This window comes from Onthophagus taurus, chromosome 11, assembly GCF_036711975.1.
Source record: "Onthophagus taurus isolate NC chromosome 11, IU_Otau_3.0, whole genome shotgun sequence".
Classification (NCBI taxonomy): Eukaryota; Metazoa; Arthropoda; class Insecta; order Coleoptera; family Scarabaeidae; genus Onthophagus; species Onthophagus taurus.
This window is the reverse complement of record NC_091976.1, coordinates 27,273,768-27,850,483: the sequence shown is the minus strand read 5'-3', so window position 1 is coordinate 27,850,483 and position 576,716 is coordinate 27,273,768. Positions and strand designations below refer to the sequence as shown.

Here is a 576,716-nt window from a genome sequence, read left to right as displayed (position 1 = left end):
GAAAAACAATATCACCCACAAATAGAGGTTATGCCGTAATGATACTCTTAGACGTTAGCATTTAATTCCGTTCCTTGACATAAAATAATATCCGCAATAAAAAAGACAAATGTATCTGCCAGCATTAAGAAACTAGTAAGATCATACTTGTCAACAAGAACAATTATATTACCAGGAGCCGAAGAAAAACGGATAACTTGCGGCATACAACAGGGTTCCGTACTTGGTGGCACACTCTGGAATATATTCTACGAAGAAATAGTATCGATGAAAACAGAGGAAGGTATAACAATCATCGCTTACGCAGACGATTTCGCGGTCCTTGTACAGGAATCGACTAAACAACGAATCGAAGATAAAGCAGAATTCTGCTTGAATGAAAATGCAGACTCTTTGTCAGATGGGTTTAGCGTTGGCAACCGAAAAGACAGAAATAGTAGTGTTAGAAGGCAGAAGAACTATGCCAGATATAAAATTACCTAATTAGTGTCTATATGACCAAGTGAAGCAAAGAGGAAACTCCTAGGATCAGTTGTGAGATCGATGGTGCTCTACGCTGCCCCATCATGGGAAGAAGCCCTGAAGTACAAAAAGTACAACAATCTAATACGATCTGTAGAAAGAAAAATATTTATAAGTATAACGGCAGCATACAGAACAGTGTCCACCGAAGCCCCCCTTTGGATCTCCTTGTCCAGGAAAGATCCAGGAACTGGCGAAATAAGGATAAACCGATTGAAGAAAGTCGAGAGGAAACGATGAATAGGTGACAACAGAGATGGCCACAATACAAAGGCTGGGCATAAACTTTCATCAAAGATGTTAGAGTGTGGCAGGAGAACGGCCCAACTACCAAATACACTACACTCAAGATCCTTGGCCATGTGCCTGTTTACAGATTTTTCCTGACCTCGTAAAAAAAAGGTTGGATTAGGTTGGGTTGGTTAATGACAGAGCAGAATTTCAAAAATAACTTTCCATATAGTATTAGAATCAAACATGACAAAAGTTAGAACTCAATCCTATCAATTGCTCAATAATTAGATAGCTATATCTCAAGAATTAGAGGATGTATCTAGTTTAGACAATTCGAATAAGCCTCCTAGTGCAAGTTCTGCTTATAACACTTCTGCTATAGGTCCAGATGGATGAATTTAGACAAATATTTTCTTTCAATAAGAAATGAATAAAAAAAACGTTTTTAATTAAAAAAAGTTTCTTTACTAATAATTTGATTTCCTCAATATTTTTGTCCTAGTTTAAAGTATAGAAGAAAAAACACAGTAAACAATACATTATATTTTTCCTAGATACTCTCTAATTATTCCCAAGAAAGATCTTCCGTGTGAAATGGTCCATACCGACACGAGGCGAGTGATGGAAGGTAATTAGGCTTTTTCTGCTTGAAACAAGCTTTGGTTCCGCAGGAGTAAAGTAACCGACTTTTACTTTTCAATCTTCTCTATTTGTAAATTGCGTGGATAAAAACGATCTTTACTAGATCTTTAAATTTCAATTAGAAAATTAGAAATTTCTTTTATTTTATTTTGCAAGTTAAAAAATATTTCATTTATTAACTGCACATAAATTTTATATCTATCCATACCGGCTAAACCCGAATGTTTCTAGTTCTAGGTCTAGTGTTAGTTCAAGAAAAATATGCAACAATGTGGAGCTGAATAACAATTAAAAGCATCCTTACGACACTTAATTAAGATGAAAGAACTGCTTTTGATGTTTTTTGAAAGTGTTTCAAAGATGCTGGGAAACAGAAAAAGGTTGCTGTTGTGTGTCAAAATGATTTTAATTGATTGCAAACACTTTCAGCTGATATGGCAAAAATAAAATAAGTGAATAAAATTGGAGGGGATGCTTTCCAGAAATTTCAAAAATTTTGAATCATGAGGAAAGTTGACCAAATTAATTAAAAACTTCTTTAGGAAACTTAATTTGGATGCTAGGATTAAAAAAAAATGAATTTGATGTTTTTTGAAAGTTTTTCAAAGATACTAGAAAACAGAAAAAGGTTGCTGTTGTGTGTCAAAATGATTCTAATTAATTGCAAATACTTTTAGGTTATATAGCAAAGATAAAATATGTTAATAAAATAGAAATATGGAAAAAAATTAATTGGTATGAAACCAAATGGTTCTAATCTAGAGCTGACACTAGCACTAGAACTAACACTACACCTAGAACTAGAAACATTGGGGTTTATATTAACCAAAATACAGTAATTTTGGTTTATTGAGTAAATAAAATTATAAAATTATTTTTTTATTTAGACCATAAAATCATTTTAAACAAAAAAAAAACTTTCTACTTTTTATCCAAAACGATTGTCTTATTGCATTTACCATCATTATTGCATTGTAAAGAGAACAAAAGACATTTTATAGACCGTTGACCATAAATAATAGAAACTAAAATTTATAAATAAAACCAGAAAACATAACATCGTTTCATTTTACGATGTATCTCTCGAATAAAAAGGTGATTGTGTTAGTTTTAGTTCTTTGTGTTAACTTTGGTGTGAAAGCTCAAGAAAATCCAAAAAATGAGACTTTAAATAAAACGATTCAAGTTTTACAACCTAACGATACATCTAAATTAATCGAAAATGATACTAAACTGTTTGAAAAAAATTTGACAATAGAAAGAATTGTTCAACCAATGATACGAAGTAATCTTAAAAATGAAAATGAGAAAAACATCAAAATAAACATCGGGAATCAAGGTGAAAAGAAAAAAATGAATGATTTTAAACCGAGTCCGAAAGTAGAATTTCCTGAAGCTAAATTTTTCTCAAATTCCCACCAAAAAGAGATTAATTGGAACACCCAATCTTATAACAAAGAAATAAAATTTCCTGAATCTCAACAAAAAAATATTCATCCTTATCCATTTGTATCAACCGATTATTACAAAAATTATTACAATTACAACATAAATCCATCTTCTACTTCTACGCACAATAAAAAACAAGATGATAACATTGGTATGCAACCACCAATAACAGAGTATATAAACCATGGTGAATATCAAAACCCCCAAAGCTTCACGCAACTTGAAAAATACGAAGGTGGTAATGATGAAAGAAGATATCGCCCGGAATACAATTACGAGTTAGAAGTTCAAGAAAAACCTTACGAATTAGAAAATCAATTCCCCTGGAAGAAAATCGTAAAATTTTTAACGACTTTTGTACCAATCGGGATTCTTCTCAGCACTTTAATACCTAACGTAATCAGCATTACACCTATAAACAACGTTAGTAACGCGTAAGTTTATGTTTATTTTGGAGGACACAAAGGCCATCGATCAATCAACAAAAGTAACCTTCACCGAGAAACACCGAGAGAATCGAGTCCGTTCTTCGATAAAGATTTTTTAATTTCTTTTTTCTTTTCGACCGAAAAAGTAGGGCAATTGATTTGTTCCGTAATTAACGATTTGAGAAGATCGTTGACCGGAAGTTATTTTCTAACATTCTAAACACATCACATTCTCTATTTAACAATTTTGTGTCTAGTGGATGGCTCGTGCGTTTGCACGATAAAATGTGAAAGTTAGAAGAACACTTTCTTCTTTCTTTCCTTATTTAAAACAATTTATTTAAAAAAAATTTATTTATTTTTATTTTTTCTTTATTGTATATAGGCAAAGTCGTTCGAGGGTAGATGGAAATCTTAACAAAAATGAAAAAGAAACTGAAATTGAAACCAAATCCAAAATGCAATTGGTTTATTCTTCGAAATTGGCGAGAGATTTTAAGAGGAAAGGTTGCGATCATCGAATTCTATGCGAATTGTTGTTAGGTGCTGGCTATTCGAAAAATCCGGAAGAAAACGCAGAACATCTGCTAGAAACTTACGTGGAAAAGTAGGTGCTAGTAACATTATTGACGTAATACTTGCTTAGAAATCTACTAAATGTGTCTCTTTATTTTTATTTATCACCCAGAGAACAAGAAATCACAGAAAAAACCGAGGAGTTAAAAAAAATAATGGTTGCTGTTAATAATGGAAATTGCCAACAATTTAAATGCAACTCTTTCATTAAAGGAAGAATTGATTATAAACATAAAATAGTGTAACTCGGAAATTTTAACATTTAAAGAGATGATCTTGGACGCGTTAAATATAGATTAAATTTGCTTTCAAATGCTTTTTAAATCAAATCGATATCTCAATTAGTTCTTGAGATACGGTCGTTTAACGATCGATGTTTTTTAACTTAATGGTGGTACATCATAAAAGTCAATTAAATTTTCTTCCAAATGCTTTTTATCTCAGCTTGATATCTCAATTAATTCTTAAGATCTTTAAACATTGATGTTTTTCTGATTAATATTTGTGATTGATGTCAAAATAGTGTAACTCGGAAATTTGAAGATTTAAAGAGATGATCTTGAATGCGTTAAATATAGATTAAATTTGCTTTCAAATGCTTTTTAAATCAAATCGATATCTCAATTAGTTCTTGAGATACGATCGTTTAAAGATTGATGTTTTTTAACTTAACCTCTGTGATGGTGATTGAGTCAAAAAATGACAACTTCAACATTTTAAAGTTTAAAGAAATAACCTTGAACGTCATAAAAGTCAATTAAATTTCCTTTCAAATGCTTTTTATCCCAAATTGATATCTCAATTAATTCTTGAGATACGACTCTTTAAACATTGATATCTTTCTGATTAATATTTGTGATTGATGTCAAAATAGTGTAACTCGGAAATTTGAAGATTTAAAGAGATAATCTTGAATGCGTTAAATATAGATTAAATTTGCTTTCAAATATTTTTTAAATCAAATCGATATCTCAATTAGTTCTTGAGATACGATCGTTTAAAGATTGATGTTTTTTTAACTTAACCTCTGTGATGGTGATTGAGTTAAAAAATGACAACTTCAACATTTTAAAGTTTAAAGAAATAACCTTGAACGTCATAAAAGTCAATTAAATTTCCTTTCAAATGCTTTTTATCCCAAATTGATATCTCAATTAATTCTTGAGATACGACTCTTTAAACATTGATGTTTTTTTGGTTAATATTTGTGATTGATGTCAAAATAGTGTATCTCGGAAATTTGAAGATTTAAAGAGATGATCTTAAACGCGTTAAATATAGATTAAATTTGCTTTCAAATACTTTTTAAATCAAATCGATATCTCAATTAGTTCTTGAGATACGATCGTTTAAAGATTGATGTTTTTTTAACTTAACCTATGTGATAGTGATTGAGTCAAAAAATGACAACTTCAACATTTTAAAGTTTAAAGAAATAACCTTGAACACCATAAAAGTTAATTAAATTTCCCTTCAAATGCTTTTTATCCCAAATTGATATCTCAATTAATTCTTGAGATACGACCCTTTAAACATTGATATTTTTCTGATTAATATTTGTGATTGATGTCAAAATAGTGTAACTCGGAAATTTGTAGATTTAAAGAGATGATCTTGAACGCGTTAAATATAGATTAAATTTGCTTTCAAATATTTTTTAAATCAAATCGATATCTCAATTAGTTCTTGAGATACGATCGTTTAAAGATTGATGTTTTTTAACTTAACCTCTGTGATGGTGATTGAGTCAAAAAATGACAACTTCAACATTTTAAAGTTTAAAGAAATAACCTTGAACGTCATAAAAGTCAATTAAATTTCCTTTCAAATGCTTTTTATCTCAACTTGATATCTCAATTAATTCTTGAGATACGACTCTTTAAACATTGATGTTTTTCTGATTAATATTTGTGATTGATGTCAAAATAGTGTAACTCGGAAATTTAAAGATTTAAAGAGATGATCTTGAACGCGTTAAATATAGATTAAATTTGCTTTCAAATATTTTTTAAATCAAATCGATATCTCAATTAGTTCTTGAGATACGGTCGTTTAAAGATTGATGTTTTTTAACTTAACCTCTGTGATGGTGATTGAGTCAAAAAATGACAACTTCAACATTTTAAAGTTTAAAGAAATAACCTTGAACGTCATAAAAGTCAATTAAATTTCCTTTCAAATGCTTTTTATCTCAACTTGACATCTAAATTAATTCTTGAGATACGACTCTTTAAACATTGATGTTTTTCTGATTAATATTTGTGATTGATGTCAAAATAGTGTAACTCGGAAATTTGAAGATTTAAAGAGATGATCTGGAACATATTGCAAGTCAATTAAATTTGCTTTAAAATGCTTTTTATCTCAAATTGATATCTCACTTCATTCTTGAGATATAGTTCGTTAGAGATTACTGTCTTTTAGCTTGACATCTAAAATTGAGGTTGTACGTAGTTTAATTCAAAAAGTCATAACACCCAAGTTTATAGATTTGAAGAAATGACCTTGAACATATTAAAAGTCAATTAAATTTGCTTTAAAATGATTTTTATCCCCAATTGATATCTCACTTCAATCTTGAGATATAGTTCGTTAGAGATTACTATCTTTTAGCTTGATATCTAAAATTGTGGTTGTACATAGTTTAATTCAAACAATGATAACACCAACATTTGTAGTTTTGAAGAAATGAGCTTGAACATGATAAAAGTTAATTAAATTCGCTTTAAAATGCTTTTTATGCCAAATTGATATCTCACTTAGTTCCTGAGATACGACTGGTTCTAGATGTTCCATCTAGCTCTAGTTCAATCCATAATTTCTGAAGCTAGACCATATCGAACGCTTTTCTCAGATCTATATATGCAATATATATTTCCCTAATATGTATTAATCATTTAATTAATTTTAATAAAGTAAAATTTTAAATTCAAATAAAACTAAAGCGACATCTACCGCAACCTTTCTAACCCAAGAAACTACGGTTATCCGAAACTACAAAAGTTCACCATAAACTTTTCATTTTCCCATCATTTAGAATCAATCCCAACTTAAAATCATCACCCCATCATAAATATAAAACTCCAAACTTTCAAATAAAACATAAATTAAATCTTTTCATTAACAAATTAATTAATTTATCTTACAAAAATTGACTTATCACGTTGATAAAACAGATCCCGATTTAAAACGATTCGAAACTAATCTAATGTTGTCATCAAAAAATCGTTGACAGTTAAATGACAGGAACTGACACGAGGTAAATATTACAAAGTTTTCAGGATTTTCGAAGAAAAAATCTCGGAAAAATGAATGATACAAAGCTGGAGGTAAACGAAAAACACGTAATTAAGTTTTTGGGTAAAATGATTTTTTCTTTTAGATGTTTGAGGATGTTGGGGGTTATGTTGAAGGTGAAATGACGATTCCTGGGATGCAAAAAGGGGCCAAACCTGGCGAACCCGCATTTAATACTTTAGATGAACCAATTAAGGACACAATAGTAACGTTTTAAAAGCTTAAAAGCAATAATTAAAAATTTAATAAATATTTATTTTTTAGCTAAGAGATTTAAAAGCTGTTGGTGTTAAATTTGCTTATGTTTTATTTCCTAAAGAGAAGAAAACACTTCTTAAAGAATGTAAAGTTCTTTATTTAATTTTCTTTTATTGAGGTATCTAATTAATCCTTTTTTTTAGGGGATTTATGGGGACCTTTAGTTTTATGTACTTTTATGGCAATGTATTTATTAAAAAATCTAAGTTAAAACGAATTTTATGAGATATTCTTTTAGGATTTTACAAGGATCAAATACAGCAGATGACACAAACGATGGTGGTCCAGAATTTGCTGAAGTTTTTGTAATCGTATGGATAGGTTCTATGATAGTCACATTAAATTCTAAATTATTAGGTGGAAATATGTAAAAGAAATACTAATTTTTTAATGCAATCACTAATGTTTAATTTTTTTAGTTCATTTTTTCAAAGTGTGTGTGTTTTGGGTTATTGCCTCCTTCCAACAACAATTTCATTAATCGTTTGTCGCGTAATTTTATTAGTGGAACAAACGAATTTGTTGTTTTTTATTAGATTTGCAGTTTCAATGGGAGGATTTGCTTGGGCTACTTATGGTAACAAAAAAATGCTTTTAGTTTTAATATTATATTGAGTTTTAATTGATTTTTTTTGTAGCTTCAATGATTTTTCTTGGAGATAGTCAAAAACCTGGCAGAAAGGGTCTTGCTGTGTATCCAATGTGCTTATTTTATTTTATTATATCGTGGTTGGTGATATCTCATACGAGTTCTTAAATTTATTTCCATTAGTGTTATTAATAATAAAGAAAAAAAACTTTATTTTTGTTGTATGAGTGTGATTGTGAACCTTTTAAATTTTATATCTATTGTGAAATTATAATCATTGTCCAGTATTTTTTAAGTTAAGCAAATAAAATAATAAAAAAATGTTTTATAACCACAAATTTTTGGGTTTCCTAACCTTTATTATGTGGAATAAACTACTTAACTTATTCGCATTTTTATGTGGTACACTTAAAGATAGAATTTTCTAAAGAGGATGTATTTTTAAACTAAAAACTTTCTGATTAAACCTGGAGTCTTTTGAAAAAGGGTTTGATATTTTGGAAACCTCTGTAACCTTTAAAATTTTTGTAACCTTGATTTTCAAATTGCTGCTTATATTTTTTTCGCGTCATTGGATAGAGTTTATTTTTCTGAATCCATTGATGTACAATACATCCATTTTAAATGTAATATTAGCAGAGAAAAGACACCTTTAGACACCAAAGATTTTTTCTAGTACTAAGTCTAGTTTTAGTGCAATAAAAATATACAACATAGTGATATCTAGCAACATCATGTTTGGACTCATTTTAATGGTTTTTTTTAATAATGAATACATCATAAAAGAACACCATAAAGTTATCAATTTGTCTATTATATGATAACTAACTTCAGATTTAAAATGTCAACCTCAATTTTGACATATTTGTAATCTTCATTAAAAATCCTTTAAAATGAGCACAAACACGACATATTTATCTTTAATATTAATGAAGTTATGCTCAACTTCCGGTTAGAAATGTCAACGTCAATTTTGACATATTTGTAATCGTCGTGAAAAATCCTTTAAAATGAGTCCAAACATGATACGTTTAATTCCAATATTACTTGAGATATAAGCAACTTCCGGTTTGAAATGTCAATGTCATTTTGACAAATTCTTAATTTTTATAAAATGCCTTAAAATGTATCACAAAAACAAAAATACATTCAACAAAATTAAAAATTAAGGTTGGTATTAATATTTAATAATTAAATTGCTATCTTCATTGTTGCTAACTTCGGATTTAACGTTTTTTTATTCAAACTTTTTTGTTTTTTGAGATAAGTGCATCATGTTTGGACTCATTTTAAAGGTTTTTTAATGAAGATGACAAATATGTCAAAATTGACGTTGATGTTTCAAACCGGAAGTGATTATATTTCCATTAATATTAAAGTTAAATATGTCGAGTTTGGATTCATTTTAAAGGATTTTTTATGAAGTTGACAAATATGTCAAAATTAAAAGTTGACAGTTCGAACTTTTTGGTTTTTTGAGATTAATGCGTCAAGTTTGGACTCACTTTAAAAGTTATTTTACGAAGATTACGGATATAATAATAATATTAAAGTTAACATCGACAATTAAAAGTTAAACCTAAAACTTTCTAGTTCTAGGTCTAGGGTTAGTTCGTTTTAATTGTTATTTAACCCTAAATTCTTGTACATTTTAATTGATCTAAAAATATTTTTTTTTTATTTAATCCACTTACCTTGCTTATAATTTCATCCATTTCCCCATTTTGAATTAAATACAACCTTTAAATCCAATTAATTACGTGTTTTTCATTAAAAAAACTTAAATTCAACGTCAATTTTGACAAGCAACTGCAATATTTAGATCTTAATCACCATGGTAACCGAGTCAAGTTGGATAACCTTAAAATAATAAAATTTTATTCCGATTTTTTTATCAATTCTAACCTAATTTTTATTAATTTTAAAACAATTCGAATTCTTTACGATTATCTCGCATTCATAACAAATTCGTTAATTGTAATTAATTTAAATCGATTCTAATTAAGAGAAATAAATTAAAAATATCTTTTTTTGATTTAATCCACTTACCTTGTTTATAATTCCCTAGATAAACCAATTTTGAGTTAAATACAGCCTTTTAAACTAATTAAATAAGACCTTTTTCTTAAAAAAACTTAAATTCAATTTTGACAAGCATCTGCAATATTTGGATCTTAATCACCATGGTAACCGAGTCAAGTTGGATAACCTAACAATAATAAAATTATAACCGTTAATATTTCGCTTTATATTTTAACGTTTTTTTTTATTTTATTTTATATCTTTTTTTATATTTTTGTGTATTGCTTAAGTGAACCTTATTTATACAGTATGTTTCTCAACGGACCTTGGGGTTCCCCATAAATAATTTAAAATCTAATTTAACCTCTCTTTTATCACACATATTTTAAACAGGATAAATAACATTAACAAATTTATGAATCATATGTTTTAATAATGAATACATCTATAAATAAGAAATTTAATCTTCTTAAATGAAGAATAGAATCATATTTCACGTTTTAAACTCAAGGTTAAAGTTCCAAAACCTCAGTAGTAGTTAAAAATTGTAATAATGCGGGTGATTTTTAATGTTTTTCTTCTTACAGTATTAATTCTTCTTGGAAAATTTCATGAAAGTGAAGCAATCCAATGTGTTGATCATGATAATCAACCAATTGATTGGTAAAGAATTAAAATAATTTGTATTAAAATATAAATTTAATAATGTTTTAGGTTCTTTCTATACAAAATCCCTCACATCAAAAAGAACAAAGAAAATAAATTAATTAACGGAGGAGTTGCTTATGTATATATAACATCAACTTCAACAAACACTTGGAAATTATCTAATTACCCAATTACTTCATTTCGATCAATAGTAGGACAAACTTTACAACCCTTATACGATGGAAATGTAATTATTAATTATTACACAAAGTAATTTATTAATTAATTTATGTTTTAGATAACAAACACATTATACATTTTATACAACGATCAACCACCAGGAACTAACCCAAATTCAAATCGTGGACACACAAAAGGGGTTGTGTTAGGTAATAAAGAAGGTGGATTATGGTTGATTCATTCAGTACCAAGATTTCCACCTCCAAATCCGATTTATTCTTACCCTCAAACTGGAACAATATACGGACAAAGTTTTTTATGTATATCCCTAAATTCGAAAGGTCTAAATGAAATAGGCACTCAATTATTATATAATGAGCCTCACATCTATGCTAAAAATATCCCTTCAGATTATTTAATGACTTATCCTCTTTTAAATGATGTAATTAATAATGTGCCTATTGCAAATCCACCTTGGTATAATTTAAAGAATATAACATCAATTGATGGAACAGTTTTTACATCATTTGCAAAAACCAGGAATTTTGGGAAAGAACTTTATGAGGACTGGGTAGCACCCACATTGTTGAGTAATTTATGGGTGGAATCTTGGTTATTAGGACCAGGAAAAATTAATTCAACCTGTACAAGAACTTTTAGGTATAATTATTTTTTTTTTCAATTATAATTAATGATTTTATTTAATCTTTTAGTGTCTTTAATATAAAATCGATTAATATTACTAGTGCAAATGTAGTCTTTGATTCAGCTTTAGATCATTCGAAATGGGCCATAACTAGTAATGATCAATACAATTGGATTTGTGTCGGAGATATTAACAGGGAAAATTCTCAATCTAAAAGAGGAGGAGGAACAGTATGTTTATTAAACAAATTAATCGCAACTTCTTATAAATCAACAGTAAATTCAACGCAACCATGTTGAGGTTATGTCAAAAATTTGACAGATTTAGGTTAGGATTTTTTTACATAATAAAATTTTGTTAAATCTTAATTCAATTTTATTTATACAATTCTATCACCACTTCTATTAATAAACAATAATTTAACAAAATACATTTTATGATTTCGCCTTATTTGAAGGTTGGGGACATCGGTATTTAGCCATTTCAATTTCAGCCTCGAAAAAGCTCGTCCTGTTATATAAAAAGTATTCCGGGTTTTTGTAATTGGTGCTTTTGGCAGCTCCAGGTCCGACGGGATTATTATTTGATGCAATTACCCTATTACTTAATCCGGATACGCCAGATAGGTTAGGTTCGGGAGCACCCCCTGACATTGGTTTATTATACACTGTTTTAGATGATGAGTACCACATTCTAGTAATTTTTGGTAAAGTATGAGAACGTAATAGATTTTGTAACATTTTTGGGTTTATTTTCTTCAAAATGATTTTTTTAACAAATTTAGCAAGATTAATTTGACAGCTATAAAACAGGAAACTGTAATTTAATGATTATTTAATTTGCATTATTTATTTTACATTTATTTATCAAGTTTATTTAAACACAGTGTTGTTTATATCCCCAAATTGTTAATTTTGTTATATTTTAATTTAATTACTTATTAGTAATTTTGAAAGATTATTTGAAGTTAAGTTAGGTTCAAGACCAGGTATGTGTCAACTCAACATATTTTTCTTATCATATTTCTCTTTCCGTTGGTGTGTGGTTTCCCGACTTCTTTGGTAGTTGTTGTTCAGTTACGTTGACCAGTTCATAAAATATGTAAGTACCGTAATTACCGGAGGCATTTAATTTGAGCACAAAGAATCGTAACAAAATTTCGTTTTATGTTAAGTAGCGGACAAAATGGTAAAAAAGAAGGCCCCAAAAAACGCGTTTTACTTTTTCTTTACGGAGTTAAAAGCAAAACAGAAAACACCATGTAGTAATGAAAAAGCTGTGGAGTTGGCTTCGCCTTTATGGAATGTATGTTACTAAACTACTAAATGAAAAGTAACCTTTAATAATTTGATTTCTTTAAAGCAAATGTCCCCAGAGGAACGAAAACCTTACGAGGAAAAAGCTAAAATAACTAAAAAAAATCTAGCAAAAGAAACTTGTGCTGGCGAATCTGTTTACAGTGTTTTAGCAGAAGAGAAAGAGAAAATCCAAAAAAAGTCTAAATCAAGATCAGACATTGAGACCATGCTTAAATTGGCTTATAGTGATGGAAGTAAATAAGATTAATTCATTTAAATTAATTTTTTAAAACACTAAATTCCTTTTAGCCCTTGCTGAAACTAATTTTTATCTCATCCATATCAATAATTTCCTGTATCATGATATAAGTCGAAAGTATTACCCCGCCGAAATCGCGCTTGGAAAATTTAATCTGCAAAATGGAATTATAAAGAATGAAGTTTATCATAGTGTAATTTACCCGGGAAAATTCCCAATTGGTTACACCTTAACTGCAAGACAAAAATCTGAAGAAACCCACAAATTACCAATTGATTTTGGTTCAAAAAATAATGTTCTAGAAGTTGTTAATAATCTTCTGGATTTTAATAAAGATCACGCGGTTTTATTTGTTACAGAAAGCGAATTGGATACAATTGAAAAGATTTTAGACAACATGTTTGAAGAATGTCAACTACCCAATCCTTTTAATATTTATCCACTTGATTACCTATTGTTCATCTTAAAAAACATTGTTCATGGCGCCGAAAATAACGTTTGGCCAATACTAACTTTAGGCACTGTGGCATTAGAAAAAGACCTCTATGGAATGTGTGAAGATATCGCTTGTGATTATCACCAAACCTTGGAGCGACAACTATTTTGCAGCTTATCAAAAGTAATACGTTGGGCGTACACCGTTTGCGATAATTGCAGTCATCATTTAGGAATTAAATTAATTCCTGGGCAACATGTTCCACCCAACGCTGATATTAAAACCATCACTGGCCGTCTTGCAGAATCAAAATTATCTTCAAAATCATCCCAAATTTCAAGCAATTCATGTCTCAGTGGAAAAACGCCAATTCCCACAACTGTTGCTGCTCCAAAACCAAATTCACTTAATTATGATATTAATAGTGACATTGCGAGTTATCATGGTTTTGAGAGTAGTGATGGAAGAGAACAAGATGAGGAGGAACAATGGAAGCAACCAAAACGGGCTATAAGATTAAAAAGAAATCATCAAATGCAAGGAAATGATGATGCATTTAGCGCATGTAGTGGTTCACAAAGCCAAACGCAAAGTCAATCGCAAAATGAACCTCTAAATTTGTCAGATTTGTCTTACAGGTCAACTTATTTACCTGGTAGACATCCAGAAAGTATTTGTAAGCTTATTTTAATCATTTTATTAAATAATATCTTAAATAAAATCTTATTTTGGTTGCAGCTATGGTTGGATTTCGTGGGAGAGGACGTGGAAAACATATTAAACGCAATGAATAATTCACCAAGATAATACTAAAAATTACAGCACATAACTGTTAATTTTTTCTTTTAAAAGTTGATATTTCTTTTGTTAAATGTGTAAATGTTGTGACGTTTACTGTTTATCGTTAATGTTAAAAAAAGAATGAATCTAACATTATATTTTTAAATCATAAATAGTCATAAATACAAAAAGAAATGTAGGAATCTTGGTTATGTTAATTTTCTTATTTTAACAGTCAATTTGACGAGTTTGACTCAATAATTTACAAACGACCATGCGGAAACTGATTTGGCTCGCATCTTGTAAATGTTGATTAAATATCTGTAGAAAAGAAACAGTGTTTAGTTATATTTTTATAAAAATAAATGTGTTCTATGTAATTTGTTAGATTTGTTTCCTCAAAAATTAGCATTAGGCAACCCATATAGCACTATCGCAATATTGGTTGCGTTTCAAATTTATACGTTTTTTCAAAATTATTAATTTAATTAAAATAACTAGTGTACTTACTCCATTATAAACAACAGTAGGTACAAAAGCTGGTTTAATCATATTTGTTAATATCTCCGCTTCTAATTGCAAATTTATTCCTTCTTCGGATTCATAACAATTAGCCAAATTTTCAAAAGATAATCCAATTTGATCAAAACACTGTTAAAGAAAACGCTTAATTATTTTTAAATAATTACATATAAACGAAAATGGACTCACCTGTCGTCCAAATTCATTTTTGTTCCATCTGACCTTCTTAAATGCGGTCATAAAACACTCAATAAACCTTACTTGGTCAGTTTGATCGATTAATCGACTCAAACCGCACGACATCATCTTGTTACCTTCACATTCTCTTTGACCGTGTTGACAATGAAAAATTAAACCATTTTTATAACTCTAAAACCCAAAATAATTAAAAAATAAGTAGTTAAATAAAGAAATTTCTTACTTTACTTTTTCCAAAGGGAATAAATCGAATATCAACGTGATTTTTAATTAAATCCCATGCTGGGTAAAGTTGATATTTGATAAAATTCGAACTATCAGGACACAAAGATTCGAAATATACTTCAATTCTTAGCTGCAAATGAAATGAAAATGATAGTTTTTTTTGATTAATTGCATTCACTTACACGTTCTTGTCCGTTTAAAAAGGATTCTTGCAGCGTTAGGAAAAGAAATAAAACGAGGCCAATCTTACCCATGTTGTTCTCACGACTGTTTTACTTTTATAAAAAGAAAGTTTAACTGTACATTGTATGTTTAACATACGTGTTAAATCGTTTCGATGAATGACGACCTCGTTGTGAGATAATGCGAGTGTTATTCAATTAAAATTAATTAAATCACCTATTGTTGCAAATAAACTCACCAATTTCTTTTAAATTAACACAAATGCAACCTTTATTAATTAAAAACTAAGATTTAAACCCCATTTTATTAAAGAATTATAAAAAAAGTTATAAAAATGAACTTTGTGTAAAATAAAACGAATTTGAATTTAAAAATCGATTTAAGCGCCATCTATTTATTAAAATTATAGGTTAAATTATGGTTACCTGTAAAAGATAACCTCAAAAAATTACGCGGGAAATATCCAAATTAGAATCGTCAACAATGAGTGAATGTGAGAGATTAGTTCCTCCGGAAAATTTTGATTTTCCATTTCCACCGTATAAAATCCAAAATGATTTTATGAAAAACCTTTATGAAATACTCGAAGCGAAGAATCTAGGTATTTTCGAAAGTCCAACTGGTACTGTAAGTGTTTCTTTTATTAAGTTATGTTAAATATTTTAATTATTGTGTTTTGGTGATTAGGGGAAATCTCTGAGTATAATTTGTGGTGCTATAAAATGGTTAAAAGATCACAATGTTAGAGAACGTGAAGATTTAAGTAATCAAATTGCTGAATTAGAAGAAAAAAAGAAAGTTTTGGATAACGATGAAGATTGGTTTAATGCTCAATCTAAAGGGATTGAAATAAATAATAAATTGAGGGAGTTGCAGTTAAAGCAAAGTAAAATATTGGAGTATGATGAAAAAATTAATAAATTATTTGTTGAAAGTAAGAAGAAAAATTTTAAAAATTCGCTCAAAAAATACTCAAATAATCCAAATATTGATAAAAAAGAAATAGATGATTTAAATGATTATCAATTTGATGAGGATGATTTATTAATAAACGATGTTAATCATGATAATTCCTCTTCAGATGAAGAAGAAAACCAATCTAATCAGTATCACCCCACAAAGATTTTTATTTGTAGTAGAACTCATTCTCAATTAACTCAATTTGTTGGTGAAATCATTAAATCACCATTTGGGGAAAATGTAAGAGTAACATCATTGGGTTCACGACAAAATTTTTGTATAAACCCCAATGTAAATCGATTAAAAAACTTGGCTCTTATAAATGATAAATGTCTAGACATGCAAAAAAACGAGAAAAAGTCAAACAAAAAAGATAATGATGGAAAGGTAATTAAACGAACAAAAACTGTAAATAGTGCAAAATGTGAATTTTTTAAACAAACAAATGTGGAGAATTTAAAGGATTTATCTTTAACTCATGTGTTGGATATTGAAGATTTAGTGGTTAATGGAAAAGAATTGAAAGCTTGTCCTTATTACGCCTGTAGAAAAGCTGCAGATGATGCAGAAATTGTTTTAGTGCCTTATAACAGTATTTTACATAAAGCGACTCGAGAGGCTAATGGAATTAAAATTAAAGATAGCGTTATTATTATTGATGAGGCTCATAATTTATTAGAAGCAATGGTACAAATGTATAGCGCAGAAATTAGTTATTTGCAACTTTTTTATTGCGAAAAACAATTAAAAGGATATAAAAATAGATATAATACAAGATTTTCCTACAAAAACTTACTAAGGATTAATCAAATTTTGTTTGTTATAAAAAATTTGAAGGGGTTATTTGGTGAGCTAAAAACTAATAAATTTAAGTAATATTAATACAGTTTGTTTTAGAAAAAAACGAATCTGAAATAAAATCTCAAATATTTACTGTGGAAAGTTTTGTTTTAAAAGCGGAAATTGATAACTATAATATGTTTCAATTGGTTACTTTCTCCAAAGAATCAAGACTCCCACAAAAGGTTAATAATATACATAAAATTGAAAATAAATTTTAATTCTAAATCTCTTAGCTACGCGGTTTTACAATTAAACACCCAGAAACCAACGAAATAAGCGAAACTCAACCCAAAAAAGGTATAAAACAATTCCTAGAGTCTTTAGAAAATAAACCAACCCCAATTAATCCATCTACAAACAAACCAACCTCAAATAAACAACCAGAACCCACTAAAACCACACCACCTGTTCCTTCAAACCCTTTATTAGCCATAATATCATTTATGGAGGCTTTAACTTACACTTACGACGATGGAAGAATTTTATTACACACTTCTAAAGAGAAAGAATCCGGAAAATTACAGTTTATGGTTTTAAATCCGACGGAACATTTTAAAGAAATCGTTCGAGATGCTCGATCTGTACGTTAATAAAATCTTTCTTACTATTAATTTTTGCTAAAGTAAACGAATTTAGGTTGTTGTAGCTGGTGGAACTATGAAACCGATCGAAGAGTTTCGCGAGAGATTGTTTAAAAATTCAGGAGCGGAAGAAAATAGAATTGTTGAGTTTTGTTGCGATCATATTGTTAATAAAGAAAATATCCTCCCTGTTATTTTAACGAAAGGCAATCAGAATGAAAGTTTGAGGTTTAATTTTGAGAATAGATTTTCAATGGTGAGTTATTTGTGAATTATTTGAAAGTTATTTAAAAATCTAAATTTTTAAAACACTCTCATAAAAAATATAATAGGATGGCTGAGTGAGACAGAATAAAGGTTACAAAACCTTTAACTTCCAAAAGTCGCTGTATACATCGCGATACTTTAAAGGAAAATAAACTTGTCAAATTCCTGTTAATTCAATAGTCTTTAGTTTTAATCTTGTTTAATGAATTAATGAAGAGGGGATGTATATTTAAGGGCTAAGTTGGATTAAATGCAGAATCGCCCATCTCTTCCAAGCGGAATTCAATATTTGGATCACATAGAATGTAGATCACAGTCCATCTAATATTTATAAATGATGTTTTTGAGTGTTGATTCTAAATTGTGATTCTATTGTGTAACAATGTAATTAAGAAGGACCTTCACAGTGGCTATTGGTGATGCATGGCAATTTATTATGCCTTTTTGGTTATACATCGCTCCTGTCACTTATGAGCGTAAGACTGAAGGAACACTTAATTCGTAGTCCGTTATTAAGCATCAGGTTGGAAGCTGACTGGACCTGCACGTATATTACAGACGCTTTGCAGTCTAAGCCGTTTTTAGAGACGTGCGGCTAAACACAAATGATTCTAGTTCTAGGTATAGTGTTAGTGCTAATTTTACACTTGCACTGTCACTAGAACTAACATTAGACCTAGACTAGAAACATTTGGCTTTAGCCAGACGTCTGTTAAGACGGCTAAACCCGAATGATTCTAGTTTAGTGTTACTTCTAGTTTTACACTAGCACTATTATTATATAGAACTAACACTATACCTAGAACTAGAATCATTTGAGTTTAGCCGCACGTTTCTAAAGACGGCTAAACCCAAATGATTCTAGTTCTAGGTATAGTGTTAGTTCTAGTTTTACACTTGCACTGTCACTAGAACTAACGTAAGTAATTAACGTAGTAATTAGACCTAGAACTAGAATCATTTGGGTTTAGCAGTCTTGCAACATAGTGATTAAGGCGAGGTGTTACGATACTAACACATTTAAATTATAGAGATGACAAAAAGGCTGTAATCTTGTGTCCAAAATTGCAGGTTATCAAAGTGATATAAGTGTATGTAGAATTTAAACTATCAGCATACCATAAAATCCCGGTCCAGAATAAGTCATGCTGAGAACTGTGATACCGACACCTTTCTGCTTTTACGAATTCCTTTCTAAATCTATTAATCTGCATAAATCTGCCAAAGTCTAAAGGACGAAGTGTTACTGGAACTAGACTTTGTCTAAGATATTATTCCTTTAACATTGCAAAACGAAGATCTAGAGTATTTGCAGCTAGTTTTATAAACGTCTAAGTGTAATTCTGCTAAATACTTCTTTAGAAACTTCCAGGGATTTTATATATCTATTAATAATGAAACAACAAATAGATGGTATTTGACAGCCACTTAGGTTGTTATCTAAAAAGATGAACACTACAGAAAAGAAGTGGCATATACAAAGCAATTTGTTTTAGTTTAGTACATGCTGGAAGATTCAATGTTCATTACTCAATTATTCATTGCCACTACTCCAATATCACGAGCAATATACACAAAGATACTGAAGATCAATGAGAAGATGACGAATTAATACGATTTCTCAAACCAGTTGCATCCAGATAGACAACTTTTAATTTCTTTCCTCAACTATTACATCCGAGAATTAACACAACAGTTAAACTTATTAAACCGTATTGGCGTCAATTAAAGCAGGAAGTGTTTTCTGAATTGCTTTGACTGTGAGCAACTATATCTAAGCACCCAATGGCGATTTCATATCTTTATTTCCGGTTTTCCTAAGTGGAAGGTTCGAACACATTCGCATTGACCTAGCTGTACAAACACTGCCTAACATATATACGCATGTTAGGTAGGTTATCATATTATTTCGAAGTAATTATGGAAATCACATCAGCCAGCAGATAAGCTACACAAAATCCATATAAATTTCTATTTAAGTGATTTTAAACCGACATCCTATACCACAATAAAACCTTATTTATATTTGTACTTCATAAACTTTAAGGATCATTAATCTGGAGTGTTAGCCCACAGATAGGAAATCCGACTTTATCTTTGTTATTCGAAAATTCTAAGTTATCTCATTTTGTTCTTCTTGGTTTATAGAAACAGTCAGAAAACAATATAGCCATAAATTCATGTTAACATAATCTTTTCAATGCTTCAAGGTCATATCCCCAGAACTGATGCTTTTATATTGCAAGTGCCTTCATAAGTTTTACAAAATTTCGTTATTATAATTTTCAAAGGTTTATGTTACACTGATTGAGGTTGTGTATAGCTGAATATCCACCAGGTTGATGAAACAAGGAGGACACATAACACATGGAGAGAGTTTTACGCGATGCAAAATAGCTCTTTGATTCTTTGAAGAGATAGCATAAAACCCTGCGTTCCTTGCTTTGTAGACATAATATCATAACTGCAAAAACTTTGACAGACTGCAGTTAAGACCAATTAAGATATGATTAAATCTTTATCTTGCTTCGTTTTTGCCGCCTCTAAATTCCTCTTGTTACAGAAGATAAATTTAAGTTAATTAATCTCTGAAATTTACGAATAACAATAATCATATTGCAAAATATTATTTATTTTAACAAGATAATTTATTACATATTTCCTATAGGGGCAAGTTTTAAAAGAAATTCTTTTAAAAGCTTGCAAAACCATCCCTGGCGGAATCGTCGTTTTCTTCCCATCTTACAAATACGAATCTTGGGTTTGGAACCAATTAAAACAAGTATCTTTCGAAAGAGCAGTATTCAGGGAGCCTCAACAATCCTCAAAAGTCGAATCAGTTTTGGAAAATTACTCAAAAACAATTCAAAAAACGAAAAAAGCTCTTCTTTTTAGCGTCGTCGGTATAAAATTAACTATAATTAAAAAAAATTATATTAAAACTATTATTTTTTTAGGAGGAAAATTAAGTGAAGGATTAAACTTTAGCGACGATTTAGGACGTTGCGTTATCGTTGTTGGAATGCCGTACGCTAATATCAAAGCGATTGATTTGAAGGAAAAAATGAATTATTTAAACGAAAAAGAAGTAAATATCATTTTTAATGTTTATTTTTAGCTAAACGATTTTTTGTGATGCAGGGAAATAACGCCGGGCAAAAATATTACGAAAGTTTGTGTATGAAAGCTGTTAATCAATGCATAGGGAGAGCTGTGAGACACAAAAATGATTATGCAACCGTTATTTTGGTCGATGAGCGTTATGATAGGAATTCTACAAAAGATTCGTTACCTAATTGGATTAAACGTTCCTTAATTTCGTGCGATTTTAAGGATTGTTTTGAAAAAATTGAAGAGGTAAATAAAAAATTGATTTATCTATGTGATTTATTAACGTATTCTTTTTTTTTAGTTTTTTGAAAAAAGGGATTAAGTTAAGATTATTTTTAAATTATTTAATAAATTATTTCGATATAGATTATCCTTAATAACTTGTTTAGATAGAATCTGGAACCCAACCCAACTTTCTTACCCTCATTTTACGTAATTCCTCTTCGTATTTACGCGGTGGTCTGCAAGAGTCGCCAGTTGCCGAGCCCGCGCGCCAGTATCATGTGCCCTACAGACACTCTAATTGACACTCCTCGTAATTCACTTGACAACGTCGTATAAATTCAAATGGGAACCCGTTGCCGTCGCCGTCGTTATCGTGCCCCTATGACGGCGACGACGACGTCGTTGTTGTCTCGCGAGATCAACATCTCCAAATCAAATTCCATAACTAATCAAGCCAATATAGAAGAAAAACGAAAGGAAAACGTTAAAGGTTAAAAAGATTTTTCTTCGGGATCGTTCTTTTTTGTAATTAGATTGGTTACTTTTATTTTATTTCTTCATTTCGATGAACGTTCTTAATTTCTCCGTCGAGGCGAGGAAAATGTTTAATTACTTCTTGTTACTCTGTAGACGCGCGGGTAAATAACGTAAATGGAACAAAAAGGGAACTTTTGCAGTTGGCAAGTTAACAAACTCGCATAGAATCTCTTCACGATGTAATTATAGTTGAGATTATTAACTTTGTAGTTTCATATTTATACATTGATTCTTATTTTTTTAACTAGTTATTATCACCACGGAGTTATTTCGTTTCTAGCGACGCTTCGTCGATGGTGAGGCCCATTTCGCGCTGCTGCTCAATGATTCGAACGGACATATATTATTTTTGTTGCGGAGGGTGTAAATATGATGTCACAAAGCCATTTGTTACGAGGCTCTTCCTCTCGGTCTGTCTACAGGAAAACCACGCCGACGCCCGATATGTCGCTTCATATTTATTATCTAGTTCTGAACACATTCAACGTCAACGCCCACATATATACAGGAACATAATCCTTGTTATTTGATGCAATATCAGTGTGCAAAAAATAAGAAATTTTAAGTAAAAAGTTTTATCGAAATTATATCAATGTCTTTGAAAAAGAGTACTTTTCCACGTATTATTAATCTCATATTATTTATTTATTAAAATAGTTCGCAATGTTCCTATTTGGTAATCTGTTTGCTGAAAGCATAACATAGATGCCCGAGATACGTAATCAAATTATTACGTCCGATTTGACCTCAAAGACATCTTAGTTCATGTACACCTGACGGACAGACAGAACAGAACATCAAGACCATCCCTTCATAATCGGTTGTCATCGTCTAAAACCTCTCCTTATCTCTCTCCCTCCAGTTTCAAAATTTATCCTTTCGAATTATCAATTCATTACTAATCCGGTTGGCACAAAAGAAAACATGGGGAATGGTCGCGCGTGTGTTCGTATCCGTTAATGATAAGCTCTGTGGACGTTAATAACACGTTGGGGAAATGCCGTCGCACCCCAAAACTTTACGGAGAAAAGCGCAGGGAGTTACCGTGTGAACGCAATGTGCAATTATTGCAATGTAGGCCTTAATCGGGGGCGTCCCGTCGTTTTAACGCGAGACACGCCCAGAACTGTCGTGCTGTTGAGAAACTGGGGTTATTCGCGTTTGACTTCTCCTTGCATTTCATTATCGACACAAGAATTTTTCGTTGTCGCAGTTGAATTCCCTTGCTATTGTTTGGTGGCGAGTCTTTATAGAGGAGAGAGTGGAAGCGGTTCCTTTTTTTTTGGCGTTGAAAGGGCCGAATTCTTAATTTCGCCTTTGTAAAAACGGGAGGAAGAGGGCCGAACCGTTTTTCTACGTCTTTTCTCGTCCGTCGATTTTACTTCGACGGAGGGAACGAGTTTTAATTGTCGAGGAGGGTCTTTACAATGGCGTATAAGTGTTCTATTGTTAGATATGTCAAAATATTTCCGCAAAACAGGAATCGATTCAAACCAGCGTTTTTGTTCTGTGGTTATACAATTTATTTTAATTACATGGGAATCGAAAATAAGGATAAAGAGAAGAGTACCGGAAGTTAGCCCCCCATTTCTTGATTTTTAAATTTTTCTTAGTTGTTCTAGATTGTTCTACATTGTTCCAAAGCAGCAAATAGAAAAAATAAACACTTGGCGAGAAACTGCATTTTTAGAAAAATCAGATTTTCTTTGTTATTTTGGGTTGTTCTAGTTATTGTTCTAGAAAATCAAAATTATGGGATACATCATTACGAAGTTATAACTAAAAATAGGTTTGCCTAGTTTTTCTATTTTGAGTTCCATATTACAAATATATACTTATTATACCTAAACCAATCTGGAATAGCTATCATTTTCACTAGAACAACTCTATAAAGGACACTTTACTCTTTGAAAATGTCACAACTCTTAGTTACTTCTAAGTTACACTTAAAAATGTAAATTAATAACGCAAAACAAAGTGAATGAAAGCGTACTAAGGATGACAAATGAATTTAGTTGTCAATTTTCGTGGATTAGAAGCGTCATGAGGCATCTTAGTGCAGTGCAAGTTGCTTGCATTGTCGCCCTTATTCAGCATGGCCACTCTATTCGACATGTTAGCAGGGATCTACAAGTTTACCCTTCTGTTATTCAGCGTTTATGGAATCGGTTTCGGGAGACTGGCCAACATGTTAGAAGAGCTGGACAAGGTCGAAATCGAAAAAGGAGACCTCCTAAACGACCTAAGACCCTAAGATCAAACTGTTACAAACAGATTAAAAGGAGCGAATTTGAAAGCTAGAAGACCTGTCCGTGAACCACGCCTTACGCAGCATCACAAAGTCCAGATTTGAGTATATAGACGTCCTGGTGAACGCTGCGCAGCTGGTACTATACAAGAAGTGAATAGGTTTGGTCGGGGATCTATTATGGTTTTGGCTGGAATCAGTAAAGACAACAGAACTGATCTTGTTGTTCTTCCTGGTAGACTAAATGCCATGAATTACATCGAAAACATCTTGGAGGACCATGTGGTGCTTGCTTCATATGGGGTCTGTTAAGATATTATGCAGGACAATGTAAAGCCACATACTGCCGGCATCACCAGTAACTTTTTGCAAGAACGTGGAATTCAGGTCGTGGAATGGCCGGCGTTAAGTCCTGACCTGAATTTTATTGAACACGTGTGAAAACCCAACTGTGATCGATACTATGAGAGTCACAACCAAATTTGATTTGCCTAGAACTATTATTTAAAAACTTACAGATTTCGAAAAAAGTGTTCCCTTAATTTTTTTGAGTAGGGTATATAAATATTGTAATAATAACCGATTCCACATAATTTGGTCATATTTGATTGTCGTATTGATCGTAGAAGAGTTTATGAGATTGTAATAATTGTAAAATAATGTTAGATACTATACACTAGTGAATTTCGATATATTTTATTGTTCTTTAATGTTCTAATCCTAAGATATCACTTGTAAATTCGATACGAAGTAATTTTAAAAAATATCTATATCAGATAACCTCAATTTAAATTTTTCAAAATTATTTATTTAAAACTTTATCTACCTGGTTCAAACCTATTGAAAACGATAACCTTAACTTAGTTAACAAAGAAAATAATCAATATTTATATGGAATAATGAAATTTGGATGAAAATTTACAAAATTAATTTGAACATATTGGAAAATTTATCGTTGAAATCATAAGAAAATGAATAGATATTTAAAAAATGATTTAAAAGAGCATCAAAATTACGAAATATCATACATAATTATAAATAATTTTAAATTTTTTAAATAATAACTTGACAAATTGAATTAGAGATATTTCAAATGTCAAAGTTGGTGACATTGAAAAAACTAAAGTACAAATTTCAAACCGATCAATTTAACCAATCAGGAGACGTTATTTGAAAATTTAACATTTGAAAAACGGAATTTATCAACAAAATGGTGGTTGTTGTTGTGTGAAGAAACGCACGCATTTTTTTGCTCTCAAAAATAAATTAAGTCAACGTTTAACGAGTGTAAAAAAATATATCTGTTCCTATAGAAGAAACCAATTTGTTCAGTTCCTGGCATAAATCATTCTTCTGGTGAAGAGAAAGTCCTGAACCCAACTGTTCCTGTCACGAAGAAAATATACTGAGTTTGACCTCCGAAGTTTTCATAAAAACAAACTGGTTAAGTTATTTTTTTTAATAATTTGTTTTGTTGATTCAAAAATTTTAAAAAACTCTTCTTACCTTCAATACAATAAGTTTTCTTGGTAAGTTCAATATAAAATGTTGAGGTTAGGATTACAATTCCTCTAATTAATTTAATTTTTCACGAGATTTTAAAAACTTAACAATATCCGGATTGATAAATACTACTTCGTATTAACTAATCTAGAGAATTTGTTCTTATAAACAGTAAATCCAGATAATTTTGTCAACAACATTTCACTTTAAGTTGTGCACGTGTTTGTCTGGACGGTGTTGCCAGAACCTGCTTTTGACCCTGAGATATAATTCGACAATTATATTTGAATATTTACATTTTTTTCAATTTATTATTAAATGTAATAATGTCATTTTTATCACAATAATTCTTTTCGAAAGAAGAGGGGCTATTTTCTGGCCACATTACAATATATAATAAATATATCTCTGTGTGGGTGGGACACAGAGATATTTAGTTTTTAATACATAATGTATAATACAAATAGTGTATTTTTGTTTGCTGATCGAATAGTTGGATTATTCATTTGTTGATTTATTATTTTTCTTGTTAGGTCTGCATTATCGCTGTATTTTTAAGAAGATATGATTTTGCAAAATTAATGTCCGTGTAACCAGATAAACTTTTTTTCCCTAGATTAAACGTAAAACATCTAGAACAATGCAAGTTTGAGTTATTTTAGATTGTTCTATGTGTGTAATTTAAAAGCACTGACGCAAGAATTACTGACGGAAAATTTCAAAAACTTTAATTTTCAAAGAGTAAAGTGTTCTTTATAGAGTTGGTCTAGTGAAAATAATAGCTGTTCCAGATTGCTTTAGGTATAATAAGTATATATTTGTAATATGGAATTGAAAATTGAAAAACTATGATCTCATAATTTTGATTTTCAACTCTAGAACAATCTATATAGAACAACTATGAAAAATTTAAAAATCAAAAAATGTGGGGTTAACTTCCCGCACTCTAAAGAGAAGTTCTTTTCTAATATGAAGCATGAAACAATAAATAATATAATTTTTTTCTTGTAGATTCGTCGTTACTTTAACACCATCCGAAGTAGAAGTTATTTATAGCTGGTTTTGGGAACGTCTCCTGTGCGATTCCTTTTCCTCTTACCCAGTTTGGAAAACGGGAGGGCCCTTATATCGAGAACCGTATAGCGTAAGCCACATAAGACCCTTCGGTTTGCTGCTTGGCCCCCGTAACGGCATTAGCTCCGTCTCGCGTAATATAAATCTTATCAGCGTCTTGCAAGAGTGCGCAGAGGGTCTCAGCAAGGAGACGGGGGGGCGACGCCACTCTTATATCTGTCTATAAACAGGCGCGCGGCCCGTAAATTAACTGGGAATGGATCCGATGAAGGAAATTCATTTTCCGGCTGTTTGGGTCGTCAGTGGAGCGACGCCTGCAGGCGGAACGCCCTGAAACGACGACGACGTCGGGCTCTCTTCTCTTGTCGGTTCTTCTTCTGGAAACGGCGGTTTCGCCTAATCATCCCTCCAGGCTTCGCTCCTTTGGATACGAAAGGGTACCGTATTTAGCGAACGACTCATTATAGACCAAAATCTAATTTTGATGGAAATGGAAGCGGAAAAAGACTAAATACGGATTTATAGCAATGCAGAGATTACGATTTAAGACGTTTTTGATTGTTTTAGATAAAAATTTAATCTGATTGCGAGTAAAAAAATCTTTTCGTGAGAAAACGCTTAGAGGCAAATACCGCAATTACACCGAATAGAATGAAAAAAAACTTCTTCTCATTCCTTTAGGAAGTACAATAGAATTTACTTCCCCGCGTTTTTGAATTGAACAATCGCAGCCAACACAGTACCGCAGCGGGTTATCGCTAATAGCCGAAGATACCGTCTACATTTCTACGCTTATACAATTGTTAACCCTTATTGTTAAAAAAAATGTAGCAACGTTTTTTCCTCCCTTCTTTAATCCTAATTAAAAAAGAAATCCTTTTTGGAGTGATATGATGAGACTCAACACACACTCCTCTTTAAAATTTATTCATCGGTGCTTAATCTAAAAGGGATTGCGATCGTGGTCCACCGATGTTATGCCAACACTTTTGGCTGCTTGAGTACTCAAGTGGTTGGAAAGCGGCGAATCTCACTCAATCTCTTGAATTTGGCTTTATCGAAATCAGCCCAGTGTTAAAAGCGTCGCGGGTCCGTTTTTACCGTTATACAGAAGGGCTATTCCGAACGTTGGTTGAAATCGACGCCCTTCCGCGTTGAGGGACGTCGAAGGCCTTTTCTTTAAGGCCAAGCCGACTGTGGCCAAATCGATTAAGCATCCTCTGGCAGAGGAAACAAGCCGCCGGAACATGCACACGTGAACACAAACACTGTATTAGCGATGTCGTCGTGCGTACGCGTTTTAGAGGTGCGTTACCGCTCATTCAATTGAGAGAAAATGGGGTCTTCTCTTCTGCGTTGGAGGTGGGATACTTAACCCTTTTGTTTTAAAACAGGGGGATCAGTTATTAATAGCAAAAAAAAATGTCCTCCATAAAAACGCAAAGGGGTGAAAATTTAAATTAAATAATGTGACTTGCATAATAAGAGGAAATTCTGAAATTGATTGATTACTTCGCAAGTCAAGTTTTCTCCCCACCTGGAGGGGGTTGGTTTATCGAAAGGGATTTCTTTTCTCTTAAAGCCGATCTTTTTTGCTGGTTTGGACCGATCCCAGGAGAAGAACGCTGCTGCCCATACGGCGGAAGTAATTTTTAATTTCTATTTGCGAAAACAGACGGGCGAAGGTATGTCGGGAATTTATATTCGGGGGGCGCGGCGCCCCGCCGACGGCGTTATTGTAGATTTCCAGGGGCCGATGATCGTTCTTCCAGAAGACGTGGCAGGGAACCGAGGAAAGTCCGCGGGCCCGCAATATCCCGAAAGTTTTCGGCGGCGAAGATATCGCGTTTTCGTTTCGAACCGTCTCCCTCTCCCCCAAACCCTATTCCGCGTTCGTCTTACCTCCGCCGGCAAGCGCTTGTTGTTACGACGGGAAAAGTTTGCCAGTCATGGTAGGATTTATTGGTACACCAAAAAGATTTATTGGTCGTAGTTGTGGATTTTTCTTTAAAACGTTTTAAATTTTTGTTTAATAAATCCTTTTACGTAGTTATGTATGTATATCGATGTAAACTGGCATGTAACAGTCCGTAGTTATGAAATGACAAAGCTTTCGGAAATTTCGAAAGCGGTCAAATTGAAATGCCAGCGCGAATCAATTGGTCACATAATTTGTTATTAAATTTGCGCGCGTAAACTATACCCACATTTTGAGTCGACGTCGTTTCAGCATCGGTTTATTTCAGTCGCACCCATTACTGGTATCGGTTTGAAATTACGCGTCGCGACGCCACCATCGCCGCCGCCTCCGTCGTCGCCTCTCTCTCTCGGTTTCTGTACAGGTGAGAGAGAGGCCGGTGGGAGTCGGCAGGTTTACGCCTGATTGGACAGCACCAAACGGTTTCACGGTGTGCTGACCACGTGTGTTCGCCCATTAGTTCCTCTCTCCCATCGAAACTGTCGGCGTATGAATCCCCCGAACATGCCAAAAGAGAGAGACGGAGGAAATTGGGGATGCGGGGGGTTTAGGTAAAAGGGTTTTGTACGGGGATCCCGCGTGCGTCCGCAAAAATTATTATAAGGGCCCACCCTTTGATAACCGTAGCTGAAAACGGCTCTTTTTTTCCGTCTGATCCTTTTTAATTAATGTTAAACGCCTTTTTTTCCCTTAGATGTCCTTTTATGGACCATACGTATACAGCTATGGTTATATGATAGTGTACAATTTAGACCAACCCAACCGTGTTAGAATGGTCAAAGAATAACGTCCAAGTAGAAAATTGACAAATTCGATACGAGCAAAGAGAGCATCCGTAACCCTTAAAAATGCTTAGGGAAATTTTTTTCTTTCCCATTTTCTTTCTCCTTCCATCTTTAATGTTATTCAAAATCGCTTCCGGTCGTTGCGTTTAAATCGCGGTCTATTCTCGACCATTTCACGCGCACTTTGTTCGGAGAGGAACTTTTCGAGTTTTCCTACGGACCGCATCGAGGACGTGATCGCGTATAACATATTTTTCAATTAAATACACAATCCGACGAATCCCGCGCGACGGTAAACATTTTATAAAACCAACTCCAACGGCTATTTTCGCTCCGAACCCATTATCCCTCGGCATTCGCGTCCTCGTTATTCCTTCGTCAGCCGTTAACAAACACACTGATTAAACATCGGGAAAATGGGGGATGAAAAAAATCCCGAACGGGTACAAGAGCGAATTTGAAATCCCATTAGGTCATGTGTCAATGTGTCGAGAAGATTGAGTAAACAAAAAAAAATAAAGCAATTGGATGGTTAACTGTAATAAATAATTTAAGAAGAAAATTTATAAATATACAGTGTGTTAATTAATTATCGTACCCGAGGTCATCATTGCAAGTATGCACCCAATATCGCAGTGCAATACGCATCATACGTAAATCACGTATTGGAAGAAAAATATTGTAATATTGGTTGCATACTTGCAATGATGACGTCGGGTACGATAATTAATATTTATTAATACACTGTAGATCAAATTTTTTTTGAGTCGGTTTATAAAAGAAATAACCCTACCTACTATATTACGTACAAGAGATGCAAAACGATGCGATTGATTGACGAAACGGCTCGATCGAATGCATACGGCGGAATAATTTAACGACTTGGTCCAACGCAATGGTGGCGGCAACTGCTACAGTCATAGGGCCCCCCGTGTCCGTATCGCAAAAAGTCACGGTAGGAGACCCTGTTCAGGGGGGCCTCAGGCACTCCGTTACCGTATTTACGTGTTGAGATTGTTCGTGCGAAAGAACCCGGCGGCCGCACCGACACACTTCACCGGTTTCGAATTTTTCTACATACGCTAATTTATTAACTCAATTCTGCAGCATTTTTTAAGTATTTTAGACAATTTTAATTGACCCCATTTCAATCTATTTTATCTTGATCTTCTCGACAGTCTCCGTATGTTAAAAATGAAACCGCGTCGAGCCCCCTGTGCTTTTAAGCCGCCGCAACATATTGCTGGTTGTTCCAGCAGAACAATCCCAAGGGAGTAAGCTCGGGGAATTCCTTGTGGACTCGTCGGTGGCTCGTGTCTTATTAACGGGGGCCTCGTCTACATCGTCGGATGGGGGATCGGATGATCGCTGTTGGCGCTCAATAATGCGATGATCCGGAGCGCTGATAACGCTAGATAAATGGGGCCCGATACGCGGGAGAACCCCGTTCCAGGGATTCACCGATAAGTCACCACCCCGCGCCGTGTCGTCGACAATGGCCCGTCAACGCTTGTGACATGTTCATTACGACCGTCGTTGCATATACGACTATGTGATGTGGAAGGGGTTTTGATGGTAATCAAAAGGAATATGTTAGTTTAAAAAGAGATAGTAAAACTGTTAAATTAGACTTGTACTTAGTGTAGTTGTAAAACGTTTCTTATTTTAAATGTTAATTGATTGCGAATTTCTTCACGCAACAATTAAAACTAGAACTAACACTAGACCTAGAACTAGAAAGTTTTGTAACCCAAATGTTTCTAGTTCTAGGTCTAGTGTTAGTTATAGTTTTAATTCAATAAAAGTAGTCTTTGATTTATACTTCATATAGACAACACGGGGGAGATACGTCCAGACTATCTATGAAATGTATATCTTGAGGGAACCTAACGAATAACATTTGAATGGGAAATTGGTTTTCCTTATTTCGCCGAGGTCGCTTGCGGGCGAGGCGCTAGAATCTTCCCAAACTGAGGGTCTTATATTAATATAAAAACCAGTGCCTCGCCCGCGAGCGACCTCGGCGATTTGAGCCGAGATCGTTTCTTATATTTTTTGGTAAAAATACAGTCTCCTATAAGAAGAACTCACTCCGCCAAGGTCGTTTGGGAGCGAGGCGCTAGAATCTTATCAAACTAACAATCTTTTATAAATATATCAAGTCTTGCGCGTCATCCGTAAGCGACCGCGGCGATTAGAGTCGAAATTGTTTCATATACAGTGTGTCCCCGGATAGGTGAAAACTCTTATAAAATGTAAAATATTTTCGATATTAATTCTTATCTTTTGGGGTTCAGCCCTGCTTGGTTAAAGACTAATTTTGAACATATTTTCAAGTTTTAAAAAACAAGTGAGTGTTGACACTGAAGCGAAAGCTTCTTGTGTGTCAGGTGTACTTTACCTGACACACAAGAAGTTTTCGCTTCAGTGTCAAATGTAAAATGTAAAATGTGACTAAGAAATTTTATTCAGAATGAAAAATTATGGTCATATGCAAATTTTCGGAATCATCGGCCTACTTTGATAAAAAACCCATTGTTTATTATTTTCGTCAATAGTACTTTATTGCTAGTACTTTAAACGTCAACAAGTAGGTACTTGTTTTAATTTAATTCCAGTATTTAGCAATTTTTCACTAAATAAAGCAATAACCATATTTATCGGTTTTCCCTCGGTTTCATAACGCCGAATCACGTAAAGTTTTTTCTCTTATAACATTGTAACTGTTAACATTGTATTTAAAAAACACTTTTAGGGCCGGTTTATCAATGTCAAGTTAAATCTGTTAGATACGCAACTCATGGATAAACTTGCTTAACAGAAAACCTCAGTGAACCGTTTATCCAGCAACTTACTACCCGACAGGCAGCAACCTACAAGATAGAACATAGATGGTACCCCTGAGTGTTAATATTAGAAACGGAAATGAAACGTAATGGGTGAAATTTGAATAATTGACTTTAGTTTGTGAAGTTGATATAAACAGCTGATGTCGTTGATGTTTTGGACGTTATCATTCCCGTGTGCTTTCGGTATTGTGCTAAGTTTTCGAAAACCGCTTTTATAATGGAATTTCTACACGAATATTTATTAGACAGCGATAAAGATGAGGATATTGTCCAACTCTTAAATAATAAACGACGACCATATATTATAAAAGAAAGACAAAAGTCAAAACCACTTTGAGGAGTTGGACGACCACGTTTTTTTGTTAGATTTCGATTAAAAAAGGACACAGTTTTGTCAATCTTGGTTAAAATTAAGACGAGATTATACTATATTAGATTATAGATTATATTATTATTATTTTTTTAAATTACTAGATTATTATTTATTTTCTATAACATTTTTATATTCGTTTGCCAAAACCATCAGCAAGTTCTTTTCTGCTGTACTAAAATTTGATGATCATTTCTTTCTCTTGCTTATCCATCACCACAATTATAAGCTTAATTTATTTTTGGCGTTATATTTTGATTTCATTGTCATTTCCTTTCACCAAGCAACCAAACTTGTGCTCATATTTTTTTGACAATATCTAATAGGTAAACCCTTAACCAGTACTTCAATCTGGTGGGTATCCAAATGTCATATTTATCTATAAGATTACCCTAAACTACGGGTGGATAAACGATTCGTCGACGTTATCTATCAGCTACAGTTTTAATTGACAGATAAATCGTCTTAACTAGATATTGATAAACCGGCCCTAAGGCCCACTTTTACCATCCTCCTGATAAACTATCTAGAGGATACTTGCCATGGTTACGGCGGTTTTAAGCGCTCTCATTGGCTAAGAGCAGGAGTTATCTATCGGATAAATTTATCAAGAGGTGGTAAAAGTAGGCCTAAAGCTCGTTACTACCATCTTCTGGTTAAGCTATCTAAGGGATTATTACCACGGTTACGGTTATTTTACGCGCTCTGATTGGCTAGTAGATGAGTTTATCTATAAGATAAATTTAACTAATAGATGGTAGTAATGGACCTAAGTTCACTAAAATACACTAAGATTAACATTGACAGGAAAGCAATTTTGTTTTTTTCCATAGCAGTCTTTGTTAGAAATAAAATTGTTTGATATGGATTTTTATCAAAGTAGGTTCTTTCATTCCGAAAATATGCATATGGCCATAGTTTTTTATTCTGAACAAAACTTCTTAGTAACACTTTCACGTACTGTAAACAGAAAAGGTACTTTACCTGCCACAAAAAGAGTTTATCTTTCACTGTCAAGGCCAACTTGTTTTTAAAAAATGGTAAATATGTTCAAAATTAGTCTTTAATCAAGCAGGACTAAACCCCAAAAAATGATAATTAATATCGAAAAAATTTTACCTTTTATAAGAGTCGTTTCACCTATCACTGTATATCTTGGCAAAGATACAAAGTCTCCTATAAGAAGACGTTTACTCTCACTCCGCCAAGGTCGCCTGCGGGCGAGGCGCTAGAATCTTCCCAAACTGAGATTATCTATAACGATGGAATAGAGCAGCTTGAGGAATAACTCGAATTATATTCTATCTATAAGCACTAACATTTTTTAATAATATTTAACTAACTGTTAGTGAAGAAGCAGTTTGAGAATCACTGAGTTAGACTATTAAGTAATAATAATAAACCGTGATTTAGGCGGCTCCATTATGAAGTTGGAAGTGGTAACAGCGTTGGTGATGTTGGTGGTGGCGTCGGTGTCGGAGATAAAATTAATTTTAGAACGCGTTCCGACGTGGGTCATAAATATTACAATAAAGTTTTTCCAAGCCGCAGCGGGCGACCGCGTGCGCCATCCAGCGGCCAGCCATACATCACCGTAAATATTCGCTATCTCGCCCTTATTTTCAATTTAATTCCGTATTCTTTCGCGGCGGCGGAAAGTTGGGCGCCCCCGACTTTGGCCACGGGCCAAACCGGGGGCCGAAGCGGCCGCAGCGTTCGCCGCCGTCGGCCAGTCACGTCTAATATCGGCCTCTGGGGGTAGAGGTAATATTTTGCGGCCGTTCCTATATAAAGTTGCCTCGTAAATTTTGTAGATTCCCGTGAATCTTCAACCCTCCGCCCCCAAAACGCGGTATTTTATTTCGTACGTCGGCCCCGTTCTCTGAAAATGGATAAGCCACCAGCTTCACGTAGCGATGGTCCACGCTTCCGTGCACTTTATATCCTTGTTATGATGTAAGAAAGAGTATGGTATCGGTCAATATTTTATAATCAAATATTTTAAATCATATTTTGTTATAAAAATTCTTTGTTATTTCTTTATTAGATTGTTCTTTATTATTTCCTAGAGTGGTACAATAAATACTAATCGGGTTCGTTCTGGTGTGAAAACGTGTGAATAAAAGAGAAAACCTCATCGTTGAAAGTCATAATCGTCGATCCGTGGTCGAATTTTAATTCCTGTTTAACAACAATGAGCTTCAATAAGTCTCTCGTCTTGCCCCCGTACAAAAGGCGGCCGGCAAAAACGGCGCCCGAACAAAGGTCCTCCTCGCAAAATCGAACTATGTACCTACCGACGCTGGACGGGGGCCCCCGTTAATGTGATTGCGGTTTAATCGCATAAACGCGAACCGTCCAGTGCGCACAGTGTGGAAGTGCACCCGTAATAATGTCCCCGCGCCTTCGGGGCCTCCCGCTTATTATCATCAGAATCACGCCCAGCGGGACACCATTACTTATCCTAAACTGACTCCTTTTAACGATTTCACTCAACCAACACTAATATACTTTTATGCTGCTGCTCACCGTTTCGGTTAGATCTCTCATTATTACTGTACGGTTTAACTTAAAGGTGGAAAATGGTTTTTGTATTACTTTTATTGTAAATTGAGTTTGTTTTAAAAATGATTGAGGTGTTGACATATTGTGATAAAATATGATGATAAAACTTTCTACTATCTTAGTACCATAATATTGTTAAGAAGGCCGATAGAGATTTTCGATTCAATTTTTTTCATTCGATCCTCTTAAATTATCTTTGCTTATTATTAACACTTAAATATTTCTATCTTTGCTTAATTAGAAGTTTTTAACGTCGAAGCCTTTTCATGTGGAACATTTTAATACGAAGTCGGTGACGATTTACTTTAATGAACTCAAAGATTATTTATTGCTCGTGGATTATGATGTGGTTGGTTTTTCGGAGCTTGAATACGAGGTTAATAACCAGCTGTTGCATGAATTGATCATTATATGAAATTGAAAAACTATCTCTATTTTAGACATGTTTTAATCTGCTGTTAACGCATCTTTATTAAACTGCCATGAGCTTATTGCTGTTGACTTATTGTACACTCAGGGAAATTATTCTTGACTCTCAAGAAAAAATTTATTCTTGAATGTATTTCTTAGAAACAAGTATAAGATAATCTTTAAACAAAAATATTTTTTTGTTTTAGGAATAGAAATATTATAGAATGAAGAAGCATCGAAGAATATCAAAAAATTCATTGCGTCAATAATTTATAATAATAAAATGAAGAATAATACAAGATTGTTGTTACATGAATAAGTTTTTCTAAAAAGAAAGATACGTTATTCTTGACTAAAGAAATCTATTCTCGATACGAAAATGGGATTATTGACGCAACACTAAGATACTCTTTTGTATACTTGCTTTGAGAATATGTGGATATACAAGAATATGATAAGTTTGAGCCAAGAGTGATAATCTTCGTTCAAGAATATATTTCTCTCTGTGTATAGCTGACAGAAGCTTCAAAGAGAAATCTAAATCACAGAAATTAAATTACCCAATCATAACTGCCACTTAAAAGTACTAGATAACAATAATGGTCTAGATAAACACGGAGCATAGATATTTGGATCAAGACTTGTATTATGAGTGACACTTTTCATTGGCATTTTTCAAAAAACCCTAATTATTTCCCAAACTATTAACGTTAGGTATAGGACATATCGAGTATAAAAGATGAAAAATGAGACGAGGAAGACGAATAAGTAATAAAATATGGGGGGTGCCATTTAAAAAAATGAAGTTATGGTACTTCCAAATTTCGAAAAGTTAATGTGCCATAGTAAAGTTACCAAACATTCTAGACAGCCGTTCTCGGCACCAAAACATACTCCATCTAAAAGTCTAATGACCGATCTAAGCTATCTTAGCCACCACCATCTTAACTATTTAACCAGTGTCTATTTCATACACAACTTTATATATTATACAGGTGTCTTAGCGAGACCGGTCATTAGACGTTTCTGGGGTTCTGGCCAAACCAAAAATTTGAGAATGCAGACTTAAGTATTATCTATTATTATTGAAGTCGCCACCTACTTTATTTTTTTAAATGGAACACCTGTATATTTTTACATATTTGGATTTGTCTGTTTTGAAGGTTTATAAATTACTTTCCTTTTTGCAATTTGATTCGGCCGTTCTCGAGATATTTGATTTTTTCTAGAAAAATCTGCTCCAGCGGACATTTGTTAAAAAAATCATAGAACACTCAATTTTTGAGATATCAATTTAGGATTCAGAACATGCTTAAACAACATGATGGAGTATGTTTTGGTGCCGAGAACGGCTGTCTAGATCGTTTGGTCACTTTACTATGGCACGTTAACTTTTCGAAATTTGGAAGTACCATAACTTAATTTTTTAAATGGTACCCCCCATATTTTATTACTTAGTCGTCTTCGGCGTCTCATTTTACATCTTTTATATTCCATATGTCCTATGCCTAACATTAATAGTTTGAGAAATAATTAGGGTTTTTTGAAAAATGCTCACATATCATATCGATATTAACCTAGTGTGCCATGGAAAACAAATGTTTAATGACTTATCGACAAATGTCAAAGTCTGATTTACGTGGTTTGATGCTTGTGAGTCTAAAACCAGTTGAAATTGATATTAATAACGTAAATAATGTTTATACAAATGAAGATGATAATCCTTAATTTATTTTTTTGTGCAAGTGTGACAAAGTTCTTAGTAGAACTTGCAGAGTGTTTGATGCAAACAATCCACATTTACCTCCGATGACAAAAGGTAAATTTAGAAGAATAGAAACAAATTTTTTGTATTTGGACGAATTAATCTCGTGATAAACTGACCAAGAAATGTAGTAGATTATGCAGCGGAAGAGGTGAATATCTTGGCTTATTTCGAGCTCAGTCCCCAGAAAAGTCTAATGACCGGTCTCGCTGAGACACCCTGTATATCTTGATAAAGATACAAAGTCTAGGTTGCTTGCGAGCGAGGCGTTAGATTCTTCCTTAGAAATGACGATCTAAGCTATCTTAGCCACCACCATCTTAACTATTTAACCAGTGTCTATTTCATACACAACTTTATATATTATATATATTTTCATGTCCTTCTAATAAAATGGTGAATGGTTTCCTTACGTAATAATTTTCAAACTGCAGCTAAGTGGAATTAATTCGGACTTAAACAACATCTGGCATAATTGTTATTGACATTTTTCCCAACTCGTATCAATCAAGAAAATTTTAATATAATAAAACGTTAAAGTTTTTAAGTTTATGTTATACTTAGGCTTGGTTTTATCAAATTACAATCAAAATTGACTTAATACATTTTAAATATTCATCACCATGAATACTGAGTTAATTAATCTGTAAAATTTACAATTCATTTTATGAAACACTTAATCATTATTTATTTTTTTAATTTTTCAGACGAAATGGTGATTAGGAAAATATTCTAGACGAAGTAAGATTATGTGGGGAGAATTTAGACAGGTCTTTTGGAAGAAGAGAGCTTGGTAAAGTTTTGCAGATAGCGCGTGGTTCCAGCACGTGGAGGCCGAGCGGGCGCTCTAAACTTTTGCCATTTTGTGCTCACCGGGACGAAGTGTGAAGCGATAAAGTTAACTAGTTATTCTATATCCCTGTGTAACGGCGTCCCGCCGCCGCCCTCTCTATCGCCTCCGGCGCGGCGCGACGCCAGATAAGCGCTAATATGTTGTCGGGCGTCGAATTACCACCACCTACTTGTTCTGTTTTTATTTCTACTTTAACTACTTAGGTACTTGAAAACTATCGATTTATACCCATCTCAGAAAGTCCGTTATTTTTGCAAAATTCTTGTAAACAAAACCATAATGAAGTTATTACAACTCAATTTCCACTCTCAATTAATGCAAACCATACAAATTAGCCTTTCGGGTGTGCATCATATAGCAGCTACTTCTTGAAACGTGGATTCGCTACCGTTTCGGTCGTTGGAAGGGCGGTGAAGATAAACACGAACAAGAACAACAGTAAATCTAAACTGAAAATGCACCTCCCGCACGAAATAAGTGCCAGGCCAGTGTACACACAACTTTCAGGGTGGAAGAGGCAGAGGCCCCCTGAGCGTATCTTATTAACGAAGCGCGGACGGTCCCCCTTTTCTAATGGGGGTGTCGGGATGGGGACGCAGGGGCGCGCCGCCGTATTTTCAGTCGTAATTATCTTTCTCAGTTCGTTTCTCTCATTATCGCGGGCGCCCCGAATTAAATAATCAAGGAGCGGAAGAGGGAAACGAAGCGAAATGACGTTTCCAAATAGGTATACTTCTACCTACAGTCAACTTGCCCCCCTTTCGGTATGCTGGGGAGTTCTGAACATCGTTGTGTTTCATTCCCCTCGACCTTTTTCACGCCTACGTTATTATTGGAAAATTGAATTTTTGTTTTAACGAGTCCGGGTTAATTAGACTTTTAAATTGGATGAAATATATTAATAAAATATCAACATTAACAAAGCTTATTCGTTGTTCCAATTGATTATTGGGTCTACTTGAGCGTATCAAATCTAATAAACGAGGGCACTTGACAAATCGACACGAGGGCCACTCTTCCGGGTTGCCGATGCGCCTCGAATCCTGTCCACAAATCAAGTCGTATAGTATACCGAAACCGAGGGACTCGCGTCGAAATAAAGACATATTTCGGCCCCATTGGGCCCGCGCAAACGCCATAAATCGGTTTGGTTATGCCCGTCGTGCATTGTGTGTGCCTTTGCATTTGCAACTGGCGTAGCTAATTGCTCGTGGGGGCCCGAAGCGCTAATGTCTCGCATCTCAATCAGAGCCCCTGCGAAGCCACACCAGATAAACGCGCGTTCGTCGATGAATCTATGCGTATTTCGTGCATTGGGGGAAACTACTACAACATTTACGCTACAACAGTTGCCGATAGCTCGTTATCGATGGCTTTTATGATCATTGGACAGGTCATGAGGAGTTATACTCTGCTTACGTTATCGATGCTTAACGATGAAGAATTGGTTGGTGATAATGAGAAGATTTAAGAAAGTTAAGAATTTAGATTTAGTTAAAAAATTTGGACAATAGGTTTTTGGATTGTGATACAAATCTAATAAAAACGAGGAATCAAGTGAGCATCATTGGGTACAGTTGGCTCAGTGACCAGCAAATGGAGTGAACGGAACCGTCGGTAAACAAATGAACACCTAATCGAATCATCCGCAGAAAGACTTCGAGGTTCGTGCTTCCGCGACGATCGCCGAAGGCAGCGCGAGGCGCTAGGATTTTAGGTAGCAAGAGTCTATTCGATTTCTTTCCACCTGCTCGATTGCCAATAAAAATAAAATGATCTTCTATTTTTCTAAAAATCATTTTTTACAATTTGTTACAAAAAGGTTATAATCCAACTAAGAAGATTGTAAAAAAATTTTATTTATTTCAAAAACCAATTTTTGTTGTTCGAAATTCCTCTTAGATCTGGTACTCAAGTCATTGTAAAGTTGTCAAAAGACATCGCCGATTCAACTGTGAAACTGGCGAAACATCTGACCGTATAATACCATTTACAAATATCTATAAAGAAGAACTTTTCGGGTCTACCTGAGCCCATTATTTTTTTTTTTCGCGTACCAACACAACAACGAACACAAGTTTTCGACGAGTTCGAGAGCTCTTCTCTCATCCTCGCGAATAAGGTAACTAATCATCTCCCGGACACTTAACATCCCTCGAATAAGAGAGACGACGACGGCTACAATGGACGTATGGGGCGACCCGTTGCAGCTGTATACGGGGTGTCCCTTTTGTTGACGCTATTATACATTGGACGGCGTAAAAGGGCCGCGCTTCCGTTGACAGCGCTATAATAAATTAGCAGAAATTATGTATCGCTAAGTACCCAGTTCTTTGTGACATCCACTTTCTGTTGTCGACCCATTGTATCCCTTATGTTAGCGTGTTATTTTAGAAGGGATACATGTAGAGAGGTTGCGGTCAAATATTATTGTTTGATCATAATAAAAACATTCTTGAAATTTTTAACGATAATAACTTTAAAATTATGTTTTTCTCTTGTGAAACTTAAAAGTATTTTTTGTAATTCGCGACGGTAATGAAAGCTATAACAGTACTCAAACGGGTGTTGTAATGAGACTCCTTACAGCATCCGATGCTGTAATGAGATTTTAGTAACATTTTATGTAACCAGTTCAAGTTGGTGACATTGGGTCATTAATTTTTCTAGTTGTCAATGTGACAATGTTTGTCTATGGATGTTTAAACACGTTCTTAGCATCGAATACAAGGTCCACAATGATGAGGACATTGAACTCTGAGCAATTTCTCTTATTTTGGGAGGTGTACATGAAACATTTTTTTCAGGCGAATAGATTTTGTGTTTTGATAGTTTCTAACTGTCAATTCAAGTTTCTATTTTCAAGTGTTACGGTGTTACCAACTGCTACTTACCTATTTCCCTACATTGTCATAATTTATTTTATTTTTGAGAAAAAAACACGTTTCATAAGACTTAAAGCACTCATTCATTAGCACTCATTTAACTTGAATTCGTGCATTTCAAACGTGTCTTACGAAACTTGTTTTTTAATATACTATTATCTACGACTGCTTGGATAAGTCATCATTACCGCACTCATTTGAGGTGATTTCAGTTACGTAATGAAGTTCATTACCGCACTGGTTTCATTACGTAACGCATTTTTAGCCCAATCAGAACAGGCTTAATTTATTGAAACGAGTTACAATACAAAAGAAAAAGTGCTACCTATTTAAAAAAAACAATACTATTTATTAAAACATTAATTGTTATATTCCAGGTGATCCATGTTGCAAGTATAGAATAATTTTAAACAGAAAAATTTTACTTCAAAACTCGCTTTTATTAAATATGCTCAGTACATGTTTCGAGAGAAACCTCTCATCTTCAGCTGAATGTCATAATTAACTATATAAAACCTATGTACAATGTGAAAAAAATCATAATACTAGTCGATTAATAAAAATAGAAGAAAAACGAAAAATAATTTGAGAAAAATTGCAAGATGAATAGCGGACGACAAGAAGAGACACGACTTTCTACAGTTGTTTTGAAGTAAAATTTTTCTGTTTAAAATTAATTGTTATGTTTTTACATTTCGAAACACTTATTCCAGATGAGATCGCTGAATTTTTAGTTGTTATTTCTACAGGTTGATTACTGTTGTCCTTACTTCTTGAACGTTTTCTGAGCTACTTGTTTTTTATTTTCTAATGAGGTGTCTATATATACGTTTTCAACATATTTCCGAAGTACGCTAGTAAAACTTTCTCACTTGTTTCGTTTTTTACACTCTTCTGATTACACCACTGAATAAAGCGTTCATAAGTTTATTCATATTTTTTTCACGACTTTTCTGACAGTAATGATGAAACAATTTTGCATTCGTTGCGGCTTCCTCCACGTCAGAAGGACAACTTTTTGAGTCGCTCATTTTTTCTTTGACCAAATTGATACAAATGAAAAAATTAAAATATTGTTTACAACGAAAGACTGGTTGTCCTAGTATTGAGCTAATTATTTGTAGCTTGTTGTTTTGATTTTAAATGAATGTTATTGAAACTGACATCCATTCAAAATTGTCAACAATCATTTCAAAATATTTTAAAACGTCTATAAGAAGACTCCGCCGAGGTCGCTTGCGGGCGAGGCGCAAGAACTTCCCAAACTGACGACCTTATGCTAATATATCAAATGCAGCGCCTCGGTGCAATCAAACATCTGATCGCACTGCTCCAGCATCACCAAGAACTGATCAAAGTTTTTATTAATGCTATGAATATTCAAATGTAATAACGTAAACGATTTAGAATTACATGAAAACCCTTATAAATGATTATGAAAGTCGTCCTGTTGTTCCAAATAATTGTCCATTTCTGTATCCATTGGATTGAGGCTAGGGCTTGCAATACCGGATCAAAACCTCAATACCGGTATTCGGTATTTAAAATTTTTAAAACCGGGATACCGGTATTAATACCGGTATTACTATAAAAAAGTTTACTCACTAAATTACAATCACTAAATATATCTAATTGTATGAATTTTTCCCCTCTACGGCGTCATCTCTACTAACAACAGGTTAATTCCTACTATATTTTTAGATTGGCAACAAAGCATAAGATACAGAATCTGAGAAGATAATCAAAAAATGGAAAGATACTAGGAATCTGTACAAAGTACCAATAAACTTAAAGGTCTGGATACCATTATTGTTTTGTTGTCTTTCACTTGGTCCAAATGTTCAACTTCACTGCCGCGTCAAAAAATGAAATTACACTTCATCATCTGAAGCTCTGTAGAATTCTTTCGAATTCCTGTTTTGGAATTTTCTGGAAAGGTGCAGATTCATAAAAGAAACTTTAACATAATGGCTCTTGGTAGTTTGTCAGACTTATCATACTACTGTTATACTTGGTGGGACATTACACGAATGAAACTGACCTGAAACACCATTATGGAGTAAAAACTCCAAAAATAGTTGTATGCCGAGACTATTTTATTATTGGTTAGGTATGACAAATTTATTGTACACGAACATTAAGTTGTCGTCATCAAAGGTTGAGTCTTCGTTATCTTCAACATTTTGTCAGAGTACAAAATGATATTTCTTGTAGATGGTGTTCCCACTGATCAAAAAATGTCACTTGAAAAAATGACGTTAGTACGGACATAAGATAGATAACAAATTTCTGTTTGGTCAACATCATTTTCCAGCACAGCTTTAAACAAACACGGCCGTTTTCAATCGGTCGCTTCCGGCTAGCATTTTTTTAATGAAACGTCAAAAAATGTCACTTGAAAATGTAAACTTAGAACGGACAGAAAATAGATTACAAACACGAATCCTCTACGTCATTTTCCAGCACAACATCAAACTAGCACGGCGGTTTTCGAAGACTACGGCCGCCCCCGGCCATCGAGGGCGCTAAATAAAAATAATACCGAAATACCGATATTTTACCATCAATACCGGTTTATAATACCGGACAAAAATTCTCCGGGATCCCGGTTTTCGGGATCCCGGTATTGCAAGCTCTAATTGAGGCGTATGTTTATAGGTTAGTGACAAAAAGGGGAAAATAAGGGGATACTAATCTTTGGCGTTTCCGAGGACCCAATATTTTTCATTTTCATGCGTAAATCTTATTCATTTCTTATTCTTATTAAAGTATTCCCCGAATTTCTCCGCACCAGAATCTTTCCATTCCTCACCCAGACCTTTTCCTTTTTAGTGAGGAACAGCAATTGCTTATTATAAGGAGTTAAGTGTTCATTAATAAATATTTTTTGACCCAGTGAAGCACCAGGTATGTTTTTGTTCGTTATTGTCAGGGTTCTATGAGCCATAAATTTATCTCTTTTCGCTCTTGTCTTAAATTGAGCTATGATAGTACGATCCTTGTTCCACAGCCGGTGCGCCAGATCCACATCAGCCTCAGTAACATCCTGATTTAATTCCCTTGAAATTAGACCAATAATTTTTTTACAGTCGTCATTTCGCTGTTCCTTTATACCACTTATTTCAATATTATGGTTTCTTGAGTACTGCTGCAGTTCTGCAACTTCTGCACGTAGATCTCTTATTAATTTATTCTTCTCATTGTCCCCTTCCTTAAGTACATCGATTTCTTTCTTCAGCTGAGCAATTTTTTAGCAAAGTTTTTAAATCATCTATTAGATTGTCATACTTTTCGCTCATAAATCCAATTGAATTGTTTATATCGTGCATCTCCTTACACATGCTATCTAAAGTGGATACTTTAGCATTGATAGTAGACAAGAAGAATTCAATTTTATTATTTTCAGGTTTAGTACAATTTACATTTTGTACCTTGCAAGTATCACACTTCCATTTCATCCTTCTATCAACATTCATTTTCCGGTATTTATCTTCCGATAAAAAGCAATAAAAATGAAAAGTCTTTTCACAGTTGCCGCAACATTTCACTCCGTCCCCAACGAGCTCCGTCTCCAATATCGTTCCTTATATATCTTGGTAAAGATACAAAGTCTGGTTTATTCTCACTCCGCCGAGATTGCTTGCGGGCGAGGCGCTAGAATTTTACCAACATAACGATCTTGTATTAATATATCAAATCCTACGCCTCGCCCTCAAGCGACCTCGGCGATTTGAGGCGAATTCGTTTCTTATGTATGTATGGATTGGGGAGTGCATGCAAAACCGCACGCCACACTTAGGCCCCATTGGGCCCCTTGTGCATCCTCCCATTACACACTCTGGTCACATCAACCAGTCTAAGGATTTACCAAAGGCTAGGACAGCTCCTAGAAGTGCATTCCTGATGTCATCTGTGGTTGGCCATTCCTCCCCGAAGGTCCTCATTCTGAGGTCGGTCAGAGAGGGGTAATCACACAAGATGTGTTTAACCGTCTCGTCATCCTGTTCACAGGCTCGACAGAGAGGGGAGTCAGCAAGCTTCATATTTTGAAGGTGCTTATTTATTTTACAGTGTCCCGTGAGGAGACCTGTGGCAGTGCGAAGGACACTTTTACCGAGCCCTACGAAGAACTGGGCTGTTGCGGCTGAAGGATATTTTAACAATTCCTTGGCGAGATGACAGCCCGGGGTACGGTCCCACCTTTTCGTACATTCGTTTCTTATATATCTTGGTAAAGATATCTCTCATTCTGTCGAGGTCGCTTGCGGGCGAGGCGCTACAATCTTCCTAAAGTGACTATCTTGTGTTAATATATCAAATCTAGCGCCTCGCCCGCAAGCGACCTCGGCGATTCGAGGCAAAATCGTTCCTTATATATCTTTGTAAAGATACAACGTCTCCTATAAGAAACCGTTTATTCTCATTCCGCCAAGGTCAGTTGTGGGCGAGGCGCTAGAATCTTCCCAAACTAACTATTTTGTGTTAATATATCAAATCTAGCGCCTCGCCCGTAAGCGACCTTATCGATTTGAGGCCAAATCGTGCCTTATATATCTTTGTAAAGATACAAAGTCTCTTATTTCATTTATTCTCATTCCGCCGAGGTCGCTTGCGGGCGAGGCGCTAAAATCTTCCCAAACTGACGATCTTGTGTTAATATATCATATTTAGCTTAGATTATTTGGGGCGATATCATTCCGGGTATATTTAAAGAAGTTTTGCGGTCAAATATTTTTGTTTAATCATAATAAAAACATTCCTGAAATTTTTACTTTTCCTTGTAGAACTTCTTAAAAGTATTTTATAACTTTTAAAACTTTACATTCCGTGATCCCATCTGTTATCAATTACACCTTTCATTACCTCCATTTATTTAACCGCGGCACGGATTTCGAGCGTCAAATGGTCCGGCAGTGAACGGTTCGTAAGAAGAATCGAACCGAACAAATTCAATTAGCCGTCGTTTTTACGCGGATCATTTCCGGCAGATAAAATGGAAAATTTAAAAACATTAAAATGTAAAAAATTAAAATGTAAGAAAAAAAATGTTGAACGAAACTAGATCTCCTAGACTCCTTGGCGGAGGATCGAATCTTTAAGAAGACGCGCTTGCTGAGGAGCTGCACCGAGAAAAAGCAGATTAGGATCTCGCACGGTTAATTTGGCACCTAAATGACACGTATTCGAAGCGACCGTTCGGCCCTTTTTGCCCTTATTGGCTCCGAGGTGGTCGCCCGTCATATCACCTTTCTTATGGCGTGTCGGCTAAATTAACAGGTGGTTTTTATAAAGTATCTAGTTATCTATGCATCTGTATGCATACCTTCGCGCTGCAACAAATGCGTCTCCGATTACAACGTTAAGATCGAATTACATAAGACAGTTTGCGAACGTAATTTTTTCAATCAATCAAGAAAAATATCCTGGAAAGATTTCTATGACTCGGTTATTTCAAAGATTTATGTTTTCGGCAAAAAGTTAATCATGCGTGTAGAATACAATATTTTTTAAACGTTCATCGCCACCGTTTACCATTGACGAGAATGAATAAAAAAGAAGAAACCTCAAAGCTGTATTGTCTTCTTTCTCCGTCCCCATCGAAATTTTAGGGAGTCCCTTTTTAAAAACCGGTTAAGTCGCGTTTTCGGCGCCCTTTTGTACACGCGTGAAGCTATCTCCCAGGGCATTACGTTCACTTGATTGGACACGTTTCCAACGGCAACTGCCGGATATGAACGTATTGATGATGTAAGGCGCGTATGACTCTTGAGGTCTTTTCTAAGATGATATCTGCTGATAAGATATTGGCAAAGAGGAAACTTTTTGAAAATGTGCAAGGAAAGATTTCGTGCATGCCATAAATGGGGTATATGGAGTTGGTGTGGAGAGGGTGTCGAGACCACCGACGCCACTGGCATCGTGTAAATCAAGGTATAAATCACGCGACGTTGAATTATCGCGAACGGGCGTCGGTGGCGCCCCCTAGAAAGGTCTGTCGCGCCTGATTACCGATGATGGATGACCTGCGAACGCGTTTTATCCCAACGGTTTTGTCACCTGGAAACCACTATCATGCCACAGTCCCAATCGTTACATCAAAACATAGTATATAAGAAAAAAATATGTACCTAACTCTTTTTAGACAAAATTACTGGAATAAGAATAAGAAATTTTATCTCATTTATGGTTTTGACATCATCAAAAAGTGTGGCAGAATTTTGTAAAGATTATATTTACTCAAAGACAATGTTAAAATGTAGTTAGGTATACAATTTTACGTTCTTGGAGAATATCATCTGGTGACTGACGTGCAACAGGAGTGGTGTAGGCAGGATAACGCGGGGGAGTTCCTGCTGCCGGGTCGCCACACCCGCGGGTAGATTGCTATCAGACCACGCCCCGAACGCGAACGCCAACGCGCCGCAACTTTGGGCCCCACGAGGAGCCGTTTTGGGGTCCCCTCCACGCCACCTCCCGTAAACCCCTTGCGTTGTTTGCTCCTATTACACCACCGTTGCGCCTTTGCCCCTACGAACACCACCGGTAATAAACTACTAACCAACTACTAATACATCCTTTATATATTTATTTACAAGAAAGGAGATTTTTTAAGTTTCTACATGTTTCGGCGGTAAATTACCATCTTCAGGTGAAATTCGTTTTACTTTTTATAAAGATATTTAAATTTTTTTTCATTTTTCCTTGGTTATATATATCAAGGAACTCCTCAACCTACACATTTCATTTGGAATCGAATGAACTAGCTGCATACAGACAACATCATTCAGTTACTTCACATATTCGGCCCACATCCTCCAAGTTCTCAACGTACAATCTGAAAGAAATATTCTACGTTTACCTCGTACGAAGCAAGATCGCTAAAAAAACTTGGGCATATAATATATTTATTTACAAGAAAGGAGATTTTTTAAGTTTCTACATGTTTCGGCGGTAAATTACCATCTTCAGGTGAAATTCGTTTTATTTTTATAAACATATTTAAATTTTTTTTTAATTTTTCCTTGATTATATATATCAAGGAACTCCTCAACCTACATTTTTCCACATTTCATTTGGAATCGAATGAACAAGCTGCATACAGACAACATCATTCAGTTACTTCACATATTCGGCCCACATCCTCCAAGTTCTCAACGTACAATCTGAAAGAAATATTCTACGTTTACCTCGTACGAAGCAAGATCGCTAAAAAAAAACTTGGGCATATAATATATTTATTTACAAGAAAGGAGATTTTTTAAGATTATACATGTTTCGGTGATAAATTACCATCTTCAGGTGAAATTCGTTTTATTTTTATGAAGATATTTAAATTTTTTTTAATTTTTCCTTGATTATATATATCAAGGAACTTCTCAACCTACACATTTCATTTGGAATCGAATGAACTAGCTGCATACAGACAACATCATTCAGTTACTTCACATATTCGGCCCACATCCTCCAAGTTCTCAACGTACAATGTGAAAGAAATATTCTACGTTTACCTCGTACGAAGCAAGATCGCTAAAAAAAACTTGGGCATATATGAGCCTGGCGCGCAATCATTCCGCATGTCTAACCCTATTTCCTATATGATTAGAGGCGAGCCGATGGCAGATCGTGCAGCAAATCCCGCAGGGTTTCGCGGATCGAGAAGACGCGTTGCAACCGGAACGTTACCGGAGGAAACCGGGAAAGGAAAAAGGGTCTTCCTTTCAAAAAAGCCCAGACTGCCAACTGCCACGTCAGTCGACTACCAGACTGGAACACACGGGTTTTTCGCACACGAAGGACTTCGTCTAAGACGAGAACGCCGTATGGAGATTAACTCATTTTTTTTTCTTAAGGAAGGAAGTAAAAGACATGTGTCGTTTCTGCTAATATTACAAATTTCTTTTTTATATAAACTTTATTAATTTTGCATACTCAGTACGAAAACCATTTTATAATCAAATTTTATCTCCCGCTTAATCTCTAAACTGGGGTAACAACATTTCTAACTCCCCTCGAAATATTCATATTTTACGAAATTATCGCAACGAACGTCGTTGGGGTTGCTCGTGGGTCCCGGGAATAATTTTAATGAAAAGTCCGAACGTAACCTCCTCGGTGGAAAGTGCGTCGTGGGGTCGGTTCGGCGGGTGACATCAGCTGTTACGCACAGTTGAGTGCTCGTCTCCCTACGCACATAACGCCATAACGCTCCCGCGAGCACATTATGAAAGGAGCGGTGCCGTAGCGGCGGCGGTGGCGTCGTAGTTGTCGTTCTTATCCACGGCGCCACGACGGCTTCTCGGTACTGAAAACTGAAGAAGAGACGCGATACCCGATGAATCACCATCATCCCCAAAAACCAAATCGTAAGGGTGCTGTTCAGATCGGCGTGAGCTCTAATCCCAATTCGTTTCGATTTTAAATCTAGGTCATGGTGATGATGGTGAAGGGAGTGTTGGTTATTGTTGTATTGGAAGGGTATTTTTTTTCTTTTTAAATTTCTTTTTAACTAATTGGGTCTTTGAATTTGATCTCGATAACAAAAATAGAATGTAAGAAAAGTTAGATTCTTATGCATATTTTGCACTCATAAGCAAGGAGTTTTTTAGTTGCTGATGTTCAAGTCTGTACACAAAAGCTTATTCATTGTATCATGTTGAAATCATATGTTCATTGGTGCTCAGGTTTTCAAATACTTCAGATGATTTCTTTTCAAGAAATTTTCAATACTTGTCAATAGTCAAATTATCTCAATAAAATATGGTGCTATAAGGTTATCTCCAATTTCTCACCAAACATTAATCGCCCAAAAACATGCTACGACAAAAAAATTATTTCATAAATCTTTACTTATCAACGTTTTTCCAAACACTCAGATGAGAAATTTCTGATTGCTACATTATTTTTTGGACACTCGACTATGAGTTATCACCTATTTTGGTGCTATTGGTTATGATTTTTCATTAAAGAGTTGTCTCATGCTTCCAATGTTCCTACATGATATTTTTTCCGACTTCTCATTAACTACTGTACCATTAATATACTTGACGAAATAAGTATATTGAATCTATATTGGATTTACATTCGACGGAAATGAAATGATTTATTTCTTATTAAATCTACATGTACTTATTTGCAGTCTTTTCTGTGAAAACTTGATCTCAGGAAAATCGGCAGGTTTTGATAATCTCAGGCTTCATTTATCAAAACAAGTTTCATAATTTCTCTTAGGTACCATTGATATGATAACATGATTTTTTAGGTATGAGTTATGCTAAAAGATCCAATACTTCTGGGTGGCAAAGAAATCAGTGACTAATATCATATTGACTAGATACTAGTTATCATACAGCAGTGTCTACCTGTAACCAATATATGTCTGATATTACTTATAATATCGATGCGCCTCGGCTGAAAGAGGTTTCTTACTGAGACTCAGTGACTAATATCATATCAATCTGATACTGGTTTTTGTATGATAGTGCCTCGGCCGCAAGCGGTCTTCTCAGGGACTACTATCATATCTATCTGATACTTGTTATCATATAGCAATGTGTCGGAGCCGCTGTTCAAAACTGCTTACTTTGCACAGTGTCAATCGTTATTTTCATATTCTCTGTTGGCCTGGGGAAACTGCTCGTGTTGGCTCATGTCATATGTGGTCTGAAGTATCGAAACGAGTGCCGTGAATTCTTTATAAATCAGAAAATACTAACATTTCCCTCGCTATTTATATTAGAGTGTCTGCTGTACTTGCACGACAATGTTGATGAATATACTGCCCACAGAGATATACACAGCTATAAAACCCGTAACAATCATAAGCTACAACCTAAATTTTGCAGACTCTCTAAGTCAGAAAAAGGTGTAGATTTTACTGCACAAGCTTTACAATACATTACCTTTAACTCTTACACTTTTACCTGCGAGCAAGTTTGCAATATTGATGAAGCAATTTCTGCTGTTGAGAGGTTTCTATTTCTATTCGGAGTTCCTTGAATATGAATTTTGAATGTGATTGTACTATGTAATGTGTGCTTTGTTATTTTTTTTCTCTTTGTAAATTTTTTCTATATGACGAGTGTAAAAAGTGTATATTTTGGATGTACAAATAAATATTCAGACATCGTTAGGGGCTAACATCATATCAATCTGATACTGGTTGTCATATAGCAGTGCGTCCACAACAAGCGGCATCGCCAGGGACTAATATCATACCTATGTGATGCTGGTTATCATATAGCAGTGTTTCTGCAACAAGCAACCTCAGCTTTATCATGTAAAGTTGTAGATCTTATAACTTATTAAGCCGAGGTTGCTTGCGGCCGATGCTCAGCGACTAATATCATATCAATCTGATACCGGTTATAATATAGCAGTGCCTCGTCAGCAAGCGGCATCGCCAGGGATTAATATAATACCTATCTGATACTAGTTATCATATAGCAGTGCCTCGACAGCAAACGGCATCGCCAAGGACTAATATCATACCTATCTGATACTGGTTATCATATAGCAGTGCTTTTGCAACAAGCAACCTCGGCTTTATCATGTAAAGTTGTAGACCTTATAACTTTTTAAGCCGAGATCGCTTGCAGCCGAGGCTCAGCGAGTAATTTCATATCAATCTGATACTGGTTATCATATAGCAGCACCTCAGCAGCAAGCGACATTGCCAGGGACTAATATCATACCTATCTGATACTGATTATGATATATTAGTGCTTTTGAAACAAGCAACCTCAGCTTTATCTTATAGCTTATAGAGCCGAGGTCGCTGGCGGCTTAGGTTCAGCGACTAATATCATATCAATCTGATACTGGTTATCATATAGCAATGCCTAGGCAGCAAGCAGCATCGCCAGGGACTAATATGATACCTATCTGATATTGGTTATCATATAGCAGTGCTTCTGCAACAAGCAACCTCGGCTTTATCATGTAAAGTGGTAGATCTTATAAGTAATTGAGTCGAGGTCAATCATATGCGGCTGAGGTTCAGCAACTAATATCATACGTATCTGATATTGATTAAACTTGCTTTGATCGGCATCAGATACATTTTTGAACAACTGATTATAAAATTGCAATGCTTAAGAAGAAATAATCTAATTATGAATTAGCTATTTCCTAGATGGTTGAAAACTGCGATAAGGATTTTTTAAGAAAAAACACAATATGTTGATAGTTACTCCACGGTGTAATAGTTAACACTCTAAGCTTAATGAGTTTCAATCAAAAATAGAGAGTTTCACAAAAATATTCTTAATACTTTTATAGTTGTTTTAAAAAATCTTTTAATATTTTGTTCTAGTTAGTTGAAAAAGAACACAAAGAGTAGAAATCAATATTACTCTTGTTTAGATGAAAATATGGACCAAAAAAATTTAAAAACCAAAGAAAATAGTGGTGTGTGTATAAGAAATGGAATTTTATAGTTCTCATTGCAACCTAAAGAAGGAACAAATTGAGCAAAGGAGCTGTTAATGAAGTTGCAAGAAAGATATCATCAGCAATGAAATTTAAGTTACAATAAAGTTTAAGAACAGAAATGTAGGGCATAATTTGGGATAGAACTTCCAGTACAAAGAGTGATTGAGAAATTCATCACCATTTTTGCATACCAACCCAATTCAACTAAAAATTATGAAACGCAGAAATAATAGATCATATATTGTAGCTGCATTTTCCGCATTTCGTTATTTATGGCAAAAAGAAGATGTTATCCAATAACTTTCTAAATAAATAATATTTGATTAATTGGCAACGGAGAAAATAATAAATAGAAATCTTAATAAGACAAGTCTCTTTGAATTGTTTATGCAGACGAGTGGTAATCTATGGTTAATATCAGGAAGTGTTTTGCAGAAAGATGTAGAGTGGGTTGAAACTATTCGAAATGTTTTTATGTCAATGCAAATAAAATGGAATGAATACTCTTCAAGGAAATGGAAGTTTGCCATATTAAGTTCAAGCAAAATTTTTTGATATTATTTGCTAAATACTAATGTTGGGAATTATTGTTCTAGAATTAGAAAGAAATATGTTATAGGTCACTATCAGTGTAACTCATTTTCACATATGAGGGTCCCAGTCATCTCATAATCAATAAGGTGTTTAAACGAGAATCAAGAAATTTAACTTTAAGAGACTTGCTTTGCTACTCATTCAATGGAAGAATCCAGATAATATTTAATCTATCTTCTGACTAATGCATAAGATTTGAAAAAATCATAATATCGATTAAGTCCAAAATTCATCATTCAAAACCAAATAGCCTAAAGCTCTTTCACTCCATCGGCTCATATCCACATCTATAATTTCGTGGTTAGCATTTCGACGCCATCCGTCGTCATCTCCAAATTCAAACGGCGCCGTCGACGCTAACACCCTCGAGCGAACGACGCGCGCACTCCGAAGTTGTCGGGTCCGCTGGCGCCCTCTGCTCGGGAAAATCAACTTCCGCCCCACTGGGCAATTCGCCCTTTGCTAAAATCGATGGTTCGTTCTGCCCTCCGAGCGCCCCATTGGGCATTTTCCTCGTCGCACCGTCACGGTTCTTCGTCGCTCGAATCTCCGGATTGGTGGCTGAACGGAAACGTTTGACGTTGTCCACACCTCGCACGAGGCAACTTGATAGATGTAGTGGCGGTTATCAGTCGGTGGTTGTCGGCCCTGGTTCACTGCTGTTCAGGTGATCGTCCAGTGTAGATCGGCCTTGATTTTCTTTATACTAAGTTTTAAAACACCCGACGGCGGCGGGTTGGTTCACTACTTATTAAAAACATTATTATTTATTCGGGTGCGACGAGAGGGAGGGTTAATTTAATTTCTTAACGGCCGATTAAGTATGAAATTTAATTAAAGGGGGTTTTACTTTTGTTTGTTATTTTGAAAGTTAGTGTCGGGTTCGGACGATTGATTCGAATTTCGCGCCGAACATTGAATGTTGATAAATTAAATAAAATTTAGTGACTATTTAAAACATTAGTTTTGTGGTGGTTTTTATTTTTAAATCCGAGGACTCATTGAAGATTTCTCATTGTGGATGATGAATGAGAAGAGTTAAAGTGATTTGTCAATTAAAATTTTAATTTTTCTCTTATCTAAATGTAAGTATATTAATTAATTAACATGTAGCTTTAAAGTTTAATGAGGGTTCAATTTTTTTCTTAAATTTCAAAGTTAGTTTAAATTTTTATTTTAATTAAACTAAAACTTTTTGGTTGTGTTACAATAGGACAATTTTCATATGATTCAATTAAGCGGTTTGCGAAAGGAAATTGGTCCTTTTAGGTGCACGTCCAAATTTGTCCGATTATCTCCCTAACGCGAAGACCGAAAAAGAAATTTAATTAAGTCCCGGCGAATCCTACAAGCTGAGAAGTACCGCTATACGCCGTATCAGTCACGGGTAGTTAATCTTCTCCCGGACCGTATCCGTTGTTTTCCCGGATAAGTACACCAATAAATCTCCCGACGCTAATGAAAATTAACTTTGCAAGCTTCCTCCCTCTGTACCACACGAATTAAATACTTTTATCTACACTTAATTCGTCGGATACATAATCAAGATGATTTTTTTTGATTACTTTGTTACAGATTTTCTGCGTTTAAAATAACTCGCCATCATTCTTCCGGCCCAGCAATTAGGTGCCAGCGTGGCACCATGGCCTTCAGCCATCACTTCGGTAGACGATATGGCGCACAAAGGTAAAGGTAATAAAAAGGAAAATTAACACGGTAAATTGACGGAAAAAAATTATTTACCTATAGTTTTTCTATAAAATTAATTTAATTTATCATTCACACTGTAAATTCTTGTAAGATTTATAAAGGCGTGAAAACCTTTCCTTCTTAAAAATCTCGAAAAATCCTTTTTGCCGGACAGACCCGCGTGTCCATTGTCATTTTCCGGAATCTCCGAGGCCTTTTGTAGTAACCTATAGTAGTGCCGAGTTCTTTAGTCGTCTCCGTCTACGATCGGGTCCTTTAAAAACGACGCCGAGCGTCGCCGTCTTTCTTGTTCTCGTCGTTTTCGTCCCTTCGTCTTTCAAGCCTGGGAGGCAACCACTCTCTTTCGTTCTTCCAGTAAATTGTCCGAGCGCGGGCTGCGTCCGGTGCTTAAGAATATTTACGGGTGGAAAAAGTGTCCCCGAACGCGGACCAGCAATTTTATTTCGTTTTATAGCCTCCTTCCCTTAAAGCTTCTCGGACCTTAAGAGGAAAAGAATTTATGGAGATTGAGGACCTGATGTTGGGATAGGTTTTTAGAACGATAAGAATTTTAGATTTTTCTTATCTATGTTGTTTCTTGATAAATTTTTAATGTTTCGTAAAAAAATACAGGTTAATAAAAGGAAGGGAGTGTTCGTTATAGCTAAAAAAATCTATATAATAGATTAATAATAAATAATTGAGTTAGAATAATTGTTGGATTGGGTTCAGTCTACGTGGTTTTATATTTGTATCAAAGACGGTAGAATCTAAGAGAAATCTATAGCCCGGAAACAAGTGCACAGCTCGAAGGCCCGTTCGTGACGTCAGCGCTGAATAACAATTAAAATTAACGCACGGGTGAAGACGCGAAAGTTTCTAATTCTACGTCTGGTATTAGTCTAGTTTTAGTTCAATAAAAATATATAACATAACGATATCTAGTGTTAACTAGCGCTACCTAACTCTGTCACTCGAACTAACATTAGACCTAGAACTAGAAACATTCCGGTTTAGCCGTACGTCTCTTAAGACGGCTAAACCTGAATGATTCTAGTTCTAGGTCTAGTATTGGTTCTACTCCTAGTTCAAGAAATATATACTACAATTTAGCGTTGAAAAACAATTAAAACTAGAACTAACACTAGACCTAGAACTAGAAAGTTTCGCTGAAAAAACATTCTTAAGGTAACTTTTTATGAAAAATGTCATGACACAACTAGAAATTTTCTCCGACGTTTCGTTTTCGTAAAACTATCATCAGGTTTATTTTTTCTTATGAATGCCATATTTGATTTTCACACCAAAAAATAGGATATCATTTAAAAAAACATTGAATTATTCAAAAACAAAAAAAAGGAATATCTTATTAGGAGGCTGTAACTTGTGCGCTAATTGTTTTCATTTAATTTCTAGTTGTGTCATGACATTTTTTATAAAAAGTTGCCTTAAGAACATTTTTTCAGATTCTAGATCCAAAAACTTTGTAGAAAAATGATGAGCTCTAAGATACGCAACTTTGGCCCCAATTAGCCATTTCTGTATCTCTTATGGTTTCTGAAATCCCAACGGTGGGGTCGAATTTGAATTAGTCAGTATAATACATATATATCTATATTTTCAAAATTTTTGCTTTTTCTTAAATTAAAATCTAAATTTTTGATATCTTCACTAGATGGCGATAAACGCTGACATAAAGAGTGATATTTTTGGGATTATCTCAATAATTACTGGTTGAATCAAAAAATGTGTCAAATATTATTTGTTTAGAATTAAATCAGCAACAACTTTTATTTGAAAAATTTTCTAAAATTGTTGCTATTTCTTTACTTACAATCTAAATTTTTTAATTTCCCTCTAAATAGTACAAAAAAATATAAATTATTGCAAAATTGCGGTTAAATTGTCTCAAATAAAAGCTAAATCGAACTAAAATACGACTTCTTAGTGTTATTAATAACAATTTTTGATATCTTCACTATATGGCGATAAACGTTAACATGAAAAGTGATATTTTTGAGATTATCTCAATAATTATTGATGGAATCAAAAAATGTCTCAAACATTATTTGTTTAGAATTAAATCAGCAACAACTTTTATTTGAAAAATTTTCTAAAATTTTTGCTATTTCTTTACTTACAATCAAAATTTCTTAATTTCCCTCTGAATAGTACAAAAAAAGATATAATTTCAAAATCGCGGTTAAATTGTCTCAAATAAAAGCTAAATCGAACAAAAATATGATGTCTTAGTGTTATTAATAACAATTTTTGATATCTCCACTACACGGTGATAAACGCTGACATAAAAAGTGATATTTTTGAGATTATTTCAATAATTATTGGTTGAATCAAAAAATGTGTCAAATATTATTTGTTTAGAATAAAATCAGCAACAACTTTCATTTGAAAAATTTTCCAAAATTTTTGCTATTTCTTTACTTACAATCAAAACTTCTTAATTTCCCTCTGAATAGTACAAAAATGATATACTTACAAAATTACGGTTATATTGCCTCAAATTAAAACTAAATCGTATTAAAATACGATTTCTTAGTGTTATTAATAACAATTTTTGATATCTTCACTATATGGCGATAAACGTTAACATAAAAAGTGATATTTTTGAGATTATCTCAATAATTATTGATGGAATCAAAAAATGTCTCAAACATTATTTGTTTAGAATTAAATCAGCAACAACTTTTATTTGAAAAATTTTCTAAAATTTTTGCTATTTCTTTACTTACAATCTATATTTCTTAATTTCCCTCTGAATAGTACAAAAAAAGATATAATTGCAAAATCACGGTTAAATTGTCTAAAATAAAAGCTAAATCGAACTAAAATACGATTTCTTAGTGCTATTAATAACAATTTTCGATATCTTCACTATATGACGATAAACGCTGATATAAAAAGTGATATTTTTGGGATTATCTCAATAATTATTGGTTGAATCAAAAAATGTATCAAATATTATTTGTTTAGAATTAAATCAGTAACAACTTTTATTTGAAAACTTTTCCAAAATTTTTGCTATTTTTTTACTTACTATCTAAATTTCTTAATTTCCCTCTGAATAGTACAAAAATGATATAATTACAAAATTACGCTTAAATTGTCTCAAATTAAAACTAAATCATATTAAAATACGCTTTCTTAGTGTTATTAATAACAATTTTTGATATCTTCACTATATGGCGATAAACAGTGACATAAAAAGTGATATTTTTGAGATTATCTCAATAATTATTGGTTCAATCAAAAAATGTGTAAAATATTATTTGTTTAGAATAAAATCAGCAACAACTTTTAATTGAAAAATTTTCCAAAATTTTTGCTATTTCTTTACTTACAATCTAAATTTCTTAATTTCCCTCTGAATAGTACAAAAATGATATAATTACAAAATTACGCTTAAATTGCCTCAAATTAAAACTAAATCATATTAAAATACGATTTCTTAGTGTTATTAATAACAATTTTTGATATCTTCACTATATGGCGATAAACGTTAACATAAAAAGTGATATTTTTGAGATTATCTCAATAATTATTAATGGAATCAAAAAATGTCTCAAACATTATTTGTTTAGAATTAAATCAGCAACAACTTTTATTTCAAAAAAATTTCAAAAATTTTTGCTGTTTCTTTACTTACAATCTAAATTTCTTAATTTCCCTCTGAATAGTACAAAAATGATATAATTACAAAATGACGCTTAAATTGCCTAAAATTAAAACTAAATCATATTAAAATACGATTTCTTAGTGTTATTAATAACAATTTTTGATATCTTCACTATATGGCGATAAACGTTAACATAAAAAGTGATATTTTTGAGATTATCTCAATAATTATTGATGGAATCAAAAAATGTCTCAAACATTATTTGTTTAGAATTAAATCAGCAACAACTTTTATTTGAAAAAATTTCAAAAACTTTTGCTGTTTCTTTACTTACAATCTAAATTTCTTAATTTCCCTCTGAATAGTACAAAAATGATATAATTACAGTTAAATTGCTTCAAATTAAAACTAAATCGTATTAAAATACGATTTCTTAGTGTTATTAATAACAATTTTTGATATCTCCACTACATGGTGATAAACGCTGACATAAAAGTGATATTTTTGAGATTATTTTAATAATTATTGGATGAATCAAAAAATGTTTCCAACAATAGTTGTTTAGAATTAAGTCAGCAATAATTTTTAGTTGAAAAGTTTCTTGCTATGTATACGGGGTGTTTTTTTTCCATGTTTAATATGGAGATCTCGAAAACTAGCGGAGATAGAGAGACGATTAAATAGGGAAAAAATTGCAGTTAGGCAAAATATTCTACATGCTTATTGTAGTCATCTGGAGGTAGTGTTTGTGAAACTGCCATTTTATATGAATGAAATCTATGCTTTTTTAGTTCTCTTACGACAGTACGTTGTGACGTGCCTGCTTCAGATGCAACTTGTGTTGAAACCGATGCATTTTGATGGATTCGTGCTAATACATTTACTTCTGTCTTGCATCTTTAGTTGGTTTAAATTATTAGCCTCTTAAAAGTAGATAGAGAAGGCTGGCGACGATCAAATTTATATTGCATTTTTATAGCATAAAATGATATCACGCTTTTCTTGATTAGAAAAATTCATATTGATTATAATTTACAAAACCTCAATCAACGTTAATTAGAAACTAAACGAAACATTTGAAACAAATGAATTTATCAATTGTTTCCATAGCGTACTACCTGAATAGTTTGCAAATTAAAAGAATAAATGGCTAAAATTTATTTATTAATAAAAATATCTATGTCAAGTGATATATCATTAGAATCGTTGAGAAAAGGCTTTCTTTATAAAGTCATGGCCAACTATGGTTTCCATTAGAAATGTCACAAGTTTGTGTCATAACTCAAAAATTATTGCTTAAATAAAAAAATTAGTTAGACTGCTTTATTAAACATGTAATACCCTACAAATTTTTCCTAAAATCAATAATAACGGAGCCATAGATATCGAACGATATAACAAAAAAACAGTTTTTTCGAGATATCTAGTTAGCCATGCATTTTATCCAAAAAACAAAAAGCTCATTAAATTGAGTTCATGAAACTGCAATTCTTTCCCTATTTAATCGTCTCTCTATCGTCGCTAGTTTTCGAGATCTCCATACTAAACATGGAAAAAAACTCACCCTGTATATTTACTATATATTATATATTTTAATCACATTCACGATATTTTCGACATAGTCTTTGAAGATGGCACAAAGCCGAAACTAGTAAGACTAATAAACTTTTAATTATAGATCAGTTTAAAAGTACATCAAATATTTAATAATATATAATTCTTTCTTTTTAAGAATTCTTTTTAACTTTTAAATCTAAAAGAGAGATAAAAATTGAATGATTTGAGAGTAAAAAAAAAAAATACCTAAATAAAAACGTATACGAGTGCGAAAAAGTCATAAATGTATTCGTATCGGCAATATTTGTTACCCTTTCCATTCCTTCCCGATTTTTGACGGGAAATTCCTCTCCCCTATTTCGCTGATGCGCGAGGATTTCTACCGGAACAGCCCCTCACTTGTCAGTCCCTTTTGCTTTTCATCACCGAAAATGCAAGGAGAATAAAAATTTGACGGGCTTATCGCATTCGCGGGCGGAAATACACCAACACCGAACATGAATATTTACCACGTTTCACGATCATAAAAATAACACCCATAAAAATTCCGAATTTTTATCACACCATTTTTCTTGTACAATTTTTAACACTTAAAGTTAGATTTGAAGAGTTTATATGGAAATTTTTAGTTTTTGAGGGTATTATGTAAGGGTTTTCTTTAGTGTGAGGGCTGACAAATGAAATCTGGCGGCGAAAGGTTAGCCAACTTCGATTCCTCCAACGGTTCATTCATCGCGTCACACGATAGGTCGCGGAAGTCGTCCGACAAAAGCACCATCCCCCTCGCTGTTGTGAGCATTATCCGCGCGATGCCAAGCGTCGCGGCGGCTCAACGCCTCTCTTTATGTCGGAGAGATAAAATTTATTATCGTCAGAGATTTATTGAGTTTATCCACGTCAACCAAATCTTTTCTATTCACTGACTTCCTTAAAAATCAAAATCCATACGAAACATTATATCATACAGTTTTCTCACAAAATCTTCTTATATAAATGATAATCAAATAGTTCAATTAAGATATAAGAGATTATTATGTACATTTTTGATAAGGGTGTTAATAAAAGGAGGTATTTGTTACGGTCTGAAACATGAAGGGAGAGAACATAATTGTAACAATGAATGACAATACAGAGCAAATATCATAAGTGGCACTAAACAGTTACACAGTTAGCTGAAGGGGGAGGTTTAGATGGTGCGGTGAATAGACCTAATCCCGTGTTCTGTCAGCGTCAGCGGAGCAACAACTTCGCCCTGAGGGGGTAATTCTCAAATCCGCCACGGTTTACACAATACAAATGATAACTAAACGTTAACAAAACCTTTGGTATAACATTAACCCTAACATTATATCATTCTAAAACCTAAAATTATTGTTTCATATTTACTTTATTGAGTTTCAAAAATGCTTGTCAACTTTTCAAGGAGACATATCTTTTCAAATACCTTTAAAACCTTTTTCAATCGTTATAACTTTATTGTTAGATTTTTTTGTGGTTTTGAAAAATGTCGGGTGTCGATTTCTTTTCTTAAAGCTTTAAATTTCAAGGGCAACAAGAGATCCGGGCGATTCCAGTACATGACCTTGGCAATGTTATATGCAAATGATCCACTCTTGTGGGCAAGTGCGTTTGTCGGCAAAAAGTTGGATCGATTTTGTCGTTGCTTATAAGAGGCAATTTTTTGTTTTGCAACGATTCGATGGCTAAAGAACTCATCGCGATTAATTAACCAAGTACTTAAAAGAAATGATTACAAATATTTTCGGTTTTTAGGACGACTTTATAATTTGTTTTATGAATTTTTATTTTTTTTTGTTGTGCTTGTTATTGGTCAGTTGTAGGTTTTGTAGCAGAAACAACGAGGCCACCATCGGATGAGGCACCAGTTAATATATATACAAAATTATGTTGAGACAAATATTATTTTGTATCAAAATTTAAAGACTGCGATTTTGGCCTGAGTCTGATGGGTGGCCCCGTTATCAAGTGCAAGGTGTGGTCAGATGACGATCTCATTCTTTAGCTCATTCGTCACACCGTTTTGAATGATTAGCACAGTATACTGCAAGATAAATATTGAAAGATCGAAATTGGCAAAAATGTTAATTTTTTTGAATTTGCCAATTTGAATCTATTCTTTATTTAATGACCACTAAATAAATAGTAAAACTGTGATACTGTGATCAGGTCATAGCGGTGTGAATCAGCTAGGGGGGGTTTTCGTCAGTGGTCGACCTTTGCCTGACTCCACGCGGCAGAAGATCGTGGAGCTGGCCCATTCTGGAGCTAGACCTTGCGACATCTCCAGGATTCTACAAGTTTCCAACGGGTGTGTTTCAAAAATTCTTGGAAGGTAAGAAAATTCCTCCCAAATTTATTCAAAACAAAAATTATTTTGATACATCTTTTAGGTACTACGAGACCGGCTCCATAAGACCTAGAGCAATCGGTGGTTCAAAACCTAGAGTGGCGACGGCGGAAGTTGTATCCAAGATCTCAGCATACAAGAGAGAATGTCCTTCCATATTCGCGTGGGAGATCCGGGATAGATTGTTACAAGAAGGTGTTTGTACCAACGACAACATACCCAGCGTAAGTATGATTTTGATTTTTTTTATGGTGGTGGGAATTAAGAAATAAATAGCGAAACCGGTGAAATTACAAAAAAGAGGGAGGCATCGCAGTATTTATAAAAGAAGGAGTATTTATAAAAGGGCGCAGTGGCAAACGAGGTTCCCCCAACGGAGGGGGCCCCCATTTAGTCGGTGTCTTGTCTTGCGCCCGATGGTTTTATTGGACGCATGCAAATTTCCATGGCAACCCGCCCCTTTCCCTTGCTTCCCATCCCTAGCGCGTCTTTATGCCCGAAAACAAAAACGATATGGATTTTTCAGTAAAATGCTCCTGGTGCCTTTTTCCCCGCTCTTTTCGTTCCTTCACTCTTTTCCCCGCATTTCGTTGGTTCGTTCTTTTTTTCTTTTTTTTGTTCTAAGATAAGATTGCACTACGTTAGGGAAGTTTTATTTTAATGAGAATTTATGAGAATGGGTTTGTAGTCTTTGAAATCATCAGTAATTAAGATGAGTTATTCAGAAAGAGTGTTTTGGCGTTGTTATATTTTAGTACTTATTTCTAACGTTGTGAGGAATATTTGTTATCAAAGATCATTGATTTAGATGCTCTTTTGTTTTCTTGCTTCTTCCTGAATTTTCATCAATAGTATCATTGTCTTGGAGACTTGGAATCATAATGACATTTTTATCCTTTTTAGAACAAATGATACTAGAGTGATTTTCTCTTCGAACCCAAAGATTCTAAATGAAATAAGTCTCTTTTTTCTGATACTTTTCAAATAGGTTAGTTTATGACCTTGGTCAACCATTGGCCACAGGAAATATTTCTTTCCATATCAGTTAGTGGAAATAATGAGAGATGTTTTTGACTAAGACTTTGAGACTAATTAATTCAGATTATCAAGCATTTGTGCATCATGTCTAATCTCTTTTAGCTAAAATCTCATTGACTAAATACAAAATAATAAATAGACATATTAAACCATTTGTTAGAGTAATATAGTAATAATACAAATATATCAAATCAAACTTTAATTGATTGACGACCTCATCGTTAACTGGAAACGCCCGATAAATTCCATCCTGAATGGTTTCCGAGTTCGCCATTTCATCTCGTTGTTGACTAAAAACAACTTCTGAATTCAACGGTTCGTATTATTGTTGTCTTTAAGACGGATGGAATCACAACATTCTCAAAAATGTTATTATATTTCTGATCTTTGTCTTGAGCGTTCTCTTTGAAGCATTCGTATTTTTTATGAAAATGTATCTTAACCGACAAAGAATCCAGAAATTCCCATTCAGCTAAGAAAGCTATCTATCAGAAATCATGACATCCATCCTTTTTAGGAATAAACAAAACATGGAATGACTCATACATCAATTAAATGTGGCAATTTGAAAAGGATTGTTTGATCCAAGTCTCATTCTTATCAGTAACTGCTAAAATAGAAGGAAATCTGAAGTACTACGCGACAAAAAGAATACTAACGATGCTTGGAATAAGATATTTTTGAGAAATTGCAAAATTTTGAATTTCTTTTGTCATGAGGGAAAACAAAATCAAGCGAAACTCTTCCTCCACATTTTGAAGCTATATCCAACCAATGATACAACTATGGATACTGTTTTTTTGGAGGACCTTTAGATGTACTAGAGTGATGATCAAATTTAAAACAATTGGAGCAAGTTATGCGCATTTAGACACAAAAACTGTCGCCAACCCCACTTTTAGATTAAATTAGACTCCAATGCGGTGTAGTTATTTACTGCTTTTTGTAGTAATTTTCACTTTCTTACTCAAATCCAACAAATTCTTAAATGAACCAATCTAGACAAGAGGAAGTTGCCTTTGGATAAATTATTGCAAATTCCAGCAATCATATTTTTCATTATATTGGATTAATTTGATTTTTGGATACGATGGATCAGTTTTTTAAATGACATTCATCGGAATGAAGGAATTCTATAGGAAATTCATTCCAAGTATCACAAGAATTGCACTTTCAAACATAAAAATTAAACTCGAGGATTCATCTCTAGAAGAGTGACAATCCCTAATTTGGTTATGAATCCAACAATTTATCCGATAATCTTTAATGAAGTAGTCATCTCTCATCTTGTTCATAAATAACATGCTTGGGACATCTATTATTCTCGTTTAAATCTGTCACTAGTGCAGTGATATCAAAAAAATGGATACGGCGGAAAAACGTAACTTGAGAATATTTTCATATTCTGCAACTTCCGCAAAGTGTTATGGGAATCCTCACAATTAAACCAACCCAACCCAACCAAGCAAGAACAACCCAAATTCAACTTCACTAATACTATAGCTAACTCTAGATCTAGAACTAGAAACATACGGGAACCCGAAAAAAAGCCGGATACTGGATATTCGGCATCCCTTTCGGCCGGATATCCGGTTATCCGGCATATCTATTTGGCCATTATGGTTATAATTTCTGGTGCATTTCTGAAGTGATATTCCCACTTTATTGCGATATTTGAATAAAAATGAAATTAATAAGAAAGTCGACAAGATATGTCAACTTATTTGGATCCAAGATACAAAACTTTTTTGATGCTGATTTAACTAACGAGGCAACTCTAAAAAGATGATACGTTAATTAATAATTGGATCAAGGATCCTTTGAGAAATTAATTTTATAGCGAATTTTGAAAGATATCGATGAAAATTTCAACATCGAAAATTTTATCAAAACGTCAAATATTGTTTTCTCAAAAACTAAAAGTTATTTTTGAAAACGTGTTGGTTCATTGGAAAGAGGACACTTTCATTAACACTTTGGGATATTTTCATACTCATATTCCAGGAAACGAATTTTATACGAATTTTTAAAACTTAATCGGCGAAAATTGCAAAATTCAAAAAAATTGTCGATCATTTCAAAAATTTATTTCTCAAGAACTGAAAGCGATTTTTCAAAACGGCTTTTTGCATCAAAAAGAGGATAATTTATTTAATAATTGATGATATTTCCACAACGATCCTTCAAGAAATTAATTTTATAGCGAATTTTGAAAGTTATCAATGAAAATTGCAACATCGAAAATTTTATCAAAACTTCAAATATTGTTTTCTCAAAAACTAAAAGTTATTTTTGAAAACGTGTTGGTTCATTGGAAAGAGGACACTTTTATTAACACTTTGGGAAATTTTCATACTTATATTCCAAGAAATGAATTTTATACGAATTTTTAAAACTTAATCGGCGAAAATTGCAAAATTCGAAAAAATTGTTGTTCATTTCAAAAATTTATTTCTCAAAAACTAAAAGCGATTTTTCAAAACGGCTTTTTGCATCAAAAAGAGGATAATTTACTTAATGATTGGTGATATTTCCACAACGATCTTCTAAGCAATTAATTTTATAGCGAATTTTGAGTTATCGATGAAAATTACAACATCGAAAATTTTATCAAAACTTCCAATATTGTTTTCTCAAAAACTAAAAGTTATTTTTCAAAACGTGTTGGTTCATTGGAAAGAAGACACTTTTATTAACACTTTGGAATATTTTCATACTCATATTCCAAGAAACGAATTTTATACGAATTTTTAAAACTTAATCGGCGAAAATTGCAAAATTCAAAAAAATTGTCGATCATTTCAAAAATTTATTTCTCAAGAACTGAAAGTGATTATTCAAAACGACTAAAATGTCGTTGTTCACCATCTATAAACTAAAGATAACCTAAAATCTATACCTAACGCCTTAATTTACTGATTTATTTCAGAATTTTGTGTAGAAGTTCCACTTTGAGTTAGGTTAATTAACATTTAATCCAGTGCGAATTTCTCAAAGTTTTCTCTAGTGTTACTTCTAGTTTTGCACTAGATCGGTTGGTCAGATAGCGTGCAACTTTTGGTTGGTCAATACTTTATACCTTTATCTTTAACCTTTATACATTGTTTTCTAAGTCTTGAACCACAACCTCGGCAACGCAGCTACTTCGGCTTATAATTGATACAATAACAAGTAATAATTGAGCCACTGCCTCAGCTTATAAATGTCATATCAACAGCGCACATACAATCATTATATGTACATTGTTTTTTAAGTCTTAAGCCACTGCTTTAGCAGCACAGCTACCTCGGCTAATAGATGTCATATTAACAGTGGAAACACAACCTTTATACATTGTTTTCTAAGTTTTGAACCACAACCTCGGCAGCGCAGCTACTTCGGCTTATAATTGATACAATAACAAGTAATAATTGAGCCACTGCCTCAGCTTATAAATGTCATATCAACAGTGCACATACAATCATTATACATTGTTTTTTAAGTCTTAAGCCACTGCTTTAGCACCACAGCTACCTCGGCTAATAGATGTCATATTAACAGTGGAAACACAATCTTTATACATTGTTTTTCTAAGTCTTGAGCTACAACCTCGGCAGCGCAGCTGCTTCGGCTTATAATTGATACAATAATTAGTAATAATTGAGCCACTGCCTCAGCAACACAGCTGCCTCGGCTTATAAATGTCATATCAACAGTGCACATACAATCTTTATACATTGTTTTTTAAGTCTTGAGCCACTGCCTTTGCAGCAGAGCTACCTCGGCTAATAGATGTCATATTAACAGTAGAAACACAATCTTTATACAGTGTTTCCGAAGCCTTGAGCCACAACCTCGGCAGCGCAGCTACTTCGGCTTGTAAATGATATAATGATAAGTAATAATTTAGCCACTGCCTCGGCAGCATAGCTGCCTCGGCTTATAAATGTCATATCAACAGTGGAAATACAATTTCTATACATTGTTTTCTAAGTCTTGAGCCACAACTACGGTAGCGCAGCTACTTCGGTTTGTAAATGATATAATAATAATAAGTAATAATTTAGCCACTGCCTCGGCAGCATAGCTGCCTCGGCTTATAAATGTCATATCAACACTGGAAATACAATTTCTATACATTGTTTTCTAAGTCTTGAACCACTGCTTTAGCACCACAGCTACCTCGGCTAATAGATGTCATATTAACAGTGGAAACACAATCTTTGAGCTACCTCGGCTTGTCAATGATACATTGATATTGAAAATATAATCTTTATTTATTGCTCTTTAAGTATTAAGCCATTGCCTCGGCAGCATAGCTGCCTCGGCTTGTACATGACATATTGATACTAAAAATGTAACCTTTATTTATTTAACTATATTTATGTTTAAGTTCAATTAAAAATATACAACACTCTAACGCTGAATTACTAATAAAACTAGAACTAACACTAGATCTAAAATTTGAAAGTTTCGGGTTTAGCTGTGCGTCTTCAGGTGCACGACTAAACCCAAATGTAGTAAATACCTTTAATGTTGACATTTTTATATTTAAAAATGATTAAGAAAAGACATAAAAATTTGAATTCTTTAAAGTTTTCAACTTGTCTGTCTTTTATAAGGTTTTTGCGAGGTTCTTCAGGTTATCATCTATCGATTTGGTAATTCATTGAACATTCCCTGCACGACAATTTTATCGCATCGTTTATATTCGACGAACCCTGCCGCTGCTGCCGTCCGATCCCGTCCTTTCCGGAGACAAAAAGGGAAACTTATTGATACGGTATACGATTTTCCGGGGTAGGAGGGTTCCCGCTTAAAATGCGGAAGCGGCGTCGGAACGTCGCCTTTTCCTCGACGGAAGGAGAGACCCAAAACTGTCTCTCCCCTCGGGTTTCTCTCCCACACAGTCCGTCACGCAGGTTAAACCGATGATTACGAGCTGATTAAATGGAATCCCAACTTGTTACCGGGACGAAAGAATCGATATCATCATCGTTGCTGTTGCCGCTGCTATTGGAAACGCGCGAAACTTTCCACGTACGTTCCAAAGAGATATTAAAACATTTTTTTTTCGTCGATGGTGGGACCGCGTTCCATTAGCGCGGAAAGAGAGCGAAGAGAAGGGAAAGGGCGGAACGAAAGATTATTTCGAGAATGGCCCTTGATAACGCTGAAAGCGTCGGTCTCGCGAAGATAGCGGAAAAAAGGGGGAAGGCCGAATACCGTTGCCAGCGATTTCCAACCCGAACTGGCAACGTTCCAACGACGCGACGGCGGTTTCCAGTTGGCGTGCTTATCTATTTTGTTGTCCAAAATAAATCATCGAAACATATAGGAATTAGTATCCGTGAGGAAGTTCTTCTTACATCTAAAAATCAAAATAACACTCTGTTATATAACAAGAAAATATCTCCGTATCTTTTATTGATTTTTTTTTGAAATTTCAATTTAAAAAAGGTGATATATCTGAACAAACCGTTAAAACTGACACGTGTCGAGGCAATAAACCGAGAAAAATCGCGTTCGATTTTTTTGCAACCGTTTTATTTCGACGACAATTTACCGGAAACAACCCCCGCTAGACCGGAATATAAGGGAGGGGGTGTTCATGGATCGCCTAATATGTAATGTGCAATAATCTCTTGCGCCACGTGACGGCCACGTGGCCTAAAAATCGGTTCTCGTCTGATAAAACCCCATTACTTTATAGACGGCTATCAGATTATATCCGCGTTTTAATAAATCGCTCTCACAACCCCCCATACTAAAGAAGAGGGATGAAACCATTGAAATGATACATATTGTAAAATGAAAGATAAAGAGAGAAGAAAAGAGATTTAAACTGTAATCCCTCGTTCATACCAGCAATGAATACATGTTGCAGTATTCTGGATATGATTGTTTCATTACTCGCCTCCAGATAATGAAGACTTCGAGAGCGTAAATCTGCGAAAAAATTCAACCGTTCAATTTTCTACGTTGAGGATTTATTGTAATCAAATCAGTAGGGACCAGATTTGACGATTTAACGGGTTAATAATGGATTGGATTTTAATTAAAACGCGGTGTCACCAAGGAGAGACTTTAAGGGGGAGATTTCTTTCTTGAAGAAAAAAGTTTTTTGAAAGGATTGTAGGAGGAACCCTTTTCTTTTAATTATTTCTAAATTTCAATCCAATTAAACAAATTAGAATCAATTTCAAACAAATTTAAAATAACCATCTTGTTTTTGATTTTTAAAATAACTCATCGATAATTTTCTCCCTATTTTTCCTTCAATATTTCATCCATCGTTAATTACCTCCTTTAATTATCGCGTTTAATTATCGAAAATAACTAATATTGACAAAACACAAAACAACATCGTCCTTCGTATTCTCAGTTTTTGTTTTTTTTTTTTTTGGAGTTTGTTCTTTGGAAACGATAGCTTTGCAGGACTCAGCCGGTTGGGGTTTTGTAAAGGGGGGCCGAGTTCTACGGCGCGGGGGGTTTCGCGGGCGTCACGAATTGATTGGACGAGCGGGCGGCCAGTGAAGCGAGAGGAATTACGCTCAAAACTCCGGCAGTCGCTCTTTACATCATTGGACGGAATACAGAAATAACTGGTTAGTAGCGGGCGCCTTCGTTCTCTTCCTTTCCTTTTCGCCTTGTTTCCGTTGCCGCCGCCGCTTTCGCTCGCGCGGACGTCTTTTTAGACGGTTTGCTTCCTTTTTGGGGGGCCCCCGATGTCTCGGCTCTTCGATGCGACGACCGACCAAGGTTCGTAGACGTCAGATCGATTGAAGATAAACCAACCGATTGGATGCGCGATAGGATAAGGATGAGATGATAGATGCAAGCAACAGGATTTGATCTTTTTTGAGTTTTTTTTGGGGGATTTTATGACCTGTCTTATAAATTTATAAACGAGGTTTTGTTTTCTACGGGGGATTTATTATCAAGTTTTAAAAATGAATGAATTAATTAAGGATTTTGAAATGAAATTATATACGTTTTGTTATCATTTCTTTAATGACTCATCGAAATGGTTGTAAATATCATTTCATTATCAGCTTTTCAATGAGCAATTGATGTGGTAATTTTTGTTCATTGGTAATGAATTGACCACAACACATGATATTTCCAGATATGCTCAGCTCGATTTGGAAAATACCAGTGATAAGTGCTACTTGTAGATATGTAGATATGGCAGAAATTTTAGGAACGGTCATGGTGTTTTATGCTAGTATTTGAAAGAAATGCAGAAACTGGAGTCATACAAAGTGATACACAATCTTTAAGTGCCTCCATTTCCATAAAGAAAGATGCAAAACAGAAGTTCACAGAAAGCAATGTGCCCCATTTTTAGTCAAAACAGAAGGTCGTGATAAATCTTAGATCGAAGCGGAAAGAAAAAGGAAGGAGAAGAAAAAAAATAAGTACCTTAAAATCTATGATGGATTTAACAACTTCATGTCAAGAGATTCATCACTAATATAGAAGCTGGCCAAGTTCCTAAAGGGTGAAATAAAGGAGAGTTTCAGTACTCTTGACCTTAGCATAGCTTGGATAGGGTTGCTTTCAGGTTAAGTTGTATTTGGATTGACTTAGGTTGGGTTGTTTTCAGGTTGGGTTACTTTTGGATTGACTTAGGTTGGGTTGTTTTTAGGTTGAGTTAGGTTGAATTGAGGTTGGATTGCATTCTGGTTGATTTGGGTTGCTTTTGGGTTGAGCTCTGTGGGCAAAATAGGGAACTGCCTAATTACTGTATATTTACTGCTTAATTATTTCTTTACGCATTGCTTCATAAGATTTCTGTTGATGATGGACGTATTACATCTCATAGCAGAATCTTGAGACGATCTTTGAAATATCTCACTGCGTACTTTTCGCCTCTGATATCACCTGAGTCAATTTCCACAATTGAGATTATAAGAACTCAACAGTCCTATTATTTTGATTAATATTGCTTAGGCGTCGATGTCACGGTCTTCTAAATACTATAAACCAACCGATTGGATGCGCGATAGGATAAGGATGAGATGATTTTATCAACGAGGTTTTGTTTTCTATGGGGGATTTATTATCATGTTTTAAAAATACTTGAATTAATTAAGGATTTTGAAATGAAATTATATACATTTTGTTATCATTTCTTTGATGTGGTAATCTTTGTGACCTTTTATTGGTGATGAATTGACCACAACACATGATATTTCCAGTTATGTTGAACTCGATTAAGAGAATACCAGTGATATGTAGCTGCACTTTCCTATGGACTTGTAGGTCCATAGATAGCAAAAGAGAGCGCAGCAGAAAGTAGCAGACAATGATTCAACCCAAGACAGAAAGTAGATATAGCAGAAATTTTAAGAACGGTCATGGTGTTTTATACAAGTATCTGAAAGAAATACGAAAACTGGAGTCAAACAAAGTGGCACACAATCTTTTAGTGCCCCCATTTGCATAAAAGAAGATGGAAGACATATATTATTATACATTTTTAGTCAAAACAGGGACACGCAAGATCGTGATAAATCTTAGATCGAAGCAGAATGAAGAAAAGGAAGGAGAAGAAACAAAATAAGTAGCTTAAGATCAGAACAATAATATGAATTTAACAACTTCATGTCAAGAGATTCATCACTAATGTAGAAGCTGTCCAAGTTCCTAAAGGACGAAGTAAGGGAGAGTTTTAATAGATAAGGGAGGCCCTAGCATAGCCTACATAGGATTGCTTTCAGGATGAGTTGCTTTTGGATTGACTTAGGTTGGGTTGTTTTCGAGATGAGTTGGATTGGAGTAAGGTTGGATTGCATTTTGGTTGATTTTTGTTAGATTGAGTTGCTTTTGGATTGAGTTAGGTTGGGTTGTTTTCGGGTTAAGTTAGATTGAATTGAGGTTGGATTGCATTCTGGTTGATTTGGGTTGAATTGAATTGCTTTTGGGTTGAGCTTTGTGGCCAAAATAGAGAACTGCCTAATTACCGTATGTTTTCTGACTGTTTGCTTCATTGATGAAGGACGGATTATACCTCATAGCAAAATCATGAGACGATCTTTGAAATATCTTACTGGGTACTTTTCGCCTCTGGTATCAAATGAGTCAATTGAAAGAACGTCGATGTCACGACTTCTAAAAGCAACGATAAAGATAGCTATCTTCTTCAAGTTCTGCTAAGGTAGCACTTTGATATTTGCTGATAACCACTATCACCGACTTTTTTTTTGACAGTTGGTGAAGCTCTAAATTTCAATTAAATTAAATTTCAAGCTGCCCAAGTTCCTAAAGGGGGAAGTAAGGGAAAGTTTGAATAGATAATCCGGATGCTTCCATAAGGAAGTCCGAAATTCCGGGCCCTAGCATAGCTTAGATAGGGTTGCTTTCAGGTTGAGTTGCTTTTGGGTTGACTTAGGTTGGGTTGTTTTCGGGTTGAGTTGGGTTGGGCTGTTTTCAAGTTGGGTTACTTTCAGATTAAGTTGGATTGGAGTGAGATTGCATTCCATTTTGGTTGATTCGGGTTGGATTGGGTTGCTTACAGGTTGAGTTGCTTTTGGATCGAGATAGGGGTTGAGTTGGGTTGGACTATTTTCAGATTGGGTTACTTTTTCTTCTTACTTTTTTCTTCGAAAATTGGGTTTCAATTGTAACGTGTTAACTTGTAATTTTGTCTTAAAAGTTTATAAAATTTTATTTAAATAATCACCATTGTAAACTTAATATTTAATGATATGACTTTCTGTGAACTCTTGCAAAATTAGTCTCTGAGGATGGCCATGGGCCGAAACTAGTTAGACTTAATTAATAAAAACCAGTTTCAAAAGTACAAATTGAGAATATTAAATTTAATTACCTTTTCATAAATTAACAACTAGTAAAAATGGATTTTAATTTTAATTTTCACTTTGATATTTACTGATAACCACTATCACCGACGGTTTTTTTCTGGACAGTTACTGAAGCTATATCCTACCATATGAAAGTCCGAAATTCCCTAGCATAGCTTAGTAGGGTTGCTTTCAAGTTGAGTTGCTTTTGGATTAAGTTGGATTGGAGTGAGGTTGGATTACATTTTGGTTAATTTGGATTGGATTGGGTTGGTTTCAGGTTGAGTTGCTTTTGGATTGACTTAGGTTGGATCGTTTTCGGGTTGAATTGGATAGGGCAGTTTTCAGTTTGGGTTACTTTCGGATTAAGTTGGATTGGAGTGAGGTTGGATTGCATTTGGGTTGGATTGGCTTGCTTCTAGGTTGTGCTGTGTGGGCAAAATAGGGCACTGCCTAATTATTGTATGTTTACTGACTGTTTACTGCTTAATTATTTCTTTACGCATTGCTTCATAAGATTTCTGTTGATGAGGGAAGGATTGTACCTCTTAGCAGAATCTTGAGGTGAGTTGATTTTTCAACATGGAGAAATTCTCTGCTCTTTGAAATATCTTACCACGCACTTTTTGCGTTTTCGCGAGATTATAAGAACATCGCTTAGATATTGCTTAGACATCGATGTCACGGTCTTCTAAATACAACAGATCATCGATAAAGATGGTCTTCTTCAAGCTCTTTGCTAAAGTAGCACTTTGATATTTGCTTCTTATGATGCTTATGGAAAAATCTGTATTTGCAATTCTAATTAACAACTTATTTAATTTAGGGTTTGAATGTGTTTTAGGTCTGTGTGTTGTATTAGCAAATAATCACTAAATGAGTGTCGCAATAAGGTGTTTCGATCGTTGGTAATTTAGGTGTTTATTACTACGAATAGACTCCTAAACAGAGTCACGCTCTCCAAAGCATTTAAGTGGCTATAACTATTTATAATCTACTAACATTTGCATTTTCAGTGTTAAACATGGTGAGGTTTTCCCATTAAGATGTAAATTAATCATTATCAAGATAAAATTTGCGTGTGTTGAAATAATCTGGCTAACACATGCTAAAATATCGTTACATTAAAAAATCTAGACGTAAGTACGAGCAGATAATCAATGAGAAGTCATTACACGAAGTTAACAAAGAGAAAAATTATTGAACAAAATTTCAATTCTGATTTCGATTCCGATTCTGATTTCGATTGTCGTTCTAATTTCTGGATCGTTTACGATTTCATTGCAAAATATGGTCGATTATACGACTAAAAAATTTGTTAATTTAGAAATGTAAAAAAACTTCTTGAATAAATTGTATTTCTTTATTATTAGCAATCTCCTAAAGTAGCTCCTGCATCTTTCGACGAAACATTTTCAGCATTTTCTGGTCATTATTTTTACGTTTTGCAAATTTGCTTAAATGATCAGAATTAGAACGAAATTTGATGATATCCCTAAAAAAATGCGTGGTGTCAAAGAGAAACGGAAAATTTCTGATACGTGTAGTAAAAAGCAGAAAAGACATTGCGGGACAACATTAGCTATAAACAATCCTGCTGTTTATCAATCATAGAGAATGTGATGAGGAATGAGTTATTCAAAAACTGTGATACTTTGGAAAGTTGATATCTTTTTCTGATCATACGATGGAAACTTGTATTATCAACTTTGGAGGAAATCTTCCACGAAATATTATTTAAAGCAAGCAGCTGTGGTCAGAAAGAGAATAGTTTGCTGTAAGTAAATATCAGATAATCAACGAGAAATAATTACACGATGCCTAAATTTCATTTAAATTAAATTTCAAGCTGTCCAAGTTCCTAAAGGGCGAAGCCAGGGAGATTTTCAATAGATAATCCGGATTCTTCCGTAAGGAAGTCCGAAAATCCTGGCCCTAGCATAGCTTAGTAGGGTTGCTTTCAGGTTGAGTTGCTTTTGGATTGACTTAGGTTGGGTTGTTTTTGGGTTGAGTTAGGTTGGGCTGTTTTCAGATTGGGTTACTTTCGGATTGAGATAAATTGGAGTTAGGTTGGATAGCATTTTGGTTGATTTGGGTTAGGTTGGGTTGTTTTCGGGTCGACTTGGGTTGGGCTGTTTTCAGGTTGAGTTATTGAAACGAGTTAATTTTTCAGCATGGAAATGCAGAAAAAACCTCTTGAATAAATTGTATTTCTTTATTATTAGCAATCTCCTAAAGTAACTCCTGCATCTTTCGACTAAAAATGTTCAGCATTTTCTGGTCATCATTATCATTATCGGATATACTTTCTTAGTCCTTACATTTTGCAAATTTGCTTAAATGATCAGAATTAGAACGAAATTTGATGATATCCCTAAAAAAATGCGTGGTGTCAAAGAGAAAGGGAAATTTCTGATACGCGTAGTAAAAAGCAGATACACTTTAGCTATAAACAATCCTGCTGTTTGTCAATCATAGAGAATGTGATGTGGAATGAGTTATTCAAAAACTGTGATACTTTGGAAAGTCGATATCTTTTTCTGATCATACGATGGAAACTTGTATTATCAACTTTGGAGGAAATCTTCCACGAAATATTATTTAAAGCAACCAGCTGTGGTCAGAAAGAGAATAGTTTGCTGAATTCTCCATTTTGATTTAAAATCTTATCCATAAAAGCTGTAGATCATGGAATATCATTTAATTTTTTGCTTGAGTGTTTTCTTCAAAAATAAATATTTTTTATGTGGAAATTAATAGTTTAAACTGAGTGCAATCTCTTAATGACCCCGAGATCTCTCCAGAACACAAAAAACAATTCATCGAGTCGACCGACTACGACGACGACGACGACGTCGATGGTAAGTCAATGGAGCAGGTCGCATTTGTATGACTCGGCGTGACCCCTTTGACGGGCGACCCCGGGGCCCTATTATGACCTATCCCTGTTGGGGGTATTGTGCGTTTTTTTTTATATTATTTTTGCTGTTTAAAAGCTGGAGCACTTCAATATTCGTTCATCGAAAGGTTTGGTTTTGGGTCGCGACGAAAAACCGATCACTAAGCCGCCGATTCCCATGTAAGGTGGCCTCGACTTCTCTCATTGCCGAGACCATAACAGCTGGGCGTACGACTCAACCTCCTCAACATATTGTTTTCGACATAGCTCTCTCACCGTTCGATCGTTTTATTATTTTTTCAAAGTCGATTGTTCCCCCTGTGGCACTTGTTTTGATTACAAGGACCTACGTTACATGAGAACCGTTTAAAATTAAGGGTGGGTACTTGTAACTTATACCCCATATACACTCTAAAGAGTCTAAAGAATAAGAGATTGATATAAAAAAGAAATTTTTCGACTTGAATAATAAAAAGAATATCGGTTTATGTCAAAGTGGTACCTTAAAAGCGACCACGAAGTGAAGAAGGGTATCCCGTGTCATCCTGAAAAGGGCAAAATGACTTCAAGGGATCGTTCGTGTACGCCATTTTCTGTTATAAAAAGCGTCGGCCGATCGGAAACCGTAGAAGAGACCGATGGTATCAGATGACCACCGCCCAGAACTAATAAAAAGTGTCAGGTGACCACGTGCAGCCGTCGTTTGGTTCTTTACCTCTAAGCTGATGAAACTAAAAGCTATTTCTAATAAAATCGATTTAAAATTTTCTAATTGTTTTTTTGAACAAACTTTTGTAAGTAATAAAAATGACAAGAATAAATAGAGTGGTAAAAGGCAACGTTTCTCGTCAATATTTGCCTTGGGTCAAGGATGTGCCGTTGCGGATCGTCGGGGTCTTTCTTCCCAAACAGGCGGCAAATCTATGCACCCCCTTCAGAATTGCGTTTACGGTTTGCTGCCTACGACCCTCGCGTTACGCGGCATAATTTTTGTTGAGCGCCCCACGTGGGGGTTTAGTTGGTTCGTCTCGGGGTTTCTCCGGGGAGCAATCTGTCGTGGCCAAAAAGTGAAATTTAAATTGCTAAATTTAAAGCTCCGTCCTGCGGAATTTGACTATTTAGAGACGTTCCCCTTTTAGTCGAGACAAAGTTAACCCTAATTTCAAAACTTTTCTTGTTTTCGCAGGTATCGTCCATTAACAGGGTTTTGAGGAACTTGGCTGCTCAGAAGGAACAGCAAACGCAAAGTTCCCAGGTTTCTTCGGCGAACGATAGTGTTTATGATAAATTGAGATTACTCAACGGGAATCAAAATTCTTGGAGGCCGTCACCTTGGTATTCAACTGGAAGTAATCCATTTCCTTTGCAACCTTTAAGCCCACCGCCAACGATATTACCTGATGATATTCATTCTAAAAAAGGTAAGTTTTTTTAACTCGTAAATATGAATTAAATCGTCTTGGGTGTGAATGGGAGTTAAACAAAGAATTGGGAAATGGTTCAATTGGATTTTTACACGGGTAATCGACGATTGTTGGGGGAGGTGTAAAAAGAACAGTAGAGTTTACAAACAAACAAGGGATAGAACGAACGAGCTGGAGCATCCGACATCATCCGACATCGTCGGACGGTGCGATATTTTTTCCGATTTTCCAGTCGCGTTCCTGCTCACGGCTCCGTGAATTTATCCCTTTTGGCGCACTCGGAAAAAAGCAAACGACGCAGTAATAACCGGTCAAAGTGCGCGCAGAGCCAAAGAAGGCAAAACGGGGGCGGTCAAAATAAAAATAAACGAAAAAAAAAAACAAAATAATCGTCGGAGCGCGCAGAAACAGTGTAATAATAACAACGTTCACGTTGGGGCGGCGTGGCAACGGGAAAAAGGGGGGTCCCGCCCCGGAAACGCATCACAAAGGCCAAACGAATCGGACGAAATTTTAATTAAAGTGTAATAATTTCATTAGCGAGTTCGGCTGAAATTTTCAATTACGGCCTCCGCCCTCCGGCGGCGCGTTTTTAAAACGAAAGTGTCACGAACAGACGCCCGCCTCTCTGATACATAGTAACAAACGCGCGCGCCGAAGCCGCCGCCGGCGATTTTCGGACCCCGTTACAAAGCTTTGAGAGAGGGCCCCCTCCGAAACGGGACGTAATCCGGGGGGCGAAGCTATCCGGCGATAGTTTACTAGCAGTAGAGGAAAAGTTTTTGGATCTCCAAACCAATCCCAATGCCGAAGGCGACGCCCTCTGCCACCTAGTTAACGTTAATCGAATTACGTGTAACTGAACCTCATCCCTTGCAAATTACACAAACTCTCACTGTTTAACTGTTTGTAAACGTAAAAGTAAATTATTCTTAAAATATTGATTTGGTATCAAAACATATTTAAACAAATTTCTCTATATCAAATATTTACTTATTGCTTCGATTCGTGATTCGTAATCTGATAAAAGCTCTTATTAATTGATTAAAGCTCCTTTTGCCTTGACACCAATCTATACTTGTATCTTTCTTTCAATTAATGTTCAAAAAGTCAAGTTGACGTTATATATACTGCTTTTGCAAAGGCGTTTGATAAGGTCGATCACGATACCCTTCTACGCAAACGCGCTTTATGGTTTCTCTTATCCAACTCTTAATTTCTTTGTATCGTACTTATCCAATAGGAATTACTATGTCACATATAAAAAGACACTCTCAGATGTGTTGGGGATAGATTCAGGGGTTCCGCAGGGAAGAGCAATGTGAGACCTTTATTATTCATAAATGATTTACCTTTGCTAATTAATCCATCTAGATGCTTACTCTTTGCGGACGATCTGAAAATATTCACATCTGTTCGTGATATAAGTGACTGCCAGTCCTTACAGTCTGATCTGAATAATGTGTGTAATTGGTGTTGGCTGAACAAGCTTCACTTTAACGTGGCCAAATCTGAATCAATGACATATTTTTTTGGGGAGGAAGCCGATAGAATTTGTGTACAGAATAAATAATATAAATTTGAAATCAGTTGTCAGAAAAAGGGACCTAAGTATTGTTTTTACCAACAATTTATGCTTTGCCGATCACGTGAAAACCATAACTTCCGCAGCACGTCGACTCTTAGGATTTGTTTTTACTTTTTTTGCTTTTTTATTGCTTGCTTACAAATCGAGTACGGCTCATTTTAATATTTAATTTAGTTTAATATTTAATTCAATTTTTTTTAATTATTATGTATTAATTTAGTATAGGTAATTCCGAAATCTGTAATTAGGGGAAACCCTGTTTATTTTGGATGAATAAATAAATAAATAATATTAAAAAAGTTTAAAATAAAGATAACTCACTCAGTGACACCCAGTTTGTTGCATACAAGGAGCTATCAAAATTCACTAATTCTTCAATCTGATAGCACACCTCTCATTTGTGTTTATTACTAACAAATCTTGTTTTAGGATAGTTTCAGGTTGTTTGTATCAAAATAAGTCTGCATGTGCCCTGACACAAACTGTAAAACTGACTTTTACTAAAATGGCGCGATTGCGTACAAAGGTAGCAGTATCCAGCATGTATCCAGCAGACGTATCAAATTAGGCAATCTTTTCGCAAAGCGATATCAATCGTAAATATAGTCTGGCCGTAGAGCATGCTTTTGCAACTTTAAAACAGTCAGGCTTTCAGTTTTGCAAGCATCCCAACGCTCCCCTCGTAAACATTCGGTTCTGTAATCGTAATTATCAATACCTTTGCTTTCATCTGTATATGACAATACTTGTTCAGAAATAGTTCAGATTATTGAACCATTTCTCCGGACGCCACTGTTTACTTCAATGATAAAACACAAAGATGAATATCTTTCTAGCTATGTTAATAAGCAGAACTGGCTGTATTGGAATGGAAACAACCCAAAAAGAAACATTTTTTGAACACTTGATATCCCACATTTTCAACTTTCTAGCTATTGAAAGATCTGGCAAAAATTTGTGCATCATGTGACAGTTTGGTGCATAGCACCGCAAACACAAATCGTTGATCCTTGCTTATTATTAAGAAGAATTTTATTGCCTCAGAACATCATTTGTGCAACAACGCAGATTTTGACAGACTAATCCTTGAACACATTCAAGAGAATCCCTTAGAGGCGATATTCCGTTGCTGGATTTAATCCTTGTGGTGTTTTTCTGTAAAGTTATCTCAAAGCCGAGGTTCTAACATCTTCAAAAACGCAAAGGCAGAAACCCGCACTGAAACCCACATGAAAAATTGTTGAAAAGAGTTATTCAGAACTTTTGATTTCACTTGCAGCAATTTGGACGCAACTTAATGATAACTTAATGATACTTGGGATTTAAAGCAATCTGCGCAATTTATCTCAACATTTTTCAACTTACATCTTTTCACAGCAACCTCATTTTACACAATTTATGTTTTCATTTGCACGGCGCGGCGTTTATTGAAGAGAGGAACTACCTTACAGGTGTCTGAAATTGCAACTGCTTAAATATTTAAATCTCTGAGTTTAGTTTTAAAATACAGGGCTTCCTAAAACTCTCGGGACGGAGCTATAAGTTTTGAACGGAAATTTGGCGATCACTAAAGAGTCATAAAAACTACATTATTAGATAGTTTAGAACTTCCATGAAAATTGGAGTTTTTTTAGAGGATGACCACCCGTACATTTTTAAATAGCAACCCCTATCGAGTTTTACATTATTTTAATTGTAATGAAAAAAGAAATACAATCCCATAAGCCAAAATCCGATATCTTAATTCTTTCAAGAATTATGAGGGGTTGACTACCAAATGGGGAAATAAAATGTTTTCATGTTTTTTTGCACGTTTATTACAATTTTTATAACAAATGTTCAAATTATCGACCTTCTTCGGTCTCGTAATCACCAAAACGCTCATAAATGAAATTTTGAACCATCAGAAGCATATCCCTAAGTAGTGATATTGGTGGTTATTTAGTATGTAATTTTCCAAATTATTTATTGATTCTGGTTTTGTTGCATACACTGTACTTTTCAGAAACCCTTGGAATCACTTCATTTTCTAACGGTTGCAGATATCTGTCTCCATGCAAATTTCCATTAATACAAAATGGACCACTTACGTTCTCTCCCATAATGCTAGCCCATACATTAATTTTCTGCGGTCTCTGAGTATGATCTTCTCTTATTAGACGTGGATTTTTGTCACTCCAATAACGACAATTGTGCCTATTAACCTTACCATTCAAGTAGAAAGTAACCTCATCAAAGAAAACAATATTCAAAAGAAATTTCTGTCAACATCACATTTTTCACATACTACTTCACAGAATTCCAACCTTCTTTCGAAGTCATCTTCGTTCAATTCCTGAACTTGGTGAAACTTACAGCGGAAATAGTTATTTCTTTTCAAAATTCTATGGACTGAACTTTTACCAATTTCATGTACCTGAGACGCTTTTAATAAGGAACTTGAAGTTTCTTCATTAAAAGACAGTAACACTTCTTCGGTTTTTTCTGGAGTTCTTCGGTTGTTGCAGATTTCGGTCTACCAGTTGCGTGTCAACATAGCTAGAAAGATTAAAATGTGGGATATCATTTTCATATTTCTAACTATGTTGACAAGCAGAACCTACGATATTGGAGTAAAAATTACCCAAAAAAGATCTGGCAAAAATTTGTACATCATGTGACAGTTTGGTGCATAGTACCGCAAACACAGATCATTGAGGCTTGCTTATTATTAAGAATTTAATCCTGTAGAGTTATCTCAAAGCCGAGGTTCTAACATCTTTAAAAACGCAAAAGCTGCAACTCGCACTGAATCGCACTAAATACCATATGAAAACATGTTGAAAAGAATTACGAGAACGAAATATTATTTCTTTCATATGCATTGTTTTATACATTTTCAAAGCTAGCGAAAGAATTTTATCGCACCAACAAAAACAACATTCATTAAAAATCACTTATAACATTTCATCATTTTCCTTCATTTTCATTATTTTACGGTTTGCTCAAGAAATACGATCGGTGACAACATAATCAGTCATCTAATACAACGTGATTTATGCATTAACAATGACCAACTTAATGATACTTGGGATTTAAAGCAATCTGCGCAATTTATCTCAACATTTTTCATCTTACATCTTTTCACCGCAACCTCATTTTACACAATTTATGTTTTCATTTGCACGGCGCGACGTTTATTGAGGAGACGAGCTACCTTACAAGTGTCTGAAATTGCAACTGCTTAAATATTTAAATCTCTAAATTTAGTTTTAAAACATACAGTGTTATAAAGATCAAAAAATGATCAAGAAATTTTTAGTTCAATGACTTGTAGTCGTCAGCAACTGCAAAGTTTTGTTTCCCTCATAAAACTAAAACTAGAACTAACACTAAGCACTATCATTAGAAATAACACTTGCTAGTACTTTGATTTTGGCGAACTCTATGGTGTGTCCTCTTTTGTACCAATGCTCAAACTGTTGGATTTCATTTAGTCAGACATCTCTCTCGTGTTCCTTGATAAGGTATTCAATGTTATATCCAGTTTGGCCAACGTAATACTTCCCACTACTGAATTTGGTGGTTCGCTGGATATCCCTTATCATATAGCTCTTCTTCTGTACTACATCTTGTAAGAATCTTTCTTCTTTATTTAAGTTCTTTTTGCCAAATATCCTTTCTGTTCGCTCGAATAAGGGTTGAATCATGGACCTCTTCTGTTGTGGGTGATAATGGTGATGCAGTGCCTATTCGTATGTGTCTTCTTCCGATATACTCCTAGTTCCAAATATGTCGATAAGGATGCCTTCCGAGATAATTTTCTTTCGTAGACCATCGATGGCATCTTTGACTGGTACTCTGGTGAATAGAGATTCTACGCCGTAACTTACCAGGATATCCTAGGGATCTTCTCTAACATATGATTTTATTGTAAAAGGAGATAGAATGTTGGCAAGGTGTTTTGCTAGCTGATATGTTGAAGAAATTATGTCATTGACAAAAGAGCATAGCGGGACATCCGGTTTTTGGATTTTAAGGTTGTAATAAGGCAAATGCATTTAATAACTTTTCCAGTCCTTATTTCCAGTGTACTTATTACAAGGGTCTCTTAAATCAATGAAAGCTCGTATTGGCGTTGCATATAGCGTATTGGCTGAATATGACGCGACGTAGAACTCTACACTGTTTGTGTCTCTACCACAAAATTATCCTGTTCAAGAAACCGCCTTACCTGTATAACAAGATTAAATTTCGCACGGACATACACAATATTAATGTTAGGCATAAACATACACTGACGATACCTCTCCACCGCTCAGAACTATTTAAACTATTTAAGTTTTTCTTACTGTATGCGTAACTTGTATAACTTGCTACCTGATTCATTCAAAGGTCTTGGTCTGATTTCCTTCAAGAGCAACGTTAAGGCATTTTTGAGTGAGCTGTTGTATGATTGATTTTAGTTTGTTATTATTATTATTTTTGAAGAGGAAAGGAATAAAAATATATTTTTTTTAATTTAATTTAGTTATTTCTGTCGAACAGTCATGTCGCTTTGGTTTTTTTTTATTGACTTGAATCGTTCAGTTGTACTTATTTGATTTTGTTGTTGTATTCAAAATGAGGGTTTTTGAAAAACAGATTGATCAGGAGACTACTGCTCTTGGTCGACCTGACATGACCCTCTTTGATCAGATTTAGCCACATCTCATTAATTTCTTAATTTTATCTGTCTTTGTATCACTCTTTGTTTTATTTTGTTTCTTATCTGATCAATAAACATCTTTATTATTATTATTATTATTATATATAGAAAGGTAGCTGTCAGCAAACTGTACAGTGTTGACACAAAACAATTATTAGTTATTCTGTGCCTCAACCCTGGTGGAAATAGTTATTTCTTTTTAAAATTCTGTAGACTGAACTTCTACTAATTTCACTTCTTCGGTTTTTTCTGGAGTTGTTGCAGATTTCGGTCTAGCAGTTTCCGGTGGATCTTTCACAGTTTGCTGTTCTTGAAATCTTCGAACAGTGCTTTCAACTGTTGATTTAGAAATCTGTGGTCGTTGATGAAAAAAATAATTGAAGACGTGTCGCACTTCATCGTAAGATCTTGTTCTATCTCCAAAGCCACGAATCATTAAAAGAGTGATTCTTTCTTTTTTGGTCAGTTTGTGTCTTTTAAAGCAATGAAAGCTCGTATTGGTGTTGAAGTCCAATCACTATATTAAGAAAGGTAGCTATCAGCAAACTGAACAGTGTTGACAAAAAACAATTATTAGTTATTTTATGCCTCAACCCTGGTGTTTTTTAAAACTTCTTGTTCGGTTCTTTCCCAACCTTGACGTTGCGATTGCTTTTCCGATGACTTCTCTTTCCTAGACAGAGCAAGTAAATTGGTCTATGGGATTCCTATTTTGGAACTTTTTCTGTTACTGGTATCTCTGCTCATTTGTATATTGTAGGGAACTTTCTTTGCCACAGGCAGATATTGTAGAGTTGGATTACTCAAGGATTTATTTCCTATCTTTCTCTTTTTAAGCACGTCCTTCAGGTTGCTATCTAGTTCCAGTATTTTGCCGCTTTTCAGTTCTCTTAAATCCTTTATCTCACAAATTCTTTCTTAACTCATTCGTGTATAAGATGCCTTGTTCCTTATCATATGGACACAGGGACTTCATTCCCATGGCGAGAGTTTCTACCCATCCAGAAGTGTATACACCTAATTTCAAATGTGTCCTTACAAAGTTCTCAACAACAGTAACTTTATATGTTGGCATTGTAGCATTGCTGCCTTATCAGATTATGAATCTTAACGTGGCCAAAAAACCATTCTGCAGAAATGGACAGTTCGATTTATTAGTGATACGATGAGAGATCCCAGTGTAAAGTGCTTCAAGGATAGGAAGTATCATTGTCTTCTTAAATAAGGTGAATGTGCCAAAGCTCTCATGCATTTCTGATTTCGTTGCACAATCCAGGTACTCATCAAAACAAGAATGATCATTACACGTAACATCACTACTAGGATAAAATGATGAACTTATTTCTAATTTATCTTTTTTTCCAATTTTAAATTGATTTATATTATAATTTTGAAATTAGCCCTCTAGAATATAGAATTTTTTCATTTGACGTGTGAGTAAAAGAAAATTCGAGGACAAGATGATTGATAAACATCTCTCGGTAGGAGAGAAACGTTGAACGGGGCGACAAACAAAGGCGCTCCCACGTTCGACCCCCACGTTTCGCTTTGTACATTCCGACTCCTGTGCGTCGTCTTAGCGGCTCAAGTGCCGATTCAAAGATATGAACCGACGACGCGACGGTGCCGCCCAGCCAGAAATGGCTGTTTATATCACCCCAGATAACTTACTTATACCCCATTATGTACCCAGCTTCTTTCTTTTCAAAACCCGACCCTGCCACTCACCACAAGTGCAACTGACAGCAGCGTCAGAAGAATAAACCAACCCTATTGAAATCATTATACAGAATTCGAATAACAACGATCCTTTTTCTATAACGATTCCGCGTGAAAGAATCGAGAATTAAAAACTATCCTATTTTCTTAGCGTTTGGGGGGAAAAAATGTCGTCCCCCTCGCTTTGAAAATCAAAGTGTCAACAAACAAACGACATTACGCGAAGAGGGTGTCTAACAAAGAGAGTACTCCTCGGCCGCGACGTCGTCGTCGTCGCGACGCCCGTCGGTCCCCTCTCGGGAATCAATACCCCCCTTTAAGGGGGGCGCCGCGGTGTGTGACGTCACGTTGCTGCTTCCTTTACGGGTGCTAAACGTTTCGTTCACTAGGGGGGCTAAAACGAAGAAGGAATAGGGGGAGGTTCTGTGGAAATTGAGAGTACTCCTCTCGCCCGGGTGCCAGAAACGAAATAATTATTCCCTACGGGGGGCGAACGACGACGACGCCCAGCTAATTGACTTAAACACCTCTTTAGGTGGCTTATTCAATAGGATCCGGAGGTTAGCGACTTGTGGTGTAGATTTTCCCTTTTGAATTTTGAATTAAGTCTGGATTTAAGGGTTATTTTAAAAATGATCATTGAATTTTTTTGTTTTATTTGAGTGCTTTTGTTTTTTTAATTATGAGTTATTGGTTTTATATCTGTTTAAGTAATAAATTTAAATAATTTAAAATGGGGGTTTTGGGTATCGAGAGGTGTAGAGGTTAATAAAACCGCGGTGTATAAATAAAATTACGCGTAGGAGTAATTTATACAATTTTTAACTAATTGAAATATTATCAATTGCGCTCGGTCGATTAACAAGGAATTAATTGAAAACGAAAGAATAAAATGAATATCATCAAATATGACCGTAATATAATAAATTTCGACGCGAACGAACGGATCGCGCCAATAATAATAAATTTCGCCAGAATAAATTAAATATTAAAATTACGGTACAACCAAAACCCCGATTCTCCCTCTCTTTCCTCCCAGTTTGAAATAAATTTATAAAATGAACAATGTTTAAAATGAGGTCAATACATTGACCGTACTCCAATATTATTTTAATTTAACGATCATCGAAAGGATATTTTCAAAAAGAGGGTTTCTTTCGACGTGTACATAATTTTTCCATTTTGAAATTTGGAACACTCAAATCGACCTCGTAAATATTTTAAGAGCGGTTGTGTAAAAGTACTCGATGTTCGATGTAAAATTCTCGGTCGCTTATTTAGTTCTGAATAAGGGGTTGACGCGCGGCGAAGAGTAGGAGGGGCTGCGTACCACCAGCAGATATTAAATTTGCGGAATTTCGCGGTCTGCTTGTTTCCCGCACGTCCCACCCGCCCTAAACCTCCCCCGCAGGAAATATTCGAATCGCTTGAGATTTGCAAACTAACCCGGGACGTACGTTCGACAATTTTACGTTTCTGCTTCAAACGAACCGAATCCCTCGGATTTAAAACCATTCTATTTGTAAAAAGGGTTTTTACATCTTTCAATGTTTGCTTTTTTTTATAAGAAAATTTCAATTAAGTATTTAAATTGTTATAAAATTTCTTATTTTGTTTATACAGGGTGTCAGATAAAAAACGCCCCAACCTGTAACTCTGTCATTTACAATCCGATTTTCATGAACGAGTTATCAAATGAAATGGTTTGATGAATACTACGATTCATGCTACAAATAAATTTTTTCCAACGCCACCTTCAATTATATTTTCTTCTTTCGTATATTTTTCTTCGCGTCATTGGATAGAGTTTGTTTTTCTGAATCCATTAATGTACAATATATCAACATTAATTATAACTGTAGTAGAGAAAAACATTAAAATAGTATCCGAACATTCTCTTAAAGTCACTTGTGTTATACTGTAGTGTGCCATGGGAAAAAATAATCATTTACAACTGCTTCAGGCATTGAAAACGATATTTCAATCAACTGTTATCAGTTTGGCGCGCTATTTTTTTCCATGGCACACTACAGTATTACAAAAGTGACTAAGCCAATGTCCGGAAAATGTTTTAATTGTTTTCCTCTGCTAAAATTACAATTAATGTTAATGTCTTATACAGCAATGGGTCCGGAAAAACAATCTCTATCTAATGGCGTTAAGAAAAATATATGGAGCAATTTGAAAAACAAAAGCTTATAATCGCTTAAAATTGAAGATGGCCTTGAAAAAAAATTATTTGTAGCATGAATCATAGTATTCATCAAACCATTTCATTTGATACCTCGCTCATGAAAATCGGAATGTAAATGACAGAGTTACAGCTTGGGGCGTCTTTTATCTGACACCCTGTATAAACATAAAATAGCACTGAATAATAAGTAAAACTAGAACTAACACTAGACCTAGAACTAGAAAGTTTCGGGTTTAGCCGTGCGTCTTCAGACTAGTTCACTAGAATCAACACTAGACACAACCCAACCCAAGCCGAATGATTCTAGTTCTAGGTCTAGTGTTAGTTCTAGTGCCAGTGTTAGGTAGTGCTTGTTAGCACTAGATATCGCTATGTTGTAAACTTTTATTGAACTAAAACTAGAACTAACACTAGACCAAGAACTAGAAACATTCAGATATAGCCGCACGTCTGTCAAGACGGCTAAACCCGAACGATTCTAGTTCTAGGTCTATTGTTAGTTCTAGTTTTAGTTCAATAAACAAATACAACAATCTAGCACTGAATAACAACTATAACTAGAACGAACACTAGCATTAAAACTAACACTAGACCTAGAACTGGAAACATTTGGGTTTCGCCGCACGTCTCTCAAGACGGCTAAATCCGAATGTTTCTAGTTCTAGGTCTAGTGTTAGTTCTACTTTTAGTTCAATAAAAGTATACAACAGAGCGATATCTAGTGCTAACAAGCACTACCTAACACTGGCACTAGAACTAACACTAGACCTAGAACTAGAATCATTCGGATTTAGCCGCACGTCTCTCAAGACGGCTAAACCCGAACGATTCTAGTTCTAGGTCTATTGTTAGTTCTAGTTTTAGTTCAATAAACAAATACAACAATCTAGCACTGAATAACAACTATAACTAGAACGAACACTAGCATTAAAACTAACACTAGACCTAGAACTGGAAACATTTGGGTTTCGCCGCACGTCTCTCAAGACGGCTAAATCCGAATGTTTCTAGTTCTAGGTCTAGTGTTAGTTCTACTTTTAGTTCAATAAAAGTATACAACAGAGCGATATCTAGTGCTAACAAGCACTACCTAACACTGGCACTAGAACTAACACTAGACCTAGAACTAGAATCAATCGGATTTAGCCGCACGTCTCTCAAGACGGCTAAACCCGAACGATTCTAGTTCTAGGTCTATTGTTAGTTCTAGTTTTAGTTCAATAAACAAATACAACAATCTAGCATTAAATAACAACTATAACTAGAAAGAACACTAGCATTAGAACCATCACTAGACCTAGAACTGGAAATATTTGGGTTTAGCCGCACGTCTCTCAAGACGGCTAAACCCGAATGTTTCTAGTTCTAGGTCTAGTGTTAGTTCTACTTTTAGTTCAATAAAAGTATACAACAGAGCGATATCTAGTGGTAACAAGCACTACCTAACACTGGCACTAGAACTAACACTAGACCTAGAACTAGAATCATTCGGATTTAGCCGCACGTCTCTCAAGACGGCTAAACCCGAACGATTCTAGTTCTAGGTCTATTGTTAGTTCTAGTTTCAGTTCAATAAAAAAATACAACAATCTAGCATTAAATAACAACTATAACTAGAAAGAACACTAGCATTAGAACCATCACTAGACCTAGAACTGGAAACATTTCGGTTTAGCCGCACGTCTTTCAAGATGGCTAAACCCGAATGTTTCTAGTTCTAGGTCTGGTGTTAGTTCTACTTTTAGTTCAGTGAAAGTATACAACAGAGCGATATCTAGTGCTAACAAGCACTACCTAACACCTGCACTAGAACTAACACTAGACCTAGAACTAGAATCATTCGGATTTAGCCGCACGTCTCTCAAGACGGCTAATCCCGAATTAGTCTAGTTGTAGGTCTTGTGTTAGTTCTAGTTTTAGTTAAATGAAAAAATGCAGCAATCTAGCACTGAATAACAACTAAAACTAGAACTAACACTAGACCTACAACTAGAAACATTCGAATTTAGCCGTAAGTCTCTTAAGACGGCTACACCCGAATATTTCTAGTTCTAGGACTAGTGTTAGTTCTACTTTTTGTTCAATGATCTCGAAACATTTTACAGATTTTGTGCAGTCAACTAGAAACATTCGGGTTTAGCCGTGCGTCTTCAAACGCAGGACCTCCTCTTAGGACCTTATCTGATAAGGAATTACTAAATTCAATAGAGAATTGTTTTAAAAATGAGGATAAATGTGATAGTATAAGAGATAGTGACGATACTGTCACTATGAATATTCAAAATATACCAGTATTGTTTTAAGTTGAGATAGAAGATATAGAAAACGAAGTTGAAGAAGTAGATATCACAGATTTATAGGCGAAGGATATAATATATATCTAATATAATACCCTCTAATATTATACGCAACCTCATCTTCTTTATCTTCCTTATCTTACCACATCTATTATGCCATATCGTTCCCTTATGTCTATATTTCTTATTCGGTCTCTTCTTATTTTAGAAAACGTTTTCTTTGGGCCATTTGCTTTTCTTTCAACTTGTCATTTTAGAAAAAATTTTAACTTTTGTTAATCGTGCGTTCTGTTGCTATTTATTATAAATAGTAAATAATTTATTCATTTAGTGTAAGGGTTTTGCAAATGTTCAAGTAATGATTTTCCTGATTTAATAGCGATTTTGACAATTCGGCTGAGGATGAGCTTGTAGCTCGAAACTAGTTCCGTTTAAATTAAAATTATAGCAAGTAAGACAACATGGATCCAATTAATTCTTCTAATCTTGCCCAAGATATTTCGCAACGTTCTCATTTCGGCAACTCTTTGCATTCCTTTAATTTTACTCGTATCTTCGCGTGACTCTATTCCATATGTCAAATTCTTATCTTGCTGTCAATTCGAATTAATTTGACTGAACGATATCTCTTAAGCATTCTGATAGAGTTGCGTTGTCTGATCTGGTTTCTTAACTTTTTTGCTATGTCTTGCTAAGACCTGACTGACTTCTTCTACCACAAGTTTGCATTTAAATGATTCTTTGGCGATTATCATGACTTGATAACATTTCAAAAGCTGTCTTTGCAAATCATTTTCTTTTTCTGCTATGATTACTATGATTAGTGGCTTTATTATTGCTTATTCTGCACCCCAAATTCAACGACAGCATCTCTTGTATGATTTTGGATTACCTTTCTCGCAACATGACAATTAGCGCTGTCGCCCTGAAAGTAAGATGGGTCTGCATTATAAAACTGCCATAACGTAAGAAGTATATTGTCTCATAAATCTAATCCATACCAATTCTAGTTCAGCCGAAGTTTACTGTTGGCATAATGCATTCTGGAAGGAGATCTTCTCCAAGTAGACGATATCTAAACGGTACCGAGCCTTGATTGTGATCTACGATCCATTGTCGACTTGTTTTTTAAAACATTAATCGAGCAGCTTGGGTAGACTTAGTGATCAAATTCCTATCAGCGGTAGCGCGACCATTAAAACCAAGCAAATGTGTTTCCTTATGTAAAGTATTTATCAGAACAACATTCCCAGATTGAGTGCTTTAAAATTAATCTGCACACCTCTCTCCGGTCTCTCCCAACTTTGTGGGTCTGTCAACTCGGACTTCCGAATAACATAGGTCACTGTTGATTTTGGGAATCATTTTCGAAATCAGATAATTTTGTACTGCGTTTCATTTTGCATGCAAATAAAGCCAATGATGTTTACTATATAATATTAAACAACGGAGACATTTAATTTTGCTTTGTAGAATAACGGTTTATAACCAGTAGAGTGTTAATTAACAAACACATCACACCGTGATGCTGTATGGATGAAGTCAGTGGTTTTTGTTTTCAGTTTTTGAGCTCATTACACTAGAAAATCATAAAATAATTGGTTCAACTAAATAAATTAATTATTCCCAGAAAAATAGAGGTGAGATAATGTTTTAAGAAAAAACACAATGAAACTACCATTAATGCTAAAATTGATTTATTAAATAAATTAATTATCAATGTTTTGAAATTTCTTTACACGGATTATTGATAAATTTGTACGAAAGAACTGCTATAAGTCGGTGTATAATAAGAAGTAGCTAAAGCAGCTTGACCAAATTGCGCTACTTGGGCAATCGGAACAGTTTGTAAATTAGCCAATATTTTCGTTTCTGGAACAGCAACTAAAGGAGCTGATTGTTGAACGGTATAAACCAACTTTTCGGGTTGTGGAACAATCAAAAACACCGGATTTTGTGGTTTAGGTTCTTCCAACTTTTCGGATTTCGCTTTTGGCACTTCTTCCACCTTCAAAAATCAAAATAACCCAATTCGTCATCTTTCAACATCTTTTTATGTACTTACCAATTTAGCTGGAGTTTGAGTTGTAGCAACGTCATCAGCGATGGTTGTCGTTTCAACATTTTTCGCATCAGGTTCTGGTGGTCCATATTCTACTTTAGGTGGTAAATAATTTTGTTGTTGCTGTTGTTGTTGAGGTGCTCCATAAGTAATTTGGGGCGATTCATAATTTTGTTGTTGTTGTTGTTGTTGAGGTGCTCCATAAGTTTCATAATTTTGTTGTCTTTGGGGTAAATCAAAAGATGGACCAGATGGTCTCCATCCACGTGGGTTATAAGGAGCTGATTGTTGTTGTTGGTATCCAAATCGAGGAGGTTCCGCAGAAACAGCAGCAATTATTGCGAAGATAATGATGAACTAGAAAATATTTTGCTCGAAACATTGTTTTATTTGGTGTTATATAAAAATTTCTTACCTTCATTTTTGTTTGTGTCAACACTTAAACTGATAACATAACACTCGGGCGGTCGCTTTATATACTCGATTTCAATCGTTTTAAACGTGACTGGATTTCTATATAACTAAAGACTAATTTTGTTTTCATTTGCTTCTTAACATTCCGACCTCAAAGCAATTGACAATGACCTGAATTATTGCATTAAATTATCCAATTACATCGATTAATACAAAATTTCGTTATTTTCAAAGTATTTACATCCGGAAATTGTATTCAACACAAAAGCACCGATGTTATTCTTGTACGATTTGGGTAATTCCGTTCGACATTTCTATTAGGTAGTAGCAAAAACGGTTTTTCGTCGTCTTTGTCGGCTCCTTTTGTAAAGGTTACTTGCGGTGGCTAAGGGTAGCGGTTAGTTATTTTGAAAATTATACCTAGTTTTCGAATCTGGGACCGTTAATCCCTTTTTTCTTTCCGGATTCCGGGTGGGTTTATTTGTCGAATTTCTCAAGGGATAACATGATGGGTTTATTATATCAAATGGTGACAAATGGGAATATAAGGAAGTCTTTTTTACAAAGTGTTTTAAAATCGCGTTGAAGAGTTTAGAAACTTGAAACAAAACAAAGAAGTCCAGATGAGACGTGACGCAAATATCCAGTTAACCAACCCCCATCAAACCCTACACCACCACCCTCTCGCCCCCCGTTTGGGGACGAAGCTACGCTTTGGAGAGCTAACGGGGTTGCTCGGAACATTTAACGTTTCTCCACCTCGGCATAAATATCACGTTAAATATTTACACCGCGCGATAAACAGACACGTCGGCGGCAGTTTTTTCCCCTCCGCACCCTCCGAGGGGAAGCCCTCCTAAAACGCGGGCCGTTCACTCACACATCCACACCACTACATAGACGAGGCCCCGTTCTATCTGATACATGTATCTCCGGCCGGCAGCAGCAGCGGCAGCCCTCTTTTGTCCCGATATTGAAATGGAATCGTTTGAGTGTGAATAATTTGCTTTGGTACCCTGCCCCTCGAGCCCTGGCCCCCGGACCCTCTCTCGCATTGCTGACAACTTATTAGCGAAGAGTTCCATAGCCCTGGCATCAGGAGGGAGGAGGTTTGGTCGGGCCCCGGAACACACCGTATACGAGAACACAATCCGAGACCGTATATAGAGAGAAGAGGATCACGAAGCATCCATCCATTTAGTACTAAGAATAGATTGTTTGGAACGTTTAATATACAACGAAACTTATGGTACCCTATTTAGGTCGTGTACAGTTTTTGAATATTTAATGCAATGAGGAAAGAAAATGTTGTTCTTAAAAAATTTACTTTAATGTCATTTTGCTAAAACTATACTAAAATATCGTCTTATTGTCGGAAGCTAAAGATAACATGAACTCAACAATCTCGAAGTCAAAAACGAAATCCTTAATAATAGCAAGGGAGCCACGTTGTTAGTCTTGGTGTCAACATTATAAGCAGCAAGAACCTCTAAGAAGAAGTTATAACGCAAACAACGAAAGAAAAGCTTTGATACCAGGTTACCTCGACAACGGTAAAGCCTAGAGGTTTGGGAAAGAATTTTAGTGAAAACCGCATCTCGATATCACCACCCGTTCTCGAATTATAGAAGAAAATGTTAAAAACTCGAGTGCCATCAATCGGATCTAGTTACCTCGTCAAGAAAAACAAATCACGTAACCATGGTAACTGTAAATATGTTATTTACTAACGCAGAAGCGTATGATAGAGCGTATGATGATTTATTTTCTATGTTTCGAATACGATGCCATGGCAAAAATGTGCAATGCAATTACGACAAAGAAAGACATTTTTCTTTTCACATAATCTGGGAACTCCGAAAACAATTGTCCACAAGATTCCTCAAGAGAATAATATCTCCACCACATTGTTTTATATCAGGCATTAACAGATACCGATTATGATAACAGATTATCATTGACTTATAAATATGATTTGGGCAAATCCAAACCTTTTGCCACAAATGCTATGGATGCATGAAACATATCTCCACAAGCTGGTGTAAACTTGCATAATATGCATTCTTGGTTCGAGCAAAACCCACATTGCTTTCACCCCTTAATCTAAATTATTTTATTATTGGGTAGACTAAACGACCTGACTTTTCAAGAAAAACCAATAACCACGGAAAATATGACAAAATACTAAATGCCAGTAGAAACATGTTCAGGGCCGAGACCTAAACAGTGTTTTTTTAGGTGTATGGAAGCCATTTCGAACATTAGTAAGCTATTTTTGCCAAAAATTTAAGCAATTCTAAGTGTTTTGGTTTATTTTGTTTTATTATCATTGTTGATGTTTCATTGATCCGTTGGCTTTTAAACACGCCTCAAAAGTAGTTTTGAAGCAGTTCTAAGCTTGGATAAAGTGTGAAGGAAGGGTCTAGGTAATAACATTTTTGTGCTCTCTTATTTGTTTCTTAAGGTAGCTTGATCCGATTAAGATATACGAATTTTTAACATTTTCTTCTATAATTCGAGAATGGATGAAGATATCGAGATGCGAAAATATCTTTTAAAAGAGCATAAAATGCTCTTTCAAACAAGACCAAAAATATTCAAATCGGTTGAATGGTCCAGGAGATATTAAAATGTAAACATTTGAAAACGCATTGGCCTCCCCTTCCCTTATTATGACAGATATGAGAAATATTGCAAAACAAAAGCGATGCGGTATTATCCAAGCTACTAAATGATATTGTCAAAGTTATAGCTCATCGTCTAACTTTCTGGGATAGCGGGAATTTTATGTTTCTCAATGGCAGTTACACCCCGTAGCGGTCGAATTACGAACTTCAAAATAATTTCCAGCTGTTTCTCTTGCCCACTTTGCTTATAAGGATTTTTTTCCCAAACCTATAGGCCTTACCGTTGTCGAGATATAACCGCTCCGTAGCCTTAACTGGACATCCTGTATATATTCCTAGATAGTAAGGTCCACAAATATAAGATCTGTTATGAACTAGACGATAGAGGCAGAAAATGCTACCACAAAAAGAATCCTCAGAATAGCGAAGATGAAGACTCTTAGGTTGGATACACTTTGGTGCGCAAAAGAAGACGAGAATGGCAAGACCATGTTGAACTACCAAAAATAGTGAAAGATGTACTTCAAAGACCAAATAGATTCCTCGGAAGACCTCCAATGCCTTAGTATGAAAGCTGAAAAAATCGATATTCGGAGCATGATACAAAAAAACTTTTACAACAAAAGTTGTAGCAAATTGTACCCTTAACACAATTTTTGCTCCCAGATGCATCAATGTTGAGAATTTTTCAAAAATATGAACATTAGAAGAGTGTTAAAAAAAATTGGTACTCGGAGCATGACACAGAAAAACTTTTACAACAAAAGTTGTAACAAATTGTACCCCTAACACAATGCTCTATATCATTTTTGCTCCCAGATGCATCAATGTAGAGAATTTTTCAAAAATATGAAAATTAGAAGAGTGTTAAAAGAATCGGTATTCGGAGTATGATAGAGATAAATTTTTACAACAAAAGTTGTAGCAAATCAGTCAGAGGCTAAAGATAACATGAACAGTTCGAAATCCTTAACAATAGCAAGGGAGCCACGTTGTTGGTCTTGGCGTCAACATTATAAGCAGCAAGAACCTCTAAGAAGAAGTTATAACGCAAACAACGAAAGGAAAACTTTGATGCCAGGTTACCTTAGGGACATAATATGTTAAAACAAATATATATCACTAGATAGCAAGGTCCACAAATATAAAACCTGTTATAAAACTAGACGATAGAGGCAGAAGTTACCATAAAAAGAATCCTCTGAATAGCGGAGATAAAGACTCTAAGGTTGGATACACTTTGGTGCGCAAAAGAAGACCAGAATGGCAAGTTCAATATGGTGAACTACCAAAAATAGTGAAAGATGTCCTTCAAAGACCAAATAGATTCCTCGGGAGACCTCTAATACCATAGTATAAAAGCTGAAGCTCAACTTTCCATCATAAGCAAATTGAGCCATCCCTAAAAATTTTTGTCTAAATTGTTTGGTTCTAAAAATTTTATGGTAATAATAACAAAAACATAAAAAAACTCTTATATGACATAAACCATAAACGTTTCTCATTTATTCTATTTTGGACGGTTAATTTAATCGCCCTCGTTCTTATAACCGAGTCCAGTATCACCCTCGACGCGTAGCGATTTAATTGCGATTAAATGCGCGCCCCGAGGCGCATTGTTAACTCAAAGTGTGGAGAGTAGTTAAACTCGTGCGGGGTTGAGGGTCTTCTCTCCTATGCGATTTTAAATTATAAACACCACCGTTCCGAAAACGACCTCCTTCTATAACGACTATGAACTCGACGACAAAGACGATTATTTGCCACCCCCGCGCCTAACAATCGACGACATGCTGATGACACTGACCCTCTCTAAAACCGGCCAATGGACGACGCAAAACATACTTTAATTACGTGTGACATCGTGTTTATTATTATTATTCGTGCGGCGTCCGGAGTCTGAGTAATTGACCGGACGCGATTTGAATTATTATCGTTTTAGCATGGGGAAACTTTCGCTTTCGCTACTTCGCATCAAAATGTTAATCTAAAGTGAATTAGGACATTAACAGACTTTTATAATTTTTTAAATTTATAATGAATATTATGTTTTTAGCAAATTAGTGATTACATAATATTAGATAGTGTTATAAGAAATTTTATTTCAACACTAAAGTTACCTTAAAATAGCAATTTGTATGCAGACGAAATAATTTGTAAACACAATAGATGTGAAACTGAAATGGTTTATTGACCATTGTTGTTGATTGTAAAAGGTGATTCTAAAAAATTTCTTAAGTTCTTTAATTTTATGGCAAATAACAATTAATATAAGCGTTGGTTGTAGTTTTAGTTGTATATGAATGAATATGATTATGTGATGTCTGTATGAATATAGTGACAGTGCTAGGTAGCGCTAATTAGCACTAGATATCGCTATGTTGTATATTTTTATTGAACTAAAACTAGAACTAACACTAGACCTAGAACTAGAAACATTCGGGTTTAGCCGCACGTCTCTAAAGACGGCTAAACCCGAATGATTCTAGTTCTAGGTATAGTGTTAGTTTTACATAAAACAGTGCTAGTGTAAACCTAGAACTGACACAAGATGTAGAACTAGAAACATTCGGATTTAGCCGCACGTCTCTCAAGACGGCTAAACCCGAATGATTTTAGTTCTAGGTCTTGTGTTAGTTCTAGTGATAGTGCTAGTGTAAAACTAGAACTGACACTAGACTTAGAATTAGATAACATTCGGGTTTAGCCGCACGTCTCTCAAGTCGGCTAAACCCGAGTTGTTTCTAGTTCTAGGTCTAGTGTTAGTTCTAGTTTTAATTGTTATTTAGCGATGACGTCACGAACGGGCCTTCGAGCTGTTCATCTGTTCCCATGATGTAGCAATCCTCATAGATTCTACCGTCCTTGGTATAAATATAAAGCGATGTAGACTGAACGCAATGTTATGAATAGTTATCCGAATTTGTGTGAATTAAAACTATTCGTATAACGGAGTTTTGGCTATAACGGACACTCCATTCTTCGTGTTAATCTGTTAAATCGAGGTTTTACTGTGATAAGATGTTTTTTAATTTAATGCTAAATTTCTGTTTAATCAAATATTACGCCGCTTATAAATTCATAAATAAACTCGTAATTTATGGTGTAGAATAGCAAAAAAAGTCACATGGACGCACACCAGAAAAATCACCATTTTTTCAATTTACAAGTTTCCGCAACGCTACACACCCTGAAAACATTTTTTCCGTCGACTTAACACATGGACATGTGTGCGGATTTTCGTGAACAAATACATTTACCCTTAAATTGATATATCGCATATGTATATATAACACAGGTGTTCTGCAACTCGATTGCTATCTAAAAGATAGTATTTATAATCATAAAATTGATAGTATCATATAGCATCATAAATTAATTTCTTTTTGTACTGTTTTTCTACTAACGACATAGATTATTAATTAATCGATCAGCTGATATTCCGGGTTGTGTTTCATTTCAATTTTCTTCAGATATAAGTGAAACGGTACTCTTTTGAAACATAAAACATTTGTATTATTGAGTAACATGGTTTTATAGACTTTATAATTTGTTAATATTGTGACACAAAAGAGAGACACTCTGAATAATGTATGTATGTTGTACTTTAAGAACAATTGCTTGAGTTATCCAGATAGATTATAGCATTCCTGGATTTATGTACTTTTAGGAACATAAATCAATGAGCCATCTATTTATATGTACTGTGCATTGGTCCACGTATCTACTTCCATTTCAATTATAGTGATTATTTTTCCAACCGTTAAATGAACACAAACACAGTACATGGTTCAGAGTGGTTTGAGACAATTAATGGCTATTTAGCCACTTTGCGATGCGTTGTATTGAAAACCTTTGCCTTTCCTAACTTGTTATTAATCAAGCTGAAAACCACATTCTTAGGAAGCACTTAGAATGATATATGATGCTTGCAATGTATTTAGCTATCAAATCTTCTTCAAACCAATAACAATTAAAAAATATTAATAAACTAAAACATTAGTTAATTTACCTACTTTGTTTCCAATGCACACATTATTTTAACTATCCTCTAAAAACATAGGTCTGTATCGAATAATAAAAACCGAATTATCTTCAAAACGATCAACTTTAGCGTATTTTGATAAGAGTATCCTTTTTGCTTAAAAAGTACAGAGAATAAGAATTTTTATTCAAAAAGCCAAAAAGTATACTGTCAGAAAAGTTATTGTTATTTTAATCCGTAAAGAATACGTTACAGAGCGGCTATAGTAAAATGGACTCCATAATTTTCAATAAATATTTGTTAATAACAAAGTTAAATCACTTTAATGAAACATTATTAGAGTTAGAAATAAAACTAAAAATAGAAACTTCCGGGTTATACCGGAATTCACGCGGATTCATCCGGAAATTGACTTATTTTATTTTTATATCCTTTTTACTCATCAAGTTCTGAGAACGAAAAAAAAGTTTAAAGTGCACCTTCTATATTGTAGCTTTCTAAGCATTTTTATCTAATATAGGCAGCAGATTAACTAAAGAGATTGAGGTTGCGTTACATTTTGACAGAAATATAATATATTGGTGTTGTTGATGGTAATAAGGTTTTTCTGGTAATAAGTAAATACTTTGTTAATTATGTCGAAAATTTCGGTAGTTCAAAACCCCAGCTTATGTTTTGTTTATGGCAGATGGTGTTACTAAGATAGGTAATAAAACAAAGTTTAGGAGTTTAAGATTTCTGTGTTAACACAAATTATCAAAATACAAATAACCATTCAGGAGGTGTCTTGGACTTCTTACAAAGTTTAAATAAGGAATGTTGCAAATTTTTGACCACTAATGTCATCATATTCAGGCGAATTTTTGATTATAAATCAAATTCTATGGATTCAAATTAAAGGAAGATTAATTCTTTTTTTCAATGCAAACTTATAACCTTTGTTTACAAGTTTTTCTTCTTCTTTTGTAAATGAAATTGTTGTGAATTTCTCAAACTGTGATGGACCATAGGTTTCAGATGGAGAATTTCTGTTTTTCTTTTCTTCTTCTTTTCTTATTTTGTTTCTTCTCAAGTTGTTAATCTTTTTGATTTTCTTTTTGTAATCTTCTTTTTTCTCCAAATATGCTTGTGTTTTAGATTGTTGAATTAATAGATCTAATTCGAAATGGTGTAGGTGTTCTCTAAGAAATCTGTGTATTTTTGCCAATTTTTCATATTGAAAATTAAGAATTTTTAAATCGTCGACGTTTTTCTTATCTCTTCTCTTTTTATTTCTTTCTCTTTTATTATTGATGATAATCTCCAACCTAACATAGATTTTCTTTAAACCATGGATTGAAGTAGAAGTGTTTACTTGAAGTAAGAAGTTTTTTTTATATTTTTATATGTATCTTTTTCATTTTCTTATTGTGATCTTCTTTTTTCTCTAAATATGTTTGTGTTTTAGATTGTTGAATTAATAGATCTTCGAGATGGTTTAGGTGTTCTCTAAGAAATCTATGTATTTTTGCCAATTTTTCATAATGAAAATTAAGAATTTTAATTTGTCGACGTTTTTCTTCTCGCAGAATGTGGGGTAAAGATGGGGACACGTAGAGGACAATAAATTAAGATGATTTAACGTAACTTACCTCTATACAAAGTTGTACACCTCAGGAGTTATAGGCCTTCAAAGTTGGCTCTTAAATTTTTAAAAAGTTCAATATCTTCGTAATACATTAAGCTAGAAAAACCAAATTTGGTATACGTTATGAGTGTACCAAAGGTATTAATTAGTAGCAAATTGAACCCAATTGAGGCATTTCATAGGGTTGATTAAGGGTGATGGTACCCTAAATTTTGACTAATTTTTTTAACCTTTTGGCGGATTTCATACATTACTACTTCATTTCATGTGGAATTTAATTCTAAAACTTTTCTTACTCGTATTATTTTTTAAAAAACTTTGTCGTTTTCATAAAAAACTTAAATAACTAACGATACGTATTTCGTAGTGTTGCTTAAAATAAGAGAAAATTTAGTAGTCGGCTATGAAGTTGTACGTCAAAGTTGACAAATAGGGTATAAAGTTATTTGACGACAAGGTTTTCTTCATCTTTTCTCCATCACCTTTCATTCTTGAGTTATGATCGATTTTAACACCAAAAGTACCCAATTTTGACATTTTGGGGATTTTCTCTTTATCACCTGAAAATCATTACATCTAATCTAAATTTGTTTATAGATGATGTCTTCTTAGTTGACAATAAACAACTTATTCCTAAAAAACTTTTCTCCATCACCTTTCATCCTTGAGTTATGATCAATTTTAATACCAAAAGTACTCAATTTTGATATTTCGATGATTTTCTCTTTTTATCATTAGAAAATCATTATAACTAAACCAAATCTGTTTATGAGTAATGTCCTTTTAGTTCATAATAAACAATTTATTTCAAATAAACTTTTCTCCATCACCTTTAATTTTTGAGTTATGATCTATTTTAATACCAAAAGTACTCAATTTTAACATTTTGGTGATTTTTTCTTTATCACTAGAAAATCATTATAACTAAACCAAATCTGTTTATGAGTAATGTCCTTTTAGTTCATAATAAACAATTTATTTCAAATAAACTTTTCTCCATCACCTTTAATTTTTGAGTTATGATCTATTTTAATACCAAAAGTACTCAATTTTGATATTTCGATGATTTTCTCTTTTTATCATTAGAAAATCATTATAACTAAACCAAATCTGTTTATGAGTAATGTCCTTTTAGTTCATAATAAACAATTTATTTCATATAAACTTTTCTCCATCACCTTTAATTTTTGAGTTATGATCTATTTTAATACCAAAAGTACTCAATTTTGACATTTTGGTGATTTTTTCTTTATCACTAGAAAATCATTATAACTAAACCAAATCTGTTTATGAGTAATGTCCTTTTAGTTCATAATAAACAATTTATTTCATATAAACTTTTCTCCATCACCTTTAATTTTTGAGTTATGATCTATTTTAATACCAAAAGTACTCAATTTTGACATTTTGGTGTTTTTTTCTTTATCACTAGAAAATCATTATAACTAAACCAAATCTGTTTATGAGTAATGTCCTTTTAGTTCATAATAAACAATTTATTTCAAATAAACTTTTCTCCATCACCTTTAATTTTTGAGTTATGATCTATTTTAATACCAAAAGTACTCAATTTTGACATTTTGGTGATTTTTTCTTTATCACTAGAAAATCATTATAACTAAACCAAATCTGTTTATGAGTAATGTCCTTTTAGTTCATAATAAACAATTTATTTCAAATAAACTTTTCTCCATCACCTTTAATTTTTGAGTTATGATCTATTTTAATACCAAAAGTACTCAATTTTGACATTTTGGTCATTTTTTCTTTATCACTAGAAAATCATTATAACTAAACCAAATCTGTTTATGGATGATGTCTTTTTAGTTCATAATAAACAATTTATTTCAAAAAAACTTATCTCCATCACAATTAATTTTTGTGTAATGATCGATTTTGATAACAAATGTACTCAATTTTAACATTATGGGGATTTTCTCTTTATCACTAGAAAATCATTACATCTAAAATCTGTTTATCAATAATGTCTTTTTAGTTCATAATAAACAATTTATTCCTAAAAAACTTTTCGTCATCACCTTTCATTCTTGAGTTATGATCGATTTTAAAATCAAAAGTACTTAATTTTGACATTTTGGGGATTTTCTCTTTATCACTAGAAAATTATTATGCCTAAACTAAATTTGTTTATGGATGATGTCTTTTTAGTTCATAATAAACAGTTTATTCCTCAAATTACGTACAATTTCACAGCCGATTACTGAATTTTCGATGATTTTAAGTAGCATTAACAAGATACGCGTCTTTAGATTTTTGAGCTTTTTATATGAAAACGACAATGTTTTTTAAAATTTAGGGAACCAACTTGCTACCAATTAATACCCTCGGTACACTCATAAGGTATACCAAATTTGGTTTTTCTAGCTTAATGTATTACGAAGATATTCAATGTTTTAAAAATTTAAGACCCAACTTTGAAAGCCTATAACTACTCAGAGGTACAACTTGGTATAGAGATAAGTTGTGTTAAATCATCTTAATTTATTATCCTATACATGTCCCTGCTCTGTGTCGGTTCTTATGTGAATCACCCTGTATAATAGAAACTTGCAACATGGATTCATACAATCAATAAAGAGATTAAGGTTGCGTTACATTTTGACAAAAATTAAATTAATATTGGTGCTGTTGTTGGTAATAAGTACATACTTTGTTAATTATTATTCTTAATTATTACAATGTTACGTTTAATCCTTGTTAATTACATAAAAATTTCGGTAGTTCAAAACCCCAGCTTATGTTTTATTTATGGCAGTCACTGCCATTAAGTTAGGTAATAAAACAAAGTTTAGGAGTTTAAAATCATCAAAATAAAAATAATCATTCAGAGGTATAGGACGTGGCACTCCTTGGTTCTAAGCAAGTTTTGACCACTTCTTCTCCCTTATGACTCCGTCATCAAAGCCAAATCTTTCACACTTTGGGTTTTAGCATTGTCAATAATAATTATTAAAAATTCAATAATTTGTTCTATCATAATGTGATCTGATTTTTTAATTTTGGTTCGTTCATAATTAGTTACTGCATAAAGAGCTGTAACATTATCAAATAGAAGAAATTATATTTTCATTTAATGGGATTTTGTCAAGATCTAACGATTAAGATAGTTTGGATTAAAAATTAAGTTTGGAAATTTTTGCAACATCTTAAGAATCAACAAGTGTATAAAGATAGGATCTGTATATTCAAAATTTATTGTGGCATTAAATATTTTGAGAATGAAATATTTACAAAAATCAATCAAAAATTGATGGAGTCAAAAGTCTACTCAAAACGAAATTGAAGTGGTCATTCAAACTTAAAAAAAAGCTTTTAAAAGAGTTGCGGTGTCGATATCAAGTGGACTTTTAACAAACTTACACAATCGCGAATCGAACGTAGTACACAAAAGGCACTCGACTTTTTGAACGTCGGTTTCCATTACATTGTCTCGATTTGAACGGATTCCGGGTGCCATTTGCACCCGCCGTCGGTCGTCAAACCCAACCCCCTTCTTTTACCCCGGTAGAGGGAGTCCGCTCTATTAGTAAATTTATTCAAGTCGACTTGTCACCGACAATCGAAAAATATCCGTACAGAAATAATAATAATAAACGCCACGTCGCCGAACGTTACACACGGTTAACACACGGCCCCGAATAAAACTCAGGGTGTAAATGGAAGAGGATATGTGGGGTGGGCACCCTCCTGATTTTCAACCAATGTGAGGTGTACTTAGCCGATCTTTATAGCAAATTATGCGATGGGTTTTCAAAACCCGTGGGGGCCTATGGTAGATCCGCCCCATTTTTTTTTTTAATTCACACCGTTATCATACGGTTAATTTTGGGGCGGCTTTGTGACGACGAGACCGGAACGTGTTCCCTTTTAGTTCTTCCATTTTTTACGTAACCTTTTTTTTAAATCTATTGTAAGGGTTACATTTAGGGTTGCAACTTTTGGGCGACAACTATTACAAGTTTAATGATGGAGGTTTAAGCTTTAATCAATTTTGACAGAATCTATTAAGGTAAAAAGAATCATATTTATATAATCATATTTTGTGAAGGTTTTTGGGCAAAACTGTACGTTCCACACATAGTTCTATCTATATGTATGGCCACGTTCTACCAAGGGGGGTAGAAACGGACCTATCCTGTTTCATCCCTCTTCTCTTCCCGGAACCGGGGGGTTCTCCCGCCGCGGCGTGTCGACCTTATCGTCAATTTCTGGCTGGCTGACTCCGTTCCAACGCAGATCGGGACGTCTTATCTGGTGCCCCACGTCGCGGCGCCGGGGCGAACCGACGCCAAACCTCCAACAAACCCCCTTTTACTCATCCCAACCTCCATACCTCCTTTCTCTCTTCGTTACATCAGAAATAAGTTAACACCGAAATATTTTGTTCAGTTACAGATCTCGATGGAGTAAATTCCGATGAAACCAATTCGGGGGATAATTCTAATGCTGGATCTAGTATAGGACCAGATGATGATCAGGCTAGGTTGAGATTAAAAAGAAAATTGCAAAGAAATAGAACTTCATTTACAAACGATCAAATAGATAGTTTAGAAAAGGAGTTTGAAAGAACTCATTATCCCGATGTGTTCGCTCGAGAACGACTCGCAGCAAAAATCGGGCTTCCTGAAGCTCGGATTCAAGTTTGGTTTTCAAATAGAAGGGCGAAATGGCGAAGAGAAGAGAAATTAAGAAATCAACGACGTGGAGGGCCAACTCCAACAGATCAAAGCGCACCATCTTCGTCACCTCCACGTCTTCAATCGTTTAATAACACTTCGAGTATGTATTCGACGATACCACCACCTATGTCTATATCGGATTCGTACAGGTACCACAAAAGATTTTAGCTAATTGAATTTGTATTAATTGAATTTCTTTAAGTTATCCTTGTAGTCCAACGATGTCTTCAATGTCATCATTTAGCCACCACAGCGGTTTAAGTAGCGGAATGGGTCCTTCACCTGGAGCTTGTTTGCAACAAAGGGATAGCCCAACGATGGGCGGTGCAATGACCAGTTATTGTATGGGGAGAACTCCAAGTTACGATTTAGGAATTGGATATGGATCAAGACCATCGCCGTGTAGTCCAACGCAGCCTTACCAAATGAACGGACATCAGTATAATACAAATGGATCATCGTCTACGGGTAAAATTGAGAACCAAAAAATGTAATTTTGTTATAAATTATTCCTTCTAGGATTAATATCCCCAGGAGTGTCGGTTCCAATAGCAGTTCCAGGGCAACCAGATATGACGGCTCAATATTGGCCGCGAATACAGTGACCTTGGTGGGCTTAAATCGGAGGAGATTAAAAAAAAAATTTTAAAAATGAGTCTTGTGCAAAAAAACCTTTTACCTGATTTAAAAAAAAACTGTAAATAATTCTAAAAAGTTGCAACCAAATCTTTTAAATCAAGATTTAAGAAAAAAATGATAAGAAGAAACAAAGTGTGATGATCTCAAAATATAAATTAAAAATAATTAATAACTACGATTTAAAAAAAAAATAAATAAAACGAGATTAAAAAGGTTCAGTAGCTGTTTATTGTACACCTTTTTTTGTCTACTGTACATAAGCGTCGAAAAAATATGATTCAAAAAACCAAAACAATGTAAATCGCGTGTCCCATTCTAACTTGTTTTAGCGGAAATAAAACCGAAGAGGATTTTTGGATTGAATTCGAAACAGAAAAAATAAAAAGCGAGATTTTCCACTATATTAAAAAATTGATTTTTTATTGGGGAGACGCGATGTTTCATATCAAAAATTTTAAAAGCAGATTTAAACTAAAAAAAAAAAATTTGTAAAGTATCCCCATTATCCCGTACTTTAGATGGCGATTAACAATGATGTGTATTTGTGATTTTTCCAAAAATTAAAAATAAATTAACAATCCAAAAGAAGTTTAAAAAAATCGACCGCAATTTTAACTCGAGTTGATTGAGTGTAAAATATTTTTCTTAATGTGAACAGTAAATAGGTTTATAGTAATTTATTCAAAGATTTTCGTTTCGATCACTGAGGAAAAAAATACAATCATTTTTATGTGTGTAAATAAAAATAATATCACAAAAAAGTATTAATCGTTTTTTTTTGTCCTTTTACCTGTAAAACATGAAATAATTATTACAATTATTTCCATAAAATATATTACTCCCTCTATTCCAAATTCAATTCTATTCAAATTATGGTATACAAAACTTGGGAAACTGCTTTATTGTATTTCTAAAATTAGTAAATCAGTTTGTAACTTAATTTAAACATACATTAATGAAAATTTTACACATTTAAACACAATTCAGCCGGTTCAATGTAAACGCCCTTCATGGTGATGCTTTTCTTTATTCATGAATTTTCATATTTTTCTCTGTCTATGCGTCTGAGAGCAAAAGCGTAAGAGAGTGTAATTTTGTTAAGAATACAATTTGCTACAAGTTTCGTTCGAAAAGTTTTTTTGTAGTATGCTCAGATTCAAATTTATTCAATTTTATAGTTGTTGCCTGCTGAGACCATCGAGGTTGAGTCCATGCACTTTTGTAGTGTCGAGAATACGTTATCTAACTTTTAATGCGTCGAAGGCACTTTTAACACAATCTATCAAAACTATTCATTCATAGTTTTTGGCGACTTTGATATATTAAGAATTTCTGACTTGAGATTCTGACTATGGTTGCATTAATTATGAATTATGATATCTTGATTCATTATCATTAATTTTTATGCAAACGTTTTTCTCTATCACCTTTTATTTTTTGCTTATAACAGAATTAACATAGATGATTGTCAATTTTGATATTTTGTGAATTCCTGGCTTGAACTTAAGAAATGGTGATATCTATGGTGGCATTGGCTATGGATTATGTTATCTTGATTCATTATCATTGATTTTTATGGGAAACGGTTTTTTCTATCACCTTTAATTTTCTACTTAAACAGAATTTAACGCAGATGATTGTTAATTTTGATATTTTGAGAATTCCTGGCTTGAAGCTAAGAAATGGTGATATCCATGATAACATTGGTTATGAATTATGTTATCTTGATTCATTATCATCAATTTTTATGGGAAACGTTTTTCTCTATCACCTTTAATTTTTTACTTATAACAGAATTTAACGCAGATGATTGTGAATTTTGATATTTTGAGAATTCCTGGCTTGAACCTAAGAAATGGTGATATGTATGGTCGCATTGACTATGGATTAAGTTATCTTGATTCATTACCATCAATTTTTATGGGAAACGTTCTTCTCTATCACCTTTTATTTTTTGCTTAGAACAGAATTAACTTTGATGATTGTCAATTTTGATATTTTGAGAATTCCTGGCTTGAAGCTAAGAAATGGTGATATCTATGGTGGCATTGGCTATGAATTATGTTATCTTGATTCATTACCATCAATTTTTATGGGAAACGTTTTCCTTTATCACCTTTAATTTTCTACTTATAACAGAATTTAACGCAGATGATTGTCAATTTTGATATTTTGAGAATTCCTGGCTTGAACCTAAGAAATGGTGATATGTATGGTCGCATTGACTATGGATTATGTTATCTTGATTCATTATCATTGATTTTTATGGGAAACGTTTTTTTCTATCACCTCTAATTTTCTACTTATAACAGAATTTAACGCAGATGATTGTCAATTTTGATATTTTGAGAATTCCTGGCTTGAACCTAAGAAATGGTGATATCTATGATAGCATTGGTTATGAATGATGTTATCTTGATTCATTATCATCAATTTTTATGGGGAACGTTTTTCTCTATCAAATTTAATTTTCTACTTATAACAGAATTTAACGCAGATTGTCAGTTTTGATATTTTGAGAATTCCTGGCTTGAGCCTAAGAAATGGTGATATCTATGATAGCATTGGTTGTGAATTACGTTATCTTGATTCATTACCATCAATTTTTATGGGAAACGTTTTCCTCTATCACCTTTAATTTTCTACTTATAACAGAATTTAACGCAGATGATTGTGAATTTTGATATTTTGAGAATTCCTGGCTTGAGCCTAAGAAATGGTGATATCTATGATAGCATTGGTTATGAATTAAGTTATCTTGATTCATTACCATCAATTTTTATGGGAAACGTTTTCCTTTATCACCTTTAATTTTCTACTTATAACAGAATTTAACGCAGATGATTGTCAATTTTGATATTTTGAGAATTCCTGGCTTGAACCTAAGAAATGGTGATATCTATGATAGCATTGGTTATGAATTACATTATCTTGATTCATTACCATCAATTTTTATGGGAAACGTTTTTCTCTATCACCTTTAATTTTCTACTTATAACAGAATTTAACGCAGATGATTGTGAATTTTGATATTTTGAGAATTCCTGGCTTGAACCTAAGAAATGGTGATATCTATGATAGCATTGGTTATGAATTACGTTATCTTCATTCATTATCATCAATTTTTATGGGAAACTTTTTCTCTATCCACTTTAATTTTCTACTTATAACAGAATTTAACGCAGATGATTGTCAATTTTGATATTTTGAGAATTCCTGGCTTGAACCTAAGAAATGGTGATATCTATGGTCGCATTGACTATGGATTATGTTATCTTGATTCATTATCATTGATTTTTATGGGAAACGTTTTTTTCTATCACCTCTAATTTTCTACTTATAACAGAATTTAACGCAGATGATTGTCAATTTTGATATTTTGAGAATTCCTGGCTTGAACCTAAGAAATGGTGATATCTATGATAGCATTGGTTATGAATTACGTTATCTTGATTCATTACCATCAATTTTTATGGGAAACTTTTTCTCTATCCACTTTAATTTTCTACTTATAACAGAATTTAACGCAGATGATTGTGAATTTTGATATTTTGAGAATTCCTGGCTTGAACCTAAGAAATGGTGATATCTATGATGGCATTGACTAAAAGTTAAACAACAGGCCAGAATGCTATTTTGCCGTTGAAATACTGTTTTTTTAGCACTGTCATAGCGTGGTCTGGCCACTGCAACCATAAACATAACTTTAGTTATAAACCGTTTGCTTTTACAGCACCTTTCTGGTTCTGCTTCGTCCAACGTTATGTAGTATGACTTTTTAAGTTGCGTTGAGTCGTACATATCCTCAAAACATCGATTTGATTTAACCTCTAGCTTCTTTCATTAATTAAATTAAGATTACATTATATTATATTAAATAGATAGAAACCCGTTAATTCTCCAAACTTTGCTTAATCCATAAATTTTAGAGAAATGTATACCATAATTTGGGACAGAGGGAGTAATAAATACTGTAATTTTATGTAAATCAAATTTTTCGTTAAAAATTAGTGCTTAAGATAGGCAACTCAAATATCATAAGAAATTCTTTACAAAAAAATTGAAGAAATATTAATCACTAACACTAAACCGAGAACTGGAAACATTCAGATTTAGCCGCACATCTCTCAAGACGGCTAAATATGTTTTTAGGAACTTTTCTGCTTAAAATGAACAAATCTATAACATATTAACGTATGTAGAATCTCTTTTCTTGGCATGTTTGAGATCTTTGCAGTTGCTTCATAAGTTTCTGCAATTCGCTCATATTCTTGGTAAGCACTATCCTGTAGTCAGCGTAACTGAGGTTATTCACGTTGACTCCGTTTATTCTAATTCTCACTTCTGAATCGTTTATGGCGGCATCAAATATTGCCGCCAAGTACACTTCTGCCTAATTCCCTTTAAGATCGCTTTTTGTTCTGATGTTCTGAGTTCACTCCCACAGAACTCTGTGAATCTCTGCAAACTTTTTGGGTTTATGCACAGTCGAAGGCTTTTCTAAGCATCACTGATCTGTCCAATCATCTAGGATTCTTCCGGTTTCGTAGATGGAATCTTGCCGGCAACTTCTTCTTTTGTAACTTAGTGACTTGGTTCTTTGATACTTTCATTGCAAGTTGTGTTTTTGTTTATTGATAAACTCTTCGATCTTTTTATGTTGCTGGAACATGTCGAATTTTCTTTGCAATTCATTAATCTCCTCGTAGCGTTGTTTTAGCCATCGTTCTTTTGCTTCTCTACAATCTTTTCGAATTTGCTTAATTAGTGCTTTATATTTTTTAAGTTCTTTACTTTTTTTTTGTAACCTCTCCTTCATAACATGTAGAATTTCGTTTTTTTATCAGTATTTTGGGTGTTTTCAAGTATTATTGTTCAAACTTTATTTCTTGCATTCTTTGTAATCGGGAGTCTAACTTGTTTAGTATTTTGGGACAGAGTTTGAAGTATGTATTAGGTTATTTTGGCACCAATATTGCAAACCAAGTTAAGTTAGAAATAAAATATAAAATCTTTATTTTTAAAACACTTTTCATTAATTAAATTTGATTATTTGTTTTTCATAATTTCTTTTAACCATTTAAAGTGTGATGAAATGCTTGTTAAAAGCGAAGGTAAGGTAGCATTGCATCCATTTGCAGTTGCTGGTGCTAAAGTTAGTATGCCTCTTATATAATATTTTCCATTCGATTTTGTATAAAACCCACTTCCGCTTAATCCACAATTTCCTACAAAAAGATTTGTCATAAAAAATCTGATTAATGACTACAAAAAAAGAAATACTTTTTTCAGAGAAACTTGCGCAAAATTTATCTGGCATATAATAGTGTTCGAAAAAAACTTGTGGTAATTTTTCCTTGCAAGCTGTTTTATCTTCAAACTTCATAATAAGTTTTTCTAGTTTAAATTTGTTTTTTTCTTCAACCCCAAATGCTATTCCTTCAATATTTTTCGTTAAGCTATTTTCATTGTCATCAAAACAAACGGGTTGAATCGATAAGTTAATCACAAAACTCTTTACAACAATTACGGCGATATCGTTAATATAATTTAACAACATTCCGCGAAATTTTTCGTGAACAAACACTTTTTCAACCTAAAAAATTTAATGTAACGAATTTTTTAATTTTAATTTTATCTTACCTCTCTTATTTGCTTATTTTCGTTCTCATTAGCAATAACTTTATAATTATTCGTATCTGAAACATCTCCATTAAAATCTACAAAACAATGCGCAGCTAAAAATTACAAAGAAAATTAATTAAGAAGAATTAGTTTGAAATAAAATCTTTTTTACCGCTTAGTACGTGTTTATGAGAAATTAGACTTCCCAAACATATTGGATCATTATTTTTTGTAATAGAAATAACCCAAGGAAGTATATTGGTTTCTTTTGAAGCGCCTTGAACGACTAAAATTTGTGGTTTACTAACTAATCCACATTCTAAGTTACACGGTCTTATTTCAGGTGTCCATTGATCATTCGAACAAGTTGATGTGGTGCGTGGTTCTGAATTAAAAAATGGTTTACACTTTGTAACAATTTTTGTACCTTCCGTGGATTCAGAACAATTTATTTTTTTTGAATTTAATGAACAATCGAAATCCATGGTTTCTTCGTAATCGTGTAATTGGCAAGATTCTAAATAATAATAACAAATTATTATGGCTCTTTACTTTAAGAGATATCATCTAACTTTGGCAAGGATTTTCGATTAAATCTCCTCTCCACTTTCCTATGATACAATACGAAATTCCATCTATTCTAAAATTTTTTGGTGTATATCCAGGATTACACGTTATTTTTATCGTCGTTGAAGTTGGAACAAAAGTATTTGGTATGTAATCTTTTTTATCAGTTAAAGAAAGTTGTGCATTTGGAGGATGTTCAGGAAGAATACAATCATTATCAGATTTTTGTGAAATACAAATTGATAAAATGGAACCTTTAAAAAAATAATCGATACAAATTAATGAATGAATAATGTATTATTTAAAAAGATAACTTACAAAATGTAAATGCTATTAAGATTTTCTTACTCATGTTTACTATTTTCGAATTCAATACAAAACTGACCTTTTTAATCAGGAGTTTCTGTATTTATAACAAAGTCAAGGACGATTACTTAATTCGTACATAGATTATCAGGAAAGTATGTGGTTGAACCAAGAACTAAATTGCTGTTTATGACGCCTTGGAAATTCCACATTATTCATTAAAAAACATGATGGTTAAAAATTTGAGATAAACTGTTCTTTGAAGAATTATCTACTGTTTGTAGAATTATGGCTATAAGTATATGTATGTTGATTTTAAGAGACATTCTACTTTTATGAACGCACAAGGTGCACATTTTTTATAAATATACAAGGCCTTTCAACAAAAATCAATCGTCTTTAGTATAACTTCCAAAAACCAACCGACTATGACATACTATGCATAACAGTCTGATAACAAAATTTTGGCGGCCTGGAAACTTGTCAGACAAGAAACTGGAAAATCCAGGAAAACACCAGCAAACGATTCAGCATTAAATGTCGAAGACTTAAACCTTTTCTTCTCACAAATCGGGGCTGTATCGAAACAGTCTTCGACCAGCTGTGTTGATGGCAGAAATACAACAGAATCTAAAAACAAAAAATACCAAAGATATATACGAACTGTCCACAAAGCTAATAAAAGAAGTTGAACCAATTATTAGCAAACACCTATGTTTTGTCATAAACAAATGTCCAGAGGAGGGAGTCTTTCAAGCTGGCAAAGATGACACCTATATATAAGAAAGGTGACAAAGGTATTTGCAATAACTATAGACCAATATCTATTTTACAATCCATATCACAAATATTTGAAACTGTAGTAAATAAAAAAATAGTAGACTATCTCAACGATAACAAATTGCTTCCAATCTCTCAACATGGATACCAAAAACAAAGGTCTACAACAACTACTCAGCGTAATAGAAGCTATAATCCACGGTTTTGATCAACAAAAGTTCACTCAAATTGCATTCTGCGACCTAACCAAAGCATTCGATTCGGTGAAACAATTCAATATTATTAGGCAAACTACAAAAATATGGATTAAGAATATATTATAATATATACGTATTTGCAAGAAAGAAAACAATCAGTTTTTTGGCGAGGTCAACAATCAACAACCTCATATATATTAATGATTTGCCAGAAAGTATCCCAACAGAGTTAATTTGTCTTTAATCCTAAAAAACAAAACATTGAAAAGGCAGACGCATTGGTTTTCCATAAACAAATTAAAACTAAATACAAAAATATACCTTTTATATAAAACAAAATGATGAGGTAACCGATAAATCCATAAAGTTCTTTTGAGTTACTGAAACGCTTAAATGGACCCAAAACATATCCGACTTAAAAGGAATGCCTTATATTGTGTTAAGACTATACGTTGTAACCTACCAGCAGAGACACTGCGTAGCGTATACTTTGCATATTTCCACAGTATAGCGATGTATGGGATTATTGCGTGGGGTGCATCAAGAAAAATGGAAGCCATTTTAATAATACAAAAAAGGCAATTCGTATACTAGCTGGGCTAAAAAATCATGAGAACTGCAGTACCCACTTCAAAAAATTAAAAATACTCACCTTGCCATGCTGTTTTATACATACCTGCCTTGAGTATATTCACAACAAAAAAGATTCGCTACTAACCAATCCAAACAATCACGATCATAACACCCGCTACAAGTAAAATATTGTAATTCCGTTTCACAGAGTGTCAAAATCACAAAAAAAACTTAGAAAGCAAAGAATTTCGAACTTCTGCAAAGAATATGCTCCTGGACAAGGAGTTTTAGGCAGTCCAAGAATATTGTGATTGTTTATAATTTTAACCGACTCATTTTCTAAATCCAAGTTATTGTAATATCTTTTTTGACGTAATATTGTATCGTTTTTTGTACTTTATTTAAATAAATATGAATATGTAATATTACAGATACATAGATATACAACCATTTTTTCACCTACTCCTCGTTACCCACTGTCTCACATTCAAGATTTTTATCTTAACCTACATGATTGTAAAATTTTGTCAAAAAATGACGTAATCCGTACCATTAAATAACTTCTTGAACGTCTTGAACTGGTCTCGGAGATACGGACTTAAGTTGAACTCAGTTAAAACGCCAGCTATTATGTTTGGAGCTCGGTGGTCCGTCGTAATCTTTGCTACTCACTTATATTTCCTCATTTCGACTATGTGGATGCGGTTTATCCCATCTCTCAGTGACTCTTCTGAGTAAATTGCAGCGGCTACAAAATACTTGCATCCGATTCATATTTGACCTAAATAGATTTGAGAATGTTACGCCGTATCGTAATTACAGTCAGATCTTAACATGTGAGGGTCGTAGATCGTTTCGTTTATTAACCATTTTATTTAAAATCCTTCATAACTTCACCCCAAAGTATTTATCAGATAGGTTCCAGCAATTATCAACTCATGCTATTCGTTCAGTAGCACTGAAATTTATCACAGATCATTTACAGTACAGTCGATTGCGCTGTGGAATTGACTGCCTTCTGAAATTCGTATTATTTGTAACATTGCTAATTTTAGACATGTTTTAAAGCGCCACTTGCTTGCCCTTCAACTGGCTGTTTCTGATTCTTTGTTCTTTATCTTTCTCTTTTTTCCTCTCTTCAACTGCTCTCACTTGTTGGCAACTGATATCAGCAGATTCTTTTGGTCTCTTTTAGCCTTTCAGGTTCTCTTTTTCTTGCTTAATCTTATTTGGTGATAAATGTTAATATCTAATTATCACTACTTGCCATATTCAGCAAATATTATTTTTGTTTGTTCTGTTGGGTCATTCGGCAGAGATCGCTTGTGCGATAAACCGATCCATTTGCTGATACTGCTTATACTGTTTAAGTTTAAGTTTATCCATTGCTCGACTAACAATCGACAATGGGATTTTATGTATATATTTTTGTTCTTATTATTTTTTTTTTCATTGTTTTTTTCTTCTTGTGTATCGTATGTAATTTTGTATTCTTATTTGTGGCAATAAATGGTAAATAAATAAATAAATACACAAGGCCATCAAATTGCAGAAGAGGATGTTTATAAAACAGCTATTACAACTCCTTTTGGTCTTTACGAATTTACCAGAATGCCTTTTGGACTCAGAAACGCAGCACAGACGTTCCAACGATTTATTAATGAAGTCATTAATGGTTTAAACTTTATATTCGTTTATTTAGATGACGTTCTTATAGCGAGTAAAAATAAGGACGAACATCTTTCATATTTACATCAATTCTTCGAAAGATTAAATAGTTTTGGCATGCATATAAAAACTTCAAAATGTGTTTTTAGATTCAATCCATTGATTTTCGACGCCAGATACCGTTGTCATTAACGCCATATATTCTAAATCACTTTCCTTTCGAATTTCTTTAGTACCTCTTGGTGTTTCTATATTAAGGTCCATATTTCTAACCCATAGGTACCATCATATAAATTTTTGGGCGAATCAGAAAGCTGGACACTGAGTTCATTGCTAAATAAAGATAAATGCTTTCAAAATGTTCCCCCCATCTTAAAAATAGCATGGACTGAGGATAACGTGGAAGCTCCACTGATAAGAATAATATGAGCTCTACCTGATCATGGTTTCACTTAAAAAGTCATAATGATAAGAATAATACTAAAATAATACAATATTGATTTGTTGTCACGTTTATATAACAACATTTTTTTATAGAAGTTAATAACTTAGAATTAAAATCGTACAATTAGTTAAAAAAACAACAATTTATTTCTAAACTCTTATATTAATTGATTTAAATTAAGTTGTTAAACTTGCACTGGACTTTTTTTTCATATGAGACGTACAAAAACTTTAAAATTTTACAACTAATTAAACATTATCACTATTATACTATTCATTAAGAATATCATCAATATCTTTTAAAATATCCTCCTCCGGTTTTGTTGACCCTTCAATATCAAATTCATCTTCATCCAATAAAAGTACATCATCTAATTTACTAGAATCTGAAGAAATCGTATCGAGGGCTTTATTATTTTCTAAAATACTTTCGGGGTCTTTTTCTTTAATTATTGCTTTATCATCGATTTCTTCGTCAATAATTTCTTTTTCTTCTTCGATTTTAATCATTTTCGTCTCGCTTTCCTCATTTTTTTCGTCGGATTCAAAAATCCTCGGTCTTTTTAACCTTTTAATAGGTTGAATTTTTACGGTTTGTTTAATATCGTTCATTTCGGATTCAACGCCAACTTTCGACGTACTACTAACTTCACAATCTTCACCGCATTCCTTAGGAGTTGTAGTTTCAACCATCACACCGTCATCAATACGTTCACTTTCTAGTTTTTTAGCGCGTTCGGCTCGAATTTCTTCTAAAGTTTTCACTTTAACAATGTTAAAATCATCGTCTTTTTTCACTTTTATTGTCACTTTTTGTTTTTTACCCAATGTATCGTCTAAACTTTCGTTTGTTGGATCGAAATGTAAGCGTTTTCTTTTACGTATTTCTGTTAGGGTTAATACTTCGATTGATGGTTTTTGTTGGTTTTGATTTTCTTCTGATTTTTTTGTTGTTATTCTTTTTAAAATTCGTTCGCGGAGGTCGTCGTTTGTACCTTCAAATTCTGAAAGATAATTTTAGTTTATTATTTAATTTTTTTTGTTAAGTACACCAATTTTTTACCTGGGTATGAATAAAAAGCGGCTGATTCAGCTTGTATTTTCTCCAAACGGATTTCTTCTAATGTTTTCACTTTAACACCATGCGGAGTCTTTACGGGCGAATGCGTGGGGGCCGACTCGTTATCAGATTCTACAAGAATACACCACTTTAATTAGATTTAAAGAAATTAAAATAAATTTTTGTTGACAATTCTTTTTAATCGGTTTTTTAATAACAAAATGATAATGTAAGGTAGTGCATTCTTGCAGATTATTGTTCAATTAAAAATAAAGTTTAAAGGGTCACCACTATGATTAAGAAATAATACAAAACAATGTTCGTAGAAAAATTTTAATCCGTTTTTTGCTGAATTACAGATTATTAGAAAGATAAAAACATTGGCAATGTACAAATTAGGTCAACAAAAAAAAATTGGGCGATAAATTTTTTTTAATCTTATACAAATTTTGTAAGTATAAATTATTTTTTAATGTGTTCGATTTTAAGACACTCTGTACATTATTTATTTTAGTATAATTAACAATGTTTTCGATTTGTTCATCAAATTAATTTTAAACAAAATAATCAAACAAACGGTGTCAAATTCAACAAATTAACACAAAATTAAACGATTTTTAATGAATTTGACCATTTGTTTGAATTTTAATTGAACAATTATTACAGTATGCAGTTAACCGTTCTTTTTAAATATTTTAATTAACTACAATGCGCTTACTATTTTCTCCAACAATTTACAGTGTAAATTACACAATTCGTTTCTCCCCTCTCATAGTTTATTTAGTTTATCTATATATTTTTGTAGCGTAGGTGCCGTTTTATTTATTTCCTTTTTTCTCACAAAACTTAAGTAGTAATTATTAATTTTCAAGAATGCACTAAAAATGTATCTATTTAAACGTTTAAATTTTTTAAACCAAAATTTACGAACATTATTGCAAAAATATTCAGTCGTTTTGTTGCGTTTAAAAGAGGAAACGCCAAAAATAAAACTTCAGTTTGATTTCCCAGCAATCAAACTTTTATCAAAAAGAAATAACTTTTCGTTTTCAAATGAGCTCCCAATTAGCTGCAGGTTTTTTTAAATCTCATTTTGTTAATTCTAATTACAGATGTTATAATGCATGTTCAATAAAAAATTATTTTGGGCCAAATTCCAAAGCTTTTAATTATTTTTTTTATTGAACATCACATTTTCTTTGATAACTTTCCTACAGCTTCATTACGCTTTTGCCTAATTCATAGACTTCGCCCTAGCATTTTTTTGTTAATTAGTTACAACTTTAAAAAAATATTTGCAGCTGCCTTAGCTTTTGCGTGTAAACTCATTCAAACATTGGAGGTAGTTTCTGTAAATCATATTGCTTGGGAGGAACCTTTTTTTTTTAACTTTTTGTTCGATTTATGCGATACAGAATGATTTAGTTAAGTTTTAATCAAGAGTTTTTAATAAGATAATTTTAAAAGATTTATACACTCATTATTAAAACATTTTCGGCATTCCATAACATCCTTTGAGGTCGATGATATCTCTTCTAGTTAAGTAATGGAGGATACTGTTACAGCGATTTAAAACGTTAAGTTAACCTAAACTTTGTTGTTATGGTTTAAATATTTTCATTGGCAACACTCCTTTTGGTCTCATTATATCACAAATTGATGTAAGCACTATAAATGTGATAGCTAAAAAGTTCTGATCCATTTTTACCAACTTCTCCTCGAACGTAACCTTTATTAGAAATAAATGTAGTTAGGTTAGCGTAACGATAAGATGATTATATTATTCGTCATAAATGTGGTTAATTACTTATTTTTACCTGTAAGTGGTATCACGAACGTTCTGCTGAGCCATAATCTGTCATAAGCACCTTTAGTTAGCATATTACCTTACGTACAATTTATTTAAAATATCGCAACTATTCAGTGATATGAGAAATCCTGACATTTGCTATTCCATTGCAAAATCCATATACAGTATTCCATGTGGTGTTATTTGTTTGTTGGGTCAACAATAACATTGTCACGATGGCTTCACCTCTTATGAATGCACATGAAAAGATTTTCGCAGAGAGAAAAAGTTGTTCTAATTCCCCATTTTGATGTTGTGGCAAAATATAATACAATGAGGAGAAACATCATATTAGCCAAGATTTGCTCAACTTGGACGAATTAGACGAAATGGGGGTAGTGGTGGAGTTACTGCTTTTACACCGATTAAGGTCACTGAATGGCAAAACACGATTAACATTGTTTTGCGTTTAACACAAACATTATTAAACTTTACGCACTACATCACTCATTTTTAGCTTATTTGCCCATAAGAAGAACATACACTCTGCATATAGTGCAAGTCAATTGAATTCCAAATTGCAAACTTCCATCGGATAATGCAAAGGCAAATCTAAATTCTATTAAATTTTCCTGCTTTGCCTATAGTGCACATTATGATCAATAATCTAGAACATATTTAGAATATGTACCAAACAGGTGATGTGACGTAGCAACCCAACTATTTTAGAGTTTCATATAGGGCAGAAACGAATATCTAGTTTATATCGACTCATATATATGGAATAACGTAACGCTTCATGATGAAGAACTACATTTGTTGGAATTTCCTTATTTTCAATGTTTTGCTGCTGGTTTTGTAACATTGACGCAAAAATGTTCTTTAACTCGCCTAAATATTAATTCAAATAACATCCAGTGTGATAGCTAAAAAGTTCTTCCTACACGTTTTAGTTTTGACCAAAGAAATAATGCAAATGGTTAAAGAGGAAACAACCAGTTTAGATTTTACCCCAAATAATAACACCAACCTCAATTTGGACGAATTTAGACGACATGGGGGTAGTGGTGTAGACTACATTGCTATTGCAATTGAAAGTGATATTACAATCTGATGAGTTGTGCGTTGTTTTGACAGAAAAATAAGATTGAAAACATAGTTTTGCGTTTAACACAAACGTTATTAAACTTTACGCACTACATCATCCTCATTGTTAGTTTATACAGTGCTAGTCAATTGAACTTCCATCGAATAATGCAAAGACAAATCTAAAATGTTTCTATTAAATTTTCCTGCTTTGCCTATGGTGCACATTATGATCAATAATCTAGAAAATATTTAAAACATGTACCAAATGTGACCAAAGACAGGTGATGTGACGTAGCAACCCAACTATTTTAGTGTTTCAGATATGGCAGAAACAAATATCTACTTTATATCGACTCATATATAGGGAATAACGTAACCTTTATTAGAAATAACTGTAGTTAGGTTAGAATAACGGTAAAATGATAACAGTAATTAATTATATTATTTGTTATAAATGTGCTTAATTACTTATTTTTGCCTGTAGGTGGAACTGGTCATATACAACTCTCTTAATAAGGATGGATATAACGAACATGGAAAGACAACTGCTCCTTTAGTTAGCATATTACCTTATGGACAATTTAATCAGAATATCGCAACTCACAACATTTAGTGATATGAGCAATCCTGACATTTACTATGCCATTGCAGAATAAAAAACATTTCTGTTCTTATACAGATCAGAAAGCTGGACACTAAGTCCATTGCTAAATAAAGATAAATGAGTTCGAAATGTTCCCGCATCTTAAAAATTGCATGGACTGAGAGGAAAGCTGATACCACTTTCTTAGATTGATTATACAAGACAAAATAACGGGGAAAAGATCTTCACCGATGGTTTCACTTAAAAAGATATAAGCTAGTTCGATCGCCAACCGATAAGAATAATAGTAGAATGATACAATATTAATTTTTCAGTGATATAAGAAATCCTGACATTTGGTATTCCATTGCAGAAGAAAAAGCATTTGAAAATTTTGAACCATCCCACATCGTCAATATGTTATTATTTGTGTTTGTTGGGTCAACAATAACATTGTCACGATAGCTTCAACCTGTTATGACATGACATTAAAGCATTTTGCACATGAAACGAGTTTCGTAGAGAAAAAGTTGTTCTAGTTTCCCGATTTGAAGAAATTTGCAGAAATATCGTGCTAATATACTTGCCAAGGTTTGGTTCCAAACTAAAAGAAAAAACGTTGTAAGTTTATTGTCAGAATAAATCATTTAGTTTTTCTTACATGTTTTAGTTTTGATATTTTTTGTGATATTCTTTACCAAAAAAATAATGCAAATGGTTGTAGGGGAAAGATTTTACAGCAAATAATAACACCAAGTTCAATTTAGACGAATTGGACGATGTGGGGATAGATAAGTAGTGGTGCTATTGCAATTGAAAGTGATTTTAGCGACATCTCAATTTGAGGAGTTACTTCTTTTACACCGATTAAGAAAACTAAATCACGATTAACTTTATGCACTACATCATGTTTTTTCGGTAATTTTTGCACATAAAAACATTTTCGCAGAGAGAAAAAGTTATTCTAGTTCCCCGATTTGATGTTGTGGCAAAATATAATGAGAAGAATCGATCTTATGGACGAAAATATGAATTTACATTATAAATAAAAGTATTTATGCTTGGTACTCAAAAAAAAATGGAAATGAAGCAAAATCATAAAAAAATTTGCACAGAAACATCGTGCTAATATACTTGCCAAGGTTTGGTTCCAAATTAAAAGAAAAAACGTTGTAAGTTTATTGTCAGAATAAATCATTTAGATTTTCCTACATGTTTTAGTTTTGATATTTTTTGTGATATTCTTTACCAAAGAAATAATCTAAATGGTTGTAGGGGAAAGATTTTACAGCAAAAATAACACCAAGTTCAATTTAGACGAATTGGACGATGTGAGGATAAGTAGTGGTGCTATTGCAATTGAAAGTGATTTTAACGACATCTCAATTTGAGGAGTTACTTCTTTTACACTGATTAAGAAAACTGAATCACGATTAATTTTATGCACTACATTATGCTTTTTCAGTAATTTTTTGGCAAATACACTCTAAATACAGTGCGAGTTAATCAAATTAAAAATTGCAAAGTTCCATCGAATACTGTAATTAAAGACACATCTGAAATCTCTCAATTAAATTTTCCTGCTTTGCTTATGGTGATAAAATCAGCAGGTTTTATATTGACCACATTATGATCAATAATCTAGAAAATATTTAGAAGATAAACGGTACCAAATATAAGCAAACTAGCTGATTATTTTAGGGTTTCAGATATGGCAAAGATGTTTTTTCAGTAATTTTTTGGCAAATACACTCTAAATACAGTGCGAGTTAATCGAATTCCAAATTGCAAACTTCCATCGAATAATGTAATTAAAGACAAATCTAAAGTCTCTCAATTAAAATTTTCCTGCTTTGCCTAATGTGATAAAATAAGTAATATATGTATCAAATAAGTAATAATATTCTAGAAAATATTTAGAAGATGAACGGTACCAAATGTGAGCAATTTAGCTGACTATTTTAGGGTTTCAGATATGAATATCTCATATCAGAATATAGAACATATATATCAGAATATCTCTTCATGATAAAGACCTACATTTGATGGAATTTCCTTATTTTCAACAACATTGCTGCTGGTTTTGTAACATTGATGCAAAAACGTTCTCTAAGTCGCATAAACAGTACCAATGCGATATTAGTTTCAACTAATTTTGTGAGCAGTAATAAATTATTTGCATTAAAATCAAAATTTTTGTGTATAGAGACAATTATTGTACTCATAATGCCTCAAAAAACAATGATTGTGGAAAACTATTTGATTTAAACCCAAGATATCATCAATCGTTTGTATTTTAACATTTTTGGAGTAAATCATAAGCAATTAAATAACTTAACTAAATCACCCTGTTAATGCTATCAAAAATGATTGAAAATTATTTAATCACAACTAATTTTTGGTGCTAAACTTTATTAATTTACCAAAATAATTTTTGTCAATCATTTTTGATCACATAATCTTATTTTATTTTGTTGCTTTTCTTTGGTTACATTTTAGTTATACAATGCATTTTGTTAAAGTTAAAATGTAACCAAAAAAGATTTTCTTTTCAAACCTGTCCCACTTTTTTAAATTTTACTTGAAATATATTTGTATTAATAATAATAATTATAATCCCCTTTTTCACAATTACATACATAATATGTCCTTTTATACAGGCTGCTCCACAACTATAATTTTTACCCAGCTAATTTATTATTATTAATGTATACTCAATCCACGCATTATCAAAATGATAATTTGAAATAATTTTTACAAAATAAGCTGGTAATTATGTAACTATCCTGGAACACCTGTATATTCATATATTAAATATACTCCTTTACATAAATATTTTCAACTCCTTACAATAAACTCTTTTTTTTTCGTTTCTTTATCTACAAACAAGTTTATGTATAGAATGAAATAAAAAAAAAAACAAACAAGGTTTTTCTTTTTCGGGCGGTTTTATAAATTTCACCCGAAAATTGGAAAAAAAATAAAAATTTCTTCCTTTTTCCATCAACAAATAAGTACACGACTACTTTTTTATATGACCAATAAAAATAAACAATCAAAAACAAACAATAATAAGTAGTCCTCCGTTTAAGTATAATACAAAAAAAAAATACAAACTGGTAATTAAATTAGTTAATAAAAAAAAACTATCACTTCGTATATTCCTTTTAAAACAACTTTCCGTTGCATCAAGCTAAATAATTATATAATTCATAATAACCATAATATCATCGATAATAATAATAATTAATAAATCAATTAATCAAATAATAAATCAATTAATCAAAGTAATAAATCAATAATAATCAAATAACCATAAGTATTTTTAACTCAAAATTCAACAAAAATATCAAATCCTTTTCTTCACATTCCATCTCAAAAAAATAAGACAAAAATATATTAAATTTAGGGGTGATTTCCCTTCATAAATGATTCAAAAACCATCACCATCAACGTCCAGACCAAAATCCAAAAAGAAATTATTTAAAAATAATAATAACCATATTTTAAAAGAAAAAGAAAACTCTTTCAAAAGCACTTAAGGGATAATCGCAAGTCGTAAGTCGCAATCAAAAAATCGTTTATGTTTTTCTTTTCAATCGTTTGATCCGTCAGCTTATTTTTTGGGTTTGTGTCGATTAATTATTTTTTTTTTTTTTGTTTTGTAAGAATATTTTTGTTTAGTTACAAAGGCGCATACCTTCTTCGAAATTGACGACCAGCGGTTTGTCCACGGCGTTTCCATAATTTTTCTCTGGGCCATGGTTTAAGTTCTTCGCGCAGCTATCCGATTGAATAGCTAATTAATCAAAAAAATCAAAAAATATCGCTTAAAACTACGGTTAGAAACGGAAAATGTTTTACCTTGCATGTTTAAATCTTGAACACCTTTTAAAACGCTTCCTTCTCCTTGATTCATCATGTTCGGGGAGCGTTTTTGATGGAGGAAGGGACAATGAGGTTTTAAACAACCTCCAGGTTGGGTCTCCCAGTAACAAGGTATCGCTTTGCGATTTTTCTAAGACAAAACGAATCAAAAATGACTTTTGTATTTTTAAAAATTACATTATGACTACGTTTGGGGAAGTTTTACTTTTAAAAATTGATATCTTACTCTTAATTCCATGTGACGAAAATTGCATCGAACATTTATACATTTCCCTTCCTTCCAAAATTGACATGTCGTTTCGCATCCCAAAGCAGACGGTTCGTGCCTAAATGTACAATTATCCCCCTTTAAAAAGAAACGATTTAATACCTTAATTTTTACTTCCATATGTTTTTAAAAACTTACTTTTGTGCAGGTTGAGTAATAATAAAAATAACAATCGTTATTCTTCCTGGGAGATTCCATGTCCGTCACTTTATGGAAAAAGTTATCAAGGCTATAACAGACAAACTTGTCTTCTATTACTTGTGTCATATTTTGAGGTTATGTTTTAGAAAGTTAACTTTAAATTAAAATAAAGTTATATGAAATAAATTAAATTGATAACGTATGAGAGATAATTATTTGAAAATAAACCCGGCGCTTAGGATAAATATAGATTTCCGGTGGAGAAATGAAATACAATTTTTTTAGGTTAAATCTACCAGTAGTTGTTTGCGAGCATGTTGTTGATTTTGCCGAAATTTAACTAAAACCTCCGGTTACGATTTTCGTTCGAAATGCACGTGGTATCTTTATCCCGTTCGAACTTTAAAAAATAATTTGACACTCACCCAAATAAATCTTTGACCTTTGGCGTTTTTTGGTTCGGCACAAACCGGATACTTACCTTTTCATCCGCCTCAAGTCAAATTTCAAATTTACCCGCCAAAAAAATTTTTATCTTATAAATCTTTTTATTTTCCCTATTTAAACAATAAAATATTATTTAAGATAAATATCATCAAAGATAAATATATTATTTAATAATTTTTAAAAAGTTAATCGTTTGTATTTGCTTCAGTAGTTTATTTTCTTATCACACACTTTGACTTTAACCAAATGAATAAGTGTTGTTGAACTTTCATCGAGATTACAGAATTAGATTACAAGTAAAACGATTTTTAGTTGGAAAACAAAGTTTAAAAGTATTATTTCATTTTAAAATAAAAATTAATATAACCTCAAAAAAATTTGACTTTTAATTGTCAAATTTGACAATTAAAATTAAAAAACGTGATAATTTAAAAATAATTAGAAATAAAATTGTGTGTTTACTTATTGGGTTTGTAAATCTTGAATGAAACTTAATATCTAACAATTTTCCGCAATTTCAACAGCGTATAATTAAATTTTCTACATGTTAAGTTTTCCGGTCATGCAATTTACATAATTACATTACATATTTCTAATATGTAGTGGCTATTTCTAATTTTAAGCCTCTAAAATCACTTGGAAGGAATGGAATTCCGCCTATTTTTAGCAAAAAGGACCTACTCCAAGTAATAATATCCCTATATATAGCCACCTACATTATGGAGGAAAGTAAAAGTGGTCTTTATACCTAAAAGTTCATTTCTCCTCAAAGGCATGAAAAAGGTAATCGATCAATACCTTAGGAATGGAGAGGTGGTCACTAATCCACTTCATCCAAGTCAACATGTTTATCAGAAAGCAAAATCAACAATTATTGCTCTCCATGCTTTAACAAGCATTTTAGAGGAGACAAGTACAAGCACAGAGATAGCCCTATGTGCTTTCATAGACATAGAGGGTGCTTTTGATAACACCACCCTCCTACGAATCCATGGAGAAAACTCTGAACGTAAAAGATATACATCCCTCGACAACCAAATGGTGTCGTTGATGTCTCTCCTATGATGCCTGGTAGTTGCTGACTTGATGAACACCTTAACAAAAAATGGATTGCTGATGACATAACTCTGAATCACTGACACTATCATAACCCAATTAATGCAGAAAGCCCTACTACTTACTAGCACTTCGTACAGAAGCAATGGGCTCAGCATTAATCCAAACAAAGTCGAAATAATCCTTTTCACACGGAGAAGGATGCTACAATTGAGAGCACCCTCAAGTGATGGCAGAAAACTTTCAACCTCAAAACCGAAGTCAAATACCTGGGGGTAATACTAGATACTACAGTAAACTTGAACTCGCACTTAGTCAAGGTGAACCAGATGTACCACAGGCTCCTTGGAAGGAACTGGGGTCTAAAACCACGAATGGCTCACTAAATCAGACCCATGGTCGCGTATGCCTCACTGGTTTGGTGGCCAAAAACAAAACACAAGACATTAACATGTCTTAATATAACGGGTGCAATGAGATCTTGTCCAACGGCTGCTCTTGAAGCACTACTCAGTCTCACACCACTTCATTTATACATACAAAAGGAGGCAGCTTTAAGTGCCTTATCACTGAAAACATGCTTTTCACTCAAGTTGATGCAGGATAACCTCAGAGAATCGTCAACGACCCATGTCTAAACCATTTGATTGAAATTAAAACGGACGAGTTTACCGACAGAATATAATAATTGGACGAACCTCAACTTAAAAGAGAAGCCCTTGCTTGGTAAACCGATGCTTCAAAGGTAGTTGGATCCAGAGTAGGTATGCGCATTAGTGGTCCATATAGCCGCATTAAATTGCCCCTCAGTTCGGACATAACCATTTTTCAACTTCTGCTCCGTTCTGAACCTACAAAAGGGACAGAAAGTTGCATCGATAAACATTTTCACGGGCAGTGTGACAGTGTGGCCCGCAGTGATCTGAGAGTGTACCAGTAACGCAAGATAACTTGCTAGTGGTAATGATGTTAATCTATGGTGGGTTCCAGCTCACAAAGACATTGAGGGCAAAGAAAGGGCGAACAAGCTGGCCAAAGAGGCAGCGAGAACGCCCTACATTGGACCCCAACCCGACTATTGAGTACAAAAAAGCCACTTAAAGCAGGTAATTAATAGTTGGGAAGCCTCTTACGCTGCACAGAAGCGAATTAGTTAAAAATCTTGGCCAAAAAGATATTTTTGTCAATTTTTTACTTCAAAATTGGTGGAAATTAAAGAATATCTATACAATTAACAAGGATGAAGTATTTTATGCTATACTGCGATTTTATTTAATTGTATCTACCTATATTTTTATATACAGAGTGATCTATTACTAATGGGACACAGAGGAACAGTGACTTCCTTACATTAAATTGTTACGATTTAATCCAATACAGATGATTAAAGTTAATACTTTATTTTCGATTTTCTTTAATAATTTCGTTTTCTCTTGCATTATGCATGATCTCTTGCATGTCAAAAATATGACAGTTTACACAAATATAGTGCAATTAAGCGAACAAATAATCCAAATATTAATGATGTATCGGTACGGTGATAGAAAACGCACTCAAAGTGAAGTTTGTACACTGTTCGATAATATTTACCCAATCCACGGCATCCAAAGTATTAAAAAAAATTCTTTAATACCGGAAGTGTTAAAAATCTTCCAAAAGTGAACGGCCGAAGATGATGAAACTGCATTAAATGTGTGTACCCATACATTATTTGTTATTCATAATTGTTGAAACTGTCATTTTTTTGACATTTAAAGCTGTCAACGGCGTTATTTCGGCGCCTACTTTGATTTTAATTTGTAGATATCTTCAGAAAACGCATTTTTACTCGGTTTTTTTCTTATAAAACCATATGATTTGATATGTTCATCGCATAGAGGGATTTATCCTCTATTAAAGTATGCGAAAAAAACATATGCATCCTATTCAAAATAAGAATGTTGGTTGCCATAGCAACGAAACAAAAAACAATACAAACAAGCAAATATCGCCAAAAAATGCGCCATAATTAATAAAGAAACTTGTATTTGAAACATTTTTCTTTAAAACCATAAATGGCGAAGTTGTTGGCTATATCCCAGACATTTGACACACCCTGTATAAAAAAAGTGTTAAAGAAAAAATTAATTAAAAACCACAATTTTTCCCGACGTCATTGACAACTAAAATATTTTGGCGGCAATTGTTACAATAATTATAAAAGTGTTTCAAGGCACCTGAAAGTTAAATGGCAATAATTTCATTTTCAATCTTATTCCTCAAAATTCGCCTTTGTGCGCTGAAAAGAAACAAAACCCCTAAAATCTACTGAGTTAGAGACTGCCTAAGACACAAAATTTATAAAAGAACAAGACCTTCGGGCAATACTAAGGTTCATCACACATTTTGCATAATATAATAAATAAAAAGAGATATTTTAATTAAAACATTACTTTATTCATTACTAGTAAATCTAAACAAAAATTTATAACACAAAAATATCCTCAATTTTTAACAAATAGATTACAACAAACTATATCCCAAATATAAATAAATCCCTATTAAAACAAAACTAACAATCTTTTCATCATTTATTGCCTAAACTAGATATTTTACGTTTTTATCCATAATAAAAATATTTTGGGGAGAATAATCACTTTTTCTTAATGTATACATCTCTTTGAGCAAATACAATTCCATCTCTATCTTCAACAATCAAAAAAAAAAATACGAATAATTTTAACTGAATTAAATGAATATGAGTAATATTTTAATAAAAAATAAATGAAATAATCAGGGGCGTGTATAACTGTTAAAAATAAATGCAAGGGGAAAAGAATTACATAATATATGCGTGTAGAAATAAAGAAAACGTCCAAGGCCTTTAAATAATCAAATCTTTAAAAAAGGACGAGACAATTTCAATGTGCTCAATAAGCAAAAGGGTCTCTACAAAGATTCTTTTTTAAAGTTTTGAAAACTTAAAGCTTGTTGCCTAGTCATGCGTCAGCATCCTCTATAATTGACATAGCTTCATCTCTTTCTTCTACCAATTCCTTAGATGTAAGGTCAAACTTATCTTTTCCGAATGCATCAAAGACCAATCCTTGAACAATACTCCATTTTTTATCTTTAATTGTTAATGGGAATGAAAAAATCACATTATTCGGAGCCCCATAACTCCCATCACTTATAACGCCCATATTTACAAATTTGCCTTCTGGAGTACCAGACCACCAATCTTTCATGTGATCAGCAGCAGCTTTAGCAGCAGACATCGCTGAAGATAATTTTCTAGCAGCAATAATTGCAGCACCACGATTTTGGACGGTAGGCAAAAATTCTTTACGAACCCATTCGTCGTCTTGAATTAAACCAAGAACATCTTTCTCTTCTCCATCTTGTTTGATTTTAGCAAAAGAAATATCAGGGTATTGCGTGGAAGAATGGTTGCCCCAAACGGCGACATTGTAAACTTCGTTAACGGCTACACCCAATTTTGCAGCAACTTGAGCTTGAGCTCTATTTTGATCTAAACGCGTCATCGCCGTAAAATTTTCTTTTGGGATCGATGGAGCGTATTTGGCACAAATTAAAGCGTTTGTATTTGCTGGATTACCAACAACGAGGACTTTTATATCTTTTTTCGCGTATTGATCGATTGCTTGACCTTGCGTTTTAAAAATTGAGACGTTCGATCTGAAATTATTAATTTTTTTTGATTAACTTAACCTCAAAATAATAAAAATGTGTCAAATGTCAAATTGACAGATTGAAAAGTTTTAACCTCTAAATGTCATTGACGAAGTTTAATTATTTAATTGAGAATTTTTCCATATAAAAATTGTTTAATTAAATGCTTCACCTTAATAAATCCTTCCTTTCCATTCCTTGTTTACGGGGCATAGCACCTACAAGAAAAGCGGCGGAAACATCTTTAAAAGCAACATTGGGGTCAGCAGTAATGATGACATCTCTTAAAAGGGGTAATGCGCTATCGCGTAATTCCATATGAACAGCTTCAAGGACGCCCATCATTGGGGGAATATCCAATAAATGAAGGATAAGGGGTTGATCAGTTCCGAAAACATCTCCTTTGCCTATCATGAATAACAATGAGTAAGCGATTTGTCCAGCAGCACCAGTTACAACAACTTTAATTGGTTCAGCCTGGAAATACAAGATTTTTTTTATAAAAAAGTATCTTTAAAAGCATGATTAATTAGGTGAAGTGGGTTATAATTAGATTAGCCCCAAAAGTAAAACTTACCATTTTGATTTTTGAAGTAGTTCAACGTTACAACAAGTGTTCTCGATACGATAACTTATAATACAACTGCCCTTTCACAGTTCAAGGTGGCCTTTTTATCAGAAATTGTTGAGTGACTGATATGACGTTTTAGACTTATTAAATATGTGGTTATGACAGAAAATAGAAAAGGATAGAAAGATAGAGTTGGTTAAGTTTTGATTCGTACATGTTATTTTGTAAATGTGACTTTGAAGAATTGTGAAGAATAATTCGATTAAAAATAATCGAATTGTGGGTTATTTTACAATAAATAAATATGTTTATTTTTAAATTAAGAAGCTTAAATTAATAATCCCTACTTTACCAATGCTTAAATGATTCTTTCTAAATGATTTTGTAAGTTGTTATTTTAAATACTATGAAAAATAAATTAAAGGTTTGGTTTGTTTTAATAACAATTTATTTCTCAATGAATAAATAATTTATTGCTTTTGAATAAAAAATATTATTATACAAATTCCTACATTATCGACATCCAACGAATTTTGAATACAATCACAACAAATAAAATTAACCTCACTTTTTTAACGAAATGGTTTATATACCAATAATAAGGATTTTTAGATGATTTTAAGATATATTTTGATATGTTTAATTTATTGTAATTGTTTCTAATCTTAATTTTTAAACGATGGAGCAAAGGTATTTAACAGTGCGATCCCAATTAGAAGAGTTGGGTTATACACAACAATTTCAATTAGATTCTCTTCCCTTAGTGGAGAAATTAGTTGGAGATTTGCTGAAAACCACAGAAAGTTTACAAAAGTACATGAAATTATCTCAAGATATACTCACTGTAAGTACTCATCTATCTTAAAAGTAACCTCATATCAAATTTATAAAAGCTGTCATAAAAGGTGTCAATGTTATTTTTTAGGAGAGAGACACTTTACTCTTAGGTGCTGAGCCCTATAAATGTGATAATGCAAAATTAGTTAAAGAATGTAATGATTTGCATTTAGCATTTTTACAATATAAAGAAAGAAGTGAAAAAAACCAGCAAGAATTAAAAAATCGAGTATGCGAATTGGAACGTGTTAAAACTGATTGTAACAAAGAAAATGAAGAGTTGAAGAGTCAAGTAAAGGTTTTGGAGGAAAATTCTTTAAAAAGCAACAGGCAAATAAAAAGCACTGCCACTAGACCATTTAAAACTTCAACAGCTGCCTCATTAAAACCTAAAATAACTCCTAGAGAAACAAGTTCTGCTATGTGTATGGCTGAAAACAAAATATCAAATTTAACTAAAGAAATAAATCGGTTAAAAAATGACAAATTAGAGTTAGCCCAAGCTAATATAGCTTATAAAAACCAGGTAAATCAAACGCTTTAATTTTTATTATTTAAATTAATTTAATTTCTACCTAATAGGTAAATAGCCGTGATAAAGAGATAAAAAGATTAACACAAATGCTTCATGGTGGTCGACCTTTAGAAGCATTAAACCAAGATTGTTGTTACAAAGACATAGAAGTTAAAATAGCCAAGTTACAGGACGAAGTTGCAAATTTAAAACGACTTAATTTTGATTTAGAGACTCGTTTAAAAGATGCCATCACAAAACAACACGAAGCTATGAAACGAGCGTTAAATTTAGCGGAAAAAAATAAGATCTTAGAAAAAGAATTGAAAGATATTGACCAAATGGCGTTAGCGGTAGAACACGAATGTAACACAACCGTGAAATCAAATACAGAAACTGTAAATCGATTACAAAATCGATTACATGAAGCCGTACTACAAGTACAAAAATTAGAGAGAGAGATTATGGAATGTAAACGAGAAAAACATGAATTAATAAGCGAATTAGAGATTGTTAAAGGTGAAAAAAAACATTTACAGGGAATATTGGAGTCGAGTTTGGCGGAAAAAAATACTGCTTCAAGTAGGATGGCTCAGTATGGGATTATTGGTAAATTTATAACAATAATATAATCCAATATTTAACTTAATTCATTTCAGAAAATGATTTAAACTTAGAAATCGATCGTTTGGTTCAATTAAACGCTGAACAGCGGCGTAAAATAGCCGAATTAGAATGCAAAATTTTACCAAAATCTTGTTTTGTATCAAAATCTAAAAAAGAAGAGCCTCCTAATGGAGTTAAATCGAAAAAATCGGCTCCTTATAAACCCAAAGAAAAACCACCTATAACCAAAAAATATCGAATGCAATCTGGAGATCATGTGGTTACAGAAAATTCATCATGTGGTTATAAAAAAATTGTGGAAGATGCAGCTACTTCACCAATAAAGACTTTGTGTCCATTTCCTCACCCTGAATTGTGTATTAAACATATCGAAGAATTAATTGTTAAAGAAATACAAGAAAAAAACGTTTGTTTTGATCATTTAAAAGAAGTTATAGGAAAAGAAATTAATGAATTAAATACAAAAGTATTTTATTAAGTAATTTATTTGTAATAAAATAAATTTTTATATTTTTTTATAGGCTAATACTTCTTTAGAACAATTTAAAGAAGAAAGAGATTTTTACAAAAAAGAATGTGACGCTTTAATGGAAAAAGTCAAAGTAATGTGTAACCGAACAGAACAAACGGATCTTCAAAAAAAACTTTTCGATAAAGAACAAGAACTTTCTAAACTCCAACAAGAACTTTGTAATATTTTACAAGAAAAACAATCGCTTTTAATCCGTTTAGATTCAGCTAGAAGTCAACCAGAACAAGATTATGATGCTTTATCATACAGAGTAATTTTTTTTGTTGTAAAATATTTTTTTTTCTAACAAAATTTAATTATAATAATTTTAGTCGTCCACAAAACGTCTAGGACGCGAACGTGATCTTCTCAGAGCGGATATTCAACATTTAGAAGAAGAACGGGATGGTCTCAGACATCGAATAAGCGTTCTTTGCGAAGATTATAATCAAGAAAAAGCACGTTTAGAAAATATGTTAAGGGAGCGCGACAACGAAATGCGCCGCATGGAACTTGATCACCGCGAAATTATTCATTCTCAAGGCTCCAAAAGGGCCGCAATTAATAACTTACAGGATGAATGCGATATGCTTGCGACACAATTGAAAAGTTGTCAAGCTGAGTTGACCCAACAAAAAGTTTCATATTCACAATTAAAGTAAAAGAAATTTCTTGTTTAATAATTCATTTTATTTTTAATTTATATTTATTGTAGGATGTTACAAGAACAATCTGACAGAGCTTTATGTGATTGTCAAAATCAACTTTTACAAGCTGATAAATCTATCGGTCAAGCTCAAGAAACGATTAAACTTTTAGAAATGGAAAAAGAAAATGGGAAAAAAGATGTGATTAATTTAAAAAATGAATTGTTGGTGATGAAGAATAATTTGTTGATGTGTGATAGGGAAAAAGATTCGTTATTGGTGAGTTTAGGTGGTTGGAAATATCTTAAAAGATTTAAGAAAAGCTTATACAGTGTGTTGATTTTATTTGTCACAGCAGATATCTTGATTATTATAAATGTTATAGAAAGAAAGTTGTTACACACTTAATATCCTATTATCTGCCATTTTCAAAAAAAAACATTTAGCATCAAATGTGGCAGATACAGCACAAAAAATTTTTAAAGTGTCCAATTTTATAATGTTATAAATATTAATAAAATCTTAATGTGACCCATAATAAATTAAAAGAGGGGATAATTACTAATATAGAAAATTAAACACAGTTGCGGCATAGATTTTCTCAAATAAATATATATTTTTAGTCTTAACTGTATTATTCACTATAAGATGTGAAGAGCATTTCTTCTAATATCAGTGATTTTTATGCTGCTACATCTCCTTCACCAGTTTATCTATTCAATCGACTAATTTAATACTATTCTCATTGTGGCATCAATGCCTTCAAGACTGTTTTTGTACATATCAATATCATTAGATGTTTCTGGCCAAAATAAAAATTTGAAAATTCAGACTTAAGTATTATCAATTGCGTTCTCTTTGACCAAAATATTTTCAGATTTCTAGCACTTCCGGTTATACCGGAAGTCGCCACCTACTTTATTTTTTTAAATGTAACACCCTGTATATTTTTACATATTTGAATTTGTCTGTTTTCAAGGTTTATAAATTACTTTACTTTTTGCAATTTGATTCGGCCGTTCTCGAGTTATTCGAATTTTTCTAGAAAAATCTGCTCCAACAGATATTTGTTCAAAAAATCAGAGAACACTCGATTTTTGGGATATCAATTTAGGATTGAGAACATGCTTAAGCAACATTATGGAGTATGTTTTGGTGCCGAGAACGGCTGTCTAGAACGTTTGGACACTTTACTATGGCAAGTTAACTTTTCGAAATTTGGAAGTACCATAACTTAATTTTTTTAAATGGCACCCTCAATATTTTATTACTTAGTCGTCTTCGGTGTTTCGTTCTACATCTTTTATATCCCATATGTCCCATACCTAACATTAATAGTTTGGGAGATAATTAGGGTTTTTTTGAAAAATGCACATATGTGGATATTTAGCCTTTAATCTTTAATATTTTAGAATTGAAAATTAACGCTTATTTTCCACAAATACACCATACATGCGATACCTCATTGGAAAGATAAAAATATGCTCTTTTCAGTAACATCATAATCAACTATAGTTTGTATTTAAAAAAATACAACTTTGTGTTCTATCTCAAAAATCGTCAAGAATTTTTAAAATTTTTCAACGGCAATATATTCTACTTAAAAAAGTATCTTAAGAACGTATCCACCACATTTCTCTAATTTCAAAAATAAACGAAATATGAACATTTTTTGAAATCACCAAAATTTGACTTTTTGGCTAGAACTTAAAAACAAAAGAAGATAGAGGTTTGGTGTTTGCAGGATTGGGTTAGTCTCGAAAAAAGAGGCCGGGACATGGCACCTACTTTTTTCGTATCTCTTAAAGTTTATGAGATAGTCTATAATAACACCCAAATTTGCCCACCCTGTACAAGATAACATATCAAATTCTCCCCTATCTATTCGACCTCTCCAAATATCAATTTTTTTGTAAAAGCTTCAACTTTGTTGTTGCACGTGAATAGGTTGGTCATGCGCCCTTGCATTGATAATGTTAATTTATTACTAATCAAAAATATCCGCTAGATAAGCAACCTTTGCAAGCCATTCGTTGTTTTTGAAGTGTTTTGCAGTGGTGAATTTTGGTCATTTAAGAGTATTTCTATTTCGGTTTTTAAGTCAAAAAATGTTTTCAGTACTTTCACTCTCTCAAAAGCCAGCGTATATGTGTAATATATAATAAAGCGAAAACTCTAGTCGGAACTGCGCTATTAATTCCTTGTTTATATTTTTGGATATCAACTGTTCATGATGCAGAATACAGTTTTTGTTAAAACTTTAAAAATATTAGTATGCTGCTATAAACAATCTATTTACAATAAATAGAATAAGTAGACTAAATTAAAATTTCTGATTATAATATCTAAACTGTTTGTTCAATATGATATCCGTTGTTTGCAAAATATTCTCGTTTTCTTCTTTGAATTGTTTTTTAAATTTTGCAGATAAATGAACATTAAGTGTGGAGCAACTTTCCTTCGATAATAATTTATCATATTTCTAACAATAGTCTAAATATCTGTTGTGACAACTAAAATTAAACACTGTATAAACATGCCCGAAAATTAATTGATGCAAGCACAATTATTAGGGATGTCTAATAACATCCTTCCACAACTTTTAGCATTTATTATAAAGTTTTTGGGCTTTTCTTGATTTTATTTTCTTCAATGTAGTAGTCTCATTGTAAATAGAAATTATTTTTTAGCACACTTTGGATGAAAAAACCGAAAAGCTCGTTGCCATTGAACATGAATTAAGCTGCAAAAGCAAAAAGATCGAAAACTTAGAATCGACGATATCAGATTTAAAAAATCGCATAAGGTAAGTGTACAAAATTTTTTATTTACATATTACTTCAAATTTTTTTAAACTATTAATAATTTTTTTAAATTAATTTATTGCACTATCTTCATCATTGTCGGTATCATTCAACGATAAAAAATTCTTATTTAAATAATCAGCTAAAATCACAGTCGGTGATAAACAGTCAACAACAATTTTATTTCTAACCATACGAATTGTGCTGGTATACCCGGGCATACATTCACAAAACCCCGTATTTTCTTCATTCTCTTCATCTTCATCCCCCCATAAACCGTCACGAGGGCGTCTTTTCGGCGCTAACCACGCTCCTTTAACGCACGGTCCTTGCGTGTACAATTTGTAACAAACGTTTTCAAACCGCGCTTGATGATTTTCACACTCCAATTTGTCCTTTTCAATTGCATTTTCATCGCAAGTATTCGTTCTCGCGCACTGACACACTCCGTTATAAGAATTTCCATCTAACGATGGTCGCGTTTCAAAATCAAACGTTAAAACTTCCCCTAAACGGCACGGACCGCGTCTTCCTATGCGATAACAACGTTTATCTTCGGGGAAGTAAAGTTCGCCTTTTTTGCAAGGTTGAATTTCGCACGTTGTTGAATTTATTAACATTTGTCCCGATGGACATGGTCCTTGAGTGTAAGGACGATAACATCTTGAATTTTGGGTGTAACGAACGTATTCTTTTTTGCAGAGGCATGTTGCTTTTTGTTTTGTTGAATCTAATTGGTATTGTTCGCCTTTTGAACAAGGGCCTATGGAGCCTGAAAAATGTTTTTAATTAACTACAACAAAACATAATTAAGTGTATTTTTAAACATTATCTAAACACATTAAGTTTGTAATTGATTCTGAAACATCAATTACTTTTAACCTTAAATTATATGGTTTTCTTTTCTACAAATTACTTCCAATCTAAATCAAACCGGTGATGTTGTAACAACTTTCTCTTGGAAGATCTTCGCGAAAGATTTACTACCGTATTCAGTAGCGTTACCTCGAGATTAAAACCGCGCTCGCATCGTGATGATGTATTAAAAAAAAATCGAAGTTCACAGGTGCAGATGCCACGAAGAGAACTTGAAAGATACACGCTCAACTGACATTTATCTCTAACGATTGTTTCTCGAGTAACCTCGACCGGTGTAAAACGCAAGGAATTAAACATATTTTAGAACGTCTTGATTTCGATTTAATTTTGATAGTAACTTACCGATTTCGAAACATTGTTGCGTAACATCATGATAATGCGGTAAATCGTCGTAACAACCGCACGTTCCTTCAGGTAAAAAGATATGACCCTTTTCTTTACACGGCCCCCTGGTGAAATGTTGATAGCATCCCGAGTCTTTGTATTTAAACTCCGAAGTATCGTCGTCTTTTCCGCATCGGCATGTCGAGACTCCTTTTGCGTCGATCGTTAAAAGTTGAGCTTTGGGGCATGGTCCTCTCGTTAATTTTTCGTAACATATCCCGTTTTGCGGCCAGTAAATCTCGTTTTCATTTTGGCATTTGGGGATTTCTCGGCAAACACCAAATCGCCTCTTCGACCTTGATTTTGTTTATAGAAAAATTAATTATTGATTTGGTGATGTAATAATGATGCATCTAAACAATTTCTATTCTATTTTGTTATGTAACACATTCAAACGATGTGTTTGAAGAGAAAACTTATTATCTTTGTTCAAAGTATCTAGAAGAAAGCTAAATTAAGTTATCACTTAACGTGTTGGTTTGTGGTTTTGTTCTTCCGGTTTAATTAGTGAACTTTTCCTCGTTGATTTTTTATAATGCTTTTAAAAATTCTTTTTAAGACGTATTAGTATTGCAATCTTATTTCTAATGAGACTTTACAGCGCAGAGCATTGTAATTGTGAAACCCGCACCTACATTTCGATCTCGATCCAATTAAAAACGAAATTATAGTTGTGATCCGAGGTGAAGTGTTGATGTAACATTACCCTCATTTACTTACACGTTGCCGTCATTTCTCGCCTTTGTGTCCGGAGCGAAATAATATCCTCGTTGACAATTTCCTGCTGTGAAAAGCTCGTAACAACTTCCATCCTCGTCTGATTGAGCCGTTTTCGGAGGGCATCGACATTCTGCGGCAAATTCTCGTTTTCCAGCCACGTTCGGCGTTGGACTTAATTCCATGTCAGATGGACAAGGATAACCCATCTAAATAAAATAAATAAAATCGTTTATTTAACTAATTAAAATTGTTTTGCTTCCGTGCACTTTGTTTTTCTTTTGCACAGTTCTCATCTTTGTTGTTAAGCCTCATTGAATTTTAAATTTATGATTTGCTTATTCTTTACGACAAAGGAAACGAATGTCTCTTCCTTCAATGGTGTTGTTTAACCTCAACCCACGCGTTTGCCGTCTGCTGTTATAAATGTTAAAGTAAAAGTAGTCAGAATTGACTCACCTGGAAAATTTTATAGCACTTGCCATCGGGTGGCCAATAGAGCAGTTGCCAACCTCGAGGTAACGCTGCGCAAGGGTTAATCGTTGGATCTGCCCATGGTGGTGGTACAACAGCAGTTTCAACCCATAAAATTAAATATAAAAGGAACTAAAAGAAGATTAATATACAATTTTTACACAACAATTAAGATTTTTATTAAAAAAAACCCAACCCTAATTTAAAACTGAAAGTTAAATTTATTTCAGATTTAATTAAAATCATATCGATTGAGTAATTGGTAAATCAACTTTACGTAACCTTTTAAGCAACGCGATTTATTTACAAATCGGTGATTGTCGTACATATTAACACGGTTCTTATTGAATGTAGGGTTCGAAATTGGGACAGAAACCCACGGAGCGTTTCGGTGCATCATAAAGAACCTTAATGTTGAAATGACCTTTCGGAGAAAGCAAACCAAAAAAAACTACATACGTCATTGTTATTCGTATGATAACGAGAGTACGTGTCCACGTGCGTAGGTGGACATTTTTTTTAGTACGCACGTGTTGGGCACTAAATATGATTAAAATTTTATATTGAAGAAATGTTTTAAGCTTTAAGTTAATTCAAAAAAAGAATAGATAACTATAATGAGATCTTTCTATCCGTTTCCTGGTGTTAAAGAAGGTTACATTGCTTATATAAGTTTAGGTTTCTCTTTATAATTATATAATCAAGTTTATCTCAAAATTATTTCATTAATTTTATTTCTAAAACCTTTTTATCAATTCATTAATACATTTTAAATCCGTTATTAATTCCGTTATGAAGCCCTTGAAATTTTAACCCGCCCATTCAATATTTCTTAAAGAACCCAACCTTTCTATGCCATTTCAATTTTCTCCAAGTACGCAGCCTTTTTTATATAAAAACGGACGTACAAGCGACAGTGAAGTGTGAAATGCATAAATAATGACATATTTGAGGCACAAGGACGACTTTATTCTTTATTCATGCCCCCGGTTCGTTGTTTACGGGAAATGTTTTAATCGTTTTCATTTATTATTAACGGAGAGTAAAACGGACGACGTAAAATCCTACTAATCGGTTATATAATTTGTTTAATTTATGTACCACACAAGTGCCTTTCCGCATACTCAAGAATATTAATGTGTCTCTGCATTTATACGTTATGCAATGAATTTTATTTTAATTAATAAGTGTTTTTTTTTGTCAAGAGCATGACAAATATTCCCTCACAGTTGTAAATACATAAAATTGTAAAGAAACAATTTAATTTAACGTCCTTCATATAACTCATAGATGTTTCTATTTATGGGTAAGTATTTTAAATCCTTCAGCATTGAAGATTAACTACCTTGTTCTAAAACTAAGCTTAAGTAGTCATAGTTGAAGTCATTGAAGTTTTTTTACACATTATTAAAATTCTAATAACATACCTCAAATCCAATTAAAATTTTCCAAACCATCCCAACTAACTTAATCGATTAAGAAATTAATTAGATTTTAATAATCACTTTATTTATTTTAATTCAAAAAACCACCCAACACATCACTAAGCTTCATTTCAAAAAATTTTTTTTAATGTGATACAAGCTCAATCTGAAGAGCCTGAAAACGCGCGGACTCTGAAATTGAATACGTGCATTTAACGGAACGGTGCCGGCGTTTGTAGTTTTTAAGTCACAACGTGCCCCGCGATCGTTGTTGAATCGCCGTTTAACAAGCCCCCCAAGGTGGGGATTTTCAATGTCAAATCGGCCGCCCGACAAAGTTCACCGGCCACTTTCACTGTTTTTTCGGGAGGTCACTCAATACCCGATAATATTAAACACTCCTGGATGCGAATGAAAGTGAAATGAAAACGAAACGCGTATTATTGACCCGATTTTGTACTTATTAAATAATATCATCCTCAGGGTGTTTTTTTTTAAATTCATTTATTGATTAAGTAATTGATAAATAATATTTTATCGATAAAAACACCTCTTACATAATAAAAAGTGTGTCAAGTTTCTCTCGCCCAAAAAAAAAGAAACTAGTTTCCGATTCACATGTAACAATAATTCGTTGAATTGTTGCTAATTAAAGAAATGAAATAAGATTTAAAAGAAAGAGCGTTCTGCAAGAGTTGAACGAAAGATTTATCCATTGTGCAACTAAAACGAGTACGTGGTTACTCGTAATTATAAACTGTATCGCTAGAAAAGCTCACGATCAGACCGGTAAATATCAGTGGACCGAAAAATTAGGAAAATTGCTTTACCGTTAAAGTATCGAACAAACTGGGCTAAGCCCTAAATATAATAAATTGTTCTATTCATGTTTGAATAGAAAATAGGGGGAAAGCACGCGACCTTTTCTCTAAATTTTTCTCCCCTTGTCTATTGTCTTACTAAATAAAGATTTACTGAAATTTAAAAATTTTTATAACATATTTTTATGCTATAAATAGATAAAAACGTCCTCTGATTCTAATTGTAATGAATTGTAGAAATTTACAATAAGTACAGCCTATATGTCAGAGATAATGTTTTTAATACTACTAGTTTTGATAGGTGCAACAACTACAAGCTGATTATGCATCTATCAGTCTTTTAATTTAAAGTCTTTTGCTGAAGCTTTTAATGAAGATTAGAATTTACAGAAAGTGAATCAGATGCAGACGAAATAAATGTTTAAAATTTTCTCCAAGCCTTCCAACTCTAATGGATCGTAAGAGAAACACAGAAATCAGAGAAAAATGTAACACCCCGGACATCGTCAGATGGTTCCGGCAGGGACGGCGAGAATAGAATGAACGTCTATCAAGAATGGATTAATCGTGCCTGTCAAAATATACAAGAGATGGCAGAACATACACAAAAAGATTGACAAGAACACCTTCAAAGCTATGAAAAGACGTCTGAACCTCAGTATCACAGGAGAAGCAGAACCAGGAATGACGAAGCGTCAAGGAATCTTCTCCAAGCCTTCCATCTCTGTTAAACTAATATATAACAAACCTAAGAAAAATGCAACATACTCTGGATATACTCTAATAGATCGTAAGAGAAACACTGACATCAGAAAAAAATGGAACACCGCGGACATTGTCAGATGGTTTCGGCAGAGACGACAAGAATGGAATGAACATATATCAATATATAGTGTCCGTCAAAAAGTCAGGTACCTAGCGTTTTTCGTTTTCGAGTTATTTTGATTTTAAATTTTTCTTAGCAATTTTCACGATGCTCTTTAAAACTCCATATCTCAGCAAACGATCATTCAAAAATGCTCTAAATTGGCACGATTACTCTTCAAATGCTGTCAAATAGATTGCCATTTGCTATATCACAGTATTTTATACAGGCTGGTCAAAAAGTGAATTAACTTTTTTCCGCATTCAATGGCAAGAAAGTCGAAAATTTTAAATGGTATGCTCCATGTTTTATTAGCTCACCAATTATAATTTTATTAGCTAACCGGTTATGTTTTTATTAGGCCATGATATTTTGAAAGTTTTTCGTTTAATTTATTTTTACAATTAACTTTGGTTGAAAATCTAGTTTACTATCTTTTATTTACCAAAAATAACAAACACCAGATCAAATAAATGAAACAATGAAAACAAAAATTAGGTTTGGATAAAAATTTAATTCTCTCTCTGGTAGGTTAAAAAAATATGGGGCGTTCTTTTTAAAATTTTCAGCTTTCTGGCCATTGAATATGGAGAATTTTTGACCATCCTGTATAAGATACTCTGATACAGCAAATGATAATCTATTTGATATCATCTGAAGAGTAATCGTACCAAGTTAGAGCTTTCTTGAATAAATATTGGCTGAGATATGGAGTTTTAAAAGCATGGTTAAATTTACCAAACAAAAACTTAATATCAAAATAACTCGAAAACGAAAAATGCTAAGTACCAGTAACATTTATCAAAGTCAATATATTTTTTCGCATACAATTAAAACATGCAATCAAAACTATGGCATTTCATTTAAAATAACGAAGTTGAGGTCTACTTCCGGGGGACCGGAAGTGGCCACCATCTTGAAAATACTTTAGATCGAAAGATCGGTATGAGCCTCCCATAGAAGCTTAATTTCAGGATCGTTGATGCAATGGAACAGAAATAAACCGGGTGTCGCAGACTTTTTGGCGAACACTGTATAGTCGTGCGTGTCAAAATGTACAAGAGATGGCAAAACATTCACAAAAAGATTGATAGGAACACCTTCAAAGCTATTAAAAGACAGATGAACCTCAGTATTGCAGGATAAACAGTACCAAGAATGACGAAGTGTCGTAACAAGTCATATAGCTTTTGATAAGAAGAAGAGATAGGAAAAACATTTATCATGACAAAAAATATTGTAGTTGTTACACAGGCAATAATATACGAGAAAAACATCTTTGTTTCATCGACAATAATAAAAACTATTATTGATTAAAATATATTTCAAAACAAATTTGAAGTATTAGTTTGGTATTATAGTGCATTGAACAAATATAGACTCTCGCAGGGCAATGATCGCATCAAATGATTTATCTGTTGATACAAGAATGATTGCTTATCATTCCACAGGTCGGGTAACATCAATCTCTTCCTCCAATGGCGCTACAACCCAAATTGAGCCTTGGTCTCCTTTATTATCTGCCACCAACACTGCCGATCATGAGCTACTTTCTTCCAGATTCTGACTCTCATGTGTCGTTGTGCGTCCTCTATCACTTCATCCTCCCATCGTTTTTATGGCTTCATTCGCCTTGCCTTGCATTCTGTTGCTCAAGAGCTTTTTTTGGCATTCGTGTCACATAGATAGTAGAGATAGTAGCCTCATTCAACAACCATCTGTATGTACAACGAGGCCTTTTCATATCTCATTCTCCTTTATTGGACCAAAGATTCTTTGCGCTCTATGTCATAATTCATGTCTCGCATCCATAGCACAGTATAGGTTTTATGATGGTTTTATAGACTCTACTTTTTGAGTGTAAGTTCTTTGTGTGGTCGTTATTGTAGTTTGAATTTCTGATTCCTCGAATTCTTTTATATTGGGTTTGACTACAAGGTACGTCTTCAATATTTTCCTCTGCTATAGTGTGGTTCTAATACTGATGTTCTTGGCATATTTATTCTGCACGGAATAAAGTAGATTTGCTATTGATGGAGTCTTTCTGTTAAAACTTTCCATATTTATAACTTTCCATTTCTTTGTACATCGAAATACGTTGAATTGAATTGCAAAAGAAAATTTTTCTATTACATTTTTTATTATTTTAATAAGGAAATCCGTAAAAACACTATATAAGATTTTAATAAAATGTAAAATGTTGTGTAAATTAATGAAATTATTGAGTTAAAGGTTAAAAAACACGGTAGTTACTTTCTCCGATTAGAAATAATTGAAAAAAAAATCTTACACAAGATTAAATTACGCAACTTTATTTTACCAAAAAAAAAATTTGATTAAAAATCTAAACATTTCTTTGTTATTGCTACAATCTTAACGACATCGTTTCTATATTTTTTTTAAGCGGTTCATTGCGCCATCTCACCTTGTGCTTTTAACGTGACTCACGTTGACCAATAGAGAAAGAATCTTTTCAAACCACCAAAATCAAAAAATTTTATTTTTCTTTACAGCGATAATTTAACAGACCGTTCCACAAAAGAATACCAACTAAAATCCGTCACTTCAGACGTACAAAATCTCCAGCGAGAACTTGAATCATCAAAACGAGCGCGTGAGTTGGCGTTAGAAGAAAATCGACGTCTTCAGGATGATTTAACATCATGCACTCGTGACAATAAAAGGGTTCAAAACGACTTGGACATCGCAAAGAGGCAGGTGGACGATTTAAGGCGACAACTTCAACATTATGTGGCGGAAATAAAACGAGCTGAAGATTTGATTTCGCAAAAGGAAGTCGAACGTAGCGAAATGTTGGATCATTATAAAAGTTTAAGCGAGGAAGCGACGAATTTAGAATCAACTAATCATACTTTGGAGAGCGAGGCGACTCAGGCTAAAGTTCAATTATCGGTCGCTTTAGATCATGCTGCCGATTTAGAAAGAAAAGTTGAAGTACAATGTACGATGATTCACGATTATGAAAAACAAATTTCGAATTTAACCGCTCAAATTGCAAGATTAGAGAGTCAAGTCGAGCATGGAAATATTGATAAAGAGAGGATTGAAGCTGAGTTAATTTCCGTGAGGGATTTGTGTTTGAAATTGGATAAACAAAAAGATAATTTAATGAAACAATTAAATGATAAGGATTCTGTAAGAACTGAGGTGAGTTTTTATTAAATTTGTGGAGATTTTTAATTATTTTTTGATTTCCAGATTAATAGAGAATGTAATAATTTAAGAAGAAATTCGCAAACTTTACAATCAGAACTTGATAAGGAGAGGAATACTGTGGAAAATTTAGAAAAACATCTCGTACAAATTCGGCAGGAATCGGTTGAGATGAAGCTTTTAAACGAAGAATTAAGAGCTGATGTACAAAAATTGAAGGTTAACATTCAAGATCTTCAATCGAAACTGTAAGAAATTTAAAATAACTTTTTTCATTCCAAAATGTGTGTTACGACTTTATTTTTTTAATAATTGTGATATACATTTTGGGATGCTTTATTTTAAGATTTAAAAATCTTGAAATAATTAGAAAACTTTACAGTATTTCAACAACAGAACAGCTTGATTTATATCAAGAAAAAGCTTTAGATTACAGCAATCAAAATAAACAATTAAGGCGAGAAGTTGCAAATGAAAGATTTTATAGGGCTAAAGCAGAGGATTCGAAACGTTATCCTTCTTTATAGTTTTATTCTCCTTCTAAAACCTTCCATCGTATTTCTTGTTAATCCCATCCTTTCTATTCACTTAGACAATGTTGTGATTATACACCAATTCATCCAGAAAATGTTTTACAAGTCTCCAGACTTCAAACGCTTTCTAAAAAGTCCCAAGTGTCCCAAAACTCTTCATCGAGATCTTGTAGTAATAATTCAAAAAGTCAATTCTCTGAACAAGAATTAAATCAATTAGTGGATAAGTATCAACAATTTCCGTCATCATTAAAACAAGATTATGGGAAAACCAGCAGCAAACGGGTTTCTTTGAATGTTATTGCTTCAAACGTATCACCTGATGAAGGTTTTTCTAAGATTATATCTGTTGATTCTAAGAAAGTTGGAGCTGATAACACCAACGAGATTTCTAAGATTGCCATTGAGTCTGATTTACCTTCTAAAGAAAAGGAAACGGAGTGTAATGAGAAAGTAAAGGATGTTGAAGATGAACCTATTGACTATTATTCAAAACAATTAAAAAAAATTTACGACAATTTGTCTGTGGCTAGATATTATTTGCATTCGTCAGAAGTAGCTACAAAAGATGTTAAAACAGGAACGTCACCATATATACCTGTACCTGAAGCGTTTCAAAATGATTTTGATTGTAATAAAAACATTGGTCCTTCCAAATTTAGTGTAGCAGCACAGAATTCGCCAGTTGAAATAATTCCCTGTTTTAATGATAAACGTAAAAGGGATGAATCGGGAAAATGTACGCAACGTAGAAATGTTGATGCTTGTTGTGGATCCCCTAAAGCTGCTTCAAAAGGTTCTCCAAATATGACATATTATCAAACATCTTATATGTTATCCTATGAACCCAAGAAAGAAGTACTTAAGAAGTGATTTTTTACTTATAATATGATTTTAATGTGTAATTTTAATTGAATTTAATTAATATATTTTTGGATAATTAATTTTATAAGATAAAATCAAAGATTATTCAAATTTATTTAGTACCTAACTTCACTAAGTATAAATAACCTAAAAAATTTTAATACAAATTCAAAATAAAAATAAATATTTATAAATATATAGGTACAATACGATTTAAGAAATATTTTTAAGAAAAACGTTATTAAATTAATAAATCCAATTTTAAATTTCCCGCGCTAATTCAAATATAAACATAACCATAAATGACCACACATAACCTAAAAATGTCCAATTTTGGTGTTTTAAACCGTTTTAATCTTTATTATCGTTTTAATAAGTGAAAATGTGATTGTGCTTTAAATCCTATCATAAAAAGTGATTAAAATAAGTGCATCTAACTAAATAAAAGGTAAATTTTCTTTTATATTATCTCAAATTCTTTTCTTAAAATTTTGAGGTTATCTTATTTGTATCTTAAATGATTAGTAAAAATGGCACAACACTCTCAAAATAAAGAAAAGGGTATAAAGAAAATGAAGCAAGGCATGTCTTACTCGTGTAAAGAGAAAACGATAATTTTAAACGTCTTCAAATACTTCAAACAAGAATACCCAGACATATGCGTTACAGAAGTTGTTCGAAGGACTGCAAAAGCAACTGGGTGTAGTGAAAAAAGTGTTTTTCAATTTCGAAAAGAAGAGGCGAGCGTCGAAGGTTTTAAAGAACCATCTAAAACGAAGATTCGTAAAAATATTAATATAAATAGCAGGGATATTAAGTACGATAATTCCGTTCGACAATCTATAAAAGAGATTATTTACGATTTAAAATATCGCGGTGTTGTTCCTTCTTTGAATACGATTCGTAAACGAATCAACGAAAACGAAAGTTTACCCAAATTTTCGTTAATGACTTTAAGGAGATTATTATTTGATATGGGGTTTTGTTATGAAAAAAACGGAAATAAATCGATTTTGGTTGAAAAAGAAAGCGTGGGTGCTAAAAATAATGAGTTAAAAAAGGTGAAAAATGATCAACGAAAAATTAATTTGAATCAAAGTGAGAATAAAATTAATAGAGATAAGCCCCAAATGCAAGTGATTCAAAATAGGGTTAATAATGTTATGAATTCTTCGCGAAATGATTTTGTTCATAATGAAAATTTGGAAAATCGATTTCCTTTATATTTTAGACAGTCTGAAAATAATGTAAATCATGTTTCAATTCAAAATCATCAACATAATGTTCCATTAATGGTTAATCATAGAAATGAAATTATTTCTCATACTGGTAATGTTATGAGTAACTTAAATCATGTACCGGGTAAATGTGATTGGATAAATCCACCTCCACCTCATAACAATTAAAGTATATAATTCGCTTATTCTAATATTGTATCATCAGATCCATTCTAAATAATAAGTTGCCAGTAAGATGTATTAGTTTTCAGGGATTAATGATTAACTGTGTAATCTTGTACAGGGTCTGTCAGGAAGAGCTGAGTCTATATGTATATGGCAAACTACTGGCACGAATTTTTGAGATCATCACTAAATTTTGAAATTATAGAACTATCATATGTCTAGAGTCACCATTTTTGAGTTATTTCAGTTTTTCCGAAAATTTTGGTAGATGCAACCCTTCACAATAAATATATGTAGCCAAATATGCTCAGAGGTTGCATAGAGAGGACCCATAGTTGACATAATCTTTCAAAATTTGTTTTAAAAGTTATACAGGGTGGTCAGAAATTTGCACAGAATTTCTCTATCTCGAAATGTCAAAAAGTTAATTTTTTTAAATAGCAACCCCACTTTTTCCTTTCACCAGCCCATTGTACGCTGAAAAATAAGGGGACTTTGTCATTGCATCTCTATATCATATGTCTAAAGTACACATTTTTTAGTTATTGCTGTTTTTTTCGAAAATTTTGGCAGATACAACCCTTCATAATAAACATAATTTTTCGAAATTACATTTCAGTCCGGTCCAATATGTTTAGTGCTTGCACAGAGAGGACCCATAGCTGAGATAATCTTTAAAAATTTGTTTTAAAAGTTATACAGGTGGTCAGAAATTTGCACCGAATTCCCTATCTCGTAACGTCAAAAAGTTAATTTTTTTAAATAGCAACCTCACTTTTTTCTTTCGCCAGTCTATTGTACGCTGAAAAATAAGGGGACTTTGTCATTTCATCTCTATATCTAAAATGTATGGTTTTTGCAGAATTTTGAAAGAAACGAAATATCGTGGTTATTTGAAAATTTTAAATTATCAGTTGCCTTTGGGTAATTGAATAAAACTTATAAGAGCAGGAAAGAAGTTAATGTTATGATTATTATTATTGCTGCCGGGCTGAGGAGAGCGGCCCCTCTCGTTACCGCGACCTATAAGATCTATTGTAACTTTAGCCCTCCAAAGGTTTAGGGCAAATGTAGGTCCTTAATGAACCATAGTATTGTCCTGAGGTCTTGAACCTTTATGTCGATAGGTAACAGGGGAGTTTTACCGAAGACGTTGTGCCTTAGACGGCCTCTGGCGACGCAATTGCACAGTATATGTTCAGCAGTTTCTGACTCGTCGTTGCATAGTCGACAAGTGATCCTCAGCTTGTCCAATGTGGAAGAGGTGGTATTTTAGGGGCACATGGCCGGTCAGGTAGCCTGAGAGCGTTCTTAGATCCCCTTTGCTGAGGCATAAAACCTCTTTGGTTTTGTTTTGCGACGGAGTTATCATACTCTTCGCTTGTCTGTGACCTGGAAGTTCTTTCCAGCGTAAGGCTATCTTTGAAGCCTCCCAGTTGTTGATTATTTATTTTAGGTGGCTTTTTTGTAGTCCATATCCAGGTTGAGGTCCAATGAAGGGCGTGTTTGCTGCCTCTTTGGCCAGCTTGTCGGCCTTCTCATTGCCCTCAATGTTGCTGTGACCTGGGACCCACCGTAGGGTAACATCATTGCCCCTAGCGAGTTCTCTCAGGTTGTTGGTACACTCTCTGATCAGTGCGGAGCCACACGTGTAGGCCTGAATTGCCTTTAAGGCTGCCCGACTGTCTGTGAAAATGTTTATGGATGCACCTTTTTGTCCCTTCTGTAGGTTTAAAGCGGTGCAGAAGTTTATAGCAAGAACTTCTGCTTGGAAAATTGTTAAGTCCGAGCTGAGGGGAGAAGTTAATGTACTACAAGGCGTGTCCAGAAGAAAGAAACACAAAAACATTTTTTCAAAACAAAATTTATTTTTACATGTAGCACCATTGTTCAGACATTTGTCGTAGCGGAAAACCAACTTTTGTACGCCCTTTTCATGGAAAGATGCCGCCAGTGAAGACAAAGTTGTCTTAAATTTTTGTTGTTTCCACTTTATCGACTGTTGTTTGGATTCTGGAGTGACATGACAAACCCAAGTTTCATTACCGGTCACAATTTTGTTTAAGAATTCATCTCCTTTATCATTGTATAGAGTAAGAAATGTCAAAGCACTTCCAAGGCGCTTCGTTTTATGAACACTTTCCAATAATTTAATCGTTTTGCTATGGTTTTCAGTATGGTTTTTGTTTTGCCCAGGTCAGTTGTCGATGTAGTGCTGCAACATTGAACAGATTTCATTATTTCCCTTGTTTGCTACACCTTCATGAAATACATAAAATACGGTCTTTTCATTTTCAAGTTTTTTACACCCAAAATAGTTGACTCAAAGTTGCCGCAAATAAAATATTTCTTGGATTAGGATGTGGTAGCGGCAAGTTTTGCATAAAATCAAAAGCAAGTGCTGCAACGTCATCACGAGTTTCCCATAATTTTCGTATTTCTAATATCTTGTTGTGGAACTTCTTGATTCTCCTTCCGTGTATAGTTAATTCAGCTTCAGCGGCCCTTTTAGGATGGTCGCCTAATTGTAGACTTTTTATTTTGACGGTTAGCTCTTTACATCCAATACAAGTATCAACTTGAGGTCTACCAAACCGTTACGAAAAATTGTCCTTGAAATATTGGGCATAAAATTGATATTTCACGTTTAGGTTTGGTTATTTGGACTTAAATAACAAAAACATTGTTTTTATATCTAATCTTGCATCAAGATTCTGCCAAAATTTTCGAAAAAACTGACATAACTCCAAAATGGTGCACTCTAGACATATGATGATTGGTACTTACATTCGATTTAAAATAACAAAGTTGGGTCCCTTTCTGGTATAACTGGAAGTGGCAGAAAACTGAACATATTTTAGCTAAAACGAGCTACTTGGATAAACCCCCTATGCAGCTTGTCGTGACAGACCCTATACATATTGTTGTTTAGGCTGTGCCATAAACTATAAAAAAACATATCCAAAAGACTGCTTTAAATGCAATTTATCTCAGTTTTATGATATCAGTATTAATTTTTAAATAACACAAATAAACACTACATTTTTAACAAACTATATTTATTCTTTGGAATGTACCTAACAAAAATAAATACTATATTTTTAGTATATTTAAATTAAATGTACACTTTAATATTACAAATTAAGTCTCTGAATTATGCAATTGCTAAAAAATAAGCTATTACTTTAATCTATATCCTTAATAACTTTAATCGATATTTCATCATCATTTTTTTTGGTTATATTTTCGTAGATTGGTTCAGTTTCTTTTGCTAAAACAAAACAAAATAAATTTAGGATTATCAATAATTAAAAAAAATTACTTTCTCCTTTCTTTGGATTTGTAATATATTCCGCTAAGCAATTATGAATATACATGTATTGTTTCTGTAAGAAATAATCAATTCAATTATAATTAACAATACGAAATACAAATTTTTACCTCTGTTTGAACCATACGAACTCTTTGTTTACGTAAATTTAAAACAGTCTTAAATATGTCTATATCACCCGCATTTTCTATCGTTTGAAGTAAAATATCTAAAGCTATTAGAGTACCTGTTCTACCAACTCCAGCACTATAATAATAAAAATTACTAATTAAATTTTAAGATTTAAAATTATTTTTTACCTGCAATGAATAATTGTTTTACTTTTATACTGTTCAACACATTGTCTTAAAATATTGCAAAAATCTAACATAGAATCCGCATCGTTTGGACAACCAAAATCTGGCCATTGTATATATTGCAAATGCGTTATCGTTATTTGCATTAATTCTCTTTGAACCATTAAAGTTCTTTTAATATAACTACCTAATGGAACTTCATTCGCACATTTGATTTCGATACCATCACCTATTGCCATCGTCTCGTGGTTATTGGGGAAATATTGATGACATTTTGCCTTAAAAAAATCATCTTCAAATTAATTTTTGTTTCTAGGAGAAATAAAGATTAAGATTACTTTCTCATGTTCCACAAATTGAGCAACCATCACTATAACAGCTACGTTTTCTTGTATAACCATTCTCCAAAAATCAACTATTGTTGATTCTAATGGACCTTGTGTTGCTATGTATTCAACATTTCCAGAATAACCCTTAAAAAAAATTGATTTAATTGTTATTAAAAAGTGGTTTGATGCTTACTTTTATAAATGAGGCATTAATATAATCAGCATAATTATCATTTTTATCTCTATCTAATTTCACTCTCGTTTCGTCATCTAAAAAATTATTACTTTTTAATTAAAATGAAAATAAATTAATTAATTTGTTTCTAACTTACATGGCAGTATATTAATATATCTATTTTTACGTTTATTATCATCGGTCATTGCAAACGTCATCGGTAATTGTTCGCTGATTCCTAATCTTTCAAGTAAACTATACTCAGCTTTTAATTTATTTAAATTAGTTTTATAATCATCGTAATGATCCAAAAATTTATTGATTGGCACTGGTTGCGGAACTAAAGGTAAAGTGTCCAAAACAGTCTCTTCTTCTTGACTTTTCGTTCTTCTTCGTCTCCAAACAATTATTATTATAAATATTATAATTAAAGCTGCAGCTGCTCCCACAATTCCACCAATTAAAGCGCCATAATTTAATTTAGAAGCTTCAAAATATTAATTACTTATTAAAAATTTATAAAAATACTTTACGCAGGTAAAGTTAAGAGTATAGATTTTAATTTTGTGGATTGAGATAATGTTCTTTTAGTGTCTAAGAAAATGAAGATAGTGATCAAAATCTTTTTTAGGGTAATATTGAATGAAAAATATCGAAGAGCTGTGCAGATAGCTGGAAAATGGAGTAAGTCAACGGAATGTGGAAAGACAATTAAATGTCAGTTGTTCGAGTGTGCAAAGAACACACCAACAATTTCGTAAAAAATAATAAACAGACCAGATCAGAAAATTCTGACAAATCGGCGAATCAAGTTAGATCATATAGGCCTATCTCACTGCTATCTAAAGATTACTGTTAAAACGTCTTCCAATTTGGATTTCATAATCGACATTCTACAATAGATCAAAAATACTGTCCTGCAGTTTTCATGGACAGTATTCTCGTTTGACAAGGTGATGTACTAGGTACTTGTCTATAAGTTGGGCAGAAAGCTGTTAACTACTCAATATTAAAACCGATCATGGTTAGAGCCACAAGGCAATGTTTATCTATTGTATACTTCAGATATATTAATTTCAAAAGATGTTGTATTTCGGACATACAGTTATTCTGGTAAAAAAATTAACTCAACTGAAAACCATGCAAAAAAAATTTGATGAAAACTTTGTCATGATTTATGCATTAAGATATCGAATGCAAACAGCTAGCAAAGCAGCCTTAGGCAAGCTCAAGGAACACTAGTCAGCATTTTGTACTATTAGACGAAAATTAACGAATAGTGGTTTAGCAGCTTGCAGTTGCGCTATAGGCCCTTTGCTTACTACAGCTCACAAAAGACGTAGACTTGCTTTCGCCTAAGAAAGTGCAGAATCTGTCTTTATGGAGATCAGAGATCATAGAAGAGCATATAATGCCTTATGTTGGATTTGTGAGCAATGGTTTTCTGTTAATGCAGGATAATGCACGACCACACACGGCAAGGATCGTAACTTTGTACCTTGAAGAAGTTGGTATTCTAAAAATGGATTTGCCTACTCTAAGCCTGAATCTTAGTTCTATTGAGCATACATATTTGGGACTAGCTCAAAATCAACCTCGCCTTTATTACTCTTCATATCGTTGAGAAGTGGTTAATTTCTATATGTGTTGTGATATCAATCCTTGTCTTAATTTTTCTTGACATTGTCAAGAAGTTATTAGTTTCTATGCGATATGGTACCAATAAAGCGCCACGGCCGCTCGGCTTTATTTCTTTTGATATCATCGAGAAGCGGATTTGTGTGCAATTCTTTTCTGTTAATGCAGGATAATGCACGACAAGGATCGTAACATGGTACTTTGAAGAATTTTGGTGTTCCAAAAGTGAATTTGCCTACTCTGAGCCTGGATCTTAATCATGTTGAGCATATTTGGGACAAGCTCAATTGGCCCTTATTGAACAATGGAACAATTTCCCAAGCAGGCATGTAGGACATGCTGATCTCTATGCCAAAGTGAATGAATCCAGAATGGAGGCGACAATAGCCTATTGACAATTGATTTTCGCCACTTTTTCAATTGAAGTTGTTGTAATGTAAGCTGGAAGTGTATTTTCTATGTAACTGTATTAAATATTAACCTAAGAGACTTCGTTAACCAAGTCATAGGTAGAGCTGGGCAAACTACTTGAAAAAAGTAGTGGAGTATAACTACTAACGACTTTCACCAAAAGTAGTTTAACTACTTGGTTAACTACATAATAAAATACAGTTTTGAGTCCTAAAAACCGAATGCCGTACCTACAACTACAAAAATGCATAAAAAGGTCTACAATAATAAATAAATAAATGCAAAAATTACATCGTCTATGTATAGCCAGCCCAACATTTTTGTAACACCCTGTATAAAGCTTATTTTAAAGGTAACTAGGTTTCTAGTTAGTAATTAACAACTGTTTGAACTGTTATACATGAATTATGCTTAAAAGTCAAATTATTTTGGTACTTCTACTTTATGGAATGAAAACTACAGACTTGTTCTAACCATAGGTTGTAATGCGGTTTGTGTACATAAGTACATACTAGATATTTGGAAAAACTGTCTTACTTAAAAGGAATTAAAATAAAGAAAAATAGTTAGAATACCTAAAGTAGTTAACAATGAGGAGTTATCTACTTTCTTAACTACTTTCTGCGAATTTTATGGCAGCATAAAATAATCGAGTATAACTACTAATAGAACAAAAGTAGTTAGAATATAAATACTTTTACACAAAAAGTAGTTAACTACTGCCCAGCTCTGGTCATAGGGTTATTCCAAGGTTATGGCAGAACAGGATGGAGCCAACAAAATGGACCTGATTGACTTAAGAGGAATAGGGCTTTCTGGATCTACAATCCTGATTCAGGATTCTAGGGATTTTGAAGATACTTGTAAACATTTCGTCAGAATGCCAATTCTCCTTCTTATCACGGTATTACACCAACTATATAATACATTGACGTGACACTTTTTACCTTTATACTTATTAGTCTTATTACACTTTTCTGATGTGACGTTTCATGAACCTGATTAATAATCGTTTAACCCTTTGTGTCCCAAGAAGTTAAAAATTTTGAAACTTTGTGACAGAATTCACACGCTATCAAAATACACTCAAAGGCCTTTGGAATCAATTATAGCAAAATATGCAATCCCCCTATTTTCGCATAATCTAAGTGGCAAAAAAAGATGCTAATTCAAAAATTCCTAGAAGCTGTGTTTACTAAAATTAAGAAATGAAACTTATTTTAAATTGAAGTTTAAATCTTTCTGTTTAAATCGATGTATAATAATCATTGGGTTGAATTAGAAAGATATTGGGAAAAAGAGTATTGAGTTAAAACTAATATTATCGTATAACCTAAAAGTGTCAAAAAAGATGCTAATTTAAAAATTCCTGGAAGCCGTATTTATTGAAATTAAGGAATGACACTTATTCTAAATTAAAGCTCAAAGCTTTCTCTTTAAAATGAGGTATAATAATTGTTGGGTTGGATTGGAAAAATATTGAGAAAAAAATGTTGAAACAAAACTTACATTTTCGTATAACCTAAAAGTGTCAAAAAAGATGCTAATTTAAAAATTCCTGGAAGCCGTATTTATTGAAATTAAGCAATGAAACTTATGTTAAATAAAAGCTCAATGCTTTCTCTTTAAAATGATGTATAATAATTGTTGGGTTGGATTGGAAAAATATTGAGAAAAAAAATGTTGAAATAAAACTTACATTTAAAAGAGTCAAAAAAGATGCTAATTTAAAAATTCCTGGAAGCCGTATTTATTGAAATTAAGGAATGAAACTTATTTTAAATAAAAGCTCAATGCTTTCTCTTTAAAATGATGTATAATAATTGTTGGGTTGGATTGGAAAAATATTGAGAAAAAAAAAGTTGAAATAAAACTTACATTTAAAAGAGTCAAAAAAGATGCTAATTTAAAAATTCCTGGAAGCCGTATTTATTGAAATTAAGGAATGAAACTTATTTTAAATAAAAGCTCAATGCTTTCTCTTTAAAATGATGTATAATAATTGTTGGGTTGGATTGGAAAAATATTGAGAAAAAAAAAGTTGAAATAAAACTTACATTTAAAAGAGTCAAAAAAGATGCTAATTTAAAAATTCCTGGAAGCCGTATTTATTGAAATTAAGGAATGAAACTTATTTTAAATAAAAGCTCAATGCTTTCTCTTTAAAATGATGTATAATAATTGTTGGGTTGGTTTGGAAAAATATTGAGAAAAAAAAAGTTGAAATAAAACTTACATTTAAAAGAGTCAGAAAAGATGCTAATTTAAAAATTCCTGGAAGCCGTATTTATTGAAATTAAGGAATGAAACTTATTTTAAATAAAAGCTCAATGCTTTCTCTTTAAAATGATGTATAATAATTGTTGGGTTGGTTTGGAAAAATATTGAGAAAAAAAAAGTTGAAATAAAACTTACATTTAAAAGAGTCAGAAAAGATGCTAATTTAAAAATTCCTGGAAGCCGTATTTATTGAAATTAAGGAATGAAACTTATTTTAAATAAAAGCTCAATGCTTTCTCTTTAAAATGATGTATAATAATTGTTGGGTTGGATTGGAAAAATATTGAGAAAAAAAAAGTTGAAATAAAACTTACATTTAAAAGAGTCAAAAAAGATGCAAATTTAAAAATTCCTGGAAGCCGTATTTATTGAAATTAAGGAATGAGACTTATTCTAAATTAAAGCTCAATGCTTTCTTTTTAAAATGATCTGTAATAATCACACCTAGTAACCATTTATCAAAGAGATACCTTTTTGAACAACAAAATTCAACAACACCACTTTTCACTAAACTTCTAACCTCACATCTGGATGAATAAGTTTAAATATACCTAAAAACCCTAAAGTGCGGATTGCGTCGTTTTTTATACAAATTCTTTCTTGTATAGTAGAAAGTACCGACAGCTCTAAATGCGCCGAATAGATGACTACAGTTTAAAGTGAGTATTTGAAATTACCGGTGCTTTAAAGTACCGTCGGGACACAAATAGTTAAAATCTACTTCATCAACTTCACATGCGCAAATTTTTTATTAACTTATACTATTATAACTTACGTGTATAAAAAGTAATTTTTGGGGTATCTCTATACCCATAACTTGTAAATCCTCGTACTCTTAACGAATACGAAGTATCAGGCCTTAATTTTCCATTACAATATTCTTCTTGCGAATCCTCGCAATTTTCAGTTCCTATTGAAACGGTATAAACCGCATTTGAACTTCTTATTTTGCCACTTTTAAAAGGATTCCATTCTTTTGGAGTTGTTTGATACTCCTTTAATTCTTCATCTTGGCTCCAACTTCCCGTATCGGGCCAACTTCCATTTGTAATTCCATAATTTGTTAGCGGATTGTAATCTTCAGGGGCCAAAATAATGGCGTAATAAATTATTTCACCCATTTCGTTAGAAAATGTATCTTGGTTCAAATCGAACTTAATTGATTCGGATTCTATTGAATGGGGATCTGAAATTTGGGAAAATTCGTCTTTTGGAACTAAAAATATATTATTTTAATCATTTTTAATTTTTTTTTTTAATAATAATTATTTTACTTCCGGCTGAAGATGTAAAACCATCCAAATAATTTTTTTCACTAACAAAGTTTTCTTCTGTGTAAACCTCAATAAATCCTTCGTATGTATATTCAGGTTTTAAAGGTAAAATAAAACCTTTTTCCGTGTATTCTGTTAATTCATCTGTAACACTCACATCAGGAAAACCAGATCGAGTTCCTTGAATTGTGAGTTTATAAGAAGATAATTTTCCGTTTAAATGACACGGTTCTTTAAAAACAACACCTAAGTTAACGTCGTAATCTTCACTTTCTTTAATTATGAAATAATATAGAATTAATCTAACTGATTCAGAAGGTGCTGTTGATGTTATATGGATAGTCTCGTTAGCTTCGCCATATCCTGATTCGGTTTTTGCTCTCACAGCAACTTTATATTCATAATTTGGCTTAAAATCATTATAATCATAATAGTTAAACGTTTCATTGACTTCATCAGAGAAACTATATTTACTTTCACAATCAAAATCATTAACTTCATGAAGTGGTCTGATAGAATCAATATTAATTTGATAATTTGTGATTATTCCGTTTTTGTTATTGGGTTCTTCCCAAGAAATTTGGGCATTTGTTGATGTTATTTCCGTAACGGTGATGCTTTGAGGAGGTGAAGGTCGGCCTTCTGGTGAAATAATTTCAATCGAGTCAAATTCACCATCTAATTCATTATTTATTTCAATTCCTTTCGTTACTGCGTAAACTGTTACGGTATATTTCACCCAAGGTTCAGCTGACATCTCAAAATAGTAATTTTCATCTTTAATATTTTCGTTTGGTTGAATCTCTTCAACGATCGATTTTAATGGTTCTTCGTTTTCCAATTTTACGCCTTCAATGATATAGTTAAATTTAATTAAATTTCCGTTTGTACAAGGGAGTTTCCAAACAATTTTAATTGATACATCGTATACCTCGTCATTGTTTATTGTAACGTTTTTGTCTAGATTTATTACTTTGTTTGATATTTTGGGTTCGGTTTCAAAGTCGATTGAGGCTTCTTCTCCGAAACCCGCTCCCGTTTGTGCTTGAATAGTTAACGAATAAATCGAGTTAGGAACGAATGATTCAAATAAATAATTATTTTCGTTGACGAGGCTTACAACATCTTCTTTATTTATTTCGCAGTAGTTTGGAATAAAGTGTTTCGTTTCTTCGTATTTAATAGCGAGTTTATAATCTTGTAAAATTCCGGGAATTTTTGATGGTTTATCCCAAGTTATGTAAATTTTATTTTCGTCGGATTTTGTGTTTAAATTTTCGGGTTTACTTGGAACGTCTTCGTTGGTTTCTACACCAAGATTGGCTGGTTCTGACGCCCCAGCTGAGTTAACAACGAAAATATCACAAGAATAATTAGTGTAAGGTGAAAGCTCATCGACGACAATATCCTGAATAGGTCGAGTTGTTGAATCTGTATATTCTATTGATGATGAGCTTTCCTTAACCATCCATGGTTCAAAATTATCCCCTGAAAATATGCAAGTTGCGTTAATCGATGATATTTTACACTTGTTTGATGTATAATCAACCAATTTCACGCTAAAAGTAATATTGGTCTTTTCAGTTTCATAATTTTTAATATCAGGGAGTGGAGTGACGTATTCTTTTATAGAAGTAGTTTGAGTTATATCGAGGCCATTTATTGCTTCAGAAAGTTGGGGATATATCATAAAACTGTAATCTTCACATGGAGTTACTGGTTCGATGTTTATAAACGTGTTCTCTGTGTATTTATCTATAGTTGACTGGCTTCCCATCAATCGAATTGTGTACCGATAAATGCAAGCTCCGGTATTTTTTGGTGGATCCCAAGTTGCTGATAAAGTTGTTGCTTCTGATGTTAACCGAAGATTTTCTACCGAACTTGCAGCTGAAACAAAAAAGATTAAACACTGATGTTTTTGTAATTTAATTTTTTTACTTGATGGTTTTCCTGTTTTAGCTTTAATGGAAACTCCTTCACTTTCAACTATATCTCCGTCTGTTTTAGAAACTGTAGTAACTCGAATATTATGGGTAGTGCAAGCTTCTACGTCTGTTAACACTTCTGTTGTTATAGTGGTTTCTTTGTATTTTTCATCATTAAGATAAATATAGTACATATCAACGCATTCTCCATCACTTGGCGCATCCCAATTTAACTCAATTTCGTAAATTTTGGGCGTTGCTTCTAAATTTGATATTTCACCTGGAACTATTAATTAAAAAAATTTTAAATTAACGATTTATTTATATTATCTTATAGCCTACTTAATCTTGTTGCGGCATTTCCAACGTTATTTTCAACATCCACAGCTGAAATCTCAATCTTCGTACACTCCAATCTCGAAGTATTCTCGATTTCAATCGAATTCGTCTCAATTATTTTTTCTTCAACTCCGTTTATCGATATTTTGTATTTATTACATTCTTGAATCGTTGGTTTTCCCCAACTCAAATTGTAAATATTAGCATTGTTGGTTATTTTTATATCTTTTAATTCATCGGGAACTACAACAATAATAATACTTAAAATATAAACAATATATACAGGTGTATCCGAATGACTGCAACAAACTTCAAGGGGTGATTCTTTAGTGAATTTTAAGGGTACTTTGATATATGAACCATGGGCGACTTCGGCTCCCCTAAGGAGCTACACCCCTCCAAAATAGCGGAAAATTTTTTTGGATCCTATTTGTACTTTCAATTTACCCTTCTAAACTACTAAACGTACCCACCCCCGTTCAATTTATGCCTAGATTTTTTTTATGAAGACGATAAATACATTGGAAAAGTTTCAGTTAGATAGATAAAACTATTCTAAAACTTTTTTGTCTTTCTGATGTTCTTCTAAAAATTAATAATTTCTGAGAAAAAAAATAATTAAGCAAACACTAACTGTTAAGCTGTAGGGTTGTTAATCGAAAGTTGGAATGAATTTTTAATGAAAAAATCTTAGTAGGCTTTGCAATATTTATCAGAAATATTTTTGACGTTTAAATATCATAAAATTTTGAAACGTCGAGTGAACGAGCGTAAATGCGATTGAACTTTATTCAAACATTAATTTGAAAAACAATAATAATAGTAAGAAAAACTGACATTTAAACGTCAAAAATATTTCTGACAAAGATTGCAAAGCCTACTAAGATTTTTTCATTCAAAATTCATTTCAACTTTTGATCGACAACCCCATTGTTTAACGAACAGTGTTTGCTTTACTATTTTTTTTCTCAAAAATTAGCCGTTTTTGGAAAAATTTCAGAGAGACAAAAAAGTTTTAGAATACTTTCATCTATCTATGTAAAATTTTTCTAATGTATTTATCACCTGCATAAAAAAAATTTTTGCAAAAATGCAAAGGGGGTGGTTACGTTTAGTAGTTTAGAAGGGTAGGTTGAAAGTACAAATAGGGTCAAAACGTGTCCTATTATAAGTTAAACATATTCCCCAAATTTCATTTTCCTAGCTTTTATGGTTTTTGAGAAAAAAAAATTAAACCAAAATTTTCAGCCATTTTTGAAGGGGCGTAGCTCCCCAGGGGGGTCGAAGTCGCCCATGGTTCATATATGAAAGTACCCTTAAAATTCACTAAAGAATCACCCCTTGAAGTTTGTTGCAGTCATTCAGATACACCTTGTACATCAAACTGTTTATGGGTGTTTCAAAAGTAGTGTGCCTAAAATAAATTGTAGTAATATATAAGTTAATCCCGATTATCTATGATACCAGAAGATATTTTTATGGTCATGAATAAGGAGTTTGTGAAAAACATAAAACTTTAATGGCTCACAATATCGTCCAAAATGTTCCATCGCAACTCTAATCTTTAAAATCCCCCAATGGCTTACTAGTGATGAAACGGATAGTGATTTTGCGAAAAGCCGAATAATCGGTATCCCCTTCGGCCGGATATCCGGTTATCCAGCCATTATGCTTATAATTTCTGGTGCATTTCTGAACTAAAAATAAAATTAATAAGAAAGCTGATGAGATATGTCAACTTTGGATCCACAATGCAAAGTGATTTTTTTTATGCTAATTTATCTAACGAAGCAACTCTAAAAAGAGGATACTTTAATTAATAATTGGTGATATTGCCACAAGGATCCTTCAAGAAATGAATTTTATAGCGAATTTTGAAAGTTATCGATGAAAATTGCAACATCGAAAATTTTATCAAAACTTCAATAATTGTTTTCTGAAAAACTAAAAGTTATTTTTCAAAACGTGTTGGTTCATCGGAAAGAGGACACTCTTATTAACACTTTGGAAAATTTTCATACTCATATTCCAAGAACTGGATTTTATACGAATTTTTAAAATTTAATCGGCGGAAACTGCAAAATTCGAAAAAATTGTCGATCATTTCAAAAATTTATTTCTCAAAAACTAAAAGCGATTTTTCAAAACGGCTTGTTGCATTAAAAAGAGGGAACTTTAATTAACAATTGGTGATATTTCCACAAGGATCCTTCAAGAAATGAATTTTATAGCGAATTTTGAAAGTTATCGATGAAAATTGCAACATCGAAAATTTTATCAAAACTTCAATAATTGTTTTCTCAAAAACTAAAGGTTATTTTTCAAAACGTGTTGGTTCATCGGAAAGAGGACACTCTTATTAACACTTTGGAAAATTTTCATACTCATATTCCAAGAACTGGATTTTATACGAATTTATAAAATTTAATCGGCAAAAACTGCAAAATTCGAAAAAATTGTCGATCATTTCAAAAATTTATTTCTCAAAAACTAAAAGCGATTTTTCAAAACGGCTTGTTGCATTAAAAAGAGGAAACTTTAGTTAATAATTGGTGATATTTCCACAAGGATCCTTCAAGAAATGAATTTTATAGCGAATTTTGAAAGTTATCGATGAAAATTGCAACATCGAAAATTTTATCAAAACTTCAATAATTGTTTTCTCAAAAACTAAAAGTAATTTTTCAAAACGTGTTGGTTCATTGGAAAAAGGACACTCTTATTAACACTTTGGAAAGTTTTCATACTCATATTCCAAGAACTGGATTTTATACGAATTTTTAAAATTTAATCGGCGGAAACTGCAAAATTCGAAAAAATTGTCGATCATTTCAAAAATTTATTTCTCAAAAACTAAAAGCGATTTTTCAAAACAGCTTGTTGCATTAAAAAGAGGGAACTTCAATTAATAATTGGTGATATTTCCACAAGGATCCTTCAAGAAATCAATTTTATAGCGAATTTTGAAAGTTATCGATGAAAATTGTAACATCGAAAATTTTATCAAAACTTCAATAATTGTTTTCTCAAAAACTAAAAGTAATTTTTCAAAACATGTTGGTTTATTGGAAAAAGGACACTCTTATTAACACTTTGGGAAATTTTCATACTCATATTTCAAAAACTGGATTTTATACGAATTTTTAAAACTTAATCGGCGAAAATTACAAAATTCGAAAAAATTGTCGATCATTTCAAAAATTTATTTCTCAAAAACTAAAAGCGATTTTTCAAAACGGCTTGTTGCATTAAAAAGAGGATACTTTAATTAATAATTGGTGATATTGCCACAAGGATCATTCAAGAAATGAATTTTATAGCGAACTTTGAAAGTTGTCGATGAAAATAATTGCAACCTCGAAAATTTTATCAAAACTTCAAATATTGTTTTCTTAAAACCTAAAAGTAATTTTTCAAAACGTGTTGGTTTATTGGAAAAAGGACACTCTTATTAACACTTTGGGAAATTTTCATACTCATATTCCAAAAACTGGATTTTATACGAATTTTTAAAACTTAATCGGCGAAAATTACAAAATTGGAGAAAATTGTCGATCATTTCAAAAATTTATTTCTCAAAAACTAAAAGCGATTTTTCAAAACGGCTTGTTGCATTAAAAAGAGGGAACTTTAATTAATAATTGGTGATATTTCCACAAGGATCCTTCCAGAAATGAATTTTATAGCGAATTTTGAAAGTTATCGATGAAAATTGCAACATCGAAACTTTTATCAAAACTTCAATAATTGTTTTCTGAAAAACTAAAAGTTATTTTTCAAAACGTGTTGGTTCATCGGAAAGAGGACACTCTTATTAACACTTTGGAAAATTTTCATACTCATATTCCAAGAACTGGATTTTATACGAATTTTTAAAATTTAATCGGCGGAAACTGCAAAATTCGAAAAAATTGTCGATCATTTCAAAAATTTATTTCTCAAAAAGTAAAAGCGATTTTTCAAAACGGCTTGTTGCATTAAAAAGAGGGAACTTTAATTAATAATTGGTGATATTTCCACAAGGATCCTTCAAGAAATGAATTTTATAGCGAATTTTGAAAGTTATCGATGAAAATTGCAACATCGAAAATTTTATCAAAACTTCAATAATTGTTTTCTCAAAAACTAAAAGTAATTTTTCAAAACGTGTTGGTTTATTGGAAAAAGGACACTCTTATTAACACTTTGGGAAATTTTCATACTCATATTCCAAAAACTGGATTTTATACGAATTTTTAAAACTTAATCGGCGAAAATTACAAAATTGGAGAAAATTGTCGATCATTTCAAAAATTTATTTCTCAAAAACTAAAAGCGATTTTTCAAAACGGCTTGTTGCATTAAAAAGAGGGAACTTTAATTAATAATTGGTGATATTTCCACAAGGATCCTTCAAGAAATGAATTTTATAGCGATTTTTGAAAGTTATCGATGAAAATTGTAACATCGAAAATTTTATCAAAACTTCAAATAATACTTTCTCAAAAACTAAAAGTTATTTTTCAAAACGTGTTGGTTCATTGGAAAGAGGACACTCTTATTAACACTTTGGGAAATTTTTATACTCATATTCCAAGAAATGAATTTTATACGAATTTTTAAAACTTAATCGGTGAAAATTGCAAAATTTGAGAAAATTGACCATCATTTAAGAAATTTATTACTCAAGCCAATATCAGTGTACCAATGTTATAAAGTGCTTTTCAAGACCTCTCAGCAGCTATCAGTGTCTATTTGCCACCTTGGAGCACGACCATCTTGAACATATTTTAGATCGAAACACTTTGACTTTTTATTATTCTAATAGCACATTACTTTTGAATCATCCCTTATATTTACGAACACCATTCAGAAATAATAAACATTGAAATGTTAAAAATTATAAAGAAAAAATGCATTTGTTATCACATTTAAATAATAATTTAAATATAGCCGTAATATATTTATTAAGCTTCCATATTTAGTAAAGCAGCAAGAAAAATCGTATTACTTTAAATAATTAAACCCCTTTGCTTACAAGATATTGTTTAATAAAGCGTGGAAGTAATAATTTTAGTATTGCATTTGAGCTTTTTTTGATTTATCAAAAAAAAGCTGTTTAGCTTACTTACAAGTACGAAGGGTGCTCAAATAAACGGCCCCCGACGATGATTTGATCGAAACGTTGTACGCGGTGCACGCCTCGAGATTTTTGAACAGTAGTCTCGGTCTTGAAACGTGCCGAAAATACGGTAATTCTTTCGGGTGGTAAATCGCCCTTTTAATATTTACGTCGTACTTAAAACGACATCTCGCCGCATTTAATTGTCCCCAACCCAACTCGATCGAGTGAGATGTTATCATTGGTGGTGATATCGTTAAACCTTTAGAGAAAAATCTCTATTTTTAGGAACATTAATCATATTTGATGAATTATTGTTAATCTCGTTGTGTAAATCGAGGTAATCAATAAAAATGGAATCAATTGAATGCATCAGCAATCAACAAATTACTTTTTTATTTAATGATAACGAATATTTTTGTATTTTTTTACAAAAATACATTTGTACAAGCGCACGTATTAACCTTGGCGTGGAAGAGTAAGTTTAAATATAGAATCTTGATTATTGACATAAAATTTAAGGTTGGCACAATTATGTTTGTTGCACAATGTTGGGAGTGACTATTGACTCAACTTGTATAACTACTTTTAAGGTTTTATGCTTCAAAATTAGTTCTAATCTACCACAAGGTACATCAGAGTTTCTGGTTTCTCCTACATCCAAAACCTTAATTTTGCTCGAATTGCAATTGAAATCCAATAACTCCAATGCCACTATTATGACCATTATTACGTTACTTCGTTCAGATTTGTTAAAAGCGATCTGTTATATATTTTGTAGTTCGACGCTCGTAGTTTCGTTCAAGAATTAAAGAACGGAAGAGTACTAGGTATTGCCGGGATACTAGTTGAAGTTTTGAAGGTGAGTGATGAAGATATTGCTGATCTGCTATATCTCTTATTCTGAGATATCTGGACTACTGGGACATTTCCTGCAAAATGGCTTGAAGGCATCATTGTCAAAATAGCAAAAAAGGCAGCCGTTCGGACTGCAGCAACTGAAGAGGGATAAACTTGCTAAGAGTTCCCAGTAAGAATTTCAACAGAGTGATGCATCCAATAGACAATCCATAAAAATCTATAGGCTAAGGTGGCTCGGTCATCTAGAAAGGATGGATGACAAGAAACCTCCAAAGCAAATGTTCTGCCAAACAGTTTTTGATAAAAAAAAACGATTTATCAGGTAAGCGATATCTTCCAAAGGACCCAATCAGTCAGTATACTGAATATATATAAAAAAACAATAAATAAATGGCAAGCTGCTACGTTAAACCTATGGTCACTAAAACGGTGCATAATGTTAGTTGCTAGAATAAAAGAAGAAGAGAAGTAAAGAAAGAAGAAGTTCTCAGGAAGATACTTGGAGAGTAAATAAATGACGTTTTAGATGGTTTTTAAATGTCATAAAGTGAGGAATATTACGAATCTCAGTAGGCAGACTACTCCAAAGGGTTATGGCCTGCACAGTAAACGATTTATGGTAAATCTCAGTATTATGGGTCGGGAACATAAGCAGAGAATCTAACTGAGATCTAGTGGGTAAACCATGCGACGACAAGCGTTGAAATATACAGTACAGATACCCTGGTGCTTGATTGTGATGAACAGTATACAACATAGTCAATATACGAAACAATCTACGATTCTGACAGCTTAATATCTGTAAATAATGACGGTATGGAGTTATGTGTTGAGATCTCTCGACATCAAAGATATACCGTATACAGTTGTTTTGAAGTTTGTTTCGGAGTGTTACCGAAAGATCAGGATATGCCGTGTCAGCATAATCTATATGAGGGAAAATCAGAGAATAACAAAGATTACGACGGACCATGGGAGGAAGGAAGCAACGGAGACTTTTTAGCGAGTGGAAACAATGATAGACCTTTCTGCAGACGGATTGAATTTGAGGTTTCCGGGACATTGTGGAATCCATAACCACCCCAAGGTTTCTAACCGTATCTGACAACTGAATAATGTCACCGTCAAACATTAAGTGAATGGGTGAAAAATCATTAAGCTTTGCCAGTAAAGGTCGACTACCAAACGCAATTGCTTGAATTTTAGCAGTATTTAATTTAAGGCCATAACGTTTAGACCAATCCAAAATATTAGAAAGATCATGATTAATTGTAAGACGTGCAATTGCTTCCAGCTAATTAAACAATGCCAGCCATGCAACGAAAAACCGGACCATTACTATAAAATAATGGAGAAAAAAGAAAAGAAAATAACTATAACAATATTCTTGTAATTGAATAACAAAAGAAAAAATATATATGTATGTAGTTCTTATCTACTAATAAGCTAACAGACCCGAGACGAGGCTGAGGACGAGGACATCTTTCCAGATCAGAAAAAAAGCTTATTACCTTCTCCTTATCCTTCGCCAACACAACGTATATCCATCTGAGGTCCAAGTATTTTCAGCTCCCATTAAGGCTTTGAGATACAGTTGAAGTCGACGGGCAGTAAGGGATTCATGTATGGGATTCAAATGAAAATCTTTTTACCTCTCACTTGTTTCTTGTTGGTCCATATCAGTCTCCGCATATTATAAGAGAAAAACGTTACAATGCTTGGTCTTTGTAAATAAGGACCAGGTGGAAGCAATTCTAAAAATACTGGGAGTTAGAAACTGGAAGGCCAAGACACCAGATAGAAGAGAGTGGAAGCTGATCTTAGAACAGACCAAGACCCACTAGGAATTGTGGTGCCAATGATGATGATGATGAGTCAAAAATGACAGTTTTTGACATTTAACATCAAAGATTCACAATTCATAGCTATCAAAATTGAATCATATGTATATTTAAATCATTTCTTTACACGCCAGGTTACTGTTATTCCTGAAAATGTTATGGTCCCAAACCGTGTTTTAAAGAAGATATGAATATTTATGACTTAAAAACCAAAAATTGTTGGTATTTACTTTACTAAGGATATAAACCACTATCTTTTTTAATTAACGTTAAAACGAACAGTCTAATATTATCAACTATCTAAATATCTTATTAATTATATTTGCACTCAAATTGATTATCTTTAATATGCAGACCAAACACTGCCGTAATCAAAAAATAGTATTAAATAAAATCAGATAATTCTTATTTATTCAATCAATCAATTCGTATTTTTTTAGAAATTAATGGGTGATACTTCACTTTAATAAAACTCGATATTAATATTGATTTGATAAAAAATTTAATAAAAAATAATTTTTTAGAAACACAAATAAATAAAAATTTACCAGTTTGGCATGGAGATTGAATTGTTATCTCTTCCGTTGTAAACACAGTTGTCGATTCATCTTGTGTTATTCCTCTACTAAATGTATCCGTTACAAAGTCCCTTGCATTATCCGATAAACTAAACGTTTCAACATCCGTCGATGATTCAGTCACAAAATCTTGTTCATAATCACTGTTTGTACTAAAAAATTGGGTTGTCATAGTCTCAAATTGACTACTTTCTTGTGTAGTGTCAGTGTAAGGCACAGTTTCAGTTGTAGCGATATCAGTGGCGCAACTATAAAATCTGACGCATAAAATCGCAAAAATAAAAACAAACACTTCAAAATCAATACGAAATCGTCTCGTCTTAAACATTTCGACGGACGATTCGTAGACACCACGCACTGTTTTAAACGCGACAACGACGACTACTAGAGTACGATCACTAGAACCATCAGGAGGAAGCGCACATGTATAAAACGATAACGAATAAACCGAAAGGAAGTTGCTTATCGGTAGTCCGCAAAATAAAATTGAAATAATAAAATGGATTATTTTCATGAAACGACAAAATTATGAAATTAAAATATAATGAATATGATGAAATTTGATTCGTTTCATTTCTATTATGTTTTTTTGCTGCATAACTTTTTTTCTGATATCGAAATGTTGTAGATATGGTGTTATTTTAATTTGATTTATATTATCTGGATAACGATTTTATCTTGTTTTGATGTCATAGTTATTGTTTCGATTTACCAACGCGACGAGAAACGACTGATGAAAATGTCTAAAAACTCCACATAGGGAATTCAATGAGGAGAACGAACGTGGCCGAGTTATTTTTAGAGCGAATTATGTTCTTAACGGAAATTTAATAAGAGCTGTCGTCTACAAAAATCAACCAAGTTACTAACGAAAGAAAAAGTACTTCACAAAATTCACTTTTTATTTCTTACTTAATTTCGTATTTCTATTTTAGTTAATTTTTTAAAAAATTTCTTTATTAAGGGTAAATTTATCAACCCCCTAATAAACATCTAAAGCTGTTACTAAAACGAAGAACCTTCTTAAAGCTGTTGAACAGATGTTAGTTACCAGAAGCATATAACCCGGAAACGGAGTCTAAGTGCTACATAAAGAATGGGCATATGCCTTTTCTACGTTGACATCCTGTGTTTAGTTTCGGCTTATAATTTTTACGTGACTTAATAAATACTTTTTTTAAGCTTTTACTAAAAGTACACAATCAATGATAGTTATATAAATATTCTAACTTGATAAGATCACCTATAGTTATAACGTAAAAACGTGTATTTACAAAGATAATCAGTTAAACTTGAAATACTCGTATCGTTATTTCCAATAATAAATCTAATAGATAAAATTTTATTAAAAAAAAATATATCTATTGATTTAAATACACATTTCGTGTATTTTTTATGAAAAAGGACAAGATTATAAAAAAAAACTGAGAACATAGAATAATTACAACAACAAATCCATCCAGAGAAGAAATTACAAAAGCTATCAGCGAAATAAAGAATGGAAGAGCACCAAGTGTTGATAAGTGATCTGCTATATCACTTATCTCGAGATATCTGAACTACCGAGATATTTCCTGCAGAATGGCTTGAAGGTATAATTGTCAAAATAGCGAAAAAGGCAACCTTTCGGACTGCAGCATCTAGATTAACCAGCTTTAGATTACGCTGATAAATTCCAGGGAAAAACTAAATTGCATGTTTTCAACGTTGATGTTAAATCAGTTCTGCTTTATGGACGCGAAACGTGGCTCGTTACTGAAGACATAAAAAAGCAAAGCATAGGTATTTATCAACAAATGCCTGCCAAATAGTCTGACCACGAGTTAAGAAAGTGCGGATGGATTAAACACACGTTATGGAGAGACATAAATACGCTTGGTCATAGAGTCTTAAAATCTAAAACCCAAAATGACATGGAGTAGAATTGAAAAAGAAACCAACAAAACGTCAATTCCAAAAATGAGAAGTATAACGAGATGAGATATATAAAACGAGAGGGACAGTGGCCAATGAAGAGATTTCCATAACAGCCTATTATTCACCAGAATCGCCATCATGCCATTGATGACAAGGCAATAGTAATTGTAGTCCTATCACATTGTAGATATTAATTATTAAGTATTCATAGAATAAGCCTATGAACGATTTGGAATTCAATGCTTTTGTTGTAAGATGTCAAATTGTACAACTTAGAACGCTCTATACTGAGTTGTACTACTTGCAATGTGCCCAACTCATTTTTCTTTGTCCTTACGTCGTTACTTGACTAGATGTGGTACATTCACACTTTAGCACATAGTTCTTCAAATCGATATGTACATGATAGGTATCTTTTGCCATTAATTTGATCTCTCAGAGTGGCGCCTCTTCGCAATCATGTACCAACTTAATCTCTGTATAAGAACATAGTCTCATTGGAGAGAGATGTGAGACTCTTGCAAAACTATTTTGCTAATATCTAAAATACATCATGATATCTTGAAAATAGATCTTTGACGTAGTTATGATCTACATAGTGAAAAATGGATGAATCTTTGATATGCAATCAAAGTTACAACTAAATCATATATCAAAGACACATTTTAAGATGCAGATTCTCTGTTTGGGTTGTACAGAGTTGGTGAATCATGTCATATTGTCTAAATGTGAATGGATTAAAACTTAAAAAAGCTACAGATTCATCAAATTTTCGTATCTGTCACGATATTGACGCATCTAATAGCAAAAGTGCAAGAGAGCAATAATGATAACAATAAAATTTGCTACAACTTTTGTTCTAAAAGTTTTTTTATAACATGCTCCGATTCCCGAGTGTTACCTTCAATAACTTGAAAGAGCAACAAATTCATAAAATTTTCATATTTTCGTATCTATCTCGATATTGACGTATCTAAGAGCAAAAGTGCAAAAGAGCAATATTGTTAACAATCAAATTTGCAACAATTTTTGTTATAAAAGTTTTCCTGTAGTATGCTCCTATTCCCAAGTGTTACCTTTAATAACTTGAAAGAGCAACAAATTCATAAAATTTTCATATTTTCGTATCTATCTCGATATTGACGTATCTAAGAGCAAAAATGCAAGAGAGCAATATTGTTAACAATAAAATTTGCAACAATTTTTGTTATAAAAGATTTCCTATAGCATGCTCCTATTTCCAAGTGTTACCTTTAATAACTTGAAAGAGCAACAAATTCATAAAATTTTCATATTTTCGTATCTATCTCGATATTGACGTATCTAAAAGCAAAAGTGCAATAGAGCAATATTGTTAACAATAAAATTTGCAACAATTTTTGTTATAAAAGTTTTCTTATAGCATACTCCAATTCCCAAGTGTTACCTTTAATAACTTGAAAGAGCAACATATTCATAAAATTTTCATATTTTCGTATCTATCTCGATATTGACGTAACTAAGAGCAAAAATGGAAAAAAGCAGTATTGTTAACAATAAAATTTGCAACAATTTTTGTTATAAATGTTTTCCTATAGCATGCTTCGATTCCTAAGTGTTACCTTTAATAACTTGAAAGAGCAACAAATTCATCAAATTTTCATATTTTCGTATCTATCTCGATATTGACGTATCTAAGAGCAAAAGTGCAAGAGAGCAATATTGTTAACAATAAAATTTGCAACAATTTTGGTTATAAAAGTTTTCCTATAGCATGCTCCTATTCCCAAGTGTTACCTTTAATAACTTGAAAGAGCAACAAATTCATAAAATTTTCATATTTTCGTATCTATCTCGATATTGACGTATCTAAGAGCAAAAGTACAAGAGAGCAATATTGTTAACAATAAAATTTGCTACAACTTTTGTTCTAAAAGTTTTCTTATAGCATGCTCCGATTCCTAAGTGTTACCTTTAATAACTTGAAAGAGCAACAAATTCATAAAATTTTCATATTTTCGTATCTATCTCGATATTGACGTATCTAAGAGCAAGAGTGCAAGAGAGCAATATTGTTAAAAATAAAATTTGCAACAATTTTTGTTATAAATGTTTTCTTATAACATGCTCCGATTCCCAAGTGTTACCTTTAATAACTTGAAAGAGCAACATATTCATAAAATTTTCATATTTTCAACCAAAAACGAGATTATTTATTGGAAATATTGAAAACAATTAATTTTTTGAAATAATAATTTTATTAATATTAAACATTTTATGGTTTAGAAAAAGATGGTCCTTCAGGAAATAAACTTTCATATAAAGGTGGTTTGTCCCAATTTTCTCTTTCCTCTTCCGATTCTTTTCCGATTTCTTCATCAAATCTCCTCATTCCTTCTTCATCCGAACTAAAATCGGTTTCTTCATCGTCGTCAATTCTCGGCAGCATATAATTAGGTGGTAAATCGTTTTGTTGCTCAACACTGCGTTCTTTATAAGGTGTGCAATAAAAGAAACAACACACTGACAAACAAACTGATATAATCACTCCGATTATGGTTCCAATGAAAATTCGTTTTCCGTAGATTTTTACCATTAAAGGAACGCAAGTTCCTTCATCCACGCAACCTTTAAAGGGACAATTAACATAGCCATCGGTGAAATAAACGTCTTCGATGCAAATTGTGTCTAAATTTTTTGATATGCAAGGTTTATAAAACCACGGCGGGTTTGAACGACAATTTGTGTAACTTGTTAACACTAATTCAGCGCCCAAATCGTAATAATTACTTTTAGTTTCATTATGGTTCACATTCATATGAATAATAACCATAACGTCATCGTCTAGATCACTTTGATAAACATTTTTACTTGCCATTGCTATTAAAGATGCTTTTTTAACAACGAATCTTTCCATCGCCGATTCAACATCAAAAGATCCACAGAATTTTTTTGAAACCTTTCCGTATTTTTTTCCTTTAAACATTATATAATCGATACATTCACTGGAATTTGGACGTTTTCTAAACTTCATATCTTGAATAACAACGACTATTCCGTGTTTTTCACTTCTTGGGGTTATTTCGAATTGACAATGAAACGATTGTTTATGGTAAAGATTGAGCTTTATCGCACTTTCTATTCCATCGCCTAATTTTAACGGATATAAGTGAAGATCTTCGCATAAATGAAGTGAATCCTTTAAATTAAAAGTGGTGTAATATGTTGAAGTTGATTTTTGTATTATTAATAGTAATAAAAATGATAAATTAAATATTTTTTTGGGATTAAATTTTGATGTTTTTGTCATTTTGATGGTTAGTTTTATAAACAAACTTTTCTCGTCCTAATTTGTTTTTTGTAGTAATAAAAACTAATCAATTAAATCAAAAATATTACTCCAATTAAATCGACGACAGAAATAGACACTTCCAATTAAAGTCTAAACAATAACCATTCAATCCGACCTTCCTTTATACTACTTTATACACAGAACGTGTAACAGTTTTAAATCGATTTAAACGATGATTCTAACAGAAACACTTTTATAGTTAAAGTTGGCACATTTCTTTTAATTTTATTTGTTTTAATTTAGGTTAAGGTTTTTTTATTTTATCTTGAATAAGTTTCAAGAAAATTTCGATCCCAATTCAGAATCGGTTTTAAAACTATGCAGAAATCTATAATTATCCACTAAAGTTTGATCTAATTTCACGTCGAAACGTAAACGAACATTGTTTTTCTTTTAAGCTTCGAAATAGCAATAACATTTGGGGCCATTGACTCCTAAAATGAACGATCCCTTTTGAGAACGAACTAGAGATGCAATAAACTAAATTTTTTTGGGGAATAGGCACAATAATTACAATATGTTCTTGTTCCTAAAAAGTAATAGCTTCATATTATACAACTTTTCCTGTGTTTCTAATGATATAGCATAAATCACAACTATAGCTGATGGAGAAAGACGTTATGAATAAAAAATATTCCTAATGTATCAGGAAATGATAATCCACACTTATTTCATATTTATGTATCACTAGTTATTAGTGATATAGCATAAATCACAAAATGTCAAAATTGGGCGATTTTTCTTCATAAAACCAACAACAACGTATATACTATAGCTGATGGAGAAAGACGTTATGAATAAAAAATATTCCTAATGCATCAAGAAATCATAATCCATAATTATTTCATATTTATCTATCACCAGTTTCTAATGATATAGCATAAATCTCCAAAATGTAAAAATTGGACGATTTTTCTTAATAAAACTAACTATAACGTAAGAACTAAAATTAATGGAGAAAGACGTTATGAATAAAAAATATTCCTAATGTATCAAGAAATGATAATCCACTCTTATTTCATATTTATCTATCACCAGTTTCTAGTGGTATAGCATAAATTGCAAAATGTCAAAATTGGACGATTTTTCTTAACAAAATCAACTATAACGTAAGAATTAAAATTGATGGAGAAAGACCTTATGAATAAAAAATATTCCTAAAGCATCAAGAAATCATAATCCACACTTATTTCATATTTATCTATTACCAGTTTCTAGTGATATAGCATAAATTGCAAAATGTCGAAATTTGACGATTTTTCTTAATAAAACCAACTTCAACGTAGGTACTACAACTGATGGAGAAGGATGTTATGAATAAAAAATATTCCTAATCCATCAAGAAATCATAATCCAGAGGTATTTCATATTTATCTATCACCAGTTTCTAATGATGTAGCATAAATCTTCAAAATGTCAAAATGGAACGATTTTTCTTAATAAAATTAACTATAATGTAAAAACTAAAATTGATGGAGAAAGACGTTATGAATAAAAAATATTCCTAATGTATCAAGAAATGATAATCCACACTTATTTCATATTTATCTATCACCAGTTTCAAGTGATATAACATAAATTGCAAAATGTCAAAATTGGGCGATTTTTCTTAATAAAATTAACTATAACGTAAGAACTCATATTGATGGAGAAAGACGTTATGAATAAAAAATATTGCTAATGCATCAAGAAATGATAATCCGCACTTCTTTCATATTTATCTATCTCCAGTTTCTAGTGATATAGCATAAATTACAAAATGTCAAAATTGGACAATTTTTCATAATAAAATCAACTATAACCCAAGCACTAAAACTGATGGAGAAAGACGTTATGAATAAAAAATATTCCTAATACATCAAGAAATCATAATCTATAACTATTTCGTATTTATCTATCACCAGTTTCTAATGATATAGCATAAATCTCCAAAATGTCAAAATTTGACGATTTTTCTTAATAAAATTAACTATAACGTAAGAACTAATATTGATGGAGAAAGACATTATGAATAAAAAATATTCCTAATGCATCAAGAAATGATAATCCACACTTATTTCATATTTATCTATCACCAGTATTTAGTGATATAGCGTCAATCACAAAGTGTCAAAATTGGACAATTTTTCTTAACAAAATCAACTATAACCCAAATACTAAAACTGGAGGAGAAAGACGTTATGAATAAAAAATATTCCTAATGCATCAAGAAATCATAATCCATAATTATTTCATATTTATCTATCGCCATTTTCTAATGATATAGCATAAATCTCCAAAATGTCAAAAATGGACGATTTTTCTTAATAAAATTAACTGTAACGTAAGAACTAATATTGATGGAAAAAGACGTTATGAATAAAAAATATTCCTAATGCACCAAGAAATGATAATCCACACTTATTTCATATTTATCTATCATCAGTATTTAGTGATATGGCGTCAATCACAAAGTGTCAAAATTGGGCAATTTTTCTTAACAAAATCAACTATAACCCAAGTACTAAAACTGATGGAGAAAGACGTTATGATTAAAAAATATTCCTAATGCATCAAGAAATCATAATCTATAACTATTTCGGATTTATCTATCACCAGTTTCTAATGATGTAGCATAAATGTCCAAAATGTCAAAATTTTACGATTTTTCTTAATAAAATTAACTATAACGTAAAAACTAATATTAATGGAAAAAGACGTTATGAATAAAAAATATTCCTAATGCATCAAGAAATGATAATCCACACTTATTTCATATTTATCTATCACCAGTATCTAGTGATATAGCGTCAATTACAAAGTGTCAAAATTGGACAATTTTTCTTAACAAAATCATCTATAACCCAAATACTAAAACTGATGGAGAAAGACGTTATGAATAAAAAATATTCCTAATGCATCAGGAAATGATAATCCACACTTATTTCATATTTATCTATCATCAGTTCCTAGTGATATAGCATAAATTGCAAAATGTCAAAATTTGACGATTTTTCATAATAAAATCAATTATAACTCAAGCGCTAAAACTGATGGAGAAAGACGTTATGAATAAAAAATATTCCTAATGCATCAAGAAATCATAATCTATAACTATTTCGTATTTATCTATCATCAGTTTCTAATGATATAGCATAAATCTCTAAAATGTCAAAATTGCACGATTTTTCTTAACAAAATCAACTATAACGTAAATACTAAAACTGGAGAAGAAAGACGTTATGAATAAAAAATATTCCTAATGAATCAAGAAATCATAATCCATAATTATTTCCTATTTATCTATCACCAGTTTCTAATGATATAGCATAAATCTCCAAAATGTCAAAATTGGACGATTTTTCATAATAAAATCAACTATAGCTATAGCCCAAGTACTAAAACTGATGGAGAAAGACGTTATGAATAAAAAATATTCCTAATGTATCAAGAAATGATAATTCACACTTATATCATATTTATCTATCACCAGTATTTAGTGATATAGCGTCAATCACAAAGTGTCAAAATTGGACAATTTTTCTTAACAAAATCAACTATAACCCAAATACTAAAACTGATGGAGAAAGACGTTATGAATAAAAAATATTCCTAATGCATCAAGTAATCATAATCTATAACTATTTCGTATTTATCTATCACCAGTTTCTAATATCAGAACTGCAGACCGAGATGAACTGTTCCAAGGAACAACATACAAATACTTTTTCCGATGTAACAGGACAAATATCGGTTAACACCTCTACAACGAACACAAAGAAAAGATTCAAAATAATACAACAGATGTGCGATAATGATATTTTTCGAATATAATTTACAACTGCAACATGTTCTAAACGCAATGACGTACACATTTAGTGGATACGTTTTATTTTGAGTGATTCATTGCTTCATTTAACACCACATTTTTTGTAAATAAACATGTTTAATTTCTTAACCGATAATAATATGCGGTATTTTTAATTTAACTTTGTTAACTATAAAAAAGTGAATCATTCTTTAATTTGAACGAGTACTTTAATTAAGCACAAAGTGGATCTAAGTAATTGATTACACTCATGTTATTACTTATTAAGTTGAAAGCTATATTATCAAACCAATTTATCTAAAATAAACAACATTAAGAATTGGATTTTTAAAAGATAATTATCAAAAAAATAAAATAATCAAGTTTCATAATATGATTAAATATCTTCTCAATAGATGGCGGTAATATTCGCTTTATAACCAAAAGGTGTCGCTATTATCTACTATGAAGTTGGTAACTAACGCGAACGTCAATTTCTCTTTCATTTCTGTCGCGTCCACGTTGGAGATCGTCCGCGAAAATGTCGTAAGTAATCTTTAATTTTTTAATTAATCATAAACAATTTTGTTATTATTTTACTATAAAACGATAAATAATTTACAATTCGATAAAATAGGCTAATTATTTTATTAATTTAGGTCGAAAGTATCGCGTGATACTTTGTATGAATGCGTCAATGGTGTTCTGCAATATTCCAATGAAACGAAAAAGAGGAAGTTTTTGGAAACCGTCGAGATCCAAATTGGATTGAAAAATTACGATCCACAGAAGGATAAGCGTTTCAGCGGTACCATCAAGTACGTAGACCTGAACACGTTGCTTTTAAGTTGTCGTTGAGGTTATGTTCACTACAAAAATTTCTTTTTTTGATTAACTTAAAAGTAATTGTTAATTCAGGAAGTTGAGGAAACTCAACGGACCTGCACCCAGGGTCTTAAAATAATTGGGAAGATCTTATCTTTTATTTTTTATAAAAGATATTATCGTAAATTAATTTTAATCATTATGTATCAATATTTTTTGGTAAGTAATTGCTATATGGATCATTTAAATTTAAAAAATATTATTTAACAAAGATGGTAATTTTAATTAATTTATTTTTTAATTAGATTGAAACATATTCCTCGTCCAAAAATGCAAGTTTGTGTGTTGGGTGATCAACAGCATTGTGATGAAGCAAAAGCTAACAATGTTCCATACATGGATGTTGAAGCTTTAAAAAAATTGAATAAGAACAAGAAGTTGGTGAAGAAACTAGCAAAAAAATATGATGCATTTTTAGCATCAGAAGCTTTGATTAAGCAAATTCCTCGTTTATTGGGACCTGGTTTGAATAAAGCTGGCAAGTTCCCTGGGCTGTTGTCCCACCAAGAATCAATGACTCAAAAAATTGATGAAGTCAAAGCAACAATTAAGTTTCAAATGAAAAAAGTAAGATATTTTAATCAAATTTATTTTTATTGCACAATCAAGCCAACAAATTAATGAAATTAATTATATTTAATCTGTATGGAAGAATTGTGCTAAAAAATTATGCAATTTATAACTACCACTAATTTAAAATTGATTTGTGGATTTAATTATTGCAAACAATTATAAAATAATTAAAACTGTTTTGTTAATTTAAAATTAATTTTTTTTTGTTTTTTTAGGTACTTTGTTTGTCTGTTGCTGTTGGTCATGTTGGAATGGCGCCAGATGAATTGGTGCAAAACGTCCATTTAGCCATTAACTTTTTGGTGTCCCTTTTAAAGAAACATTGGCAAAATGTTAGATCTTTACATGTAAAGTCGTCTATGGGACCACCACAGAGGTTATATTAAGATGATAATTTCGTGTATTTGCGTTTTTATTAATATATGACCTTGAAATAAGTTTAAATGAGGAGTTTTTGATTATATTACCTTTTATTTGTCACCAATTTCATTAATAAGAAAACAAATTGTATTATATATGACTATATAACTGGCTTATTAGCAAATTTGAAGCCATTTTCATCTCAGCACTTAATAGCCAATTTGTTCCAACTAAACAGTGGTAAACAAACTCTTGTTATTCCTTATATGCAATAAGATAATTACAAGCAACAAGTTTATACCAAATTAATATAGGAACTGAATTTAAAAAAATTGACTTACTACTGCAACATTGTGCTCTTCTTACTGCAATATATCCAGCATTGAATTACACCTATCCTCTGATTTACATGGAGGATTGGTTTCATAGAAAACCATGTAAATTGAAAATAGTCTAAAATGTGCATGATTCAGACATTTAACGTAAATAAATAGTACATGTATTTTCTAAAAAATACAGTGCTGTGCAAAATAATAAGTGTGACCTGACAATAGTCTTTAAATGTATTTTAATTGTAAAATATACGGGGTGTATCAAATGTCTGGAGTATAGCCAATATCTAAATCTGACGTCACAGAGATAGGCGGAGCTTATACCGACTCCAAACATTTTCGTTGCTAACGGTAAATCACCATATGCAATTTTTCATTAGTGTTAAAATAAAATAAACTAAGTGATGACATTTTTTGTCATTTAGTGTCGTATTTTTTGGCGATATTTGTTTATTTACATTGTTTCGTTGCTATGGCAACCAATATTATTATTTTAAATGGGATGCATATATTTTTTTTTGCATATTTTGATAGAGAATAAATCCCTCTACGCGATGAACATATCAAATCCTATGGTTGTATAAGAAAAAAAATCGAGAAAGATTGCGTTTTCTGAAAATATTAAGTCAGCAAATTACAATCAAAGTAGGCGCCGAAATAACGCCGTTGACAGATTTTAGTAACATTTAATGGAACCAGTTCAAGTTGGTGACATTGGATCACTAATTTTTCTAGTTGTCAATGTGACAATTTTTGTCTATGGATGTTTAAACACGTTCTTGGCATCGAATACAAGGTGAGCAATTTCTCTTATTTTGGGAGGTGTACATGAAACATTTTTTTCAGGTGAATACATTTGTTTTGACAATTTCTAATTGTCAATTCAAATTTCTATTTTCAAGTATTACGGTGTTACCAACTGATACATACCTATTTCGCTACATTCTCAATTTATTTTATTTTTGTTTAAAAAAAGGATAAAAACGCGAATTACAAAAAGTAGAATAAAAAAACACGTTTCGTGCATTTCAAGCGTGTCTTACGAAACTAGTTTTTTAATATACTATTACTTTCGTCGCTCCACAATATGTTTTGCCATTTTTCGACGGCTAGTCTTCCATGATTGCGTGCAAATTGAAATATATACAGTCCTAAAAAATGTCTATCAGCGTCCGTTATAGCTCAATAAAAATATACAACTATCTAGCGTTGAATAACAAATAAAACTAGACTAACACTAGACCTAGAACTAAAAACACAATTCGGGTTTAGCCGTCTTGAGAGACGTGCGGCTAAATCCGAATGTTTCTAGTTCTAGATCCAGTGTTAGTTCTAGTTTTACACTAGCACTGTTGCTATGTAGAACTAACACTATACCTAGAACTAGAATCATTTGGGTTTAGCCGTCTTTAGAGACGTGCGGCTAAATCCAAATGATTCTACTTCTAGGTATAGTGTTAGTTCTAGTTTTACACTAGCAGTATCACTTAGTTCTAATATCACTAGAAACAAACAACAAGACTTAGAACTAGAATAATTCGGGTTTAGCAATCTTGAGAGTCGTGCTACTAAATCTACTGCTGTAGTCTTCACTTCGTAGCACAAGTCGAACTGTTTCGACTTTGTATTAAAATAATATAGACTTCTAATATCCTTCGTTTAAAAAAATTCATTGAATTACATTTCAGGAGCTGAGATATTACCATTTTCTGGGGTGTATGTAGATTTTATTGTATCACTGTATATTGAATTTTAACTTTTAAAAATACAATACCTACAATTATTTTTTTGGCACAGCTTAAATTCGACAGTTCTTTATTAATTTTATCTTTCAAGCTCAAAAGAGGCAATTAGGAGTTATAGAATCAAAGTGAGCGGATACAATATCAAGTTTGGCTACTTTTTAAGAGAGGCCAACCTCAATAGGACTTTTTTCGTTTAATACAACTTTATTTATTTCAGGTTTGTCATTAGCAACCTCATGGTAACAATCCCAAAACGATATGTGAACAAATCTCTTGTTGCAGTTTCTTCTCTTCGCTTGTAATTCATCATCACATTCATTACTAACAGAACTGTCGCTATCACTTTTAATTTGTGATGCGGCCCAAGTCTTTCCAATAATAGCCATAATCTTGCTTCGTTTCTTAAATCTCCATCAAAAAAGTTCATCTCGTATCTTGGATCCAAATAAGTTGACATATCTTATCAGCTTTCTTATTAATTTCATTTTTGTTCAAATATTGCAATAATGTGGCAATGTAGGATTCAGAAACACACGAAAGATTATCACCATAATGGCCAGATAGATAAGCACTATCCGTTCCATCACTACTGGATATTAATCTTTTCATCTAGATTTAACACTGGATACTTCTACTTCATATGATGCAATCTTGGTTTTACTTGAAACAAATTCAGCTTGGGACAAACGCTTATCAACATTTCTCTGAAACCAGAGAGCTTGTTCCATATTGGGATCATTTTGCAGAAAATGATTACTTAATTTCCTCTCCAATTGAAGTTCTTTGCAGATTATTTGGCTGTGAAAGCAACTGGTTTGGCCTCCTCATTAATATTCTTTGTCCACTATTAATACAGCAATATTACTATTTATAGTATTAGTGATATATTCCACTTAGGAGGAAAATTATCATAAAACGAATTAAAAGGTTTTAAGCTCTCTAGTCTAACTTCCATTGCTTAGTGAATAGAACTAATTCAGTCTTTGTATTAACCAAAACAAAACGTTTTCACATAATCACAAGTTTCAGCCCCTACTGCATCTTGTTTATTGGATGATATCAGATATGAAGTGCCAAAGAATAGGGATAAAATAAATAGTTTGGTTTGAAAATCCTCATTAAGTAATTGTAGTAATTGTAATGTTGTAATTTGCAACAAATAATTATTTAGAACTTAATAAAAATAATTAATTAATTAAAATGGAATAAATAATTATATAATGGTGACATCTTTTGGTGAAAATAATAATAAAAATACTCCTAAAAATTATTAAAATGTTTGTTATTATTAAAATTATCGTTAAAGAAATTATTAATATATTAAAAATAATATTAATTTAAATTTAAAAATAAATAATTAGGTGATATTAATAAATGAGAAGAAATAAAGAGGAAATATTCACTAGCGACATCTTTTATTGTAAATTTAAATTAAAGCTCTAATCTTACACATTTTTAATTATTGTTTATAAATTAAAAATTAAGGTTAGTTACTTGTTGACTAACAAGAATTGTTGTGAGCTATTAGTTGTATTGTGTAATGTATTATAATTTGTTTAAAAATTATTAAAATTAATGTGACAATTTTTTTGTAATGGTGACATCTTTTGGTGAAAATTATAATTAAAACTAATAATTAAAAAGTTTGTTATTATTAAAATTATTGTAAAAGAAATTATTAATATATTAAAAATATTTAAATTAATATTAATTTAAATTTAAAAATAAATAATTAGGTTATACATATTAATAAATGGGGAAAAATATTCGTTAGTGACATCTTTTATTGTAACTTTAAATTAAAGCTCTAATTTTATTATAAATTCTTAATTATTGTTTATAAATTAAGAATTAAGGATATTAAGATATCCTTTAAAAACTGCTAAAGAATGAGAAGAAAAAACTTTTGCTGATATTGATCTGATTATAATAATTTTTAGGAATTTCAACAGAACTAGAAAAGAAAAAACAATAGATAATAATAGCAATATAATTTTATTTAGCATATTAGCTCCAACCAAACATTAGCAGATACAAAAAAAAAAAATAAATGTCTTAAAATTGTAGTTTTTTCACGTTTTCTCTTCTTTCTCTCGATTATACTTTTCCAATTCCTTCAAAAATTGCGCTTTTGGTTTCATTACATTCGGCCTATCCCCACGACATTTTGGACAATACCATTTTCCTTTCGGTTTCGTTGTTAGTGTAACACACGAAAAATGAAACCATTCGATTGGACACAAATCGTTATCGCACATAATCATTTCACCAAATGAAATTTGATCACAAAGACAATACGTTGGTTCGTCTGGATCTATTGCTGGTTCTTCTTCCCTTGGTGGGGACTCTTCTCTTTGTTGATTTTGCCTTGATTTTCGTTTCTTTTTCTTTCCAGTTCCAGTGTTTGTTTTCTTTTGACTCGCTGGCGTATTAGCAGATTGACTTCTTAATAAATGATCAGCAGAATTATCATTATGATTTGATTCAAGCCCGGAAAATGTGTCCTGACGCGTTCTTCTTGCTCTTTTATTGGGACGTTCACTGTTATTAATTGAAGTATTACTTGTGGAATTATTTAACGGAGATTGTTGCTCTTTGTTATCATTCGTGGGGGTTTCATCTTTGCCAAAGTCTAGGTACTTATAGTCGTGGTCCAATTGACTAGTTTTTGATTCAATTTTGTCCAAGATGCTCTGAACTAAACTCATTTTTTCATCACCAAGTTCTTGAGCTATTATTAAAGTTCTTTGCATACGAATTAAGGTGTTTCTTTTTTTCACAACATCTATATCAGGAATGCTTTTCCATGCTTGAGTGTGATGTTCTATTTCGCTTATTCTTGCTGTTAAATGGAAGGTATAAAGATAAAATGTAACGAAACCATATTGGTTGATATTTTGAATTGTAATTAAAAAAATTATTGGATTTTTTTTTAACTTACTATGAATATGCAAAGAGGGATCTTAAATTATCCTTAAATAGGGGTTAAATAATGAAATACACACCTAAATAATACACATCCAATTCCCTCATCCTTGAGATCATACGTTGCAGGTCGTCGGGGAGGTTTTCGACGCAGTCCAAATAATTTTCTACGTACCGAGCGGCACACGCCGCTTCCATAGACACCTGGTTCAACATTGCACACAATTAATTCTATATTTTTCTGTTAAAAAATGAGTAAAATCGACGAAAGTTACACGAACTTCTTTCAAACGCTACGCAGCCATAATGTTTACAAGACGCATTTTACACTAGATGGCGCCACTAACTCAACACCTTCCTTGTGATTGGACTGTAGAAAGGAAATCAATTTTAATACATAAAAAGTAATTTTGAGCGTTTTTGTTTTAAAAGTAATGGGGTCATACACGATTTTTTTTTTATTATATTTTCTGAAAGTTTATATAAAAATATAGTTACCGTTATTTTTTTTTTAATATTTTCGAACAAAGTCATTGTTAAAAAAATTATTGAAAATTTATATACCCATTTGAGCTTTTAAAATTCCCGCGTTGATGACGTACGATTCTCACTTTTGCGTCCCCTGCTCCCCGCTAAAATGCGAGAAAGAGATGAACGTCATTTAGGTTGTATTGAAAAGAGATAGAGTGTTTGTAGGTTATGTTTATTATGTTTTGTTCATGGATGTAATAGAGACACTGTATTACATCCATGGTTTTATTTTGACACTGTCACACCGCAAGCGCTATCTAACGGACAATTTAACTTGTTTTAGGCAGTGCGGTTCCTACGTCACAGAAAAGCCGCGAAATTATTTCGTTTGAATATTTGCTATTTTTCACTTCAAATTACGCAAAATATAAAATTGATCAAAATATTTCTTTTACTTTGTATTCATGCATATACTTGCATATATCGTTTGACATAAAAATTTTCTCTAAATTTAATAAGTGTGTATGACCCCATTGTAATGTTGTAATTTGCAACAAATAATTATTTAGAACTTAATAAAAATAATTAATTAATTAAAATGGAATAAATAATTATATAATGGTGACATCTTTTGGTGAAAATAATAATAAAAATAATCCTAAAAATTATTAAAATGTTTGTTATTATTAAAATTGTCGTTAACGAAATTATTAATATATTAAAAATATTCGAAATAATATTAATTTAAATTTAAAAATAATTAATTAGGTGATATTAATAAATGAGAAGAAAATATTCATTAGCGACATCTTTTATTGTAAATTTAAATTAAAGCTGTAATTGTATTATCAATTTTTAATTATTGTTTATAATTTAAGAATTAAGGTAAACTAATAGGAATTTTTTATTGTACTTTTATTTATTATTTGTATTGTGTAATGCATTATAGTTTGTTTAAAAATTATTAAAATTAATGTGACAACTTTTTTGTGATGGTGACATCTTTTGGTGAAAATCATAATTAAAACTAATAATTAAGAATAATCCTAAAACATCATTAAAATGTTTGTTATTATTAAAATAATTGTAAAAGAAATCATTAATTTATTAACAATATTTGAATTAACATTAATTTAAATGTAAAAATAAGTAATTAGGTTGAATTAATAAAGAGAAGAATTTTTTTATTAGTGACATCTTTTATTATCATTTTGAATAATGCTCTAATTTTATTATAAATTCTTAATTATTGTTTATTACTTAAAAATTAAGGTTAGTTCACTAATAAGAATGTTTTATGAGTGATATTATGTAGTGTGATAATTTGTTTAAAAATTATTAAAATTAATTTGACAACTTTTTTATAATGGCGACATCTTTTGGTGAAAATCATAATTAAAACTAATAATTAAAAATAATTAAAATGTTTGTTATTATTAAAATTATTGTAAAAGTAATTATTCATATATTAAACATATTTGAATTAATATTAATTTAAATTTAAAAATAAAAAATTAGGTGATATTAATAAATTAGAAGAAATATTTATTAGTGACATCTTTTATTGTAAATTTAAATTAAATCTCTAATTTTATTATAAATTTTTAATTATTGTTTATAGATTAAGAATTAAGGTTGGTTACTTGTTGACTAATAAGAATTTTTTATGAGTGATATTATGTAGTGTGAGCTATTTTTGGTATTGTGTAATGCTTTATAATTTGTTTAAAAATTATTAAAATTAATTTGACAACTTTTTTATAATGGTGACATCTTTTGGTGAAAATCATAATTAAAACTAATATTAATTATTAAAATGTTTGTTATTATTAAAATTATTGTAAAAGAAATTATTAATATATTAAAAACATTTGAATTAATATTAATTTAAATTTAAAAATAAATAAGTAGGTTGTATTAATAAATTCGAAGAAATATTCATTAGTGACATCTTTTATTGTAAATTTAAATTAAATCTTTAATTTTATTATAAATTTTTAATTATTGTTTATAAATTAAGAATTAAGGTTGGTTACTTGTTGACTAATAAGAATTTTTTATGAGTGATATTATGTAGTGTGAGCTATTTTTGGTATTGTGCAATGCTTTATAATTTGTTTAAAAATTATTAAAATTAATTTGACAACTGTTTTGTAACGGTGACATCTTTTGGTGAAAATCATAAATAAAACTAATAATTAAAAATAATTAAAATGTTTGTTATTATTAAAATTATTGTAAAAGAAATTATTAATATATTAAAAATATATGAATTAATATTAATTTAAATTTAAATATAAATAATTGGGTGATATTAATAAATTAGAAAAAATATTTATTAGTGACATCTTTTATTGTCAAATTAAATTAAAACTCTAATTTTATTATAAATTCTTAATTATTGTTTATAAATTAAGAATTAAGGTTAGTTACTTGTTGACTAATAAGAATTTTTTATGAGTGATATTATGTATTGTGAGCTATTTTTGGTATTGTGTAATGCATTATAATTTGTTTAAAAATTATTAAAATTAATTTCACAACTTTTTATAATGGTGACATCTTTTGGTGAAAATCATAATTAAAACTAATAATTAAAAATAATTAAAGCGTTTGTTATTATTAAAATTATTGCAAAATATATTAAAAATATATGAATTAATATTAATTTAAATTTAAAAATAAAGAATTAGGTTATACATATTAATAAATGAAAAGAAAATATTCATTAGTGACATCTTTTATTGTAAATTTAAATTAAATACAAAAATTACAATTCAAAATGATACATTATTTAAATAAATAATTTTTAATCATCTTTTAATTGATCTTCTTCATCTTCCTTATAAACAATGGGAATAATTTTTTCTTCATCCTCATTAATTTTATCATTATTATCTAAAAATGTTAATGTTTTTGGTTCGGTTTCGCTAAAATGACCAATTTGGTTCCTAAAAAGCTTAAAATTAATGAAGAAACTTTATTTTTGAAAAATTTTAATACGTTAAACAAGCTCCTTTAATAACTTGTCGCCATTTGTGCAAACTTGAGTTTAAAAGTGCCAATTTAGCGATTCTTCTAAATCTGGCCAATGAATCTTCATTTTCTGGTGGAGAAACGTAAACTAATCGGTCCATTTCATCAGGATTTATTGGGGCCACTTTAAAATCTTTCATTAAACGGCGTTCCCAAACTTTCATTTTCTTCCCAAGAATCGCTATAAATGTTAAATTTTTTTAAAATAATTTTATTAATGATTATTTTTAGTCACCTTTTTCTTTTTTATCAGCACAAGAAACATCCATTCCATTTTTATTTAACACCTCCAAAATTTCGTATCGAAACGCCGACATATCACTTTTAACTTCATTTATATCATCCTCCGTAACTAAACTTTCATCGCATTTTCGATGCATTGAAGTTACATATCTCCAAACTAAAGCTCTTATAACGGATGAGTACTTTAAATCTTTATTTTGATTTTTTTCGTTTGATTCATAAATAGGAATTGATCTTTCTTTGGATTTAAATAGTTTAAATATTATTTTTGGTGATGGAATTATGTTGAAAGGCGGTGGTAAAGTTGGAGTATCTTCGAAGTATTTCATCCAAAGTTTTGTTCGAGCAAATTTCCATTCGGTATCAGAGTGATCCTTAAAAAAGCTTGTTAAAAATGGGTAATAATAAGATTTATTGTTTTATTACATCAATTGTGGCATAAGAATTCGACATCATTGCAATTAATAAATTTAAAAGCACAATAACGTTTATAACAGAATAAGAACCATACATTAATAACCCCCAATATCTTGTGTAACCTTTAATTCCTTCTAATTCAAAATCTTCTAAGCTTATCATTCCAAAACTCGCCCAAAATAAGGATTGAGATGACTCAAAAACACTAAAAAATTAATTTAATTAACTAAATTAACTTAAATTAAATTAAAATTAAGTCACTTAGCGAATTTCCTCCATTTTAAACAAGATTCCCTCGAGTTAGTCCAATCTGGTAACTTATTCTTCAAACGAAAACATTTTTTTCTCTCCAAATCAGAAAAATACCACAACAATTGATTTAAACCGCAAGCAAAAGCAAAAAGAACCAAGGCGTAAATAAAGAAAAATTTAACAATATCGATTACCATTCGACCCAAACAAATTTGTAACGGTCCTAAATGGGGATTTATCGAAAAAAGATGAACTAATTTTAAAGCACTACAAGAAAGTTGTTACTGAAATAATTTTAATTTAAGTGTTTTTGTTACCTAAAAACATTTGCAGCGGCGAAAAGTCCTTCTGCGACCAATTGGGGGTCGAAAGCGTCCCATTCTTCTCTTGGGATGGAAGCTTTTGATGGATCGGATGATATTTCACGATATTGTTGTACGTATGCGATGATTCTGAGCACGAAAACGAAACCATAAATTAGATTTCGAGTTGAATCTATAACGTTCCACAAGTTTCTGAAGTGAATTTTTATCCCATCTGTATAAATTTCGCGAGTTTGTTCAAAAAGGAATCCTAAATAAAAATAATTTGATATTATTTAAATATAATATTAAGATACAGCTTGGTAGATCTATCTTGGTCGGTTAGTTGCGTAGAAGAAGGAGTGCGATGGGAGGCTTAGTAATTAACATTATATTTCCCCTAAGGATTTTCCCCCCAAAAGCTGCAAAAACCGCATAAAATTACCGTATGTAAATGTTTAATGCGTTATGACTTTCTTATATGATACGGAAAAAGATTCGTGATTATGTAGAATGTGTAGGAAATTTCCCGCTCTATGCAGTGGTATATATATGTTTAGTAGATTATAGGTTACACAAGCATTTTCCCCCCAAAAAATGCAAAAACCGCGTATAATTGCTGTATATAAATGTTTACGGTGACATAACTTTCTTATATGATACAGACGAAACTCCGTCACTATATAGAACATATAGGAATTTTTCTGCTCTATACAGTGGTATATAACTTTAGTAGATCGCATGTTTACACAAGTATTTTCCCCCCAAAAAATGCGAAAACTACGTATAATTGCCATATATAAATGTTTACGGTGTCACAACTTTCTTATATGATACAGACGAAACTCCATGGGTATATAGAATGTATAGGAAATTTTCCGCTCTATACAGTGGTATATAACATTAGTAGATCGCATGGTTACACAAGTATTTCCCCCCCAAAAACTGCAAAAACTGCTCATAATTGCTGTATATACAGGTTTATGGCGTTATAACTTTCTTATATGATACGGAAGAAACTCCGTGATCATATAGAACTAATAGGAAATTTTCTGCTCTATACAATGGTATACAAGTTTAGTAGATCGCATGGTTACACAAGAAATTTTCTTCCTAAAACTGCGAAAACCACTTATAATGTAGTATATAAATCTTTACGGCGTCGCAACTTTCTTATATGATACAGACGAAACTCCATGGCTATATAGAATGTATAGGAAATTTTCCGCTCTATACAGTGGTATATAACATTAGTAGATCGCATGGTTACACAAGTATTTCCCCCCCAAAAACTGCAAAAACTGCTCATAATTGCTGTATATACAGGTTTATGGCGTTATAACTTTCTTATATGATACGCAAGAAACTCCGTGATCATACAGAACTAATAGGAAATTTTCTGCTCTATACAATAGTATATAAGTTTAGTAGATCGCATGGTTACACAAGAAATTTTCTTCCTAAAATTGCGAAAACCACTTATAATGTAGTATATAAATGTTTATGGCGTAATAACTTTCTTATATGATAAAGGCGAAACTCCATGGCTATATGAAATGTATAGGAAATTTACCGCTCTATACAGTGGTATATACCATTAGTAGATCGCATGGTTACACAAGTATTTTCCTCCCAAAAATTGCGAAGAACTCGTTTAATTGCCATATATAAATGTTTACGGCGTCACAACTTTCTTATATGATACAGACGAAACTCCATGTCTATATAGAATGCATAGGAAATTTTCCGCTCTATACAGTGGTATATAACATTAGTATATCGCAAGGTTACACAAGTATTTTCTCCCCAAAAATTGTGAAAACTGCGTATAATTGCCGTATATAAATGTTTATGGCGTTGTAACTTTCTTATATGATATGGAAAAAACTCTGTGGCTATATAGAATTCATAGCAAATTTTCCTCTCTATGCAGTAGTATATATCTTTAGTAAATCGCATGGTTATACACGTATTTTCTCTCCAAAAACTGTAAACACCGCTCATAATTGCTATATATACAGGTTTACGGCGTCACAACTTTCTTATATGATACGGAAGAAACTCCGTGATTATGTAGAGTTAATAGTAAATTTTCTGCTCTATACAATGGTATATAAGTTTAGTAGATCGCATGATTACACAAGAAATTTCTTTCCTAAAATTGCGAAAACCACTTATAATTGTAGTATATAAGTGTTTATGGCATCATAATTTTCTTATATGATAAAGATGAAACTCCATGGCTATATGGAATGTATAGGAAATTTTCCGCTCTATACAGTGGTATATAACATTAGTAGATTGCATGGTTACACACGTATTTTCCCCCCAAAAACTACAAAAACTGCTCATAATTGCTGTATATATAGGTTTACGGCGTCATAACTTTCTTATATGATACGGAAGAAACTCCGTGGTTATGTAGAACTAATAGTACATTTTCTGCTCTATACAATGGTATATAAGTTTAGTAGATCACATGATTACACAAGAAATTTCCTTCCTAAAACTGCGAAAACCAGTTATAATTGTAGTATATAAGTGTTTATGGCGTAATAACTTTCTTATATGATAAAGACGAAACTCCATAGCTATATGGAATGTATAGGAAATTTTCCGCTCTATACAGTGGTATATAACATTAGTAAATAGCATGGTTACACAAGTATTTTCCCCCCAAAAACTGCGAAGAACTCGTTTAACTGCCATATATAAATGTTTACGGCATCACAACTTTCTTATATGATACAGACGAAACTCCATGGGTATATAGAATGCATAGGAAATTTTCCGCTCTATACAGTGGTATATAACATTAGTATATCGCATGGTTACACAAGTATTTTCCCCCCAAAAATTGTGAAAACTGCGTATAATTGCCGTATATAAATGTTTATGGCGTTGTAACTTTCTTATATGATATGGAAAAAACTCTGTGGCTATATAGAATTATAGGAAATTTTCCTCTCTATGCAGTAGTATATATCTTTAGTAAATCGCATGGTTATACACGCATTTTCTCTCCAAAAACTGCAAAAACCGCTCATAATTGCTGTATATACAGGTTTACGGCGTCACAACTTTCTTATATGACACGGAAGAAACTCCGCGATTATGTAGAACTAATAGTTAATTTTCTGCTCTATGCAATGGTATATAAGTTTAGTAGATCGCATGATTACACAAGAAATTTCCTTCCTGAAACTGCGAAAACCACTTATAATTGTAGTATATAAGTGTTTACGGCATCACAACTTTCTTATATGATACAGACGAAACTCCATGGCTATATAGAATGTATAGGAAATTTTCCGCTCTATACAGTGGTATATAACATTAGTAGATCGCATGGTTACACAAGTATTTCCCCCCCAAAAACTGCAAAAACTGCTCAAAATTGCTGTATATACAGATTTATGGCGTTATAACTTTCTTATATGATACGGAAGAAACTCCGTGATCATATAGAACTAATAGGAAATTTTCTGCTCTATACAGTGGTATACAAGTTTAGTAGATCGCATGGTTACACAAGAAATTTCCTTCCTAAAACTGCGAAAACCACTTATAATTGTAGTATACAAATGTTTATGGTGTCATAACTTTCTTATATGATAAAGACGAAACTTCATGGCTGTATAGAATGTACAGGAAATTTTCCGCTCTATACAGTGGTATATAACATTAGTAGATCACATGGTTACCCAAGTATTTTTCCCCCAAAAACTGCGAAGAACTCGTTTAATTGCCATATATAAATGTTTACGGCGTCACAATTTTCTTATATGATACAGACGAAACTCCATGGCTATATAAAATGCATAGGAAATTTTTCGCTCTATACAGTGGTATATAACATTAGTATATCGCATGGTTGCACAAGTATTTTCCCCCCAAAAATTGTGAAAACTGCGTATAATTGCCGTATATAAATGTTTATGGCGTTGTAACTTTCTTATATGATATGGAAAAAACTCTGTGGCTATATAGAATTCATAGCAAATTTTCCTCTCTATGCAGTAGTATATATCTTTAGTAAATCGCATGGTTATACACGCATTTTCCCTCCAAAAATTGCAAAAACTGCTCATATTGCTATATATACAGGTTTACGGCGTCACAACTTTCTTATATGATACGGAAGAAACTCCGTGATTATGCAGAATTAATAGTAAATTTTCTGCTCTATACAATGGTATATAAGTTTAGTAGATCGCATGATTACACAAGAAATTTCCTTCCTAAAACTGCGAAAACCACTTATAATTGTAGTATATAAATGTTTATGGCGTCATAACTTTCTTATATGATAAAGACGAAACTCCATGGGTATATAGAATGTATAGGAAATTTTCCGCTCTATACAGTGGTATATTACATTAGTAGATCGTATGGTTACACAAGTATTTTCCCCCCAAAAATTGCGAAGAACTCGTTTAATTGCCATATATAAATGTTTACGGTGTCACAACTTTCTTATATGATAGAGACGAAACTCCATGGCTATATAGAATGTATAGGAAATTTTCCGCTCTATACACTGGTATATATCATTAGTAGATCGCATGGTTACACAAGTATTTTTCCCCCAAAAACTGCAAAAACCGCTCATAATTGCTGTATATACAGGTTTATGGCGTCATAATTTTCTTATATGATACGGAAGAAACTTTGTGCTCATATAGAACTAATAGGAAATTTTCTGCTCTATACAATGATGTACAAGTTTAGTAGATCGCATGGTTACACAAGAAATTTCCTTGCTAAAACTGCGAAAACCACTAATTGTAGTATATTAATGTTTATGGCGTCATAACTTTCTTATATGATAAAGACGAAACTCCATGGCTATATAGAATGCATAGGAAATTTTCCGCTCTATACAGTGGTATATAACATTACTAGATTGCATGGTTACATAAGTATTTTCCCCCAAAAAATTGCGATGAACTCGTTTAATTGCCATATATAAATGTTTACGGCGTCACAACTTTCTTATATGATACAGACGAAACTCCATGGCTATATAGAATGTATAGGAAATTTTCCGCTCTATAGAGTGGTATACAACATTAGTAGATCGCATGGTTACACAAGTATTTCCCCCCCATAAACTGCAAAAACTGCTCATAATTGCTGTATATACAGATTTACGGCGTCATAACTTTCCTATATGATACAGAAGAAACCCCATGATCATATAGAACTAATAGTAAATTTTCTGCTCTATACAATGGTATACAAGTTTAGTAGATCGCATGGTTACACAAGAAATTTCCTTCCTAAAACCGCATAAACCACTTATAATTGTAGTATATAAATGTTTATGGCGTCATAACTTTCTTATATGATAAAGATGAAACTCCATGGCTATATAGAATGTATAGGAAATTTTCCGCTCTATAAAATGGTATATAACTTTTTAAAGTCGGTTCCATAACGGTTGTACGCCGCCTTGAAATTTGATAATTTTGATGTGTATTCGGTACACGACGACGTTCTTTATTTTTTCCGCTGTCATCATCATCCTATTAACATGACAAAACATTTAGATAAAGAAGAGATCAAGCTTTCTAGTGGTGTATTTAATATTTCACTACCTCTAAAGATAACGAAGATATCGGCTTGTAAAGTATGTGGAAAAACAAGGCTAAAAATTTGTTGCTGAAAGGTTTGTAATTTTTTACGAATACTTTTTTTGGGCACTGGAATATAACAGAGAAATGAACTCGTTAAGTAGTGTTGACCGGCCAAGATAGATTTGCTAAGCTCTAAATACTACCTAAAACGTAGAAAAAAATGATATATTCCAAAATTGTGGGGAGATTTCCTCTTTGGTTCTTTTCGATTTCTTGATTGATGTAGAACAATTTGAAAAAGCGAATATCGGCGCGTTGAGATGCAAGCATTAAAATAACTAGAAAATAAATTGTAATGTGTGAAAAGAAAAATTTTAATAAGAATCGAACGAACTTAGAAAAAATATGTATGAGAATGCGTGCATTAAGAATTTCATGAAAGGTTTTCGCATTATTTTTCCTGTATTTGAATTTGGTGCGAATATGTAAATGAGACAATAAAAAGGGAACAATAAACCCACTTTTAAGATGATCAAAATTTTTTCCAAAGTCGATTTTCGACGAAATCCCGGAACACCTTCGTACCAAATTGCTGTTAAGAGTTGTTGGATATTCGGATGAGCAATAAACTAAAAAATAAAAAATCAAAATCAAAGTAAGAATTAATTTAAAAATAAATTAATTACCTTTTTCTGTTTAAGACTTATAGCAAGTTCTAATCGCGCCAATTTCATCTGATCTTTATTATTACACCCTAAATTATTTGGGTCATGATTTAAAATTATAGATAACTCTTCGGAACTTCTACTTTGATGCAATAAATCAACAGCGAATTGTTGACATTGCTTTCTTAATTCTAAATACTCAAATTTGCATTCCTAAAAAATCTTAATCAATAAGTTAAATAAATATGTATTAATTTAATTTAATACAGGTTCTGCAAAAGCTAAATTTCTTAAATCCCACGATAACTGAAAAGCGGTTAAAATTGGATCCGTCGATGATAAAGCGATCAAAGAAGGACTCGCTAAAGCTTTGTACTCATTAACTCTCGATAACGAATGCCTCAATGAGTCTTCTTTCGAATCTTTCAAACATGACGTACAACCACACCTAAAACAGTTTTTATTTTTAATCTTTTATTTGATTTTCGTTTAAATACTTACTTTATATCGTGCGGCATTGGAAGGGAAGCTCCTCGATCGAGTAATAACTTTAAAATTTCGTAATTATTTCTATGAGCCGCTAAAATTAATGGGGTTATATCTGGCGTAAATGTTGCTATGTTTAAATCAACTTTTTGCCAACTCTAAAATCAATAATAAATTTGTTTTTCTAAAAGGAAAATCTAAAAGGACTGCCACATCCTTTGTAATCTAGAAAATGACGTCAATAGTGAAATAGTGGTTGCCTACTCATACGTGACGTCACGAACGGGTCATTAAGCTTTACATCTCTTCCTAGGATGTAGCAATCCTCTTAGATTCCTTTTAGATTATTACATAAGCATCTCCTTTTTTATGAACATTTTCTTCGTGATCCAAAAGTAGTTCAACAGCTTCGACAAATTCAACATTAATAGCGTGTAAAAGACCATCTCGAGTTTCTACACCGTTTGTAACTAAAGTTTCAACCATTTCTAAGTTTTCGCCATCGATGGCTAATGTTAAAGCTGTCCTTCCTAAACTATCCATACAATTTATGTTGAAAACGTGAAATTTAAGCATTCTAAAAAAATTAGATTTGGTGAAAATAATAATTAAGATTTCGATTTTTTACCTCCTAACGTTAGGCATGTCGCCTCTTTCAACTGCCAAAAGAAATTTTTTTTCCTCGTTTGTTAAAGGTTTAGAAATTGGGTTAATTTTATTTATCTATTTAGAAAAAAAATAACAATTAAAAGATTTATTATATATTGAATTTTTTTGGTATGTTGAAGCAAAATGAGACCACGAAATCCTTAGAAATGTATATCTAGGGAATAAATCAACGTTATACGAATCGATAGTCGGAAGTTTTGTAAGGAATTAGAACGTCGATGGAAGGTTGCCGAGGATTTGGAATAATTTAATTATTTTCTCACAACTACAATCATATTAGAGTAGGTCGTAATAAACTAGTTCATATTCTACTTTCAAAGCAGATCAAAGAAATACTTTCTAATCAAAAAAACTAAACTCAATATAATGAAAACAACCGAATCTAAAGAAAAACTTATCGAGGAATGTCGAAAAGGATCAGCCTCAAGTACAAAAGCTTTCAATTTTACCGATCCTACAACAAGAGCTTTAAGTACAATCGAAAAACAATTTTTATTAACGGCTGAAAAAGGTGATTGTGCGGGAGTAAGAAGGTAATTTTAATTTTTAATTTAGACAAAGTTATTTTCTTTTAAAATTTTGTGTCATTTTCCTTTCAGCATTATAAGCGAAAATAAAAACAATCCGGAAGAATTTGATATAAACTGCGTGGATCCTTTAAATAGAAGCGCATTAATAGCTGCAATTGAAAATGAAAATTTGGAATTAATGAAAATTCTAATTGAAGAAGGCATTAAAGTCAAAGTAATCAAAAAGCATACCAAAAAAAATAATTAAACTAAAAATTTTTGTCATTAGGATAGTTTATTACATGCAATTGAAGAGGAATACGTCGAAGGGGTCGAATTACTTCTTCAATTTGAAGAGGATAATCACAAACCTGGAGAACAATATGTAATTATTATTCTAATTAGTTGTTAATTTAAATGGTTTTTTCTAAAAGAAGTGAAACCTAAATTCGATTAAATCTGCTTAAAATAGGGGAGTGCATTCCACGTTGAGCTTTTAAAACGGAACCGGGGAATCATTAAGAGCTTAATTTTCGAGATTAAACCGAATTGAATCAATCCGGAACATTGAAAATTCTGTTTTTGAATCCTCAAAACTGATTACACATTTTTTTTTTCAACATTTTTTTATGGCACTCATACCAGAACTTTTTATATGATTGAATTTAACTCTATGATCAGCAAATTTTATCGCGTACAGGAAGTTTATGTGCACAAAATTATGCCAGAAAAGTTGGTTTGATTGATATGTGTGAAAATTATTTGTGTTGAATCAAGGAAGATCATATTTAGTTAGCTAGTAATCACCATTTTCTAAGAATAAAGTTGTACTTGCGAAAATTTTCATTTTCCATGGTTTATATTAAATAATCTATCATTACTAAAAACATATGAATGATAGAGTATCACGATATTTGCGAAAATATTCCGTTTTGAACCAAGGAAGCATAATCCATAACAATTTCTAACCTAACCATTATTATCTTTGAAAAATAGAGCGAAAATCGCCAAAGCTCCATTGAGGATGATTTGCATTAAAGAATTTCACTGAGAAATACTTTTTCTACATAAAACCTTAGTAATGGACCATAAAGACTAGATCCATAACAAGATTGAACCCAATTATTACCATTTTTTATTTATAAGCTCTAAATCGATTAAACATCAAAATTGTTGATTTTTGAAAATTAACTCAATTATAACTCAAAAACTAAAAGCGATGGGTAAATACTTTTTATACATAAAACCTTAGTAATGGACCATAAAGACTAGATCCATAACAAGATTGAACCCAATTATTACCATTTTTTATTTATAAGCTCCAAACCGATTAAACATCAAAATTGTTGATTTTCGAAAATTAACTCAATCATAACTCATAAACTAAAAGCGATGAGGAAATATTTTTTATACATAAAACCTTAGTAAAGGACCATAAAGATTAGATCCATAAAAAGATTGAACCCAATTATTACCATTTTTTTATTACAAGCTCCAAATCGATTAAACATCAAAATTGTTGATTTTCGAAAATTAACTCAATCATAACTCAAAAACTAAAAGCGATGAAGAAAAACTTTTTATACATAAAACCGTAGTAATGGGCCATAAAGACTAGATCCATAAAAAGATTGAACCTAATTATTACCATTTTTATTTATAAGCTCCAAACCGATTAAACATCAAAATTGTTGATTTTCGGAAATTAACTCAATTATAACTCAAAAACTAAAAGCGATGGGTAAATACTTTTTATACATAAAACCTTAGTAATGGACCATAAAGACTAGATCCATTAAAAGATTGAACCCAATTATTACCATTTTTTATTTATAAACTCCAAACCGATTAAACATCAAAATTGTTGATTTTCGAAAATTAACTCAATCATAACTCAAAAACTAAAAGCGATGGAGAAAAACTTTTTATACATAAAACCTTAGTAATGGGCGATAAAGACTAGATCCATAACAAGATTGAACCCAATTATTACCATTTTTTATTTATAAGCTTTAAATCGATTAAACATTAAAATTGTTGATTTTCGAAAATTAACTCAATCATAACTCATAAACTAAAAGCGATGGGGAAATATTTTTTATACATAAAACCTTAGTAAAGGACCAGAAAGACTAGATCCATAAAAAGATTGAACCCAATTATTACCATTTTTTATTTATAAGCTCTAAATCGATTAAACATCAAAATTGTTAATTTTCGAAAATTAACTCAATCGTAACTTAAAAACTAAAAGCGATGGAGAAAATCTTTTTATACATAAAACCTTAGCAATGGGTCATCAAGACTAGATCCATAACAAGATTGAACCCAATTATTACCATTTTTTATTTATAAGCTCTAAATCGATTAAACATTAATATTGTTGATTTTCGAAAATTAACTCAATCATAACTCATAAACTAAAAGCGATGAGGAAATATTCTTTATACATAAAACCTTAGTAAGGGACCATAAAGATTAGATCCATAAAAAGATTGAACCCAATTATTACCATTTTTTATTTATAAGCTCTAAATCGATTAAACATCAAAATTGTTGATTTTCGAAAATTAGCTCAATCGTAACTCAAAAACTAAAAGCGATGGGGAAATATTTTTTATACATAAAACCTTAGTAAAGGACCATAAAGACTAGATCCATAAAAAGATTGAACCCAATTATTACCATTTTTTATTTATAAGCTCCAAACCGATTAAACATCAAAATAGTTGATTTTCGAAAATTAACTCAATCGTAACTCAAAAACTAAAAACGATGGAGAAAATCTTTTTATACATAAAACCTTAGTAATGGGCCATAAAGACTAGATCCATAACAAGATTGAACCCAATTATTACTATTTTTTATTTATTAGGTCTAAATCTATTAAACATTAAAATTGTTGATTTTCGAAAATTAACTCAATCATAACTCATAAACTAAAAGCGATGGGGAAATATTTTTTATACATAAAACCTTAGTAATGGACCATAAAGACTAAATCCATAAAAAGATTGAACTCAATTATTACCATTTTTTATTTATAAGCTCTAAATCAAAAAAAATATTTAAAAATTTAAAAATTTTATAGTCTTATGATTTCTCTTATTTTAAAATCTGTTTAGAGTTGGGAAAATGTTGATAAATCCGCGGCTACCTTTACACCGGATATAACACCATTAATTTTAGCAGCTCACAAAAATAATTACGAAATTATCAAGATTTTGTTAGATCGAGGGGCTTCTTTACCAATGCCACACGATATAAGGTAAAAAATCAAAAATAAATAACGCATCTTTTTATTTTGCGTTTTAAAATTGTTATAGATGTGCTTGTGATGAATGTGATGAATCGTTAAAAATCGACTCGTTGCGACATTCCCAAGCGAGAATGAACGCTTACAAAGCTCTAACTGCTTCATCTTTGATCAGTTTATCATCGAAAGATCCCGTTTTAACCGCTTTCGAATTATCATGGGAATTGAGAAGTTTAAGCAGGTTGGAAACTGAGTTTCGCGAGCAATATAATGTAATAAATAAGTTTTAAATTATTTTTTATTTAAACTTTTTTTTTTACTTAGGAAATGAGAGCTTCCGTCCAAGAATTTGCTAAATCACTTTTAGATTACGTTCGATCATCCGGCGAATTAACAACGATGTTAAATTACGATACTTCGACTCCACCATGGGAACCGGGCGATCATATGCCTTTGGATAGATTAAAATTGGCCATCAAATACAAACAGAAAATGTTTGTGGCTCACGCAAGTGTCCAACAACTTTTAGGTTCACTTTGGTATGAGGGATTACCGGGATTTAGAAGAAAAGGTTTAGTTGGACAACTCGCCCAAGTTGTACAATTAGCCGTGATGTTTCCTATGTATTGTACGATTTATATGATTGCGCCTTATTCAAAAATGGGGTTGTTCATGAAAAAACCTTTCGTGAAATTTATTTGTCATTCAAGTTCTTACGCTTTATTTTTAAGTTAGTTATTTAATTTGTTATACTGGGAATTTCATATAAGTCGCAATATATGAATGCAGTAAGCATAGTTACGAAACTATTGTGAAACTACTGTCTCACATAAAATGCAATTGTATAGCTTAATAGTATAGGCTAGTGATGGAACAGATAGTGCTTTTGCGAAAAGTCGGATACCGGATAAAAAGAGGATACTTTAATTAATAATTGGTGATATTTCCACAAGTATTTTTCAAGAAATGAATTTTATAGCGAATTTTGAAAGTTATCGATGAAAATTGCAACATTGAAAATTTTATCAAACTTAAAATATTGTTTTCTGAAAAACTAAGAGTAATTTTTCAAAACGGGTTGGTTTATTGGAAAGAGGACACTTTTATGAACAATTAGGGAAATTTTCATACTCATATTCCAAGAAATGGATTTTATAGGAATTTTTGAAACTTAATCGGCGAAAATTGCAAAATCGAAAAAATTGTCGATCATTTCAAAAAGTTATTTCTCAAAAACTAAAAGCGATTTTTCAAAACAGCTTGTTGCATTAAAAAGAGGATATTTTAATTAATAATTGGTGATATTTCCACAAGAATCCTTCAAGAAATTAATTTTATAGCGAAGTTTGAAAGTTATCGATGAAAATTGCAAAATCGAAAATTTTATCAAACTTAAAATATTGTTTTCTCAAAAACTAAAAGCTATTTTTCAAAACGGGTTGGTTCATTGGAAAGATGACACTTTTATCAACAACTTGGGAAATTTTTATACTCATATTCCAAGAAATGGATTTTATAGGAATTTTTGAAACTTAATCGACGAAAACTGCAAAATCGAAAAAATTGTAGATGATTTCAAAAATGTATTTCTCGAAAACTAAGAGCGATTTTTCAAAACGGCTTGTTGCATTAAAAAGAGGATACTTTAATTAATAATTAATGTTGTTTCCACAAGGATCCTTCAAGAAATGAATTTTATAGCGAATTTTGAAAATTATGGATAAAAATTGCAACATGGAAAATTTTATCAAATTTAAAATATTGTTTTCTCAAAAACTAAAAGCTATTTTCCAAAACGGGTTGGTTCATTGGAAAGAAGACACTCTTATTAACAATTTGGGAAATTTTCATTCTTATATTCCAAGAACTGGATTTTATAGGAATTTTTAAAACTTAATCGGCGAAAATTGCAAAATTGGAAAAAATTGTCTATCATTTCAAAAATATATTTCTCAAGAAGTAAAAGTGATTTTTCAAAACGGCTTCTTGCATTAAAAAGAGGATACTTTAATTAATAATTGGTGATATTTCCACAAGGATCCTTCAAGAAATTACTTTTATAGCGAATTTTGAAAATTATCGATGAAAATTGCAACATCGAAAATTTTATCAAACTTAAAATATTGTTTTCTGAAAAACTAAGAGTAATTTTTCAAAACGGGTTGGTTTATTGGAAAGAGGACACTTTTATCAACAATTTGGGAAATTTTCATACTCATATTTGAAGAAATGGATTTTATACGAATTTTTAAAACTTAATCGGCGAAAATTGCAAAATAGTAAAAATTGTCGATCATTTCAAAAATTTATTTTTCAAAAACTAAGAGCGATTTTTCAAAACGGCTTGTTGCATTAAAAAGAGGATACTTTAGTTAATAATTGGTGATATTTCCACAAGGATCCTTCAAAAAATTAATTTTATAGCGAATTTTGAAAATTATCGATGAAAATTGCAACATCGAAAATTTTATCAAACTTAAAATATTGTTTTCTGAAAAACTAAAAGTTATTTTTCAAAACGGGTTGGTTCATTGGAAAGAGGGCACTTTTATTAACATTTTGGGATATTTTCATATTCGTATTCCAAGAAATGGATTTTATAGGAATTTTTAAAACTTAATCGGTGAAAATTGCAAAATTCGAAAAAATTGTCGATCATTTCGAAAATTTATTTCTCAAGAACTAAAAGTGATTTTTCAAAACGGCTTGTTGCATTAAAAAGAGGATACTTTAATTAATAATTGGTGATATTTCCACAAAGATCCTTCAAGAAATGAATTTTATAGCGAATTTTGAAAGTTATCGATGAAAATTGCAAAATCGGAAATTTTATCAAACTTAAAATATTGTTTTCTCAAAAACTAAAAGCTATTTTTCAAAACGGGTTGGTTCATTGGAAAGATGACACTTTTATCAACAACTTGGAAAATTTTTATACTCATATTCCAAGAAATGGATTTTATAGGAATTTTTGAAACTTAATCGATGAAAACTGCAAAATCGAAAAAATTGTAGATGATTTCAAAAATGTATTTCTCAAAAACTAAGAGCGATTTTTCAAAACGGCTTGTTGCATTAAAAAGAGGATACTTTAAATAATAATTGGTGTTGTTTCCACAAGGATCCTTCAAGAAATGAATTTTATAGCGAATTTTGAAAATTATGGATAAAAATTGCAACATCGAAAATTTTATCAAATTTAAAATATTGTTTTCTCAAAAACTAAAAGCTATTTTCCAAAACGGGTTGGTTCATTGGAAAGAAGACACTTTTATTAACACTTTGAGAAATGTTCATACTTATATTCCAAGAACTGGATTTTATACGAATTTTTAAAACTTAATCGGCGAAAATTGCAAAATTTTCGATCATTTCAAAAATCTATTTGTCAAGAACTAAAAGTGATTTTTTAAAACGGCTTGTTGCATTAAAAATGGGTACTTTAATTAATAATCTAAAGTGATAACAGCGACAGTTCTGTTAGTAATGAATGTGATGATGAACTACTAGTGAAGAGGAAAAAACTAGACGAAACTGCAACAAGAGATTTTATATATCGTATTGGGATTGTTACAATGAGGTTGCTAATGACAAACCTGATATAAATAAAGTTATATTCAATGAAAAAAGTCCTATTAAGGTTGAACTTGGTTATTAAATTGCTGGATAAGCCGGATTACTAAATTGCCGGTTTAGTTGGAAAAAGGTGACATGAAATCCGAATGTTTCTAATTCTAGGTCTAAATAGTGTTAGTTCTACTTTTCGTTCAATAAAAATATACCACAATATAACAATTAAAACTAGAACTAGCACTATACTTAGAACTAGAATCATTTGGGTTTAGCCGTCTTTAGAGACGTGCGGCTAAACCCAAATGATTCTAGTTCTAGGTATAATGTTAGTTCTACATAGTAAGATTTTAGTGTAAAACTAGAACTGACATTAGATCTAGACTAGAAACATTTAGGTTTAGCCGGACGTCTGTTAAGACGGCTAAACGCGAGTGATTCTAATTCTTGGTCTATCGCTGCATAACAATTAAAACTACAACCGTCCTGGGACCTCTACTCTTCCTAGTTTACATAAATGATATATTTGATATTCATCTTAATGCAGAGGTGATTGCATATGCTGATGACACAGTTCTCTTTGTTGAGGGCGAATCATGGGAGTGTGTGATTGAACAAACCTCATCCGATTTACAAATAATAAAAGCTTGGTTAAATAGAAATAAATTATCACTTAACATTAAGAAGTCTCATTTCATTACATTCTCTTCGTATTCTGCTAACTTACCAAATATAAATGAAATAACATTTCACTCAGATAAATGCCAACCAGAAGCATGTATTTGCTCAAATAAAATAGGCCGGGTCAGGTCAACCAAGTACCTTGGTGTCATGATTGATCAGTGCGTTCGTTAGATCAGTTGCGAAAAGTATTCTATGTTTTCAAGAAACTGCGTGAAATTCTACCGATTAGTTCTCTTAAAGTGGTTTATTACGCCTTAGTCCAATCTTTGTTGATATACGGTATCTTAGCTTGGGGAGATACCTCGACTAATCTTATTACTACCGTTGAGGTTGTCCAGAGATCTATTTTAAAAATTATGACATATAAACCGCGCGACTTCCCATCAGACGCGCTGTTTGAACTCACTGAGGTTTTTAATATTAGGCAACTTTATACAATCGAAATTGCTAAATTTATTATCAACAATCCACCACTACTGGAATTTCCGAGGAATTTACTAGAATTTCCTAGAATTTACAATAGCTTCACTCGATTTCTCTCGGCAACTGATAGGAGTGTAACTCGTACAAACTTGAACTATCTCATAAAATTATGAATAAAATCAATTACAGACGTACGATTAACTAATCTGTACTTAGCCGTTACTTGATGTCTTTATCTGCTTCTTTTTTTATATCTGAACATATAGTATAACTGTGAATACATCTGTTTATAATGCGTTAATTTACCTAATCTTACCGTTCATACCAGTCGTAATTTTACACTTGCACTGTCACTAAGACTAAGACTAGACCTTGCACTAGAAACTTTCATATAGTAGATGTTCATCGCAAATTTTATTAAATAATTACACTATGTTTAATGATGAAGCAATTTAATTTATTTTCAGTACTACATATGTTTCAGAATACATACATATGTTTCTTCTTGTGCTTGAAGAAGGAAAGAAATTCCTGAAACATATGTAGCACTGAAAATAAATAAAATTGCTTCATAGTTTAATTATTTAATAGAAACATTCAGACATGTTGCATTTTATGTGGGACAAACCCTGGTTTCTATACAAATATACTTTTGTATATTGCATCTTAAATGAAATTCACTTCAATTAATATTAAAAAGATGTGATTATAAATAATTTTTAGTGTTACTCGGTGCCGCTTCTCAACGTCTTGAAATCGAACTTTTAAACATTTTGGGGAACGATTACATTAAAGAAATCGTTAAAGAATGGAACCGGAAAGAAAGGGGTGCTTTACCCGGATTTGCAGAATGCGGGGTAATTCTGTATGTTATTAGTTTGATTTGGGCGGAAGTAAAAAGTTTATGGGATGGGGGTTTAATGGAGTACATTTCGGATTTATGGAATATCGTTGATTTCGTTACAAATATGTTTTATGTGATGTGGTTATTTTTGAGATTTTCAGCAATTTATATAGTTTGGGTGAGATTGTTTTAAATGAAATGATTTTTTTGATGTGCGAAAAATTTTTTGTTGTAGAGGGAAGGTTCTGAAGGTAAAGATCCTTATTACCCGAGAGAACAATGGCACATGTTCGATCCTATGTTATTATCGGAAGGAGCGTTTGCAGCCGGAATGATTTTCAGGTAATAAAAATTTGCTGGTCAGCGAAAAGTTGTTTTTTATACATCATCACTAACACGTAAAGCTCGTAAATCGTTACGACACGGAGCTAAATTCCCCCGGCGACTTCTAAGTAGTTCTCTTGTTTACTTTTTTTTACATCAAAAAAAATTTACAGCTTTTTGAAGCTCGTCCACATATTCAGCGTCAATCCGCACCTTGGACCTTTACAAATTTCTTTAGGAAGGATGATCATCGATATTGTTAAATTCTTCTTTATCTACACTTTAGTTTTGTTCGCATTTGGATGCGGTAAGTAATTTTTAGATGATTAATCAATACTTTTTTATTGCCGAGGATGTAAACGGGTGTAATTTTGTTTACGTTGAATTTTAAAGTCCACATCGGCGATCGATTTATGATCTACACATGGACTCTAAATCAAGATTTTCTTTTTTTCCCCATTTCATTTCAAAACCAATGTTTCGCGTCTTGTTAAAATTAACTTTGACCCAATAACCTCAAACTTAACTCAATTACATCTTGATTATAGCGTTAATTAATTAATCTACATGAATAGATGTACTGTTCATAATAATTATTGATGTAATTCTGAAATTAATGAACAAATCTTTTTTATTATTAGGCTTAAATCAGCTTTTGTGGTATTACTCGGAATTAGAAAAAAATAAATGTTATCACCTCCCAAGTGGACTCCCAGATTTTGATAACAACGATAAAGCTTGCACGATTTGGAGAAGATATTCAAAGTAAATTAATTCATTTAAATTTTTTTAATAATATTATTTGACTTTTTAAGCTTGTTTGAAACTTCGCAATCGTTGTTTTGGGCAAGTTTTGGTTTGGTGGATCTCGTTTCGTTCGAATTAACAGGAATAAAGGGTTTCACCCGATTTTGGGCTCTATTAATGTTCGGCTCTTACTCAGTAATCAACGTAATCGTTCTTTTAAACATGTTAATCGCTATGATGTCGAATTCCTACCAAATCATCTCCGAACGATCCGACAGCGAATGGAAATTCGCAAGAACGAGACTTTGGATTAGTTATTTTGATGATGGTGACACATTACCCCCTCCGTTTAACATTTTCCCAACGATCAAACACGCGAAAAGAAGCATCACTTGTGGTGGAAATAAAGACGATAATCTTGGAAAATCGCGCGGGAGGGCGAGAGAAGCCCATGAGTGCGTTATGAAATTATTGGTGAGAAGATATGTCACAGCTGAACAAAGAAAACGCGACGAATTTGGCGTTACCGAAGATGATATAATGGAAGTTCGGCAAGATGTTTCCACGTTTCGATACGAATTAATTGATATTTTGAGGCAAAATGGGATGATAACCCCGAAATTAAACAAAGACGATCTAGCTTGTAACAAATTAATAACAATCATATTAATAAATTCTTATTAAATTAATGATTTTAGTTACGGGCAAAAAAGGAAGAGTCATGGAAAGGCGCCTTTTAAAAGATTTCCACATCGGAATCGTTGAAGGAATCGTAGCCGATGTTGTGAGTAGCATGAAAGAGCCTAAAGACGTTTTCAGCCAACTCGCTAGAGCAATGGGAAGACGAAGAAGTAGCAAAGATTGGAACGCTTTAGTTAGAAGAAGCACTTTGGTCCAAGATCCAATTGGATCAACCTCCGAAGCGGAAGCCGCGAGACGAAATAGGCAAAGTCTAAGAAAACACATTCTCACATCAAAAGCAATCGATGACGAAAAATTATTGGGTAAGAAAAACAAATATTATGCGTATCATTCATGTTATCTCCGAGATAAACAAAAATCAATATTAAAACTAATTAATTAATTTTTTTAGAATACAATCCGAGATTATCGGCAGTTCCAAAGAGGGCTAGAGTGGCATATGCGAAATTTATGCGACAAAAATTAGAACAAGATGAAAAAGCTGAGGAAGAAATAAGTATAATTATAAAAACCTTACCTTAACAGACATTATTTTTCACTTAAAAACTTATCGTTTAAAATAGATCGTGCTGAATCAACTGAAGCAACTGTTGAACCTGTTCAAGCCAAAAAGGAGGTACCGACTGAACCCGCTGACAGCTTAAAAACGCCAGTGAGTAACGTTCTGTTTCGTCGAATTTCGTATAAACAATTTTGCTCTACGCACCACAACCTAAGTACTCTATAAAAAAACAAAAAAAAATAATTAATTTTTAAATTAATTTTAGAACGGTGAAAAAAGAACTTTATCGCCGATAATTGCAAGTCCAACACCATCAGAACCTGAAAAAATTGAAGTTGTATCTGAAGTACCGCAAAAAACACCACCTCAAGTTCCTAGAAGAAAAAGTTCAACGGGTTCTGTTAAAAAAATTGCTCCATCACCACCTCAATTAATTTCGACCGAAAAGGTTCAAGAAGAATTGAAAAAAATCGATGATAACAACGAAGAGTCGAAAGAAATTACGGAGGAAAAAGAAGTTTGTGAAGAAAAAGATGAAAAGAAAAATGGTGATGATGTAGAAAAAGAAAGTTGTGATAAAAATGATAAGGGGGAGGAGAAGGAAAGTGAAAAGAAGGAAGAAAAAGTTAAAGTTAAGATTAAAGTAGAACCAGATGAGGTTAAAAAAGATACTTTAGCTCCATCTACTGGATTCATGTCTTATGGATCTGGAAGATCAAAATTATCAGGAAAAATTCGTACTGGATGGATATAATTTTTTTTTTTACCTTTCTTCCAATTTTTTTATTAACCCATTAACTACCAAATCTTGGCGTGGCATTTTCTATCGCTTTAGAAGATTTGAATAATATCACTCAAAATGTATGTTTTTGTTATATTATGTTATCTTTTTTATCTTTCATTTTTATCTAGCCCCTGCGAAAATTTCATGATCAAAATCAAATCGGTAATAAAATTCACCACGTTTTACTTTTTGCATATCTTTACGATTTGTTGCATGTTTTTTTTTAAACATTGGCAGCACGGAGAGTCAAGTGTCTTGAGCACCGAAACCATTTGCACTTCCCTTTATGGCATAGCAGGAAAATGTCTCTTCATATTACTAAATTAACTGTATGAATGTTCGAATGCTCTAGATGATTGTAATTAAATGTTTCTGGTAGACATTCGCAAATACCTCCATGGTTAATTTCGTAACATTCAGCGTCTTTACCACAGATGTTTTTTTTTCTGTTAGTGCAACCTTTGAACTGCACGTGTCAAAATTTACAAAACTTTTAGTAAACAATATGCTGGCATGTCACATATAAATTACGCGATTTAAATAAAATTAGCCATTAAGTACAATATTTTATCTAATCCCATTGAAAAAGTAATTTCAGTCAATTTATCAATTTGTAGTTAGATAATGGAACTACTAGTATAGTAGTGATGTAATAAAATCATTACATCACTAGTTATAAAAAAAGTGACGTTGCATAACGTCAGAAAGACATGTAAAATTTAATTTTCATAATGGAATTAGGTAAAATATGTTATAAAACGAGAAATAAAAATGAGCAACAAAATAATAAAAGTCCCTAGATTATCAAAATAACGCGGTTTGCCGCTATTTTGGCTCGAAAGTCAAGCGTGAAATTTAAAACTATATCGTTCTGTTGATAAAATTACGCAAAATTTCCTTTCTTTTTTTTTCTCGTGGTACTCTAAAGAGTCGAAAACCCTTCTTACTGCTATTTTTGCAACTCCAAAGGCAACAAGACGGCATTATTTTGTAAATAAGTGATAACATGCACTGACAAGCTGTCAAATCGCCATTTTGGCTCGATTATTTCGAATACACAGGGTTCATGAACTGCGGTACTTTGATAATCTAGGGACTTTAAAAATGCCATCGCTAGATTTTTTATGTTACTAAAACGGTCAGGTAATCTGCCCCAAGCATTCAAAATTTCCTGTTCGTAGTTATATATCTTTACATTTCTGATTAGCACAAGCTAATCTAATGTCTTTCTAATCTCTTTGACAATCGACATATGGATTTCCAATAAATCTAGGCAGAGAACGGAAAACAACTACTTGGTTATGTACTCTATACTAAACTAGGGCTGAGCAATGATCTTTGTAGATACCAAGGTTTATTTATAATAAGGCTAAAGGCGTTCTTATTTTGGCATTCTGGCCAGTTCTGTTTCTGTTTCTTGTTTGATGACCTAATTAGACAATTATTCAGTGTCTTCACAAAGTATATCGGCATAACTTTTGCTACTTGAACAACCCTGTTCTTGAGACAGTCATAGACATGTTTGGATTGATACAGCAGAAAATTGCAATTTATTTTGAGTATTTGTCAACTGAGTGGATGCCAATTGAATATCATTCCTTATTTTGAAGATCTTGTCACCAGGTGTTCCCGTCCTTATGGCAATAAATATCCAAAATATGTAAATATGTTGAACATATTGGAAGGCAATGATATCAGGTCTCAATCTTATTCAGGTGGCATTAAGAAAGTTGTCTTACTTGGAAGGTGTTTGAGTTCTTTGTGTCTAACTAAAAGAGTCTTTTCTAATATTTGAGAGTTCTTTGCTTCTTCACCCTTGCCAAAACCTTTAAGAGTTAATACTCTCGTGGAATTAATAGTCTTAGTCAATAATGTAAGTCAGAGGCGGCGCTACCGGGGGGTGCAAGGGGTGCACTGCACCCGGACACCGCCTTTTTAATGTTTTCTCCAACAATATCTTATCTTTCTTTTGCAGTATTTAGACCTGTCAGCAGTACCTAGTCTTCAGAAAGCAGTATTTAGTCTCCACAAAGCAATTTTAGTCTTTAGAAAGCAGTATTTAGTGTTCCAGGCGCTGTATTTAGACCTGTTGGAAGTATCTAGTCTTCAGAAAGCAGTATTTAGTCTTCTAGAAGCAGTATCTAGTCTTCTGTCAACGTTATGTATGTTTTCTCCAACAATATCTTATCCTTCTTTTGCAGTGCTTAGACCTGTCAGCAGTATCTAGTCTTCAGAAAGCAGTATTTAGTCTCCGCAAAGCAATTTTAGTCTTTAGAAAGCAGTATTTAGTGTTCCAGATGCTGTATTTAGACCTTTCGGCAGTATCTAGTCTTCAGAAAGCAGTATTTAATCTTCCAGAGCAGTATCTAGTCTTCAGAAAGCAGTATTTAGTTTTTTAGAAGCAGTATCTAGTCTTCTGCCAACGTTATGTATGTTTTGTTCGTAATACTGACAGCTACTTCTTTCTGAGTGTCTATCATCATCTTTTTGGGAGCCTCTTATTATCTATACGGATCTTGTACCACCCGGTACCTCATTTCTGCAGCTGGCAAAGTTTCCGTATTGGTGATTTCCTGTCCTGTGCAATAACAAGACAAGTCCATTGGTTTCTTGTTCATATTCTTCGCATTCTTTTATTGAACACATAAGTATTGCTATAAAAAATCATGTTTGGTTTATAATCAATTTTTTGCTTTCTCTGAACAGTAATTTCAGACTTCATGTGGACTTTCTTAATGTAATTTCTGTTTTTTGCTGAAGTCTAGTTTATAACTATTGCAATTTCAGACTTTTTCTTGCAAATTAACCTTCGTATTTTCGACTATTCCCTTACTTTTGGTTTTTCGCCATTTATACACGTTTCGCCAAATAAGATTCATGGCAGTTAATGGGTTACATTTATCTGGCAAACATTTTCATTATCACTATATACAACACTTTATCATAACAGCATATTAAAGAAAACTGGAACTAAAAAAAATCTACAACCTCATTTAGCACCTTTGAAACTATTCTTGGAGAAATTAATGCTGATGTAGAAGAACACAATAAAGAGGTGAAGAAAGAAAAAAAATTTAAGAACGTGTAATTAATTGAGTTAATTTAATTTAAATAAACTTGTAACACCAACGCTGATGTTTTTAATTCCATAAATATATAAACCGCAAGCAAAGATACATCGTTACACATTTTGTAAGTTTCAATGAGTTAATTTTAGATGCAAAATAAAACAAGTTGCCACAATATCGAATGGATCGTTCCTTTCTCGCTCTAAACTATCAAATATCAATTTGAATAAACAATGTTTATTCGGTATATTTATACTTTTCAATTCAAAGTCAAAATATTTCAAGGTATAAATATAACATTGATTTAATTTAATAGATATGGGAAATTTTGTGGTAAAATAACAATTTAGATTAGAAAGATAATTTGTTACGTTAAAGTGTTATCAACTTGTTATGAATATGCATTATGGGAGTCACAAATTACCAATTTAGGTTGTAATCCAGGATTTTATTGAGTAAACGCATAAATAAAATTGAGCCAAACTTTAAGACCACGGCTTTAGGCATCGTTTAATATATTTTATTATCGTCATTTTATAACACATATAACTATGCTTAAATTTTAAAGTATACACGGAGTTACAAAATATACATCGATAACCGAAACTTTTTCAAACAGTAATAATCGGAACTTTTCCAGCCACGAAAAAAAATCCGATTATTTTGCGTCATCAAACGTTTCATTTTTTGCATTTGATTCTTTTTTACTGTGTTTCGTTGGAATTTTCCGTCTTACAAGCGATTCCATTTAAGAAAGCGGCTAAACGTAAATCGTCGCTTAAATCATTTTTGATTTCTTCTTCGTTTTCGTCGCCGTCTTCATAATCTCGGCCAAATCTCATAAAGTTATCGGTAGGTCGTTTATTATCGGATCTTTTAGTACTTAAAGTTCTTCCAAATCGCATAAAATTTTGACCTCTCCCGAATCTCATGTAATTATCGGTTCTTCCAAATCTCATGTGATTATCGTTAAAACGACGTCCAAATCGAAAGAAATTTGAATTACCTCCTCTTTGAATTCTAGAATCAACTCCGGATGTGTCATTTTGATTACGTCCGAATCGTAAGAAATTATTATTTCCGGATTTTCCAAAACGAAGGTGATTTAAACCAGCTCTTTGAGTTCTTGTTTGAATGTCGTCGTCTTCGTCGTCGTCGTATTGATAACGATTGAATAAAGGTGGTAAATCGCTTCTTCTTCCAAATCGGATGCTGTTGTTATCCAAAACGCGGCGGATGTTACGATCGGAATCTCTTGACGATCTACTATCCATTTGACGATCATCGTTTCTTCCACTTACGTACGACTCTTTCGATTCAGCGTTGAAAATTGTTGAGAGAAGGAAGAAAAGTATCGAACAAAGTGAGAGATGTGAAAGCATGGTTACTGTAACAAAGAAATTTTTTTGTTAATGCACGCAATAAAAGTAAAAACAAAAAATAATTATTTTAAAGGATTTCATATTTTCATTGTTATTGTGACTGTTGACAGATTAACGCAATCTTACATGAAAGCGAAACGTATGTGGTCCATTTTGGCGGGACGTATTAAGAAAATAGAGATAAAAAGCTCGTCGTCCCTTGGATAAACGAGCTGTCACGCCTTGGGGATGGTTTGGCATAACAAGTGGCGAGTTTATATCATATTTACCTTTGTTATAATATAAACCCACAGCGACCCAACGACCAACACATTTCTTGTTACAATTATTTTCTTTTCAGTTTTACGCCACGATGAATTTTAATATTCATTCCTACACATTTAGAATTTTCAAAACAATGTATATTTATCAAGCATTTAGTTCCTGTTAAAATTACAGTAAATTAAACACAATTTTTTTTTGTTATAAAAAGTCAAAATTAATTTGATTCACGAAAATTATTATACACATTATTTTTTTAACAAAAAGATTAAATATATTCTTTCTATGAAGATGCAGAGAGAAGAAAGTAACGCCAACCTTCTTGAAGGTGAAGCACCACATCGACTCCGCTGCAGCACGTCGAATCTTGATTAGGACAGAACAAGCACTACTTGTTGTAGTAGTGTCTTGTTAGCACTACTAACAAGACTTTCAATGATCTACAGAAAATAAGTGAGAGGTTATTACGACTCCACCTCTCATTTTCCAATTGTACGTCTGGAGAAGACTGGGATAAAGTGGACAGAGTAACAGTGGAGAAGGCTGATCGTGAATTCCAGAAGACCCGTGACACGAACATCAAGAAGTTTGATTCCCTGGAGTGTCCCACTAGCAAAAGACGAAACCACTCACCAAAGGATTGAACTACGCAATCGCCCCAAAAGAGGAAATCATCTGCGAAGTGGAAGCAGCTGTTCGAGGCACTAAAAGCCGAAGAGATTCGACAAGAAGTTGCGAAAGTACTGAAGTCAGTAAAACCACCGAAATCCAACTTGACGATTGGCGAAAAGATCCGATCTATTAAAGAAAAGTCAGAAATCATCGTTACCAGCAGACAAGGGGAATGTCACCGTTGTTATGGACAAGAAAGAATATGACGACAAAATGATGAAGCTACTAGAACAAGCCACTTATAGGAAGATCAAGAACAAAAACAAAATCGTAAGGACAATGAAGGACCTGATAAAATCCACAGAAATTCCAGCAGAAAAGTTTGTGCAGACGCCAGTACCACCAAGAATTTATGGACTACCGAAGATTCATAAGCCAGAGGTCACCCTCCACTGTATCGTCAGTGCCATCAACTCCCCAACATACCAGTTAGCCAAATATCTTGCAAAAATTCTGTCTCCTTTTACAGAGAACACGGAATCATATGTCAAGGATTCTACACATTTTGTGGAATCGGAATATAATATTCTTTTCACACTGCAACTGCTCAGAATATGCTTTAAAAAGTTTTAGACAGAACAAATTCCACATCAATTGAAAGTTAATTTCTCATTATTCTTCTAGTGGATGATAATCAGAGCAGCAATGTACTTGGGTATTCATGATATGTTGTGTTATTAGCCTGCGAGTCCAGGAAACCCCACAAGAAAAAGTCTAAAGGGGTCAAATCGCAAGATCTAAGTGATCTCACTTTCGTGAGAGATAACCTTCAGATCGTTCATACATAATTCATTGTAGTCCACGTCCATATCGTTCGTTTCGGGCCAAAAGCAATTAGTTATTATTGAACTGTATCGTTGACAATGCTGAGCTTACCAACCTCGTTTTCGAAGAAGTAGTAATGCCGCTCATCCAAAATCACCATCAAACAGTAACTTTTATGGGTGCATTGCCATTTGGTAATCTTTGAGTGGGTTGGTGTCGTTCTAAATGCAGCAATTTAGCTTGTTAAAGATTTGTACGTGGAAGACAAACTTCTCAGTCACAATAGACATCCAAAACAATTAGGTGTATCTCTCGGCAGAACGCTAAGCTTTAAAGAAGACAGCTGCAAAACTCACAACCCGAAATAACATCTTTCATCAGCATTTTCTAGAATTTGCTTAGTAATCTCCAATTCTTTATGGTTTGCTGTAATTTAGTAACGGCGTCTATGGTCATTAACTAACCCAGGAGCTTAATTTGGGTCACTATGCAAAATTCCGCAAGTTGAAGTTTGCGAAAGTCCGAGATCTTATAAACGGCGAGGAACTGATATGCAGTCCAAAGCTATTAACTAGTGGTGGAATGGATATTCGGCAACTATCCGGCTTTAGCAGGATATTAAAAACCTATTACTTAGTACTCCACCATTCACAGGAATTAGTATTTCTTTTAGGTGTAATAATAACACTGCAGATAATAATCAAGTTCAACCCCAATAGGACTTTTTTCATTGAATCCAACTTTATTTATCATTAGCAACCTCATTGTAACAATCCCAATACGATATACAGGGTGAGTCAGAAAGAATGGGAAATCCGAATACCGGAGACACTAGACACCAAAATATGGCGATATAACCTAACATCTCTTATACAAATGTCGGTGGTTTTCAAGGCACAGGGTGTTGAAAGTTAAATAAATAATTTTGAAGCTTTTTGTACTATTAACATAAAATTTGGTAGTTATATGTTTTTGAGCATGAGAAATATGAATGCCCCGTCTTGTAAACTTCATCAGTGAACAGATGCTTGTCAAGAAAATATTCATTTTCGCGTAATTTGTTTTGTAGAAAATGGGCATAATGGATTTTCTGCAACTCGAACCAGGATCTCTTCTTCTACGTTGACGATATTTTTTTTTTGTGGAGCAGAGCCCGAAGTGCTGATAGATTATTAAAATTGGTTTGAGTAAAACAACAAATGTTACTGTGCCTCGAAAACCACTAACATTTGTATAAGAGATGTTAGGTTAAATCATCATATTTTGGTGTCTAGTATCTCCGGTATTCGGATTTCCCATTCTTTCTGACTCACCCTGTATAAAATCTGTTGTTGCAGTTTGGTCTAGTTTTCTTCTCTTCGCATGTAATTCATCATCACATTCATTACTAACAGAACTGTCGCTGTTATTACTTTCGATTATTAATTAAAGTATGCTCTTTTTAATGCAAAAAAGCCGTTTTGCAAAATCACTTTTGGTTCTTGAGAAATAAATTTTTGCAATTTTTTCGAATTTTGCAATTTTCGCCGATTAAGTTTTAAAAATTCGTATAAAATCGATTTCTTGGAATATGAGTATGAAAATTTCCCAAAATGTTAATTAAAGTGTCCTCTTTTCAATGAAAGAACACGTTTTGAAAAATTACTTTTAGTTTTTGAAAAAACAATATTTGACGTTTTCATAAAATTTTTGATGTTGCAATTTTTATCGATAATTTTCAAAATTCGCTATAAAATTAATTTTTTTAAGGATCCTCGTGGAAATATCACCAAGTATTAATTAAGGTATCCTCTTTTTAATGCAAAAAGCTGTTTTGAAAAATCGCTTTTAGTTATTGAGAAATAAATTTTTGAAATGATCGACATTTTTTTTGAATTTTGCAATTTTCGAATTGCTGATATATATATAATGGTTCTGTTTCCAAAATTGTGTGAGTTTTCACAATGAATTCTCCTGGCAGACGCAAGACTTGCCCATATACCAGCTCTGCCGAAGAACAACCAAGATCTCTTTTGAGAGAAAAAACTCAACTTCACTCTATTGTTGATTACTCTTCTTAGCGACAATGGATGTTTTGAGAGTTCTGTGGAATCTTTCAAGTATTACCGTTAGTTTGTGGATGATAAGCAGAAGTATGGATCTGATGTGAACCAAGCAATTGTGTAAATTGTGAAAAAAAAAATTGAGTCTGTCGGAAAAGGGTACGAGCAACACTGTTTGCCGAAGTAGTACGAATTGGAAAAGCTTTTGGCCAACGAGTAAATCTTTCTATTACTGTTAATACGTATGTGTAATCTGAACAAGGAGAAAGAGGAAGAGGTAGGAATCGAAGAAAGAGGTATCGAAAATTTCTGGAAAGGCGATTTGGTATATTTGTCGATTTTAGCTTTTTGGCATTGTAGGCAGGTTTTCGTCCAGTGGTAAATATCGGTAATCATTCGAGGCCAAAAATATTTACACTTTATGAGATGTTGAGTAGTTCTAATTCCAGAATACGAAATATTGTGAAATTTTGTAAAAATAGAAGTTCCAAGTCTTTGTGAAACATAAATCCTGGGATTGTTGGCTGAAACTTCACACCAAATTTTTTCATCGGAAAATGGAGTAATGAGAATTTATGATTTTTAAAACCGGAAGAATTTTTGTGTAATAAATGTTGTAGCTGATGTCTTTGTCTTGTTGATTTTCGATGTGAACTGAGTAATATAATGCAAATAACGAGTCTGACGTGGTGTTTTATCTGATTTTGAAAAAAAAGAATTGATTAGTAAGAATAGTAAGAATTGATTGCCATGGAGAAAATGTTTAAAATGATTTATTGCGGATAAATAGCTAGGAGTTCCCTGTCGTAAATGGAATAATTTAGTTGCGATGAATTAAGCTTTTTGGAGATGATTATTAACGTTTTGCGAAAGAACGGCACCGATCGTTGTGTTTGAAGCATCTGTTGTAAGCAGTGTTGTTAAATATCCGGGTATTTACTTTCAAGGGTAAATTTCCTGGATATATACCTGGGGGTATTTACCCAAGATGGGTATTTAGAGGTATTTATAAAATTTAATTTAAATTGAGTTGATGGCAGTTTGGCAAGCACTTCAAGAATGCAGAGTCGATTATCGATATACGAAACTTATTTATAACATCTACAAGAATAGTACAATGATGGTAAAATTGCATGAAAGTACTGAAGAGAGTAAAAGTAGTAAAATATTGATTGTGAGTAAAACAAGGCGAGACACTGTTGAACCCAAATTGTTCATCACAGTCGTCAGAGTGCATTTAAACAACTGGATTGTACCCAAAAACACATAAACATTGACGATATAGTTCTTATATCGGATATCCTTGGAGAGATTAAACTATTTCTGAACGACTTAAAGGAGGTGTGTGCAAGAGTCGGGTTAAATATCAACGAGGAGAAATCAAAATTTATGCTAAATCTTGTTTCCAACTCTAACATCAACAAATAATGAGATTGAGAGGGTTGACAGTTATGTATATCTTGGCTATGAGGTTCGTTTATCGAGAGATAATCAAACAAGCGAACTAAACAGAAGGATCACACTCGTATGGACAGTCTACAGGAAACTTAGAGACATCTTCAAGAGAAACAAGGCTCCGAAACTTTAACATTAACGGTAGCCACTGCCAGGAGGGTCCAAGGTAGCGCAAATATAAATGGAGAGATCGATCCTGGGTCTAACTCTGAGGGACTACATACGAAATGAAGACCTATGAAGTAAAAAAGGTTAAGTGGAACTGGGCGGGTCATGTCGCGCGAATGAAGAATGAGCAGTGGACAAAAAGGTTGCTAGAGTGGAGACCGCAAGCGAACAGACGAAGTAGACATCAAAATAATGACCAACAATTGGATTCAGACAGCACAGAATACAATAGAATGAAATAGAATAGGGGAGGTCTATGTCCAACATTGGACGCAGAGGGTGTTTGATGACAATAATCATAATAACTTGATCTAATCTAAATTACGACAGATTCGTCTAATGATAATACGTCTTTGATTGTTGACAATTCCTTGTCTTCAATGTCCTCATCATCTTCCTCTTCATTTTTGATATATTTTTACTGGTATACAGTGGGTATACTTTTATACCCACTGTTTGGGTATTTACCCTGGGCCGGGGTAAATACCCATTTTAGAAATACCTACCCGCCGGGTATTTACCCAGCGCCCATCACTGGTTGTAAGGGATAATTTTGCGGTTGGACAGGGATGTGCAAGAATGGCGGATTTAGCTAAAAGTAATTTTGATGTTCGGTAGACCAATTTTCGATTTGTTTTTGTGTCTTTGATATAGATCATGTGAAAGAGAGTATAAAGGACTGATAAAAAATAATCGTACCGAGAAATCTTTGAAGTTCTTTTAATGTTTTGGGTTGAGGAAAATCTCTAATAGCTCTTATTCTGGATTCGGATGGACGAGTTCCTATGGCTTAAAAAATTTATTGAAGAAACTCCAAAAATACATTTGGGTGGTTTGATATTTATTCCGAAATTGTTTAATCGTTCAAAAAGTTGTTTTAGATGTGAAAAGTGGTCTTCTTCTGATTTGCTGGTAATGAGGATATCATCTAAATAAACAAATATAAATTCGAGATCGTGTGAAATGAAGCGTTGAAATGTTTGCGCTGCATTAAGTAGACCGAAAGGCACGCGAGTAAATTCAAAGAGGCCGAATGGGGTTGAAATTGCGGTTTTAAAGATGTCTTTTTTAGCTATAGGAAATTGGTAGTACGCGCGAATTAAATCTATTTTGGAAAAAAATATTGGTAACAGAAACGACGACACACGGTCAACATTGATAATATTTTTATTTTAATGTATGCCATCACTACTTTTAACAAACATTAATACCTTGCTCCATGAAAAGTTATTCAGATCCTTTAAATATTTTTAATTTTTTGTTTAAATTTTTTTTTATAGTAACGGAAACGATTCATTATGAAGAAGTATTGAATGTCATGACTCGGGTTGTATATAAGGTTTTAGAATTCGTCTCGTAAACTAAACGAGTCCTTAAGGAGGTATTGTCACTAAGGTAATTGCGAAAGATGAAGCTTTAAGTGGAAAAACTGTCGGTTTACGACGATAATAAACCTTTCCATAAATCGCTTTTGCTACTAATATTATATGAACACTTGATAAGTTTGGACTTGATTAAACAATTTCGTGATATAATTCAACTTTTTTTTTGTTAAAAATATTTACCTTTGCAATTCGATCCACTTTTTTAACATAGCAAAAAGTTAATGGGTTTTATGTAATTTTATCCTAAATGAAAACTACCTCCACCAAGCAAAATATTCATCGAACATTTCCGTTTCGCTTCGTTCTCGGTTCTTAATCATTTCCTGTTATACCCTCAATTTCATTTTCACCGCGGAGATATTCCCACGATTATGCATTACTTAAACGATTTTAAACTTTATTCTCGCAGTTACGTGAACTTCCAACTATATACATTTCAAAAGATGTCTTTTAAACTCTTTTATTACAGTTTCCATTGTTTTACTTTGATTATTCGTTCCAGTTCGAATTTTAAATAATTATTCCGGCTCCTCCACCATTTCTTTGTATTCGCTTTTTACATCCTTTTCAATTTTATTTCAAATTTAAAGTTAAGTTAAAATAATCTCGTCGTTTTCGGAAAGATTTAGAACCAATCAAAAGTTTTGTTTACTTTTATTTTTGCAATAAATCGAATCAAACCATAAAAAAATCATTTTTAATCAACTTTGAGATTCGTCTTTGAAAATTGCTTCTTGTTTTGAAGCTAATAAAAAGCAATTTTCCGAGATGTTTACAATTATGTTAAGAAACGCGTAGATGAGGCGAGTTTCCGCTTTAACTTTTGAATTGAGCGCAGCGAAACGACACGAAATCCGTTAAATTTCGAGGACAGCAAAGGAAGGAATAAGGGGGTAATTTTATGTAAATAACGCGCCCAAGAAAACAGACATCTGTTCTGTTGTCATAAATATAATGGAATTTTTATTCTGTTTTCCCCATTTTTTTTTTCGATTAGAAAAATGGGGCACCTTGCTTATTTTATTGAAAGAAATGAATCGGATGTGTTGGTTTTCTTAAATTAAAATCGTTTTTGTAGGGATGAAAGTAATGAAATTTTTGTAGCAACGTTTCCACCGTGGTCGTTTATTAGGTTGGACTTTCAATTATTTTTTAATCGGATTATTTCACGTGGTCTAAACGTACGCAAAATCTCGGAGAGTGCAACGTCACGTACTATTTGCTGTACGTCGTAATTGGTTTATGAGCGTTGAGGTTAAATGAACCTTACTGCAGAGGAAATAACCGTTTAGAAAAAGGTGAAATAAAAGAAAAGTGTTTATTCATAACATTAATCTGGTTATTATAATTAATGTCATATAATGATTTAAGTTTGACATTTCTAACTCAAGCAACATACTCAGCCTTTGATAACATAGCAACTTTACCAGACAATTGTTACAAAGATCTAATGTGATCTTTATCAAAACTAATTAATAATTGTTATTGCAAATGTAACGTAAAGACTTTTAGTTTCCTCGTTTCTTCCAATAGCAATTCAGAAAAACTGATTGTTTTTGCATTCTGCATTTTAATTCAATGTCGTTTTGTTGTAAGAGAAAGAATAATAACTTTATTCAGCTATCCACAAAATAACAGTATATTTATGTTGAGTTCTTCGTATAATGTTTTTTTAGGTCTTTCTTCGTTTATTCGAGTCTTGAACATCTCATGTAGGGTGTCTTGCTCGGCATTTTTTTCTTTCAGTATTTTATGCCTCACTGAAATTGGTTTTATTTCCGTTCTTGAATATAGATCATCGCTGTTTATGTTGTGGAGTGAATTACTCGGGTGTCTAATCTTTGTCAGAATAAACATTTTCTTTCTGCTTTCCTGATTACTTCCTTTGTTGACTCCGGGGAACATATAATTGTGAAATGTCCATAATCGAGGAGTGGTCGGCATATACTTTTATAAATCTGTGTCGTCGATTTTACAGAAATACCCCTGCCTTTGTAGGTCAATGTTTTAAAATGTTTTGCTCGTACCATCCTTCGAGAAAAATGCTTCATCGGTAAACAGAACATCGGCTCCAAACTCAGCATATTGAGCTACTTTCTCTTGCATCCATGTACAAAAAGCCAATCTCGGCGGAAAATCTCTTGGCAATAAGGCTTGTATTCTTTGGATATGGTAGGGGTACAAAAGTTGCCTTTTCAAAATTCTCTAAACCGTCGAGTGAGATAGGTTTAAGTTGTGAGCAATTTTTCTGGTACTTGTGGTCATATTTTCATCAATTTCGTTGAGGGCAGCCTCTTTTACTTAGAGATTTGCAACTTCCATAGGTTTCCCATTATCAGCAGTATTCCATTTAATACTTCCATTTTCCCATAGACGTTGGTGAATGCGTAGAAACAAGTTATGGAGTGGTACTGAGCGATCAGGATGTCTTTCTTGATACAATCGAATTGCTTCTGCTGAATTACCGTACGCCAATCCGTAAAGGTCCTCCAGATTTGGGGATTGTTATAATTGTAGCTATTTTCAATGTTGATGGGAATATTGTATGCAGAAATTGAAAATTTTACGGATTAAGTTATGTACTTCCAGGTTTAGTTGTCTCAGTAGTTTTTTGGTTCTTAAATCCAATCCGGGGCATAAACTTTTCGTTTGTTCGTTTTCGTTTTGTTACGTTTATTCGTTTATATTCTCTGTATATTCGTCTCTTGTTGTGAATAATTTCGAGTATGTAGTTGATGAGTGTATATATACAGGGTGATTTATAACATACGGAGCAGATTAAAAAGGTAGGTACTAGGGGCCAAACTGAAGATATTTTCTTAATACTGTTTGACTACAACGTAATAATTACAAAGATATAGAACGTTAAAGGTAAATTAATGGTCGAGCATTTCTTACGATATACGGTATTACACTACGTTTAAATTCAAACTGCGAATATTTCGGGGTTACTTAAACAATGCATAATTAGCATCAATAATAAAATCTTTGTAATATGGCAGTTACTGCTATTTAAAAATTTGTTAAAATGCTCTAAAACTGGTGTTTGTTTGTTGAGAACAGCTGATCCATGTTTTCATTGCTGCCAATCCAGTTGATTTGGTTACCTAGCAGCGGACATGTCATTTAACAGCTTCTTCAAAAATGACGATGGCGTTGACAAGTATTTTAATTGTTGTTTACTGAATATCAGCGGTTCTCAAAAACTGACGTTAACTTATTTAAAAAATTAACACGCGGTATCTATGTAACTATTAAGTTTTTAACAAAACATTATTAGCAAAAGCTCTTCAGTTTGACCCCAAGTACCTACCCTTTTAGTCTGCTCCGTATGTTATAAATCACCCTGTATATATGGAGAGTATCTTGTTTTCGGTGAGTGGCTTATTATTGATTGCGTAAGGGAGTTGTGAAAATCTTGTATGAAGATTTAAGTAGTTGAAGTATGTTGGTTCTGGTTAGGTTATATTTTGACTTTTCGGTCTGGGTTGGTGAGGTTTGATTTGTGCAGATTTTGAATGTTATCGCCAAGTGATCGGAGCATAGATCACCTGTAAGACTTATGTCTTTTACAATTTCCGTAACATTTTCAGTGTGGATTATTATATCCGGGGTTGTGTCGTTGTTTGCCGGCATCAGGAATGTAGGGACTGTATGTCTTTTTTTGAAATAAGAGTTGTTTAAGAACAATTGTTTGCGTTTAGATGGGTTAAGGTTAAAATCGCCTATTATTATAACGTATTTGTATGGTGCTGTTTTAGAGAAAATGTTCTTTTCAAGAGGCTGGTGTGGGTGGATGTACACAAGAAAGATGTGGATCTGTTCTTTATCGAAAAGGATGATAAAGAGGAGACATTCATTGAGAGGTGGCGGGTTTGCTTTACCTAGAGGTATTGTTGGCTTTAGCAATATGAGGGATCCGCCTCTTGTCTTATTGGTTATGTAATCTTGTTTTTGAATTGTTTGCCAGTCTCTGTATTTAATATGTTGTTTTGCCTTTCTTTTAGTTTCTACAAATAGCATCATGTCTATGTCATTTTTTTGTATATAGTTGTAAATTAGGTATTTCTTATTGTTAAAGGTGGTAATATTTGCATATATGACTTTTATAAATTCCTTGGGAGAAATTAACAACTACTCGTTAATTTCTTCTCCATTCGTCTCAGTTTCTGATAGTTGCTATATGTACCCAGGTTCTCTTGGTTCTGTCTCTACTATTTCCATCGTATTTTGAATATCGCTGATTGATTCGGCTGTGTGGACGGCATTTCAAGTAGTGTCTTCCATCTCTGGAGATGTTAAGATGATGTTGCTCTATTGTCCGTGAGAGGGAATTGTTGTTGGTAGTGTGTCATTATTTAGGCTATCCAGCATTACTATATAAGCACAGTTGCCAGATATATTGACAAACGTCTGCGAAACGAGCTCTTAATTTTTCTATTAGTTCATTTCTGTTCTGATTTTCTGGTTTATTCAATTATGTAGTCATGGATTGACATCCGTTTATGAATTCTTGAACTTTTGACTACTTTTTCATTGATTTCCTCAGTTTTTTTGTTAGAGGATTTTATTTTAATTGTGGGCAGCCCTTCGATGGGTTTAAGAGTGCGCTTTTTGCCTGGTGTCCTATTTCTCCGCAAGCTAAGCATGATACAGGGAGGTCTGTAGTGCAGTTGGTAGTTTTGTGGTTTTCTTTGCATTTACCGCACGGGATGGGCGCTAGTGGTGGTACGTTGCTTTCGATTGTTTTGTAATGTTTGTGTTGTTTCTTGTACAAGTTTTTGGAAGGTGTGGACTTCACCTGTTATGACTCTTATTTTTCTCGTTGGATTGTTGGGTTGGCGCGTGATATTATTCGTTTACAATATCTATAAAAGATAAGTTTGTCATTGAAGAAGTTACTAATATCTTCATCTAGAATATCAAGTATCTAGTATCATTAATGTACTTTTTGTTGTTGGTCTTGGTTTACTTTCTATAAAATCGTCGATAATTTGTTTTTCTTTTAATATGTTTAGTAATTTATATGCTGTGATTTTGTTTTCTTTTGATTTAATTAGAAAACCTTGTTTGGTTTCGCTAATTATATCATTATGGACTATATTATTTATAAATTGAATTTCGCTCCAGTGGAAAGAGAACTGGCTTCTTAAAGTTATTAATTTTGGAGCAATTTCAAAAATCGTAGTGAATTCTTTGTTTAGTTGTTTCATTTTGTCATTAAATGAGTAAGTAATATGTTTTTTTGTATTTTCATTTACTTTTTGTGTTATTTGTTGAATTATTATCTGGTTTTATAAAATCCAGTTTTTGTGGTTTTCTGAATAACTCGCTTTGCCTTTGCAGATTTTTCGTTGGTGTTGTTTTCAGATCAGGTCTTTTAGTTTGTATTGATGTAGCGGAGGACTCTCTGGAGGTGTTTTTAATAAAACACGTTCGTATTGCCTCAAATCTGAATTTGAACTCGTTTTGTTATAAGTTTTTTAACATGAATATGTTTAAATCAACCTTCTGACTACGAATTAAAAGAAATGAAGTATGTTCTCATTTCCACGGATTACATCAAATCATCTTCAAAAATTACTAGATTTGCTGTTTCAGCATCTCGAATAATGTTTTACAAGGTTTATCTTTTTTAACATAATTAAATGAATGAAGTGATAAAAGTAAGATAACCAAGACGAAGTTTTCAATGTATACGTTACCGAGTTAAAACTTTAATTTACGAAATCTCATTAACTTTTTACCACCTACTAAGTTTGTTTAATAGTTTAAGATTATTGAATTTACGTGTAATTTTAAAAATAACAAACTAAAATCTTTCTTTGTGTAAGTAAAAATGATTACACTTTTTTATTCAGTTTTAAAAAATCATAAATCAGTTAAGCCAATAGATGTTTGATTTGTATTTGCGGTGATTTAGCCTTAGGGGTTGCAATAACAGTTCGATTACGTTAGAACCCATAAACGTGAAACAAGAGCGGACAATTCCGAGTTGTATTTACAGGTCAGCGGTCGATTTAGCACAATTTACCAGCTCCGGGGGGAGACAAAATATGAACTTCATTAACACACACGATACCGTATCGTGTGTCCAATCAAATCATCAATCTATACATAATTCCAATTTTAATTTGTGTTTAAACACAATTTACTAACGAGAAAAACGAGGAAGAAAGATATTTCCTTGTAAAGATCAGGTGTTAATTTTTTAAAACAATCCTCTTTATCCATCTTAACTAAGGTGTGTGTTTACGGATTAAATTCTGTTTCTCGGATTAATTCCTAGGATGTTTTGTTTGTCTTTAAACTAATTGTAAGAGTAAATGAGAAGGGAGATTGTTTGTCTTGAGTGCTTTGAAAATAAATACTTTAAATCTCAGAAAACATTTCATCCATCGCGAAATAAAATTAATCTCAGGATTTAACGTACGTCAAGATGTAAGCAACTATTATTAGAAACGAAAACTTTACGAAACCAATTAACTGATGCAGTTTATATTATTGATTTTGGTCACGTAATCTCATAACTTCCTGACCCAGGTGTAGCAATCCGAAATAACAGCTAATTATTACCAAGACGTGCCAAGAATCATGTTTATCTTGCGTATGATATTTTTAAACAAACTGTGTGGATGGTGTCATTTCAAAAATTTTTAAGCTTTTATGGCTTTATTGTATGGCACAGAAGAAAGAAAAGAAAACTGAAATACATAGACTAGATAAAAAAAATAGAGGATGAGTAAATAAATAAATATTTATTTAATATAATAAATCCTGATATTTAAATTCTAAATATCAAGAAAACTACTAAAGTTAAATATATGACTTATATTGATGAGCAATTCAACCAGCACACAATATACAGGATGTTCCATTTAATAAACCTATGAAAAAGCCATTTAAAAAGCATCAAAAGTAACTAAGCTTTATGAACACGCTGTATAGCGTATCTAATATCTTTGGATACTATCATTTATCTACTGGCTTTGACAATTATCTGACATAGTTTCAAGGCAAAATTGAAAAAAATTTTGTTTTGACATCGTTTTTAAAAAGATCCTGTAATGGACACAATTTGGAAAAACAATTGAATATCTCAGAAACTATGAATGCTATGAGTTAGTAACATATACGGTTGTATAAACAAATTTAATACTATTCATAATATGATAAAATTTATAGGGTGTTCCATTTAACAAAATCTACATACTCTCTGTTACGCCTAAATGGAACACCCTGTATAAGTAAAAATAATTTTAGGTAATAGAAAATGGTGAGTCAAACAACTTTTATATAAAACATTTTTTTCTTTCTCAAACGGTTTAGCAACTATCGTCCGTCGGACTACTAATAACTCACCCTGTATATAAAATTAATTTTTGATTTTGGAAATTTCAAATTTGGTATAACCTAACCTCATATGTTCCTTTATAACCTCAAAAAGTTTCATTTCTTGAACTCTTCCCGTTTTGGAGAAAATAATATTTTTCTTTAACCTCGATCACAATTGATTTCAAAGTACAATTTTAAAAAATATATATAAACTTAATTTTTGATTTCGGAAACTTCAAATTTGGCATAACCTAACCTAAAACGTTCTTTTATAACCTCAAAAAGTTTCATTGTTTAAACCCTTCCCGTTTTGGAGAAAACAATTTTTTTCTTTAACCTCGATTTCAATTGATTTCAAATAAAATCAATGATTTTATAAAATATATATAAAATTAATTTTTGACTTTGGAAACTTCAAATTTTGTGTAACCTAACCTCAAACGTTCCTTTATAACCTCAAAAACTTTCATTTCTTAAACCCTTCCCGTTTTGGAGAAAATAATATTTTTCGTTAACCTCAATTTCAATAGATTTCAAAATCAGCGATTTTACAAAATATATATAAAATTAATTTTTGGCTTTGGAAACATCAAATTTGGTATAACCTAACCTCAAACGATCCTTTATAACCTCAAAAAGTTTCATTTCTTGAACCCTTCCCGTTTTGGAGAAAACAATTTTTTTCTTTAACCTCGATTTCAATTGATTTCAAATGAAATCAACGATTTTAAAATATATATATAAAATTAATTTTTGACTTTGGAAACTTCAAATTTGGTATAACCTAACCTCAAACGTTCCTTTATAACCTCAAAAGGTTTCATTTCTTAAACCCTTCCCGTTTTGGAGAAAATAATATTTTTCTTTACCCTCAATTTCAATTGATTTCAAAATCAGCGATTTTAAAAAATATATATAAAATTAATTTTTGACTTTGGAAACTTCAAATTTGGTATAACCTAACCTCAAACGTTCCTTTATAACCTCAAAAAGTTTCATTGCTTAAATCCTTCCCGTTTTGGAGAAAATAATATCTTTCTTTAACCTCGATTTCAAATAAAATCAACATTTTAAAAAATATATATAAAATTAATTTTTGGCTTTGGAAACTTCAAATTTGGTATAACCTAACCTCAAACGTTCCTTTATAACCTCAAAAAGTTTTATTTCTTAAACTCTTCCCGTTTTGGAGAAAATAATATTTTTCTTTAACCTCGATTTCAATTGATTTCAAAGTAAATCAACGATTTTAAAAAATATATATATAAAATTAATTTTTGACTTTGGAAACTTCAAATTTGGTATAACCTAACCTCAAACGCTCCGTTATAACCTCAAAAAGTTTCATTTCTTAAACCCTTCCCGTTTTGGAGAAAATAATATTTTTCTTTAACCTCAATTTCAATTGATTTCAAAATCAGCGATTTTAAAAAATATATATAAAATGAATTTTTGACTTTGGAAACTTCAAATTTGGTATAACCTAACCTCAAACGTTCCATTATAACCTCAAAAAATTTCATTTCGTAAATCTCTACCTTATTGGAGAAAATGATTTTTTCTTTAACCTCGATTTCAATTGATTTCAAAGTAAATCAACGATTTTAAAAAATATATATATAAAATTAATTTTTGACTTTGGAAACACCAAATTTGGTATAACCTAACCTCAAACGTTCCTTTATAACCGCAAAAAGTTTCATTTCTTAAACCCTTCCCTATTTGGCGAAAACAATTTTTTTTTTAACCTCGATTTCAACTGATTTCAAATAAAATCAACGATTTTATAAAATATATATAAAATTAATTTTTGACTTTGGAAACTTCAAATTTGGTATAACCTAACCTCAAACGTTCCTTTATAACCTCAAAAAGTTTCATTTCTTAAACCCTTCCTATTTTGGAGAAAACAATTTTTTTCTTTAACCTCAATTTCAATTGATTTTAAATGAAATCAACGATTTAAATCTTAAGTCACGAGTAGACTAAAATAGTTTTTATGCTAATTTTCTGTTCTAATAGTCTATAAAGTGTCCAAAAAATAGTCTAAAAAATACAAATCAATAAATTACTTCAACTACGGCTTTTATGAACGTTACTAAACGTGTGTTTATAAAAACTGCGTGTGTTGTAAATTAAAAAAAATACATCCACAGGGAATCATCGCGTTTGGGGGCTTTTATATTAAAAACCTATGGACATCATGAACAGTGACGTGATGAAACACACTTAATTAGCCCCGATATTAAAATACATCCGCTCTATGTGCACGTATTTTTCCGTTGTAACACAAAAAGGGGTTAATATTAATGGGGTAAATTCACCGCGCCAAAGATGAATTTCTCGTACTTTCGGGTTCGCCTTAGAATAGAAAAGAGCTGCTATTCAAGGTTTACCAAAACAAAAGGAACAAGGTTACTCCAAACCTCTCTCAGTTCTCATTTATTTTAACCTTGTAAAATTTACTTTGAACCTTAATTAATACTACAGCAAAATTATAATCTTTAACAAATTGAACCTTTGACTTTTATGATAAAATTAATCCATCATTTCGAAACGATTTTCATTGAAAATCAAATTGTAAATCAGGGAACTATTCGCTTTGTACAAAACATGCTATATTGGAAAATTACGAAAGTTTCATTCAGGGGTTTCAAACAAGAAGTTAAAATTGGATGTTAATCGGAAAAACGGGGTTGATATTAATCATCCAATAGGTTTGTAGTCGATAACACTCGACACTTTCCGCCCGATTGATTTTAACACGATTACTGGTCGTTTGAACACTTGGAATTCTAATGTGAACCCAAAATTACACAATATTTATCTTCGGATTGAAATTAAATTTATTTTTAGTACTAAATTCTCTGAAAATCAAACTGTTAATTGGTATTTATCAACAGGAAACTACCTACATTGTTCAAAACATGCTTTATCGGCAAATTAGAAAAGTTAAAAACGCACAGATTTCAAACAGAAAGTTTAAATTGGCCGAAATCGAAGCTAATATTAATCGTCCGTAGCTTTAATCTAGCTTCAATATCAACAACGAACCCTGCAATATTTCACGCTTTGTGTGCAATTTGGATTTCGTAAAGTGACCTTCCACGCAATTTAAATATTTATAAGCCGACGTGAACGTCAAAAGACTCAAAAATGTTTATCTATATAGAAAAATATACTCTCTTGAAAAATGTTATCGTTCATAGAGAATATCGGAGCGATACTTCGTGATTTTTTTATTTATATATAAATGACATTTTCTTTCAGATTTTTCGTTCAACACTTCGTACTTTGTTTTGTTCTTGAAAAATAATGCGTATATCAATTCGTTGAAATTATACCGAAAGTATAAGAAAAAACATTTGTTGTTTTTGTTTATTTAATTCGAATGGGATGATTGAAAATATACATATACTTTGTATGCTTTTATAAGTTTTCCTAAAAATTTTTTTGTATCTACACGGATATTCGTATTTTTTTTTATATAAAGGAGCTTCCATAAATAAACCGCCTACGTTTTCGATTTACAAAAATCGTGGGTGTTTTCTTATTTTTCGTTGTTTGTTAAATATTAACGATTTCAATATGAAATATTCATACAATTTGATATAATTAATCATTATATAACTCGTGTTAATTATTGCGACATTTAAATAATCTACAAATAAAGCGTGATGTACAAATATTAATTTCGTGGTGAACACGAATTTTGAGGTGAACCAAAACAGTTACAATTGAGAGGCCATCGCAATCAACATCAACGAACAATCAACATACACGGAATAAGTGTAATGTTTGTAAATCAATTGGAACGCGAATACAAACATTTACACATTCAGTTTGCGATTGTTTAGATAATAATGTTTAAATCTAATTGAATTTCTTTATTACATAAAAAACGTGGATAAAATCTAAAAATGGAAATTAAAAAATAAACTTGGTACAATGAAGGTAGTTGGATTTAGTTCAATAAAACTGTTCCGGTTTTTTGTAGAATACTCTAATCCAGATTAAACCCAAACCATGAGTTAAATTGTTAATCTGTTTATCTCTTTCATCATTTATACGTTGCTTTTTTATTGCTAGGACTGCACGTAGAGTTTACCGTAAAAAAACAATGAGATAAAATTTGGTGCGTTCAAAATGATATAACTTTAATGTTAATACAGCAAAACCTCGATATAACGGATTAAAACAGGGAAGGAAGTGTCCGTTGTAGCCAAAAGTCTGTTTTTAATTCATCTTCAGACGCACGGCTAAACTCGAAACTACTTCTAAGTCTAGTGTTAGTTCTAGTTTGAATTGTTATGCAGTGCTAGACCAAGAACTAGAATCGTTCGGATTTTATTGCACTAAGACCTAGAACTAGAAACATTCAAAGAGAAATATAAAATTCTCTTTTAAAGATATTAGATATTCGCTTATTCAAAGCATGTACCCCATCATATTCATAAGATACTTGCTGGTTTAAATTGTTACACAGCAGCGCAAGTTATAAAAAAATCAGATTAAGTCTTCTATATCATAAAAAGATTTTTGCATAATTTTTGTTTTTGCACCAAAAATAAAGTAGATTACAAATTCTGATTTTGCAAGAAGTTCGGATGTATTTAATTACCAGCCTAATTATCAGTCTAATTATAGGCATTCTAACGCAGAAAAGTATGTTGTGAGGAAGGTCTAATTGATTGTTTCAAAACCAATTTTCATGCAGAGATGTGGGATGTAATTGGCGTTTGGAATCCTGCGTAAATAGAAATGGTCCAAGAATTGAGGACTTCTGCAAGATAGTAGAATCGAGATATTGTGCTAATCGAGTTTGCGTATCAATATTGTATGGGAAATACAATGAAATGTATTCGTTAGATCGATAAAAATCATCTTGCAATACTGTAAAATCTCAAACTTAAGATTATATCATTTAAATCATAATTGCTCATATCTCCAATATTACTCTTTTCAAAAATAAGGAATTAAGAGACTGTTTAAGCTAGATTCGGCGTTGGCAATAATTTCTTCGACCAGAATAATCCTGGAGGTTAGGGCATAATTAAAACCTTTGCTTAATACGGCTTTTTCGGCATAGAAAAGATTATGGACGATTTTCTGGATGTGGAGAGAGATGGATCCTGGATGCAAGCCCTCGAATTTCTTTTCGAATTTTCTGGTTTCTAGAGTTTTGTTGATTTCGCTACGCCAAAGCGTTAGGACTTCTAAACGGGTTCAGATGATGGTGTGCAACTCTTGGCTCAGGAATAGATGAAGTTTGTAGAGCCTGTTGTAGAGTGTTTTTAAGGTTCTTCTTCGATTGGCGAATTTTCCCTCTGAGAAGGGAGTTGCTTGTTCGTCTGAGGATGGCGTGAGTTTGTCGGGATTTGGAGTAGAGAGCTATTTTTTTAGCCCAGAAAAATGTTTCTAGTCTAGGCCTAATGTTAGTTCTAGTAACAGTGCAAGTGTAAAACTAACACTAACACTATACCTGGAACTAGATTCATTTGGGTTTAGCCGTCCTTAGAGACGTGCGGCTAAACCCAAATGATTCTAGTCCTAGGTATAGTGTTAATTCTACATAGTAACAGTGAAATAGCTAGTGTAAAATTAAAACTAACACTAGACTTAGAACTAGAAACATTCGGGTTTAGCTGTGCGTCTTCAGATATTTATACCATAGAGGGTACAATCTACATGACAGGAGCAAGTACAGAGCTCGAAGGCCCGTTCGTGACGTCAGCGCTGAATAACAATTAAAATTAGATTTAGAGTTAGTTCTAGTTTTAGTAATACAACAATCTAACGCTGGACAAAAACTAAAACTAGAACTAAAATTAGAACTAACACTAGACCTATAACTAGAAAGTTTCGTGTTTAATATATAAAGTTGGTTTTAATGAAATAGAACCTTTTAAAAAATTTAATTTATTTTCCTTACAATGTAAAATGCAAAAGATAAAATAAGAAATATCAACCGTATTCAGAAAAGTTTAATTTATAAAATGTTATTTTCCATGGTATAGCAACACACATAGAAATACAAGTAATATTTATTATATGTATATGTATTTGTCTCTTTTATCGTTCATACGTTAGCCCTTATTAAGAAAAAAACCAATGTAACTTTGTTTTCTATTAAAACGTTTTTAATAAACTAATTAAATTTCATAATATAAAAAGTAGTTATGTTATCAGCAAGAATCTGTCATCATATCATAATTATGATCTGTTGAAAGCAGTTGGAAATCAATACATATTTTTCTATGTATTCTTTAAAATGTATAAGATAACAACTACACCACACGTTATTTAATATAAAAAACCCCGAAGTTTAAAAAGCAATTGGTTGGTAACAGAAGGATAAGAAATCAATGCATTAAAGACTACGTTCCTTTCAAAGATTATTCTAGTCCTGAGAAACATGAATTTTAGTAAAAACGCAATATGTCGATCAATTATACTTGCTTGAACCTAAGGGCTTTGTGATGTTAAATTCTCATTTGAGTATAAATGAGAATAGATGAGAGAATTAATTAAATAAGGAGGAATCTTATGATAAGTAAAAGTTGTTGCAGTATATTCGTACGCTTGCAACGACAAGATTCTCATCTCTGTTCCCACAACGTGAGTACTCCTTCATGTATGCTAGTTTCCAGTACCATTTTTTTCCATCACAATCAAATCCAGTAATTTATTTACCTCCACTTCATATTATGCATCGTATGGTTTGGAATCTGTTATTCCAGTTTTATTGTATATCTTCAATTTTGCTCAAAAATAAAATTAAGAGGCAATCTTTTGAAGAATTTGAAAAAATATAATATTCAAATTGCTATGCAGATTGATATGGAGGATCTGGCATTTAGATATAGTCAACTAAAACAGTAAATTTCACTCAGAAATAATGAAATAGACTATCACATCTCAAGATTAACTCATATATATATATATATATATATACCGTGACAATAACTTACAGCCTACCTTCATCAGACAAAGAGTTGCACACAATCATCTGGACCCGTTTAGAAATCCTAACGCTTTAGCGTGGCGAAACCAACAAAGCTCTAAAAACCAGAAAACTCCAAAAGAAATTCGAGGGCTTCCCATCTCTCCACATCCAGAAAATTATAATTAGTTTTAATATACAACCCGAACATGGTTCAATTACTTATTTTTGAAAAGAGTAATGTTGTTGTCATATATAAATGATATAACCAATTGTTATATGTGGCTGATGCTGTTTTGTTCTACAGCGGGTCTATGGACTCTGTCTTTTTTGATGCTCAGTGTGATCTAGACAGTGTTTGCTCTTGGGTGGATGAAAATAATATTCAATTAAACAGCGGTAAATGTACATATATGATCTTTAACAAAAAGGCCACTACGAAAAGTCATGAAGTTATAATCTCTGGTATTAGGTTGAGTGAAGTTACAAATAGAACCTATACCATATAAAATTAATACAAAAGAAGTGAAATGTATTATGTAATATTTCAATAATGAAACAAGATTTTCTATTATGCCTATGTCCACTATTTCTTAAATTATCTTTGCGCTTTTAGAGGTCACGCTCGTTAAAAAAGGCCTTGATAAGCTACAAGTAACACAAAATAAGTTTCTAAAGATTCTCTTTTGTAAACCACAAATACTACATCATTGTATAATGAGTTAAAAGTGCTTAATATACATGAGATGATTAAGCTTGATAACGTGAAGCTAATATATAAAATCAAAAATAATCTAATAGAAACTGGCATTTACTTTAACCTCAACTGCGATATGCATTACAACCAAAATATTCACATCTTGCCCCTTGCAAGAACCATTGGGTGAAGAAGTGTTACAGCAGCAGCGGAGGAGTGGTTTAATGATTTACCACAACGGGTGAAGAATCAGAATGGTCTGGACTCCTTTGCGGGAGAAGCAAGGACTTATTACCTTAATGTTAGGTTAAACTGATTTTGAAATGTTTTTTCTTGTTGTATATGTATGTATGGATGTAACTACTTCTTGCGTTGTTGTTATATTTTAGTGTTTATATACCTGTTATAGACTCTTATCTCTTTTTGGAAATGAACAATAAATTAAAAAAAAAAATTAGGTCTTTCTCACAACATTACTTTTAATTTCTTCAGTTTCTATTGACAGATGAGGTGTCATGCTTCTATCTGTAATGCACAAGAGTGCATACCATTCGAGTTATGGAATTTGAAATAGTGCCTATAATTTCTTGCAAAATCAGTATATGTAATCTACTTTGTTTTTGGTGCAAAAACTAAAATTATGCAAAAATCTTTTTATGATAAAGATGAAAAAAATCAGATTAAGTCTTCTATCTTAATCTGATTTTTTTTATAACTTGCGTTACTACGTAACAATTTAAACCAACAAATATCTTATGATTATGATGGGGTTCATACTTTGAATAAGCGATTTTGATCAAGACTTTACTTCTACTGAAATCAGTAAAAGAGAATTTTATATTTCTCTTTACTCATTTTTATATGTTTTATCCCTTAGAGTTTCGAGTTAGTAAACACCAAAACTTTCCAAAAAATATTTACTTATTTTAGAAAGTTAAAAAAGTTATAATAAAACGGAACAAAACATCTCCAGTGTCCACTAAAGTGGCAATATTACTAAAAGCAAAATGGAAAGGAACATATCTAAATATTATTCCCAGTGCAGTGTCCATTACAAAGATTTCCTGATTTCTTTTTATCAGCTTTAAAATAAATATACTGACATTTTCTATTTAAAGCAACCTTTAATAAATTTATTAAAAAAAGATCTACATAAAGAAATAAAATATTAATCCATTACTAAATGAATTAATATTTGTTAGTAACAACTTTTATGTAAACTAAGTTTACCCATTATATTCATTTTAGAAGGGACAGCAAATGGGTTTGCTTACCTTACATGTATTTACACTTTAATATATGGAGGAGAAATGTGGTGGTTGTATATTAATTTAAATCATCGTGAGAAAACGGAAATTATTAAAGATTTTACATAAAAAAAATAATTTTTAATAAAATTACTTACATTTATGAAGAATTAATCCGCCAAGAATAAAAATTCCTCACTAAATCTTCCAAATAAAAATTTCTTCTCCGCACAAACTCTTATTTGTATTTAATAGTTGAAACTTTAAAACTCCCTCCGCCAAGGGTCAGAGTGGTAGTGGTTGCAGATAAGCAGGCGTCGCGTTTATACACGCGTCGCGACGCCCTTATACACATATCGGAACCGTCGTCGTTGAGGATCCAGGTGGGAGGATCCCACGGCAACCCCACATTGCTCCACCCCTATTATCCCACACATCATTATCAATTCAATTCTTCTACGATATCACATAATCATTTTCCATAACATTATTTATTAGCTAGGGTCTCGTCGCGTTTCGAACTTGCATCTTTATTCCAAGATACCGGATACCGTTGGATGTCGTTTTAATTAAAAACCTCACCCGGTAATTAGACGTATAAACAACGCAAGGGCGAAATTAAATTATAATTGGCTCTAGAAGGGAAGATCTTAAGTTCTAGTAATGTATCATCTGGGTTTCTTGTACTATATGGTTAGTTGAGATTTATTTTGATTTAGAGGGGGTGGACAGGTTTTTGAATAAATGTGTTTACTTGACACTACTTTAGTTAATTTGTTAATAGAAATTTATCGAAAAAAAATTAATTCAACGCACGCTAATTCTAAAAATGTTAAAAAACCACGTAAACAATTCGTAGTAAAATATTATTAGGTGTATATTTAAAGGTTTGATTTGTGTTTCTCTTGGAAAAGAGTCAATATCTTGACTTAAACCAGTTTTGGAATTGTATCACTAGATACACGTACTTCCTGTTGTGCCAAAACAATGAATGATCCAATTAAAAAATCCAATAATTAAGTTTAACAGAAGCTTTAAAAATTAATTTAAATTATTTTAAAATCTCATATCCGGGAAATATTGTTATCAAAATAAACAGAAAACAGGGCGCTGGCAACAAAAATCCTCTAAAAGCATTTTCACTAAAATAGCAATTTTGCAAATAATATATATATAGAAGAATTTAGGTCTATAACAATAACATGGCTAAAACTAAAACGTATAAATCACCACAATAATAGCAATTATCATTAATCTTCGACTCGACAAGGATGTCCAATCATAATACTTGAAGAATCAGTTTTAAATTTATGAAAAAAAGGCAGTTGCATGCCCTGCAGCATTCCATTATGGCTTTCGAATACAAGACCTAGATGAAGTGTTACATACTTACAGAGAACGATGAGAAAGGTAAGACCAAAACCAAGACGCTACCAATAAGTCCATTTCTCATTATACATTTCAACATCTTGCCAAAATTGGCACGAATTGCTGAGTACTCGATTAAATCTTGATCACTACCTTCAAAGAAGCGTCCGTGGATTCTATTGAGCGATTTCTACTCTTGTTTAAGTCTGCTACTGTTGGTTCGAATAATATTTCTCTAGATATGCTTAGGCTGTGTGGTCCTCGTATTTTAAATGTTCTTTGTCAGATTCTTTTCAAAGATGGTCTGGTGACTCCTCTTCCTAAAACTAAACCAATTAAAGAGTTTAAAGATTTGAGGCCTTTTTAGATACTTATACTACCTGACAAACAATTTGGTTTCAGAAGTTAATGAGTTAATTAGTGCTTCTTCCAACAGCATACATAAATTTAAAATCTCCAATATAAATATCGCACCCTATAACAAAAATAATAATTCTATGTAGTACCCATACAATGTAATTTCTTTTCGAATAATGTAAGAGTCAGTACTCCATACAGCAGTAGCTTTATACTAGGTAAAAAATCGCGTTTTATCGTCGCAATAACTCGACAACAAGAAGGAAGACCGTAATTGACGACACTACGAAGGTTTTCTTACCTACACGCAGTCCGCAGTAAATAAGGATTAGATCAAGAAGGGGTGCTTGTATTGTACGAGATGGCAGAGATTGAGGGTGAGTACGTATTTTTTTTATTAAGTTTTATTATGTTTCTGTCGTAACTGTAATAACTAAAACGAGGGTCAAATACTTGCTACACTTTATTTTATTTGTTTTTGTGATTCTGTTTCCTGCTCAAATCATTTCAAAATTTTTACGTTAAAAAACATCTGTCGGGGGTTGTAAATCAAGATTTCAGCGGCACTCTTGTGTTTAATTAAAAACGCTCTATCTTAGATCGAATGGATACGGTTAAGTGTTGAAGGGGAGTTGCTTTTTCCTTCTTCCGATGGAAGTAAAACTTCAAGTAATATTTCACTTAAAACTTAAAAGGCTTTCTCAACCTTTTTAGATTTTAGTTACCTTCATACTGTTTATGCTCAACTTTAGTTGATGTTTTTTAATAAAAACTCAAATTAAAAAAAAAAATAACATTCAGAATTCTCTATAACATTTTTTTACTTCGCTTTCTGTTTAGACGAAAAGTTATTAGAAGTATCGGAAAAAGCGGAACCTTATCCTATTCTTTTAAGGTTACGCTTTGCGGTTAACAAGACCGTAATCTAAACTGAAATTGCAACGTACTTTTCTTTCTCAAAAAGTGCTTACAAAAGAGGTGGGTAATTTAAAACGGCTCCAAATCGTTTATATTCTAAAAAAAAAAAAACATCTGTTGAACGTATCGTTAAGTTTTCTTTCCTTCATGTAGTTTTATTTCTTGTTCTTTTTTGCTTTTCCTTTTGAATTCTCGTTTCGTTACATAAAAGTAATACTATTTTCTACTCTACAACGAAAAACGACTTCAACATTTATTTCTTTGACATTGATCGAGTCTACTTAACTTTCTCAATCTGATTAAATGTTATTACACAAAATTTGTTTCTTTTTTCTTTGGGATACATTCAATTTTCCTTTTATTTGTCTATGTCAAAAAATTTAATAATAAAAAAACAAGGTATCTACCATTCTTCATGGCCTGCAATGGTTTAAAATCTATTTTAAATTCAAGAGTTCCTTTCCACTTCTTTTTTATTTCTGAGGATTTACTACTCTGAGGTGGAAATCATAAAATTTGATTAATTTCCGGTTGAGTTACAATTAAGCCATGATGATTAATACCAACCGCTGATTACAACAAAAATCTTACAATGTCTTACACAAGGCTCTGAGCCGCGATTGACTGAGGTTCATGACTTAAATAGTGCACGTAAATAAATCACCACTTATTTATAGTTTTAGGAGTGCTAGGATAGTAGGAAATAATCTTAAGTTAATGTACTAATTACTATTCGTTAAATGCCGCATTCCTTCATCAAACCCCATAATAATTTCTATTTTGGCTAAGTTCCATAACATCCTTTCTGTTGATATTTTTGATGTGATGCACATCTCTCTAGCCATTCTGCTCATCCTCTGGTGATAGCGAGTGTTCTTGGCAAATTTTGGCTGATTTTTTCTAATCTAATCATGTTTGTTCATATAACATTAAAACACACAATACTCCAATCTATTAAATCAGGTATTTTGTTATTCATTCCATTACACCTGAAATAAAAAGATAACATATGAACCTAACTGGTAGAGTACTTACTGTATTTGAATGCGAATTACATCTTGCAAATTACATTCATTGTGTTGCAGGTGGGGTTCTTAGGAAGCTTGTAATCCATATTTGAGTTATTAATTATTGGTTGATCCTTTTCTTCCTCCATAGTGAAGTTAAACATCGGATATTGATAGTTTAAATAATTTAATAAACTCTCAAGTCGTTATTTCCGGTTTTTCCAGATGACAAAGGTGTTATCAACAAATTGTAGCCATAACATTTCTTTCTAAAAACTGGTTTTTAAAGCCGCATATTTGAACAGCTCCATTTACAAGCTAATATTAGTCCTAAATCTCACCTTTCCAGCAAGTTCTCGGTCGTACCTCGCTAATCCCTCAGGTAAGGGTTTCCGTTTACTTCATGTATTGGCTTAATTAATTGTTAGGTATTAGTTTGAACTTGTTTCTAAAGTGAGTTGCAATTATACAATTCGAAACGTCTAGCAGTGTTTTAATATGTGCATTATCTAAAAGTTTCTAGTTTTAATTTTATTTCAAGGTAAAAGTTCAAAAAGAAGTTCTTAAATTGCGCTTAACCTGTCTGAAAATTATAAATAAATGCATTATTATTATTATAATATTGAGATCCAATTTGCTATTAATTTTATGTATTTTTAAAGATATAAACTTCTTACAGGAAGGGTTAGTGGGAAAAGTCAACTGAAAAGATATAAAAAGAGATCATTAAATGATTTTACATAATTAAAAAAGTGTTGATAAAACCCAGTTCAAAAAATAATACTTTATTCTTAGGTAATCAAAACATAACAACGCTTCTTCAAACGTACAACTTAAACAAAATTAATAATCAACCTAAAAATTTAAAACTTTTTAGTTAACTGAAATAAAGTTTATTCTTCTCCTTTGGTGTTGTCCTTCACCTGCAAAACATTTTCTCCATCTTTTGCGTCAATAGTTTCATGTTTTATTATAACATTTTCATCATTTATTTCAACATGGTCATCTTTTATTTCAACCTCATCATTTTTAAGTTTATCAATATCGTTTTTAATTTCAATGTTATCTTCCTTTTCAACCTTAACACCTTCAATTTCAACAGATTCACTTTTTATTTGAATCATTTCGTTTTTAATTTCGACCATTTCATTTTTAATTTCAATTTTATCTTGCTTTTCAACCTTAATATCATCATCAATTTCAACAGATTCATTTTTTATTTGGATCATTTCATTTTTAATTTCAATTGGTTTATCTTTAACTTGATTAATTTCATCTTCACTATTAATCATTTCATCTTTAATTTCAACCATTTCATTTTTAATTTCTTTTCTTTGTTCATTTTCTGTCTCATTAACATTATTAAACATATTAAATCTTGTAATACAAGCATTAATCAGATCTTTATTTCCCGATTTTTCGGCTAAAACAACAGCAAATTTCAATGAATCAATGTCAGATCGTTTAAATAAAACTTTCGCCGCTTCTTCGTATTGTCCAAGAACAATAAAACTGAAAGAGAAAGATTAGAAATAAATTTAATAATTTTTTAATTATACCATTGTGTTGAAACTTCGTAAGCTCCACTAATTACACCATATGTAGCCCATTTCTTCAATATTTCTTCGATGATTGGGTCATTTTTCGAGAGGCGACATTTCGCTATAGCTAAAGCTTCTCGATACAATGTGGCTGTGCATAAAACTTCAATTGCTTCTTCTACTTTGTGGCACATTAATAAATAAGAAGCGGTTTCTATTGGATCTGATTTAGCATCTTCTACTAACTTTTTTGCGTAAGCCTCGCAAGCTTGTTTCCATAAACTAAAAACACAACATTAATAAAGATCTAAAAATACTTCAAACTTACTCAATTGAAACCATAGGGGCTAAATTTATTAGCCATGGTGTAACGTTTCCTCCTGATATAGCTTTTGTTAAACTTTCTGTTATATCACCTTTCCATAAATCTATATGTTGACTCTGTTGATATTTTTTCTTATCTTTATGATTTTTACATTCTTCATTTAAAATATGCAACATATTATCTTTATCATCAAACAATTTCAAAACATCAAAATCGTTTCTTAAACTCTCTTTCTCTTCAATATTCACAACTGCATTTGGATTTAATTTTTTAAACAATCTCACGCAATCATTCATCGCCTTCTCAGGTGTATTTTGTGCTTTTGAAGCTAAATTTAGCATAACACCTCTTTGGACTTTTATATCTTTATCATCGTCATTTTGATCTTTAGTTAGTCTCTTTTTATCCATGCGGAACGATAAATAAGTTTCTAATGATTTTTTAATTTCTAAAATTTAAATAAATTAAAAATTAATATCGGAAAATCATGTAAATAACCTTCGTCAGTTTTCGGTTTTTGTTCATTAACATTCCATATCCTAATAAAATTATCTCTCCCACCAGATATAATAAAATTCTCATCAAGTGGGCTCCAAAGAACAGTAAAAATCGCTTCTGCAAGATGTTCAATACACGTTGCTAATACCAATTTATTTTTAACATCCCAAACCTGCAATTTATTCAGTAGGAAAAATTTAATTAATTAAAAAGAAATTACGTGAATGACTCCATCGTCTCCACCGGAAACGAGTCTTCCTCCAACATAGGGACTCCAAGCGATACATCTTACAGGTTTGGTATGCCGGTTTAAAACAATTTTTTGTATATCTTTGTTTTTATCACCCTCTCCTTGGTCAGATTTTATATCAAAAACAACAACAGAAGTGGAACTTGAGGAAATCGCCAGCCAAGAAGACATTGGAGACATTCCTTCATCTTCAGCAGTTGCCAAAGGATGCCAACTAATCCCATAAATGCTTTTATAATCGCTGTATATTGTTGTTAAATGCGTTAAAGAGGTGTTATAAATCAAAATTGAACCGGTTTTTGTGCCACATGATAAAATGGTAAAATCGGATTTCCAAGTGAGACATTGAATCTGTTCTTTTGTTGAGGAATCAACAAGTTTTGGATCTAAACATATTAAAGTAACATATTGAGATTGAGAGAGTTGTAAAAATAAGAAAAAATAATTATATTTAACCTTCGTTTTCTTTTGATGTGTTATAAACAACTAATTTTCCTTCACCTACAGCGTAGAGTCCTAAATTATTAATATTGGAGTCGATTGGACCCCATTCCATATCATAAACTGCGTTACGAAAATATTGACATAATAAATTAGTTTTTTTTGAGCAAGTATTTATTGTTCCAACCTAAAAGAATATTAAGAATATTATGAAGACAAAAGATGGTATTAAAATAATAATATTACCCTTCCTTCTGCTGTTCCATAAGCCAAAATATTTTCTTCTGTTGGATGCCAAGCTAAAGCAAGAACTCTGCCTTGGATTTTTTGCCATAAATTAGCCATTGTAACACATTGCTTATGGGGTCTGCTAAGATCCCAAATTCTAGCTGTGTTATCACCAATTCCAATTGCCAATCTGCACGCGACAAATAAATATAATATATAATATTATAGTAAAACTTCGATATAACGGATTAATACGAGAAATGGAATGTGCTATCTGGCTTTCTATTTACATCAAGGACGGTGGAATCATCCCGTAAGCAAGTGCACAGCTCGTAGGCCCGATCGCGACGTCACGCAACTACTATTTCACGCTTTGAATTAGTAAATGCTTAATTTATTTTATTCGTGTTTTGTAATGTTGTTAGTTTGAGACTTAATCCTTTTAATACGACTTTTGGCTAATGCACTAAATTTTGTGTAATTGATGTAATGTTATTTATTTGGCTTCAAAATGTATGTATGCAAAATTTAATTTTTTATATTTTAGTATTTAGAAAAAAGTGCCTGGGATACACATGTTCCTGCAGTAGTGCCTATTTGGGATATATTTGTCCCTGCAGTAATGAAATAAAAGGGCACTTAGAAAAGAAATTTATTAGTCTAATTTATTAAGTGTGGTGAGGTTTAAAATAGTCGATATACAGGCAACAAACTTCAAGGGGTGATTCTTTAGTGAATTTTAAGGGTACTTTGATATATGAACCATCCAAAAACGGCGGAAAATTTTGGTTTAATTTTTTTTTCTCAAAAACCATAAACGCTAGGAAAATTAAATTTAGGGACATTTTGACCCTATTTGTACTTTCAACCTACCCTCCTAAACTACTAAATGTAACCACCCGCAGTCCAATTATGCCTAGATTTTTTTATGAAGATGATAAATACATTGGAAATTATTATTACAAAATCAATGAACAGAACTTTTTTGTGGCTGACTTCTTCATAAACAATATGTGCATTATGAACAGAAGTCATGAAGAGCCTAAAAAAAACTTTCTTCCACCATTTCGTGCTTCTTCGGTCCAAAATCATATAATGAAATCATTTGATCCATGGTCGACGCCTTCCATATATTTGTTATCAAAAATTATTGCTTCTGGAAAATCAATTTCATTGGCACTTTCATTTTTCGATTAGTTTTTCCGACTGTAGGATAGCAATTACTCAAAACCAACACGTCTTTAGTGTCTTTCCATCTGAGTACTATATCTAGTTACTTTTCCAATGCCAACCTAAATCTAGTAACTTTTTGTCCCCCCAGATTTAAGTTGGTCACTTTCCCTATACTTATAACATTGGAGCGTGACGTCACTCCTGGTCCAGAACCGGCATTAATACACTACTTAAGCCTTCAGTGCAACCAGCCATTTCATATTGTTCCCTTTTTGTTGGGTTTCCTGAAAACTTAAGAGTGTTTCTTCTAGTAGATATGAACGTCGCTACAGCAGGAAATTGGAGTGTATCTAACAGATTGGTGGAAGTAAAAAAGCAGTCAAAGGTTAACACTACATTTTGATATTTAATAGTTTCGGCCAATTTTAGTACAACCCTTTCGCCTAGAGTACCTTGAGTACCTTCATTCGCTTCGATTTCTCGTCCACTATATACATTTGTATCATAGACATATCCTGTTACAGCGTCACATCGAGTCCATAACTTTATCCCTCGTTTAGCAGGATTCAAGAAAAATACCGTTTGTTTTTAGAAAGGTGTACTTCAAGCAGAATAAAACCTCTTCAATATAGTAAATTTTAGATGTATCCGCCAGTTTTTCTGGAATATTGAAATAAAGTTTCGACATGAGAAGCATAAACCGATCCCTGGATATGGTTTCTGTTATTGCTAGATTCTGAAATGATTTATTTCAGTACATACGCATTGATGGCATATGGTTATAAGACATAATCAGCACACATCCCAGAATTATGTTGATTTCTCCTAGTGAAGTTTTTTTAATCGCTTTTTTCTTTGCTTCTTGCAGTATTTCGAGACTTAGATTTGTGTAGTGAAATATTTGCATTATTAGACTTTTGAAAATAATTTATAAAAAACAGTTGAGCATCGTTGAACCTCTATTTAGATCAACTTTTATTATAGGTCTAACTTCTTGAGGAATTTTCCATTTTGGGGAGAAATTGTCGATATTCCTTTTTCAAGTAAATTTTAAGTAGGACCGGGATTCGCGGTTGGTTGTAAAATGACAGGAACAGCATCATCGTCACTTTTGTTGCTACCATTGCTTTCATTTTCTTGCTCGTGTTGATCTTTGGGCTCTGATTTTTCGCCAGTTGTTGGACTTTCAAACTCATTGGAACAAATGTAGTGGTCATCCATGCTATCATCACTGTCATGTTAGGGATCAGCCTCTATATCTGACAAATTTTCCAAATCTCAGCTAATTCTTTATCTATATCTCTCTGTGGGGCCAAATATATCCCAAGCAAAAATACTGCAGGGATTTATTAGTCCCAACTCACTTTTTTCTTACAAAATTTGGCAAATTTGGCCATATACTATTATAAAAAATTAATATATAACTTACCTTTAGGCAATGTTTATAGAAACTGAGAGAAATTTATATAAATATTATCACTACACATAAATAATAATAAAAATAATAGCAATAGGAGCACACAAACACCCAACTGGTCTGCAAAAATTTGCTGATAGGAGCCAAACGTGTTCAGAATCTAAACTAAATGTGACTCACACATAAAGTAAAGCCAGAAGTACTAACAATATTTTTCAAACATTCTTTGGGATGTATAATATATCCCAGCAGTATTGAAAGGGTTTATATGAAAGAAAAAATCTTAAATGGTTAAGGTTCATAATATAAAAGAAATATCTTGATAAAGTTTAGCCTATAACAGACAACTCCTCCCTGTATTAGTCCATTACATTGAGGTTAATATTAATATTAAAGTAATCTATTACCTTGAAGGATCTAAAAGAGAACTTTTTAAACTATAAATATGCCCTCCAAGAGTCGGTAAAGAAGCAACGATCGTTCGATCAGCTTGAAGACTTGTATTTAATAAATATCTTTCTTGCCCAATAGTCCAAGCGAACAAACATTGTGATTTATTTTCATTTTTCCACTCTGGTATTAAAATAATTGGAGCTGCGATCACAAATAAATTACTGCTATGGTCGTGATGCACAAGTTTTTTTTCAGGTCCTCTATTAGTTTGTTTTAATAAATTCCACTGTAAAAGTTCCGCTGTTATTGATGAGGACAATAAAATCTCTGGGGTAATCCAACATAGAGAAACCCAAGATTTTGCAGCATTTCTCCAATTTTTTGCCTTACTAACTCTTCCAGATAATTCCATTTGTTTACGACCATCAGTTCCTGCCCTCCAAATACAAATTGAACCATCCCTTGCAGAAGAAGCTAAAAGATAGTCTTTTGATAGAGCTGTTTGAGATTCAATTTTAATATTCGTATCCAAAGATGAATTGACTTGAATAGAGTTTACTTCTATTTCAATTTGTTTATTATCCTCATCAATTTCTTTTTTCAAATCACCAATTTCGCAAATTGCATCTCCTTCTTTCTCAATTGTGTCAGATTCATCCATTTCAGTCTTAACTTCAATACATTCAGTTTTAATTTCAATTTCTTTCTTGATTTCACCATTTTCTTCAGTTTCAGTCTCTAATATTGCTTGAATATCATTAGTAGTTTCAACATTATCTGTACTCAAATCTTGATGTGCTTCCTCTTCAACTTTTCGTTCAATTTTCACAGAAGCAGTTTTGATAACCTTTTTAGGAAAAATGTTAAATGGTGTTGGACACCAAGATAAAGACACAATGCTTTTATCATGTCCCCTAAGTTTGTAAATAACCCGCCCAGTTTCTAATAATAAATAAATAATTCTTATCAAGTAATTAAATTGTTATTAAAAAACTTACTTCTTAAGTCAGCAATAACAACTAAACCACAACTTAAACCAAACGCCATCATCCAACTAAGATGGGGACAAGCTGTTAATGTAGTTATACGTGATTTAAACCCAAAAATGTTTTTAAACGTGATTGTTTCGCCTGATTTGAATCTCCAAAGTGAAATAAAACCATTTTCGGAAATACTGACAATTTTATCAATTCCCAAAAATACAGAGCCTATTAATTTATCTTCTTGGGTCTAATTGTAAACATAAAAAGTTATTAATTTAAGAAATTGTATCATTACATTAACTTACAGTATGAGTTGAATTAGTAGATTGTAACAAATATGTTTCAGCATTCCATAAATGAATGATTTTATCTTCACTTGCTGATACAACCAATTTATTTCCTAACCCCCAGTTTGAGTTAACATCAACAGATAATACTCTAAAATATATTATAAATCGTATTTACAACAAATTTGCATATAGAAAAATTAAAAACCTTGCGTAATGAGCCCTTGGAAACGTTTTAACATCAGCAGCTTTATCTTGCTCCGTAGGATTAATTATGATTATCTCGTTTTGGGCCCCATATACTAACGTACCATCCACGGCACACGTGAGTACCTTTGATTCATACCAATTCGGGGATGGTGGAATTACCAAGTTATTCATTTTTGTGACTCAAATCCTGGTAATAACGATAATTTAAATTTAAGGTTATAAATTTGAGGTTATAATAAATAAAATTTGTAATTCCAATGAATTCTAATAAAACTAATCGGTATGTTACCTTTTGAGGTGTAATGATGAAATTTCGATGAAAATTAACGTGCTTTTGAAAAGTTTTTTACAAAAACTCAGTTAAATGCGTTTAAAACGAGTTTTTTGAAGTTAACATATATATATATATATGGCACATGCGCATTAGATATGTGTTCTTGAAAAAGGAAATCTATAGAAAAGTACATTTCAATATTTAAATTTATTAAGTATTATTCTTTGATTATATATAATCAAAGGTATTATTTAATATTTAATAAGTAAAATTTATTATTTATTAATAATTTATTTTAATAAATCAATTTAATAAAAATTATTGTTAGATGGCGCTATGTTAGTATTCTTGAATTTAAACAAATGTCAAAATATAAATAAATAAAATGACAATTTTTTAACAATTTTAGTAAAGACAATTATGTCATGAAGATATTTTGTTAATAATTAATATTTAATCAAGATTTTTTTAATTATTATTTAAAAATAACAATTCTTTTGAAAAAAACCTTATGAACCACAGGGATTTTAACACTAATTAAAAATTAGGTTGGCACAGTTTTGACAATTCAATTTAATACGTGTACTGTGTTCCTGTCATCCACCAAAATATTTATTTATTTGCCAAAAACTGGCAACAACCAGGTAATTATACTTTAAAGAGCACTTTTTTAAATTAATCTTTTAAAAATACCAACAACCACTTGTCAACGTTTCCAAACCATTAATTTTTTGGCCATTTAATCGCAGATAGTACCCAGTATGTGGAAGGGTTTGGGACAAGACCCAGGGGGGTCTACAGGGCCAGGACCCCCAAATGTTCAAGAATTGGATGATCTCAAAGACCAATTCGAGCAGCAACAACTTTTAATTGCCCAGTTAAAGGAGATGTTGCGCAAAAACGAACAGGTTAATGTCACACAGGAAAAAGTTGAAGCTTATGCTTCTACATTAACAAAAATGAAGGCGCGCGCTAATAAAAATAAAAAAGAAGGGGGTAAAGAAGGGCAAGGAACAGGGAAGAAAGTTGAAACCCCCGCAAACGAAAAAATAGACAAATTAAGGCAACAATTAGAAGAGAATAAGTATGTTTTTTTTACTGTTTAAAAATTAAGATTTTTAAATTTCTTGTTACATTTAGATTAAAATTAGCCGAGCGAGATAAGAGTCAAAAAGGTATTGAAGAGATGGTAACTCAATTAAGAGCCCAGTTTGATGCTTCCCAATCATTAATAAGTCAAACACCTTTAAATCTATCGTTTGTCGAAGTAGACATAAAAGATTATTCACCCGAAATGACATCACAAGAATTATTTAACATCCTCACCTTAAAAGAAAAAAAATTAACTGAAATGTCGGGTAAAATCCAAAAATTAGAAGCAAATGTTTTGGATCTTCAAGAAAACATTAAAGAAAAAGATTCGGTAATTGATGCTCGAACCAAAGCAATAACATTAATGTCTGAAAATCTGAGTAAAAAAGGAAAAAACACTTTAGATGCTTTGGATGAAACCAAAATGCAAATGAGAAAAATGCAGGAGAATTTTGTCGATATTGAGCAGCAAATGAATGATGAAATTCAACAATTAAAAGAGGAAGTTGCTGATAAAGATATTGAAATTAGTCACTTAAACGATAGAAATAATTATTTAGAACATATAAGAAAAGAATTAACATCTTCAAATAACGAATTACAAGATAAAGTAGATAATCAACAAGAATTGATTGAGAGCTTCCAAAAGGGTGATTCCATAATTGAAAAATTACAAGAAACCATTAAACAACTTGAAAGTGACAACAAAAAACTTCAAAAAACTAATGAAACTGATGAGTTATTAAAATTAAATGAGAAAATTACTGAATTAGAAGGAATTATTAAAGAAAAAGAGATCCAAAGTGAAGAAGTTCAAAAAACTGTTCAAAATCTTCAAGAAAAATTAAAATCTGTGTCTTTATTCGATATGGAATTAAAACCAGAGGATGATTTGGTGAAATTAAAGAAACAACTCGATGAAAGCAACAAAAACATGATTAAGGTTAAAGCCCAACATAAAGCTAAGATCAAAGAATTAAATAAGAAAATCGATGGTTTTAAAAAAATGGGGGATCATAATGTTGAAATTGTTAAATTAACCGATGAAAATTTGAAGCTGTTGCAAAAAATTGCAGAGTTGGAAGAAGAAAAAGGTGGTTTGCAATTAAAATTGATGGAAACATCAGGTGGGAAAGGTAAAAAAGGTTTTTATGTGAAGTATATGTTTGTGAATGGTTAAATTTTTATGTTAGTAACTTTAAATAATTTTTAGAATTTATCTGGAGCGGTTTTATTCGATTTTTTCGCATTTTTATATGGTACAAATTCATATAATTTGTAAATAGTTGTTTTAAGGTTCTTTAAAAGAGTGTTTTTTTATTTGTATCAACACTCTGAGGATATTTAACATCATTGTCTTCTAAACTGAATGGAAAATACTAAGATTAGAGACCCATTTGAAGTTTCAGAAATTTATCTTTTATAATTTAAAAATTGCGCGCATTTAGCGACAATTGTTTACAAATGTCAATCAACTCTGCCAAAAGTATTGGGTAATGTTAGGATAGGTCAGTTTTCTTTTGAAACCCCAATTATACTGTGAAGGAATGTTAGGATAGATCAGTTTTGTTTTGAATCACCAATTATAGCATGAAAGAATGACAGTTTTCTTTTGAACCCAAATTATATCTTGAAGGAATGTTAGGATAAGTCAGTTTTATTTGAACCCCCAATTATAGCGTGAAGGAATGTTAGGATAGGTCAGTTTTGTTTTGAACCCCCCAATTATAGCGTGAAGGAATGTCGGGTTTTCTTTTGAACCCCAATTATAGCGTGAAGGAATGTTAGGATAGGTCAGTTTTGTTTTGAACCCCCCAATTATAGCGTGAAGGAATGTCGGGTTTTCTTTTGAACCCCAATTATAGCGTGAAGGAATGTTAGGATAGGTCAGTTTTGTTTTGAACCCCCAATTATAGCGTGAAGGAATGTCGGGTTTTCTTTTGAACCCCAATTATAGCGTGAAGGAATGTTAGGATAGGTCAGTTTTGTTTTGAACCCCCAATTATAGCGTGAAGGAATGTCGGGTTTTCTTTTGAACCCCAATTATAGCGTGAAGGAATGTTAGGATAGGTCAGTTTTGTTTTGAAACCTCAATTATACCGTGAAGGAATGTTAGGATAGTTCAGGTTTGTTATACTTTGACTTGCATCCTTCTCCCAATCATCACCCAAGTCCTGCCTCAATCCCCTGGCAATCCTTGTGAATATATATTTATTTATCTCTTATGAACCTCAATATTAACTTGATTATAACAATTTCTATCTCCCTAAATAGTTACCACATTGAGATAAGTTTTTGATCCTCTAAGAATTAACACACTAACTACAAAAGACAGCTTTTTAAAAAATGCGAAAAAGTTGAGTATAGGCTACTCTAGTTCACATTTTTATTGAAATTTTATTTTAGAAACAATTCCGCTTGAAGCCGCCAACGAACTCGAAAGACAACTCACAGAGCTCTCTGAAATCCTAACTTACAAAGATAACCAAATATTAACACTTTCCCAAAGTGAGTTTTTATTTTATTTAACATTATAATTAGTGTGAAGTAAAGCAATTATAAATTAATGCTAATATTTTTATTTGTAAGCTAATCAGTAATAAAACTAAGGTAGTTTTAATTATTTTTATGTTTTTATTGATTATTGTCTTTATTTTTCTATTTAAAGGCGTAGAAGATTCCAACATTAAAGTAAACGAGCTTAAAGAAAAACTTGAAGGACTTTCACATCTACAAAATGCCCAAGTAAAATCTGAGATGACATCAATTCATTTTGAAGAACAACTTGATAAATTAGAAAGTGAAAAAAATGATTTATTGGAAGAGAAGAAAAAATTGGTGGAGGAGCATGAAAAGTTAGAGGAGAAAATGTCCTCAATTACAAAAGAAAAAGAGGAAATTTCTTCAAAATTAGAAACTTACATCCAAGAAAATATTGAGCTTATGGATAAACTTGAAAAATTAAGCGCCGAAAAAGTTTCTAGCGCTGAAAGTATCGAAATTGTTGAAGGATTAACACAACAAGAAAAGCTCGAATTAGAAGCATACCAAAAAAATACAAATATTCCAAGCGATAATAAAAGTAGTGCTGAACATCTTGCTGAAAATTTAGAATTAAATGAAAGCGTTAATCAACTAACAGAAGAAACATCAGAACTTTTGCAAAGAATTGAACTTTTTACAGTCGAAAGGAGAGAAGTAATGGAAAAAATGGAGCAATTAACGAATGAAAATAATCAATTAAATATTAAAATAAAAGAAATTGAGAATAATCGTGATGTTTTAGTTGAAACTTATGAACAACTTCAAACTGAAAAAGAAGAATTAGACGTCCATTTACAAGAATTAAAAAAAGATAAAGAAGGTTTAGAAAAGATCATTCAAGAATTAAAAAGCGAAAGCAAAGAAATCGAAGAAAATAAACCAATTAAAGAAGAACGAAAACCAAATAAAAAATCGAAGAAACGTAATCCAAAATCTCGATCTCCTTCACAAACAAAGGAAGTAAAATTGGATGTTAAAACGGAAGAAATTGATTTAAAATCTCAAAATGATGATTTGAAAAAAGATATAGAAGAGTATAAAATGTTGATTGATATTCAAAAACAAGAAATACAAGAATTAAAATTGAAAATAATGGGGCAAGAATTTATAAACAGTGAAAAATTGGATTTAGAAGCCAAGATGAGTTCATTAGAAATGGAATATAAATCAATTTTAGAAGAAAATGAATCACTTCGAATCCAAATTAAAGAAAACTTTGAAAAAGTACAAGAAAAAGATGATATTGAAGCTGAACTTCGCGAAGCGAAAAAGAAAATCGAAGAATTTGAGCGGAAAATATCCGAAAATTTGGATGAAATTGAAAATTATAAATCCGTTTTAGAAGAAAATAAAGTGGAATTGATTTCGTCTTCGAATCAATTAAATGAGTTACGAAATGAATTGGAGGTAAAAGAAGATGAGTTAAAGAGTCATATTGAAGAAATTCAACATTTAAATTCGGTTATTTCTGATTTAAATTTAGCTGTTAAAGAATTAGAGAAAGAAAATGAGAATGAAAAGAGATATGATGAGATGAGTTTGGAAGTAAATGAATTAAAAAATGTTTTAAAATCAAATATTGATCAAATTAATGAGTATGAAGAAGAATTAAATAGAAATACTGAAATAATTAATGAGCTTCAAGTCGAGATTAAGTCGTTAAATAATAAGATTTTGAATACAGAGCATTTACTTGAATGCAAAAACGACGAATTGAGAGGTGTTGAAGAAATGTATGAGGAAAAATTAGGAGAAATTTCGAAATTACAAAAAGAACTTGAGTTTAAAGATAAAAATTTCCATGAAACTATTGAAATGTTAAAAAATAAATGTTTAAGTTTGCAAAATCAAATAACAACAAATACCGATTCAATCGAGCCATTTGAAAAGAAAATTAAAGAACTCGAAGATCGAAATAAAGAACAATTGGAGAAAATGAAGAAAATTGCCGCTAATTTGAAAAAGAAAACGTCTCAATATCAAGAATTAGAGTTAAAATATAATGAGGTTACTCAAAAATTAGAAAATGAATGCAAAGAAAAAGAAAAACAAAAAATTGATTTAGAGAGTATGATTGAAAATCTTGAAAGAAATATTTTTGAATTACAAGAAAAAAATAATCACCAAAAAGATGAATACAACAAACTTAATGTTGAATATAATGCTTTAAAACAAAAATCTCATGATACAATTAATAAATTAACTCAACAATTGTTACAGGTTGAGAATCAAAGTCAAAGTTTACAAATTGAGGTTGAAAATTATCAGAAACAAAGTCAAAGTTTGCAAATTGAGGTTGAAAATTATCAAAAGCAAAGTCAAAGTCAAGAATTAGCATCAATAAATGTAGAGGAAATGAATAAAAAGGATGTTTTAATACAAAAATTAACTCAAAAAGCTAAAAGCTTTAAACAACAAATACAAAATTTAACCAAAGAAAATGAAACTTTAGAAAAGCAAAAATTGGAGTATGAAAACTTACAAATTCATACAAATGCTTTAGAAATGAAAATAAAAGAAATGGAATTATTTATTGAAACTCAAGATGGTGAATTAAACAAATTTAAAGAAAAAGTTAACAAATTAGAGCAAGGGTTGTATTCAGTTGAAGAAAGAAGGATGTCTTTGGAAAGAAAGGCTGTTGAATTAGGAGCTGAGTTAGAAGAAAAAAATAATAAATACGACGAGTTATCCCAAAGTGAAGATATTTTAGAGAAACGAATCGAATTTTTGATTAAAAACGATGAAATCATCGAGAAAAAACTACAAGATGCAATCAATGAAAACGAAATGTTAAATAAAATCCACAAAGAAATGATTTCGGAAAACGAAAGTTTACAAAATTCGATTAAAAATTTGCAAATGAGTTATAACGAAGTTTCCTCAAACAACGAAAATTTCGTTTTCTTAGAAACAGAAAACGTCCAATTAAAACAAATAATTGCGAATTTAGAGAACGATAAAAAACATAACGAGCAAATAATTTCTTCTTTAAAAGAAGACGCCGAAAAAACCGAATTTGAATTGCAAAATCAAATCGAATTTTACAACAACGATCATAAAGTTTTAGCGGAAAAATGCGAAATGTTTAACGACCAAATAAAAGATTTACAAGAGTATCAAATTGTTTTAAACGGGGATATCGAGGCTTATAAAAATAAATTGGTTGAACAGCAAAGATTTATCGATGATAATCAAAGGGTTATGGGCGAAATTAATGAGAATAATCAAAAATTATTGGAACAAATCGAAAATTTTAATGTTATAGTTGAAGAAAGAAATAAACAAATCGAAATGTATCAGGAAGAAAATTCACAATTAATTATGAAACTCGCGAATGAATCAGATTTAAAAAGTAAAATTGAAGAATTAAATGTTGAAAATGAAAATCTTAATTTGCAATTAAAAGAATTACAAAAATATGATGCTACAAATAATTTGAGTACGTTTACTTGGCCAGGAACTCCTCAAAACGATTTAATTTTGTCTGAGAATGTTGAGGTTTTATCAACAAATCCTAATAATAACATTAATTTAAACGAAAACGAAGAATTATTAAGTAAAATAAAATCCTTGGAATTTATGCTTTTTAACACTGAAAAAGAAAAGGAGGAGACTTTAAAGCAATGTGAGGCGTTAAGCGGGGAATTAGCTAGGTTGTTGTATCTCCAAGAATCTAAAACATCTTTAGATGATCAAATATTACCTCCAGAAGAAACTTTAATTACTAATAAAGATGTATCCGAATTAAAATTGGTGGAGTTCTCCCCAACGAAAGAAATTTGTGCTGAATCAACACTTCCAGTTGTTGAAGAAGAAATCAAACCAAAAACATCATATTTATGTTATCCTGATAATTTAGTAACGGATACTTTCGGCGAAAACGACGACGGTTGGGGTTTTAGCCCAGAAGAAGTTAAATTAGAACAAGAACATCTTCAATTATCAACGTCGCCCCCACAAAACGATCAATTTCATAATCAAATTTTAACGTTGGAAGAAAAAATTCGCGTTTTGGAGCAAGCCAGGGAAAGACATTCGGAAGAGATACGATTATCACAACAAAAATCGGGGAAATTAATGAAAAAATTAAAAGAATTTAAGGTTAAAAATGATGAATTAGCAGCCCAACTTAGCAAAAATAAATCAGATGATTTCGATGATTTAAACACCGCGATTGAAGATGAATTAAAATCGCAAATATCTACGTTAGAGAAGAGGATTAAAGAAATTGGCGCTGAATTAGAAAAAGAAAAAAATGAGAAAGGGAATTTGTTAAAACGTGTTGATACTTTAACGCTGGCAAATGAACGGCTTGTTGATAACAAAGAAAAACATGAACTGGAAATTATTTCGTGGCAAAATAAAACGCGGGAATTAAACACGAAATTAGAACAATTCCAATGGGGCGAAGACGAAAGTCCTAAGAAAGTGGTTATTCCAGAAACATCGTCTAATATTGACCATGAAAACTTAAAAGTACAAATTTCTGAACTCACTGAGACTATCAAAGATTTAACGTTGGATAACGAAGAGTTACAAACGTTGTTAGAGGAGCAAAGAAGTTTGCGAATAGCGGCCGAAAAGGCTAAATCGATTGAGCCAATTTCTGAAAATATGAAATCAGAATCTGAGTATTTATTAGTTGTTAATGAAAAAAATCGATTAAACGAAGAATTACGAGAAAAGAATGAAAATTTGGATTATTATAAAGATCAGATTTTACAAAATCACAAATTAATTGATGAAATTAACCAAAAAGTTCAACAATTACAACTTGAAAATGAAAATCTTGATGATTTAAAAAGAAATTGTTTGGAAAATCAACAAATAATTCAACAATTGCAAGAAGAGAATGATGATTTAAAAAGAGTTTGTTTGGAAATTGGGTCGTTAAAAGAGGAAATTTCGAAAAATCAACAAATAATTCAACAATTACAACAAGAAAATGATGATTTAAAAAGTGTTTGTTTAGAAATTGGGTCGTTAAAAGAGGAAATTTCGAAAAATCAACAAATAATTCTGCAATTACAACAAGAAAATGATCAATTTAGAGTTTTAGAAGAACAAATAAGTATGAAGAATGCACGAAATCATGATATAATTAATGAAAATATCAAAAGAATTGAAGAGTTGCAACAAGAAAATGATGATTTAAAACGAATGAAAACGGAAATGGAGTCATTAAAGGATGAAATTTTGCAAAATCAAGAAATAATTCAAAAATTACAAGAAGAAAATGCAAAAATTGTTAAGAATTATGATGAAGAAATAACTTTGCTTAAAAATGAGTATGATAATTTTAAATTGCAAAATGATAAATGTGATAATGAGAATGTTATTAAAAATTTAAATGAGGAAAAAGAAAAATTAATTGAGAAGTTGCAACAACAAGAATTGGAGTATGAAAATAAGTTGATGATAACTTCACAACAATTAGTTGATGAATGGATGAAAAAGGTTGATCAACGCGGTTATGATATTGCTGAAAGTTGGAAATTGCATGTTGAGGAGCGTGAAAATGAATTTTATAAAACTGAGCAAATTTTAAGGAAAGAAATAACCGAATTAGAAGAGAAACACAATATTTTAGTGAATGAAAATAACGAGTTAAGAAAAAACGTTGATGCAGAGATAAGAAACGAGGTTGATAAAATTTCAGCTTTACAATCGCAAATTAATGAAAAACAATACTTCATTAACGAATTAAACGTTGAGTTAGAAAAAAATAAAGAAGAAATTAATATGTGTTTAACAAAAATTAACGAATTAAATCAAGCTTTGATCGAAAAGGACCAAAAAATCGTTGAGCTACAAAAAATCGACGAAGAAATTCAACACGAATCGATTAAATTAAAATCGGACGTTGAAAGTAAAGAAAATCACTGCAAAGAACTTGAAAATGAGTTAAAAAAGTTATCTGAAAAAACTCAAATTGAAATTCAAAATTTAAATCAACAATTAATTCAAAAAAATAATATTAATCAATTAAATAATACAGAAAAAGATGATTTAAATATAAAATTAGAAAATGCATTTAAAGAGATTTCGGAAAAAAATGAAACGTTAAATTTATTAGAGCAACAAATTTACGATAATCAACAACAATTATCATCAGCAAACACCCATCTACAACAGTATTATCAACAAATTGAAATATTAAACGCCGAGGTACAAAAATATTCCTCAATGAGCGACGAATTCTCATTAAAAGATATCGAAATAACCAAACTAAACGCGTTATTAAACGAAAAAGAACGCGAGCACCTTGAAATAATCTCAAACAAAGATCGCGAAAATTCCAATTTAATCCAAGAGTTATCGTCGGAAAATGAAAGCTTAAAACGGCGATTAAGTAATTTAGAGACTCATTACGATGAGATTTTATCCTCAAAAGATATGGACATGGAAAGTTATAAGCTTCAACTCCAAGAACAAGTTAATAGAAATAATTTGTTATTAAAAGATCAAGAGGAGTATCAAAAGATCCAAACTGAATTGGCGCTAAAAAATGCTGAATACGATGAGATAAAAAATAAATTTGACGAGCAAAACTTATTATTGGAGGAGGAACAAAAGCAATTAGATGAGCTTCGAAAAATAATTGAGGAACAAGTGTTTAAAATACAAAATTTGCAAAAAGAACTTTACGAAAAAAGTCAAAGTTACGACTCATTAATTGCGGAAATTGATTTATCACACACATCATCAACAAATCAACCAATAATACAACAACAACCACAAATTGAATCAACACTTTCAGATTCGGATGATTTAAATCAACTCGTTAGTCGAGCCGAACTTGATTTGGCGCTTTATATGTTACACCAAAGAGATGTTCGTTGTGAAGAATTAACCGATGAATTAATGCGACTTTTAGAAGAACGAGATACTTTACAATTAAAACTTTCGAACGCGCTTCGAGAGCGGGAACAATTAAGGGTTAAATTTCATCAAGATGAAGCGGAAACGAGTACTTCACTAACCACTTTGGATTCAACGCAAAGAGATGTTAATATTGTTCAAGATGTCGAAAATGTTAATCCTTTAAATTCAAAGTTATCCGAATTAAAAACGTTGAGTTATAGTAAAGATAAATCGGTTTTGGATGAAAAAGAAAGAAGGAGATATCAACAAATGTCCATCATGCAACAACATAGAGATGAAGCTTCTAAACTTCCACCAGAAGCTGCAGCTAGACTTTTAGATGCAAATTATACGTTATGTAAGTATTTATTTTATGTATAAAATAGTAAAATCATGATGATGAAGCGATTAAATTATCCACAGATAAATTAATGATAATAATTATTTTTTTTTTTTAGCTCGAGATGTTCAAAGTCCATCAAAAGTACTATTAAATTGGTTATGGGGTCGTAGCACACCAAAAGTGGATGATATTTAGTCAATTTCGACTTTATACAAATACAACTATGTGCCTAACTTCAAAAGAATAATATTATAGTTTTTAATTCGTTTTATAACTTTTTGTTATTGTGAAAGTAATCCGTTTTTGTGATGTTTCTTAATTAATTTACGATTGTATGGTTATAAATTTGTAAAATTATTAAGCGATAAGCGAGATAAAGTGCTGTAAAAATAGGTTTTAGGAGAAACGAGGCAATTTTTATTCTTCTCAAAATAAAAAAAAATAAAAAAGGCGCCCCGTTTCGAGAAAATTAAAAATATGATGATTAAAGCCGAGACTACCTTGGGAAAGGCATTTATTTTTGTTTTAATAAACGTAAGGTAAATATTTATCGAGTTTTTTTTGTGTACAATATTCTGTAAATAAAAAATGGGTTATCTTAATTTTTTGTTTTAAAGAACCTCAAGACTTGTTTTTTAAATAATTCCTTGAGAAGTATTTTTTTGGGAAGTACAAAGCGAAATTATTTTCTTTAATTATAGATTTATGAATCATCGACAAAATCCCGTTAAAATTCTAGATAGAACCCGCATATTTTCACGTTTTCGAGTTAATGTTTACAATAATGTCGTTAAGTATAATTTATATTCTTGATAGGATGAATAAGTGTCTGGTTTCTGTATAAGGTTCATCAAAAAAAATGACACGTTTAGATAACAAATTAGTGTTTTATAACACGTGTTATAACAACTTTTTTGTATTTATCTAAATTTTCCAAGAAAAATAAATGGGGAAAATCGAAACATGTTTTGACAAATCTATTAATTATCACCAAAGTATTAATTTAATTAGGCTAAATTTAAAGCTAATCAACTTTTTAAACATCACTCAATCTACCGTTATTAATACAAAATTATTAGATTTATTTATTTTAAACATTCTTAAATGGAAATATTTTATTATTTACTTTAAAATATTTCAACAATAGAAAACAACAAGCTTTTATATTTACCTTTAATCAACTTAAATAAATATTTAATTAATTAAATTAACCAAGGTAACCTAAACTCAGCTTTCTTGGTTTTTTTAATAAAAATGAAGATAAAAAATATTTTGATTGTCACTATATTAACTCAGTACGAATAAAAATGTGGAAAAGAATTTTATCAGTAAATCTAACATTCATAATCTTATGACTTATTTCATTTATATAATAGAGGTGTCACAATTGGAGGAATAAACTTAAACTGGTTGTATGCAGCAAAAAATTCGACAAATCTTTGTGGCTAACGCTGCTAGATTCAGTTTTCACACGGAGCTCCTGATAAGGAACTGATCAGTGACGCAAGTTTAACTAGTTTACTTTGAATCACTTCCTATGTAATCAAATAGGACATCACAGCAGGATGAGTGACCAACAACTCAACCTTTTGTTCGTGGAAGAAGTGGAAAAAAAAGCGATTTAATATAATTTTCAGCTTCCAGGTTTTGTAAAACTGTTTAGTTTTTAAAACAGGGTTGGGTTAGATTAGCTTGGGTTGGGTTAGACTGATCACTGCTCGTTTGGACGTAAAATACAGAACACGCTAAGCCACACATTTTTTGAATGCCACAAATTTGAGGGAGACCGTAAAGATACGAAGGCAAAGACTGGAAGAAGAATACGAATTTCCATACTAGCAGAACTGCTGGCAGGAGACGAGGAAGAAATAGAAGAGAAGAGAAAAAAGAGGGGGGAGGGAAGGACCTAGAAGAGGAAGTAACCCCAGCTAGGGCAACTTAAGAAACATGGAATGATGGAAAAATGTGAGAGGAAAAGGAATATTTTGTTTCCAGTTATGTGAAATGGTGAACAAGAGGGGCACCTAAGACAAAGATGATACGATCAGTAGAACGGGAAAGCTTAGAAGAAAGCATGAAGCCGAGTATCTTCAGTGAAGGAGCTGTTCTAAAGTTATGCGCAAGGAGCTGTTATGCACAAGCTGTTCCGAAAAGAGACAAGACTAGGAAAGAAGGGTCTTTAGAAAGAATTCTTTAGTGGGTCGAGGCTAAACCTCATCCCCACAGTACCCGGCCGGCCAACACCCAAGGACGAGAGTCTGTTTGCAGATTTTTCCCCAACTTTGTTAAAAAAAAAAATAAATACAAGGTTGGGTTGGGTTGGACTGAGTTGTGTTGGGTTGGGTTGGCAGAAAGCCTGACTGAAATTATAACAAATACATGTAATAAAGTCTATGGGAAAAGGAGGAGCACAAATATTAGACCGAGCAGGATCTACTTGTGGATCGAGGAGAGGGATAAGCTAAAGAGAAGGCCAATAAATGCAGACGCGTGATTTCGAGGGGAAAATAGAAAGAATGAAAATGAGATGGAAAAGAGAAAAGCAAGAGAGGATTATGAAGAGGCCAGAAGGGTATTGAGGCGAGAGATAAAGAGAGCTAAAAGGGAGGCCAATCGAAAGATGTGCGAGGGGACAAAGAATACCCCCAAGATAGTCTTACAAGAGGAAGAAATTAAACTAGTACTAAAAGAACTGTTCCCGGAGGCAGAAATGATAGATGAAGAAGAGGAAGGGATACATGGGGGAGAGGCAATGAGTAGAGAAGTATCTGAGGCGGAAATTTTGAAACTGGCAGGAAGCCTTAGAAATGGCAAAGCGCCTGAGACGGACGGAATTACGGCGGCAATAGTGAAAGACACGGTGATGGCAGATGCGGCGAAAGTGGCTGAAATGTAGAACAGATTACTAAATGATTGTAGATTCCCAAAGATATGGAAAGAGGGAATTCTGGAGTTGTCAGAAAAAAACAAAAACCCAGAAAAGAAAGCGAAGGAGAGAATAATGGAGAAGCTGGAAAAAGTGGGAGGACTCTCTAAAGAACATGGCTTTGTGAAAGGAAGATCAACCACACAGGCGATTGATGAGGTGTTGCAAAAGGCAAGGGATCTGGAAAGATTTAGAAGTGGCAAAAAGAAAAAATGTATGCTAGCCACTTTGGACGTACGAAACGCATTTGGATCTGTGCCATGGCCACAGATAATACAGAGTATGAAAGAGAGGGGATTATCAGAACACCTAATCAGATGTATGAAGGGATACCTGAACAACAGATACGTCGTATACAACGGAGGGAGGTATCACATCACTAGGGGAGTGCCGCAGGGGTCAATATTAGGCCCGATTTTGCGGAACGTCAGAAGGATCCTCAGAAGGGAAAGAGAAAGCTCCAGCCCCCCTCCTAACGTAATAAGAATAAATGAAAGACCAAAAAGTTAATAAGGTTTATTTGTTGCGAGTTCAACACCTATCTTGGCGTAGTACCAAGGAAGAGAGAAGATACAGCGATGGACTGAAGTTCAAAACACGTAAGCGTATTCCGGCCCATCTGCGGTGACTCATGTTAGAGCTCCAACCCCACACTATAAAACACTACTAAAGAAAAAAGGTTGAGTTGGATTGAGTTCAGAAGAAAAGAGGAAATAAATCGGTTCGGTTATTTACTCCCAAATACTGTATGGATGTAAGACGTGGTCTGAGGCTTTTGAAACCAAAAAACTGGAGGACAAACTTAGCAGAATCCAAAGAAAGATCTTGATTAGAGTGACCAGTTCGTATAGGACGGTATCCACCGAAGCACTATTTGTAATAGCAAAAAGAAAAAATTTAGTGCTGACTGACAAACGCGAAGTCACAATAGAAGTAATGGAGGAATGGGAATCCAGATGATCGGAAAACAATGGTAAAGCAAACTGGACAATGAAACTTATAGCTAAGTTAACACAGTTAAATACAAGAGGACCGAGCACGAGATGTGCGTGTATTGCGAGAGTAGGGTGGACGACGTGATACATACCTTTTTGACGTGTATGAGATGGAGATAGGAGGGAAAGGAGGTAACAGGAAGGATTGAAAAAACAATTACACCAGAGAGCTACGTCAATATAATGCTTGAAAAAGTAGAATACTGGAAGGTTGTTGAGAGATATATAAGAAGAGTAGTAGAGATGAAAGAGAAAGAGGAAAGGCTGATGAGGATGGAGCTGTGATATTTTGAAGTGTGGAGCTGAATTGAAGCCGGGCGCCCGAATAGGCTGGCAGAGCTTTTCCCCTGTAAGGGTTGGATTGAGTTGGGTCAAGATACTCTTTTCGCAGCTTCGACAAACATCCTCATTATAGTATTCTGTTTCGATGGAATCGTAGGGGAGACTAATCTTACCAGTTCCAAATAACTTTCTTTGGACATTCTGTAGAATGCTCCAAACTTAGCATCCGAAATTTCGAGATCCTGTGCAGCAACAAATATACTATGGACTCAGAACTGTTCCTGTCTTCTGTTCATTCTTCTCCTTCTAATATAATATGTCGTGATGGTTTCATCGTTGCTGGAACTACCTTCACGACTAAACTGAACAAATTGCAACTTTTGATTACTGTTGAGTAACTTCGTGTGTGGAGCCTAGTCATTAATAACTCAATAATTGTAGACAAGATCAATACTGGGCAAATAATAACTAGGCTGCCAGTTTCTTTCCACATTCTCTGAATTTGTATAATTCCAATGCTCCTTAAAATTTATTTTTTAGCTCATTTAACAGATCTTTTTGAATAGAATCGAAGATTTAAAAAACGACAAAACATCCCACAAAACTTATTTCTTATTTTTACAACAGTTACAAACTGTACATCGATAAATGAGGGAATAAATTGCAACGAAGAATGAATTCGAATACATTATCAATGTTTATCATAATTATAAAGACAAAGACAATATTAAAGCAAATTTCCGGTTGATAGTAGCCATAAACGAAATTTCGGCACAGCAGTTAATTGCATATTTGAGTTATCGTGTTTACATACATGCTTACATACACATTACACACATAATACTAAAAATAGTCTTAATGTATGTAAAACGATGTCTTTTGCTGTACTTTATATACCTACTTCGAGCTTATATCATTTTATGGAGAACTAATTTAATAGTAATATTTACCTTAAAAATTTCATATTTTTCTTCGTTAATATTGTTGTATATTCGGAGAATAAGTGATATTCATAAATTAAAAACATACATATTTTTAGCTTTTCTTTGTAGATAAAAGATGGCGCACAACTATAACTGTCAAAATGTATTAAATAAAAATAAATGTATAAATAAATTGTTTTTAAGGGAAATAACTTAATTTATATCTTAAAACTGTAAGTTAGTTTCTTACTTTTCTTAAAGGTCAGTAACAACATAAGTTAATATTTCATTTTTTAATATTTTGTTATTAAATGTTGGTATTGTTAATATTCTTGAATTTGTAGTTAAAAAAATGATATATTTGTTTTCGTAAATAACCAATTATAATTTATTGAATTATATTATATTATAATCGATAATTTTATAATACATTGTATGTAGAAAAAGAAATAAACGAAAACTTTTGATCATCGTTATACCAACGTTAATATGTACAAACAAAAAACGTTGGTGGGGATTTAAAATCTGTCATACGTCAAGTTGACGCAGTCGTGTAAAAGTCGCGAAAACGTTCTAAACGCTAACGGAATCATGTCACGAAAAATTTTATCACGAATCACATATAAATCCCAAAAACCTAAACCTCACATATGACCATTAAATAGTTTATCATCTTAATGGAAGTACCATTAACAGTGCAAACATCACCATCGACTCTTCTGAAGGGTTCTTTTCGTCACCTGTATCGAAAACGAGATCGCGCGAATCAATTCACCAAGAATTAAGTGAAGGTAACCACCGCCCCCCACAAAAAAAGAATGTAATAAAAAAGAATCGAGAAAAAAAAATTCGTTTCTTTTGCTGTTTTTGGGATTGGTGTTATCTGATTTGTTGCAGTGGTCCCTACAATCACGGCTAATATACTCCCATCTATATAGATAAGAGGACAGCACGCGGAATGTTCGCGCCTTAATTAAACGGCGATAACGCGGGGGAAATGAGCGCGACTGCCGAGAAAAGGGTCTCTTCGTTTAGTTACACAACGTCCGATTCGCAAAATTTAAATGAATATCACGATGAAGATGCAGCACAGTGTTCGCACGAAGTCCAGCTTTATTTGGCGCAGTTATCACAAAAATCGGGTTGTTGGGGTGGGTGTATTCCTGTTCCTTTTGAAAGAGCCGCAAGGAAATCTTGGTGGGATCCTATGTTCGATTCGGAAATTTTAGAGGAACAATTTAAGAAAAGTGCTTTATCCCATCATACACATAAATTTAGGTGAGTTTGAAAGTTTTTTTTTTTTTTTGAGTATCACTAAGCTATTTTTAATCTTGTTTAGAATATTTTTATTAGGTTTTATCTGATTTATAATGAAAAAAGGATTATGTTGTTAATAATTTTTGAAATATTAAAAATTGATTGTTTATAAAAGAATAAATTAATTATTATTTTTAGATAAAGTATATACAGGGTGATTCTCAACCTATTTCCTCATGACAAATAATTACTAATACGTGAAAAAATTGTAATAAAAGTATATGTGGCGACATCTAGATAAGGTGCTTCCTTCAATCCTCCTAATTTTTATTATTGGGGTCACATAGTGTATGCCATCGAAGTTAATACTGAGCAAGGATTGCCAATCCTATACATGTTCTTACCCAAAAAATCCGCCAACACCCTGGCTTAGCCTGCTCTAATGGGAGATCATAGATTCAATGAACTCAATTGTGTATAAAAAAATATAAGAAACAACTTTTAACACTTATTTTTTTCACCTCCTAATCATTATTTGTCATGATGAATAAATTCCTAAGTTTTTGCGTATACGTTGAGAATCACCCTGTATCTATATATATATTTTTTTTTGATTTGAAAGTTTTAACCACTCTGTAGAGGTTATAAATGATATTATTATGCATTTATGAAAGTGAGATCATTTTCATCCTTAACAGTGACCTTTTATATTCTTAGCCTTGAGAGTAGAACTTCCTCAATGAGTGTTTATAGAGTTAGTTAATGGTGCGAGATTATCGAATGTTAGGGGACACGGATAGTTAGCGGATTATAATTAGAGTAAATAATATTAAAGCAAACTGCGTGTCATAAATGCGCGTTGATTAAATCTCGAATATTCGATTCGATATGATCGTGTGTCTATAGAAGGATTTTATGGTGAGTACTCGGGTTGTACTTGATTATCGATAATTTGTTGCGTATTAATAATAATAAAAAAAGCTTAAACGTTTCCCGGAAATTGGTAATAATAATTATTAGGTGTTAATAAAAAATAAAACTGATTATGAAATCGGGTTTTTTATGGGTAATTATAAAATGGATTTTTAAAATTGTTATGTATGTAATTAATGACGCAACTTTTTTGTGAGGGGATTTAGATTGCAATTTTGAGTCTCTAAATTCCTTCTTTCCAACCGATTTGTATTTAATTTAAAAATTAATAATAAAACTATGTACCAAGTAGTAACAAGTGACTTCTATCTTTGTCCTATTATATAGGATGATGAAATATTAGGCAACTATACATTTATACATACAACAAATAATCGTTATGATTAGAAACTTTAAAAGAAAGTTGGAACGAATTGCGTGTGGCAAGGAATGTCTAAATAATGCTGGAATATACGTCAATAATCAAATCTAGAGAAGGCATGTTGAGTTAAGTAGCATCTTGTGCGGCTGAGTTCCCAGCCGTCTTCTGTATTCATTTTGTTCCTATGTTCATGAATATCTATCGCCTCTCTCACAATACTTTGGAAATAATATACAGTTCCTGCTAGCACCTTGGTCTTGTCGAAATCTATGGTGTGTCCTTATTTATGGCAATGCTCTGCGACTGTCCAGTCTCATGTCTTATTCAATCTCATGTTCCTTGATGCGACACTCGATATTACGTTTAGTTTGGCCAACGTAACTGTATGGTAGCCGATAGATTCCCGTTTCTTTTAATGGGGTTAATTTGTCTTTAGCTATCGGAAGAGCGTTGTGTATTTTGGTGACCATACTATATCGTAACGCGATATCGTACTCTTCAGACACCTAGCAATCCGCTCCGTGACACCTAAAACATAGGATATCCCTAATCGTGTAATCGTTCTTCTGCAGTACATACATCCTGTAGAAATCTTTTAATTATTTTTGTCGCATATCCTACCTTTCCTTCCTACAATTTCATATCCTCGTCTGTCTTCCTAATGACCAATCTTTCTACATCTAGGAAAGGTAACTGTTTTGCAGTTTCCGTTTCGTCTCGAAATTCTTGGAGTCGCTGTTTCCCGTGCTGCCAGATCATGAAAGTGTCATCCATCTAACGTAGCAATAGCTTCGGTTTCAGCGGATTCTTCTTTAACGCTTCGTCTTCAAACATCTCCATGTAAAAATTTTCAGTTACAGGAGAAACCCCTTCGCATTGCTCATAGAATTCTCCTTTCGTTTCATCTTTGACTGATTCTCTGGTGAACAGATCGAAACTTACCAAAATACCCTGGGGATCTAACTTCATACTTCTGACATAATCTCTGTAATCTCTAATAATATGATTCTGTTTTATCTGTATAAGGAGGCAAAATCTTGACAAACTGTTTTTCCACCTGATACGTTGCAGAACTTCTTTTTTGTTCTGCTGCAAATTCTGTAGATGTTACCAATTCTTCGATTTTATTATCTTCTCGGTTGAGTCCTTTTTCATTTTCTTATAGGTGGCTGGATCCAAAAGACTCGTCATCTTGTATTCTTTTCCATCAATGACCACAGTTGCATTTTCTTTATCTGGTAGAACTATGATGTCTGTTTTTTTCCTTACCGTTTGTAAATTGTTAGGTTTGATTTTGGTGACTTCACTGTTTTAAGTACTTTCGCTATCTCTTGTCGAAATTCTTTTGCTTTCATTGCAGATATTCTGCAAATAGCCGCTTCCATTGCGCAGATGATTTCCTCCTTCGGAACCTTCTTTGGAGCGACTGGACGACTGTGGCGACAACGACTTTGGTTAATGGGACGCTTGATTGGTTAATGACGACCGTTTCGATTGGCAAATAGCTGATTATTTTCTTGTAGGTGTGCCGGTCCAACGATACGAACTTCATCATCAAAAGCTGTGTATTTAAGCCGAGGTTGTTTGCGGCGGAGGCATCGATGTAACATAGACCACAATGCTCTTCTTACTCATTCTTACTACATGTTTCGTTTTTCTGGTTTCTGTCAATTTAACTACATTTTGTATGTAACATCTTTCTCTAATAAAGGTGTTGGTTTGTTTACCTCGTAGTCTAACATGTAATATAAATCTTTTCCTTTACTGTCACATTTTGCTTAGTCTTGTTCGTCTCTACTGTCGTCTCGGTATTATACGCCTTCTACACGAATGTATTTGTTGTAGCTTGTAATTTCAACACCTAGATATTTAAAATAAATTGTTCTATCGTAGCGTTGTGGGATGGCCTCGGATCCATCTTGAAACTTTCTCTCTTCCCAGCAAGACCCTTGAGCTGCTGCATAGTCTTTCTTTTGCGTCACTGTCTCCTCCCATGTTGTTGTCAGTATTCCTATGGGTGGTCTATCCTGCGCTCTTGTCTGTTCTTATGTGACCAAACCAAAAGCAACTTTTTATTCTCACTCATCTGGAAGCATTTCATTTGGACCGCATTAACCCTATTGATGACCCTTCTATTTGAAGTCCAGCTTTCATTGCCATAAGTAAATATAATAATAATAATAATCTTTATTCGATGCAAATACATAAGAAATTACATGTCATAATGTCACCTAATTAGAATGTGGTATTGACATACAAAACAAAAACAAGAAAAAAGAAAAGAAAACAGTATAATTCATTCTATACATCTTTCGAGAAATTAATTTATCCTGTATATTGGGTTTTGCGCTAGGTAATTCTTAACGAACGAGTTCATTCTTCTAGAATGAACCAATATTCTGAGTTATTTTGAGTCTTTACTAGACGGCGGCTATTAATCCTGCTGATGACCCTTCTATTTGTGGTTCAGCTTTCATTGGCATTGATAAGCAGAGGCTCAATAACCGCTGTATAAATCCTAATCTTGGCTTTATAAATCCCTGAGTGGGTTGGGTTGGGTTGGACTCAGGGTTGGACTCATACTAAGTCTTGGTAGTGTTGTCCATTCTGTTCCTAACCTTTTCAGTAAACCCAAGTTTCAAGTTGTGAAATGTTACATAAGAGTTGTTGAAGATTTGCCTTAATCCATTATGTTAAGTCATCAGGCTGCGTTTAACCTCAGACCGATTATCTATTATCTGTATGGGTATATTTTCATGTCCGAATATGTTAATAGAGTATACAGGAATTCCATTGCTTTTCTGCAATCTGTTTAATGATAAAGCTTTCGTTTGTTGTGGCTCCATTGTTTCTGAATCCCTTGATTAATCAATTGATGTAAATAGGACCAGAACGCCTCAAATGTTTGTCTTGAAGATTTCTGACTAGTCAGAAATTGCATTAAGAGAATTTAAAAAAATCAATTCCAGTTTTAGACATTATATTAAACGAATTACAACGCAAAGCTTTTCTGTTACAAAAAGGAGATTACAACGATTGTTTATGATTATTACCTTTGAAACACCTCATTTTTTTAAACAAAATTTAAAAAACAATTGATATGAAAAATTTTCCAGTGTTATTAATAATAATTATGTCTTAGCTCCTCGTGGAAATATTTCATAATAAAATATTTGCTTTACAAATGATGATTAAAAGTCCCATAATACATTTATTAAAGTAATTAAAAAATGAATGAAGTAGTTTATTAAGCAATTTGTAACCTATATATTTTTTTATAATTTTTGTCTTATCTTTGTGCAAATATCGGCTATTTTTATCTGGGACGATATTTATAGGTATGTTTAACTAATGCTGTTTAGGAAGTTGTTTAAATACTACTGAGTAAATAATAGGTCTATAAATTATGATTATTAATAATTGTTACAATTTCTATTTCTAAAACCCAAAATAAACGTTTGGAAAATGTGCCAAAAATTTAACCTTTGATTTTAGTTTTTTTTTTTTTTTTTGAAAAAATAAAATTTTAAAACGAAAATAACCGAAACGGATATTTGGTTGTATTTTATATTTATGATAGGTTAATATTCATAAAACTATTTCTGTTAGACTCCCGGTTGTGTTGATAAAATTACCCATTCAAATAAAATAAACAAATCCTTTTAATAAAAAATCTATCACGATAACATTTTTATTATCATCTCACTAATTTTTGTTTTTTTTTTGATCAACAGATACGGACTTTTCTATATCCTTCTGGTATCGTTCGTTTGGTTTCTGTATTTCCTCTGTATTGGAATAACGACAGAAATACCAAATTGGCCTACACAATGCGCAATCTTAGCCGTTTTCACCGTTGTAATAATTCTACTCATTTTTTTAACATTTACGAAATTTTGCATACAAAGATTATCAACAATTTCGTTATGCACAGTGTTGGCTTTGTGTGTAACAAGAATATTTTTCGTAATTCCATTAATCCCGGATGAAAAAAACGGAACTCTTCCAATAATCGGACACGTTGGAAAATTTTCAATATGCGCCGAAATTTTAATGCTAATTTTTACAATATTCCCGTTAAGATTTTATATTTGTATAGTAATAAGCGTTACCTACACCGCGTTATTTGAAATAGTAACGTGGCTTTCAAGTCGTAACGATTACGACTTTAAAACAGTTACCATAAGATTAATGGTACATTTTTGTATACATTTAATCGGAATTCATATATTAATTATGAATAATATTCGGATGAGAAACACGTTTATGAAAGTTGGTCAAAGTTTATTAGCTCGAAGCCAGCTCGAAAAAGAGCAGATATTAAAAAAAGAAATGATTTTGTCATTAATGCCGCCGAGTGTAGCAAGTTGGTTAATGAACGATGATCGAAAAGACGGAAAAGAACCGAGATATTCCGACCCAGAAACCGGAGACATCGCAAAATCTTTATTTCGACCGTTTAATATGATTCGAATCGAAAACGTTAGTATTTTATTCGCGGATATTGTTGGTTTCACAAAAATGTCCAGCACAAAAACTGCCGAAGAACTCGTTGTAATCCTCAACACTTTATTCCGAAGCTTTGATATTTTATGTCGAGAACATCATTGCGAGAAAATCTCAACGTTAGGAGATTGTTATTATTGCGTTTCCGGCTGTCCCGATCCAGTCCCGGATCACGCAAAATGTTGCGTTGAAATGGGTTTAAGCATGATTAAAGCAATTAAAGACTTTGATACAACGTATAATGAAGGTATTAATATGCGCGTTGGTATTCACACGGGAACGATTTTATGTGGAATCGTCGGAACGAAACGGTTCAAATTTGATGTTTGGAGTAACGATGTCACCTTAGCAAACACAATGGAATCGACGAGCAAACCCGGAATGATTCATATTTCAGAAACAACAAGAAAATTTTTAGACGACGATTATTTATTAGAAGATGCCCCCCAAGTCTCCGGCTTAAAAACTTATTTAATTCTCGGAAAAACAATAAACACAATTCATTCCAGAAACAGTAGTTTTAAACGGGATGAAACTAAATTACATAATTCAGTGCAATTAAAGATTTCGCCAGCTCCATCCCCTCCGTCGTTATCACCCCAAACCCGACCTAGAGTACTATCTTGTGATAATTCGCTAAAACCCACGACAGATCCAAACTTTTTATCTCCAGATGCGTGTAGAGTAAAAGCGAGTAGTTTACCAAGCATTTTAGATTCTGAAAATGAACAAGATTTCGATCCGGAACAAAAAGAACAGGTGAAAACGCCAACATCAACGGCGAGCTCAGGGAAATATTCAATGAAATTAAAAAGCTGGAGGATACCAAAGTTTTTAAAAAAGAACGAACTAATCGAAACGAACAACCAAGACGAATACCAACAAGTACCAATAATCGTTGAAGATCAAACTTTAAACGGTAAAAAAATTGATTCAACATCTTGGACTAATCTTAGTAATTGTTTCGACGAACACACCGATGTTTTATTTGACGAACACAAAGATGGGATTGACGTTAAATCGTATATTAGTCAGTCAAGAAGTGATATTGGTGCTTACGATTTTACACCGAACGATTACGCCGCACATTTTATACGCACAGGAAGTTACCGATCGCAATACGGTAGACAAAATGAATTAGTTTATCTATCCAGAGCGGGAAGTAATCGTTCGAAACGCGGAAAATCTCCCGTTTTCGAAAATTTATCAGGCGAACGTGCCAAGAGTATCACCGTACCAAATTTTGAAAGACCGCACAAGACCTCACTTGAAGTGCCACATCGACTTTCGACAATATTACTTGACGATCAACTCAGTGTCGCTCATTCTATTAATAGTAGAAAGGATTCTGGGATAAGAAGTAATAGTAGAAAAAGTAGTATTCAACAGGTAAGATTTTTTTTTTAAATTTCATTTAGAATTTGATAAAAATCAGGTTTCACTAATTTGATGTGTTTAAGATTGATGATTTTAAATCGTTAATAAAAGTATCATTTCAGCAATTTGCGGTGTTTTATAGGTGTGAAAATAGCGTCAATTAAAATCAAATTGGACAGGTTATATTCAATTAAATATATATTATGTCATTGATCTTGATTATTTTTATCCATCTTTTTATTAATATGTCCTCTTGAAGATGAAATAAGTACAAATTATTATTTGTATTAAACTAAAAGATGATGTTTCAATAAACATGTTTAAACCCATTTGGTTGATGCCACCAATTAACCTTGTAGTACACGGGCTTACAGAATCACGCGGCGGGCTGTTAGTTCGTAATTGCCAATAAAAAAGATCGCCGGGGAGCGAAATAGATATTATTTATACAATTATTACTACTTAATATATTGTTTTTAGCTAACATTAGCATTATAACCTTTTTCAGAAACAACTTTGAAGTGTTTATAATATACAGCAACTTGGCGCTGAATAGAAATTAAAGCTAGAATTAACTTAACACTAGATCTAGAACTAGAATCATTCGGGTTTAGCTGTCTTAAGAGATGTTTGGCTAAACCCGAATGTTTCTAGTTCTAAGTCTAATGTTTGTTCTAGTGACAGTGATAGGTAGTGCTAGTTTGTATAAGATGGTGCATATGGTCACTATGGTGCATATTTTTATTGCACTAAAACTAGAACTAACACTAGACCTAGAACTAGAATCATTCGGGTTTAGCCGTCTGAAGAGACCTGCGGCTAAATCCCAATGTTTCTAGTTCCCAGTCTAGTGTTAGTTCGAATTTTGCACTATCACTAGAACTAGCACAAGACCTAGAATCATTCGGGTTTAGCCGTCATGAGAGACGTGCGGCTAAACCCGAATGTTTCTAGTTCTAAGTCTAATGTTTGTTCTAGTGAGATGTCACTATGGTGCATATTTTTATTGCACTAAAACTAGAACTAACACTATATATATAGTCGCCCTACGAGACGTACGTCTAAATCCGAATGTGAATAAAGAGGCAAATATTTAGAGAAATGCGTACTTTGCAAAATGTACATTCAAACATTTAAAATTAGGCATCATAATTATTACTTAAATATATAAAAAATGCTTATAAACACCAATATTTGTTATAACAAGTTATTGTTAAGCCATAACGTAGATTGTTTAATACCGAATAATCTCGATTTTGTGTAAAGAATTTATTAGAAGCACTGATAACGTTTACCGTACTTATAATAATTAGTCGGTTGAGCAAAGTACAATTTTATTAAGAAAATAGGCAACCGAATACACACCATGGTATATTGTGGCTCCGCATGCATTCGGAGTAATTTTTTTGTTTTGTAAAGGATGTTACGAGCTACTTTATCATTTTTTTTCTTAAGGTGTGTTTAAATTTATATCAATATCCAATCAGTGCATGGCAATCTTGCTGCTTCGCACTTGCTGATGTATGTTTGGACACTCTGTTTCTTCAAACTTTACTCAACAATCTTTTTTATCTCAATGATTTTCGTTTCTTTATTTGTTTCACTTCCTTAGGTTTCCAATTTTAATTAATAATCATCTACTTCAACAAACTTAATCACTTTTCAGCGTCATTTAGGCAGTCTAAAATTTTTGTATGCTTCTTCGTCTGTAACTCTTTTATCTCCTCTGTTTCAGTTCTTCGGAGAGTTCCTCGAAAAATTTTGTGATCTTATGAACTTCGTTTTCGATTTCATCACACTACACTAGTTTCTTCCAGGCAGAGATTAAGCTCTTTGTGATATCGTGCCACAAATCGGGGCCAAATGTCAATATTATAGTAGTTCTTACAAAATTTTTGAAAGTGAGGTTCGTACTTTTCGTGAAAGCAACGGCGAAACAGAAAAGAAACTTGAGGATGTCAGCTTCGTGGTTACGTAAAATAGCAAGTGTATTATCCACTATAATAAATTCATCCGTTTTCCACAAAACCTGAAATTTTTCATTCAAAATTGTCTGTTACTCTAGGATGGCTATTGATTCTGTCTTGGGTTGATATTATTGTGGTTCCTACTTTATTAAAATTTTCGGGAAAAGAGAGAGTCACTTTATAAGAACCCAGAGATTCCCAACATGTGATAAATGTGTTAACTGCAATTCAACCGAAATGTTTGTATCTTCAGAGTTATATGTTTAATAGCAATAATGGAATATGACTTATCATTTTGATGTCACTATCCATCATTTGCCATTCAATTTGGTTCAATGCTGCTCCTTCTTCGCGATTTTATAGGATAGTGTGAAGTAAAAGAATTGTTCTATCAATAAAAAATATCCATGTTCAGCTTGACAGTGTCTTCAATTGGATAGAATTGTTTTGGCCTTTGGAGCTTACTGGAGTAATCAGTATGGCGCTTTCGCTGGAAAGTTTGGAGATTGTTGGCTTCACATTTCTTAAAGTTCTTACTTAAAGTTTGTATGTAGGAAATAATTGATTTCTGTAAATGTGCAAAACGAATGTTTTAAAAACACCAAGACCTCTTGGTAGAGTGATATTGACAAATACAATCAATTGATTGCCAACTGATGTACTGTTTCCTTTTTGTATTCATAAGAATTAACGATAACCATATCTATCATATAATATAGATCGTATTGTAGTATTTCGTACATCTTCTACCAATGGCATACCTCCAATTTGTTCGGAAATATTCATTCCCGTTGTGCACACAGCAGATTTTTGATGGTGTATAGCTTCCCACGAAAGGTTTAAGCAGTAAACTTACCATCGATCTTTATGGCAAGCTTTTTTCCAATGCTACGCCTTGATCATAAACTTTGATAGCTGAAACCTCAATAGCGCTTGTTGGAATAAAATTATAGATCAGTATCGATTAAGTACAGTGTGTCTTGAGCAGAAGTTGCATCAAAATGATCTTGCCACATAAAATTATTAATGCAAAGTTATCTATTTAGGAACAAAGTTCTTATCAATACTGTTACATGGCATAAAATCTCTTAGATCTTAGTTTTAGGCTAAAAATCTTCACTTATTATTTCTGTTATCAATTTGTTCGTGTGGTTAACGTAGTCAATTAAGATTAATTACATCAAGCAACCAAGATAAAGCTTGTTTTGCAACATCTTAGATAAATTTATAGGTCTTCACACAATTTCAGAAAAAGTATCTCTTGTACTCTATAATCTAGAGACGTGGCTAGGATGATGAATTCCAGCTTTTATGCCACCTTATGGGCGGGCGTCCAGGAAGTCTATTTGTTCTTGGGACACCATCCTTTGCAATTTTCCGCTCAATGATGGTTCCTCCATGCGGGACGTCTGGTTCAGGATCATCGGAGTATATCTTGGACACCACAGAGTTCTCTTATAGTTCCTCAGGGTGTAGTGTGCTATGGATTGTATATGCGGATTTTACTTTGTATGCCCATGTGTTTGTTTCACCATATTATATCTCGCAAATACCAGGATATTAAGGTTACTTTGCTTGTCTGAGCCTTGACTTCCTCGAAGGGGTCTCTGCTATTTCTGATGCGACGCCGAGATATTTAAAACTCATGACCTCCTCCACCGGTTTATTATATATTGTCAGTTTGCATCTTTTCGGCTCTTTCGATATCGATTATCGATAGTGCTTTAAATTTTGCTACCGATATTATCATGTGGTACTTGATAGCTGTTTTTTTAAATTGAAAGACCATTTTCTGCAGGACATCTTCTGCGTAGCAGATTATCTTTAATTCTTTGTCCCCAAAGTTTTCCAACCTTATTTTATTTCAGTTATTAGTGACCATAATGAGACTGAAAAGGGTAGGGCCTTGTTTTATGATTTGTGTCTTTCTGCCTTCCACTTGTATTTGGGTCATATTGTCTGTGTTTAACTCGACTATAATGTTTTTTATGTCTTGGTGCACATTTTTCTTGTTGATGAGTCTCACAACGAAGAAAAAGTATAATATACATAAATAAATAATTTATTTAAAATAATCAAAATCAATGACATTTATAAAAGTAATCATTTCATACTTTTTTTAATGATCAGATGTGAATCAAAGATAATATGAACAATAATCGATAGTTATTAAAGTATATTCATCAAATTTCATGACATATTTATTCAATGTCAATCATGGTTGACGCAAAATTATGATTTTTTAAAGATTAAATATTTTTTGTGTGATAAATAACATACATTTTCAGGCCTTGAACGTTGATAAAAAGTCTCCAATAAGTAGCTTTGGAAAAATCGAAGAAGTGAGTAACTTAATAAAACTACAAAAAAAAACGTTCACTGGCAATGTTTTTATTTCCTATTAAAAAAAAACTTAAAGGTGTTGGCGTCGTTTAAATTTCTTTGCGTCTCTCATCCAATGTGCTCAATGTGCTTCTTTTTTTAATTAATGTTTATTCAAAAAGTGTAAAAATAGAAAACAAATAGATTGTGTTGTCTCAAAAATAACATTTTATGTAACGATTTATTATTAATTTTATTGTATTAATTAATTTTTGTATTAATTAATTTCAGATTGAAGCGCCTTATTTACACCCATCAAATCAACAAAGAGTTTCCGGTTATTTTACATCGAGTCAATCGACGTTAAATTCGCCACAATGTAACTCAACAAAACTGCCTCCGCCACCGAATCGAGTCGTTTCGCATCAAATGCGAAAGCAATCAGATCGACAATTAATCAAATGCGTACAGGATAATTTCAAATCGAAACATTCCTATTTTATGAACCCGCCGTTATCGAAACTTTCCCTATTTTTTCTCGATAAAAAAATCGAGCAGCAATATAGAGCGAACGTCCATGCTATAAACGATGGTGGAAAAGGAATCGAAACTTTGGCAAATTCAAGTTTTAACACTTATTTTGATATTTTAGTGTCGGTCGTTGTATTTATCGCGTCTTCAATTTCGTTATTTATTTTGTGTGAGTTTACGATTTCGTGGGCGATTACATTCGGTTTGTTTTTAAGCGTACAATCGTTGGCTGTTTTATTGTGTTTCGATGGTTTTAGTAACTTTTTTGAGAGGATATTTAATAAATTTAAAGTGAGTGACAGTTCGTTTACGAAATGGTGCCGTTGGAATACTTTCGGTAGTATTTTAGTCAGTTTACCGATCGTAGCAATTTTAGTAAATTATAATAATTCGCAAAATAATTATTTATACATGTATTTATTATTCGTAGGCGTGATTAATTTTTGCAATTTCACTCAATTAAATTGGTGGATGTGTAACATCTTAGTGGTGATTTATACGGTTGTTTACGTGTTGTTGAGAATTAATTCTAACTCGTTAGATTTTGACGATGCGGAAATATTTACGAGTTTATTCTTGTTGCTGGTTTTGGTGTGGATGTTAAACAGAGAATTTGAAAAGGCTTATCGATCAAATTTTCACGCTCATTATGAAGCTAGTCGAGATCAAAACAATATGCTCAAATTAAAGGAACAAGCTGATTTTTTAATTTATAATATTTTACCTGAACATGTTGCGAATCAATTGAAAAAGGATGCGAAATATTCCGAGAATTTTAAAAATGTCGGTATCATTTTTGCCAGTATTGTAAATTTTAATGAAATGTACGATGAGAGTTATATGGGTGGACGCGAATTTTTAAGAGTTTTAAACGAACTCATCGGTGATTTTGATGAATTATTAATGAACGAAGAATTTTATTGCGTCGAAAAGATCAAAACTATAGGTAGCACATTTATGGCAGCGAGTGGATTAGATTCAAAAGCGCGTGAAAACCAAGAAGATCCATACAACCATTTGTATGCTTTAATGGAATTCGCCATCGCGATGCAAGATGTCGTTGAAAAATTCAATAATAACCTATTAGAATTTAATCTCATACTGCGTATAGGTTATAATTTTGGCGATGTTACAGCCGCGGTTATAGGGGAAACGAAACTTTATTACGACATTTGGGGAGACGCTGTTAATATTGCTTCCCGAATGGACAGTACCGGGGTTAATGGTAGAATACAAGTTGGGGAGATGTGTTTAAACGTTTTAGAACGACGTTATATATTCGAAAAGAGGGGTTCTGTTTATGTGAAGGGCAAAGATAATATGAACGTTTATCTTTTATCGGGGAAAAAAGAATAGGGTTGAAATAAAAAGAAATTGGATGAAGAAGACGTTATTCATTCACGAAATATTCATTCATTAAAAAGTCGAAAAAACCACAAAAGATATTTTAAAATAAGCGTGTTAGATTTTAGAGATGTCTTCGTTTAGATTAAAAGATCTCAATTTTTTAACTCAGGTTGTTTTTACATTCTTTTCTATTTATTTCTTATTATTTATAGATACTTTAATTTAAAAAATAATTTCTTTTATAAAGTTTGAATGTTTTGTGAATAAATAATGTTTTTTATCAAGCGAAATAATTCAGCACAAGAATTAGACTACCTATTTAAAAGAAACATATACAAATATTATACAACTTCTATACATTCCATTTTATACATTTACATCAAGTTGAATGTAATTTGTAAGATTTTAAAAAATATTTATAAGATTAACCAGTTTCTAAGATAAAGACACCAATTGACCTTGAACTAACTACGTAGAATGCTGAGGTTATAACTTTTATAGATTTCTGGATTATTCATAGTTGACATGTGAAATTTGTTAGTGTTAATTAATTGGTCCTTCCTCTGACTCCTCAAAACATTTTTTGTTTTTCCTAATCCTTGCTTGAATTGTTTTCTTATTTTATTATACTTAATGTTTTTGCTCTCTTCCGAATCTTTCTAGTATTTTCATTCAATTCGGGCCAAATTGAACAACGTCATTAATTTCGCTTCCAAACTCATCCAGAAAATCGATCATATCTAAAACATCTCCAATTCTGCGACCCGTCCATTGAGTTCACCTCTTACTTCTACGCTTAATCTCTGTATTAATTTTAATTTGAGTTGTTTGAATCCAAGGAAGTAGTTATAAAAATCGACTATCTGGACTATCCCGTCTTTTGATCATCTTTTGATGAGCTTAGCAGCTATATATTGTTGATTTTTCTTTTATATTTTATTATATTTTCATACAAGTTTTTTTTTATGATGTGCTGCAACAATGCTTGAGGTTGCATAATAAATTATCAAGCATAGGGCTAACTTTGAAAAGCTTATCACAATTAGGTTCACCTTTTTTCATGCGATTACTCCAAAAAGCTTCTATGACTCCTTGCGCTAAATTTGATGTATCACCACGAAATCGTCAGTTTGGGAAGATTCTAGCGCCTCGCCCATGACCAACCAATTGATGATATACGTTTTTATATAAGAGACTATGTATCTTTATAAAGATATATAAGAAGCAATTTCGCCTCAAATCGCCGAAGTCGCTTGCGGGCGAGGCGCTGGGAAGTTCAAAAGAAAACGATTTTGCATTTATATACGTCGCAAGCAAATGGTTATTTCAGGTAGATAGCTTTTTCCTAGTCAGATACTGTCTACCTAGGCAAATAGTAGTTCGTTGCAGTTTTATCATTAAATGTTTAGACAAATACTATTGGACAAGACAAATAGTATCTGTCTAAGCCTGTTTTAGGAAAATACCATTTTTTCGATACAACAATGCAATATAGAGTTACCTGTTCATAATACAATAAAGTAGTTCCTGTCGTTATCAACCTACTTTTCTTAAATTAAAGTCACTAATGAGTGTCTCATTTATTTTCAAAAAATGCATAACAGTTTCATTTACTTTTAATAATAATAATGTTTATTGCCTCGACAACAAATATTTACATATACATTCATAACAAATATAGACATCAAGACAAACGGATCAATTTATCGCAATAAGCGATATCTTCCAAGAGACCCAACTGGTAACAGTGTATATGTAATTTTAAATAAATAATTATGGCTACCGAAAAAGTAGTACTAAATGATGTGCTAATAAAACTGAGCGAATGTGAACTGTCAGTTACTACAAGGAAGGAAATAGACACAAAAAAGGGCAGCAAAAGATAGATGAAAAGCAGACTAGAGAAGAAAACAAACACATATAGGTGAAGAAGAAGATAGTTGAAGAGATAACAGAAAAGGCATTTTTAAAACTTATTAAACTAGCTGCATTGCGAACAACGGCAGGCAAATCGATCCACAACGCAATCGACTGCACTGTAAAAGATCTGTGGTAGATTTCAGTATCTATGGACTGGAAACATGAGCGTAGAGTCCGACATTGATCGAGTGGGCAAGTCATGTGATGCTAAAAAGTGAAAGGCATCAGACAAATAAGCAGGAGTGCGAATATGGACAATCTTGTATAACATAGTAAGCATACGAAATGATTTACGACTCTGGCAAGTCATCATCTGCAAGTACGGTAGAGAGATCGTTGTTAAGATGCAACAAAGCATCTTTGAGGTTGTTAACAGTTGCCGAAATATAAAGTTGAAGGTCATCTGCATACAAATGATAGTTACACGAGATACCATCACTAATACTATTTATGAAAATTGAAAAGAGCAAAGGACCCAGCACATTGCCACATTTGATGTCAACAGGAGAAGAGAGTACAGATTCCACGCGGACACGTAAAGACCGATAGGAAAGGTAGAACTGGAACCAAGATACACAAGAAGAGGTAAAGGTAGTCTAGTTAACAGGAGGACATGGTCCACAGAATCAAAGGCCTTACTAAAATCAAGCAGATCTAATATTATCGGTGATCTTAATCAGTGCTGTAGGACCTTGTTAATCAGATTAAAATCAGATTTTGACAACGTAGATAGAATAAAAATGGGTCGAAAGTCACCAACATGAGACGGAGATTTAATTTTTGGGATAGGAATAACATGGGCGATTCGCCAGATTCACGGAAATATAGACTATTTAAAAGAACAGTTGAAAATATGTAATAATTATATCCAGAATGGGTAAGAGAAAGCTGAATCCAATAGCATCTGCTCCGACACTAGTGGACTTGGAGTAAGTTAAAGCATCCCGGACTTCAGCATCTGTAACCAAGGTGAATAAAAAGGAAAGCACGTTGGTAGATGCAAGGATTTCACTTGCCTAGTTATGTTACCAACCACCACAGGAGGATCCGCAAAATACTCCGCAAGAGCAGCAGCTTCAAAAGTGGGTTGATCTGTGTGACTCTATAACACCAAGAGATTGCATTGTTTTCCAAAATGTCTTATGAGTGGCTCCACACAACCTCTGACAGTAGTGCAATCTTTTAACGTTTTTGCATCCATGATTACAACGGTTGCGCAGCACACGATAATATTCCCGATTGGCAGCAGAAGGGCTACGTTTGAACAATAACTTAGCACGATTGCGGAGCATGCTTGCCATAGAGGTCAAGAATCTTGGAATTAAAGTACTCCACCTTAGCATCTATGTCAGGCAATCGGTAAAGTTGCTGCCAATCAATTTCGCTCGCATCAGACATCAGTAACCTGCAATCTATACTTTGAAGATCACGGTGGATCATAAAGCGCCGCGGAGCAGCCTGACGTCGTAACTGCAACCCACAGTAAATCAGTCAATCAAGCATCTACTATTGCACATCATCTTATTTTTGAAACAAGTACACCTTTTTGTACTGCACTGAAATTTTGAAGGCTGGCACTGGCATTTTGACATCCCTTGCCCAGAAAACAGTGACTGTGAAGTGAAGCCTCTCTTAACGAAATAAAGCATTCCTGGTGTTGGGTTGGTTTAAAGAGCTATTTGCCTGAAAATATTTTAGCCATATGCTATTTGCCTAGGCAGATAGTATCTGAAACAACCATTTGCCTGCGACATATACATCAAAATCAGCTTTGAATCTAAATGATGTTTCCTTGCATTTTTATCCGTCATGACTTTAAAATTATATCAACGTGTTAAAATCACCACTAATTTAAATCACATGTCAATTACTGATGCTCTTGCCTTAACCATTAAATAACCAAATTGTGTTGATTTAATTTTGAGAAAATCTAAATGTTCCTTCATAAAAAGATATGTCCTCGAAATCGCATTAAAACCTTAATCAACGCTTAACATGATGCTAATTAAGCGTTAACCTAAAGTTATCGTCACTTTAAAATCAAACGATATTTTAATAACCATTAATATACTCGATTCCATTATTTTTTACTGACGAAACTCATCATCCGATTTCATTTTTATTAAACCGACTAAATTAATATGCTTCTTCCATTTAACAGATTATATTTTAACACTCAAAAAAATCAATTTTAATTAATTATTAATTTATTGTTATGCAGTATTAACTACGTGAAAGTATGAAAAAAAATCTCGTGCTCACCATTTATTTAATTAAGTTAAAATTAAATAACTAGAAACAAGTATAAAGTTGGTTTCTAATTATACAATTTTACAAAATTATATATACATATTATTAAACTAAAAGAAAATCTATGTTCACATAACTAATCTAGTCTAGAGAGGCTAACGAAGAAGTAAAAGATTTTAATTAAAACGAGAAAGATACATCTACGTGTAGAATGCTTTAACTGTTGTGATAAAAACGATGTAGGTTTAAAAGAAATATTTTTTTTTGTACATAAACGAATATATTGTATACATATTAAAGGACAAAAAAGCTTTTTAAACGATATATTAAAAGATGTTTAGAAAAGAAAAAATATATAATATGATAAAAATATAAATATAAAACCTCTTCAAAAATCTTGCCCAAGGAATTAGTACAAAAAATATTGTAAACTTTTCCTTCCGACCAAAATGATAGAAAAATATTAAATCTATGGACCATATTCTGAGATAATTAACGCTGTGGCCCTTTTTTTAAATTAATTTAACCATTTTTTTAATTTAACTTAAGACCCAAATATATAAAACTTTAAAATCTGGTGAGTTTGTACATAATCGTAGAATATTTGAATTGTATTAAAATTTCAAAACAACAAAATAATTAGTATTTGTAAATTAGAAGCTTTATCGTGTAGAAGTTCCTAAATAAGTTATTCTTTTTTCATTGAACCTAAATATTCGACTTATTAACTATAATAGTATATATTTATACCTTTCTATTTATTCTTCCCATAAAAAAAAAACAATGCCCTTCAAGTGCCTTTACTCTTCTACTGATATTTTTGATTAATTTTTTTATTTAATGTAATTTGTAGCGCACCGTCCTTATACTATTAAAGAAAGTTTAAAAAATAAAGTTGTATAACAGATATTAATACAAAATAAATTATTATTATATGTGATTAAATAATCTGGATTTTATTTTATTTCCTTATTCTTTGATCTTACATAATGGAAAGAAGATAAAATCATTAAAAACTGCAACTTGTTGTAAAGAGAATAAGACTCCATTAGATCCGACAATAAGTACTTCTGCAGAAAATAATAAATCATCTAATTGAAGAAAATCTTTTAACAATTCAGCAACATGTCTATCAAAAACAGAAATCAAAACTAATTGAAATGGTGATTCAGTAACGTCTTTGACATTGATAAAAAGTTGCAAAAGTATGGAATTAGAGAGAATGGCTTAAAAATATATCATACCTTCAATCTAAACCAATGGGATGGTGTAAATTACGGATGGAATGTAAGGAAAGGATAGGATCAGGTTTCATTTTTGGACTTCAAAACATACCCTTCAATTCTGCATATGCCAATGACATATCATTTTCTGACATGTCTATATCCAAGTATTTTCATACTAAAGCAAACTTGGTATCAAGACTCCCAAAGTAGCTCACCTACCTCAACTTAACACCTCTTTTGCTTGGTCTAAATCAAAGTCCGTTGAGTAAACAAATTGTATAAGGTTATCACAGAAAAGTAGTATAGGTTATCCAACTCCATATGACAGATATGACAGCTGTTGTTATGAACGTACCCCTCCGCAAAGGCCTTGCTATGACTTCATTGGAAGAATTGACTAAAAAGCATAGAAATGCTTTTATTTATACAATGTATTTCACTTAAGAAGCAATACACAAAAATATAAAAAAAAATTAAAATATAAAGCGAAACATTAACGGTTATACTTTTATTATTGTTAGGTTATCCAACTTGACTCGGTTACCATGGTGATTAAGATCAAAATATTGCAGGTGCTTGTCAAAATTGAAATTGAATTTAAGTTTTTTTTGAGGAAAAAGTCTTATTTAATTAGTTTAAAAGGCTGTATTTAACTCAAAATTGCTTTATCTAGGGAATTATAAACAAGGTAAGTGGATTAAATCAAAAAAAGATATTTTTAATTTATTTCTCTTAATTAGAATCGATTTAAAGTAATTACAATTAACGAATTTGTTATGAATGCGAGATAATCGTAAATTCGAATTGTTTTAAAATTAATAAAAATTAGGTTAGAATTGATAAAAAAATCGGAATAAAAATGTTATTATTTTAAGGTTATCCAACATGACTCGGTTACCATGGTGATTAAGATCCAAACATTGCAGTTGCTTGTCAAAATTGACGTTGTATTTAAGTTGTTTTAATGAAAAACACATAATTAATTGGATTTAAAGGTTGTATTTAATTCAAAATGGGTAAATGGATGAAATTATAAACAAGGTGAGTGGATTAAATCAAAAAAAAATATTTATAGATCGACTAGAACTAACACTAGACCTAGAACTAGAAACAGTCGGGTTTAGTCGCGAAAAAAACTTTCAGTTGTCAATGTCAACTTTAATTTTATTATTATATTCGTAATCTTCATAAAATAACCTTTAAAGTGAGTTCAAACTTGACGCATTTATCTCAAAATACCAAAAAGTTCGAACTTGAAACTTTTAATTTTGACATATTTGTCAACTTAATAAAAAATCCTTTAAAATGAGTCCAAACTCGACATATTTAACTTTAATATTAATGGAAATACAATCACTTCCGGTTTGAAACGTCAACGTCAATTTTGATATATGTATTTGTCAACTTCATAAAAAATCCTTTAAAATGAGTCCAAACTTGACGCATTTATCTCAAAAAACAAAAAAGTTTCAATAAAAAAACGTTAAACCCGAAGTTAGCAACAATGAAGACAGCAATTTAATTATTAAATATTAATATTATTTATTATTTATTAATTGTATTTTTGTATTTGTGATAAGTTTTAAGAAATTTTATAAAAATTAAAAATTTGTCAAAATGACATTGACATTTCAAACCGGAAGTTGCTTATATCTCGACTAATATTGGAATTAAACGTATCATGTTTGGGCTCATTTTGAAGGATTTTTCACGACGAATACAAATATGTCAAAATTGACGTTGACATTTCTAACCGGAAGTTGACCATAACTTCATTAATATTGAAGATAAATATGTCGTGTATGTACTCATTTTAAAGGATTTTTAATGAAGATTTCAAATATGTCAAAATTGAGGTTGACATTTTAAATCTGAAGTTAGTTATCATATAATAGACAAATGGACAACTTCATGGTGTTCTTTCATGATGTATTCTTTATTAAAAACCTTTAAAATGAGTCCAAACATGACGTACATATCTCAAAAAACAAAAAAATTTGAATAAAAAAAACGTTAAACCCGAAGTTAGCAACAATGAAGACAACAATTTAATTATTAAATATTAATACCAACCTTAATTTTTAATTTTTTTTTGTATTTTTGTTTTTGTAATAAATTTTAAGACATTTTATAAAAATTAAAAATTTGTCAAAATAACACTGACATTTCAAACCGGAAGTTGCTTATATCTCGACTAATATTGGAATTAAACGTATCATGTTTGGGATAATTTTAAAGGATTTTTCACGACAATTACAAATATGTCAAAATTGACGTTGACATTTCTAACCGGAAGTTGACCATAACTTCATTAATATTGAAGATAAATATGTCGTGTTTGTACTCATTTTAAAGGATTTTTAATGAAGATTACAAATATGTCAAAATTGAGGTTGACATTCTTTTATGATGTATTCTTTATTAAAAAAACCATTAAAATGAGTCCAAACATGATGTTGCTAGATATCACATCTAGAACTAGAATCATTCGGGTTTAGCCGCAATTAATTCAGCGATTGGTTATTAGTAGTCAAAAAAATGAAGTTATGTCAAATTGATCTCAGCATTATTTTATTTTTTGTGATCAAACTAACAATTTGTTAGTTGTAAAATGTCAAGAGATAAGAAAGTTGTAGTTTTTCCCTTAACTTTAGAAGGCTATAACTTGGAGAAGACCAAAAAGTTATATGAAAGATTTTAAATCTTAAATCTTTTCGCATCAATTTAGATACATCCTCCTGTATATCAATTACAGAATTAATTAAATATTGATTAGCGCCATCTTTTGAAATATTTTAGTTTGCCACAATCCAGTTATCTTTAATTCCGCCACCTCTTGGTAACCTTCAAAACATTCCATCGATATTTCAAACCTGCAAACTCACCGAGGTTAACATCAGGTGTCGCTAATTTTAACAATAACCGAAGTATTGATGTATTCCCCGATTTACCACTGAAAATAAACAACTCGATTCTTTCGTATAAACTAAGAAAAGGGCTCGTTTACTTAAAGGTGTGTATAAATCAAAGCAGAACATTAACTGGAATGTTGTAGATGTTAAATGTAAAGTATACGCTTTCTTTTGTTAACAAAAAAAGCTACCGCGCAATTAATTGTTGCTCAGAATTTTTATCGCTTTTTGTTTTGCTTTAGCAATGTGATTTTTATTGCATGCGAATGGTTTTTATTACTTTCTAATTGAGATAGTGTTTATTTAAATAACTGATTGTGAAAGTATTAATTTTTTTTAATATGAAATGTACATGTAGGTTTTCTTTATGCTTCCATAGCAACCAAGTAATGCAAAATAACGATTATTTTAGTTAACTTTTTTAATTTTAGATTAATTTATTAAGTAGTTTAAAAAAAAATTGTTTATTTTGATCAAAGATAAGGCTATAAACAATTTCAATTCATTAAAAGGTTTACAGTGGGTATTTATTAAGCACACTTAGCCGAGCAGAATTTATTTTGCCATCTCCAATTGTTTGTGACGCACGTTATCCTCTTTATTTCGCGCGTATGTGAGTGTGTTTGTACCGATTTTCTTGTTATTATTTCATTGTAATTTATTTTGATTAATTATATTAACCGTATACAATGAAATTGAAAAAATCATCTCCAAAGAAAAGAAAAATGCACTTTAAAGGTAATATTAAAAAAAAATTTATATTTTTTTAATAATTTTAAGATGAACAAAGGTTTTGGTAAATAATCAAAAATTTACGTTTGTTATTAAAAAAATCTAATTATAAAAATAATTTTAAAACAATAAGATCTCAATCATTAAATTCGTCATTAACTTTTTGTTATCGTAATTAAAGGTTATCGTTTCTTTCTTGACGAAATTCATATATCGAAGAGAACTAAAAATAATTCGATTATCAAATCATCATGTTTCTTAATATGTTGTTTTGTAATCATTATCTTAAAACTATTATTTGTGATATTACAAAATTTCCAAAACCATAAAATTTTAAGAGTTGCATAATGTAACAATTAAAGGTCTTAATTGCAAAAGAAAACTGCGAGGTTGTAAGATATTGTTGTAAATTGAATAAAATGGTTTCTTTCTTTAACTAGTTACATCATACTTACATACAAGAGATGCACAAGTGAACGATGGCCCGTTCGTGACGTCACGCATGGATTTTTAACTAAAACTAGAACTAACACTAGATCTAGAACTAGAAACATTCGGGTTTAGTTAAGTTGATGGACTAGCAAAAGAGGTGCATGGTTGATGAGCTGCTCTGGGAGTTTTGATACAAAGTTAGTAAAGTATTGCCTTAGCGGTGCAGACGATATAGAGCGGTGTGGATTCATTACTTACATAATTTGTGTCTTAGCCATAAGTTTCTGGTCTTCGTCGAATTTCTTAAGCACTGAAAGTTGCGATAGAACATCTGAACCCCACATTTATAGTGGTGGACAAAAGTCTACATACAGCATTGGATTCTAAGGTTTTTGTAAACCTAATAGAAACGTAATAAGATAGAAAATTAGTATTACAGTGTGATTAGACATACTTACTTATTCACAAAAAAGATCACAACAGCTACATACTAAAAATTCAACAAATAATACAAAAATTAACAGGACAAAAGTTTACAACATAGTAGTTTTTAACTAAAAATAAATTATTAGGTCCATGTAACGACAGTTTTTAAAACTCAATATTTTGTTGGCCCTCCATAAGCTTCTATAATAGCACGCAGGTGTCATTGAAGCAACTAAGTTTGTTATCTCTTCTGCTGTTATTTTAGCCCAAGATTCGACTAATGCAGATTTCAGTGTTTTCGCACCAAAAGCTCCCAAACATGCTGGATTGAATTTAGGGTTTAGACGCACATTTTGAGTTGATAGACTAGCAGAAAAGGTGCATGGTTGAAGTTGTTGAGCTGCTCTGGGAGTTTTGATACAAAGTTAGTAAAGTATTGCCTTAGCGGTGCAGACGATATAGAGCGGTGTAGATTCATTACTTATATAATTTCTGTCTTAGCCATAAATTTCTGGTCTTCGTCGAATTTCTTAAGCACTGAAAGTTGCGATAGAACATCTGAACCTGTAATCATGTGTTCTTTGTAACTGCGTGTGCAATTCTCCATATTTACAGTGTGGACAAAAGTCTACATACATTTTGCATCTTACGTCCCAAAAGCTCCTAAACATGCTCGATTGGATTTAAATCCGGACTTTGGGAAAGTGTATTCAACTGCCTGGGTGCATAATATAGCAACCAAGGTTTGATAAGCTTTTGCTTGGAATATCCAGCGATACTCGAGGGCCAAGCTTTCCACTGATGGTTTCAAATTTTGTTCTAAAACACTTGTATATTTATACCGATTCATAATTCCATCAATAAATGCCAGTTTTCTTACCAGATGCTGCTATTACCTATGCCACCAAATTTTTTAACTCCACCGCCGTGTGTCGTCTCCTCCATATTTTTGACCGACCATCACTTCCAAAATGATTGTATTTCGACTCATCAGTAAACAAAACCCTGGAGCACAAATCGATTCCCTTCTCGAAATAAGATTGAGCAAAATTTAGTCAAGACAGCGATTCTTTTCTGAAATACACTTCTTTTAATATGGAGCTAATATCGGTTCTAGAAACATTCTTTGGCCGGTCTGTACTAACTTTGCTAGCAAATGAATCAGTCTCATTGTAATTTTTGACGATGATCAGGACTGTTATTCGACTTAGATTTACAATTTTGGCAATTTCAACAGAAATTTCTTTTCGCGATGACATTTTGCAGCTAGTTAGAACAGTGGCGAAACACTAACTAAATACTAATAATTATACCATTTCAAGTTCAAATTGGCACTAATCAAGCTCAAAATGAACAAAACATTAATCTAAACATTAATTATAAATTGTCACTGTTAACAAGCTATCTACAAAATGCCTTATATTAAGAAAAAGGAAGCAGCAAACGTAAAACGCCAAATTTGTGCCATTTACAATACGAATTGCGTCTGGTACAATTTAGCTAAAATTCTTGGCGTTGCAAAAAGAACAGTTCAGATGGGTAAAAAATCAAGAAGAAGAAAAACCAAGAGAAGGAAAAAGTAAACCTCATTCACGAGCAATGAATCGTAGATTTTGCAATAACAATTTTGCAACGATGATGAAGACTTTGTCAAAAACATAATTTTTTTCAAGGAAGAGACATTTACATTGAGTGGATAAGTAAATAGAAAAAGTTGTCATTATTCGTAGTAAACGTATTTATACCTTATAGTATATTTTTAGTGCATAGTACAATCCATTTCTCTCAGCGCAGCTACTTTATATAACTTTTACTTGATTTCTTTAACTCAAGTGCATAGTATGTAGACTTTTGTCGTGTTAGTTTTTACATTCTTTGTGAAATATTCGGGTTTAGCCGCACACTTTCAGTTGATGGACTAGCAGAAAAGGTGCATGGTTGAAGTTGTTGAGCTGCTCTGGGAGTTTTGATACAAAGTTAGTAAAGTATTACCTTAACGATGCAGACGATATAGAACGGTGTAGATTCATTACGTTACTAATTTCTGCCTTAGCCATAAGTTTCTGGTCTTCGTCGAATTTCTTAAATGCTAGAAGTTGCGATAGAACATCTGAACCCCTAATCACGTGTTTTTTTGTATCTGCGTGTGCAATTCCCCACATTTATATCAGATGGACCATAACGCGCTAAAACATGGATCAATTCCTTTCTTCAGGTTAACATCACCACAACGTTTATACTTTTTATGCTATGTCTATCAGTAAATAATAATTTATCTGCAATCTCTCTGCAAGTTTTTGATCCTTGAACACAGGTTCAAGGATTAATGATTTGGTAAGAATTTCAAAATCAATCGATGACATCATAGCATGTCCAAGACTCCGCCACTGTTGCTCCTGTTAATCTTATCAAAGCGTTGTATTGCGCACTGTTCAGTTTGTCCTATAGGTTATAACATTCGCCATCATGACATAGACCAACCTTGCTATTCTATGTTTTCTACATATTCCACCCTCTTCCCTATGAAATGCCTATTTACTTATTATTAATCATGTCATTTAGTTTCTTTATAGTTTGTTACACGTAACGTTTTCTAAAATTTATTTTAAAAGACACAGTTTATTAACTGTTTTGGTGTCTCATTCATATTCCTATTCCTGTCTGGTTTAGTACTTTCGGTGTCTACTTTAGACACTCTTTAGCTCGGCTTTAATTAATTTAGCTTGTGCCATCGCCCATCAACAAACTGCAGTCATCAGTGCACCTTTTCCTTTTGACAGTGTCTTGGAAGAGTACTCAACATCCCCGAGATGTCAAGCAACAGATGCCTGTTTAACATCGATATGGATTAACTGTTTCTCGAAGTCAACTATAGAAATTCTATTAAGGCTTTCGCCGATGACTTTGACAACTTGGTATCAAAGGACGAGATCAGCACGATTAATGTCTCAAGAGATGATAAAGTTGGAACGATCTAATTTTTTGGGACGTGGATTTAAATAATGTTGTTTTTCACTCAGGAAGAGAAATGTTTGACTTGAGGTAAAATACCAACGACAAAATCAAGAAAACCACACACACTGATTTAATCCCTGTAAAACCCATGGCAAGAAATGAAGCGATATCAAAAAAGCATGATTAGAACAGACCATGATTAATCTGACTATAACTATAACATTAAAATTTCCTGTACGACTTTATGGAAATGCAGTGATCCTATTCCTGTCTGCTTTCGTACTTTCAGTGTCTACTTTATTCACTGTTTACTCTTTATTTCTAGTGTTAGTTCTATTTTTAGTTCAATAACCTGACTGAGCGTGAGATGTGATGTGACGTATTGGTACGATAGTGACGTCATTCAAATAAATGATAAATGTTTAGCTTGCTGTCTAAATACAATTTCTTAGAAAATTTTCTTATCTAACAATGTTAATTATAAAAACTTGAATTGTAATAATATAACAAATTTTTTTTTAGGATTAAAAATGTTATGTGACTTCGAAGAGGATTCCTCTTCATCGGGTGGTGAATCAACACCAAGAAAAAAGGCATCTAACACCCAATTAACTCAACACAACCCATCGCTTCTCTCCTCTCTAAGAAGCGTTCTGATCGTTATCAGTTCAGCTTTGATATGTTTTGCTGCAGCTAGAAACACCATAACATGGTATTAAAAGAACTAATATGATATATTTTGTTTATTCTTGAAATGTTAATGTATTTTTTTTTTAAATTTATTTAAGGCATTGTCAAAAATTTTGGGGTGCTTCCGGTGATTTTTGGCAAGCACAATGGGATAAATTTTTGAACGCAATAGGGGAGGATCCTTTTACTTTATGGGTTTATGGAACTCTTTTTTTAATAGCTGGAGTTTATTGGATTTTCGGCGGAATTTACACCCTTTTAGACATCACCAATAAACCCGATTGTTTGCGAAAATATAAAATTCAACCCGGTACAAACGAACCGGTTGATAATAAACGTCTATTAAACGTAATGTGGTGCGTTTTGGTTAACCAATTTATCGTTGGACCTCCAATAGCTTATCTTATGTACCATTTAATGCAATGGAGAGGACATCCACCGTTAAGGGAACTCCCAACGTTTCATTGGGTTTTATATGAATTGGGGATTCACATTTTGCTGGAAGAAATTGGATTTTATTATTCACACCGTGTTCTTCACAGCAAATATCTTTATAAATACATTCACAAACAACACCATGAATGGACAGCTCCCATTGCAGTTACAGCCATGTATTGTCATCCTTTAGAGCATGTATTTTCGAATTTGTTACCACCGTTTTTGGGGGTTTTTGTTATGGGTTCTCATGTTGCCACAGCTTGGTTATGGTTCTCTTTAGCTATTTTATCAACTTTAAACGCACACTCTGGGTATCATTTACCATTCTTTCCATCACCAGAAGCACACGATTTTCATCATTTAAAGTGAGTTATTATTAAAAAATCATTATTTTTAATTATTAATAATTAATTGTTGTAGATTTAATAATTGTTTCGGTGTTTTGGGTCTTCTCGATCGTGTACATGGAACCGACACAAGTTTCAGGTCAACAAGAGCTTATCAAAGACACATAATGATGCTGAGCTTTGTACCACCAAGAGAAGCTTATCCAGATATGAATCAATGCAAGCACAAAATGGGGAAATAACGTCTTTAAACGCACGTTAATTAATTTAAGGAGGGTAAAGTTCTTTAATGGGACTTATTAATATTGACCAAAAAAAATATTATTCATTAAGACAAAAAAAAAATAAATAAATAAACGTGTTTGTCATCTAAGGAAGTAGTAATTCTTAAAAGTAGATCACCAAAACAATTTTTAATACGCTGTTATATTTCGATTTATTCTTTTTACATTTCGCTTTTTTACGAAACGTAAAAAAAATCTAAACACTATAATATAAACTGATAAAGTACTTTACTTTAAAGTCCTGCTTTATGACCAGGATTTAATTTAGAGGAAAGGTGGTAAATTGGTGAGATGGCGAAAAGTGATGATTTAAAAAAAATTCGAAGAGAAGAAATTTAAGAAAAAAATGCGTTGTGATTTCAGCTGTGAATAAAAAAAAATAATTATAAATGTGAAGGTTGATAAGATTGGAGAGGAATATAATTTTATATGTAAAAAATGGATACTTTTATGTATATTAAGAGAAATATGTATTGTGAACTCTTAAGCAATAAAATATAAGTAATTATTTCATATCTGTTTTTTATAAGGGTGCCCTTAGACTTGTAAACTTATTAGGCAGGACCCAGTACATAACTTTTTTAACAACTCAAATCTGCTTAATAAACTGCTTTTGTCCTTTTCAAAGGATGATTAGCATCCTTATCTAAAAATAATTCTCTTTCAATACGTTGTCTTGCACTGTGAGTAGCTTTCCATCCGTTTTCCCTTGGTTTAAACCTATTAATTAGGTTTAATTTAATTATTATGGCTGTAATCCTCCAGAATTATTTTTTCTTTCTTCTGCACAGTTTCGTTACATCTCTTCTTTGTACTGCATAGTCTTCCCATTTGATTCCTTTGCCTTTTTGCAGTCTTTATGGGTTTTCGGAAAGTGTTAAGGTCTGATCGCACGTGAGGGCAATGTCAAAAAGAGCGTACAGAGAGGAATGTGGGAAACAGAAAAGTTATGTTTGAGGACTTGGTGAGGAGCTCAATGATGTACGGCGCAGAAGTATGGAGATGGAGAGAATAAGGATTGCTGGAGGATGTACAAACAGTGAGGAGATGGAGATGGGTAATAGGATTGGCGAGGAGAACTCCAAGGTATATTGTGAGAGAAGAGGTTAAGGTGGACGCAGGAAGGATGAAAGCAAAGTACGTGGAAAGGATAGAAAAAAGATTCTGGGAGAGTGCTTGAGGTGAAATCAAGGAGAAAAGGTTGATATATAGGCAGAGAGCTAGGTAAGGATATTATAGAAGAGTGGGATATTCACTGAGATCGATAACAGAAGAGTGGACAGAACTGAAGTATAGAGACGTACAGAAACAGGAGAGGTCACAGATACGGGAAGGGAGATATAATGGAAGGTATGGGCAGATAGAGGAACTGCCAAAGTATCTGTCGATGGAAAGGAATGAGGAAGGGAAGACATTGGTGGCCAAATTCAATGCTTCAACTTGCTGAGAGGGTGTAGTAAGCTGAGGGATGAGGCGATGAACGGGAGGTAGATTTTGGGAGAGGAAAGTGAGGGCAAGAGATGGATAAGGGAGGTGATTGAGGCGAGGAGCCGAGGATGTGGAGATGGGGAGGAGGGTAAAGTATCAAAAATTGGAAAGACAAGGAAGAATTAGGCAGAGAGAAAGGAGACTGTAAAAAGGCTGTACAGACAAAAAAAAAAGACTAGGCATAAAAGTTAGAGACTTGAAAAGGACTAATAATTGTGGTACAAAAGTAAGCAAAGACTACAGAGAAAAGAATAAGTATGGCAGAAAGGGTTTAAAGTAGAGAGTGACGTATAATTGATGAAGAAGAGTTTGAAAAGAGAAGAAAGTGATTGGACAGAAAGGCGAGAGAGACTGGTAATAGAAGAAAAAAATGACAGAATTTAGATTTAACACATTTAGAATAAATTGGCAATATTGGCACAAATGGATAAGAAATAATAAACGCAACGAGTAGTGAGGGGCAGATGGGAGGAGTGGTAATAGGAAGGACGAAGGTGCACGAGTTGGTGTATGCGGATGATTTGAAGGTCGTGGCAAAAGAGGAGGTGGAGATGAAGGGGATGATAAGGTCTCTGAAGAGATATTTTAAGAGATTGGGTCGCACATGAGAGCGATGTCAAAAAGAACGAACAGGGTGATGGGATAGGGTTGGGGATGGGGGAGAGAACAAGGATTGCTAGAGGATGTACAAACAAGGTATGGGAGATGGGTACTAGGATTGGCGAGGGAGGAAGCTGTAACGGTGTCAGCTGGATGCAGAGCAGTCAAGTACGAAGAAAGGATAGAATTAAGACCGCATTGTAGGATCCTGGGAGAGAAGGTTGATATATGTGCAGAGAGATAGGGAAGGATATGATAGGAGAGTGGGATATTCACTAAGTGAGATCGACAACAGAAGAGTGGAGAAATGAAATGTGGAGAGAACTGAGAGATAGGGACAGGGACATACAGAGGCAGGCGAGAAGGGAGATATAATGTAAGGTATGGGCAGATAGTGATAGAGGAACTGCCAATTAATTAATGTTTGTAAACAAAACTAATCTTACGTAACATTCCTTCACGGTTTAATTGGCATTTCAAAAGAAAACTTCACGCTATGATTGGCATTACTAATTACTAAAGAAAAACTTCACGCTATAATTAATGTTTGTAAATAGAACTAACCTTACCTAACATTCCTTCACGGTTTAATTGGCATTTCAAAAGAAAACTTCAAGCTATAATTAATGTTTGTAAACAAAACTAACCTTACTTAACATTCCTTCACGGTGTAATTGGCATTTCAAAAGAAAACTTCACGCTATAATTGGCATTACTAATTACTAAAGAAAACTTCACGCTATAATTAATGTTTGTAAACAGAACTAACCTTACGTAACATTCCTTTAAAAGCGTCTGTTGATGGAAGGGGATGAGGAAGGGTGGCCACATTCCACTGTGGCAATGAGGAGAAGTGGTGTAGGCTGTGTGGGGAAGATTGGGAGACACTGGAGCATTTGCTGAGAGGGTGTCGTCAGCCGAGGGAGGGAAGAGGCAGATTTTGACAGAGGGAAGATTGAGGCGAGGATGTAGAGGTTGGGGAGGAGGGTAAAGAGTATATTGTATAGAGGGTATATTGTACTATATATATTTGACTACAATATTCTACTGTAATTAAATTGTAGACAATAAAACGCTTATTAATAAGCACAACGAGTGTAACAAAAAGAACCAGAAATTAAATTATAAAACACAAAAAAGAAGAACAGCAAAGACGATGAATTGAACCCAACTACACAAAAGCTCAGAAAACAATGGTAATACAAAGCTAACACAGAATATTAGTTAGTTAATTTTTTAATTTGGGAACTTTTCATTTTCATTAGAATACCAAATGGAAGTTGAAATAATTGAATCAATATATTCTGATTGCTTAGAGGTAATTTTCCATATTTTGTGGGCTCAAACGTCCGACTCACGCATGCGCATACACTACAGTAATATTACTTGCTTCCCTGTTATTGCAGTAATCCTCCAGAATTCTCTTTTCTTTCTTCTGCACAGTTTCGTTACATCTCTTCTTTGTACTGCTTAATCTTCCCATTTGCTTCCTATGCCTTTTTGCACTTTCATTTTTTCTCTTTATTGTCCTCCATTTTTCAGCGCACCATTCCTTTTTCGTTCTTCTTTTAACTCGTCCAATTGTCTCTTCAACTTTCCTCCTCCTCGACTTCATCAGACATTTTGTGCTTATTGACTTTTATTTGTATAGCTTTTTGGTAATTATCTCCAGTAGCAGTTCCAACCTGGCGACATTCTAATTTATGTTCAACTCTCCTTTCACCTTCTGCACATTACTAAAGCCCTCTCTTAAACATGCTATTAGTAGGTGGCAATCAGAGTCACAATTTCTCCTCAGTCTGGTCTCAACCTCAGTTATAGAACCAAACATGTCGCAAAATATTGGACACACCCTAGGAATTAGTTAAGAAAAAAGGTATTACTAAGGATACAGCTTTGGAAGTAAATGGAAAAGCAGTTAAGAAGCATGGTTAAAGAATGGAAGCAGAATTTATGTGTTAGTAAAAATTTATTGTCTAAATAGTAATACATATCATAAGAAAATATAAACATATATCACAAGAAACTCATTGCCCAAAAAATTGCACCTTCTTCAACTCACAACCTTTAAAACTTCTCATATCAATATATTAATTAAAAATTACATGTATAACAATTAACAGCTTTTTATCTAAAAAAATATATCAAATCTATTTGGCTTTATAAATGCACATTAATTATTGTACATCCCATCAATAAGAAAATCCATTCTGCGATAATGTCTGTGTGACCACCATTCTTTTCCTCTTTTATATAAAATGTTAATAACAATAGCAACAACAGGCACTGATAATATCACTGCAACAATTGGAATAACAAAATCGGCTTTGTTAATTTGTTCTTTGTGCCTTTGGAAGTATTCAATGCTTGGGAATTTATCTGAAGATCCATTCTTTGATTTTTGTTCTATTTGGCCTTCATCATCTCCTCTAATTGTTACTGTAGGTTTTTTAGGTTTTGTAGGAACTGTGGTTGAACTAGGTTTTTCAGTTGTAATGTTTACTGGCAAAGATGTAATATTACTTGGTTTTATTGTACTTTCATTCGAAACACCTTTTCTACCTACAGTAACATGCATAGAACTTGCAGATGTGGAATTTGTTTCAATACTTTTTGTTGTTTTATTATTGTCAAGATGAGTTTGAGTATTTTCTAATTCTATAACAGGTTTCGTAATACTAGGTTTATTATTAATTTCAGGTTTGGTCCTATTTTCTTCTTTCACTGTTCCATTATCCGATACCAAAATATTTTTCAGTGGTTTTATAATCACCTCTTTCGATTCGTTTTTAATCACGTCCTTGGTAACATTTTTAATATCAATTGGTTCCAAAATAGGAATTTTAATCGGTTCTGTTACGTTTCGTTCCGTTTCTCCCCATATTGGACGGAAAACAAGCAGTGAAACGATGCAAAAAATTAACGGAGATAAACGAAACATCTTTTATAAGTAGAACTTTCGTCGCACATTCAAAAAATAATAATTGAAACTAAAAGATTACGTATAATTCCGGGGAATTTTTGTTAACGTATAAACATTTTATTGATGTGACAGTGACAGCCGCTTAAATATTTTTTTTTTGACATAACCTTGAAAGTTTGAAAACTAACCTTAAAATTAGTAAACTATTTGTTGTTGATGTAAATTGACGAAAATATTAAATTGTTTGTTAAATAATACTAAAAAAAAATAATTATTTACCGTTTGAAATATCATTTTAACTTAGAAAATGGGAAAAAACCGTTTTTTTTATGACTTAATCAGTACAAAACTAGATGGCGCAATTGTTACTAATTTACTGTTTAATAATTTTAATAAAATTAATAAAAATTGATGTTGAAATTGACGATAATATTAAATTTATTGCTAAATAATAATGAGAAAATAAACAATTATATACAGTTTGAAAATAATTTCTAAATGGATATGTATATATAACTTGATTTAACAACGCTAGATGGCGCGATTTCAGTATTTTAATTTTATTTAAATGTTAATAATTTCAATAAAACTTATTATTTGAAATTGTTTTTTTTGCTAAATCTTTATAGACTTTTCATATTGATTTAAGCATTTATGAAGGAATCGGAGAGCTCGATCAACATTTGTGTCATATTGTATTGAAAACTAATCTTAAAATTAGTAAACTATTTGATGTAAATTGATGAAGATATTAAATTCTTTGTTAAATAATACTAAAAAAATAATTATTTACGGTTTGAAATATAATTTTAACTTAGAAAATGAGAAGAAGCTGTTTTTTGCACGATTTAATTAGTTTAAAGCTAGATGGCGCGATTGCTACCATTTTAATGTTTAATAATTTCAATAAAAATTGATGTTGTTGAAATTGATGAAAATATTAAATTCATTGCTAAATAATAATGTGAAAATAAACAATTATATACGGTTTGAAAATAATTTCAAAATGGAATTTTTCAAATGGAATGTATATATAACTTGTTTTGACAACGCTAGATGGTGCGACGTCAGTATTTCATAAGCTTATGATTCTTGCTGTGAACGCAACTGGTTCAGATTTCTCTTCATCTGAATCATAGTGTTCATCATGTTTGTTTGCTTCATGAATCATCTTCATTCAGTTCTTCATCAGCTAATATTTCTTCAATATCTGCCTCAGCTAAATCTTCAAAACCTTCTTCTCAAGGTTTCAATGGTTTCATCATATAATCGCCTGAAGCATTGCAGCAGAGAACTGTTATACGACTTTTCACTAGCTGATTTGTGAGCTTTGGCCACAGAATATTAGCGTCGTTTTTAAAGCTTCCATATTATTTACGTTTAGATGATTAGGGTGCCGTCTAGCCGATCGCCTGGCAGACATAAACACAATAGGTATGTTTTATTTTTTCTAAATTTTATTGTTTAGATCTTAATGTATTTTGGTTAAAACTGATTCATCATACGTTCCTCATTTTGTTCATATTGTCTCATAGATCTGTCATTCTCTGTCCGAAAAGGCCCACAATTTTTCCAGAACAGACATATTCATGATTTTTCTAAATCTACTAGGCAATATAACGATTCAAATAGAAAAATTAGTACAAGGAGTTTATCGCAGTCTGTTTTTATACGTTCTTTGCAGAATAGAGAAACAATAAACAGAACGTGGTTAATATATTCTCCTGCAAAAACTACAGTCTCTCTCTATATTCAAATCATCATTAATTTTTTTAGCTTTTTCAATAATCATTGGTCCTATTTATTTATGCAACTGAACCATTTATTCAAGACGCTGTTCAGTTGTTACAGCTTAGGTTAGGATTTGAATTGATATGTGAATGATACATCGCAATCAAGTTGAACTACTGGAATATGTTGGCTCTTATCCTTAATATTAGTGTTTTCACTTTAAAGTTAAACCACGATTCACCTAAATATTTGGTAAATGTAGGAACAAAATTTACAAACTACATCAAATTCCTAGTTTTTAATCGAACAATAAAAGATAGTATGATAAAAATATTGCAAATTTATCTTAAAATCTATAATTACAGGTTTATTATGTTATAACCCTATGATTTGGAAGGCAATTAAAAAGAGATAAGGGCAAAATTGTCCCTTTAAAAAATATACGTCGTGTGAATATCGAATTAGTGCGGGTATATTGGGTAAAGGGGTTGAAAATTCCAACACTGTGACATATAATTTTCTCTCTATCGCGTTCAACATTATCCACACACGCACAGTTTTGTCAATGACGTTCATTCACACAGTGTATCCTCAACAAAAAAGTTTTGAACTAAAAAAAATTTGAACGATATCTCGTATTTGTAAAAGTAAAACACTACAGGGTATTGTCGTTTTGACCTTGCGTAATATCTTGTATTGGGCAAACATAACCGAATAATTCTTAGATTGATGTATCGTGAGAACACGATAAGGTAGTAAAATATTTATTGATGTTTTATTATTTATTTGTAAAAACTCTTTTTAAAAAATTTTTAGGAAAAAGATGTTCGCCAGAGAAGATGTTAGTTTTTAAACTTTGACCACGAGATATGCTGATCATAAATGGTGATTATAAAGAGCAGCAAAGTTTTGGACAAGGTTATGAAGTTATGGACAGTTTATGTGAGTATGTGGCTTCATATTAAAATACAAATCTCAGCTTTTTTTCGGTAAACTACATTCTCACGTCTCCATGTTTCTGTAAAATTATAGTTAGAAATCAAAATGTGAAACATTAATTTATAATCATCAAAAAGTAATAACCCATAATTATATTCTTAATCTTAAAGAATGCAATTTCTAAAAAAAAAAAAGGAGGAAAGAAGCTGGGTGTTGCGGCCAGGTGCAAAAGAATATAATTTTCAAAAAACGCATGCGTACAAGCTTCAAAACACATACATAAACGTGACGCACACTCACCGTAACGTAACCAATACATGCGTAGAAGTGAAGACAAGTTCGGTTCGTTTGAAAACGTTCGTTTCGAATTCATTCCGTACCGGTCTTCGGTTGGGTAAAGAAGTGTTCGGGTTTGGTCTCCTCAATACACGAAAAAGTTCTCGTTTTTAAGTGCGCGATCTTTTCTAATTTCTAACAATGGATATGGCATGTTTGGAAATTCCCGGAACTGTCCAAGGCGATAAGGATTTTACAATTCTCTCCGATCACCGTGTCATTAAAAATCTCCTAGAAGCCGAAAAAGCTTACATACCTTCAATGAATTACTTTATCATTCAAAGTGACATCAAACCTTTTATGAGAAAAGTTGTTACTCAATGGATGTTAGAGGTAATTGATAAAACAAATAATTTTTTTGAATTTCAAAATTTTTTTCTTAGGTTTGCGAAGAACAAAAATGTGAAGATTCCGTTTTACCCTTAGCTGTCAACATCATGGATCGGTTCATGTGTGCTTGTGTTATTAAGCGGCAGGATTTTCAACTTTTGGGGGCAAGCTGTCTTTTGATCGCCTCCAAATTGAGATGTTGCAATCAATTGGGGGTCGATTTATTGTGTGCTTACACCGATAATAGTGTTACCCCAGAAAATATTCAGGTAAGTGTCAAATTTCAAGATCACGACACATAGTCTAAAGCTTAAGACAAGTTTTAACAAGTCCAAGGTCATTTTTTTTCCATATACAATTTTGTTTGCAAATATTCAACCATAATAAGAAATATTACAAATGATGAACTCATGAAATTACCAAAGAGATCAATTATTTCATTCTGTACAGTTCGTCAACTTTGACGTTTATCGCTGTTTGAATGTTCCATGAATTAAAGGCATATATTAAGTCGCAAATTAGATTAGTGTTGAGGAATGTATGGAAAGGCGTTGGCAATAACCTTCATTTCCCATTTGAAGAGTCCTGACATCATTTAGACAATTTTATTTTCTGCCCATAAACTTAATTTCCAATTTTAGATTATTGTAGCAATCATAGTGCCTTGTATAAAGGAATTCCAGATCTTGTATTTGCTTAATCGAACCACCATCATACATAGAGCTTGATTTAAAACTCTTTTGGCTGATTAGGTCAATTTTTCATCTTAGCTTTCTTATTGCCATTGTTCCTCCAGTGAACATGGATGCAAGATTATACCTTACAAATACCTTTTAATGGCTCCAATTGCTTCAAGAAGCTGTTAATTACTCCCAATACCTCCCATTGGTTACTGATTAACCTGAATGGTTAAAAAGTGTTATCAATGTTTCTAATAACTATCAAAACTTCCTATTGTTTGGTGCATGTCCTGATTCTGATACCATTGTCTTCGTCTGATTCATGTCCCATTATTTGTAGCAAATGCAAAGACGTAATAAATTTCGTTTCAAGTTTTTTTAGAAGATCCGTGCCGTTCATATCGATTTTCTCAAATTCTCTTTGGGTACTTTCCATAACCTGACGATAAAGATTTTTTTGGTCAATTCAGATTTTAACAAAACATTCTTTGAGGTCTTTAATTTAAAACCGGTCGAGTTAAAATATTTTAATAAGATATTTATAATTATTGTCTTCCTCTATCTCCCCATTGAATTCATAATCGTGAAAATCTCTTACAATTTCCATTCTTTGAAAGGAAATAGGATGCAAGGTGAGTTAAGCACCCCTTTAACCACTACGACGTCTTCCCGAATTAAAGACGGCACGCGACCGTCGTCAAGTAATCGACTAATTATTGTCACGGAAATCTTAGTGGCCCCATTTTTATATCCGGTCGACGTCGTGTCGTCGCGATCTTATCTAAATCGCATTTACAGATGGAACGTGTTAAAATAAAATACGTATTTCTTAGAATTTTGTTTTATTGGTTATCAAAAAAAGTTGATATTTTTGCAGATGATTTTCTCACGATGTAGTGAGAAACGATTTTAACGGGTTTCTTACGCTTGATGAGGTAATAGAAAAAGGAGAAAAGGAATAGGGAAGTCACGGTTTTGTAGGTTTAACGACGACCATACGGCGAATTCGTGCAAAAAGTTATTATTATTTGTTGAATCCCCCTGACCCCGTTCTAAATAAGAAAAGATGAGACGGGAAAAGAAATGGGGTCTTCTGTTCCGGTTTCTTGTAGGGTCGGGATCTTTGTATTGTTGTATTATGACCCACCTTTCCGGAACTTAGGGTCCCATATCGGAATCTGGGAGCTAAAGATTTTAAATTATGTGAGAAAATTCTTAATTATATGTAATATTATAAAATTGAGGTGTTAAAGAATAATAATAAGTGTTTATGAATGTGGGTTTGATTACAATAGGAAATAGAGAGAGTTAAGTGAGAGTTCGTAGAAAATATTCCCACAGACTTTTTCTGCAGCTTGCCTCAGGGTGTAGACTTCACCCTCCGTTCCTATTGTAACTGAGAAGAATACCGAAAAAAAGGCAACAAGGGTTTTCTATAATTTTTTCCCATACCCACATGTTTACTTGGACCGAAAAAATGTCACATGTACCTGTATTGGACATGCAAAAGTGGTTTTGCGACCGCAGCACCAATTAAAAACTCGTTATCGATGAGTCCCAAAACAAATATATATAGCAACCAGTTGTTTAGATCCATTTCATAAATTGTTTGTAAGCATACTAATTTTTTTTTTATTTTCTTATCTCTTGCAGAGTTGGGAGTTGCTGATTTTGTCAAAATTGCAATGGGAGATGAGTGCTATAACGGGGTTCGATTACGTGGATCAAGTAATCGGGCGGTGCTCCTGGGGCAACGACAGCACCCTTCTCAGACGACATTCCAACACGTTGGTCTCCGTTTGCTATACGGGTAAGTTTCTTGGAATATCACCGATCGAATTATACCAGGAGGTGCAATTAGGTTTAATGAGATTGTATTTTACGCGCTCGCAATTTATGTCACATTCTTTTATTTTACAAGGTAATTATGCACGTCGCGTCGTCAACAATTAGTTCTCAAACTTAATTTTCGTACCTTATTTAGAGTTTTTTTACAATGGTAGATTTCGCTTTAGGAATTTTAATCTTTAACAGTGAACATTAAGAGTAAATTGCGTGTGATAGTAATTTTTGAGAAGAAAAACATTTAAAAAAAAAGCGTAAAGTATTTTTACTCGATATAATTTTGTTTGTGTAATGGTCTACACTCAACTTTTTTCCATAATCCATAATAGCCATAATCTCATCTTGGTTTGTATCTGCTGTGTTTGTCAAATCCCCAGTTGCTTATTAAAATTAAGTTTCTTATTTTCTCTTCATGATTTCATATCATTAAGATTTAAAATCAATTTTATTGTCATGTGATCCATTAACTTCTGAAATCACTGGAGAAAACTGATTGGGGAAAACTGGATTTTCAAAGATCAATTCAGTCATAACTCGAAAACTAAAAGCGATGGGGAAATACTTTTTATACATAAAATCTTAATAATGGTCCATAAATACTAAATCCATAAAAAGATTGAACCCAATTATAATCATTCTTTATTTAGAAGCTTTAAATCGACTAAACGTCGAAATTGTTAATTTTCGAAAATTCACTCAATCATAACATAATAACTAAAAGCGATGGGGAAATACCTTTTATACATAAAGCTTTGATAATGGACCATAAAGACAAGATCCATAAAAAGATTGAACCCAATTAGAACCATTCTTTATTTAGAAGCTTTAAATCGACTAAACGTCAAAATTGTTGATTTTCGAAAATTCACTCTATCATAACTTAATAACTAAAAGCGATGGGGAAATACTTTTTATACATAAAGCTTTGATAATGGATCATAAAGACAAGATCCATAAAAAGATTGAACCCAATTAGAACCATTCTTTATTTAGAAGCTTTAAATCGACTAAACGTCAAAATTGTTGATTTTTGAAAATTCACTCAATCATAACTTAATAACTAAAAGCGATGGGGAAATACCTTTTATACATAAAGCTTTGATAATGGACCATAAAGACAATATCCATAAAAAGATTGAACACAATTATAACCGTTCTTTATTTAGAAGCTTTAAATCGACTAAACGTCGAAATTGTTGATTTTCGAAAATTCACTCAATCATAACTCAAAAATGAAAAGCTATGGGAAATACTTTTTATACATAAAACCTTAATAATGGTCCATAAATACTAAATCCATAAAAAGATTGAACCCAATTATAATTATTCTTTATTTAGAAGCTTTAAATCGACTAAACGTCAAAATTGTTGATTTTCGAAAATTCACTCAATCATAACTCAAAAACGAAAAGCTATGGGGAAATACTTTTTATACATAAAACCTTAATAATAGTCCATAAATACTAAATCCATAAAAAGATTGTACCCAATTATAATTACACTTTATTTAGAAGCTTTAAATCGACTAAACGTCAAAATTGTTGATTTTCGAAAGTTCACTTAATCATAACTCAAAAACTAAAAGCGATGGGGAAATACTTTTTATACATAAAACTTTAATAATGGACCATAAAGACTAGATCCATAAAAAGATTGAACCCAATTAGAACCATTCTTTATTTAGAAGCTTTAAATCGACTAAACGTCAAAATTGTTGATTTTCGAAAATTCACTCAATCATAACTCAAAAACGAAAAGCTGCAGAATCCTAAGGATTTGTATTGAAGAAGAACTGTATGAGGAGCAGGCGAATTTTAGATCAGGACGACAAACACAAAATCTCATTTTCTACCTGCTCTGTATAATTGATAATCTGAACACCTAGCTTTCTTGGGTATGCATTCTGCGTTTGATGAGGCATCAAGGCAGGAGGTCCCACAAATGATGCATGTCATCAGGTCCATGTTCTAGTGAGTGCAGGAAGCGGTGAGGCTTAACGAAAAGACCTCTAATATGTCCGTCATGGAGAAAGGACAGTTTATACCCATTGCTATTTGTAGTTTTTATTGATGAAGTGGTGAAGAGATGCAAGAGAAACTTTGATAGTCGACTTGCTCAACCTTAGACCGATCATGTGGCAAGACGGTGGGAGATAATGACGCAGATTGCGGCCAGCCGAGGGAAGACTATGCAGCAGCTCAAGGGTTTTGCAGGAAAAAGCACTTTAATATTTGAATACTTTCAGATAAATCAAAAATCATGTTTTATCTCGGGAAGGTGAGAAGTATATCAATTAGTATAGAACCTTGATTCTATACTAATTGATATATTCTGTGAATTTTAGTCAGCTTGGGTTGCCTTCAATAATAGCTCTTGGTGACCTACCTACATCATGATTCTTAAAGTATCTCTCAGCCAAAGAGCAACATAATGACTGAGTGCGAAGATAATTGATTAATTCCTCAATAAGCTAATTTGTCATCTTTATCCATAATTAAATTGACCGAAGACATTGGTTTTGTAATCATTCTCACGATAAGAATCTTGAGAGAAAGTGACCTTAAATTATACCGCTTTCGCTACATACTTAAGGTTAGACCCTGTATTGGTATACTAAATTCCTTGAATCAGTTTTTTTAAAATGAATATTTAAAGTTTAACTAATTTTAATTCAACAATTTAATCAATCATAGTTTTGTCCTTCATTTCATATACGAAAGCAAAACCATCTGCTAAGGACATTTAAAAATGGCGGATTTAAAGCCCCATCAGCAGGAATGGTATTCGCAAACAAAAAGACCAAAGACCTCGAGAACATAAAAAGAAGAAAAAAAAAAGAGTAAAATATGAGAGGAGTTCTCGTGCCGGGGTCATGTGGGCTTATTTTATGATTACGATGCGGTGTGGGCACCTGGAAAATCAGGTTGGTGCTCCCTGCGAGCCTATAAAGGGGCTTCGCATCTGCCCTACAGCAGGACCGGTCCAGAATGGACCAGCAAAAGGGTCAACTATAATAATGCCCTTAATTAGGAATCGTTTTCAACTTTAATGATATACCGGGTATGCAAAAAATTCTTTTAGTGATTCTTTTCTTTTCAATTCGAGGAGGTTGTTACATTTATTTTTTCTTCGTCAGAGGTGGTAGTCGTGAGTCATAGAGAAAGAAATAAAACTGCGTATAAGCAGCTGTTTTTAAAAAAGGGGATACCGATTCCTGTATATACTTTATCGGTATTCACTTTAAAAAAAGATCAACAGCAGCTGGAATTTGTTATCATTTTATTATCATTTTAAGGGGACAATTTTTAGATAAAAATTTGTTTCTTTTTTAATTCTTATTTCAAAAATTTTTAATTTGTTTAATGAGGATGACTCAATAGAACTTTAATTTGTTTATTTAAAGGGGGATTCCCCTACTTAACCTTATTTTTATAAAAAACTTAATTGTTACGTTCGATTTGTTTTATCCACAACGCGTGAAATGCCCATAGAGCACCACCCGGTTTTCGGTCGAGTTATTTTTCAGGGGACGTTTAAAAACGGGAAATGGACGGTGTTTTATTGACGCTTTGGCCGCGTAAAAGGGCATTAAGTCAGGTGACCGGGCAGGACACGCCGTTCCGGATCCAGATGTCCTGCTATCGGGAGCAATTTCGGTATTATTCCAACACCAGTAATAGCAGCTGGGAGGGTTCTATGCAGATTTTAGTTAAGGAATTCAATTCTACACATAATTTTTTCCTCAAATTTCAATTGCAGGGGTGTGTACAACTGTAGGGTTTAATTTTGTAGGGGGTTAGGTTTTTGCCATAAACTGGTTTTAAATTACTTTAAGAACATCTGTTTCATTCTTATAATTTAGAATAAATCTTTTCTCCTAACGTAAATATAAAGCTTCTGGAAGTATTAAATTTCTCCTTTTCCCACCTAAAAACGAAATCAACCCTAATTCAAATCGAGACAAATTTTTATGGTTTCTTCACGTGCGTGCAAAATAAACATTTTTTTAAATAACCCTTTTTCTCTCAAGACTGCTAAACCCGCATGATTCTAGTTCTAGGTCATGTGTTAGTTCTAGTGACAGTGCAAGTGCAAAACTAGAACTAACACTATACCTAGAACAAGAATCATTTGGGTTTAGCCGTCTTTAGAGACGTGCGGCTAAACCCGAATGATTCTAGTTCTAGCTCTTGTGTTAGTTCTAGTTTTACACTAGCACTTTACTATATAGAACTAATACTATACCTAGAACTAGAATATATAGTATTAGTTCTATATAGTAAAGTGCTAGTGTAAAACTAGAACTAACACAAGAGCTAGAACTAGAATATATAGTATTAGTTCTATATAGTAAAGTGCTAGTGTAAAACTAGAACTAACACAAGAGCTAGAACTAGAATCATTCGGGTTTAGCCGCACGTCTCTTAAGACGGCTAAACCCGAAATGATTCTAGTTCTAGGTGTTGTGTTAGTTCTAGTGATAGTACTAGTGTATAACTAGAAGTAACACTAGACCTAGAACTAGAAACATTTGGGTTTAGCCGCACGTCTCTAAAGACGGCTAAACCCAAATGATTCTTGTTCTAGGTGCTTCTAGATATAGTATTAATGTAAAACTAGAACTAACACTAGACCTAGAACTAGAAACATTCGGATTTAGCCGCACGTCTGTCAAGACTGCTAAACCCGCATGATTCTAGTTCTAGGTCTTATGTTAGTTCTAGTGACAGTGCAAAATTAGAACTAACACTATACCTAGAACAAGAATCATTTGGGTTTAGCCGTCTTTAGAGACGTGCGGCTAAACCCAAATGATTCTAGTTCTAGGTATAGTATTAGTTCTATATAGTAAAGTGCTAGTGTAAAACTAGAACTAACACAAGAGCTAGAACTAGAATCATTTCGGGTTTAGCCGTCTTAAGAGACGTGCGGCTAAACCCGAATGATTCTAGTTCTAGCTCTTGTGTTAGTTCTAGTGATAGTACTAGTGTGGAACTAGAAGTAACACTAGACCTAGAACTAGAAACATTTGGGTTTAGCCGCACGTCTCTAAAGACGGCTAAACCCAAATGATTCTTGTTCTAGGTGCTTCTAGGTATAGTATTAGTGTAAAACTAGAACTAACACTAGACCTAGAACTAGAAACATTCGGATTTAGCCGCACGTCTGTTAAGATTGCTAAACCCGCATGATTCTAGTTCTAGGGCTTATGTTAGTTCTAGTGACAGTGCAAGTGCAAAATTAGAACTAACACTATACCTAGAACTAGAATCATTTGGGTTTAGCCGTCTTTAGAGACGTGCGGCTAAACCCAAATGATTCTAGTTCTAGGTATAGTATTAGTTCTATATAGTAAAGTGCTAGTGTAGAACTAGAATTAACACAAGACCTAGAACTAGAATCAAGGAACTAGAACTAACACAAGGTTCTATATAGTAAAGTGCTAGTGTAAAACTAGAACTAACACTAGACCTAGCTTTAATGGATATTCAGCGTTAGGTTGTTGTATATTTTATTGAACTAAAATTAGAACTAATACTAGAACTAGAAACATTCGGGTTTAGCCGTTTTAAGAGACGCGCGGCTAAACCCGAATATTTCTAGTTCTAGATCTACTGTTAGTGCAAATGCTAGCTTTAATTCTAGTAATTTTTTCCTTAAATTTAACACAATCGTACAATCGTAGTAGGGTTTAATTTTGTAGGGGGTTAAGTTTTTGCCATAAACTGGTTTTAAATTACTTAAAGAACATCTGTTTCATTCTTATAATTGAGAATAAATCTTTTCTCCTAACGTAAATATAAAGCTTCTGGAAGTATTAAATTTCTCATTTTCCCACCTAAAAGCGAAATCAACCCTAATTCAAATGAACCCAACCGAAATAACCCCTAATTATTTAAAAATCACGAGTCATTCGAGACAAATTTTTATGGTTTCTTCACGAGCGTGCAAAATAAACATTTTTTAAAATAACCCTTTTTAGAGTCACCCTTACAGAAAAGACGTCGCGACGACGACGTATAGTAACGGTGGTAACTAACCCTTTAACGACTTGGACCTAAAAAACCTGTCCCTTAAAAGAAACGGAAAGGGATGGAATAGGGATGTAAAAGGGTCTTCGACGGCGTCGCCGCCGCTTTGGTTTCCTTGGTTCTTTGCCCCCGCCGATTCGCGACTTCAACGACAATAGGAAGCCGGAGGATTTTCTGCACACCTGGCGATTTTAAACAATACCGTCTACGGCGGCTCTCCCGCGGGCGTCTGCTGACTTTCTCCGCGGGTAAAAGAAATAATAAAGGGAGTTTTTTTTGTTGTCGTCGCGACACCTTGTCTAGGAGAAGCCCCCTCAGCTGCCGGACCACTAAGAATTTCCAGACGATGTCCTTCTTTAAAAGACGTCTCGTGCCGGATTTATATTAAAAAAAATTTAACCTAAGAAATTATAGTTTCTTTTCTTTAGGGGTTGTTTACCTGGTGGAGTTACATAATAAGTTCAATACCCAACAAAATGTTGACCTCTTAGACTCCAGGTGTACGATTAAAACACGTGATAGCTCGTTCCAGTTTTCTTCCAAAGACAGCATGTGCTGTCGTAGAAACAGAAACAGCAGGTGTAGTCCGCCTTCAAACGTTTCCTTTTCCTTCGGTTCGTCTTTCCCTGAGTGCGATGAACCGGACACCATCAGCCCCCTATTTTTTACCGTCGTCACGGCGAAACCTGTTGCCTCCCTAACTGCATTCTAATAGATTCCTTCTATCGCTAATTTGTCCCAACCGTTGGCTAGCACCTAGTAAAAGACTGGTTGTAACTCTTTTTGTCAACTTCTCTTTATTATTTTTTTTTTTTTTCTTTCCAACGTTATGTTTGTACCCACGGCTTATTTTTTCCCCTGGGGTCTTGAACCTAACGAATTTTCTTCAATACCTTCTGCAGCTGCTTATTTTAAAAAGTCTCGACGAAGGTCTTAAAAAGTAAAAACGGTAAAGATATCGAGGCACGCGACCAAATGTTCTTATAAACCCCAAATGGTGCATTCAAAGCTTTTTGGTATCAAGATCGAAATGGTTCCGGAAGCACGCGCCACGAGAATCCAAAGATGTCTTTGAAGAAGACACGGTTCGTTGATTCACTTTCGACGACAGATCGGCTTTCGGTTACTTTTAGTCTTTAAGGAGGGCAATTGAATCGAAATACGTTATCGCCACCTGCGTTTATCGCAACCCAAGTGTTCGAAACTTCGAATTTTCAACCGTTGTTACGCAAGCAACTGTCGAAGAGAATCGCAAGAAAACAGGGTTTATGGGGGACAAAGGATCGATTGTGTTTTGAACTACCTAAGACTTTTTCCGGGTTTTGTGTAAAGTTTAGGAACCCACCCTTAACAATAATCCAAGATTTATTTAGGGAGACTTCTCTTACGCTTTTAAAAGAAGGTGAAGATTCTTTTGTGTTTTTAACATCTGGATAAAATAAATAGTTTTTTTTTGAATATTTTATTTTTTTCATGGTCAATCTGACCTATATCGTTGTATTCGTTTCTGCGAATAAGTTTTTTTCGCGTCTGCCCACTTTTTCGGTCTTTGTTCTCTATAAAAATCACCGAAAGCAATAATTTGGTCCAGCGCAAGAGTCAAGGCTATGAAAAGATACGGACGTGAGGCGGCGGATCTTATACATCTGCTCTCAAATGGGATAGCGATCGCAGGTTGTTGTTGGTTACTTGGACGCAAGGTGTATCCTAGTACCTGCTATTTTTTTTACATTTTTTTTATAAATTCGAATCGTTTGGGGCTTACCACCTGTCGCATGATAATTATGACCCGGTCGAACTCCTGTCGTAATTGGAACGTCTGTTTTTTCTTTCGATTTTTGACTATACAAAAATATACCGGACATTTCATATAACTCGCAATATATGAATGCAGTAAACATAGTTATGAAACTACTGTGCACTTGCAGGGTCATACATAAAATGTATCATAGCTTAATAGTACAAGCATTCGGTAGTTTTGAGAAGGAAAAGTTTTGCTTGGAAAAAGGTGACGTCATTATGACAATCTTAAGTTTTCGTCCTTCTTAAGACACACACGGCTAACCCCGAATGTTTCTATTCTGGGTCTAGTGTTAGTTAAACTAAATCCAAATGATTCTAGTTCTCGTACTGTTAACTAGTTCTATGAATGCGATGCGATCCAAATTAAATTGATCGCATATTCTTCTCAACCCGAATCTTGCAAAAAAAATCATGAAAACCTGGTTTCCAGAGATTTATAAATTGACAGAAATGTTTTGTTTCCTTATTTGCTGTTCTAAATAATAAGGAATGCTACACAACCCAAATTAAACTGATCAGAAATTCTGTTCAACCCAAATCTTGCAAAAAAATCCTGCAAAACCTGGTTTCCAAAAAAATGTGAATTAAGTTGATCAGAAACACTGTTCAACCCAAAAATTCCTCGAATACTGGTGTCTTCTGCGTTGATGCTTCTTTGATTATTGATCCAATGAAGTTTAGGGTGAGTCTTTGTTTTCTGATGTTTGGGATCAGTTGTGCAAGATAAATAGAGGTCTGTCCAGTGACGTTATTTTTGGCTGGTGGTCTAGCAGGATCTGGACCAATACCAAGTTTTTTTTTATATAAGTTTGAACATCAAACATGTTATTTACTTTTATAATAAGGTATGGTCTAAAGCAAGGCTTCTTCATCTTATTACTTTTGATATCTGGAAATACAGTATTTCTCATATTTTCTTAATTATACTGTACAGATGAGATTACAGTATGCAATAAAATCTGATCTGATTGAGACATTCATGCTTATATGGTTGGATTTACACATTCTAGAATTAAAGATGCTTTGAAACATCGTAACGTGATTGGAATGATTCTCTATAAAATGAAAATCTTATAAAATGTCAGGCTGAGTTGCAACGTTTTTTTATGGACAATGAGGTTATACCGAGATTTTTTAGAAATAAGGATGAGGTTCGGTTAAGGCACAAATAGGTTATGTGCTTTTGCAAAATATTTTAAAAGTAACAGTTCTAGATTAATAATTCGCATGTTAAGAATTCTCTCCTCTTTCCCCAGGATCTGTTGATTCTTGAACATTTCTGTGCATCTAGTATTAGTTAGTAACTAGATTCACTAACTAGAACTAAAGAATATCGGGTTTAGGTCCACTTTTACCACCTCTTGATAAATTTAACCGATAGATAATTACCATGGTTACAGCGGTTTTAAGCGCCCTCATTGGCTAAGAGCGCCAATTTATCTATCGGTTAAATTTATCAAGAGGTGGTAAAAGTGGGCCTTAGTCGTGCGTCTTCACTTTCTAGTTCTAGTGTTAGTGTCAAACTAGAACTAACACTGGACCTAGAACTACAATCATTCGGGTTTAGCCGTCTTGGAAGACGTGCGGCTAAACCCGAATGATTCTAGTTCTAGGTCTTGTGTTAGTTCTAGTGATAGTACTAGTGTGAAACTAGAAGTAACACTAAACCTAGAATGTTTCTAGTTCTTGATCTACCGTTAGTGCTAATGCTAGTTTTAGTTCTAGTTGTTATTCCTAGACCTAGAAGTAGAAAGTTTAGGATTTAGCCGTGCGTTTTCAGAGATTCGACGTCTGAAGACGCACGATTAAACCCGAAACTTTCTACTGCTAAGTCTAGTTTAGTTCTAGTTTAATTGTTATGTAGCGCCAGGTCAAAAACTACAATCATTCGGGTTTAGCCATCTTAAGAGACGTTATATCCACGTTTTACTGTAATGTCAAATGTGTTGCATTTTATGTGGGACAAAGTAGGTACCTACTTACTCTGGTTTCTATGAAAATATATTTTAGTATATTGCATCTTAAATGAAATTTATTGTAATAATTAATAATTATTATTAAGAAATTAAAATTGTTTATTTTGTTTCAGAACCAAGTTTAATCCAATATGCACCATCATTAATAGCCGCTGCTTGCTTATGTTCGGCCGTTCGTGGATTAAAATTATCATCAGCGCGACAAGCAGCGTCCGATATTTGCATGATGTTAAACGTAGATCCAATTAACATGGAATTATTGGTTCGATTCATCGATCAAACGATAGAACAATCCGTTTCGCAGTCTTCGACAACGCAGCAACAAGAAGTAGTTCAAGAAGAAGAAATTTCAACGAAATTCGCAGAATACGAACAACCAGAAACGCCAACAGAAGTAAATAATTTATATTTTTGCGATTAAAATCACGACTTATATTCGAAAAAAAAAGATTTATTGGTTGTTTATCCTTTTGTCGTTATTTTGCATTGTTGCGTTTATTCGAAAAAAAAAAAGATTTAGTTTTCGTTACTGAATACATGTATTTTAGGTATTTTTCTAAAACTATTTTAATTTCGATTGATTTTTTAGTTTATGAAATACCTCTTTGAGTTTATGATCTCTTAATTTACCGCTATTAAGAAGAAAAAAAAAACGAAAAATGTAAAACTGGTCAGTAGACAAGATGATCTCAATTTATAAGTATTTAAAGAAAAGATAAGAGTGAAAGATTCGAATCTGTGATGATGATCTACAAAACACGCGTATTTTAACCGAACGATTTGGATTTTTTTGCTCAAAATTCTTTACAAAGTGCCTCAAACGAAGAGTTCAAAACAGTTCTTTACGGTTGTTATCTAGTCTTTAGTTTTCGTATTATTTATATTTTATACATAAGTAGTGTTTAGTTAACGTTAATATTTATTTACTAAAAAAAAACTTTACAAAAGAAAAAAATTTCATTTTTCTTTTTCACGTTTGTATTATTTATAATTTTAGTTGTAGTTTATAAGAAGTAGTTTCTTCTTATAAGAACGACAAACACCAAAGTATTAATATAGATTAATCTTAGTTTTATTATTTTCTCTGTTTTTGTCGTGTTCGTAAATATTTATTTTTGATTTTTTTTTTGTATTTGTATAGATTTCGAAATGTAGTTTTTTTTTGATAAAAATATACTTGATATTTTTGACAATACCAAGTGTTTATTTTTTTAAATAAGTTAAATTTCTTACAACCTTTACACACACTTATTATTTGATGAGAAGAACAGGGGATTCCCGAGGTTGTAAAATACAAGGGCGTCGATAAAGGGGGGGGGGGGGTAAAGGGAGTTAATTACCCCCCCCAGAATAAAGAAAAGAAAATGTGTATTTCCGTATATTTTTTTTTAATTTACTACTACTTTAGGGCTTTAGCAATAATTATAATTCTAATTTCTGACGTTAATGTTTATTTTATTTTCCCCCATAAACCTTGATTCTAAGCACTATTTGGCGAAAGAATTAGAAATAAAAGATATCTACGCCCTTGGTAAAATATATTCATTTAAGGGAATCCCTGTAATCTATACGTATATATTTCACAACAGTAAAGCTATTTGATTCATGTAAGTACATAATGCGAATCAGTGCATCTGCTGATTTTATTGCAGCACAACAATATACGGAAAAATTTGCTGAAATCATTTCTGATCAAGTTTTCAATGTCTAAACAAGGCTAATTTTTAACGTCTTCGGTTTTAATTTTACGCACCGGTAAAGTCCCGAACATGATGCCGGATTATCGGAAGTCTGTTGTATTTGAAGACATTACATTCTGCATTTGTTTTTAATTTTTGCAGAACTTGTTACGTGCAACATTTATGAACAGGTTTCATTTTGCAATAACACTATTCAGACTACACCCAAGGTCTATAGAACATAAGGTTACCCAATACCGATTCTCCTCCTCTGAGAGGCAAGGTGGGTCAGTGACGTAGCTGGTTCTATGAACAACACAACACCCTTGTTTATAGATATATCTATAAACAAGGACAACACAACACGATGCGAGGTTTAAATATTTTATATAGACTGTACCACAGTATAGGCACGTATCTATCTTTTATTCTGACTGTATCGAACCAGTGACGTCAATTTGCGGGGTAATAATCGATACTACAGAGGCATAGGGAATGAGGTAACCTTACGTTCTATAAACCTTGGACTACACCTACCTTTGATCTTCTTTAGCAAAATCTGCTTCATGGTACCAGACTGCGAATTATACACCTGTTCCTTCCTCTTTGGCAACCTCTGCATTTGCCTTTGTTCGTTTTTAATAGACTTCGTATTCTGCAGACTATCTCTACTATTCTTTTTTCTACCAGTTATTGTGGTCTTCCAGGGCCATACACAACATAATTAGATATTAATTTATTAGTAGCTTTGTTATGGATAATACGTTACGTAGTTTGATGTCTTTCCACAATGTTGTCCATCTTCAGTCACTTGACTTGGAAGTATGTTATTTAAAAGTTATTCTTCATTCTTAAATTTTCCCCTTGCATAATCTTTTGACTCTTTGGAAAATATAGCAAATTGTAGATTGCATTTTCTGATGGCTTTGATGTAGTTGGGTTGAATTAGGTTGGGTTGTGTTGAGTTGAGTTTGGTTCAGATGGGATAGGTTGGGTTGGGGTGAGTTGTATTCGTGTACATTTTCTTCCAATACACTTCGTCATCAAAAATCAAAATCTACTTCATGTTACTAGACTGCGAATTATGCAATTGTTCCTTCCTCCTTGGCGAACTTTGCATTAGCCTTTGTTCGTTTTCAATAGACTTCGTATCTCTGCTCTTGTTTTTTTTTTTCTAGCAGTAATTGTGGTCTTCCAGGACCATACATTTTGATACATATAACATATAGTTAACCGGAAGTGGTATTTTACTTGGAATCACTAACAAATGTTAGTTATTTACCAGTGGTATAGTGTAGGCAACTCCACTTAATTGCTAATTGTACCAACGTGAGTTATATCCTCATCTATTTTTGTTAGGAACTGGAACAAGGATTTATTGTTAGTAGGAAGAGTTTTTTAAACATTCTTTCTGTATTAATCATAGTTTCATGAGAAGTAATTTCTTTATTAAAAATGTGCTATTTTCCATAACGTTGGTAGTTGAATCTTATCTTATCATCATATACTCGCTATGTTCATAATATGTTCATGTATCAAAACCATTTTCACAGCTTTATTTGTAAGTATATTTTATAAAGTAAATAGGACTTTTGATATGGATTTTAGAAAAATCTCATTTAACTCAAAATCAACTTTTATTCTCTTCCAGGATTAAAACTATAAAAAAGAAAGTATATTTAACAGTATGTACAATCGCTATAAATATGCATAAAAAAAACGTTGATTCATTTACACTTATGTTAAAGTCTTTTTATCCTTACAAGAAGTGCGTGAACAAAGATTAACGCAAAATACTAAAATTATTCTATAGAAATAGAAGTGTATAAAAATCTCTTTATCAAAACGAAAAACGAAAAGATTTTTTTTGTACAAATATATACATTGCTTATTTCTTATATTATTAACTAATATTACCATATATACATGATCACAATGAAATTAAAGTTAATACTCTTAGGATTTTTTTTTAATGATGTTTCATTTTTTTTAAGTATTTTCTGTATTCGGTTTGGTTTCAGCCCCTTTTTGCACATTTTTAAGGGTTAATTTAACAAATCCAGGTGGGAGATTATCGGGGATTACAATATTTTTTAATTCAGCCGCTGGTAAATTGGAAATAAGCGGTTCGAGTCCGCCTTTAGATAATTTTGGTGTTATAGTTAACGACCCCAATTGAAAAGTATTGTCTTGAGAATTCGATGTTGTTGCCGACTTCATTTTATTCGCCTTTAAAATTTCGTATTGTTCAGGTGCAATTTCAATCAATTTTCCTTTCGTAGTCTTAAATAAATATTTATAAGTTTTATTAGATTTATTAGTTTTAGATTTACCGTTTTTGTTTACTTCGCTTTTATTTACATCATTTTTTTTTACTTCGACTTTTTCTTCTACCTTTTCCTTCAGGGTACTTATATCCTTAACTGAAACCTTGGGGAGTTTTGTTTCAGGATTATTAATTTTCTTTTCTTTTTTAGTGGTCGTTGCTGTTATTATCATATCAGGATTTTTGGTGTAAATCGGCAATTTTGTTTGATCTTGTTGATCTATTTTAGGCGATGTAGACGACGATCGATCGATATCGATACAGATTACGTCGTTTTGTTTCGAAGAAGTTTCAGCGGAATTTGTTGGTTCCTCCATTGAGATTCCGTTAAGTATAAGAAGCTCCTCCATTTTTGCTTTTAGTTTTACGTCGGCTTTTGGAGCTAAATCCAAATAAACTTCTTTGAAATGTTCTACAAGCATTGGTCTTTGTTGGTGGAAAACTGTTAGTTGTACGCTTTGGCGATCACTTTCAGCTTTTAGTTCTTCAACTTCCTCAATTAACTTTTATAACAAATTTAATTAAAAGAATGTATAACAATTTATTTTTAATTTCAAATAAATATAACTTACCCATTTTAGTAAAGCCACAGTCGATTTTCTTGTATGTACAAAAGGTGCTCCTGTACAATGTTTTGAAGCCTCTAAACTTTGATCATAAACCATTCTTGCAGCCCTATGAGATACCCCCCTACAGAATTTTGTTTCGGTCATATTGAGCTCCCTTAATTTCGCTGGAGTGATCTCTAAGACGTTTGTAAAACCTGCTTCATTTACAACCTAAAAAAAATACAAACATATAATTCTATCAATCTCACTCAAAATAAATAAGACTCACATAATATCCGTTTAATAAATTTTTATTGAAGATATTCGTCGTTTTCTTTCCTGGCCCAAAAGCAGTCACCTTAATTTTAAATCCAGCCGCTTCTATAAACGACGAAGACAATTCTTTTTCAAGAAAATCAATAGCGTTCGTTTTATTTTTAAACTGCAACGCTCTCCCCGAATCTGGATACTTCAAAATAACAGTATCTTTTCCAACTTGATTTCCCATAAAATAACCCAAACCTTTTACGTTAGTATAAAAATATAAAACGCTCATATTCTGGAAATTCATTTTCGTAATATCAATTTCAATGTAAGTTTGAAAATTGTAATGAAAATTAGCAGCGTCGTTTTCAAAAATTTCCAAATCTCTAGTCGTTAGAATCGGTCTATTTTCGTCTTCCTCGTCGTCATCATCATCACTTTTGTTGCCACCTTCATGATCGCTTTCAGTTAAATCAATTGTATGCACATTTCGTTCGGCGAAATCTCTTTTTTGTTGTAACCAAACCCCGGAATTCGTGTGCGGTAACCCTTTCATGCTATTAAATCTTTCCGTCGTGATTAATTCGCGATTTAAATATCGCATTAAAACAACATCGTGATGTTCAGTTTGAAGATATGGTCCAATAAAAACGCAATTCGATGAAATCGGGGAAGCATAAATCCCAAAATCTTTGTGAGTTCGAGGATTAGTAGAAGTTTGTTCCGTTCTTATAGCAATCGTCATCTGTTTGTCATCGGACATTTTTAACACTTTTTGTAAATCGGAATATTTGATACGATAATCACTTTTATCTAGGGATAAAACCGAAAAGTCTGAATTCAATTTAATCATCCTCCATAACGCAGATTTTTTAATTAAGGGTAAACGCGCTCGAATCGTACAAGGAGGTATATTTTCAATATCTTTGTCGATTGATACATAATTATATTGTTGGCATTTATATTTTGAATACATTATTTTTCGAACCGTTGGGTAATTAAAGATGGGTACTTTTTCTTTTTCCGGTTCAACCTCATTAATTTCAATATTTTCAAATACAGAATCGTTTTGAATTGTTGATGTTTTAGAAACGGTGATTGATGACTTTACAGAATTTGCTGAAATAACTGATTTTGACGTTAAAGTAGTTGAATTTGTAATTGTTGTTATTGAAATCGATTCTGTATTTGTCGCTGAATTAATTGGTGTGTTTAAAATGATTGGTTCATCGCAATGATTTTCTTGTAATATTATTGTATCTTGCGATAAATCTTTGTTCGATTTATTTTCTTGAAGCAAATTTGTTGTAACTTTCTTTTCTTTATCTTTATCCTTTTTTGAATTCTTTTTTTGAGAGCCATTTTTATCTTTATTATGGTTCTTTTTGAATGTTCCATGAACGTAACACAACATTTCGCTTAATTCTAAAATAACTTGAATATCGTCGTTTGGATTATTTCCGGGGATATTTCCGGTTATTAAAGCCCTAATAATTTCATTTTTTAATAAAAATTTATTGTGAGATCTCTCGAAATTCTTAACGTTCGTAAAATGTTTTGGTTGTATAAATAAATCTGTTATTATAATTTTTGGGGAGTTGTAATAAGAAGAGAACCACACATTAACTTTGCCTAATTGATAGTAATAAGCTAATGTTTTCCATTGCAATAAAATAAAGGTTGTATCATCCTTTTTTCCTAACATATTCGTAAATCGGTCTGCAATGTCGGGTGATGGATGGAAATAATGCGAGTTTTCTCGGATTAAAGGAAAAATCATTTTAAATCTTTTCATCGCTTTTGAATCTTCTTGGATTAATCTTATATTTTCGTCGACTTTTTTTAAATCTTCTTTAACGGAATTCGAAGCTTCCTCAACTTGCTTTAAATTTTCCGTAAATAATCTTATACTTTGCGTGATTTGGTTCGAATTTTCTTCGAATTGTTTAGAAGAAGATTTTAAGGTGGTTTCTAACTGCTTTATTTCATGAATTTTTTCGGGATTTATCGCGTCTTTAAATAAAGGGTTTTCTTTTAATTTATATTTCATAAAAACATCTTTCGTTGTGAATGTGTTTGGTAATGTAGGTGGCGGAAGTTTGGGTTTAATCGGTCTTAATTTTTTAGGTTTAGTTGCGACGTCATGTTGTGGTAAAATAATAGCGACGTCACCATCACCTCGAACAACCAATTCTTGTTTTCTTCGACTCTTTTCTGATGTAACTTTAATAAATTCGTTTGTTGGTGTGGGTGCTGCTATTGGTGGTTGTTCCGGAGTGCGCGGTCTTCCCTCAGGATCAACGTCCATATCATGTTTGAGCCAAAATCTGTTCATATTTCGCACAAATTTGCGATTTCTCATTTTGATGAATGTTTTAGTTCGGTTTCTGATTAAGTAATAATCAGTTGGGATGCCTTTAACTCTGGAACAACTATCAGAAATTGATGGAAATTGTATTTTCTTTGAAATATCCATTATTTTATTATAAGATGCCTCATCAGGGAAGTATTCATCGTCGTCAGAGGGCATTTCAAAATCGGATTCTTCACTTGGAATATAATCCGCCATACATTTACATTGACAATCATAAATTTTATGTGTTAAGCAATAAGGAACAATATCATCTAAATTAATCTTAGTTAAACTAACTTGCGAATTTTTTAATTGATAGTGCCTCAATTCGAGATCTACGTAACTTTCGGAATTTTCAACGAAATAATCGTTTTGTTCCTCATCATATTTTCTTGGTAATTTAGAAACTCTTCGATGTCGATTTGAACAACCACCAACAACGATCGTTTGGTTGTTAGCTTGTATAACAGTTTGTGTAAATTCTTTCTCAACTTTGGCTAAATTTCTTTTCGCGACGTTTTCAAGTCGATTAACGGCTCCTTCCGATAATAAATCAACTCCTGTTGGTAATGTTACTCTAATATTACCTTTTGAAGATTGATCATAGTTACAATTACATCTAAACATACACTCAACGCGACCACAATGTGTTAAAACCAACGAAGAATTCGTCGAAAGACTCCTACAAACGCAACCGAGCCGGCAAAAATCTTTTTGACAATTTTTAATTTCCTCTTTTTCTTCTAAATTGACTTCAATTACTTTTACGCTTAATCGTTTTAATTCATTACTGGTTTTATTTGATTTTCTTTGATGTTTTTTCATACGTTTGTCGTTTTGACTTTCAATCTTTTTATCTTCTTCTAAAAATATCGTATTTATATCGTTTTTAACAACATCATCTGCACTTTCTTTAATTTCAACATAATTTATCATTTTATCCATAACATCTCTACAAATATTATCGATTTCTTCATGTTCGACGATTTTGCTTGGCTCTTCTTTATTTAAAATTGATCTATCGGTGTTTTTCTCGCGTAATAAAATTTCTTGTTGATTATTTTGATATGGAACGTTAAAATCGAAACAGGTAATTTCTTTGCTTTTCGGTGGTAAAGCTGTTAAAGCGAATTCTAAACGATCTGAGGTGATTTCGAAGTCATATTTAGGCATTAAAAATTCAACGTAAGGATGAATTGGTTTTTTAAACTCAGGAACTACTAATAATTTAATTTTGGGTAATCTTTTTAACGTTGTTTTCCAATTTTGGTTATTATATTGAAGGTCGGCTTTTTTACAAAGAGGTCCAGGTCGATAACGTAAAACTGTCGAAGTCGGCGAATAAATGTTATTAAAAATGGAAGGTTTTGTTTTGATAATTTTCATTTTCTTAGGCGCAAAAGTCGAACATAAAGGCTTATTAATCGATTTAATATAAGCAATTATATCGTTTTGGTTTTTTGTAACCACTTTTAATTTTTTACCGCGGTATAAAACGAACGATGAGTTAAAATGTTTCGAATCCGCTCTAAGTAATTTAATATCTTTAAAAACTTTGCTCAAACTCTCGTTTCCCATTAATCTCCGTTTTTCCGCTAAAGTTCTCGGTTTTTGCGCATTCTTTTTCAATTTCCCATCAGGTTTTAAAGTCAAAATGCGCTTTTTCTGTCCTAAAGTTCTTGGGTGGAACAAATTTAATAAATCCTTGTCGGGTTCTTTTGGCGATGTTTGCGCTGGGACGATTTCAGTTTTCTTAATTTCTTTTACAGGTGAAACTCCTGATTCTAAAGTTGGGATTTTAAAGCTTATATGGAGATCAGCTTCTTCAAGGAAACCATCTAAATTACTACTCGAAAATGCCGCTTCTGATGAATTTGAATTATTTAATTTTAATTTGTTTTGATTTGAGACAGAAAACATTTTATTTTTCCACCCCTTTATTTTTGTAATATCATTCGTTTTTGTTGGTTTGATCATATATTGTTTATCCTCCATTATTTCATCTTCGAGTTTATTATTATCTGGAATGATTTCACAGCCTCCACGAACGTCAACAATCATAATATTTTTTAACCCACTCGGTTTCTCCTCTGTTTCATCCATTACTTTATCATCTTCTGATTTAATGAATGAAGAACTTGTACTAGGGAGTGGTTCATTATTCAAATTTCCAATTCGATTCTTTAAAGTTTCTGTGATACTTTTTTCTGAATTACTTTTACTCTCTAAATTAGAATCGGATTTTTTATCAAAATTATTTTCCATCATAATATCACATCGATTTTGTAAAATATCGTTCGATTCGATTTCCACGTTTTGATCTTCTGCTAATTGCATCAATTCGTTGATGATTGTTGACCATTTTTCGCCAGTATAACGCTTTTTACTTACAATTTTATCTTTGGATGGCTTCACCGTAATTGAATATTCGGATCTTCTCGATCTTAATAATTGGAGTTGTTCCATAATTTGTGATCGAACCGTTTCGGGACTTTTATATTGAGCAATTAAAAATTTTCTATCAATCTTTTTTTGTTTGAGAATTTGTTTTCGGAATTTCCTCGATTTTTGTAAGAAATTTAATCGTCGAGATTTCGAAATCGTTTTAAATTTATATGATTTTTTTGGATAATCTTTCTCGGTCCAATCGGCTTTATTATTTAATGTATATGTATGATCAAAAAGTTCACTACAAATTTTGTGGGGTACAAAATCCATTTTACTACTTTTTGGAATTGTATTATCTAATTCTTTTTGTGCCTCAAATAAGTTTTCATTATTTTTTTCACATTTATCATCAGTTTTACTGATAATATCATTGTCTAACTCCATTTTTTCATCGAAACCATTCGATTTTTCAGATTTTGAATAATCTTCTTTAGATTCATCTTCGTTGTGATTTATTCCATTGGTTTTAACATCCTCTTTATTTTCAAGATCACCTTTTTTCTCTTCATGATCGTCTACATCCATTTTCTCTTCACATTCATCATTTTTCTTTGGTTCTGCCACATCACAATCTTTAATTATATCTGCAGAGTCTTCATTATGACTTATTCCATTAGAATTCACAACTTGTTTAGCTTCAAGTTCATTTTTTTGCTTAAATTCATTGAGTTTTGAGATGAGATCTTCACAACTCCATCCAGTTTGAAGTAATAATTGTTGAATATGATCCATTTTTATACTAAAAAAAAATTTTATTTATTAAAATGTGTTACAAATTAGGTATTTTCTTAAAATACTATTAAATATATCAAAACAGCCTTGCCTATAAACTATTTATAATACGATTTATTCTATTTATTTAGAGATATAATCTCATTATTTTACTACGTTACTGATTGTTTATATGCCAAATATCGAAAATCTGTTATAAGCTGAGGTCGCTTGCGGACGAAGGTCTGGATTTTCAAAAAAAACGGTGTAATGAACCTCATATCATCTCTAATGATATTAAATATCAATATATTGCTACCGTATTGGTTGCTTATATGCCAAAGCATTGATATCTTCTTATAAGTCGAGATTGGTTGCGGCCGAGGCCCCAGATTCACAAAAAAAACTCTTTAATCAACTCTATATCATCCCTAATGATGTAATACCATTATCTTACTACGTTACTGGTTGTTTATATGCCAAGTATCGATCAAATCTGTTATAAACCGAGGTAGCTTGGGGCTGAGGCTTTGGATTTACAAAAAGAACGGTGTAATGAATCCTATATCATAAAATATCATCCCTAATGATATTAAATATCATTATATTGCTACCGTATTGGTTGCTTATATGCCAAAGCATTAGTATTTTGTTATAAGCCGAGGTCGCTTGCGGCCGAGGCTCTAGATTCACAAAAAGAATTGTTTAATCAACTCTATATCATCCCTAATGATATTATCTTACTACGTTACTGATTGTTTATATGCCAAGTATCGAAAATTTGTTATACATAAGCCGAGGTCGCTTGCGGCCGAGGCTTTGGATTTTCAAAAAGAACGGTGTAATGAACCCCATATCATCCCTAATGATATTAAATATCATTATCTTACTATCATATTGATTGCTTATATGCCAAAGCATTGATATGTTCTTATAAGCCGAGATCGCTTGCGGCCGAGGCTCTAGATTCACAAAAAGAACTGTTTAATCAACTCTATATCATCCCTAATGATATAATACCATTATCTTATTACGTTACTGGTTGTTTATATGCCAAAGTATCGAAAATCTATTATAAGCCGAGATCGCTTGCGGACGAGGCTCTGGATTTTCAAAAAGAACGGTGTAATGAACCCCATATCATCCCTAATGATATTAAATATCATTATCTTACTATCATATTGATTGCTTATATGCCAAAGCATTGATATGTTCTTATAAGCCGAGATCGCTTGCGGCCGAGGCTCTAGATTCACAAAAAGAACTGTTTAATCAACTCTATATCATCCCTAATGATATAATACCATTATCTTATTACGTTACTGGTTGTTTATATGCCAAAGTATCGAAAATCTATTATAAGCCGAGATCGCTTGCGGACGAGGCTCTGGATTTTCAAAAAGAACGGTGTAATGAACCCCATATCATCCCTAATGATATTAAATATCATTATCTTACTATCATATTGATTGCTTATATGCCAAAGCATTGATATGTTCTTATAAGCCGAGATCGCTTGCGGCCGAGGCTCTAGATTCACAAAAAGAACTGTTTAATCAACTCTATATCATCCCTAATGATATAACATCGTTATTTTACTACATTACTGGTTGGTTATATGCCAAAGTATCGAAAATCTATTATAAGCCGAGATCGCTTGCGGACGAGGCTCTGGATTTTCAAAAAGAACGGTGTAATGAACCCCATATCATCCCTAATGATATTAAATATCATTATCTTACTATCATATTGATTGCTTATATGCCAAAGCATTGATATGTTCTTATAAGCCGAGATCGCTTGCGGCCGAGGCTCTAGATTCAGAAAAAAAAAACTCTTTAGTCAACTCTATATCATCCCTAAGATATAAAACCATTATCTTACTACATTACTGGTTGCTTATATGCCAACGCATTGATTATGTATTATGAGCCGAGGTCGTTTGCGGCCGAGGCTCTAGATTTACAAAAAGAACGATTTAATAAATCCCATATCATTCTCAATGATATGAAATATCGTTATCTTAATATCATATTGGTTGTTTATATGCCAAAGCATTGATTATGTATTATAAGCCGAAGCTCTAGATTTCCAAAAAGAACGGTTTAATGAACTATTTATTTATCACTAATGAGTCGAGAAAAAAGCATTCTTCCGCCACTACATATAAAACTTGGGCTAATAAAACAGTTTGTTAAAGCTTTAGATAGGAATGGCGATTGCTTCAAATACAGGATGTATCAGGTATGAATAGAAAAAAAATTGAGGGGTTATAGGTCTCCTCTTTCTGAATAAAAAATTCTTATAACACAATGTCGCATTCTTTTCCTTCTTAAGATATAATAAGATAAAGTTAAGTATTAACACCCTATATATTTGTCATTTATTTCCTGGTCCCAGTATAGAAAAGGTAAAAGGAGGAATTTTTGATGGGCCCCAAATCCGCACTCTTATAAACAACGATGATTTCACACCACATGACTTAAGTTGAATTGGAAGGATGGACAAGCTTTGTATCAAAAAATTTTTTGTGGGATCATGAAGCTGAAGATTATTTCGACGGTGTAGACAGAATTTCCACAAATTAGAAGCTAATATGAGTGTCAAATAGCATTATTTGCAGTGATTATAGCAAAGAACAACCGGAACGATTCCACCAGGACATCAAGGTTATGGAGGAAAAATACCAAGGTTGTTCGGATCGCCATATGATGGCAAAATCCTGCTGGAAGTTGCAAGGAGACTTTCTGGATCAAAAACACCATAAAAAATTCCTATACAAAATGTTTTTTTAAGTGTTATTGACATGTTTTTGTTTTTTATGATTAATTTTATTATTTTTTGTATAAATGGATTGCCTCTATCTTAAAAAGTAGAGTCAATTCAACAAAAAGATTATTATTTTCGTATTCAGGAGACCAAAATTACCTAAAATTGACTAATAAACCCCATGCTGTAAAATTAGTGTTGCCCCACGATCTTCCAGGTCTGAAACTACTTTGTTCCTCTTCCTCCTTAATTTCCCTTTCTATCCTAATTTTCAGGACTCTTCCATATCACCTTCCAAGCAATTACATAAAGTATGTATAATTGCTTTAAGTCTAATTTATATATTATAAAGCTTAAAAAAGTATATGTTAACCATCGGAACACAGAGTCTGATCCTATATTGGGTAGCAAAAGTGGTTCATTTCCTCCAAGATCTTCTTAATAACTCATTTTACCCCTGCATATAGGAAATGCATCGCATGGAGGAACCACCTTATTGTATTAGCTCATTTTCAACTATAATCGGAGAGTTTACCATCTCTTAACTCTTTTTTATCCTTAAATTCCATTAAACCAAAAATATACGTTTCAAAATACTTCTACATCATCATTTTAATTCATTAAGTTTTAAAACAAAGCTTAGATTCATTATTTGAGAGGAGAAAAAAACAAAGCTCCAAAAGTGAGGTTAGGATTCACACCAACGACAAAAAGTTTCATAAAACATAATAAAAAAGCTAGTTTTAGTTTAGTTCCGTTTTTTTGAGCTTTTTCAATACGAATTAAATGATTATTTCTTAATTACAACAATTTATTACCTAATTATTTAAGTAATTTTTTTTTGGTTAATATTAATACATTTTACCTTAAAAACACAACAAATTAAAACAGATTTAATTTAAATTGATAAAATAACCAACTTATTCGAGTTAAAACGTAAAATCAACCAAAAAAAAAATGAAATTTTTTTTAATTGTCAAAATTTTGAAATTCCCGCCATCTTTAGTTCATAAATAAACCCATAAAATTAAAATGCGTTTGAATTATTTCTTGTTTTTAAATTTATTTTTAAACGAAAACCGTAATTAAATTGTAAATATTACGCAACGATCAATAAATGTTTAAAAAAGATATTTTAGTGATAAATTGGTGATTATTGAATGTTTTTTGGATTGAATAGAATCGATGCGCGCGCAGCAAGTTTACCAGTGAAAAGTATTCGATAACAAAAAACCCTCAAACGAACCGATTTTATTAACAAGGCGCCTTTAATTTAATAAAATGGAACCAAAATATAACAAAGGGTTATAAAATAGAACATATATGGTTACTTACTCGTTTGGGAAAGGGTTATTTCGTTTCACAACCGGCGTCTTCGCAGGTTACCTGCCGTCGATGTTTATACGCGATCACATCAACTCGTGCACGTCCAACTAGGATTTTTCTTATTCGGTTTTGCTAAACAACTGCATTCAGATTAATTGATTAAAAAACTGATTAATTAGGTGGGAAATGGGTTTATTTGGGCCTTACCTAGTGGAAATTTGTGTTAAACAGGTTTTTATTTCGGATTCTTAACACACAAACGTCTGATCGTTTTTCCGATTTGTCGCCATGTTGAATTTGACCACCATTTTGTCGACTGAACCAGTAACCAAAATCAAGATGGCCGATGACTGATTTTCAAAAGAAAAGAAAAGTTATTAGTAACTTAAAGATTTGAAAATGTTTTTAAAATTTTGATAATTATAGATTCAATAACAAACTTTTTTAGGTTTTAGGGATTGTTGAGTTTCAGATGATTTTGTTTGTTTGGTTGTGGTAGAACTTATTTGTGTTTTTTTTTATATAAACAATTGTTATAGTTGTCTTTAAGTTGGTAGATAGTTTTTTTTTTATATTTGACGTTTGACAAATTTTACACATTTTTTTATAATTAATATTGAATTAAAATAAACAATTTTTTTTAACAAATCGTTTGTAATCATTTTATCCAACAACAATTAAATACCTAATAAATTCCTCCATTTCATCCTTTAGTAATTAACCATTAAAAATTAATTAATACAAAAAAAAAATAGTTACCAATCACAACAATTTCTTCAAACTCACTAACTTTTCATTAAAAATAAACAAAACGTAATGAAAATCAATACTTTTTTGAATATATAAATTAACCACAAAATTCACCTTTTACCACTTTTGACATTAAGCTGTCAAATGATTAAACGTCAAAAATGAGTTCACCTAACCTACAATGCAATCGTCAAATGGTAAACAAAGAAATTTCTCGTAAAATACTGAAATAAAGCGATTTTTTTCTAGATTTTTTATGCGTAGATTGTAGAGAAAACTTCGGAAGTGCTTCGGAGTTATTAAAACATTTTGCCCAACATGTTTCCACGGACATATTGAACAATTTAAAGCATGAGGAGAAGTTAAACAAAAAACAAAACGTTCCTGATTTGTACCCAATAAGTGTTTATAAGCAATTACAGGATGGGGATCAAACGAAACCGAAGGAAACCGACGGTTTTAATCCGTTAAAGTTTTGCGAAGTTACAATGAATGATAATTTTCAAAATGGGGAAGGTGAAGATGGTGTAAAATCGGATGATGACGATGATGATGATTCCGATTCAATTTCTTCCAAATTTCAGTGCAAGTTTTGTGGTTACAGTTGTATGAAAGGTAGTTTATTAAGAAGCCATATGAAATATCATAAACACGCGAAAATGTCAGATATCCCTGGTTTGAATCCGATGAAAATGAAGTCAAGGAAACAGGAAAAGTGTAATATAAAGCGGAAAACGTATGGAACCAAATTGTTGCGCCAAAGCAATGAGTTGCTGTGTACATAAAAATGTTTTGCTCAAAAAAACTAGTATTTTTACCAAAGTCGTATTTACAAAAAAATCTTCAAATATTTAATAAAGCATTTAAATGAGAAGAAATAAGTGTTGCAATGGTTTACTTAATTTTATGTGATTTATTTATAGTCATATAATGGTTTATTATTTCTAATTTTCATAATATATTAGTTGTATTTACAATCTTGATTTTGTCATATTTTAATATACATTTTATTTAGGTGAATATGTGAACTTGTTTTTAAAATGTTTGTTTATGTTAAGGTAGTTCTTAGAAAATTTGTATTTTCATACAAAAGTATTCTATAAGTGTACTTAAAAAAAAGAAACAGATATTTATTTAATACCATATTTAAAAAGAAAACTAGTCATGATTCTGCAAAATTATATAAATAGAATAAAGAAAAATATATTGAGTTTATAATGATTATAGATATATTTATACTTTATATTTGTACTTAAGGAATAAAGTGCCTAAATATATTCAAAGTTTTTTTTTGCTCAACTGAAGGAATAGATATTATTTTGGAAAAAGGTTATAAAAAAAAGATTATATCTTTTACAAATATATTTCTAACAAATTTCCGTAAGTGTATGTTCAAAAAAAAATATAGGACAAAAAATTCTTGATTATGAAGTCAAAATAAAATCGAAAAAACATGTAATAATCATAATATTTGCTGATAGAAACATCTACTTGTACATTCAAAAAACTACTTAATGCTTATTATAAAACCTAACCACTAAACAGTTCATTGGAACCAGACACGAAAAAAAAAAATTTTATTCTAACGCAGCATCAATCATCTTCTTTTACTTTCCACAGGACGTCTACTAGTAAAAATTAATTAAGGAAACAATCACAAAAATAAATAATTCTAATTGTTTTTGCATCACCGTAAAAAAGGATATTGTTTTTCTCGTAATTCGACTCTGTCATGAGACCGTTCTCTTGTATTATATGGAGATTTTTCCTAAAGAATAAAATATTATTAAAAATAAATTAAAAGAAATCTATATCTAACCCTTGAATGATGATGTTTTTCCCTTGTATTATGAGGAGATTCCATCAAATCTCCATTTTGATGAGATATTTTATTCTTCTCATCATCTCTTCTTCGTTTCATCTCCGCTTGAATCATCGCTTCTTCAGCACGATCCTTCCAAAATAAATCAAAGTTAATCAAAACCATAAAAAATATAATAAAAATAAACAAAAAAAAAAGTGTATTGTGTACTTGAAGAATGTTATATGTAGTATAATGATTTCTCTTTTAAATATTGTACGTTTAATTCACTTTCTACGATATCAAAAGAACGATATCATCTAACATTGTAGAGATCGCTTGTGGGTGAGGCGCAAGAACCTGTTTTATACCAGCTTTGATATAATTATTATATAATTAAATAACCAGCGCCTCGCCCGCAAGCGACCTCAGCGAAGTGTGGATAAACGATTTCTTTTTCAAGTGTTGTTTATTTTCTAAGATATCAAATGAACGATATCAGCTAACTTCGCCGAGGTCGCTTGCGGGCGAGGCGCTAGAAACTATGCTTTATACTAGCTTTGTTGATATAAATACATAACCAGCGCCTCGCCCGCAAGCTACCTCGGCGATGTGAGGGAAAACGATTTTTTATTCAAGTCTTATTTGCTTTCCAAGACATCAAATGAACGATATCAGCTAACTTCGCCGAGGTCGCTTGCGGGCGAGGCGCTAGAAACTATGTTTTATACTAGCTTTGTTGATATAAATACATAACCAGCGCCTCGCCCGCAAGCGACCTCGGCGAAGTGTGGATAAACGATTTCTTATTCAAGTGTTATTTACTTTCCGAGATATCAAATGAACGATATCAGCTAACTTCGCCGAGGTCGCTTGCGGGCGAGGCGCTAGAAACTATGTTTTATACTAACTTTGTTGATATAAATGCGACTCGCCCGCAAGCGACCTCGGCGAAGTGAGGATAAACGATTTTTCATTCAAGTCTTATTTACTTTCCAAGACATCAAATGAACGATATCAGCTAACTTAGCCGAGGTCGCTTGCGGGCGAGGCGCTAGAAACTATGTTTTATACTAGCTTTGTTGATATAAATACGCCTCGCCCGCAAGCGACCTCGGCGAAGTGAGGATAAACGATTTCTCATTCAAGTCTTATTTACTTTCCAAGACATCAAATGAACGATATCAGCTAACTTCGCCGAGGTCGCTTGCGGGCGAGGCGCCAGAACCTATGTTTTATACCAGCTTTGTTGATATAATTACATAACCAGCGCCTCGCCCGCAAGCGACCTCGGCGAAGTGAGGATAAACGATTTCTCATTCAAGTGTTGTTCACTTTCCAAGACATCAAATAAACGGTATCATTTAACAGAGCCGAGGTCTGAACCTAAGTTTTACACCAGCTTTGTAATTACATAACCAGCGCCTCGCCCGCAAGCGACCTCGGCGAAGTAAGGATAAACGATTTCTCATTTAAATGTTGCTCACTTTCCAAGACATTAAATGAATGATATCAGCTAACCTCGCCAAGGTCGCCTGCGGGCGAAGGGCTAGAACTTATGTTTTATACCAGCTGTGTTGATATAATTACATAACCAGCGCCTCGCCCGCAAGCGACCTCGGCGAAGTGAGGATAAACGATTTCTCATTCAAGTGTTGTTCACTTTCCAAGACATCAAATAAACGGTATCATTTAACAGAGCCGAGGTCTGAACCTAAGTTTTACACCAGCTTTGTAATTACATAACCAGTGCCTCGCCCGCAAGCGATCTCGGCGAAGTAAGGATAAACGATTTCTTATTTAAATGTTGCTCACTTTCCAAGACATTAAATGAATGATATCAGCTAACCTCGCCAAGGTCGTCTGCAGGCGAAGGGCTAGAACTTATGTTTTATACCAGCTTTGTTGATATAATTACATAACCAGCGCCTCGCCCGCAAGCGACCTCGGCGAAGTGTGGATAAACGATTGCTCATTCAAGTGTTGTTCACTTTACAAGACATTAAATGAACGATATTATTTAAAATCGCCGAAATCGTTTGCGGGAGAGGCACTAAAATCGATAGTTAACTTACTCTTTTTCGAACCAACTTCCTCTCTTTCCTTAATTCTTTCTCCTCCTCACTGACTTTATCCTTTTTATCCTTTGATCTGGATGAACGTTCCTTTTTATCCGATTTCTCAATGGTGTAATCAAGTTGAATGGTGGAGGCCTGTTGCTGTTGTTGCTGCAGCTGTTGCTGTTGGAGCTGGATTTTGCGTTCTTCGTGCTTGTTGTAACTCTGCAGACAACCACATAAGGAGGATACGTTAGGTGACGTGGTCCCGGGTGTGCAGTTTGTCAGAACGCCACAACTGGACGAACCACGAACCGCGAACCGCCGGGGGCCACGAGAGAGTGAGAGTGCTGAATGTCCGTTGTGAGCCCCCATTTTAATACACCAGACTTTTTCAGATTTTCTTCCGTGATGATAAGAAATTCGTTAAGATGACAACAATTTATAAATAAATAAATTAAAGATTGTTTTGGTTTATTTGTTGTTGTTTTCTTTTTGATATTTACCTTTAAATTTAGAGGGTTATCTTCTTGGGTTTTGATTTTTTTAATATCAAAATTGGATAAAAATACTTACCAAAGCAATACTGGCTCTCAAAAGAACAAAACCGTAAAACCATGTGATGGAAGATTGGGCTGAGTACAATTGGCAACACCATGGAGATATCGAGGGAGACGACAGAGACAGTTCATGGCGAACACTTATGATTTAAGATATTTTTTTAAACACTAAATTATTTTATTAAAAAATCTTCGAGCACAATAATCTCTTCTTTTTCTTCACGTTTTCATTCGTTCAATCCAAAATAAATAATTTATCCTTCTTCCTATTAAATTAAAATATTTCTTCCTCGTTTTAAAATCATTTTTCTTCATATCAAAAATTAAACTCTCATATTCTGGGAGAAGGTATCATTTTTGATTTAAAACATTTCAACCGAAAAATCAGTTAACATTCATAAAAATCCATAAATACATAATCTTCAAAGTTAAGAGAACTCTAAGCAGCACAAAAACGTTCTTCATAATCGTAGCAATTCATGGGGAAATCATATTCGAAGATGAAGGCAAGGCGCGTTAACCAAACAAAGAAGCACAACTTTTTTCTTTTTTTACAACGAGTATCGGACGATTATTTGACATATATATGATAAAACGATAGTGGTCCTTTGATTCGCATTCGAAACATCCCGTTTGTTTGTGTGTTTTAATTTTTATATGTACATATACGCTATTTTTTATGTTAAGCTTTTTCAAGTTTTCAGACATTCATTTTTCAGCCCAATCTCCCAAGTCGCGTGGCGCACTCAAAGCTCTCTCGGTGGATTGAATTTTTGTATTTGTGAACCCTGCAATCTGTACCGTTGCTATCTGACTCCGATACTAACCTTCGATGATGAATTATCCACCTTTCTTCTTTTTACGTCTAAAAAGAAAAAAAAAATTAAACATTGAAATATACAGCGTGGTCCATTTAACGTGAGACAAGCGATTATCTTGAAAACGGTTATTTTTACATAAAAATGCACCAAATGGAAGTTGTTCTGTGCAAAGGGGGAAACCATATGACGATAAAATTTTTTAATTTTGACCTTATTTTCAAGGTCATATGAAGGTCACGACCAATTTTTTAAATTTAACTATACTATTAATCAACAACAAGTATAAAATAAATGTTCAAATATTTCCCCACCCACTTCAATACATTTATTAACCTTCTACTAAACCTTTCTTTACATCTTAAAAGGTTTTCTTGGCTACTATTTCTGCATGCATTTCTTATCCGCTCTTTCATGTTTTCTGGCGTAGTCGGTACTCCGCGATAAACATTATTTTTAAGTTTTTGAGTAAATTAACAAGGTAACAAAGAGAAGAAGAAATAAATAATAATCAGAATCAAGAAGATAACAGCTAAAATAATAAACAAGATATGTTTTTTAAAAATATGTTTAATGACGTGAGTTTTCGTTTTATTTATAATGTAACAATAGCAATAGAAATTTTAAATGTTGTAAGTTTTAATTAATGTTCTTTATTTGTATTAAACTAGGTGGCTAGCTCCTGAAAATGATTGAATTTAACAATCGAAACCGGTAGACCGTCCATCACATAGTTTTATTTCAATTATATTATTTTTAAGGACGCCCCACAAAAATAAATTAAGAAGTGTTAAATAAAGTGATCTGGCAGACCAGGAAATTGTGCAATATGTAAAAAATGTGCTGGACACCCATCATTTTGCAGCCACATATTTTGTTTTTCTTCCCTGCTCAAATCTACAAGTAACATTGGTAAGACGTCATCTAAAAAATTTCGGTACTTCTCCCCATTCAGCACACCATCAATAAAGTATGGACCGATCAATTTATCATCAATTATGCCACACCAAACATTAACCGACCAATGTCGTTGATGTTCTACTTCACGCAACCATCTCGGATTTTCAACGCTCCAATAGTGCATGTTATGTCTATTGACTTGTCCTTTGTTTGTAAAAGTAGACTCAAATTGACGTCCAACCGTATTCGTTCTTGTGCCCATTGACAAAATATTAATCGATTTTCAAAATCACCTCCATAAAGCTGTTGATGCAATGAAATGTGGTATGGGTGATACTTGTTGCGCTTTAATTTTCTTAAAATACTGGTCTTCGATATTCCGGCGTCAATTGCAAGTCGTCCAGTGGTAACTTGAAGATTTACCTCAACACTAACTAATACCGCAATTTCCTTTTCTTCCATAGTTACAGTTGCTCGCCGTGTTCTTTTTCTTGATTCCACATTATTACACATCCAGTGTTGGTGAAATTATTCACAACTCTGTAAAAGGTACTTCTCGAAGCCGTATTTCGATCAGTAAAATGTTCTCGATACAAAGCTATACTATCAGCAACTTTTCTGCCACTTTCTCCATAAATAGAAATCATTTCGACTTTTTCTGCCACACTTAGAGTATCCATGATTTAATCACTTAGTTTAAACACTTTGTCTTAATGTAAAACGATGGAATGAATTCAAAATTTGTTGCCAAGCAGTTTTTATGCAAATTTAATTTTACCCGTTACATTTTAAAACAATTCAACTAATTAAGTCTCTCAAAGAAATATTCTGAAAATGCCGACATCAGCAGTTCCACGAACTCTTGCGTTATTCTATTATCAAATTGACAAAGGCAGAGAAATGTCAATCGAAAGATGCAATAAGAAAAGTTGTAGGAAATTTTATCTTCTATAATTTTGCTCTCTTTTGCTTTTGCTCCCCGAAGCATAGGAACTGAGAAATTGCGAGACAAACTAGCGAAAACTGTATAATCTGTCAATTTATTGATATCTTCCTATGAATGTCGAAAAATATAACTCGAACAAAGAAGATGCAATAAGAAAAGTTGTAGGAAATTTTATCTTCTATAATTTTGCTCTGTTTTGCTTTGCTCTCCGAAGCATAGGAAATATGAAATTGCAAAAAAACTAGGGAAAACTGTATAATCTGTCAATTTATTGATATCTTCCTATGAGTGTCGAAAAATATAACTCAAACAAAGAACATGCAATAAGGAAAGTTGTAGGAAATTTTATCTTCTATAATTTTGCTCTCTTTTGCTTTTGCTCCCCGAAGCATAGGAACTGAGAAATTGCGAAGCAAACTAGCGAAAACTATAATCTGTCAATTTATTGATATCTTCCTATGAATGTCGAAAAATATAACTCAAACAAAGAACATGCAATAAGGAAAGTTGTAGGAAATTTTATCTTCTATAATTTTGCTCTCTTTTGCTTTTGCTTCCCGAAGCATAGGAACTGAGAAATTGCGAGACAAACTAGCGAAAACTGTATAATCTGTCAATTTATTGATATCTTCCTATGAATGTCGAAAAATATAACTCGATCAAAGAAGATTTCGAATTTCATCGAAATGCTTTATCAACAGATTCATATTTTACAATAAAATATATAGGGTGCCATTTAAAAAATTGGTCATGACCTTCATATAACCTTGAAAATAAGGTCAAGCTCAAAAACGTTATCGTCATATGGTTTCCCCCTTCGCACAGAACAACTTTAATTTGTCATTTCAAAAAACAACAACCGTTGTAGTGACTGCCATAAATATAAAAAGAAATAAAAACACAAAATAGAAAAGTTTCTTAACAATAATTAACAACAAAAAATTAAAAAATTGAATACAATGAAGAAGATGAATCCAGATTTAGAAAATTCAAAGCAAAAATGACGTCTCTAATGTTCTCCTGAAGATGACTATAAAATAGTAGTCATCTCAATATACAGGGTGTGCAAAAAGTATGGAATAATGGTTCTACAGCCCAAACTTCAGCCTTATATTAAAAAAAGTTTTAAATAAAAGTTACTTGAAATTATTTTCCGCATATCTTGGCGTAGAAATAAAATAAAAATGATGACGGCAGTGTGAGTTACGACATGATGAGTGTGTTTTTTAAATGGAACATCCTGTATATTTTAAGGTTTTTGGATTCAGCAACTGTGATTGGATTCAGCTCCGCCCATCTCTGTCACGTCGGACTTAGGAAGTCTATTGAAAAATTGCATATCCGGATTTTTCGTTAGCAACGAAGATGTTTGGAGTCGGTTAAGCTGCACCCATCCCTGTGACGTCAAGGCTTAGGTTGTCTATTCCATAATGACGCCATAATTTGGTTGTCGCTACGTCAAATCTTTTTAAATAAAAGTTTCAATATCTCGAAAACTATGCAGTTTAAAGCATTAAAACCTTATGGCATTTAGCAACACCTTGACAAAAGGAATCCAAAAACCTTAAAATATGCAGGGTGTTCCATTTAAAAAACACGCTCACCATGTCGTAACTCAGACTGCTGTCAAGATTTTTATTTTAGTTATACGCCAAGATATGCGAAAAATAGTTTTAAGTAACTTTTATTTAAAACTTTTTTTAATATAAGTTGAAGTTTAGGCTGTAGAACCATTATTCCATACCGTTTGTTGTTTTTTTTCTTTGCTCACAATCTTTAATCTTTAGGGAAATATACAACTTTAATTTGTTTTTGATTACCTCTGTCTGGTTCGGTGGGTTCCTGACTATGCCTGGACATGCTACCGGAAGTTGAATTGGCGGAGGTCATCAAATCGCGGTCGTCTCTCATTTCGCGGAAATAGTGGCTCCGTTCATCATAATAACGATCCGATTGGCTTCTCTCATTTCCGTACCTTGGTTCATCTTTTGGATTTATTATTTCTATGTACCTTTCCTCCTAAAAAGCAACAAAAAAAAATGAAATTAGTAACAAAAATGATGGAGAAAACAATCATTTTTCTCACCCTATATAATTTCTCTTCTTTCATAAGTTTCTCCTCTTTGCGATCGTTTCGTCTTTTCTCTCTTTCTCGATCGCGTTCAGATTCATCGCGTTTTTCCTCTTTACGACTGTGCTTTTCACGTTCCTCTTTTGGAGTTCGATCTCTTTCCAAGCGGTCAGAACTACTATAATTAAAAAACAATTTCGAAACACAATAAGATAAATTAAAAATAAAACTTACGAACTATCATTTGACATTTGGGATTGTGAATTATTTTGTGATTTTGATCCAGATTCAGGTCTGGTTATTTTTTTGTCCCATTTTTCTTTCTCTTTTACGTCTTTTACATCCAATTGATCTAAAAACAATCAAAAAAAATTATTATTATTATTAATAAATTAACAATTTTATTAAAATTATTTAAAATACCTGTTTTTGTTTCCCCATTTTGTTTCATATTATTATTTCCACCAATTTCTTGACTTTTACTTTCGTGTACTTTGGTCTAAACAAATCAATTAAAAACATATACATCTTAAAAATATACAACCTTTTCTTTTTTTTTACCTTTTCTTTTTCAACATTTTGATGAAATTCGCTTTCTTGCATAACATGCCCACTCGCAATCCTCTGTTTTAATTGTCCTAAATAGCTTGTAGCTAAAGTAAAAAGATCTTGCCTTTTATTTTTCTCTTCGTCCCTTAATTTTTCGATTCTCTTCTCGATAATTTGAATCAATTTCGATAAAATCGGGAAAAAGGGTATGATTTTGATCAAAATAATCAGTGAATTTCGAATTTGAACGTAATCTTTCGATTCCAAACAGATTATCATTGCTTTGGCTAATTTATAGTGCCACTTATGACAAACATGGCGGTAATTTTCGTAACCAACTTTATCCAAATTATCGCAATATTGATTACTTATACGATATTTCGTCACAAAACCAGGATAATTTGCGCATTCTTTTTCAAACACTTCCTTTGATTTATGCCAACGCATTACCGTTTCTAACATTGCGTATAAAAATCTACCATAACGCATCGCCTCATTTTCTGTACAAGATGTTACTGAATATGTTACATCGCAAAATAACTAAAAAATTGTTTAGTTGTTATTATTTTATTTTATTGTATGATTATTTTGTTAAAACTTACTCTATCATAACATAATAACGTAGAAAAATTCGCTGTTTTTAACATATGAATAGTATGAACAAATTTAGCACAATAAACAGCGTCGACCGCTGTAAAAGTACATCGTGGAAAAATACAAAGTTGTAAAAATCTAGTTATTGTTTCATTTCTGGCCGATTTTCCAGATCGCGATAAAAACCATGAATCTTTTTCTTGTTTTAAACGGAATAAAACTTTTTCAACGTGCTCATTTTGCTTTCGTTTTTCATCCTGTAATTTCTCTATTAAAGTTAAATACCTTTCCTGTTCCTTTTTCCCTTTGCTTGTGTTTGTATCCATTGTATTCAATGATTGCTGTTTTATTTTATTTATCGCTTGTTGATAAGTTTCTTCAGGAACATACAAATCATACATTGTTAAGGACCAAAACGTTGTTAAAAATTGTGGTGAAACATCCTCCCATACTTTAGGAAGATGTAACGGAATCACCGATTTATGTACTGGCGCCATAAAGTCTTGTACAGCATCGTAATATTTTTGTTGTTTTGCTGATGTTGACATCTTTTTATAATTTGGATCAGCTTTGCGTAATTGATCATATTTTTGCTAGAAAAAGTTTTTTAATCAAGTTGCAATGAAAAAAAGAAATTAAATTCTTACATTTATAGCGTGATTAAACATGGGTCGGGCCAAAAAGAAAGCAACTTCATTCGGAATGTGATAATCAAGAAGCATACTTTGTATAGAAGGTAACTTATTTACGTATTCATCAACTGAAAGAGTTGAACCTAAGAAAGTTCCAAATTGCACCAAAGTATCTTGGCATTGATCAGATAATTTCCCAACCAATTTAATATGGCTTTTTTGTGTTTCGCGATAAACTACGCAATACTTTTGTTGGGCCATCAACAAGCACATTGCGACCGCCAAGTTTTGATCGGCCATCGCTTCCTTGAGACGCAAAGAAGATTTTTTTGTGTTTCTAACTTGGCTAAAATATCCAGCTTCTGCTTTAAGAAGTTCTCCACCGGCCATAGCGTTTAATTGTTCGACAGTTAAATCTTCAGCAGCTTCAATTCCCGCCATTTTTTGAACAATTTCTTTTAAAATTAGTAAATCCAAACTTTTTTGTGCTTTTAATTGGTTGGCAACGTATTGCAATAATCCGGTTAGTTCTATGTTATATTTTTTAAAAACGGCCCCACAAAAACTCGATAAACTTTGTAACCAACTTGAAATTGATGTAGAATCATGTTTAACTCGCTTTTTATCTGCGTTAGCTAATGATTCAATAAGGCAAAACCCAAGTACATCATAAGAAAGACTTGTTAAATATTTTAAGGAGTCAACTACAGGATGGATTAAATTATCATAAACTTGGATTTGTAATAAAATATAATCGAATAAAAATCCCGGTGAACTATGCGTTAATTTCCCAATTAATCTTCCAACTGGCTTAATATTTTCTTTACTGACTCGTTTCATAATATTTTTAATTTGTTTTTCAGAGTCACCTCTTTTACGTAATAACTCTGGGTAAAGTGAATAAGTTTCATTTTTCCATCTACTATACAAACAATATCTGGTTTGATATGGATATAACTTTAAAAGACTCCAAATTTCTTCCGCCACCGAACAATTACAATCCATATATGATAAAGAAGGTAAAATTGTTGTATCCAATAACGTGATAACGTCATAGTACAATGTATCGTTTGTTGGAATTATCGAACGATGATTTTCAATTCCATAAGAAGACAACGCTAGTTTAGCTATACGTATTATTTTGTACATTAAAACGGAATCGTAACGAAGCGAAGGTCCTAAAAGAAGTAACATGGGAATTACCGTTTCCCTGAGATCCATAAATGTATAAGCTGGAGTTGGTGCTAAAGGATTCGTATGGAGCTTTATGACTCTTCCTAAAATTTTAGTTCCAATTTTCCAATTTCTATTTTTTAAAAAAATTTTGATTTTAATTTACGCAATAAAAATAAATTTTAAATAATAATTACTGTCTATAAACCGGTTCGATTATGCGATGAAGTAAATCGCACAAAGCAACAGCAATCGGTTCTTGCTCAATCGCGTAATGTTCAGGTAATCTTTTCATTAAAGTTTGAGCGTTTTTCCAATCGCCAATTTTAACCAAAGCTTCGCAAAGACCGAACTTTTGATTAAAATAATATCTTTCAACGGGATTATCTCGTTCTTCCGGTGTTTCCTCTTTTTCTTTGTTACTAATTGAGATAATTTGCAGTTTTCTTACGTATTCTTTTGCATCTTTCATATCTTTTTCACATTCTTTTTGCATCGTTTTATCATCAGGACTCAACTATTGATACAAAATTAATTTTTTTTTATTAAAAATTATTAAAAAAATTAATGTTTTCATACCCAGATATAAATATCATCCAAATTAATAATGTTATGCTGAAGTAACTGTGCTGTTAAAACACACAAAGATTTTGGAACTTTTTCGTTAGTGTTCCTATAAAAAATATATTTCGATCCTAAAACTTCACATATTATTTTTGGGTCGTTCATATAGGAACGTATCAAAGGAATGAAAAGTTTGGTATCGCTTGGTTTATTTTCAAAACTTTCTAGTATCACATCAAGAACACGATTTGGATCCAAATTAAAACATCCTAAGAAATAAACGCATTTTTAACAAAAAGATTTATATAAAAAGAAAAATTTTATTATTTTACCAATTAATGATTGGACGATGTCTAATAAGTGTTTATGAGTTACATGATCACCAAATTCTTGGTTTAATTCAGTTACTAATTTAGCAAAACCTTCACTTTCTTCTCTAAATAAGTTAAATTTTCGTTGTTTATAGCTATAAAAATAATATGTATTAATTAAATAACTAATTAACTTTCTACAGCTTGGCAAATCCATTTTGGAAGCTCAGATGTACAACAGGAAATCATTGAAGTGAGATAGGCGAACTTCTGATACCTACAGTAGTTAAATGTATATATAATAATAAGTTTATTGAATATGCATCAAAATGTACCATATTCTCGTCAAATAAAAGTCGTAATAATAATGACAATAAAGAAAACAGGTATTCATTAGTTTATCTTCATTGCTGCAAAGTATTCATCTATCCTTTTCAAACAGTATATTCTTGACCTATCTCTTTAAACTCTTCATATTCAATGTTTTGAAATGGGGTGATAATAATTCATTGTATAACTTTATAGATATATAGTTAACAATTTTTTGTGATTTTGTTGTTCTGTGATATGGAAGTCTGTGGATGTCATCTCCTTGTCTTGTGCAGTAGGGGTGAGACTCTGTAATTGTGGTTAGTGAATCCCTGTTTTTGTGTATATAGTCTAGACATGCTCTGACTAATTCAAAGTTTCAGTAAACACCACGCCAAGGAATTTGGTCTCTTGATTTGTAACGTGATCATTGGTTTTTCTTATAAAACGTGAGTAATTTGGTTTTAGTTTTATTTAATTGCAATTTGTTCTAGTTAAACTACATTTCTAACGCATAGTACAGTTGTACAAGGTTGCAATCAAAAAATCATAACTCCGAAATTTGAAGATTCAAACAAATGATCTTCAATACATTAAAGACTAAATAAATTTAGTTTAAATTGCTTTTTATTTCATGATGATATCTCAATTAATTTTTGAGATATCATCTTTTTTTTGGACCATAGCAAATGGAGATAAACTGCAAAGTTAGGAAAGATCCACTCCATGGAGAGAAAGAGAGGGTCTCTTTCTCTCCATGTCTCAATGGTCTATCTCCATTAGTTATTATTTTATTACCGAAATTGTCTACAGTAAAACTCTAACTGTAAACATATCTTTAAAGGATGATTACAAACTGGGTATAGGCTTTTCCTCCCATCCCAATCAGTTATTGTTTTTCTGCCAGTACTTAGGTGATTGCAGGGATTTCCCACTGGGCGACCACATTACAAATTAATTGACATATTTTATAATATTTCAATTAATTTTTGCAATGTATGCACTAATACTTTTGTTGAGTACTGTATAATACTTATTTAATTCATGTTGACTCTGACGCTAAACAATTTTGGGCATATGCAAAACAGAAAAGAGGTGGTGTTGAAGTGCTGGCGCAGTTGTCCGTCATAATGGAGTTTGCTCTGCTAATGGGGAAGAAGTCTGTGCTCTTTTCTCTGGTTATCTGACCAGTTATTGGTGTATATCCTGAGGGAGATCAAAGTCATAATACGGTTTCCATTAACTGTTTTGATTTTCTGGAGGTTAATAAAGAGGTTATTGATAGTGTGCCACATCTAAGGACCCAGATCTAGATGGCATATCTATAACTTTGAGGGGAACTTCCTTAATTTTTTGTTATTGTTACTGTAAAAATTTAAAAAAAAAGCGCTTTTACTGGGTGAGTAGTTGAACTACTCAATCAACAGGGATCATAATTGTTGAAGAAAAGTACTTTTCCAAGGTTTCTCTTGCCCTATGGAGACCTATGGTTATTGTTCATAGTCCATGAGTGTACATATGTATAAAGATTATTTTCTTAAAGGGTACAAAGTCTTTATATTATTCTCTTAAACCTAATAATTACAGTATGCATCATGAGTTCATTGAAATTAAACAAAAATGAAACCCAAAATGACGCCAAATAATTTTAGACATGTTATTCAAAGCGCCATACTCAGTTTTGTACCCAGATAGGATTAATTTTGTTTTTGTACATACCATCTTTGTTAAATTACATATGTATAGTATAGTTGTGAGGAAGCTCCTAATAAGACTTGTCCTATTGCTACTTTTATGTATAAATCAATAAATATAACAAAGAAATGAGCTCTGAAGGTACCATTCATTATTTCCTGACCTTAACAGGATTAGATAGATTTGCCAAGCTGTACATTAAATGTAATTTAATAAATTTATGTTTATACTGATCAAATCTCTTACAGAAATTTCGCAAGTAAAAGAAGTCTTAGCAGTAAAAAAGATATTATAGCACTTTTTAACATAGTGCAAAAATGTAACAAAACAAAAAATACTTACTATAACTTAGTTTTGACTTTAATAAACTTGGTATAAAAATTTCTGTTCTTCAAAATACCAACTTCTAATAAAGTATCAAGCTCTGATCTTTCCTTAAGCAATTTATCTGATAAAAACTACAAAAATCATAAGAATCATTTAAATCATAAATTATTCAGTACATGTACCTTTTCACATTCCTTGACAATATAACAAAAGTTAGCCCTTTCTTTAGAATCTTCATTTTGACTGTCAAAAACAGATGTGTCAGCATCTGCTATATTTAAAATATCGAGAATAATAGATGGAATATCATTGTGTAAGGTCTAAAAATGTTCATTATATTAATTTAATACTCCTAGTGCTTTAAATAAAATTAACATACCACTAATTCTTGCAAAGTGTTAACAACAGACTCTTTTTTCAAGGGTCCATAAATGCCCCTTATAATCAAATCGTTGATGTATTGGGTAAGGTTGTTTATTCGTTTATCCTTTTCAAATACAACACTTTTCCCTTCATCCTTGATGATTTGTATACACGATTTTACGCTTTAAAAGAAAATATTATTCTATCAGCATGTTCTAAATGATAATAAAACACATGATCATGTTACACCAAGGCCAGCAAGGTGGTTTTTATGAGATCAAGTTTTTTTGTATGGAAAGGAATACGGTGACAGTTATACAGATACAATATTCGTAAAAGAATTTACTTACAATTCGGATTTTCCATTCTTTTCCCAATTTTTCCAAATCTCTGGACTCAAAACATCAGCCATTTTCGATAAAATAGAAGCGAATGTTGAGCGCCGATAAAGTAGACAGCGACGTGATCCGCGCGCTCTCTCCCGTGTGTTCGTGGGAGTTGTATGTTTCATAACCTTTTTTTGTTAGAAATTCTTTTGAAATGGATAAAAAATTACAAAAGAAACTGGAAAGGAAACTCAAAAAGTATGAAAATATGCTTTTAGATGAAGCTGGTATTTATGTCAGTTCCGACGTTACTAAGGTAATTTTTGTTTCATTGATAAATAAACAAAAATGTCACGAGTTTGACAGTTCGTTTTTTGAGGTTATGTTGTTGTAGAATCTTGCAATTTGTAATGCTGGATTAGTAAATGGACTTTCTGAAGAAGTTGTTTATGATAATTTTATTAAAATTGGAGAAATTGAAAATATTGTTATGTTACCAGGAAAATCCTTTTGTTTTGTCCAATTTGAAAATGAAAAATTATCACAAAAAGTTTTTGAACAATTCAATGGATCTTTACCGATCGCACAAGATAATAAACCTATTTATTTACAATACACAAAAAATATCCCCGATGTAACAAATACATTCAATGAACATCCTCAGGGTTTAATAATTATAAATGACTTCATCAATGAAGATGAAGAAATGATTTTATTAGGTTTATATAATTTTGAGACATCAAAGGAATGTATGACTTTAAAAAAACGTTTAACAAAAAGTTACGGGTACCAATTCAATTATGATAACAATAATGTTTCAAAAAATGATCCTTTATCTGAAAATATTCCTAAAGAATGCGATTTTTTATGGACCCGTTTATCAGAAAAATCCAACTTAAAGCATTTCAAACCAGATCAATTAACAATTAATTATTATAAACCAGGTGATGGAATCGCCCCACATATTGATACTCACTCTGCATTTGAAGGTCCCATTCTATCATTATCACTAGGTTCCTCTGCTGTAATGGAATTTAAATTAAAAGATAAACGCGCAAATATTTTTTTACCTCAAAGATCTCTTGCTATTCTTTCTGGCGAATCGCGATATTGTTGGTCCCACGCTATTATAGGTCGAAAATACGATATAATTCCAAAACAGGGCCGTTTTACGGTTCATAAAAGATCTGTAAGGACATCTTTTACATTTCGAAAAGTTTTACAAGGCGAATGCAATTGTGATTACCCGGAATATTGCGATTCTTACGCAAAATTAAATGAAAACAATAATTTAACGGGTAACATCGCGGAGAGTATCGAAAAAAAGTATGTTCATACCGTTTATGAATGTATTGCGGATCATTTTGATACAACAAGAAATAAACCGTGGCCTGGAGTTGTTAAATTTTTAAACACTTTTGATTTGGGATCGATTATTATTGATGTTGGGTGTGGAAATGGGAAAAATATTGGAATTTGCGAAAATATTTTATCTGTATGTTAAAATATCCTTAATTTTTGATATTTTAGTAATGATTTTTGTTTAAGATTGGTTGTGATTACAGTAAAGGTTTATTAGATGTTTGTAAAAATCGTGATTTAGAAGTTTTTTGTTGTAATTGTCTTTCTGTGCCTTTAAAAGATTCTTCAGTTGATGGAGCTATAAGTATAGCAGTTATTCATCATTTAGCAAATTATGTAAGATTTAATTTGAAATTTGAGTAAATTTTTTTTAAATTAATTTATATTTAAGGAACGCCGTAAAAAAGCGATTGAAGAAATGATTCGAATTTTGTTTATTGGTGGAAAAGGATTGATTTACGTTTGGGCGAAAGATCAATATAAAAAAGATAAACAAAAAAGTAAATACATTAAACAACAACGGCAAGAATCAAATTCGTTTTCTTCGCCTTGTGAAAACATACAAATCGAAAATGACGTTTCTTTACCAGTTCATGTAAATAGGACAACGTTTCAACATCAAGATATGTTGGTTCCTTGGATTAAAAAGGACAAAATCAATAAAAATGATGATGAGACAGGAAATTGTAAAGAAAACGAAACTTATTTACGTTTTTACCATACTTTCGAAGAAAAAGAATTATTTAATATGTGTTTGGAAATTGAAAACATTAAAATTGTTGATTATTATTATGATGAAGGAAATTGGTGTTGTATTTTTGAAAAAATAAAATAATTAAAAATCATGGTTTATTTAGTTATTAATTAATTAACAATTTCAGGCCTAAACTCTGCTAAAACTGTATCATAATCAAAGTTATCTAATAAATTCAGTAATTTGGGCACCTTTGTTTTAACATTAACTCCTTTTAATTTGTGATAATCTACGTATAAATCTGTTATTACACCTAAAAAGATAAACATTAAAGTTTTATTTTTACTTTTGTACACTAGCACTGTTACTATTAACACTATATCTAGAACTAGAATCATTTGGGTTTAGCTGCACGTCTCTAAAAACGGCTAACCCGACTGATTCTAGTTCTTGGTCTAGCGCTGCATAACAATTAAAACTAGAACTAATACTAGACCTAGAACTAGAAGGTTTCGAATGTTTCTAGGTTTAGTGTTAGTTCTAGTTTTACACTAGCATTGTAACTATGTAGCTAAACTCGAATGATTCTAGTTTTTGGTTTAGCGCTGCATAACAATTAAAACTTGAGAGAAAAGGTATTAGCCCTACAGAAGATAAAATATGTGCAATACAGAACGCAACTGAACCAACTAACAAAACAGAATTACAGGCATTTTTGGGTTTGGTAAATTTCTACCATATCTTTCTGAAAGATAAAGCAAATATTGCCGAACCGTTGTCTTCTACATAAAGACAAAACTTTTGAATGAAAAATTGAACAGAGAAAAGTTTTCAATAAACTAAAGCAATTATTAACAAAAGAATCTGTCTTGGCACACTACGATGAAAACAAACCGTTAGTCATCACGGCTGATGCAACTCCATATGGAGTGGGATGCGTTCTAAGCTAAAGGGTCAACGGGGGCGAAGAAACTGTTGTCGTTTATCATAGCCGTACATTAACAAGCACGGAAAGAAATTTTGCACAAATAGACCGAGCAGCTTTGGTATTGGTGATAGCTGTTAAAGTTAGCTGGTTTCATGGTTATTGCTACGGAAGAACATTCGAGCTCAGGACAGACCATAAGCCTCTACTGGGAATTTTGGGGAAAAATAAAGAAAGGTTATCGCCTCGTATGCTGAGATGGACTATCATATAACTATAGGTTACAGTATATACTTGGAAAAGATTTAGTAAATGCTGATGCGTTGAGCAGGTTACCACTCAAAGTTGAATGTAGAGAACCACCGCGAGCATTGGAAGTACTGATGTTAGAAAACTTACCTGAAAAAATGATAGAAGCAAAAGATATAGCGATTGCTTCGGCAAAGAATCCAATCTTATCCAGGGCAAGAGAATGGATTTGGAAAGGATGGCCTCAAAATCCTAAAGAAGTGTGTGCAGAATTTCAACCCTTTGTGGCAAGAGAATTATCATGTTACATGGATTGTATCCTATGCGGAACACGGGTTGTGATTCCACCAGGAGGGAGGAAAGAGATACTAGAACCATGCTTCACATCCAGGAATCGTGAAGATGAAAGCCTTTGCAAAATCATATGTTTGGTGGCCTGGGATAGAAACAAATTGAGGAAAAAGCTAATACGTGCATAGTTTGCCAAGAAACGCGAAATATGCCAACTAAGGCACCAGTACATCCATGGGAGTGGGCAAAAGCGCCTTGTTTGAGATTGCACTTAGATTTTGCTGGTCCGGTAAAAGGAAGAACATTTCTAATTACAATTGATGCTTATTCAAAATGGCTGGAGGTTCATCAGGTTCATACTATGTCAAGTGCTGCAACAATCTCAGTATTGAGATAATTATTTGCAACTCACGGTTTGCCAGAGGTCTCTGATAATGTTACAACAAACCTGAAAGCGGTGTTGAAGGAGATGAAGAGTGAAGATATCCACAAAACATTAGCAAGATATCTACTTACACAACATAGTACACCTCATAGTACAACTGAAAAATCACCCGTGGAGATATTCATGGGACGAAGATTGATAACATTGTTAGATAAAGTAAAACCAGATTTCTCCCGATCAATGAGAGCAAAACAAGAGTCAAAGATGGATAACAAAACTCCGAGAACTTTTGCAACAGATGATTTAGTATATGCTAGGTCTTATGTTCCAGGTCCGAAAAGGATATCAGCTTCAATTTCAGAGAAAACTGGTCCAGTAAGCTACAGAGTGGAAGAGTTATCTCCAAGCAATACGAATGGCCAAGATCAGCAATCAGAGAACGTTGAATCCAGTCCACCAAGAGCAAGAGAGGCCCAAGAGACAACCAAAGAGAGAGCAACAAGAGAACGAAAGAAACCTCACTATTTAGAAGATTACGTTTGTAATGTTCGAGAAATCCAGGAGGGAGGAGTGTCATGTATGTGCATGACCGAAAGAAAACGTCTAGGTCTAGTGTTAGTTCTAGTGTTAGTGTTAGTCTAGTTTTATTTTTTATTCAACGCTAGATTGTTGTATATTTTTGTCCACGACTACCTTATAATATATATCATTAATACAAACCGTAAAATCGATCCAAGTAAGAAGGTTGTTGAACATATTCTGCTCTTAATTTAGTTTCATTAGCCAATAAATCTTTATATTTTGGTGATAGACTGTTTAAAGATTGTTCATCATTCACTTCAAGTTCATGTAACGCATCCAACATTGAAACTTTTGTTACCAAATCAATATGGTCCTTTAATTTGGGTTCGATCGTTTTTAAAACGTGATTAATACTTTCATCATTTATAACTAAAATTAATTCATAAGTATTTTTTGTTAAATTTATAATAAGTAATCATAAAAATTTCTTACAAACTGCTATATCGACTTTAATTTTCTTCTTGGTGGCTTCTTTCGACATAAATTCTTTTAATATTGATATTGTTGATACGTTATCTGACTTAAAAACACCCTCTCCTTTCCTAAAATAATTTTTCGTTATTTTTTTAATTCTATAATATGAAATAAATACAAACCAATAACTACAATATAAAATAGTTCCCAAAAACGTCGATTGAAAATACAACTCAGTTTTTTCGATTAATTGAGGTTTTTCAGGCACTTCCGGTAAACATTGATAAACCCAAGAATGCATTTCAGCTAAACTAAAACTTCCTTTAATTGTTAAAGTGTTGAATGGTCTGTAATTAAAGTTTTAAACGTTGTATTTCATGTAATATAAAATTTACTTATTTTCTTCGAAATGATGTATTCTCAAATGCAAACTTAAAGGTTTTATTTCGTAAAACCGAACTTGGCAAAACTTTGGTTGTACAATTGGGGTTATATAAACTTGTAAAATTCCATATTGGCCCTCAATTGTTCTTACATTCACTTCTAATCGATTAGTATTCACTTGACAACGATATGTAGCCAATAAATAATTTCGATCATCTTTGTTGTTGCAATAACTAACAACGGCGGAATTTTTTTCAACGTCCAATAAATCCAATGGAACATCACTTTGAAGAAGAATATTATCTATCGGCATTGAAACCTCTAAAGATAAAACGTAAGAGGCTCCCAATTTCGAAAGAATCATCTTAAAAAAAACGATTAAGTTACATTATTAATTTCTAAAATAAAATTAATTCTACCGAATCCTTTATAGGACAATTTGGAATTACTGTGATGTCGTCTAAATATGATAAAGTCGCTGTTTGGTACTTTTCACGTTCTTTAGTTACCTTTATTTGAAGCTCTTCTAATTCTAATCTAAAAAAGTGATTTATTTTTTAAACAATTTTAATTAATATAATTTATACTTTAATTTAGAAATTTTTAATTTAGTATCAGAAGAATAGCTGTAATTTCCACTTATTGTATCTGTCGCAATATTTTTTTCGTTACTTTCAGGAGTTAACCCAAAAATTCTTCCAGTGTAAGTACAAATAAGAACTTCTTCATGATAAATACTCCCAACAAATCCGCATTGTATTGAAGTAACACTTTCATTACAATTCTTAAATATAAAAAATTTATTAAATAATCAAATAACAAAATAAAACGTACATTAACGAATAACAAATAAGATGTATCTAACTCATCTAAAATATTAATCGTGTAAATCTCAATGTTCCCATCGTTTCGCCCCAAAAATAAATTTTTATTTCCATCCCCAGTTATATCATAAGAATAAATCGTTGAAATCCCACTAGAAAATTTTTTATTATCAATCAACCACCTTTTAAAAGGTTGATTACTTTCAACATCTAAAATTCCAATCCTTCCATCGACTGTTCCAAAAAGAATATGCCTCCCATTTTGTTCTAATAAATATAAAACTGTCGGAGCAGCCTCAACCTCAACACTAATTGTAACTCTCGCATGTTCCAAAGCTCTAATCATTCGACCTTCACAAGCGATTAATGAAATTAATCGTTTCGTTTTCTCCGATTGAAAAGTCAGAACATCCACGATACAATCGCCACATAAATAAGAACCGATATCTTTACAATCTCTGTAGTGATTAAAAATGTGTTTACCACAAACGAAGAGATCGTTTCCTAAGATATACATTGAAATAATCGGTTCTGTTAAGTTTGTGTCAAAACTTAAAAATAATTTTCCTTTTTTTGTGTAACCTCTTATTTCATTTTCTGATGCGATGAACATTTTATCTGCTAAATTTTCTATAAAAATGTGTTAATTAAAAATAATTTGTTAAATCTCACCATATTCTCCAGCTAATTGCAATGAGGATATTTTTGAACCTGGTAAAGTTTTAAAATGCAATTGAATATCTTCTTTTTTAACCGAAAATACTTGGAGTACTCCATCGTTATCAGCTACAGCAATCTAATTTTATTTAAGTTTAAAAAACTTGTGCTACAAGATATTTATGATTAAAACACCCACCTTTTGTTGTTCTTTGCAAGATGATGGTATCAATTTCATACAATTATTTGAAGTTACTCCAACAACTGTGTAATCAATTCTATATAATTCCAACTCCATTTTAATTCAACTATTTTACATTACTTCTTTAACATTCCAAATTCATTTTTGTTTATGTTGAGTTTCTATAGCAGTATGTATTGATTTTTTCTCTATTGATTTTCTTGAATAAAAAAGCAGTTATAAATTGTATAATTAAATTTATTAGAAAAATATCTCTTAATATTTATAACTATTCATATCAAAACCATTATCAATCATAACTTTATCAATAAACTCCCTAAAAATTGCTACATTCACATAAACCCCTGGTGTGTTTAACTCCCCACAACCAATTCCCCAAGAAACAATCCCAATTTGATGATATCTTCCAGGTTGGTCACTTATTGGACAGACTAAAGGGCTACCTCCATCACCATGGCATGTATCTTTATGATCTTCGCCCCCGGCGCAAATAAAACTGTGATGGAGTTGGAAAAATTCACCTAAACGAGTTTGACGTAACGATTTTAAACATTTTTTGTTGTCAACGATAGGTAAATCAATTAATTCAACGATTTTGATATCTTCTTCTATGGAGTTAGTTTTATCAAATGATCCAACGAGGCAACGACCAGGTTTTGGAACGAATCCTGGTGGTGGGATACATATTATTTGCTCAGGGGTGATTGCATCAAAGGGTTCTTCTAAAATTATTACAGAAATGTCGTTGTGAAGCGTTAATGGATTAAATTTGGAGTGTTTCTTTATCGTTTTTGTATTTATTGTTGTATCATCTAAAAAAAATAAAATTCTCATATTAACTTCTTTGGATTATTTAATTTACCAATTTGAATGGTCCATAATCCATGATTAACATTAAAACAATGCGCAGCTGTTAAAACGACTTGTTTATGGATAAAAGAAACTCCGCAACGTGGAATGGGTTTTGTAGCTATGTCTTCTTGAAAATATAAAGTGGCCAACCATGGGTAATCATCGCGTTTCTTGTACCCACATCCTTTTTTAAAATTAGGTACAATCGTGGTGTTTTGTGTTTTTGGTAAAACGCAACAAACGTCGAAATAACCTTTACAATGCGATTTAAATCCGCGAACGTCTAACAATTCATTTCCATCTATTAAAACTTTTTCCATATCTTCCGAACATTGGTAATAAGGCACGCAAGTACAATTTGTCGAGGAAAAGATCCGTGGAACATTTAAAACTAAAAATAAAAAGGAAAATTGCGATGTTAAGAAATGTTGAAGAGACATTTTGTATTGGATAAAAACCAGTTTTTACGCCGAGAACCAGTTTTTGTGTTGGAGAGGTTAAAGTTATGTTTTATCAAGGTATAAATGAAGTTAATTTTATTATTATTTCTTCTTCAAACTATAAGAATGGAAAGTGAAAATGATTTTTTAGACATCAATCTAAAAAGTAAAAATATAACGATAGAAAATTGTATTTGTGTCCCATATTGGCAATGTAAAGAAGATTTCAGTGGTTTGATTGAAGATGGGTTAAACATCATCGATATTAGGTTAAATTTAAACTTAATTTTTGCAAAAATTAAACAAACTTTATTCCTTAGAATTACAAAACCAACAAATTTAGACCCATGTAAAGGAGATTTCGATGTATGTTGTCAAGTTGAATGCGGAAGAAGAAACACAAATCTTCCAACATCCTTCCAAAACGACACATGGAAATCACGAATATTAGGTGAAAATAACGAGGCTGATTTTGCAGAGTTTCCTTGGATGTTGGGAATAATCCAGCGCAACATATTTTTATGTGGGGGTTCTTTAATCCATCCAAAAGTAGTGATAACAGCCGCTCATTGTGTTGTAGAAGATGAAACTTACATTGTAAGAGCTGGAGAGTGGAATTGGGCAACTAAAAGTGAACCTTTACCCTATCAAGAAAGATCATCAGAAAAAGTACTTAATTAATTTAATATATTCTTATTTAAATAATTAAATTTTAGATTATTGTCCATACAAAATATCGCCCAGAAAATTTAGAAAACGACATCGCTTTGATTATCCTCTCAGAACCTTTCCAATTAACTGAAAATATTGGTGTAATTTGCCTCCCTTCAACTTCATCACCGCCTAAGAAAACCAACGAGAATTGTTTAGTTACTGGTTGGGGAAAATCCACGAAAGGCGGAACTTATCAATCTATACTAAAAAAAGTTACTTTACCACTTGTGCATAGAAGGGATTGTTCAAAAATTTTAGGAAACATTCGGTTGGGACCCCACTTTAAGTTGCATAAAAGTTTTACATGTGCGGGGGGAAATTCTAAAGATGCGTGTAAAGGAGATGGTGGAAGTCCATTAGTGTGTCCTATTTCTGGTCATTTGAATCGTTACGAACAAGTCGGGATCGTTTCCTGGGGCTTAACTTGTGGTGTTTATCAAACTCCCGGAGTTTATGTTAATGTTGGATTTTTTATCGAATGGATTGATCGAGAAATGAATAATAACGGTTTTAATAGTCGAATGTATAAGAAAAATTAATTGTATTTATATTTATTTAAAATTTAATAAATTAATTTGTTTAAAAAATTTTGATAGTTACTATATATTAATGTCAAATGCTCACATAACCTCAAAATTTTGTTTAAAAAACCTTCAATTTGATTAATTGAGTAAGATATCTTTAAGAAACCTTTAATTCCTTTACACATATTCATTTTAAATAATTATGTTTTAGTTAAATAGCTCCATATGTACACTCAGCGATTTCTAACCTTAAAAAGTTTCCTTTCAACTTCAAGAATTTATTATTCAAGAAAAATGAGTAAATGCACAATTGGTGTGGGTCAAATGACCTCAACGAATAATAAGGAAGAAAATTTAAATGTTGTTAAACGATTAGTTCAAGAAGCAGCTGATAAAAAAGCAAAGGTACGTAAATTTGTTTTTATTTTATTACCTTTTAATTTTATAATTTAAGATGATTTTTTTACCTGAAGCTTGTGATTATCTTGCTACACATAGAGAAGAAGCCAAAACTTTAGCAGAACAATTAAACGGGCCTTTAATTAAAGAGTATTTGAATTTAGCAAAAACTTTTAAAATGTGGCTATCAATTGGTGGTTTTCATGAAATTGTTAAAGACAAAAATGATACTGTAAAGTTAAATAATTGTCATATTATTATAAATGATCAAGGAAATATTGTGTCTGTATATAGAAAATTACATTTATTTGATGTATCCATTCCAGAGAGAAACATTAATCTTAAAGAATCAGATGATGTCGTTCCCGGTAAAGAAATTGTGGAACCAGTACAAACTCCGTGTGGATTAGTTGGATTAGCTATTGTAATTTTTAGATTATTATTAATTATTTTATTATTGAGTTAAAAATTTTAGTGTTATGATTTAAGATTTCCAGAGTTAAGTGTATTATTAAGAAAGAAAGGTGCTTCAATATTAACATTCCCTTCAGCTTTTACACAATTAACAGGTCAAGCTCATTGGGAGGTTCTTCTTCGAGCTAGAGCCATAGAAAATCAATGTTATGTTATTGCAGCTGCTCAGTATGGAAATCATAATAAAAAAAGAGTTTCTTTTGGTCAAACAATGGTTAGTAATTTATTTATTTACTTTTTTTTGATTTTAAGTGGTTTAATTTATTTTGAGGTGGTTGATCCATGGGGAAAAGTTATTGGGGAATTAAAAACTTATTCAGAAAATGTTCCTAAAGATGAAGAATTATTAATGGTCGATATAGATTTGGGGCTAATTGATAAAATAAGAATGGATATGCCAGTTTTGGAGCATCGCAGAGATGATATTTATAAAATAATTCAATTGGAGAAGGGGTTAATATCGCCGGATTCTCAGGAGAGTTTTAGTTTTGCCCAAAAAACTATTTTATCTTCACAAGCTTTTTTATGTACACAACATAGTTTTGCTTTTACGAATATTCGATGCGTTGTACCTGGACGTATCCTAAAAAATTGATATGTTTTTAATCGTTTAGAACATAAAATGTCACTTCTACTTGAGTAATAGATGGTGTCATAAAAGTCCGGGACCCCCCAACTATGCGACGTTGTAACTTTGTTAGTTTTTCTTGTATGAATGTGAAATTTTGCTCGCATGTTCGTCTTATTGTTACTAAAAACGTAGATTGTGTCATGATTTTGAGGTTGAGAGTGGGGCGACTTACAAGAAAATTGAAAAAATTACTGGAATTTCTCCTAAATGTATTCAATGCACAATCTGTCGTTATCAGGAGACCGATAGATTTGAGGATCGTCCCAGAAGTGGAAAACCAAAGATTATTCCTGAGGCCAGTGCGTACTCCACTCTTGAGTTTTCCTGCTCAATTCATTTTACTTTACTTACCTATACATCATGGTGACGCTTTTTGATTTAGAAAAGCTCGGTTTCCTCAATTAAATGAAATTGACGGAATCAGAACTCGCTGGTCGTGATATAAACTACGCTATTCCAATTTTTTATAACTATGTTAATACTGCCAAGGGGGTCGCCAGAGAGAGGTAGAGGGGGGCCGCTGCCCTCTCATCAAAGATATTATTAAATTTTTTCAAGAATCAGTTTTGAAATTGATACCAAATATTTCCAGGCTTTGCAAAACAAGGTGGAGCGAAAAACACAAAAATATTAGAGTTTTTAGAGATATCCTATTATAATGGAGGCCTTAGAAACCTTGTCATGGAAAGAAAATAAGAATAAATAATGCGACTAGAAAAAATGCTTATCAGCTCCAAGCAGCAGCTTCTAGAGTTTCGTTTATTCTCAGCTTTATTTTGATAGCCAAATACTCGGCTATGATGGAACCTGCTTTGAATAAGGCATCCCAGCGCTTTGCCGCATTTTGCAATTAATAGAGAACCACCGTAACAGTCCAGAAAGCGTCAGAGATGAAATTATTAGGGACGCTACTATCGTTCCAGAAAAACTTGGACTGGGAGAAGACATGAAGTTAGTGCCCCGTATTGTTGGGAGACAACAACATCAGAACAGCTACCCAGCAGCAAGTCCCTCAGAATTCTGGCGGAGGTCTTTAATAACACCATACTTAGACCCGATTATTAATTCTCTTGAAGTTCGCGTTTCTGAAGAAAACACCCCGTCATTTTCCTTATCTAAATTACACGCGGCTCAAATGTTAGACATGTCACTTATTAAGTATCAACCACGAAATCGAACTATGGCAAAAACTATGGCAAGATAAACCTGACTCAAAAGAACTAAGTGTTGTGGATGTCATAAAAGATGCCGACATTGTTTTCCTTGAAACGAGAAAACCCTTTATAATTTTGGTCACTTTAACTGCACGACATATACTGTTGTACGATCTTTTAGCAGCTTGAGGAGAATAAAACCTGGCTTAGAAGCACTATGGCATAGGAAGCATGTATAGGAAGCATATTTTTGAGAACTTTGAGGGTTTTATTAATAATCTGGTTGATCAATTCGCTAAGAACCCACAAAAATTATGTTTTAAATAATTTGGTCTGTTTTTCTTTTCATTTTTTTCGTTCTGCCCGTATGCCCTTCCTTTGAATCAGATGCACTTTGACAGAATTGAGGTTGAGGAGGCCCTGATAGGCATCAGGGTTATAGACAGTATTGGTACTGATTGTATTCCATCAATTTTATTTAATGTTTCATTAATAATGGGTGTCTTTCCTTCATTGTTGAAGCGTGCTTTTATTCTTCCTATTTTTAAATCTGGGGACCGTGGTGTTATATCTGATTACCGTCCCATATCTATTTTGCCAGCATTTGGGAAAGTGTTTGAGAAAGCAGTTCATGCACGTCTATTCTTTGTCCTTAAATCTAAAATCATTGTAGATAACAGAACTGTCGCTGTTATCATTTGCGATTATTAATTAAAGTATCCTTTACTTAATGCAAAAAGCCGTTTTGAAAAATCACTTTCCGTTCTTGAGAAATAAATTTTTGAAATGATCTACTATTTTTTCGAATTTTACAATTTTGACCGATTAAGTTTTAAAAATTCGTATAAAATCCATTTCTTGGAATATGAGTATGAAAATTTCCCAAAATGTTAAGAAAAGTGTCCTCTTTCTAATGAACCAACCCGTTTTGAAAAATAACTTTTAGTTTTTGAGGAAACAATGTTTGAAGCTTTGATAAAATTTTCGATGTTGCAATTTTCATCGATAATTTTCAAAATTCGCTATAAAATTCATTTCTTGAAGGATCCTTGTGTAAATATCACCAATTGTTAATTAAAGTATCCTCTTTTTAATGCAAAAAGCCGTTTTGAAAAATCACTTTCCGTTCTTATATTGATATATTGATACTGTCGTCTCCAAAACCTGGCCTATGTTAGGATTTATTATGAGATCCACAGTAGCTTTTTCTAACATTGATGCAATGAGAAATCCCTATTTTGCGTATGTCTACAGCACACTTAACTTTTGCAGCGTCGTTTGGAATCCTCAGTATCACTCGTATAAATCTAGAATTGAGGGTATTCAATCCAAATTCCTCAAATACCTTTGTTTTAAATTTTCTGTTGTGCTTTGACTATCTGACAGCTACTCCTAGAAGCAACCTGTCAAAACTCTCCTTTATTGATAATGGCAAGATCCGGAAATCGTGTTAACATAAATCTGTTTCAGCATTCTTTCTATGCATTTAAAAAGTTGCTCTTTGCTGCAGTTGATGTTGCGTTCATTTGATATGTGATATATTTATATCACCTAGACTTAATTTTAGTTTTTTTCTTAATTTTTAATTTTAGTTTATGGATTGGGATTAACTCCCAGTACTACGTTGTTGGGATTTTGATGAAAGAAGTGTTTCCTTGGAGCCAGTCTCACTTCAGCAGACACTCCAAGACAACTCAGCGCTCTCGCACAAGTCTAAGGTGGTTCAACAGTGATGCAGTAACAAAATTTAGCCATTATCACATCCACCGCCCTTCTACTTACCAGAATTGAACCCCATCGACTTTTTTGTCTGGTCGGTCCTTCAAAAGAACGCAAGAAACATTCACAAAAATCTCGACAGTTTGAAGCGGCTCCTTTATGGGACAATCTCGTCGTTGAGTACCTTTTCGCCACAGTGGCTGCGTTCTCTAAACAACCACGGGTTTGTGTGAAGGCGTAGTGTGGATATTTCGAATTTCGATCGTACATTGTTGTTTGTTAATTAAATTAATATTGGTCTTTTGTGCACCTTTATATTCATATGATTTATTCACTAAAACAAAATTAGTGACAGTTTATGTGTTATTTAAATATTTCCTTAATACAAATATAGATGTTTTGGTTGCTTCAAAAAGGATAGCAAAAAGATTAGAAGATCTTTCAGCAGATGAAATATCCGATTTATTCCAAACTGTGGTTAAAGTGCAAAGAGTAATGGAAACTGTTCATGGGGCTAATTCATCGACGATTTGTGTGCAAGATGGAAAATGTGCTGGTCAAACAGTTCCGGTAAGATTAAAATAATATTAAATTCTAACTTTGCAAGTGATTTTTTAGCACGTTCATGTCCATATTCTTCCAAGAAAATCGGGTGATTTCGATAGAAACGATGATATTTATCAAGAATTAGCGAATCACGACCGTGATGATAGTATAATAAGACCGCCTGAAGAAATGGTGGAAGAAGCAACGTTATTAAGGAAATATTTTTATTTAAAATGATTTTAGGTAGTTTGTAGGAAAGGAAGTAAAAGAAACAAATAAATTTTGTATGAGATCTGGCAACATTATGTTTATTTTTCTTTTAATATCAGATGTTAATGCTTTATACAGCGTAATGGTAGTAGTTACATAGTAACAACTTTGTTATCTTTTAATATTTTCTTTTTAGATTTTTTTCCGGTTGTTTGTCCGTCCTCTGTCGTCATTATTCGACTTTCTACTTAACACTTATAACTAAAAAAATCTCTACCGCTAAGTTTATCTTTCAATGTGCTGTGAAATGATATATTTATAATAATATACCATCGTAGAGTATAACTAGTATCGTCTCTTTTTTTAAATTTTCTTTTAATCGTTTTAGTCGTTCGTTAATTTTTCTTCAAATTTGTTTATAGAAAAGGTGCAATAAACATGCAATTGAAGGGGTCAAGAGTGTTTGTTTAAAGAAACTTAACGATAAAGTCCGTCCTTCGAAATTAATAAATAATACAATGAGAATTAATAGGCGTTTCAAGTCGAAGTATTTCATTTTAAAAACATTCTTCATTAGAATTCTGTGAATCTCTTATGTAGTTATAGTAATAATAATCGGTGATTACTCTAAATTCTTTCCGACGCTATACTTTCTTTTTTACGCTCGCGTTACACATTTAAATCATTTATCCATCCTCATTCGTAACTATTTAGAAATATGTATAATAACTTGTACTAATTAAAAAAATAATAATAGTTATAATACAGGGAAATAAAAAAATATATATCTTCAAAAACGTGCTTTGTAAAAATTAAAATGGCAAGTAACAAATTAAGGTACAAAAAATAAATTACTATAAAATAAAAAAGAACGAAATCGCTTATTATGCCTAAAATTTTATATAATTTAGAATGCGAAAAACCCGCACGGCTCCCAGTTGAGCAGAAGGTACTTTATTTTTCTTTTCGAATTACTTCTAAAAAACACCTAATGTATCGCAAACAGCCTGTCGTGTAAAATGTTCAATCGCAGCCTGAACAGGCTGCGCGTAAAGCGTTAGAATTATTAACACGATGCCTCGAATTCCCGAGTTTTACCCAACGGGGCAGTTGTTGAATAACTTCCGGGAAATCGAACATCGCCCGACCTTCTTATATATTGAGCCTCGACAACAATTTTACAAGAAACTCATAGAGAAAACGTTTTATAATAACATCTTTAATATCTGGTGTTTACTTCAAAAAAATTTAATAAAACAAAATATAACGATAAAATAAATCTTTGATATCTTTAATACATGTACTGTTATAATATTACAAAAACGTATCAACCGATTTTTTTTAAATTATTTTATTTTATTTATTTTTTTTTCAATTTTAATAGCCTTATTTTATAGAGAATACTTTTGTTTGAACACAATAAAGTTATCTAATTTTGCTACGTTTTAGTAACAAGATCTCTTTGGTCTATACGCAGTTCTTTATAACTCCTTAGAGCCGTTTCGGACGTGATAGTGCTGTGCAAAAGTCGCGGTGCTGATAATAATTGGGATATGTAATCGTACCATAAAAATGAAAGCGATGATTTTTCTTTTTTAAGTGTTCTTAAAGTGGAATCCGATTTTTTTGGATATTAATATAGAGTTTAGACTTAAACATAGCACTATATGTCTAAAAATTTTTAGTTTTGAATGCAATCTTTGGTGTGTAATCGTTGCACCTCCAAGAAGCCAGAAACGATTTTTTAAAAATGCTATACCGCGTTGGAAGGATTTAACTTTTGATGAAGTCATCAATCCCTAACATTATAAATTACTTTTTTTACAAGTTATTTTTTTGAAAATAGTTAAGTTTTAAGAGTTAAGTTTTTATAACCATACGATATTTTGGTCCTATTTTGTACATTCCCCATATTTTTTTTAATAATCCTAAGTACTTAGTCATTTGATTTTCGGTTAATGTTTAATATTAAAAAAAATATTATAACAGTACGTGAATTGTGGAAGTAAACACTAGACGTTTCTCGATTACTTTAATTAAAACCCCTTATTAAATTAGTATAGTGCCATTAAAATTGACTCAAAATTATATAACACTATACTTTTATCCTTATTAATTATCCTTTCCGCGTGGATTTATTTTCATTTACTTTGCGATGTGTGAGCGGAAATCTTAAACGGTAATCATTTTTTAAAAAAAGTCTTGGTCTTCCCACCTTGCGACGTTTAAAATTTAGAACATGTACGCCTCAAATGCGGGGGGCGAGGACCCACCTTGTCTATCACACGTTAAATAAAAAATAACCAAAACGAATCGTTGATACACTGTCAGCACGCGCTCTCTAATTCATGACTTCTTCTTCTTTTTGCTTGCCTTTTCCGAAATTCGTTAAACTCTTCTTTCATGGCTTGAACGCGCGCGTCTATGTTATCATATCGGGTGCTCCGAAGAGTTCCATAACTTTTCCGTAAAGTTGGAACGTCTAAATCGGCATCGCGGGGTCCTGTTGGCGTTGAAGGCGTCGGCGTGGGAGTCGACGGATCGAATTCGTAATGACCATCAACGCTTCCAACGTCAACGGCTTTATGATGAATTTGTTCGGAAGTCGATGGAGAAGACGAAGCTAATTCTAACCAATGTCCTACGATCGGTGGTGGTGGAGGTAAAGCGTACGGTGGAGGTGGTGGTCTGTATGGAGGTAATCTCCATTCGAAGGTTGAACCCGATTGAGAGCTTTGATTTTGGTTTGAAGAGGTGTTTTTCGAACCGAATCCGCTGGAGCTTGAACGACTTTCCGGGGAGCGGTCTAAATGGTCCGGGGAACCAAGTTCTGGAGCACTTCTTGCTATCCTCGCGTGTCTGGGTAATAATCTCGCTCGTGATCTTGATAAAGGATACGATGGTGGTACTCGTATTGGATGAACTGGTATGAAACATTGTGATTCTTCGTGAATTGCTCTTAATGATGGTAATTCTTGCGAGTATCTTTCGTGCATTGATCTCAACTGAACAAAACCGGGAGGTGTTGGATAAGATCTATCCCCGGAACTCGGATACCGCACGGAACTTAAATCACTAAAGTACAACGGCGTCCATGGCGATAAAAGTAAAGCACTAGAAGTTGCAGGTGAGCTGCATTGTACCCGAGGCGTATTCGGGCTATATATCGTTGGAATTGGTTTAAAATTGGGGCTGTTGTAGTATCGAGGACCGGTAACTGTTCCTAAGAGACCATTCCAAACGGGTCTTGCACTTTGACCGGACGCATCCGATCGTAAACTCAATTGACTCGGATAACTAACTAACGGTTTCCTCCAAGAAGCACGATTGTTATTTCGTTTCGGAAGGAAACCCCCGTCGTCGCTGCTGCTCATATTCGAAAGACTTTCAGCTCGTAAACTAAGTGAAGAATCGATCAGAACGAATCGTCCATCGGCCGCCCTCGAAATCCTCCCTAAGGACTTGTGCTTTGATGGTGAAGAGGGGTGAAGGTAATCCGGGTGCCAGCTGAGACTGCTTCCGGACCTACAGCGGTCTCTTGGCCACACCCAATTCGCTACGAAAGCCAGAATTCTCAGACCTGGTATTCTGCCTTTTCTAAGTCTGCACAAAACAAAATATTTTAGACCTTTTTTATTTTAATTTAACACTAATTTTTCCTTACATCATTATTATTAGTTCACATCATAAAATTAGCGGAAAAATTAATGTTATTTTATTAATATTAAAGGAACATAAAACGAATGCCAATTGGATCATGCTCGCACAGGACAACACGTACATGCATGTTCTAAAAAGGGAAAAACGTGCAAAACATTGTTTATTTTCGTATAATTAATAAACAATATTTTAATTATGATTTAGATGATGAACCATCTTATCCTTTCCGATATATTCCAATTCGTTTTTCTGCTTCAATTTAGAAAGCTTTTTAATTACCCACATCAAACGAATTTCTTTTGCTGTAGGTAATTGAAGAATACGTCAAAGTGTTGAAAATGCATAAAGTGCTGTATGAGTATCATGTATTGATCGACTAAATAAATTAAATGGTGGCTAAAAATTACCTGAATGAGAAACAGGCTGGTGCTGTGAGCGCTATACAAAATTAAGGGGTGGATTCGCGAGCATAATGGACTCAAAAAAAAAAAAAAACAATCGTTCGAGACTTACAAAGAGAAAGAAAAAATAAAGTGTTGACATTGCACAAGTCTCCGTCAATTTTCTACCTAAATGAAAGCCGTTCAAAAAAAATAAAAAATGATCTCAAGGAAATTTAGATCTGTTGTTGGGAGGGCACGAACCTAAACTAAAGACGACTCTTCACTTTTCGTGTCACTAGAAAAAAACACGGTGGTTAAAAATAATTCTTCAATTTTATCCTGCCACCTAAAAAATGTTGGAATTTTTTCTGCTTGGGGAATGGATCATCATCTATTGGCTACGAAGTTCTTTCACACAAGATACAACAATGCGAAAACGGGCCATACGACCGCACTTGCAACTGTATTATTTGGTGCATAATGCAATAAAAATTTTTTGGTTTGAAGTGCTCGCTGTGTGCTTTTTGTTGTGTTAATAATTCCGAATTGTGCAGAAAATTTTATAGGGAAAACGTTATGGATACGTTTTCTAATTTAATTTTAAATAAAAAAATTTACATAATCAATCCATTCACGTTAAATCAAATTGAATTTTAAACACTTTAATGATAAAATTAACATAAATGAATTGCTTATATTCCTGTACAATATAAGTTAGAAAGGCCTAATAGAGCGAAAAACAAGTGTAAGTGCGAATAGATGATGTCTCAACATCTTCTGAGCTCTTCACCTTTTTTCCTCCTGCTTGAGACGAATCCGTTTCGGCGGCAAGTAACACAATCCAATCAGAAACTGGGTACAGAAATGCAAAGAAAAATGGTGCGCGCTCTTAAAGGCTACCATCAAATGAAATTTTAATAAGATCAATTTCATTAGAAGGTGACGCCGTTTTGGAAAGAATAACAGGTGTGGTTATACATTTTCGATATTTCTCTATCAATCTTAAATTTTAAGTGATCAAAAAAGTATATAAATGAATAAAGAAAAAAGGAAAATGATGAAGAGAATGGTGAAGAAATTATTTAGTAAGCAACATTTATAGCTTATAAAAGTGGTGATTGAAATTCTAGAAATGGTTTGATTTTTAGGAGAGAAAAAATGTTTTTAAAGTATGAAATAAAATCTAAAGAGTTTTGATATATTGAGTTTTCTTAAACAAATCTTATAGCATTAGTTACTGTAGAACAAAATGATGGAAAAATTAACATATATAGAAGACGCAACCATGAATATTAGCTTTCGCAGTATGACTGTTATACTGCAATCGTACAGAAGGGCAGAACAAGTAGTAGGTATAGTAGCAATAATCATCTGAAGCAAGCAACCAGAAAGAAAAGTCCTTAACCGACGTACACACAGAGATATGTACAACACCTCTAGGATATGAGGAAATAATTATTAGAGTTAGAGTGATGAGCTCAGTTCTAGAAGAGTGGTAAATAGACGATGTAAAAGATGGTGAAATTTAAAAAAATCGCAACTAATGGTAGTCCCGCTGAGACATAAACTGCAATTGTAATGAAATTGTGGACTACTTAAATACGAGCGAACAAGAAACTGCAACAGATGATCACGAGGAAAGTAGATGCTGTTATGAAAAGTGATGATAGAAGATATAGAATTGGGGCAAAGGCAAGACTCCTGATTGTATTTTCGGAAAAGTTTAGAAGAAAGTTTAGGTTATGTAGTTGATGAAACCAAATTATGTCAATTTACCTAGTATGTTGGATGAAGGGCAGTTGGGGTTCAAGAAATAATGCAGGATTCGAATTAGTTAGTGGATAGGATGAAACAATGTGAGAAAGCTTCAGTCATGGAGTTGCTTGGTGTGAAACATTCAACTTAATTATGGAGTTTCGGCGAACGTTGCAAAAAATTATTATTTCTTTCATAAATTTCAAGCAGGGTAGACTTGGTTTCACGCTCCAATTCCCAAGTGATTCTTTCTTTGTTCTCTTCTGAGAGCAAAAAAGCTGTCTTTCACATTCTTTTAAGTATTGTCCATGATACTTGGGATTATTTCTTATATCACGAACAATACTTGAGGCAGCCGACGACTTCGTAGTCGGCCAAGATTACTTTTTCAATAAACCTCAAGCAAGGTAGACTTGGTTTCACGCTCCAAATCCCGACTGATTGAACAACTTGTAAAACTACGAATTCAGCAAATTTTCACATTTTCGTATTTTTCTCGATATTTACATATCTGAGAGCAAAACTGCAAGAAAGCAATATTGTTAAGAATAAAACTAGCTACAACTTTCGTTTCAAAAATATTCTTCTAATATCATCCGATTCCCGAATGTTACCATTATGAACTAATAAAACAACGAAATTCATAAAATTTTCATATTTTCGTATTTTTCTCAATGTCTATGCATCTGATAGCAAAACTGCAAGGGAACAATATTGCTAAGAACAAAATTTGCTACAACTTTTGTTCTAAAAGTTTCTTTGTAACATGCTCCGAATCCCAAGTGTTATTATTAATAGTGTTAACATGTTCTAAAACTACAAATTCATCAAATTTTCATATTTTCGTATTTTTCTCGAAATCTATACATCTGATAGCAAAACTGCAAGGCAACAACATTGTTAAGAATAAAATTTGCTACAACTTTTGTTCTAAAAGTTTCTTTGTAGTATGAACCGAATCCCAAGTATTACTATTAATAGTATTAACAACTTGTAAAACTACGAATTTATCAAATTTTCACATTTTCGTATTTTTCTCGATATTTACGCATCTGAGAGCAAAACTGCAAGAAAACAATATTGTTAAGAATAAAATTTGCTACAACTTTTGTTCTAAAAATTTCTTTGTAATATCCTCAGATTCCCGAGTGTTACCATTACCAACTAATAAAACAACGAAATTCATAAAATTTTCATATTTTTCTCGAAATCTATGCATCTGATAGTAAGACTGCAAGAGAGCAATATTGTTAAGAATAAAATTTGCTACAACTTTTGTTCTAAAAGTTTCTTTGTAATATGCTCCGAATCCCAAGTGTTACTATTAATAGTATTAACAATTTGAAAAACTACGAAATTATGAAATTTTCACATTCTCGTATTTTTCTCGATATTTACGCATCTGAGAGCAAAACTGCAAGAGAGCAATATTGTTAAGAATAAAATTTGCTACAACTTTTGTTCTACAAATTTCTTTGTAATATCCTCCGATTCCTGAGTGTTACCATTACCAACTAGTAAAACAACGAAATTCATAAAATTTTCATATTTTTGTATTTTTCTCAAAGTCTATGCATCTGATAGCAAAACTGCAAGGGAGCAATGTTGTTAAGAACAAAATTTGCCACAACTTTTGTTCTAAAAGTTTCTTTGTGATATGCTCCGAATCCCAAGTGTTACTATTAATAGTATTAACAACTTGTAAAACTACGAATATATCAAATTTTCACATTTTCGTATTTTTCTCGATATTTACGCATCTGAGAGCAAAATTGCAAAGAAGCAATATTGTTAAGAATAAAATTTGCCACAACTTTTGTTCTAAAAATTTCTTTGTAATATCCTCTGATTCCCTAGTGTTACCATTACCAACTAGTAAAACAACGAAATTCATAAAATTTTCATATTTTTGTATTTTTCTCGAAGTCTATGCATCTGGTAGCAAAGCTGCAAGGGAGCAATATTGTTAAGAATAAAATTTGCTACAACTTTTGTTCTAAATGTTTTTTTGTAATATGCTCCGAATCCCAAGTGTTACTATTAATAGTATTAACAACTTGTAAAACTACGAATTTATCAAATTTTCACATTTTCGTATTTTTCTCGATATTTACGTATCTGAGAGCAAAACTGCAAGAAAACAATATTGTTAAGAATAAAATTTGCTACAACTTTTGTTCTAAAAATTTCTTTGTAATATGCTCCGAATCCCAAGTATTACTATTAATAGTATTAATAACTTGTAAAACTACAAATTTATCAAATTTTCACATTTTCGTATTTTTCTCGATATTTACACATCTGAGAGCAAAAGTACAAGAGAACAATATTCTTAAGAATAAAATTTGCCACAAAGTTTGTTCTAAAAATTTCTTTGTAATATGCTCCGAATCCCAAGTGTTACTATTAATAGTATTAACAAGTTGAAAAACTACAAATTTATCAAATATTCACATTTTCGTATTTTTCTCGATATTTATACATCTGAGACCAAAAGTACAAGAGAACAATATTCTTAAGAATAAAATTTGCCACAAAGTTTGTTCTAAAAATTTCTTTGTAATATGCTCCGAATCCCAAGTGTTACTATTAATAGTATTAACAACTTGTAAAACTACAAATTTATCAAATTTTCACATTTTCGTATTTTTCTCGATATTTACGCATTTGAGAGCAAAACTGCAAGAAAGCAATATTGTTAAGAATAAAATTTGCTACAACTTTTGATCTAAAAGTTTCTTTGTAATATGCTCCCGAGTTAATCTCTCTTTGTTCTATTCTGAGAGCAAAAGAGCTCTTTTTCACTCTCTTTTAGGTATTGTCCATGATATCCACAACACCTTACGTGTCCATTAATTGTTTTCTAAGGAATCTGGCTATGAAGTGTAAATGTGTGGTATATGGAGTGAGTAGGAATTATTTCCACTGATCGAGCTTGCAAACGATTAGTTTGAAAGTTTCATCCTCAATTCGGTTGTGCCAATAAAGAAGATTGAGACAAAATGAGAACATTTTTGAGGGTGTCAGAGGAATGGGCTGAAAATGAACCATTTAAGGTTGAATGTAATCTGATCAGTAAACAAATAGAGATTTAGTTGCAATTTTTATTCCTCTTAAAAATCTAATCATTTCTAAATAAACCTTTTGGGTAAAATTTCAATCACCTTACACATATTTATATATTCTTTTTTGATCATATTTGTACCATATAATATAAAAAAAGGCTAATGCACCTCTACACAGATAAAAACCGACCCTAGGGACGGTTATGTTCATTCCAGGAACAAATGAAGCACACTTAAGTCCAATAATATTAATCTACGTATACCAAAGAAAATATTTTTAATTATTTAAAGATCATATTTTTGGACTCTACAAGAACTAAGTGTGATTCCACTATCGTATGCGATCCCATTAAGATACTGACGCATTCTCACTATAATTTGAAACTTCAATCGGCCACTCTGTTGATCGCAATCTATAGTGGAATCGCCTCGCATGTACTCTTACGGTTCGTGTCTACGCTTGTCCCGGGAATAATAAACACACTCTCGTAATCTCGATACGACTCAGACTCAACCGTCCTATAAGAATCATCATCATTGGTATGTTTTTGAAGAATCGCGTCAAATTTTTGGTTAGTTGGTGCGTTTCGACACGATTCATTTCATTCTAAGTATTTTTTTCCTCATTTATACTAAATAAAATATTTCTTTGAAATCTAGAATTATGAATCGTGTCGACCCGTTTATAACGAATAATAATATTGAGGGAAAGCCAGATGTTGAAGTAAATGTCTACGTATCGCCGTTGGGAACGTTCAGCTTGTTACGGGGGCGCATTTAGAGGGTACTCACTTTTTCAAAGGCACTTGACTTTCCGACGCGTTCCCCCCATTCCTAGAATCCGTTATTCGACACGCCACCATGTTGTAAGCTAGAAAAGCGGGGGGCAAGATCGTTAAAGAAAATTGAAAAAAACGAGATGGGTTATTAAGTATTGTGTTTGGTTTTTAAACAGGGATGGACACTTACAATTAGTCACGCTGCGTAAAACTTAAACAAACCACTTATGTTAGTTTCAAAATCATTTATTTTAGATGGTAAAAGAATAAAGAGAATTTGATTTGCAAGCGGACTAGTGTTTATTTCTTTTTATTCTGTTTTAATGATTTGAAAAGTTTTTTTTTGTGAAAATGAGTGTTTTTGATGCTTTTTTTTGTGTTTGTGAATGTAATATGAATGCTATTGCCGCGTTGTATAGCGCAATTAGCTGATAAATTTTTAAGATAATTACCTTTTTCTTGTTTTCTTCGTTTTCGTTTATTACAAATCTTGACGGCGCATACGGAAAGAATGATGGCAACTATAAAAAAGAGAATCCCTCCGACGACTCCTGCCGTAATTGCCTTATGTTTTACTCTTGCTGGTACTGGATATTTTACTTCATCACTAGCCTCAAAGTTCTTCGAAGCATATGCGAGAACTCTGAAGTAGTATGTTCGACCACCAACCAAATTTTTCACTACATCACAAACGATGATAAGAAATGAATTAATTAAATAAATTTAATTAGAACTTACCAAGGTAGGTGTAGTCATCCGGTCTAATTTGGGCTTTATTTAAAGCTTTCCAAGGACCGTCTGTTCTATACTTAATATTGTAGTATTGAACCAGTTTGGCCCGCTCAAGCGGCGGCTCCCAACTAATTAAAAACCCGTTGTTAATTTCCGTAACTGTCAGGTTCCTCGGCGGTCCCGGTTTCGGACCTGTAGTGTTTCCCAAAAGAAAAAAGACATCATAAGAAGGCGACATAACGGGAGCGAGCAGCGTTGGTCTTAATTAACGAGGGGGTTGTAGTAATGAGGGGTCGGGTTTTTGGAGCCTGAGGGAACGCCCTTTTGAAAAATATACCTTTAGGCCGCAGGATAGGCGGCAATAGTAGCTCGCCGGAGGAGTCTGTGGGGAAGGACACGATACTATAATCGAAAATATCTGAAAGTATAACAAAAAAAAAATAATAAAAAGTAATAGTGATGACCTAAATTTGAGACACTTCTAAAAAGCACGCTTCGAGTATGACAACGTCGATTTTGTTCTTTCAGGCTTGCGTTTCGCAAATTACCAAATCGATGTGATAGTAAAGAAAATGAAGCTACAAAAGTAGGTTAAAAAATAAAACGTGATGGGAATTTGATTTGAAAATGACGCTTGAATCTTTATTCCTTACCGGTTGGTTCATCAGGAGGTGGTAAGAAAGGCTTCTGCGTCGCAGCAGGTTTGGGCGGTAGCCCGACGTCTGTACCGTCCGATAGAGTAAGCAATCGGGGGTTGGAGTCTTGTTAGTTTAAAGTTAGTAGTGCTTGCCGCCAAGCAAACTTACCCAAAGTCCGTATCGTTATTATTTTACTCATCATGCCGGCTCCAAGAGCGTTTTTACCGACAATTTGAAACTCGTACGTTGTCCCTGGAGCTAAACGATTGATGGTAACTTGTGTACTTCCCGATGGTGTTACCGGAATGGTAGACCATTCGGAGACGCCGGCTTCTCGATATCCGATTGAATAATCTTGTTTGTAATCAGGACCTCCGCTGTAACCGGGTAGCCAACTCAAGGTGACTGCAAATTCAGTAGCGGTTCCTGTAAGATTATACGGAGCGTGGGGTTGGGTTCCTTCGACTACTAATTGAGTGGTAGCGACGATGGTTGCTACTTCGTTGGACGCTACACATTGATAGAAGCCAAAATCACTCCTTCTTAAGCTATCAATCGTGATATTTCCACCATTCACTCTTACTCGATTTTTCGGTAAGGGTGCGTTATCTCTTCTTTGCCATTGCATCGTTGGTCTTTGAGTTCCTTCGGCTTCTTGGGCATCACAAGGCATTTCGACGGTTTCGCCCACTTTTCGTTGGTACATTGGTTCAGGTTCGATGGTAAAAACGGGTGGTTTTCTTACCAAAACTTCCATAGGCCCGGAGGAACCTTGAGTTCCTTGTGCATTATACGGAGTACAAGTATATCTTCCTTGATGGCTTTGGTTAACACGAGTAAAAAGAAGTGAGCCGTTATTCATAATGACGATATCGTTGGTTTGATACGGTTCGAGAAGCCTTTTGTCTTTGGTCCACGTGACATATTGTAGGGGTGGGTTTGCTTTGATGTAACACTGGACAACTCCAGCTAAACGAAATGGTAAATATTGCACTGTTGGTGTGAATGTTACTTTCGCTGGATCTGTAATTTTTTTAAATAATGATCCTTTCTTTTTTTAATTTAATTTTAACTTACATTCTACGTTAAGGTAAGCCGATGCAGATTGAGGTTCACCGATCCCATTGCTGACTTCGCAAAGATATTGTCCTGAATCGTCGGCGCTTACTGGGTTGACCACAAGAGACCCATCCCTTCGGATAGTTACTCTAGTTTCTAAAGAAGCGACTTCTTTAACTGGAGCACCTTCGCGAAACCACTTAACGGTCACATTTCCAGGTAAAGCTTTCGCCTCACAATTAAACTGAACTTTTTCGCCTTCTAACTTGGTTTGATTGGTCGGTGGTACCATTATAACAGCACCACCTGCTATTATAACTCGAGCTGTATGTGATATTTGCCCTTCGCCATTTCTCGCTATACAAGTATAATCGCCGATATCTTCGCTGCGTATATTCGAAAAACGCAGTTCGGTTCCGTCGTTGAAAATCCCTTTTGTGAATAAAGAAAGAAATTGGAGACACGGTTTTTTGGGTTAATCAATAACCGCTTACCTACACCTGTGGGGATTGAATTTCCGTTCGAGTTCGCTGAGTTTGTTTCGATCGGATTCGCGTCCTTGTACCAAAGGATTTCGGGGGTTGGAGTTCCTTCCGCTTGGCAATTGAGGATGATCGCGTCGCCTAAATTCACGTAGATTATATCCTCTGGAATGACAACCCATCGTGGTGGGGCGTGCACGTCCAGATGAAACCATGTTCCGTTCTTTTGTGCACTTGGAAATCGATTGAGAAACACCACTTTACATTCGTACCTATAAAAGAAACGTTAATAGATTTGGTTTTTGTAATTGTGAACTTCGTGAATTTCGTTTTAGGGTGAAAGTTAAATATATTTACACGCTGTTGATGCGCGCTGTTACCGCAAATTCGTTTCGTTTTGTGCAGTAAATTACTAAACACTCGACCTGGAAAATGGGGCACAGTGTGGAGCGAGATTGCAGCTCAATTAAACCCATCCCGGCTGCTTTCTAATTCGGCTCAACCGGAATTATGTTTAAATCGTGTCCATACTACGTGAAATCTTGTTTTATGAGTTAAGTTGGAGATAAACAATGTTTTTATGTTTATTTAACATAAAATATACTAATCATCTTTGAACAAAAATGATGTGAGATTGGGTTAATCTAAATTTGTTTTTATTAGTTATTTATATTACAAGTGGGCTAGAAACATACTTACTGTACGAGTGTGATCACACGAGTACTGTAATTATGCTCTAGCCCACGTGTGATATACAGCATTTTATCTACGACTGCTAAAAATTACTAAAAAATCAATTTCCTTAAAAAAGTCTATTTGACATTTATAAAAATATTTTGAAATGATTGTTGACAATTTTGAATTGTCAGTTTCAACAACATGTTTACTCATCTGGAATAAGTGTTTCGAAATGTAAAAACATAACAATTAATGTTTATAATAAATAGTATTGTTTCTCTGTAAGTAGAGAGTACTTTTTCAATAAATTAAGTCTGTTCTGATTAGGCTAAAAATACGTTACGTAATGAAACCAGTGCGGTAATGAACTTCATTACGTAACTCAAATGAGTGCGGTAATGACGACTTATCCAAGCAGTCGTAGATAAATAGTATATTATTCAACAAGCGTATAATAGCGGCTGTTACCCACGAAGATGAAGCGAGCGAGTGTTGTAATCTGAGTGGGTAACATCCATTATACGCAAGTTGAATACTATACTTTATCTACAACTATTTAATTTTGAAAAAAAATCAAAAAAACGAAAAAAATAAACTTGATACACATTTCAGACATAACCTCAATATAAGAAAGCTGTCATTTCTGTTAATATTTTATTTTTTTATTAGTAAGCCGTGTCAGAACTGTGGAATAATGGCTTCATTATTCAACACTTTGTCAGTCATGGGTAATGCATGTCATAAGATAATTCAATAGTTGTAGATAAAAATTTTTATTTGAAAAACTGAAATATAAAATATCATGAGATGAAAAGAGAAATTTACCCCAAAAGATTGGGAGAAAATCAAGGAGTCTCAGATGAGACCAAATCTAACAATAGTGTTTCCCTTTTTGGATTCACTTGTCATCAGAAAGAATGACCAACGTGTTGTCCTTGATTGGTATAGAAAGCCCACCTATTCTGGTCGTTTCATTAATTTCTTTTCTTGCCACCCAATCCAAATAAAAATTAACCCTCTTAAAGGTATGAAGAATTTCAGACCATGAGTTTAGAGATCATAACCTTAAACTCCTATCGGATATCTTCTGCAACAACGGTTTTCTTCGTTCTTTAGTTAATAGAGTCCTCCATTCTCCGGATGGCCCATCCCGTAACAACCTCAGTCAGAGTCCCGCGTCACAGTTGGATTGAGAACTTGGTCTACAGGATCGATTGTAAGGGTTGTGAGATGTGCTACGTGGGCACTACGTCCCAATATCTTAAATCGAGGGTGTCCCAACACACCAGAGACTGTGCCACAAAAAAATCTGGTGGTACTGCACTTGTTCAACATCATATATCCACTGGCCATAAGTTCGACTTTGATCAGACGAGTATTCTCTGTACAGGGTGGTTCAAATTCGATGTCCGAATAGGCTAACTCGAAAACTATAAGAGTTAGAAGAAAAATAGCTGACGTGTCATGATCTCGTTTTTCGAGAAACTGCTAATGCCGAAAACCTCATAGCGCTATCGTCTTTTGTTTTTCCGCTAGAGGCCAAAATTGAAAATATTGTAAAACCCGCAAATGTAATTATCTTGGTTATAATTATAGGTGGAGTATTATAACTAAGACATTATCTGGACACTTTTTTACAGAGAATTTGATGACGTAGTCAAAAAAATTTTGTCGGTTTTAGATTTTGAGATATTATCACAATTTTCGTTTTTTTAAATGGAAACAACCACTGATTATTCGCTTAATAAATTCGTAATTTTTTTCTGATTACAAAAATATAGGGTTTGAGAGGTCTATTTCTTATTGTTTTAGAATAAAACTAAAAATAAACTTTTCTATTAGTGTCGTCGAAGAAATTAAATTTACAGTTTCCTGTAAATTACGGTTCTATAACTAAAAATCAAAAAAACATATTTCTGATATTTGAAACAAATATATTTGTTGAACTGTTTAATTTATATATGTTTTACACAAAAGTTGGAATAGATTGCATTATTTCCCATTTTTTATTACGATTTAATATTATTTTTAAATGACTTAATAAATTATCGATAGATGGCGCTCATATGTTTTTTTTTTAAATTCAAATAAACATAGCAACATTTGTTTGTATTCAAAAATTTTCTGAAGTGTCACTTTAAAAATCCTGTTTTTAAGATCAATTACGAAAATTTTGAAAAGTTTGACATGTTAGAATGTTACATATTAAAAAATTATTTGTTTTTAAATACCAGAAGTTATCTTCGTATTTAATTGTTCACTTTTTAGATTTTACCTACCGCCCTGTAACTTACAGGAAACTGTAAATTTAGTTTCCTCGACGCCACTAGATGGAAATTTTATAAAAAAAGTTTATTTTTAGCTTTATTCTAAAACAATAAGAAATAGACCTGTCGAACCCTATATTTTTGTAATCATAAAAAAATAACGAATTTAATAAGCGAATAATTAGTGGTTATTTCCATTTAAAAAAACGAAAATTGTCATGATATCTCAAAATCTAAAACCGAAAAATTTATTTTGACTATGTCATGAAATTCTCTGTAAAAAAGTGTCCATATAATGTCGTAGTTATAATACTCCACCTATAATAATAACCAAGATAATTGCACTTATTGGTTTTACGATATTTTCAATTTTGGCCTCTAGGGGAAAAACAAAAGACGATAGCGCTATGAGGTTTTCGGCATTAGCAGTTTCTCGAAAAACTAGATCATGACATGTAAGCTACTTTTTTTTTCTAACTCTTATAGTTTCCGAGTTAGCCTATTCGGACATCGAATTTGAACCACCCTGTACAGCAGGAGACTCTTCCTTGAGATGTTCCACATTTCGGCCTTGTCCAACACTGTCAACTTCAGAACTGACTCCCAAGGTCTTAGTGAGATTTACTGTCATCTGATTGAGTTGTCTACCAATCCATCTGTAGACTCGTTCGGGTCTGATTCTTCCTTGGGTTCCTTACGGTTTTGATATGAACTCCCTTCCCCCCTTGATTTTCTCCCAATCTTTTGGGGTAAATTCCTCTTTTCATCTCATGATATTTTAGTTTTTCAAATAAAAAATTTATAAAAACATACTAATCATCCTTAATCCAAATAAGGTGATGGGGCAGGTCTGAACATGGGGAGAGAGTGTTTGGAAGAAACATCAGAAAGAGAAAGATTCAAGGAAGTTTGGGGATGGAGAAAACAAGGATGGTACAGAATCGGTATTGGGGAGGAAAATGCCGGGGTATATTGTGAGGGAGGAAATGTAGGTGGAGGCGGGCATAAGAGCAGTTAAATATGAAGAAATGATAGATAGACCATACTGTGGGATCCTGGGAGAGTGTTGGAAGGAAGTTAGGGAAGGGAAGATTAAGTATGGTAAAGGAGAGAGGAGGGAATATTACAAAAGGACGGGTTATTCGGAGGCAGAGATCAATAACAGAAGAAGGGAAGGGGGTAAGCGACATGGGTTGGGTTGGGTAGAGAAGGATGCAGATTACAGAGGGAAGATACAATGAAAGATATGGGGGCATAATGACGGAGGGGCTTCCAAAGTGCTAGATGAAGGAAGAGAGTGAGGAAAGAAAGAGGCTGGTGGCCAGATACCGTTGTGGCAATGAGGAGAGAGCGAGCAGATACTGGGTGGACGATGTGGAAAGATGGAATCGCTAGAACATATGTTAAGAGGATGTAGCTAGCTGAGAGAAGAGGAAAGGAATTGAAGGCAGATTCTGGAAGAGGGGGGAGAAGGCTGGGGATGGATGAGGGAAGTAGTTAATAAAAATAATAAAAATTCTTATATATACTAACCATCCTTGATCGGATACTTGAATATTGGTCAAGTTAAGTGAAGCAGCTCCATAATTGGAATCTGGTGATACTCTCGATACCCTTCCTTCATATCCCTCTCCGCTGTGTGTGGGATAACTCTCGTACCAGATGTAGATTGGTATATCCTGTCCCTTGAACATTCCAACTGTAGAATGCTTGAAGAAGATTCGTGACAAGTAATAATAATATGCCCTTCGAAATGGTAACTTTTGATACAAAAAAAAATTTATAACCACGCAAAGTAGATATTACGCAGAACGCATTAACCCACATAATCTCATCGTAGGGTTGTTTTATTTGTGCTGCATCAACTTTTAACGAGCTTGCGGACATATTATTACCCGCCACGTTGCGGAGTGGGCCGTTGCTCGATTCGCTACGGCCTCTTAACATGCGACTCGTGCAGACTGCCTATTTTATGACGCAAAATGCTCCCGGCACATCTATATGCATGCGGCTGCGAGATTCGAAACTTTTATATTTAAAATGCAGCGATTAGGCGAACAAAAATAAAAGATGCGATGAAGAGCTTAAAGCTCCAGCTTATGCGTGTGGTTTATAGAAGAATAGAGGGTTTTATGGATGGGCCATTACGAGAAGGATCAAGAGGTAGTTAGGAATGGAAGCAATTTGAGAGAAAACGTAAAATCGGCGATATAATGGGTCGTTAATCGCCACGATGATTGGTGTGTTAAACAATTTTACAATGAGTGCACGATTATTACGCGAGATTGTCTCTATAGAAATTATAAATCTGCTCTCTCAAATCCCTTTAAGTTTTATAATTTGTGTTCTTTATGCGTGTTTCAATCCGGATTTGTAATAAAAAAAAATTTTATAACTACAAATTTAGATCCATCATAATTATTCTAAATTTGTCGCTATCTAAAACTGTTAACCATCACGCAATAATATAACAAAAAATTGCATTCCTTTGCAAATACATAAAATTTTTATAAGATAAAAATCGCTAATCCATCGATTTCCTTCCTAAGTGGAGTTCAATCATGGATCAAGCGTCCCCAAACCACTTAAATCCCATATTGATGCTAACTGTACTGTTAGAAAGAGAGCAGTGCTGAAATCGTACCGTGTCGCCTACCTTCTTCTCCCATTGCAATACGTATGGCACAGGCTGACCTTCGGGAAACTCCACGTGGCAGTTGAAAACGACCGATTCGCCCAGGATTGCCGTGATGTGGAACGCATCTTGGAAGCAGAGAGCTGGAATGAACAAGCACAGACCTACAGGAAATATGACACTCCGCTCGTTTCTCTACAAAAAGCAATAAAATTTTATTTTAATCTAGATTAAATATTAGATATGCCGCGAATACTCGCTATTAATGAACAAAACAACTATAGATCAAAAGATGCAAAAAACTAGTTTTTCTGCACGATTAATCAAACATGCCTTTCTGAATAAAGAGCTTGCTGGTGTGATTAAGTATCGTTTAGCAAGCTTACTTAAAATGGGGAATCCATTCTTATTGGTACTCAAAGCCCACCATTCATATAGGTTTATACTTCTGTCAGATTTTGCTAACGCGATGTAGTGGCCGATTTCTTTACCAGAGGGATTCTTGGGTTGCTCTTCAGAAAGGTGCTCTGTCGTAGATTCTTCAAAACATGCCCAAAATAGTTTGTGTATATCTGGTATATCTGGCTATCTATGTGGATCAGGTTAATGAAACTGTTCGAGGTATTACATCTGATATAGGTGCATATGTGGAACTTGCTATTTTTGTTATCTCTTCGAAAAGTTTGAAGAGCTTTAAGAGTTGTTCAATAACACTCTTCTAATTTTCATATTTTTGAAAAACTGTCTATATTGATGTATCTGGGAGCAAAAATGTTACAGACCATTGTGTTAAGGGTACAATTTGCTACAACTTTTGTTGTAAAAGTTTTTCTGTATCATATCCGGATATCGATTTATTTTAACACTCTTCTAATTTTCATATTTTTGAAAAATTCTCCACATTGATGCATCTGGGAGCAAAAATGTTGCAGAGCATTTTGTTATACCCTTAAACAATAACAAATTTCCAAAATTCACGCTCCTTGATTCTGAGATATACACTGAAATTGCTTATTTTTGTTTAACTAGACTCTCCAGTAGGTAATATATTGAGTTCCAGCGAGTTTGAACATCTTGAATCAGTTTATGTTTAGGCAGTCCGAGTTCAGGTTGAGTACTTTCAAGTTTTGTATATCCCGAGTGATTGAAATGTGTCCAATTCGGCTGGCACTAGTCAGAATTTCTGTTATTGGGGGACTGTTTCTTAATGCATCATTTATCACCAGCTGGAGAGTATGTATGAAGCAACACTTTGCAGGAAGTAGAGTTTCCCTGACTCTTTTAACCATACTCGCGCCATTATTGTGAACAACCCCATTTCGTTACACATTCTAACAGTTCTTTTTTCATATTTTCTGATGTGTGTGATGCAAGAAAACGCACCATGTTTAGAACAGCATCATTTACTTTAAAGTTTTCTGATATCCAGCGTTCTGTGCAACTCAGAAATGCGGCATTATTTACTGGACAAGTCCAAAGATAGTTAGCTTGCTAACCACTCTCTCATACATGTCTGGAATGATTTTCTCAGTGAAGTACGTCCTGTCAAGAATAGTGTATTGCGGCAATCCTCTACGCAGTGGTTCTCAACCGGTGGTTTGCGAGCTGTTTCAAAAGGCTTCGCAATAATAATATTATAATGGCGGAATTTTATAGAAGTAGTGGTAAAGTAAAAATTGAATAGAACTAAAAGATTTAAAACAATTTATAAGATATATATTATAGAGTTGTATAGATATAAAAACAGCAATTTATTAAATGTCCATTATTACCAGAAAAATTGACATCTCAAAGGAAAGAATCAGAACCTCAGCCGCTTTGTGTAATTTGTAATGAAGTGCTTGCTAACAACAGCTTAAAACCAACACTTCTTCGTTGACACCTTGAAATCAAAATCTGACATACAAGGATAAACCTATCGAGTATTTTAGAAGACAATTGGCTGATTATAGAAAGAGTAGTGTACTTTCTTTTCTGTCAGCTTCAAAGGAACATAGTAAAATGGCGCTTGAGGCATCATTTCGAGTAAGCTATAGAATTGCAAAATCTGGACAGGCACATACAATTGCAGAAAATTTACTTGGACCATGCGCAAAAGATATTGTAAAGTGTATGCTTGGAGAAAAGGCATCAAAAGAATTTGACCTAGTTTGTTTATCAAATAATACAGTATCGCGTAGAATTTATGATGTGGCAAGTAATGTGGAGAATCCTGGCTATCCAGATTGACGAGTCGACCGATGTAGCAAACGCTGCAATATTGCTTGTGCATGTTAGATACACTGTTGAGAATTCCATTCAGGAAGATGTACTTTTTGCAAAACCTTTAAAACCTTATATAACTGGAGAAGCAATATTTGATATGGTTAATAACTATTTTGAAAAAAAATGGAACAAACTGGTCTTATTGTGTATGTGTGTGCACAAATGATGCAAAATCAATGACAGGAAAATTTTCTGGTTTTGTGGCACGGGTAAAGAAGAGCAACGAAACAAGACTTCAAGACTTGACACATTCAAGTCAGTATATAGAGACAAGCATTGGCATGTCTACTACTTTAAGTGATGCTGTAAAAATGGTAAACTTTATATAATCACGATGTACTAATTCCCATCTATTTCATGCGCGTTGTGAAGACTTTGGAAGCCATCACGTTTCTTTATTACTTCACACGGAAGTTAGATAGCTTTCCCGTGGCAAAGTTTTGACACGCCAGTTTGAGTTAAAATTTGAAGTTCAAGCATTTCTTATTGACCATCCATTTCATATATCTTCTTGTCTATCTGAAATTCTTTGACTGCAAAAGCTTGCATATTTAGCTGATATATTTTGTGAATTAAATTTATCACAGGTGTCACCATCTTCGGTGTGCATGATAGAATTGAATCCATGCTAAAAAAGTTCAACTTTTAGATCCAATGTCTGCAGATGAGTGAGTAGGAATATTTTAGTTCTCTCAGCAGCTGTTTATCCGAAAATTCAGAATAATATTGGATATGTAGTCCTGTCCAAAAATATCTAAATTTGGAGATCTCTTTAACTTTACTGCGAAAAGAAAAACTTATTGAGTTATGATATGATTGCTCCTTAAAAGCGATTTTTAAAGACTATCAAAGTTTTATTACCTTTTTGCACAACATATCTATGTGAGAAAGGATTTTCCACATATATTTACTTGAAAGATGAATACAGAATCAGATTAAATGCAAAAAATGATTTAAGACTGAAACTGTCAGCTTAACATTGAATTTCTGTGTTCTAGCAAACAGGCGCAAGTATCTCACTAAGAGTGTTGTGTCAATTTTGTGTTTTGATTTTCTTGTATCTATTATTTTAGTCTTAATTTATGTAAAGTTTGTGTTTAGATTTTTGACGATTATGTTTATATTTTTTGTTATGAATTAAGAGTGTTGTATCAATTGTCTTGTATGATTTTAGGTTTTCTTACCTGTAAGTAACAACTACACAAGAGGTTCGTCAATTTATTTCTGATTTAAAAAGGTTGGGAAACACTTCTCTACAGTATTAAACGCTTTGTTATACAAAACGAGGTATTCCCCGTAAAATAGGTACAAGAAAAAGGTTGCAAGCATTTAAAAATGTAAAATCAGAATAATATGAGACTGATTTCTTTAACTTCATTGTATTCTTTTCTCATAACCTTAATTAAGTAAATTCAAGACTACTACAAGTGTGATATTATTATTTGATACCAAATAAATTACTTTTTATATTCCTTTTTTTAAGTCGAATAATAATATAACAACTATTCGCGGCATCTCTATCAAATATTAATCAAAATTAAATCTCAACTAAATGTTGATTCAACCTGAAAGAAATAAGAATGAGATTTCTCTAATAACAAACATCATCAACAATAATGAAACGGTAGAACGTTTGTCATGTCAAAAAATAGGGGGGCCGCACTGAAAATATTAAACATGGCACCGACAGAGAAGCTTTTATTGCGTGTTCCATTTTTGCCTGTCACGTTCCAGTTTTCTTTGTTGAGATGTACGTGTTTAATGAAAAATTAACCGACAGGGATTTATTACACAAAACAAGGCCCCCCATTTCCCCCCTTGGCGCCATTGCCATAAATCGCGAGCTTAACCCCTTCGCTTAGGGTGCGATAAATTCGCCCAAGGGTGGGGGCGGCGTGAAGAACAACGTTTTTTCAATTAATAAGAAGCGTGTTCGTGTAGTTGTAATTACATGTTTCAAATTTTGACAGAAAAAAGATTACAGTTTCATAATCTATTGACCGTTTAGCCACTTGAAACCAACACTACCTATAAAGCAGCTCTTTTCCTTTTACATCGAGTGCTTATCTCCTCAAGTGCGAACCTCTTAAAGCCGTGCTTGAGAACTTCCGAGTTAAAATTAATCTAATAACGAAGCTATATCAAGAATGGCTATTGATAATGTAGTTTATTTAGAATTATTTTCAATTAATCCAAACAACAAGAATAATAGATTTTAATGGATAATCCTATAATAATACAATTTATTATAGTTAATGCCACAATTATTCATTTTGGAGAATAATAATTATTAACGATAAAATCACAATATAGGAATTACATTCCCAATTTAAAATGAGTTTATTTTAACATAACCCGATTTAATATCCAAAGTCTCTTTTTATAAATAAATTTTAACTCGGTGGGAATTTTAACTCATCGTCAAGTTGCAAATCTTGTTCTTTCCTTAATAACACCAAACTTTCGAAACTCCCCCGGACACCCAGGAAATTAAAACGCGGAAGTCGTTCAGCTAATTTTCTTACCCTCCGAAACGAACAAGGAGCAACTTTAAATATAATGTATTAAGCACAAGGCCTCAATATCCATAATGACTGGGACTTTGCAAGAAGGTTTGAAATAAATCGATATTTTGTCGTCGGGGAAGACTTAAAACGTTACGATCTTAAGGTGTTACCGTTTCGAGGTGTTACGGTTTTGACGTCGCCGGTACTCTAAAAGATAAATTGCAGTTTTATGACGGAAATTTTTGAAACGAACCGTTTTGTTACGGGCGCATCCACCATTTTTGCGCAAAAAAGTAAAGTTAAAAAAAAGGATGTAATTATAGGTCGTTTAAACTTTTTGTGGGTTTTCTCGGTTCCATTTACGAAAAGTTTACGACTGACTGAGTATTTTTTTTAGATTAAACTTTGCATTAAAACGAAAATATGGGAAAGTTGCCAGATATGTCCGTTTTAATTAAATCAAACCTACATATCTACCTACTTTTTTTTTCAAAACTTTTTTTACGGTTTTGAACTGACGCGGTGCAGATTTTTCTGGTCAAGATTAATTTTGAAATTCTTTTTTGATATGAAAATAATAAAAATCGGGATGTTTTCGCCGCGTAGGCGTTCATAAATTATTGACTGACGACGTGCATCTCTTTTTGGCAAATTATTTCATGACAACCGCTAAACGGTGAACGTGATTTATTCCCAAGAAATTACCTTTGGTCGCCTGCCAGTAAATTACTTTTTAATACCGGGACAACTAAAATTTATAGCTTCTTGTACTTCCAAAACCGGTACCTGTCGTGACCATAAACCAAAACTTTATTGTTTTTTATTTTTTATTTTAATTTCGTTCGGTTTTCATCGAAAGTTTTAATTCAACATTTTTTTTTATCACCCATCAATAAGTAATTAACCTAAAAAGATAACTCATCATTTATCTTAATTATAAAAGACTCTGCATTAAAGTTTCTGTTATTAAAAAAGCAGATAAATTAATAATGCCAGGTCAATACTGCTTTATATCTCTTGATTTTAGTTGGACATAAAAAATAAAGTTTTAATAATGAGTGATAGCGCCGTGATGAGAAACTAATTCGATCTTTTACGTAGCGGAACTTGGAGCTGAATTGGTAGAATATCATGGCAGTGGTTCAACTTGGACAGATACTACATGTTCAAGGAAGTATCTGGCTGTTAAGGGAAACTTTAAAACTTGTAGCACTAATGATCTACAAAGCAGCAGCAAGTTTTGCAGTTATTTTGTTGGCAGCACTACGAAGACCAAAACTTTATTTATAACCTCTTATTGCTGGATCTTGTACAATCTTTAACACGTTGTACAAAGTGAGTATTTCTGGAGTTACGTTTTTTTGCTGATTACTGAATTAAGTCCGAAAGTAAGAAACGCTGTGTGTCTACTAGTAGTTTCTCTTTTCACGGTATTTATGGATAATCGAATTGCAAACTATACAGGGTGATTCTCAACTTATACGCATAAACTTGGACATTTATTCCTTACTTCAAATAATGGCTAATAGGTGAAGAAAATTGTAGTAAAAGATTTTTGATTTCCTAGATATCCGATATATGCGGCGACATCTAGATAAGGTGCTTCCCAGAAGATGGACAGGTCGAGGTAATCTATTGGCCTGGCCATCTCGATCGCCCGACCTTAATCCTCTTGTTTTTTTTTTTGGGATCACTTAAAAAGCATAATGTACGTCACCGAATTAATACTGAGAAAAATTTGCGAAATCAGATACAAACTGCTGCTGAGACAATCCTCCAACACCCTGGTTTAGGCCGCGCTATCATATCATCTCCAAAGAGTACAGTCTTTCCTTTTAGAAATCATCTTACACAGCAACACCAAACTACTCTCATCTGTTTAGAACTGATACCACCATACTTATTGCATCTTCTGCAAGAAAATGTTTACATACATTTGAGTGGGTTGTTTGCTCATGTCCTCCTGATTGCAAAAGTTGCCTACACAAATGATGCATGGCGAAATTTAGTAACGAGATGAAGAATGACATGTACGGATCACCCAATGTTGACGAAAATGTATCAAAGAATTAGATGGATTGATCTAACCAAAACGTTCGACAAAATAAGGATAAAAGAATTAGAACAGGGCAAACATTACAAAGTACAAAATCAAGGTTGAGTGCTATGCAGATGATGTCGTCCTCTTGGCTGATACTGAGGATGGCATACAGACATTTAACATTGCAGCTAAGGAAGTGAATATTGAGGAAGTTAATACTGAGCAAGAATTATAAAATTAGATACTGGTATAGGCCACGCTAGTGGGACATCGTGGATTCAGCGAACCCAATTGTGCATACAAAATATTGGAAACAATTTGGAACACTTGTTTTAATATCATTTTAAAATTTTATATGTATTCTTGATTTGAAAGTAAATTTCATGGATATCTAGGAAACTAAAAAACTCGATGTTGACTACATCACAAAGGTTCCTACACCTTCAGAAAAGAAGATGCTGACAACTCTTCGAAGGAAGAAGAAAAACGCATCGTGTTATCAACAAATCAATAACTTCGAAAGGCGAGCAATGTTGGGTTGGGTAATATTGAGGATCGTCTTTAAAGATTCTCAACCTCAAAACTCCAGCACATTTCAATAAGTCGAAGCTGATTTCCATAAAGCTCAAATCAAGGTTGCTTCATAGAAACGTTGAAATTACCAAAACGCTTGTTTTAAGAATGTTTCCTGAATAAAAACGTGCACCCAAGACAGACCAAGATAGTTAGCTGTAGATACTGAGAACACCCAATGGTGTTTCTGCTGAAGGTTTGCAATGACAGATCAGAACCAAAGAAATAAGTATAAACCCCCCAACAAACACATTTTCTCAACTAACCAGATGGTCTCTTCATGACCTTACTGATCATGAATTGATATATTTTTGCCTTAGTGTTCTGGATGAGGGGAGGAGCCTGGTGATCAGAACTTACAGAGATTTTGCTACATTTAACTTGAATTTTTTCACGTGGGATCTTCAATCGCAGCCGTTTACCCTGGTGTATGGAATTGATGATGTTGATGTGAAATTATAATACTTTAACCATTTAATTTTAGCATTATTCGATGCTCATGCACCCGTAAAGATGGTAAGGCTTAGTAAAAAATCTATTCTTCTGCTTAGAGACATGATTAGGCTTAGAGATGGTCTTTACAGCAAATACAAAAAGTCTAAAACTGAACTAGCACTTAATGAATACAAATCTTTTAGAAAACATGTTGCACACGCAATAAAGACCCAGCAGAAGTCATCTTTTAAAAATAAAACTTTCAGGGATCTCTGGAAATCATTAAGGCATCTGAATGTTACCAAATCAAAAGAGCAGATACTTCCGCAATATTTGAATGACGTTGAAGGCATTAATGATAATTTTTTACAAGCTGCTGAAAACTCAATGGTCGCTGATCCAGACTTAGTTCAGGCTTATACTACTATGAAAAAGTCTACTTTTAATGAATTGTTTGCTTTTGTGCCTGTCTCGGAGATTTTACCGGTTTTGTCTAAAGTATTAGAAAAAATTATGAATGATTAAATTCGGGAATTTGTTGATAAACTTAATATTTTGCCTAGGACACAGTCTGGATTTCGTGCTAATTACAGTTGCGATAGAGCATTAACGCATATAGTTGATGACATATGCGCGGATCAGGCTTACTGGATTGGTTCTGCAAGATTACAGTAGGGCTTTTGATACTGTCAATCATAGGATGTTATCAGCTATCTTATCCTTTATTGGGTTCAATGATTCTGTTGTGAGCATGATTGATAGTTATGTGTCAGACAGACAACAATCGGTTAAAATTCTATCTTTCGACAGTTTTGAAATATTCAGAGTCACATTTTTATGCGGACGATTCCCAAATTTATCTATCGTTCTTGCCTAAGGACATGGTCACTCCTCAAGTTAAATTGAGTGAGGACATAAATAATCTGAAAGATGTATCTACTAAACACTCGTTACGAATATTTTCAAATAAATCAGTGATTATGCTCTTTAGCAGGAGACTCTCTTGCAGAAAATTTTAACATCAATATTGGTGGTAAATGTATTGGTGTTAGGGAGTGTGCTAGAAATTTAGGATTGTAACTCGACTCGAATCTTAGGTTCGAAAAGCACATCCTGGACAAAATAAAAATTTCATTTGCTGCTTTGAAGCTCATATTTAGCATGAGGAATATTTTAAATCGCAGCACAAAGGTTATGTTTTGCTATTCCTTAGTGCTGAGCCATTTTAGCTTTTGTGATATAGTATATAGAACATCACAAAGGATTCAGCGTGTTCAGAATTTATGTGTCCGAATGATTTTCGGGCTTCGACGTGGCTGAATATGTTTAACCGTCGCATATAGCATATGGTTTCATTTTATCATAAGTTACTGTTGCTTAAATGTCCATCTTATTTGTATGATAAGATTATATTCCGCACTGATGTCCATAGCTTAAATGTTCGAAGCAAGGGTATTGTCACACCACCGCTACATGTTACTACATTATTTGAGATATCATTCTCTTACAACTTACCTAAATTTTATAATAGCTTACCCCAATCATTGAAAATGTGGAGCTTGTCACCGTTTAAAGTAAAGATCAAAAAATGTTTAGTTTTATTTGTATTTTGTGCCATTCCATTCTAATAAAGTCTATTATTATTATCTCTTTCTAATGTTTATCTTGTCAATTCTTCAACAATACATCGACAATCTAGTTTTTAATTATTAAACTCCTTATCTGAGTTTTGTGCAGAAATAATACCTAGTTAATTGAAGATTAAGGTCTTTCACAACTTTTTAGAGATTTTAATATGAATTTTGTAAATTTCAAGGGACTATTAAAGAAAATCTTGCCCATTTTATCAGATACATGTGGGATGAAGGAAAGTTTCATAAACTTCAAAGGTGTTGGAGGGTTCTCATCATCACAAAGTTAAGTCGTAGATCGATTCGGTTGGAAAGGACGAGAGTGGCGTTAACAAGCGAACGTGGAAGCCTATTATTACAGAAGATCTCGAAAGAATCTTGAGGCTCCCATCTTTAACTTTACTGTAAGTATGAAATACGAAAAATTCTGCTTCACACCTTTAAAAATTTTAACTTTAAACTGAAGTGAGATTAATGTACCAATTTGAGTAGGGAGGTTCCAGAAAAATATGTTGATCTGGTTTTCTGATGATGACAAAGAATTCAGAATTTGTTGCATCCCGCCTCGATAGTGAACTATATATGCGATTGATGCAATTAAATTCTCTTTGCATTTGGAAGGGAAGTTCAAGTATATGGCTGGAAGACTGAGCTGTCCTAGGTTGAAAAAAGCTTTGAGGATTCCAGAATTCCAGAATTTGTTGCAACAGATGGTATACAAATAAATGAAAATAAATCCTTGGATTTATAAACCATGTTAGAATATCCAACAAATTGAGTATTATTAATATCAATATTGGAATATCTGAAAATTATATACATTAGTGAACTAGTTTAGTTTAGTTGTGACTACTAAGGAATTGTGGTAGTATCGGTTGTTACTAATTATACCAGGTGTGCTGATTCCATAATATAAAGATTAAAAATACACAAGGGTCACGCATTCATTTCAAATTTAAATTGCATTTAATACAGGAAGTTGTGTTGTAATTACGCGATTCCATAACGTATTTGTCCGGGAAGTGCTTAAAGAGATAATATCACTTTTAACGAACATCTTTCCTATTCTAATAAATTTAAAAAAAAAAGAACTTTGTAAGTTGTCTTACCTGTGTTTATAAAAATGTAGAACGCTGCGGTTGTAAGCAATGGTACAGACGATCCGATGGTCAATGGACGAAATTTGCCCCTTGGGTCTGTGCACATGCCCATCCCGGCTCTTCCATACTCTTTGCTAGCGTAACTTCATTGCCAGCTTTCCTATAATAAAAAAATTATTAAAGATTTATTAATTTTAATTCGATAAAGATTTACAAAAGCTTTGTTGGGTTGCTTAAGCTTGGATTTGTATTGAGAATAATAACGAAGAACGTTTCTCAATAGAGAAATCAAAAATAAACCGAACAAAGCGAGTCGCGTTTTGTTATCGAGTTGCAATTTTCGCGAGACCGGAATTTCTAAAAATAAGATCGCTATTGAAGCCGCTAACGGAACAATTCCATTTGTGCCTAGAGTCTACATTCAGGGTATGCGAGTGTATGTATTTGTTTTGGATCCGATCAAATCTCGATTACAAAACTGAACTGGCAATGCTTTTACTAAATTCCATTTTATACGGTCGATAGAGTGTTGATATTTTTAAACGTTATTAAATTTTTCTTTGTGCCTTGAATTTAAATTAAAGTGCCTAAGCGGCTTCTATAGTTTTAAATCCAATCAATATTAAAATAGAAAATAATTAACATTCACCGTTTTGAGGTTTAATAGTCGACCATAACTGAATTGGGAATAGGGGAAGATTGGGTAGAGCAAATGCCGCAATATTTGCAATTCCAATCAGGCGTTAAGGGATTTCTGGCAGCCAGAATTGATAGCCAAAACGTTCGATACCCAACAAATAAAATCGAAATTTCTAAATCGAATATTTATTACCAACAAAACAAATTTGGGTTTAACAAAGTATAAAAATCCAATTAAAACCTGCAAAAACAAAAATATTAATCGGAATTATTTTAAAATCAAATTCGGGATTTGTGCAAAGAGATCAACGATAAAATTTGTAACACGCAATGCATGTAAACATCCAGATAATTGCACCGTTTCCAACACCCAATTTTGTATGTTCCAACAATGTTAAATCCGTTAAAAAAGTTCGTTTGATCTTTTTTGTTTTATTTTTTGAAACATTGTATGTAAATTTTTATATTGGAATTGCAAATTTAGAACTAACACTAACGATAACGAGTCTAGTGTTAGTTTAGAAGAAATTTTAATCTAGAACAACCAAGGTATTAATACACAATATTTCCATCGATTTTTGGGGGGTGATTTAACTGAGAGGAGACTCTCCATTTAAAAGGGAACAACTAAGACCTAAAAAAAAATATCGAATTTAGCCGCACGACAGCTAGACCCAAATGATTCTAGTTCTAGGTTCTAACACTACACTAAACCGAGAACTAGAAACAGTAGAACTAACATTAGACTTAGAACTAGAATCATTCGGGATTAGCCGCACGTTTCTTAAGACGGCTAAACCCGAATGATTCTAGTTCTAAGTCTAATGTTAGTTCCAGTTTTACACTAGCACTATGATAGTGCTAGTGTGCTATGATAGTGCTAGTGTAAAACTAGAACTAACACTAGACTTAGAACTAGAATTATTCGGGTTTAGCCGTCTTAAGAGACGTGCGGCTAAACCCGAATGATTCTAGTTCTAAGTCTAATGTTAGTTCTAGTGATAGTGCTAGTGTAAAACTGGAACTAACACTAGACTTAGAATTAGAATCATTCGGGTTTAGCCGTCTTAAGAGACGTACGGCTAAACCCGAATGATTCTACTTCTAAGTCTAATGTTAGTTCTAGTGATAGTGCTAGTGTAAAACTGGAACTAACACTAGACTTAGAATTAGAATCATTCGGGTTTAGCCGTCTTAAGAGACGTGCGGCTAAACCGGAATGATTCTACTTCTAAGTCTAATGTTAGTTCTAGTGATAGTGCTAGTGTAAAACTGGAACTAACACTAGACTTAGAACTAGAATCATTCGGGTTTAGCCGTCTTAAGAGACGTGTGGCTAAACCCGAATGATTCTAGTTCTAGGTCTAGTGTTAGTTCTAGTGTTAGTTTAAAAGAAATTTTAATCTAGAACAACCAGGGTATTAATACACAATATTCCCATCGATTTTTGGGGGGTGACTGGGTCATTTAACTGAGAGGAGACTCTCCATTTAAAAGGGAACAACGCGTTTTCATTACACTTTGTTTCTGTCCCGGGGTCAGAATGACCTGTCAATCGCATGCCCTTTTCACGTGACAAGTTGCCTATTGTGTGTCCCTGTACTCATCTATACTCTAACAGTTCATTTTAGGACCAATTCGAAAACTGGAGTGTTCATTTTATACGTTAAATTAACAAAAAAGTTCAATTACAGTTTACTTTTTGATGTGTGTAAAGAAAAAATTTGATATTTATTAAATTTGAGCTTTTTTGATGGAGTTAAATTTTGGTGGAGGAGCCGGTAATAAAGGAATTGATTTAAAATTGTTTGTATAATAAATGTTTTTGAATGTAAAATTAATATGATAACACAGAAATAGTCACTTTTTCACTTTGCCAAATCAAAAAATTCTTTTTTTTTTTAAACTAAGTAACATAACTACCTATTAGATCCAGGAGGAATGAATTGAACGCAGATTTCTTTGAGAAATGGTTAACAATCAGAAACGCGACGAACACACCTTAAATACAATCGGCGGTCTTTGCCAGGTTACCAGAGGGCGCTCTTTTTTACCACAATTTATAAGATAGAAAAAATCGCGACGATTGAAAGCTTAAAATCGCCGCCCGGGAACATGTTGCAACGCGTCTCGCACTTTCCAGTACCGAAGGGTCTCGTTTAACTGCACTTGCACGGACAGGTGACGTCGTCCTGTACGGGGGTGGTTTAGGGGAAACGACGCGCGACACCAGCGACCTCTCGCGCCACGGACCGGGCCGACACTAGCGCTGCCCAACAACGCCCCTGCGATTCCCGTCATATTGATCGGTTGAGTCCGGGGGTTCGTTCAACGCGTGCCCTCCGCCAGACGCCGATCAAAACTTGCACGAAATTCGCCAAATTAACACATCAGAGTCGCGACGGTATCCTCAAGAACAATGGCGGATCGATCTTTAACCGCGAGGAAAAGGGGGAACCCCGAAAGCAACGGGGAAAGAAAAAATTAATACTAGAAAAAATCGCGTTAATTAGACGCTCGTTGCTCGGTGCAGGTAAAATACGTATTAAAAGTTGAATAAAGTTGAGGCAGACGTCGCCTCGAGGGTATACCATCAGTTTGTGTACACGATAAAATGAAACTCTGTTACTAACTAAAGCCAGGAAATAATAAATATTCTAGTGGAGGTTAAAAACAACTTTCACACCGTGAAAAACATCTATCTATAATCTACAGAGCTCTCTATATCACTTTATTCCGCATTGTTTTGTCCTACAATAAACAAAACATTTTTAATTGAATTTGCTGGTTGTATTACATATTTATGTTTCTCAACTTCGTTTAATTCATTCAAAACAATCTGTGTAACAAAAAAACAAAATTAATCTACAGTTGCTCACAAAATTGAGTATACAACTAGAAACATTCGACTAAACACGAATGTTTCTACTTATAGGTGTAGTGTTAGTTCTAGTTTTACACTAGCACTATCACTAAAACTAACACAAAACTTAGAACTAGAATCATTCGGGTTTAGCCGTCTTCACAGACGTGCGGCTAAATCCGAATGTTTCTAGTTCTAGGTCTAGTATTAGTTCTAGTTTTGCACTAGCACTATTACTAGAACTAACACAAAACCTAGAACTAGAATCATTCGGGTTTAGCCGTCTTGAGAGACGTGCGGCTAAATCCGAATGTTTCTAGTTCTAGGTCTAGTGATAGTTCTAGTTTTACACTAACACTATACCTAGAACTAGAATCATTTGGGTTTAGCCGTCTTCACAGACGTGCGGCTAAATCCGAATGTTTCTAGTTCTAGGTCTAGTGTTAGTTCTAGTTTTGCACTAGCACTATTACTAGAACTAACACAAGACCTAGAACTAGAATCATTCGGGTTTAGCGGTCTTGAGAGACGTGCGGCTAAATCCGAATGTTTCTAGTTCTAGGTCTAGTGTCAGTTCTAGTTTTACACTAGTACTGTTACTAGAAACTAACACAAGATCTAGAACTAGAATCATTCGGGTTTAGCCGTCTTGAGAGACGTGCGGCTAAATCCGAATGTTTCTAGTTCTAGGTCTAGTGTCAGTTCTAGTTTTACACTAGTACTGTTACTAGAACTAACATAAGATCTAGAATTAGAATCATTCAGGTTTAGCCGTCTTGATAGACGTGCGGCTAAATCCAAATGTTTCTAGTTTTAGGTCTAGTGTTAGTTCTAGTTTTACACTAGTACTATCACTAGAACTAACACAAAACTTAGAACTAGAATCATTCGGGTTTAGCCGTCTTGAGAGACGTGCGGCTAATCCGAATGTTTCTAGTTCTAGGTCTAGTGTTAGTTCTAGTTTTACACTAGCACTATTACTAGAACTAACACAAGACCTAGAACTAGAATCATTCGGGTTTAGCCGTCTTGAGAGACGTGCGGCTAAATCCGAATGTTTCTAGTTCTAGGTCTAGTGTCAGTTCTAGTTTTACACTAGCACTGTTACTAGAACTAACAAAAGGCCTAGAACTAGAATCATTCGGGTTTAGCCGTCTTGAGAGACGTGTGGCTAAATCCGAATGTTTCTAGTTCTCGTTCTAGTGTTAGTTCTAGTATTGCATTAGCACTAGAACTAGCACAAGACCTAGAACTAGAATCATTCGGGTTTAGCCGTCTTGAGAGACGTGCGGCTAAATCCGAATGTTTCTAGTTCTAGGTCTAGTGATAGTTCTAGTTTTACACTCGCATTATCACTAGAACTAACACAAGACCTAGAACTAGAATCATTCGGGTTTAGCCGTCTTCACAGACGTGCGGCTAAATCCGAATGTTTCTAGTTCTAGGTCTAGTGTTAGTTCTAGTTTTGCACTAGCACTATTACTAGAACTAACACAAGACCTAGAACTAGAATCATTCGGGTTTAGCCGTCTTGAGAGACGTGCGGCTAAATCCGAATGTTTCTAGTTCTAGGTCTAGTGTCAGTTCTAGTTTTACACTAGTACTGTTACTAGAACTAACACAAGATCTAGAACTAGAATCATTCGCGTTTAGCCGTCTTGAGAGACGTGCGGCTAAATCCAAATGTTTCTAGTTTTAGGTCTAGTGTTAGTTCTAGTTTTACACTAGTACTATCACTAGATCTAACACAAAACTTAGAACTAGAATCATTCGGGTTTAGCCGTCTTGAGAGACGTGCGGCTAAATCCGAATGTTTCTAGTTCTAGGTCTAGTGTTAGTTCTAGTTTTACACTAGCACTATTACTAGAACTAACACAAGGCCTAGAACTAGAATCATTCGGGTTTAGCCGTCTTGAGAGACGTGCGGCTAAATCCGAATGTTTCTAGTTCTCGTTCTAGTGTTAGTTCTAGTATTGCATTAGCACTAGAACTAGCACAAGACCTAGAACTAGAATCATTCGGGTTTAGCCGTCTTGAGAGACGTGCGGCTAAATCCGAATGATTCTAGTTCTAGGTCTAGTGTTAGTTCTAGTTTTACACTAGCACTATCACTAGAACTAACACTAGACCTAGAACTAGAATCATTCAGATTTAGCCGTCTTGAGAGACGTGCGGCTAAATCCGAATGTTTCTAGTTCTAGGTCTAGTGTTAGTTCTAGTTTACACTAGCACTATCACTAGAACTAACACAAAACCTAGAACTAGAATCATTCGGGTTTAGCCGTCTTAAAAGACGTGTGGCTAAATCCGAATGTTTCTAGTTCTAGGTATAGTGTTGGTTTTAGTTTTACACTAGCACTATCACTAGAACTAACACAAGACAAACTAGAATCATTCGGATTTAGCCCTAATGTTCACTGATGATACTAAAATTACTCTTTAGGGTTCAGAAGGGAAAATAGTTTGGAGGAATCGAAATTGTGAGTTCAAAAAACAAGAATTTGGTGGGAACAGTTAAACATGGGGGTGATTTAGTAATGCTGTATCTTCCCTGTATGCTCAATTTTGTGAGTAACTGTAATTATTGGAATCCTTTTCCGCTTCTCTTCTTTATTTCAAATCAATTGCACGTTTGCGCCGTATAAAGACATATTTATCTACCCCGCGTTTCGCGTTTAATTCGAGATTTCCCAGCTAATTACCGAGGAGATACGACCCCCAAGGGAAATCTAGTATTTTCTCAATTTCCTCATCGTCGATTCGGGGTGGTTCGGTTTTTGCGGGAGCGATTCGACCGAACGACGATTAGTACGTTACATCCGGAACCTAATTACGTCCCCTTCGGTTACGTTTCCGGCGTGCAAGAAGGTCCGCCTCATCGTCAACCAGAGGATTCACCCCTTATTCGATTCCGTTATCAACTTCTGCCTTTAATCTTCTCCGTTTACTAATAGGTGACTTGTAAATTGATTAAAATCGGGGTGAGGTTCGGTTTAAAATGATATAGTGATAAATTGGGTGGGTGATGGATTAGAGATAAAGATAGATTGAGGACGTTTCTTTTAATCGGACAGAGGATTTGTTCGTTGAAATTGGGGAAATGTGGGACAATCGTGTCGGCGCACGCCAACAGTTTCATATTTCAAAAGCAAGGGGTGGATCGCGGGGGGAGGGAAAAAACTACATTCGCACAACCTGTACCAGCGTTGAAACGTGACGTTTATTCCCCGCCTCGCCGTATTGATTTTTTTGTTTAGCCGCAGACGATTTATTGTTTTAAATTAAAATTAACAAGATAAACATATATTTTTTCTCTTCACTGATTTATTTTTTATAATAGTACACTACTTAGAATCTTGATATAACGAATCTGATTAGAACGGCGTTCAGATATAACGAACAAAATATTTTTAATTCAGGGCTAGATTGTTGTATCTTCTTATTGAACTAGAAATAGAACTAACACTAGACCTAACACTAGCCGAATGTCTTTTAAGACGACTAAACCCGAATGATTCTAGTTCTAAGTCTTGTGTTAGTTCTAGTGCAAAACTTGATGCTTACTATTAGTACTCCACCTATTACTTAATATTCCACCATTCAGAGGACTATTCACAGGAATTAGCATCTCTTTTTGGTGTTGGATACTGCAGATAATAATCTAGTTCAACCTCAATGGGACTTTTTATAGTCATTAGCAACCTCATTGTAACAATTCCAATACGATAAGAAGAATAAAATTTAAGAAGAGTTTAAAACATTTGCTACTTCAACAGAAGAGGGAATTCAGCTGAGGCGACCTAATTGAAACTTATATAAATTTAAATTCTTAGGTGTATAATTTTATTGTCTCAAAATGTTGTACTACATTTGCTTTTTATATTAAGTACCTTTGTCCTGTTTCTCTTATGTATTATTATTATTTATTTTTTCTTGTTTTTCAAAATTTTGAAGGGTCGATGAAAAGCAATAGTACCCTACTGGGTGCATTGACTCGACTCTTTTTGACAACTTTTGAAGTTACGTTTATTTTTTATTTTTATTTTATTTCCTTTATTTTGTGAGTTATAATCTCTGTACTAGTTGTCAATAAATATTATTATTATTATATACAAAATCTCTTTTTGCAGTTTCGTCTAGTTTTCTGCTCTTTGCTTATAATTCATTATCACATTCATTACTAACAGAACTGTCGCTGTTATTACTTTCGATAATTAATTAAAGTATCCTCTTTTTAATGCAAAAAACCGTTTTGAAAAATCACTTTCAGTTAAGATTTAAAAATTCGTATAAAATCCATTTCTTGGAATATGAGTATGAAAATTTCCCAAAGTGTTAATAGAAGTGTCTTCTTTCCAATGATCCAACCCGTTTTGAAAAATAGCGTTTAGTTTTTGAGAAAACAATATTTGAAGATTTGATAAAATTTTCGATGTTGCTATTTTCATCGATAACTTTAAAAATTCGTTATAAAATTCATTTCTTGAAGGATCCTTGTGGAAATATCACCAATTATTAATTAAAGTATCCTCTCTTTCATGCAAAAAGCCGTTTTGAAAAATCATTTTCAGTTCTTGAGATATAAATTTTTGAAATGATCGACAATTTTTTCGAATTTTGCAATTTTCGCCGATTAAGTTTTAAAAATTCGTATAAAATCCAGTTCTTGGAATATGAGTATGAAATTTTCCCAAAGTGTTAATAAAAGTGTCTTCTTTCCAATGAACCAACCCGTTTTGAAATATAACTTTTAGTTTTTGAGAAACCAATATCTGAAGTTTTGATAAAATTTTTGATGTTGCAATTTTCATCGATAACTTTCAAAATTTGCTATAAAATTAGTTCCTTGAAGGATCCTTGTGGAAATATCACCAATTATTAATTAAAGTATCCTCGTTTTAATGCAATAAGCCGTTTTGAAAAATCGCTTTTAGTTTTTGAGAATTAAATTTTTGAAATGATCGACAATTTTTTCGAATTTTGCAATTTTCGCCGATTAAGTTTTAAAAATTCGTATAAAATCCATTTCTTGGAATATGAGTACGAAAATTTCCCAAAGTGTTAATGAAAGTGTCCTCTTTCCAATGAACCAACACGTTTAGAAAAATAACTTTTGGTTTTTGAGAAAACAATATTTGAAGTTTTGATAAAATTTTCGATGTTGCAATTTTCATCGATAACATTCAAAATTCGCTATAAAATTAATTTCTTGAAGGATCCTTGTGGTAATATCACCAATTATTAATTAAAGTATCCTCTTTTTAATGCAAAAACCCGTTTTGAAAAATCATTTACAGTTCTTGAGATATAAATTTTTGAAATAATCGATAATTTTTTCGAATTTTGCAATATTCGTTCATTAAGTTTTAAAAATTCGTATAAAATCCATTTCTTGGAATATGAGTATGAAAATTTCCCAAAGTGTTAATAAAAGTGTCTTCTTTCCAATAAACCAACATGTTTTGAAAAATAACTTTTAGTTTTTGAGAAAACAATATTTGAAGTTTTGATAAAATTTTCGATGTTGCAATTTTCATCGATAACTTCCAAATTTCGCTATAAAATTCATTTCTTGAAGGATCCTTGTGGAAATATCACCAATTATTAATTAAAGTATCCTCTTTTTGATGTAACAAGCCGTTTTGAAAAATCACGTTTAGTTTTTGAGAAATAAATTTTTGAAATGATCGACAATTTTTTTGAATTTTGCAATTTTCGCCGATGAAGTTTTAAAAATTCGTATAAAATCCAGTTCTGGGAATATGAGTATGAAAATTTCCTAAAGTGTTAATAAAAGTGTCATCTTTCCAATGAACCAACCCGTTTTGAAAAATAACTTTTAGTTTTTGAGAAAACAATATTTGAAGTTTTAATAAAATTTTCGATGTTGCAATTTTCATCGATAACTTCCAAATTTCGCTATAAAATTCATTTCTTGAAGGATCCTTGTGGAAATATCGCCAATTATTAATTAAAGTATCCTCTTTTTAGAGTTGCTTCGTTAGTTAAATCAGCACCAAAAAGTTCATTTTGTATCTTGGATCCAAATAAGTTGACATATCTTATCAGCTTTTTTATTAATTTCATTTTTATTCAAATATCGCAATAATGTGGCAAAATAGGATATCACTTCAAAAATGCACCACAAGTTATAACCATAATGGCCGGATAACCGGATATCTGTCTCTCAAGAAGGCTAAACCCGAATGATTCTAGGTCTTGTGTTAGTTCTAGTGACAGTGCTAGTGTAAAACAAGAAGTGTTTAAAACTGTAGTTCTAGTTTTAGTGCAATAAAAATATGCAAAATAGTGATAATTTATGCTAACTAGCGCTACCTATCATTCTCATTAGAACAAAGACATAGAACCAGAAACATTAGGGTCTTTTAAGACGGCTAAACTCGAATGATTCTAGTGCTAGTGTTAGTTCAAAATCTAGTTTTAGTTGTTATTGTTGTATATTTTTATTGAACTAAAAGTAGAACAAAGTAATAAAGAACGCAACGGTGTGGACAGCTGGTTTGGTTCCTTTAGGAACAGAAAATCAAATAAGCTTAGTTTAATTTAGTTTGGCAAACAGAATGCGATACCGATAAACAAACAAATTTACACATCAACACAATCCAGTAATAATTAGCCGACGCGTCATCCAATAGTACCGATACATCCCGTCCATGTTCGGTATGTTTTCTTTTTTCAAACAAAACCAGCACTGGTCGAGCGCTCGGCCGTTTGTTATAGCAATTACCGCCGTTAAATAGGCTTTGACAATTTGCGTTGTCAACGACAGTATACTACGTAATATAATAAAATAGAACAAGAGGGAGAGAGAAAACATTTCACTCTTCGGATAATTTCCAATTTACATTAACCGGGTTTGTAACTATACTAATAAAATTTCCCTATTACGCGGTGCTGTATATTAAATTGGAATTATTGTGGACACCTGTACATCGATCAATCTAAACTTGAATCCAAGCATAATTGTTACAATAGATATATCACACCTAATTTGCGATGACGTTAACCGCATTCAATTCATGTGGGGTTACAATGTCAACATGTTGATTTGTTGACAAAGATGTCTACAATTTTCAATTATAAATTTACGATTATTGGTATACCTAATACTCTAATCAAATCGGTCTAACATAGTATAGTGTTTTCTTTCAAAGTCTTGAATCTGCAACACTTAGTTGTGTTTCAATGAGACTTTTTCTATTAACAGTTTGATTGCTGGTCTCTCATCAATCTGTAATAATGATCTGGAATATCATAATTATCAAGTTGGAGCTATCATAATGATAAAGCATTTTTATCATATGATAGATTTTAAGCAATCAAAATTTAAAGTAACTTTTAGGAATAACTGAATACCATTCCAAAAAATTAAATAGAAATTGTATTTGACAGTTAGATGATGTTCCAATTTAAAGGTAAAAACCACCGGAAACAGACAGTTAATGTCACAAACAACGATGTATACAACTTGGTTGCGGATCGAGCAAGGATCCACGTCGGACATAAATTCCGGTTTAATTCACCCGGAACAAAAGCGCAGCCTGGACGCCCCAAGCTTACAAATTAAAACAGCAAGGGATTTTAATAAAATTACTCTCTGTGTTGGTTGGTCCATTCCAAAATCTAAAACAACCCCCCCAAACAGACTGGGATATGATATAAACTCTATTAGGGTGATTTAATTTATGTATACAGAAGTGGATCGAGTAGAAAAGCATTTCGTGGAAGTGTTAATAAACAATATTAAATCGATCGTTGTAAAAGACGTTTTCTGTTGGTGTATTGACGTGTTACTGGGAGCTGATTATGGGTTAACGATTTCGTGGAAAACTCGGTGTCGAGAAGGGACCATTTCCAATTTTCCTTTGGCGTCGTCGTAACAGTTTCTTCGAAACGACGCCGCGGCCCAGTTATTTGCAGAAGCATCGCGACGACCGCGGATCGATAGGCAACGTGACGTCATGGGTGGGACCGTGACGTCAGAGCCTGCCGCCGCCGGTAACCCAAAGCCGGACGAGCATTAGGCCATCCTAGGCCAATGCACCTTTCTTCACAGAAATACCAACATCTCCTGCGAATAACCGGAAAACTATAAAAAAATATATATAAAAAACAAACCGAGGTCTAACGGATTTCCTGATCTCTCTTTGTCCGTCTATCAGATGATGGTTTCTTTTAGTGTTAGAAGTAAACGTTTCCAATTAATTTTTTATCATCATTTGAAATATCAAAGAATTCTTTTTTTAATAAATTTATTATTTAACATTATATAACAAAATATCTCCTAATATACGAGGTAAATGACCTCGATATAGAAGACAATCCGCAGGGAAACACGAACGAGTAGAACTTTTAAAGTAATAACAGGAGGAGTTGAGGGTTTCCCGTGTCGTGCAATACCCTGAGCTTGTAATAATAATAAAAAAAGGGAAAGAAAAGAGGCGACGTCGCGGTGGTGTTGAAAAATTGATGGTGTCAACAGCCGCCATTCACGTTGTCGACGTCGTCCTCGTCGGTGGCGGTTCGTACCTTGGGAGGCGTCGCGACGTCTAATGAAAAACAAACGACCAGGCCCGTCGGTTTCTCTTTTGTGTTCGTCACGGCGCCCTCTTGCGAAATTTATAGACGGCGCGCGCAGAAATTCCCCCGGGAACTAGCTATATAAAGGATGAAAACCGAGCCTCTTTCCACCCTCTTCGTATTGAAAGGGTTAAAACAAACCACCGGATGTCTTATCGGCTGGTGGCGGTGGTTACCTGCAGACAAAGAAACCTCTCGCAAATACGGAAAGTATCGTTTCAACGAATACGTTTACTTATCGAATTTTCCTAGCAGCGATTCGGAAAGAAAAATATTGCTTATCTTGAGTAAGCGCTCCTCAAATCCTTCAAGTTCAAAGGACTCTCGTTGGATACAATGCAAGAGGCTAGTAAACCTTAATATGGATTGAAAAGGGATTTTCCTGTCGGAATTCTTTGCGGTTTATATTGAAAGCTATTTCAAAAATTGAAATGATTCTTATCTTGAAAAGATAGTTTTAACGAAGTATACTATTATTTGTATGTCAAGTGTTTTTTCTGTTACATCAACTATTTGTGTCTCACTTTATCAAATGCTTTATTATAATCAATAAAGCAGGAGTATACATTTTGGTTGACATCAAAACATTGTAGGCAAACAAAGCTTCGTTGTGCCGAAACCATTTCTAAAACCAAACTGGGTATCAGCCATATCCTCTTCCAGCTTCTTGTAGATCTTAAGACTTTGAGAAAGATTAAACTTTAGACTTATTACGGAATTCTTCACATTTTTTAGCGTTTTGCTTTTTAGGAATTGTTATAAACGTTGACCAAAGCCATTCTTCTGGTATTGTTTTTCAATCAACTTTAGTACTGGGATACTGTTGATCTCTTTTGTCGTTTTATACACACTGTGGAAGTTATGCAGTCTCTGTAATTTTTCTACCTCGGTACATTTCTCCTTTATCCATTTTTACATTTGATGTCCTTCTGTACTTCTTTATATTTCTGCCTGCCTTTATTCTTTAGGTTTCTTCCATAAATGCCAATATCTCACCAATCATCCAATTTTTACGATTTGTTCTTTTTTCAGGTATCTGATGTTTCTTACAAGATTCCATAATAGCTGACTTTGATGGCGATATTACACGGTTCAACCAAATTGAGTCACTTTTGTTGAAAGGCGCAGAAATTAAAAATATGCTGTTTATACGTATCCACCAAAATGAACTATTCAACTCACTTTGTGCGGAAGATGTCCTCGAATCAGGTCGTACTGTTGGGAATGACCTTAATTTGTGATCATTTAATTAAGGAGTTAACAAAAATGAAGGCTGGATATTAAGAAGACATACCTTGGGAGCTTCAAACTGTCTATTGAGAGAATTGGCAGAAGAGGATCCAGATTCATACAACAATCATCTTTGAATGAATAAAATAAAATTTGAAGAGCTTCTAAAAATGGTTAATCCAAAAAGAAAGTACTGTGATGAGAGATGCTTTACCACCACGAATAAAATTGCAAATCGTCCTCAAACATCTTGCTACTGGGGATTGTTTTGGATTATTGGAACAATTATACAGAGTACCCCGATGCACAATTTCTTCTTTTATCCTAGAAGTATGTGAAGCTATCTGGATAGCACTACGAGATAATCAAGGTAATCAGTAACATAAATAAAACAACCAACTTATATTTGTTATCTTTTATTTCTTATTAATATTGTACAGGGTGTCCAAATTTCGATGGGTTTGCAGGGTATCCCAGTTATTATAAAAGATAGAAAGTTGCGGCTTTTTGTGAAACTTACAATGGCGCAAACCAAATTTTGTGATTGAAATTTACGATTTTCAGACACCTCCTGTATCTCAGCTATCCGGAAACTTAGAAAAAAAGTAAAAACGGGTTCTAATAGATTTTTTCACGTGGAATCCAATGGTACACGTAGAATTTTTCTAGTCATCACGGTTTTTGAGTTATAAACAAAACTCAAATACTAAATACTCAACTTCTAAAATACTCAGCTCTTTATAACTCAAAAACCGCGATGACTAGAAAAATTCTACGTGCACCATTGGATTTCACGTGAAAAAATCTATTAGAACACGTTTTTACTTTCTTACTAAGTTTCCGGATAGCCAAGATACAAGAGGTGTCTGAAAATCGTAAATTTATATATGAAAATATATATATGTATATCAAAAACGAAGAGGGCTATGAAAATTTGGTTTGCGCCATTGTAAGTTTCACAAAAAAGTAGTTCAGGTTCGCGAAAGCTGCAACTTTCTATCTTTCATAATAACTGAGATACCCTGCAAACCCATCGAAATTTGGACACCCTGTACATTTTGGTTGACATCAAGACATTGTAGGCAAATAAAGCTTCGTTGTGCCGAAATCATTTCTAAAGCTAAACTGGGTATCAGCCATAATATCCTTTTCCAGCTTCTTATAGCTCCTACTGTGTATCGTATGGTATTTTTCACATTTTTTAGCGTTTTGCTTCTTAGAAATTGTTATAAACGTTGACCGAAGCTATTTTTCTGGTATTGTTCTTCAATCAACTTTAGTACTGGGATACTGTTGATCTCTATGTCTCCTCTCTGCTCATTGAAAAGGGTCTTAATGTCGTTTTCCCATAGAATCAGTTGATTCCCAATATTCAACACAAAGTTTCCTTCTTGATCTGTAAGAATGTATTTAGTCTCAGAACAGTTCCAGTAAGTTTTTTTTATCGTTTTATGGACACTGTGGAAATCGAGAATTTTTCTATCTCGGTACATTTCTCGTTTATCCATTCTTCCTTTGCTTGGCGGCATTTATATTTGATCTCCATCAATACTTCTTTATACTTCTGCCTGTTTTCATTCTTCAAATTTCTTCTTTCTTCCATAAGCGCCAATATCTCACCAGTCATCCAATCCTTACGATTTGTCTTTGTCTCAGGTTTCTGATGTTTCTTACCAGGTTCCATAATAGCTGATTTAACCCTTTGTGTCCCAACAAGTAAAAAATTGTGAAGCTTTGTAACAGAATTATCGCTATCAAAATACACTCAGTAAAGGCCTTTGGAATCAATTTTAGCAAAATATGACAATCCCCCCATTCCATGGGGATAATGGTACATGAGAGTACCGTCAGACATTAAAATATATTTTAGCGAGGTTGCAGTAAATAAAAACTGTTATTACTAATATAAAATTAATACATTTTTTATTACTTTAGTAAATACTTGCTTTGGCTAAATCACATTATGATGTTCAAAAAAACAGTTCTTTCTTTCATTACAACATAAATAAACATTGCACGCAGTACATTTTGAGTGAGGTCTGGACTGAATAGCTTGCAAAATTTCACGCACTTACTACCCTTCCATTTGAAATAACTTATATCTAAATTTGAGATGCGGTAATCATAATCTCCTCATTTCATTCGTTTATCATCTACCAAATGTTTTTGTGCTCATTTTTCTTGTATAGTTTATCCGTATTGTTCTTAGAAATAATGCTGTTATCGTTGACATGCAGATATGATAAAATCTGCTGAAACCTGGAACATTGCTGGGAAACCTCAAACGGGACATTGCTCGTATGACAAGTGGAACACTCAAGTCTTCAACATTACTCCAGAAGAGTTTATAGCTTGGAAAATTGTGATAACTCCTGAAGAAATTTATGTCAAGGGAACACAGCAACTCTTCTTCTTTCAAGTTTAGCGATTTATTCCTTAGGGGAGGGAGTACAAATTACTTTGAAAGGTAATATCTTTCGCACAATTACCCATCAGTATTGAAAAATAATCTGTAGGATTATGCTGCCACATATCTTCAGGTCTCTTCAATCAACAGCTAAACATGGGGGTGGATTTGTTATGATGTGGGGATCGATGGCTGCTTCAAGAGTGTATACAGCTCATGTAGTTCGCGAACGTCTTTTGTATAATGTTCCTAAGCAGTTATATTCTCCACTACAGTCATCAAATATTAACCCCATAGAACAGGTGTGGGATTATTTAGAAAAAGCAATTAGAAAACACAAGATTGATAGTAGGAAACGTTAAAAGTTGCATTGCAAGCAGAATGGGGAAAAATTCCGATTTCTTGGACCTACGAAGTACTAGTACAGTTACTTTTGTGAGGTTGCAATTGAACAATTTTGAAGAATTATTAATTTATTTTGCTATTTTCTTGAGTTTAAGAGAAAAGCTGTCAACGGTGCTTTAGTTTGATGAAGTTTTCATTCAGTGTTTTGACCCTCACCGCCACTTCTGCAACAAGAAGATATATGTTTTGACACTTTCATTGCGTTCCTGTATCTCTAATTAATGAGAAAGTAATCGATTTAGTTTCTGACTTATGTTCTTCATTATTTTGTGGCGATTTCCATGCATACAAGCGACGTATTGGTAATTTAAAAAATTTATTAGTTATAACCAATAGTTTTCTTGCCAGAACTGGAGGAGATAATCTCCTCGTTCGTTCCATTCGCCTAATCCTTCTGTCACATGAACCTTGTTCAATCTTTGTTCTTAATTAGTTTCATCTTTGTTTGCTTGGAATGATCAGAATATTTCTGCAAAATTGTTGTCTGGTATCTAGATTTTTGGCTTTATTGTTCCGATCGATCAATCTTTTTATATTGTTCCAAAATGATATGAATCGTTATTATTTTTTGAATTTAGGTTGCATTCTACATTAAGAGTAGACACTCTATATTTTTATTGAAAACGTTTAATTTATATAATTGGGCGATTTAAACCTGCAAGGTAGAAATTTTTATTCAAGCATTTTCAATAGACAACTTGAATGTTCCCATTTATTTAGTTAGATGTAGCTCTAATTCATGGCATTGTCCAATCCATTGCGGTTTCGTTTTAGACTAATATGAGTTACATGGGTATTGTCGTGCTAGCGTTGGTTCTGACGTGATGCATAGCCATCGCTCCTTCAGTACGTTGGGGGTAATGAGGTGGAACAACCACGCAGTATATCAAATGGGAAATTGTACACGGCAGTTACACCGTATCCACCTCAACCCGCTAAAGCTTCCTTTGACTTACTACGTACCCCTAAAATAATAAAAAAAATACAAAAAAAAATCTGTTTATATAATTGTATCTCATAAACAATTATTACAACCAATAATTAAGAATATTAACGTTTATTGACACGTAAACACTACCAATTCGGTTACATATAATTGGAAATTGCGATTATGTTATAGCGGGATGAATTAGCTTTGCGTATGCTAATGGCATTAATGGATTCCATTGTTATGTAAGCCATTACTCAGCCAATTGATTGAGGCGCTCTACGACTGGAGATCTCTGTACAACAATTCGCTGACTACTGCAGAAATTTGATAGTACTTGCATAGAGCACACTGTGACTGTTGATACAACCGGGAATTTATCTTGGCAGTTAATTAATTTGAAACATTCCTTCATACATATGGGGAATCAGAAATCATGTTTCATATTAATCAGTTTACAAAGATGATATTTCTAATTACAGATGGCCGTTTTATAGCATTCTTTTTTCAGAGACGTACTTATTTAAAAAGTTTGCGGCCAAGAGAAGTAATTAGCGCTGTAGCCAAAGCTGGAATCTAAGAAATTTATAAGGGACACCCTCATTAATTGCCAGGGCAAGTTTTAATGACTTTGAAATTAATTTTTGCGCCCTAAATTAGAACGTTGCGGACCTGATTTACGACGGCTGCACTTCGGTGGTTGTCCCTTTACAATTGAGGGGTGAAGAGATTTGTTAAAAATAGAAACTCTTCGGCGTTAACTTGTTGGATTTTAAATCTACCATTAAAATTTTATTTTTTCAGGGAAAAACTAAGTTATAACGGGAGGCAGCTTTTTTCGTAATTTATTACTTAGTAGGGTAGGAAATTACACATGTGGAAATATTAAAAGCTTTATGTTCCCGTTCTTTTTAATTATCTGATATGTTTGTTGAACTACGTAAATTTTTATAGTGGGTGTCTTAAAAATATTTTTAGAGCGCGACCTTTACTTGCTTTAATTTCGCCAATTTGGCGGACGGCCAACGAACCAATCGACCTTATTTAAGTCTATTTGCGTCAAAGTTTTAAGCAAAATCTGAAAATTCTTTACGATTTCGCCTTGATAATTGTTATATTAAATTCCGTCCCATATCTTCCCTTTCCCGTGGGCGCCAAAGGAATCCCGGAAGCATAGCACTTTCAATTTTGGCACGACGTTTATTCAGAAAGCGTCAGATCTCGGTATATTGTCAGGCACAGGTAGTGGACGAAGACCTTGACACCGTTACCGACATAAAAGACAACGACGGCAAAAGTAAAAGTCATTGTTAAGCTTTTCACCACACTTTTATTTTAATAAAAACATTATAAATAGAAAATTTCCACTTTAACTTTTAATTGATTCTTTACGGATTAAACAACGGAGGGACAAAGACAATCTATCAATGTAATAAACACAAAATAAAAAATATCTTACGTAACTAATTCTTACATCACTATCTACGACGTATTCACGTTCAATCTGTTTTATCGATTTGACATTTACTATGTATTGAAATGTATGTAAGAAAAATAAAAAATAACATAAATTTAAGTTATTAAAAGAATGTTAATCATTTTTAGTACTAGAGTAATATAGTAGTAATATCACTACTATCACTACAACTAACACAAGGCCTAGAACTAGAATCACGAGTTTTGCACTAGCACTATCAAAAACTAGTGATAGAACGGATAGCGATTTTGCGAAAAGCCGGATATCCGATCTATCCGGCCATTATGGTTATAATTTTTGATGCATTTCTGAAGTGATAATAATAATAATAATAATACAAATATACATTTCATGACAATTACACACTACACATTACGCATTAAAATTGTGAAACTGAACTGTCGTGAGATATTCCTTGCACGAATGGGAAACATTCTCCATCAAATATTCTTTTATTTTCCTCTTAAACCGTTGCTTAGACAGCGCAGTCAGCTGCGGTGGTAGTTCGTTGTAGAGTTTTGGACCCCAATAATCTACATGCTTTTACGTTGATGCAATTCTGTGGTACGGTACCTGGTATTGGTGTCGTGATCTTGTCAGATAGGTATGGGTACCACCATTGGAGGAAAAACTGTCTCCGTTATCATGAACATGCAGCAATGTCGTAAGTATGTATATGCTTGGTAAGGTAAGTATATTGTCATATTTAAAGTAGTTCTTACAACTTTCGTCTGTTCGCAGCCCCCGCAATGCCCTCTTCCGTAGTCGGAAGATCCTCAGGAAATTAGATGCCCTACCCCAAAAAAAAAAAACACCGAGCCACCGAGTGAAAAAATGCAAAGTATGACAACCTAGCTGCCTGGTGAGTGGCTACTTGTTTTAGTCTTCGTATTGTAAAGATAGCAGAAGTCAGTCTAGTCCTCAGATGCTTCAAGTGCACTTCCCACGTCATTCCGCAGTCTAGATGCATACCCAGAAATTTTACAGATGTAGATTCCCTCCCACGTCGAGTGGTCTCCAACACTATATGTTCTGTTTTTTCACTGTTCAGTTTGAGCACATTATTACTGAAGTGGACAATATTGCTTCTTGTAATTTAGCCATCAAGTAGATAAGTAGATACCCTATATTGCCACATTATTGCGATATTTGAATAAAAATTAAAATAAGAAAGCTGATAAGCTTTTTTGATGGTGATTTAACTAACGAAGCAACTCTAAAAAGAAAAAATTAATTTTATAGCGAATTTTGAAACTTATCGATGAAAATAGCAACATCGAAAATTTTATCAAAACTTCAAATATTGGTTTCTCAAAACCAATGGACGCTTTTATTAGCACTTTAGGAAATTTTCATACTCATATTCCAAGAAATGGATTTTATACGAATTATTAAAATTTAATCGGTGGAATATGCAAAATTCGAAAAAATTGTCAATCATTTCAAAAATTTATTTCTCAAAAACTAAAAGCGATTTTTCAAAACGGCTTGTTGCATTAAAATGAGGATACTTTAATTAATAATTGGTGATATTTCCACAAGGATCCTTCAAGAAATTAATTTTGTAGCCAATTTTGAAAGTTATCGATGAAAATTGCAACATCAAAAATTTTCTCAAAACTTCAAATATTGTCTTCTCAAAAACTAAAAGTTATTTCTCAAAACGTGTTGGTTCATTGGAAAAAGGACACTCTTATTAACACTTTGGGGAATTTTCATACTCATAGTCCAAGAACTGGATTTTATACAAATTTTTAAAACTTAATCGACGAAAATTGCAAAATTCAAAAAAATTATCGATCATTTCAAAAATTCATTTCTCAAAAAATAAAAGCGATTTTCAAAACGGCTTGTTGCATTAAAAAGAGGATACTTTAATTAATAATTGGTGATATTTCCCCAAGGATCCTTCAAGAAATTCATTTTATGGCGAATTTTGAAAACTATCGATGAAAATTGCAACATCAAAAATTTTATCAAAACTTCAGATATTGGTTTCTCAAAAACTAAAAGTTATATTTCAAAACGGGTTGGTTCATTGGAAAGAAGACACTTTTATTAACACTTTGGGAAAATTTCATACTCATATTCCAAGAATTGGATTTTATACGAATTTTTAAAACTGAATCGACGAAAATTGCAAAATTCGAAAAAATTATCCATCATTTCAAAAATTTATTTCTCAAAAACTATAAGTGATTTTTCAAAACGGCTTTTTGCATTAAAAAGAGGATACAATAATTAATAATTGGTGATATTTTCACAACGATCCTTCAAGAAATTAATTTTATAGCGAATTTTGAAAACTATCGATGAAAATTGCAACATCGAAAATTTTATCAAAACTTCAAATATTGTTTTCTCAAAAACTAAAAGCTATTTTTCAAAACGGATTGGTTCATTGGAAAGAGGACACTTTTATTAACACTTTAGAAAATTTTTATGCTCATATTCCAAGAACTGGATTTTATACGAATTTTTAAAACTTAATTGGCGAAACTTGGAAAATTCGAAAAAATTGTCGATCATTTCAAAAATTTATTTCTCAAGAACTGAAAGTGATTTTTCAAAATGGCTTTTTGCATTAAAAAGAGGATAGTTTAATTAATAATTGGTGATATTTCCACAAGGATCCTTCAAGAAATTAATTTTATAGCGAATTTTGAAAGTTATCGATGAAATTTGCAACATCGAAAATTTTATCAAAACTTCAAATATTGTTTTCTCAAAAATTAAAAACTATTTTTCAAAACGGGTTGGTTCATTGGAAAGAGGACACTTTTATTAACACTTTAGGAAATTTTCATGCTCATATTCCAAGAATTAGATTTTATACGAATTTTTAAAACTTAATCGGCGAAACTTGCAAAATTCGAAAAAGTTGTCGATCATTTCAAAAAATTATTTCTCAAGAACTGAAAGTGATTTTTCAAAACGGCTTATTGCATTAAAAAGAGGATAGTTTAATTAATAATTGGTGATATTTCCACAAGGATCCTTCAAGAAATTAATTTTATAGCGAATTTTGAAAACTATCGATGAAAATTGTAACATCGAAAATTTTATCAAAACTTCAAATATCGTTTTCTCAAAAACTACAAGCTATTTTTCAAAACGGGTTGGTTCATTGGAAAGAGGACACTTTTATTAACACTTTAGAAAATTTTTATGCTCATATTCCAAGAACTGGATTTTATACGAATTTTTAAAACTTAATTGGCGAAACTTGGAAAATTCGAAAAAATTGTCGATCATTTCAAAAATTTATTTCTCAAGAACTGAAAGTGATTTTTCAAAATGGCTTTTTGCATTAACAAAAGGATACTTTAATTAATAATCGAAACTGATAACAACGATAGTTCTGTTAGTAATGTATGTGATGATGAATTGTTGCAATGAGGTTGCTAATGACAAATCTGGTATAAATAAAGTTGTATTCAATGAAAAAAGTCCTATTGGGGTTGAACTTGATTATCTGCAGTGTCCAACATCTAAAAGAGATACTAATTCCTGTGAATGGTGGAGTACTAAGTAATAGGTTTTTAATATCCGGCCAAAGCCGGATATTTGGTAATCCGGCTTTGGCAATGACCGGATAGGCTGGGTATTAAAAACCTATTACTTAGTACTCCACCATTCACCACTAGCACTAGCACTATTACTAGAACTAACACGAGACCTAGAACTAGAGGTAAATAAAAAAAAAATAAAACTAGAACCAATACTAGACCTAAAACTGGAAAGTATCGGGAAAATCTTCTAGACCTAGAATTAAAAAGTTTTCTGTTAGTTCCAGTTTTAGTTCAATACAAATTTGCAACACAGTGATATCTAATGCTAACTAGAACACAGCGTATATTTAACTAGCTAAGGCCCACTTTTACCATCCTCCTGATAAACTATCTAGACGATAGTTGCCATGGTTACCACGGTTTTAAGCGCTCTCATTTTCTAAGAACTGGATTTATCTATCGGATAAATTTATCAGGAGGTGGTAAAAGTGGGCCTAAATGAAATGTTTCTAGTTCTAGATCTAGCGCTGGTGTTAGAAAATACATGTTTGTATATTGCATCTTAAGTGAAATTCACTATATATGATAAAAATTTTGAAGCTAAAAGTACATTGATTGAATTTGAAATTAAATTATAAAACTAACAAACTTTAAATACTCCTCCTATGTTTGTTCAACTCTGACTGTTGCTGCCCGATTGATCCTTTCGCATTTATTTGCAGAGAGACACCGTGGTTTCTTTGGATTTCATTCTCCGCAAATATTTACCAATGAAGCGTTCGGTCGAGAATCCAAAACATTTATTGAAAGAAAGAAATAGAAAAATATGAGAAAAGAATTAAAAAGGGGAATCGAGGAGAGTTGAAATTCCTTTCAGAAATTGTTGTATTTTCGAAACTTTTTTTGTTTTTCATTTCCAACATTTGAGTGTGGAATTTTTTTAACTTGTCGGAATTATTTTTTGATTAGAAATGGGATTGCTCTTTTACACGAATGGGCGCGGCTTTCATCCGGATGGTATCGATCGCGTGGCAACCGAATCTCGACTCGAACTTGAAGCTTCAACTTAAACAGTTCCGAGTAACGAAAATTTCCTTCGTTTCAACGTTGTTCGCCTTTAAAACTAGTACACAAGAAATTATTATTTCGCCCTTCAATTTCATCTCTTTCTGCTAATAATACCGCTAACGACGACGACTTTCAACGTTAAAAAAAATTTCAAATCGTTATTGCTTAAGAATACCATAGTAAATTGGATGATGTAACCAAGTAATAAACAACAAGTTGTTAAAATGTTGTAACAAAAAAATAGATCTTTATAAAACGACCAAAATGTATTTAAATTTCTCTTTGCGTAAGAACAATTTAGATGTTTTATAGATTGGATTGTTTTTGGAATGATTGGATCACGTTGAATTGGTCTGGATTTGTCACGTTCAGCTAATAGTCGATGTTAAATCAGAAAGCATCGCAGCATAACTAACAGGGCGTGCTCTGTCAATACCAGTTGCAATTATTTTGGATATCGCTATAACTCAATTTCAACGTGGATCAATTTTGGAAAATTAAATTACATCAAATTTGACACCTACTGGCATTTCGACCAATACCTTGTGGACCGTGAACAAATTAAATATTTAGGCATTGCAACTCTATCGGTCTCGGTACCGTCTCTAATAAAATGTCTAAAAATACTGCTTACGTTTTCAATGTTTTTTTTCCCAGCCAGATGGTGTATATTTTTTCTCTCGACATATTTACGTTTCGCGTCGCGCGGATTTGGCGCAATTCCATTAAAATCCAACATTTTGCAAATGTTTACATCGAACGAGAACAACTTTTTTCAAATCCTAATTAACGAAAATACGGTTTGGGAATTGTAACGGGACAGATAACACAATTTGCAATCCTGAAAATACCATCAGTTATTGAATTCTACGAAATCATAATTTTTTTGTCAACTTTTTTGCTATAAAGCGACAAATTTCCATGAAAATTTGGCTTGGTGCCTATTTAAGGAACGTTTGACCTTAAAGGTTTTAGTGATACATCTATGCGTTTGCATATATGCGATAGTATTAACCTCAATCCGATTACTGTCTAACAATAGACCCTGTGGACAGGTCAATTTGCATAAATGATGTAGAAACTATTACTAGGACCGAGTTCAACTATGGTGTTACATGTCACTGGAAACGTTGACATAAGACACTTATTATTTGCATCTCAACCTTTTCCAATTCTGTATTTGGTAAAGTTTTGTATTTTAAGTTCCAAATGGCTTGTGAGTCAATTGGACTAATTAATTTCAAGTGTCCATTTCTAGGTACTCATATTCACAAGAACAATTCTTAATCCAAACCGATTTCTTTCAATCTATTAAATAGAAAGAAAGAAATATAAGTTTTCAAATTTATCATATAAACTAGAATCATTAAGCTACAATTTACCATACATGTGATATCATGAGTCATAAAAATACAGCCCATAACATTTTAAAAAAATGTTGTATTATACATTTTTAAATTTCTTCTTTCATATTTTTTCCTGGAGTTTTAAACAATATTATGTTATAGTTTTTATATCACATCATAAACTAGAGTCATTAAGGTACAATTTAACATACATTATGATTCATAAAAATACAGTCGATACGATTTTTTTTAATATTTCGTATTATTTTTAATTTATAAATTTGCCAACTTTTTCTTTAATAATTTTTTCTTAGAAATTTTAATTATATAACCTCATAGTTTTTATATCATATCATAAACTAGTCTCATTAAGCTACAATTTGGCATACATGTCATATCATGATTCATAAGAATACAATGTATACGATTTTTTTTTTAATTTCTTGTTATAAATTTTTCAATTTCTTCTTTAATATTTTTTTCTGGAATTATCAACAATATTATGATATAATTTTTATATCACATCATAAACTAGAGTTATTAAGCTACAATTTAACATACATATCACATTATGATTCATGAACATACAGTCGATACGATTTTTTTTAATATTTCGTAATATTTTAATTTATAAATTTGCCAAGTTTTTCTTTAATAATTCTTTCCTAGAAATTTCAATTATATAATCTCATAGTTTTTATATCATATCATAAGCTAGACTCATTAAGCTACAATTTGGCATACATGTTATATCATGATTCATAAGAATACAGTCTATACAATTTTTTTTTAATTTCGTATTATAAATTTTTCAATTTCTTCTTTAATATTTTTTTCCTCGACTTTTCAATAATAATATCTTACAGTTTTTATATCACATCATAAACTAGAGTCATTAAGCTTCAATTTAAAATATATATCACATCATGATTCATAAAAATACAGTCGATACGATTTTTTCAATATTTCGTATTATTTTTAATTTATAAATTTGCCAATTTTTTCTTTAATAAACTCTTCCTAGAAATTTTAATTATATAACCTCATAGTTTCTATATCATATCATAAACTAGAATCATTACGTTACAGTTTAGCATACATGTCATATCATGAGTCATCAGAAAACAGCCTATAAGATTTTTTTTTAATTTTCTATTACAATTTTTTCAATTTCCTCTTTAATATTTTTTTCTTGAAAATTTCAACGATATTATCATACAATTTTTATATCACATCATAAACTAGAGTCTTCAAGCTACAGTTTAACCTACATATCACATCATAACTTACAAAAATACAGACGATACGATTATTTCAATATCGTATTATTTTTAATTTATAAATTTGGCAACTTTTTCTTGAATAATTTTTTCCAAAAATTTCAATTATATAATCTTATAGTTGTAATATCATATCATAAACTAGAATCATTAAGCTACAATTTAGCATACATGTCATATCATAATTCATAAGAATACAATCTATACGATTTTTTTTAAATTTCTTATAATAAATTTTTCAATTTCTTCCTTAATATTTTTTTTTTGGAATTTTCAACACTATAATCATACAATTTTTATATTACATCATAAACTAGAGTCTTCAAGCTACAATTAAACATACATATCATGTTATGCTTGCTCAAAATACAATCGATATGATCTTTTCAATATTTCGTATTACTTTTAATTTATAAATTTGGCAACTTTTTCTTTAATAATTTTTTCCTAGAAATTTCAATTATATAATCTCATAGTTTTTATATCATATCATAAACTAGAATCATTAAGCTACAACTTAGCATACATGTCATATCATGAGTCATAAGAATACAGCCTATAAGAGTTTTTTTTAATTTTCTACTACAAATTTTTCAATTTCTTCTTTAATGATTTTTTCCTGAAATTTTCAACAATATTATCATACAATTTGTATATCACATTATAAACTAAAGTCATTAAGGTACAATTTAACATACATATCACATCATAACTCACAAAAATACAGCCGATACGATTTTTTCAATATCGCATTATTTTTAATTTATAAATTTGGCAATTTTTTCCTAGAAATTTCAATTATATAATCTTATAGTTTTTATATCATATCATAAACTAGTATCATTAAGCTACAATTTAGCATACATGTCATATCTTGATTCATAAGAATACAGTCTACACGATATGTTTTTAAATTTTGTATTACAAATTTTTCAATTTCTTCTTTAATATTCTTCTCTGGAATTTTCACCGATATTATCATACAATTCTTATATCACATCATAAACTAGAGTCTTCAAGCTACAGTTTAACATACATATCATGTCATGATTCTTAAAAATACAGTTGATATGATGTTTTCAGTATTTCGTATTATTTTTTAATTATAAATTTTCCAATATTCTCTTTAATAATTTTTTCCTAGAAATTTCAATTATATAATGTCATAGTTTTTATATCATATCATAAACTAGACTCATTAAACTACAATTTGGTATACATGTCATATCATGATTCATAAGAATACAGTCTATACTATTTTTTTTTTTAATTTCATATTATAAATATTTCAATTTCTTCTTTAATATTATTTTCCTGAAATTTTCAACAATATTATCATACTTTTTTTATATCACGTCATAAACTAGAGTCATTAAGCTACAATTTAACATACATATCACATCATAACTCACAAAAATACAATCAATACGATTTTTTCAGTATCGTATCATTTTTAATTTATAAATTTGGCAACTTTTTCTTTAATAATTTTTTCCTAGAAATTTCAATTATACAATCTCATAGTTTTTATATCATATCATAAACTAGAATCATTAAGCTACAATTTAGCATACATGTCATATCATGATTCATAAAAATACAGTCGATACGATTTTTTGAGAATTTCGAATTATTTTTAATTAATAAATGGGACAATTTCTTCTGTAATAATGTATTCCTGGAAATTACATATTATTCACCTCATGAAACTATTAATAAGGTTATTGTTAAACAACACAACATAATTTATTCATAACCTGAGCAACATACAAATCTACATCAACCACCTGCGATCTCTTTTAACACAAATACACACCGTAACTTCGACGGAAATGCTTAATCTTATTAGTATATCTCAACCTGATGGCGTTCATTCAAGTCTCCTTCCACCAATTCACCGACGGCACATTCTCTTGCGACACCACCGAAGTAGTCTCCTTTAATTAATAGCACGCCCAATTAATTCAACAGTTGGTGTGGCGACGACGACGACGGTGGTAAAGAAAATATGAATAATTTATCCGGGACGTTGAAAAGGGGGAAGGGAAGTAGGTATTTGCGCGCACTTCCGGCTTACGAAGCGCCGCCATACGCGAGCCTCCGGGTCTTCTTTTCGACGAACAAGCCAATATTGACGTCGGAAACCGATCTGAACAGAGCGGCGGGCGTTGTGGGGCTTTGATTCCGCGAAGCCGGATAACTTGGCGATTGATCGGTTGGAAAATAACACCGTAAGGTTTCTGTAGGGTTACACCGGAAACTGGGCGAAGATGTATCGATGGTTTTAAGTTTCTTAATATTGAAATAAATTGCTGTTAATTAAATTAATAGAATATTGGATGATCTTTATTAATGTAAATTAAGATGTAAAAGTTATGATTTCATAAATGAACTCTGATATTCTCTAAAAGGTTAGAAAGACGATCCCAGTATGTATATGAACAATGAGCTTACACAAAGATAAATAAGAGGCACATCTGTTTAATTCCATTGCTAAATAATGTAATCCTTTGCCTAAAGCGTGTTATTGAAAGAGTGATTAAATCGGCTTTTGATGAAACTAACTGTTGTTGTATAGTTTATTGGTTGGATTGGTCGCGCTGCAACAAGAATAACGGTGTTGCCTTCTTCGACTTTGTTCAAAGCAACGAAATCGAACTCTTGTATCTACCAGTTATTTAGCCAACGATTGTGTTGCAGTAACAAGTTAATTATTGCGATAGAAACCGATCTGTAATCGTTAGACGCCCGAGCAATTTCCCCCCACGGTCTTATTCTTTTCTTCAAACAGCTTAAGATATTGGTTTTTCCGATATACGAAACACGCGCTTTTATTGTTTGCAGCTCAGAAAGCTTCCCACGTAACACACATACAGAGAGAAAAAATTCTTTCTTTGTGCTTGTACGAAGATACGAAGTTGAATATAATGGGATATTGTTGTATTGAGAGGGGAGATGAACTGAACACTGTTGAAATGTACTTACTAAGGATTTTAAGAATGCATTTTAGATGAATTCTTGTTCGAAATATGGGAGAATGTGCAAGAGAGCTCGTATATAAACACGGTTCGTTGGTTGCTACGGATATTCAATTTTTCGTACGAATTCACCGGTTTGTGCGTATTTATGAAGTTGAAACATTTTGTAATAAATCTATTTAAAAAAATTTAACTCAAAGAAAATTCAAACAAAAATCAGAAAAAGAAATGTTTTTACAAGTACAAGGAATGTGGTAAACATTCTTTGATGTTGAAGAGAAAAATAAACACGATTAGTTTGAGTTTATAATTTCTATAAAAGTGTTAAAATAATACCGTTAAATTTTACAGTTGGGTAAATGTATTAAACTCTAAATTATCTGCAATATTATTTAATATTTTACTATTTTATTAATTTACCGAGATTTTGATGTACATATTAATAACGAAATTAAGTTTTATTTATATCCAATTTTGGGAATGGAGATTTTCATTAAATATTTAATTAACTGATTGCTGTATAATTTTCTATTTTCGATATTAATTAAAATAATAAATAAATTTAATTACAGCAAAACCTCGATAAACCTCTATTTTCTAAGTTGCTCTATTTCATGTTTATAGATAATCTCGAGGTATTCCCCGAGTTATCTTACTTAAATCAAGGACGGTAGTTCTAGTTTTAATTGTTATTCATTGTTAGGTTGTTGTATATTTTTATTGAACTAAAAGTAGAACCAACACTAGTCCTAGAACTAGTATCATTCGGGTTTAGCCGTACGTCTCTTAAGACGGCTAAATCTAAACGATTCTAGTTCTAGCTCTAGTTTTAGTTCTAATGCTAGTGTTAGTTCTAGTTTTAGTTGTTATTCAGCGCTGGATTGTTGTATATTGTTCAATGAAATAAATCTAGAACTAACACTAGTAAGTTGTTGGTTTAGCCATCTTGAGAGTCGTGCGGCTAAATCCGAATGTTTCTAGTTCTCGGTTTAGTGTTAGTTCCAGTTTTGCACTAGCACTATCACTAGAACTAACACAAGACCTAAAACTAGAATCCTTCGGGTTTAGCCGTCTTGAAAGACGTGCAGCTAAACTCGAATGATTCTAGTTCTCGGTCTAGTGTTAGTTCGAGTTTTGCACTAGAACTAACACAAGACCTAGAACTAGAATCATTCGGGTTTAGCCGTCTTGAAAGACGTGCTAAATCCGAATGTTTCTAGTTCTCGGTCTAGTGTTAGTTCTGGTTTTGCACTGACACTATTACTAGAACTAACACAAGAGACGTGCGGCTAAACCCGAATGATTCTAATTTCTAGTCGCTGTTTGCTTTCAATTTAAACTTACAATTTAGAACAGTTCTCGAATAGGTTTTAAATTGTGTTCTGGCATCCTGAATACTTACAGTGATAAATCATTTTATTTATTGCATTTTTTATGCACAGTTTATGTGGAAAATGCATTTTCGATTTAGACACATTACATTTCACAAAACTTAGTACTACAAGCATATTCAGTTCACTGAATTTGTTTTTACATCATTAAAGTCTACAAATTCATCAGCTGGAAAGCAAGAAGGGTGATACTTGCACCAAGGAGCAACCTAGGTACTTGCACCATATTAAAGGGAGCAACCTAAAAGACAACAGTCCATAATCTTTTCTGAACGGTAGCAAATCCTATCAGTTGTGAAATACGACAGCGACCCCAAAAGTAATACAGATTACAAAACACACCCAGAAACTTGGCAATGCGGAAAAGATGAGGTTGGAAGTTATGGATCAGCTCGTCATCATCATCTAAATCTTAAAGATTACCTGCTATGATAACTAATCGTTAAATGTATTGAAGACCTACTATTGTCTATTGGTCTTCGAGGTTGCAAAGAAAAACTGCTGTTTTCTTAAAACTTGTATGAGCAGATTAAATAAGCTTTCATAGCGATATGATGCTTTTTATTGGACTAAACGAGTTTCCGACATTTTCCGATGAATTTCCGATGTTGAGACAATAATATATGTAGACGAAATATACAGAGTAGTATCAAAAAGATTGTATTTTTATGCCAAATCAATTTCACTTTGATTCGCATTACGAAAATGTTCTGGCTTTGGACCATATAAAGTTAAGATATTGTATATCCATATTGCGAGGAATTTAATTAAGAAATAGATAAAAGTAATAAAAACTTCTCGCTAAATAATTTTAATTTAATTTACTCATAAAACTGGTTTTCGGCCATAATCAGGCTATTCATCAGTTTGAATAGTCATAGTATTAAAAGAGATCGCCGGACCATGACAATTACACCACGTAAAAATTATTATTATTGAGCATATCAACACAAGCTAAAAAGGGACGAAGCAATGATAGCCCCGATGATATGAAAAACATATTAAAACAATCTAAAAACATAAAATCGAACCTAGAATCTTACACACTCAAAAAACGAACAAAATAATAGCAGACGGGTAAAATATCATCGAAAATCAGTTTTTTGAGTAATTTAAACTAAAATTATTTATCTATTTCTTATATAAAATTAAGTTTAAACTTTTAATATAATTTACAACGCCAATACTTCACTTCCAATTAGTACCTAAATTCTCGTTATGAGTGACGCCATCTAGTGATATCTATTACTACTAACTAAAAAAATATATATATTCGCAAATAAACTTTATGATCCCTCTTTTTAGATGGATTAAAATTGAAATCTTCTAGATTATTACAGAATTCTATTCTAATTTTAAACATTTCGTGTCTTTCTTTAACAGAATTTTGTAAGTTGTTGGTTTAGCCATCTTGAGAGACGTGCGGCTAAATCCGGCTAAATGTTTCTAGTTCTCGTTCTAGTTTTGCACTAGCACTATCACTAGAACTAACACAAGACCTAAAACTAGAATCACTCGGGTTTAGCCGTCTTAAAAGACGTGTGGCTAAACCCGAGTGATTCTAGTTCTAGGTCTAGTGTTAGTTCGAGTTTTGCGCTAGAACTAACACAAGACCTAGAATGAGAATCATTCAGGTTTAGCCGTCTTGAGAGACGTGCGGCTAAACCCGAATGATTCTAATTTTAGGTTTAATGTTTGTTTTAGTGACAAGACGCAGTTTTGCACGAGCACTATTACTAGAACTAACACAAAACCTAGAACTAGAATCATTCGGGTTTAGCCGTCTTTAGAGACGTGCGGCTAAATCCGAATGTTTCTAGTTCTCGGTTTAGTGTTAGTTCTAGTTTTGCACTAGCACTATCACTAGAACTAACACAAGACCGAAAACTAGAATCCTTAGGGTTTAGCCGTCTTGAAAGACGTGTAGCTAAACCCGAATGATTCTAGTTCTAGGTCTAGTGTTAGTTCTACTTTTGTTTCAATAGAAATATACAAGAATCTAACGCAAAATAGCAAATAAAACTAGAACTAACACAAGACCTACAACTAGAATCATTCGGGTTTAGCCGTCTTTAGAGACGTGCGGCTAAATCCGAATATTTCTAGTTCTAGGTGTAGTGTTAGTTCTAGTTTTAATTGTAACTCTCCGCTAGATTGTTATATTTTTTATTGAACGAAAAGTAGAACTAACACTAGACTTAGAATTAGGAACCGGTTTATACACGTAGAATCCAAATCGCTTTGCATAACGAATTCATCTTTTTGTTACTTGAGAAACATTGGTGCTAGTAAACACACTATAAGTTTACTAGGGGAACATGCAATAGCATGTGAAAAAATGCGAGGTTCAATAATATTTTTGTGAGGTATCTCTTATAAAGCTCCTACCAATCTTGTTTGTTTTCAATAGAGGTAGCGTTAATGCTCAAGGTACATTGTAGGAAGGCCGTCACTCAATACCTTGAGGAGGTCGGTATTCAAACTTTAGCATACCCGCCACGTAACCGAGATCTTAATCCCATTGAATACATTTGATACAACCTTAAGCGTGTTTGGGCAAACTGTGTTAAATTGCGACCTATAGAAACCATATAGTACACTATTGCTATACTTACATTGTATTAATGTGACCTTACTGAATACTTATACTAATAGCAAAACAAGTGGAGTAAAATGTAAAAGTGTTACAGTAACAATCCTGAGATAGTAAGGAAACATAATGAGAGTATGAACAGTGTAGATAAAGTAGACCGGATGCAATATAAATTAAGGTGACCAAGAACAATGTTGTAAACAGATTGTGAAAAGCAAAATATTAAAAATAAAACTAAAAGTAAAAATGATACATCATGTAATAAAATGGCAGAGCGTTGACGTCTTCATGAAATTACCCTAGACGGACTTGCGCATTCTATGGAATATATATGATCCACAGCAAAATTTGTTTTGCTTTGTAAAAAATCTTTGTAAATATCTTTTGTGTATATAACTGAAAACATCTTTTCAATTTTGGTCCATTGAGTTTGTTAACAAACGGAGAGGTTTGTTTTCTCAGAACGACAAGTTTCTTTTTAAAGGGGATTTTAAGTGAGCCCTGCCGCCAAAAAGCATATAATGGGGATCTTTCGGACGAGAAGACATCCCGTGGCATTTCTTGCTGAAGAACCAACCGCCTCGTGGGAGCGTCCGCGGCTGGAGAGAAGTCGACCTTCGAGAGGCGCTGCTCTTCGGCCGCCAACGGTCGCTGAGGAATTCGTAAGAAGACGACCGCGCGACTCTTGTACGCACCTCGCACACCGTTTACCCGCAATTTCGTTATTTCTTTTCCTTCCGTTCCTATACCGTTAACCACAAGCCATTTCTTAGTAATAAACATCAACATAATGAATATGATATATGAATTTTATATAATCAATGTCATAATTGTTTCTTGATTTTTTGGGTCAATAATTATATTTGGATCTTACCTCTGGGCGCCCTTCTAACGAGAATCCTCCACCTCGTGGACGCCTCCGCCACGACGCCCTCACATAACTGTCCGATCACGACGTCCTCGTCACCACTCCTACCAAAAAAATGACGAACACTTTTTCACCTCTTCCGGATGGCGTACACTATCAAAATGACTATTATTTCGGCGGTCGGAAGGACGGCGCTTAGGGGTGCGCCAAACCGTTCGAATCGCACGAGCGACGCTGTTCAACTGCCTGCTTCTGCTTGTCCGTCCCGTTTCGTTTGTTCGTGCGGTGGGGCCCAGACGCGGACGACCGCCTACTGGATGGTTTCCTTCGGCTTGCGTCTCGACCCCGCGGCCCCTTACGATCACTTTAAAGGGCACCATGTATACTGACGTGACACGCAAAACTCAAGCAGTTGATTCTTTCAAATCAAAGGATGTTTTATTACTTCAAAAGATTTTTATAAAATTCAGTTAAAGAAATACACCAAATCTTTAAAATTAGAATTGAATTTTGTAATAATCTTTCAAATCTAGAAGATTTCAATTTTAATCCATTCAAAATGAGGAATCATGAGGTTTATTTGCAAATATATACATTTTTTAGTTAGTAGTAATAGATTTCACTAGATGGCGCCACTAGACAAAGAGAATTTAGGTACTAATTGGAAATAAAGAAATTTAACTTCATATGGTCCAAAGCCAGAACATTTTGGCAATGCGAATCAAAATCAAATTGATTTGGAATAAAAATACAATCTTTTTGATGCTTTGAAAATTATTGCTTGTGCAAAAATTCTTCGATATGTGTCCTTCTCCACGTGGCTTGATACATCTGATGACGATGCGATTGGCATTTCTTTGAAGGAAGGTGATGGTTATGTATTTCCAGTTTTTTGAATATGAAGATGGTATTTCCATGGAGTTGGTGGAGGTGTTCGAATTCTTGCTGAAGTTGATGATATCTTGATGTTGGTGACATTTCATGTTTTGGAAAGTGGCAGGCATGTTTTTAAAATCAAATGTCATCACTTTGAGTTGGTATCGTTGCTTCGGCGTTCATCTCACCAAACAAAACAACGTGTTTAGATTCTTTATAGTGTTTTACCAATAACCCAATCCAACCCAACCTAATCGAATCCAAACCAATCGAACTAAACCCAACCCAATTTTAGATATCAAATAGATAACACAGTACTCAGTAGTGAAAGGTGTATAAAATTAGAATAGAATTCTGTAATAATCTTTTATATCTAAAAGATTTCAATTTTAATCCATCCAAAATGAGGAATCATAAAGTTTATTTGCAAATATATACATTTTTTTTGGTTAGTAGTAATAGAGTTCACCAGATGGCGCTACTAGATAAAGAGAATTTAGGTACTAATTGGAGGTGAAGTATTGGTTGTGAAATAGACAGCAGTAGGTCTTTAATACGTTTAACGATAAGTTGTTCAAAAGAGATTGTGGACTGTTGTCTTTTATGTTGCTCCCTTTAATATGGTGCATGTACTTAGGTTGCTCCTTGGTGCTTCAGCTTGCTTTCCAGCTGAAGCATCTGTAGACTTGTCTGTAGGAAAGGGAAGCGTATGCTTCCGCATACAGCACCTAGGCCCCAACGGCCCCCTTGTACATTCTCCTGCACTCTCTCCGACTACATCAACCAGCCTAAGGAATTTCCGAAAACTAGGATACAGCTCAGAGGTGCTAGTGCCATCCATGCTCGCCCATTCCTCTCCGAAACTCGAAGTCTCGCATTCTGAGGTCTTGCAGAGTGAGGCAGTCACACAAGATGTGTCGAATTGTCTCCTCGCTCTCTTCACAAAAGCGTCAGAGAGGATTAACAGCAAGCCCTGTCCCACCAGTTCATAAACTTTTTGTGGGCAAAATTTTTAATTATCTCAATATGAGTTGATAAGGACGGAGCGATTATCGGTTCAGGCGAACAGGGCGCTCGCTTGGCAGCCCTTTTGGCAAGCCTATCAGCGTGCTTGTTACCTGAACAAGTCGAGTGTCCTTTTGTCCATTGAAGTATAACACAGTTATGCACTGCGGCCTTCTCCAATGTCAGATGACAACCCATAACAAGTTCTGAGGTAATTGTTATTCTACTCAGGGCTAAAATAGCTTGTCTACTGTCATTGTAAATTGTGAAAGTCTTATCTACCAAGTTGGATCTGACAATATCGTCACCGGCAAGTTGTATGGCGATTAACTCTGCCTGTATGACGGTGGTACTTTTACCTAGAGTTTCAGATCGTACGAGAAGACTCCGGCTCCAGCTCCTTCCCGCCTCCTTGAACCATCAGTGTAGATTTTAAGGTTGTTTTTTACCTCTACTTCTGTGAAACTTGGGTGGGCGAGATATTTCTTCGTAAAAATGTGTTGTAGGGGTGTGAAGTCCGTTTTACATTCCAGAATTGGTGAGTAATACACCATTTTATTCCAGAGAATGGCATTTTTACTATCTCTCTCACCCATTAGAATTCCTGCTGCCCGCAGTCGAATCATGGTCACCAGTGCAACCTCTTGGATGAACAAATGAAGTTCTCTGTACTTTATTACGTGCAGCAGTGGATGTAGACTGTAAGGTCTTTGACCATCACTACTGCACCATATGTAAGCATAGGTCGGATAACAGCCGTATAAATCCAGAGGGCATTTTTGGGTGACAAACCCCATGTCTTACCTATAGCCCTCCGGCATTGACCGAATGCAACGTACGCTTTTTTTACTCTATTATCTAGGTGAGCTCTCCATGTCATTTTATTGTCAAGTGTAATGCACAGATATTTGACTTCTTTTGACAAAACCAATGGAGTATTAGCAAGGTATAGTATTCTGGGCTTGCCAAACTTCCTCATCCATGTGAAAAGAATCAATTCTGTCTTCTTAGGATTCACAGAGAGTCTTTGTTTGTCACACCAAGACTCTATCAATTTGAGAGCTACTTGCAGGCAAGTACAAAAAGCACATTTATGTACTTGCTTTTGTCGAGAATGGTTAAATCATCTGCGTAACCAACTGTAGTAAACTTGGAGATTTCACAAAAGTGAGGATAGTGCACCCCCTTGTGGATAGCCTCGAGTAACTTCCCCTTGGAGACTAACATCGCCAGCCCTAAGCTTAACTATCCTATGTTTAAGAGCGTTCTCAATCAATGCATCAATGTTCTCAACCATCGTTAATACCAGAGAAAGTTGTTTTATCAAAAGCTCCCTCCATATCTAGGAAAACACCTAGGGCGAATTTCTTTAGGTCCAGCGCTCCACCAACAAAGCTGGTCACCGAGTGAAAAGCCGTTAGTGTGGACTTGCCCTGAGTGTAAGCGTGTTGATTAGGATTTATTGCTTTAGTTGGAACACAGAAATCTCTAATGTAGCGATCACACAGTCTTCCCAGGGTTTTCAAAAGAAAGGAGGAGAGACTGATTAGTCTAAACGATGCTACTCTCGATATTATCGCTTTCATGTTGTCTCAACATCGGAAATTATATCTTGTGCGAAATGGACACGATGTCAAAAATTCGTTTAGTCCAATGAAAACCATCATATCGCGATGAAAGCTTATTTAATTTGCTCATACAAGTTTTAAGGAGACAGAGGCAGTTTTTCTTTGCAACCTCGAAGACCAATAATAATAATGGTGGTGGTAAGCTCATCCATGAGCATCTGATGGGATTTGCTACCATTCAGAAGAGATTGTGGACTGCCATCTTTTAGGTTGCTCCCTTTAATATGGTGCATGTACCTTGGTGCTTCACCTTGCTTTTCAGTTGATGCATTTGTAGACATTAATGATGCAAAAACAAATTCAGTGAACTGAATATGTTTGTAGTAATAAGTTTTTTATTATTTTTTATCAAAAATGCATTTTCCGCATAAACTGTGCATAAAAAATCCAATAAATAAAATGATTTATCACTGTAAGCATTCAGAACACAATTTAAAACTTATTCGAGAACTGTTCTAAATTGTAAGTTTAAATTGAAAGCAAACAGCTTGCAGCGCATTGTGGCTGCGCGAGTGCAACGGAGACCATAAAACTTGGAGGAAGTACGATTACTTCGTCTGAAACAAGCAGAATTGCGATATGCGAAGTTGATTGTATTAGTTTTCATTTATTAATTCCCACTTTAATATTGTGATGTTTTTTTATGCTTTATTCTCGAATGGTTCCACATTGTCTTAATAATAATAATTCTTATTCAGACAGAAAACGACAAGAAAAAAATCTTAATGTTTTCTTAGTTAGTGCTTTTTTCAATAAAGGAACCATTAGATAATAATTTACCTGATAATACCAAAATTCCACTTAGTCCCATTTTCACGTTATCTTTTTAGAAAAAAAAAGTTAAACTTTATCTGATTTAATTTATTCAATTTTAATAATGACACAACTCACCAACTCAATTAATTTACGTTAATTACCACCTCCAACTACAACTAATTACTATAGTGGAGAAATAAAGCAATCTCGGTTTTAGAAGCTCATGGTCATGACGGAGGAACGTTATTAGATTAATCCGGGCGGGAGCAAAAAAGCTCAACTCTTGTTCCGTTCTAACTTGTGAGAGTTACCTAAGTCTATAAGTGAATAAGAAAATTTTCTCTTGCGTTTGAGTTGGTATATCCCAAAGGGACACCCTGACCTAATTTTCTTAATCAATTTTTTTCTTTGCCTTATTATCGGTTGTTAATAAAATATTTTGCTCGACGTGAATATTAACACTTCTTTCCCGGTTCGCTGTTTATCGCTCCATAAATGTCAAGCGTTACGCCTAATGTATGTAATTAAGATATAATGGTATGTTGCATGGTGTGTGTGAAATTTGCATATTGATAGGTTATTATTATTAACTATATATAAGCTACAAGTGCTGTCGGTCACCGATATGATATGATAACTATGTATTTATGGTCTAAATCCAATTATTTTATTCTAGTTTTTAATTTTATTTAATAGAGCGTTTTTCTTTGGATTCTTGGAATTTGTAGTGTGTCTTGGGAATGAGCGAAAGTGAAGTGAGGAAGCAACAACGTACATCACTTCATAATTGAACAGATGGTATATGTGTACCATGTACGTTGTGGCTTCGTTTCTTTTAACATCTGTTTTTCAACATTCTTAAGTTGCTACTAACTAACAATAAGATGCTTTATTAAGTGAATCATAATAAATTTAAAATAGGATTCAATAACAAATATAATAACTAATAACTGTATAGATAGATCAAAGTTATCTACCAGATAGATATGGCATTATCTCGTATTATCGATACACAATAATGGTAGTGTTAGCGCAATATTAAATGCCATTCCGATCTAGATTCATTTCTCAAACCAGTCTATGTACTCAATCAGTATAACGTGATAAAAGAACGTTGTTGTTAGTGTGTGAGGAAGAGAAAGAATTAATTGAGAAGTACGCGGTCTCAGGTGAACAGCCTCTCCGAAGTGCAGCGCCACCTGTCGGTGGACATGCGCGCAATGCGGCGTCACCTTGAAAGTAAAAACGTTGACCCACGCGCCGCAGCATCGGCCAAAGAAGAAAGAATCGACGTAACGAGCGCAGCAGCAGCAACAGTAACGAAGAAAGCGACGTTGCGCAACTGTTATGTCATGGCAAGCGGCGACCGGCGCCGCCGTTTTTTCTTTTTGTTAGTCCCCCTTTTGTTATTCAAATGCCGGTCACATTCCGTAGTGTACTTTTATTTTTTTAAGCTAAATCATGTCAAAACAATAGTTACAGTATTTAGATGTTATGGTGTTGAATAAAAACATCAGTTCGTACGTGATGTAGACAGAACAAAGATTCATCCAGCAAAATTAGGCAGAAACCTGAATTTGATGTGCTTCTATTTTTAGACATATATGATTTCTTTACATGAAGTGTAAGAGATGGTTGTGAACTAATATCGCTTTTCAACTAACAGCACTCAACAATCCGTGACACGGTTATTCGGGTCTCTCTAAACTATTGGTACTACAAAGTGTATTTTACGAGTTGCACCGTCTAACCAATCTATTAACGAAGTTACACAAGTCTTACAACAGGTATGAAGTGCCTAAGTTTTGACTTGCTCTCCAACGTTAACTGTGAAATTCATTTCGTAAGCTTCTAGTTCAAGGGAAGTAAAATTATATTTTTGCGATTTCAAAGTTATTTGTATCAAAGTTATCGCAACAATTTGGAGCTTCTTGTTTTTATTAATGACAAAAATATATATAGATCAGAATTATAGTGTCGTCTAGTTCTCTGTTCACCAACATCATTGAATCCCAAATCTGTAATATTGTTTTGAGCTGGGTACAAATTGAACTGCTGGGGCGTCAACAAAACTTTTTGTGGACTTACATAAAGCAATTTCTAAGAACAGAAGAAATCAATTTCTTTGAAAATGAAAGTTGAACAAGATGTCCCAAGATTTTGATGTCAGTTATTCGTCAGTATCGTTCATTGAAGGCATCCCCACAGTCGGAGTGGTCGATATGAATAATGACTCTGGGATATCCAAATCTTTAGCTTCTTGATGTGTTGCGCTTTCTACACAATAGGAGATTGTGGGTCGTTATATAGGGTGATTTATTAGCTCACCATCAAACTTTGACATATGATAGCTAATCCAATTACCAAAATAAAATGTTAATGAACATATGTCCTATTTCAATTATTTACGAAATTATAACACTTTAAAATTTTCTGCGGCGAATTTATTAATAGTCAGTAACATCAAACATTCAACAAAACCAAAGTTGTCATTGTAATATGTCAGTTTGCTGTAAGGTTTAATTATTACATACAAGAAGAAACTCAAAATGTACGCTTATAGCACTGAAGAGTATGCTGATATAATTTTCGTGGTAATCAGGTAATCCTGCTCCAGCAAAAGCTATTCGACCGCATGTAGTTAATGTAGAGGACGAAGAAGCTGTAATTAATGCTGTCATTGATAATCCTTCTATCAGCAAATATCTTGCATCTGTAAATAATAAGTGTGTAAATATTTTCGTATCTACACACTAGAATTTCAGTAATGATATGTTGAAAGTAGGTAGACATGGACTTGGTGCATTGTTGCAACCATATGCTCTTGAGGACAAAGAATGGATACTGCTAGAAGAAGTGCATAAATTACTAGTCAACTTTCAAATACTTTCCAAGAAACGCGGAAGAGGGAAATAGGTCAAATTATCTATGGTGGATCAAAATATTTGTATGGGACCGAAAGGCAGATCGAAACGATGTCGAAGAGCAAATTATTTTTAATTTTCAGGGTGCGAGAGACAGAATATTAAAGCATTATCGTAAAACAAATTAGATGTATGCTGCAGTTTTAATTCTCGACTCGCGGCATAAGATAGAAGATTTTGATATGATAAGATGGAGCCAAGAATTAAAAGAGACTTCGATTCAGAAATTTGAAGATGTATACAAACCCTATTTCCATCAATCAGAAGGCTAACCTTCGAAAGTAACGGATTATACATGACGAGATTTCGATACTTTTATGAGTACGAGAAACGAGACGAGAGTGGAGGTTGCGAGACGAGACTTGATACAAGACTTATTAGTTCATCGGCGAGACGAGACAAGACTTTATGAAAATCTTGTCTCGTTGGTCTCGTGCGAACCACTAGTCCTTCATCCGTATCGTAAACAAACGCCAGAAGATAATCAGCAACGGTTAGCATTTTGTGCATGGTTATTGCAGCAACATGCCCAAAATAATGACTTCATTTCAAATGTTCTCTGGGCAGATGAATCATGTTTTACACGAGATGGTATAAATAATTACCATAATGAACATATCTGGGCATTACAAAATCCGGATGCGATTAGACCAAGGAAATTTCAACAACGTTTCAGCATCAATGTTTGAGGTGGAATATTTAACAACAATTTACTAGGTTTGCATGTACTTGATGGACGTTTGAACTCTGTAAATTACAGATTTTTTTTGAACAATTCACTTTTTGATTTACTTGAAGAAAAACCTCTTAATGTAATTCAAAATATGTTGTCCAGTGGTTAAAGCAATATTTTCCAAACAAGTGGATTGGTAATAAAGGTCCATTTGCTTGACCACTTAGATCCCCCGACATTAATCCATTGGATTTCTACTTATGGGGTTATCTGAAATAAATTGTGTATCAAATTAACACACGACAACAGTTATTAAACAGAATGCAAATAGCTGCTACTGAAATAAGAAATCAACCAGACATTTTAATTCGGTTGAAGAACTCTTTAATTCGTCGTTGTGAAGCATGTATTTTAGCAGAAGGAGGCTATTTTTAACAATATTTGTAATATTTATGTGTTTTAAAACAAATGTAACAGTTAATTATGATATAAAAATTAAAACTTTAAAGTGTTATAATTTCGTAAATAATTGAAATAGGACATATGTTCATTAAAATTCTTTTTTGTAATTGGCCTAGTCCTTCTGATAAAGCCTAGTCTTTAGACGCACGGCTAAACTAGTGCTGGTGGCGCAGATCTCATAAAGTTGTGATTGATGGCTGATTGTCTAAAACTCGATCTCTAAGTACGTTATTATATAACACATGCTTTGTTGATGAGCTCCTCTTAGCATGGAGCATTGAGGTTCATAAATATATATCTGTTACATTTTCCCATTTCTACAAGTATTAATACTCCATTAGACATTTCTGTTGAATAACCAGCAAGTTGATTTTTTGAACGAGTACGAAATCTTAACATTAACGTTCAATAACTGATTTGTATTGGTTCAGATTATGAACATGAACTTTAATTAGTGTGATTCTGCGTATGGTGGAGACTTGTTAAGGTGTATTTATGATATTAGAATTCGTCAAGTAGTTTCAGATAAACTCACAAAAGCTACATGACTGATAATTAGATATATCAGATAATGGACGGCCTTTCATTTTTCTTGCTTCTTCCTACTTCCTTCTTTATTGCAAAATATATCTTGGTGAAAATATTGCTATCAATTCCGAGATTCCCGAGATTCGGAGAAGGTACGCCGAATAAATGCAGAATGGAATAAGTTTTCTTGGCAGATGCCAAATTAGTTATATAACTGCTGGGATTAGTCTAAAACAGAGTCTAAATACAATTCATAAAATAGGAGAGATTTGCTAAAAGCTAAAAATCTGATTTGTTTTAGTAGTATTTTTGGTTGCACTAAATATCAATAGCAGGAAAATTGTCGTGATTGTTGCATTTTGGGAAAATGCTGTAAAATTAGTGAAAGAGCAACAAATTGAAGAGGGGAAAAGCAACAAAAAGAAAAGTAAGGTGTAAAATTTTTGCAATCGCTTAATTATTATAAGAAAGACGATTAATGGTTAAGTAATGTTGTTAGCGATATGAGCAGAGGTCATTTTAACCAGAGGTCATTTATCAGACATTTTAATTCGGCTGAAGAACTCTTTAATTCGTCGTTGTGAAGCATGTATTCTAGCAGAATGAGGCTATTTTGAACAATATTTGTAATATTTATGTGTTAAAAAAAGGCAGCAGTTAATCGTAAATAATTGCAATAGCACATATGTTCATTAACATTTTTTTTTTGGTAACTGGATTAGCTATCATATGTTAAAGTTTGATGGTGAGCTAATAAATCACCTTGTATACATCCTTCCAAGAATTTTTGCTTCACCTTATACATAGTTTCATTATTGTTATGTAATTCGAGCTTAAGGTGAAATTCCTGGGGTGTTGGATTTGACTTAAAGCCAGAAAGGAAACAATATTTGTTCATCGCAGATGGATCACTGTACTATTAAGGTTTTGTTATGGCAGAAATCTAATAATTCGTTCTTCTTGCCGAGTATATGTTAAATAGGGATCATCGGTTTAGCTTCAAATAGAATGCGGTGTGTTTTTACCAACAGCAGATTATAGCCGTTGGTATTTAGTATAAAGGAGTCATTCTCCAGATATATTATTTTCGTTTCCTAGATATTCCAGAAAGGACTGCCGCAATGTTCTTGGTGTCTGCTTGGAAGGTGCATATCAACGTTGGAAGTGTAAGTATGTATTTCTTATAAGTTGTGAAATGTTAATTTGAATGATGTTACTCAACTGTTGAAAAATTTTAGCACAACTGTTTCTTCTTTGTGTGCCTTATGCACGTGGCTTAATTGTCATCCTTTTTAGAATTGGCCTTTCTCTGAGGGAAGGTGATGGTTATGTATTTGCAGTCTTTTGAATATTCAAGATGGTATTTCGATGGAACTGGTGGAGGTGTTCTTTCGAATTCTTGCTGAAGTTGATGATATCTTGATGTTGGTGCCATATCATGTTTTGGAAAGTGGCTGGCGTGTTTGGATTCCTTATAGCGTTTTACCAGTAACCCAATCCAACCCAACCCAAACAGATAAAACAAATAAATAATACAGTACTCAGTAGTGCAAAGGTGTTGGTAATCCACACAAAATTTGGCTGATTCAATTTTTTTTTTCTGTTCGACAATGCTGTCAAGGAAGTCATTCTTACAATCTCCTGGGCAATTATCTCTTTAGTTTGAGTTTAAAAAAGATAGAAGATTACATCTGCAACATTATTCGTAGTATTGGTCGTCACACTGTGTGGGACGTTAAGTATATCTTGCTATAATAGCAAAATAAAGACTCCAAACCAACGAGGTTGTAACTTTTGACGCAGTCTAAAAGTTTGTTATTAATATCAAGAAGAGAACTAGTCAACAATCCATATATCTAAATGTAAAGAAATAAGACTCATTATTTTTGCAAAATGTTGGTATGATGTTTGGGAAATATGATTAAATTTTTCTTTCTAACTATAATAGGAATAAATAAAAATGATTACTTTTTTTAATAACATTTTTTATTAAGAATTACAATTAACATTTTGGAAATACAAATCTAACTCAGCTATAACTTTAGGATCATCACTTAATTTCAATTTTTCTAAAATCGGTAAATAATTTACAAAAATATTCCTTTCAGTTGGTAAATTAGACGGTAACAAACCAATTACAATCAAATAAACGATCGCATTTTCGTTACCATCATTAAAAAAGTTACGAATAAATAAGAATTTATCAAATTGTTGTAAGCACCCTATGAAATAGTATAAAGTCTTCTTATAAAATCCGATCATTTTGGACGTATATATTTCGATAGTTTCTAATAAATGAGGTTTGATGTTTTCGGCGAATTTCTTAGGATCCTTTTTAGATTGCAAAAATATTAAATTAAATTCCAATTTAAATTTCGTCGTAATAAGAGTGTGTTGGACGTTGGATTTAAAGATGGTGTTGAGGTTTTCAATTATTTTAATGTTATTACAACAAGTGGCGTAATCTGTAATGTTTGAAATTACAGTTGTAATTTCTTTCCTCAATTCCTTGTTTGTTGGGACGTATTTTTTTAATAACTCATTAATTAAATTCATTATAAACTCGTACATTTTAGAATGTTTTTCTCCGGTGGTGTGAAATAAACACTTATTAAGAAATCTATTTGTGTTTAAATCAACGGTTTTAATGTATCGTTCCATTAAATCAATGCTTAATTCGTTCATTACGTGGTCAGGTAAATCATCCATTAAATAAAATCCTTTATCGACGATATCTTCGTTTTCGTTGCTCATTATGTTATCATAAATTGCGGTGATGTATTTTGAAATAAATTCTTGGGGTATTTTTGAATAATCGATTAGATAATCGTATAAATCTTTATCGTTTTTGTCGATTTTTTCTAAATTTGTTATAAATAGATTAAAAAATTTTTCATCGACGTTTTCTATAAAGTACTCGATGGTTTTTTTTAATAAAATGTTTCTTATTGATAAATTCGTTTCTAATTGACTCGATGAAACTAAGAAATCGTAATACAAATTAACAGGAAGTAGATGTCTCCCTAAATATAGGGCGTGTTTTTTCACGGAAACTGCAGCTTCGAAAATGTTTTGTAAAAATTCCGGGAGGAGATTTTGCGGAATTTTATACGCGATTTTATAAAGCGATCCTAAAGCGAATTTTAAATAATCACCTTTACAAAATATTCGTATTAATTCCATGTTTAGTGGTGTAGGTATTTGAGGGATATATTTTATGATTTCTTGTTGTTTTGATATGTGGGTGTTGTCGGTTTTTGGCTCGATTTTCGCATTTTCGGGGGGTAAAAATTTGGGGATTATTTCGCCGAATTTTTCGTCGTACGAAAAGAAATGGATCAAAACGACTTCGATGTTTGTCCCGGCGGTTTCGAGCTGTTCAAGACACAATTTGTTATAAGCTGGGAGGTGTTTCTTTACGAAGTAAGGGCATAGCAAAAAGTGTCGAATTTTGTTGTTAATCCGGTTCATTTTTTTGTGGATGTTATGGAAATTATCTAATTCTTCCGGGCAATTTTTAAGGCAATATAGCACAATTTTTGGTTCGATGTGATAAGGCTGGTGAAAATATTTAATGTACTTATTAAACGATCCATCTTTATTGTAGTTTTTAATGAAATAAAATTCGTGATTCGTTTGGTGATTTCGACCGTGTTTAATGCCATATTCTAAGATGTAAGCGAAATCTAAGATGTTGATTTCGTAGGGGAATTTTTTATCGAACTCCACTACGAGGTGTAATAAATAAAAATAGAAATTGTAATCGTTTCCGGGTAATCGCTTATGAATTTCTTCAATAAATATTTTCATGTGTCTCAAAGACTTATTAAAATAATAATTCCAACCTAAGCTTTTTCGAGTTATACACCTCTCCATATACTCGTCCATTAAGCTTTGATATGATTTATTATTATCAATCAGCCACATAAAACGCCTTTGAAAAAAATGATCCCAATTCGCGGAAACTCCCGAATGCCCTAAATACTCTATAACACTCTGTATCATTTCCCAATGTTCTTGTGTAAATTCGCTATAATCTTTCCAAGTTTTTACGATGTTACCCAAAACTTTATCCAAAGCTGTCGTATCATTTTTATACCGATCATACACAAACTTTAAAACCTCCAACAAACTTTTCGCACTCTTATTTACATTGCAAGTTTCATAAAGGGCACAAATTAATTTTAATCGTGTCGTTGGATCATTAGCACTCTTTAATTTATCTTTCAAAATAGGAATCGATCTATTTATCGGGTAATAACATAAATAATTCTCTTTATTATCACTTATTCTATCTAAAATATACTCCCTTTCATTAATTGTAACAAACCTAAGAAAATCACAGCTCATTAATGAAACGTAATTTCGAAAATCTTCCTTATATTTTCTTTCAAACAATTCTTGCAACAAAGGAAATATTTGCTTTTTAGGCATATAAAGAATATTTGACGTGGTGTGGGGATTAATACTGTTTCTGATATAAACGTTTAAATCGTCGGGAAAAGATTTAAAAATTAATTCTTTATGCAGATTAAGTTTCATGGCTGCATTTACGATGTGTTTCCCTTTAAAAAGATGTTTGTGTTCAAACCCGTACTTGATCATCACTTCTTGAGTGGGAAGAAGCTTTTTTGCTCGACGTTTTCCAATTTTGATGTAAAATTGATGCTTCGAATACAACTCCCAAAATAATTTTAAGTTTGTTTTCGCGATATATTTAAATACTTGCTTATAACTTGAAAGCGTAAAATGCCTCTGTTTTTGTTTACTCATTAAATCGAAATAATAAAATATAAACGACGGGTGATTTTTATAAATTAACAATAAACATCGAGAAGATAATTTTAATCTGTATTGGGAGCATTTATCTTTAATCAGATAAAGCGAACAGTTATGTAATAAAAGTGCGGCTGTTTTAATCCCAATTTTTTCTTCTAACTTATTAAATAAATTATCCGCGAATTCAGAATCGCTTAAATTTTTACCGATTACTTTAATAACTTTTATACTTGTTTTATAAGACAATTGTGGCAAAAAATTATCAACAAAATCATCTATACTTATTTTATTAAATAAATTCTTAAAGAATACCCAATTCTTTAAAACTTTACCAATACCTACTTCATCCCCCGACTTTAAAGTTTCTATAATCGCCGAATCCAATTGAAAACGGACTATAATTTCAGCTTTCAAACTTCGATCATATTCAGTGGTTGTAATTAAATTGCTGATGAAATCTTGAACTTCCCCAAAACTATACTCCGATCTCAAAGTTTTTTCGAACGCATTTAAACTTTTTTTCTTCTCCATATACGTCTCTCCGTTTAAATTAAAAAACTTATCAATCGCAGTTTTCGTTTTTACAGTTAACATCTAAGAATTGAAACAATTTCGTTTAAACAAAATTAAGAAATAACATTTTTGTTACCTCATCGTCCATGGTTGAAGAAATTTTAGACAAAACTGCGGTTTTAAAGGGAAACTTTATCAGTTGCGCCTCATGAATCACTCATGCTATGTTGTGAAACTTTTTTTATAAAAGAAAACATTAGTTTGCTACAATTGCGCAAGCGCCAAATTGTAGTTGTAAAATGTTATATATAGATGATAGGCGACATCTATCAATGAGATTTTACAAACTTGTAAAGATTACATTTATGAATGAAATGATCACTGAATTTATTCATTCAATGAATAAAAATAGTAATGTGATCTATACTCAACTTTTTTAGTCAACGATTAAAAAGGTTTTTGAATGAATTTGCTTTTTTTTGGCTTAAAGTTAAGTTGAGAGATATAAATCTTTCAACGCACGTATCTCAAAAACTAATTGAGAAATCGGCATGAAATAAAAAGAATTTTGTAGCAAATTTAATTAAGACTTAACACATTGAGAGATATTTATACAAATCTTCTAATGTTGAGGTTACGATTTTTTGAAATAAACTGTGTAAAACGTCAATCATAATCGACAATGTTTAAACAATTATATCTCAAGAACTAATTGAGATATCAGGTTAAGATAAAAAGTATTTTATAGCTAATTTAATTTATATTTAATATGTTGAGGGTGAATTCTTCAAATCTTTAAACTTTGGGGTTATGATATTTTGAATTCAACTCTGACTAACTCTAAAAGTTAGATTGACAGGCATAAATCTTTAAACATACGTATCTCAAAAACTAATTGAGATATCGGCATGAAATTAAAAGGATTTTGTAGCTAATTTAAGTAATATTTAACACATTGAGAGATATTTATACAAATCTTCTAATGTTGAGGTTCGATTTTTTAAAATGAACTCTGGAAAACGTTGGTCATAATCGACAATGTTTATTTAAACAATTATACCTCAAGAACTAATTGAGATATCAGGTTAAGATAAAAAGTATTTTATAGCTAATTTAATTAATATTTAATATGTTGAGGGTGAATTCTTCGAATCTTTAAACTCTGGGGTTATGATGTTTTGAATTCAACTCCGACTAACTCTAAAAGTTAGATTGACAGATATAAATCTTTAAACATATGTATCTCAAAAAATAATTGAGATATCGGCATGAAATTAAAAGGATTTTGTAGCAAATTTAATTAATATATTTCTTGTTGTAGTAAGAAGAAGGATCCTGTAGGATCTAGTTCTATGCTGTCTCATTCCTTCTTTTGATAAAGATGTCTAGCTTTCCTGCCAGCATTTGGGCGAACTTGCAACCTTTTAGGCAACAACATAAATTCAATTTTTTTTCCCATACTTATTGATTATAAATACTAATCAAAAAAATAAAAAAAAACAATTTTAACAATATATTTATTTGTAATAGTACAAAAGTTTATGAAGCTCTTTGAAAATACAAATCCAAATCGGCCATAATTCTAGGATCATCACTTAATTTTAATTTTTCCAACATGGGTACATAATTAGCAAAATAATTTTTTTCTGTTGGTGAACACCACGGAAATAAACCAATCACAACAAAATAAACAATCTCATTTTCATTGCCATCGTTGAAAAGGTTTTCAATAAATAAAAATTTATCGAAACCATCATGCGAATCAATAAATGATTGCAATTCTTTTGTATAAAATTCAATCATATTAAAAGAATATAATTCGATCATTTCAAATAAGTGAGGTTTGATGTTTTCGGAGAATATCTTGGGATCTTTGTTGGATTTCAAGAATATAATACTATGTTCTAATAGGAGTTTTATCGTAATGAGAGTGTGTTGTTGAACGTTTGTTTTTAGAATTGTATGAAGATTTTCGATAATTTTAATGTTGTTAAGAGATCTGGATTCGTTTGTAATCGTAATAATCAAAGTTGTTACTTTCGATCTCATTTGAATGTTTGTTGGTGTACATTTTTTAACTAATTCCGTAATTAACTTCATTATATATGCGTATATTTCGTTGTGTTTTTCTCCTGTAGTATGAAATAAACATTTGTTAATGAAATTAGTGGTGGCTAAATCGGCAGTTTTAAGATATCGCATCATTAAATCAACGTTTATTTCATCTATTACATAATTAGGTAGGTTTTCTATTAAATGAATCGCTTTATCGCGAATGTTTTGGTCTTCATTGCTCATAATGTTGTCATAAATTATTGTGATGTATCTCGCTAAGAATTCTTGAGGCATTTTTGAGTAATCTATTAAGTGATCGTATAAATCTTTGTCGTTTTTGTCGATTTTCTGTAAATTGTCTATAAATAAATTGAAAAATTTTTCGTCAACATTTTCAATGAAATACTCCAAAGTCTTTTTTAATAAAATGTTCCTCATCGATAAATTTGTTTCTAATCGACTTGAGGTAACTAAAAAATCATGGTACGAATTAACAGGAAGTAAATGTCTTCCTAAATATAAAGCGTGTTTTTTTACGGAAACTGCAGCTTCGTAGATGTTTTGTAAAAACTCGGGGAGAAGATTTTGGGGTACTTTGTAAGCTATTTTGTAAAGTGATCCCAAAGCGTATTTTAAATAATCAGCTTTACAAAATATTCTTATCAATTTCATATTTTCCGGAGTGGAAATTTGTGGGATATATTTAATAATTTGTTGTTGTTTTGTTAAGAAAATCTTATCGGCGTTTGGTTCTATTTTAGCATCTTCCGGTGGTAAAAACTTGGAAACAACATCGATAAATTTTTTATCGTACGATATGAAGTTAAGTAAAGCAGCTTCGATGTCGACGTCACTATCTTCAAGTTGGTGAAAACATAAATCGGTATAAACCCGTAGATGACTTTTTATAAAGTAGGGACATAACAAGATTTTGCAAATTATTTTATTTAATTCATGTATTTTTTTGTGTATGCTCTGAAAATGATGAAGTTCTTCTGGGCAATATTCAAGACAATATAATATAATTTGTGTGTTGATGTTGTGTGGTTGATTAAAGTATTGAATGTATTTATTAAAGGATTTATCTTTGTTGTAGTTTTTAATGAAATAAAATTCATGCCCGGTTTGTTGACTGGAGCTATAATTAACACCGTAATCTAAAATATAAGCGTACTCTAAAACATTAATTTCTTTAGGGAATCGTTTATCAAATTCCACAACCATATCTAATAAACCAAAATGTAATATCTGACTTTCTCCTTCTAAGCGTTTACTCATTTCTTTAATAAAAATTTTCATATGTTTCTTTGAATGCCCAAAAGAATAATTCTTATTAATAAAAAATTGTTTAAGACACCTTTTCATGAATTCATCTAATAAATCTTTATACGGCTTATCATTATCAACGAGCCACACGAAATGTCGTTCAAAAAAGTGTTCCCAATTCGCATGAATTCCTGAATATTCTAAATATTCAATAAGATTATAAATTGTTTCCCAATGTTCTTCACTAAATCGACTATAATCTTTCCAACTATAAGTTACATCATTCACAAATTCATGTAACGCTCGTGTATCATTCTTATATCGACCATAAACAAATTTCAAAACCTCTAATAAAGCTTTTACATCGTTGTTTATGTTACAAGTTTTATAAAGGGTACGAATTAAGTCTAGACGGGTATCAAGATCGTTAGCACTTTTTAACTTTTCTTTTACAATCGGTATTGATCGATTTATTGGATAATAATGTAAAAAATCTTCTTTATCACTTATTTTATCTAAAACGTATTCTCTTTCCTCAGTTGTAAAATATTGCAAAAAATCCCCATTTATTAAATAGACGTAATCGTCAAAATTTTCTTTATACATTTTCATAAATAATTCTTGTAATAAAGGAAAAATTTGTTTTCTAGGCATATAAATAATCGGCGAATTATTAGGACTAATATCTCTAATATAATCGCTGATATTATTGGGATAAGATTTTAAAATTAATTCTTTATGCATATCAACTTTTCTGGCTGCGTTTAACAGATGTTTACCTGTTATAAGTGTTTGAGGGTTAAAAAAACTATGTTTTATCATTCTTTCTTTAGTTGGAAGAAGTTTCATTGCACCCCGGCTCCCAATATAATAAAAAAATTGATAATTTTTATTTAACCTCCAAAAGAATGGTATGTTAGATCTAGTTCGAGCGATATATTTAAAAATTTTTGTGTAATTTGAAATTGTTACATTTTTGTGCTTAGTTTTGATCATCAATTCGAAATAAAACTCTAAAAATTCCGGATGCTTTTTATAAATTTCCAATAAACTACGACAAGATAAATGTAATATGTATTTAGAACATTTATCTTTGATCAGATTAAGAGAGCAGCAATGTAATAAAATAATTGCTGTTTTTATACCACATTTTTCTTCTAATCTATTAAATAAGTCATCAGCTAACTTGGGATTATCATTTATGTTTTTACCAATTATTTTAATGACCTTCATACTTGTTTTATAAGACAATTTCGGCAAAAAATTGTCTACAAAATCATCTACACTCATTTTATTAAGTAAATTCTTAAAGTATTTCCAGTTTTTCAAAATTCTCCCCACAGCAGCGTCATTTCCAGTTTTTAAAACATCGACAATCGACGATTCTAATTGAAAATGTACAATTAATTCATTTTTTAAGTTATGATCATACTCAGTCGTTGTAATTAAGTTATTAATGAAATCTTGAACTTCTTCATAACTATACTCGGCTTGCAGAGTTTTTATAAAACCGTTCAAACTTCTTTTCTTCTCCCTGTATGAGTCACCATGTAAATTAAGAAAGGAGGCAATACCTTTCCTCGTTTTTTCAGTTAACATCTAAAGAAAACAATTCTCATTTAAATGATTAATTAGAGATTAAAAAAATTGTTACCTCATCATCCATGGTTAAATTAAAAGGATTCAATTGAACGAAGCACCTTAATCACTCGATGAACATAATGTTGTGAAATATTTTTTTGTAAAAACAAATTTTTTCTGTAAATAACATTGCGCAAGCGCTAGTTTCGCTAATTTTAATATATTTATCGACAGATAAGGTTTTTCAGTATCTACTCTAATAAAAAACACAATACATGTTTGATATATATTAAATTATTATTAAATTAGTTGATAATTATTTATTTTAAGATATTTTATACATATGACACTGACAGATTAAATCTTTGTTACCACCAACCGCACATGCTAAAACATCCCTAACAAAATTACCCCCAAACATAAATTTAAAGTTATTTCGAAAATGGGAAGTTAATTTTAACCCATAATTTGGATAATAAAATGGAATACTATAACAATTAATTAATTAATGTTTAAAATTAATGTTAAAAACAGCGTTTAGATTTAAATGAGAAATATTTCCCGCGTCGACGGAAATCGTGGCAACCATTGGCCGGTAAAACAGATTGCAATTGTCTGTCTCTTATCCTGGAATATTGTGGCGAACACGTTTTAACAGAGGTAAGTCTTCGCTTTATCTATCGTAAAATCCATAAATAACCGCTAATATCATATAAAATCCGAGACACAAATTATTTCTTCACCTATACAAATCAACTCAAACGAATTTACACAAAATTTATCCCGGATTTTCGCAAAAATAAAACGACATTGAGGTTATGTCAAATTCCGACATGTTGTTGCTTGATCTAAAAATTAATTGTTTGGAATAAATGTTTAAAAATTAATAATTATTTTTTTAGAGACGCCGCAATGCAAATTTTCGTGAAAACCCTAACCGGTAAAACCATTACCCTCGAGGTTGAACCCTCCGATACCATCGAAAATGTCAAGGCAAAAATCCAAGACAAGGAGGGTATCCCACCAGATCAACAACGTTTAATCTTCGCTGGTAAACAACTGGAAGATGGACGCACTCTTTCCGACTACAACATTCAAAAGGAATCGACGCTTCACTTGGTGTTGCGTCTTCGTGGTGGCATCATCGAACCCTCCCTTCGTATTTTAGCTCAAAAATACAATTGTGACAAGATGATCTGTCGTAAATGTTACGCTAGACTCCATCCTCGCGCTACTAATTGCCGTAAAAGCAAATGTGGACACACCAATAATCTCCGCCCCAAAAAGAAGTTGAAGTAGAGAGTTGCTATTTTTGCTTATTTTTTACATCTCAAAGGGATATTGATAAGTTTTGAGGAGGAGGAGTTTATCCTAGTTTGATTGGTTTTAAATTTATGATTATAAATTCCTTTGAATAATAAAAAATGGTTGGAAAATAAAATATCTTGGTCTTTTTTAATCATAATTGATTTTGTAAGAATTCATTGATAGATGGCGTTGATGTAATGCAATGTTATTTTTAGGGAAAATCTTTTTTGATAGCATTTTAACAAAATTGTATTCCAGAAACAAACGGTTATAATAATTATTTAGTTTATTGAACCCTATAGTACCCTATTAGTAGAACCCTATTATTGAACTCAATTATAACCGTTCTTTATTTAGTAGCTTTACATCGACTAAACATCAAAATTGTTGATTTTCTGAAATTAACTCAATTATACCTCAAAAACTAAAAGCGACGGGGAAATACTTTTTATACATAAAACCTTAGTAATAGGCCATAAAGACTAAATCCATAACAAGATTGAACCCAATTATTACTATTTTTTATTTATAAGCTCTAAACTGATTAAACATCAAAATTGTTGATTTCGAAAATTAACTCAATCATAACTCAAAAACAAAGCGATGGAGAAAAACTTTTTATACATAAAACCTTAGTAATGGGCCATAAAGACTGGATCCATAAAAAGATTGAACCCAATTATTACCATTTTTTATTTATAAGCTCTAAATCGATTAAACATCAAAATTGTTGATTTTCGAAAATTAACTCAATTATAACTCATAAATTAAAAGCGATGGGGAAACATTTTTTATACATAAAACCTTAGTAATGGACCATAAAGACTAGATCCATAAAAAGATTGAACCCAATTATTACCATTTTTTATTTATAAGCTCTAAACCGATTAAACATCAAAATTATTGATTTTCAAAAATTAACTCAATCATAACTCATAAACTAAAAGCGATGGGGAAATATTTTTTATACATAAAACCTTAGTAATGGATCATAAAGACAAGATCCATAAAAAGATTGAACCCAATTATTACCATTTTTTATTTATAAGCTCTAAACCGATTAAACATCAAAATTATTGATTTTCAAAAATTAACTCAATCATAACTCATAAACTAAAAGCGATGGGGAAATACTTTTTATACATAAAACCTCAGTAATGGCCCATAACGACTAAATCCATAACAAGATTGAACCCAACTATTACTATTTTTTATTTATAAGCTCTAAATAATCGATTAAATATCAAAATTGTTGATTTTCGAAAATTAACTCAATTATAACTCAAAAACCAAAAGCGATGGGGAAAAACTTTTTATACATAAAACCTTAGTAATGGGCCATAAAGATTGGATCCATAAAAAGATTGAACCCAATTATTATCATTTTTTATTTATAAGCTCTAAATCGATTAAACATCAAAATTGTTGATTTTCGAAAATTAACTCAATTATAACTCAAAAACTAAAGGCGATGGGGAAATACTTTTTATACATAAAACCTTAGTAATGGACCATAAAGACTAGATCCATAAAAAGATTTAACTCAATTGAATACAAGCGCTACCTACCGCTATCGTTTGTAAAATGGATAAGATGAGAGATGTTAATCTATTTGTAGAGTTTCTGAAAATAGCTAAGGACCAAAACTAGTTAGACTTAAATTCTATATAAAATAAAAGGCATAAACTTTTAATTTTATACTAACATCTAGAAAATGTGCTGGTCCGAAATTGGCGAAATTTGAAACTATTGGAACTATCACAAGAACAAACAATAGAGCTAAAACTATAAACATTCGGGATTAGCGGTTCGTGCAACAATAAGTGAAGGTTAAGTTAAGATAGTTTTAAAGTTATTTTAATAATAAACAAATATAATTCGAAAATAATTTATTTGATAAAGCAATTTAAATTCCGTCAATACATCAGTAGTTTTTAAAGATGTTTTCATCACATAAACAACCAAAATACATAAAAACACTTTAGTTTCACACATTTTTCATTTTTTTTTTAATATTTGGTTAATAACATTGATAAATGGTTCTCAAGGGGGTGTTAAGTGGGTGATTAGATACAGACCGAAGTCTCAAAAATTTTATAAAGAAATTTGACATGTACAACAAAAATTATTAATCCTTTTTAGTTGATCTCTGGAGTTTGAAAGCACATAGTTTATTATATTTGCTCACAGACCTAGTACTTTTTCGAACGGACAATAACTTCCAATATACTCTTGTTACAAGGTACCTCATTTTATTATTATTGTGTGAATATTGCTTTTTATTAATATTTATATATATTTTTTATTCAATTTGCTGAAAATGTCGATGAAATTATTCCGCGTTCGAACAAGAGCACAATAACAGATAACGAGTTATATCATCTTCATGCTTTTTTTAAAGACAACAATAGGTTCCTTTACGATATTTTTAAGACACACTTTTTTTTTATAAATTTATATTGTTATTATAGAAATGAACGGGTTAAAAATAAATTAAAATCTTTGTGATCGGCAAGATTTGCGGATGTTTTCATTTAGTATCAAAATATGTTAAATTTTTTTATAGCTAGCTACGTCTATATACGTTTATTATATTTTTATTTTTTTTTCTTTAGTTCATTGATGAAAAGATTACCACCCACAAGAAATTCTTATTTTTGTACAGTCTTTTGTGCGCGATGTTAAATTTTTATTTAAATCAATCTGTTTTACCGGCCAATGGTTGCCACGATTTCCGTCAACGCGGGAAATATTTCTAATTTAAATCTAAACGCTGTTTTTAAAATTAATTTTAAACATTAATTAATTAAGGACTGTAATATTCCGTTTTATTATCCAAGTTATGGGTTAAAACTAACTTAAATTTTATCTTTAAATTTATGTTTTTGGGTAATTTTGTTAGGGATGTTTTAGCATGTGAGGTTGGCGATAACAAAGATTTAATCTGTCAGTGTCATATGTATAAAATATCTTAAAATGAATAAATAACAACTAAATTAATAATAATTTAATATATATAAAACATGTACTGTGTTTTTTATTAGAGTAGATACTGCAAAATGTTATCTGTCGGTAAATTTGTTGAAATTATCGAAACTAGCGCTTGCGCAATGTTATTTACAGAAAAAAATTTGTTTTTACAAAAAAATATTTCACAACGTTATGTTCATCGAGTGATTAAGGTGCCTCGTTTAATTGAATCCTTCTAATTTAACCATGGATGATGAGGTAACAATTTTTCTAATTTCTAATTGATTATTTAAATGAGAATTATTTTGTTTAGATTTTTTCTGAAAAAACGAGGAAAGCAATTACCTCCTTTCTTAATTTACATGGTGACTCATACAGGGAGAAGAAGAGAAGTTTGAATGGTTTCATAAAAACTCTGCAAGCCGAGTATAGTTATGAAGAAATTCAAGATTTCATTAATAACTTAATTACAACAACTGAGTATGATAAGAATTTAAAAAATGAATTAATCGTACATTTTCAATTAGAATCGTCGATTCTCGATGTTTTAAAAACTGGAAATGACGCTGCTGTGGGGAGAATTTTGAAAAACTGGATATACTTTAAGAATTTGCTTAATAAAATGAGTGTAGATGATTTTGTAGACAATTTTTTGCCGAAATTGTCTTATAAAACAAGTATGAAGGTCATTAAAATAATTGGTAAAAACATAAATGATAATCCTAAGTTAGCTGATGAATTATTTAATAGATTAGAAGAAAAATTTGGTATAAAAACAGCAATTATTTTATTACATTGCTGCTCTCTTGATCTAATCAAAGATAAATGTTCTAAATACATATTATATTTATCTTGTCGTAGTTTATTAGAAATTTATAAAAAGGATCCGGAATTTTTAGAGTTTTATTTCGAATTGATGATCAAAACTAAGCACAAAACTGTAACAATTTCAAATTACACAAAAATTTTTAAATATATCGCTCAAACTAGATCTAACATACCATTCTTTTGGAGATTACATAAAAATTATCAATTTTTGTATTATATTGGGAGCCGGGGTGCAATGAAACTTCTCCCAACGAAAGAAAGAATGATAAAACATAGTTTTCTGAACCCCCAAACACTCATAACAGGTAAACATCTGTTAAACGCAGCCAGAAAAGTTGATATGCATAAAGAATTAATTTTAAAATCTTATCCCAATAATTTAAGCGATTATATTAGGGATATTAGCCCTAATAATTCGCCAATTATTTATATGCCTAGGAAACAAATTTTTCCTTTATTACAAGAATTATTTATGAAGATGTATAAAGAAAATTTTAACGATTACGTCTATTTAATAAATGGGGATTTTTTGCAATATTTTACAACTGAGGAAAGAGAATACGTTTTAGATAAAATAAGTGATAAAGAAGATTTTTTACATTATTATCCAATAAATCGCTCAATACCGATTGTTAAAGAAAAATTAAAAAGTGCAAACGATCCTGATACCCGTCTAGACTTAATTCGTACCCTTTATAAAACTTGTGACATAAACAGCGATGCGAAAGCTTTATTGGAGGTTTTGAAATTTGTTTATGGTCGGTATAAGAATGATACGAGAGCGTTAAATGAATTTGTGCATGATGTAACTTATAGTTGGAAAGATTATAGTCGATTTAGCGAAGAACATTGGGAAACAATTTATAATCTTATTGAATATTTAGAATATTCAGGAATTCATGCGAATTGGGAACACTTTTTTGAACGACATTTCGTTTGGCTCGTTGATAATAATAAGCCGTATAAACATTTATTAGATGAATTCATGAAAAGATGTCTTAAAAATTTTTTTATTAATACGAATTATTCTTTTGAACATTCAAAAAAACATATGAAAATTTTTATTGAAGAAATGAGTAAACGTTTAGAAGGAGAAAGTCAGAAATTATATTTTAGTTTATTACACATGGTTGTGGAATTCGATAAACGATTCCCTAAAGAAATCAATGTTTTAGAGTACGCTTATATTTTAGATTACGGTGTTAATTATAGCTTCAGTCAACAAACTGGAGATGAATTTTATTTCATTAAAAACTACAACAAAGATAAATCCTTTAATAAATACATTCAATACTTTAATCAACCACACAACATCAACACACAAATTATATTATATTGTCTTGAATATTGCCCAAAAGAACTTCATCATTTTGACAACATACACAAAAAAATATATGGATTAAATAAAATAGTTCGCAAAATCTTGTTATGTCCCTACTTTATAAAAACTCATCTACAGGTTTATACCGATTTGTGTTTTCACCAACTTGAAGATAGCGACGTCGACATTGACGCTGCTTTACTTAAATTCATATCGTACGATAAGAAATTTATCGATGTTGTTTCCAAGTTTTTACCACCGGAAGATGCTAAAATAGAACCAAACACCGATAAAATTTTCGTAGCAAAACAACGACAAATTATTAAATATATCCCACAAATTTCCACACCGGAAAATATGAAATTGATAAGAACATTTTGTAAAGCTGATTATTTAAAACACGCTTTGGGATCACTTTACAAAATAGCTTACAAAGTACCCCAAAATCTTCTCCCCGAGTTTTTACAAAACATCTACGAAGCTGCAATTTCCGTAAAAAAACACGCTTTATATTTAGGAAAACATTTACTTCCTGTTAATTCGTACCATGATTTTTTAGTTACCTCAAGTCGATTAGAAACAAATTTATCGATGCGGAATATTTTATTAAAAAAGACTATGGAGTATTTTATTGAAAATGTTGACGAAAAATATTTCAATTTATTTATACAGAATTTACAAACAATCGACATATACGATTACTCAAAAATGCCTCAAGAATTCGTAGCACAATACATCACAATAATTTATGATAACATTATGAGCAATGAAGACCAAAACATACGCGATAAAGCGATTCATTTAATAGAAAACCTACCTGGTTACGTAATGGATGAAATAAACATTGATTTAATGATGCGATGTCTCAAAACTGCCGATTTAACCACAACTAATTTCATTAACAAATGTTTATTTCATACTACAGGAGAAAAACACAACGAAATATACGCATTTATAATTAACTTAATTACAGAATTAGTAAAAAAATGTACACCAACAAACATTCAAATGAGATCGAAAGCAACAACTTTGATTACTAAGATAACAAACGAAGCCAGATCTTTTAACAACATTAAAATTATCGAAGATCTTTATGCAGTTCTAAAAACAAATGTTCAACAACACACTCTCATTACGATAAAACTCCTTTTAGAACATAGTATTATATTTTTGAAATCTAACAAAGATCCCAAGATATTCTCCGAAAACATTAAACCTCACTTATTTGCAATGATTGAAATGTATTCTTTTAATATGATTGAATTTTATACAAAACAATTGCAATTATTTATTGATTCGCATGATGGTTTCGATAAGTTTTTGTTTATTGAAAATCTATTTAACGATGGCAATGAAAATGAGATTGTCTATTTTGTTGTGATAGGTTTATTTCCGTGGTGTTTACCAACAGAAAAAAATTGTTTTGCTAATTATGTACCCATGTTGGAAAAATTAAAATTAAGCGTTGATCCTAGAATTATGGCTGATTTGGATTTATATTTTCAAAGAGCTTCATAACATTTTGTACTATTACAAATAAATATGTTGTTAAAATTATTTTATCATTAATTCAATATAAATGTCAACCAATATCATGCAAAGAAAATTTGAATTTATATTGTAGCTTAAAATTGTTCGCTACAATAATAAACGATGCTGCATTTTCAGTCGTTATTAGTTTTGGCACAACTCTGGCAATGAAAGTAAGGGAATGCTTTCAATAAAATAGTTTGTCTTTAAATATCACTTTCAGTATTTAAATGCTGACTGAGTTTTTTCTTAATTCGTCAAAATTTTTCAATAGCTTCTGACAGATAAAGAAACTTCTCGGAGATATATTTGATTCACAAACTGTTTGATTAGTCCTAATTTTATGTTGTGAGGGAGAAGAATGTTGCAGAGTCTTGCGAGAATGTTCTTCTCTCCAGGTGTTAAAGATTTTCTAGTAATGTTGATTCCTTGCCCTACTGTCCTATTCATATAAAGAACATGTTTGTATCATAAACGCACTTGGCTGGCTGAGAATCGTGTCTGACACATAGTTGCAATATTGAATATGGAAATAAAGTAGTAAGAATATACGTGTGCTTTCCACCCTCAGTGTCTCAATGTTTGAATTCCTGTTTGCTCATATTGTCTTTGATAGAACTTCCGTGCATATAGCTGCGTCCTTAGGTTCTAATGATAGTGCAAGTAATAATTATAAGTATTGGAACTAGACCTAGAACTAGAAACATTCGGATTTAGCGGTGTGTCTAACAATAAGTGGAGGTTAAGATGGTTTTAAAGTTATTTTAATAATAAACAAATATAATTCGAAAATAATTTATTTGATAAAGCAATTTAAATTCCGTCAATACATCAGTAGTTTTTAAAGATGTTTTCATCACATAAACAACCAAAATACATAAAAACACTTTAGTTTCACACATTTTTCATTTTTTTTTTTAATATTTGGTTAATAACATTGATAAATGGTTCTCGAGGGGGTGTTAAGTGGGTGATTAGATACAGACCGAAGTCTCCAAAAATTTTATAAAGAAATTTGACATGTACAACAAAAATTATTAATCCTTTTTAGTTGATCTCTGGAGTTTGAAAGCACATAGTTTATTATATTTGCTCACAGACCTAGTACTTTTTCGAACGGACAATAACTTCCAATATACTCTTGTTACAAGGTACCTCATTTTATTATTATTGTGTGAATATTGCTTTTTATTAATATTTATATATATTTTTTATTCAATTTGCTTAAAATGTCGATGAAATTATTCCGCGTTCGAACAAGAGCACAATAACAGATAACGAGTTATATCATCTTCATGCTTTTTTTAAAGACAACAATAGGTTCCTTTACGATATTTTTAAGACACACTTTTTTTTTTATAAATTTATATTGTTATTATAGAAATGAACGGGTTAAAAATAAATTAAAATCTTTGTGATCGGCAAGATTTGCGGATGTTTTCATTTAGTATCAAAATATGTTAAATTTTTTTATAGCTAGCTACGTCTATATACGTTTATTATATTTTTATTTTTTTTTCTTTAGTTCATTGATGAAAAGATTACCACCCACAAGAAATTCTTATTTTTGTACAGTCTTTTGTGCGCGATGTTAAATTTTTATTTAAAGATATTACATTTCAATTTATTTATTTTTTTGTTATTTGTAGGTATAAAAATAAACCTGCACATTATGACAAAGTACTTCTTTTTGAATTTGAACCAGTTTCAACCTATGAATAGGGTGATATCTTTTCTTGTGATATTCTTTTATAGACTTATTTGCGTTATATATTATTTAACATATGAAACATTGAACACGTATACAAACAGCAAGTTTTCTTGCCGTCATCTTTGAGTATTCGTAAATGTATCTTATTTTTTTTATACAGGAAGGGATTTATTTTTAGAAATTAGAAAAAATAATAATAAGTAATGATAACGATTTGACACACGTTTGGCATATATGTATGTAGATAGACTTTTTTTCCTATAAATATACAATATATATATATTTTTTAAACAATTATTGGTGTCATGTGAGTTAGATTATGTTTTTTATGTTAATTCAACTGTTTAACAGTTGATTTTAGCATGTTTTAAAACAATTAATGATGTTTTTGCGAGAGAAAGATGCTTTTCGAAGGAAAAAGGCGAACATCGATAATATTTCTTCAATTTTCATCTTATTATTTTTGTTTTACTTCTTTTACTTCAATTTTCTTCGACTTCTTCTTGAATTAATTTTTAGATTGTCTTCACAATCACAATTTTCTTCTCACTGCTATTAAAAATCCTTCATTTCACTTTCTTATTTTTATTTAAACAAAAACAATTAATTTTGATTGTCCTATTTATGCACTATTATCAAATGAACCCCATTCAGAGAATCTTGAGTCTTGTTTTTGCAAGCGTTGCGTGCACTCTTTTATGTAAGAATCTTGTATTCTGTACATTCCAGTGTTTGCTTGGAACATTAAAGTTTCTAAGATTCGTTCGTTTTTAATCGCTTTCGATGGTAATACCACCTAGATAATAAATAAGCAAATAAATTTTTATGGATAAGTAGGAATAATTAAAAAAGTTACCTTAATTAGTTCTTGGGGTGATATTCTATAAAGTTTTAAATCCCTCGCTAATCTTTCCATGATACATTTAAATTCTAATTTTGCGTCAAGTTTACTTGATGTTTTCGTACGGATTTTATGTCTTGCCCAGCTTAACATTGCTTCAAATTTTATTACTTCAGCCACTTCTAAGTTTCTATTAAAAAAAAAACATTTTTTAATACAATAAAACCTCGATAGAATTTCAAAAATTTATTTCTCAAGAACTGAAGGGGATTTTTCAAAACGGCTTTGTGCATTAAAAAGAGGATACTTTAATTAGTAATTGGTGACATTTCCACAAGGATCCTTCAAGAAATTAATTTTATAGCGAATTTTGAAAGTTATCGATGAAAATTGCAACATCGAAAATTTTATCAAAACTTCAAATATTGTTTTCTCAAAAACTAAAAGTTATTTTTCAAAACGGGTTGGTTTATTGGAAAGAGGACACTTTTATTAACACTGTGGGAAATTTTCATACTCATATTCAAAGAAATGGATTTTATACGAATTTTTAAAACTTAATCGGCGAAAATTGAAAAATTCGTAAAAATTGACGATTATTTCAAAAATTTATTTCTCAAAAACTAAAAGCGATTTTTCAAAACAGCTTTTTGCATTAAAAAGAGGATACTTTAGTTAATAATTGGTGATATTTCCACAAGGATCCTTCAAAAAATTAATTTTATAGCGAATTTTGAAAGTTATCGATGAAAATTGCAACATCGAAAATTTTATCAAAACTTCAAGTATTATTTTCTTAAAAACGAAAAGTTATATTTCAAAACGTGTTGGTTCATTGGAAAGAGGATACCTTTATTAACATTTTGGGAAATTTTCATACTTATATTCCAAAAAATCGATTTTATACGAATTTTTAAAACTTAATCGGCGAATATTGCAAAATTCGAAAAAATTGTCGATTATTTCAAAAATTTATTTCTCAAGAACTAAAAGTGATTTTTCAAAACGGCTTTTTGCATTAAAAAGAGGATACTATAATTAATAATTGGTGATATTTCCACAGGGATCCTTAAAGAAATTAATTTTATAGCGAATTTTGAAAATTGCAACATCGAAAATTTTATCAAAACTTCAAACATTGTTTTCTCAAAAACTAAAAGTTATTTTTCAAAACGTATTGGTTCATTGGAAAGAGGACACTCTTATTAACACTTTGGGAAATTTTCATACTCATATTCCAAGAACTGGATTTTATACGAATTTTTAAAACTTAGTCGGTGAAAATTGCAGAATTCGAAAAAATCTTCGATAATTTCAAAAATTTATTTCTCAAAAACTAAAAGCGATTTTTCAAAACGGCTTGCTGCATTAAAAAGAGGATACTTTAATTAATAATTGGTGACATTTCCACAAGGATCCCTCAAGAAATTAATTTTATAGCGAATTTTGAAAGTTATCGATGAAAATTGCAACATCGAAAATTTTATCAAAACTTCAAATATTGTTTTCTCAAAAACTAAAAGTTATTTTTCAAAACAGATTGGTTCCTTGGGAAGAGGACACTTTTATTAACACTTTGGGAGATTTTCATACTCATATTCCAAGAACTGGATTTTATACGAATTTTTAAAACTTAGTCGGTGAAAATTGCAGAATTCGAAAAAATCTTCGATAATTTCAAAAATTTTTTTCTCTAAAACTAAAAGCGATTTTTCCAAACGGCTTGTTGCATTAAAAAGAGGATACTTTAATTAATAATTGGTGACATTTCCACAAGGATCCTTCAAGAAATTAATTTTATAGCGAATTTTGAAAGTTATCGATGACAATTGCAACATCGAAAATTTTATCAAAACTTCAAACATTGTTTTCTCAAAAACTAAACGCTATTTTTCAAAACGGATTGGTTCATTGGAAAGAAGACACTTTTATTAACACTTTGGGAGATTTTCATACTCATATTCCAAGAACTGGATTTTATACGAATTTTTAAAACTTAGTCGGTGAAAATTGCAGAATTCGAAAAAATCTTCGATAATTTCAAAAATTTTTTTCTCAAAAACTAAAAGCGATTTTTCAAAACGGCTTGTTGCATTAAAAAGAGGATACTTTAATTAATAATTGGTGACATTTCCACAAGGATCCTTCAAGGAATTAATTTTATAGCGAATTTTGAAAGTTATCGATGACAATTGCAACATCGAAAATTTTATCAAAACTTCAAACATTGTTTTCTCAAAAACTAAACGCTATTTTTCAAAACGGATTGGTTCATTGGAAAGAAGACACTTTTATTAACACTTTGGGAGATTTTCATACTCATATTCCAAGAACTGGATTTTATACGAATTTTTAAAACTTAGTCGGTGAAAATTGCAGAATTCGAAAAAATCTTCGATAATTTCAAAAATTTATTTCTCAAAAACTAAAAGCGATTTTTCAAAACGGCTTGCTGCATTAAAAAGAGTTTACTTTAATTAATAATTGGTGATATTTCCACAAGGATCCCTCAAGAAAGGAATTTTATAGCGAATTTTGAAAGTTATCGATGAAAATTGCAACATCGAAAATTTTATCAAAACTTCAAACATTGTTTTCTCAAAAACTAAAAGTTATTTTTCAAAACGTATTGGTTCATTGGAAAGAGGACACTCTTATTAACACTTTGGGAAATTTTCATACTCATATTCCAAGAACTGGATTTTATACGAATTTTTAAAACTTAGTCGGTGAAAATTGCAGAATTCGAAAAAATCTTCGATAATTTCAAAAATTTATTTCTCAAAAACTAAAAGCGATTTTTCAAAACGGCTTGCTGCATTAAAAAGAGTATACTTTAATTAATAATTGGTGATATTTCCACAAGGATCCTTCAAGAAATTAATTTTATAGCAATTTTTGAAAGTTATCGATGAAAATTGCAACATCGAAAATTTTATCAAAACTTCAAATATTGTTTTCTCAAAAACTAAAAGTTATTTTTCAAAACGGGTTGGTTTATTGGAAAGAGGATACTTTTATTAACACGTTGGGAAATTTTCATACTCATATTCCAAGAACTGGATTTTATATGAATTTTTAAAACTTAATCGGCGAAAATTGCAAAATTCGAAAAAATAGTCGATAATTTCAAAAATTTATTTCTCAAAAACTAAAAGCGATTGTTCAAAACGGCTTGTTGCATTAAAAAGAGGATACTTTAATTAATAATTGGTGACATTTCCACAAGGATCCTTCAAGAACTTAATTTTATAGCGAATTTTGAAAATTATTGATGAAAATTGTAACATTAAAAATGTTATCAAAACTTCAAATATTGTTTTCTCAAAAACTAAAAGTTATTTTTCAAAACGGGTTGGTTCATTGGAAAAAGGACACTTTTATTAACACTTTGGGAACTTTTCATACTCATATTCCAAGAACTGGATTTTATACGAATTTTTAAAACTTAGTCGGTGAAAATTGCAGAATTCGAAAAAATCTTCGATAATTTCAAAAATTTATTTCTCAAAAACTAAAAGCGATTTTTCAAAACGGCTTGCTGCATTAAAAAGAGTATACTTTAATTAATAATTGGTGATATTTCCACAAGGATCCCTCAAGAAAGGAATTTTATAGCGAATTTTGAAAGTTATCGATGAAAATTGCAACATCGAAAATTTTATCAAAACTTCAAACATTGTTTTCTCAAAAACTAAAAGTTATTTTTCAAAACGTATTGGTCCATTGGAAAGAGGACACTTTTATTAACACTTTGGGAGATTTTCATACTCATATTCCAAGAACTGGATTTTATAAGAATTTTTAAAACTTAATCTGCGAAAACTGAAAAATTCGAAAAAATTTTCGGTCATTTCAAAAATTTATTTCTCAAGAACTAAAAGCGATTTTTCAAAACGGCTTGCTGCATTAAAAAGAGGATACTTTAATTAATAATTGCTGACATTTCCACAAGGATCCTTCAAGAAATTAATTTTATAGCGAGTTTTGAAAGTTATCGATGAAAATTGCAACATCGAAAATTTTATCAAAACTTCAAATATTGTTTTCTCAAAAACTAAAAGTTATTTTTCAAAACGGGTTGGTTCATTGGTAAGAGGACACTTTTATTAACACTTTGGGAAATTTTCATACTCATATTCCAAGAACTGGATTTTATATGAATTTTTAAAACTTTATCGACGAAAACTGAAAAATTCGAAAAAATTTTCGATCATTTCAAAAATTTATTTCTCAAGAACTGAGAGGGATTTTTCAAAACGGCTTGTTGCATTGGAAAGACGACACTCTTATTAACACTTTGGAAAATTTTCAGGGCTTTTTCAAAACGGCTTTTTGCATTAAAAAGAGGATATTTTAATAATTGGTGGAAAGTTATCGATGAACGTCTGAAGACGCACAGCTAAACCCGAAACTTTCTAGTTATAGATCTAGTGTTAGTTCTAGTTTTAGTGATTAGTCAGCACTAGATTGTTGTATATTCATTTTACTTACCTACACATTATCATTTGTACCATGCTTTCACTTAACGTTAAAAATTCGGATGTTTGAAATAAAGTGTAAGCTCTTGTTTCGACAAAAGCCATTATCATATTCACTAACTCCGAAGCGGAAGTATATCTCCAATAATAATTTTCTAATGAACACAACATGCAGCACACCTAAAATTAAAATTAAATTAATAAATGAGATTATTAAAAAAAATTTTTTTTCGTCATACCACATCGATTCTTAAGAATTGTTTGGCATGATGGAAGCAAGCTTGTAATAACTCCGGTAAATCGTAATGTTCAGCAGCGCATATTAAACCGGGTATTGTAGAACAAGTTAACGGACACGAACCGGTATGTAAATAATCTAGAAGAATACGAAAAGTATCCGGATCGAATTCGATAATTGAAAATTCCGTTTGAGCTAATTTAGCTCTATCGACTTTTTGTGCATCGGCGCAAACGCTTAATCTCGGTACTGGAAGTTGTTGTGCTGTTGGTTTATCTTTTCCTTCTTTGTCTTTTCCATCTTTATTCGAACAATCATGGCTACTGGCCCATTTCTTTTTATCGTCGACCGTTAATTGTTGAGCGTTAGATTTTCGAATTGATCGCCCCCATCCGGCTGTTATAGTTCCTAATCTAGAGAATGCCCTTTTTACCATCGGCGATGATGGGACACTTTTTGGACGAGGTGATTCGATGTCGGGAACTTGAAGGAAATTGCTGCTTTTCGGTCTTGATTGTTGTGGGCTGAGAAGGGTTGGCACTGGTCTTGCTAATAATTCAGCAACGGGAACTTGAGGGGAGCCAAAACCCGTTTGGATTCCGTATAACATTTCTTGGAATACTCGACTTCTTACTCCAAGAATAGCTCTAACGCCAATAAATTTCGTTTTTTGTTTTGATTGGCCCACCATAAAAACCACGTCAAATAGTTGCGAATTAGCTAATGTATTTTCATTGCTGTTTAAGAACATTCTCGTAAAATCTTTCGCTAATTGATCGTAATCTTCAAATTGATCTCTAACACTATCTAATAAAGGTGATGATGGTCTCATATGTCCAATAGGTCTCCAAGAACCTCTCCTATAAGGTTTAGGTATTTGTCCAGTTTCCGCATGATTCTGCAAATTAGCTACGATATCTTCCAACATTTGAGATCGAGTTCTCTCTTGCATTCGCGCAAATTTCGGTGCTGAATAACTAGCTCTTTCTCCGTTCACAATTTTAGTTAAAAGCCATTCTCTAAACATAGGGCCTTTATCAAAAACACTTTGTTCCCATAAATAGGGTTTATAAGCTCCTACTTCATCTCTGGTAACAACGGACACTTCATATCTCGTCGGTTTTCTTTTTATCCTCGGCGATGTCCTTACTAAGATAAACGTATGCAGAAAATGGCTTTTTATACAAGAAGGTGAAAACGATGTGTTATCAGCTTCCAAAAAGACTACGCAAACTATATCGTTGCCGATGTGGCGCTTTCTTTGCAGTTTTTGGGGGTCATGTTTTTCGTAAGGAAGCAACGTACTCACATGGAACATAATTTCAATACTTCTCCAGTTTGTATAAACAGAATAAAGACCGGTTAAATCGTGAACGGTATCCAAACCACCTTTATATTTATCAAACCCTTTTAAACGGACCCTTTCGCCAAGAATTTGTAAAAATTCTTCGAAAAGTAACGAATTGTCATTGTTATCAAGAATTTCTTCCTCGGAATATTGACCTTCTTTCACATAAATTACTCCCACTTTTAATTCGGATTTAATAAAAACCTAAAACAAAAAATATTTACTGTTCAATAAAAGAATAAGAAAAGTTTGACATGACACAAACGCTTGTTGCGTTTAATTCATTACCCACCTGGTCTAATTTCAACAGTTCTTCCGGCGTGTCAGGAAGTTGTCCGAGGGTTAAAGGGGGGTTGATGTTCACCTCCTTTCCCAACGACCTGACGACCTCCTCCCTATTGTACCGATCGGCAAATACACAACTGGCGGGTATTAAGCCGTGAACTGTGTAGCTAATAGCTCTAACCAATATCCTGTTGGTAATAGAAAAAATATAAGAATTATTTGAAATTAATACATTTTTAATAAGATGATGGTGAAGAGAAAACATTTCCAAATTTTAAAGCTATCAAATATCGATTGACAATGAGTTGGAGCGAATGCAGTTGATTATAAATAATAAATAAACCTCAATTGCCTTAAATGCTAAAGCTTTGGTGACAGCTTGCCTTTGTAAGGACGTGTTTAATTAACACCTAAAGTCGAACGTTATTGCCAATTAAAACAAATCCCATCTAATTTGATACTATTATTGATTCACAACGTATGTTTCAACCGATAGACCAGAGAGTCATTTGATGACATTTAAAGCTACTATACCAGATGATTTGTGCATTCAATGTTTTAGATAAGGGGCATAAACGCCAGATTCTGATGAAAATGGTAATGTGATTGAAGAAGTGGTTAATTTTTTCAGACAATCAAATTTAGAGGATGATTTTGATGATATTCAAAAACTGCTGGATTCGCATAATCAGAAGTTGATTGAGCAAGAGCAAAGTGAACAACCTGAGTGGAAACAATTCTGAACTCAACAAATCATCAAAAACCAAGTTTTGACTTTTTCAACGCAGCTCACAATAATTTAATCAATAATAAATGACAATAATTGGGAAATCATTTTGATGAACTAGTTTAAATTAGAGTCTTGAGCAGATAGGCAAAAGATTATCTGGTCGCCAGCATTGAGAGAGTTTTCTAGTTGCATTTGGGTTTTATCAGATTCTGGGAGCGGATTGAATTTAACAATTTCGGACATTTTTGTAAATTAACCCTTAGAAATTTATGTTGGAGAGAGAGACAGTAGATTTATTTTAGACAATTAAAAGCAATATATAACATAAACAACAACATAATGTACATTCTATATTAAGTCCAAAAAGGGCTATCGACCAAAGTCCTTCCGCCCCACCTCAATAATTAAAATTTTATCACCCACATATTGTTATCTTGTCATAATCCTTTTGTAAATAGTGTCGAATTCTGAATGTATAAATAGGGGTGACATTTCTTCAACCATCTTGCTCTTAGATTTGTTTGCTAAAATTAGAAGTCGCTCAACCGAAATAATGTAAAATCGTTTTATTTGCGATGTTGTGCAATGTTACTGCTCGGAGACTAGTTCTTTCGCCAACTTCCAAACTCCTTTGTGTGCATCGCTTGCTATCATAGGTCAATAGGCTTGCATACTCTAAAATTGGTCTACAAATAGTCTTATAAATATGCGCAGGGCATTTGATGTTAATGCCTTCTTTCTTGTAGGTTAAACTTCTAAACAGCTTTGCTCTGATGATTGCTTACATTTTAGCCTTTTTTGTGCGTATGTGGAACTTCACTTTGCTGTCAAAGATTATACCTAGGTATTTGATGTTTGCGTTTGTCTGATGTATACTGTTGGAGAATTATCTGTTATCTTAGAAGTTGTGTTTTTGAAACGTTTGTGTTAATTCTCCAGGAAGAGCACCATTTAGTTATTTTGTTAGTTGCTTCTTGTAATGTTACTATGGCTGTTTCAAGTTTCTGCTCATGCGCTATTAGGTAGACAGCGCGGAAATTTCCATCATATCATATGCAAAAGCATTGTATAGTATTGGTGAGAGCGGCGAACCCTGTGGTACGCATTGTTGAATTTGGAATTAATCCGGGATAGATTCATTTGTTCTTTCACGAAAAGAACAATCTTTTAAAAAATTTGACAGTAATTTAAGTAACTCAGGTGGAATGTTTAATTTGTGTAATTTGTAAATCAGACCATTCTGCCACACTGATTTTATTTGCTACAAGTGACAAGTGTGTAGATTTGAAGTAAGAATAACTAGTGGATGTATAGTCGATTTTCCTGATTTAAATCCAAATTGATGATGTGGAATCTTATCTTCAACATACATTAGCAGTCGTTTTTTAATAAGATTTTTAAACATTTTCCCGATGACAGAAAGCAACGTTATTAACCAGAAGGCGTTTGTAGGTTCAAGTCTTTTTTTGGGATGCATACTACTGCCCCAGTTTTCCATTCATTAGGAAAGTATTGATTTTGGAAACAAGAGTTGAATATGTCTTTTACATGTGCATGAATGTTAGGATGTAATTGTCTAAAAATTGTTCGTGTCAGCTTATCATAGCCGGCCGAAGTATTTTTTCCCTTGTTTAACAATTTCCAGTATTCATCTTCATCGACATTCAATTTGTTACTAGAAATTTGTGCAGTGTTTTCAAACGCTGTAAACTAGTCAGTTTTCAATCTGATCGTCATGGTCGTTATCGAATAAGTGATTTTCAGATTTTTTAAAACATTCTTCCAGATTTAGCATGTACTTGTGCCTTTTAGAAATCAGTGTTACAGCTGGAGCCACTTTTTTTTGTATTTTGATAGTTTTTTGACTTCATTCCAGAAACATTTTCCTATACTTTGGTTGATATTATTACAAGCTTCAATGCATCTGGAAGATCTGAATTGCCATATTAACTTGTGAATACTTTTACTAAGCTCATTAATTCTCTTCTTGGTGTCAACATCTTCATTTTTTCTGAACTCTCGGTACATGCATCTTTTACGATTAATTAACGTTAGGATATAAGGAGAGATTTATGTAGGATTTAATATATATTTCGATCAAAAATCTGATTGAACCAAAGAATCTAACTAACGTCTCTGGTAATGATACTTTTAAACTTGCATTTCTAAAACTGGGGTCTAGCATGTAGATACTTTGTTTATTAGTAATAAAAGACCCAGGAATTATATGTCTGAACATTTTGATCATCTAAAATTATCTTTCCCTCTATCTGGCTTCTGATGATTTATTTTCAACTGCATTTGATTTTTGCCAGAATTGATTTTATACCTGTAATTCTAAATCCTTCTCCATAATTAATTACTTTTCTTTTTATTCTAATCCATAAAACTTAATTACCAAACCCCATAAAAAAGTACAAAAAAAAAAGTTTACTTCATCATAAACCTTTTTTTATCCCCCCTATATCTATTTATAAACTCCAATAATTTATGCTATTTAATAGATTGAAAGGGTGATAAAATGCTAATTTCATTTAATAACGTAAATATTAACCTGGTGAAAATTAAAGTTTACAAAAGGGTTCCGGAACACTATGAAAATGGTGGGTGGAGTATTATCGACGAGAGACAACGTTTTAGGACGTTGATTCTAAACGACCCGGATGGAAACGTGCTCGAATTGCGCGCCCTTCAGTCTTGCACATTAAGCGGAAATATTAAAGTTAATGAGCAAACCCGGTCGAGATGGGGAGTAATGAAAGGAAAATCTCTAAAAATATGATTATGAATGATGAAAATATGCCGATAATAAAACCGGGCTAAAAAATAAATTAGAAATTGTTTGAAGCCGGTAAAAAATGGCGAACTAAGTTTAATGGGATTTCCATGCTCACCTAAATTGATCTCTTGAATTTAATGTCTCTTGCTTTATAGACAAGATAACAGGTCCTAAATCCTCATCGTTCGTAAAATAGTTCCAGTGTTCCGTTGCGTAAAAGTACTTCTCATAGGTTTCCTGTTCCACACTCGTCAATTCAAAACCTTGATTTTTTTCCCATTGCTCTTCTATCGTTGTTTTCTTTCTAGGTGATGACATATCATCTTCTTCATCGTCTTCATACAACTCATTGCAACCTAATTAAAAAAAATATTTTTAAATTCTAATTTAAGACTATTTAATGATACGAAAAGTCAATAAAAATCGAACCGCGCGGAAGCAAAATGCCTAATTAACTCAATCGTCCTTCGAACCTAAATCAACAAACAACAAGATTAAGCGCCCGGGGTGTGCCATTAGTAGAGATTTATTTTGGCAATTATCGGTACCTTCGAACTTCCATGCTAATGGACGCCTAATCAGTTCTAATCCAATTGTATCACGCGAGTTTCAAAACGAAGTCCGAAAAAGCTTTATCAGTCAAGGGTTAAAGTTCAAAGTTATTCTAGCGTGAGGAAAAGCTAATGGGCTGACTTCCTTCACTTTGTGCGATCGCCAGGTGATCGTTTCAACTTGAAACCGTGTTCTTATCAAGTTTGACCTGATTATCAAGAATTTGATGGGAAACTTGTTGAACTTGTAACCTTTTCGTATCGAGTAATATTCATGGTAGAAGAAAAATTAGTATTGATTAACTGTCGTGTGTGTAATAATTTGTAGCTTTCAAAACCTTGTTATTACATTTTTAGATAGCTTTAGATCAATGAATAATATATAATAATCTTACGCTGAATAACAACTAAAACTAGAACTAACACTAGTATTTGAACTAACACTAGACCTAGAACTAGAATCATTCTGGTTTAGTTGTCTTAAGAGACGTTCGACTAAATCCGAATGTTTCTAGTTTTAGGTCTAGTGTTAGTTTTAGTTCAATGAAAAATATATTATCTAGAATGAACACAATGATATGAACTAACACTAGACCTAGAACTAGAAACATTCGGGTTTAGCCGTCTTAAGAGACGTTCGGCTAAACCCGAATGATTCTAGTTTTAGGTCTAGTGTTTGTTTTAGTTCAATGAAAAATATATAACCTAGAATGAACACAAGCATTTGAACTAACACTAGACCTAGAACTAGAATCATTCGGGTTTAGCCGTCTTAAGAGACGTTCGGCTAAATCCGAATGTTTCTAGTTTTAGGTTTAGTGTTAGTTTTAGTTCAATGAAAAATATACAACCTAGAATGAACACAAGCATTTCAACTAACACTAGACCTACAACTAGAACCATTCGGGTTTAGCCGTCTTAAGAGACGTTCGGCTAAACCCGAATGATTCTACTTCTAGGTCTAGTGTTAGTTCTAGTTTTGTTTCAATAGAAATATACAAGAATCTAACGCTGAATACCAAACAAAAATAGAACTAACACTAGACCTAGAACTAGAAACATTCGGGTTTAGCCGTCTTAAAAGACGTTCGGCTAAACCCGAATGATTCTAGTTTTAGGTCCAGTGTTAGTTTTAGTTCAATGAAAAATATACAACCTAGAATGAACACAAGCATTTGATCTAACACTAGACCTACAACTAGAATCATTCGGGTTTAGCCGTCTTAAGAGACGTTCGGCTAAATCCAAATGTTTCTAGTTTTAGGTTTAGTGTTAGTTTTAGTTCAATGAAAAATATACAACCTAGAATGAACACAAGTATTTGAACTAACACTAGACCTAGAACTAGATACATTCGTGTTTAGCCGTCTTAAGAGACGTTCGGCTAAACCCGAATGATTCTAGTTCTAGGTCTAGTGTTAGTTCTAGTTTTGTTTCAATAGAAATATACAAGAATCTAACGCTGAATACCAAACAAAAGTAGAACTAACACTAGACCTAGAACTAGAATCATTCGGGTTTAACCGTCTTAAGAGACGTTCGGCTAAACCCGAATGATTCTAGTTCTAGGTCTAGTGCTAGTTCTACTTCTGTTTCAATAGAAATATACAAGAATCTAACGCTAAATAGCAAATAAAACTAGAACTAACACTAGACCTAGAACTAGAAACATTCGGGTTTAGCCGTCTTAAGAGACGTTCGGCTAAACCCGAATGATTCTAGTTTTAGGTCCAGTGTTAGTTTTAGTTCAATGAAAAATATACAACCTAGAATGAACACAAGCATTTGATCCAACACTAGACCTACAACTAGAATCATTCGGGTTTAGCCGTCTTAAGAGACGTTCGGCTAAATCCAAATGTTTCTAGTTTTAGGTTTAGTGTTAGTTTTAGTTCAATGAAAAATATACCACCTAGAATGAACACAAGTATTTTAACTAACACTAGACGTAGAACTAGAATCATTCGGGTTTAGCCGTCTTAAGAGACGTTCGGCTAAACCCGAATGATTCTAGTTCTAGGTCTAGTGTTAATTCTAGTTTTAGTTCAATAAAAATATACAAGAATCAAAGGCTGCACAAAACTAAAACTAGAACTAACATTAGAATTTGAATTAACACTAGACCTAAAACTAGAAACATTCAGAAAAAAATACTATTATAATTATTTTTTTAATAATTTGTAGCATTCAAAACTATTCTAGAAATTAATCCCCTATTTTGATATCGATGAATTAAATTTGTATTTCATCGTTGTGTTTAACAGTTACAATTTCATTGTTATTTGGTTGAAACGACAACTTCAATTTCATTTATTAATTGGAAAATTAAACATTAATTTTGGTGTAATTGATTTTCGATTAAATTGAAATTAATTTTATTAATTGAAACCTACTGTGATGATCTCTAGTTTTGGATCTAGGCCCATTCTCTTGATCTATACCGTCATTCCTATCGTCCTCGTCGCCTTCTTGAAGATCGTGATCGGATTCGCTTTCGTCCCAAATCGTATCGGAAGCTATCTTTTGTCGCGAACATTCGATCCAATAACCCGGAGTTGGATGGAAATTATGTGGAAATTCTTCGCAAAACTCATCTATTTCAAATAAAACGAAAATTAATCATGCTTTATTAAATTTATTTATCTTAGAAATAATTTGATGATGATAAATTATTGCTGTTAATGTAAAAGTCAACTCACTGTAAGGTAGAACACCAAACGATTACAACAAAGCTTGGTGTTCAAACTTAGAGTGACCTGACAGTACAATTTCCTTCTTTTGTAAAAAATTTAGTTCCACATTTACATCAACGACGACTACGAAAATTTCATTCCGCCGGAAATCTCCGTTGTTTTTGAGCTTTTTCGTCGTGCAATTTAATTTATTTTTGTTTTTTTGTGTATACATCCAGGAAATGTTTTGCGTTACCTGTCTTTATTACGTTTTCCTGGAAAATCTGAAACCGATATGGTCCTGTAATGTTAATAACGTTATGTAACTTTCAGAGCTCCAAGAATCCAATTAAAAAAGATAATTATTTTTTTTAAAACGTGTGTTATTAAATATTTTTTAACTTTTTCTTTTTTCTGCTCGCTTATTTCAGGAATTAACCAAATTGAGATTCATACGCCCCATCAATCTCACGAAATCGTCTAATAACTCTAATAGGATAAGAAATTTCCAACATAACTCAACAAGAGTTTAGTCCTCGAGACGTCGGCGTCGTTTTCCTTTCCTTCAAGGATGTTATCCGACGTGAAAAGGGACTACTAATAACACTTGATATGGGTTGATAAACGATATTAAATGATTCAAAAAAAAGTTTTAGTAAAAAATTTACCAGAACACGCTTGTGGAGGTAAAGGGAAGATCAATGTTGTGGATGATTTTCTTCTGGCAACGGCACAACCGAGCGACTGCGGTTTGAAGGACCGCAGCTGCTGCATAAAGTCCGAGCACTCCATGAGGGCCACATCAGCGAAATGCAGGTCGCAGAGGATCTGGTTTTTGAAACGACGAGCCCTTTTCTGGTTTGGGCCCGTTAAGTTCAGGCCGCAGGAATTGCACCGGAGGCATTCCTCGTGGTAATGATTGTTGTCGTAAAGTGGTGATGGTTCTTAAACAAGAAAAATATCTTTTACAGACGAAATTTAATTTTATATTTATTTAAGCTAAGAAAGCTGAGGAAAAATGATCATTTTTGCAGGTTGATTAAACACACATTCCGATAACGTTTGATAACAATAAAATTGCAAAATTTATTGTTTACGTTTGATTTGACACACCAATTTATTTGTACACACACACGCTTTTTTTGTTTACATTTTTTTTTCGATATTTCTATCTAGTTTTATTGTAAGCCATGTTTTATTTACTCGAATTTGATATGGTTATAAACGAATACTTTTACATCTATAAACAACGATCTAATTGTTTGAAATAAAATAAAATCGTTCGGAAAATTTAGAGGGAATTTCCTTTCAAAGATTACGTTTCAGATTTTAGACGCGTTGACAAGATAAGTTAAGGAAAAGATTGCGTTACGTGAATCTTATTCCAATCTGCGACTGAATCCCACGTGTCAAATACAACTTTTCTCCCTGTCTCTTTTTCTAGCAAATATCTACTTTTTAACAACACAATTTTATTCGTTCTTTGACTTTTCATTTAAAGAATATAACTTAAATTGTGATGAAAATCTTGATAAAACAGATTTTCCTTTAGAAGCCTTATATATTAATCATCATAAACTTGAGACTGTTCAAAAAAACTCAAAAGCACCAATTTGAGAGTGCTTGCAAACTTTCAGTATTCTACTTTGAGTTCTTTTGCAAACCCAAGTTCTTTTAATTAAGAAGCTTGGCCTGCAATTGAATGATTCCTGAACATTGAAGTTTTAGCTCTATGCAACTCGTCATTAGTACTTGTTAGTAGTACTAGTTCTTTGAAATCAGCAACAACTCGTTAACTTTTATTGGGTGCAAAAACTCACCAAATTCGCCTCTTGAATTTTAGTTATAGTGATCTTAAATTGAACAAGATACAATACAGGTTACAAACATTTAATAACTTGGTTTGGTTAAAAAAGTTGATAACAACCTGAAAGAAAGGGTAGAAAAGAATAATACAACATTACTCATAAATGGTTATTACCCAAACATCACTAATACCCACGTAGCGGAATTAAAATATGAAATATATCAAATTGGACACATTTAGTAATAAAATGAGGTTTATCTCAAAAATTAAAAACTGTAGGTAAAAATTGTATAAATAAAAATTATTCATAATACATCACGAAAACATAATCAGTAAACAATTTTTATCCAACTGTTTTGTATCTTTAGTTATAAACCATGAAATCCTCAAAATCTGTAATTTGATGTTTTTGGATAAAAAAATTGTTGCAACCTCAAAATTAAAAATGTTGTAGATGAAAATCGTTGGTAATTGATACAACATTATTTACAAGTGCTTATTATCCAATTATCATTATTACTAGCAATAAAATACGAAATATCTCAAATTTGACACATTTTACCATAAAACGGGTTTATCTCAAAAATTAAAAATGGTGGATGAGAATGATTTTGATAAAAATTGTTTATAATACATCACAGAGACATAATCCATAAACGATTTCTCTACAATTGTTATAAATCTTTAGTTATAAACCATAAAATGTCCAAAATCAGTAAATCGATATTTTTGGATAAAAAATTTGTTGCAACCTCAAAATTAAAAATGTTAGGCGAAAATGTTGTAGATGAAAATCGTTGGTAATTGATACAACATTATTTACAAGTGCTTATTATCCAATTATCATTATTACCAGCATTAAAATACGAAATATCTCAAATTTGACACATTTTGCCATAAAATGGGTTTATCTCAAAAATTAAAAATTGTGGATGAGAATGATTTTGATAAAAATTGTTCATAATACATCACAGAGACATAATTCATAAACGATTTTTCTACAATTGTTATAAATCTTTAGTTATAAACCATAAAATGCCCAAAATCAGTAAATCGATGTTTTTGGATAAAAAATTTGTAGCAACCTCAAAATTAAAAAGGTTAGGTGAAAATGTTGTAGATGAAAATCGTTGGTAATTGATACAACATTATTTACAAGTGCTTATTATCCAATTATCATTATTACCAGCATTAAAATACGAAATATCTCAAATTTGACACATTTTGCCATAAAATGGGTTTATCTCAAAAATTAAAAATGGTGGATGAGAATGATTTTGATAAAAATTGTTCATAATACATCACAGAGACATAATCCATAAACGATTTCTCTACAATTGTTATAAATCTTTAGTTATAAACTATAAAATGCCCAAAATCAGTAAATCGATGTTTTTGGATAAAAAATTTGTTGCAACCTCAAAATTAAAAATGTTAGGTGAAAATGTTGTGGATGATAATCGTTGGTAATTGATACAACATTATTTACAAATGCTTATTATCCAATTATCATTATTACCAGTATTAAAATACGAAATATCTCAAATTTGACACATTTTGCCATAAAATGGGATTATCTCAAAAATTAAAATGGTGGATGAGAATGATTTTGATAAAAATTGTTCATAATACATCACAGATACATAATCCATAAACGATTTCTCTACAATTGTTATAATGCCCATAAAATGCCCAAAATCAGTAAATTGATGTTTTTGGATAAAAACTTAGGTTACATACAACTTGAAAATTAAAAATGTTAGGAAAAAAATGTTGTGAATAAAAATTGTTGCTAATGAACTACTACTCAATTGCAGAAAATATGGACGAAATTAATCAAGGACGTAATTATCGCAGAATTAATCTGTGTTCTTGACATTTTCGCGAATTAATTTATATAGGTCTGGAGTTCTATGATACAAATTCTACGAACTCTATGTTTCAGCAGTTTCCGATACATTTCCGATGTGTATTTCAATTATTTCGGGCTTCCAGTGTTGACCTTTATTATACCTTAAATAAACCAAATCTTCGATTTAAAAATCCGTGCTTCTTGTACCATATCATGAGATTTACAGAATATGTTTTTCATTTTGTTATTAATTTTTCGCACCGTCCTTCTTGAAAATAATAATCAAAATTTCTGGGCAAGCTTCGTATCAAGTTTGTTCTTCTATAACAGAACAACTTTTCCACACTTCATCACATTTACACATAACATAGCAGTTAGTTCCCTGAATATCGAATAGTATTCTGCAGTATGAGATAATAATTGATCAAATTAACTTAAAATTTATGATATTGAGGTACTGTTATGAAGCCCGATGCCTTAAACTATCCCATCAAACTCAAACTACTTCTATCTTGCAAACTTCTTTGTTTAATGAGTATGAACCTCGAGATTGATGGTAGCAGAAGGCAAAACATCGTGAGGGTTTTGGTGATATTAGGTTTACTGTTTTTCTCCATTCCTTCTGGATTTGTGCCATCTGATGCATCGAGTGTCAATTTCCTCAGCCTGTCTGCCCATCTTATCAGTGATCTAAAAGGTGAAAGCTACTTGTTCTTCTAGTTGTAGTTACCTTTGCCCTTCTATTTCGTTTATGACTTCATCATCTGGAAATAACGAACCTAACAACACGTTTGCTGGTCTTAAGCAGTCACTTTTATATCAACATATCACTTTTTTAGTGATATGTTGCTAGAAAGACTTCCCTACAATTTTTCTTCTTATCCCGTATCAACTATCTTTAGGAATAACTAAACTATAACTAAACTAGTTCGAACCAAACCCAAAGACTATGTACTACTTGCAGAGAACTAAATATGTATAAAGAATAGCAGGATCTTTTTTGTAGGAGAAAATTTCTTTTTTGACATCTGCATGATTTATGATCTTTCAGCTTCTAACTCGTTACTTCAATTTAATATTTGATAAAATGAAATCTCGGCAACAACGGTATATTTTGAAACAACATGAAATATTAAGGCCATTTAGTATGAAAATAAGGTCTTTATCAAAAAACTTCGGGTTCAACGCATTCAAGCACAACGTTTGCACACCTTGGATGAATAATAGTGTTCCAACAAAGTTAAATTTTGGTACTTAAACATTTATTTGAAATTTGAAGTCCCGTGACTAATTAAGTAGATAAAATTATTTTATTATGCTAGAAAAACCAAAAGGAAAATTATATCAAAAATTGAATTGGCTATTAATATTGATGATTAATAAGGAAATAACGTTGAAATTCCCATTGGTGTAATATATAACTATCATTAATCTTAGATTAATGAAGATATATGATATATCGATCAAAGTAATTAATCTAGCTATATGGGTATTTTAGTATCTATTATATATAATTAGGTAATTTCAATTAAGTGTTCCACTTCTACTAATAACACGTTAACATTTTCCTTAACTTTTCCAAGACTCGTTAAATTTATAATGAAGTTTCACTTGATTATTCCACGATAAAGTGTACAATATTCCATCAAAATCACAAAAAATAAGTTAAATCAATAACGAATAACGAAGCTATTGATACAGCAACCGGTCTCAAATGACTGGAATCGAAAGCGAAAGGGAAATCAGAGTCCCCGGTTCTTTATGAACCGGGAGGTCTGAAGGTACGTGACCCATTTTCCCGCAACCCAAATGAATAATGTATTCGGGGTTCCCAAGAATTTAAAATTTTCTCAACTCCGATCGATAATTTCTGGTTACGCACCAAGAAAATTTCCCCAAAATGTGAAATTTGGGATTATGGTAATCCAATTTTCGTGTGTGTTCAATTTGAACAGTCCATTAGACATCATCAATCATCGGTTACCATTCAATTTTAATGACGGGCTTCGGGTGTGATCAGCACAAGAGGAAGGGGTTTCCTTTTTTTATATAAAACGGTTATTCTTCGCGAACGAAGTGCTTCAAGGTTTCTTATCGATTACGTCTCGCACGGTTTTTGGTCCTTGATGTAAAAATACATTATTTACACTTCGAAGGAATACGGGGGAGTACGGTTTTTCTTTCTTTCTTTGCTGGCGTGACAGTCGACGAGAATATCAAGTTAACGGTAAGAGACCGTCAAAAGTGACGGTTCGAGACCGCGACCGTAAACTATCTCTGAAAGGAAAACATGATCAAAAAATGGAAGGGAAGTGAAACGGGAAGTTGACGTCGTCTTTCCTTTTAAGAAATAATTTACACCGTTCGATAAGAAAAGTGATATTTTAAAACGTCCATCACTTAAACAGTAATGTTTTATCATGAAAAGAAAACTTCATTAACACTTTATTACTTTTATCCCTAAATTTCTTATTAAAACATTAATGTAAAAAAAAATTAACCGTTAATAACCCAAATAAAATATTTATTACTTTCTTAACAAAGTTATAAGGAACGACTTGGGTTAAGTGATCGATAAAAGCTGAGTTTGAAAAGACGACGTCGTCTCGTGGGTAACATAACAATAGCTTTTAGAAAAAAAAGGATACTTTAGAAACGCAGATGTTTTCGACGTCGATATCCACCCACTGGGCAAATGACGTTGTCCAAAGCTTTCTTCGTCCACAGTAGTTACGAAATACACCAACTGAATACTCGATTTTCTGGCTTTCTCGTAGAATAGAGTTGTTACAATTTTCGTTCGCGATTTTTAAATTTAAAACCAACGGAACTCGACGACATCAGAAATATTTATGAGATACGTTGCAAGAATTCAAAATAGTTAAAGTTAAACTAAGAATTTTTTGTATGCAGGGTGAAGTGTATTCGATAGATGGATATAATATAATAGTATAGCTATAATAATAGCGTACTTGAAAAAAAAAGTCTCAAAGGTACAAGTCCCATATAATGGAGTGCAAACTGGACTTATATCCTGTAACAGGCCATTTTGGAGAAAAGCTTTTCAAGGTGGATGCAAATCATTTTCATTTCGTATAATGACAGGAGCTTCAGGTTTTGCCTTAATATATTTGGGTTGGATTGGTTTGAGTTGAGTTACGATCGAAAATCAACCTTCGTACAAGCCTGGTGTGAGCTGAATCTGGACCCCGAGTCGGGTTGAGTGTAGACAACCCAAGTTAATTTTAAAGCTCGGGTACTTTTCAAGAAAGAGTTTTATTTTGACAAGATAGCAAAAAGAAGTATATAATTGGGTTGGCAAGACGGGAGACTTGAAGAAAATGTCAGGTATCGTACTGAGTAGATGTTATGCTACAAGAAAAATCTGGAATTACACTGATCAGACTCTAAATGAATGACCAGACACTATGTAGCAACTTCAAAAAAAATGTCTAAAATTGTACTGGGCAAATGCTACTAAATATTAGGAATTAAGCTGGCCGTATTCCAAACCACAACGCAAAGTCTGTAGTTATATTGACAGGATGGTATACTGTAAGAAAATGTTTGGAATTATCTTAATCAAGGTTTAATCTTGAAAAACAAGATTAATCGCAGTTCCAAGCTACAAAAAATCTGGAACTGGGATAACAAATTACTGGGCTGAACGTAAAACTTTGGAATGTCCTGGTCAGTCTCTCAAATTCAAAAACATGTTATGTATTAACATAACCATACAGCACAGAGCAAAAAAATGTTTTAGACTTATTTTACCATGCTTGATACTCAAAGATAACGTCAGAAATTAATCTCAAACTGACAAACACATCTGAAAACCGACGATATAATATACTATAAGAAGAAGTCTGTAAATACATTTGCAAAACTTGCAAGATTATATCGTATTGATAATATACTGCAAGAGATTATACTGCCATAATTTTAGGTATTAAGAACGATACGAATGAAATAGTCACCTTTAATCGTTTTCATCACCTTTCATTTCTTTAATCCGTTCCAAGTTGATTTTAGCCATCCTTTTATATCAAACATCGCAGTTTGTAAAGAAATATGCAATGATTCAAGCTTAAGTGACACTTTGTGATGAATCTTGTCCGAGACAAACATGAATCCAAGTTTTTGTGTATGAATTCATTTCCCTTAATATCAATGTGTCAAAGGTAATTAGTGTTACAGATATTCCACCAAACGCTAACAACATCAGTGAAGAACAACTTAAGGTTCAAAGTGTAGCTTAGCAGAGTGTGAGAGAGTAACGAAGGTTTTGCCTCAATGTATTTGGGTTGGATTGGTTTGAGATGAGTTACGGCCAAGAATCCCAACCGGAGTGCAGTTCTTTATCAGAGAAGCAACCTTCGTACAAGGCTGGTGGGAGCTGAAAGCTCGGGTACTTTTCAAGAAAAAGTTTTATTTTGACAAGATAGCAAAAAGTCAAGTTTAGTATCCTACTGTGTAGACGTTATGCTGCAAGAAAAAGTCTGGAATTACTCTGATAAGACTCTAAACGAATGACCAGACACTATGTAGCAACTTAAAAAAAAAAGCTCTAGCAAGTCACTAGACTTTAAAAAAATGTCTAAAATTGTACTGGGTAAATGCCATATTGCAAGAAAATTTCTGTAATTACGTTGGGTACTGAAATCTGGAGTCTGATTGGAAAACAAGTCTGGAATTGCAACGATCAGGTATTATACAACTAAAAAAAATTATATTGATATAAATAGAAAGTTATTGCCGTATTCCAAACCACAACGCAAAGTCTGTAGTTATATTGATAGGATGGTATACTGTAAGAAAATGTTTGGAATTATCTTGATCAAGGGTTAATCTTGAAAAACAAGATTAAGCCGAGTTCCATACTGCAAAAAAGCTATAACTGCATTGACAAATTTCTGGACTCAACGAAAACTCAAATTCAAAAACATGTTTGGAATTACCTTGACCATACAGTACAGAGTAAGAAAATGTTTGCAATTATCTTACCATGCTTGATACTTCAAGAAAACGTTAGAAATTATACTGGCTAAATCTCAAACTGACAAACAAATCTGAAAACCGACGATATAGCAAACTGTAAGAACAAGACTCCATATTTTAATAAAATATTTGTAATTATATTGCAACATACAAAGATACAACTTTAAGCGACACTTTGTGATGAATCTTGACCGAGACAAACATGAATCTAAGTTTAGGTGTATGAATTCATTTCGATTAAGAAACAGAGCTTATGAGCAACCCTTCTTTCAACAACTAAAGGTCCAAAGAATACCTTAGCAGTGTATAAGAGAGGAATGAAGGTCAACATTGGGTTGGTATACAGATGATAGGATAGAAGAGGTTCGAGTTCGCTTTTAATTATTATATTTATGATACATGGCAGGCTAATTCCTCCATGCCCCTCTCGTCACCGCGACTTATAAGACCTATTGTAACTTTAGCCCTCCAAAAGTTTAGGGCAAATGTAGGTCCTTAATGGACCTTAGTATTGCTTCAAGGTCTTATTCCTTTATTGGGGTAGGTGTTAAAAGAGGTTTACCGAAAATTTTGTGTCTGAAAAATTCTGACTCGTCCTTGCAAAGTGACAAATTTGATCTTCAGCTTGTCCAATGTGGAAGAAGTGGTATTTTAGGGACGCATGGTCGATCAGAAAACCTGAGAGCGTCCTTTGATCCCCTTTGCTGGGGCATAAAAAATCGTTGGTTTTGTTTTGCGACGCAGTTATTATATTCTTCGCTTGTCTATGACTTGGAAGTTCTTTCCAGCATAAGGCTACCTTTGAGGCCTCCCAACTGTTGATTACTGGGTTGTGGTCCAATGGTCCGCCTTCGCATTGCCCTCAATGTCTCTGTGACCTAGAACCCACCATAGAATAACATTATTGCTCCTAGCATAAAGAATATGACCTTATACGGCTGGTCGAAATTGTATTCTGCCGGTATGAGGTCCGTTTTAATTTCAATCAAGTGATTTAGACATGGGTCTTTGAAGATTGCGGAAGTAGGGCCGGTTGTACAATATACCGATAAATCTACCTGATATCTATCCGACCGATAAACTTATCAGGAGGATAAAGATATTCGCTGTTGTACAAACTGTTCTTGTCGGTAGGATTGCTATGGACGAAATAAGAGTCGGTTACGTCTAAACGCTAACGTCTTTCTTTGAAGTTTGAATTATGATTTTGACAATAATAATTGTTTAAAAAAAATTACACGACAGACAACTGACACATAGTACATATAGGGTTAACGTTTAATGTTATAGTAGGTTAACCTATGCAGTAACCATACAAAGGTTTTATATAAAAACCTTGGTAACCATAAATATCTGGCGGATAAGTGTCTTATCGGCACCGCTGAGTATCCGATAAGTTATCCTGCCGATAATCTCGCCGACAAAAATATCCGTATATTGTAATACAAGCTAGCTTATCTGCCAGATAATACTGTCGGGAAGTTTATCGGTATTTTTTTTTACGTTTCATCAATATTCCACATAGTAAGTGGCTTTCACATTTAGATTTACCCATAGATACATTCATAGTATAATTCGTTGCTATTTAGACTTTCTTTCTTCTCTTTCGATCGGTTTTGGGATTTTCCAATTTTACGGTTGGGTTGGGTCTGCGGCAAATTGATCTTTTCGGTGGTCCGGATAGTTGTCAAACGACACTTTAAATTCACAAATGCGTTTCAATTTTAGAAAGAATTGATTCCAAAGAATTTCTAGGAGGTTATTTTGTTTGTATTTCTTGCTGTCAATTTATACCACATCTTATTAATTAATTCGTCACCCCAGAATTATCTTGACTTCTTTCCAAAAATAACAATAGCAATTAATAATAGCATAACACTGGAATATAAAATAATGTTTATCGTCTGTAGATAATAATAAAGTGCTTTTAAAGCATATTTGATTAAACATGATATTATTGTATGGATAGGAAAAGTTAGAACAAATTAGAACAAATTTTTGCAGTCATCTAGATTATTTTAAATTCATTTATGAAACTTTTATGAATAGTAAACAATTTAGGAACTAATGGAAGTGGACTTCAAACTTGAAACTTCTTTATATGGCTCTCGATGGAGGTTCCCCAAAACTTTTGTTCACTACTATATACAATTTTAAGCGAATAAAATAAATATTAGCTCTTGTATTAAAACATCTCAACATTTTTTGTAAACTTAATAGAAATATTTTAAAATAGTTTAAGGAGTGTATGTTTAGATAAAAGACCATGTTCGACTGTGTGTTTGCGTAATGACGTAAATCCGATGAAAAACCACTATTTCCTTTTCGATTACTCGACCAACCGTTGGTGTCGTTTGTTTTGCACGATACGCCACTGCTTTATGAGGATATAACGGAACCGGAACGTCGTATTTTGAAATGATGGGGTTCGTGGTTGGATGACAAAATTTCAAATTCACCACGATGGAGGTGTTAAAACCTGGTTGATTATTACCGGTATAAATCTTGATTTAAAAAACTTTTAAGTTAAATCAGATTTATGGTTTTTGCTATCTCGGTTTTTTTAATGAACCGTATTTTACCATTAGGATGTTTACGATTTTTCTTTCTTCATTTAAAATTTATTTGATCAAAATTAATGTTACATATGAAAAGTAAACAAATACATGTTAAAGTAAGCAACACAGCGATTAAGCAATCAAATTATTATCTTTTTTTTTTATTTTTGTAATTAATGACCTACCTTTCATCGTTTAAATAAATTGTTATTTTGATTAATTGTCCATCGGTTTGCCCTCTCCGTCCCATAAAGCTTTTATCGGTACCGTTGAAATATTGGGCTCTATAAAACAACAGTTAATAAAGCCCCTTCTTAATAAACCTCTATCTTATAAGAATTCCCCACCTCTATAAAGTCCAAGGGTACACGATTTAATTAAATTCTTCCTCATTTTCCATAAATACAATTAAAGAGGCACGTTTTCTGTATGTATGTGTATTTAATATTAAATAAAGACCTCAAGATGCAATAAAATTTAATATAACAAATTGCGGGATTACATTTTTTTTTAATTTTTAAAGAAAACGAATCCCTTTGAATATTATTTAAGCTACTTTGAACTCTAATATCACCTGCCGAGTCTGAATTAATCATCAAAGAAACGAAACTTGAGCTTTTTTCAAAGGTAATTTTTTATTTATTTTTTAATTTATTTTTTTTAATTTTAAAATGTTAAATCTATTGATATAGTGACAAAAAATTCTTTGTATCTTTTTATTAAATTCCCCAACAATTTCCACGAACAATTACAACTTCGTCGTGAGATAGTATATCAAATATTAAACACGAAATCGATTTCGCGAGGTAAACAAACAACAAAACTGCGTGCGAAACATTGATTTTTTTATCAACGTCCTCACCATAAATTAAAAATAATAATTTTATTCAAAATACCTTTTCACCTCAAATCTTCTTTACTTGAAAAAAATTTACCAAAAGCACATTATTAAAATAAAACTTATTTATTTATGTTTTGGTTTCACATTAGCACATTAAAATTTAAGCACATCACTTATTTTTAAAAAAATTATGAGCCATAAAAAGATCTGTTTGCAACAGATGATTTGGGTGCACGATTTTAGCTGAAGCTGTCACTTAACAGGTTAACAAAGACTGGGGATTGGTTTAGGGGCGCGTTCGTTTGGCACGATTTTCCAACCAGAAAACTAACTTTCGTTATTGTTTCTTTTCAGTGACGACAGTTTTTCCCTAAGGATAGGATCGCGTTGAACCCTCGGGATCACACCGTATAGGCGTCCACGTGCGACTGTCGACTAGATTGTACTACGGAGTGAGTCCAGGCTTTTGGCCCCACCCCCAACATCGATCCGGGAACGTGTTATCACGAATTGTTCTGATAGATACTTCAGTTGTATTCTTATAATTTTCGATAACAAAAAAGTTAAGTAAAAGTTTCCAATTTATTGTTTATTGTGATAAAATTATTTAGAATTTTCGCAACCGTTCACGAGCTGAGTTTATTTTACCAAACCATATTTGCAATCATGATTGCAACTTAACCACAGACCTTGGTAAAGATAACGTTTTCAATGGATATTTATTTAATGAAACATAAATTGTGATTACTAATAAAATTATTGCAAAACTTACCCGTTTGTGTGCTACAATCAAAAAAAGTCGAAGATGTTTCAACAGTCATAGAAGCGATAGTTCCATCGATAATTTGAGCACAAGAATCCCTCCTTCCTCGATACCTTGAAGTATCATCACTTTGAGAACTTTGCCTTCTAAAGTTTCTGCATCGAATCATTTCTTCCGTTGTGCTCTGCCTTCGAAATCCTCTAGCAATGAGAATTTCTTCGGTGGTGGATTGCCTTCGAATGGTAGGTCGATGAGTTTCTGGAGGTGGTGGTATCGGTCTATTGCAAGGACTTGGATCCCTGGAGGAACAGCTTGATGAATCTGGTGATCGATGACCATGACCCCGCGCTATACTTGTTGATTGTCTACGCAGTCTTCCTCGCCTACTCGTCCTTCTTACTGGACTCAATTCCCTTTCGCCCGATCGATCCGGACTGAGATGTGACCTGGAATCCCTTCGGCTCCGCGATGCCGAGTCGGGGCTTAAGGAATCTCGACGTGCTTTTCTTCCTGTGTCGTCCACGTCCGGGCTTAAGGCGGAAGGTTGGGACCCTCTTCGGTTCCAGCCACCCGGTGGTAGACAACTTTCGTCGTAAGCTGTATTTTGTCTTTGAAGGCGAGAAAGTTTTGAACTCCGTTCCGGAGAGGCGTGAGACCGAGAATCTCTTCGGCCTAAACGTCCACATTGAGTTGTAGAATCTCGTCTTGTTGATAATAAAGGGTGAGTTGGGGTAGTTGCTTGAACTGTTGGAGAAGTAGCTGGAGGGGTGACACTGGAAGTTATTATTGTTGGTGGAGGAAGAGTATGGTTGTTTGTATCGGTGGCAATACTACAAGTAGTTGGTGGATTAACTGGTAAAGAAGGAAGCCCAGGTTGTCCAGCATCCGAAGCTGTGGAAGAAGTGGATGGTCTTTGTTCTTGCCTGTAGTAACTAGCATCGTTTAGAGTTTTGGAATCTCTTCTTTTTCTATGAGCAGCTACGACTTTAGGTGGTGGTGTTGCTAATTGGGTTGAATCCCTCCTGCTACTTTTTCCACTTTCTCCAGAACCTCTCCTTGAAGTTCCATGACTAGCTGAATCCCTTCGACTCCTACTTGATTCGCCAGAATCTCTCCTCGGTGTAGAGCTGGCCGTTATCACCGTTGTTGTTGTATTACTCTCCCTCCTTTGCCATAATTTAGCAACTTCCGATCGAAAATCAGACAAAGCTGTTTGATGGGAATCCCTTCTAGACTTATTCGAGAGACTTTTGATGCCGGAGTCTGCGCTAGATTCCCTTCTTTTCCTCGATGTCGTGATACTAGGAGTAGATCCTTGCTCTGTGGTCGTCTGTCTGCCCCAAGGTAAACTCCTGGCTAGATCCGCCAGCGTTTCCCGTCTGCACAGCGGTGCTTTTTGTCGTTTTGTGGAACCACCCCATTCTCGTAGGATGTCGGTCAATTGAGCGAGAGAAGAACGACGCCTTCGCGGTGGGCCAGTTTGCGGGGGTGACGTTTCTTGCGTCTCCGTCGGTGGAGAGATGCTCGAAATTTGAGCTGCGGAATCTCGCCTGCCTCCAAGACGCTGACGGATAGTAGATTCCTCTACTTGTTCCCGGACTAAATCGTCCCATCCGTTTCCACCCTGCCATACCAATCCCACTTGATAGGAGTGGATCGGTAGGTTGCAGACGAAGCATATGGCCGTCATCGTCCTACGAAGAAATACATGGTCATCAATTTGTTATGATTAATTATTTGTAGTATTTTAGGTAGTGCATGATCCGTTTTAATATTTTACATCAAGTTTTGCATGATTAAAGGAATACTTGGTAAATATTATTAAAACAGGTCGCGTTTTGATCAACAAATTGGCGGTGCAAAACATGCTCAGCAAAGAACAACGGATTTTAAGTGTTTCATTTCGTGCAGAGTTCGAGTTCGGACCTGTAGTGGCGCAGGCGCGGTGACGATAGCTGCGCCATGATTCATTCTGATGGTCAGGTATGGTCCCCCTCGTATACTGCAGCCAATCGACCTACGATGTACGAAAACAGACATTGAACATTCACAGGCAAGTTTGAACAAGTGTCTAGACGGCGATGCGTCGATATTTTTTACTTTATTGATGAGAGATGAGTTGAGAATTTTAAACGCCGAAATGATATCGATGTTTCAAATTTTAAATTTAATTTTTTTTGATAAGCCAATTAATTACCTTTTATTTCGAGGGTATAGTTTAGTGTTTTCTTTTTCGGTTGGTGGCGGCCGATCCGGAAGAAGTCGAATGGTTGTTTATTGCTAGAGTATTTTATTTAGTTTAAGCTGAAACTAACACATAGATTTATAGGGGTGTTGGAAGTAAGAAGGGGATCATTCACATTTAAGCAAACACATTTATTAAAAATGTTTATAAGTAATGTAATAAGAGAAGAGGTTGAAAATGTTAAAAATAATAATAATAGAAAGTTGGGGTAAAGTTGGAGTTTTTCAAATTATAGTAAGGGTTAGCTATGTTCAGGCTATCGGCAGGTAACAGGTGGTTTCAAACCTGTTGGGTACGTTCGGATTCTTTGGCAGCGTCGCCGGTTTGAAATATTCGAGGGTGAGATGTGTTTTGAAATCCAAGAGGAGGGTAGAAGAAAGATTTCTATGCGAATAGTCTCACTTAGTACTCGGCGGTCTTAGCGCACTTTACATTTTTTTCAGATAACTGCAGGAGCTGTACAGAACACTGTTGAACCGGCTCGACGGTTCGGCAGCTAGCTTCAGACTGTGGACCGATAGGCAGCGTAGGGGTGAACTTTGCAAGCTCGCCCCGGCGCCATTATTGATTTTGATTTTTCAGCGTGGCAAGTCTCCCCACCTCGATGGTGCGTTGGACGCAACACGCAGCTTTTGGGACTTTTGATTCTAAAAAAACTTCAATTTTTAGAAAGCAAACACCGTTTCAGTTTTCCTACTATTTTAACCCACTATCCTTCAAAATCAATACTACATTCACGTATTTCGAAATTCATTACAGTTTGTTAACTAAACTTATTACGAGCTTACGTTGCTAGAGAAAGCTTAAAGATAATTGACCCTAAGGCATTTTATATGACTCTACCTTACAAAATTCGAAATTCTCGTCATTAGAAGTAATGACGTACTTAAAGGTCGTTTATTTTTACTTCATATTATTACGAGTAGAGTAAGCACTTATTGCGCTTTTGATCGTAATGAAATGAAATAGAGGTATTACACGACAACGAAAAAATAAGATAAAAGAAAAAAGAACGTATTGGATTCGGCATATTGTAGAAAGTGCAAAAGGGAGTTGAACAAAAGGCATGTTCCGATGGGAGAATTAAACAGCTCGCTCAGATAAGCGGCACTCTGACAACTGTTGCTTTGTCGATGTTCCATACAAATGTGTCCGGACGGTTGCGTCATATGTCATCCTTAACATTAACGAGTCATTCCTTGCACTCAACATTTAAAAAAAAATTTTAATCATTAAAAGTTCTCATAAAAAAGGAAGTAAATTAAATTTTTTGAAAATATAATTAACTTGGACCACGAAAAGCGTTTTAAATTTTACTGTTGAACTCTTTTGCATATTTTCTGTACTAAAAATTTAGGTTGGCGTAAAAAATTATGTGGTCGTACTAAAAGTTTTATAGTTTTAAGGAAATCTATGTAAGAAAATTGTTTTTCGTAACGATAAAGTTTAGGAACGATCAAATTTACGAACTTTAAGTTTAAAATTAGTAATAACTTATTTAAAGTTGACATATTTATTTAAAAATATAGAGTTTCTTTTAAATTTAGAAATAGTTTAGTAATAACATAGTTAAGTTGTATGCCATAGCATTACAATCTTTTTGTGCTGTATGTCTTAGATAATACCTGATACAAAATAAGAAGAACATGCACCCAAATTCTTAATCATAGCATACGTATAAATAAAGATCCCATCTGTTAACAAGAACCATAAACAAGTTTTATCTAAAACCATCTTGAAACAATTTATCTTGAATCTAAAACTAAACCCATCTAGCCACGACTGTTGGGAGTGATCTAATTATGATCAGGACTGGTTGGTCCAAATTTGTGTTTTCAGATATTGATTACGTTAGTGGCAAAAATTGCAGTTGTTGGAGATATGATATTTATTTCGGAGACAATTCCGGATTATCAACTGATTTAAGCAGAAATTTAAGCAGAGAACCAGATGTTGGTTCGAATACTGTTGCAGTAAATACATCTGGATTATAAGGCTAGATTCTGATACTATATTTGTGTAAACAATTTACTAATTGGGTTACACATCTGCCACTTTATGTATACGATGTGCTAACTTTCACAAAATGATCGCACCCAAATGAAAATTACTAAGAAAGTTGTTAGTCTTGTAACTATACAAGAAAAATACCTTTAAGTCTTGCAGAAGTTGCTCAGGCAGTGCCTTTGGTGGAAGATGGACGCAGCGCTCGTTATGTTGCTCGTGTTCTTGGCGCACCAATCAAAGATTTCAGCAGACTGGCACCTTCATCAGACGATATGGGTCAGCAAGAAGGCGCACCACACAACCCCGTAATGATCGATATATTGTAACGACCGGGTTACGAAATCAACATACCACAGCAGTTGAGATAAGAACTCGTCTGGAGCAAGTTTGGCAAGGAGCGAGTTTGGAGAAGAGCAGGAGAGCGTAATGCTCAGTGCAACTTCTCTGAAAGAGTACAATACCAGGGAGGATCTGTAATGGTTTGAGGATGAACCTGCTTCGAAGCACGTACGAAGCTTTGTTTTATCAAAGGCAATCTAAACGCGGCTCGGAATATTGAAGAAATGTTGGCTGCACACGTGGTCTCCTTCGGACCATTTATTGGTGACAACTTCTTGTTCATGCACGATTATGCACGTTCCTAAAGAGCCTGCATAGTATACCAATACCTGGATGATTTGGATATCAGCAGAATGGAGTGGCCTGCACGTAGCCCTGATTTAAACCCCATACATATGTGAATAGAGACGAGAATAGCGCTAGAAGAAGAGTGGAACCAGATCCATAAAATGAAAAACCTGATTCTAAGTATGTCTCGAAAGATGAGGGACACTATTCAAGCGAGAGGAGGACTTGTCACAGTTTAATACACTACAATACATTTCATGGACATCTATAACTTGCTTTAATTTCTGATGTCGCTGCCGAACAAGCTGCGTTATCTTTTAGAGCTTGTAACTTTGGTGTTAACAACAATAGAAACTTGAACAATAAACAGAAGTGATCAGAACAAACAAGACTATAAGCTCCTTATGTTTGTCGGTGTACTCAGCAAGCTTCAAAGTGTAGGAAGAAAACACGCATTAACGTTATACAGTATTCCTAAAATTGAAGATACACCAAAATGAGGAAGGCACGTACATAAATATTGGCCCAGGGTAGACCTTTCAAATAAAAAAGCCTTATTCAAATCGAGCAATACGTTCAAAAGTTATTGCAGTTTAAAACTGGTTATTATTTTAGGTGATGCGTTTTTTATGCCGCTGAGTGTATAAATAAATTTTTGCCTATAACATTTTATTTAAAAAATGTAACCCTTACGATTCATGTTTTTTTCTGTGATAAATTTCAAACATTTTCCTGCATGTAGGGGAACGTTACAGGAAGAACGCATATATGCGGTGGATGTTTTTTGCAGCGGTGCAGACTTTACGAGCTTTTCGCAGGTTTTAAATTCTCACATTGCCAACAATTCGAGTTATTTTGTGTTTCCTCGCCTTTTCTGTCTGATAGATTCATGCTAACGCAAGCTTATAATGTATAAAACCATATCTTTATAATTTTTTTGTACATTGGTGTAATATTTGGCGTAATATGGGATAGGTATTGATTAGCACGAATGGGTGATGCAAATTGGTTTCATGCCATTCTTTTTTGTTCTTTTATTCATACACTCGGCCATATTTGCTAACTTCCATGTACTTATATTTCAATGCAACAGATTTTACATATTTCGGCATTCTGTTTTCCATAAATGTTTGTTTTGTTGTGAGTCGTGCCATAAATTCTATTAAATTACCTACATAACCAGATGTTGCTTCACTTACCATATGGACTAAAATTCCATATTTTATAACTTTTGCAGGGTTATGTTATCTAATCTTTCATCTATTGTTTGGCGTATGCCTACGACTTGGTGGTGTTCGCGAGGGAGGCTGGCGAGATGAGGGCAATGATGTGGTCGCTGGAAAGGTATTTTAGCTGAAAGGATTTAGAGGTGAATGTAGACAAAACCAAAATGATGAAGTTCCATAAAAAGGGTCGAAAGAAGACTGGAGATGGGAGGAGAGGATGATCGAGGAATTGAAGGAGTACACATACTTGGGGTGAGATTTAAAGAGAACAACATGGAGGGAGGTCATATTAGAATGTTGGCAACGAGGGCGAATAAGGTTATGATGTAAAAGGTTTAGAAGTGGCAATGAAGAAAGGGCCAATAGATATGGGATGAAGGATGAGGAGAGAGGGTGCAGACTATGTGGGTTAAGGGAAGAGGAGATGGATTGGAGACAGCTACTGGGGGAGAGGGCGAAGGGAATGAGATGGATGGGGGAGGTGGTGGCAGCGAGGAGACGTAGGATGACAGGGAAATGCTGGTTAAAGGGATAAGCATTTTATAAGTATTGTACTTAGTATAAATTGTAACCTTCTCGGAAACAATAAATCATTATTTTTATCTTTCGCGATATTTCCATATCTTCCGAAATCTATTTCTTGGAATTATGCAATATGTCTCGAGTTTATACAGGCATAAAAGTCTGGTTCAAAATCAACTTCTGACCTACTGATTGTATGTAAAAGAGTCCAAAAATGATTGGGACCTCCTATATTTTGAAATCGTTCAAAACTGATCTAATTAAACTAAGGTTAATCGTGATTTGGAGTTCGTGGCTCTGATTTCTTACCAACATTGTTTGTAAATCAATCCGGACAAGTCATCCATACTACATTTTGGTAACAAAAAAGCTCTTGAGTTTCTTTTCGGAAAACTCAAATAGTGTTATTGCAGGTAATTTGATCTCTGTTGTAAATACAGCGAGGAGCCTTAAAAATTTGAGGTAAATATTAAAAATTTGGTGCAAAAGTCGTTTACTTCGTTGAACTTAAGTCGTCATTTTTTAAATCATAAGTTGAAGAGAACATTGTGTGAATCGAATTATTGCGATTTCATTTATGGCCCTTGTTTGACGTCGGTATGCAAGTTGAGATTGCAAAAAATTCAAAACTGCTACTCAAAATTGATATTAGGTCTACGTAAATATGACCATATCTCTCATGCATGCAAAGGGTTGAACTGGATAAAAATGGACAATCGCTGGCGGCATCATATGGTCTGTTTTGTTTATGGCTTGCTGACTTCCCCTACGGGCTGCGGGCTTACTACGCGTTGTTGCAAATTTCTCGTAATACCACGGAAATGTTTCAGAGATTTTTTTTATAATGCCATTAAATTATATAATAATCTTCCAGTTGATTTAAACCAAATGAAACACGTTTTTCCAGGTCCAGTAAGCAATTATTTTTGTCATTATCATAGATGTGAATAAGACTAATACTAGCGATTTGTATGAATTAAAGTAATTTTACTTCAGATGATTAAGCTCCGCTATTATGTAATTTACTATATATTGTGTTTTAGTTATTAAGAGTGTTAAACTTTTGTTTGATAGAAAAGGCTTGACTTGTTATTATTCCTTTTATTTGGGAGAGTAACTGGTTAAGTACAGAATAGCCTTCTTAACTTCGCCAGTTGATCTCTTACCTACATTATCTAAATAAAGGCTTATTTAGCTAGGCTTATAACAGCAAAGTGTTAAGGAGTAAGATATCTTTATTTATTCTCTTAAATTTAACAATTATGGTTTGCGGCATAAATTCGTTAAAATTAAATAAAAAAATTTGTTTTGGACGTTTGGATTAGCAGATATTCGGATTACTGGGGTTTGGATTATCGAGGGTCTACTGTATTAATTATGAGATACAGTTGTGACCTACGTTGTCGTCCAAAGGTTAAAAAGTTCCAAATGTGAAATTTCTCACATCATTGTGGAAAAGCTTATTTCTCCAGCTTGATTATAACAACTTGGGTTGCTTTATTCCATTGTAATAAGTGGAACTAACATTAGTTCTAGGGCTAGTGTTAGTTCTGGTTTTAGTTGTTATTCAGCGTTTCAAGTTTTATTTCAATCATAAAAGAACTTGACTTGTTTTAAGAAAATCGTCGTGAAATTGAATTGAAACAGAAAGGATGCTTGGTTTAAAAACTAACAAAGTTTCCAGAGTTAAAACCAAAAGCATCTTCCAAATCCATTTAGCATCACCGCATTACCCTACTTTCCTCTCCCTCGAGATTCTGGACCAATTAAAATTCCGAACGCAAACCTTACAACGTAACCTAACGAGCAAAGACTTTTCGTTTTCGAATTGGAGAACAATAAAAAGGAGAAAAATGGGAACGTACACAAATTGAACTCCTTTTCAACGCGTACTTAAAGTTGTTTTTAACGAAATAAATTTTATACGAGATGTTTTAGTAATTTTTAATTCGTTATTTTCCTTATTAATTCATGTATAATCCCGGTTCTTGGGGACTATGTGGATGGTTAATTATTTCGGGCAGAACCCCCTTCCTAAAATATTAGAACCTAAAATACGGGGGTCTTAATTTTGATGTTAATTTTATAAGATTAAAAAGAAGATGGGACGGAGATAACTTAATTGTTATGAATGATGATAAAAGTGGCCGCAACGAACACTGAAAGTAAAATCGAAATTAATCGTCTTTTTTTTCATTTCATTTAAAACTTTCGCCTCTACAAATTTAAATGCCAACGACATTCAACGACAGTTAGAAAACTTCTCCGGTATATATTAATATTAGTTAATTAAAAGTTTCTTTCGCTCGGAAACAGTTTATAACAAACTTGAAACGCACTGAAACCCCAAGTTTAAAAGTGTCTGTTGGATACAAGTGACTCATAAACAACTTTATTCTTGCGAGTCAAAATTTAAGCGGTGACTTGGTGTTTTACTGTTAAGTGAGTTGAAATGAACTGAAAGGGGTTTATCCAGGTCACCTTTAAATCCGATTCTGAATCGATTTTATTTTTTTTTAAACTATGCCGAGTTTTAGGTAACAGATTATAAGGGTTTTGGGTTTAGGTTTCAATTTTGTGATCCAAACCTGTCTATTGTTCCCGCTCGCGGCGTTAATATTGATTCGGGATAGGTTTACCTGAAATCCCAGGGTAACACACAATTTTGCCGTATCCCCCTGGTACATAATGAACGTGGGGAAAGGATGACGCGTCAATCAAACTGTCAACGCACCGTTAACCCACCCCGGACTCGATCCTAATTGCTACACAATAAGAGTCTTTATGTGAGAAATCTTTTATGACCTTCCAGTTGCCCCATAAAAATTTTAGGCTCCCGTCAGGACTACATTTTAGTTAATTAGTAAAAGCACGTGGGAACAAAACAGGACCATGCAATCGCCGCCTGTTAACTTATGCATTACTTTAGTTGGTACCACTGCAAACATCTGCCTTGCTGATTAAACGTAGATGAAACTCGGATGAAGCTGGGGACATATTTTATGGACTTACTTTAGAATACTTTTGTGTGTCTCTTGGGTTGTACGTAAACAGCTTCTTTTTTAGATTATAAAAAGAATTTAATAGATTCCCATTTATCTTCGCTTTTCAACATATACAATATCAAGCAAGAATCCTCTACTGAAATCAAACGCCTAATTGGTAAAGTAAAAGAATCCTTAGGTGTACGCTTAGGTCTCGCCTAGATCATATATTAGTTTTCATGATATTACATAAGCTCGATAACGAATCGTAAAAAGATTGGGAGAAGTCTATAGGATCAAATAAAGTCTTCGCAACTTTTGGTGAATTAGAACATTTTTTAATCGGTAGAATACGGTGTCTTAATTAATTATCGTACCCGACGTCATCATTGCAAGTATGCAACCAATATCACAGTGCAATACCCACCATACGCAAATCGCGTATTGCAATAAAAATACTGTGATATTGGTTGCATACTTGCAATGATGACGTCGGGTACGATAATTAATTAACACACTGTACATTCTCTGGAGGCAATAGAACAAATCTCTAACAATAGTAGATTACCCACTTTGCAAGGTTCAAAATATCACCCTCGTATTAAAAGTCATAACACTGCGACTTCGCCTCAATCTTGTGTTTTATGTAAAGCGGAACATTATATTTCTGCCTATCAACAGTATCTCAATAAAACACTCTCTCAACGAAAAGAATTTGTTATATCAAAAAATTTATGTCAAATTGCAGAACAACGAAAAGATGTAGATTATGCCAACAACAACATCATAGTACTCTCCATAATCCACAATCTTCCGGATCAAAAATTGCCATGGCAACACCAATTTCTTCGATTGAATCTACGCCTCAACAAAGTACAACCTCACAAATTTGCACTAATCTGATCCAACGAAATGTTATCCGTAATAAGAATGTTCTTTTGGCAACAACGATTATCACCGTAATATCAAAAGTTGGTCAGTGTGAAGTACTCATTGATCAGGGTTCGCAAGTTTTGTTTTTATCAGAATCTTTGGTGCAATTATTACATCTTAAACGGACTTCCGTAAACATACCTATTTCTGGAATCGCAGCTCAAACTGCCGGTTACTCTTGAGGAATTGTATCACTGTGATTTTTTTCAAAATTGAATCCTAATAATGAGTATAATATTGAAGTTCATATTTCCATTCAAATTGGAAACACTTAGAAGAATATATTCCTCTAGCTGATAATGATTATTTGTCTCAAAGGCAAATAATTCAAGAAGGCATTAGACGAAGTGATGTTAATTCTCCTATTGCTCAAGAAACAACTTTGGGCTGGATTCTTTCTGGTTCTGTCGGAATGGCTGAAAAAAATTCATCATATTCACAGTACTCAATGTTCTGTCGAAATCGAATTGAAAGACTTAATACAACGTTTCTGGCTACAAGAGGATGTTCCATTACTTCCAAAATTAACACTAGAAAATTTGAATGTGATTTCAATCAAACACATCAACAAAATCAGGATGGAAGATATATTACGTCTTCCTCTGAAACATATTCCAGACAATTTTGGTCGACTCTTACACAGGTGCTTTACGTTATTTGATATCAATGGAAAAACAATTCGCTAAAGATCCTGCTTTAAGTAAACAATACTGTGTTTGAGTATTTAGCTTTGAATCATATGAAATTATTCATCATCAGACAAACAGTTCTTTTTACTACATCATAGATTGTAACATAAACTGAATTAGCAGATGTTTTGCTACGCTGGTGACGTTATCGCATCGTTTTTGCTTCTGACATCGAAAAGATGTACCGTCAGATTATTCTGCACCCAGAAGACAGACCATTACAACAAAGGAAACCTCCTCTATTCGCAAAACGAAGTTTTATCTCAAATCGCACAATTATTTGATCCTCTTGGATCGTTGTCACCTATAACTGTAAGCGCCAAAATCTTTATGCAACAACTTTAGTTAGAACAACTCGACTAGGATACTGAACTACCATCTTAATTCTTTTCTCTATGGTGTATATTTGATAATGAACTTAAAAATATTTCTACAATCTCTATTCCAAGATGGCTTGGCACAATCTCAGATTCAAAATTTGAATTACATGGCTTTTTCGACGCCTCTCAAAAAGCTTTAGGTGCGGTAATATACTCTCGTGTATTTTATGATAACTCTAAACCGTGAATAACCTTTCTAATTGCTAAAACAAATTCATCTGTTACTCTCTCGTGGATACACAGCAACCCATCTAGATGGAAGGATTTCGTTCAACATCGTTTCAGGAACTTTCTGCAGCTCAATGGCATTACATATCTGGCAGAGATAATCCTGCGGATATCGCATCACGTGGTTTCAGTACATCAAAACTCATTAATGAACAATTATGATGGAACGGTCCAAATTGGTTTTTTCAATCGTCTACGACTTGGTCAAATGTTCAAGCCGCCGTTCACCCAGACAGCTCAATAAAAGAACGAGTCCATGCCACCATCACCAATCTATCAATCAACACAATATGGTCATTAGTGAATCGCTACTCCAAGCTAATGAAAGTTCTCCGTGTGACTGCTTGGTGTAATTGGTTAGTAAAAACTTGAAAGAAAAATGTTTGCTTTCTTTTCCAGCCTTCTTATCTCCACAAGAAATCAACGATGCACTCATATTCTGGGTAAAACAAACTCATTTTCACGAGGAAATTAAAATGCTCAACAGTCAGACTCATCTCTCTCGTTCACATCGACTATCTCCATTTGTAGATGGTAATTTCTTCAATTTCTTGCCTTCAATTTGCAAATCTAGACTAGAACAAGAAACATCCCTTAATAATGCCAAAGGAATCAGCTCTTACTACACTTTTAATACGTCACCATCACCTAAAAAATCTTCATGCTGGAACTCAAGTAACGTTAGCATCCATTCGTCAACAATTTTGGATTATTGGAGGAAGAATTCCTGTACGCAGCGTTGCGTAATTTGTATTCGCCAAAGAGCTACTTGCAGCCAAGAAATTATTGGTCAACTACCTCCGATTGCAGTGAACCCAGGAAGACCATTCCTCAACTCCGGCATAGATTATGCAGGTCCATCTATGCTCCGAACTTTCCGAGGGCGCGGTGCAAAAACGTACAAAGGCTATTTAGTTGTATTCGTTTGCCTTACCACTTCAGCAGTACACTTAGAAGCTGTCACAGATTATACCACTGCTGGTTTTATAGCTGGGGCACAAATTTAGCACAAATTTAGTTGGGGCTGATAAAGAATTAAGAACCTTACTCAAAACCTCATCTTCAAGTTGGCAAAGTATTGCTTATCTCTTTTAACATATGAGGAATTTAAGACTCTTTAGATTGAAATAGAGGGAATATTAAATTCAAGACCTCTTTGTCCCCTCACCAACGATCCAAATGATTTAACAGCATTAACGCCATCTCATTTTTTAATAGGCGGAATTATTCTATTCCTGAACCGTCGATTTTATCCATTAATTCTTCTCGGCTTAGTAGATGGCAACTGCTTCGGAATTTTATGGGGCAGTTCTGGGTCTACTGGAGCAAGCACTATTTGCAATATATCCAGAACCGTTCGAAATGGTTTAATTCAAAGCAGGAACTTCGTATTGGTTCGTTAGTTTTGATTAAAGATGAAACAATGCCTCCATCCAAAAGGCCTCTCGCTCGTATTACACACCTTCATGATGGACCAGATGGTCGTCTTCCGAAAATTCCTTTATAGTTTATCGACAAATACAAAGTGTGAAATATTAGTTGCCTATCCATGTGTGACGTCACGAACGGGCCTATATTAGCGTATATTATTGGCCTCTATCTTATATTTAAAATTATAATAGTAATACAAATTTTATTAACACCTTAGTGCACAAATATAAAGTTATGATCATGTTCAACAAATTCTATATCATCAAAATTTGCATTAAACTAACTGAACTGGGTAAAATCATGCCGTTTAACGGTAATATTCACCTGTGGATTGCGCAAACTTGCCGGGAATACAACTCTTCATTATGCACAACCATCGGAGCGCACTGACACCGCTTCAAGGAGCACGTATTAAATTCATTTGATAAACAAAGCAAGTATTTAACACCGATCTGTGCTAAGGGTTAGTAGTAGCAAATTGAATTGATGAAGAGAAACGGATCGATATTTTCGATGAGTAAAGGAGTACAGAATCAATTTACGATGTTTGTAGCAATTGAAACATAAATATTTCAAAATCCGAAGATTGTTTCTCAATCTTTTTCTCAAAAAAGAAACATCAATTTAATTTTTTTGTCGGCATTCTTTGCCGTAATGGAATTTTGTATTGAAAACGAGACGACAAACGTTGAAGGACGCCTTCCGTAAACAACTCGAATAGAATTAGAGCAACAGGTTGTTTTAATTGAATCGTTTACACCAGTTTAATGAGTATTTACAATAAGAAATAAAACTTTCCTTTTGAAGAAACTATCGTTAAATAATTTCGTTTCATTTTGGGTTAATGAATTTAATTATTCTTATCCGACACTTTTATCTGAACTTCCCTGTAAGTGTCAAAAATTGCCGAGAAACTTTTTAAACGTCGTCCTCTTGTTCTGAATAATTAAAAATCTGACTGTTAAATGTCGAAAGTTCTTAAACAAACTAATCTGGATATTAACACGTCTACTATCCAATTAAATTGTTGCCGGCGATTAAAGCTTCATCTATTATAATTTCCCTTCTTGTTTCGGTCGTCAATGTCAATCCGGGACAATGAAAACTTGAAAGGAACTTTGTTCTTGACATCTTCGTCCATAGGTGTAAGCAAATTTAATTAAACTGCTCTATTATGCGATAAAACCAGAAACGTCTCTTTGTGTGTATTAAATATATTCTGAAGCATCACCTTTGTATTCTCCATCTTGGACTTCAAAGGGAAGAGCTTTTGGTTGGTTCATAACAACAAAAGTTTCCACCAGGAATTAGGCAAACAACTTCTCCAAAGCCGGATCCATTGACGTGTTTGCTACTCGTATAGGTGTATACAAGAACTTCGTCGTTTCATGTTGCTTTAGTGTTCTGGTCGTTTATTGCGCTGCAAAAGCACCTAAGTTACGAGTATCCAGCAATCTCAATATAATACCACTTTGTTGCAAATCATAAACCCTTGTTAATAACCTCTCCTTAACTATTTCAGCGTAAAATTACTCATACATTTATTTTTACTTTTCATATTTAAATTATTTTATTATCTTAAAACAGCATTGACCTAGTTTTGTATCGATCCATTTGGAATATTGGGAATGGCAGATGTTCTAAGTCATGTTACCACAACTAGTGTCTCCCCAATTGCTATAACAATCATTTCTCAGTAAATACATCTGGTCATGCTGTCTCAATCAATCACATTCAATGAAATTCTCGTAATTTTAGTTGAAATTCTCTAATCAATGTTTGTTATTTTGAATGTAAATTCGTCTAATATCGATTTCTTGGAATATGAGTATGAAAATTTCCCAAAGTGGTAATAAAAGCGTCCTCTTTCAAATGAACCAACCCGTTTTCGAAAATATCTTTTAGTTTTTGAAAAAACAATATTTGAAGTTTTGATAAAATTTTCGATGTTGCAATTTTCATCAATAATTTTCAAAATTCGCTATAAAATTAATTTCTTGAAGGATCCTTGTGGAAATATCACCAATTATTAATTAAAGTATCCTCTTTTTAATGCAAAAACCCGTTTTGAAAAATCACTTTCAGTTCTTGAGAAATAAATTTTTGAAATGACTGAAAATTTTTTTGAATTTGCAATTTTCGCCGATTAAGTTTTAAAAATTCGTCTAAAATTGATTTCTTGAAATATGAGTATGAAAATTTCCCAAAGTGCTAATAAAAGTGTCCTCTTTCCAATGAACCAACCCGTTTTGAAAAATAACTTTTAGTTTTTGAGAAAACAATATTTGAAGTTTTGATAAAATTTTCGATGTTGCAATTTTCATCGATAATTTTCAAAATTTGCTATAAAATTAATTTCTTGAAGGATCTTTGTGGAAATATCACCAATTATTAATTAAAGTATCCTCTTTTTAATGCAAAAAGCCGTTTTGAAAAATCACTTTCAGTTCTTGAGAAATAAATTTTTGAAATGACCAACAATTTTTTCGAACTTGCAATTTTCGCCGATTAAATTTTAAAAATTCGTATAAAATCGATTTCTTGGAATATGTGTATGAAAATTTCTCAAAGTGTTAATAAAAGTGTCCTCTTTCCAATGAAGAACCTGTTTTGAAAAATAACTTTTAGTTTTTGAGAAAACAATATTTGAAGTTTTGATAAAATTTTCGATGTTGTAATTTTCATCGATAACTTTCAAAATTCGCTGTAAAATTCATTTCTGGAAGGATCCTTGTGGAAATATCACCAATTATTAATTAAAGTATCCTCTTTTTAATGCAACTAGCCGTTTTGAAAAATCACTTTCGGTTCTTGAGAAATAAAATTTGAAATGATCGACAATTTTTTAGAATTTTGCAATTTTCGCCGATTAAGTTTTAAAAAGTCGTATAAAATCAAGTTCTTGGAATATGAGTATGAAAATTTCCCAAAGTGTTAATAAAAGTGTCCTCTTTCCAATGAACCAACCCGTTTTGAAAAATAACTTTTAGTTTTTGAAAAAACAATATTTGAAATTTTGATAAAATTTTCGATGTTGTAATTTTCATCGATAACTGTCAACATTCGCTATAGAATTAATGTCTTGAAGGATCGCCAATTATTAATTAAAGTATCCTCTTTTCAGTGTTGCTTCGTTAGTTAAATCAGCATCAAAAAGTTAATTTTGTATCTTGGATCCAAATAAGTTGACATATTTTATCAGCTCATTTAGACCCACTGATGTGAAAACGCACCAGCGTTTTTAAAATTTTTTTACAGCCATACATTACCAGATTTCAAGGTACTAGCTGTTTGTACGATTACACTATAAGGTTGTTAGGCTATACATATCGAAATATTTCATAATTCTTGCTATTTAAACCGTATTTGCATCAATTCTTTTCTATTGAACATTTCTGTTCAAAATATACAATAGAAATAAAACTATTTTTAGTGCATAAAATTCTTTAAAATTTTGATATTTGCAAGTTTTTTTCCTCATATATATCTTGAAACGCGTCATAAAAATATGAATTCTGAAAATACGTCTTGAAACTTTAATGGTACAAAAACACACCATTGCGATGATTGATGAGATATAAGGATTGCATTATCTTTCATATTATCAGAAACCAGTTTAGACGCATTTATTCGGTGAATTCCCTGGAAATAGTCGTTTATGGACATAGTGTGTAATATATGTGTAGTAAGTTTAGCGTTCATTTACATGAAGAGTGCTTTGCGAAGTATCACGATAAATGATTACACCGTTTATCCCATTGGTGCGTTTTTGCACCAATTTTAGTATAAATATTTTTTTTTTATCAACAATTTTTGTGTGTTGTTGTTCATTTATATTACCAGTTGTGCATTTTTGCACGATATCATATCTCAAGAACAATTTTCTTTTCAAACAACTGTGTACATTTTTATACTTTTCATTCCATCTTATCCCAAGGAAAATTATAAAGCATCGTGGCACTAAATGGGTTAATTTCATTTTTGTTCAAATATCGCAATAATGTGGCAATAGATATGTCGGATAACCAGGTATCCAGCTGAAGGGAATGCCGAATATCCGGTTTTCGCATAATCACTATCCGTTCCATCACTAATCTTAATACAGCTGAATAAAAGCTGTTCAGCTACTATAGCTGAACCTTTTATTTGCAAAAAAAACTAATTTTACTAATCTTTATCAAAAACAAATTTGGTAAAGTTAATGTGTTGTTGCTCAAAATAGCAGTTATATACTATATTGCAAGGTTGAGAGTATCGTAGAACCTCTCGCGTAAGTTTCCAGAGCCCTTAGATGGCTTTAAAATAGATATTGCCACTGAAATCTGGGCGCAAGAGACCGCCGGAGGCTTATTGAAACTGCAACGCGTCAAAAGTGATTGATTTAGTTTGTTGGAGTTTCCGAACAATATGCATCGTAACCGACGTCAGTCTAAATCAGTGATGAAAATGTATTACCAAAATGATTTAATACCACCACAATGAATTAATGAAATAGTTAACAAATTTTGTCTGGATTTTGTACTAATTTATTAATAAACCGTGCCGTTAGTTTCACTAGGGAGAGAGTTAATCCTTCGTGAGCTGCACGAAAGCGAAACATAATCATCTGACGTAGAGAAATTTGACTATCAAAGGGGGGTCAGCTGTTAGGGAGCGTTACTAGTCGCGTTACGTCTTAACTTCGTCCGGTTGAATTATTCATAATGGAAGCGGTGCGGCGTAACCACAGATTGGCCCGTAGAGGATTTTACGTGATCGGCAGACGAACCAGCTATAAACACCTCCGATAATCAATTTCTGGCGCGGGACTAATGAAAAGACAACAGTGTGACAATCTGAGCCGCTTCGCTGTACCGTTTCGGGACGTGATCCCCTCTGCGAATTCCGGGCACGAAATACTCCGAAAAATTGGGTTACGAGAATTGACTTTAGCTCACATTTCAACCACAAACGTATAAACTGTTTTAAAACTATCTACTGTGTTTCACACTAAAAGATATTTTTTATTTGACATTCTTAAATAAATCCAAATTAAGTATGATAAAGAGTTGCTGAAAGGTGTGTATTATCACTATGGAATTCGTTTCGATGTTGTATAGGAATGCTGAAAATTCTGCGAATTTCAGACGCGCAGATTGTTCGGTGAAATACTGGCTCGTCTTGATTGAGCACGTCAGCGACTACGTTGGTTCTCGTACTGAAAGAATGCCTCACGGTTTAGCTTCGACGAAAATTTAATATACCACCACAACCTCGCTTCGCTATTCAATACATTTATTTCATTTTCGTTTTGATGTACTTGCACAAACAACAACAACGATAACAAAGGGTTATAATAGAAAATATTTCTATTCGATATCAACGTTTATTTCAAACTGCGTATGAAATATCCATTTGTCAAAAAAAGTTATGACCTAATATGGTTTTATTTATAAATGGAGTCTGGGTCAATAGTTGTGTGTGTTGAGTTCACAACGTTATATTCGTGATGTTCAGGCCAAAGGGTTGTGTATACATGCTCTTGTCAAAGGAAATGTCGCTTCAAATAATACATACTTAGGCACTATGTTTGATTTTGATTAAGGTTTATTAAATAAATATTTATTTAAAAAAAAATCCAAAAACGTAATTTATGTTTTACGATTATTTATACAGTAAAACCTCGATATAACGGATTAACGTTTAGCTGTCTTAAGAGATGTGTAGTAAGATCTGTAGAACCAAATATTCTAGAGATATAAATGATTTGTGGATAAATCATAAAAAGTCTAAGAAATGAAGATGCTTTGATTCAATCGATTGTAAGTTCTACAATGTTGTGTTAATTTGAATTTCAAGTATGTTTTTGTATTCCTTGATGTATTTTGCACAAAAAAGATATTCTTATTTAAAAGCTGTAGCACCAACCATTCTCGAGATATAAAGTGCTTTGAGAAAAAATCATAAAAACTCTAAAAAATGAAGATGTTTTGATACTATCGATCGTAACTTCTACAATATTGTGTTAATCTGAATTTCAAGTATGTTTTTGAATTCCTTGCCGTATTTTGCACAAAAAAGATATTCTTACTTAAAACCTGTAGCACCAAATATTCTCGAGATATAAAGTATTTTGTGGAAAAAGTGTAAAAAATAAAGATGTCTTGATTCAATCGATTGTAACTTCTGCAATGTTGTGTTAATTTGAATTTCAAGTATGTTTTTGAATTCCTTAATGTATTTTGCACAAAAACGATATTCTTACTTAAAAGCTGTAGCACCAACCATTCTCGAGAAATAAAGTGCTTTGTGGAAAAATCATAAAAATTCTAAAAAATGAAGATGTTTTGATACTATCGATAGTAACTTCTACAATGTTGTGTTAATTTGAATTTTAAGTATGTTTTTGAATTCCTTGCCGTATTTTGCACAAAAAAGATATTCTTACTTAAAAGCTGTAGTACCAAATATTCTCGAGATATAAAGTATTTTGTGGAAAAAGTCTAAAAAATAAAGATGTCTTGATTCAATCGATTGTAACTTCTGCAATGTTGTGTTAATTTGAATTTCAAGTATGTTTTTGAATTCCTTAATGTATTTTGCACAAAAACGATATTCTTATTTAAAAGCTGTAGCACCTACCATTCTCGAGATATAAAGTGCTTTGAGAAAAAATCATAAAAACTCTAAAAAATGAAGATGTTTTGATACTATCGATCGTAACTTCTACAATGTTGTGTTAATTTGAATTTCAAGTATGTTTTTAAATTCCTTAATGTATTTTGCACAAAAACGATATTCTTACTTAAAAGCTGTAGTACCAAATATTCTCGAGATATAAAGTATTTTGTGGAAAAAGTCTAAAAAATAAAGATGTCTTGATTCAATCGATTGTAACTTCTGCAATATTGTGTTAATTCGAATTTCAAGTATGTTTTTGAATTCCTTAATGTATTTTGCACAAAAACGATATTCTTACTTAAAAGCTGTAGCACCAACCATTCTCGAGATATAAAGTGCTTTGTGGAAAAATCATAAAAACTCTAAAAAATGAAGATGTTTTGATACTATCGATCGTAACTTCTACAATGTTGTGTTAATTTGAATTTCAAGTATCTTTTTGAATTCCTTGCCGTATTTTGCACAAAAAAGATATTCTTACTTAAAAGCTGTAGCACCAAATATTCTCGAGATATAAAGTATTTTGTGGAAAAAGTGTAAAAAATAAAGATGTCTTGATTCAATCGATTGTAACTTCTGCAATGTTGTGTTAATTTGAACTTCAAGTATGTTTTTGAATTCCTTAATGTATTTTGCACAAAAACGATATTCTTACTTAAAAGCTGTAGCACCAACTATTCTCGAGATATAAAGTGCTTTGTGGAAAAATCATAAAAGGTCTAAAAAATTAAGATGCTGTGATTCTATCGTTTGTAGTTACTGCAATGTTGTATTAATTGCAATTGCGAGTAGGTTTTTGAATTCATTGATGTATTTTGCATAAAAAAGATATTCTTACTTAAAAGCTGAAGCACCAACTATTCTCGAGATGTGAAGTGTTTTATAGAAAAAATCATATAAAGTCTAAAAAATAAAGATGTCTTGATTCAATCGATTGTAACTTCTGCAATGTTGTGTTAATTTGAACTTCAAGTATGTTCTTGAATTCCTTGATGTATTTTGCACAAAAAAGATATTCTTAGTTAACAGCTGTAGCATCAACCATTCTCGAGATATGAAGTGCTTTGTGGAAAAATCATAAAAATTCTAAAAAATGAAGATGTTTTGATTCAATCGATTGTAACTTCTGCAATGTTGTGTTAATTTGAATTTCAAGTATGTTTTTGAATTCCTTAATGTATTTTGCACAAAAACGATATTCTTACTTAAAAGCTGTAGCACCTACCATTCTCGAGATATAAAGTGCTTTGTGAAAAATCATAAAAACTCTAAAAAACGAAGATGTTTTGATACTATCGATCGTAACTTCTACAAAGTTGTGTTAATTTGAATTTCAAGTATGTTTTTGAATTCCTTAATGTATTTTGCACAAAAAAGATATTCTTACTTAGAAGCTATAGCACCAAATATTCTCGAGATATAAAGTATTTTGTGGAAAAAGTCATAAAAATGAAGATATCTTGATTCAATCGATTGTAACTTCTGCAATGTTGTGTTAATTCGAATTTCAAGTATATTTTTGAATTCCTTAATGTATTTTGCACAAAAACGATATTCTTACTTAAAAGCTGTAGCACCGACTATTCTCGAGATATAAAGTGCTTTGTGAAAAATCATAAAAACTCTAAAAAATGAAGATGTTTTGATACTCTCGATCGTAACTTCTACCATGTTGTGTTAATTTGAATTTCAAATATGTTTTTGAATTCCTTAATGTATTTTGCACAAAAAAGATATTCTTACTTAGAAGCTATAGCACCAAATATTTTCGAGATATAAAGTATTTTGTGGAAAAAGTCATAAAAATGAAGATATCTTGATTCAATCGATTGTAACTTCTGCAATGTTATGTTAATTTGAATTTCAAGTATGTTTTTGAATTCCTTAATGTATTTTGCACACAAACGATATTTTTACTTAAAAGCTGTAGCACCAATCATTCTCGAGACATAAAGTGCTTTGTGGAAAAATCATAAAAAGTCTAAAAAATGAATATGCTTTGATACTATCGATGGTAACTTCAATTATACTGTGTTAATTTTAATTGCAGATATAATTGAATTCCTTGCCGTATTTTGCACAAAAAAGATATTCTTACTTAAAAGCTGTAGCACCAACTATTCTCCAGATATAAAGTGTTTTGTGGAAAAAGTCATAAAAATGAAGATATTTTGATTCACTCGATTGTAACTTCTGCAACTCTTTACACTAGCACTATCACTAGAACTAACACAAGACCTAGAACTAGAGTCATTCATGTTAGTTCTAGTGATAGTGTAAAATTAGAACTAACACTAGACCAAGTACTAGAAACATTCGGATTTAGCCGCAAGTCTCTCAAGACGGCTAAACCCGAATGATTCTAGTTCTAGGTCTTGTGTTAGTTCTAGTTTTATTTGCTATTTAGCGTTAGATTCTTGTATATTTCTATTGAAACAAAAGTAGAACTAACACTAGACCTAGAACTAGAATCATTCGGGTTTAGCCGAACGTCTCTTAAGACGGCTAAACCCGAATGATTCTAGTTCTAGTTCTAGTGTTAGTTCTAGTTTTAGTTCATTGAATAATATACAACAATCTAACACTGAATAGCAACTAAAACTAGAACTAACACTAGCATTACAACTAAAACTAGACCTAGAACTACAAACATTCAGGTTTTGTAGTCCTAAGAGACGTGCGGCTAAACGCGAATGTTTCTTATTCTAGATCTAGTGTTAGTTCTACTTTTGGTTCAATAAAAATATGCGCTGAATAACAATTAAAACTGGCACTATCGTCCTTGATTTATACTTCGTATAGAAAACCCGAGTTTGTCTATAAACATGGAATAGAGCAGCTTGAAGGATAACCAGAGTTAGACTCATAGATATATGAGTGGTAACATTTCTATTTAAATATATTGATGCATCAAATAGATAATATTAACAGTATGATTTAAATAATTTTGTCCGTTATATTGAGATTTTACAAAATCCGAGATGCGCCGCTTTTTTACATTCTCTATGTAAAAAATTGAAATTCAACGAAGAGCCTTTGTGTCTTTTGTTAAACGTTTTGCAATGCAATACTTTTAGCACAAAATATAAAGTACATAGTACACAGGATGTTGTAGATTCATTGTGCAGTGACCCGATATGTCACGTACATGCCTAGTTTCCTTTTTAAGAAAAACGAGTTCTCTTTTAGATTTAACGTGCTTAATTACAGTTTAGTTAAGGGTAGTTTCCGGATTCTCTTCACTCAAACCACCCGTACGGTTTTGTATACTTTGTATTTTCCTTTGTTTGCGGACGAATTTTCTCTTCAAATTCCGGGCAACGCTTAATTAAGTAAACTAACCCCCTCATCGTTCGAATAAAATGAGTTTTAATTACATTTAAATGTGGTTTTCGAAACTAAGTAATCTGTTGACTTTAATAACAAGTTTAGATTATTTTATTTTTAAATTTACTCCATTTGCTCGTTTTATTCGATATTACTCAATATCCGAAGAAAAGTTTATCTTCGATATTGGCCATGTTACCGCTCGGATAGGATAAAGTTAGATACCAAGTTCTTGTCGGATACTCTTGGGATTACTAGAGAGTAAGGTCCGGGACAATCCATCAAACTACATTGCAATATCCGCAACATCCAGGGATATCTCTAAAGTTAACTTTAACATCGTGACACGTGCTGTTGCACCAGGAGTTAATGTAAATACATGAGGTTATAACTATTCGTTTGAGGTATAATTATTTTTAACGAAATAATAAATAAAAGAATCTTTTGTGTTGTTTATTGAGTTTATAAGTAGGGGCAGTCAAGTTTGAGAATCGGTAATAAGATATTTTCGAAAATTTATAAACAGTACGTGACGGTACGGAAGTTTCAGAGCTAAGCACTCCATTAAACGTCTTCAAATTCACCTCACCTATTTACCCCCGCAAACAAACTTTTCAAACCCTAGTCGAAACCTTCACTCCGCCAGTTAGCTAACCCGAGAGGCATTGATGAAAGGAATTCTCGAGGCGAGAACGCCAGATAGAAAATAAACTCGAACTTCTGCCCTTTTGTTTCGACAACGAACGATCTTGGCCTCCAATTTATTTTTAAAGAATTGGTTTTCAAGATAGAGGCTTTATTTTTAATATTCATATATTTCTTTTATTAGTAAACCAATCAAAATACACTAAAATGTATTTAATATACATTTCGAATCGATTTATAAAATTTGTTGCTACTAAAATAAAAATTGTAGTATGTGTCCAAACAATTTAGTTAGTTTAGAAAGGGGATGAAGGTCCTTGAGAGGCAAGTGTCCCTTTAGAAGCGTCAACTTTTACTGTGTCCCGCGGGCATGTCACTTCAACTTTAGTGCACGATCCTCGAGAAAGTGTGCTTATAAGCCGCGTAGCGTCACGTTTAGGGTCAAATTGAGCTTAATAGAAAGGACATTTCGAAGTCAAGGCGTTTGAGATGCTAGGATTAGAATTACTCCCCATTTACGCTTCGTCGACGTGGAAAAAATTTTATTTTCATCAACTTTCCAACTTTTAAATAAACAATAACAAAAAAGCACGGAAAATTTTACGTATTGATAAGCGAACAATAGCTCATCAAAGACAATAGGGTTATTTCAAAATTTATTATTTTACCAATTTCAGCGCGACGTTTTGTGAAAGGACCACTTCATGTTTTCAGAGCAGTCGATATCTCCATTAATAGGCACCATATCAGCAAAACTGAAAAACATTTCGCGGCGAATAGAATAAAACGTTTAATTTTTGAACGATGTCAAAAAAAATAGAAAGGCTGTTTTTTCAATTTATTCAAAAATAGTTCGAAACGAGCGATAAATCCACATTCGTGAATACTCGAAATGTTATAAAAAAACTCAATTTCCCTGAGTATTGTTCAGCAAACGATGTATCTCTCGTACTAAATGCTATTGCGAAGTTACAGAGGTATTTGTACGGTGGGAATTTTACGAACGCATTTCAATTCATGTCCTCGAAAAAATTTAAATCACTTTTTAAAACAGAACGTAAGACAAAAATTTTTATTTTAAGTTAAAAAATGATATATAGAAGATTTCGTACAACCTAACCCGGAAGATCGTACTTCAAAACCAAAAAACGAACCGACCTACACTCAACCAGTCACTATAAATTTTTAATGTTGTCCTTGAAGCTCCATGTTATCGATTTTGTCCACCTTCTAGGAACCTTCAGCAAATATTTATCTTTGACCATAACTCAACTGATTTTTTTTAAAGGGATACCACGTAATCTGATTTTCTTATTCCTCAAAATGAAAAATCATCGCTTTTATGACTGAGTGATCATAATTTCCTCATCATCATTTTTAGAGTATACTACGGAGCCAGTAATTTATGTGTATGATGAATAAGTAGCTAGGTCGTAAGATGCAGAACCAGACATCAGAGGCACAATCCTCAATAAATCCATTCAGATTTTTGCTTTTGCTGAGGACGTGGATATTATATCGAAATCAGTAAGGAAAGCTAATCAAGCTCATCAATGAGGAAAAGACAAGTTTATAGTAGATAGATAGATAGCCATTTATTGTCACCAACAAAAGAAACAACTCTTATAAACTTCATCAAAAATCAAAAATTTAACAAATTAAAATTTCATCTTCGCTCCCTTTTTGGTTTTGGTGACTTTTTCGGTGTTAACCGTGGCATTCCCATAATGGGACTGAGTTCGTATGCTCTTGATATTAGTCCGTGTAAAGCCATACTTCCTGTATATCTCCTTCATTCTCTTCCATTCTTATCGGTCCCACGCTACCCTGTGCCATGTTACTCCTCCACAACTCCTTTTAAACTCATCTTCCCAGCTGGCGGTTGGTCTTCCTTTTCTTCTCTTTTTGTCTATTGGGTACCATTCTAAGATTTTCTTGATCCATCTCTCATCTTGTACTCTTATAATATGACGCGCCCAATTCCATTTTCAATCCAATACTATTCTTCCAATATCCTCGACACACATTTCCCGCATTTTTTTCTTTTTCTCCATTTCTATGTTTGATTTCCATATATTTTTGTATTTGTTAAACATTTGCCATCCTATTGCCATTCTCCGTGTTATTTCTTCTCATGTGTTTTTACTTGTAATCTTTTGTCCTAGATATACGAAATGCTCTACTTTGTCGATTTCCTTTCCATTAACAATTATTTTATTTTTTTGTTCACAATTTACGTACATTGCTTTTGTCTTGCTCATATTTATCTCCAGACCAGTTTGCTTCCTTCTTCTCGACATTGTTTGCAGCATTTTCCTTACTTCCGTTTCGTTTTTTCCCATAAGTACTATGTCATCTGCAAACTTTAGCCTGTTCAACCATTGCCCATTTATTCTTATTCCCAGGTCTTTCCATTCTTCTTCTACAAACATTGTTTCCCATACTGCATTGAATAGCTTTGCAGAAGTCACATCACCTTGCTTCAGTCCATTTCCTAGAGTTATCGTCCTTTTATTATTGTTCATTTCGATGTTTTGTTTTGAGTTTTTGTATATATAGTTTAATATACGAATATACTGATCTTCCATACCAGACGTTTGTATGACCTGTAAGATTGTTTCTGTTCTTACATTGTCACACGCTTTCTCAAAGTCTACAAATAATAAGAGCATTGTGAAGTCATAATCATTCGATTTTTATTGTCTAACGTGGAGAAGTTCTTCTTGAATCCTGTTTGGATTCAAGAAGTTTATGGTAATTACGGCTAATAGAAGACCAGAACCTTGAAGTTGTCGCAGAATTTCAGTATGACTGCAGGAATTAAAAAACAACCTCACGTGTTTTTTCAAAAAGCTTCTGAAAGTATTGTGCCCACACGTTTTTATGTTTCTGCTTATGTTGTTTATTGGCTAAAATCCACCTTTGGTTTGGTTTCTGCACATTTCTTCTTTTTTACATATTTTAGTTTTAGAACATTTTAGTTCTTGCTTTTTGCCTTTTTGTCGTTACTTCTCTTCATTAGTCATCAAACCATATTTTATGGGCTGCTTGTTTCTTTGCTTATAGTCTTTTATAGTCCAGCCGTTTATTTATCACATTCTCATATTGTCCTCTATCTTCCCCCATTTTCAATCTTTCCACGTTCCACTTTTCTTTTTCTCTTACTTTGGCTCTGACTAACAAGGGAAGTAACACAACTGTGGCACGATTTTGATGAAATTTGGTACAGCCATAGAATGGACCTAAATAAGATTTACGAATTTTTTTATACGTGCGGTAAAAGCCCCTGAGGCGAGTTTTAGGGGTTGAAAGTTTGGGGAAAAAGTACATTTTTGTATATATTTCAAAAACGAAAAGTGCTATCAAAATTTGGTAAGTTGAAGCTGATATTCATTGTTAATAAGCTTTCATTTGATGTATCATACATATACTACAGAGTGAAAAGGGGCGAACTCCCATATCTTTTCGGGTTTATTTAAAAACTACCCTATCGATTTTGATGGCATTAAATAGTGCATTCAAAAATATTAGTTAAGTGTTTTTTCTCATTAATCTCAAAATGTATATTTTCCAAATACTGGTTCCAAATCGTTATTATTATTGGATTCTTGGGTTGGCCATTGTCCTCAAGTTATTAGTGAAGTAACTCCATTAGACACTAATTTTAAACACTTATCCATACCTGCAGGGACAACCGGTTAAATACAGCCCCTCATGTATTTGGTTTCAGGATATAGAACATTCTCTGACCAAGTTATTTTTTACCAGAATGATGTCAATTTACATCAGAGGGATAATATATTAAAATTGCAGTCCCTAACGCATAACCAATTGTCTTCACCTAGGTTTACAAATGTTTTTAAATACGCAAGTATATCTAGATGAGAAACCAGATCATAAGCCAACGTGTGATATCTGTGGGAATGTAGCGGTCATAACATGTACATGGTGTCAATCCTTATGTTTAGATCATTTTTGCCCTCTCGCTCGACCTGCATAATATATCTTATAGAAAAACCGTAGTAATTGATGGCCAGAACTTTGAAACTGTCGCAGAATTTTAGTATGATTGTAGAAATTAAGAAACGCATCTTATCTGCGAATAAATGCTATTTCTGTCCAAGTACCGTAACATTTTCCGAAGCACAACGATAACAATTTATAAGACCTATCTTAGTATATGGTTCCGAAGCGTGGATTTTAACAAAAAAAGATGAATCCTTTGGACTGCAATCCACTATGATAGTTCTGGTCCTTTCTGCAGTTAATTATTTCGTAGTTCATTAATTATCTTCATCTTTCCAGGTTTGTATCATATTTTCGTCCATATATCCTTCGGAAGGTCTTTCTTTCAAACCTGTTTAATAACTCATTGGAATCATGGGCACTACCTTTATTCGTCTCCAGGTTTTGGAAGCCCTTCTTCTCATCGGCATTTGCTTCAACCTCACTGGTTTCATCAAAAAGCTTCTGACACAAGTTTTTATGTTTCTGCACATTTCTTCTTTCTTGCATACATTTATTAACGTTATTCTTCAATCTATTCTGTAACATTTTAGTTCTTTTCGCCGTTACTTCTCTTCATTAGTCATCAAACCATTTTTTTGTGGGCTGCTTGTTTATGGTCTTCTGAGGAGATTGTATGATAGCATTTTTTATATTATTCCACATTGCTTCCACCCGCTCCTCTGTACCTTCCTCGGTATCTTCCTCAAGGTCCTCGTCCAGCCATTCATTTATGACATTCTTACATTGTCCTCTATCTTCCTTCATTTTTAATCTTTCCATGTTCCACTTCTCTGTTTTCTCTCACTTTGGCTCTGACTAAGAAGTGGTCTCTAGATGTCTTAGGCTCACGTTTTCAGTAAACTTGTTGCGTGTCTTCCATCGATAAAAACGTGGTCGATCTGATTGTTTTATCATCCAGGGAACTCCAAATCATTTTATGAATTCTCATGTTATTGATGGATGCAAAGTATACCAATTCTCGTTTGACTCTCCAGTCCATAGTCTGCCTTATGGACTCCACAGACCGATCGGAAATCAGTATCAAAAATAGGCAAAAACAATCTCTTTTATAAAATTCGTTTAAGATAAAAATATTTCTTGTAAAATGAAATTCTTATAAATACCATCTCAAATAAGTTACTTTGAAAGAAATGCATCTTTAGAAATACTTTTTTTATAAAACTTAGTCGTTATCGAAGAGAAATAACTGAGCCGATTTCGAAACAGAGTCATTTTATTAAATCGGTCTTTGTTAACAAAACAACGAAACCTCGAAAGGAGCTTTGAAAACATGTCAACCATCAAGTTTAATACAACCAGCTATTGTCCGTTTCTCTTTCACATCGACTGCTATTCGGTCTTTCGTAATATATAGCGAATTTTTTTCTCCCATTATTAGTATTAAGAAAACGAAAACGCGGAGAATCAAAACGATCAAGATGAACGTTACTTCAAAGTACCTTTACGCTTGTATTTCTAATTGGACGATTCGTTTAATTTTCAGAAACTGTTTCGTTTGGTCCGGTTTGATCTCGTTAATTCCGGCAATCGAGATAAATTTAATTAGCACTGGTCTTTAAATGTCACAGGATCGTAAATTTAGATCTTTTAAAAACATTTTCGGCTTATGTAACAATGTATGAGATCAAATAAAAAATGTACTTAAATAATAAAACGGAAATTGCAACACGTAATGGTGTCAGTAATAAAATTGTTTATATTTCTACAGGATATCAATTCGTCGTATAAAGTTTCTAGACGAAAAACAACAAAACATAAACTCGTAAAAATCAATATAACCTTTCAGGATACTCTTGTTTTCTGGGATTTTAATTTTAACAAACAATTTTTGAAAACAATTTTCAATTTTCTCGCCAACCAATAAAGATAACAATAAAGTTACGTTGTTTCTTACTTATTTATTGATCAGGAAAACCACTTTAGCTTTAACGCAGTAACCGAAATAGATGTCTCGTCCTCGCCTAAACAACATGGAAGCATAATGCGCCTCCGGTAATGCTGACAAAAGTGCTCCGGGGAAGAAGAGAGAAAACCAGGGGGGTTTGTTTAATATGTAAATTAACTTGCTCGAATGAAATTTTAACGTATCCCGGTATAAAGAGGTAAAAAATTCACCTTTGAAAACATTAAAAACCATTTACCATCATTTAAACTAAAAAAGGAAGTGAATTTCAGGATGTTTCAAATCCTCGTTTGTAGATTTCCAATAACAATGTGGATGTAATTTGTAGTTACGATGGAACGGAATGCTATTGGATTGTATTTGAAATTGTTTTGTCGTTAAATATTATGGACGTTTAAATATCGAGAAACGTAATTACCAATTCAGATCATAACGTTTGCAGGACTTTGCCTGAGGCTTGGCAATGTCCGTTAACTGGTTCGTTTAGGTTATTCTCCAGCTTTATTTAACTTGACGTAGAAGGGATGCAGGGTAGGCTGATTTAGAAATGAGCATATTAATTGAAAATGTCAAGTGCATTGTGAATTGTAACTACTTCAATAAAGGTCAATCTAGGTACAGTAAAACATTGATATAACGAACTTTGGATATAAGTAGGGTGTCCATACGTCCCGGTTTTCCTGGATTTATTCCGGCGTCCCGACAAGTTCTTTCGGGACAGTTAATTGTCCCGGTTTAATTTTAGCTGAAAGAAAAAGTTGATTTTTTCCGTAAATAATGAAATAAAATTCAGTTCGTAGCTATTCGTATATATTCGTTATATATCGACGATATGCATCTCTACTACTAAGGGATACCTGGATACGAGACAAGTCTTAGGCCCACTTTTACCATCTTCCTGATAAACTATCTAGAGGATAGTTGCCATGGTTACGGCGGTTATAATCGCTCTCATTGGCTAAGAACTGGATTTATCTATCGGATAAATTTATCAGGAGGCGGTAAAAGTGGGCCTAATTATAGTGTAGGAAATACGATGTTATTACGCTACGCTAAGGTTCATTACTACTATCTTTTAGTTAAATTTATCTTATAGATAAATCCATCTACCAGCCAATCAGAGCGCGTATAATAGCCGTAACCATGGTAATAATCCCTTAGATAGCTTAAACCTTTGTGTCCCGATGGTACTTTAAAGTACCGGTAGTTTTAAACATTCATTTTAAACTGTAATCATCTATTCGGCACATTTAGAGCTGTCGGTACTTTCTACTATACAAGAAAGAATCTGTATAAAAAACGACGCAATCCGCATTGTAGGGTTTTTAAGTATATTTAAACTTATTCACCCAGATGTGAGGTTAAAAGTTTAGTGAAAAGTGGTGTTGTTGAATTTTGTTCTTCAAAAAGGTATCTCTTTGATAAATGGTTATTAGATGTGATTATTACGGATCATTTAAAAATTGTGAACATTTTCGTGTTGTTTCAACATTTTTTTTCTTAATATTTTTCCAATCCAATCCATCAACTATTATACATCATTTTAAAGAGAAAGCATTGAGCTTTAATTTAAAATAAGTCTCATTCCTTAATTTCAATAAACATGGTTTCCAGGAATTTTTAAATTAGCATCTTTTTTGACAATTTTAGGGTATACGATTCCATTTTCGTGTTCTCTCAACATTTTTTTCTTAATATTTTTCCAATCGAACTCATTAATTATTATACATCATTTTCAAGAGAAAGCTTTGAGCCTTAATTTAAAATAAACTTCATTTCTTAATTTCAATAAATACGGCTTCCAGGAATTTTTAAATTAGCTTCTTTTTTGACACTTTTAGGTTATACCAAAATGTAAATAAGTTTCAACATTCTTTTTCTCAATATTTTTCCAATCCAACCCAACAATTATTATACATCATTTTAAAGAGAAAGCTTTGAGCTTTAATTTAAAATAAATTTCATTCCTTAATTTCAATAAATACGGCTTCCAGCAATTTTTAAATTAGCATCTTTTTTGACACTTTTAGGTTATACCAAAATGTAAGTAAGTTTCAACATTCTTTTTCTCAATATTTTTCCAATCCAACCCAACAACTATTATACATCGTTTCAAAGAGAAAACTTTGAGCTTTATTTTAAAATAAGTCTCATTCCTTAATTTCAATAAATACGGCTTCCAGCAATTTTTAAATTAGCATCTTTTTTCACACTTTTAGGTTATACCAAAATGTAAGTAAGTTTCAACATTCTTTTTCTCAATATTTTTCCAATCCAACCCAACAATTATTATGCATCATTTTAAAGAGAAAGCTTTGAGCTTTAATTTAAAATAAATTTCATTCCTTAATTTCAATAAATACGGCTTCCAGCAATTTTTAAATTAGCGTCTTTTTTGACACTGTTAGGTTATACCAAAATGTAAGTAAGTTTCAACATTCTTTTTCTCAATATTTTTTCAATCCAACCCAACAACTATTATACATCATTTCAAAGAGAAAACTTTGAGCTTTATTTTAAAATAAGTCTCGTTCCTTAATTTCAATAAATACGGCTTCCAGCAATTTTTAAATTAACATTTTTCATCATCTAAACTTGATGTTTTTTTTATTAAAAATAATTCCACTGAACAAGAAAAAAATCATTCTTGCTAAACTGACGATGTCTTACCACTTGATCAAGCATCACCAATCGTTTCCAATTGCAGATTGTACTTCAAAATTACTTAGAAGAGTATTTGAAGACTCAAAAGTCGCACAAAAATTTGTGCGAAATTTGTTCGTCCAGAAGTGGACGATCGAAAAATATTGCTCTAGTTAAAAATATTATAGCGCCGTATGTATCGAAACTATTAAGTGAGGACGAAACTATTAAGGATTATAACTCAGACAAAATGTTTGTTCTGTTGATACATTATTTTACAGAAAATAAAAGTATCGAGGTAAAGATGATTAAAGTCGTATGTTTAAAAGACGAAAAACTTCTAATACAGTTGTCAAATATATTACTGACACATTGGAAGAAAGCAAAATTCCACTGAAGAAATGTATTGCTTTTAGTCCAGATAACACTAACACCAATTTTGGTCGCTTAGAAAGAAAGGGTTTTGAAAATATTTATTATAAACTGAAAGAAAAATTACGAAATATCAGGGGCGCATTTTGTATTACGCTTGTTTATAGTACAGATTTTGTTATCGTTTTTATTGTAATATTAATGTAATAAAGCTTTTCTTTTCCTTTTTTTTATAGTGTTATGTCCCGGTTGGGGTCATTGGTATGTTGGGGTTGGGAAAATGTGGACACCCTAGATGTAAGAGACAAAATATTTTTAAGTCACAATATTATCTATGTATTAAATAAGTGCTTATAGATAGAAGCGAAGAGATTCGGATCATATTACAATAAAACTTTTAGAACAAAAGTTGTAGCAAATTTTATCCTTAATAATATTGCTCTCTTTCACGTTTGCTGTCAAAGGCGTAAATAACGAGAAAAACCCGAACCTTTCTAGTTCTAGGTAGTTCTATTTTCTTTGTTAGTTAGTGTTAGATTGTTGTATAATTTTCATTGAAGTAAAGTAGTAGGAGTAAATTAATTAAAAATACTCATTTTTGGTTAACTTTAATTAGAAAGTGCTTAATTTAACCTACAATGTCAATTCACTGTAATTAACTATTTGGTTAACCACAACTAAATACAATTGGAATCTGTAAATTGGAATCCCAGATGAATCGAACTAGAACATTGTAAAATTTCGATTAACTAATTCTTTAACAAACACTTTTTTAATATTTCCTTTTAATAAAAGGGAAACTACTAATGGTTTTTGTAATTAGTAAAATCTGGTAAGTGCCACACCCGTTTTCCTCAACCCAACTACTAACGGTCGTGCAATTTATTCTGATTACGGCTTAAGTATTATGGTCGTCTAGTTGTGGCAGGTTTCGGGCTCGGCTAAAGCCGTGCTGGAACTATTTATCAATTCCATTGTTTGTTGCGCGCGTGTTTCGTTGCGGCCGTTCTTAGGGCCACCTTATCTCTTTGGTCTGATTAATGAACTTTTAGACAAAAAGGCCATCGTTATCGATCGGTACCCTACATCTCATTACAACCCTAAACCCGGATAGATAAACCGCGTTGTGTAACACGAACTAATTTCAATATCACTAAATTGATAAATCTAGAATATAAACAAAAAATAATGGTGGAGGAGCCGGGAAATATTTATTAATAAAAAAAATCTTATTGATTACTCGCCGTTATATTGTATGTTGGTATAAAATTAATTAACTTACGTTTATTGCATAGGAATTTAATGAACCCTCCATAGTATGGCTTGCGGATTTTAGTATCGGGAAAAGCGGTGGAGAAGCATAATTAAATTCGGTAGAAATGTATCCGGAGGGCGTGGTGATGCTACACGTGAGCATTTACGGACTCTTGAATATTTCACGTTGGCACAAATGAAAAATTCCGTCGTATACGCTCTTTGGTCGGAGTTATTTCGCAAATTTATAAATTTTCGACGAAACGAAGCGCGGACCCCAGGCAGTGGTAGTAACAGCGTTACACCACGCCCTATCTCGGTTTCAAATTATAAGTTTTTACTCCGAAGATTTCATTTAAAAGTTGTAACGGAAACGAGGAAACAAATAGAGAAAAGGGAAAAAGAGATTTATCGGGAAGTCGCGTAATGGGTGAGTTGGGATTCAAAAGATGTTTATCTTGGTCATAACTAGTTGCAATCTTTGTTTCAGGAAACCTTTTTTTAATTTAATGTTGACTTACAATCACAAAATATGCCATATTAACAAGTTGTTCATCAAAGTTGCTTTTGTAACATTTTGTTTATTTATGAAAAGTAAACAAGTTATTAAAATTTTTTAATTAAAACTGGCATTCAAAGAAGCTTTTCAATTCAACTAAATATTTCAATTCAAATTTTGTACTGAAATAAACTTCCGAGAAATACTTCGAAGATCGATGAGATGTAGTGAAATACATAACTACGGTTAGAGAAAACAGATGATTGGAAGTAGTTGGTCGGAGAACGAGTTCGAACTCGCTCGAGTACCGCATAAACCCACAGTAGTAGTTGGAGAGTGTTGAAACACGTCTCTAGTACAGATGGTTCTCGAAGGTAACGCATAGGTGCACTATTGTTACAAACTACATATTCAATTGCTTACAAACGTAAACCTTAAAAAGTTTCTTTACATTTATTTAACTACTTTTAACGATGTTTAGTGTTTGTCAAATAATTGGGAATTGTTGGGTTTATTAATTACGGATAAGCTTGGTTTTGATACTTCGCTGTCAAACAAGTGTGATGGGTGTCTACTCCCACTGTGGATTCCTATCTGGTTGCGGTCGAGTGCTGACACGAAGTCTCTTAATTGTGGGTATTGGGAGATTATTGAGCTTGTGCAATTTTGTATCAATAAAGTTCCATAGTTTGAGAGTATCCTGAAATATTTTGCAACTAACTTATAATCGTTGAGAAAATAATAGCTAATAATAATAACAGTTAAAAAGAAAATAAGACAACGACTTAGGTTGGTTTCGTATTGAACTCATAACCAGCAGCGCAATAACTTTGAAGTTCCAGTCAATCGAGTTCCTAATGGTCTTGAAATCAGGCACTAAAATTATTGTGATAAAATTTTATGCACAACATCACTTCATTTTGAAATTTCGAACTGTTTCATTGCTCAGTTATGGGTAACACTGGTAATTCGGAACATATTACAAAAATACTTTTAGAATAAAAGTTGTAGCAAATTTCATTCTTAACAATATTGCACTCTTTCACTTTTGCTCTCAGATGCGTAAATATCGAGAAAAATATGCAGGTATGAAAATTTGATGAATTGGTTGTTTTTTTGTTAGTTGGTGGTAGCACTGGGGAATTTCTGTATATTACAAATAAACTTTTAGAACAAAAGTTGCAGCAAATTTTATTTTGAGCAATATTGCTCTCTTTCAGCTTTGTTCGCAGATGCTTAAATATCGAGAAAAATACGAAAATATGAAAATTTGATGAATTTCGTTGGTTTACAAGTTGTTAATGGGAATCGGAGCATGTTTTAAAAAAACTTTGATGCTGGTTATACATTTAACTTTCTCGTGTTTCTATAGTGTGTTAATAGATCCAAATAATTATAAAATATCCACCGTTTTGAACCTGAAAAAAAATCTGGCTACTATTTCATACTTTCTGTCGTAACACCAACTCTTAATGGATAGGTTCCCAAAAAATATAAGTCAGAAGAATTTTTTTCAATCTATCAATTCTATTTATGGACATTTTTGATTGCTGACTTTGTTCCAAGAACTTCCGCCGTTGTGTTCTGTTACCCATCTTGTTTCTATAATTGATGATATTGTGGGATTTAATGTCTTCTTCCACATGGTCCATATGGATGTATATCAAATCATGGGCAAAGTTCCAATATTCCATTACGCCTCCAAATTTGTCTCGCATGACCTCTCTTTCAAATATTGGTAACAATTTTTCGACGTTATTGTTATATTAGTTGCTATTTTTGCTGAGTGAGTCCTATACAAATTGCTTTACAGTTTATATGGCTAAGTAGGAAGGTCTGGATTGGCGAGAACGAACTGGTTGTGTGTTAATATAGACTTTATATTTGACCTAATATTATAAAATAAGTTACAAGACACTACTAGAAATGACAGCAAATTTAAAGAATTTAGTTGCAAGAATTATCATATATTCACGATGGAGATCAAATATCTTATGCTTGTCGCACAAAGCAAGAAAGTGATTACCAATCTGGTATGCATCAAGTTCGGAGCGATTTGGAACTATGCAGCTATCATAGCCATTTTCTTCCTAGATTCTAAACCCTTTCAATTTTCATCAAAATGCAAGGCTCAAGAGAATTTATTTCAATCTATCATTTCTATTTATGGACATTTTTGATTGCTGTCTTTGTTCCAAGAACTTCCGCCGTTGTGTTCTGATCCCCATCTTGTTTCTATAATTGATGATATTGTGGGATTTAATGTCTTCTTCCACATGGTCCATATGGATGTATATCAAATCTTGGGCAAAGTTCCTAAATTCCATCACGCCTCCAAATTTGTCTCGCATGACCTCTCTTTCAAATGTTGCTAACAATTTTTCGACGTTATTGTTATATTAGTTGCTATTTTTGCTGAGTGAGTCCTATACAAATTGCTTTACAGTTTATATGGCTAAGTAGGAAGGTCTGGATTGGTGAGAACGAAATGGCGGTGTGTTAATAGAGACCTTATATTTGACCTAATATTATACAATAACTTACAAGACACTCCTAGAAACGACAGCAAATTTAGAGAACTTAGTTGCAAGAACTCTCATATATTCACGATGGAGATCAAATATCTTATGCTTGTCGCACAAAGCAAGAAAGTGATTGCCAATCTGGTATGCATCAAGTTCGGAGCGATTTGGAACTATGCAGGTATCATAGCCATTTTGTTCCTAGATTCTAAACCATTTAAATTTTCATCAAAATTCAAGGCTCAAGAGAATTTATTTCAATCTATCATTTCTATTTATGGACATTTTTGATTGCTGTCTTTGTTCCAAGAACTTCCGCCGTTGTGTTCTGTTCCCCATCTTGTTTCTTTAGTTGATGATATTGTGGGATTTAATGTCTTCTTCCACATGGTCCATATGGATGTATATCAAATCTTGGGCAAAGTTCCTAAATTCCATCACGCCTCCAAATTTGTCTCGCATGACCTCTCTTTCAAATATTGCTAACAATTTTTCGACTTTATTGTTATATTAGTTCCTACTTTTGCTGAGTGAGTCCTATACAAATTGCTTTACATTTTATATGGCTAAGTAGGAAGGTCTGGATTGATGAGAACGAAATGGCGGTGTGTTAATAGAGACCTTATAGTTGACCTAATATTATACAATAACTTACAAGACACTCCTAGAAACGACAGCAAATTTAAAGAATTTAGTTGCAAGAACTGTCAAATATTCACGATGGAGCTCAAATATCTTATGCTTGTCGCACAAAGCAAGAAAGTGATTACCAATCTGGTATGCATCAAGTTCGGAGCGATTTGGAACTATGCAGCTATCATAGCCATTTTCTTCCTAGATTCTAAACCCTTTCAATTTTCATCAAAATTCAAGGCTCAAGAGAATTTATTTCAATCTATCATTTCTATTTATGGACATTTTTGATTGCTGTCTTTGTTCCAAGAACTTCCGCCTTTGTGTTCTGTTCCCCATCTTGTTTCTATAGTTGATGATATTGTGGGATTTAATGTCTTCTTCCACATGGTCCATATGGATGTATATCAAATCTTGGGCAAAGTTCGTAAATTCCATCACGCCTCCAAATTTGTCTCGCATGACCTCTCTTTCAAATATTGGTAACAATTTTTCGACGTTATTGTTATATTAGTTGCTATTTTTGCTGAGTGAGTCCTATACAAATTGCTTTACAGTTTATATGGCTAAGTTTTGCAGTTTTATTTGAAAGGGGATCTAAGAGGTAGTGATGCCGAAAACATGACGCTGTATCCTGAGAGAGCGTTTCTACTCAATCCCGACTCTCACTCACTAGATTGGTGATCTTCGGTAATCGGAGCAACCCCGCGGAAGCCTGTGGTAACCAATCTTGGTAAGAAGGAAGGTATGGATTGGCGAGAACGAAATGGCTGTGTGTTAATATAGACTTTATATTTGACCTAATATTATAAAATAAGTTACAAGACACTACTAGAAATGACAGCAAATTTAAAGAATTTAGTTGCAAGAATTATCATATATTCACGATGGAGATCAAATATCTTATGCTTGTCGCACAAAGCAAGAAAGTGATTGCCAATCTGGTATGCATCAAGTTCGGAGCGATTTGGAACTATGCAGCTATAATAGCCATTTTGTTCCTAGATTCTAAACCATTTAAATTTTCATCAAAATTCAAGGCTCAAGAGAATTTATTTCAATCTATCATTTCTATTTATGGACATTTTTGATTGCTGTCTTTGTTCCAAGAACTTCCGCCGTTGTGTTCTGTTCCCCATCTTGTTTCTTTAGTTGATGATATTGTGGGATTTAATGTCTTCTTCCACATGGTCCATATGGATGTATATCATATTTTGGGCAAAGTTCCTAAATTCCATCACGCCTCCAAATTTGTCTCGCATGACCTCTGTTTCAAATGTTGCTAACAATTTTTCGACGTTATTGTTATATTAGTTGCTATTTTTGCTGAGTGAGTCCTATACAAATTGCTTTACAGTTTATATAGCTAAGTAGGAAGGTCTGGATTGGTGAGAACGAAATGGCGGTGTGTTAATAGAGACCTTATATTTGATCTAATATTATAGAATAACTTACAAGACACTACTAGAAATGAAAGCAAATTTAGAGAATTTAGTTGCAAGAACTGTCATATATTCACGATGGAGATCAAATATCTTATGCTTGTCGCACAAAGCAAGAAAGTGATTGCCAATCTGGTATGCATCAAGTTCGAATCGATTTGGAACTATGCAGCTATCATAACCATTTTGTTCCTAGATTCTAAACCGTTTAAATTTTCATCAAAATTCAAGACTCAAGAGAATTTTTTTCAATCTATCATTTTCATTTATGGACATTTTTGATTGCTGTCTTTGTTCCCAGAACTTCCGCCGTTGTGTTCTGTTCCCCATCTTGTTTCTATAGTTGATGATATTGTGGGATTTAATGTCTTCTTCCACATGGTCCATATGGATGTATATCAAATCTTGGGCAAAATTCCTAAATTCCATCACACCTCCAAATTTGTCTCACATGACCTCTCTTTCAAATGTTGCTAACAATTTTTCGACGTTATTGTTATATTAGTTGCTATTTTTGCTGAGTGAGTCCTATACAAATTGCTTTACAGTTTATATGGCTAAGTAGGAAGGTCTGGATTGGTGAGAACGAAATGGCGGTGTGTTAATAGAGACCTTATATTTGATCTAATATTATAGAATAACTTACAAGACACTACTAGAAATGAAAGCAAATTTAGAGAATTTAGTTGCAAGAACTGTCATATATTCACGATGGAGATCAAATATCTTATGCTTGTCGCACAAAGCAAGAAAATGATTGCCAATCTGGTATGCATCAAGTTCGGAGCGATTTGGAACTATGCAGCTATCATAGCCATTTTCTTCCTAGATTCTAAACCCTTTCAATTTTCATCAAAATTCAAGGCTCAAGAGAATTTTTTTCAATGTATCATTTTTATTTATGGACATTTTTGATTGCTGTCTTTGTTCCAAGAACTTCCGTCGTTGTGTTCTGTTCCCCATCTTGTTTCTATAGTTGATGATATTGTGGGATTTAATGTCTTCTTCCACATGGTCCATATGGATGTATATCATATTTTGGGCAAAGTTCCTAAATTCCATCACGCCTCCAAATTTGTCTCGCATGACCTCTCTTTCAAATATTGGTAACAATTTTTCGACGTTATTGTTATATTAGTTCCTACTTTTGCTGAGTGAGTCCTATACAAATTGTTTTTCAGTTTATATGGCTAGCTCTACTTCTATGATCAAGTTTTGCAGTTTTATTTGAAAGGGGATCTAAGAGGTAGTGATGCCGAAAACATGACGCTGTATCCTGGGAGAGCGTTCTTACTCAATCCCGGCTCTCACTCACTACATTGGTGATCTTCGGTAATCGGAGCAACCCCGCGGAAGCCTGTGATAACCAATCTCAGTACGAAGTAAGGTCTGGATTGGCGAGAACGAACTGGCTGTGTGTTAATATAGACTTTATATTTGACGTAATATTATACTAGTATATTAAAAAACAAGTTTCGTAAGACACGCTTGAAATGCACGAATTCAAGTTGAAAAACGAGTGGCGAGTGTCTTATGAAACGTGTTTTTTATGCTATTTTTTGTAATTCGCGTTTTTATACTTTTTTATTTTTATTTTAACAAAAATAAAGTAAATTTTGGCAATGTAGGGAAATAGGTATGTAGCAGTTGGTACACCGGAACACTTTGAATTGACAATTAGAAACTGTCAAAACACAAAATATATTCACCTGAAAAAATGTTTGATGTACACCTCCCAAAATAAGAGAAATTGCTCAGAGTCAATGTCCTCATCATTGTGGACTTTGTATTCGATGCTAAGAACGTGTTTAAACATCCATAGACAAAAATTGTCACATTGACAACTAGAAAAATTAATGACCCAATGTCACCAACTTGAACTGGTTGCATAAAATGTTACTAAAATCTCATTACAGCATCGGATGCTGTAAGGAGTCTCATTACAGCACCCGTTTGAGTACTGTTAGAGCATTCATTACCGTCGCGAATTACAAAAAATAAGTTACAAGACACTACTAAAAATGAAAGCAAATTTAGAGAACTTAGTTGCAAGAACTGTCATATATTCACGATGGACATCAAGAAAGTCATCAAGCAACAAAGTGATTGCCAAACTGATATGCATCAAGTTCGGAGAGATTTGGAACTATGCAGCTATCATAACCATTTTGTTCCTAGATTCTAAACCATTAAAATTTTCATCAAAATTCAGGACTGCGGAAAAAAAGTGTTCTTCAGAAAATATTTATCTCACTTTCTTTTAATTATAAGCCGATTATAATTAAGAAAATTTACTGTTGACTCAGACATTTGTCCAAGTTGGAACATTAATTATAATGCTAAAATAATTAAGTCAATTAGTAGAAGTTTATAGAGACCATAGATAAAAGCACGGCGGCCGGCATGCCCAAAGGGGGGGAAATGTATCCCTACGGCCACATTGGGAGAGCGGGTGGCGGTGGTGGTGAGAGTGTGCAACATCCATAGGTCCTTTCAACACCATCGGGCCCGTTTATTGATTTTATTGCCACGACCGCACATGTAGCTACGGGTTAATTTTCTAATAAAAGATTGATGCCGCTACTAACACACAGTTTATTCTATAGATAGAACATCGGTTTCAATCCATAAATTTACCAAAAACAAAAGGAAAACAAAATGTAAAAAACATTTTAAATAAATGTTCTGTAATATTGCGTAAATATAAATAAAATAATAAAATAAATTATGAAACTCGTGGTGTTTTTGTTATGAAAACTTTATTTCAAGTGCTTCAGGGAATTAATAATGCATATATAACTAATAATTAATGCTATTAATGCAAAATGAGTTCTATGAATATAATGAATATAATTCAATTCGATAAATCAAACATGTATTAATATTTTTCGAATTTAATTATTTCCTAGTAATGTTGGTATAAATAAAATTGAATATTAAAGTACCTTTAAAACAAATTTCATTTTGCGCGGTGTTATTAAATTATTTCTTCTTTTGTGATAAGAAGCAAACTCGCGTGAATCATTTGTGTGATCAAACAGGGAAATTTACACAAACCAGGTCGGTCGTCCCACTTAAGTCCAACCCTCTAAACAGTGAAAATTATGCAATAATATTATGCTTGCTGAACCGGAAATGTAACGTAGGGTTTATCCCCTAAGGCATTTCCACGTTTAACTCAGGTAGCTCTATTTCCTCAAGAGATATCCTTTGAATCCCCTTCCCCCTCTCAGAGTCGCCCACAACACCAGACCTGTATTTCCTTAACAAAATCAGAAATTGTGTAAACAGATTTCAATTGAACATAAGCCAATATATCATAGTCAGTGTTGAATAAAGGGATTGGAGGTGGGTATCGATTTCGAAAACGTGCCCGTTACACCTTATGATTGAAAAGCAATTTTTCGATGGATTACCTTCCCCGTTACGTATTTTCACGGTTCCCCAACTCGATCGCGAAGCTGTCAAAACACTGACGTACCATTTACAGATTTTACATACAACTTTAAATAAAAATAGAACCGATTTGTTCAAAAAGAGTAGATTAAACTGAAACTTTTCATAAAACTTTCGATTATAATCCTCTTATAAATACACCAATACTGGAAAACTGTTTTCGAATAGCTCAATTTTGCTGCTATTATGTATCCGAATACAGCAAATGGTAATTTACCCCTTTACAATTATTCGTGCATAAACGATTTACATAAACGCTCGTTTCATTTGTGTTAGGGTTGTATTGTAGATAAATTATGGGTTAAGTTAGCGATTATGTAATAATATAAGTTTACATTATTCATTATTTAGTTTATATTTATTCATTTTCAAGGAAATATTAATTTGAAAACGTCAAACCGTATCAATCTATTCAACCGGTTTGTTTTATGAACCTTAAATGTCATTATTAGGCCTTTATTGACTTCAAAGGAACCGTTTGGTCCAATCAATTATGGGATAATTTATAAACTCATTGTTCCAATGTAAACAGTTTTCGCACAAAGCTCACAATTAAATAACCGATGTTGAATGGTAAAGAAATAAATTGAAATTTTAATTTTTAATGTTAAAAAATCCCGAATGAAATTAAAATCGTGGAAGATTTTTTTTTTCTTTATTAAAACGAATTCTCATTAAATCATCGTTAACGTAAAAGCTCGATTTTCAATCAGTTTCGTCTTCATAGAAAGGAGGAATCTCTGTGGTAAGTCATCCCGTCAGGACTTACAATTAATCATACTCCTGGTAAAGGTTGTCAGCGACGCTACGTTCAAAGGCGTTCATTTCTTTGGTAAAAGCAACTACCTAACTATTAATTTTAAAACGTTGGATTTCCTTACGGGTCGCGGCGCAAACTGCGAGTGAGAGAGCTGCGGAGATTCTATTTCGAGCGATTGAAAATTGATTTTCCGAATAAGAAACGCTTCCCTGATTTGCGTGACGTCCCCGGCCGCTTCCGTTCCCCCAAATCCAAACCTCAACCCTCTGATCCGCATTGAAAGGTTCGGACCGTGACCTATATCATATATTCTTTTTTTAGAATAAATCTTTAAGATTTACAAAACAAAATCCAAATTACTTTTAATGGCCACTAAAATAAATTCAAAAGTACCGTAATATTCAATTATCTTAATTGGAATTATGCACGGCTGAGATAATAGAGAAAGAACCATTGATTTCCAAATCAATTTTGCGGTCGCATATACCATCTGAACAAGGTCCTCGATGCCTAGAACGAGATAAATGTTCCAGTAATCGCGTAAGACCATTCAAGGGAGCCATTTAGCTAATAGGACGCCTGTCGGGACGCCATCGGTCACGTCTACGTAAAGCTCGAAAGGAAGCCAATACGTCAAAGAACTTAAAGGTTTATTGAAGGCGAACGATTTATTAGGTTTGTTACTAAATTTTCAGTTTCACCTTTTTTCATATTACACGTGCTTTAAGGGAATACAAGATTTAATATAATAAAAACTTAATATATAAAATTGCGGTAAAGTTTGTTGTAATCACTGAAGATACAGTAGTTCTGACCAATCCGGCTGGTGTGTTTTCCAGACAGGACGTCGCGCCTTTTTTATACCGACATACAGAAATAAAGGCGCGACGTCCAGTATGGAACACAAATAACATATTTCACTACTATATTTTCAGTTTCACCTTTTTTTCATATATGATGTAATTTGAGGGAAAACAAGATTTAATATAATAAAGACTTAATATATGTATATCTTTAATAACCGTGTTAAGACAATAATAATAATTACAATTATACACGTGTATAGTACAAAGGAGAACATCTAATCTTATTTGATTCAGCGAAGATATTTGATCAATATTAGTTGACAACCCATATATCCTGGGAACAAGGGAGAACTGGAGGTAGCAAATTGAGATCGATTGACTCTATTTTGGATGAACATAGTGTTAGGGTGCAGTTTGAATTAGTTACACATTAAAATTAGGAGCATGACATGTATTTTGTGGACATTATCTCGACACCGAAATCGAATTTCCAGCATTTGTTATTTATGAAAAACAAAATGTAATCTGGAAAAAACTTTCCAGATTACAGTACAAGAGTACAATACTCGCACAATATTCGTAGTCCAAAATTGTTTGGGAACGAATATGAGTTGTGACGTTGTTGATGGAGCGAGAAGAAACGATAATAAGTGATAGATGAGTGAGATCTTGTTAAGTTGGTGTGTGGCTTTAGTGATTATATTTTATCACTATTGTGATGGATAACTTTGCTTTGTAAGCCAGGAATTGAGCCAATGTTTGCAATGACATGGATATATCTGTTACTGTAAAAGCCCGAATTACGGTAAGTCCTAAGATTTTTCAGTAAAACCTAACATTTACCAACTCTGAATAGTAAAAGACCGAAATGTTTTGTGAAATAAATATCCAACCTGACATTGACAGAGTTAAAATTGACCCAAAAAGCATTGTTGCAGTTGTGGTAAATGTAAGGGCAACGAGCTTTACCAACTGGGTACGAAAATTGGAGTACTAAAGCAGCTTTGTACTAAGAATCAGTTTACCTCATGATCTGAAGACTTTATAAAGGTAGAAGAAGTTGTTAAAGATAAAGGACAAGGATTCAAAAATGTAACTGCCTCAAAAAATGCTTATCAGAGAAATGCGTTTGCAAGTCATCAGGACTGCTTTGTAATTCTAAATGCCACAATAGCTCTCCAATAGCCTTAACAACTGGTAATTTATTATTTGCTCTCTTTTAATTTGAAATATATTTATTGTTTTCTTCTCAATACCAACATCTACCACAGTCTATTGGTAAAAGCCAGAAATTCGATCTCTTGTTTAAAAAATCCTCACATTTACCAACTCATGTTGGTAAATCTTAAGATTTACTGGTTAAACCTAAGATTTACCATAGTTCGCGCTTTTATAGTAACATATCCATTGGTTAATACCCTAGGAAGTACCTAGATGGCTACACGTTTGTGCCGTTTTGGTCTATCTGTTTACATCAAGCTGTTATAGTTGTGTTAAAACACTTCAGCAAGAACTTTGAGTGAGATGCACCGAGTGTCAACTCAATTCACCGATGGTAGAAGCACTTACAAACCTGTATAGGGAAATTCAAGTTCTGACAGCTCAGACACAAATCCAACCCAACTGAATTCACCGATGGTGTAAGTAATTAACAGCCTATAAATGGAAATTCAGGTTTAGACAGGTTCTCTCCCCTCCACTGAGTGAAGGAGAACTCAACCGTTGAAAGCGTGAAATGAGCTGAACATTTGGAAGATGATTACAAAACAAATTGAAGCAGAAACCATAGTAAGTCGCTTTGTATTTTGTATACAAATACAACAAAGTATGAATGCTTTTTTCAAGGATGCAGCATCATTTTTTGTTAATGAATGAAATGTCGCGCCTTTATTGTACCGACATAAAGAAATAAAGGCGCGACGTCCAGTATGGAACACACACTAGCATCATCTTTTCCATGTAATCATGGATCTATTTAAAGAGTCCAAGAGTCGTAACTACAACCTGACTGCGCATAAAATTTCTGATTATCTACGACATCTATTAAATATCTTATCTAGCTTGCAACGGCATAATAGTTCCTTCAAATTTATTCGAATTTTGCAATTTTCGCCGATTAAGTTTTAAAAATTCGTATAAAATCCAGTTTTTGGAATTTGAGTATGAAAATTTCCCAAAGTGTTAATAAAAGTGACCTCTTTCCAATGAACCAACCCGTTTTGAAAAATAACTTTTAGTTTTTGAGAAAACAATATTTGAAGTTTTGATAAAATTTTCGATGTTACAATTTTCATCAATAATTTTCAAAATTCGCTATAAAATTAATTTCTTGAAGGATCCTTGTGGAAATATCACCAATTATTAATTAAAGTATCCTCTTTTTAATGCAACAAGCCGTTTTGAACAATCGCTTTCAGTTCTTGAGAAATAAATTTTTGAAATGAACGACAATTTTTTCGAATTTTGCAATTTTCGCCTATTATGTTTAAAAATTCGTATAAAATCCAGTTTTTGGAATTTGAGTATGAAAATTTCCCAAAGTGTTAATAAAAGTGACCTCTTTCCAATGAACCTACCCGTTTTGAAAAATAGCTTTTAGTTTTTGAGAAAACAATATTTGAAGTTTTGATAAAATTTTCGATGTTGCAATTTTCATCGAAAATTTTCAAAATTCGCTGTAAAATTCATTTCTTGAAGGATCCTTGTGGAAATATCATCAATTATTAATTAAAGTATCCTCTTTTTAATGCAACAACCCGTTTTGAACAATCGCTTTTAGTTTTTGAGAAATAAATTTTTGAAATGATCGAATTTTGCAATTTTCGGCGATTAAGTTTTAAAAATTCGTTTAAAATCCAGTTGGGGAAACGAATTATGTGTTGGTTTTAATGTTATTTTTGCTTGTGGTTTTATAAAAGAACTAAGAAACGATGTTGATACGTCTATATTAAATGTACCATGTGGTTAAACCAATATTGTAGCGATTGCAATTTGTTATATCTGTGTCAAAATACTTCAGCAAGAACTTTGAGTGAGATGCACCGAGTGCCAACTCAATTCACCGATGGTTTAAGCAATTAAAAGAACATATAGGGAACATCAATACGTTGATAAACGTTTTTTTAATTAATTGTTACCTATCCTAAGTATAATGCACATATGAAATCAGGATTCTAACGCAATTTTCAATTCAGACAGAAAGATTAATATTAATAACTCTAATGATAAGATAAATGAAATAAAAAATTATCGATGATCGTTACCTAGTTATTGTATTACGATCAACAATGTCGATATTAATTGAAAGTGAATGATCACTAGCATCGTTTCAGTCTAATTACGCCCATTGCAGTAATTAAAGTGCACTGGTTCTGAGGATAAACCGTAAATGCGGAAGCTGTGGTGTATGAGAACTGATTGCGAATATCTAGGCCAAGTTCAAAATAGGAAAAAGAGACGAACAAAAAAGTCCAATACGCCAATGAAACACATCATACCCACTATTATTATGAATATTATTTTTTTGTCACTTTGTTTATAATCCATAAATAATAAAGTCAAGATATGATGACCACTTATCATACACGCAAAGTTAAAGTCCGTTAACTTCCAAGACTTTGAAGTATCTAAATGGTTTGAATTAATCACGAAATTTTCCGGTAAAGTGCGCATTAAACACGCTTCGTAAAGAGCTACACGCGATCGTTATCGGAAATGACCCACAAACGATTACGTTTTAAAGTGCGAGGTTAGTTATTAATTGAGATAATTTTTCAAATGGTATAAATAAAAAAAGATTATATTGGAATAGATATCTCGTGGGAATTTAGAGAAATGTTGTCATTCGGAAACGGCACACATAATCTTCTTGAGAGCAAAAGATTCCCGGTTTTTCCAACGGTGACGAATTATCCGTGTCAACGGCGTTCTTCGCCAATTTAATGGATGGCGCGCGTACCGAAAAGAAATGAATGCCCTATACGTGTGTTAGTAGAACTTCTGGTTGGGATAACGGGAAATCCGCTTTTCCCGTCTTACCCTTCTGGCCTTTTGTAGTTTCCGGACTGTCGTTTCTTTTTCTACGACTCCCGGTCAGTTACTAGTCACCCACATCAACTTTATCGTGACCTAAATTCTAACAAATAGACATTTTTATCTTTTAACTTTATTTTATCTATGAGTAGATCGAAACAGCTTGGAATTATAATTGACTGTTATTAATATGTTCCTAAATAGTTCAAGATGATATATTAACATAACTAATTTAATATCGAATGTGGCAGCATGGCATGCAAGGGAACAATAAGTTATGAATTCCAATTACGTTAACTGGTGCAAATTGGGGTTTGCTTTGTAGTTAACCACCTGGATAATTCCGAATCAATATCTCAAAGCTGCTCGGGCGTGTTCTGTAGATAATCTTTTGCTGAATTCGGGAGTTAACTTCGTATCTTTGCTAGTTTAGCAAATTTTAAACTTTGTAATTAGTAAAACGTGCCAGTTATTAATAGTTAAAACGTTATAACCGGTCGGTTTGATACGTTTACATTTAATTAAAGAAGATAAACTTTAAATCTTTATTATTTTGTTGTAAAAATAAAATCAATCTCGCCTGATTTAATAATAAAACACGTTCTGTTTACTTTTTTTGTGTCGACACGATTTTATTTGTTATAAAATGAACATTTTCGGGTCAATATTGAATTTGTTTCAAGGATGTGCATTAGTTTATTAAAATTTTGTTTTAAATTTAATCTTGTTTATGTGAAAATAAGAAAATTAATTAATTGAACTCGAAATTAAAATGGTATTTGATTAAATTAATTGAAATACAAGTAGAAGACCCAACGTAATCTGATAGCCCACGGTACAATACGTTACGATTAAGCGGAAGCGACGGAGTGTTTTCAATTAATTACACTAAAACGGAAATTCCAGGACGTCTACCATGTTAACGTGGATGTATATTTGTTGTACATCTCCTATACCTACACATTCAATGGACATAATTATACCGAGATCCCACTTTGAAACTATTTTAATTCAATATTTATTAGTAGAGTAATAAACAGAAAGATAAACTGCAATTTGGCTTTTGCATTTAAACTGAATTCGGGCTAATAACAATCGTACTTAAAACACAATATTCGTATTGTTTGGTACACAATTGGTGTTGTCAAAAACATCAACGGATTCGCTGGAATATTTGTTTAGAATGTTGGACCGAGCCGGAAATGAAATTTCGCAAGGCCCTTTACAAATTCTCTTCGCTTTTGTAATTGCAGTGCATAGCTGTTTTAGTAAAAATTTTCAACGCTTTGTGTGTTCCTATCCTATGCGATCGACAGATTATAGACTCGTATGAATTCTGTGTGTGTGAGTTTATCTACGAGCACGTACATACGCTTTCAAAGCAAATTAGTACACAATAAGCGCGTACAAATTTCTACGTAGTCCGGCGAGGTAATTCCGACGTAATTGATTGTAAAATTATTGTTATTCGTAATATTGACCCTGAAACTAGTTGATAGAAGCAAAATGGATTTTCCCAAAAGAAAAGATGATAAAAAAAATAGTAATCGGGAGAACTCTGATTCCTCAGCGTCGAAAAGTAGAATAGATAAAAATCGTGCAATCCCATTTTGATTTGTTACTAAAGTACGGTAGATTACACTATTAGTTTACAAGAAAAATCTGTTGTGCTGAATCTGAAACTGTCTTCAGCTTTTCTCCATCACGTCTAGTTTTTGAGATATATCCAAAAATGTGGAAAATCGTAAATTAAAAAACATAGTAACGGTTCATGTTCAGTATATTTTTTATTTTGCATAGTGTGCTTCTGTAGCTGTATGGACATGAAAGTAGAGATCCAGACGAACATTTTAAGGTATTGATGGCATAAATTGGACTCTCAGTTATTTTGCTACAGCCTAAAACAACTCAACAAAATCAAATTTTTTCCATTTTTTTATCACTTAATCGCACCGTAACGAAAAAGAATTATATATGAACAAAAAAGTTAGCTATTCCATCATGTAGAACATTTAATTCTCTAAATTTCGAAGCATTGGACACCATGGTCGAATGTATTTTACCGGAATATACCTGTATACTATTTTCCTTATTGTTAGTATAGTGCGGGATATGATTACTTTTTGACAATTTTGTACAATGTCTTTGGGTCGATTTCTCTGATAATACTCCAGAGATAATCTCCTATCATCCCTGCGTCCCAGTGACCTTGATAACGTCTTTCCAATGTCATTAAGTCTTTATGGAACCGCTGGCCTTGTTCGTCACTTTCTGCTCCAAGATTGCTTGAAAAAAAATGTCCAAGCAATTCAAAGTGCGAATGGAAAAAATTGATTTTGAGCGACATATTTGCATTTATGACTTCGTAATTGTGCAGTAAGTTGGAAATGGTTTCCTAAAAATCCATGGACAGTTTGTTTGAAGCTAATCCACGCCGTTGCTTCTTTTGTTGTTAATGTTGACATGAATTCATTGTCATTTATTAATTTTCTTTCTTTATTAATTTGAGGGCCAACAAATATGCCTTCTTTTAGTTTAGCGTACGATAGTTGTGGAAAGAGCTGAGTGAGATATTTAAATGCTGCGCCTTCTGAATACAACGTTTTCACAAAGTTTTTCAACAAACCCACTTTGATATGTAGTGCAGGCAATATTACAGATTTAGGCTTATTTAAGACATTGAAAGCACCATTATCGTAATGTTCTCTAGAAGGCCAGTCTTTGCCCACATAATGATGCTCTCTCTCTCGGCTATCCCACAAACAAAGAAAACAGCAATATTTTGTAAAACCGCCTTGTAAGCCAGTAACTATGTTACTATGTTTTTTAATTTACGATTTTCCACATTTTTGGGTATATCTCGAAAACTGGACGTGATGGAGAAAAACTGAAGACAGTTTCAGAATCAGCACAACATTCTACGTTATAAAAAATATCGCAGTCTTCGAGGAAAAACATTGTTGTTGTATTACTTAATTTGTTTCACTAATTAATTCTTTGTGGCAAAGTACACTGTTGATACTGTCCTATGCAGAAATTCCAGCCTGATTAAAGATAATATTCCTCTAATTAATATAATTATGAAAGCTCGTTAACGGGGAAACAAAGTTTGACATATTTTCATTCCGATTGTTAGGGAGAAAAGTTGTCGAGGATCGACAATAGAATGCACATACGTGGCTCATCGAGCAATCAAGAGATTTGAAAAATTATTAATGTCACAAGCCTGTTCTTTCACTGTCAATCATTATAGACCTGACTCTTGCTTCCCCTCAAGGCGAATAAATCATAAAATAAACTGCTAGAGAAAATGACTTTCCTTCAAAGCGTGTTAAATGTTGGAATCTGTTAGTTTCATAAAAACGATTTTGTACAAAATGAAATTGTTTGGTAGATTGTAGTCTTTCTGGTGCAAAAAGAACTAAGTGAATTCGGCGTGATATTGAAGACAAAATAGAATCTAAATATAGTAAGGAAAGTATCTTACGAAAGTATTTCTTCGGATGGTTGGTATTTGTATTTTTGTTCTATTTGAACTGTACGTATTTTCTACCTTCATTTTGCTGTTACGATCATGTGAATACGACCATGCTCTGCTTCTTTCAAAACTTCGTATGTTTCATATTGACGAACATCTTTTGCGTTGGTTTGCCTACATGTGGAAGGACTCTGAAGGTAATATCAATGATCATTTTTCGGACAGTTACCTCCGGTGTACCGCAAGGGAGTCACTTTGGACTCTTTCTATTTAATATTGATATCAATGATGGCTTAGCTTTGGATTGCTCGAGACTACAGTGCGATATTGTTGCGCTACGTATTTATTGGAGTTCAAATTTCTTGACACTGAACCTTGAAAAATGTAATGTTATTTCTTTTACAAGGAAGGCAGACACGATTAGATACGATTATAGCCTGGAAGATGATACCATACCTCAGGTCAGGGACTTTGGCGTTTGAGGGCCACGTTGATGGAGCTTTTATTTTACAAACATTTATGCTATAAGAAAATTGTATTTTGCGTTTTAAGTCTCTGTAGCTCCGTTTGGAAACTCCAATATCAAATATATATTTCCAGAATTGAAAAGGTTCAAAAAAAATTCCCAAAGTATGTATGTTTTAAAAGCAACATCGCTTACATTGGTTACGTATCAGCCTGTGAGTCCTTCAACTACAGCATCGTTCATGTGCAGATACTTTAACATTCCATAAATCATTAATGGTAGTATTGATTTTTCTAGTCTTCTTGAAGTCTTACTCCTCGTACTAATGTCTTCCAGAACCCCATGTTTAGCGACCATTAACATCGTAGCGCTGGGGTTGATGTTTTTTACAACTCGCTATGCGTGTTTAAGCATTTGATAATTACGGTGTGTAAAGCTAATCATGATAAATAGTTTATATACGTAAATTCTATATATTTTGATGTATTTTTGTTTTTCTTTGTTGTTATTTTTGAGGTACCGAGCCTTGGGTTCGTCCTATTTCCCTGCTCTGTATGTATTAAATAAATAGAGGATCACAGCTTCCCTTAGTCTTATTGCAAAAAAAAACGATTTGAGGAAAAGGTGGTGAGTAAAATTTAATTTTGAAGTTGTTGCATCAAAGAGATCACGAAATTCCATTCTGCGTTGGAACGAACCTCAATCGAAAATTTTGTGGTCAATTTTGTAACTAATTTCGATTAAATTAGTATCTCTGGTCCCAGGATGAACACATGCTAATATTTGGTACATCTTCGTCAACATTGGGGCGATTCAAAATATCTTGTATGAAAAATAAAAAGCATGCTTCAGCTCCACTAGACACATCACATGCAGATTCTGTATTTCCAGGAAATAATAAAACTTCTTTTCCAGCTCTTTTTAGTGGTTTAGCATACTATTGCACTACAGCCCATTGTGAGTCTTGCCCTCCTCCCTAATATTCACGGCCAGTGTCGTGTCACAGCAACCTCAGTCGCGGGGCTATAATCCATGTTCATAGTTCTGGTCCTTTCTCCAGTTCTCTTATCTCGTAGTTCATCTTTCTTCTTTGCAACTCTTGGTGTAGATTATTGAGTGTCCATGTTTCAGATCCATAACTTACTACAGGTCTTGTAGATATTTAAACTCATTCACCATTCCAAGGTTGTTACCTGCAATCTGGTTATTTACTGCTATATGTTGAAGTAATCTACGTGCTGTTACCATATATTTGCTTTTCCCTTCACTTATTTGCAGATACAAGTACTTTTTAAGTTGATGACTCCCAGGGTTCTACTGCAGCTCTTATCAGTTTTCGTATCTTGAGTGATATTTGAAGCTCTGCCAGCATTTTCTAAATTTCTCGTCGTTTTACTCTATCATAAGCCATTGTGATAGAATTTGTCTTAACATGAATATCTGGTAAACGGTGGATCGATAACTTCTAAAACCAACCTGATAATCTCTTATGATCGTTTCTGCCACTGGAGTTAGCCGCCTTTGGATTACTGATTATTCAATTTGCAACTATAGAACTTGCAACTATTTTGCTTCTGTGATCTAGAAGAGCTTTTTGCCATGTTGTATGTTAAAATTCGCACTTATGGCGGGAAGAATGAAAAATTCTAGTTATAGAAGTTAAAATTGGCCAAATTAAGGGATTTTTGAAATAAGAGAATTAAAATTACTCAAATACATCGATTTCAACACCAATAAAAAATTTCGATTTAATTTAGTTTATTGGTTTTAAATTTATTTTAAAAGCTTCATTAAATGAAAATATTTTTATTATAAAGGACGATACGAATTTCCATTAGTTTCGATTAATCAAATTAAAGCACTATTTACTAAAACTTATAATAGATAACTCTCAACTGCAGTGAAATTCGTGGAAGTAATTAGTTAATGCATATGGTTTCGGGGAGCACATTGAATCCGAAAAGTATCTGAACGCAATAATATAAAGTACGGAATCAAAATGATTAAATTTTTATTTCAAAGAAATGTTTCTTACGATTTTTCTTATAATTTATATTTTATTCAATTTTTTAGCGACGAAACTGATACTCTTGACTTTTGTAATTTATCTTTTTGCAAGGAAAACTAGTAGTAAAAGATAAAAAGTTAAAAAACGTGAAACATTGGGATATTGTCAAAAGGACGCGGAATTATTATTTCACCGTGATATCTCGATATTAAATTTCCGCCCTTCGAAATAAATCAATATAACCTGACAAAGGGCCCTCCTATTTTTCACCGTCGGAATATATGTTTTGCTGAAATTGTTGTTGTCGTTTCGAGCACCACCGACTAAAAGCACCTGTCAATAGCTTTGCCATTTCGATTTATTAGACACCGATTTCACAACTAACTTCAAAGGGATTTTTACATTTCTAATAATAAATAAAGAAATTTCATTCAATTAACCGTCATTTGAGTAGAGATAAAAAATCCTGTTACAACGTTGGTATTGAAAATTGGTGACATCCTCATTAATTCGGAAACACCAATTTCCCTTCGTTTTGCTCCGCAAATTTTCAACTTTTAACTCATGGCGAAGAATCGCGAATACGCGAGTTCGTTTCCTTTAAAATTACAAAGTTCGTGGAGTGTCTCGTTAAAAATACAATACTTTGTCATTTTACTATCTTATTTCTGTAAATATCACGTTTTAAATAAAAACCGTTCCTCAAACAATCTATATTTTTCGTTTCTCTTTTATACCTTTCTATATCCTATGCTCTTCAATCATCCTGAAACAATTTTTCAGTTACATATATTCCTCTCAATATATTCTAGGGGATCAATAAAAATAATAATTCTGTTTGAAATTGTTACAACGTGATTTAACGTTAAATCGGGTTGAAATATTTTAATTTAAATTCTGATCCCCTAATTATTTTAGATGCGTAGATATTAAAATTTCCAATTAATCTCGAATTACCTATTAAATTAAATTAAAATGAGAACTGCCCGGAATTCGGATGTTGTTTGATTTTCTCTTTATTGTTGATTTCATAGAGTCAATAAATTCAACTGGGCTAATTGGCAGTAATCTTGTGTCGACCTGTGATTAATTTGAACTTTCCAGTTAATCAAATATAAAATCCACCACAAAATTATAATGGGAAAGAATAATTACAATTTAAACGAGAAAAAATGTTTGAAATTTAATTTTAAAAATTAGATTACATCTTTTCGCTCTCCCACAAATTTGGATTAAACTACTTGGTAAAATTTAAAAAAATAAGAGCACTAAGGTTTTAATTTTTAATCGTATTTATGTTTTAACCGGATTGGCAATTAACTTTCCTTTAATTTTTACCATAAAAAAACTTTTTTTTCATTTGAAATTCTTCCTCTTTACCAAAAAAAAAAATATTTATCTTAAAAAAAGCTATTTATCTCCCCATTCCATAACGAGATTTTTTCATTACCTTTACGTTCGCGTTAAAAAAGTTATTTTTAGTTGTACTTCCGCTTCGCCCCTCAAACCCTCGGTAATGCGAAAACTTCCCTATTTAGACGGAACGAACTCTACCCTTAATTACAAGTTGAAAACCAACGGAAAGCCCGCCTTCAAAGGATATCCGTAAAAATAAAAAAAATCTAATAATAATGTTCAATAAAATCGTTTCGAATTAATTTCTACTTAGAAAGAGGGAAAATCGGGGAAAGCACATCATAAAGTAACAGGTGGTTACACACGGGGTAACAATCGGCACAGATACACCGAGTAACAGATAGAATGAAATTGATAATAGAAATACTAGAAAGAATTATACAGAAATGTTAAAAAAAATTAGAGGGTACAAGAATTTTTTTCTTAAAAAAAGGGGTTGCCTCATGCATAACAAACTCACTTATGTTTCGGGTCGGTGAGTTACATTCGAAGGCGCCGTCGCTGGTCCCTTTCCCTGCACGCCAATGAGGTCGATCGCGGCCGACTGCGAACTGAGAGCGTCGAGACGCCACTTCGTGAGCGTCGGGTCGGCAGCGTTCGTGATACGTCGACTGAAGGGATGGTGTAATGAAGGGATGCTTTTTTTTTGCGTTGAGAGGATGAAGAAAAAAGGTTAGTTTCAACCACCTGATGGCTGTAATTTTCAAATTACTCAGCTAAAACTTAACAAGGAAAAAGAACTTGTTTTTATAATCTTAAAAGTTTTTAAATACAAAGTGTCTATAAAGATATGGAAATTTAACGTGGGGAGTTTTCACCAAGAAATTCAATATGGTAATTACTATCCTAATGGATTTTCTTGGAAAAGCTTTATAACGAAAAGTTTGATGTTCTTTTTAAAAATAATGCTATTATAAATTCAGTTCCTTATATAAACATTATTGATATATTAAAATCTAAATTCTCAACTGACTGTGAAAAGACGTCAACTCTTTATTGCAATGGAAAAGCCGCAAAAAGGGAATGAGACTCTTTTCATTGCAAGCTGTCACGCGCGATGTGTGCTATGAATACTCAAGTATGATATTGCTTTTTTATATTTCTAGTTAAACTTGAAGATTATTTTTGAATCCCACTTTTTTGTAATAAAATACATTCCAATAAATTAGAAAAAATGTATCTTTATCTTTGCGGTGTTAGGAAATGATGTATATCTTAAATTGAAGCTAAATAACTGTATTAATAAATGGGGTATTAAAACAATAGGGTTTGATGTATAAAGTTTTTCAAAAAAATGTGTTAAAAAATGTTAATTTGGGTTGTGTAAGAAAATTTAAAAAAAATCACATCAACCTTACTTTGAGGTGTTAAGATATGATGTATATCTTAAATTGAAGCTAAATGACTGTATTTTTGGATGGGGGGCTAAAACAATAATAAATAATAATAAATAAATTTATTGCCATAATAAGAAACAAAAAATACAAATTAAAGAAAATGTATACATTTAACTTAATACATAAATACGGGCAAAAGGGTCGATTTATCGCGTAAGCGATATCTTCCAAACAACCCAATCAATCAGCAGTATACTAAGTTATATAGAAAAACAATAAATGAACGGCAAGCTGCTATACTAAACTTATGGTCACCAAAAACGGTGCATAATGATAGTTGCTGGAATAAAAGAAGAAGAGAAGAAAAGTAGAAGAAGAGAAGAAAAGGGAGAAGAAAAAGTTTTCAGGAAGATACTTGAAGAGCCAATAAATGACGTTTTAGGTGGTTTTTAAATGTTACAAGGTGAGGAATATAACGGATCTCAGTAGGCAGACTATTCCAAAGGGTTACTGCCTGCACAGCAAACGATTTATGGTAAATCTCGGTACTATGAGATCTAGTAGGTAAACCATGCGACGACAAGCGTTGAAATATACAATACAAATACATTGGGGTTTGATTGTGAAGAACAGTATATAACATAGTTAATATACGAAACGATCTACGGTTCTGACAGCTTAATATCTGCAAATAATTACGGTATGGGGTTATGTGTTGAGATCTCTCGAGATCAAAGATATACCGTATGCAGTTGTTTTGAAGTCTTTGCAGTTTGTTTCGTAGTGTTACCGAAAGATCAGGATATGCCGTGTCAGCATAATCAATATGGGGGAAAATCAGGGAAAAACAAAGAGTACGACGGATCATGGGAGGAAGGAAGCAACGGAGACTTTTCAGTGAGTGGAAACAATGATAGACCTTTCTGCACACGGATTGAATTTGAGGTTTCCAGGACATTGTAGAATCCATAACCACCCCAAGGTTTCTAACCGTGTCTGACAGCTGAATAATGTCTCCGTCAAGCATTAAGTGAATGGATGAAAAATTATTCAGCTTTGCCAGTAAAGGTCGACTGCCAAACGCAATTGCTTGAGTTTTAGCAGTATTTAATTTAAGGCCATAACGTTTGGACCAATCCAAAATATTGGAAAGGTCATGATTAAGACGTGCAAAGAAATCAGTTAGTTCTTGAAAATTAAACAAATCCCCATAATCTTACTTTGAGGTGTTAGGAAATGATATATATCTTAACTTAAAGCCAAAATAGTATATTTTTAGGTGGGGTATTAAAACAATGGGGTTTGATATAAAAAGTTTTCCAAAAAATTGTATTAAAAAAAATTTGTTAGTTTGGGTTATGTCAGGAAAAATGAAAATTAAAAAAATCACCTCAACCTTACTTTGTAATATTCGGAAATGATATATATCTTAAATTGAAGCTAAAAAGCTATAGTTTTAGATGGGGTATTAAAATAATGGGGTTTCATACAGAAAATTGTACAAAAAAATGTATTAAACAAATCTGTTTGGATTATGCCAGGAAAGTGAAATTAAAAAAAATCACCTCAACCTTACTTTGCAATGTTCGAAAATGATATACATCTTAAATTGAAGCCGAAAGACCGTATTTTTAGATGTGGTATTAAAACAATGGGATTTGATATAAAAAGTTTTGCAAAAAAATTTATTAAAGAAATCAGTTAGTTTGGGTTATGTCAGAAAAAGTGAAAATTAAATAAATCACCTCAACCTTACTTTGCGGTGTTAGGATATGATGTATATCTTAAATTGAAGCTAAATGACTGTATCTTTAGATGGGGTATTAAAACTGTAGGGTTTGATATGTAAAGTTTTCTAAAAAATTGTATTAAAGAAATCAGTTAGTTTGAGCTATGTCAGAAAAAGTGAAAATTAAACAAATCCCCATAACCTTACTTTGAGGTGTTAGGAAATGATATATACCTTAAATTAAAGCCAAAAGACTATATTTTTAGATGGGGTATTAAAACAATGGGGTTTGATATAAAAAGTTTTCCAAAAAAAATGTATTAAAAAAAAATCTGTTAGTTTGGGTTATGTCAGAAAAAGTGAAAATTTAAAAAAATCACCTCAACCTTACCCTGTGGTTTTAGGAAATGATATATATCTTAAATTAAAACCAAAGGGCTATATTTTTAAATGGGGTATTAAAACAATGAGGTTTGATATAAAAAGTTTTCCAAAAAATTGTATTAAAAGAAATCTGTTAGTTTGGGTTGTGTCAGAAAAAGTGAAAATTTGAAAAAATTCATCTCAACCTTACCTTGCGGTGTTGGGAAATGATATTTTATCTTAAATTATCTTATATATATCTTAAATTGCAACCAAAGGACTATATTTTTAGATGGCGTATTAAAACAATGGGGTTTGATACAGAAAGTTTTCCAAAAAAATGTATTAAAAAATCTGTTAATTTGGGTTATGCCAGAAAAAGTGGAAATAAAAAAAATTACCTCAACCTTACTTTATGGTGTTGAACTTCAGATGGTACATTCATAATTTGGAAATATATCTTGGAAGGCAAGCATAAGAGCCATATCAGATGAGTTGATCATGTTCCAAAATAAGCAAAGTGTGCACCACGACCTAATTTTGCAGAATTAGGAAGTCAACACTCAGAGAAACATCTTATACTGTCTAAATGACGATCTTTTTCTGGACAGTTTTGTTCAGATCGCACAAATTCAATTTATAATTAAGTTATAAGACTATCGTGAACCAATTGTTCACTTTTAACGTTTATGATTTAATTAAAATAATTACATTGCAATAGCTCTATGATTGTACATTAAATTTATCGCAGCATTAATCAATCTAATAAAGGGTTATCCCAGTAATCTTGAAATGAGAAACAGAATACGATTGATGTATGGCAACTTCAAACCATTCAATTCGCATGGAGAAAATCTTTCGTGTGTTATTATTATCATAATTCGTACCTACTTTGGTAAGAAATCAATGCAAATATTGTTTAGGAATTTGGTTTTTGTTTTCTGCTCCCAACTCGACTTCAGCTTAAATTGAAGATTCTGGAAAAAGTTCTGGCAAAAAATTCAAAAAAAAAAAAATAAATAAATAAATATCTCTCTATCAACCCAAAGAAGACGAGTTCATTCATTTCATTAATAGATTCAATGAAAAAACTCGTCTTTCAGAATATCCATTCTATTGCAAAAGACTTGACTACCCCAGTCGGACTTGCAGAACTAACGTGAAAATGTTGATTTACTTTTGGAAACGTTTTAAAAAAAGATACGCTTCCTTAAATTGTGTTTTTCTGCATAAGCACTCGAATAAAAAATCTAGAATTGAAATGATGTACCTAGATGAGATAAAGTAAGTTTAGACTTATCTGACTCAGAACTAGCAGAATGCTTCAAATTGTGTATTGGAGCAAAAAATTGCAGGTAAATCACATCATATAATACTATCAGATTACAACCAAAAATAGATTTATTTATCTTGTCTGTAATTAAAGTTTTAATTGAATTTAATTTATACGTTGAAAACAACTTTTACTGCGTACAATAACAAACAAATAATTCGTTTCAGTCTGAAATTGCCTCGTCGATAAAAATAACAGCGCCACAGAAATATTTCCACGGTTTTTGTAATGGCATGAAGGAACAGACCCGGTTCCAAGGGATAATGCAGACAACGTCAGCATCTGTCGACCGTAAAAATTTGAATTTTAAACAAGGTCCTTATCGGCGAACTAGAGTAATAAAGGATTCCGGTAATGTAACCAGATGGTAAATGTAAATATTCTTTTAAAAAATCCATAAAAAAACAAAAATCTTAATAATTTCATCTGCAATAAATAAATAGTTTACATTTTTAAGTTAGTTTGTATTTATTTTGCAAACATTTTATCCGCATTGTCGTTGCCGTATTCAAATAGGACCGACGAGGACGGTCTTTGATCCCGCACTGCGCTCTCTGTATTCAACAAGTTGCATAGCTCTGACCTTTGGGAGGTAAACGAAGAGAAACGTTTCTATTTCGCGCCACCCCGCCCTGCAGTGATTTATGAAATTCCGTAAACTCGACTACATCGAAAACCCACTCTTTCGATTCCGATTGTGCACTTTTACCACGGACACCCAGCTTCAAGATGTCTCTTCCGTGGTCGTTTAGACTTTTCCTTTTATACGATTTCAACGTAAATGTAGTTTTCCGTCTTTGAGACCATTCAAAAATGAAAAATGAATCGTCTTATTATCATACGACATAAAATCGTTTTCATCTTTTTATTTTCGTTGCAGGAAAGTCTTTGTAAACATCCCAAAAAAAAATTAAAATAAATAAAGATTGTCGAAGTATATTTTTGTTTATCGATCCCTAAAACCCCATCTTTTGCATTTCGGCACTCGATTTTCGTTGTTGTTAGCGTCCCTGGAGGATGGGTAAAATTGCGAGGGGGGTGGAGTGAAAGATAAGAGGAGTCCTTTTTACAAAACGCTGAGCCCCTTTGCGGGAGGGTCGGCCTGGTTGATGGATCCCTGCGTCCTCTGGAAAGGATGGAAAGAAAACAACAGGAATATGTTTTTGGGTGGAATATCGCGTTTGGTAGTCCTTTGCAAAAGGGCCAGCTCGATCGATGAACGAATTTTTAGGATGCTTTTTTCTCTCTCTAAACTAAGCTCCAAAAGAGGTAAGTAAACCAAGTTTTTAACATAAAATCGATGATGTTAGGGATGGCTTAATTAAAAAAATAACTTGCAATGCATTTTAAAATTTAAACTAGGATTTGGTGATAAACCTAGTAACCATATTCTGACTGTATTTTTAGGTGGGGTATTAAAACAATGGGGTTTGATATAAAAAGTTTTCCAAAAAAATGTATTAAACAAATCGGTTAACTTGGGTTATGTCAGAAAAAGTCACCTCAACCTTACTTTATGGTGTTGAACTTTAGATATACATTCATAATTTGGAAATATATCCTGGAATGCAAGCATAAGAGCCATATCAGATGAGTTAATCATGTTCCAAAATAAGCAAAGTGTATACCTCGACCTAATTTTGCAGAATTAGGAAGTCAACACACAGAGCAACATCTTATACTTTTCAAATGGTGATTTTCATCTGGACCCTCTTGTTCAGGTCACGCACATATTCAATTTATAATTAAGTAATGAGACCATCGTGAAACAATTGTTCACTTTTAACGTTTATGATTTAATTAAAATAATAACATTGCAGCTCTATGTTTGTACATTAAACCTATCATAGGATTAATCCATCGAAGGGGAACACTGATAGCAGAGCACATCTCGACAGCTAGACGATTTACAATATCAAATGATGGTCACAGAGGAGATTCAATGAAAAAGAGTGTCAGCAGCGCAAGAATTTTGAGAACTTTGAAGTTTCAAACTTCTAATAAAGGGTTATCAAAGTAATCTTGAAATGAGGAACAGAATACAGTTGATGTGTGGCAACTTTCAAACCATTCAAGCCGCAAAGGATGGAAAGAAATCAACACGAATATGTTTTTGGGTGGAATATCGCGTTTGGTAGTCCTTTGCAAAAGGGCCAGCTCGATCGATGAACGAATTTTTAGGATGCTTTTTCTCTCTCTAAACTAAGCTCCAAAAGAGGTAAGTAAACCAAGTTTTTAACACAAAATCGATGATGTTAGGGACGGCTTAATTAAAAAATAACTTACAATGGATTTTAAAATTGAAAGTAGGATTTGATAATAGACCTAATAACCGTATTATGACTGTATTTTTAAGTGGGGTATTAAAACAATGGGGTTTGATATAAAAAGTTTTCTAAAAAATGTGTTAGAAAAAAATTTGTTAATTTGGGTTGTCAGAAAGAGTGAAAATAAAAAAAATCACCTCAACCTTACTTTGCGGTATTAGGAAATGATATATATCTTAATTTGAAGCCAAAAGGCTATATTTTTAGATGGGGTATTAAAAGAATGGGGTTTGATATAAAAAGTTTTCTAAAAAATGTGTTAGAAAAAAATTTGTTAATTTGGGTTGTCAGAAAGAGTGAAAATAAAAAAAATTGCCTCAACCTTACCTTGCGGTGTGAGGAAATGATATATATCTTAAATTGAAGCCAAAAGGCTATATTTTTAGCTGGGGTATTAAAAGAATGGGGTTTGATATAAAAAGTTTTCTTAAAAATGTGTTAGAAAAAAATTTGTTAATTTGGGTTGTCAGAAAGAGTGAAAATAAAAAAAATTGCCTCAACCTTACCTTGCGGTGTGAGGAAATGATATATATCTTAAATTGAAGCCAAAAGGCTATATTTTTAGCTGGGGTATTAAAAGAATGGGGTTTGATATAAAAAGTTTTCTTAAAAATGTGTTAGAAAAAAATTTGTTAATTTGGGTTGTCAGAAAGAGTGAAAATAAAAAAAATCACCTCAACCTTACTTTGCGGTGTTAGGAAATGATATATATCTTAAATTAAAGCCAAAAGGCTATATTTTTAGATGGGGTATTAAAAGAATGGGGTTTGATATAAAAAGTTTTCTAAAAAATGTGTTAGAAAAAAATTTGTTAATTTGGATTATCAGAAAGAGTGAAAATAAAAATAATCACCTCAACCTTACTTTGCGGTATTAGGAAATGATATATATCTTAAATTAAAGCCAAAAGGCTATATTTTTAAATGGGGTATTAAAATAATGGGGTTTGATATAAAAGTTATCCAAAAAAGATGTATTAAACAAATCTGTTAACTTGGGTTATGTCAGAAAAAGGCACCTCAACCTTACTTTATGTTGTTGAACTTAGATGTACATTCATAATTTGGAAATATATTCTGGAAGGCAAGCATAAGAGCCATATCAGATGAGTTAATCATGTTCCAAAATAAGCAAAGTGTGCACCTCGACCTAATTTTGCAGAATTAGGAAGTCAACACACAGAGCAACATCTTATACATTTCAAATGGTGATTTTCATCTGGACTCTCTTGTTCAGGTCACGCACATATTCAATTTATAATTAAGTAATGAGACCATCGTGAAACAATTGTTCACTTTTAACGTTTATGATTTAATTAAAATAATAACATTGCAGCTCTATGTTTGTACATTAAACCTATCATAGTATTAATCCATCGAAGGGGATAACTGATAGCAGAGCATAGAGGTCATAGAGGAGATTCTGTGAAGAAGAGTCTCAGCAGCGCAAGAATTTTGACAACTCTAAAATTTAAAACTTCTAATAACGGATTATCCCAGTAATCGTGAAATGAGGAACAGAATACGATTGATATGTGGCAACTTTCAAACCATTCAAGCCGCAAAGGATGGAAAGAAAACAACAAGAATATGTTTTTGGGTGGAATATCGTCTTTGCAAAAGGGCCAGCTCGATCGATGTGTAACCTTAATGATGTTCTTCTTTTGGGTGTAGGGAAGATTGGTAAAGGTGACCAATTAATAATTAAAGACTGATATCTCTTACAATTAATTACACTATACTTATACTAAACTTACTGCTAGTGTAGCACAACAAACCTGGTTATGTTTGTTGTACTAACCTTATTACTCCTAACCTACTTAATATTAATAACAACATTTACTATTGGTCACACCTTACACCTTCCCTGCTAAATAAAAAAAAAATTTGTTTATATAATAATAATTTTTTCGTGAGACGATCTTTTTACGATCTATATTGAAATAAACTATATTGTTTATTTCAATTACTTTATTAATTTTATTGTTATAAACGTTTTATGGTTTCATTTATGTTATTTCCTTAAGAAGCATAATTTTTATACTCTGATGAAGATCGAAAAAACCGATCGAAATATTACGAATAATTATTTAATATTATTATCAATTACGATCGATTAATTTCTTTTATTTATTGTAATAATTTTTTTCTTCTTTCTATTATCAAAATTAACTATAGAGTCCTCAACTCATCAATACTTTAACATCTCTTATTAGCTTACATTCTTGGGTCATCTTTTACCATATTCTTGTTCCTATTCTTTTAATAGCGATGCGCATCACTTTTAATTATAAAGAATTTTTGATTATTTAATTTTCTCCTTTTCCTTCTACATATGTTAAAAAGATCTGTCAACGACGCACTTAATGCTGAAGCTGATCCAGGATCCCATTTTATGTGTAGAACTTCTTTTTTTTCATTATATATATCATTATTTTCTCAATTATTTTTTTTCCTTTTTACCTCATATTCCGTTTCAACCATTAAAGATTATTTAATGGCATATTTCGTGTTTTTAATCAATTCCACCACATTTTTCCACCACACACGGCATATTTTTCAAGAACTCTTTGTAGTATTTTCTGTTCAAATTTTTTTTCTATCTTCATCCAGTAAGGAATTGTATAATTTGATGATGTTGATGGTGATTTTAGGATTTATAACCGATTTTAACACAAAATCGATGATGTTAGGGATGGCTTAATTAAAAAATAACTTACAATGGATTTCAAAATTTAAAGTAGGATTTGGTGATAGACCTAGTAACCATATTATGCTCCACAAACGCGTTTGTAAACCAACAATGAACTGGACGAGGTTCCATTGTGCAACGTTGTCCATAATAGCATCAACCTTGAACGTTGCAGAATACGATTCTCAACCAAATCGAAACTTCAAAGTGGTCCATTATCGCTTTGTTACATGATGTATTGTATAGACGAAATTTAGTAGTTATTTTAGTAAACTAACTAAATGGAATAGTGTTTAGAACAGATATTTAATCCAATTTTATTCTTAATATCAATAATTAAAATCACGTTCGCGTTGAATTTTACAGATCCGTGGCTCCAGGATTTAAATTCCTTTCACGTAGACCGTGGCAAGTTCGGTCGTTGAAAAGTCACTCATTCAGTGTTAACAATTTACATCACAATGCTCGCCCACATTGTGGTTGTGTTGGAATAAAGACCGCCAACATGCAATCTGATACGAGAGGGGAGCGACTTTGTCGACGTCAACGGATTCATTTTACGCGAACAACGGATATCAAATTGGGTTAAAAACGCGACTTACCACATACAATAATATAATGAAGTTTAAACAAATTTGAAAAGCTGCTTTTTCGGTGTTGTAATTAAATAATAACAACTTTATAATATGATAATGTGTTTTATTCCAACCCATTAAAACCGCACCTTTAAGTTTTTAACATCACCTAGTTGAAAGAAAACCTGCCCTCGTTCGTTGACGTCATTTCCCCCGCAAAATAAATTCCGTATTCACTCCGTTTAAAAGCTCCCGGTCGACGAAGTAGTTCCTGTGAAAGTTTAAAATACAAGGGGGCTCGTAGCTGGGAAAGAATGAGTAATGCTGCGTTTGTTCACTAGGCGGTATTGTCCAACAATGTGAAAAGTTGTTGGTGGTAGTTAATAGTAACTTTCGCATGACCTGTTTGAGAGTTTCATCATTTGAGCGAAATATTTTGAAAACTACACGAGCAAGCACTCGGAGTGCGAAAAAATCAATGTGCCCTCAACAGGTTTTACAAGAGGGATTTTCTGGCCGGCCTTTTTCCTCGCTTCGCGTCAAATAGAACCAGGAATTCCTTTCACAACACATAGCAAACCCCGGAATTGGACCCGCACGTGAAGGTTGGAAAACGTACGCTATATGCCCTTAGGAGCCTTTGCTCATTTCTGACGTTGTATGGGTCAAAAAAGGGGTAAAACGCCGCGCCAACAGTTGATTAAAATTTCAAATAATAATTTCCAAACTGCCAAAACAATTTATTGAAATAATTAATCTTGATTTAACCATTTAATTCGGATGCAAAAATATTCTCTTCATTTTGAAATCTGAGCCTAATGGCCTCCTGAATTTGCAACGGCCGAGAAAATAGTGCGACCGGAGCGTCGAGTCCAATTAGCCGGGAGTCAATTAGAAAATTAGTATTCGAGCACCGCACCGGTGTCTGGGTTTAAATCGATAGTCTATAGCTTCGAGAACTCCCTTTTCTTGCCTCAACCCAGCATCCAAAGCTGGACCTTCACCGGCTGTTATTTAATAAATCAATTACTGCCAATCGACAAACGGTCAGACCGGTATAGTTGTTTTCCCGGGGAAAAGCGACCAATACCACTCTTTTCCCTTGAGCTTTTTTTAACTCTATAAATGATTAATCCGCTCTCTATAAATAACGATTTAAAAATAATGAAATTATTTAATTATTTTCCCCCCGAATTAAAAAAAAAACGTCATTTTAACGAGAATTTAAACTTTTGACGTTCCCCATATCGTACAAACAATTTAAACACCAACCCATTAGACCCTCATATATCCCCGTATTATACAGAGTACATAAACCGAAATACAGAATGAACCTCGAAATCATACAACGTATTATTTAACATCTTTTTGATAATTGGACTGCGTTATACATCACTTGACTAAGCGACATTTTATCGTTTTTAAAGATTTTCATGCTGTCTGGTAGGTAAAGATGTAACTTATCTTAGAAAAAATGTAGAATACCGAAAGACCTAAAATACCATTTGTTTGAAAGGATTAAGCTAAGAGACAATCACGTTATACGATTTTAATTTCGATTTGCATCATACGTCTAAGAACCGACTTAGATACGACACTTACAAGGGAAGTATCAGAACTGTCCCTCACCGATTTTGTTAAAATTTGGTACAGCGATAGTATGGCCAAAAATAAGGTTTACGTATTTTTTTATACGTGCTAATAAAGCCCCTGGGGCGAGTTATAAGGGTTGGAAATCGGGGTGAAATATATATATTCGCTTATAAGCTGAAAACGAAAATAGCTATCGAAATGTGGTAAATGTAAACTGATATTCATTTTCAAAGAGCTTTCCATTGATATATCACACATATATCTGAGGACTTCAGGGGGTAAACTACCCCTAGTTTTTTGGAATATTTTAAAAACTACCCTGTCGATTTTGACAATATTATGTATCCTTATAGTACGTTTAAAAATATTAATGACGTGTTTTTTCTTATTTGCCTCTGACCATCCCCTGCAAAGTTACGGGGTACGGTAGATAACCCCTTTCCTTAAGAATAATGTGATAAACTGTTACACTTTTGAACAATATTTTGAAGAAAATCATTTATTAGATGTAAATTAAGATTTACGCAGTAAAATAAACCCTATACGACATTAAGGGGTGGCTGGGGTTAACTACCCTAACCACCCCAAAAATTAATTTTTTTGCGAAAATTGTTTGTCGATTTTGGTGCAATTTCCCACGATGATTTTTTTATACGTTAGGTAGTACTATTGTAAGAACTTACAAGGGTAAGAAGTTTGGGGTAGAAAATATATTTTCGCTAATAACTTTCATATTCCTACAGAAAAATATTTTTTATCCTTATTCTATTTAAATAACACAAAAGTCAGGATAATTATATAAATATTTATTAGTAATGAGTTAAAAAGTAACTGACAAAAGAATGGTTGACTATCACAAATTGTATTCTACATTATTACTTTAATTTCTTTTTTTTTACTTTTTTTATTCAATATATTGTTGGCAATAATGCAAATCATGGAAAAAATGTTTTAAACGCAACGATTGTTTACACTATGCACAAGTTATAACAGCTATATCTCCACAGATATCGCACGTAGGTTTTTCATTAAAAAAGCAAACCTCCACAGGATTTTCAAACTGTTCTGGTCTCTCCTCTATATAGCCAGATGCAAACCAGGCGTATTTAAAAACATTAATAAATGGTGGGGAAGACAACTGGTTATGCGTTAAGGATTGCAATTTTAAAATATTATCTCGCTGATGCAAATTGACATCGTACTGGTAGAGAATAACTTGATCAGAAAATTTTTCCATATTCTAAAACCAAATAGAGGCAGGTATAGACAAATATTTAAACTTAACATCCGACGGAGTTACTTCACTAATAATTTCAGGGCAGTGCCCACTCCAAGAATTCAGTAATAGTAATGATTTGGGTCCGGTGTTTGAGAAATAGTCATTTTGTAGCCAATTTTTCATATGAGCAGAAGTCAGTTCACCAGACTTTGATGCCAAAACGAATATGTTATCTGCTTTAAACATTGTATTTATTATCCTCGGTCCAAACGTACCAGAGGATTCTTTTAAAACAATGTAAAGAGGAGAAACTAGCTTTTCATTTGCAGATATGATAGGTTAAATTGTGTAGCTATGTGTTGTCGATGACACTGACTGCACCACGCTTTCAACGGTTTTAACCCCCAAATCTCCTTCAAATAAAAATAAATTAAATAAAAAAACTAAATTAACAATGTCGAATACAATTTGTCATACTTAACCTTTTTTTTCTGTTGCTTTTTAGCTCATTATTAATAAATATTTATATAATTATCCTAACTTTTGTGTTATTTAAATAGAATAAGGATAAAACAGCTTTTTCTGTAGGAGTATGAAAGTTATTAGCGAAAATATATTTTCTACCCCAAACTTCTAACCCTTGTAAAAGGAATAAGAACCTTATAATAGTACTACCTAACGTATAAAAAAATCATCGTGGTAAATTGCACCAAAATCGACAAACAATTTTCGCAAAAAAAAATAATTTTTGGGGTGGTTAGGGTAGTTAACCCCAGCCACCCCTTAATGTCGTATAGGATTTATTTTACTGCGTAAATCTTAATTTACATCTAATAAATGATTTTCTTCAAAATATTGTTCAAAAGTGTAACAGTTTATCACATTATTCTTAAGGAAAGGGGTTATCTATCTTACCCCGTAACTTTGCTGGGGATGGTCAGAGGCAAATAAGAAAAAACACGTCATTAATATTTTTAAACGTATTATAAGGATACATAATATCGCCAAAATCGACAGGGTAGTTTTTAAAATATTCCAAAAAACTAGGGGTAATTTACCCCCTAAAGCCCTCAGATATATGTGTGATATATCAATGGAAAGCTCTTTGAAAATGAATATCAGTTTGCATTTACCACATTTCGATAGCTATTTTCGTTTTCAGCCTATAAGCGAATATATATAGTTCGCCCCGATTTCCAACCCTTATAACTCGCCCCAGGGGCTTTATTAGCACGTATAAAAAAATACGTAAACCTTATTTTTGGCCATACTATCGGTGTACCAAATTTCAACAAAATCGGTGAGGGACAGTTCTGATACTTCCCTTGTTAGATACACCAAGAAATTCTATAATAGAAAAAATAGATGAACCTACAATTTCGGACCAGTGTCGTTTTCTAGATGTTTGTATAAAATTAAAAGTTTATGTCTTTGTTTTTGTATTTAAGTCTAACTGGTTTCGGTCCTTAGCTATTTTCAGAGACTCTACAAATAGATTAATATCTCTCATCTTATCCATTTTACAAACGATAACGGTAGGTAGCGCTAGTTAGCATAAGATACAATAATAATAATACATTTATTAGCTCTTTCACATACATAATTAGTTACCGGTAAAAACAAAAAAAATACAATATAAACTTAAAGCTAATCGGAGCTTGCTCTGTTCTACCACAAGCCCCTTTAGTTAATATACAAAATATATATATATATATGCGCAAAAACAAAATAACTCCTAAATTGATATAACACCTGAATGATATAACACAATTGAATATGATAAACGTAAAAACAAGTTCCTCATCTTTCCCCTAACTTTACTGATTCTGAAGCTCATACAAAGTACCCCTGAATTTCAATTTGAAATGCCGGGTGTCTAAAGTTTTTAATGTACTAGAGAGAGAATTCCAAAAACTGGCGATTCTGAAACTAAAAGAATGTCGATAGGCAGGTCTCTACGACGAATATTAATATTATGCACATCAGTACGATAACTAATTTTTTTATGTAAATATACAGACACTTTATCAGCCAATACTCCAAAAAACACAACACCCTCACGTAGCGTGACTCTATTTGACATACTCTACACTCCTTCAGTTTATGTGAAATTCTGTGATACTTACGAATACTTACCATAAATAAATCGAAGACAGCAATTTTGAACATACTGAATTCTCCTATTCGATTCTTTCTTATAGGTCGATAGTAATTATATGTTTTAGGATCATTGTTCTTTGGCAATGGAAGAACCAAGGATTCTTTCCAACAATTAGGAAACACATATTCTAAGAGACATGTATTAATTATATGTGTTATAATTCTAAGTAGGTGCGGACAGGACATTTTATAGTTATTTATATTACAAGTGGGCTAGAAACATAATTACAGTACGAGTGAGGAGAATTGCACGACGAGGTCGTAGACCGAGTCGTGTAATCACACGAGTACTGTAATTATGCTCTAGCCCACGTGTGATATACAACATTTTATCTACGACTGCTAAAAATTACTAAAAAATCAATTTCTTTAGAAAAGTCTATTTGACATTTATAAAAATATTTTGAAATGATTGTTGACAATTTTGAATTGTCAGTTTCAACAACATGTTTGTACATCTGGAGTAAGTGTTTGGAAATGTAAAAACATAACAATTAATGTTTGTAATAAATAGTATTGTTTCTCTGTAAGTAGATAGTACTTTTTCTTTTGTATTGTTGCTCGTTTCAATAAATTAAGTCTGTTCTGATTAGGCTAAAAATGCGTTACGTAATGAAACCAGTGCGGTAATGAACTTCATTACGTAACTCAAATCACTTCAAATGAGTGCGGTAATGATGACTTATCCAAGCAGTCGTAGATAAATGATATTTATGCCACGCAAATCGCTACCAATCGCAATTGATTTGATGCTTCGTATAATTTCAGCGATTTTATGCTCACTAACTGTACGAAAAGTGAACAATTCGTCAAAATTTCTGTATTTATTATTTCAATAATATTTTAATAGATTAACATCAATATGATCCGTGGAAGCTTTCCACAGTTTCTTTGAATTATTATTTTGAAACGCTATACTTATGAATACTTTTTGTTCTTTACTAATAGCAAAAGTGACATAATTTCGTAATGATTTGTAATAATCCCATATCACTATGTTGCATGTTTTTATTGCACTAAAATATTACTTTCTAGTTCTACGTCTAGTGTTAGTTCTAGTTTTACACTAGCACTATCACTAAAACTAACACAAGACCTAGAACTAGAATCATTCGAGTTTAGCCGTCTTGAGAAATGTTGGACTAAATCCCAATGTTTCTAGTTTCTAGTTCTCAGTCTAGTGTTAGTTCTAGTGGCAGTAGTAGGTTAGTATAAGATATTACTGTTGTATATTCTTATTGAACTAAAACTAGAACGAGAACTATTAACTATTAACATTCCGTTGTCAATGTCAACTTTAATTTAGTTATTACATTAGAATTTATTACACAGAAATACCTTTAAAGTAACTCCAAACATAACGCATTTCTCTCAAAAAACCAAAAGGTTCGAACTTTCAACTATTAATTTTGACATATTTGGCAACTTCATAAAAAATCATTTAAAATGAGTCCAAACTCGACATATTTAACTTTGATATTAATGGAGATACAATCACTTCCGGTTTGAAACGTCAACGTCAATTTTGACATATTTGTCATCTTCATTAAAAAACCTTTAAAATGAGTCCAAAGATGACGCAGTTATCTCAAAAAACAAAAAAGTTAGAATAAAAACATTAAAGCAACAATGAAGATAGCAATTTAATAAATCTTTAAACATTAATACCAACCTTAATTTTTGATTTTTTATAAAAATTAAGAATATGTCAAAATGACATTGATATTTCAAATCGGAACTTGCTTATATCTCGAGTAATATTTGAATTAAACGTATCATGCTTGGACTCATTTTAAAGGATTTTTCAGGACGATTACAAATATGTCAAAATTGACGTTGACATTCTTAACCGGAAGTTGACCATAACTTCATTAATATTGAAGATAAATATGTCGTGTTTGTACTCATTTTAAAGGATTTTTAATTAAGATTACAAATATGTCAAAATTGAGGTTGAAATTTTAAACCTGAAGTTAGTTATCATATAATAAAAGTTTTATAACTGAAGTTAATGTAGTGTTAGTCACTTTTCAGCACTTTCTTTTTATTTTTAACGTGTTTTTTGGGTCACTTGATGATTCTTGAATATTTCCCAAGTTTCTTAATATTTCTTTTGTTAAAAAAGAGCGTTCTGAAATTTTAACCTGTAAACTTGTAACACTTCGTCCTTAAGTTCATTTTACAACTTTTTAAACTTTAATTTTGTAAATTAGTAACTAATAATCTGATTTCGACTTTGATATGTGATCTTTTTTAAAAAAAGAAAAAGAAATATTAAGAAACTTGTATGTAAAATGGATAGGATGAGGGATGTTAATCTATTTGTAGAGTCTCTGAAGGTGGCCAAGGGCCGAAACTAGTTAGACTTAAATTGTATATAAAATAGAAAACCAGTTGAAAAGTACAAAACCAAAAAGTTCGAACTTTCAACTATTAATTTTGACATATTTGTCAACTTCATAAAAAAATCATTTAAAATGAGTCCAAACTCAACATATTTAACTTTGATATTAATGGAGATACAATCACTTCCGGTTTGAAACGTCAACGTCAATTTTGACATATTTGTCATCTTCATTAAAAAACCTTTAAAATGAGTCCAAAGATGACGCAGTTATCTCAAAAAAACAAAAAAGTTAGAATAAAAAACATTAAACCCGAAGTTAGCAACAATGAAGATAGCAATTTAATCTTTAAACATTAATACCAACCTTAATTTTTGATTTTTTATAAAAATTAAGAATATGTCAAAATGACATTGATATTTCAAATCGGAAGTTGCTTATATCTCGAGTAATATTTGAATTAAACGTATCATGCTTGGACTCATTTTAAAGGATTTTTCAGGACGATTACAAATATGTCAAAATTGACATTCTTAACCGGAAGTTGACCATAACTTCATTAATATTGAAGATAAATATGTCGTGTTTGTACTCATTTTAAAGGATTTTTAATTAAGATTACAAATATGTCAAAATTGAGGTTGACATTTTAAACATGAAGTTAGCTATCATATAATAAAAGTTTTATAACTGAAGTTAATGTAGTGTTAGTCACTTTTCAGCACTTTCTTTTTATTTTTAACGTGTTTTTTGGGTCACTTGATGATTCTTGAATTTTTCCCAAGTTTCTTAATATTTCTTTTGTTAAAAAAGAGCGTTCTGAAATTTTAACCTGTAAACTTGTAACACTTCGTCCTTAATTTCCTTTTACAACTTTTAAAACTTTAATTTTGTAAATTAGTAACTAATAATCTGATTTCGACTTTGATATGTGATCTTTTTTAACAAAACAAAAAGAAATATTAAGAAACTTGTTTGTAAAATGGATAGGGTGACGGATGTTAGGTGGCCAAGGGCCGAAACTGGTTAGACTTAAATTCTATATAAAATAGAAAACCAGTTGAAAAGTACAAAACCAAACGTAGATAATTTTCTTCAAAAATTTTTACACGAAACATCATTTTGACTCTAGTATTTGTGATTAAATTTATGCCACGACTTACAGAAACACCCTGTATAATTGTAAAACGACTGACCAAGCGGATTCTGCGATTCTGAGATGAAAACGAAAATCCCATTTTTTTCAACATTGTTCATGTGTCGCTTAGTCAAGTGATGCATAACGCGGTCCAATTATCTTTAATAAATATTTCATAGTTTTCGAAATGTGTTAAAATAACAATTAAAAAGTTGGTCATACTACGACAATCACTTAATTTGTCTGGCGAAAATGTATGTAGGTGGCGGCGATTCAAGAAATAATTAATGCAACATCACAGTGAGTTTCCCGACGCAGTTCGTTATGATTGCGGGCGAGTACCCGGAAAAGCCGGGCAATTTCCGGCTTGCGAAAACATAGCGAATGAAATAATTATAACGGGAAAGCGCACCCTAAAACTCCATGTGCAAATTTTATTTTTGTTGGTAAAAATTGCAAACCCTTTGAAGTCAATAATATGTATTATTTTTTTTATTTTTTGTTGTGGCATTATTTCGCCTCAAAAACTAATCCTTCCTCTGTTAGAGGAATTAATCAGAAGACTAAAAATTTCCCAATATTGTCGCATCCAACTGGATACTATAAATTTATGCCAACAAACTGATTAATTTTTAATTGTGTTAAATTATCTTTGACATACAAGAATTGTTGGGGGAGATTGTTTGTCTCCGTAGGGATCCCCTTTCGTATTCAGCTACCATTCAAGTGTGTTTGACACACAGAAATCGGAGAGGAGTTCTCCATTAGGTTTGGAACCCCAAATTCCGTCTTCAGATATTACCACAAGTGTGAATTCTTATTTAGACCAAAATCGTTGTCATGGGAACGTATCAACGTTAAAATTCCGCCATTGGATCTTTTATAGCAAGGTTCCATCACCACACTGTGTTTGGCATCTTCCAGCTAGAATCCGTATAACTTAATTAGGCTATTTAACTTCCCAATAACTCAAAGTTACTTGCGGAAGTACCCGTGACCCGTAGAAATTGGATTGCATAATAGTTCAGCTTTACGTGCTTTCGATTAAAGCAGTTATGATTGTCTGGGATCAGTTGGGCCGCGTTCTCACCAAGTTCTCCAAAGTGAAAGTTAGCTCAGGAATAGCTTTCATGTATTCCTGCATGTTGAAGGTAAAAGTATTTCTCGAATTCATTAACATCAGACTTGTTTAGACACCAGTTCAAAGTTATTTGTATTTGAACACCTCCTTTGTATTCGCAATGTTGTTCATCAATTTTATATCTCTTACAAGAAGGGAGACACATAACTCTCTTAATAAATATTTTTTATTTTTTCTTGTTCATCCATCTCGGTCTGCGAAGATACTTCGAAGATCCTTCTACAGTTCATCCTTGTAGCGATTTCTTTCTACATCAAGTCCCCTTCTCAACTTCTCTCCCGATTTCATGCATCTTAGGTGCCAGCATCGTTCTGACGTTTCAGGTCGCCAGCTTTATTTCGGTTTTCCTAATCTTAGTCCATGGTGAGGTTGGTAGAGATTTATTTTCGTTAAATTCGGCCGGTGTCCGAGGCTTATCGTTTGCATTCGTAATAGGTGATTTTTACAGTCTAGGGTTGTTAGCCCTTGGCCTAATCTCTACCCGAGGAGGGGGTTTACATCTCCGGTTATCCCAGGCATTTAGACTTCCACCAAGGTTGGGTACCCGCTGTGCACAACGTTGAGGTAGGAGTAGGTATTGGCCAGGAGAGTTTAATAAATACTAGAACAGTAGAAAAAGGCAAAGATAGAGAAAAGAATTTTTAAAATACACTGTAATACAATAGGACAATGGCTTCCCCTGCAAGGTATTAGGAGATAAAACAAGGTTCGCGTAGTCAGGGGTGCATCCCTGAAATAGATATTTCATCTACCAGGATAATAGATGAGTATCTGCCTGCTACCTTCAGCTTTGTAACACGCGAGCCAAAAGGCTTTCATGGAAATATGTCATAAAATGATATTTAGTGAATTTTATGGGATCTCTGACTTGCAGAATAGTTATCTCTTTGAATGTAATAATCAGAACGCGACAGTTTAGGAAAGTAACTATTAAATGCCATAAGAAACTATTTGCGAGCAAACTAGATATACCAAGATATAGGGGAAATTTGATATAAAGTTGATCAAAACTCTGATACATGTTCACGGCTATGTCAGTATCTGGAGGAAATTATTGAAACATGCAATGAAGAGTAGTAGCCATCCTCCCCCAAATATTGTCGACCAATAAGAATAAGGTTTATTAAAGAATCAAAAGATGTCATCAATGACGAAACCCAATATATAAATAACCAAATAAATGACTTACAAAAAACTCAAATATTGTTAAAAAGTGGATCTGATTGTTATTTGTAGTGATTGATGGGAAGATATGTAATGCTGTAACTAACACAGCTTCAACGATGCGCTGAAGAAACATCAAAAGAATTCAACAACCTATCGGACAAGAAAGATGTAAACCCAGCATCACTACAATTAGGGATATCTATTCTCTATGCAAAGATACGCATGTTCGAGTCCATTCTTCACCTGTCATATAAAATTTCAATCCGAAAATGGCAAGCAAGGTCTGATGAAGATAAAAGAATTATAACTGCGACAAAAAGAAATATTAAAAAAAAATTTAAAAAGGAAATGGGAAATATCAATGATGGAAACACTGCTAGGAGATTTTTTCAGGACCCAACATTGACAAGTCAAATTACCGGAGTAGACAAAACGTTGATTAACAGATTAAAAATAATATTGGAGGCCAGATATGAAATTGATATTTGTAAATTCGAAAAATATGCCATAGATACAGCTAAACTGTATATAAGTTTATACAGCTGGCATCCGATGACACCAAGAATGCGCAAAATTTTAGTGCATGGTTCAGATATCATTTCGCATGCCTTGTTACTGATTGGACAACTTTCGGAGGAGGCTGCTGAATCCAGAAATAAACATTTCCGAACATATCAGCAAGGTATCAACAATGAGTATCAAATACCGCTAAGTGCGACGGTGTGACTAACAACATAAAGAAGCTGCGCTTTCAAATTTGGAGAATAACAGTGTGGAGTAGATTGTTCAGAAGGTGAAATCTCACCAAGGCATATAGCGCTACAATATTAAATCATTATCATCATGATCTAACCCTTAACATCCACTGCTGAAGATAGACCTCCCTAATTTCTGTCTAGTTGCTTAGTATTTCTCCTCTTATCTATTCTCGGTGTGACTCGAACAGTGTCTTTATCCATCTTCTACCGTTCAAGTTGGCCTACTTTGAGTTCTGCAATTCGGGTAAATGCATTGCGAGATGATGCAAAACAATTTAAATTGTATCTACCATACAGTATACAGGGTGATTCACATAAGAACCGACACAGAGCAGGGGCATGTAGAGGACAATAAATTAAGATGATTTAACGTAACTTAGCTCTATACTAAGTTGTACACCTCAGGAGTTATAGGCCTTCAAAGTTGGCTCTTAAATTTTTAAAAAGTTCAATATCTTCGTAATACGTTAAGCTAGAAAAAACAAATTTGGTATACGTTATGAATAGGGTATAAAGTTATTTGACGACAAGGTTTTCTCCATCTTTTCTCCATCACCTTTCATTCTTGAGTTATGATCGATTTTAACACCAAAAGTACCCAATTTTGACATTTTGGGCAATTTCTCTTTATCACCTGAAAATCATTAGATCTAAACTAAATTTATTTATGGATGATGTCTTCTTAGTTGACAATAAACAACTTATTCCTAAAAAACTTTTCTCTATCACCTTTCATCCTTGAGTTATGATCAATTTTAATACCAAAAGTACTCAATTTTGATATTTCGGTGATTTTCTCTTTTTATCATTAGAAAATCATTATAAGTAAACCAAATCTGTTTATGAGTAATGTCCTCTTAGTTCATAATAAACAATTTATTTTAAATAAACTTTTCTCCATCACCTTTAATTTTTGAGTTATGATCCATTTTGATACCAAAAGTAGTCAATTTTGACATTTTGGTGATTTTTTCTTTATCACTAGAAAATCATTATACCTAAACTAAATTTGTTTATGGATGATGTTTTTTTAGTTCATAATAAACAATTTATTCCTAAAAAACTTTTCTCCATCACCTTTCATCCTTGAGTTATGATCAATTTTAATACCGAAAGTATTCAATTTTGACATTTCGGTGATTTTTTCTTTATCACTAGAAAATCATTGTAACTAAACCAAATCTGTTTATGGATGATGTCTTTTTAGTTCATAATAAACAATTTATTTAAAAAAAAAACTTATCTCCATCACAATTAATTTTTGAGTAATGATCGATTTTGATAACAAAAATATTCAATTTTGACATTATGGGGATTTTCTCTTTATCACTAGAAAATCATTACATCTAAACAAAATCTGTTTATCAATAATATCTTTTTAGTTCATAATAAACATTTTATTCCTAAAAAACTTTTCGTCATCACCTTTCATTCTTGAGTTATGATCGATTTTAAAACCAAAAGTACTTAATTTTGACATTTTGGGGATTTTCTCTTTATCACTAGAAAATTATTATGCCTAAACTAAATTTGTTTATGGATGATGTCTTTTTAGCTCATAATAAACAGTTTGTTCCTCAAATTACATACAATTTCACAGCCGACTACTGAATTTTCGAAACGACAATGTTTTTTAAAAAATAGTAAGAGTAAAAAAAGTTTTAGAATTAAATTCCACATGAAATGAGGTAATAATGTATTAAATCCACAAAAAGGTTAAAAAAATCTGCCAAAATTCACCATCACCCTTAATCAACCCTCTGAAATGCTTCAATTGGTCTCAACGTGCTACCAATTAATACCCTCGGTACACTCATAACGTCTACCAAATTTGGTTTTTCTAGCTTTATGTGTTACGAAGATATTCAATGTTTTAAAAATTTAAGACCCAACTTTGAGGACCTATAACTCCTCAGGGGTACAACTTGGTATAGAGATAAGTTGCGTTAAATCATCTTAATTTATTGTCCTCTACATGTCCCTGCTCTGTGTCGGTTCTTATGTGAATCACCCTGTATATATATATAGTTAGTTTTAAATAATCATTTAATGTAATTAATATTATTTGATACGTTTCTTGAATAGTACACGTTGACTTTCGGTGACCTCAATAACTCCATTCTCTGTTGACACAAAGTATACTCTGCCACCAGTTCCTAGTTCAGTTAACAAAGTTAACGAAGTTCGATCCAGAAACTAAACCACCGGAAATTTAGAAACTTCTGTGCGAAATGTAACGAAGTGTGTTATACGTTCTCGATTTAAATTAAAATTTGACCTATTTTCCGAATTTTTACAATACATATACACAAACTATTTCCAAAAATTTGCAAACAATTTTATTTTAAATGATGAATTTTTCCGGAAAATTGTTTTTTCCATCATGTATGTAAATGAATTATGCCCGTCGATATTGACGACTGAAAGCACAATGAGAATTAAATAACCATCTGCAGCATTCATTTGCCAAACGAATTCGCAGTCGAATCCTCGCTGAATATTATTTTCAACTGAATTTAAACAGAACGTTTTGTTTTTTGCTCGGTTAGCGGTCGAGTAACCGAACCAAAAACTAGTAGCAAAACGCAAACATCATTTGTTAATTATAATATAATAAACCCTTTTTTGATTTCAAATTTCAGGGAGAGCTACGAAAATTACTTATTAACTTTCCCAGCATCTCATCCAGAAACGTGTATTAATTATTGCAGACAAGTTTATAAAAGTTTTCCAACAGGGGCGTATTATTTTAATAACGAAATCAATGAGTAATTTCATTTGTTCTGGTCTACATTGTTTTAAAACTAGTTCACCGGGAAATTTTGTTCCGGATAATTACAAACTCACCATTAACAAATAAACGAGAATTAAAAAGAGTAAAAACAAAACGAATTCGTTGCTTTAAAACAATCATTAATTTTAATTTAAACCAACATCGGTTCATTTGTTGTAATAATAAAACCACGTAACATATTCTTGTGGACGTATTAACATCTTGTAGATCCCTAAGAATTGTGTCTAAAGAGAAAAGTTAATTAGCAAAACCTGTCTCGTCGTTTGAGGAGTCGTTTATGTGCTCGAAGCTTCCATTCCCTCCCCCCGGAAACACAAACTTAATTAATTTCGTAACAGTTGCACGAAATCCTCTGCTACTTTCTGTTGCTGGGTGATCTTAAATTTAGTATAGCCCCCTTTTACGGTAAACCCTTGAGCGAAGGAAAAGAACTTGGAAAAGATAAACTTCCCAAGTTCATGTCATTTGAATAAGTAATTACCATTTTACGTTTTTCTCAAAAAAAAAGAGTAAACATTTTTACATCGCTTACGATCAGAAAGAAAAAACATCAAGTTTTCGTCTTTTTCGTTTCGCTTCTTTTTAATAAATTGAAACCGGAGTGGATTGAAGATTGTCTCAGAAATAGAAATACATGATTTAGTGGTGAGTTTATGTTTGAGGGGAATAAGGATATCCGTTAAAGATGACAGTTCTGATCCGAGCTATAGGGATAATTGATGGAACGCGTAAAGTGTGCATGAAATATCATTTACGGCGACGTTTATGCGTCATGGTTTTATAGGAAAAAGGGGAATTAGAATTTTTTTAGAACGAGTAAAATGCCAGGTTGTGTTAAGTCTGATAAATTACATTTTCGTGTTTTCAAGTGAAAAATAGTTGCGTGATACATAAATAATAATAATACTGTAAAACCTCAATATAACGGATTAATACGGGGAAGGAGTATCAGTTACAGCCAAATTTTGTTATTTAAATAATTTTAATGCACACAAATTTGGACAGCTATCCACACCATTGTGTTCAGTTTACGTAGATTTATATTTATATCAAGAATATATACAGGATGTTTCACTTAAAACTCCTAGGGTAAGTATCTCTGGGATGGGTTGAGGTGCTTTTTTCATACTGAAAACGTTTATAAATTTATCCACAAACCTTACCAATTTTAAATTAAACAGAAATGATAGAGAGAATGACGAAAATTGCAAATAATAAATGACAACTAGCATACATCATTGCTGGAACTAAGAGAACACGCAAATTTCTGTTACATGTCATCGAATTTAAAAAACAAATACGACATAAGCGACGATATCTGTTGACTTCAATTCTTGGCTCAATTTTCAGTTTTGGCATAAAGAGACAATTTTCTCAATAACATTGTCCGGTGCAATGAAAGTCTTTTCCATAATAGTATACAAGTAAAACAATCCATATTGGTGTCAAAACAATCTTAATTGAACCGTGCAAACAAATAATCAAACAACCTTATAATCAACAAGTCATTATGACCTGGAGTTTCTGCTGAACAATCATCCTAAACTGTTAAATGTTTTTCTGGATGCATTAAAAAAGACCGACATGGTTTCAACAAGATGATGCTCCTCCATATAACGCCATAAAATTTTGCAGTTATCATAAATTTTCTTTTGTTGTTCCAATAATTATTATGGTGGCAAATTTATTTGGTAACTCAAAATGTAATTCTGTTTTTTACTTTGTTAATTAGTTTTGTTATTTATGTTAAAAAATAATGTTTTGACCACCTTGTTGGTTTATATTAGTGATGGAACAGATAATAATTTTGCGAAAAGCCGGATATCTGGCGTATCTATCCGGCCATTATGGTTATAATATCTGATGCATTTCTGAAATGATACCCTATATTGCCACATTATTGCGATATTTGAATAAAAATGAAATTAATAAAACAGCTACTAATAAGAGGATACTTTAATTAATAATTGGTGATATTTCCACAAGGATCCTTCAAGAAATTAATTTTATAGCGAATTTTGAAAGTTATCGATGAAAATTGCAACATCGAAAATTTTATCAAAACTTCAAATATTGTTTTCTCAAAAACTAAAAGTAATTTTTCAAAATGGGTTGGTCCATTGGAAAGAGGGCACTTTAATTAATACTTTAGGAAATTTTCATACTCATATTCCAAGAAATGAATTTTATACGAATTTTTAAAACTTAATCGGCGAAAATTGCGAAATTCCAAAAAATTGTCGATCATTTCACAAATTTTTTTCTCAAGAACTGAAAGTGATTTTTCAAAACGGCTTTTTGCATTAAAAAAATGATACTTTAATTAATAATTGGTGATATTTCCACAAAGATCCTTCAAGAAATTAATTTTATAGCGAATTTTGAAAGTTATCGATGAAAATTGCAACATTGAAAATTTTATCAAAACTTCAAATATTGTTTTCTCAAAAACTAAAAGTATTTTTTCAAAACGGGTTGGTTTATTGGAAAGAGGACACTTTTATTAATATTTTAGGAAATTTTCATACTCATATTCCAAGAAATGGGTTTTATACGAATTTTTAAAACTTAATCGGCGGAAATTACAAAATTCGAAAAAATTCTCGATTATTTCAAAAATTTATTTCTCAAGAACTAAAAGTGATTTTTCAAAACGGCTTGTTGCATTAAAAAGAGGATATTTTAATTAATAATTGGTGATATTTCCAGAAGGATGCTTCAAGAAATTAATTTTATCGCGAATTTTGAAAGTTATCGATGAAAATTGCAACATCGAAAATTTTATCAAAACTTCAAATATTGTTTTCTCAAAAACTGAAAGTAATTTTTCAAAATGGGTTGGTTCATTGGAAAGAGGACACTCTTATTAATACTTTGGGAAATTTTCATACTCATATTCCAAGAAATGAATTTTATACGTTTTTTTAAAACTTAATCGGCGGAAATTACAAAATTCGAAAAAATTCTCGATTATTTCAAAAATTTTTTTCTCAAGAACTGAAAGTGATTTTTCAAAACGGCTTTTTGCATTGAAAAGATGATACTTTAATTAATAATTGGTGATATTTCCACAAGGATCCTTCAAGAAATTAATTTTATAGCGAATTTTGAAAGTTATCGACGAAAATTGCAACATTGAAAATTTTATCAAAACTTCAGATATTGTTTTCTCAAAAACTAAAAGTTATTTTTCAAAATGGGTTGATTCATTGGAAAGAGGACACTTTTGTTAATACTTTGGGAAATTTTCATACTCATATTCCAAGAAATGAATTTTATACGTTTTTTTAAAACTTAATCGGCGGAAATTACAAAATTCGAAAAAATTTTCGATTATTTCAAAAATTTTTTTCTCAAGAACTGAAAGTGATTTTTCAAAACGGCTTTTTGCATTGAAAAGATGATACTTTAATTAATAATTGGTGATATTTCCACAAGGATCCTTCAAGAAATTAATTTTATAGCGAATTTTGAAAGTTATCGACGAAAATTGCAACATTGAAAATTTTATCAAAACTTCAGATATTGTTTTCTCAAAAACTAAAAGTTATTTTTCAAAATGGGTTGATTCATTGGAAAGAGGACACTTTTGTTAATACTTTGGGAAATTTTCATACTCATATTCCAAGAAATGGATTTTATACGAATTTTTAAAACTTAATCGGCGAAAATTGAAAAATTCCAAAAAATCGTCGATCATTTCACAAATTTATTTCTCAAGAACTGAAAGTGATTTTTCAAAACGGCTTTTTGCATTAAAAAGATGATACTTTAATTAATAATTGGTGATATTTCCACAAGGATCCTTCAAGAAATTAATTTTATAGCGAATTTTGAAAGTTATCGACGAAAATTGCAACATCGAAAATTTTATCAAAACTTCAAATATTGTTTTCTCAAAAACTAAAAGTAATTTTTCAAAATGGGTTGGTCCATTGGAAAGAGGGCACTTTAATTAATACTTTAGGAGATTTTCATACTCATATTCCAAGAAATGAATTTTATACGAATTTTTAAAACTTAATCGGCGAAAATTGCGAAATTCCAAAAAATTGTCGATCATTTCACAAATTTTTTTCTCAAGAACTGAAAGTGATTTTTCAAAACGGCTTTTTGCATTAAAAAAATGATACTTTAATTAATAATTGGTGATATTTCCACAAAGATCCTTCAAGAAATTAATTTTATAGCGAATTTTGAAAGTTATCGATGAAAATTGCAACATTGTAAATTTTATCAAAATTTCAAATATTGTTTTCTCAAAAACTAAAACTTATTTTTCAAAACGGGTTGGTTCATTGGAAAGAGGACACTTTTATTAATATTATTCAAGAAGTGAATTTTATACGAATTTTTAAAACTTAATCAATGTAAATAAGGAAAGTTGCACAGTTTTTCATGCTCTATCACATGCACCTAATAAAAAGTGAGTGATGAAGGGAAGCTTTCTTTTGACTGCAGCGCTATCTTTATTTTTGTATAATAAATAATAACAATACTTCAGAACTGAAGTCATCCCCGTACTGTAGTAACAAGTTCTTACAAAACTAAAATATCTCCACCCACTCCAGAGATACTTTTCCTGGGAGTGTTAAGTGAAACACCCTGTATATTTAGAACAAGTCCACAGCTCAAAGGGCCGTTCGTGACGTCAGAGTTCTATCTTGAATAGAAATTCAAATTAATCCGACGCCTCCACCAAAATAGTAGAATCCTATTTTCTCATTATCAATATTTATTACGCAATTTTTTAATAGACGCATGGCATAATCTGTAAGTTTCTATTCTATTTTTATTAAAAATTTTAAAATAATCCAATTTTTTCCACCCTTCCCATTTTTTTATTCTTATCCCAACATTTCACCCTTTTGTTTTTACACCTTCGAAAACATTTTACATTCGTTTCGGTGGAAATATTTTTTTTACGACGAATACTTACATTCGTCAGGGATGACTTATTTCGCATACTCCCGCGAATAAAGTTTCGCAAAAGACAAAGTTGTGTGACGCCGCGTTATTTATTCAGATGTCGCCTGGTTTTGCGCCCGGTTTCGAGTACCTCCTTTACTTAAAGGTAAATGTACCTCCGGTTGAGTTATTGGAGCATTTCTCGGCGCGTTTTCCCACACGACATTAAGAGGCGACAGCTTCCTGGGATACATCAAAATGGGATCTTGCGTAGATGAGGTCTCCTAACAGTGATCCATCAAAAATGTTGACTATAAATGTTTAATAATTGGTTAATCGTTATTTCGAATGCAACGCTAATTTTGGAATAGAAATAGTAATAATCGAAAATTTTTATTTATAGTCCAATGAGAATTTCAATTGAATCGTGCAACAGATAACAACCGGCGGTAAACTGGGTTATGTCAAATTTGGAACCTTTTCCTGTTTTAATTGAAATACGCGAGCGTCCGCCTCGGGCGAATAAAGTTTCATATAACTCTCGACGTTAGTTTTATATCGCGTATATCTGCAACGTTTGAATAAAAAAATAAGTCCGATGAAGAATTACGTAGCAGTCGGTTTTTGTTCTGCTAGAAAATTCTCGCGAAAAAAGCTTGCAATCATCCCCTAAGGGTTCACTCTGCCCTGGAAAAATAGAATGAGTTTTGAGAAAATGGGTTTCAAATTCCATTTATGTTTTTAGTTGTAATATTCGATTAAAATGAAATAAAGTACATAAAACATTTCGAAATTAAAACGACGATTGAAATGTAGTTGATATGTCAACGAAGTAACATATTTTATGGGAATTCCCGGCGCTTTGATGCGTTGATTTAATATCGAGTCCATGTAACTTGTTAGTTCTCACTTTATGAAAATATCGATCCACACTTATATTTACTCCACGCAATTTAATTAATTAATTAAATTTATCATCTAAAACACACAAAGTTAAAATCAACAATAACAAAAAATGTGATTTTGTTTTAAATTTGTTTTTATTTTTAAAGATGTTAATCTAATTCTTTATTACCAAACATAAAAAAAGGAATAAAAATGTTCGTTCCTTTAGATTACTTGTTACTTCTTCAGAACATCCCCCTATTATTGAGTTTGTGCGCGCAACAGTTTGCCTTCGGATTAGACTGTGACCCTTCTCCAGTCGTTTTCGAAGAAATACTTAAGCGTCGCGACGTCGAGCGTCACGGTCCATAGTAGGACACCTCATCCAGCGACCGATGTAATTATTGTACGTCGAGTGAAACGGGATCGTCGACGAGTTACCTGTGCGTGTGGCAACCTGTTTATTGATTGTGTCGCTGCCGGTTCATCGCGGACAGGTTCGGACCCTGTTTCCTATGTATGTAACTGGCCGTTTGACGAGGCTGTTTATGGGGTCCTTTACGGGAAGGATCACGCATCCAATACAGAGAGATAGAGAGTGGCGTGTAATTAATTTCGAAGCCTCTGTTAGCTATAATCGACTGGTTTCGGTTTACCGGATCTACCTACATTGATTAAACCACCATATTTTAGATTAGATCAGAGTGAAGAAAAAAAACAATGAAAAATGCCATGAAAAAAAAAATGATTTAAGTGGTCGTAAATATTGACAAATAAATGGTATTATCCTTCAGTTTTAGTTCACATTTCAATTACTATACAATATTTATGTTATTTAAACTAAAATGTGATGGTTCAACCAAAGTAGATAGATCCTTCTGAAATTTGGTATAATTTCTCATTTTGAAAAACTCTTCTTAATAAACTTTTTCCGTATCAGGAACAAAAAGATTACTTTACCTAAACTAAAAATAGTTTTCGATTCATTGTCAAGGCCGCTTCTGTTTTCACGTTATGAAAATATTCTTAAAATTCTCCTCACACCAAGCAGGGCTTAATTCCTTAGCCTTAAAATAAAATTCAAAAATTTTTAAGTCATTATACGTTTTGTAACATCTATCCTGGGACACACTGTATATATATTTTTAAAGATTTATTTATAAACATTATTTTTTATTCGTTATTTATAATCAGATTAATATTTAAACACTTTTAGTTGATTAATTTTATAACCAACTTTGAATTGTTTAATTTAGACCTTTTAACCAAACAAACTGTATTAATATTCATTGGATCAACTTAAGTTTATAATAATATATAGTAAAACCTCGTTAGAACGGTCGTCGAATGTCTGAAGATGCATGGCTAAACCCTAAACTTTCTACTTCTAGGTCTATGAATAACAACTAGTATTAGCACTAACAGTAGATCTAGAACTACACTCAGCGGCAAAAAAACATTAACTAGTATAATGACCAGTTTCAAACTAAAATAACTTTTGAACGTATTGGTCGATTTGAATAAGGGTTTTTTTATTTGGAAGATTTGTCAATTTTCTGTATTTTCTGTGTGTTTTTTTCGGTCAATTTCAGCAATGGTACATAACGCTAATGCGTATTTACTTCCTACACTTTGAAGCTTGCTGTTCTGATCACTTCTGTTTTTTGTTCAACTTCCTATTATTATTATTATTAAAATCCATGTTGCGAGATTAATTATTAAGAATTAGATACAAAGAGAGAAAACAATGTTTTTTAAACTTCAGTTTCTCGCGTTTATTTTAAATTTCCTCGGTACCGGTTTCGACACTATATTAGGTCATCATCAGCCGAATCTACAATTTAATTGAATTACAAAAAATCCTGTTTAAATGAGAATAATTAAAACTAGTAAAAAATAAAAATCGGATAAAATATGTAATTTTACAAACTTACGGTCAAGAATAAAACTTATTTAAAATTGGAAACATCTGTTTGGTCATTAGAGATAAAATTTCACACGTAACTAACAATTTTAAAATATTTTCTCGAAAAAGACAACACTCGACACGAGACATGAAACACGAATAAAGAACTCAATACAATAATACAAGTTACGAAATGCGTTTTTCAAAGAACGGGTTTGAGAAGAAAGGATTTTAACAATTCGCCGTTTAAAAAATCTTTTAAAGATTTGAATAGGGGTGTAAAATTAAGATCTATTTGATCGTTAAGGAGGTTGTATTTTTTCTTTTTATGTTTATTAATTTCATAAGCCTCTAAAAGGTCTAATTTAAAACCTTTGCTGCATTTCTGTAGAAATTTAACATTACTATATTCTATATTGTGACCTATTTCGTTTCTGTGTTTATAGATGTTAGAATTACTTTTATTATTATGTTCTGTTATTCTACATTCTAACTTTCGGCCTGTTTGTCTTATGTAAATGCTATCGCAATTAAAACGATTGATCAAATAAACACCACTTTCATTATTTATGTTATAACTGTTGAGATGGTAATTAGATAGTAATTTATTTAAAGTAGTATAATTGGAAAATGCTAGATTAATGTTATATTTCAAAAATATTTTTTTTTAGTTGCGGCTGTAATAGAGTTTAATAGGTTTATGAATATTTTAATTTTGAATCTTAGAAAACAAAGGATCTTGTTTTATTTTAACTTTATGGATTATTTTATTAATTATATTTGTAGGAAATTTATTATTTTTCGCCAATTCAAAAATGTAATTAAGTTCAGAGATCCTATTTTCTCGTGAAAGAGGGTAATTAAAAATCCTTTCAATAAAAAGTCGGAAACTAGACAATTTTTGTGATAAGGGATGATTCGAGTCGTATGGGATTATTGTGGCTATAGAAGAATTTTTTCTATAAATGTTAAAATTAATCTTATTTTCTATATTATTAAGTGTTAGATCTAAGAAATTTAAAACGTGATCCTTTTCTATTTCGATGGTAAACTGTAATTTATTATGTAGTTGGTTTAGGTATTTATAAAATTCGTTTATGGTGCTAAGATTTCCCTCCCATATGCAAAAAATGTCATCCATATATCTTATCCACTTAATTATATGTTTTCTGAAAGGATTCTGTTTTGTCATAATATAATTATTTTCATAATAGTCCAAGAATATATCTGCCAAAATTCCGGATAATCAACAATCACCCCGATCCCTAATTCTAAGCAAATCATCTGTTATATTCAAAAGAGCCGTAGTACAACTATACCCAGGTACAAAACCTGACGACACTCAGGTAAAATGTTGTAATGTACTAAATGTTCCCTTAATTTACTAAATAAAAATTCCAAAATCTTGCTAAAAGCAAGTAATATGCTAATAGAACCAATATCACTATATGTTACAGACGCATCTTTTTTAGGCAGAGTGATTACATACGCCATTTTCCAAGAAGAAGGAAAATATTTTTCCTCGATACAATAATAATTGAGTATATGACATATGTATGGTAAAGTAAGCGGAAGTGTAAGTTTTAATATATCCATAGATATACCATCATGACCAACAGAGCTACCATTCATCACTAAGCTTAAAATTGTATCTTCATCCACCGATAGAAGTCTAAATACAGATTTTTTTCAAACAACTTAATATTATCCGTTATCCAAGGTTTCCTAGGTTTCGAAATTCTAACTGACCTCACTGAAGCATAAATGTCAAACAAATTCAATAATTGATCATTAAAAAACTGTAATTTATCATGAATGGACACTGCAAAAATAGCCTGAAATGGTACCAGGCTTAATGCAGCAACGAAGGAATCATAATTGAATGAGTTAAAGTCTCTATATGTGTAACAGAACGAAGATGGTTTAAGCATTGTACAGCTATTGACAAAAAACCAGTTCAAAATTTGATAAGTCATGAAAAAAAGGCAACATCGTTATGATAACATCCAGACCATCCAGCTGATTGACAATACTTAAATATCTAAAAGACTTAGAAAAAGAAAAATAATTTGAATTAGTGTTGTTGCAAAAATTAAAATCATTTCATTATCAAAACCTTGACGATTTTCTCTGAGAACTCTTGCTATGTACAATAAGCCAATAAAAACCTTTAGTTCTCCTTTAGTCTAAGATATCGTCTATGAACAAATTAAGCCAACAATGAATCGCAGAGTTTCTGAGAGTTTCTGAGGTTTGTATTCATTTGCAAACTCCTTGCCATCTATTTCTGAATCGTCTCCAAATTCTTGTTCGCTGAGTCCTCAAGTCCTCATTTTTGCGAATAATTTAGAAAATTTTGTTTTCATACCCTAAATCTTGCAACACTTGTTGAGTTTGCAGCAAATTCCTTAGTCTTCCCCCATAATGTCTCAAACATATCAAATGGAACACTTATTTAGAAAGCAAGAACTCACACCGAAATACACAGAAATCGAAGAAGCAAACCAAATTAACCAAGTTTCATCATTTTTTTACATTTAGAAAACTTAACGGTCTAAAATCAGCCATGCTTCTATGATTGTGTCTATAGATTACTGAATGGATAACAAAGAGAAATAACAATTTATCAATTCAGCATGATGATAGTGATGACATCACTACCTAAATGAATAAGATGTAATAATAGCAATGTATATCGCTTGGAAAGCTCATATTTGGACATCAATTCCGTAATCCCCTCCACCTAGCATATATATTATGTATATAGTGAACTTATAATTCCTCTCAAATTCCTTCCAAAATCATCTTTTTAAAAACGATTAATTACGTAATGGAAACGTTTTCGTTACCCCGATTTGTGTTGGAACCCACTTAGACAGTCACATTTACCCCCCAGGATGAAACCCTTAAAATTAATCCCATTTATACAACTTCCCCCCGGACTTGAAGCTTTTGATCTCCAGGCAACCAACGACGCGGTCTTTTCTGTCTTTTCATTCCCACAAATATCAAGACCATTATTAGCTGGAATTAAAGGGATGGTTGGGTTGAGCTTTGTTTTGGTGTCGCAAACCTCGGTGCACTTACGAATTCATTACGTTGAAAAACTTGTAGCCGACAAAAACACCTGTTCTCTCGTAGCGACCCGACCGTCCGGAGGATTTGAATTATTATTATGCCGGGAATCGATATTTTAGACGTTAGCGGATACAGGTGGCGGCAGTGGTGGGGAAATGTTCCTGTGGAAACGTTGAAGGGAAAGCGGGGTGTGTTGGAAAACAGCTCTACAGGTAGTTCCAACATCCCCATCGTCGTCGTCTTCTAAACGCGAGCTTCCCCAAGTTTCTCCAAGAAGGGGAAAGCTGACCTACATTGTTTTTAGGCGAGGTTCAATTTGTTAGAGGGAAGATCGTGCACGTTGATACCACTAATACAACAAAGACCGGTTGTATTGTTGTTTTGCGATGCGAGAAACTCTGGGGTTGGTAATAATAAGGATTATTTATTACTTAAATAACTTCACCACAAAATTTTTTTAATAAAATTTTTATTCTACCTTTTAACTAAAACTTAATTCTTTAATAACCTTGTCTAAAACTTCATCAATATTTGCATAACCGCCACTAATTCCTACCTCCTCTAAAAGTTCAACGGCTTCTTCTTCACTAAGACTATCATCCAAAGCTAATAATTGCTTGACAAGCTCGTTAGTTGAAATACATCCTTTCGCATCGTCATTTTCAAAAACTTTTAACGCTTCTTTTAGCGTTTCTCTTTCCGTTTGATCGTCGTAACAACGAGCCATATAATCCATAAAGTTTGCGATTTCAATAGTACCCACTGACTCGGGATCGAGGATTTTAACGGCTCGTGTTAATTTGTGTGGAGCAAACTCGATGTTAAGGGTCTTCATTAGAGCTTCCAGATCCTCCGTTCTAATGATGCCGTCTCCATCCTTCTCGAATTGCTTGAATATGTTCCAAATCTTCTTATGCAAATCAATTTTCGATTTATCCTCATTCATCGTTATATTTTTTTTACTATAATTTAGATTTTAATTCGAATCTTCTAAATTGTTCAAAACGTCAAGTTTGAATGATCAATTAATTTTAATTAATTGTTTCAATGCTTTCTTAATTTAATAAATAATTTTTAATTTAATTTTGTTAATGAAGATGGACTACTTTATGAGTTGTTAATGAAATTTCACGGCGATTTATCTCGAAACTTTAAACCTTAAGGGTGTAAGCCGATTTTCCCAATTAGTTAATCGGTTTACAATTTGCTAAGTGCAGCAGTGGCAAAGATTCCGATTAGACTAATTCAGGAAAACCCCATTTACGTTTCGCTTTACATCTCGTAGCGTTTGTACTTTGAAGAATAAGTGTTTTAAACGCTAATCTATAAATTCGATTGTATCGATTTGTTTAGGATGTTTACTTAAGCGTAAATCTGTAGGATTCAGGATGCCGAATCCAATTAACATCGAATTACACAAATTACGTGCTTAATCTTAATCGATGTAATTGCTTAATTAGGGTTATCAATCAATTATTTGCGAATAAATTTATGCCGGGATATTTTTTTGGGGATGGTGTTAGGTTTAAGGAATTAATTGCAACGTAAGGTTTAAGTTGATTTATAACGGTTACCGCGACCCCATGTGCTATTTTACGAGGGGATTTAAATTTAGCAAACTACTCTCACAAGACAAACACGTAACCGAATTTCAGAGACGTCTACTAAAGCAAATTCCGCGGTAATTATACTGTGTACATAATGAAATAAACGCCCTTACATTTAAAACGTTAATCACAACAATTTTAAATTAAAATTTATTCTGATATGATTTATTTTTTTTTATTAATTATAATTACTTTATAACTTTTGGGTAACTTCTCATCTCTTTCTCTGGCCATCGTCATTAGTTATTCACCCGCGTATAATGAAGTAAAGAGATAAAGTTTTGACCCCAATTACGGCAGGTTTAGCTACTAATAGTTAATCGTGAAAAATCAGTAAAAATCGTACAAGTCATAAGTTGTTGAAAAATATGGATAAAAATCAAGACATGGAATTGAGACGTTTACGAAGAAGGGGTAGAGAAGAAGAAGAAGGTAAACCTGATGCTCTGGACGAGCTAGGACCCAACTCAATGATGGAGAACACCGTAATTTTATCATTCATACGCATTTTGCATCACGAAAATGTAATTTGGCACGAAGCAGTATGCAAACAGATTACATGAAATAGTTCTAGGAATTAGCCAACAAAACATGGCTGCTCAAAAGACACCGCTTATGTCTGGAAACAGCATGACAACAGATACATCATAAAAAACTAATACTGCATATTCCTATTCTGAAGCTAAGTTGATACGCTATTTGTTTTGGAACTCGGCGAAGATTCAATCCTTTTAGGTTCATCACTTTGCATAATAAACATATTAACAGCAAGGAATTTAAGCGTTTTAAGACTCGTTATCATTATTCATCTGCAACATTGATTCCAAATACTGTCGTTCTGAGGTTTGCACTCCCGCAATATTCGCTAGGGGAGAAGAGTTCACGAGATGTTTACAGGAACTAAAAACTGACACGTCACTCATAGATCCATGTCACTTCAATGTTTTGCTGGAAGAAGCACTTCTCGTACTTTTCCTTGTCTTCTTCCTATTTAGCAGTGACGAGCGCGACTTAGATTGTTTAAAGGGAGATACTGAACTCTCTTTAACATTCATACGCATTTGATCATCACGAAAATGTAATTTGGCACGAAGCAGTATGCAAGCAGATTACATGAAATAGTTCTAGGAATTAGCCAACAAACCTTGGCTGCTCAAAAGACACCGCTCATGTCTGGAAACAGCATGACAACAGATAAATTATAAAAAAACTAATACTGGATATTCTTATTCTGAAGCTAAATTGATGCGCTATTTGTTTTGGAACTCGGCGAAGATTCAATCGATTTAGTTTCATCACTCTGCACTAATAATAACAATGAAGGAAAAAGTAAAAAATTGAGAAAAAGGACGAGAGAAAAAAAAGGTATATATCACATATGGGCAAGATATGTATATACAGATACAAGGTCAGACCGCACATTAATGCACGACCACAAATCAAATAACATTATAAATCTGGTAAAGAACCATCTTTCAAATGTCTCTCAATCTTTCCAATACCCACCTTTTAAAACTAGACATACGCAATTATCAGATCGACATAGATAAGCTTCCGTAAGATTTATAGACATGGTATGTGAAAGACCGCTGAAATAATGATGTTCTATATTTAGGTGGTATGATTGTAAGACAAACCCTGGTTGGATATCTTCCATCATTTGACTTAAATGTGATTTTGTCATAGAGGTATCGTGGGATCCGTGTCATGATTATTTTGTGAAACAATAACAAAGTAAGCAGTTCACATCTAGAGCTCATTTTTAACCAGTTCACATCCTTCAGCCTGTGCGATACTCGGTCATACTTCCTGATACCAAAGATGTAACGAAGGCAGCAATTTTGTACTTTCTGAATACGATAAGCCGTATCCATGGCGATTGCTGCGTGGTAAATCGGTGCCATATAATTAAATTGTGACAAGACGTAAGCATCCATAATTGTTTTTTGATATTATATGACAAATAAGCTGTATGAGGATGTAATTGCCTAAGGTAGAAATAAGCTTTCTTTATATGATCATTAATCTGCCCACAATATCTAAAACTATTATCAAGTGTTAGACCTAAGCACTTCACATTATCCACACGCTTCAAAGGTATATTTCCCAATTTTAGATCAATATTAACCTGAACACTCTCTACAGAACTTCCAAAGCATATCCACATATTCCATCTTCAATTGATGGAAATTAGCAATCTTACGGATAATTTGTAAATCGAATCGAGTCGACGAAATGATTGGTATATTTGAATATCATCAGCATACATTAATATTAAAAGAGGACAAATTGGCAGCGAAACTAGAAGTATAGAGTGCAAAGAGACCTGAACCAACAATAACTTCTTACGATTCCCGATTAGTAGTTAAGTAGTTTTGTATTAGTGCCACGGCACCACGACCCAGTCCCAACAACCCCATTATATGACAGAGCAATGTATGATCAATGGTGTCAAATGCCTTAGAAAAATCCAGGAGTACCACCGTTGGAAGAATACCTTTATCAGCTGCACCCAAAACATCATCAGTGAGTCTTAGCGTAGCTGTAGTGTAACTATGATCAGCGTGAAAACCAGATCGCTGAAGTGGTAACAAGTTGTTCTGTTCAATATAAGCGATTAATTGATTTTTCATTACTTTTTCCAAGATTTTAGACATAGTTGGCCAAATACTGATAGGACGCAAGTCCTCATAATCAACTGGATTCTTTTTCTTTGGTAATGGAAGCAGCCCGTTTCCATTGATCAAGAAAAATATTTTCAATCATACAAGAATTTAAAATGTTTTGACAAACGGCAACACATCTGAAGCATACTAATAGCAACCAAGTCAGTCCCCATTGAAGAAGAGATCACTGAAATAACTTCCATAACCTCAGACGTGGTAACCGTACGAAATGAAAATACATTGGAAGTGAAAGCTGCAAACTCTTTATAGCAATCATCAGTCTCTCCCAACGTAATATCGTCAAAGATATCTTGAACGGTATGAACAAAAAAATTACTTATGCCATCAGGATTCTGCAACTGTGTGGGTAATTGACTGTTATTATGAGTCATAGAATTAATTTGCAAAAAATTTTTTTGGGCTAAAGATTAAGCTTTTCTTCATCTTCATCCTATCTAGCAGTGGCTAGCACGACTTAGATCGTTTAAAGAGAGATAGTATTTAGATAAGTTTTCGAGGTTGATTTACATTTCTATTAGCATTATAAAATCGATTGTACTTTGCAAACAACTTTTTACTGATCAAAAGTGTCTAAAATCATGTAAAATTTGTGTAATTATGTAAAAATATCCAAATACAAGTTTATATTTTACAAAGATCTTATAAAACAAAAACTCCTAAGAGATTTCTATTTGAGAACCCGTTGAGATCAAACCTTTTCTAGGAGATTCGCCTTATAGAGATCAAAGGTAAAGGGGGGCAACAGGGTAGGTCGGGGGGCAATATCGTCAAATGAACAACCAGCGAGGCGTGAGAGGCCAAGTACATTTAATCTCGTTCTTCGGACGAGTCCCGAGGTACCTTCGAGTTCATTTGCTACACTGATGGAAGCCCCTAAGTCCCGTGGTCTCTACTCCAATGAATTACTCCTTCGGATATTTGCAAGTATTAATATCTACAAGTAATTTTCTCTTACTAATTTTTCTTTTATAATAAAATAATTTTACAATTAAATTAATTTCGTTATACAAGAATTTGTTTTTGTGTTATTTATGAGTTTTCGGGGTTAGAGTCGGGTTTTGACGAAGGTGTAACACGACAGTCGTAAGAAATAATCAATGAGCATCGCCCGAAGGAAATGTTCGGGATGTGTATCGGGATAAATAAAAAATAACCTCGTTCGTTGTACGCATTTTCACCGGTTGCCAAGGATTCAACCACACTGCGAAAGACTTTAACAAAGTTTTGGGCAAAACGTAATTACGCCGATACATCTTTTTGACGTGTCAACCGAATTTGGTGGAATTCCCCACGATCCCAAATGCCTCAAGTGTCTAATAAAAAATTTACAAGGACCGGAACCTGACAGTTTTTGCTTATTTCCTTTATTTCGCTAAAAAAATTATTATGTTAATAGAGGCAATTTAAATCAAGTTTGAATTTCTTGAAAGTTTCTTAAGTTGATTACGAATATTCAAGTTTAAAGTGCAAGTGATGTCAATTTTCATCTCGACTGCTTTCTAAATGGGTTACACGAACAGTTCTGAAATCTCAGTAAACGATTATGATTTAAACTAAGATTTGTGTCGGACGCATTTAGCCTGTTAAAGTTATAAAAAGAGTTTAAAGATAACTTTTGCAACTTTAAGTACCCTTTTAAGGTTTTAATAATTTATTAGTATTAAAAATGTATTTAAGCTTATTAAAGAAAACATGCAGAGAATACATAAAATTTCTTGTAAAAACTAAAATCATTTATGACAAACTTTTGCTTTCTTACATTTCTACTCTAGTAACTAAAGTTCTTTGCTGAACTGTATTCAGTTCAACTAATCATACTTAAAAAGTTAAAAGTTAAATTGCGATGCATAGTTTTGAGGGATCCAAATTGGGGGTTGGGTTGTGTGCGAGCAAAACGAGGCTGAAAGTTTGTGAACGCGTTCAACTAACATAAACTCTGGTTTAAAGCCGCTCGTCTATTTATTTAGGGGGCGAATTTTAATGATGATTGCGGCTACTGTCCAAGCTTCCCTCACCAACGGTAAAATTTGCAGTACCATTAAAAAGGGCACGCGTTTTAACCGTTTCACTGCGTCCAATCGTCTGGATAAGCTTCAGGTTTATGACGTTTGCTAAAAAACAAGCGCCAACAGGTAGAAAGTTACAAAAAAAAATTTGCTGATTTACTATTCACATAAAAAGTTAAAAAAAGGAACCATCTCTTTTTTTAAGCTTATCTCTAAAAGCGGTTGCAATAAATCCTAAAAAAATAGATAAGCTTTATGGATTTTTTATCAACGTTAAAAAAGATTAAATCCAATCGCAAATCAAATCACCAAAAGCACCAAAATCTATTAGATTAATTGCCTTAGTTAGAAATTCCGTTTAATCAAGTTATGCCAAAAACATTATTAGCTGCTATTAAAGGACAACTGTTGGCTTCAACATTTACAAGTTTTGATCTTAACATCTTCTCATCATACTAAATTCACTTTATTCTCGTTTCATTCTAATTATATTTAATATCTTAGCACGTTCGTAACTTGTAACTACTAAGTACTTTGAAACTTAACTTTAGCTTAACCTTAAGCTCTCGACGGTTTCAAACCGAAGGAGAGAAGGAACACCGCCTAGTTCGCTACGCAACAATTACTTAAACCTTGGAAGTACCGGAGCCATTTCCGAAATGGAAACCGTCCGGGCACTTTATCACTTTTAATAATGAAACCGAAACTTCGCAGGTGAACGTTAGAAAAGAAGTAAAACAAGCTGAAGAGATTTACCGCTGCTTTTACATAAACTGTGAAATTCTTGGTGTATTTGTCTTGTTACAGAATTGACGAGATGCGATGATGAACAAATAAAATTGTTAAAGATATTAATTAAAATTATTAATTTTTAAATTTAAAATATGCTATTTGGGTTGCATATTTAATTAATCACAAATTTAATTCACATTTAATAATTTATTTTTATTAAGTTAATTTATTAATATGATGTATTTAATGCTTTATAATTAAAGAAGTTTTATGTTTTTAATTAAAAACGCTTTTTAAAATTGTCGATTAAGAAAAATGAGTCATTTGGGTTGCCTATATCAAAAATTAAAATTATTTTAATAAAATTATTATTTATTTCTAATGGGCAAAATTAAATTAAATTTTGTAATTTAACTTTATATTTAAAATCAGAAATAATTAATTTAATTTTATTGATTTTAATTAATCACAAATTTAATTCACATTTAACAATTTATTTTTATTAAGTTAATTTATTAACAAATTAATATGATTAATATAATTTAATATGATGTATTTAATGCGTTATAATTAAAGAAGTTTTATATTTTTAATTAAAAACGTTTTTGAATGTCGATTATGAAAAATGAGTCATTTGGGTTGCCTATATCAAAAATTAAAAAATGTTTAATAAAATTATTATTTATTTCTAATGTGCAAAATTAAATTAATTATATTTTGTAATTTAATCTTATATTTAAAATCAGAAATAATTAATTTAATTTTATTGATTTTAATTAATCACAAATTTAATTCACATTTAACAATTTATTTTTATTAGGTTAATTTATTAACAAATTAATATGATTAATATGGTTTAATATGATGTATTTAATGCGTTATAATTAAAGAAGTTTTATGTTTATAATTAAAAACGCTTTTTAATATTATCGATTAAGAAAAATGAGTCATTTGGGTTGCCTATATCAAAAAATTAAAAATTTTTAATAAAATTATTATTTAGTTATTATTTATTTCTACTCTGCAAAGTTAAGTTGTTTATATTTTGTAATTTAATCT

General features: G+C 32.6%; 38 protein-coding genes and 2 long non-coding RNA genes across 77 annotated transcripts; 19 read left to right on the top strand and 21 right to left on the bottom strand.

Moving 5' to 3' along the window:
• The first annotated feature begins 7,032 nt into the window (after positions 1-7,032).
• LOC111423694 (protein YIPF6) lies at positions 7,033-8,333 on the top strand. The gene is made up of 7 exons (XM_023056979.2): positions 7,033-7,180; positions 7,234-7,353; positions 7,413-7,491; positions 7,550-7,592; positions 7,645-7,773; positions 7,826-7,983; positions 8,045-8,333. The coding sequence occupies exons 1-7, from the start codon at positions 7,160-7,162 to the stop codon at positions 8,161-8,163; spliced, it is 669 nt and encodes a 222-aa protein (XP_022912747.1). The 5' UTR covers positions 7,033-7,159; the 3' UTR covers positions 8,164-8,333.
• Positions 8,334-10,366: 2,033 nt separating this feature from the next.
• Positions 10,367-11,859, top strand: LOC111423733 (deoxyribonuclease II). The gene is made up of 5 exons (XM_071200676.1): positions 10,367-10,548; positions 10,605-10,680; positions 10,732-10,912; positions 10,964-11,505; positions 11,559-11,859. Exons 1-5 carry the CDS (start codon positions 10,491-10,493, stop codon positions 11,788-11,790), a joined length of 1,089 nt encoding a protein of 362 aa, XP_071056777.1. The 5' UTR covers positions 10,367-10,490; the 3' UTR covers positions 11,791-11,859.
• Positions 11,860-12,465: 606 nt separating this feature from the next.
• On the top strand, positions 12,466-14,644 carry LOC111423712 (germ-plasm component protein maelstrom). Of its 2 annotated transcripts, none has more exons than XM_023057016.2 (5): positions 12,466-12,592; positions 12,669-12,796; positions 12,854-13,043; positions 13,099-14,160; positions 14,223-14,644. In XM_023057016.2, the coding sequence occupies exons 2-5, from the start codon at positions 12,677-12,679 to the stop codon at positions 14,276-14,278; spliced, it is 1,428 nt and encodes a 475-aa protein (XP_022912784.1). In that variant the 5' UTR covers positions 12,466-12,592; positions 12,669-12,676; the 3' UTR covers positions 14,279-14,644. The 2 variants fall into 2 exon arrangements, with proteins under 2 accessions (XP_022912784.1, XP_022912783.1); XM_023057015.2 differs by having other exon boundaries at positions 12,666-12,796.
• On the bottom strand, positions 14,407-15,582 carry LOC111423713 (GILT-like protein 1). Of its 2 annotated transcripts, none has more exons than XM_023057017.2 (5): positions 15,392-15,582; positions 15,208-15,339; positions 14,976-15,155; positions 14,775-14,915; positions 14,407-14,585 (listed from the first exon to the last, which is right to left on the bottom strand). In XM_023057017.2, exons 1-5 carry the CDS (start codon positions 15,461-15,463, stop codon positions 14,493-14,495), a joined length of 618 nt encoding a protein of 205 aa, XP_022912785.1. In that variant the 5' UTR covers positions 15,464-15,582; the 3' UTR covers positions 14,407-14,492. The 2 variants fall into 2 exon arrangements, with proteins under 2 accessions (XP_022912785.1, XP_022912786.1); XM_023057018.2 differs by having other exon boundaries at positions 15,460-15,543.
• Positions 15,583-15,850: 268 nt separating this feature from the next.
• LOC111423735 (ATP-dependent DNA helicase DDX11) lies at positions 15,851-21,534 on the top strand. The gene is made up of 9 exons (XM_023057047.2): positions 15,851-16,019; positions 16,080-17,199; positions 17,250-17,377; positions 17,429-17,776; positions 17,832-18,032; positions 20,712-20,946; positions 21,001-21,131; positions 21,185-21,400; positions 21,456-21,534. Exons 1-9 carry the CDS (start codon positions 15,876-15,878, stop codon positions 21,474-21,476), a joined length of 2,544 nt encoding a protein of 847 aa, XP_022912815.2. The 5' UTR covers positions 15,851-15,875; the 3' UTR covers positions 21,477-21,534.
• On the bottom strand, positions 20,655-25,912 carry LOC139432228 (uncharacterized). Its single transcript, XR_011642091.1, has 2 exons — positions 21,576-25,912; positions 20,655-20,958 (listed from the first exon to the last, which is right to left on the bottom strand). It is a non-coding gene; the product is annotated as an uncharacterized lncRNA (long non-coding RNA).
• Positions 25,913-53,863: 27,951 nt separating this feature from the next.
• LOC111423729 (paired box protein Pax-6-like) lies at positions 53,864-106,923 on the top strand. 2 transcript variants are annotated; one of them, XM_023057034.2, is made up of 8 exons: positions 53,864-54,311; positions 54,802-54,918; positions 62,294-62,459; positions 62,518-62,698; positions 77,386-77,620; positions 105,234-105,672; positions 105,726-105,991; positions 106,043-106,923. In XM_023057034.2, exons 2-8 carry the CDS (start codon positions 54,900-54,902, stop codon positions 106,126-106,128), a joined length of 1,392 nt encoding a protein of 463 aa, XP_022912802.1. In that variant the 5' UTR covers positions 53,864-54,311; positions 54,802-54,899; the 3' UTR covers positions 106,129-106,923. The 2 variants fall into 2 exon arrangements, with proteins under 2 accessions (XP_022912802.1, XP_022912803.1); XM_023057035.2 differs by having other exon boundaries at positions 53,867-54,311; positions 54,802-54,912.
• On the bottom strand, positions 91,789-92,620 carry LOC111423730 (spindle pole body component 97-like). The gene is made up of 3 exons (XM_023057037.2): positions 92,586-92,620; positions 92,174-92,527; positions 91,789-92,116 (listed from the first exon to the last, which is right to left on the bottom strand). The coding sequence occupies exons 1-3, from the start codon at positions 92,589-92,591 to the stop codon at positions 91,853-91,855; spliced, it is 624 nt and encodes a 207-aa protein (XP_022912805.1). The 5' UTR covers positions 92,592-92,620; the 3' UTR covers positions 91,789-91,852.
• Positions 106,924-111,161: 4,238 nt separating the features above from the next.
• On the bottom strand, positions 111,162-112,980 carry LOC111423750 (serine protease 45-like). Its single transcript, XM_023057076.2, has 6 exons — positions 112,673-112,980; positions 112,360-112,608; positions 111,960-112,304; positions 111,806-111,900; positions 111,446-111,758; positions 111,162-111,390 (listed from the first exon to the last, which is right to left on the bottom strand). The coding sequence occupies exons 1-6, from the start codon at positions 112,704-112,706 to the stop codon at positions 111,212-111,214; spliced, it is 1,215 nt and encodes a 404-aa protein (XP_022912844.2). The 5' UTR covers positions 112,707-112,980; the 3' UTR covers positions 111,162-111,211.
• Positions 112,981-116,465: 3,485 nt separating this feature from the next.
• On the bottom strand, positions 116,466-125,668 carry LOC111423749 (zinc finger CCCH domain-containing protein 11A-like). Of its 3 annotated transcripts, none has more exons than XM_023057072.2 (7): positions 125,566-125,668; positions 125,138-125,228; positions 124,958-125,077; positions 124,708-124,861; positions 124,544-124,642; positions 117,386-117,514; positions 116,466-117,326 (listed from the first exon to the last, which is right to left on the bottom strand). In XM_023057072.2, exons 2-7 carry the CDS (start codon positions 125,195-125,197, stop codon positions 116,593-116,595), a joined length of 1,296 nt encoding a protein of 431 aa, XP_022912840.2. In that variant the 5' UTR covers positions 125,198-125,228; positions 125,566-125,668; the 3' UTR covers positions 116,466-116,592. The 3 variants fall into 3 exon arrangements, with proteins under 3 accessions (XP_022912840.2, XP_022912839.2, XP_022912838.2); XM_023057071.2 differs by lacking the exon at positions 125,566-125,668 and adding an exon at positions 125,437-125,552; XM_023057070.2 differs by lacking the exon at positions 125,566-125,668 and having other exon boundaries at positions 125,138-125,541.
• Positions 125,669-129,057: 3,389 nt separating this feature from the next.
• Positions 129,058-131,038, bottom strand: LOC111423720 (malate dehydrogenase 1). Its single transcript, XM_023057026.2, has 3 exons — positions 130,893-131,038; positions 130,488-130,792; positions 129,058-130,321 (listed from the first exon to the last, which is right to left on the bottom strand). Exons 1-3 carry the CDS (start codon positions 130,893-130,895, stop codon positions 129,622-129,624), a joined length of 1,008 nt encoding a protein of 335 aa, XP_022912794.1. The 5' UTR covers positions 130,896-131,038; the 3' UTR covers positions 129,058-129,621.
• Positions 131,039-131,400: 362 nt separating this feature from the next.
• Positions 131,401-146,138, top strand: LOC111423714 (Centrosomal protein 135kDa). The gene is made up of 11 exons (XM_023057020.2): positions 131,401-131,730; positions 131,812-132,249; positions 132,306-132,846; positions 132,897-133,330; positions 133,386-133,646; positions 133,708-134,033; positions 134,091-134,301; positions 136,713-136,828; positions 144,904-145,558; positions 145,610-145,812; positions 145,947-146,138. Exons 1-11 carry the CDS (start codon positions 131,566-131,568, stop codon positions 146,089-146,091), a joined length of 3,495 nt encoding a protein of 1,164 aa, XP_022912788.2. The 5' UTR covers positions 131,401-131,565; the 3' UTR covers positions 146,092-146,138.
• Positions 136,830-140,960, bottom strand: LOC111423716 (uncharacterized). Its single transcript, XM_023057021.2, has 5 exons — positions 140,708-140,960; positions 139,266-139,412; positions 138,810-139,015; positions 138,048-138,385; positions 136,830-137,598 (listed from the first exon to the last, which is right to left on the bottom strand). Exons 1-5 carry the CDS (start codon positions 140,735-140,737, stop codon positions 136,898-136,900), a joined length of 1,422 nt encoding a protein of 473 aa, XP_022912789.2. The 5' UTR covers positions 140,738-140,960; the 3' UTR covers positions 136,830-136,897.
• Positions 146,139-147,111: 973 nt separating the features above from the next.
• LOC111423711 (uncharacterized) lies at positions 147,112-151,974 on the top strand. Its single transcript, XM_023057014.2, has 2 exons — positions 147,112-147,409; positions 147,487-151,974. Exon 2 carries the CDS (start codon positions 147,492-147,494, stop codon positions 148,365-148,367), a length of 876 nt encoding a protein of 291 aa, XP_022912782.2. The 5' UTR covers positions 147,112-147,409; positions 147,487-147,491; the 3' UTR covers positions 148,368-151,974.
• LOC111423710 (receptor-type tyrosine-protein phosphatase H-like) lies at positions 151,403-169,458 on the bottom strand. 3 transcript variants are annotated; one of them, XM_071200150.1, is made up of 13 exons: positions 168,717-169,455; positions 165,477-165,728; positions 160,369-160,608; positions 160,040-160,312; positions 158,099-159,988; positions 157,600-158,040; positions 152,653-152,982; positions 152,514-152,590; positions 152,330-152,464; positions 151,995-152,269; positions 151,806-151,941; positions 151,687-151,750; positions 151,403-151,635 (listed from the first exon to the last, which is right to left on the bottom strand). In XM_071200150.1, exons 1-13 carry the CDS (start codon positions 169,258-169,260, stop codon positions 151,550-151,552), a joined length of 4,743 nt encoding a protein of 1,580 aa, XP_071056251.1. In that variant the 5' UTR covers positions 169,261-169,455; the 3' UTR covers positions 151,403-151,549. The 3 variants fall into 3 exon arrangements, with proteins under 3 accessions (XP_071056251.1, XP_022912778.2, XP_071056252.1); XM_023057010.2 differs by lacking the exon at positions 165,477-165,728 and having other exon boundaries at positions 168,717-169,454; XM_071200151.1 differs by lacking the exons at positions 151,403-151,635; positions 151,687-151,750; positions 151,806-151,941; positions 151,995-152,269; positions 152,330-152,464 and having other exon boundaries at positions 152,523-152,604; positions 168,717-169,458.
• Positions 169,459-178,234: 8,776 nt separating this feature from the next.
• Positions 178,235-179,683, top strand: LOC111423731 (ribosomal protein L10Ab). Its single transcript, XM_023057038.2, has 4 exons — positions 178,235-178,327; positions 178,441-178,599; positions 178,912-179,233; positions 179,455-179,683. The coding sequence occupies exons 1-4, from the start codon at positions 178,323-178,325 to the stop codon at positions 179,623-179,625; spliced, it is 657 nt and encodes a 218-aa protein (XP_022912806.1). The 5' UTR covers positions 178,235-178,322; the 3' UTR covers positions 179,626-179,683.
• Positions 179,684-183,652: 3,969 nt separating this feature from the next.
• Positions 183,653-184,962, bottom strand: LOC111423728 (inhibitor of growth protein 1). Its single transcript, XM_023057033.2, has 2 exons — positions 184,682-184,962; positions 183,653-184,518 (listed from the first exon to the last, which is right to left on the bottom strand). Exons 1-2 carry the CDS (start codon positions 184,815-184,817, stop codon positions 183,749-183,751), a joined length of 906 nt encoding a protein of 301 aa, XP_022912801.1. The 5' UTR covers positions 184,818-184,962; the 3' UTR covers positions 183,653-183,748.
• A 2,834-nt stretch (positions 184,963-187,796) lies between these two features.
• On the bottom strand, positions 187,797-208,496 carry LOC111423727 (transient receptor potential-like). Its single transcript, XM_071200089.1, has 14 exons — positions 208,298-208,496; positions 196,681-196,775; positions 196,404-196,629; positions 196,068-196,210; positions 195,834-196,014; positions 195,588-195,779; positions 195,296-195,530; positions 195,105-195,239; positions 189,338-189,593; positions 189,030-189,287; positions 188,778-188,973; positions 188,344-188,725; positions 188,076-188,289; positions 187,797-188,023 (listed from the first exon to the last, which is right to left on the bottom strand). Exons 1-14 carry the CDS (start codon positions 208,307-208,309, stop codon positions 187,882-187,884), a joined length of 2,667 nt encoding a protein of 888 aa, XP_071056190.1. The 5' UTR covers positions 208,310-208,496; the 3' UTR covers positions 187,797-187,881.
• Positions 196,923-212,195, top strand: LOC111423725 (transient receptor potential). Its single transcript, XM_023057031.2, has 15 exons — positions 196,923-197,254; positions 197,321-197,465; positions 197,520-197,615; positions 200,356-200,498; positions 200,557-200,758; positions 200,811-201,216; positions 205,887-206,185; positions 206,243-206,349; positions 206,505-206,638; positions 206,973-207,096; positions 207,147-207,721; positions 207,777-208,082; positions 208,172-208,276; positions 208,344-208,432; positions 208,548-212,195. Exons 1-15 carry the CDS (start codon positions 197,088-197,090, stop codon positions 209,034-209,036), a joined length of 3,387 nt encoding a protein of 1,128 aa, XP_022912799.2. The 5' UTR covers positions 196,923-197,087; the 3' UTR covers positions 209,037-212,195.
• A 437-nt stretch (positions 212,196-212,632) lies between these two features.
• Positions 212,633-240,685, bottom strand: LOC111423744 (FMRFamide propeptide). 2 transcript variants are annotated; one of them, XM_023057057.2, is made up of 5 exons: positions 240,478-240,685; positions 240,165-240,412; positions 238,235-240,118; positions 237,880-238,180; positions 212,633-213,521 (listed from the first exon to the last, which is right to left on the bottom strand). In XM_023057057.2, the coding sequence occupies exon 5, from the start codon at positions 213,514-213,516 to the stop codon at positions 212,839-212,841; it is 678 nt and encodes a 225-aa protein (XP_022912825.1). In that variant the 5' UTR covers positions 213,517-213,521; positions 237,880-238,180; positions 238,235-240,118; positions 240,165-240,412; positions 240,478-240,685; the 3' UTR covers positions 212,633-212,838. The 2 variants fall into 2 exon arrangements, with proteins under 2 accessions (XP_022912825.1, XP_022912824.1); XM_023057056.2 differs by lacking the exons at positions 237,880-238,180; positions 238,235-240,118; positions 240,165-240,412; positions 240,478-240,685 and adding an exon at positions 236,645-237,647.
• Positions 240,686-240,905: 220 nt separating this feature from the next.
• LOC111423717 (gem-associated protein 5) lies at positions 240,906-248,313 on the bottom strand. The gene is made up of 12 exons (XM_023057022.2): positions 248,172-248,313; positions 247,881-248,069; positions 247,691-247,823; positions 247,401-247,632; positions 246,417-247,344; positions 243,438-243,609; positions 243,207-243,378; positions 242,721-243,136; positions 242,501-242,672; positions 242,006-242,450; positions 241,696-241,959; positions 240,906-241,648 (listed from the first exon to the last, which is right to left on the bottom strand). The coding sequence occupies exons 2-12, from the start codon at positions 248,051-248,053 to the stop codon at positions 241,030-241,032; spliced, it is 3,726 nt and encodes a 1,241-aa protein (XP_022912790.2). The 5' UTR covers positions 248,054-248,069; positions 248,172-248,313; the 3' UTR covers positions 240,906-241,029.
• Positions 248,314-248,696: 383 nt separating this feature from the next.
• LOC111423751 (lava lamp) lies at positions 248,697-259,604 on the top strand. 3 transcript variants are annotated; one of them, XM_023057078.2, is made up of 7 exons: positions 248,697-248,800; positions 248,906-249,240; positions 249,297-250,384; positions 251,655-251,756; positions 251,917-254,045; positions 254,088-259,017; positions 259,118-259,604. In XM_023057078.2, the coding sequence occupies exons 2-7, from the start codon at positions 248,918-248,920 to the stop codon at positions 259,195-259,197; spliced, it is 8,652 nt and encodes a 2,883-aa protein (XP_022912846.2). In that variant the 5' UTR covers positions 248,697-248,800; positions 248,906-248,917; the 3' UTR covers positions 259,198-259,604. The 3 variants fall into 3 exon arrangements, with proteins under 3 accessions (XP_022912846.2, XP_022912845.2, XP_022912847.2); XM_023057077.2 differs by having other exon boundaries at positions 251,917-259,017; XM_023057079.2 differs by lacking the exon at positions 251,655-251,756 and having other exon boundaries at positions 251,917-259,017.
• A 5,061-nt stretch (positions 259,605-264,665) lies between these two features.
• Positions 264,666-283,023, top strand: LOC111423681 (Adenylyl cyclase 13E). 2 transcript variants are annotated; one of them, XM_071200204.1, is made up of 5 exons: positions 264,666-264,919; positions 265,026-265,406; positions 270,414-272,574; positions 276,818-276,871; positions 277,143-283,023. In XM_071200204.1, exons 2-5 carry the CDS (start codon positions 265,126-265,128, stop codon positions 278,736-278,738), a joined length of 4,092 nt encoding a protein of 1,363 aa, XP_071056305.1. In that variant the 5' UTR covers positions 264,666-264,919; positions 265,026-265,125; the 3' UTR covers positions 278,739-283,023. The 2 variants fall into 2 exon arrangements, with proteins under 2 accessions (XP_071056305.1, XP_071056306.1); XM_071200205.1 differs by lacking the exon at positions 276,818-276,871 and having other exon boundaries at positions 264,667-264,919.
• A 3,993-nt stretch (positions 283,024-287,016) lies between these two features.
• Positions 287,017-293,854, top strand: LOC111422486 (fatty acid hydroxylase domain-containing protein 2). 2 transcript variants are annotated; one of them, XM_023055673.2, is made up of 4 exons: positions 287,017-287,138; positions 292,105-292,294; positions 292,371-293,075; positions 293,131-293,854. In XM_023055673.2, exons 2-4 carry the CDS (start codon positions 292,113-292,115, stop codon positions 293,297-293,299), a joined length of 1,056 nt encoding a protein of 351 aa, XP_022911441.1. In that variant the 5' UTR covers positions 287,017-287,138; positions 292,105-292,112; the 3' UTR covers positions 293,300-293,854. The 2 variants fall into 2 exon arrangements, with proteins under 2 accessions (XP_022911441.1, XP_022911440.1); XM_023055672.2 differs by lacking the exon at positions 287,017-287,138 and adding an exon at positions 287,559-287,775.
• Positions 293,855-297,379: 3,525 nt separating this feature from the next.
• On the bottom strand, positions 297,380-298,511 carry LOC111422487 (uncharacterized). Its single transcript, XM_023055674.2, has one exon. It carries the CDS (start codon positions 298,368-298,370, stop codon positions 297,603-297,605), a length of 768 nt encoding a protein of 255 aa, XP_022911442.2. The 5' UTR covers positions 298,371-298,511; the 3' UTR covers positions 297,380-297,602.
• Positions 298,512-301,219: 2,708 nt separating this feature from the next.
• LOC111422490 (G1/S-specific cyclin-D2-like) lies at positions 301,220-315,219 on the top strand. Its single transcript, XM_023055679.2, has 4 exons — positions 301,220-301,691; positions 301,742-301,957; positions 304,022-304,178; positions 314,138-315,219. Exons 1-4 carry the CDS (start codon positions 301,500-301,502, stop codon positions 314,443-314,445), a joined length of 873 nt encoding a protein of 290 aa, XP_022911447.2. The 5' UTR covers positions 301,220-301,499; the 3' UTR covers positions 314,446-315,219.
• Positions 315,220-317,321: 2,102 nt separating this feature from the next.
• Positions 317,322-329,311, bottom strand: LOC111415779 (over compensating males). Of its 2 annotated transcripts, XM_071200203.1 has the most exons (7): positions 329,208-329,311; positions 328,656-328,798; positions 328,458-328,588; positions 318,867-324,381; positions 318,602-318,808; positions 318,037-318,532; positions 317,873-317,986 (listed from the first exon to the last, which is right to left on the bottom strand). In XM_071200203.1, exons 4-7 carry the CDS (start codon positions 324,372-324,374, stop codon positions 317,964-317,966), a joined length of 6,234 nt encoding a protein of 2,077 aa, XP_071056304.1. In that variant the 5' UTR covers positions 324,375-324,381; positions 328,458-328,588; positions 328,656-328,798; positions 329,208-329,311; the 3' UTR covers positions 317,873-317,963. The 2 variants fall into 2 exon arrangements, with proteins under 2 accessions (XP_022903397.2, XP_071056304.1); XM_023047629.2 differs by having other exon boundaries at positions 317,322-318,532.
• Positions 329,097-330,475, top strand: LOC111415781 (uncharacterized). Its single transcript, XR_011641951.1, has 2 exons — positions 329,097-329,395; positions 329,448-330,475. It is a non-coding gene; the product is annotated as an uncharacterized lncRNA (long non-coding RNA).
• A 67-nt stretch (positions 330,476-330,542) lies between these two features.
• LOC111415789 (THO complex subunit 2-like protein) lies at positions 330,543-345,326 on the bottom strand. Of its 3 annotated transcripts, XM_023047640.2 has the most exons (19): positions 345,219-345,326; positions 344,885-345,050; positions 344,688-344,825; positions 344,521-344,636; positions 342,196-342,329; positions 341,879-342,132; positions 341,497-341,816; positions 340,142-341,432; positions 339,503-340,087; positions 338,913-339,440; positions 338,775-338,850; positions 338,586-338,703; positions 338,367-338,529; positions 338,101-338,299; positions 334,444-334,481; positions 333,075-333,281; positions 331,018-331,152; positions 330,905-330,966; positions 330,543-330,829 (listed from the first exon to the last, which is right to left on the bottom strand). In XM_023047640.2, exons 1-19 carry the CDS (start codon positions 345,278-345,280, stop codon positions 330,796-330,798), a joined length of 4,626 nt encoding a protein of 1,541 aa, XP_022903408.2. In that variant the 5' UTR covers positions 345,281-345,326; the 3' UTR covers positions 330,543-330,795. The 3 variants fall into 3 exon arrangements, 1 of the variants encoding a protein (XP_022903408.2); XR_011641948.1 differs by lacking the exons at positions 330,543-330,829; positions 330,905-330,966; positions 331,018-331,152 and having other exon boundaries at positions 333,191-333,281; positions 333,633-334,481; XR_011641949.1 differs by lacking the exons at positions 330,543-330,829; positions 330,905-330,966; positions 331,018-331,152; positions 333,075-333,281 and adding an exon at positions 333,427-333,562 and having other exon boundaries at positions 333,633-334,481.
• Positions 345,327-345,335: 9 nt separating this feature from the next.
• Positions 345,336-347,401, top strand: LOC111415793 (tRNA (carboxymethyluridine(34)-5-O)-methyltransferase alkbh8). Of its 3 annotated transcripts, none has more exons than XM_023047659.2 (4): positions 345,336-345,510; positions 345,589-346,689; positions 346,743-346,892; positions 346,948-347,401. In XM_023047659.2, the coding sequence occupies exons 1-4, from the start codon at positions 345,409-345,411 to the stop codon at positions 347,389-347,391; spliced, it is 1,797 nt and encodes a 598-aa protein (XP_022903427.2). In that variant the 5' UTR covers positions 345,336-345,408; the 3' UTR covers positions 347,392-347,401. The 3 variants fall into 3 exon arrangements, with proteins under 3 accessions (XP_022903427.2, XP_071056312.1, XP_071056313.1); XM_071200211.1 differs by having other exon boundaries at positions 345,435-345,510; positions 345,574-346,689; XM_071200212.1 differs by having other exon boundaries at positions 345,454-345,510; positions 345,561-346,689.
• On the top strand, positions 345,420-359,916 carry LOC111415794 (NFT-1 protein). 2 transcript variants are annotated; one of them, XM_071200213.1, is made up of 7 exons: positions 345,420-345,510; positions 354,905-355,098; positions 355,148-355,516; positions 355,568-355,780; positions 355,838-356,144; positions 359,465-359,640; positions 359,689-359,916. In XM_071200213.1, the coding sequence occupies exons 2-7, from the start codon at positions 354,919-354,921 to the stop codon at positions 359,851-359,853; spliced, it is 1,410 nt and encodes a 469-aa protein (XP_071056314.1). In that variant the 5' UTR covers positions 345,420-345,510; positions 354,905-354,918; the 3' UTR covers positions 359,854-359,916. The 2 variants fall into 2 exon arrangements, with proteins under 2 accessions (XP_071056314.1, XP_022903428.2); XM_023047660.2 differs by lacking the exon at positions 345,420-345,510 and adding an exon at positions 354,751-354,839.
• On the bottom strand, positions 347,389-352,368 carry LOC111415792 (BBSome complex member BBS7-like). 3 transcript variants are annotated; one of them, XM_023047657.2, is made up of 10 exons: positions 352,161-352,368; positions 351,977-352,100; positions 351,315-351,934; positions 351,068-351,264; positions 350,900-351,017; positions 350,492-350,844; positions 350,279-350,443; positions 350,115-350,224; positions 349,821-350,051; positions 347,389-347,563 (listed from the first exon to the last, which is right to left on the bottom strand). In XM_023047657.2, the coding sequence occupies exons 1-10, from the start codon at positions 352,257-352,259 to the stop codon at positions 347,421-347,423; spliced, it is 2,160 nt and encodes a 719-aa protein (XP_022903425.2). In that variant the 5' UTR covers positions 352,260-352,368; the 3' UTR covers positions 347,389-347,420. The 3 variants fall into 3 exon arrangements, with proteins under 3 accessions (XP_022903425.2, XP_022903426.2, XP_071056311.1); XM_023047658.2 differs by having other exon boundaries at positions 351,315-351,925; XM_071200210.1 differs by having other exon boundaries at positions 351,315-351,922.
• On the bottom strand, positions 352,380-353,479 carry LOC111415778 (phenoloxidase-activating factor 2-like). The gene is made up of 2 exons (XM_023047628.2): positions 353,026-353,479; positions 352,380-352,975 (listed from the first exon to the last, which is right to left on the bottom strand). The coding sequence occupies exons 1-2, from the start codon at positions 353,453-353,455 to the stop codon at positions 352,419-352,421; spliced, it is 987 nt and encodes a 328-aa protein (XP_022903396.2). The 5' UTR covers positions 353,456-353,479; the 3' UTR covers positions 352,380-352,418.
• LOC111415795 (phenoloxidase-activating factor 2-like) lies at positions 353,582-354,708 on the top strand. The gene is made up of 3 exons (XM_071200505.1): positions 353,582-353,724; positions 353,776-354,124; positions 354,172-354,708. Exons 1-3 carry the CDS (start codon positions 353,582-353,584, stop codon positions 354,706-354,708), a joined length of 1,029 nt encoding a protein of 342 aa, XP_071056606.1.
• Positions 359,897-422,368, bottom strand: LOC111415790 (immunoglobulin superfamily member turtle). 12 transcript variants are annotated; one of them, XM_023047642.2, is made up of 13 exons: positions 422,104-422,368; positions 388,521-388,671; positions 377,969-378,123; positions 376,858-377,033; positions 372,392-372,651; positions 371,916-372,329; positions 371,007-371,861; positions 370,854-370,961; positions 370,207-370,392; positions 369,921-370,148; positions 369,659-369,679; positions 369,482-369,560; positions 359,897-363,429 (listed from the first exon to the last, which is right to left on the bottom strand). In XM_023047642.2, the coding sequence occupies exons 2-13, from the start codon at positions 388,621-388,623 to the stop codon at positions 362,154-362,156; spliced, it is 3,861 nt and encodes a 1,286-aa protein (XP_022903410.1). In that variant the 5' UTR covers positions 388,624-388,671; positions 422,104-422,368; the 3' UTR covers positions 359,897-362,153. The 12 variants fall into 12 exon arrangements, with proteins under 12 accessions (XP_022903410.1, XP_022903416.1, XP_022903412.1 ...); XM_023047648.2 differs by lacking the exon at positions 370,854-370,961 and adding an exon at positions 370,538-370,618; XM_023047644.2 differs by having other exon boundaries at positions 377,981-378,123.
• A 10,545-nt stretch (positions 422,369-432,913) lies between these two features.
• On the bottom strand, positions 432,914-441,502 carry LOC111415784 (uncharacterized). 3 transcript variants are annotated; one of them, XM_071200164.1, is made up of 2 exons: positions 441,217-441,502; positions 432,914-436,322 (listed from the first exon to the last, which is right to left on the bottom strand). In XM_071200164.1, the coding sequence occupies exons 1-2, from the start codon at positions 441,226-441,228 to the stop codon at positions 432,939-432,941; spliced, it is 3,396 nt and encodes a 1,131-aa protein (XP_071056265.1). In that variant the 5' UTR covers positions 441,229-441,502; the 3' UTR covers positions 432,914-432,938. The 3 variants fall into 3 exon arrangements, with proteins under 3 accessions (XP_071056265.1, XP_022903399.2, XP_022903404.2); XM_023047631.2 differs by lacking the exon at positions 441,217-441,502 and adding an exon at positions 436,378-436,468; XM_023047636.2 differs by lacking the exon at positions 432,914-436,322 and adding an exon at positions 437,742-441,161 and having other exon boundaries at positions 441,217-441,479.
• A 199-nt stretch (positions 441,503-441,701) lies between these two features.
• LOC111415787 (ribosomal protein L40) lies at positions 441,702-442,584 on the top strand. Its single transcript, XM_023047638.2, has 2 exons — positions 441,702-441,803; positions 442,046-442,584. The coding sequence occupies exon 2, from the start codon at positions 442,056-442,058 to the stop codon at positions 442,440-442,442; it is 387 nt and encodes a 128-aa protein (XP_022903406.1). The 5' UTR covers positions 441,702-441,803; positions 442,046-442,055; the 3' UTR covers positions 442,443-442,584.
• Positions 442,585-445,396: 2,812 nt separating this feature from the next.
• On the top strand, positions 445,397-449,127 carry LOC111415785 (uncharacterized). Its single transcript, XM_023047637.2, has 2 exons — positions 445,397-445,679; positions 445,735-449,127. Exons 1-2 carry the CDS (start codon positions 445,668-445,670, stop codon positions 449,086-449,088), a joined length of 3,366 nt encoding a protein of 1,121 aa, XP_022903405.2. The 5' UTR covers positions 445,397-445,667; the 3' UTR covers positions 449,089-449,127.
• A 754-nt stretch (positions 449,128-449,881) lies between these two features.
• LOC111415783 (Rap GTPase activating protein radish) lies at positions 449,882-533,695 on the bottom strand. Of its 5 annotated transcripts, none has more exons than XM_071200163.1 (12): positions 533,639-533,683; positions 479,753-479,865; positions 479,482-479,572; positions 477,565-479,249; positions 465,405-465,680; positions 464,458-464,658; positions 461,629-461,869; positions 458,012-458,192; positions 456,373-457,923; positions 456,147-456,313; positions 451,668-451,842; positions 449,882-451,607 (listed from the first exon to the last, which is right to left on the bottom strand). In XM_071200163.1, exons 3-12 carry the CDS (start codon positions 479,517-479,519, stop codon positions 451,434-451,436), a joined length of 4,689 nt encoding a protein of 1,562 aa, XP_071056264.1. In that variant the 5' UTR covers positions 479,520-479,572; positions 479,753-479,865; positions 533,639-533,683; the 3' UTR covers positions 449,882-451,433. The 5 variants fall into 5 exon arrangements, with proteins under 5 accessions (XP_071056264.1, XP_022903400.1, XP_022903403.1 ...); XM_023047632.2 differs by lacking the exon at positions 533,639-533,683 and adding an exon at positions 480,086-480,660; XM_023047635.2 differs by lacking the exon at positions 533,639-533,683 and adding an exon at positions 480,086-480,660 and having other exon boundaries at positions 464,506-464,658.
• Positions 533,696-569,106: 35,411 nt separating this feature from the next.
• On the bottom strand, positions 569,107-569,571 carry LOC111415800 (uncharacterized). The gene has a single exon (XM_023047668.2). It carries the CDS (start codon positions 569,569-569,571, stop codon positions 569,107-569,109), a length of 465 nt encoding a protein of 154 aa, XP_022903436.1.
• Positions 569,572-576,716: the final 7,145 nt, after the last annotated feature.

Bases quoted from the DNA above. Each gene is read 5' to 3' on its own strand.
- LOC111423694 (XM_023056979.2), top strand. From the start codon at position 7,160: ATGAATGATACAAAGCTGGAG. The intron at 7,181-7,233 runs GTAAACGAAAAA...TTTTTCTTTTAG, and splicing joins TGAATGATACAAAGCTGGAG to ATGTTTGAGGATGTTGGGGG. The intron at 7,354-7,412 runs GTAACGTTTTAA...TTTATTTTTTAG, and splicing joins AACCAATTAAGGACACAATA to CTAAGAGATTTAAAAGCTGT.
- LOC111423733 (XM_071200676.1), top strand. From the start codon at position 10,491: ATGAAGAATAGAATCATATTTCACGTTTTAAACTCAAGGTTAAAGTTC. The intron at 10,681-10,731 runs GTAAAGAATTAA...ATAATGTTTTAG, and splicing joins GATAATCAACCAATTGATTG to GTTCTTTCTATACAAAATCC. The intron at 10,913-10,963 runs GTAATTATTAAT...TTTATGTTTTAG, and splicing joins AACCCTTATACGATGGAAAT to ATAACAAACACATTATACAT.
- LOC111423712 (XM_023057016.2), top strand. From the start codon at position 12,677: ATGGTAAAAAAGAAGGCCCCAAAAAACGCGTTTTACTTTTTCTTTACG. The intron at 12,797-12,853 runs GTATGTTACTAA...ATTTCTTTAAAG, and splicing joins TGGCTTCGCCTTTATGGAAT to CAAATGTCCCCAGAGGAACG. The intron at 13,044-13,098 runs GTAAATAAGATT...AATTCCTTTTAG, and splicing joins ATTGGCTTATAGTGATGGAA to CCCTTGCTGAAACTAATTTT.
- LOC111423713 (XM_023057017.2), bottom strand. From the start codon at position 15,463: ATGGGTAAGATTGGCCTCGTTTTATTTCTTTTCCTAACGCTGCAAGAA. The intron at 15,340-15,391 runs GTAAGTGAATGC...TTTCATTTGCAG, and splicing joins TTTTAAACGGACAAGAACGT to CTAAGAATTGAAGTATATTT. The intron at 14,916-14,975 runs GTGAGTCCATTT...TTTCTTTAACAG, and splicing joins AAAATGAATTTGGACGACAG to TGTTTTGATCAAATTGGATT.
- LOC111423735 (XM_023057047.2), top strand. From the start codon at position 15,876: ATGAGTGAATGTGAGAGATTAGTTCCTCCGGAAAATTTTGATTTTCCA. The intron at 17,378-17,428 runs GTTAATAATATA...TAAATCTCTTAG, and splicing joins AATCAAGACTCCCACAAAAG to CTACGCGGTTTTACAATTAA. The intron at 18,033-20,711 runs GTGAGTTATTTG...TATTTCCTATAG, and splicing joins TTGAGAATAGATTTTCAATG to GGGCAAGTTTTAAAAGAAAT.
- LOC111423729 (XM_023057034.2), top strand. The intron at 77,621-105,233 runs GTAAGTTTTTTT...TATTTTGTTCAG, and splicing joins TGATATTCATTCTAAAAAAG to TTACAGATCTCGATGGAGTA. The intron at 105,992-106,042 runs GTAAAATTGAGA...TATTCCTTCTAG, and splicing joins AAATGGATCATCGTCTACGG to GATTAATATCCCCAGGAGTG.
- LOC111423730 (XM_023057037.2), bottom strand. The intron at 92,117-92,173 runs GTAAGTACATAA...TGATTTTTGAAG, and splicing joins CTCAAACTCCAGCTAAATTG to GTGGAAGAAGTGCCAAAAGC.
- LOC111423750 (XM_023057076.2), bottom strand. From the start codon at position 112,706: ATGAGTAAGAAAATCTTAATAGCATTTACATTTT. The intron at 111,901-111,959 runs GTAAAAAAGATT...TGTAATTTTTAG, and splicing joins TCATAAACACGTACTAAGCG to CTGCGCATTGTTTTGTAGAT. The intron at 111,391-111,445 runs GTATTTCTTTTT...ATCTTTTTGTAG, and splicing joins CGCAAGTTTCTCTGAAAAAA to GAAATTGTGGATTAAGCGGA.
- LOC111423749 (XM_023057070.2), bottom strand. From the start codon at position 125,266: ATGACACAAGTAATAGAAGACAAGTTTGTCTGTTATAGCCTTGATAAC. The intron at 125,078-125,137 runs GTAAGTTTTTAA...TTCTTTTTAAAG, and splicing joins ATTACTCAACCTGCACAAAA to GGGGATAATTGTACATTTAG. The intron at 117,515-124,543 runs GTATGCGCCTTT...GTATTCTTGTAG, and splicing joins GGTCGTCAATTTCGAAGAAG to AATCTGATAACGAGTCGGCC.
- LOC111423720 (XM_023057026.2), bottom strand. The intron at 130,322-130,487 runs GTGAAGCATTTA...TAATAATTTCAG, and splicing joins GAAAGGAAGGATTTATTAAG to ATCGAACGTCTCAATTTTTA.
- LOC111423714 (XM_023057020.2), top strand. From the start codon at position 131,566: ATGGAGCAAAGGTATTTAACAGTGCGATCCCAATTAGAAGAGTTGGGT. The intron at 131,731-131,811 runs GTAAGTACTCAT...GTTATTTTTTAG, and splicing joins TATCTCAAGATATACTCACT to GAGAGAGACACTTTACTCTT. The intron at 145,559-145,609 runs GTGAGTTTTTAT...TTTGATTTCCAG, and splicing joins AGGATTCTGTAAGAACTGAG to ATTAATAGAGAATGTAATAA.
- LOC111423716 (XM_023057021.2), bottom strand. From the start codon at position 140,737: ATGGTTTGGAAAATTTTAATTGGATTTGAG. The intron at 139,413-140,707 runs GTATGTTATTAG...ATCTTCTTTTAG, and splicing joins AAATTTTAATTGGATTTGAG to TTCCTTTTATATTTAATTTT. The intron at 138,386-138,809 runs GTAAGTAAATGA...AACAAAATCAAG, and splicing joins GCGAGAAATGACGGCAACGT to GTCGAAGAGGCGATTTGGTG.
- LOC111423711 (XM_023057014.2), top strand. From the start codon at position 147,492: ATGGCACAACACTCTCAAAATAAAGAAAAGGGTATAAAGAAAATGAAG.
- LOC111423710 (XM_071200150.1), bottom strand. From the start codon at position 169,260: ATGAAAATAATCCATTTTATTATTTCAATTTTATTTTGCGGACTACCG. The intron at 152,983-157,599 runs GTAAGTTATAAT...AATATTTTGAAG, and splicing joins AAAAATTACTTTTTATACAC to CTTCTAAATTAAATTATGGC. The intron at 151,942-151,994 runs GTAAAAAATAAT...TTATTATTATAG, and splicing joins AAAACAATTATTCATTGCAG to TGCTGGAGTTGGTAGAACAG.
- LOC111423731 (XM_023057038.2), top strand. The intron at 178,600-178,911 runs GTACGTAGACCT...TTTTTTAATTAG, and splicing joins CGTTTCAGCGGTACCATCAA to ATTGAAACATATTCCTCGTC. The intron at 179,234-179,454 runs GTAAGATATTTT...TTGTTTTTTTAG, and splicing joins TTAAGTTTCAAATGAAAAAA to GTACTTTGTTTGTCTGTTGC.
- LOC111423728 (XM_023057033.2), bottom strand. From the start codon at position 184,817: ATGTTGAACCAGGTGTCTATGGAAGCGGCGTGTGCCGCTCGGTACGTA. The intron at 184,519-184,681 runs GTGTGTATTTCA...TCCATTTAACAG, and splicing joins ATTGGATGTGTATTATTTAG to CAAGAATAAGCGAAATAGAA.
- LOC111423725 (XM_023057031.2), top strand. From the start codon at position 197,088: ATGAAAACAACCGAATCTAAAGAAAAACTTATCGAGGAATGTCGAAAA. The intron at 197,616-200,355 runs GTAATTATTATT...AAATCTGTTTAG, and splicing joins ACAAACCTGGAGAACAATAT to AGTTGGGAAAATGTTGATAA. The intron at 200,759-200,810 runs GTAATAAATAAG...TTTTTTACTTAG, and splicing joins AGTTTCGCGAGCAATATAAT to GAAATGAGAGCTTCCGTCCA.
- LOC111423727 (XM_071200089.1), bottom strand. The intron at 195,780-195,833 runs GTATTAAATTAA...AAGATTTTTTAG, and splicing joins ATTTAGCTTTTGCAGAACCT to GAATGCAAATTTGAGTATTT. The intron at 188,024-188,075 runs GTATTAAAATTT...TAAGCTTTTTAG, and splicing joins ATTAAAGGAGCTTGTTTAAC to GAACCAAATTGGTCATTTTA.
- LOC111423744 (XM_023057057.2), bottom strand. From the start codon at position 213,516: ATGCTTTCACATCTCTCACTTTGTTCGATACTTTTCTTCCTTCTCTCA.
- LOC111423717 (XM_023057022.2), bottom strand. From the start codon at position 248,053: ATGAATAACTTGGTAATTCCACCATCCCCGAATTGGTATGAATCAAAG. The intron at 241,960-242,005 runs GTAAGTTTGAAG...TTGTGTTTTTAG, and splicing joins GCCCCTATGGTTTCAATTGA to TTTATGGAAACAAGCTTGCG. The intron at 241,649-241,695 runs GTATAATTAAAA...TTTCTCTTTCAG, and splicing joins TACGAAGTTTCAACACAATG to TTTTATTGTTCTTGGACAAT.
- LOC111423751 (XM_023057077.2), top strand. From the start codon at position 248,918: ATGTGGAAGGGTTTGGGACAAGACCCAGGGGGGTCTACAGGGCCAGGA. The intron at 250,385-251,654 runs GTAAAAAAGGTT...ATTTTATTTTAG, and splicing joins GGAAACATCAGGTGGGAAAG to AAACAATTCCGCTTGAAGCC. The intron at 251,757-251,916 runs GTGAGTTTTTAT...TTCTATTTAAAG, and splicing joins AATATTAACACTTTCCCAAA to GCGTAGAAGATTCCAACATT.
- LOC111423681 (XM_071200204.1), top strand. From the start codon at position 265,126: ATGAGCGCGACTGCCGAGAAAAGGGTCTCTTCGTTTAGTTACACAACG. The intron at 265,407-270,413 runs GTGAGTTTGAAA...TTTGATCAACAG, and splicing joins CATCATACACATAAATTTAG to ATACGGACTTTTCTATATCC. The intron at 276,872-277,142 runs GTGAGTAACTTA...AATTAATTTCAG, and splicing joins GCTTTGGAAAAATCGAAGAA to ATTGAAGCGCCTTATTTACA.
- LOC111422486 (XM_023055672.2), top strand. From the start codon at position 287,727: ATGAAATTGAAAAAATCATCTCCAAAGAAAAGAAAAATGCACTTTAAA. The intron at 292,295-292,370 runs GTATTAAAAGAA...AATTTATTTAAG, and splicing joins GCTAGAAACACCATAACATG to GCATTGTCAAAAATTTTGGG. The intron at 293,076-293,130 runs GTGAGTTATTAT...TAATTGTTGTAG, and splicing joins CACGATTTTCATCATTTAAA to ATTTAATAATTGTTTCGGTG.
- LOC111422487 (XM_023055674.2), bottom strand. From the start codon at position 298,370: ATGTTTCGTTTATCTCCGTTAATTTTTTGCATCGTTTCACTGCTTGTT.
- LOC111422490 (XM_023055679.2), top strand. From the start codon at position 301,500: ATGGATATGGCATGTTTGGAAATTCCCGGAACTGTCCAAGGCGATAAG. The intron at 301,692-301,741 runs GTAATTGATAAA...TTTTTTTCTTAG, and splicing joins TTACTCAATGGATGTTAGAG to GTTTGCGAAGAACAAAAATG. The intron at 304,179-314,137 runs GTAAGTTTCTTG...ATTTTGTTTCAG, and splicing joins GGTCTCCGTTTGCTATACGG to AACCAAGTTTAATCCAATAT.
- LOC111415779 (XM_023047629.2), bottom strand. From the start codon at position 324,374: ATGGATCATATTCAACAATTATTACTTCAAACTGGATGGAGTTGTGAA. The intron at 318,809-318,866 runs GTGAGTCTTATT...TATTTTTTTTAG, and splicing joins ATTTATTAAACGGATATTAT to GTTGTAAATGAAGCAGGTTT. The intron at 318,533-318,601 runs GTAAGTTATATT...TTGTTATAAAAG, and splicing joins CTGTGGCTTTACTAAAATGG to TTAATTGAGGAAGTTGAAGA.
- LOC111415789 (XM_023047640.2), bottom strand. From the start codon at position 345,280: ATGGCTGATGTTTTGAGTCCAGAGATTTGGAAAAATTGGGAAAAGAAT. The intron at 334,482-338,100 runs GTAATCAAAAAC...TTTTCTTTTTAG, and splicing joins ACCCACCGAACCAGACAGAG to ACGTAAAAAGAAGAAAGGTG. The intron at 330,830-330,904 runs ATATCCTTTTTT...ATTAATTTTTAC, and splicing joins GTCGAATTACGAGAAAAACA to TAGTAGACGTCCTGTGGAAA.
- LOC111415793 (XM_023047659.2), top strand. From the start codon at position 345,409: ATGGATAAAAAATTACAAAAGAAACTGGAAAGGAAACTCAAAAAGTAT. The intron at 346,690-346,742 runs GTATGTTAAAAT...TTTTTGTTTAAG, and splicing joins TTTGCGAAAATATTTTATCT to ATTGGTTGTGATTACAGTAA. The intron at 346,893-346,947 runs GTAAGATTTAAT...TTTATATTTAAG, and splicing joins TTCATCATTTAGCAAATTAT to GAACGCCGTAAAAAAGCGAT.
- LOC111415792 (XM_023047657.2), bottom strand. From the start codon at position 352,259: ATGGAGTTGGAATTATATAGAATTGATTACACAGTTGTTGGAGTAACT. The intron at 351,265-351,314 runs GTACGTTTTATT...TTTATATTTAAG, and splicing joins CTTATTTGTTATTCGTTAAT to AATTGTAATGAAAGTGTTAC. The intron at 347,564-349,820 runs GTTTGTATTAAT...TTATCTTTTTAG, and splicing joins TTACTTGGATCGATTTTACG to GTGTAATAACAGATTTATAC.
- LOC111415778 (XM_023047628.2), bottom strand. From the start codon at position 353,455: ATGTCTCTTCAACATTTCTTAACATCGCAATTTTCCTTTTTATTTTTA. The intron at 352,976-353,025 runs GTAAATTAAATA...TATTTTTTTTAG, and splicing joins ATTATGGACCATTCAAATTG to ATGATACAACAATAAATACA.
- LOC111415795 (XM_071200505.1), top strand. From the start codon at position 353,582: ATGGAAAGTGAAAATGATTTTTTAGACATCAATCTAAAAAGTAAAAAT. The intron at 353,725-353,775 runs GTTAAATTTAAA...TTTATTCCTTAG, and splicing joins TTAAACATCATCGATATTAG to AATTACAAAACCAACAAATT. The intron at 354,125-354,171 runs GTACTTAATTAA...ATTAAATTTTAG, and splicing joins AAGAAAGATCATCAGAAAAA to ATTATTGTCCATACAAAATA.
- LOC111415794 (XM_071200213.1), top strand. From the start codon at position 354,919: ATGTACACTCAGCGATTTCTAACCTTAAAAAGTTTCCTTTCAACTTCA. The intron at 355,099-355,147 runs GTACGTAAATTT...TTATAATTTAAG, and splicing joins CAGCTGATAAAAAAGCAAAG to ATGATTTTTTTACCTGAAGC. The intron at 355,781-355,837 runs GTTAGTAATTTA...ATTTATTTTGAG, and splicing joins TTTCTTTTGGTCAAACAATG to GTGGTTGATCCATGGGGAAA.
- LOC111415790 (XM_023047642.2), bottom strand. From the start codon at position 388,623: ATGGGCATGTGCACAGACCCAAGGGGCAAATTTCGTCCATTGACCATC. The intron at 372,330-372,391 runs GTAAGCGGTTAT...TATTCACAAAAG, and splicing joins TTCAATCCCCACAGGTGTAG to GGATTTTCAACGACGGAACC. The intron at 363,430-369,481 runs GTGAGTACCCTC...TGTTTTGTGCAG, and splicing joins AGTCAAGTGCCTTTGAAAAA to ACTTAGAAAAGGCAGAATAC.
- LOC111415787 (XM_023047638.2), top strand. From the start codon at position 442,056: ATGCAAATTTTCGTGAAAACCCTAACCGGTAAAACCATTACCCTCGAG.
- LOC111415783 (XM_071200163.1), bottom strand. From the start codon at position 479,519: ATGGCGCAGCTATCGTCACCGCGCCTGCGCCACTACAG. The intron at 457,924-458,011 runs GTGGGTAATGAA...TTTTTGTTTTAG, and splicing joins AACTGTTGAAATTAGACCAG to GTTTTTATTAAATCCGAATT. The intron at 451,843-456,146 runs GTAAGTAAAATG...TTTTTTTAATAG, and splicing joins GTACAAATGATAATGTGTAG to AAACTTAGAAGTGGCTGAAG.
- LOC111415800 (XM_023047668.2), bottom strand. From the start codon at position 569,571: ATGAATGAGGATAAATCGAAAATTGATTTGCATAAGAAGATTTGGAAC.